The sequence below is a fragment of the Homo sapiens genome, chromosome 3, assembly GCF_000001405.40.
Source record: "Homo sapiens chromosome 3, GRCh38.p14 Primary Assembly".
NCBI classification, from domain to species: domain Eukaryota; kingdom Metazoa; phylum Chordata; class Mammalia; order Primates; family Hominidae; genus Homo; species Homo sapiens.
The window spans coordinates 134,295,227-134,782,931 of NC_000003.12; the positions used below are offsets into that span (position 1 = coordinate 134,295,227).

At 44.0% G+C, this 487,705-nt stretch overlaps 4 protein-coding genes, 2 long non-coding RNA genes, 2 other non-coding genes and 5 pseudogenes across 77 annotated transcripts, besides 34 other annotated features; 5 read left to right on the top strand and 8 right to left on the bottom strand.

The window, feature by feature from the left end:
* Positions 13,241–13,535: a silencer, noted in NCBI's record as "tiled region #8229; K562 Repressive DNase unmatched - State 12:CtcfO". NCBI's record gives its function as "represses a minimal TATA promoter and a strong SV40 promoter by Sharpr-MPRA in K562 cells {active_cell/tissue: K562}" and the evidence as "EXISTENCE:reporter gene assay evidence [ECO:0000049][PMID:27701403]".
* On the top strand, positions 18,350–25,945 carry LINC02004 (long intergenic non-protein coding RNA 2004). Its single transcript, NR_146711.1, has 2 exons — positions 18,350–18,391; positions 25,694–25,945. It is a non-coding gene; the product is annotated as a long intergenic non-protein coding RNA 2004 (long non-coding RNA).
* Positions 18,489–19,062: an enhancer, noted in NCBI's record as "H3K27ac-H3K4me1 hESC enhancer chr3:134032557-134033130 (GRCh37/hg19 assembly coordinates)". NCBI's record gives its function as "activates a minimal SCP1, AML or CMV promoter by ChIP-STARR-seq in primed H9 embryonic stem cells {active_cell/tissue: H9 hESC(primed)}" and the evidence as "EXISTENCE:reporter gene assay evidence [ECO:0000049][PMID:30033119]".
* A 3,849-nt stretch (positions 25,946–29,794) lies between the features above and the next one.
* Positions 29,795–33,468, bottom strand: LOC105374118 (uncharacterized). Its single transcript, XR_924518.4, has 2 exons — positions 31,988–33,468; positions 29,795–31,301 (listed from the first exon to the last, which is right to left on the bottom strand). It is a non-coding gene; the product is annotated as an uncharacterized LOC105374118 (long non-coding RNA).
* Positions 31,701–31,995: a silencer, noted in NCBI's record as "tiled region #684; K562 Repressive non-DNase unmatched - State 22:ReprW". NCBI's record gives its function as "represses a minimal TATA promoter and a strong SV40 promoter by Sharpr-MPRA in K562 cells {active_cell/tissue: K562}" and the evidence as "EXISTENCE:reporter gene assay evidence [ECO:0000049][PMID:27701403]".
* Positions 31,701–31,995: an enhancer, noted in NCBI's record as "tiled region #684; HepG2 Activating non-DNase unmatched - State 8:EnhW". NCBI's record gives its function as "activates a minimal TATA promoter and a strong SV40 promoter by Sharpr-MPRA in HepG2 cells {active_cell/tissue: HepG2}" and the evidence as "EXISTENCE:reporter gene assay evidence [ECO:0000049][PMID:27701403]".
* Positions 31,701–32,075: a biological region, named in NCBI's record as "Sharpr-MPRA regulatory regions 684 and 10996".
* Positions 31,781–32,075: an enhancer, noted in NCBI's record as "tiled region #10998; HepG2 Activating DNase matched - State 8:EnhW". NCBI's record gives its function as "activates a minimal TATA promoter and a strong SV40 promoter by Sharpr-MPRA in HepG2 cells {active_cell/tissue: HepG2}" and the evidence as "EXISTENCE:reporter gene assay evidence [ECO:0000049][PMID:27701403]".
* Positions 35,601–36,166: an enhancer, noted in NCBI's record as "H3K27ac-H3K4me1 hESC enhancer chr3:134049669-134050234 (GRCh37/hg19 assembly coordinates)". NCBI's record gives its function as "activates a minimal SCP1, AML or CMV promoter by ChIP-STARR-seq in primed H9 embryonic stem cells {active_cell/tissue: H9 hESC(primed)}" and the evidence as "EXISTENCE:reporter gene assay evidence [ECO:0000049][PMID:30033119]".
* Positions 38,246–39,098: an enhancer, noted in NCBI's record as "H3K27ac-H3K4me1 hESC enhancer chr3:134052314-134053166 (GRCh37/hg19 assembly coordinates)". NCBI's record gives its function as "activates a minimal SCP1, AML or CMV promoter by ChIP-STARR-seq in naive H9 embryonic stem cells {active_cell/tissue: H9 hESC(naive)}" and the evidence as "EXISTENCE:reporter gene assay evidence [ECO:0000049][PMID:30033119]".
* Positions 39,099–39,949: an enhancer, noted in NCBI's record as "H3K27ac-H3K4me1 hESC enhancer chr3:134053167-134054017 (GRCh37/hg19 assembly coordinates)". NCBI's record gives its function as "activates a minimal SCP1, AML or CMV promoter by ChIP-STARR-seq in naive H9 embryonic stem cells {active_cell/tissue: H9 hESC(naive)}" and the evidence as "EXISTENCE:reporter gene assay evidence [ECO:0000049][PMID:30033119]".
* Positions 45,478–46,677: an enhancer, noted in NCBI's record as "CDK7 strongly-dependent group 2 enhancer chr3:134059546-134060745 (GRCh37/hg19 assembly coordinates)". NCBI's record gives its function as "activates an origin of replication core promoter dependent on BRD2, BRD4, P300/CBP, MED14 and CDK7 cofactors, with strong dependence on CDK7, by STARR-seq in HCT116 cells {active_cell/tissue: HCT116}" and the evidence as "EXISTENCE:reporter gene assay evidence [ECO:0000049][PMID:35650434]".
* RPL39P5 (ribosomal protein L39 pseudogene 5) lies at positions 56,510–56,917 on the bottom strand (annotated as a pseudogene).
* Positions 60,119–80,191, bottom strand: AMOTL2 (angiomotin like 2). Of its 4 annotated transcripts, none has more exons than NM_001278683.1 (10): positions 79,962–80,191; positions 75,474–76,268; positions 72,271–72,577; positions 71,057–71,201; positions 70,591–70,683; positions 66,286–66,581; positions 64,880–65,187; positions 64,057–64,277; positions 63,314–63,490; positions 60,119–62,537 (listed from the first exon to the last, which is right to left on the bottom strand). In NM_001278683.1, the coding sequence occupies exons 1-10, from the start codon at positions 80,072–80,074 to the stop codon at positions 62,479–62,481; spliced, it is 2,514 nt and encodes an 837-aa protein (NP_001265612.1). In that variant the 5' UTR covers positions 80,075–80,191; the 3' UTR covers positions 60,119–62,478. The 4 variants fall into 4 exon arrangements, with proteins under 4 accessions (NP_001265612.1, NP_001350872.1, NP_001265614.1 ...); NM_001363943.2 differs by lacking the exon at positions 79,962–80,191 and adding an exon at positions 79,592–79,684 and having other exon boundaries at positions 60,121–62,537; NM_001278685.2 differs by lacking the exon at positions 79,962–80,191 and adding an exon at positions 79,116–79,221 and having other exon boundaries at positions 60,121–62,537; positions 64,880–65,181.
* Positions 64,264–64,824: an enhancer, noted in NCBI's record as "H3K4me1 hESC enhancer chr3:134078332-134078892 (GRCh37/hg19 assembly coordinates)". NCBI's record gives its function as "activates a minimal SCP1, AML or CMV promoter by ChIP-STARR-seq in naive H9 embryonic stem cells {active_cell/tissue: H9 hESC(naive)}" and the evidence as "EXISTENCE:reporter gene assay evidence [ECO:0000049][PMID:30033119]".
* Positions 66,121–66,415: a silencer, noted in NCBI's record as "tiled region #9661; HepG2 Repressive non-DNase unmatched - State 15:Elon, and K562 Repressive non-DNase unmatched - State 22:ReprW". NCBI's record gives its function as "represses a minimal TATA promoter and a strong SV40 promoter by Sharpr-MPRA in HepG2 and K562 cells {active_cell/tissue: HepG2 | K562}" and the evidence as "EXISTENCE:reporter gene assay evidence [ECO:0000049][PMID:27701403]".
* MIR6827 (microRNA 6827) lies at positions 72,578–72,636 on the bottom strand. The gene has a single exon (NR_106885.1). It is a non-coding gene; the product is annotated as a microRNA 6827 (primary transcript).
* Positions 78,481–79,280: an enhancer, noted in NCBI's record as "NANOG-H3K27ac-H3K4me1 hESC enhancer chr3:134092549-134093348 (GRCh37/hg19 assembly coordinates)". NCBI's record gives its function as "activates a minimal SCP1, AML or CMV promoter by ChIP-STARR-seq in naive and primed H9 embryonic stem cells {active_cell/tissue: H9 hESC(naive and primed)}" and the evidence as "EXISTENCE:reporter gene assay evidence [ECO:0000049][PMID:30033119]".
* Positions 79,281–80,080: an enhancer, noted in NCBI's record as "NANOG-H3K27ac-H3K4me1 hESC enhancer chr3:134093349-134094148 (GRCh37/hg19 assembly coordinates)". NCBI's record gives its function as "activates a minimal SCP1, AML or CMV promoter by ChIP-STARR-seq in naive H9 embryonic stem cells {active_cell/tissue: H9 hESC(naive)}" and the evidence as "EXISTENCE:reporter gene assay evidence [ECO:0000049][PMID:30033119]".
* Positions 80,081–80,878: an enhancer, noted in NCBI's record as "NANOG-H3K27ac hESC enhancer chr3:134094149-134094946 (GRCh37/hg19 assembly coordinates)". NCBI's record gives its function as "activates a minimal SCP1, AML or CMV promoter by ChIP-STARR-seq in primed H9 embryonic stem cells {active_cell/tissue: H9 hESC(primed)}" and the evidence as "EXISTENCE:reporter gene assay evidence [ECO:0000049][PMID:30033119]".
* Positions 86,851–87,350: an enhancer, noted in NCBI's record as "H3K4me1 hESC enhancer chr3:134100919-134101418 (GRCh37/hg19 assembly coordinates)". NCBI's record gives its function as "activates a minimal SCP1, AML or CMV promoter by ChIP-STARR-seq in primed H9 embryonic stem cells {active_cell/tissue: H9 hESC(primed)}" and the evidence as "EXISTENCE:reporter gene assay evidence [ECO:0000049][PMID:30033119]".
* HMGN1P9 (high mobility group nucleosome binding domain 1 pseudogene) lies at positions 89,971–90,268 on the top strand (annotated as a pseudogene).
* Positions 110,602–111,308: an enhancer, noted in NCBI's record as "NANOG-H3K27ac hESC enhancer chr3:134124670-134125376 (GRCh37/hg19 assembly coordinates)". NCBI's record gives its function as "activates a minimal SCP1, AML or CMV promoter by ChIP-STARR-seq in naive H9 embryonic stem cells {active_cell/tissue: H9 hESC(naive)}" and the evidence as "EXISTENCE:reporter gene assay evidence [ECO:0000049][PMID:30033119]".
* Positions 112,016–112,721: an enhancer, noted in NCBI's record as "NANOG-H3K27ac-H3K4me1 hESC enhancer chr3:134126084-134126789 (GRCh37/hg19 assembly coordinates)". NCBI's record gives its function as "activates a minimal SCP1, AML or CMV promoter by ChIP-STARR-seq in naive H9 embryonic stem cells {active_cell/tissue: H9 hESC(naive)}" and the evidence as "EXISTENCE:reporter gene assay evidence [ECO:0000049][PMID:30033119]".
* Positions 131,681–132,880: an enhancer, noted in NCBI's record as "BRD4-independent group 4 enhancer chr3:134145749-134146948 (GRCh37/hg19 assembly coordinates)". NCBI's record gives its function as "activates an origin of replication core promoter dependent on BRD2, P300/CBP, MED14 and CDK7 cofactors, and independent of BRD4, by STARR-seq in HCT116 cells {active_cell/tissue: HCT116}" and the evidence as "EXISTENCE:reporter gene assay evidence [ECO:0000049][PMID:35650434]".
* Positions 132,005–132,750: an enhancer, noted in NCBI's record as "H3K4me1 hESC enhancer chr3:134146073-134146818 (GRCh37/hg19 assembly coordinates)". NCBI's record gives its function as "activates a minimal SCP1, AML or CMV promoter by ChIP-STARR-seq in primed H9 embryonic stem cells {active_cell/tissue: H9 hESC(primed)}" and the evidence as "EXISTENCE:reporter gene assay evidence [ECO:0000049][PMID:30033119]".
* HMGB3P13 (high mobility group box 3 pseudogene 13) lies at positions 142,332–143,262 on the top strand (annotated as a pseudogene).
* On the top strand, positions 142,601–142,680 carry MIR4788 (microRNA 4788). The gene has a single exon (NR_039951.1). It is a non-coding gene; the product is annotated as a microRNA 4788 (primary transcript).
* Positions 167,340–168,066: an enhancer, noted in NCBI's record as "H3K27ac hESC enhancer chr3:134181408-134182134 (GRCh37/hg19 assembly coordinates)". NCBI's record gives its function as "activates a minimal SCP1, AML or CMV promoter by ChIP-STARR-seq in naive H9 embryonic stem cells {active_cell/tissue: H9 hESC(naive)}" and the evidence as "EXISTENCE:reporter gene assay evidence [ECO:0000049][PMID:30033119]".
* Positions 169,518–170,242: an enhancer, noted in NCBI's record as "H3K27ac-H3K4me1 hESC enhancer chr3:134183586-134184310 (GRCh37/hg19 assembly coordinates)". NCBI's record gives its function as "activates a minimal SCP1, AML or CMV promoter by ChIP-STARR-seq in naive H9 embryonic stem cells {active_cell/tissue: H9 hESC(naive)}" and the evidence as "EXISTENCE:reporter gene assay evidence [ECO:0000049][PMID:30033119]".
* ANAPC13 (anaphase promoting complex subunit 13) lies at positions 182,478–190,797 on the bottom strand. 3 transcript variants are annotated; one of them, NM_001242374.1, is made up of 3 exons: positions 190,094–190,797; positions 187,580–187,705; positions 182,478–183,489 (listed from the first exon to the last, which is right to left on the bottom strand). In NM_001242374.1, the coding sequence occupies exons 2-3, from the start codon at positions 187,676–187,678 to the stop codon at positions 183,364–183,366; spliced, it is 225 nt and encodes a 74-aa protein (NP_001229303.1). In that variant the 5' UTR covers positions 187,679–187,705; positions 190,094–190,797; the 3' UTR covers positions 182,478–183,363. The 3 variants fall into 3 exon arrangements, with proteins under 3 accessions (NP_001229303.1, NP_001229304.1, NP_056206.1); NM_001242375.1 differs by having other exon boundaries at positions 190,475–190,763; NM_015391.4 differs by having other exon boundaries at positions 182,480–183,489; positions 190,726–190,759.
* Positions 190,414–190,533: an enhancer, noted in NCBI's record as "active region_20562". NCBI's record gives its function as "activates an Ori minimal core promoter by ATAC-STARR-seq in GM12878 lymphoblastoid cells {active_cell/tissue: GM12878}" and the evidence as "EXISTENCE:reporter gene assay evidence [ECO:0000049][PMID:35858748]".
* Positions 190,498–487,333, top strand: CEP63 (centrosomal protein 63). 61 transcript variants are annotated; one of them, NM_025180.5, is made up of 16 exons: positions 190,831–191,330; positions 192,793–192,864; positions 200,070–200,138; positions 211,883–212,060; positions 236,619–236,714; positions 237,552–237,674; positions 241,929–242,042; positions 250,360–250,593; positions 250,923–251,062; positions 252,109–252,246; positions 253,836–253,950; positions 254,837–255,034; positions 256,700–256,786; positions 262,916–263,121; positions 263,924–264,203; positions 266,151–269,805. In NM_025180.5, exons 3-16 carry the CDS (start codon positions 200,095–200,097, stop codon positions 266,307–266,309), a joined length of 2,112 nt encoding a protein of 703 aa, NP_079456.2. In that variant the 5' UTR covers positions 190,831–191,330; positions 192,793–192,864; positions 200,070–200,094; the 3' UTR covers positions 266,310–269,805.
* Positions 190,564–190,663: an enhancer, noted in NCBI's record as "active region_20563". NCBI's record gives its function as "activates an Ori minimal core promoter by ATAC-STARR-seq in GM12878 lymphoblastoid cells {active_cell/tissue: GM12878}" and the evidence as "EXISTENCE:reporter gene assay evidence [ECO:0000049][PMID:35858748]".
* Positions 190,744–190,853: an enhancer, noted in NCBI's record as "active region_20564". NCBI's record gives its function as "activates an Ori minimal core promoter by ATAC-STARR-seq in GM12878 lymphoblastoid cells {active_cell/tissue: GM12878}" and the evidence as "EXISTENCE:reporter gene assay evidence [ECO:0000049][PMID:35858748]".
* Positions 190,945–191,763: an enhancer, noted in NCBI's record as "NANOG-H3K27ac-H3K4me1 hESC enhancer chr3:134205013-134205831 (GRCh37/hg19 assembly coordinates)". NCBI's record gives its function as "activates a minimal SCP1, AML or CMV promoter by ChIP-STARR-seq in primed H9 embryonic stem cells {active_cell/tissue: H9 hESC(primed)}" and the evidence as "EXISTENCE:reporter gene assay evidence [ECO:0000049][PMID:30033119]".
* Positions 215,103–216,198, bottom strand: DPPA4P2 (DPPA4 pseudogene 2; annotated as a pseudogene).
* Positions 216,412–216,471: an enhancer, noted in NCBI's record as "active region_20565". NCBI's record gives its function as "activates an Ori minimal core promoter by ATAC-STARR-seq in GM12878 lymphoblastoid cells {active_cell/tissue: GM12878}" and the evidence as "EXISTENCE:reporter gene assay evidence [ECO:0000049][PMID:35858748]".
* Positions 231,748–232,248: an enhancer, noted in NCBI's record as "H3K4me1 hESC enhancer chr3:134245816-134246316 (GRCh37/hg19 assembly coordinates)". NCBI's record gives its function as "activates a minimal SCP1, AML or CMV promoter by ChIP-STARR-seq in primed H9 embryonic stem cells {active_cell/tissue: H9 hESC(primed)}" and the evidence as "EXISTENCE:reporter gene assay evidence [ECO:0000049][PMID:30033119]".
* Positions 231,929–231,988: a silencer, noted in NCBI's record as "silent region_14753". NCBI's record gives its function as "represses an Ori minimal core promoter by ATAC-STARR-seq in GM12878 lymphoblastoid cells {active_cell/tissue: GM12878}" and the evidence as "EXISTENCE:reporter gene assay evidence [ECO:0000049][PMID:35858748]".
* Positions 304,697–355,796, bottom strand: KY (kyphoscoliosis peptidase). 5 transcript variants are annotated; one of them, NM_178554.6, is made up of 11 exons: positions 355,599–355,796; positions 352,209–352,271; positions 348,090–348,152; positions 334,395–334,469; positions 332,530–332,592; positions 329,827–329,909; positions 325,523–325,631; positions 323,922–324,039; positions 314,969–315,157; positions 313,423–313,613; positions 304,697–309,248 (listed from the first exon to the last, which is right to left on the bottom strand). In NM_178554.6, exons 1-11 carry the CDS (start codon positions 355,732–355,734, stop codon positions 308,353–308,355), a joined length of 1,986 nt encoding a protein of 661 aa, NP_848649.3. In that variant the 5' UTR covers positions 355,735–355,796; the 3' UTR covers positions 304,697–308,352. The 5 variants fall into 5 exon arrangements, with proteins under 5 accessions (NP_848649.3, NP_001337788.1, NP_001353205.1 ...); NM_001350859.2 differs by lacking the exon at positions 348,090–348,152 and having other exon boundaries at positions 334,380–334,469; NM_001366276.1 differs by lacking the exon at positions 348,090–348,152 and having other exon boundaries at positions 355,599–355,792.
* Positions 308,841–309,135: a silencer, noted in NCBI's record as "tiled region #9743; HepG2 Repressive non-DNase unmatched - State 21:Repr, and K562 Repressive non-DNase unmatched - State 22:ReprW". NCBI's record gives its function as "represses a minimal TATA promoter and a strong SV40 promoter by Sharpr-MPRA in HepG2 and K562 cells {active_cell/tissue: HepG2 | K562}" and the evidence as "EXISTENCE:reporter gene assay evidence [ECO:0000049][PMID:27701403]".
* Positions 324,185–324,685: an enhancer, noted in NCBI's record as "H3K4me1 hESC enhancer chr3:134338253-134338753 (GRCh37/hg19 assembly coordinates)". NCBI's record gives its function as "activates a minimal SCP1, AML or CMV promoter by ChIP-STARR-seq in primed H9 embryonic stem cells {active_cell/tissue: H9 hESC(primed)}" and the evidence as "EXISTENCE:reporter gene assay evidence [ECO:0000049][PMID:30033119]".
* Positions 347,804–348,645: an enhancer, noted in NCBI's record as "H3K4me1 hESC enhancer chr3:134361872-134362713 (GRCh37/hg19 assembly coordinates)". NCBI's record gives its function as "activates a minimal SCP1, AML or CMV promoter by ChIP-STARR-seq in primed H9 embryonic stem cells {active_cell/tissue: H9 hESC(primed)}" and the evidence as "EXISTENCE:reporter gene assay evidence [ECO:0000049][PMID:30033119]".
* Positions 348,903–349,567: an enhancer, noted in NCBI's record as "H3K4me1 hESC enhancer chr3:134362971-134363635 (GRCh37/hg19 assembly coordinates)". NCBI's record gives its function as "activates a minimal SCP1, AML or CMV promoter by ChIP-STARR-seq in primed H9 embryonic stem cells {active_cell/tissue: H9 hESC(primed)}" and the evidence as "EXISTENCE:reporter gene assay evidence [ECO:0000049][PMID:30033119]".
* Positions 398,412–399,090: an enhancer, noted in NCBI's record as "H3K4me1 hESC enhancer chr3:134412480-134413158 (GRCh37/hg19 assembly coordinates)". NCBI's record gives its function as "activates a minimal SCP1, AML or CMV promoter by ChIP-STARR-seq in primed H9 embryonic stem cells {active_cell/tissue: H9 hESC(primed)}" and the evidence as "EXISTENCE:reporter gene assay evidence [ECO:0000049][PMID:30033119]".
* RNU6-1174P (RNA, U6 small nuclear 1174, pseudogene) lies at positions 485,301–485,401 on the bottom strand (annotated as a pseudogene).

The following is a 487,705-nucleotide window of genomic DNA, read 5'->3' on the forward strand; positions in this document are numbered from 1 at the left end:
TTTAGCAAAAATGTATTGAGCACCTTTTATATAGCAGGTTCTAGACTAGGCCAAGGATACACTGGTGAGCAAAAGATGGACTGTAAAGTCGAGGTTGGAAGAAAGAGGTAACCAGGTTAAGGATGAGGGATAAGGAAGATGTTCCAGAAGGAAAGCTTGTGCAAATGTCCTGTGGCAGAAGGGAAGGTAGATGATACCAGGGGATGAACAGAGAACAGAAGGGAGACATGGAGATGCCAGAAAGCTATGCGAGAGTGTCTGGCAGGTCATATTAAGGATTTTAATTTTCATCCCAAGTGCAAGGGGATGTTGTGGAAATACTTTAAGTAAGACTATGACAGGACCAGATATACATTTTGAAAAGATAAAATCCAAATATCTTATATAGAAAACCCTAATGATTCCACCAAAAAAACTGTTAGAACTAATAACTAAATTCAGTAAAGTTGCAGGATATAAAAGCAACATATGAAAATCAGTATTATTTTAATACACCAACAATAAACTATCCAAAAAAAAAGAGATATCAAGAAAACAATCTCATTTACAATAGCTACAAAAAATATTTAGGAATCAATTTAATCAAGGAGATAAAACACTTGTACACCAAAAACTATAAAACAATGAAAGAAATTGAAGACACAAATAAATGTAAAGATATCTTGTGTTAATGGATTGGAAGAATTAATATTGTTAAAATGTCCAAAATGATCTATAGATTCAATGCAATCCCTACAAAAATTCCAATGACATTTTTCACAGAAATAGAAAAAAATTTCTAAAATTTGTGTAGAACCACAGAAGACTCCAAATAGCCAAAGTAATCTTGAGCTAAAAGAACAAGGCTGGAAGCATTACACTACCTGACTTCAAAATATACTACAAAGCTATAGTAATCAAAACAGCATGGTATTGGCATACACACAGACACATAGACCAATGGAACAGATTAGAGAGCCTGAAAACAAATCTACACATTTGTGATTAATTGATTTTTGACAAAGATCAAACAATGGGGAAAGGACAGTCTCTTTAGTAAATAGTGTTAGGGCAACTGCGTATCTACAAAGAGAAGAATCTCACACCATATGCAAAAATCAACTCAAAATGGATTAAAGACTTAAATATAAGACATGAAACAGCAAAACTACTGAAGAAAACATACAGGAGGAGCTTCATGACATTGGTCTGGGCAATGATTTTTTGGATATAACTCCAAAGCATAGGCAGCAACAGCAAGAATAGACACATGGGATTCTATCAAACTGAAAAGCTTCTGTACAGCCAAGGAAACAACCAGCAGAGTGAAGAAACAATCTACAGAATGGGAGACAATATTTGCAAACCATACATCTAATAAGAGGTTAATATCCAAAATATGTAAGAAACTCAAATAACTTAGTAAGAAAACAAAGAGCAAGGGATTTGAATAGACATTTCTCAAAAGAAGACATACAAATGACCAATATGTATATGAAAAAAATTCTCAACATCACTAATCATCAGAGAAATGTAAATTAAAACCACCACAATGAGATATCACTTCACACCAGTTAAACTGGCTATTATCAAAAGGACAAAAGATAACAAGGGTTGGGGAGGATGTGGGGTAAAGGGAACACTTGCTCACAGATGGTGGGAATGTAAATTAATGTGGCCATTATGGAAAACAGTATGGAGGTTCCTCAAAACTTAAAAATATAACTACTATCTGATCCAGCAATCCCACTACTGGGTATATATCCAAAGGAAATGAAATCAGTATGCTGGAGAGATATCTGGACTCCCATGTTTATTGCAGCACTATTCACAACAGGCAAAATTTGGAAGCAACCTAAGTGTCCATCAACAGATGAATGGATAAAGAAAAAGTGTTATATATATATATATATATATATATATATATATATATATATATCTCAAAAAAATCATAACCAAATGAAAATAGAAAAAATGACTTTGCTAATATGCAATTTTATTTTATCTTATTTATTTATTTTTTTGAGACAGAGTCTTGCTCGTCTTGCTCTGTAGCCTAGGCTGGAGTGCAGTGGCGTGATCTTTGCTCACTGCAGTCTCCGCCTCCTAGGTTCAAGCAATTCTCCTGTCTCAGCCTTCCGAGTACCTGGGATTACAGGCATGGGCCACCCCACCCGGCTAATTTTTTGTATTTGTAGTAAAGACGGCATTTCACCACACTGGTCTCAAACTTCTGACCTTGTGATCCGCCCGCCTCGGCCTCCCAAAGTGCTGGGATTACAGGCGCGAGCCACCGTGCCCGGCCCCTGCAATTTTAAAAAAATGAAAACAAAAACAGAAAGCCCAGGTGTCTATCACTAGAGGACTGGTTAGACCAATTAGATTATACACATATGGGGAATAGCAGGTATCTGTTCAAAAGAATGAATATAACCTAATAGCACGATCTCTAAGAAATATTGTTTTAAAAATATAAGGTACAGAACAGTGTGTACTGTATACTATCATTTGTGCAGGAAATGCGTGTATATAAATACTCAATTCTCATTATTTGCAGTAGTTATAGTCTAATACTGCTCAAAACACTGAATTAGTGAATACTGAAACATTTGCTCCTGAGAGAAATACAGGGTTAGGTTTCTACGACCCTGTGGTCACAACACTTTTGTAAACCCATCAATACATAACCATGTTCTATGCGTGTATTGTTTATCCAATACATTTAATACATAATATATTATTCATTTAATAAATATTAAAATATATTGTTGATTCATTGACAATATGTTTAAACTCATTGCCAACACTGAACTCATGGCCAGCAGCACCATAACTCATGCCTGAATGAAGCTCATCTAACACATACATTTTCTCCTAAGGCACATCACGGCCTTCTTCTGCTTAGGAATGCTAGACAACATTTCAGCACTATGCTTGGGGACCATTTTAAACAGCAAAATATCAACCAAAGGCACAAAAATGTGAAAAATTGGTGCTAAACAGACCATAGAAAGGATAGTTTTTTATAGTATGAGAGCCGAACCAAGAAGGCAGAGTATTTCCTGGTTAGACCTCAGTTGGTAACATGTACATTGGGTGACTCAAATTTTTTTTCCAGCTCTACACATGTTTGCAAATGGCTATGAGTACTGGTTTTGGGGTTACAAAAAAACTTTAGTGATTAGGCGAATTTGCAAATGCAGAATCTGTGAATAAAGAAGATTAACTTTTTTTTTTCCTGGAAGTAATATTAAACATGACTTGCAAAAATAAAAGTAGTACAAGAATACTTATCAACCCTTTGTCCATATTCACCTATTGTTAACATTTTGCCCCATTTGCTTTCTCTTTTGTGTCCTTCTTCCTCTTCCAGTGTACAAACACACAGACACACACACACACATTTTTTCTTGAACGACATGAGGGTAAGTTATATACATCAGGGCCCTTTACCTCTAAATAAGTCAGTATTTATTTTTAAAAAAGAAAGACACAAACAAACAAACAAAAAGGATAGCCCTTATATAACCATAGTAGACTTATCAATTTCGATAAATTTTTTTTATGTGTCCCCCGCTTCAACTTTGGTAAATTTAACATGGATGCAGTACTTTAATCTACCATTTCCCTTAATTTCAGAACACATCCACAGCCTTTCTTTGTCTTTTGTGATATTGATTACTGATGCTTTCAGATAATACCATTATTCCTCTAACGCATGCTTTAAAAAATAGAATATTTCTTATTTTGGGTTTTTCTGATACTTCCTCATGGTTAGATTCAGGTTATGCATTCTCCCCTGGAATACTACACAGATGATGATATAAAATGTATTTGCTTTAAAACATATGGAGTATCTATGAACAACAAAGAAACTCATAACAGGGATTATCTTTGGGGAAGACAGCTGGGAGCCTGGAGGAGAGAAGAGAGAAGGAGAGCTATTTTTCACTGTGTACCCTTATATACCCATAGAATTGTGGACTGTGTGTGTATAGTACTTACTCAAAAACAAAATTTAAAAAAATTTTGTAAGGTAGGTGAGTCTGGTATTATTGCCCCCATTTTCCACACGGCGCAACAGGCTCCAAGGATAAATGTGAAGCAGGAAGGCCTCCACTCCAGGCCTGTGGCTCCATGGCCAGTGCAAGCCCTGCTGTCACTCAAACTCCTCCTCTGAAATTGGGTGTGTGCAGGTTGCAGTGAGTACTCAGAGGAGGGAAAAGTGAAAGTGGGGGTGTCAGGGAAGGCTTCCTGGGAGAAGAGAGCCTGAACTAACTGTAGAAAGGCGAGAAGTTAGCCAGATGTCCAAGGGTTACAAGAGTAGGGGTGGAATGAGGGAAGCAGGAACAGGAAGAATGATATTTCAGACAGAAAGTGATTTGGATCTGAGGATAGCAGGTGTGCAAATGTGCATGCCCCATTCAGATCTGCCAGGAAGATTAGGATCTTCTTTACCAGCCCCACACTATTGTGTACTGGGGAAGCCAAGGTTTGCCTTGAACAATACACACGTCTTTTCTCCTTTCAGTCTCCTTTCAGACTGAATACTCAGACCTTTTGGAGTTGAACTCCCTCATGTGGCTGCTTTCCATAGACTCAGAAAATTCAGTGTCTCCAAGATCTGTCTTTCTGAGCTCTGTCTGATCTCCCTTCTTCTCCCCAAGATGCCTTCTGTGTATCTGGGTAAATGAGGGCCCTTACTGTATCCCTGAAGTTGGGTGGTGGGTGGGGGGGCCTTCATATACCTGGGTCCTCTGGCCCTTTGCTGTTCCCACTGAAGAGAGGGGCATCTGCTCCTGGCAGTGGACCTGAGAGGTATGACTGTTCCATGTGGCATCCTGCGATAATGTGCTGCCAAGTTGGCTACATCATTTGCAGGGCCCTATGCAAAATAAAAATGTAGAATCTCTCATTCAAAAGGCAGGAAAAAAGTACTACTAAAGAACCTAAAATATAAAACATTTTCCTTTCTTCTGGTTTTTCTCTCTTGATTTGTTGTGGTGTTTTCTTTTTTAGTTGTTGAGATGGAGTCTCGCTCTGTCACCTCCTGGAGGCTGGAGTGCAGTGGCATGATATTGGCTCACTACAACCTCCGCCTCCTGGGTTCAAGCGATTCTCCTGCCTCAGCCTCTCAAGTAGCTGGGATTACAGGTGCTCGCCACCACACCTGGCTAATTTTTGTATTTTTAGAAGAGAGGGGGTTTTATCATGTTGGCCACACTGGTCTCGAACTCCTGACCTCAAGTGATCCACCCACCTCAGCCTCCCAAAGTGCTGGGATTACAGGTGTGAGCCACCGTGCCCGGCCTTTTGTGGTGTTTTCTATTTGCTGTTTAATGTCATTCTAAGTAAAGAAAAAATACAATTTTATATCATTAGTAGGAATTTTACTTACTAAAACCAAGCATGGGCCCTTCTGAGCCTGAGGCCTATGCAGTTGCGCAGGTCCATGAAGCTGGCCCTGTGCACTGGCTCCTCTGCTGGAGCAGCCAAGTCCCTGCAAGTGGGCACTTCTGGCCATCCCTGGGACTCCGCCACTCCACAGGCCCTCTCAGCAACAGAGACAGTTGTCCTTCTGTATCTGTCCTTCCAATTAACACCCAATTTGTAGCTGAAGACTACATATCCCCACTTCTTTTCCAGCTGGGTATTGTCAGCTAAGTTTTAACCAATGGGATACAAGTAGATAAATGTGTACAGTTTCGGGGGGGCGGGGAGGGTCTTTTTTTTTTTTTTTTTTTTTTTGAGATGAAGCCTTGTTCTGTCGCCCAGGCTGGAGTGCGGTGGTGCTATCTCGGCTCACTGCAAGCTCCGCCTCCCGGGTTCACCCCATTCTCCTGCCTCAGCCTCCCCAGTAGCTGGGACTACAAGTGCCTGCCACCACGCCTGGCTAATTTTTTGTATTTTTAGTAGAGACGGTGTTTCACCGTGTTAGCCAGGATGGCCTCGATTCCCTAACCTCGTGATCCACCCTCCTCGGCCTCCCAAAGTGCTGGGATTACAGGTATGAGCCACCACGCCCCGCCGTAGGGTCTTTAATAAGAGGTGGAGAGGGGTGCCTTCCTCTGCTTACCTCTTCCTGGGGGCTGGATGTGGTGGACATGATGGCAGCACCCCAGCAGCCAGCTTGGACCATGTGGACGAAGGCCACACTTAGGAATGGCGGAGAGGAAAGCTCAGACACGCAAGGGTCTCTCACACTTTACCGGCACTGCATGGGCCACCTCCAGGATTTTACATGAGAAAATCCATCATGTGTACGTTCTAAGCCACCATTAAACTGGGTTTTTAGGCTACTATAAAGCCAAACCTAATCATATCTGATAAAGCACCTTTGTGTCCCCTTTGCATGGGACATAGGAAATTCTGGATCCCCCTCAAGCTACTTGGAGGCCATGGGGAGCCAGGAATGTGACCTCTGGCTCAAATATCCTGCTACGCAGCTGCCTCCAAGTGTGGCTGCAGAGCGGATTTCTGTGCCATATCTGAAGTGTCCTCCTGTGGAATTTGTCTTAGACCAGGAGTTGGCAAATTATGGGCTGGCTACCTGTGCTGTAGATAAAAGTGTTAATGGAACACAGCCACGCTCCTTCATTTAGTATTGTATACGGCTGCTTTTGAGCTGTAACAGCAGCATTGGGTAGTTGTGAGATACTTACTATTTGGCCCTTTAAGAAAAAGTTTGCTGGCCGGGCGGGGTGGCTCACACCTGTAATCCCAGCACTTTGCGAGGCCGAGGCGGGCAGATCACGAGGTCAGGAGATCGAGACCATCCTGGCTAACATGGTGAAACCCCATCTCTACTAAAAATACAAAAAATTAGCTGGGCGTGGTGGCGGGCGCCTGTAGTCCCAGCTACTGCGGAGGCTGAGGCAGGAGAATGGCGTGAACCCGGGAGGCGGAGCTTGTAGCGAGCCGAGATCGCGTCACTGCACTCCAGCCTGGGCAACAGACTCGGTCTCAAAAAAAAAAAAAGAAAAAGAAAAAGAAAAGAAAAAGTTTGCTGACTCCCGTCTTAGCAGATTTCCCCATCTAAGAATGCCACTAGCTTCCCCACAACCCATCTAGGCCTGAGGGTCTCATCACCAGCTTCCACCACCTTCATCTCCGCACAATTCTTCAATTCTTCAGGTCTGACTTTCCCAGGACCATGCTGGCAAGTATTGAACAACTGGCTCCTCTATGGGGGGAAAAACAAAAAGCCGTAATGTAAATATTGTGTAAATATTCCGAGTATGGTTAATTTCAAGCTAACAACATGATGTTAGCTTGAAACAACATCATGTTGTTAGCTTGAAATTAACCATAGTAAGAATGGTTGGGAAGCAATGAAGACACTCAGCTCTAAGGAGCAGTAAGACACAGCTCCCATACATCACTAGAGCCACTTACTTTGCATTAGGGCCTGGGTTCTTCTCAATTCTGCATTGAATGGAACCCTAAAATCTAATCAACCAGGCCTGGATTTTGATATGCGTATGTATAGTCTCCAACTTACAATTGTTCTAACTTAGAATTTTTCAACTTTATATGGTGTGAAAGTGACATGTAGGCAGTAGAAATCATACTTTGGATTTTGAATTTTGATATTTTCCAGGGTTAGCAATATGCTGTATGATACTCTCTTGCCATGCTGGGCAGCTGCCAGTCAGCCACATAATCAGCAGAGTAAACAACTGGTACTCTACAGTGTACTGTGTTGCCCAACTGCAGGCTAATGTAAGGGGTCTGAGCACATTTAAGGTAGGCTAGGCTGAGCTATGATGTTCAGCAGGTTCGGTGTATTCAATACTTTTTGACTTATAGTATTTTCAGCTTAGGATGGGTCTATCAGGATGTTAACCCCATCAAAAATTGAGAAGCATCTGTACTAATTGCAGCTAAATGCATTTACAGAATGTAACTCCCTGGCTGGCTGTCAGCACTATTTTTCCCTTTACTTCATCAATGTTTATAATATTTACATTCTGTTCTGTTCCTTTTGTTTTGTCTACAGATTGGGTCTAAGATATTAAACCCCATATAAATAACATTATTGTAACATGCAATTATGATTTTATATTGTATAATTATTTGCTGCAGGATCAAGTAGCATGGCTGCAGCTCTGAAGAAGAAAATGATCTTCAGTTATTAAGTATCTGCAGGCCAAAGGAGAATGTCCCACGTATCAAAATGTAAACTAGTAAACTAGCTCATTTTGTTCCATGTTTATATTTCTTCGCATGCTCAGATTCTATTTCTTAAAAATCTCACTTACTCTTTTTGGAATTACTTTGTTTTAGTGAGACATCTCCTTGAGTAATTTCTTCATATGCAGTGCATGAGTAGTAAATTTTCTGACTCCCTGAATTTCAGAAAATGTCTTTATTTTGTCTTTCCTTTGGGTGGTAATTCAGCTGACTATAGAATTCCAGATTCAAATTAATTTTCTTTCAAAACTTGGAAGATGCCGCTCTTTGTCTCATAGCATCTAATTGGTGTAAAAATCTGATGTCAGGCTGAAACTTATTTATTTATACGTACCTATGTTTTTCTTTCTGGAAGCTTATATGATTTTCTCTTTATTCTTGAAGTTCTGAAATTTTACCCAAGTGCATTTATTTATTTAGAGATGGAGTTTCCCTCTTGCTGCCCAGGCTGGAGTGCAATGGTGCGATCTCGGCTCACCGCAACTTCCATCTCCCGGGTTCAAGTGATTCTCCTGCCTCAGCCTCCTGAGTAGCTAGGATTACAGGCATGCTCCACCACGCCTGGCTAATTTTGTGTTTTTAGTAGAGACAGGGTTTCTCCATGTTGGTCAGGCTGGTCTCGAACTCCCGACCTCAGGTGATCTGCCCACCTTTGCCTCCCAAAATGCTGGGATTACAGGCGTGAGCCATCGCACCCAGCCACCCAAGTGCATTTAAATGTGATATTTCTTTACTCATCCTTATTGCCCTCAGTGGGTCCCTTAAAACAACTCAAACAAAACAAAATACTTATTTGGCTTAGTACCAAAAAATATTTCGAAGCAAACAAAGATGGCTCACAATACCACCAGCCAGATAACTCCAATTAACATTTTTAAAGCATAAAATAAGCCAGGTGTGGTGGCCCATGCCTGCAATCCCACCACTTTGGAAGTCTGAGGTGGAAGGATTGCTTAAGCCCAGGAGTTTGAGACCAGCCTGGGCAATTGAAGGATGAGAATGGGTGGAGAAGAACTTTATTGAACAACAGAACAGCTCTCAGCAGAGGGGGGATGCAGGGGGTAGTCCCCCACCCCCACAGTTAGGTGGTTTCTCTCCCTGTGTGGCTGGGTCCAGGGCTTTTCATGGACTCAGAATGGGGAACGTGTGCTGATTGGTTTGTGAGTATGCAAAAAAGGTTAAAGCAAGGATATCACTCAAGGGTGGGCACAACAGTGTAGAAAACCAATTAGGAAAGGGTAGGTATATGTCAAATAGGTGAAGGGAAGGGATCAATCAGGAAAGCATGTCAAACGGGATGACAGGTTCTCAATCTGGTCTGTGGATTTGACTTGTAGCTTGACTTTCAGGCTTTAAACAGTTGTTTTTGGCTTGGAGGTGGGGTTTTACTGGGGATCCATCCCTATCTGCCTAGGTTCTTGCCTGCCTCCTGCTGCTATCAATTATAGATATCTTGACATACTTTAATGAGTTTATGCAAGGGATGAATTCCTAATAATGACAGTGCTGGAATAAAGAGCAAGGGCATTTTAAATTCTGATTTTTTTTCTCACCAATTTGCCTTGCGCAAACTCAGCACCATTGCATTCTCAGTAACAGATTATCAAAGTGCTGATTCTCCATTTACTTATTAATATTGGGTAATTTCAAGGTTTCAAAGTTTTACCCATCTGGGTAGGTGAAAACATCGGTGTTTTAATATGCATTTTTTTTTTTAGCTGTGTGTGTGGCTTATATTATTCCCTGTGTTTATTGGTCATCAGTGTTGGTATTTGTTTGTTTTTCTTGATTTCCCTATTCATATTCTCACCTTCAATGGATCCTTTTCTCTGATCATCTGTGTCTTTCTTTGCCTTAGGAAAATGTCTTTTGGTTACTTCCTCAGTTGTTTCCTCCCCTCCTGGATCCAGACATCTGGGTCTAGATTTATTTTCATGTTATTTTATTTTATCCTATGTTTTCCATCTCTCAGTCTTTACACTCTGCCTTAAAGGAGATATTTTTCAACATTATCTCCCAGACATTCGGCTCTCTTTTCAAAAATTCTAGATTATTATTTTTGAAAATCAAAGTAGTACATGAGGATTGTTTTATGAGCAAAATATAGCTTATATAGTTTATAGTAAAAATCACACTGTCCCACAATTTCTTATTCCTGTTCCTCTCCCTAAACTTTTTTTTTTCTTTTTTTTTTTTTGAGTTGGAGTCTTGCTCTGTTGCCCAGGCCGGAAAGCAGTGGTGCTATCTTGGCTCACTACACCTCCGCCTCCTTAGTTCAAGCGATTCTCCTGCCTTAGCCTCCCAAGTAGCTGGGACCACATGCGTGTGCCACCACACCTGGCTAATTTTTGTATTTTTAGTAGAGACGGGGTTTTACCATGTTGGCCAGGCTAGTCTCAAACTCCTGACCCCAGGTGATCCACCTGTCTCAGTCTCCCAAAGTGCTGGGATTACAGGCGTGAGCCACTGTGCCCAGCCTCCCTAAACTTTTAAACTGTTATTTTCCTGGTACTTACTGCCGTACTTCTCAACTCTAGATGTTATCTTTTGATTTCCTATCATTGGAAGACAAAGATTCAGTGATAACACCACCACCATGTCCCTACTATCATTTTCTGCATCCTGCTATGATAGTTATGTCCCAACTTTTTGTTAAATTGTTACTATTTTTTGGATAAACATGTGAGCTCAATTCATGGTTGAGTCCAAAAGTCCATTATGATTATGTCTCCCTTTATTTTTTCCTGGAGTTAATAGTTGTTTGTTTATTTATTGATTTGTCGCTTAGTTTTTATGTACCTTCTAAACCCTCCTAATGGAAGTGAAAAACACTTTTGAATTTGGAAGAGCCCTTGTCCGTGAACTGGCTCCTTCCTTTGTTTCTCTCCTTCTTGAGGTACAAGGACAGAGCCAAGAAAGACTGATTAGAGTGTTAGGCAGACAAGAGAGTCAGGAAAAGGGTGGAATGTTTCCAGGTGCCTGACAAGGAAAAGGGAAAACAGATCCACAGGGATCTAGGGAGCTGGAGCTTTTGAAATCAGTTGTTTGACCTCAGAATGTCTCTACAGAAACAGCGTTTTCCATGGTGGGTGGTTCCCAGCTCGTCTCCTACTCCAACTCACTCCCAAGCTGAACAGCTGTACAGGACCTTTCCAGAAAAGTTGTAAGACTGGGCCGGGTGCGGAGGATCATGCCTGTAATCCCAGCACTTTGGGAAGCCAAGGCGGGCAGATTGCCTGAGATCAGGAGTTCGAGACCAGCCTGGCCAATGTGGTGAAACCCCATCTTTACTAAAAATACAAAAATTAACTGGGCGTAGTGGCATGCACCTGTAGTGCCAGCTACTCGGAAGGCTGAGGCAGGAGACTCTCTTGAACCCGGGAGGTGAATGTTGCAATGAGCGGAGATCACGCCACTGCACTCCAGCCTGGGTGACAGAATAAGACTCAAAAAAAGACTGTAGCAGTGTTGTTTTCCAAGTTTGCAAGAAAGTAGAAACATTGAAGCAGCAACAATTTTGCATTTACCTTGAATGGCAGTGCTGGAGGCAGAGGGAGTATTAATGTTTTGTGCTTGGTGGAGATAGCAGTGGGCCAAAGACAAGCCCTGCATCCCCCTAGAGGTGAATATGGGTGAGATGGACAGAAGAGAAAAAGAATCCAAGGGGGAAAGGAGATTATGAGAAAGGAGAAGCCTCAACTGGGCAGAAGCCCTTCCCTGACCTTAGTACCCAGCCTTCTCCACCCCTGATTTTGCTAACCCTGCCCAGCACATAGTAGGTGTTTAATAAGTAATATAAGTAATAGGCTCTGTGAGGTCAGGGCACTTCTCAAGGGTGTGAGGATGAATATCCACAAGTCAGAAGTCTGTAATTTAGGGGTGGTTGGGAAGCACAGCAACAAATGTTTCACGTATTTTGATCTTTCAATTCACCTGTGCAGATGCGTAAATTCTTCTGGATTGCGGAAGAACTGATTGTTCCCTAAGGGCCCTGTTTGGGGTTGGCAGATCTTGCGTACCTCTTCTGGGCCACCAGACCCTCTCTTTCTTCATCACCAAACCCAGGAAGGGCTCATATCCCGTTCTGCAGGTGTGGGTAGGAGAAAGCTGGGGGAACACCCAGGGGTTACTAGCTTTTAACAAAACCACATTTTAGTTGGCTGGAATCCTAGTCATGAGCAGGGATGATTACAGAGGGCTCACCTCACACCTTGTCCTGGCTTCAAATGGACTGAGTGGGCCCAAGCATGTTCCAGAGAGCTTAGTGGTGATGCAACTCCCGCAGGCCACCAGAGCACAGAAATCCTTACTCTGCCTGGGCCTGGCTTTGTGTGTTTTCAGTTGTTCTGTCCTGGTGGCTTTGGGGAATACAATTCTTAGTCCTCAGAACACCAGCCTACACTAACTCTGCTGTTTAACACTTGCCTCTGTTTGAATGTTTTGTGATAGTTGTTTGCTAAAGTTTGTTAACCTTGCCTTGCACATATTAGGTGATCAATAAGTAATTGTATGAATTAATAAACTCTGATCCTTTCTCAGGGTCTAGCTCTGCAATATGCCTGGAGAATAAGTGACACTGCTTCCCTGCTGTCACCACTCCTTCCCTCTGCGATGTATGCTGAGCACCTTCCAGAGCGCTCTGCATTTCCATGGGGAGGGTGCTTGTGCACACACACACAGGCTCGTACTCACTACACCTGTCCAGGACGTGTTCACTGCTCCTCCGTGTGTGTTAGCTCAGGAACAGGAGAGTTCCTGTCCACAACCTCTCACTATCTCTCCAGGTCTGTGTCTAGAAAGATGTTTCAGTTGCCTTTCAGTGTCTGCAGGCATCAACATCAAGCGTCATGACCAACATCATAGCAGAGGTCCTGCCTATGTGCTCGCCACTGTTTACTGCTTTTCATTTATCCTTTCATTTGCTTCTAGCAACAACCCTAAAAAGTAGGTCTGATTATCCGATTTTAATGCTGAAGATACTGCGACTCAGAGAAGCTAATTTGCCCAAGATCACACAGATGAGCCCAGATACCACCCCAGGTCTTTGCAACACATCGCTGTATAAATAATTACGCCATTATACTAGAGCATCAAAGCGAGTTCAGCAAATAGTAAAGGAAGGAGCCGGGGTTCTGAGGCACTACATGTTAGGGCCACCAGGGGACGCTGTTTCTCTATACTTGGACCAGGAACGCAGCCACTCCCCTGCAGACCTCAGGAATGCAGCCTGAGTGTGGCCTTGGGAACACAAGGGAGTCCCACAAATTCACACCCAGTAGGGCCCACCCCACCTTGCTTCAGCACAGTCTTCAGCCCACCCTCACCCCCACAACTTGGCAGGGGAGCATGGGGAGGCTGGCGGTTGCAGATACCAAAGTAGAAGTCTGAATTGGAACATGTGATTCTTCTGCTCTGTCAGAAATTCTTCCAGTTGTGGGGCCTGGCCGCCTGATTTTCAGGGAAATGGCTAACTGCTGGGGCGCTTCTGATAGCAGAAAGCTTTTCAGAGATGGGCTCCTGGGGTGAGAGGATCCTGGTTAGGTCAGTGGCCTCCAAATTGGGATATGTAAGATGATCTGTTGGGGGTGCAGGAAGAAAATAACAGAACCTTTATGTGAGTATTTATAATTTTAATCTAAAAATAAGAGCTGATGCGGTGGCATGGGTCTGTAGTCCCAGCTACTTGGGAAGCTGAGATGGGAGGATCGCTTGAGCCCAGGGGTTTGAGGCCAGCCTGGGCAACATAGCGACACCCTGTCTGTAAAATAAGTAAATAAATAAATGACAATGTGACTTCATTTTTTTTTTTTTTTTTTTGAGACAGTCTTACTCTGTCGCCCAGGCTGGAGTGCAGTGGTGCAATCTTGGCTCACTGCAGCCCCCACCTCCCTGGCTCAAGAGATCCTCCCACCTCAGCTTCCCAAGTAGTTGGGACTACAGGCGCCCGCCACCACGCCCAGCTAATTTTAATGTTTTATATTCAGATTGGTGCTGGCTCTGTCACTGGTTTGTATTTCAAATAGTACTGAGTCGGCAAAGTGTGTGTGGTGAACTGAGAGAAGAATGGGGGTGCCCTGACAGGAACAAGCCTCAGCACAGTTGGCTTGCTCCTGCTGGATAGGATTTCTGCTGGATATACCAAACCTAACTAGATAACACATAACTGAACCACAGTCATCCTCACGGAATTGACAAGTAACTTCTAAGGATTCCTATGAAGAGTCCAAGGTTTGATGGTAAAGCGATCAGTATCTGCATGTTCGAACCAGACGAAGATGCCTGAGCTGCCACTTCCACTTTTTGTGGGGACTCTTAGCTGCATTATGACATAAAAATGACATTCTAAACAGACCTTTTAGGGCACTCATCTCCCAAATTTAAACCTGTCAAAATTATTTGAAATTATATCTATTATCACTTACAATGAACCTTGCTGTAATAATAAAAAATCGCTGTGCCTTGATACAGTAATAGCCAGTGACAGCAGCACAGGTACATGGTATGTCAGGGGTGCAGGCCAAACCCTATTTGGGGGTGGAGGCACAGATCAAAAGACCACTGGAGTATGCCGCAGCCAACAGTTCAGCGTTCCTGTCTTTACCATTCTTAGTTTGTTTTGGGCCAAGGGCCTGAGCTGTTAGGTTTGTGAAGACTTGCTGACATTGCTTAAGGGCTAGGCATTGGAACTATGACCCTTGGGGACTTTGGTTTCAATTCCAGTTGAGGCATTTCAAGTCAGGTGGTTTTTGTTTGTTTTTGGTCTACTTTACAAGTGTCCAATTCCTGTAACAGAAAGGAGGGGAGGAAGAGAAAAGGGAGGAGGAAGGGGGTGGGAGCCTTCCACTGCGTGGTGCTCTGTGGCACTCCCTGGAGTGTCGACTTTGTGGGCATTTCCCCATCTTGCACAATGGAGGGGCCTCCCTCTAGATCCCGTTCCTTAAGTTCTTCCTTTCAGGGGCAGATTTAAAAATCTCGTGGGATTTGTCTGAATCTTGACAGAAAGATGGTTCTTATTTATTTTCTTATTCTGAGACAGGGTCTTACTCTGTGAGTGCAGTGGTACAATCACGGCTCATTGCAGCCTTGACCTCCCTGGCTCAGCGATCCACCTCAGCCTTCCAAGTAGCTGGGACCACAGGCATGTGTCACCACGCATGGCTAATTTTTTCTTTCTTTTGTAGAGATGGGGTCTCATTATGTTGCCAAGGCTGTTCTCAAACTCCTGGGCTAAAGCGATCTGCCTGCCTCAGCCTCCCAAAGTGCTGGGATTCCAGATTCGAGATAGTGAAATGAACTTTCTAAGAGGACTTCCTGAGAGCAAATGTAAGGTTGTCTGTATAAGTTCCTGTCAAAGCATCAGGATTCCTTAGGACGATTTTTTAAGCATGTAGAGTCCTGGGCCTCACTTATGGCCTCCCGGCTCAGACTATCAGCTGGCCCAGGAAAAAGAATTTTCACCAAACCCCTCTGCCCATGCCCCACAAACTAGGGATTTTGAGAAACGTTATTCTGTATAATGACATTTTTGAAAACTCTAGTCTTTCAAAGAGTTTATTATTTGAATTAATTTCTCTTAATATGGGATAGGGAAGGCCTGGGGGTCGTTTATTCATTTTAAGCACAAGGATGAAGTGAGACTCCGAAGAGGTCAGCCATTCACCTAAGTGTGCGGGAAAGGTCATGGGAGATGGGGGCTGGTCCTCCCTTGGGGCCAAGCCCTCCCTGCCCAGTTCTGCTGCACACACTGGACACACCTGAGTGTGGGGAGTGCTATGACACTTCACACATCAGTGAGGAGGGCCCTGACTTTAAGCAACTCCAAGAGAAGGGGCTGAATTTCTGAGGCCAATTCATCATCGAAACCAGACCCCTACCTGGGCCCAGTGGGAAATTATAATCCCACTCATCTTCAGAAAGGGACCTTGGAATGGAAGCCTTAAATGCTATTCAGTCCAACCACATGACTGGCAAAATCCGTGGAGGTTCTTTAGCAAAACATCAGCACAATGGCATGTTGGCTGCAGAATACTAAAAAGGACTCTAGGCTGGGCATAGTAGCTCATGCCTGTAGTCCCAGTTACTCAGAGGCTGAAGCAGGAGGATGGCTTGAGCCCGGTGTATGAGGCTGCAGTGAGCCAGGATAGCACCACTGTACTCTAGCTGGGTGATAGAGGAAGACTGTCACCAAAAAAAAAAAAAAAAAAAAAAGGACTCTAGAGGCCAGAAAGTTTCTTCTCCTGGCAGAGCCTCCTCCCTGCCCCTACTTCCCCTGGAGAGCAGCTCCTTCCAGAAGGCCCACCCAGAGGTGGGTTCAGTACCCCTCGTGGTCCTCAAATTGCACACTGGGGCTGCTTTTGCCTTGTCATTTATCACTCTGCACTGAAATGGCCAGGAGTCTGCTTCCCGCAGGGGACCGTGAGTCTCTTGGAGGTAGGGGCTGGGTTCAGTAAGTGTCTGTAAAATGAATAGGGTCCTCACTGGGGCTTCTCTTGTGTCTGACTTAGTCATCATCACCTCGAGCACCCTCACATTCCACTGAGGCAGAGCCTTGGCACTGCCATTTGATGAACTGCCAGGGTGGTGTAAAATGTCTAGAATGTCCATCTTCTGTGTCATGGGGAAGAGACAGACCTTGAGCGAGGGCTACAACCTCAAATCAGGGCTGCATGGCCACTTGCCACCTGGGCACTCTGGGCCTACCTCCAGATATTGCAGGCCACACCCCTGCCAGGTAGGAAAGGAGCCATTTTATTTTCCTGCTCTCAGAGGTTACGAAACCAACCAAGCAAGGCAAGTCGGCCATCAGGCTCAGCCTCCCATGAAGCGCTCCTGACTTCCCACCCTTCCTCCAGGCCAGGAGTCTGCCAATCACAATCTGGGTTCTGTTTTCCCGCCTTTCCTGGCAGCACAAACCACGGCTCCGGATGGTGAGCAATGCAAGTTCCAGGCATGCCTTGCTGCATTACTGGGTTCCCAGGTGTCACTTCATCCAGAGGGTGAGTCCTTCACAGGTCTGTGGGCTGATAAACATGCAAATTTCCCCACGCAAATGATGTTAGGCCGTGGCACCTTTCCCACTGAGAAAGCGCCCTGTCAACAAGCTGGGAAAATGGGTGAAAGCCCATGCTTTGCCCGCCCTGGGTAGCACACACTGGCCAAGAATCTGGGCAAGGCCCCCTGCAGGGGCAAGCGCACATCGCACACTCCCGCCTCGAGTCCCTGCGGGAAGGCAGGGACTTCCGCAGGCCTGTGGTCTGGCTTTAGGGAAAAGTCCATTTGCTCACTTGATTCCGTGGTGTTTCCACGTGAGCGCAGCTGTGTGTGTCAGCTGATGTGTGTGATCTGAGTGGTTTCTATACCGTCGTGGAAACCCCCAGCCCAGTGGTTATGGACTTTCTTGGGGCCTCAACTCTCCCCAAGAGCGTGATCCTCACTACGGGGGAGCGGCGCTTTATCCGGCGGGGCGGGTGGACACTCCTACAGACCCACTTTGACCCATTTTCTCACAGTTTCCAACCCAGAGCCGCAGGGACAGGGGCGGACTGCGTTTCCTTCCCTGAGCCCTCCGCAGAGCCTCTGGGCAAGGCGGGCAGGGCCCAGGCTGCAGCGGGGCCTCCGGCCCGAGGCGCCTGCGTGGGAGCCGACCCTAGGCGCCGGGAGCCCCGGCGGGAGCTCCAGGGGGTGCGGGCGTTAGAGAGGGCTAGGGCCGCGCCCAGGCGGGGTGCGGGGAACCCGGGAGATGAAGCCGCCCAGGGGCGGGGGTGTTTGTCACCAAGGTTCTGAGGGGCCGTGGAAGGTTTTTACCTGTTTTCATTGGGAGCAAATAACAAAACTAAAAGCGATGGAGGAGTGGGGCTGCAGAAATGGAAGCAGCAGTGTGGGGAAGCCGGACGCTTCCCGGGGAAGAGGGAGAGGGGACGCTCAGATCCAAAAGGCGGGCTGGGAGCGGAGTGGGGCAGCCGCCGGGGGGCGCCCGCAAGGGCTAGGGCTCGGGGCCGGGTTTGGGGGCGGGTAGGGGCGGGCAGGGGCGGGGCAGGAGCCGGGGCTGCGAGCTGGCCGCGGCGCAAGGAATGCGGCCTTTGGCTGGTCCCGGGCCGGCATTCCGGCCGGCGCAGGAATGTGAGCAGGGTGTTCACTGCGCGCTCTGAGCGCACAAGTTTGTTCTCCTCTCCTTGGAGAACGCCGGCCCGCTCTGTGCCACCCTCTCCCCAAGCCCCCGGTACGTCCGTCTGTCCGGGTGGAGGACAGGGCCCCGAGGGCCGCGACCAGGAGGGACTCGCAGGAGGCACCGGACAGGGGTGCGGCGAGACCAGTCGCGCTGGAGGAAAGGAGGGAAGCCCGCAGTGGTCCGCTGAGGCACTGAGAAAGCCAGGCCAGTAGCTCAAAGAGGAGATAGGACGTGCCCCTCTCCATCATCAGCCTCAAGGGGCACAGGGTTCAGATCCCAAAATGTGCCCATTTAGGGGGCACATTGTGAAGGGCAAGACCTGGGGAGAGAAGAGGGAAAGCGGACAATCTAGTTTAGGATTAGGTGCTTTCTGATCGGCCAGGGAGTGACTGAATACCTAACAGCATTTAACTCATTCAACAAATATTTGCTGAGCCTCTGCTCCGTGCCAGTTCCTGAGATTAATTCTGGGGGCACAGAGGTGAAGTCATCCTGTCCTTGAGGGGCTGACATTCTGATCCTCAAGACAGTCTCTGAAACACCGAGGGAGAGTTGGGGGAAGCCCAGGGTGTGGGGGAACACCGAGGAATAACACAGATTGGGGGTGGAGATCCAGGAGGGCTTCCTGGGAGAAGCTGCAGAGTGACACGGAAGATCAGTAGGAGTCAGCCCAAAAGATGGGAGAAGAGTATTTTAGACAGAGGGAACCTTATGTGCAGAGGAAGAGCCTGTGCTGCGATTGGCCCCCAAACAGAGCATAAGTCTGCTCCTGGCCTCTCCCCATGCCTGCCAAAGGCCCAGCTGAGTCACAGTAAGGGTCAGGGTGTCCATCTCAGTCCACTCATGATGTTGGTTGGTCTATGGAGCCCCTCTTCTGCGAGAGGCACAGCAGTGGCCCGTGAAGAGTGAGAAGAGAATCAGGACTCAGCACGCTGCTGTGGGAGTATTGTGGGGACTGATAGATAATGCCCATAAGCATCTGGTGTGGGGCCTAGCACCTAGTAGGCGCTCTGTGTACATTGGCTGGTCTCTCAGCACCTTGCCTGATTGACTGACTCCTCTTCCCCTTCGTAGTACTGATTTCTGGTTCCGAAAAGGCAGCTGTCCAGCTCTTCATCCCTGCGGAGGGGCCTTCCCAAGGGGAAGACCATGTGGGTCTGGTCATGGAACTTCCTGCTTTTTGTCCTTCCCTGATTTGGGGGTGGTAGCATGCAGGACATGAGACTGGCATGGAAGAGGGCATCATAAAGATCCTGGAATACATCCAGGGCACCCAATGCTGTGGGCAAGGAGGAATTGGAGCAGAGAAGGACCTTGCTTGCAGGTGCAGCATGGGAGATTGGCCCATGGGCTGAGAACAGGATGAATGAAGCAAGGAGGGTCAGGGCCAGGAAGGCTGAACTTGGGCAGTATCCAGAAAAGGACTAATGGGAGCTCGGAGGGCAGGGACAGAAAGCAGAGCTGGGAGGTTGTCACTGGGGTGGTAGAGGAGATCAGACCCTTCAGCTGATTAGCTGAAAGGTGGGGCCAGGACTGTAAATCTCCTACTAGATCCTCACTCGGCTTGGGTCAGTATGGATCTGAGCACATGAGGCCACACGGGATCTTAGTCTCTGTGTGTCACAAATGTCACTGAGTGATGGAACAGAAATGTTTATATCCAGAAGTTCTTTGTCCCATGAATGCACTGGGACCTAAATTCTTATGTGCAGAGGAAAAGTGCAGGCCTTGGAATGGCCTCTCCAGCATTGTTCCTTGGCAAACACAGGAAGATGGGTTTCCTTTAGCTTTGTGGTGCTGACATCTGAATCCGGACCCCTCCCCCAGCCTTTGGGGTCAGGGAGGGAGGCAGAGGACGAAGCAGTCGATGGAAAATAAACAGCCACCTCTGCTTTTTTGACTTATTTCATGTTCTTAGAATTTCCTCTCTTGGATTCTGGCTTTGTTATTTTAAAATTCCACACGTTGGTTAGGGTTGAGAAAACCCCCTGTTGCTATTGCTATGGAGAGGCAGCTCTACGCTGGGGGCACAGAGTCTCGGCACCCCTGGAGAAGTAAGCCGGCCAGCGGGCCTGCAGCCCAGTCTCCAAGTGAGTTTCTGAGTCAGCCTGTGCGAGGGAGGCTCTTGGGGCTGGGTGTGTGTGCCGCCTCTGTGTGAGCATGTGCTAGTCACACAGCTGGGATATGGCCGTGTTTTGGTTCCAGCTCTTTGGGCTAGAGCCACGCCGCAGTAGTGATAGCTCCATTTGGGGACTTCCAAAGGGGGTTCCAGGTGGGCTTGGATAGTGCATAAACTGAGAGGGCAACTCCAGCCCACTAGAGCCCTGCCTCACGCCCACACACACATGACTCAGACTGCTGCCTCCCCTGGACTGTGCTGTGGACACCTGGTCCTGTGCTGTCCTTCCATTAAGGCCTCTGCCTTTCCTCCTCCTCTCTTGACACCCATTCCCTTTTCCTTCAGGGGATGTGTACAAAAATTTAGGCACAAAAATAATCATTGCAGTGTTTCCTTCCTTCACCAATTCATTCATTCATTCATTCATCCGTCCATTCAGTCATACAACAAATATTTATTGAGTGCTTACCAGGCACCAGGCATTGTACTGGATTCTGGAAATACAGAGACAGAGAAACTGGAATACTGGAAACAACTCAAGGATCCCAACATTTAGTGGCATAAAGTATGGAGTATCTACATGACACAGGGCTGGAATGAGGGTGAAGCAACTGAAGTAGGGGGTACCCCAAAACCCCATAATCAAGACAAGTAATATTTTAATGCAACTTTTTAAAAATAAAGATTAATCCATGGTGAACCAAACATCAAAATTTTAAATAAAGTCAGGATCAGTAACAGTTCTGTGCTAGATCATATTTAGACCCCAGGGAAAGGAAAAATTAGTCATACAACACATTGACAGAATGTCATGCAAACATTAGAATATGTCGAGGAAGTTTGCTTATTGACGTAGAAAGAAACTCATGGCATATTGTTGAGTGAAAAAAAGGGAAATTACCAAGCCATATATAAAGTATAAGCCAATTAAAATATATATCTAGGTACTGGAAATGCTGAAAAAGCCTATGTCCAGATGTTAACAGCTCTTTCCTCTACAATTAACAGTTATGTTTTTGACTTCCTTTCGCCTATCTGTGTTTCCTGGATATTTTAATGACAAAGATGTAATATGTGTATAATTTTCTCAAATTTTTTTTTTGTTTGTTTTTGTTTTTTTTTCTGAGATGAAGTCTTGCTCTGTCGCCCAGGCTGGAGTGCAGTAGTACGATCTTGACTCACTGCAACCTCCACCTCCCGAGTTCAAGTTATTCTCCTGCCTCAGCCTCTTGAGTAACTGGGACTACAGGCGCATGCCACCACACCCAGCTAATTTTTGTATTTTTAGTGGAGACGGGTTTTCACCATGTTGACCAGGCTGGTCTCGAACTCCTGAGCTGGTGATCTGCCTGCCTCGGCCTCCCAAAGTGCTGAGATTACAGGTGTGAGCCACCGCGCCCGGCCTCAAAGATTTTTTTTTAATACAACAGGAGCATTGGAGCAGAGTATGCTGATCTGGAGAGACTCCCCACATCACCCCACTTCTCAATGTTGAGACTGGGGCAGGTCTGGGATTACCCTCTCACTTCCTCCATGAGAAAGCTGAGGCTCGGTGAGGCTGAGGCATGTGGTGGCGCCAGCCTCTGAAGGCAGGCGAGTCTTCAGGGTCCACATTGCCCCATAGGATGGCTGCGGCTCTTGTGTGCCAGCTTATGAACTTTTTCTGTCTTTCCCTTCATGGCCCAGCTGCTCTCCACTGGCCTACCTCTTCCACTGATGTTGTTTTTCAACTGAGAACAGAACTGCAGGAAGAAAGCCTGGATAGATGTGCCTAGCCCCATCTCTGGGTCCTCAATGAATGACAAGTGGGCTTGTGAGTGACTGAGTGAGGGAGTGAGTGATTCTGGTTAGAAAGTATTTCCAATGTTGTGTTGTTCTCTTTGGCACAGACATACCCTGCAGACTGGCATGAATCATAAGTAATTCCCTAAAGCCCCCATCTGCCTGGAAATGCCTAGTGGTATTTCCCATAGTTCAGAAGCCATCAGCCCTGCATGCCAGCAGGTTTAGCTATTCTCCACCCAGCCACAAACTCTTGCCCATCCCCTGGGGAGAACACTGGAGGGAGAGGAGCTTGAGGGAGAGGAGCTTGAGGTAGAGGTGACACCTCTGGAGACTGCAGTCATTCTGGGATTTTGCTCACAGAAGCCTCAGGGCTGCGATCCTCCCGGTAGGCTGTTTGTGACTTAGTAGGCCTTGTGTCTTAAGCATGATGCCTGAGGGCCAGAAGAGAAGCCCTTTCTCCCTCTCTTTTTTTAATTTATTATTATTATTTTTTAATTATACTTTAAGTTCTAGGGTAAGAGGTGGGTTCCCAGGCTTCAGCTCTCTCTCAGCAGCATGTGGTCTCAGCTTGTCTACTGAATGCTGAGAAGCAAGAGTGCTCTTGGTTCTAAGTGTGGGTATAGCAGGTTGTATTTCTCAAAGATGGTGGTGACAATATTGCAGCTAACTATGGCTACTATGTAGACATAACTAAGTTATGGCCAGTGACATGCAAGTGGAATTATTGTGTGTGAATATCTGCAAAGATGTCTTCAAAGGGAGGTGAAGTGCCTTTCTTGTTCCTTTCTCCATCCTGCCGCCTGTAATGCAGATGTGATGACTAGAGCTCTAGCAGCCTTCTTGGACAATGAAGACTTGGGGTGGGGGGACGCCTTAACAAATACCAGAAACCCAGAAGCTATGAAATAAAAGATAAACATATTTGGCTAGATTAGAATCTTAAATTTTTGTGGCAAAAGATAGCACAAAGAATAGATGAACAGATTTGGAAACCATACTTATAAATCAGAGGACAAAGGGCACAAAGAACATTTACAAATTGCCAAGAAAAAGATAAAAGATTCAATAGAAATGCAATTTATGGAATGGCAGTTTCAAAGAGCCAAAAACATATGAAAAATCACTAGCAGTTAGTGAAATGGTTAGGTCAGCTTGAAAAAAATAAAAAGACTGGGAATGCTGGTGGACCTGCAGAGAAAGGGGTATTCACGTACAGCGTTACTTGAAATGTGACTTTCTCTAGCCTTTAAAAAAGTCAATTATGTGGCCGGGTGCAGTGGGTCACGCTTGTCATCCTAGCACTTTGGGAGGCCAAGGTGGGTGGATCACCTAAGGTTAGGGGCTCCAGACCAGGCTGGCCAACATGGCGAAACCCCATCTCTACTGAAAATACAAAAAATTTGGCCAGGCACAGTGGCTCACACCTGTAATCCCAGCACTTTGGGAGGCTGAGGTTGGGGGATCATGAGGTCAGGAGATCGAGACCATCCTGGCTAACATGGTGAAACCCCGTCTGTACAAAAAATACAAAAAGTTAGCCGGGCGTCGTGGTGGGCGCCTGTAGTCCCAGCTACTCTGGAGGCTGAGGCAGGAGAATGGCGTGAACCTGGGAGGCAGAGCTTGCAGTGAGCTGAGATCGCGCCACTGCACTCCAGCCTGGGAGACAGAGCGAGACTCCGTCTCAAAAAAAAAAAAAAAAAAAAAATACAAAAAATTAGCCAGGTATGGTGGCAGGCACCTGTAATCCCAGCTACTCGGGAGGCTGAGGCAGGGCAATTGCTTGAACCTGGGGGGTGGAGGTTGCAGTGAGCTGAGATCACACCACTTTACTCCAGCCTGGGCAAAAGAGTGAAACTCCGTCTCAAAAAAAATTAATTATAATTATTACATAAAATTAATAATTTTATATATTATAACCTGTACAAATTATATATCTATAAGTATATTTGACCACCAGTTCAGTCCTTTTCATCTGTCCTCAAATATCTGTACAGGATAATGTGTATTACAGTATTGTTCATAGTGTCCAAAAATTGTAATTAAAGTGAATGCTGACCAGGTGCAGTGGCTCATGCCTGTAATCCCAACAGTTTGGGAGGCCAAGGTGGGCAGATCACTTGAGGTCAGGAGTTCAAGACCACCCTGGCCAACATGGTGAAACACCATCCCTACTAAAAGTACAAAATTAGCTGGGTGTGGTGGTGCACGCCTGTAATCCCAGCTACTTGGGAGGCTGAGGCAGGAGAATTGCTTGAACCCAGAAGGTGGAGGTTGCGGCTAGAGTGCCGAGATCACACCACTGCACTCTAGCCTGCATAACAAGAGCAAAACTCCATCTCAAAAAAATAAAAATAAGAAAATAAAAAATAAAGCGAAGCTGAATAAATTATGGGGCATTTATATTTAGGAATGTTACGCATCCATTAAAAAGAAAGAAGCAGAGATAAACCAGTGATTAATTTTTATTAGATATTTATGAAAAAGAAAAGCAAGATAAGGAGAAGTATATACATCATTTAGGTAAAACAATGATTTAAAACCTATGTGTGTATATGTATGTTTTGTTAGTCTGAGTTCTGCAAGGATCGGTGACTAAGATGGAATTCCACTTGCAAGAGATCTATTGGAAAAAGCTCCTGTGAGTGAACAATGGGAGGTACATTCTCAAAGCTGTAGCATATTCACACACATGGCTATGTGTGTGTATGTTTATGTATAGATATACATATCTGTATATCATATATGTGAATACGTATTATATATGTTTATGTACATATATGGATATATGTATGCACATATCATGTGTATACATATGGCTCTGTCTGTGTGTGTGTATATGTTCATATACATTTGTATATGTAGGCATAGAGAAAAGTATGAACGGATATACACTAGGTTATTATAATACATAGGTTATGGGGAAGGGGAGTCTTACAAAAAAAAAAGAAGGAAAAATTGCACTAAAACCCCTCACATTTCAGACTTCTATATTCAGTTGTCCATACCACATTTGAAAAGTTTTAATACTTTATAAACTGAATTCCTGAGTTTGCCTGCCTCCTCTAATCAAACCTGCAGCACCCCCACCCCCCAGTCTGATTCCTGTTTCGTTCTACATGACCTGTTTTCTTCCTGCTGGAAGACTTTGGAATCTTTCCTTTATGCCAGGTGCTCTGGAATCTCCCCACCACTTCTCCTGCTATGGGTCTTGCCCCATTTATTGTATTGGGTACTTGATAGGCACTTAAATCCTTAGGTTCTGGAATCTGACAGCCTCACTTTGGGGCTCTGTTAGGGAGATGTGGCCGAGGAGGAGCCCGAGGGGCAGCTCTTGCCCCTTCCTGGGGAAAGGTGCACAGAAGGCTGATGAGGAGACCTGTGGCTTTCTCACCAATTGGCCCATATGAGTTCTTGCCACTGAGTCACTCTCATTATCTCCACTTTTCTAGGGAGGAGGCCTCGCCACCATGCCCAGAGCAGCACAGTGAGTCAGAGATGAAGCTCTTGTCCCACCTGCCCCAACCCTCGAGCCCTGCTTCCCAGGTCCGCATTCCCAGGCAGCCTGCCACAGCCAGTGCCAGCGAGAGAGTGGATCAGGCTTCAGGATAGCCCAGCACTGAGGACATCTAAAACAGTCTTCATTTATTTATTTATTGTTCATAGTGTCCAAAAGTTGGAATTAAAGTGAATGGCTGAATCAATTATGGTGCATTCATATTTAGGGATGTTATGCATCTATTAAAAAGAATGAAATAGAGGTAAACCAGTGATTAATTTTAATTAGATATTTATGAATAATAAAAGCAAGATAAGGAAAAGTGTGTATATTATTTAGGTAAAACAGTGATTTAAAATCTATGTGTGTATATGTATGTTTTGTTAGTTTGAGTTCGCCAAAGATCAGTGAATCAGTGACCAAGATGAGGTTCCATTTGCAAGAGATTTATTGGAAAAGCTCCAGGAAAAATGTGTGTATATGGATATTTTATTTCATCTAAAGTATATAGAATAAAATACCTTTAGATGGAATAAAATATCCATATTACTTTAAAATGTTTGGATTGAAATACAGTGAAGTGAAAATTCCCCCTCCCAGTCTGGTTGCCCTTTTTTTTTTTTTTTTTTTTTTTTTTTGAGACAGAGTCTCACTCTGTCGCCCAGGCTGGAGTGCAGTGGCGCGATCTCGGCTCACTGCAAGCTCCGCCTCCCAGGTTCAAGCAATTCTCCTGCCTCAGCCTCCCGAGTAGCTGGGACTACAGGTGTGTGCCACCATGCCCAGCTAATTTTTGTATTTTTAGTAGAGACGGGGTTTCACCATGTTGGCCAAGATGGTCTCGATCTCTTGACCTCGTGATCAGCCCGCCTTGGCCTCCCAAAGTGCAGGCATTGCAGGCATGAGCCACTGCGCCTGGCCTTGGTTGCCCTTTTTTAGAGGCAACTGGTGCTAGTTTCTTGTGTATACTTCAAGAGATATTTTAATGCAAAAAAAAAAAAAAAGGTAGATAATCTTATGGTCCACAATCCCTTATCTGGAAGCTTGGGGGCAGTTGTATTTTGGAGTTGGGAATTCAAGGAGTGTAGAAAGGTAGTATGTATATTCTATCACACTCCCAGCAGAGCCTGTGATAAAATACACAAATATTTCTGCACCAAGTAAAATAAATAAAGCCATAATCTGCCTTAAGTCAGTTGAGTTCAGCCAGGTTTTGCTACCAAATGTGTTTGTGTTATTTATTTATTTTTTAATTGTGTTCTTTGGAGATTTTTGAATTTTATAATTGTGGATAAGGGAATGTGGACTTGTTTTTGTGCTACTCTCCTTATTTAAAAACTTATGGCGGCATTCTGCACCTACTGGATCAGACTAAAGAGCTCTTTCATTATTATTATTATTTTGTATCCCCATAGTATTGCATTATACACATGCACCATTGCCAGCTTAGCTTGTTCATGGACATTTGAATTGTTTCCAGTCTTCTCCTCAATGGCATCAGTGCTGCAATGAATAACATTGTGTACTCTTTAGCACATGTGCAAGCATATCTGTAGGATAAATTCCTGGTAGTGGAATTGCAAGGTCAATTAATAATAATGATGGTTAACATCTGCATGGGTATTTACTAAGAGCTGGGAACTGTTGTAAGTGCTTTACAATAATTAAGGTATTTTAATCCTTGCAACAATCTCCTGAGGGAGATACTATTATCATTCCATTTTGCAGATGAGAAAAACTGAGGTACAGAGAAGGTAAAGGACTTGTAGAGCTGGAATTCAAACCGAGGTGTTCTGACTCCAGTCTGTGCGCTTAACCATTACATTCAACTGCCTTTTGAAGGTCATGGGAATTTGTAACTTAGAGAGACACTGCCAAATTGTCCTCTGCATGGCTTTACCAATTCACGTTCCCACCAGTAGCCTGTGAGCCTGCTTGTTTCCCCGCCAACGCTGCGCTGAATCAAACTTTTTGATCTTTGCCAATCTGATAGCCGAAAACGGTGTCTTACTTGAATTAAATGGTGTTTAACTTGAATTTCTTTTACTATGAGTCAGGTTGAGTGTCTTTTCACCTAAGGGTCTTTTGGACTTCCTTTCCATAAACTGTCCATTCATATCGTTTGCTCCTTTTTTTCAGTTTAGTTATATCTGTGACTTGTATTGAGCTTTTTATGTCTTAGGAAGATTAGCCTTTAGTGGTTCAAAAGGTACAGATCTTTGCCTAGCTAGTCATTTATGTTTTGATTTTGCTGGTGATGGGTTTTGGACAGAGTGTTAGGAGGAGACAAACAAAAGAAGAGGACTTCAGTGTTAAGAATTGAAGGGAGGGAGAGGACAGAGTAGATCCCTGGAAAGAGGTGCCCTCTGCCTGCTGAGGCGGCAGGGAAAGAAGGTGATGGGGATAGTGAGGAGGGCTCCTTATGGGGACTGGCACAGAGGGTTCAAACATGCTATGTGTGGCCCACTGAGACTGGAGGCTGGGAGGAGGGAGGACTTCATGACAGACACGAGGATGCGTTGCTCAGCTGTGCTGCTCCAAGATGCGTCCAACAGAAGACACATTGCCCCAGTAAAAGACTGCCCAGCTGTGCCGGGTGCAGTGGCTCACGCCTGTAATCCCAGCACTTTGGGAGGCCGAGGCAGGCACATCACAAGGTCAGGAGATCGAGACCATCCTGGCTAACATGGTGAAACCCCATCTCTACTAAAAAATAAAAAAAAAAATCAGCAGGGTGTGGTGGCACGCGCCTGTAGTCCCAGCTACTTGGGAGGGCGAGACAGGAGAATCGCTTGAACCCAGGAGGCAGAGGTTGCGGTGAGCCGAGATCGTGCCACTGCACTCCAGCTTGGGAGACAGAGCGAGACTTGGTCTCAAACAAACAAACAAACAAAAAAAAACTGCCCTGCTTCAAGGCTGTGCTCAGCTGGCAGCCTACCACTGTTGGCTCCTACAGGGTCTACTCAGCTTTTGGACCAAGTTTATGATTTTCTTTGGGTGTCCCTGTCCAATGACTGAGCAAGATGGTGGTATGAGGGCCCAGCCATTCCATCGTTTCCACATTTCCAACACAGGAGTCCTCTAATGGGCTGTTTTTGTTTTAGTTCACTGGATGACTGGCAGAAAGTCAGGCCTGCAGGTCTGAGAACTCCACTCTTACTTTTGCCCCATTTCATTCCCAGGCGTTACCCTCACCCTCTTTAACCTTGCATTCCTAACCCTATCTCAACATCAGCTTCCTGGAAAACCCAAGCAGCCCAGACTCTGAAATTCTTTTGGTAAAAATTGGCATACATTTTTTTAAGTCGCTGATATATATTTCATATTGTCTGAGCCTAAAGATTTGCTTGTTTTCTATCTGGTGGTGACTATACATATCCTTTGGCTTGTACATAAGGTGAAAATGTTGGGCTGTGTGTGAAGGCAGCTGAGGTTGGCCCTCCCAGCAACTGGGGGGCTATCTGACCTCCGCTCAGAGCCTGGAGCAGTGGCATGGAGTGGCCAGTTAGCACTGGGTGGAAGCAAGTCTTGGGTAAGGTGTGTAGGAGCACCTTCAATGCCAGCCCCAGGCCTGAGAACACACCACACAGGGAACGGGGCATAGAAGCATCTTCTTCGGCAACCGCAGGTGGACCTGATAGTGGCTGGGCCACATCTCCCAGCCCTTTTCTGCCTGGCCCTTTCTCCCCACCGCTGCTCTAGTGGCCTGACGGTGTCCTGCCCTCTGCATGTTGCCAGAGTGATCTGATCACACCACTTGTTAGTTGTAGGCTTTGGATGGTAAAACCTGGAATCTACCCCCTTGGCTCATGACTCAAGCCCATTTGTATACTGGCTCCTTCTCAGTCTCTTTTAACCATTCCTCCCTACACTCCACACTCACAAGACCTCTTGCCATTCTGAGAACCGGGGAGGGCTTTGTGTCCCTCTGTCCCCATCACTGCTGGTCTCACTGGCTGGAATACATTTTTGTTTCTCCTCACCCCTCAAGGCTCCTCAGTAGATATAAATGCATGTGTTTGGTTTGCCACATTTAAGTTTCCTCAAGAGACTGTAGTAAATATTTGAAGTGCTTTTAATTAGAAAATACCTGTCATTGCCTACTGCCCTGTGGAACTACCACATCTTTGAAGATGTTCAGTGCAGGGACTGGACCACCTGAGGATTGGGCTATATGGGTTATACATACCATCTTGGGAGACAGCCTGAGAGGCATTTCTTGGCCATTCTTCCTATACCATTCCTATCATATACATCTCTATCACCACAATCACTGATCACCAACAAAACCACTAATTTGAATCAGACATTCTTTCAACTCTCTTACCAAGATTGCTTGAAATGTTGAAATGCACTAGGATGTAAGTCAGCCAGAAAACACTAATTGAGCATATAATGTGGGCAGTGAATTGTGGTAGGTGGTAGGTCAGCAGGTTGTGAGAAAGCATGATGGACAACATAGTACCTGCCCCCACAGGAATGGATTGCTCAAATGGACGGGCAAACACCTGTCAGCTGATGGCTATGTATGGCTATGCAGGTCCTCAGTGACAGGGGCCCTTGAAGAAAGGCACTCACTGCAGCTGGGGCAGCCATGGAGGGCTCCCATCAGGAGGTGGCAATGGAGATGGATGTGGAGGAATGGCAGGGATTTGGAGAGACTAGAGTAGTGAAGAGGGCCTCTAGAGAGAAGGTAGCTTGATGAATCACTCAGGAAGAGCCCTACTTGTTTTGTTTGATGAGCCTGGGATGCATCAGATATCTCTTTAAAGCACTGGTTCTCAAGCATGGCTGAATATTTTAATTACCTGGAAATTTTAAAAATCAGAGACGCCTGGGTCCTACCTCCAAAGAGTTTGATTGGATTGTTGTGGGGTGTGGCATGGGCACTGGGACTTTGACAGCTTTCCAGGATGGTCAGGTGGTGAGAGCACTCTCCTGCCAGGCCTCCAGCTCACGCCTGTCAGGCTCTGACACTTCCCAGGTGTGCCTCTCACGCCCTCCTCCTGGGCTGGGGCCACCCCGGAAGGGGCGCTGGCCTCTCTTAAATCCCACTCATACACCTGGCCTCAGGTTCCCAGGAGGATTTCTCTGCCTGCTTTACATTCAAGCAGTTGCAAGGTAGTCCCCTGAGCCACAGGCTGCTTAGCTTTCCCTCTGCCTCAGTGCCCCTCTTCTGGCGCTTTCCTGGAGCTCCAAAGAAGCAGTGGATGAGTTCCGTGTGGTCCAGCTGTGGCCACTTCCAGAGGGCCTTGGGCTGAGCTTCCTGAGGGCACGTCTACACACACCCGCTGAGCAGGGGACCTGTGTGCTGGCCACAGAGGTGGCACCGGAAGGGGATTTTCTCTCGCTGCATTTCCTGGCATTGAGCAGCGCCTTTTGAGGTAGTCTCTGCTGAGTGGTCTCAGGAATGCCATTCCTCATTCCAGGGAATTCTGTAGGTGGGGCTGCTGGTCACCAGCCAGTGTGTCTAATGGCGAACATGCACCAGTCACAGGTTTGAGCCCCCTCCCGGAGGCCACGACTCTGTTTCCTCTTCAGCAGTGCAGCAGGCATTCGATCGGCTGCAGGAAAGAGGACGAAGGGTTGACATGATTTTCTGGCAAGAAAGATTGCTCCACTCGGGGGTTTACTGTCAAGGCAGGAGATAAAATGCCCTGGCTCTTGAGGCCTTTTCATTTAGTTATTAATTCAAAAACACCTTTAGGGATTTTGCTTTTAAATGATACATATTCTTTATTTAAAAAATACAAACAGCAATGTACCCAGAAGAAATGGAAAACCACTGGCTAGAGAAAACTACTGTCATCAATGCTTTCTGGGCCTCTGAAGAAGCCCATTTCTGCTGGCACTGAGTGTGTGTTTCTCCGGGCAGGAGCTGGTATAACATGACCCTTGAAAGCACTCGCAGCCCTGGGCTTACATAAGTAATGTGATGACTCTCTCCACAGAGCCCCTCTAGAGATCCCACCACTCCGCCCTCTTGGAAAGAACATTCAGTGTCTCCCACACCAGAACCCATCCAAGGAGAGAGGATGCCGAGGTAGTGGCTCATCTTCCTTGGTCCCAGAGAGGCCTCGGAGCAGTCCTCTCTTGCTTCACAGCCCTCCAACTATGCTAAGAATGCGAACCATTTCCCATGGGACTGGCAAAGCCATGAAGCAATTCTGAGCCCAACCTCCCCAAATATCTGCTTTGCAAACAGATAAAACAGAGAAGTATCCTGAAAATGTGCTGTTGGGCCATTCACCTTAGGCGGTTGTGGTGTCTGCTTGCCTGCCAGGAGGGTTTCTGCTTCCACAGTCCAGCCTGGAGCTGCTGGGGAGCCAGTTTGGGATGTGGCCATGTTCCCTGAGGGGCAAAACACAGAAAACTCTCCGGAAGGGGCTTCTCAAGGAAATGGGGACCAAGCAAGGCTGTGGGCTCTTTTCAGGGATCCGGCTCCCATCCCAGTGCTGGACTCATTGCTGACCAGTCCTTGGGGTCACCTGGGTGCCCTTTGGCTCCTGAGATGTCTGGGCATGGGGCTGCCTTCACCAGCTGCAAGAGCCCAAACCCACCTCAACCAGCCTTTGGCATCTCCAGTCTGCACCAGCTGCAATTTTGTGGCCCGGGTGGGTGAAGGCAGTGGCAGGGGAGTCCATGCCAAGCCTGGCAGTGGGAAGGAAGAGGAAGAGGAAGAGGACTTAACTTTCTCAGCAGCTTCAGCCTTCTGAGAAACTCTAGAATGCCTTGCTGCACTATGGCAGGCATAACCAGGTCCCGGTGACCTACATAACCTTCCAGACATGGGGCAAGTGGGAGCCCTGATTCATGTCAGGGGAGCCTGACAGAGGAAGGGTGGGGGCAGGGAGGATTTACAATCCTGAGACGGTGAAACCACCTAAATATTTAGTGATGACTAAGTGAGTCACCGCATGTCCACAGGGTGGAATATTATGTAAAAGTGATTATTATAATAATAAAGACTATTTAGCAATATTGCAAGTGTTTATGATATAATATTAAGCGAACAAAAGGAAGATACATACCTTTACGGCACCTGAACAAGAGAAGATTGGAAGGGGATTTTAAAAAATAACAGTTGCTCTGCTACAGTGGTGTGATTAGGGACCTTATTCTTGGAAAAGAAAGCAGCAGCTTTACAGTCAGACAGATCTGGACTAGTAGCTTAGATCTATTTCTTACTTACTAGAAACGATCTTGACAGGTGGCTTAAATGCGATTGGTTTTCCATCTGTAAAATGGGTACAGTAATTCCTGCTTTACAAAATTCTTGTGAAGATGAATCTGATTGTGCATCTCCTCCCTTCTTGCCTTCCTTTCTTCCTCCTCTCTCTCTCTACATATTTTCACTAATACTGCACAATCCAGTTGCCCACAAAGGATCCCACAGCTGAGTCATCCTTGGGTCTGCTGAAATCTCTTTTGCTTTAGGGAAGGTGCCTTTGCCTGTTTCTGCCCTAAGCGGAGCTGTGGATGAGGAGGGGCGCTAATGATGAAACAGTCCGGGTGGGCTTGGCAGGGGGAGGCTGGGCTGGTCCTCACTCTCAGAGCAGCCACAGTGCTGTGCGTTGCCAGCCCAAGCAAAGTCACAAGAGCCTTGAAGGTAGAAGCAGGAGTAAGGGAGCCTGCCTGGCAGATACCACACTGAGCAGAGCCCGCTCCTGTCTCTGCTTCCATGGCCTGACTCAAGCTCTCTTTTAAAAAATTTTATTTTTGTATTGACAAATACAAATCGTATATATTTATGGTAAACAACATTGTGTTTGGAAATATGTATACATCGTGGAATGGCCAAGTAGAGCTAATGAACATATGCCTTACCTTATACTAATCATTGTGTTGTGGGGGAGGTGGCGGAGGGGAAACGTGTAAAATCTATTCTCAGCAATTTTCAAGTATACAAAACATTCTTATTGTAGTCACCATAGTGTACAATAGATCTCTTGAAGTTATTCCTCCTAACTGAATAACCAACATGTTATTTGTATAACATGTTGTATCTTTTGACCAACATGTTCCCAATCCCTCCCAAATCAGACCCTCTTATCACTAGCAAGATCCATGGTTCCCCAGGCCTGAGTCACATGCCACTGGTGGGCAAAGACGTGACCAATGGCAAATGGACATATTCTTTTCTTCCCTCCCTTCCCCTCCCCTTCCCTTCCCTCCCTTCCCCTCCCCTCCCTTTCCTCCCTTCCCCTCCCCTTCCCTTCCCCTCCCTTTTCCTCCCCTCCCCTCTCCTCTCCTCTCTTCTCTCTCTTTTTTTTTTTTGTGATGGAGTATCGCTCTGTCACCCAGGTTGGAGTACAACAGCACAATCTTGACTCACTGCAACCTCTGCTTCCCGGGTTCAAGCGATTCTCCCGCCTCAACCTTGCGAGTAGCTGGGACTACAGGAGTGCACCACCATGCCCAGCTAATTTTTGTATTTTTTAGTAGAGATGGGGTTTCACCATATTGGCCAGGCTAGTCTCGAACTCCTGACCTCATGATCTGCCCCCCACTTGGCCTCCCAAAGTGCTGGGATTACAGGCGTGAGCCACTGCACCTGGCCTAATTTTTGTATTTTTGTAGAGACCGGGTTTCACCATGTTCGCCAGGCTGGTCTCGAACTTCTGACCTCGGGTGATCGGCCTGCCTCATCCTCCTGAAGTGCTGGGATTACAGGCATGAGTCACTGTACCCAGCCTTCCCTTCTTTTCTTTTTGTGAGACAGTCTTGCTCTGTCCCCCAGGCTGGAGTGCAGTGGCACAATCTCCACTCACTGCAGTCTCAACCTTCTGGGCTCAAGCCATCCTCCTGCCTCTGCCTTCCCAGTAGCTGGGACTACAGGCCCATGCCACTACCCCGGCTAATTTTTTATTTTTTGTAGAGACGCTGTCTTGCCATGTTACCCAGGCTGATTTCGAACTCCTGAGCTCAAGCAATCTGCCTAGCTTAGTCTCCCAAAGTGATGGGATTACAGGCATGAGTCACTGCTGCCCACACTTTTCTTTTAAGAGTGTGGCATTTTTATGCATATATTAGGGAAAAAATGAAGTGGTGGCTATAATGGTACAATAGAAGCAACATAAAATGGTTTAAAAATGAACTAGCATAAAGAGAAATACTATGTAAGAAATGGTTCGGGTGGTCCCTGATAGATCAGGAAGGAGCAGGGGAATGACTGAAGGGTGGGGTGCCTGTCCTATCCCCTTACATCCATCTTCTAACTCTGACCCAGCCTCAGTCTCTTCCAGAGTGTGCTCCTGTCCTCTTCCCACTATGGCCAGAGAGGTCTGCCTAGCAGGAAACCCTGACAGTTGCATCCTTCACTACAGGGCAGTCACCTTACGGAAAAGTTTAGGTCTTTCCTTGGGGAGGCCTCAAAAGCCTTCCGGGATGGACTCTGCCCATCTTTCCAGCTTCCCATTACCCTTGTCTCTTCCCATTTTAGATACCTGAACCCTGGACTTCCAAACTGAGCTTGATGGCTGGGCCTCTGAGTCTTACAGTGTTCTATCTCCTCTAACTGTGATGTCCTTTCTCCCTTGTTTATCTGAAGGACTCCTATTCAACCTTGATAGCGTTTTTAGGGGTCCTTTCCTCTGCGAAACTGTCTTGATCTCTTTGTAAAGGGTTAATCCCACCTTCCTCTCTATCTTGAATCACACATTTAATTGAATCATGCATTTAATCATGCAACTCCCAAAGCCTCCTGTTTCCTTGTCTGTCTCCTTGCTGAGGTGGTCTCTGAGGGCCTGGCACATATCTAATTTAGTTCAGGATCCTGGATTCTTATACAGTAATTGGAATAGGACAAGTGCTCAGCACTAACGAAGATGCAATTGTTATAGCTATCGTTTATGAAGTGCTCTCTGTGCATTACCCATTCAATCCTTACATCCACTCTAAGAGGAAGAAACTGTTGACACACTTCTTTTAGGCATGAGAAAACTGAGGCTCGGAGAGGGGAACTCATTTGCCAACAGTAGATAAGTGGAGGAGCAGATTTGAACCCTAGCCTGACTTTTGTCCTAGGCCCTCACCTGCTCATTTCCCACTCTCCTGAGTACAAAGTTGATTCCTCAGCGGGGTGTACAGGTGACCCCTCAGTGGGGTGTACAAGTGGGCCCTGGCCTCACTGAGGTCAGGGGACTCCCGGGCACCAGGTGCAGCAGTACCCTCATGCCCAGCTACAGAGCACCCGATCCTGGGGCTGCCCTTTCAAGGTTATGGTGTTGGAGAGGGGGCTGGGAAACAAGAGAAAGGAGAAAATAGAGTTGAGTCAGATGCCCTGTGGAATTTCTGGCCTTTATTGAATTCTGGGAAGAGAAAAAAAAAATGGCTGTGCTTATTCCAAGTATGTCAAGATCATAAGGAGCTCTTTACTGTTTATATGCAAAACTTTCTGGCAGCCGGCACCTGCAAGCAAGAGGCCAGGAATCTGTGAGACCCAGGCACCCTAAGCTGGAGCCCCAGGCTCCACAGAGGGGCAGCTGGGCCAGGCAAAGTGAGAAGGGAAGGGGTGGACCAGACTGTCCTCAAAGCCCCTGCATGTCCTGCAGCAGAGTTCCATCCCTGATCCTGGAATGTGGGCGAGCCCTTCTTGCATGGAAAGGGAAGTGAACTGGCTGACTCCCTCTGTCCCTCTGGGCACCCCACTCCTTGGCTCTCCAGACTCATGAATACTTTTTTGGGGGAGGAGCACTGGGCTGTCTAGTAGTAGAGCCTCATTCCTCAGCAGCCCTCTCATCTGAGGAGAGGCCCTGCTGGCTCAGAGCTCTGCAGAAATACATTGAGTTGGTTTCAGAATCCCTGAATCCCCTATGCTACCCCTTGTTCAGGGCAGAAGTCAAAAAAGCAGAAGAGACCCAGATAATAGGTAATGGCATGTTTTGGGGGGATGGGGGTGGAAGGACAGTGATAACAACAGCTTCGGGCTTCAGGCTTCCCATTCCCATTCTCTCTGGAATGCTATTTATTTATGCAATCTCAGACGTCTGAGTTGAAAACTGAAAAAAGGCAGTCAATTAGCTCTGTCCGTCCATGAGTTTAAATGTCCATGAATTCAGTCAACAAACATTTGTTCATTCATTAAATGTGTACCCTGGGGCTGGATACGATGCCAGGTGTTGAGTATTTGGAAATAGCTGAGAATGTCGAGACTGATGTTTCTCACTAGGGAGGGGGCACACATGAGAATCACATACTCATGTGGGCCCCTCTCAGGACCCTCCTTCATCCAGCCTGATAATTAAGAGTTTTGGGAAGGGGCCTGGGTATGAGGATTTAGAAAACTCCCCAGCTGATAAGGATACGAAGCTCCGTTTCAGATACATGGACCAGATTGGAAGTCTATTCTTCCAAATGTACCTACAGTGCTATCTCTCTGGGGAGGTGTGGGCATAGTCTCCTGCTTGGATTCATTCATTCGTTCATTCATTCCAGTGGAATTTTTGAGTTCTTGCCAGGTGCCATGCCCTGTTCTAGGCATTGGGTTGCAGACCCTGCCCTCCCGGGGCTCTCGCAAGACACCATTCCCATTCCCTGCAGCACTCCCGTTTCATTCTCATAAAAGTCCAAGGCCTTACAGTGAGCCAGTGACCAGGCTGGTACCCGCCCGACCTCCTCTCCCCCTACTCCCTTCTGCCCTGCTCTCCCCCTACTCCCTTCTGCCCTGCTCTCCCCCTACTCCCTTCTGCCCTGCTCTCCCCCTACTCCCTTCTGCCCTGCTCCAGCTGCCTGGCTCCTGCCTGTTCCTCCCACAGGCCTCTGCTAGTTGCTCCTTCTGGAATGCTCCCCACAGAGGTTGCCCCTGCTCACTCAGTTGAGAGCTACAACCTCCCGACTCCCCAGCAATGCTTTACTTGTTCTTAGGCTTCTGTTTCTCTAGCACTTAACACATTATTATTATTATTATTATTATTATTATTATTATTATTTTTAGATGGAGTCTCACTCTGTTGCCCCAGGTTGGAATACAGTGGCGCAATCTCGGCTCACTGCAACCTCTGCCTCCCGGGTTCAAGCGATTCTTCTGTGTCAGACCCCCTGAGTAGCTGGAATTACAGGCACGCGGCACCATGCCTATTTTTTTTTTTTTTTGTATTTTTAGTAGAGACGGGGTTTCACCATGTTGGCCAGGCTGGTCTCGAACTCCTGATCTGATGATCCGCCCATCTCAGCCTCCCAAAGTGCTGAGATTATAGGTGTGAGCCACTGCGCCCGGCCACACTTATCCCCTTTTACATGCTCTGTCATTTTGAGATTTATGAGTCAATTGTTTGCTGTCCTCTACCTCCCCCACCAATCCTCTGGAATGGAAGCCCCTGGACGACAGGGTCTTTGCTTTGATAATGGATGTAGTGCAAGCATCTAGAATAGTGGGTGCTCAATAAATATTTGTTGAATGAATTAAACAAATAATAACACAGGTAAGTGTAAAATTACACCTGTGGGAAGTGCTGGCTACAGAGAATGAGTAAAATTAACTGAGCTCCTCCCAGCTCATCAACTCTATAATTTTTACTTTTGTTTTTCTTTGAAACATCATTCTGTGTTTACAATTATCCAGTGTGGCCAAGACCATTCCATTCTATTTTTGCGATCACTGTGCTTTTCCCACGGCCCTGGCCTCAGGAAAAGAGACTGTGTTGAAGTCGGAGGAGCAGGCTTTAGGGAGCCCGCAGCCCAGGGCTCTCTGGCATCCCCGAGTGAGGCCAGCAGGGGAGGATTGGTGGCCAGTCACGTATTCAGTCAGCACGAGACACTGAGCCTGTTCAGAAGGCTGAGATAATGGGATTTCAGAACAATTGTAAAAATACCTAACATGCCAGCAGGGAGTTAAACAGCAGATTCACAAGATTCTGAGGCTTTTGACCCTTCATGGAAGCCAAGGGAGACAGAATTCCAAGAGCATGTTACAGCATGTTAGGTATTTGGAGGGGGCAGTGCTTGTCATGGGCTGATCACAGCGACCCCATCCCCAGGATCCCAGCAGGGATAGGAAAAGTCACCACTCTGAGGCCAAGGACAACCATATCACAGAATTAGCCCATCAAAGAAAAGATGTGTCAGTAAGAGCCCTGAAGGAAGCCAGTCCTGTCCCAGCCCGGCCCAGAAGGCAGAGATAACAGCAGCCTTAGCCCAGCCATCTGGATCCCTCACAGTCCCAAGGATGGGGTAGGGGCGGCAGATTATTGTGGTCTAATGCTGACAGTCAGGCCCCTTTCTTCTGTCTCCACACTCTCCTCCAGGCAACTTTTGGCATCTGCCTATTGGGAGTGAAATGAGCATCCAGTATCCTGGTCTGGGTAACCCTGAGGGTTAGTCTCTGGTTTGGCTGAACGTGTCCCTTTCCCAAAAACCAGGGATGGGCTCCAGGAAAGCTGGGATGGAGAGCAGACTGCACTAAGGAAAGAGTGCCATCCTGTGTTCTCTGGAGTAGGGGGGCACCTGCCAGCATTTTCCTGATGCCCCAGCCACTGCTTTGTGCCCCAGAGGCACCACCCTTCTTTAAAGGCACTGGGGACAGTCCCTGGTGAGCAGAAAGGTGGTGGCCACAGATGGCTTAGCTGAGGAGCCTGCAGTGAGCACAGGAACAATGGAAAGAGCCTGGTGCAAGGTTCTCAGCGAGGACAATGTGAGGTTGTCCACAGGAGTTTGCAGGGAAGCAGAGATGACAGAGATGCCAGGCCAAGGAGGCTGCGGGAAGGGTGGCCAAGGCAGGAGGTGGCATGGGCTGTGTCAGAGCTGGCACATTGCAGCAGGAGTGAATTGAGCTCACAGGGAGGAAGAAATGCCTGGAATCCCTTCTGCTGGCAGTGAATCCAGGCTAGAATTGTTTGTGAATTTGATTTAGTCATCCCTGTCTCAAGTACCTTCTATGGTTCTGATAGCTCCAGATTCCAGTCCAAATCCCTCATTGCCTACAAGGCCTCTACCACCAGTACTGATTTCCTTTCTTGGCTTCTTCCAAGCCTCAGGCCCTATGATCCCTGCACTTCCTTTAACCGTGGCTCCTTCCTTTATGCCTTTGCTCTTGTCTTTTGTTCTTTTCCCACCTTTCCTTCACAGTAAAACACTACCACTTCCTGGAAGCCTTCCTGAAACATGCTGGCACCGTTGGTGACCCAGAGCAGCTCTTTCATCTGGGAGTGTCCCTTCTTGAGCCACAGACACATTAACATAGGTGATCCAAGGCCTTAGGTAATATGCATGGAATGAAGAAGTCTTTTGTGAAGGCTGGAGGACAGGGGAGCTTAGCTTCCCCATTCTCCTTCACCCATGCTCATGTAAACCTCCAATTAAAAGCCAATCTTCCCAAATGCAATCGGAAAATCAAAAAAGGACAGTGCTAAAGTCAACATACAAAGAGCATAGAGCAGGGAGGCCTCCAAAATCCTGTCTCTGACCCTACAGTTCAGACAGCAGGCCCCAGAATAGGCTCCTTGGAGACAGCAGATCCACTGGGGATGAAAGGAGTCCATTCGGGACAAAAGGAGAAAATGCGTCTCTCCATGTTATATAAGCCTTTCATCCACTGTTACATTAAAGATTCTGAAAAGTCCTGCAGAAAAGTGCCTGTTTGTGTAGCGTGTGACACCGATTAACGTTGCCCAAAGCTTTGGCATTGGACAGCCTTGAACCCCCTTCTCCGCTGGTGTGCCCCATGACTTCAGTCAAGTTCCTTGGCTGCTCTGAATCTCAGATGCCTATTTGCAAAATAAGTTATTATGTGGTCAGTGAAAGCAAAGCACTGGTTTGGCTGGGGTCCTGGGAGGACAGGATAGCTCACATAGGACACTCTTGTGGTTCTAACTATGTAGTATGGTCCAGGACTCACAGGACAGAAGCAGGAGTGAGCCACTTGGAGGGCATTATTCTGGGTTGTGTACCCAGGACGCTGGCAGGAGCCGCATCCCCCTATCCAGCCAATGGACATCTCACTAAAAAGCACCCTGACTGGCAGTAGGCATTTCCTGGAGCCCGTGCTATCCTGGCCACTCTCTCTCCGGGCTCATCTTGTACCACTTGACCCTCCACTCTCTAGCCATGTAGAATGTCTGCTGTCAGCCGGGTGTGGTGGCTCACGCCTGTAATCCCAGCACTTTGGGAGGCCGAGGCAGGCGGATCATGAGGTCAGGAGATCAAGACCATCCTGACCAACATGGTGAAACCCCGTCTCTACTAAAAATACAAAAATTAGCTGGGCATGTGGCGCATGCCTGTAATCCTAGCTACTTGGGAGGCTGAGACAGGAGAATTGTTTGAACCAGGGAGTCGGAGGTTGTGGTGAGCTGAGATCGTGCCACTGCAATCCAGCCTGGTGACAGAGCGAGACTTGTCTCAAAAAAAAAAAAAAAAAAGAATGTCTGCTGTCCTCCCTGTACCTTCCTGTCCCTCATGTCACCCTGGCTCATCCTCCTTCTAGCCTCACTCTCCTTCTTTAACTGGCCAACTCAACCTGTAGGCCTCAGCTGAGATGGTCTTCCTCTGAGATTTTTCTGGCTGCCCCTAGATCACAGGTCTCTGTTCCTGTGGAACCTCTGCTTCCTGCTTCATAAACACCTGCTCCATATATTATCAAATTCCTATCATCTACCTCCAGCCAGCTTGAGCTCCTCCAAGGCAGAGTTGCTGCACCATCTGTGCCCAGCACAGTATCAGAGGAGGGGCTAAAAACAATGCTTGGACATATGATTCTCGGTTCCCTCTTGCCCCCTGGACCTGCTCCTGGTGTCCCCCTCCCTCCCTTCTCCTATGGGGATCTGTAGATTGCATCACCCTTCTGCTGTTGAAAGTAATGAATCACCTCTCGCCAAGTCCCCACGTGGTAAAAAATCTCCCGGGATACAGGAGAAGTGCCATAGATTACGGCTTGGTGTGGTCATAGGGAGCAAGTGAGGGGTGGCAGGGTGCCTGTACAAGCGGGGAAGGGTTAGGGATCCCAGCCCTTATCCTGTGCACAGTTTTGGTTTCTGCCAGCTGGAGCTGTGCAAAGGATTGGCAGTGTGGCCCTCACCTGAGGCAGGGCCTGGGAACCTGAGCATCCCTGGAAGATGCTGAGCTGGGCCTTGGTGGGGATGGGGGAGGAGGGGGCTCAGAAGTACAGCCCAATCCAGGCTGTCTGACAAGCAATGGGGACGGGAGAGTCCCGGATAGCTGGTGAGGAGCCAGGGCTCAGGGTGGGCCCTCTCCTTAAGCCCGAGGTAGGAGGCTGGCAGCAGCACTGACGCAAGTACAGGTGAGGGCAGGGCCCAAAATGTGGCCCTGGGGCCTTCCAGCTTGGCCAGACCAGCCCAACGAGAAGCCAGGGCTGGGAGGGCCAGGCAGGTGGGGAAGGCTTGCAGGCCAGGCCCAATACCTTGAGAAGCCAATGGGCTCCTCAAGGGTACTTCATTCTGGGTGAGGCCCAAGACGTGGCGGCCACACTTCCTCCCATGCCCAGGGATTCTGAGTCTACGCAAGCCCAGGCCTGATCCCTGCCATGGTCACTGCCCAGCAGGGAATCTCCTGGAGTGAGGCCCCAGGGTGGAGCTGCCCATGGGCAACTTCCCTGCTCCCACCCCTGTCTGTCTCTCCCAGACCTCTTATAGGTCATTGTTGAGAGCTCAAGGTCATAGCTGCCAAAGAAATACCACAGGGCATGGCACTGTAGGCCTTGGAGTGGAGGATGGTGGGGAAGACAGGGTGAGTCTACAATTCTTCCAAAAATGCTAATCTCACTTTGCCACTCCTTGTTTGCAACCCTTCCCTGGCACCCTGCAGGCATTCAGGACAGCATTCAACTCTGACCTTGGCCTACACAGCCCTCCTGGATGGTCTCAATTCCCTCTCCAACCTCATCCTTCCCTCTTCTCCACCTGGTGGGTCACTTTCCATTTCTCTCTGTCCTGGGTGCCTGAGTGCTTGGACCTGGTACTCAAAGGCCACCCAGCACCCAGATAAGTCCTGCTTACCCTCCACTTGCTGTTCTAGCAACGAAGTGACTCTGACTCCCAACCAGAGTAGAAGTCACTCCCTGCCTGCAGCCCCACAGCTCCCACCTCTCCCCTGCCAACCCAGTGTACCACTGAGTGGGCCCAGATGCAACACTCCTGACAAGTCACTGAGGGTATCACAGTAACAGCCTCTGCCCAGCAATTTCCTTTTCAGCCTGCAGGGTCCTCACGCTCACCGGTCTGGTCACAGGGTTCACCCTGTTTTGCCAGCTGCCAGCTCATCCAGCCTTCCTAAGTGTGAGTCCTGGGGTTACACTGAGCCTACGTGTGAGGCCTTGGTCACTGTGGGCATTATGGCGATGTCCAGGCCAGTGCTGAGATCTTTCCTGTTGCTGAGATTATGAGGGACCCTGAGTCCTTATTCTCTGTCCTGAGTCCCCTCACCTGTGGGTTCTTCCCATCCCAGGTCCATCACCTCCCTGCATCCCTGTCCTCCCTGCTTTTGGCTTCCTCTGCTGGGACACTCCTGGTGAGGCCACCTGGCCCAGCTTGTTCCTCCCCTCTCCCTGAGCTTGTCTCAGATCAGGCTTTCTGGATCTGAGTTTACTGCTTGTCCTGTGGCCCTTTTCTGAGATCCTCTCTTCCAGTCTCTGGGGCTGTCCTCACCCCAACATGCACCTGCTGCCCCAGGGTGCTGGCGAAAGCTCCTCAAGTGGTCATTTATTCACTAAAAGCTCCTATTTGCAGCCTCTGCCCCACGCCAGGCCTAGGCTGGAGCTGGGGCTGCAGTGTGAACAAGCCAGGTCCTGTCTTCAGAGCCTCACAGCATGGTGGGCAAACAATTCACAGAATCATGTTGCCTGTCACTGCAGGAGACAGAGCAAGGTCCTGTGGAGGATGGCGGGTAAATGGGGTACTGTCTGGCAGAGCAACTGGGAATATGTATTTGAGCCTTTGCAAACTCTCCAGCTATTTGACCTCAGCTGCTTACCTGCTCACACCACCTCCTGATAGCCTCTGTGGTGCTCACTGATCTCTGACCACAGCTTTAGGTACAAGTGTCCAAGAAATTCCTTCACCTTGAGCTGACCACCTGCTCTTTTCTCCAGCTCATAGGCTCCACATGGGCTGACCTCTTGGCTGCCCCTGGATTGGGGGCCCTTCTGCTTGGTGTACCAAGCCCCCGAGAGGGTGCCTGTCACTCAAGGACTGCTGGAGGAAAGAAGGGCTCTCTGATCCCTAGAAGGAGGCCACCTCTGGTCCTGCGCAGCTGAGAGGGGCTCCACACAGATCCTCCTCCTCTAAATGTCTGTTTTCCTCCTGTGTGAACCAAAGGGCTCACTTGTTGTTTCTGCTGCTTTTAAAATTGTGAGTAGATATGTTTTTTGCCAGGGCAGCTTGCTCCAGGATCTCACAGGAACAGAGGGCATGGTGCCTACAGCAAAGCCAGTCTGCCGTGGGACTGCCGGCCTCTGCCTGCTGCTGAGTGGGGCAGGCAGGATGTGCAGAGGGGCTGGCCTGATCCCATGGTCCTGAAGACAGGACCAGCTTTGGGAGGAAGCTGAGTTTGTCTGCATGAAGGAGCTGCATTTGCACCTGCCGACCCCCTGCAGGTGAGTGTCCCAAGGTGCAGGGTGAAGGCTGTAGGTAGAAACTAGGTAACTGCCTTAGCATGCCGTAAGCAGCCCTCCCAGTGCCTGTATCTCGCCTGGTACACCTCTTCCTACAAGTACGACGACCCCGGTTGCACCCAGCTCCTCAGCAGCCGCCCACTACTGTCATGCTCTGAAGCCTGGTCCACAAGGCCCTTCTGATCTGACCCTGTCTCCTTCTCCACCTGAGTCCCAGCCCCCAGGAAATGCTCTGTTCCCCGACAGGGTTGTGTCAATCCATATCCTGTGCCTTTATACACACTGTTAGGGCTTCGTCTATCCCTCACATCCCAACAGTCTTCTGCAACTCCCCACAGCCCTGCACTTCCCCACCCACCCCCGCCTCACCACTAGGGAGTCTTACCTAAGGCTCTGGGTAGGCACCTCTTCCTCCTATGAGACGTCTGTGGACTCCCCTAAGCAAAGTGGAGCATGCCTGCTCTGCGCTACGACTGTGGCAGCCCCCATCACCTGCCTGTTGTCTTCTCTGCCACTATGACATTTCAGAGGAAAGGATCCATGTCTTCTCTGTTGTATCCCCAGGGATTGGCAGATGGAATTGCTCAATAAACATTCAACAAAGTATCTGTCTTAGTCAAGATTCCTTTGCTTACAAGTTTAAGCAAAAAGAAGTTTCTCTGGGAAAGTTCTCATAACTGCAGGAAGAGAAGGGTGTAGGTGGGCCTCAGAGACAGCTGGAACCAAGGACTGACACCGCACCAAAATTCACTTGCACCTTCTGCCCTCGCTCCAGTTCCTCCCCATGGTGAAAGACTTGACTATAAATGGCTCCAGCACTTTCTGGCTCCAAATCCACAGGGGAAATAAGCTACTTCTTTATATTCTCACACTGAAAAATTTCAGGGAAGAATGCTGACTGACCCAACTTGAGCCAATTACTCAACCTTGGACCAATCACTGTGAAGAGGGTATCCAGGAATATGGCATTTCCCATTCAAAGATCATGGTCAGAAAAGAGTGAGGAGTGGATCCTGGGAGATGGAGGATGCTGTTCTGGGCAGACAAAATGGAGTTAAACATTACAAGAAAGAATGATTAAGTAAATGAATGAGCCAAGAGCTACACATGTCCTTACAGATAATGGCACAATTTCCACAGTGTTTGCAAAGAATTCTCTCTGGTTCTTACTGTAGCCCTATGAATCCACATCTCACATATGAGGAAAGACGGTCAAAGTTACAAGTGAAAAAAATGCAGCCAGGATTCCACCCCCTGATGGCATATTAGATGTGTGTACTTGGAGTTTTTCCTCCCACAGAAGTGTGGGCAGCTAGACCTCTCCTGAGCAGTCACTGGAGAAGAGGGCAAGTGTTTATCTGTGAGGGAGGGAAAAGGGATTCTGTCAAGGGTTAGCTCTAAGCCCATTTCTGCACCAACTCTCATGTTGGGAAACCTTTTCTTGCCTCAGTCAGCATGAGAACATAACTGCTTCTTTGGGGATTTGAGACCATGCCATCTTTGCTTTAGTGTTAAACTGTGATTATTTTAGCTTGTATCTGGAGCCCTAAGGGCCCAGGACATGGAGGTCATTATCCAGAACCAGACACAGATGAGAGGCCCTTGACTTGGGACTTAGAGGGCAAATGGGCAGCTCAGTTTTCACTTCCTACTAGCTCTCTGACACACACACCAGGGAATTCACTGCTTTTTCCTGTGCCTTTATTCTAACACATGGCACTTGCTGCAGTGCCTCATAGTCAGGGGGCTAGACTTGCTTCTTAAGGTCAAGGCCTGAATCCGTTTATCTTATCCTCTCAGAACTTGAAGTCTATGGTAGATGGTTTGCAAAGATGGCTTCAATAACCCCTCCCATTCCTATGTGCATGCCCCTTTGCAACATAACTCTGCTACTTTTTCCTTGAAGAGGTCAAGTCTCTTTCCCTACCCCTTGAATTTGGGCTTGCCTGTGACTTGCTTTGACCACCAGAATGCAGCAGCCTAGTCCTCAAGAGGCGTTGCAGCTTTTGCTCTTGTCCTCTTAGCATCTGCCAATCTACATGTGAACATGCCTGGGCTAGCCTGATGGAGCATGACAAGCCACGTGGAGTAGACAAATACCATCCCAGTTGAGGCTCACCAGACCAACTCACTACAGCCAGCACCAAGTGTCAGACATGAATATGACCTTCTTGGACCTTCCCCCTCAGTCAAGCCACCAGAAGACTGCAGCCCCACTAATGAGCCCAGGGGAGACTAAGGAAAGAATCTCTCAGCTGAGCCTAGCCTTAATTGCTGACTTACAGAATTATGAGCAAATAAAATAGTTGTTTTCAGCAGCTAAGTTTTGAAGTGGTGTGTTACACAGTGATAGAAAATGGGTACAGGGTAGTTCTTAGTTGTAGTATGTTGAATTGCCTCTTCCCAAAAAATATGCTCAAGTCCTAACCCCTGATACCTGTGAATGTGACCTTATTTAGAAATAGGGTCTTTGCAGATGTAATCAAGTTAAGATGAGGTCATACAGGATGAGGGTGGGCCCTAAATCCAATGACTGATGTCTTTATAAGATTTGGATACAGAGACACAGAGGAGACACAGGGAAGAAGGCCATGTAATGACGAGGGTAGAGATTGAAGTGACTCAACGTATAAGCCAAGGAATACCAAGGACTGCCAGGAGCCATCAGAAGCCAGGAAGAATTCCCCCTTAGCATCTTCAGAGGGAGCATGGCCCTGTGAACACCTTGATTTCAGACTGCTAGCCTCCAGAACTGTGAGAGAATACATTCCTGCGTTAAGCCACCCAGTTTGTGACCATTTGTTATGGCAGCTCGAGAAAATTAATACACGAGTTCAGAATTTTGCTCAGAAAGTGCCAGCTGGCTGAATGGAGAAGCTGAGAAGTGGAGGATAATTAACTTGCCCTTTTGGCACCTCGCCCCTCCATTGACTTCAGTCACCATGCTGCTGGGTCACCACCTCCCAGGGCTCAGACACCTGCATCTTCTGCCCAGCCCTCGGGGGTCTGGCTCCAGGTCTGCACACACACACGAACCCGGGCACAGTGCTCAGGGCATTCTTTATGTATGCGTATATACACACTTTTTTTTCTGCACATAAAAATAGTTCGTGAAAATCTAAGTAAGCTTAGAAAATATAGCAAAGTAGGCCAGGCGTGGTGGCTCATGCCTGTAATCCCAGCACTTTGGGAGGCTGAGGTGGGTAGATTACTTGAGGCCAAGAGTTCAAGACCAGCCTGGCCAGCATGTCAAAACCCCATCTCTACTAAAAGTACAAAAATTAGCTGGGCATGGTGGCGGCCACCTGTAATCACAGCTACTTGGGAGACTGAGGCAAGAATCACTTGAACCTGGGAGGTGGGGGTTGCAGTGAGTCGAGATCATGCCACTGCACTCCAGCCTGGCGAGAGAGCGAGACTCTGTCTCAAGATATATACATTTATAGCAAAGTAAAAAGAAGAAAAAAAATACCCAAAACTTTATCGTCCAGTGATAACCACTGTCAACATTTCATTTTTTTTTTTTTTTTTTTTTTTTTTTTTTTGTGAGACGGAGATTTACTCTTGTTGTCCAGGCTGGAGTGCAATGGCGCGATCTCAGCTCACCGCATTCTCCGCCTCCCAGGTTCAAGCGATTCTCCTGCCTCAGCCTCCCGAGTCGCTGGGATTACAGGCATGTGTCACCACGCCCGGCTAATTTTGTATTTTTAGTAGAGACGGGGTTTCGCCGTGTTGCCCAGGCTGATCTCGAACTCCTGACCTCAGGTAATCCGCCCGCCTTGGCCTCCCAAAGTGCTGGGATTACATGCGTGAGCCACTGCACCTGGCAACATTTCATTTTTAAATTGTTATAGTCTTTTCATTTATACAAATATTGGTATATGATTTTTCAAAGCAAAAAATGGGATCATACTGTTGATCCCACTGTGCTGTTTTGTATCCTAGGTTTTTTACTTAATAATATGCAAAGGACATTTTTCTGTGTCAATAACTATGAATCTGTTTATTCAGCGCATATTAATTGAATACCCACTATGTGTAAAGCACTTTCCATAATACCAGGATTCAATCATGAATAAAGATAGTGCATTCACAGTCCCTGTCCACATCCTCATGAAGTTTATAGGCTCCCAGGAGGGGACACAGGCATCTAGCAAATAATTACACACATACCTTTTTGACTTTTTTCAATTTTGAGATGATTTCAGACTTACAGAAGAGTTGCAGAAATGATGCAGAGAGCTTCCACATACCCTTCACAAGGCTTCCCCGGAGATTAATATCTCACATAACTATACAGTATGACAATTATGAAAACTAAGAAATTAATATTGGCATAATGCCATTCAGCACAGACTTTCTTTTCTACTTTTTTTTTCCTGTTCTGGGATCTGATCCTGTGTCTCACTTTGAATTTGATTGTCGTGTTTCCTTAATCTCCTCCAATCTGTGACAGTTCCTCAGTCTTTCCTTGTCTTTCATGACCTTAAGGCTTTTCTGAGTACTGGGCAGTTGTTTTGTAGAATGCCCCTCAGTTTGGGTTTGTCTGATGTTTTCTCATGATTAGATTGAGGTTATGCCTTATTGGGATGGATACCACAGAAGTGACATGCCTTTCTCAGTGCATCCTATCAAGGGGTACAGGATGTCAACGCAACTTATTACTGGTGACGTTAACCTTGGTCACTTGGTTAAAGTGAAATCTGCTAGGTTTCTTCACTCTCAAGTTACTATTTTCCCCTTTGTAATTAATAAAAATTTGTTTTGGGGAAAATATTTTGAGACTATGTAAATATCATATTTCTTAAACTTTCACCCACTGAGTTTAATATCCATGGGTGGATCTTGCCTTCAGGGGCATCTGGTATTCTAATGGTGACTTTGTATTTCCTTCTGTATTCACTGAGTGGACTTCTTCTGTAACAGAGAGCTGTCACAGACACTTCTTTAGTGACAGTAGTGAAGAGTTTTACAAGGATGCAAGGAGAACCTGAAACAGGATGACCCAACTCACTATGTAGTAGTTGGGGAAATCTTCCCTGAAGAGGTGACATTAATGCTAATTTTTGAAAAATCAAAAGGACTCATCAGGGCACTGGGTTGGGGGTGAAGAGGAGAATGTTCCAGGCTCAGGGAAGAACATGCACAAGATCTCTACCCATAGCTGACAGATACTGACATGAAACTGCATGAGAGACAGGGTGGGTAGAAACCTTGGCCACCTGGAGGGACTTCCTCATCTGAAGGACGCAGCTGCTTCTTGCTCCAGCCAGAGTCATGTCAAGTGGAAATGAGGGTCTAGTGTTGCCAGAGTTTTTGATGTTCAAGAGAAGCTGGACATCTGGATTTTTTTCCCATAAAACTTCTCAATCTTCTTAATGTTCGCAAACAATCCCCTTCTCCTTCATAGCCAAACAAAACCTGTGAACTAATGTTTTTTTTACCTGTGCATGGCTGAACCACAATTTATTTATTTGTCTCCTGGGGCTGGACCTTGAAGTTATTTTCGATGGTTCCCTGTTATAAACAATTCTGAATGAACATCCTTGGACAGACAACCTGAACACCTTCTCTAGCTATGAAAATTTGCACCAGACAGCCACTTGTGGCCTCACAACTGCCAGACCCTGTGGCCTCTTCAGGCCCATCCTCTTTCCCTCTTCCTTCCCTACAGGTCTTCACATCCTGTTGGTGCCCCAGTTCTCCTTCTACTTTTCTAACTGTTCTTTTCAATTTCCTTCAATGTCTTAGTCAACTCCACCTATGGCTGCAATGGAATCCATATCACTTGTAAGGAGTCTATGAGGTGATCTGGGCTGTGGTCCCACAGAAGCTCACCTGGGCTGAGAGCACAGCTGGTTGGTCATGGGGGCATTTCAAGCCAAAGCCCTGGCCTGGCTGACTCTGCTGCTCTGTTTCCTGGAAGGGAAGGGCCTGAGGCTGGCTCAGCAAGCACACTGGTTGCTAAAAGACCAGCAAATACGTTCTTGCTGTATTCTGCCTTGCTCTGATAAGGCAGGTATGGAGGAGATGAAGAGCTAGAAGTCTGGTGCCAGAATCCAGAGAGGAGTTCCCACCACACAGGACAGAAGAACCAGGGATCCTCTTAGAGCTGGCAGGCAGGGCACCCAGCTCTCTGGCTGTGCCCAGCTTTCTTCCTATGGTGCCCTCTTGTGCCATGGCCTTTGTGTTGTGACTGGACTGTCCTTATTGTGGGCATAAACAGCCAGCCTGAAATGGGGTAGGGGGACAGAGGGTGAGAGGGAGGGCAACTTCCCTTGCCCCCAGGGCTTTTATTCAGGGAGAAAGAAAAGCTTTCTTTCCTGTTTGTCTTGAAGCACCCCTCATCTGTGTCCAGATAGCAGGTGAGGGTGGTGCCCAGCCAGCTGCTCCTGGGGAGCACCTTGTGCTCTTTGGGTCTTGGATTGACTCAAATGGTGCCTACTGGAAGAGACTGCCACATTTTTGAAGTTATGAATAAAAAGAAGCTATAACAGAGTCTGGCTGTCAGTGGACATCCTTCTAAAATAATTGTAAAAATAATAAAAGCATAAAACAATAATAAAAGTTAGCATAAAACAATAATGTCCCCATTTACTGAACACTTAGTCTATGCCAGGCATCATGCTAAGGGGTCGTCATTTATTATCTCATTTAATCCTCATGTCAGCCCCCAGAGTTTAGATTAATAACTGTGGTCTCAGGATGAGCTTAAGAAACCTGCTTAGAAGTTGCATTAAGATCATACCTGTCAACAAGGACAAGCTTGACTGCCACAGGGTCCACAGATCCCTACCCAGACCACAGCAGATAAGACCCTGCTTTCCACAAAATATCCACTCATCTGTCTTATGTTTGCTCATGGCAGTCCTAGATCATATGTCACCACCTGAGACCTTGGCATGTTTCCTTAGTCTGGGGGGACCTGTATGTGGAGAGAGGGCCCCACGTCCCCATAAGCTTCTGCCTCTTGGTCTGGAACCTAAAGTGAGACACCCTTGACTGTAGTGGAGCAAGCCACCCAATGCCCCCTCATTCAGCAAGGGCTTCATTCTAAGTTTGGGTTTTTTATAACCTCCCTTGACTCTCCAGTTTATGTGGATTATGCATACTTAGACATTTGTGATAATATGATGGTCACTATTCCTAGTGTGAACTCTTTGGAGGCCCATGAGATCCTGTGTTTTATAGATTGACTTTTTCATTCACTTGTTGAGGTTCACTGAGCACTCTCTGTGCCTGGCATTGCTAGAGGGAATGGGGACAATGTGGCGAGTGGGGCATATGCAGCCCTTCCTTCCTGGATCACATTCTTGTGGGAAAAATACTCAGTGAAATACTAGCAAAATGAAGTTAGTAACATATATGAAGGAGTATACTGTATGACTCAATGAGATTTATCCCAGGAATGCAAGGTTGGCTTAACATCTGGATATCAATGTTATCCAGAATTAATAGAATTAATGACTAAACCACATGATCATTTCAATAGATGCCAAAAAAGCATTTGAAAACATTTAATACTCTTTCAGGATGGAAACATTCAACAAACCAGGAATAGAAAGGAATTTCCTCAGTCTGATAAAGGGCAACTATTTTCTTTTTGTTTTGAAAACATCACAGCTTAACATTATATTTAATGGTGAAAAATTGAATGCTTTCCCCCTAAGATCAGGAACAAGGTAAGGATATTTGTTCCCACAAATTCTATTCAACATTGTACTGAAGCTTAGGCAAGAAAATGAAATAAAAGGCATCAAGATTGGAAAGAAAGAACTTAAACTATCTTTATTTGTAGATGCCATAATCTTGCAGTATATAGAAAATCCTAAGGAATCCACTAAAAAACTGTTAGGACTGATAAGCAAGCTCAGCAAGGTGACAAAACATAAGATCAATATACAAAAATGAATTTTATTTTCATGTACTAGAAATAAAATATCAGAAAATGAAATCAAGAAAGCAACTACATTTATAGTAGTATTACTAAGAATAAGATATCTAAGAATAAATTTAATAAAAGAAGTATAAGACTTATACATTGTTCCTACTACATTCTAGTGGCAACAGTTGAGAAAATGGAGGGACGTCAGCTTGGCCAGGCCACATTGTCAGGGAGGTACAGGCACACCCAGCAAGAATTCTCTGTCACAGCCTTGGGAATTCATGCCAGTTTGCAGCTGCTCTGCCCGACTTCAGCGCCCTTTTGCCCCATTTAGGAAGGTGGTGTTGGCTGTGATCACAGCCCTGCAATTAATGTCTCTATTTCAAGTTATGTAGGTGATGGGAACTCAGTGGTACAAAGTCCAGAATGGCCTCTTATTTTGAGAAACTTTCCAGGGGCCCTGGCCTCTTCAGGCCTTATACACAGGCTGCACCTTGGAATGTTGGTTATCTACTGCTTCCTGCTGCTGGCAAAAATGCAAAGTTTAAAAAATAAGTCTTTTATTTTAGGACAGTTTTAGATTTGAAGAATCATTAAGATAGTATAAATAGTTCCTGTATACCCTGCACCCAGTTTCCTCTATTATTAACACTTTTGCATTAGTAAAGTACATGTATCACAATTAAAATTGTCATTAACTAAAGTTCATGTTTATTTTCTGTCCCAGGATCCCATCCGGGATACCACAGTACCTTTAGTTGCCATGTCTCCTTAGATCCCTCTTGCTTTTGATAGTTTAAAATGCAAGTTTTAGCTTCAACATGAAGATGTTGAGAAAGTCTGAGATCTGGAGTCAGACAAGCCTTGACTCATATCTGAGCTCTGCCCCTATTAGCTGAAGACCTAGAGTAATTTATTTAAGCCCTCTGAGCCTCAGTCTCCTCATCTGTAAAATGGAGGCAATAAAATCTAACTTGCAGGGCTGTATCTTGCAAGATAATACATGAAAAACACCCAGCACAGTGCCTAACACACTGGTGTGCTAAAAAATAACACTATTCATAATGTGTCCCCTGCCTCACCCGTCCTTCCCAGCGCTACAGTCCCTGGTAAGCCACTGCCCTCTTCTTCTCCTAGTCTTTGCTGTGCTGAGCAGGAGCCCTTGCCGCTGACACACACTCCATAGCTCCGGTGCTGCATAGACCCAACCTAACTCACTGGTATGGGAAGGCAGCACCTACTAACACTGGCTGTCTCACAACAGCTGGATTTTCCCCAAGTCTTTTCCAGTCACCGTAGGTCCCAGCATGTGAGCCAGTGCTCCTTGTCATGGTGACCTACTTGTCAGGAATGCACAAGGCTGTCGGCCCCTGGCTTTGAGTCAGTACCCAGAAGCTCTGAGTGTTCTCCTGGCCAAACCTGATCCCCACCCTGGTCTTGCCCTTCTGAAGGCCTGCTGGTGAAGGGATAAGCCTGCTGCCTGCTCCTTCAGGGCTGTATTGGTAGGGCCACCAGGACACATGAGTGAATTTTGTCCCATTCATCTGTTTGCCATTGACTGCAGATGCTGGGTGTTTGCTCAGAATAGAAATTCTCCTGTAGGAAGACTGAGTCCATGTTTAGGGGACCCATGTGTGCCTGCCTGAGGGGGTGTGTGTTGGGCGTGGGTGTGCATTCAAGCCTCCAAAAATGTGTATGTGTGTGCAAGTGTGTGTATAAGTGCGCATGCCCATATTGTTTACCTGGAGGCTTATGATGGGTGTTTGTGGCAGGTGTGCATGTGGACAAGCCCATGAGTGTATTTCATGCCTGTGTGTTTGGTGTGAAAGTGTATGTATGCATGTGGTGTGCATGAGCAGGCGTGGAAGTGCATACAATGGAGGAAGGAATCTTCATCTTGCCACATGTCTCCTGTGCCATATAACCCGGGCTCAGATGCAGAAGCCAGTCAGATGGATAGAAACTTCCTCACAGTCATGGCCCTGTGCCTATAGATGCAGAAGCAGGGCTCAGACCACGTCCTGGGTTAAAGCACCTCTTGTGTTCAAAGCTGGAGGTAGATGCACTGAGCACAGAAAACAATGTCATTTTATTAAAAGAATGGCCTGTGTTGTGAGTGACCCTCATATCAGGTGTTGAGAGCTGGCTTGTAAAGAAAGAAGGTTCTGAAAGGAGAGGAGACCAGGTAGAATGTAACTGTGGCCCCACTCAGGATGCTGGTGGGCCTGGGATGATTTGGGGGGCCTTTCCTTCACAGGTGTCCCTCCTACAATGCTCCCTTGCTTCCTGCCCCTGCCCTTCGCCCCTCAGCGGGGCTTCAACCAGTTGAAGTCCAAGTTTATAAATTCTCTTTCCTTTTATTAAAGCTTCTATCTGGAATGCGCATTTCTCAGTTACACACATGGCTCACTCCCTTACCTCCTTCAAATCTTTGCTCAAATGTCACCTTCTTAATAACGCCTCTTTAAAACTGCAACTCTCCCGCAGCCCCACCACCTTGCTTCAAACTCCTCATCCCTCTTGTCCTTCCCTTTTTTCCCCCAAAGCTCTTGTCACCTTGGCACACAGTGTGGACCAGCACTGCAAGAGGACACACATACAGAAATTGAGGGGATGCATTTGGAAGCTTCTATGCTATAGCATCTCTAGCTATGGGATCTCTAAATTTGATATTGCTCAGAAATCCAAATGCAGATTGAAAAAAAACAACTGATTTTTCACCACAGAGAGTTTAAGAATTATTGTTCTCCCATACTCTATCAAGTTTAGTTTCCTGTTTGTCTTCCCCCACCCCACTCCTGCTAGAGTGAAGTTCCATGGGGCAGGGATTTTGTCTGCTTTATTCCCCATTGACTCCCCCCAGTATCTAGAATGGGTGTGGTACATGCTGGGTCCTTAATGGCTATTAGTTGAGTGCGTACATGTGCAAGGGGAGGTCTGAGAGGTGAATATCTTTCAATGGACAAGTGGTGGGATGGCTGCAAAAGTTCAACCACAGGCCCCTGAGCTGACCACACTGTTCCCAGGACCACGCCTTGACGGTCCAGCTTGGGGGCTGCAGGAAAGAGGCACAGGACTTGAGCACAGGCCTTTGAAAATGCTGCCCCAAGTAGAGGTACACTGACAGGTGTGAGGCCAGAGTCTTTCTTGTGGCACAGGACAGGTCCTCCTTTCCCATGAACTTGGGAACAGAAGGGGCAGGGACTGGGAGACAAATGCTGCCATTCCCCAGAAGGCATCACCAACCTCTCCCCCTCCCTTTATTGTGGTGCTCTGGCTTCCAGGGAGGAAGGGGTGGGAGGTTGGCACCTAGGGATGGCATGGAGGCTCTGGGGAAGCCTTTCCCTGGACCTTGCCTGGCTCAGATCTTTGTGGCCTTGATCAACAACCCCTGTGAGTTGTTCTTGGGACCCAAACACTACAAGGCATGGCTGGGAACTGCTGCCCTGATAACAAGTGTTTCACCCCACCCTTCCCTTGCTGCTGCCCCTGCCCCTATCCTCTCCCAGAGGGAGCCCAGGGCTGTCAGGGCCAGGCAGGAGAAGCTCCAGGCAGGTGCGGCTCTCCTAGGGGTGGAGAGAGTTCTGATTCCGCCTGCTGTTCCCATGGCTGGGGCTGGCTACTGCCCATGTGGCAGTCAGCGCCTGGGCCTGACTCAGGGACCAGCCATCTGGCAGGGCCAGTTCTGGGCTCACACACCTACCTCCACCTCCACCTGCTCATTCACTCTGCTCCCCAAGCCCTCGGGCTCAGCTTCTCCTTCTCTGACCTGAAGACTCCACCCACAGAGTCCCTTTTATCCTCTCCCACCTCTCCCACTTTCAGTGAATGGCAATGGGGGATGGGCACCTGGCCAAGGAGGAAGGGCTTGGGAACTTTGGTCAGAATATCCTACAGGGCTACTGATCAAGCAGGGCCACCTGTGACACCAGCGCAAGGACAAGAGTAAACACCTGTATAATTAAAAAGCTCGGTTACGTCTTTTTACCTGTGGCTCCTTCTGACCCAAGAAGAGCTACAGACTAATGTCTGCTAGCAAGAGTTCCTTCATTCTGCACATCCCAGCTGTCCTCCCCATCATGGTCCTGTGGGAGCAGAAAGGAAGCTGGAGAGGGGAGGCTGCCAGGAGGAAGCGATGTTCAAGCTGGAGGAGAAAAGAGATGAGAAAGGCATTGCGAGGAAAAGGATTGGGATGTGCAAAGGCCTGCAGTTCAAAGAGGCCACAGTGCACTTGGAGCCATCCCTGCGTGGTTTGTATGGCTGGGCATGCACAGAAGGCTGATGAAATCCGGAGCCCCTGGGAAGGAGGCCTATTTTTCTTTTTTTTGAAATGAAAGGTCTCATGTATTTATTACGGAACCCAGCCAACCAGAAAGTTCCTAACAGATTCAGAGAGAAAAAGTATATTCCCAAAAAAACATGTCCAACTGTCCAGATAGTGGTGACATTTTCAGCTTGATATGGTAACATGATTGTGACCTTTAGACAGCATAAATATGTGTGCCATCTCATGTTCAATTCCTTACAGACCTAGCTTGGTTCTTTTCCAATGTCTCCTCTTGGAGTTGTACCTGATTTTATTACCAGTTTTCATCCGAATCCACTGGGGAATGGGACGATTTTGCTTTTGTTTCTTGGCCAGGAATTGCTTAATCTTGAAAGTCTTGTGAGAAGACATGGAGAGAGGCGGAGCCAAACACACACTACAATGGTGGAGAAAGGAAGAGAGAGGGGCCTGTTTTTCTTTTTAAGTTAAAAAAGGTTATTGTGTTTTCAAGGCAAACCTAGCCGTGGTTTTTGTAGTCACTCTATGGTTGAGATTTTGGTATTTTTGCCATAATGCAATATGCTGTGAAGATTTCCATAGTACACTGTGTTGAGCAAGAAAGGCTTCAGAAGAGAGACTGGGCAGGGCTCTTTTCAAGGCTCCTGAAGCTTCAAAAGAAGGCCAACTTGATGCAAGAAGAGGCAAACCTGTGCAGGGAAATAACCAAATTATTGCCCAACACACCTGGAATGTGCCCCCAGGTAGGAGCCTTTGGACTTGCAAGAGGCATTTATCTCAGGACAGATCATGACACCAGGTTGGCTCAGAATCAAAAGCTGATGGGCCCACAGAGTAGAGTAGAATGTGTCCCTGTTGCAATCAAGTGCAAGTGGCATGGCTCTCCAGGGCACCGAGAGCCAACTGTCAGATGTGCCCCACTCCCACTCCTGCTGGGGGCTGGAGGTTTGGCTGGTGGGCGAGAGCAGGGTGCACATGAGAGTCATTTACAGTTTGGTCCTCAGCAAACTGGTCAGCCCTTTCATCCAGGCTCTGTGGTGATAACCCCATCCTGCGCCTAGACCGCAGGCTCCCTTTGTGGGTACCTCCACCCTACAGAGGGGGCTGTTTTTAGTGGATATCCAGTACCAGCCACTTCATCTGCAGAAGAAAAACTGCAACTTCATTGACTTCCAGATCCAAGCCTCACCTGGGAGAGACAAGGATGAACCCAAGTCCTGGGTACTTCCCAGGGCTCCATTCCCATCAGGGAAACACAATGCCCAATGCCCAGACAGACAGATTTACTGTGAAGCTAATGAATCTTGTACCTCGGGGTGCTCACTTGAAGAAGCCCCTTCCAAAACTCTAGATCTAATTTTGTATTCACCACTTTGCATTCTTTTTCTTCAAGAGGGTCCTCCAAATTATACAGGCTTCAGGCCTCACAAAATTGGACCGACCCCTGCCAATTCTCCTTGACTCTGGCAAACCTTAGCAAACATGGGTGCCTTGGGCTCAGGGCTCATGGGCCTCCTTTCCAAACCTCAGGACCTCCACCCTGGCAGCCTAGGGAATGAAATGTGGGAGATTCCAGCTCAGAGCAGATAGTGTCCTGGCTGCAGCCCAGCAGAGGTACTCTGGGGCTGCTGGGCCCAGGATGGGTGAAAGGGGACTCTCTGCAATAGAAAGTTCAAAGTGTCAGCCTAGGAAAGAGGAGCCGACAAGTGTGAAGGCAGCAGATCCAATAACACTTCTAATTGTGTCCACATGGCCCACTGGTGGGGCATTTGCTGATGACCCGTGGTTGACCGCTGGCTTAAAGTAGATGCTGTGATACAAAACACCACTGAATGGTGCACTTCAAAAGGGTGAATTTTATGGTATGTGAATTCTATCTTGTTTGGAAAAAAAAAAAAGATGCTTAGGGTTCAATTGCTGTGGCACTTCACCCATGTGTTAGATCCAGGCATGGCACGTCCAGGAATGCACTGCTGGTTGCGGGGGTTTCTGAACCACCTCCAGAGGGGTCGGTCGCTCCCAGCAAGGCCTGATCAGGGACAGCTTCATCCTGGCCAGCCCCTTACTTGTGCTAGTTGATGGCAGAGTGGTACTGCAAACAACTTTCCTGTCTAGCTGGAGTTCTTCGGGTGCAGTAAAGCGGCTTTGGCTATCTCTGGGTGACTGGGCCCCAATTTGCTGCCCTTGTCTTGGCATATTTTCACCAAGCTTGCTGAGCCTGGTGCATACTTATGCCAGGGGAAGAGTTAACAATTAACCAGGAGGTGAGAGGAGGGAGAGAGGCTGGGGCAGCCACTCATAAGCTGCCCTCCAGCCCTTGCAGCCATGGGCTGCCCCCTGAGCCACATCCCCAGCCCTGTTGGTGGGGACACTGGGTGGAGGCAGGGCAGGCAGGTTAGGGCTGCCCCCTCAAAGAGGAACTTGGCCTCCAAAGGGCCCCGCTGAGCCACCTGGGCTCTGGCCCAGGCTCCACCCCTTCACAGGTGTTAGACACAGAAGGCAAACACCTCCCTCCACAAGGCCTCACCATCCCTGCCACAGCCTGCAGCTCCACTAGTTCTGAAACTTCATTAGACTGCATTTCACAGGGCACCGAGCAGCTCACTCATCCCCTTTCCCGAGAGGAAATGTCACTCAGATGCACTGGTCACCATGTGGCAGGAGAGCACCCATGCCCTGCAGGGACACTAGCCAGAAGATATTGGTGCCCCTCACACCTTTCTCTGGGACACATGGTCAGGCACGCATGTACACATGTGCACACAAATGCACATGCACGTACATGTGCTGGGTACACTGGGACCGATTTCTTATTCCTCCTGGTCTGTGCCAAGGAAACATTAAAGTGACTTTCCACAGACTGGATCTCACAGAAGGTGCAGATGCTTTGGAAGCCCCTGGCCAAAGGTACTGGGGTGAGATGGCACTGTTGTCAGGGCTTATTGTTCACAGGTCTGAGTTGCCAAGCTGTCCTTTGGAACTCCCTGCCACAGGCACCGACATTTTGTTTTGGACAGCAAGTCAGCAAATGTAGCCATGGGCTGCTGTGGCCCAGGGAGGAGCAGCTGTGGGAGGGTGAGAAGGAGCCCTATTGTTCAGGCCGCCTCCATGCACTAGGCCTGCATGTCAGGTGAGTAACCTATTTGTGAAGCTGACTCTAGTTCAGGGCTCAATGGGAGAAAGGCTGGCATAGATAGTGCCCCAGTGGCAGGAGGCAGGCTGGAGGGTTGGGTGGAGGTGTGGCCATGGGGTGGGTTTGATGCCTCTGCATGGAGAGCTCCTCATCCAGTGGGACCCATCACCATCTGCAAAGTTGCTAGAAAAGTTTCTGGATGTTTCCAATTCTTCCACCTGCTTGTCTTCATACTTGTGGGCTGGTAGGCCAGCTCGGGAAGACACCTTCTCTAGGATCTCAACTTAGTTACTCATCAACATGGCTCCCGAGTTCCCACATTGGCCCCGAAGACACTTCACTCACGGCCATGGTGGGAAACTGTTCCTGTCACATGTCACGTAGGCTGTCTGGTAGCCTGCTGCTGCCTCATGGCCAGCTAACTGCTGGCCACATGCTGACTGGGAACCTCAGGGTCCTAACACACTTATAGAAGCACAAGACAGGTATTTTGTTTCTGATACAAGAACAAGCAAGACTGAGAATGGCTTTCTTTAATTTTGAATTGGAGCAATATGCTTTCCTGAGCATCAGGAAAGAGTGGTGATGTCACAGCAAAGGAGGGAGGCGGTGGCTAAGAACATGCACATTCTTGAATGTCCTCTGCATGGTGCCTGGCCTTCTGGATGGTTTCGGACAAAACTTTATGTGCTAGGTGGGAGTGGGAAAAGGAGTGGGGGAAGGATAAAGCCATCTTTGGACACCCACTCCCACTGTGGATAACCACAGCGTGTGGCCGAACAAAGCTGATTAGAACACAGCCCTACCTCGGGAGGCTGCCATCTGCCAGGCCCTCCTTCCCCTCCCAGCCTTCAAGAAATGTTATCTATGAAAGGGGAAAAATGCCAGCCACATCCTCATTCCAACTCTATCCTTAATGCAGCTTCACAAAATTCCTAAATTCTATCTTGGGTCCTTGAAGAGATTGGACTATGACTTGGGTGGCCCCCCAAAATCCTCACCCTTTCCCTTCCCTCAGTGCAAAGTCTCACCTGTGCAAAGACATCACTTTTAATTATTTTTTTTTAATTAAAATACTGTTATACCCAGTGGAATGCGGCAGCAATCCTGGTACAGGGTGGCATAACAAAACAGCCATGTTTACATTTTAAATATTTACGATAACTTAAACATACAGACACACATCATGGTCTTTGGCAGAAAATGTTCACAGCACAAAAAATACTTTAAAAGAAATACCAAATATTAATCCAAAATATATTAAGTTGTTTTTTTTCTTTCACAATATTTTTTGCCTTTTTTTCCTCTTTTTTCTTTTTGCTTTGTAAACAATGCACATGAACCAAATGTATTTTTCAGCTTTAAACAGGGGTAGGGGAATTTTTTAAAAAAAATTGCAATTGTCCAGCAAATGCAAATGTTTAAAAAGGAAACTTGAGGAACCATGGAAATAAAACAACACATACCAAACCTAAAAACGATAAAGGAAGAAAACAAAGAATCAAGGAGAACTAAAAACGGTAAAGACAAAACTGCTAAAACCCACCAATAGCTCCTGGGGCTGAAGTGAGGGACTCTTTAAGACCAGAAGTCAAAGTCACTGCTGCTAGCAGGCTGCCATGTGGGTGTTTCACCCCAATTCCAAAGCATCTGGTGCTGCTTTAGGGCGCTGGGCATGGGTAGCTTGAGGAGCCAGCCTCCTGGGCACTGTTTTGTGATGGGGGCTCCATTCAGAGGACTATTTGACTCTTGTAGCTCATTAACTAGTTTTCAACTGCTTTGCTCCTCTCCCAAACCCTCCAGGTGGGAATGAAGACACTTATGCTAACAAGACATCTCCAGTTTCTCAGAAAGAACTGGTACCGGGTAGGGCCACCGAAGCCCACCTGGGGGCATGGCAGATGTCTGTTCACGGTGGCTCATTTCATCTGGCTCAGGGTTTATGACCAAACTGACAGGATGTTCCAGGGACAGGAGCTGTGGAGCCACTTCAAGAGGCTGGTGGTGGGGGTCCCGTGGGCATTTATAGGGCTCAAGATAGAGGAAAAGGCAGCCGAGATCCTGGGAATCGAGCAGCTTTAACATCCACGGGCCAGGAACTTGAGGAGGAGGCATAACTGGGAGGCCAGTCAGAAGTTTCAGAAACTGACAGTAGGAAGAGGGGAGCACAGCCCATGGAGACACATCGGAACCTGCAGGCCTCAGTCTTCTGTTCCACAAGAAAGGGAATTATATACAAACTGCGCACTGTCTCCCAGTCCACTTAAATGGCCCCTCACCCACAGCAAGTGAGAAGGTGAGGCTGTGTCTTCTCCAAGACTAACACCCTTAATAGTCCCCAAAAAATTCAAGTCTTAGTATCCCAAGAAGGCAGTGAGGAACTGAAGAGCAGATGACGTTGGCTGGAACCAAACTTAGCCAGAGAACAATATGGCTGACTTGATTAGTGAACCAGTCCACCTGGTGTCCACGGGCAGCCGTCCGTGGAAATTAGTTCCCCAAACCAACACAGCCACTCCCTCCCTGCCTGACTGACAACTGGCAGGGCAGAGGGAGCTCAGCTCCTTTCTGAGCTGTCAGTTGCTACCCCAGTAGCAGGCCTTGGGCAAGAAGTCAAGGCTGAATCCTCATTCTCCATAAGGCCCGGAGGAATGTGGGCTAAGAAGCAGAGTCTTCTGGGGGTGCCGGTGCTCTCACAGCTCTCCTCTCCCCTGGGGTCCTCCTCCTGAGCTCCTGGGACCAGATGGTCAATGGGAATGAGTGTCTGGCTGGGGAAAGGGACGGAGCAGCGGTTGACGGGGCTGCTGAAATGGCTGAGAGTGGCACAGGGCAGAGGAGGGGAGAGAATGGCTCAGAGTCCTGAAGCACCACCTCCTTCAGATCAGTATCTCCACCATGTCTGACAAGTCCTGGACTCTGGATGTAGCTACAGAGTCTGGAGACAGACAAGAACACAGGCACATGCCAATGAGTGTTACTAGATTGCTTTTAAAATCCTGGCACATTTGAAAGACAAAGATCGTTCTTCACCAACTTTTCCCACCTCTGCTGCCCAGGTTCCCAGAACTCGGCCAACCAAGCACAATGCTCTGCCCCCTTTCAGTGCTCAGCCCAGCCCACCAACCTCCGATGTGTAGGATGCATTTGTTTCTAACTTTGAACTGGTTGGAGGGCTTAGAGAGAGCAATGGAGAGCCCTGAGGGAGGCAGGCTGCAGCATTCTTTTCATGCCTGTGGTTTTCTGAGATCATGAGGCACAGGCAAATATGCAAAGGCCAATGTGAAAGGGGAGTGGAAAAAGAAATGGCATCTTCTCAGATTTCTCCTTCCCGGACTCTTTAAACAGGCTTCCAGAGTGCCATCGGCATGACTTGCGAGCTCCATTCTCTTGGATAATCAAATTGGAAATTAACTATGTAGGGAAGACCATGAAAGAGGAGCTAAAGTGCCTCCCATCTGGTTGCTTTCTTTCTGAATTCTGGATCTGCCTCTAATCAGGGTTTCCAATTTCCCTATTCATGCAACCAGCCATCCCTCATGTTCACATTGAGGTGGGCCAGGCACCCTGCTCACCTCTGGCTATGCACGGCTCCCCATGGAGTGCGGGCAATGACCCGGAGGGGGTCTGGGAAGAAAAGGCCTTGTGTTCCAGTTCACACCCCAGTGCCCCCTCGGCCCTACCTAGCACAGAAGTGGGGTCAGGAGGACTTACCCAGAGAGGCTGCTCTCTGGCTACTGCTGCACCCCAGAAGGCTGTCAGGCTCCGGTGGCAGGCAGGTGGAGGTGCTGTCTGGGGGGCCCTCAGTCTGGGTGCTCCCATCTCTGCTCCCGTGTTTGGCATGGGCAGCAGGGGGAGCTGTGACCACTGGCTCCTCTGTGGGTGCTCTGTCTGCTGGAAAGGTAGGTGGATGGTTATTGCCATGCCTGTAAGATGTGGCCCTGGTGAAGGACACTCTAAGTTAACTGTCCCTGCTGGGGATTCAAGGTGGAGTGGGCTGCTCTTGATTTGCAAGAACTTTAAGACTAAAAATGCTCCTATTTTCAAATGGGAATAACTACCAGATTGGATTGGCTTCCAAATGTTTTGGGTGGTGGGACCCTTCCTTATAGATTAAATCTTCTAGAGTTTCTGTGGCATCTGCTTAGAAGGAAGAGTGGAGGGAGCTTGCATACAAGGTGTATCTGCACAGGAAGCTCTATTTTTCTTAGTTCAGTGGCTGGGGCTGAAGCATGATAGAATTTATGGTGATGGGGACTAAGTACCCCTCTTCACACTGGCAGGAGAGCCTTGCGCTGTAGAGTCACTAGAGGCAGAGAATAAGCCAGCTCCCCTGGAAGAGGGTCAGGAAGCCCTGGCTCCTATAGCCTCAGTTCTGGGAGGAAAGGTCTGGCAATCTGTGTTCAGGCCCAGGAGAAATTACCTCTCAATCTATCCCAGCAGTAGCCTCCTCTTACCTGTAGTCAGCCGAGCAGGGGCGTCTGCTGTTTGTCGCTCACTAGAAGAGAGCCCTTGCCAGCCCTGGGTTCCTGCTGCCGCAGCCGCGAAAACAGATGGCACCGACTTGGCAGGCCGCAGGGAGCCCTGGATGGCCTTGCCAGGGTCTCTCCTGGAGCGCTGCTGAAGGACCTTGATCACTGCATCCTTCTCCAGGATCTGGGCATGGAGCACCTTTAACCTGAGGGGTGAGAGGCCATGCCCACATTGTCAGACCCACAGATCCAACAGCCTCCACCCTTCCTGCCTCATAGGAGTTAGAGGAAAAGCCCCCCCCAACTCCCCCAACCCTGCCAGGCTGGATCCTTCTGTGCTTGTAGCAGGGACCCAGAGAGGGCTTAGAAATGGCACCACAGCTCTGGAATTTGATGCTCTTAGAGCCCAGGCTCTGAAAACCACCAGTGCATAAGGCCCTGGGCCCTTCTCACACCAGCAAAGGCAGGCCATTAAGGATGGGTTCCAGATTCATCAGATGATAGTGGCGGCACAGCCCTCATCCTGGAGGGCGGCACTCCGGAGAGGGGAGGCAGGGCCCAAGCACTGGATGGCACCCAACACCTCCACAGTAAGAGTCTCCTGGGCAGACCAAGGACTCGGTATTTCTGGGCAAATGCATGTTTACAGTGCCTGGTGTGCCAATCATGCAGGTTCAGCTCAGAAGCAGGAGGGACTGCTGAGCTCTATGGGGAAAGGGGCCTGTTTATCAGGGATCAAGGGCAGGGCAGTGACTGGACATTGCCACCCACCCCCCCAACCTCAGGTGCCTGGCCTGCAATGCCGAACCTGCTTTCCATCTCCTGATGCCTGTGGCCACCAGTGAGCAGACCCTCATTGAAGCTGCTGCTGGGTGAGGGCTGGGGGGAATGTCGGATGAGAGTGGTGTCACGCTGAGCAGCAGCCGTGGCAGCCGCATCCATGGCAAACTGCCTCATGGCACGTTCCTCCAAATACTTCTGCTCCCACTTGGTCATGTCGGCCTCCAGCGCCAGGATCTGCTCCTCCTTCTCTCGCAGTTGTTCTGACAGTCGCAGGGCGCTGAGCTCTGGAGACCCACCACTGCCACTGCTACCACCTGGGGCACCTGCCTGTCTCTGCAGAGCAAGGAGTAGAGACCGTGGTCAAGGGTGCAGGTTGGGGTGTGGCAGCCACTGGTCTTCGCCTCCACACGACTGTCACTTGTACATGTACGTGTTCAGCCATACACAGCATACATTTCCCCATCCTTCCTCTACCGAAATGGGGATACAGCACAGGTCCCCATACCCCTGCCCTGAATCCTAGGGCAAGGGCATAGAGACCAGACAGATAATCCTCCAAACTGGCAAAGGGGGTGCTATCAATAATTATACTGGGAAAACTGGTGTACATTAGAACAGAACTGGGCAAACCAGGGGGTTCAGTCACACTACCTCTGTGGCAAGGGTAGGTTTGGGAGTGGAGAAATAACTCTATTTGGTTTGTAAACACCAAGAGTTGTTTACACAGAAGTCCGAAGTGAGGCTAAGCACAGTGGATCTGGACAACCATCTTTCCTCCCAATCTTGGGGAGGCATATAAAAGCTGGCTGGTGGCCAGACGCAGTGGCTCATGCCTGTAATCCCAGCACTTTGGGAGGCCAAGGTCGGCGGACCACGTGAGGTCAGGGGTTCAAGACCAGCCTGGCCAATATGGTGAAACCTCATCTCTACTAAAAATACAAAAATTAGCTGGGCGTGGTGGCGCACGCCTGTAGTCTCAGCTACTCGGGAGGCTGAGGCAAGAGAATGGCTTGAACCTGGGAGGTGGAAGTTGCAGTGAGCGTTCGCGCCACTGCACTCCAGCCTGGGCGACAGAATGAGATTCCATCTCAAAAAAAAAAAAGCTCGCAGGCCTTCTATATCCAGGTTCCTGACTTACTTTCTCTAGAGGTCAAGGACAACTAGCCCTGCTGCTGCCGAGGACAGGAGTCCCCCGAGGCTGGACATGGGCCAGGTGGCAGGGCCTCTACTAAGACAACGAGTGGAAGGGAGCACGCAGCAAAGGTGGAGCAGAGAGCAATCATCCTCGCCGCCTTCCAACGGGCCTGCAGCCTAGATCTAAGCAGGGGCTCCCGGGGCCTCAGCCCTGGCCTCCAAACCTACAGTCCCCGAGGAGGAAGGGAAGCCAACATCCTCAGATGCTGCCCTAGCCTGGAGACTTTCTCAGCTCACCTGCTGTGCACGCAGGGCCTTGAGTTCCTGCTCCAGGCGAGTCCGCAGACGCAGCTCCAGCTGCTCCCGCTTCTCACAGGCTGCCTGCAGCTGCCCGAGCGCCTGCTGCAGCCGCTCCACTTTCTCCACATAGGCCTGCTTCTTGCGCAGCTCCTCTTCGGCTCGAGCTGCCCGGCCCTGCGCATTGCCCAGAGCCTGCTCCAGCAGCTCGGCACGCCGCCGCTGGTCCTCGATGGCGCCGCGCAGCAGTGCCATCTCTCGCTCCAGCTTCTCTTGCTCCTGCTGCTGTTCGTAGCCTGTAGGGAGAAAGAGGCTTGATCAGTGACAGTGACCACGTTGGCTGGCCCCATTGCCTCCTGGGCTCAGTGCTGACCACTGGATGAGCACAGTTGCTTCTCATTCTCTCAAAAATAACAGGAATAAGGTACCACTATTAACCCTGTTTCATGGAAGAAGAAACCAAGGCTCATGTTAAGTCAGGAGTAAATGACAGAGCCCAATTCCAGGACCCTTGCAGTAACAACTGGGCTACCCTGCCTTTCTACTGGGACATACTGCCATGGGACAGCCCCAAACACCATCCACTTGTGCCAGGGGCACCATGTCTAAAACACATCCACAATATCCCTTGAACCTTGTGACGGCTCGAGACTGTTGAGGTAGGAACTGTGATGCCCATGTACAGATGAGAAAATAGAGACTCAGGTAGGCTGTGACATGGTCCTCCTTCCAGTGGGAGAATGAAAGAAGGGGGAACAGAACCACCATCGGCTGTCGGCACACCAGGCCCTTACACATCTTATTCCACGAATCCTCCAGCCCCTCCAGGGAGGATTTGGGATCCCCAACTTATAGGGGAGAAACATAGGAGGTGAATGGTGCTGCCAAATGGAAACCCCAGTTGGCCACACTACAAAGGCCCAGGCTGCCTCTGGCTACATGGTGAGGCGTTTGTACTTATAGGCCACCCAGAGCTCTGGGGCTCCTTCTGCAGACCCAGGCCGAGAGGTCCGTTGAGGGCTACATTTCCTTCCATGGTCTGAAAAGAACACTGAGATGTAAGCAACCAGGCTCAGAAGGAAATGCAAAGTCTGCAGTACAGTGAAAATGACTATGGCCCAAAGATTAGTGTGTAAGGGTCAAGCTATCCTGACTTTTAAATCATTTTGTTAATTGCCCAAAGAAACTGCTCAGAGGCCCTCTCCATAGGGCCAGGAGAAGCCCAAGCCAGACCACAGAGCCCTCCATCTGATGTTCTAGCCTTAAATCCACCTCCCAGGCACCTGCCCCTTGAGAGTCCCAGGCTGCCCCCTGAGGAGCAGGTCAGCTGCCTACCTTGCTGGAGAGCAGGTGGGGGGCAGGGCTATGGGCTCCCGCTAATGAACCTAAAGGCACTGTCTCTAGAACAGCATTCTGATTCAGTGGAATTTTCTGCCAGAGTGGAATTGTTCTATACGGCACCCTCCAATGCAGTGGCTACTAGACACACGTGCCACTGAGGACTGGAAATGTGGCTAGTAAGATGGGAGAACTGAATTTTAAATTTAATTTATTTTCATTAATTTCAATCTTTGGGCCACATGCAGCTAAGTACCTATCATATAGGACAGTGCAAGTTCTGGAACAGAAGGGTGAAGGCTTGAGACCTTGGCATGTGGAAGGGAGGATTCATTTACTCAGGTCCCTGGGGCAGGGCAGGGAGGACACAGAGGCAACTCAGGTTAGCTCTTGATTCATTTTGGATGTTTGAAGGCTGAGCCCAGGATGGTATCATTCTGTGGCATGGAGGAAAATACGAGGAAGTCCAATAATATTGAAACGGATGTGTTCATACTTCGCTGGCTTAACATCCATTGAGTGGGGTGTTAACATCCATTGAGGAGGGGCAGCCAGGTTGGGACTCAGGCAGGGAGGACCCTCCCCTAGTCCACCTGTGCGTTCAGTTTGCCCAGGGCCTGCATCTCATTTCAGCCTTAGCATGACTCTGTGGGGAAGGACTCTGTCTCATCTTATAGCTGGAGAATCTGGGGCGCAGGGAGAGAAGAAATATTCCCAAGGGGGTGGAGCTAACAGGCCAGCCTCAGGCCTCAAGGCCAGATCCCCAGGGGGCACTGCTGGCCTAGAAGGGCCAGAAGGGCAGTGCTGGGGGGCTGCGTGGCTTGCCTAGGAGGAAAAGCAGATGGCATTGGTGATAATGGCCACACTTTCCTAGTGTTGACTGACCCCAGATAAAAGGGAGGTCAATCAGACACCTCCCTTTGCAATAGCTACTAGGGAGCAAGGAAGAGCTGCTTGGGTTTCCTCAGCCCTGGGGGAGGAAGGGGCCGGAGGACCCAGCCCTCTGCTTCCAGAAGCTTCCTGCAGCCTTGTCCAACCTCTAAGGCCCTGGTGGGGGCTGGGAGGCTTTGAGCTCTGGCCATCCCCTACCAACAGGACCCTGATAAAACCTTGGGCCTGCGGGATCTCGGGAAGGAGAGCTCCTTAGTAAGAAATAAGTGGTCTGGGTGCGGGTGGGAAGAGGACGCCCGAAGGCCAGCGGAGGAGGGCAGGAAGGCAGGCGAGGCGCCGACGGGACCCGGGATGCGCCTTGGGCAGCGAGCGAGCCCCCACCTCCACGTTCCAGGCTCCCTTTGTGCTCACCCTCCCTCCTCCCAAAGCCGGGCGAAGGGCGCCAGGCAGCGCGCACGGGAGGGAGCGGCGGGGGGCGGGCCGGGAGCGGAACAGCTCGCGGCTCTGGAATGCCAGGCATCCAGGTCACCCGCGGCTGCAAGATTAATGGCTCCAGCGAGGAGCCAAGAACAGCTCGGCGCTCACTCGCTCCCCGGGGAGCGGAAACGCCTCCCGGCCGGCCCCCCTCTTCTCACCCACTAGCAAGCTCCCAGAAACCCGCCCCATGGCTTCCTTTCTTTGGCAGAGTCAGGCTCCAGAAGTCCGCCTTCCTCCACAGGCACCCTAATCTGCCGTGCCCTTGCAGCTTCTCCTCCCCAGACTCCTCAGGGAAACCCCAGGGCTGCCCCCTCCCCTTTCTCCCTCCTTCCCTTTGACTCCTTCCCAGAGACCTTAAGCCGCTGCCATCTCACCCCACCCAGCCAGAAGAGACCAGCCTACCTCCTGCCCCACCCTGTCAATTCCTTCAGTGCTGTGTTCCCCCATTCCCTGCCCTAGTCTTTGAACCCTCTTTGAAGGAAGATAGGGGTGCTGCCAGCCAGAGCTAAGTCCTCAAGCTGCTCCTCCATTTCTGCACCCCACACTACCCTTTGTGCCATTCACAGTAGGGTTCCTGTGAAGACTCAAAGCCATGTTTACCCAGCTACCAACCACTCCCATTCCACTTCTCTGCAAACACCTTGAACAGCACTAAAGCTCCTAGTAGGAGCTCAATAAATAACTGTTCTTAGTCTCTTCTGATTGCTAGAGCCTCCTGCTGCTGAGCTCAGGGCTCCCTTTGCCACCCACCCCATGTACCTCTTGAACTGCCCAATAGCTCCTTCACCTCTGGCTGGCTCTCCACCCCTGCCATCCCCACAGAGCCCCTCTCTCAGGCCACCGGGGCTCCTAATCACCGGTTTCTAGGGCCACCCCCGTTGTTCTTTTGCATCTGTGGGAACCTGCTCCTTTCTTAAGCTCACCACTTCCTTCCTGACCTCCCTGCCATGGTACCTTCCTGGGCCTGCTCCCATTCTCTCTTGAACATCTGCCAGTTGCTTAAAACACATCTGCTAATGAATGAATAAATGGACTAGTCAATGAACTTGCCCATTCTTCAAGGATGCTTAGACCGCCCCGTTTAGAATGCATCTGTTGGTTAAGGTCTAGGATCCCATTTTTGGCTGCCTCAGATGCCTCCACTTGGCTTGCTATGGCTCAGCTCCACCATGCCCCCCTACCTCTCACATTCCCATTGCACACTCCCGACCTTTCTGTTGCCAGGAACTCCCTGGGAAGCTCTCAGACCTGTCCTTCTCCTTCACCTCATCTGTCTTCAGGGCTACCTTGCCTCCCGCACTGCCCAATGCACTGCACTGGTGGTCAGCACCGAAGCTCAGCAAATCACTGCTCCCTGGCTTTCCCTCTTGTGTCAGCTGATCTTCTTAAAAGATACAGAACTAGATCCTATTCTTCTTTGGAAGCCACTTATCCCCACTATCCCCAGATCCAGTCTAGTGTTGGGCATACAGTGGGCAGTAAACCTGCTCCCAAAGTACTACTTTGCAAGGGGGAAGGCCAATCTTCCTAGTCCAGAGGGTGTGCAGCAGTCCCATTGCCTGCACACAGGCCAGGCTTCTTAGTGGGGCCCCTACTCACTCTGAGCAAGCAGCTTGGCCACCATGTCCTGACTGCCGGCCTGGGCCTCCTGTGTCTTGCTTGCCAGGCGGCGATTTGCAGATTCCAATCTCTCTGTTTCAAGGGAAGGAAAGATGTTTTAGTGTCAGGTGAAGCTGCCAGCTTGGGATTTTTCCTGACGTCCTATCAGGATGGGGCTGTATCCTCCATATTGGGGATGGGTTCATAAGGAAACCCCAGCTCAGCTCAGGGCCCCATGGGTGGGAGCCTCCTCTGTCAAGAGCCATCATCCCTGAGGGGATCCTAGGCCCAGTACATAGAGACAAGCATCTCTCTATCAGGGCAGCTCCAAAGGGGTCTCAGCCTGGCTCTCTGAGTTCATCTGCACTTTTGACAGAGAATAGAGATTCCCAATTTTTCTCTAGAACAAAAGAAGTAAGTCCTCTGCAGAGGTTCTCCAACCTCCACCTGTGTGACTGGCTCTCACCTCTAAGATCCCGGTTGAAGTCTTGCAGCCTCCTCATTTCACTGTCCATCTTGTTCCGCATGGTCTTCTCCAGGGCCTCACGCTTGGAGGAGGCTCTGGTCAGGCTCTCATGGGCCTCAGAGAGCCGCTGGATTTCGCTTTCCAGCTGCAAGAGTCAGACAGCAGAGCTGAATGAAGGCGAGAGCTCCCAGGGAGTGATTCGAGGCTGACCCACTACTCTCCATCAGAAAAGGTGACAGATGAGAGGCCACCAAACAGGAGCAAAACCTCCAGGTGACTATGGTGGGATGGTCAGAAGCTTGTAGCCTCCGGAAGTAGAATAGACTGCTGGGACCAGCAAGCAACGGTCCCATCGGCTGCCCCAAGGACCAGATGCTGAGTGAACCCAGGGCCAGGTACTTTGGAAGTAGCTGCCTGCGGGGTGACTAAACACAGCTTCCCTGTGCCCAGTGTCCAGAAGGAAACATTCTACTCTTGGCTGGCTTCCACCAAGAAACTGAGTACAGTTGGCCAGAAGTGGGCACCGAAAGACTCCAGCCATGATGGGGTGGTTTGACCTAACTTGGACACCACAGGACAGTCAAGGGAGGCCTGAGGCCATCTGCTAAAACTGAGCCTCAGCGGAAAACTGGTAACCCTTCACTAAAGAAGCGGGCACCAGGCAGAGCTGCCTCTGCCTGGTGTCCCAGGCATCACCATCCACCCAGAGGGCCAGCTGGGCCCCGGCTGCTCCTCCCACTTGGCTGCTGGCAGGTTCCGCACGTGCTCTTAGCTGGCCTGTGATTCCAACAAGTCGCCCATTTTTTTTCCAAGAGGAGAAGTTTTCTTTTTGGCCAGGGCTGGCCTGGAACAGACTTGCTGTTGTGTGGGGGACACAAAGGGCTCTCTGTGGGAGGTGTCCATGGGAGGGGGTGTGTGCAGGGCAAGGGTGCGAGTGTGCAAGGAGCTGGTGAATGGGCTCTTTCTAATCACCACTGGCCAGCAACTGTTCATGCTCCAGGCCTGCTCTGCCGGCCTCTCGGCTGTTCCCCAGCTGTCTGGAGTCAGCTCAGGAGGGTGCATGAGGAGTGAGGGAGGTGGAAGACAGAGGGATAGGGAGAAATCCAGCCAAACAGTTTTCAGGCTCCTCTGCCTCTCCTTGGACTACCCACTCCCCAGGTAGCCCCTCGGGGTCTCTTTCTGGTCTGCCCTTCTGAAGCCCCAGCAGGGCCTACCTTCTCAATGCGGCCAGCCTTCTCCGCAGAGCTCTCCAGCTCCCTCTGCAGCCGCTCATTGTCTCTCTGCAGCCTGGCATTCTCCCTCAGCACGGCCTCCATCTGGGCCAGGTGGGCACTGCCCGAGGTGGCTGAGGAGGCCTGGGCACTCACTGGCCCCTCCACAGCAGGTGGACTGAGGGAGCTCAGGGGGCCATGGCCGAGAGCAGCTGGATGTGGGGGAGGGGGGTGCTCCTGAGATTGCTGCAGGTACTGGTACTGCTGCTGCTGTTGGAGGAACACAGGAGGCACCTGGGCCTGCAGGATCCTGGGGAACAGAAGAGACGGTGCTCAGAGACAGCACAGACCCTCATGGCTCCCACCAGAGCAGCCCGGGGTCACCCCACTCCTAGGCATACTGGGAAGATGGTTAATTATTATCAATAATTAATATATTATTAAAATTACTGCAGATAATTATTCAACCCTCTAGTGTTAGGCAGGGACCAGTAGGGAAGGCCTTTTCCAAATGTTTCTGCCTGAGGCTCTCAAGAGTCAGACAGCAGGGCTAGAGGGGATTAATGTCAGGATGCTTGTTTCATACCCGCCTCACAGTGGCTGGGGCCTTGGGGATCAGCCTGAGCAATCCTGGGCCTCCTAAGCAACTAATGCTTAAATACATCATCTTAAAAAATGCACCCTGACACTTCTAATCAATGGAAGGTTATTTTTGGGGCTGGAGGCCATGTCAATCATGACTGAGCATATAACCTTCCAGGCCCCAGGACAACTTTGGTGGCTGGGCCCCAGCAGCAACCTTGTGTCTATTACACGAGTCGCCAGTTTCAAGACTGCCAAAGCAGCACTCATTTTCTCCTTCCTATTTCAAGTCCTGCCACCCCCCACCCCCCACTCACCCAGAGTCATTTTTAGAAGACTCCAGTTAAGGTTAGAGCAATGAGACAAATGTCAGGGTAAGAGTCTGAGCTCTAGAGTCTGACAAATAGGGGTTCAAATCCCTGCTCCAGCTGTTTAACCTTGGGCGAGTGCCTCAGCCCCACAGACTGGGCATTGCTCTGTTGCATCATGAGGGTCTCCAGCCTCGCTGGGATTTGTTGAGGATGACGCTATGTAAGGCCTGGCAGAGTGCTGGGCCAGTGCTGGGCGGGTGGCAGGTGCTCCTATAATGGTGGCCCATCCTCCATCTCTTCTAGTAGGAGCCTCAGTTTACCCTCAGTTTAGAGAACAAATGTGGCCCAAACTCTTGGTTTCCTTGGGAGTAAGGGCTGCCTCTGGACTACTGTGGTCACTGAGTTCAGGGGACAATATTCTATTGGCCTCTGGCACTGGTGTAACATCACCCCCAGGGCTCCATGTTGAGGGAAGGAGCAAAGGGCAAGAGGCACGGGGAGTCCAAGGGCCTTCCTGGGACCTTGTGATTCCCAGTGTCACAACTGCCTCAGTTTCACAAAGAATCTTCCAAGTCCCAGAAGCCCCGCAAAAACCGAATTCCCCTTCTGGGTGCATCATCTCAGCACTAATGCACACCCAGCCTGCCCCTGACTCTTGCTGCCATGCAGCCTATGGCCCCCCTGCTCTTCTCAGGACCCTAGGCTAGGAGTCTAGCCCGTTTCCTAACAAATAATCTTCACTGGATCATCTGAAAGGAGATATTGGGCAGATGTATTTCTCCTACTACCTAAGGTGGGGCTTCCAGTAAGAGCTGGGAAGAGGGTCCCCACTGGAGTGCTCAAACTCTCCATTCCACTGCTAAAATGGCCATTCTCAAGGTTGCTTCAAGAACTTGCTCCCCCCTGCACTGGGCCAGGCAGACACAACTGGCATTCTTTGGGGATGACTTAGCTCTGAGAAAGAATAGCAACTCCTTTCCCTTCACACTTGCTTTCCTTTCTCCTCGTCCTCTCCCTCCCCTGCTTTTTGTTCTCCTGCAAACAGTCTACTTCCTTGCCGTGATTACTATCTTTTCCTGACAGGGTTCAATAAGGCTGGTCCAAAAGAAGAAACCACCACTCAGCTTCCGAAACTCTTCCTGACCGAGCCCTGAGAGGGGCGATAAAGTGCGAGTCTGGAGGGGTGGAGGCTGGAGAAAAACTATGAGGCTCCAACCTCTGGTTCCGCCATACCAACCCCATCATGTCACTCATTTCTCGAGAGCAAGGAAAGCCGGACGGTGGGAAAGTGGGTGTTTACTAAAGGAACACAGCAGGCATGAAGAGAACCAGACTTTGACCTTGGGCCACCAGAGGAAGAGTCTGAAATCCTTGGGGTCCCTTGGTGGGGTTTCTTGGACTCCCATAGGGGGAGATGCAGCAGTGATGGCTGTGTCTGCTTCTCTGGAAAAGATGCTGGGCAAGATGAGAAGCGTGAGGCAGGGCCTTGTTTCTAGGAACACTTATTTCTCCAAACTCTCTAGACTTCTTGCCTCCCCGGGTCTTCCTGCTTCCATTCTGGCCCCTTACAAACCATGCTCTGCATGTAGCCAGAGAGAGCATTTAGAAAAGGTAAACCAAATCACATCCCCTGAGGGCCTCCCAGCACACTCAGAATCAAACTCTAAGTCCCTACCATGGCCCAGCAGCCTCTCCTGAGCCTCACCAGAAAAGGGCCCACTTGGACCCAGAATCCTTTCCCACTGCAGGCTGCAGACGCAGGGAGCATATGGCAGGAAATGAAGAGGAGAGACAAGTAAGCTCCTGCCCTGGTGTAAGATGCTGAGAGGTCTCTAATCAGACCACTGGGCCTTTCCAGCCTCTAGTTAGGAATGCCTCCCAATAATCACAGAAAGCAAGCTGCTCATATTTTCTTAAAAAATCTCCAGAGAAGGAAGTCCCACCTTCTTCCTGCTTAACTTGGAAACAGTTTGGCAATCATTCCCAACCTTGCCTTTAGGAAGTTCTTTCTGAAATCTAACCTTTAACCCCCTGCTGCAATTTGTGTACTCTGGGGACTCTAGTTACTTGAATGCTACAGCTAAGCAGACAATGGTGCCTATCTCTGAATTAAGGCAAGGGACACCACTAACTTCTTAGGGGACCTCAGCTAAGTCCCTCTTCTCTGCCAGGCATTAGCTCTCCCTTCTCAGGTTGGAGGTGGGGTGGATCTTGCTAGCTCTGACACAAGCTGTGATCTTGAGGCTCTCCTCCCTGAGAGACCTGTGCTGGAAGAAAGCCAGGAGTTGGAAAGCCCAAGGTGGGGAGAGTTACCTGACTTCAGCATGCTGGAAGTGCGGGCTGCCGCGGGCACGGTACCGTGGGTCAGTGACAGCAGTGGTGGTCTCATGAGCTAGTACAACATGAGGGTACTGAGGTGGGGGTCCTCGGGACTCTGGGCCCTCAGCAGGGGGGCCCCTCAGTGGGGGGCCCTGCTGGTTGCGGGCCAGCTGTGGGAAGCTGTGGGAGGAGCTCATGTGGCTGGGGGCCCGGGCGCCGTTCCTCTCCAGGGACAACTGAAGGAGCCGTTCACTCAACGAGCGCACGTGCCCATGCCTCAGCTCCCGCAGGGCCTCGTCCTGCCTCCGACTGCCTCCCGGGGCCCCACGGGGATCTCGGTCCCCCGCATGTGGCCGGGTCCCTGCCTGCTGGGCCGCATAGTACTGCGAGTGGGCTTTGGCCTCCTCATAGGTGGGCAGCTCCTCTCCCTTGCTGGGCTGTGGGCATAGCCGGTAGAGGGTGTTCTCTGCCAGGTGGTTCTCACCGCCCTGGTGCTCCTGGCCCTGGGGCTCCTGCCTGGTGGCCTGCTGCAGCACCTGACTGTCCTCTGGGGCCAGGATCTCCAGGGAGGCCTGGGGGCTCCCTGTACCCCCAGTTCCAGCCCCACCCCTCAGGGCCTGCTGCTGGATGGCTAGCAGCGTGCGCGTCTCAGTCAGGTTGCCGTAGCGCAGCTGCTCCTGGATGAGGCGGTGCAGGACTGTCCCCGAGGAGTCTTCCAGTGTCCTCATGCTTCTTTGGCTTGCACACAGCTGCCTGGACAATGGCCGGTGGCACCTGGCCCCAGAGCACCTGGAGTGGGGTGGGGAGAGAGAGAGAGAAAAGCAATCAGTGGGAACCCATGGGAAAGGAGAAGGCTTTCCAGGATTTCCATTATTACTCTGGTGGAAAGCATAAAAGTGAAGAGCAGGGGTGGGGCGGTTCACACAAGCCTGGGTTCAAGTACCAGTGCTGCCATCTACTGATTAAGACAAGTTACCTAATCTCTGAGCCTCAGTTTCTCCACCAGAAAAATGCAAAGAATTCTGCTTGACTCATGGAGATGAGGAAAAAAAAAGAGGCAGTGGCCTGCGAGCTCCTGGCACAGTGAAAATCCTGGTAAACGATTACTAATGATAACATTCATGGAGACTTACTATTCCTGGAGAGAGACAACAGGAAACCAGAAGATAACCCACCAGGAACCACCACCCGTACAGCCAGCTACACATCAAACAGCCTGATGGGCAATTCTAAGGCAGGCCTAGTTCAGATCTAACCACTTAGCTATTCAGTCTAGGGGTGGATGGGGCCCCAATTTATTGGCAGGTGATAAAGAATGCATGCAGTCCAGTAGAAGCCCTAGGCGAAAGGCCTCTAGGACCCTCTAGACTGAGGCATGCCAGAGTCCAGCCTTGGTACAGTCAACCTACCACCCTCTAGACTGAGGCATCCCAGAGCCTTGGCACAGTCAACCTACCACCCTCTAGCCCGCTGAACCCCTGGCCACTTTTCCCACTCTCCCTGAACCAGAGAACTCCTGGAGGATGGGCTTGGGCTCTGCTTCATCAAGCGCTGCTGACAGAATGAATCTGGGGCTCCCTGTCATGGGATGACCTTGGCAGTCATTCTGCAAGGTGAACAGGAAGAAGGAGTAATTGCACCTGAATTGGTGAATAAAGGATGAATAAAAATGCTTCAAGAGGACAATGGTTTTGTAAGATGAGGCAAAAAGGTGCCACCCATTAAGGTTAGTGGGTCAGTCTTTTGTGCTGACAGTAACTGCAAGAGAGCTCCAGGAAAAAGGAAGGATGGCATGATGTCTTTGATTTTATGATTATCCTCCCCAACACACACACACACACACACACACACAAACACACACACACGCTACTTGGAAAAGCCCCCACTGGTCCTCTAGGCACATAAGGGATGGGCACTCAGCATCTTTCTTGACATCAGTGTCAAGGAAGCCCATCTTGACTTGGGCCAACTGGAGAAGTAAGGGGAGGCTGTTGGTTGAGAGACCTGGGGCAGGGGAGAGGGGACTGTGAGCCTAAAGTGCTGGGAGATTATATCGGAGAAAGGAGTTCCCTTCTAAGCCTGGGCTCCCAGTGGTTCATGGACTGGAAATCTGCCTGCCTCTCTCACCCAGCTTCCTTTCCACAGCCTCTTCCAACACAAATCTCCAAACTGGGATCCAGGGAAAACTAAACAGAATCCACACTGCCACAGGTCCTGTGTGTATGGGCAGGGGTTGGGGGGGTGGGTGGGAGGAATGTGGCCCCTCCTCTGCCACTAAACTAGCCCTAGTGTCCTGCTTCAGTTTGGGCTATGGCATGTTGGCAGAGCAGCCATTCCCGATCTTTTCCCTCTCCCCACCCCAGTACTCCAGCTGCCCAGAGCTGGGGAGTGGGGGATGAGTCTGGAGGGCACCTCTGTACCCATCCTTCCTGGCACCCAGTCATGCGCCCCCCACACACAACGAGGGGTAGATGTGCAAGACTCCAGAGCTACCCGAGGCAAAGCAAGCAAATGGGATTCAATTCGTATGGGATTCAGTTCGCCCTGGAGTTTTATCTGCGGGCATTTCCTATGATAATCACTCTCTGGGCCGACTCCCACAGAGAAGGCAGGGGAGCGGCAGGAAGGAATGCGGAGCCTTCCTGACAGATTCCAGGCGCTCCATAGTGTGCCCGGACTGGGAGCAAGGAACATCTCCAAGGCCTCTCATCGCGAATTTGTCCCGGCCAAGCCCCTCAGATTCACGTCCTTTCAGACATCAAACGCCTGGGCCTTTACAAAAACCTGCTTCCGCGCCCCCGGCCGCGAACCTCTGCTGCACTCGCCCGCTGCGCTCTCTGAAGGCCGCCTTTCTAAGCCAGCGCGCGTCTCCAGCCTTGGCCTGGGCTCCTGCTCGCCTAAGGAACCAAAGACAGTCTCCAAGCTAGGAGGTTCTGGCACCCCAGCCAGGGCTCCCGCCCCACCACGAGCCCGGGCGGACCTGGAGCACCGGTGGCCGCTGGTACGCCTGGGGCGAGCCGGTGAGGGTAGCCCGAGGCCCGGAGAGGTCTTTAAGCATCGCGGGTCCGCCTCCCTCCCTCTCGAGCCCTCTTTGTTTTCCAAATACTCTAACGCTGACGTCACCGGGCTGGACAGCAGGCTGCATTCTTTCTAAGTGAGGGCCAATTCGTGGCTCCAGAGAGGATTTTCCAAGGAAGACAAAGAGGAATTCTTGGACTAGTTGGGGGCAAAGGCACCTGTAACCCCCACCTAACCAAATCAGCCCGCAGGACCCTGCAACTTGAGCTCCAAGCGGCGCCTCCATCCCTGTCCCCCGCCACCCCCACCCCCGCCGACCTGCAACCCGAAACACTGTGGCTGTTGTCTCCGGAGTCGGCCCTCTCCCCTCTCCCCCAGCCCCAAGAGACCCGCGCGTTTCTAGAGCCCCGCAAAGCCCAGCGCGCTGCGCTCCCTGGGCAGAGCGGCCCTTGCCAGGCACTGCGGCTGCCTCGAAAGGGCGCACTGCGCCCCGAGGACGCTCGATCCTCGAGGCTCCGACTCCCGGAAAAGGCCGGGTTGCGCCGAGACTCCAGCTTTGGCTGGGGCACGTTTCTGTGGCCTCGCGCGCTCTCCCGAGCGCCGAGCGGCCTTCCTTACCGCTGCGGCCCGAGGGTGCCCAGCGCAGTCAGACACCACAACCTCCGGCTCGGCCCAGCTCAGCTCGGCGGCGAAGATGTGTTCTCGGCCGTGGCGCCGACGCTCTGGCTGTTCGCGCCCCAGCGCGCAGCCCCAGGGTCGGCCCGCGCCGGAGGCGGCTGCTATGCCAGGAATGTGAGAGTTTCAGGTTCCCCCTCGGGATCAAAGCGAACCACAAATAACCTCTCAGCGCACCGCCCTCCTCCGCCCTCCGCCTTCTCCCGCTCCCTCCTCCCGGCCCCCGCCTTCCTCCGGGGAGGCGGCGCTGCTGGCCGAGCGCCGGCCCGGCCCCCGAGCTCCGTTCCTCCGCGCCCAGCGCCCTCCAGGCCGCGGTGTGTCCGCCCCTGCCCCATGCTTTGCCTTCGGAGCTGCTGGAGACAATTTAATCCAACTCTGCCCATTATCGCCTCCACTCCCAGTCGCCGACCCGCTCTCACCCTTCATCCCTAAACCCATCGACGGGACGACAGCAAGGGCTGTACCACGCGTGTCCTGGGGTTGCTGCGGGAGGGGACTCCGGCTGTGTGTGTGTGTGTGTGTGTGTGTGCGTGTGTGTGTACCGGGGGAGGTGGGAAAGGGAGGAGGGACTGCAAAGACATCCATATCCTCTGGGCTGGGACAGTGCCCCGGGCTAAGTGAATGCTTCCAGCCACAGAGCCTCTTTCCCCTAACCCCCGCTGTTTTCACCCCCAGCGGCAACCTTTGAATGCACTTTTGTTTACAAACACCTTCGCCAGCTATTTTACGACCGTCTCGACAGGAAGTGTGAATCTGGGTTGGAAAATCCGGTCAATTTGACCCACCTACCCAACTGAATCACCCGCCGCCAGGCGCTCTGTCCAGTTCTTCCCCAAGGTGATAATAGGCGCCCCTTTACGCAGAGTGCAAGGTGTGCCACCGCTGGCTTTTCGCCCAGTCATCCGATTCAGCCCTGCCAAGCACCCTCCAACGGAGTTCTGTTATCATCCCTGTGTTGTAAATGAGGACACCAGGGCTCAGAGAGCTTAAGCAGCGTGCCCAGAGTCACACACAGTGAGAACCAGGTAATCAACCACTGGGCTGCTTGGTTTCTCATTCTCAAAACCCCTCCCTGGCTATCAGAATCCAGGCTCCCTAGATGGACAGGGCAGACACTGGGAGCCCTCCTCTCTCCACTTACCCTGTCCTTGCTTTAGTCTCTTCTTTACCTCCCCCTACACCCCTGCCAGCCAGGGGCTTTCCCCTGTACCCACTTCTGTGGCTCCTGCATGGAATCCTCTCCTCTGCCCCCAGGACACTTCCACTGCTAGATGGAAACCCCTTCTTCAGAAAGCTCGCTCTGACACATGCTGTCCCCGTTCCCCATCACACAAGCCCTCTCTACAAGTCAGTTGGGGTGAGGTGGGGGCAGTCAGGCCCCTGTCCACCCAGAGAGTCAGGGCTGATTTCTACCCCTGGCTGGGTCCTCCCATCAGCATGGAGTTTGCAAGTCCCAAATTCACTGGAGGGAAACAAGGACAAGGAAATTCTGCAAGCTTAATTGCCAGGGACATTGTTAATTTTTAATAAAACTCACAAAAAGTGTGTGTGTGTGTGCGCACGTGTGTGTTTTACTTGGAAGTCAAATACTGTGTTTCAAACAGTGATTGGATCTGAGATGATTGAGCAAATGGATCATTTGTGCCAAGCTACGGGATATTTGTCTTTCCAAGGATCCCCTTACGAAGAGAAGCTGTGATCAGTATACCACTGTAGGTAGGAATTTTAGAAGTGAAAGGAAAGAGGTCTCTGAGTGGCCTTACCTTATGGACAGCATAATTGGTGGAGGCAGGGGAGTGGTTGTGGACATGTGCACTCGGGTTGTAAAACCAGGGGAAAGACCACATGGTACAGTCCTGTCTTTCAGGCATTTGGGAGGATACCTGACAAAATGTTTGACAAATATTCTTGAGATGGTTGCAGAAAGGCGTCAGTTCAAGGCAGCTAGGGTGAAGGAGGTACATCTTGGAGTGGACAAGCCTGCTGCAGAGCCACACAGGCCCCCATGATTGCTAATTTCTGTCCCCAAAGGGACAGAAGCGGGAGAGGGATCCCAAAACCTAAATGAGAAATGTGCATGTACTTTTATTTTTCCTTTCCCTTTCTCTCTGCAGAAAGAACAGAAGGCAAGATCTGTCAGGCATGGCCTGCGGTGGAGCCTACCTAAGCTGGCGGCCACCCCAGCTCTGCAGGATAGTTGGTGGAGAAGGTGACCACTGTTCAGATGTGCCAGAGGCAGATGTGCACAGGGGACACTGGGCCGGCCAGCCTGCTTGCATATGAATCTTCACCTACAGCAGAGGGGAGAGAGGCTCTCTTAGTGAGCCAATGCTTTCTTCTTCCACCTTTGTCTCAATCTACTTTGTCCCATTCTCCTTTACCTCCTCTCTTCCTCCTACAGGTTATGATTCTTCCCAGATGACAATGTGGCTGGCTGGGTCAGGAATCCTATCCAGGAAAGATGCGGAGGTGACCTAATTCTCAGAGTAAGCCAGGCTGGAGGCCTTTGCTCTAGGAAGTGTAGCTCCTTGGGGTGTGGCTGCATCATAGGTGTGTACAGGGCTTAGCAAGGGATCCAGGCACCCACACCATCGCCTCTCCTTAGCCCCGGTCTGGGTCTGTGCCTGTTTTATGGCCTCAGTCTGGCCCTGCAGCTGCATCCCACTGCACCCAACCAGAACATGAAAGTGAGTTCTTGGTGGGACCCTAGCAGCCTCCTCCCATGGAGCCGGGAAGGAAATGTTCCCCTTACTTCCCAAATGGTTGCTTAGTGGAGGAGAGCTCCAGGGTGCAGGTGGCAAGATCAAAGGATGACTGTTAGTTGTGAAATTCACTTTTCCAGCTTCCCCTGAACACTCCCTCTGACAGGTTATGGAAACAGGAAACCTACCGGAATCTGGAGCATGAAGCAAATTCATAGGAAGAATCTGAACATTAGGATGGAAGTTCCAGTGCTCCAGTTCCAAGAACAGAAGAAGACCCAAGTGGGGGACTTTCTTCTCTTTGTCCTTCTGCAAACCCCTGTCCCCCCTTCACCCCTTTCTCCTCCCCTGCCTTCATCACTGCCTCTAGGTTTTCTCCCCCAAGTCTCCTCCTTCCACTGCTGCCCCCTCTCCCTTTCACTCTCATGCTTCAGGTCTGGAATCTCCGTTATGCACAAAGGGCCTCATGGGGTCTGTGTCTTTGGGGGTTAAATCCTCCAGAGTTGGAGATTTATGAAATTAGCCCCACAGTGGTTTAGGTAAGAGGATGTTGTCCTAAAAAAATGAAGAAGCAGCCAGGTGCGGTGGCTCACGCCTGTAATCCCAGCACTTTGGGAGGCCAAGGCAGGTGGTTCACCTGAAGTCAGGAGTTCGAGAGCAGACTGGCCGACATGGCAAAACCCTGTTTCTACTAAAAATACAAAAATTAGCCAGGCATGGTGGTGGACGCCTGCAATCCTAGCTCAGGAAGCTGAGGCAGGAGAATAGCTTGAATCCAGAAGGCAGAGGTTGCAGTGACTTCAGATAGCTCCATTGCACTCCAGCCTAGGTGACAGGTGAGACTCTGTTTAAAAAAAAAAAAAGAAGAAGAAGAAGCCCTGCCTCTCCAAACTGCACACATTCCTTGAGCCCCTGGCCTTCCTCTGTGGCCCTTTGCTTCTTTCTGGTGCCCCTGCCAGCCCAGGGCTAAGAGGATTCCTGTGAATGGTGAGGTTACACAATGGGCAGGGAGCTCTGAACAATGCTCCCACTTCCTCCCCTTTTTCTAGGGTGTGTAACTGCCCAGCGCCTTCACAATTTCCAGTCCTGCATGGAAGACGTGTCTGGATATTGGTGAATACATAGATGAACTACTGCAGGAGCGCACACTTGAGTATATTTTTGTGTGGGTAGCCATCAGACTGGGAAAGAATGGGGTGGGGATCTAAGAATGGGCACATTCTGGCCGGTGAATAAAGGAAGACCATTTTGAAATATCAATGTAACCCCAGACACCTGCCTTTTCTGCAAAGCTACCTTATACTGAGTGAATACTGATTTGGTGGATGTGCCATTGCTGCCTGGAAAGATCCTCTGCTCTTGGCAAGAGGCAGCAGGGAATGTGAAGAGGCCCCTGAGTTTGCAGGGAAGGGCCTAGGGCAGGGTTTGTGCCTGCTGGGGCAGGGCCAGTGTGATGGAAGAGTGCCCCCTAGTGAGTCACATCTCCAGTTGCTGGGGTCAGCTCAGCCCAGGGCTCCCCAGGTGGGTCTTGGGTCTGAGGTTGGGGGTGAGGGGAGGGGGAGGGGAAGAGATGTTTGGGACAGGATTTCATCCTGGGACAGGTGTCTCTCAGACCTCTCCAAGAATGGACTCATGGCTCCAGTTGTGTTTCTGCACTTTCCTCCCATTTCAGCCTCTGCTGGGCTTTCACGTGGTCTTTAAAGAGATACCATCTTTAACATAAACAGCCTTATATCATTGGCGTGGGAAAACACCTTGCATTCACTCACCCATTCACCCTTCCACATATCTATTCTGTCATGTATTTCATACCTTCAATCAACAAACATTCCCTGCGCACCTGCTCTGAGTCAGCCCCTATGAGTCAAAGGGGGCTTCCATTCTTGCAGGGCTCTCAGGCCACTTGGTGCAGGGGAAAAAGAAGCAAGTACACTACAAAGTGGAGAGTTACACCTTGAAGGAAGGGAGCATGGGCACAGGGAGGCAGTCATGACGGGCTTCCTGGAAGAGACATTTCTCAAGCTGAGTGCTGAAGGCCAAGTTGAACAGTGAGATGTCTTCCCCAGGCTGGCATCTGGAGAACCTGCACTAGAAGCACAGACCCCCTGGTTTACTAAAACAGTGGCAGGAACTGTTGAACCATTCTTGGGTGGCCATTGATCTGCAGCCATCCATATGTCCCTCCCTAGGAGTAATCCTGGAGGGAAGGAGGACTACAAAGGCACATGGAAACTTGAGTGGAGGGTGCTGGATATATTTACTCTCTTGACTGTGGTGTACTTATGATGAAACTTATCAAACTGTGCATTTTAAATAGGTGGGTTTACTATATATTAAGTATACCTCAAAAGAAAAAGGGGAAAAAAAGTCAAATAGTTCTACAATGTAAGAAAGCAGTCCCCTGTTTTACTCTTTCCCCCACCAAATTCCATTCCAAAGAGACAATCACTTTAAACATCTTTTAAATTTTATTTTTATTACTTTTTTTTTGAGATGGAGTCTTGCTCTGTCACCCAGGTTGGAGTGCAATGGCATGATCTCAGCTCACTGCAACCTCTGCCTCCCTGGTTCAAGCTATTATCCTGCCTCAGCCTCCCGAGTAGCTGGGATTACAGGTGCCTACCACCATGCCAGGCTAATTTTTGTATTTTTAGTAGAGGTGGGGTTTTGCCATGTTGGCCAGGCTGGTCTCGAACTCCTGACCTCAGGTGATCTGCCCACCTCGACCTACCAAAGAGCTGGGATTACAGGCGTGAGCCACTATGCCTGGCCTAAACTTTTAAATATGTTCCATGTTTACCCTTGAATTTCTATATAATATTCTTATTTTTCTTCTCTCATTATGCTTCTGCTTTAGGTGTTATCTACCTCATTCCTATTATGAAAGATTAGGATTGTACACCACACACACTTCTTTCCTTCATCCTCTTGACTTGGCTACATGGCATTTTTGGTTAAATTACTATCCAACGTTTATATTATTGTGACTATGTAAATATTGTTAAGAACAGAATCATATACTGTGCTGTGATCACATTTTCTTTCTTATACAACTTTTGTTTTGATTGAAGTTAAACTTTGCCTCATTTTGCATCTGCTTGGTGTTCTATATATTTAGCATTAAGTTGTGCCAAAATGGACACACATAACTCTAAGTTTCCCTAAATGACTGTAGACTCAGTTGTGTTGTATCAGGTCTATCTCTGGTCATCCCACCTGGAGAATTGGGATGATACACTCTTTGGTCCTACCAAACAGCTTTCATCTTGAGATCGTCCTCCATCTTCATTGTGGCCCTTCCTCTCAGTTCTCTTTTGTGTGGTCCCTCATTTCCTGGGTTCTTTTTCTTCCTCTTTCTGGGTTTACTTGTCTAGTCACTTTGTGAGAATGGATCTGCGAGAGGCAAATTTTTAAAAAACCACTCATACACTGTTGATAGTTGCCTGGGTATAAAACTCTGGGTGAGAAAGAATTCTCCCTCTGTATTTTGAAAGAGTTGCTTCATTGTCTTCTTGCTTTTGGTGTTGCTATTGAGAAAAATAACATACTTCTGACTGATGATCTCTGGATATAAATTGTTTTCTCTTTCTCTGGAAGCTTACAGGGTTTTCTCTGCATGCCTGGATGTTCTGAAGTTTCCCAGTAATGTGCCTTGATATGTTCTTGTCTTCTATTCTGAGTCTTTGGTGAGCCCTTCAATCTGGCATGTCATGTCCCTAAGCTCTGGGAAATTTTCTCAGATGATTTAGTTGTTAGTTTTCTCCAGTTTTTCTGTTCTCTCTTTTGGAACTTCAATTATTTGGATGTTAGAACTCCCCGAATGATTCTCCGACTTTTAATTTTTTTCCTATTATCTTTTCTTTTCTGGGAAATTTCTTCCCTTTTTAATTTTAACCCTTCTGTATTTTTGCTGTCATTTTTAATTTTCAAGAGCTGTTTCTTGTCCAGGATTCCTCTTTATAACATCATCTTCTTGTTTCATGAATTAATTATCTTCTCTTATCCCTTTAGGGGTAGTAATTATAATGAAAATTGTTTTCTTATTCTGATCTTCACATTTTCTCTGTTTCCTTAAGGTTCACTTTTTTCTGTTTGTTTTGGTTTCTGTTTTTCGTAGTTAAGGCTTCCCTCAAATGACTTTGATTCTTGGCTGTCTGATCCTATTTAAGAGTGAGGCAGTTAACAGCTAATGGAAGCCCTGTGTGGGAGCAGAGCTGGATTCTTGGAGGGTTTCACAGAAAAAGGGTGGGATAGGATTCTGGCCCTAATATTGGGGACCCCAAAGTAGCAGAATATGTAGGTCATTTCCCTTGGGCCAGCAAGATTTCCAGTGAAGGATCCTCTGAGTCTCCTGCCTGGAGGCTGGCAGCCAGCATTGGGAGAGCAGAATGAGGAGGGGGCGATGAAGGGGGTTGGGAGGAATAAGCATGACCAGGACCCCACCACTGCCATCCCTGCCTTTAGGCTCTCCAGATGATAACTCTACAATTTGGCAGTGAGGAGGGATACGGGGTAAGGGGGTTGATCTTCCCTTTATGAAGTGAGGGAGGGGATCTTGGAGAGTGCTCCCCTTCCCCTTCTTCAGGTTCTTACCCACAGTCCTGTTTTGGATCTCACCCTGGCCCACTTCATAGAGGTGTCTGGTGCCTCTTAAGCTTGTTGGAGATTCTTCCCCAAACGCTCAGCAGGGAGAAAGGAAAGAATCTCATTTTTCTGTTTTCCCCTTTCTAGAATTTTGTTGACATCCCTCTCCTGCTTCTCCTCTCCTGCCTTCTTTCGCTGAAGGGTTTGGCTTTTTCTTTCATCTCTTGCCATCCAGCAGGCAGGGTTTGGGGCGGAGCCAGGGTGAAGGTATTCACTCCTCCGTTTAGCTTCCTCTTCCTTTTTCCCACTGAGGTGGCTCATTCCAGGCCTTGTCAGGACTGGTATGGGCGCTTGCGCCAGGAAGCTGGCAGACTCAGGGTTGTTCATCTGGTTCTGCCACTTCAGGGCTTGCTTTCCATGCTGTGGGCTGGGCTCCCATACATCCGCCAAGGATAAACCCAGGGGTGGGGATGCTTCTGTGAAGGCAGTACTCTGGATGGTGTGAGGACTCTGTGCTCCAGCACTCCAGGGCCAAAGCCAAGACCTTCCAAAGAAAAACTTGAGGTCCTGGGTTGCAGAGGCCCAGGGCTAATCCTAGGACCCCAGGGGGATGCTTTTCCAGGAAAAGGCTGACCCAGAGCTGCCTTTGGGTCTAAACGGGTAACCTTTCCTCTTTGTATTCATAGGAGAAGGCGTTGGGAGGGAGCTCTGCCTCCTCCAGGCCCACCTTTTGCTGCCTTCTGAGGGCACAGCTGCCCTTCAGCCCCTTTGGGAAAGTTATGTTCTTTGACCTGGCAAGGTTGGGGCTGGAGTGTCTCTTGGGAGATATGATAATGTCTGCTTATTTTGTGCAGAAGCCCTCACGGTGTGTTGTGTGGGCACTGGTTTAAAATGCCAGGGAGATTCCATAATCAGTATTCTTTCTTAGAGATTCACAATGGCATCGATTTCTATGAAAAGCCTGAAAATTCCTGCAGGAAAGAAACCACATATTTTGTTTAAGGCACCCACATAAGTGAAGACAGGCTGAAAGAAATTAGACTGATCTTAAAGGATATCAGGCAAGGGACAAATTGGAGTATGGAGCCTAACATCCTAGTGGAGAATAAGATGGCTCCAGCATTGAAGACCATGAATAGTGCAGTCTTAGTTAAGATGGTCATTGGCTAAACTCTGTTGGGGGTCTGGTGTTTCCTGGTTCCCCAGCTTGCTTTCTCAGACCTTTGTGGCAGGACCCATCTTGCTCACCCCGGCACAAATCCAAAGTGACTGGGGCAGGAGGAGAAATGGAATCCAGCACTTGTACAAAGGGGTTGGCCTTGGAAAGGCTCAGAGAGTTTTTTCCTAGGAGTCAGAGGGAAGTACCAGAGAGACATAGGCTAGGCAGGGATGAGAGCACAGGAAGGTGGGAAAGGCAGGGACCATGGAGTCACAGCAATTATTAGTATTTTTTTTTCTTTTCAAGACAGAGTCTCGCTCTGTCGCCCAGGCTGGAGTGCAGTGGCGCGATCTCGGCTCACTGCAACCTTTGCCTCCTGGGTTCAAGCAATTCTCCTGCCTCAGCCTCCCAAGTACCTGGGACTACAGACACGTGCCACCCTGCCCAGCTAATTTTTGTATTTTTAGTACAGACGGGGTTTCACCGTGTTGGTCAGGCTGGTCTCAAACTCCTGACCTCGTGACCTACCGGCCTCGGCCTCCCAAAGTCCTGGGATTACAGGCGTGAGCCACCACACCCGGCCGCAATTATTAATATTTTTGGATGGTGGTGTACCTGCATTTTTAGTAAGATATAACAATATAAAAGGATATAATAAAATTCAACCATTTGGGTGTGTAGTTTGAGAAATTTGGGTAATTATATGCAATTGTATAACCACAACCATAATCAAGACTTAGATCATTTCCATGTATTTATTTTTATTTTTATTTTTATTTTTATTTTTTGAGACAGGGTCTCATTCTGTCACCCAGGCTGGAGTGCAGTGGCATGATCTCGGCTCACTGCAACAACCTCCATCTCCCGAGTTCAAGCAATTCTCTTGCCTCAGCCTCCCAAGTAGCTGGGATTACAGGTGCACACCACCATGCCCAGCTGATTTTTTTGTATTTTTAATAGAGATGGGGTTTCTCCATGTTGGCCAGGCTCGTCTTGAACTCCTGACCTCAAGTGATCCACCTGCCTCCACCTCCGAAGGTGCTGGGATTACAGGCGTGAGCCACCGTGCCCAGCTTCTCCATCTATTTAAAAGTTTCCTTGTTATGCTTGCAGGCAAGCTCCTCCCTCGACCTCCAGCCCCGCCTCCCAGGTTCAAGTGATTCTCCTGCCTCAGCCTCCCGAGTACCTGGGACTACAGGTGTGTGCCACCATGCCTAGCTAATTTTTGTATTTTTAGTAGAGACAGGGTTTCACCATGTTGGCCAGGCTGGTCTTGAACTCCTGACCTCAACTAATCCGCCCACCTCGGCCTTCCAAAGTGCTGGGATTACAGGCATGAGCTACCGCGCCTGGCCCAGACTATATTTTCATTTATTTTTGTGAATAGTTTGGAATAGAATTGCTGGGTATGCGGAAAGTGTATGCTTAGCTTTGTAAGATACCACACGGTTTTCCAAAGTGCTGTGTTGTTATACATTCCCATCAATAATGTGTGAGAGTTTCAGTTGCTCCCCATCTGTCAACACTTGGTATTGTCAGCCTTTTAAATTTTACCCATTCTAGTGGGTAAGTAATGGTGTTTCATTATGGTTTTAGTTTGCAACTGTCTGATAACTAGTGATACTGAACATCTTTTCATGTGGTTATTGGCCACTCACACATCTTCTTTTATAAAATACCTGTCCAGGCCGGGCACGGTGGCTCACACCTGTAATCCCAGCACTTTGGGAGACCAAGATGGACAGATCACTTGAGGTCAGGAGTTCAAGACTAGCCTGGCCAACATACTGAAACCCTGTCCCTACTAAAAAATATACAAAAATTTGCAGGGTGTGGTGCGGTGCGTCTGTAGTCTCAGGAGGCTGAGGCAGGAGAATCGCTTGAACCTGGGAGGTGAAGATTGCAGTGAGCCAAGATCATGCTACTGCACTCCAACCTAGAGGACAGAGTATGACTTTGTCTCAAAAGAACCCAAAAACCAAAAAAGTATCTGTCTAAATGTTTTACCCATTTTAAAAAAATTGAGTTGTTTGTTTTGTTTTTAGTGAATTGTGAGAGTTCTTTCTATATTCTGGTTGTAAGCTCTTTATCAGATGTATGTTTTGCAAGTACTTTCTCCCAGTCTGTGGCTTGCCTTTTCCTTTGGGTTGGAGATGGGCCACTTACTCTCTGGGCGACCTTGGACAAGTGACTGCGACTTAGCTTCTCTAAGCCTTGTTTTCCTCATGTGTAAAATAAGAATTTAAAATGTTGCTTAGGGGTCCCAGCAGCTCAGGCAGCCAGAGGAGCTGCAGCAGCCAGGCAGCACTGCTTCTCCAAGGCTCCCGGCACCGCTCGCTGCAGGCACCTGGCACGCACCCTCTCCGCCACCAAGACACCCAAAAGGAAGGTCAGCTCAGCTTAGCCAAAGGGTGGTGAAGGAAGAGCCCAAGAGAAGACCTGCAAGGTTGTCAGCTAACCCTAAAGTGGAAAGGAAGCCCACAAAGGCAGCAGGAAAGGATAAATCTTCAGACAAAAAAGAGCAGACAAAAGGGAAAACAGGATGAGGTGGCTAACCAGGAAGCCAAAGAAGCTTTACCTGCAGAAAATGAAGAACTAAAAAAATGAGGAGAGTCCAGGCTCTGATGAAGCCCAGAGAAGGAAGCTGACTCTGATTGATATTATCTTCCCTGTCCTAGCAGTGGTCTCTATCCCTCTTCTTGTACAATCCAGAGGAATATTTTTATCAACTATTGTTTACAAATGCAAGTTTTTTAGCAGCTCCAGAAACATTTTTAAGAAGGAGGGAATCCTTTCTCATTCAAATTCTAAGTGTAAATGCTTTTTTTTAAGGTAATTTGCTGATTGTTTATTTTTTGGTATGGCCAGATAATAGTGGCATATTGATTACAGAGGGCTTTGACTGTCTTGGTTGTCAGCTTAACATTCCATAGTTGGGGATGGGTCATTTATACCCTGTAATACAAAGCATCCAAAATGCAATTTGCAGAAACAGTCGTGCATTTAATACTTTTTAAACATTTTAAATTACTTCTATTCCCATGTTGTTTATAAGTAGAATTGTTAAAGAAAACCGCTCCTTGATGGTGGCGCTCCCTGTCAGAATAGTGTGCACTCGGTAACATCTTTGGTCATGGTAGTCCAGTTTTCCTGATAACTTTGGTAATGTGCTGTGAAAGGTTGACAATTTGAGTATGCGGTGTAATATTAAATTATAAATTGGCAGAAATTATGAGGTAACAGCTTATCAACATTTGAAAATATTGATAGTTGATATCCTCTTAAGGAATATTTGCCTCTAAATTGTAAGCTGGAAAGTCACTGGAATAACGAATAATTTTATTTCAGAAGTTTAAATCATTGCGAATGATATAATATTTAGTAAAATCATTTAAAAATAAGGCTGTTCAATTGCTCTTTTAAATGTATCATAGGGAATCTGAATATCATCCCAATTTAATACCCATCCATATGCTTTAGAAAAACAATACATGAAGGAGTTCTTATTAAATAAGAATCAGAAATTCTAGTTAGTTCTTTTTCTCCTTGAAGTTGTATTTCTATTCTCTTCCCCCACAACATTTTTTACTCTTTATATATATAAATATATATAATTTTTTACTCTTTATAATAAATGTATATAATTTTGTACTCTTTATATATAGTATTATGTATATAGAAATAAATGAAATATATATGTGTATGTATACATACATATAATTGCCAGCCTGCCCTACAGATTTCAGACCGGTCAATCCCGACGAGTACTTGAGCCAATTCCTTAAAATCTCTCTCTCTCCCCATTTTATTGGTTTTCTTTCTCCAGAGAGCCCTGATTAATACAGTAGCCAAGATTATATTAACTGTTTTTTCACATTACAGGCAACTCTCCCCTAGGATTTTGGTGAAAAAGGAATACATTTCTTGTCTTTAAGGCCCTGATATTTTGGGGTCTGTTTATTAGTGGTCTTACTACGTGCTAATACATATATTTACTCTGTGCTAGATATTGTCCTGGGCACTGGGGATGATAATGTTCACCTCCAAGTTTTGTTGTGAGAATTTAACAAAAACTTATATGTGAGAGCCCTTAGCTTAGAGCTGGCGCATAGTAGGCTCTGTGTGTTAATAAGCTAGTTTTAGAAGTGTCCTTATGTGTGTAAGCAGCCATAAGAAGCAGCCATATGGAGATGTGGCTGTGGGTGGAAAGAATGCGCCACTGGACTCATCAGGGACCACAGACAGAGCAGAGACCCCTGGGCATACAGCCTGTAAACGCGGTAAGGATACCCTTAGCAAATTGTTCTTGGTTTGGTTTCCTCTCTAACTTCTCTTCTATACTATCTCAACACTCACCTTCTTTCTATATTAGTTATCTACTGCTGTGTAACAAACTATCCCAAAACTTAGTGGCTAAAACAGCAATAAATAGTTATTATAGCTCACAGACTCTCTGGATCAGGAATTTGAGAGTGGCTTGGCTGGTGGGGGTTCTGACGTGGGGTCTTTCAGGGGGTTGCAGTTGAGGTGTGGGTTGGAGCTGCAGTTATCTGAAGTATTAACTGAGGTTAGAGGACCCTCTTCCTAGGTGGCTCACTCACATTGCCAGCAAGTTGGCGCTGCTGGCTGTTGACTTGAAGCCCCAGTCCTTTCTCCTCTTTGAACATGCATCTTTTGGGAATGCCCTGAGTCGCCCCTTTCTTTGCCTGGGAAGCTCAGTGTATCCTTAAAGTCTCAGCTTGGTGATCACTAAGAAGGAATTCTACTGAACTTTTGGAAAAGCCAGCTGCCTATTGGGAGTAATTCCATTTGCTGAGATCCTAAATAGCTTCAATGCCAGCTTTCAGGTTGACTTAGGAAATGTTGGAGCCCTTGGCACACACTAACTTTCATTCTGTAGGACCCCACTGGTCTCATGAGTACGATCCACCAGCATGGTCCTGAAGCTAGCCGCAAGAATGTCATCTGCATCTGCAGTAGTTGGAGGCTCAGAAGAGACTAAGCTCTCTCCACAATCTCCCTTCCCTCCTGAAATGGAGCTGATCCTTCCCGACTGGGTCCCCTGTGCCCTTGCAGACCTCTGTCTTCACACCCAGGACAGGACTTCAGTGATCTTGTTTCCCTGAACAACTTGTTACTAGATGCGTTGCAAAGACAGGGGATTGGGCCTTTCTCATCTCTTGGCACCCGGCACTTAGTAGCTGTCAGTAAATACTCATTTTTCTCCACCCCTACTGTCCCCACCCTGGTCCAAACTGCCACTTTCTCCCTCCTGGCCACTGCAATAGTGTCCTCACTCATTTCCCTGCTTCCACTATTGCCACTCTTCAGCCTGTTCTTTGCATTGTAGCTGGAGTGCTCTTTCAGAAACATGACTTAGATTATACTGCTCCTCTTCCTAAAAACTTCCCAGGGCTCTTGAAATCACATCCAGAATCCACCCTTTTCTGCACCTCTCCTACAGCTCTCTTGCCTGGTCACTGGGCTCCAGCCACACTGGCCTTTTAGACCCCAAACCTGCCAAGATCCTGCCCACTCCAGGGTTTTTGCACCTGCTGTTCCCACCCTTAGAACTCTGGCTCCACATCTTCTTGTGGCTGGTGCCTTCTTTTCCTTCATGTCTGATCTCACACATTGCCTCCTCAGAGAGGCCCCCATGACCACCCAGCTTAAAACACCCCCAGCCTCGGGCACTCTCTGGCATATCCTCTTCCTGTTCTCTGCATAGAAACAAGTCATTTCATCAGCAACTAATTATTTATGTGTGGGATTGTTTCTTTATGGTCAATCTACCCTCAACTGAATGTCAACTTGATCAGGAGGGATTTTGCTTTATTCCCTGTGCCAGGCACAGTGCCAGGCATGTAACATTGCCATAAATATTTATTGGATCAATGAATACAAAGAAGAAAGGGAGGCCAGAAGAGAAGAAAGGGAAGAAAGGAAGAAGATGGAGGGAAGAATAACAGATCAGGAAGGGGCAAATGGAGGGAGAGCCGAGAGAGAAAGACTCTGCCACAGTAGTTAAGAGCCAGGGTCATTGCCTCAGACAACCCTGGTGGTATGTCATCTCGAGCGTGTGATCACTCATTTCTCTGTGCCTCAGCCCCTCATTTATGAGATGGATTTTCCCTCACAGGGCTGTTATGAAAATGAAACAACATAACATATGTAAATACTATCCTGGTGCCAGGCACTAAAAAAGCACATGATTAATGGGGAAAGAGAAAGAGAGAGAGAACACAGTCTCTTCCCTGCACACTTACTGGGGAATTCGTTTGCTCTCCCTCCCTTCCCGCCATTCAGGGGATTGGAGCCCTGGGGAGCATCTGAAACCCAGGATCAGCCCTAGTCATATGTCTTCATGTCCTGACACGTGCTGGGGTCCAGTCTCCACCCCGTACTGGTGGCTGTCCTGTTTATAGCCAGCAGACTGGAGTGGCTGAGCAGTCAGACTCCAGCTGGAGTTCCCTGGGAGACCTAATGTCCCCAGCACATTCCAGACCTGCTCCCTTGGGAGGCGGTGCCAAGACAGCATCTTCCTTGCCGCCTGATTTCCATGAGGAACAATGGCTAAGGAAGGAAGGTCCTGGGATGGAGAGTGAGTTGGAGGGGTAGAATGGGATGCGGGAAGGGGAGAGAGCCCTTGGTGTCTGCAACTGCAAAGCCTTTAATGCTGGAGACTTGGCCGGCTCATTTTCCCCCACACTTGCAGCTGCCACCCACCCCTGGGCCCACACAGCCCCTCTCAATGGCATAGTCAGAAGAGGAGGAATGCTCAGCCCAGGGCTCCCAAGAGGAACCAACTCTTCTTAGGGTCCTTTCTTTTTACTTCTGAGCTGAAGGTACTCTCCTCTATTCCTACTATTGCCTGCGTGTTAGGCTGATAAGTGGTCACTTGGAGATGGTGGGATGGGGCTAGGGTGGGGGATTGCAAGGTGCTGAGAACAGCAACTCAGGAAAACTTCTCTCCTCTCTAACTGGTTTTGCCACCTAGAACAAAAAGATGAGCCTCACTCTCAGCTTGTGCAAAATAAGCATTGTAATAGAACTTAGCTCATAGATAAGGTTGTTGTATATCTAATGGTGTCCAGCACATGCTCAATAATTACCTTCTCATGGAGCAGTTCTTTAAATTCTCACCTCTCTCCACTGCAGTGGGACCTCCCATGTGCCAGGTTTCCCTCACTAAGACTCAAGGGCAGTTCTGAGCCAGCGGCACCCTCTGCCAAAGCTGTTCATGAGGATGAGTCATGTTATCTGGGATTCTCTCCTTTTGCTTTGGGGATGAGAAGATTGAAGCTTTCTGTCCCTGTCTTTGTCTATTATTCACTCCCTTGGGTCTTTTATCAACATCATCCTTTAGCACAACCTTCCCTGATCACCTTATTTAAATTATAACATACTCTAGTCCCTGTCCTTTTTTCCACATTTTTTTTTCCTCCACTGACTTACTTCCATTCTACATATTATTTATCTCACTTATTTATTGTTTTATTGTTTGTTTTCCCCACTGTAATGTAAACAGCACAAAGTCAGGTAGTTTTGCCTGTTTTGTTTGTGTCTGTGTCCTTGATGACTAGAACAATGTTTGACACATAGTAAGTGCTCTATAAAAATTTGCTGAAGGAGTGAAATTAACTCTTGGACGTTTTTGTCATGGGATGATCCATATAACTTTTTGATTTGTGGCTGCCTACAGGAAGCCACTTTTCCCCCCTAACTCATTTAAGGTGCTTATAAAGTACCCTAGCAATATCCCTCTGAGTCTGAGAAGTGGGCACTCACAGGATATGCGTGCGGCTGGTCCCAGTCTGCTAAACTCTTCTGTGTTCTGATTGGTCCAGTGGTCTCATCTCTTGCAGTGTGGTCACACTGTGATTACTATCAGTTGTAGGTGGAATGCAACCCAGTGGATTTAAATGGGGTAAAGTTAGTATCAAATAATCAGTGGGTTTTGCAGATGTAATGTCCTAAGCCTTGTATAGTAGGAATCATGTTTGGCCATGAGTATTGGATGCCACACTAAGAGTGGCTTAAACTTAAGTAAGGGATTCATTTTTCTTCCATAATGCATGAAGTCTGCAGGTGGGTACTGGGACTGGTGTGGCAGCTCCACGGCATCTTTAGTGTCCCAGCTCTTTTTGTCTTTCTGTTCCTCCTTTCTTTGCCCACCGCGTCTAGACTTAGCCTGATGGTTGTAAGATAACCACTGCACTTCCAGCTATCAAGTCAGCCTTCAAGCAGTAAGAGGGCTAAGGTTAAGTGGAGCAGACAAAAGGGTGTCCTGAGTTAGTTTCCTTTAAAAAGGATCCAGTCTGACAATCTTTGATTTTAATTGGGACATTTAGCCCATTTATATTTAGTGAATTATTAATATACTAGCGTTCAAATCCGCTATCTTACCGTTTGTCTTTTATTGATTTTACATATTTTGTTTTTCTTCTTTCTTGCTTTCTTGTGGATTAAGTATTTTTATTATTCCAACCCACTTAGATTATTAGTTATAGTTTTCCTATTTTTTTCCATGGTCACTCTAGAGATTACAACATGTAGCCTTGACTTATTAAAGTCTTAGCCTATAATCCCAGCACTTTGAGTGGCCACAGAGGGAGGATTGCTTGAGCCCAGGAGTTTGAGACCACCTTGGGCAATACAGGGAGACCTCGTCTCTACAAAAAATAAAAAAATGATCTGGGTGTGGTGGTGTATGCCTATAGTCCCAGTTACTCAGGAGGCTAATTGGGAGGATTGCCTGAGCTCTGGACGTGGAGGCTGCAGCGAGCCGTGATTGCACCACTTCACTCCAGCCAGGGCAACAGAGAGAGAGCCTGTCTCAACAACAACAAAAAGTCTAATGTAAATTAATACTTTTGGCAATTCCAGGGCAATGTAAAGACTTGAGAACACTGTAACTCACTCCCCTCCCATCTTTTCTGTTCTTGTCATGTATTTTAATTCCATATATATTTTATTTTATTTTATTTTGAGACTGAGTTTTGCTCTCTGTTACCCAGGCTGGAGTGCAGTGGTATGATCTTGGCTTACTGCAACCTCTGCCTCCCAGGTTCAAGTGATTCTTCTGCCTCAGCCTCCCAAGTAGCTGGGATTACAAGTGCGCCACCATGCCTGGCTAATTTTTGTATTTTTAGTGGAGATGCCGTTTCGCTATGTTGGCCAGGCTGGCCTTGAAATCCGGACCTCAAGTGATCTGCCAGCCTTGGCCTCCCAAAGTGCTGGGATAACAGGTGTGAGCCACAGCGCCCAGCCTAGTTCTATATATATTTTAAAGCTCACAAAATATTATTACTGTTTTTTACATATTGTAATGAGTAAATCATTTGGAATTTCTCATCTATTGACCCTTTTTATTGCTTTCTATTCCTTCCTACACCTCCGTGCTTCCATTTGGGGTCATTTTCCTTTTGCTCTGTGAGTGTTTCCTATATCTAGATGGTAACAAAAGCTTCCCATTTTTGTTGGCTGGGAAAGGTCTTTATTGCAAACTTCTCTGCTGTTTGCAAAGAGGCAGAGTACCCTGGGTTCCAAGGTAGGACACTGTGAAGAGCTGGAGGACTTGAGCTGGATGGAAAGTTCACATCCCTTTTTTCTTGGGTGTGAGAGGCATCAAGTCAAGCCAGTGTTTGGCAGAAGTCACAGGCAGCTATTTGATTCTGACTTAGGCCAAAGAGTCAAATCTGGCTCTGGTCCAATTTCTGAAGGGGAGCTGCTCTTGGCTGTTCCTCTCACAAATCAGATTTTCCCCTAGGCAGCTGTGGTGTCAGAATCTCAATGTCCAGCCTCACTCTGAGCACAGTGGTGTGGAGAAGGAGGATCAGTGGGCCAACCCAAACTCTCCCTTCTCACTTACACAATAGAATAACTTTCTTAGGTCTACGTTTTTCAAAGGGCAACTCATTTGGAAACTGCTCTCTCCTTGAATTCCTCAGATAAGCCTCAGGCCTGTGTGGATAGAAGTGAGTGGTCATCAGTGTCCCTGGCTCTGACCATCCCTGGGCAGCCAGAGTGGTCCTGGCTGGATTTCTTAGACCCCTGTTGGGGTCTGGCCCAATGTGAATGGGTGGACCCAAGGATCCCAGAGTGAGCTGGGCCATGCAAGTCTTCTCCAGCTGGTATTCCTGTAGCTTGTGGCCCCAGCTCCCCGATCCCTACATGCTCTACTCCAACTCAAGCAGGAAAACCGCACCAAGGTAAATGGTAGGACAAGAAGGCATTAGACTGCTTCTTTCACCACCTCAAAATCACAGAGGTCCCACCTGCCAAGGTGTGTAACTGCCTATATTGAGGATGTAGGAAAGAAAGAAAACGGAAACACAGCTTATCTCTGTCTGACTTCTGACTCTTTCTGTGGGCAGGAGGGAAGTTAAAATGCATTTTTGGTGAGCTGCTAGTGCTTAGTTATTTTTTTTCTACAGGCTAAACAGAGGAGCCAAGAGAGTTTCCTTCTCTGAATTTTGTTTTGCTAAGTAAAACAAAAACTCATTCTAGACTGTTTCTTCTGTCTGTAACATTCGTTCCCTAGATAGCTCATGGCTCACTCCTTCACTTGCAGGTCTCTGCTCAATGCTACCTTCTCAGAGAGGTCTTTCCTCTTCACCCTATTTAAAGCTACAACCACTATCACCCCCACCTCACCACTCACCCTTAAACCCTGGCAATTCCCCAATTCCCTTCACTGCTTTATTTTTCTCTGTCACTGTCTTACTCTATTTGTGCTGCTATGTCAGAATATCTTAGACTAGGTAATTTATAAAGAACAGAAATTTACTACTCACAGTTCTGGCGTCTGGGATGTCCAAGATCAAGGCTCTGGCTTCTGGTGTGGGCCTTCTTACTATGTCTTCATATGGTGGAAGGTAGAAGGGCAAGAGAGAGTGAATCCACATCTGCGAGCCTTTTTTTTTTTTTTTTTTTTTGAGACGAAGTCTCACTCTGTCACCCAGGCTGGAGTACAATGGCGTGATCTCGGCTCACTGCAACCTCCGCCTCCCAGGTTCAAGCAATTCTCCGGCCTCAGCCTCCCTAGTAGCTGGGACTACAGGCACGTGCCACCACGCCCAGCTAATTTTTTGTATTTTTAGTAGAGATGGGGTTTCACCATCTTAGCCAGGATGGTCTCTATCTCCTGACTTCGTGATCTGCCAGCCTCAGCCTCCCGAAGTGCTGGGATTACAGGCATGAGCCACTGCTCCCAGCCTACAAGCAATAATTCACTCATAGGGTGGAGCCCTCATGATCTACACACCTCCCATTAAACCCCACCTCCCTGTACTGTTGTATTGGAGACTAAGTTTCCAATACATGAATTCTGGGGGACACTAAAGTGGTCGACATGCTTTATTTATCATCTGCCTTCCCTCATTAGATGTCGGCTATGTCAGCACAAAGATGCTGTATGTTTTGTCCTCTGCTCTGTCCCCAGAGCCAAGAATAGTGCCTGGCACATAGTTGGCATATGAGTTATTTATTGCTTCATAACAAATTACCCCAAACCTTAGTGGCTTAAAACAACAAAGTTTACTAACTTACAGTTACCATGGATCTGAAATATGGATGCCACTTAGCTAGGTCCTGTGGCTCAGCATCTCTCACAAGTTACCAGCAAAGCACTGGCTGCAGCCACAGTCTCATCTGGAGACTCAAATGTGGGAGTATCTGCTTCCAAGCTCACATGGTTGTTGACAGGATTCAGTTTCTTGCAGGCTGTTGGACCGAGTGCCTCAGGACCTCACTGAATGGCCAGAAGCCACCCTCTGTTTCTTTTCTTCTTTTTTCTTTTTTCTTTTTTTTTTTTTTTTGAGATGGATTCTTGCTCTGTCACCCAGGCTGGAGTACAGTGTGATCTTGGCTCACTGCAACCTCCGTCTCCCAGGTTCAAGTGATTCTCGTGCCTCAGCCTCTCGAGTAGCTGGGATTACAGGCACTCACCACCATTCCCAGCTAATTTTTTTGTGTTTTTTTTGTTTGTCTTTTTTTGTTTTGTAGAGACAGGGTTTTATCATGTTGGCCAGGCTGGTTTTGGACTCCTGACCTCAAGTGATCAACCCACCACAGCCTCCCAAAGTGCTGGGATTATAGGTATGAGCCATCATGCCCAGCCCACCCTCAGTTTCTTGACACATGGGCTTCTCCACAGGGCAACTCACAACATGGCAGCTGCCTTCATCAGAAAGAAGAAACACTGGGATAGATGCAGAGGAAGAATAGAAACAGTCAGGGGTTACTGCTGTTGAGCAGTGGGTTCTTTTGTACACTGGAAAGCCAGGGGACTTGGGCATCAAAGAGCTTGCCTTTTCCACTTGTCACATGCTTCATTTTCAAGATTGGTTAACTTCCACTCTGACTCCATTCTCCTCTTTTGCCCACAAATGCATGCGTGCCCATGACATACAAATGGGAGGACAATTCATTCCTCAGAGAGGTGAAGAAACTGGCAAGCTTACATACTGGTCTCAGAGGTTTGTGAATTGCTTTCAGAGGAAAGGCTGGGGAAATTTTTTTAATTTTGGGAAAAGCACATTTTTTCCCACTTGCACAACTCAAATAAGGCTGAACACTCCCATGCTGGAATTTTCCAAACCTTTTTCATTTCTCAGATGGAGAGAAGAACATTTAGACAAAGCAAAGCCTTGTTTTTAAGGGAGAAATGAGCTATATCTGTGGTGTACCTTTTGTTTGCTCAGATGAACTTGCATTTCAGGGACACAGAAGAGATAAAAACACAGGAGGCACAACCAGGATGGCTGGAGGCACCAAATCAACAGTCAGGAGACCACTGCCTCAATCATGGGGCTCAGGTATACTGTGCTATCAGAGATCAGGAAGAGAGGTCCACAGGGCTGATGTGGGCAAGGAGGGATTCTGGAAATGGATGGGTTAGAGTTTCACCTTTGAGTGTGAAGTGTTTGAGTAGGAGGAGGGCATGATAGGTGAGGAACACAGGAGAAGAGGCAGGGCCATGGGAATTTTTGAAGCGTGATCATGTGTGGAGAAGCAGACCTGAATATACAGAAGGTAGAATAATGACAGACTTCTGGATAGGACCTTTCTAAGGTTAGGAGGTAGGATTAGCAGGACTGGCTTTTGGAAGGGAGGTGAGGAAAGTGCTCAGTTCGGGTGGTATTGGCTCATCTCTGGGCTCTTGGATACCGCAGGGGAGCAACAAAGTGCACCCTGATTCTTTGTTGTCGGCTACAAGATTAGGGGAAGACCATCATAGGAGACAAAAGAAGAGCAGGGTCACACTAGAACTTCTGTGCAACTTCCTTCCCAGTCCCTCCCAGCTCTGTCCGTACCCCTTCCTGTCTCTTTGTCTCCTGTCCCAACTCTATTTTTCTCCACCACACTTTACCGACACCTGAGACACTGTATGTTCACTTATTTGTCTTGCATATGGTCTGTTCTCCTCGCTGGAATGTTAGCTCCGGGGACCACGATTTCCAGACACTACAAGAGTGCTGGCACAATAAATATCCGTTGAATGGAAGAAGGAGTAGATAATATGGTCCAGGCCTGGTTACAAAGTGACAAGCTCTGCTGACAGAGTTTGAACTGGTTAGCAGAACCAGCAGTCAATTTGCTACCATGCCCACAGCCAGGGTAGCTGTGTGAGGTATGAGTGTGTCTTTACCTGCCAAGAATAGCTTGCTTTTGTGGGGAACACCCTCACCTCAGCTTGGGCACTAGGGAAAGCTGCAGGTGACACCGGCCTCCTTCAGGGGAACCTCTGTGCTCCTACTCTGACTCCGCCCAACAGCGTAACTTCCCACTCTCCGAGTTTGGGGCTTCTGCTGCCCCGCACCTCTGTGCAGCCTGAGTCTCACCTCCCTGGATGCCCATGGATGGCCCCTCTCCCCTGCTGCCCTCCTGCCAGCCTCAGTGGGCACCATGGACTGCTTCTGTGTGAGACCCTGGCTGGAAAGGGCAGGCAGAACTGGGGTTTGCTCTTCCCAACACCCACCCAGCCCCAACAAGCACCAAGAAGAAGGGCTGGCAGGGTTGTTTCCATGGTTCCGTGACCCCATAAAGTATCTTTCATTTTTCTCACAAAATGAGCCTCTTTTTCTCTCTTATATTTTCATATGGTACCCAGAAGCCCCTGGATTTCCTGGCATTTGTGTAAAGAATTCCAGCTATTCCATCCACAGTTTTCACACACAGCCCCTGCCAACAGACAGGCCATCTGAGAGGCAGCCCGCGACCGTGGCCAGAGCTTGTGCTCCTGAGCTCTGGAGATCTGGCAAGGACTCTGGCTTCCCCACTGACCCCTTGTGTGCTCTTGGGTATTTTTAAAATGCGGCCGGATCACGAGGTCAGGAGATCGAGACCATCCTGGCTAACACAGTGAAACCCCGTCTCTACTAAAAATACAAAAATCAGCTGGGCATGGTTGTGGGCGCCTGTAGTCCCAGCTACCCGGGAGGCTGAGGCAGGAGAATGGCGTGAACCCAGGAGGCGCAGCTTGCGGTGAGCCGAGATTGCGCCACTGCATTCCAGACTGGGCGACAGAGCGAGACTCCATCTCAAAACAAAACAAAACAAAACAAAACAAAACAGTCTTGGCCGGGCGTGGTGGCTCACGCCTGTAATCACAGCACTTTGGGAGGCCCAGGCGGGCAGATCACTTGAGGTCAGGAGTTTGAGATCAGCCTGGCCAACATGGCGAAACCCCGTCTGTAGAGATTAGCCGGGTGTGGTGCCACATGCCTGTAATCCCAGCTACTCGGGAGGCTGAGGCAGGAGAATCACTTGAACCCAGGAGGCGGAGGTTGCAGTGAGCTGAGATCATGCCATTGCACTCCAGCCTGGGCAACAAGAGTGAAACTCCGTCTCAAAACAAACAAACAAACAAACAACAACAACAAAAAAACCCAACAAGTCTTATTTACTGTTATGGACATATAATAAACTACATGTAACAATTTGTTAATTTCAGCATTTCAGTCCTTCCCTTCCACCCCTCTCCCCAACCCCATCTCCGGGAAATCGCTGATCTGCTTTCTGTTCTTATAGATTAGTTTACCTTGTTTAAACGTTTATATAAGTGGAATCATTCAGTAGGCTCTTTTTTGTTGTTTTTGTTTTTTTCCACTTAGCATGATTCCCTTGATGAGTCATCCATGTCGTGTGTATCAATAGTTCATCGCTTTCTATTGCTAGGTAGTACGGCATTGTATGGATGGAGCACAGTTTGTTTACTCATTTCTCTTTTGATGGACATTTGGCTTTTTTTCCAGAATCATTACTATTACGAATAAAGCTCCTAGGAACATTCAAGTTCAAATATTTGTATGGATATATAGTTCCTTTTTTCTTGAATAGTCACCCAGGAAAGAAATGGCTGGTTAATATGGTAAGCATATGTCAACGTTTAAAGAAACTGCCAAATGGCTTTCTGAACTCATTGTACTATTTTACATGGTCACCCACAACATATGAGAGTATCACTGCCTCTGCCTACTCACCAATGCGTGGTATAGTAAATCTTAATTTCAGCCATTCTAAATGATGTGTAGTAGTATTTCACTGTGGTTTTAATTTGAATTTCCCTAGTGGCTCATGCTGTTGGGCATCTTTTCATGTGCCTATTTGCCAACCTTACATCTTCTTGGCAAAGTATCTGTTCAAATATTTTGTCCCTGTCCCCCTTTAAAATTGGGTTCTTTATTTTCTTATTGTTGAGTTTAAGAATTCTTTCTGTATTCTGGACAGAAGTCCTTTATCAGACATATACTTTGCAAATGTATTCTTTCAGCTGTGGCTTGTCTTTTTTGTATTCTTAATAGTGTATTTTGAAGAGCAAAAGTTTTAAATTTTGATGAAGTCCAACCTATCCACTTATTCTTTTATGGACTATGCTTTTGGTGTTGTATCTAAGAAACCAATCACCGACACAAGGTTGTGAATATTTACTCCTATGTTTTCTTCTAAGAGTTGTATAGCTTTAGCTCTTACATTAATGTCTATGATCCATTTTGAGTTAATTTTTATTAATGGCAAAAAGAGTGACTCCAAGTCCTTCTTTCCTTCCTTTCTTTCCTTTCTCTTCTTTCTTTCTTTTCTTTCTTTCTTTTCTTCCCTCCTTCCTTCCTTTCTTTTTCTTTCTTTCTTTCTTTCTTTCTTTCTTTCTTTCTTTCTTTCTTTCTTTCTTTCTTTCTTTCTTTCCTTCTTTCCTTCTTTCTTTCCTTCTTTCTTCCTTCCTTTCTTTCTTTCTTTCTTTCTTTCTTTCTTTCTTTCTTTCTTTCTTTCTTTCTTTCTTTTTCTTTCCCTGTTTTTTTGACTGAATCTCACTCTGTCACCCAGGCTGGAGTGCAGTGCTGCTATCTTGGCTCACTGCAACCTTCACCTCCTGGGTTCAAGCGATTCTCCTGCCTCATTTTCTGGAGTAGCTGGGATTACAAGTGCCCGCCACCACACCATGCTAATTTTCGTATTTTTAGTAGAGATGGGGTTTCTCTGTGTTGGCCAGGCTGGTCTCAAACTCCAGACCTCAGGTGATCCGCCTACCTCGGCCTCCCAAAGTGCTGGGAGTACAGGTGTGAGCCACCGCACCCGGCCCAAGTTCTTTTTTCTTCCTCCTCCTGCTCCTCCTCTTCTTCTTTGTTGTAGTCTCTATTTTGCATATGCTTTTCCAATTATTCCAGCACTGTTTGTTGAAAAGGCTATTCTTTCTCTACGGCATTACTTTCGAGCCTTTGTCAAAAAAATCAGTTGTTCATGCCCGAACAATTAGGCAAGAGAAAGAAATAAAGGGCATCCAAATTGGAAAGGAAGAAGTCAAATTAGCCTTGTATGCAGACAACGTGATTTTATATATAAAAAAACACAGACTCCGCCAAAAAACTGATAAAAGAACTCAATACAATTGCATGATATAAAATCAGCATACAAAAATTAGTAGCATTTATATATGCTGACAATCTGAAAAAGAAATCAAGAAAGTAATCTTATTTACAATAGCTACAAAAAATAAAAAATACCTAGGAATCAACTTAACTGAAGATATGAAAGAACTAACTCTTTAGGGAAAACTATAAAACATTGATGAAAGAAATTAAAGAAGACATTAAAAAATGGAAAAATGGAAAAATATTCCATGCTTATGGATTGGAAGAACTAATATTGTTAAAATGACAATACTACACAAAGGGATTTGCAAATTCAATGCAATCCCTATCAAAATACCAACAACAATATTCACAAAAACAGAAATAACAACACTAAAATTTACATGGAACCACAAAAGACCTTGAATAGCCAAAGCAATCCCAAGCAAAAAGAACAAAGCTGAGAAATCAAACTACTTGACTTCAAAATATGCTATGAAGCTATAGCAGCTACATCAGTATGATACTGGAATAAAAGCAGACACATAGGTAAATGGAACAGAGTAGAGAACCCAGATATAAATCGATGCATTTACAGCCAACTCATTTTTCACAAAGGCACCAAGAACATAGAATGGAGAAAGGACAGTCTTTTCAAGAAACGGTGCTGGGTAAACTGGATAACTATATGCAGAAGAATGAAAGTAGACCCCTAACTCTCACCATATGCAAAAATCAAATCAAAATGGATTAAAGACTTAAATCTAAGACCTGAAAGTATGAAACTACTAGAAGAAAACGTTGGGGGAAAACCTCCATGATATTGGTCTGGGCAAACATTTTTTGTGCAAGACATCAAAAGCACAAGCAACAAAAGCAAAACTAGACAAATAATAGTACATCAAGCTAAAAAGCTTTTGCACAGCATGGGAAATAATTAATAAAGTGAAGAGATAACCCAAAGAATGGTAGAAGCTATTTGCAAACTATCCACCTGACAAGGGATTAATAACCAGAATATATAAGGAGCTCAAACATCCTAGTAAAAAACCACAAATAATCTGAATAAAAAATGGGTGATATCCAAATAGATATTTCCCAAAAGAAGACATACAAATGGCTAACAAGAATATTTAAAGATGCACAACATAACTAATTATCAGAGAAATGTAAATCAAAACCATAATAAGATACCATCTCACCCCATTTAGAATGGCTTTTATCAAAAAGACAAGGAATAAGAGATGCTGGCCAGGATGTAGAGAAAGGGGGAACCCTCATACACTATTGGTGGGAATGTAATACACTATTGGTGGGAATGTAAATTAGTATAGCCATTATGAAGAGCAGTAGGGAGGTTTCTAAAAAAACTGAAAATAGAGCTACCATGTGACCCAGCAATTCCACTATTGGGTATATATCCAAAAGAAAGAAAATCGCTATATATTGAATATATCTGTTCCACTGATTTATTTGTTTATCTTTGCACCAATGCCATGCTGTTTTGATTATGGTAGCCTTATAATAATTTTTGAAATCAGATGTTAGTCCTCTGACTTCTAACCTCTTCTTCAGGGTTGTTTTTGGGTATTCTAGGTCCTTCCTATTTCCATATGGATTTTAGGATCAACTTGTCAATTTATTTAAAAAAAAAATCCTGCTGGGCTTTTAGGTAGGATTGCTTTGATTCTGTAGCTCTTAGCTATTTTGCTTTACTGCTTTCCCAGGCCTCAGTTCACTCCTCTGCAAAGTGGAGATGTTAATTTCTGCATTGCAAGGCGATTGGGAAGTTCAAATGGGCTGATACGGTAAAAATTCTGACATAGTGCTTGAGCACAGTAAATGCTGAAAAATGTTGGTTCTTTTATACCTTGTCAGAATGCAAAACCCTGCATTTTAAACTGAACCTTTCCTATAGATTTCCCTCTGTCACTTTTGGAAATCCACCATAACATCCTGGTCAGCAGTGAATATGACCTTTATCCTCTTCTCTCTTTGAAGTAGTCTCAAAAGTAATGGCTTCAGCATCTGTCTTCAGTATCAATCACCATAACAAAATGTGGGCATAAATTCCAGTCATTATCCTGCTGGACTTCCACAAGTCACAATCTCCAGACAGAATTCTTCCTCTCTAGGTTTGATTCTTTCCAAAGTTATCTGAAACCCAATCTATTAGTTAGGAATGTTTTCATTGGCAAGTGACAGAAAATTTGGCTAATGGTAGCTTAGACAAATAGGGACTTATTTCATTCATGCAACAAAAAGATTGGAGGTGGTTTCTGGTGTTGGTTCAGCTGGTTAGCAATATGACCAGAATAAGAAAGAACTTCTCTTTTTCTGGTTTGCAATATTTAGTCTGATGACTTTCACCATGGAGCTTGTTTTCTCAAGGTTAGAAGATGGCTGCCAGGGCTCCAGACAACACAACACCTTAAGTTAGGAAGAAAGATGTGGGAGAAATGGAAGCTTTCTTAGAACACCTTGCCACTCAACAGACTCCACTTCTTTCACACTGTCCAGAATAGGCTCACATGGCCACTCCTAGCTGCAAGGGAGTCTGGGAATGCAGGGAACAGGATTATTGTAATCCATTACTCAGGGCTGGACACATTCTCACCCTACACAAAGCCAGGACTCTATTAACAAAGAAGATGTGAAGAATGGATAGGTAGTTAGTGGACAGTGTATTTTACATTTAGTTTTCATAGCTGAAAGTAGAGATAATAATGAGATTATTGTGGGGATTAAATGAGGTGATGTATAGAAGGTGCTTAGCACTATGCCTGGCCCATGTTAAGTACTGAATAAATGGAAAATATAATTTTTATTACAGATATCTTCCTTGAAAATACACAAGGAATTCCTTCACTGTCCAAAGAACCCATTTGATCCTCAGTGAAATTAGCTCCTCACTCTGTGCATGAAATCTTTCCAACACTCTCCTCCATCCCTGACCACAAGGTGTTGCTCCAGCAGATGTGGGAGATAATTCATTGTGTTCAAGGGGGTGGTGCTGTGGTAGAGAACAGGGCAGACAAGGCTCCTGCCCTTGTGGGCAACAGGTAATAAATACGCAAGCATGCAGATAAACAGGGGTGAATATAATTAGTGATGAGGCTATGCAGGAAATACACTGGGTGAGCAGCTGTAGCCACTGGAGGAAGACTCTGTGACCAGAAATCCTGGGAAGGCCTCTCTGAGGACACACTGATTGAACTGAATCTTGAGGGATAAGCGGGTGCCTCCAAGGGAAGCCAAGAAAACAGCAACAGCAAAGACCTAGAGCTGTTATGAGGGTGGGTGCTCATGAAGAGGCTAGAAGGGGGTCAGATGGCCAGGAGCCTAACAAGAGTGGAGGAAGAGGAGGTATGAAATGTTGCAGAAAAGGACTAAGAGATGCAGTTTTGGAGGCCATGTGATATGGTTTGGCTGTGTCCCCACCCAAATCTCATCTTGAATTGCAGCTCCCATAATTCCCACGTATTGTGGGAAGGACCCAGTGGGAGATAATTGAATCATGGGGGCGGGTCTTTCCTGTGCTATTGTCATGACAGTAAATAAACCTCATGAGATCTGATGGTTTTATAAAAGGGAGTTTCCCTGCACAAGCTCTCTTATCTTGTCTGCCACCATGTAAGATGTGTCTTTTACTTTCTGCCATGATTGTGAGGCCTCCTCAGCCACATGGAACTGTGAGTCCATTAAACCTTTTTCTTTTGTAAATTGCCCAGTCTTGGGTATGTCTTTATCAGCAGCATGAAAATGAACTAATACACCATGGTAAGGAGTTTAGATTGTGTTTCAAGTGCAACATGGAGCCATCAATTAATTTTTAGCATAGGACAGATACGAGCTGATTTAAATTTTCAGATGGTCATTTTTACTGCTAATTCATTCATTCAACCACTATTTAATGAGTGCCAGGCAAAGTGCTAAGCACCAGGAAGAGAAATAAGATAGTGAGCAAAACAGAAAAATCTCTGCCCTTGTGAGTGATCAACCATCCCAGTTTTCCAGGAATTTCCTGGGACATAGTAATTTCAGTGCTAAAATAGGGACAGCCGTGGGCAAACTAGGGTGGTCACCCAACATGGAGCGTACATTATCTCTACTAGACACAGAAAATAAGCAGAATAAACAAGTAAATTGTATCATACGTTTGACAGTGATAAGTATGGGGATCTGAAAGTTTGAGTCAGGGGTGATGTTTTAGATAAGGTGACTAGGGGAAGTTTTCCTCAGAAAGAGCACTAGCAGTACAAATATTTGGGGGAAGAGCACTTCTGGGAGAGGGAACAGTCAATGCAAAGTCTCTGGGGCCAGTGTGTGCCTGCTGATGTTTGCAGAGCCGTAAGGAGGGCAGTGTGGCTGGAGCAAACCATGTGGGGGCCAGAGTATTAGGGAGGAAGTCAGAGAGGTAGGGGACCAAAGACAGGTTATGTAGGGCCTTGCAGAGCACCATAAGGACTTCAAATTTTCTCCGAGATGGCAGCTGTCAGAGGTTTGGAGCAGAGAAGTGACATGGCTTGACCTTTCACTCACGAGTATTGCTCTGGCTGTGTTGAGAAAAGCATGAAGGAAGCAAGTGCAGAAGCAAAGGGAGCAGTCAAGAAACTACAGCAGCCACCTGTAGGTGGGAGAGGTGCTGGGGACTTGGCCAGGGAGAAGCACATTCTGAAGGCAACATCATCTGTGTGGGTTGAACGTGGTGTGGATGGTGAGGGAGACGGTGGGTGAAAGGGGATCCTTTGCCTCTGGTTTGAGCAAGTGGGTAGAAGGAAGGGCCACTGATGAGATCAGGCTTGGGTTAGGGGTAGGGAAACAAGACTTCTATTTGAAGAAGTGTGTGAGATGTGCAAGTGGAGATATTGGAGGAAGAGAGTGCTGTGGGAACTCGGGACTGCTTGGAACTTAAGGGACAGCTGTGGACTGGAATGTAAGTTAGGGAATCCTTAGCAAATGCATGGTATTTAAAGCCATGGGGATGGGGAATGTAGAGAAGACAGACTGAAATATTGCTCCCAATTCTTTGCTCCCTGATAATACATACCTTTGCCACTATTTCGTGATGGATGGAGTGAACATTACCCTCTTTGACTTTGGATTGGGCCAAGTGACTTATTCAGCCAATAGGATGTTAGCAGATGTGACACTTGTGTAGTTTGGCTTGGCAGTTCATGCCTCTGACAAATCTTTCCTTTTCTTATTCAAGGTCTTCAAATTCTGTCCTTCGGCCCTTGCTAGACAAGGCGAGGGGATGAGAATAGTGCTTTGTGTCAAATAGTGATAACAGGGGTGCACAGCATTTCAGCGGGCCTGGAACACTTTTCTCATTTAGTCCTAATGAGCTCATGCTGTAGGTAGTCTTACACTAGTTTTACTGAGAAGGCAACCAAGGTTCAAAGAGAAAAAGAGTCTTGCACCAGGTCCCACAGCTGGCAGGAGATGGAAACCTAGGCCTTCTTGGGGCCAAGCAGGAACAGAAAAGCAAACACTGCTATCTGGGAACAGGGTGGAAGGGAGACTTGTTTTTCACTGAATAGCCATTTGTTCCTTTTGAATTCTGTAACAGGTATATGTGTTACACACAAACACACACACACACACACACACACACACACAGAAAAAGAGGAGAGAGAGAGAGAGAAGGAATAATATGTGATATTTACAAATATAGAGAAAGAACCCATCTGCGAACTGAAGGGTATGGTGAAAGGGAAGCAGAGAAGCACATTTTCCCCCCGTTTTTCCAGTTCTGTCCAAGAGTGGAGATCTGAGGTACAATATACTACCCACTTTCCAGTTCTGATTTCCAGTTGTGATTTCATCCTCACCAGGCCTCCCTTTGGATAGAGAATTATGGGCTGGAAGCACCAAGAGTTCTAAGGAGGAGAGCCCCAGTCTGCACGGAACTCTGCCCAGCCTTGTTAGAGTGTGCTTCTTGGGATCTGGAGCCTCTGGGGTGCTGGCACTCCCGTTCTTGGCGGCAGGGTCAAGAAACTGAGCAGGAGTTGGGGCTACTGCCCCAGGTAACCCCACTGAGGTGTCCGTCTGGAGAAGCTTTACCTGAGATACCAGCCCCAAATCTCCCACGTTGAGCCCTGACAGTTCTCTTTGCATGGAAATGGCTGTTAGTAATAGCTCAAATTGAGTGTGGGTCTCTTTTGTTTTAAATCCACAGAGAGATAAAGTTCACAGCTGTCCATAGCTCCTCCCATCTTTTTGCCTTGGCTTTCCCATCTATAAAAAGATGTGATGTGCTTGTTGTTTGTGTGTATGGGCGGGGGGGTGGGGGGGCGGCGGGGAGGGGAGGGCACAGTGAGATGAAGGAAAGGTTCTCAAACAGGCTGGGGAGATAGATACCTAGGAAGGAGGGAGGATTCGAATCTGCGGATCAAGGTTGTAGTTTGAAAGGCAAGCTCCACAATGACCATAGCTTTGTTTTATTTTCTTTTCGGTCGGGATATATTAAAACATTTTTAACTTTCCACTGACATGAAAGGAGGGTGTGTGATATTCAACAAATATGGGTACAGACTTCTGGGGGCAGCAGGCTGGCTGGTAGGACTTGAAAGGGCTGCATTTGCCATTTCAGAAAAGAGAAACTCTTCTTTCAACCCAGCATCCCAAGAGGCCCGGACAATGGGTATAAATTCGGAGGATCAGACGTGCAGGCAGACAAAACCAACATCTGCATTTGAAACGGGCTCCCGGGGCTCTTCAAGGAGGCGAGCGGCCGCTGCAGGGCTCCTCTAGGCCAGATTACATCCCAGAACGCCCAGGCAGGACGCTCCGGCTCAGATTGTGAACCCTGGGACTCTGCGTCCAGGAGGGGCCCCTAAACCCTGCGCTAAAAGCCAGAGGTCCGGGGAGCAGGCGGATGCCCTCAGACTTGGCTATTTTGCTTAAGGTCACCTCCAAACGGGACTGGAATAAACCCTCCTTGTTTGCCTCTCGCCAGGCCTAAGCCCCGGGTCCCCTTGGGTGTCGTCCAGGACGCCAGGCGCGGCTGCTTACAATGGCTCTCAGACGACAGATGGCGGGCAGGAAGGGAGGGGGCGCCGGGCAGGTGCGCGGGGGAGACGCGCCGCGGCAGCGCCGGACGCCAGGCTGCAGGGTGAATAGATTTGCAGCCCGCCGGCTGCAGGCGGCGGCCGCCGAGCCCTGCAAACAATAAGTGAATTCTCCGAAGCGACTGAAACCCCCCGGGCTGGGCCACGCGCCAGCCGGGGAGGGCGGACCATTGTGCTGCGCAGGCTGAAGCTGGCCCATTCCGTTGCGCGCGGAGCCCCCAAGGGCCCTGGGCCCGTGTCGGGGGCCAAAACCGAGTGTGCGATCGGGTACACAGCAGACTTTAGAAAGAAGTGGCGTCTGGTGTTGACTGATGAGCTCAATATCATAAGCCACCCGGGTCTGGGAGACCCAAGCGGGGCAGGCACTTAGAGTCCTGAGTCGGAGTTGGGAGCGAGAGCTGCAGCCCTGCCCTGCCACTCGGCAGGAGGGGTGGGGTGGGGGGCAGTCGGTGGGCTCCCTGAGCTGCTATGGAGAGGGCTCACCTTCACCACGTCCCTCTGGTTGTCAGGCTTTTACAACTACTGTGATGGGCTGTATCCCCTCTTTGTGCTTGATGTTTTATTTTAAACGAAATGAGTCAGAACTGGTAAGGCCGGTGGCCTGAAAGCAAGCCCTTTCTGATCATCCCTCTGGCCTGAAGCTTTCCTGAGGCCAGGAAGGCATTCTTGGGAGTCCTCAGTTAAGTGTAGTGTTGGGCCCTTAGGGAAATCATCTGCATCTTCTGGAGACATTGAGCAACTGGGCGAGTCCACTGCAGATGGAGGCAAGACCTCCCGGCACAAAGTGCCAGACTGTGTGTTGCTGAAGAGCCAATGGCAGCCCGAGTGACCAGGGCTGTGAATGTTGAAGGTCTGTGTGTGTCTGTGGCTTTGAGAAGAATAGGTGTGCTAGATGGGCCTTTAAGAAGTGCCACAGTGACCTTCCTCCCCTCACCCACACATTGTTGTGTAAATACTACACAACAAAGGAAACAAACATGCGGGGCTCTTATTTGGGGAGTAATACCCTCTAGTAAAGGCAGATTGGGCTCCAGACCCTCGCTCACCCAGATGCCTTTATGGAGGGGTTGCCTCCTGCAAGGAATCCCTTATCGTGGCTGCAATTCCTGTCCTGCCTTTCTCTAATAGCCCCATGGCTTTGTGTCCTTGCAATTGCTCAGCCGGACTGTTTCTAAAACATTATATGGTAACTCCTGCCTCCTTGTTTTTTTTAAATTATCTGTCTCTCTTCTGAGGTCTCTCCATGCCTATGCTATACATATGATATAGAGGTATGGCTTGTATAACCATGAAGAAGTCATTAAAACCAGTCATTTAACTAGTTTAATCATGATTATCATTCCTCCTTTTTTTCTTTAAAGCGATGCGTCACACCCTGTTAGGAGAAGATTCTGGTAACTCTGCTGTGAAGAGTAATAGAACACCAGAGTTGGAAGGGAAATTTCACATTTTTCTGGTGCAGTGTTTTCAGACTTTGTCATTCAAACATCACCTTTGTGAGTTCTGTAACATCAGGTACCACCTGTAATATTATTAATACTTTTCCATAAATCCAATTTTATACGTAAATTTCATTTTTAAAAAGTCACTTTAGAGGTGATTCTGGGGACATGGTAACTGGAATATGGTTTCCTTTCTTTCCACTTCCAAATGAATTTCTGTTCCTCTCAAGATAAACGGTTGTCGGAAACAGTAGAAAGAACAGAACTGGTAGTTCTTCCCCATCAGATCTGCAAATACTGAGGAGTCTCAAAGTAAAGTCTGAGAAGTGAGTGCTGGAGAGAGCTTGGACCCCAGAGACCAATGGAAGGTTAACATTGCACTAGATGAAGATACCTGGTCCCCTGCGCCCCATCCCAGAACTAAGAAGTTGTTGAACCAGGGGGCTAAGTTCCCTAGTTCCTGAGGTTGGGAGACCCTACAGAGCCCAGGTCAGAGAAGCCTTTTCCAGGTGCCTGCACAGGAGATGGGCAGTATCCCCGCATCTCTACATAGGACGGAGCTTTTCCCCTCCTTTTCCTCAATAGAACATCTGTCCTTTAGGGTGTTCCCATCCTCAGACCTGAACCCAGTGAGCTGGCAAAGAGAGGGCAGTCAGAAGGGACAAGCAAAACACACACCCAGTGACACAGTGGCTGAAAGAGACAGATGACAACATGAATTTAAAAAACAATTTTAAAAAGCCCCTGTAGATATGTAAATAGAGAAAAAAAAAAGACTTTACGAAGCTGTAAAAAAAATGTGATTTCCCAACTAAACAACTCATCAGATGACTTGAAAGAGAAAACGGTCACTACAATTGAGAGAGATGATTGGGATGGGAAATCAAGGTCAGCACTCAAGGGCACCTTAAAGCACAGAACAAAGATACAGAGATGTAAATTAGGGAAAAGATCAGTCTAGCAGGGTAGATCTAATGACCCAACATGCATGAATGGTAAGACTTCCAAAGGAGAAAAAGGAAGACATGAAAGAAATAATAAGCATAACAATAATTTTTAAAACCACCATTGTCCTGAGGCAAAGAAAGATGTGAGACTAAAGATGGGAGATTGAAAGAACTTGTTGATTTTCAGGCTGAATGGATAAGAAATGACCTAGACCTATTTCTAAACTCTAAGGATAAAGAGAAAACTGTTACAACATCCAGATAATTACTTTAACTTACCTAAAAAGAGAAAAGAATCAGACTGGCGTTAGACTTCCCTTCCAGTACTAGAAACTAGAGACCAGTGAAATAGACTCTATAGGACCACACCTGATCAAGTGATTCACTTGTTACGGAAAAAGAAAAATATTGAGGCTAATGTTATTTCATGAAAATATTCAAGAAAAGGTGTTCCCCCAGAATAAATGAACCAACCGAGAATAAACTGGAAAAGTAGAATGGAATTTTCAAATTAACAAGGGGAAAAATAGAAGCCAGCAAAAATAAGAAAAAGCAAAAAGAGGGAAGAAAACAATTACTGCCCATCCTTATTATTCTAGGATTCTGCATTTGTGAATACACCTACTCACTAAATTTTATTTGTAACCCTAAAAATCAATACTTGGAGAGCACTCATGATCATTTGTGGACATACACAAGAGCAGCGAAAAATTTGAGTCACTCAACAGGCACTTTCCCAGCTGAGGTTGAACAAGGCAATGCTCCACCTTCTTGTTTCACTTCTCATGCTGTAAATGACAGTTCTTTTCTCAGACTGCTTAGTGTCATCTTTGTGTGTTTTTTGCTGGTGACTTCTGTGAAAATTGATTATATAAACTGAGTCACTCTTGTCATATGCAACTATTAGGTTGGTGCAAAAATAATTGCTGTTTTTGCCATCACTTTTAATGGCTAAAGCAGCAATTACTTTTGCACCAACTTAATACATCAGCGTTGAGGGGCTGGGGGGAAAAGCACTAATAATTGCACATAGCACCAGCTCTAATAGTTGAATTTGCTGCAAGTCCAGTTGCTGAAATAGCCTGTAGTAACTCTAAGACGAGTTTTACCTAGTAGCTGCTGAAACAACCTGTCTTGACTCAAAGATTTGTTTTATCTGCCTCCTTCACTCACCCATCAGAGCTTGCCAGTTCCCAAAAGCTTCTCTAGCAATGAGCTGTTTTCAAAACAGTAGGTATCATGGCTTTTTCTAGTAAGACCCCCAAACTTCCGTTTGTTTTTCAGACATACTGAAGGCCATCCCAGTCTGTGCGTATGCTCTGAATTGCAATTCTGTGCTTCCTAAATAAAACGCTGAATTTAAAGATTCATTGCTATGTTTTATTTTGACTTTCACATCTCCTTAAAAATGGCCCCCAAGTGTAGTGCTGAGGTGCTGTCTAGTGTTCCTGTGTGCAAGAGGCTGTGATGAGCCACGTGGAGAAAACACACATGTTAGACAAACTTTGTTCAGGCATATGTTGCAGTGCTGTTGGCTGTGAGTTCAATGTTAACAAGTCAATGATATATATTAAATAAGGTGTCTTTAAGCAGAAACACACCCACGACAAAGTTACGCATTAATTGGTTGATGAAATGTAACCCAGAGAGTCACAGAAACCTAACCCTCTATTTCTCCTAGGAGGAATGGTTCAACATTCACTATTTAGCATTTTCAGTGACTCTGTAAAACAAAACCGCTGTGAATAATGACAAGCGGCTGTCTTAATACACATAAAGTAGGATGGAAGGAAGATTATTCAGTAAATTAACTACGTCCTTAAATGTGGCTGAACTAAATACTTCAGTTTTTTTAAGGCCTTATAATGTTTACAAGAAATATCTAACACGATGTGATGATAAAATGGTTAAAAATAAGAGTGTCTATAAAGAGGTATCTTTTTGATAACTTTTTTTAGACAAAAGAATGTAATAGACAATTAATCGGCAATATTAATCAGACAAGTTGGAATTTAAGGCTAAAAGCATAAAAAGATTAAGGAGGGAAATTGTGACATGAATAGAGCATAATAAACATAAACTGGTGTGCAACAGACAGCATAGCAAGCAGCTAAATAGATAAAAAAAGATACGACTACTAAGTGTGATAAAAACACAGATATATAGAGAGAATTTTAATACAATTCTCATAACTAAAGGGATCAGATTGAAAAATTGATAAGGCATTGTCAAAAAATTATCCAAAACTTAAAAATAAGGCAGACATTTGGTTATCATGTCTTTCCAAAGTCATATGGGGCACTGAGCCATCCAAAGGATATTTAGTGATTTAGGGTGAATGTACTTTAGTCAACCCATTCCTTATTATTGATTAAAGATCTTACACATAGAATGGTTACATTTTAACCTGTATATTTTTGTCTAGTAAATATTCAAATAATTTCTGACTTGTAGAAAAGATAACCTTAAAGGTTAAGATTTATTGCCTTATAGAACATTAACCAGTTTTGTACCTAATCAGACAATCTTACTGCAACATTCCTTCATTAAATTTCCTTTAAATATCCAGTCCTCAAATTTCCTTTGAATCATCTTTCTTTCTTTCTTTTTTTTGGAGATCAAGTCTTGCTCTGTCACCCAGGCTGGAGTTCAGTGGTGCAATCACAGCTCACTGCAGCCTTGAATTCCTAGGCTTAAGTGATCCTCCTGCTTTGGCCTCCAAGTAGCTGGGACTATAGGTATGTGCCACTACACCTGGCTGTCATACTTTTAACTTTTTGAAAATTATACTTATTCATAAAGAGGAATCAACTAATATATTCAATTCCTCAATTCAATAGCCAAACAGAATCTTCATTTTTTTGAGTAAATTGTATATATTCATGGAACAATTGCAAAAACTTAGCTTGTACTTGATGAAAACTTTAACACATTTTATTAAGTACCTGTTTTATGAACTACATTCTCTGATCATAATTCAATAAAATCAGTCATAAGTAGTTAAGGGGTGACCAAAAAATCAAATCCATCAGAAAATTAGGAAACATGCTCTTTGAAAACGTTTGTATGTCATCAGGGAACTGCAAATTAAAACAGCTACAAGGTAACTGTTAGAAAGGCCAAAATCCAGAACACCGACAACACAAATACTGGTGAGGATGTGGACTAACAGGAACTCTCTTATTCATTGCTGGCAGGAATGGAAAATGGTACAGCTACTTTGGAAGAATTTGGCGGTTTCTCAAAAAACTAAACATACTCTTGCCATACAATTCAGTAACTTAGTATTTACCCAGATGAGTTAAAAACTTCTGTGCACTCAAGAACTGCCACATGGATGTTTATAGCAGCTTTATTCATGATTGATAAAATTCGAGAGCAAACAACTTGTCCTTCAGTAGGTGAATGCATAAATAAACTGTGATACATCCAGAAAGTGGAATACTATTCATGCTAAAAATAAATGACCCATTAAGCCAAGAAAACACATGAAAGAATCTTAAATGCATATTTCTAAGTGAAAGAAGGCCATCTGAAAAGACTAAGTACTGTATGATTCCAATTATTTGGCGTTCTAGAAAGGCAAAACTGGAGACAATGAAAAGACCAGTGGTTCCTAGGGGTTGAGGGGAGGGAGGGATGAATAGGCAGAGTACAGAGGATTTTTAGGGCAGTGAACTATTGTGTATGACACCATAATGGTGATGCATGTCATTACACATTTGTCCAAACTCATAGAATATACAACACCAAGAGTGAACCCTAATGTAAACTAGGGACTTTGGATGATAATGATGTGTCAATGTGGGTTCAGAGATTGTAACAAATGTAGCACTTTGGTGTGGGATGTTGACAGTGGTGGAGACAGCCTTGGCGGGGCAGGGATGGGATGGAGCAGAGGGTATATAGGGACTCTGTACTGTTCTCTCAATTTTTATCTGCAATTTATATATATATATATATATATATTTTTTTACCCAATATTTCCAATATTTGTTGTGTGTATATATATGTATGTATATATATATTATATATACCCAAAAAATGAAGACTCTATTTGGCTATTGAATTGAGGTAATTAAATATATTAGTTGATTCCTCTTCATGAATAAGTATAATTTTCAAAAAGTTAAAAGTATGACAACCAGGTGTAGTGGCTCATACCTACACACACACACACACACACACACACACACACACACACACAAATAATGGGTAAAAACAATTGAAAGTTATATTATAAACTATCTAGAGTGCAATGATCTATTTCAATCATACCAAAACCAGTAGAACACAATGAAAGCTTCACTTACAGGAAATTTTATAACTTAAAGTGCCTTCATTATTTAAGAAGAAAAATGAAAAATAAAGGAACTAAATATTAATGTTATTAATTAGAAAAGCAAAATAAACCAAGAGAAATAAAAAACTGGATCTTAGTTGTAAAGAGAAAAGAAACAAGAAAAAGGGAATTAAAAAAGATCAAAATTGAAATCAGTAAAGTAGAAACAAACAAAAAAATGATCAAAGGACAAAGAAACTTCAGAATGGGTTTTTTGAAAACGTGAATGAAATAAATCTTTTCACAAACTTGATCTTAATCCTTAGACCAAAGGAAGGAGAGTGCAAAACCATGACTAGAAAGGAGAAAGGAAACATAACTGCAGATGAGATTAAAATAATTATAAAGAATATTGGGGCTGGGCACTGTGGCTCACACCTGTAATCCCAGCACTTTGGGAGGCTGAGGTGGGCAGATCACCTGAGGTCGGGAGTTCGAGACCAGCCTGACCAACATGGTGAAACCCTGTCTCTGCTAAAAATACAAAAATTAGCCAGGCATGATGGTGCACACCTATAATCCCAGTACTCAGGAGGCTGAGGCAGAAGAATTGCTTGAACCTGAGAGGCAGAGGTTGGAGTGAGCCAACAGTATGCCACTTCACCCCAGCCTGGGCAATACAGTGAGACTCTATCTCAAAAAAAATTAAATAAAATAAAATAATTATAAAGAATATTACACATAAGTTTTCAATAACAAATTTAAAAACTTAGAGAAAATGGATAATTTTCTGGAAACAAATTTCCAAAATTGGTCCTAGAAAAAGTATAAAATTTGAAAAGACCAATTCCTACCAATTACCATGATAGGAAATGTGGTAAAATATCTACTACTGAAGAACATACTAGTATCAGATGGGTTAATGGCTGAGTTTTTGTGTTTTTCTTTTTGATCTTTAAAGAAAATCAGCCCATTGAAAAAGAGAGAATGTTTCCAATTCATTTAATAAAGCTGACTGTATTAGTGAGGTCCTGCTGCAAGAATGCTACATAACAATCTTAAACAAACAAACAAACATACAAAATCTCAGTGGCTTTTCACACAGGCTACGGGTCTGTCCATCATCCAAAGCTTGGCTGGGCTTGGTTAGACTTGGCTTCAGGCTACAGGTTGGGGTTACTTCTGGTCCACATGCTGTCTCCAGAGAAATGGTCTTCTCAAGGAGAAGGATAACACTGTAAGAAGTCAAGCCAAACCAAGGCTGAATGTGACATCTGTTGTGTTTGCTCACATTACACTGGCCAAAGCAACTCACAAACTATCAGTGGACTGGGGGTGTATACTCCATCCTTAATGAAGCCACAGCAAAGGTGGGAGTTGGAGGCCAGGGGAATGAAAGAACTGTAACTGTACAATAATCCTATTTAGTAGCCTGTCTAACCAGAAGACCAAACTTTACTTTTTAATGTAATTGCAAAAACTCTAAATAAATATGTTATCAAATAATAGAAATGTTCTCTATCTTGACCTGAGTAGTGGTTACATAATTGTTTCCTCACTTATGATTTGTGCTTTTTCTGTAAGTATGATATTCAACAAAAAGTCTAAAAAGTACACTAGAAAATTAAATCTAAGCCCAGACAACTGACAGGTGACCCACAGACCTGTGAGTAAGAACTAAATGGTTTGTTGTTGAAAGTCACTGAATTTTTTTAACAGCAGCTTGCTAAAAGGTAAGCTTCATGAGGTCAGAAATTTTATATTTTTTTCACTGTTGTGGATATAAACAATGCCTACAATATAGTAAGCAGTCCACAAATATTTGTCACTAGCAAAGAAAGTAACAAATAAATACCAGCAAAATATTTAAAAAAGTATTTTGACCAAACAGATTTTTTTCTAAGCAAAAATGTCAGGAACTCCATTCAACATAATTTATTACATTAGCAAGTTAAAGGCGAAAGATCATATGATCATATTAACGGATACTGCAAAGACTTGGTAAAATTCAATAGCCATCCTAAAAAAATCATACTAAAATAGAAGTAGAAAGAAAACTAAATATTTAAAAAGACTATTTGTCAAAATCCAATGGGAAATGTTATTAAATAGGGAAACACTGAAATAATTTCAATTAAAGTTAGGAACTTGACAGGGATGTCTGCTCTCACCACTACTGTCCAACATCAATTTGGAGGTTCTAACAGATGCAATAATAGGAAAATATTAAATGATTGTTATAAACAAAATTAAAACTATATATCTTTTTCTGGTTATGTTACAGTTCACGCGGAAAATCCAAAAGATTTTAAAGAAAAAAATCTGCTGGAATTAGTAAGATAATTTAGAAGATGGCTTGACAGATAATATATCTGTCAAAATCGTTTTCCCTTATTTCCACAAAAAGCATCTAGATATAGAAGCAGAAAATGTTTTTCATTACAAGGGTGGCAAATGTTACATGGTGCCTAGAATAAATTTAGCATAAAAAAAACCCAGTCGGCCAGGAGCAGTGGCTCACACCGGTAATCCCAGCACTTTGGGAGGCTGAGGCAGCCAGACCACCTGAGGTCGGGAGTTCGAGACCAGCCTGACCAACATAGAGAAACCCCATTTCTACTAAAAGTGCAAAATCAGCCGGGCATGGTGGCACATGCTTGTAATCCCAGCTACTTGGGAGGCTGAGGCAGGAGAATTGCTTGAACCTGGGAGGCGGAGGTTGCGGTGAGACGAGATCGCGCCATTGCACTCCAGCCTGGGCAACAAGAGCGAAACTCCATCTCAAAAAAAAAAAAAAAGCAAGCAAAAGAAAACAACACACACACAGTGTATTTGTAGAAAACTATAAAATCTTATTGAAAAATATAACATATTCTTGTTTGGGATGGCAATATCGTAAACTATTAATTCTCCATCATTAAAATATAAATTTAATGGTTAATTTTTCATAGGAATATTTGAATGGGATAAATGCTTTTAATGATTATAAAGATTAAACTGTATATAAATAGGTGAGGTATCTTTAGCAGGTAACAAAATGTAATACAAAGTCAGTGTAGTCAAATTACTATGGTATTGGCATAGGAATAGACACAGAAAAGTGGACCAGATTAGGCAGGCAGTCTATGAATAGATTCCAGATTATACGAGAATTTATTATGAATATATTTATTATTTATTCAGTGGGATATGAAATAGGTTATTGGCACTACAGGCTATCTATCTGGAAAAAATAAAAGTTGTACAGTACTTCTTCTATCGTATCAAAAAAATAAATTTAGATTGATCATACAAAGCAAAGAAATTCCTGCAAAAAAATCTAGATCACTCTTCATACAATTTAGGATAGTCCTTCTTAACCAGCACTAGCTAGAAAAGATAGACATATTTGACTGTACATAGAATGTAAAGCTTTTGCATGGCTAAAGTACTTCGAATAACAGATTATTCCAATATATTCTTAAAAAAATTTAACATAGCCAGGCACGGTGGCTCACACCTGTAATCCCAATAGTTTGGGAGGCTGAGGAAGGTGGATCACAAGGCCAGGAGTTCAAGACCAGCCTGGCCAACATGGTGAAACCCCGTCTCTAGTAAAATACAAAAATTAGCTGGGTGTGGTGGCAGGCACCTGTAATCCCAGCTACTCGGGAGGCTGAGGCAGAAGAATTGCTTGAACCTGGGAGGTGGAGGTTGCAGTGAGCCAAGATTGTGCCACTGCACTCCAGCCTGGGTGACAGAGTGAGACTCTGTCTCAAAAAAACAAAATAAAACAACAAAAATAAACGGCCAGGCGCGGTGGCTCATACCTGTAATCCCAACACTTTGGGAGGCCGAGGCAGGCGGATCACCTGAGGTCAGGAGTTTGAGAACAGCCTGACCAACATGGAGGAACCCCATCTCTACTAAAAATACAAAATTAGCTGGGTGTGGTGGTACATGCCTGTAGTCCCAGCTACTCGGGAGGCTGAGGCAGAATAGCTTGAACCCAGGAGGCAGAGGTTGTGGTGAGCCAAAATACAGTGCCATTGCACTCCAACCTGGGCAACAAGAGCTAAATTCCGTCTCAAAAAAAAAAAATTAATATAATTGCCAAAGAGTCATATCTACAATATACTAAGCGCTTTTACAAATTGATAAGTAAAAGATGACCCAAAAGAAAAAAAATGGGCAAAGGATATGAAGAGGAAGTTTAGAATGACCAAGAAACAAAAGAGAAAATGTTGAAAAACACCAACCATCAAGGTAACGCAAACTAAACTAAAAAATAAAATCTTACTTTTGCTCATTTGACGAGCAAAAATTAAGAAGGTATAGCATGGATTGCTGGAGGAGGTTGAGGAAAGAGGCACTATCCTACGGACCTGGTGGAAATGTGACTTGCTATAGGTTTTTGGGAATATAATCTATGAACATCTATTAAAATAAAAATACAGTTCCCCTTTGACCAGAAATCCCATTCCTGAGGATCTATCACTTAGAAATTGAACAATGAATGTGTCAAGGCATACATGTGAGAATGTTTCTAGCAGCATTGTTTATGAAGGGCAAGAATCAGAATCAGTGTGAATGCATGATACATAGGAAGGATGGTTGAAGTAATTGTGATACATCTACACCATAGTATATACACGGTACATATGGCTTCTAAAGATGAATAAGAGCCATAGCAGTGGACTTGGAAGATTTCTGAGAGTTTTTTTTGAATGAATAAAGCAAAATGCAGGATAGTGTGTACAACATGATTTCATTTTTTTGTGAGAGCAAAGAGTGCCGAAGTTTATATGTATAAATTTGTTTAAGCCAAAGAAAACCACCGTAATTTTTTATATAAAGAAAAGAAACCCCTCCAATTCTCTGCTAATAGTCAGAGGTGTTTATCTGTACTCAGTTTATTTCTGCTGTTTAAGTGAGAGTTCATTTGCAGAGCACATGCCCAATTTGATCACCTTTAATACAACATTTGCAGGTACCATATGTTTCTTTGGTTTGACTCTTCCAATATCTGGGAAGGTTAATCCAGAGATGTTTACTTAAAACACACTTTCCACCCCAATTTTTGCTCTTCTCTCCCAGTGAAAAAATGAACACACTTTTTAATGAAAAAATAAAAACTAAAAAGGAAACTATATTTTCACTGTAAGTAGAAAACCAGTAGTACCAAAAATAAATAAAAGGTAGAAGAAAAAAATTAAAATAATAAAATCAAAATGATGTTATTCAATCCCAACTCCTACTGCCAGCAGAGGCTAGGACCTAAGACCTGCTCTATCTGTCACAAAAGGAGATTAGAAAGCATTAGAAACATATGAGAGGCCCACCAGCACCAAATTGAGACTTTCTCCCCTATAGTATCAAAGGACGGAAAGAGAGTTGCAAAGGAAGTAATTCTTTCAGTGTCTACTTCACTGTCATTTGATGCCCTGCTCATATGCCACCTGAAATCCCTGGTGGCATAGCTTTAGCACCCAGGAAAATGCTGAGAAATCAAATGTTGATTTTGTCTAATTCTTATTTCTTCAATTAATAAACCAACCCCAGAAGGGTGTGGTTCTTCCTGCAAAGGCAAACATCTGGATGATGGTGTGTTCTTTCTGCCACATCAGGCTGGTTCTTCCTGAAAAGGCTGAATTCTTTGTAGACATTTTAAAGAAGAAGCAAAATCAGGAGATGACATAGATGAGAACAGAACATTTGGTTCTATTCTTGGCTGGTCATGAAAAATAACTCCTCATTCCTCTCCTTTCACTCACTTAGAAAAATACTCTTATTTATATGAAAGTTAAAATAGATGTTCAGGTGGTAGCATGGAATATATAAATGTCCTTCGAGGAGAAAAATGTCCATCAAGAAACCATTTAAAGTGCTTTGTCTTGTTTCTCAAGGCAGGGAAGGAATGTAAGAATAGAACTCACGGAAGCAAGTGTTCCAAATAGAAGAGTGATGGCAGGGTAATTATAATGGGGTGGGTAATTATGGTTTTCCAGGAAGTGCCAAAATTACAGGGCAAAGTGTCATTTTCATGTTAGATCCTCCTGAGAAAAATAATACAGGCATTTGTCATCTGGGCACACCTGGGTGCCTTGTCCAGGGTGAAGACAGATTTGTTTCAGGGTCTTGTGGCTGCCCTTCTCCCTCCTTCAGCACCCTGTCACCTGACCTAAGAAGTGGCCATCCATGACTTGCCCTGCCTCCCTGACTCTATAGTGAGGTGACACTATTCACCAGTCCCTTGTCTGCCTTCTCTCTGGCTCCAAGATGAAATGGTGGGAAAGTCAACACCGATGAGGTCATGGAGAGCAGGCAGCCTGAAAGAGCAGATTCTCCTTCCCCTCCCCTCTGCACAAAGGCAACCTTTCATTCCCTTGGAAAAACCCACCGTGGCCCTCTCGTGAAGAAACTGCCATCCCCAGGACTCCTGTTTACTTAGCTCTCACCTGGGAGGCCAGAGCTGGCTGACACAGATGCCACACTTTTAAAGCCATATTGACCTCAAGTTGGCAGAGTGGAAAAGTAAGAGTTTGTGTGAGGGGCCGCCACGGGGAAGGCCCATGGAATTTTCCTGCATCCATTTTGACTGCAACTGTAGCAGCTGCTTCACACGCAGTTGTTTTGATGTGAGGACCTTTCGACTCAGCCTAAAATCCAACCATTAAACTTTAGGCTTAAAAAAAAAGACCAAGTACGTAGACATTCTTTCCTGAGCCTCACCCCTAAGTAGGTTGAGAGTCAGGACTGGAGTAAAGGTTATGAGAGTCTGTTTTGTATGTTGACTGATTATTTTAAGAAACAGTGTTTTATGCTTTGACATAACCTGTCAAAATGTCAAGAAGGTAGCATCTGAGTGGGCACAGCCAAACATCCAGCTTCTCATCCAGCCTACACCTGCCCTCTCACACACCACCCCCTCTCTCATATTGCCTGCTGCATCGACACAGTGTAAACTCCTTAGAGGCATGCAATGCTTCCTCTGAATCTCCAGCAGGTATATAGCTGCTCAGTGAGTACTCATTTGACTGATAAAATAAAATATACTGATGTTGTTAGGACTTTCCCCATCTCTGAAAAGCAAAGCAAAGAAACAAAGAAAGATCCCTAGACCAGTGGTTTCTCCAAACTCTTTGACCACAACTTATAATTAAAAAAAACAAAACAACCATTTAATTTTGCAACCCAGGAAGTAGAGCCTCTCTCTCTCTCCCTCAATCTCTCTCTCTCTCTCTCTCTCAGACACACACACACACACACACACACACCATTGATATAAAAGTTTAATGGAGAACAAAGAGAAGGTATGGTTATCAGAACCTAGATGAAGCTGGTTCTAGGAATTTGTAAAGAAATTGGGGGCTGGAACCCAATGCTGCTGCACAGGGCAAGGCCCATTTCTAAGACAGAAAGCAAAAAGGAAGGAACAAGTTCTACCTTTATCTAGCACCTCCTGTTAGTGAAGCCCAACAGAGACCAAGTTAGCTAAAGGAAGATGCAGTGTGTGGAGTCCTACTCCCAGCATCAAAAAGAGCATAAGGAGATGAATGTGCAGCAGAGAGATAATGACATAATGACCAACAGAGTCTACCTCTTTAGCTACTGAACACCGATATACACACCCTTTTGTTAATACTTCAACTTCCATATAACAATTACAACTGTATGCTTCCATATAATAAGATCCAACTCTCTGTTCTTCATAAGAACAAAGATGCTCTCAACCTCTATCAAAATCAGGATACAAAACATCCCCCCGTTATTGTAACCATCTCTGGGTAGTAGTCATAGAACCTACCTCTGGGTGATGTTAATTATTTCTCTAATTCTGTCATAGTCCTACCCAATTACTTCATAACCTAAGACCAAATTTTACAGGTAACTACCAATGGCAATCCTCACATAAAATAAAAATGGGAGGAAGAATGGAGGAATACACACACGCACACACACACAAGCATAGCTGCTACAGTCTCAGATGGCTGGGGTTCTTGACCTGATGGGCTGACCCAAACCTTTGTGCCTAGGTGGTCTGAGTCCTCAGTGGCCCTGATGTGTTTTTGGTTGTTGAAATTTTTCATTAACTTTTACCGTCTTATGCTTCCATATAATAAGATGCAATTATCCTTCAGAAAAACAAAGATGCACTCAACCTCCATCAAAATCAGGATACAAAACATCCTACCTTTCTGGTATCCATCTCTGGGCAGTAGTCATAGGACATGGACATAGATATACCAAGAAGCACCCTAGGACATCCTCTGAGTTCCAGGCATAGTGCCCCTTACCATAGTGCTACCATGTGTAGCAATAACCCAGTTTCCCCTTGGTAATCAGGATCAGTCATCCTAGCCTGTAAAGTAACCCCTTTTTCTGCCTGCTGGCTCAGTAGCACAAGGATCCCCAAATGGCCACATGGCAGTCCCATCTTCCATTCTAATGGAATCAGTGTTTGTGTCTCCTGGTAGAGTGCCCTCCCTTTGGGGACTAAGACCTCCAAACCAGCAGGGCTCTAAGTTGGGATGGGAAGCAACATTGCTGATGGATTATTGGCTGTAATAGTGAGAGGAGTCACTCATACTTCTGCCCTTGATTCCCAGACTTCAGTATCTTGGCTATGGGGAAAGCAGCATCATATACTCGTTGTTGAGTCAAAGCCTATGCTGGGTGTTTTCTCCCAACTGGAGCTGTGACTGGGTTTTCAGCAGGCCCTTCCACTATCCTATCTGGCCTGCTGCTTCTGGGTGATGGGGCATGTGGTAAGACCAGTGAATCCCAAGGGCACAAAGCCTTTGCTATACTTCTTTTGTTGTCAAGTAAGTTCTTTCTATAGCTAGTGATACAGTTTGGATATTTGTCCCCACCAAATCTCATGTTGTAATGTAATACCCAGTGTTGGAGGAGGGACCTGGTGGGAGATGATTGGATCATGTGGGTGGATTTCTCATCAATGGGCTAGCACCATCCCCCTGGTGTTGTCCTCACAATAGAGAATGATTTCTAGCAAGATCAGGTTGTTTAAAAGTGTGTGGCACTCTCCCCCTCTCCTTCTCTTGCTCCTGCTCTCTCCATGTGAGACACCTGCTCCCCTTTCCCCTTCTGCCATTACTGGAAGCTTCCTGAGGTCCCCCTAGAAACTGAGCAGATGCCAGCACCATGCTTCCTGTAAAGCCTGCAGAACCATAGGCCAAGTAAACCTCTTTCTGTATAAATTACCTAGCCTGAGATGTTTATTTATAGCAACATAAGAATGGCCTAATACACCTGGGTTCTTAAGAAGATGAATAGAAAAGCTGGAGGGTGGGGTGGAAATCATGAGGTTGTGTCCCACTTCCTGCAAGAAAAAGCCTATGTCCCTTGATCCTACATTCAAGGCCCTTTCTCTCCCAGAAAAGCCATCCTTTCTAGCCCTGGCCACTTTCCCTGTACTAATTAATCTCACTTCTGCCTGTGGACACCTCTGCTCTCAGGACTACTGTCTCCTGGGCCTCACTGCCACTACCTCTGCCTCTGTGTGAAGCCCCTTCCCAGGTGTGTCTGGGCCCCTCTCCTCTCAGCCTGCACCCAGGAAGCTGTTTCCTCTCCCCAGACAGTGGACGTCTCCCTGGCAAGCCTCTGCAGCCCTGAACTGTCCTGACCTTCAGGGTCCAGTTCTTGGAAGGCTCAGGACTGCCATTTGAATTGGGATTATCCCTGGGAGCCCAAACATCTGGTCATCTCCAGAAGGCCACTCACTCTGGGGCAAGGATGGAGCTAGCAGTATGTCAACTGTGATGTGGGGTGTCACATCTGGCTCTGTCCCATCTGCCTGGCTGGGGTTTGCCCCTACGGAGGGTGTTTTGTGTTGCCTGATGGAAGAGGGATGTCCACCAACCAGGCTCAGAGCAGCATCAGGCCCCCCCTGATGTGGGTGTCAGATTACAGCCACAACAGATGGCATTGGCTCAGCTCCCAGGGATCCCCAGTCCACAATGCAAGTCACCTAATCCCTAGTCTGCCATGCAAAGCAAAGGTGGAGCAGAGGGCAAGGGTGGGCAGTGAAGGGCACTATTCAAGGGTGCACCCATCAGGTGTGGGCGAGAGGTGTGTTCCCCAAGGAAGCTGCCTCATGCTAAGCACTCTCATGGGGACAGCATCTTCACACTATGCAGGGAGCTGCTGACAGGGCCCTAGACACCAGAGACCCTGCTAAGGATACTGATCCAAGGGAAAAGGCGTCAGTCAGGTTCATTGGCAGAAACATAAGCCATATGGAAGAAAAATGGGCTTGAAAGAAAAATGTAGAGCCAGTTCACTTCTGAAATGGAGAGCAAGGACTATCCAGCATGGGGAAAAAAGCAAGGGAATACACTCAGTTCTGTCTTCTGTCCAGTGCAGTAGAGTGATAAAGAGAGAATGACAGGAAAGGGAAGAGGAGGCAAGAGCTACCTGCAGGGACATGGGGATGGCTTGAGGGAGGCCACCCAGAATGCTTCTGGCCTGGCCCCTGCTCCCCTCTCTGTTGCGTCTTCCTTCCCCATACAATCCCCCTTTGCCCTTGCCTCAATGTTCATCTTTGTCCCCACTGTGGTCAGGCCTCTCTGCCTCTGGTTTAGCCCACCCCAGTTCCACTATGCCCCTGTGTGACAAAGGTCCATATGAACTAGCTGGACTTTGGGCACTATATACAGACGTAGGGGAAAGATGGAATTCAGTGCACAAGTCCTCTGGCTCAGGTCCATGATCACAAAGAAGATCATGTTTTAGCATCTCAGAGTTGCAAGGGATTTCAGCCTTCATCTAGTTGAAGCCTTCATCTTACAGATGAGAAGGCTGGAGCTCAAGGGCTCAGGGACTGCCCCAGATCCTCAGGTCCTGCTGGCACACTCTTCCTCACCACTGCAGAGCATTGGGATCTGTCTAGGGGCAGCTGTAACAGTGGGTATCATCTGCCCTTGCTTCTCAGCATGTCCTTGAACTGCTCTCTCTCTTTGTGGGGAAAGATGGCAGAGAGTCCTGGGTTCAAATCTGATCTCTGACAGTTACTTGCTGAGTGACCTTGAGCAAGACACTTGCCCTCTCGGAGCCCAAACCTCCTCACTCTAAAAAAGAGAACTTACCTTTACAATAGTGTGGTAAAGACCAGATGAAATAATGTTCATGGATAAGGCAGATGACATGGAGGGAAGAAGTGGAAGAAGATCCCTCTCAAAAAAGTTATCATGATGATTTTATTTATCTATTCACTGAATGACTGTTGACTAAACTCTAAACTGCTATGTGCTAGGCTCAGCAGTACATTAGACCTACAGAAATATCATTGTGAATTTACATTCCATTGGAGCAGACAGTTAACAAGTAAATCAGTAGATGCATATATAATCTGACACTCAGAGGTGAAAAGCGTTATGGAAAATGGGACAGAGAGAGGGAGAGAGATTGTAGGAAAGTGCCTGGTAAATTACCGGGCCCCATGTAATTGATTCCTCTTGTTGTATGTTGCCTGGCACTTAGTAGGTGCTCAAAAAATGCTAATTTCTTTCTCTTCTTGCCTATATTTCTTATTTCCATCTTCCCTACGTAACTCAATGCCCATTGCTACTCCCAGGCTTCCCACATCCCCTCTGAGGGCCTCACGGTTCTACCCGGCAATCCACCCTTCTATGCTGCATGCCTTCTCACGCTGTCTCTTGAAGATCCTGGGCCTGGCACTGAGCACTCAGGGACAGTAGGCCCTCTGCCATAGTAAGAAGTGTAGTAATGGCAGGAGGGACGGCAAGGAAGCAAATGCACACCGGGCAGTGCTGAGACATTCCTTTCGGTGTGAGGGCAGGTGCTTCCTTCCTGGGGCCTTGCCCATTCCCTGCCCTCTGGGGAGAGACACAGCTTTCAGTTAAGAAAATGGAAAGATTTTCTGAAAACACCACACCAGCGATCAAGGATCAATCCTCTCTTCCAAAGTTATTTGCAATAATGAAATATAACATCATTAATTTGTTTTACCCACCAGAGAGTATAAAAAAATTTCCCAAATATAAAGAAACCTCTGTGTGTGTGTGTGTGTGTGTGTGTGTATTTTAAAGACAAGGAAAGAAAATTTAAGCTGTACATCATTATTTTTTTTTTTTGAGACAGAGTTTCACTCTTGTTGCCCAGTCTGGAGTGCAATGGTGCGATCTCGGCTCACTGCAACCTCCATCTCCCAGGTTCAAGAGATTCTCCTGCCTCAGCCTCCCGAGTAGCTGGGATTACAGGCGTACACCACCACACCCAGCTAATTTTTGTATTTTTAGTACAGACAGTGTTTCACCATATTGGTCAGGCTAGTCTCAAACTCCTGGCCTCAGGTGATCTGTCCACCTTGGCCTCCCAAAGTGCTGGGATTACAGACGTGAGCCGCCACGCCTGGCTCATCGTATTTGTATATATATGTGCTCTGTCCCATTTTACTCTCTTGCTTAAGTATGGATAGCTCTCGGTGTGAGTTGCTTGTCTAGTCTGTTAAGAGTTCAGGTTAAAGCCAGGTGCAGTGGCTCACACCTATAATCCCCGCACTTTGGGAGGACGAGGTGGAAGGATCTTTGAGCCCAGGAGTTTGAGACCAGCCTGGGCTACATAGTGAGGCCCCATCTCTACAAAAAATAATAAAAAATTTAGCCAGGCATGGTGGCACGTGCCTGTAGTCCCCGTTGCTCAGGAGGAGGTGGGAGGATCGTTTGAGCCTGGGAGGTCAAGGCTACAGTGAGCCATGATAGTGCCACTGCACTCCAGCCTGGGTGACAGAGTGAACCACTGTCCCAAAAACAAACAAACAATAGTTCAAGTTAAGGAATGTCCTTGATTAGCTCCTGCTTGGGGTTTCAGAGGAATAGCTTACTTTGTCTGAGAAGAGCCTAAAGCAGCCTTCCTTCTATGGCAAAGCCTCCCTTTTACCTTTTTCTTCTTTTGGGGGCCCCCTCTAAGCTCTCTCTGAGGCAGGCCCTTAAAACTCATCTCTCAGCAAGGCTGGGTGCTGGCACTGGAGACTACATAGAGGTGATAAGACAGAGACTCCTAACTCAGTAAGCTCACAGGGAGACCTCCCACCTTGGAAAGACAAGGCCTTCTTTCAGGTTCAGCTCACACTTTCACTGCCAGTGTGACCTAGGCCTCAGTTTACCCATTTGTTAAATGAGGAGGCTGGCCTACATTAGCCTTCCTCCGGGTGTCAGTCATGTACAGTAGTCCCATATGATGCTCCAGGGACCATACTTTGGCCAGTAGGTTCGCAAGTCACTGACGCCTGTGGGAGCATCCTGGGAAGCCCACAGGCTGCATTGCACCCAGGTCAAAGCTGGGGCTGCTCACTCTAGCTGGAACACAGAGCCCTTTACTGCTGAGTGCCTGCAGGCAGCCTTCTGGGAAAAGCCAGCTGTGGATTTCTAAAGGACTTTCCCAGGCAAAGATGCCTGGGATAAGAGAAAAACAGGATGGTGAAAGCACCATCCCAGGGATGTGAGGGATGGAGCAGCCTCTCTGACCCGAGACCTGTGGTTGCATCCCTGCCTACACTGAGCTGCTCCAGCTGCATCAGGCCTGACTTTGCAGGCTGGTGGTTAAGTGGGTAGACGGGTCTGGACGCACAGCCACTTCTGGTCATCCACAGCGATGAGCAAGCGGGAGTTTCACTGCGGCTGCCTCTGACACCGTGCTTCATCCCAACCTTTCTCACAGCCTCCCTCAGTGTTTCCAAGATTCCCTGGGGTGAGTGAGACTCATGGTGAAGCTCAGACTCTACCATGGAGGGCAGGCCTGCCTCACCTGGGGGCCTCCCTGAAGGGGTCACAAGGAGGTCTGAGGGCAAATACATCTCCTTGGCTGGCTCCTAGAAATGAAAGAGGGGCAGGATGATCAGAGGAGTAGAATTTGACTTCCTGGTCCCTCCCTGTCCTCCCTCAAGAAAGAGGTGACAAATGAAGCATTCTTGGGGAAGGAGAGAAAGTCCACAGTGACTGAGGTCTGAGGGCAGGGCTGAGACAGTGGTGGTGGAGATGGCGACCTCAGCCCTCCACACGTGCAGTGTCAGGGCCTCGGAGCCCAGCTGGCAGGCCACAGGAGACAGCGGGAGGTCTGGCTGGAGTGGAGACTGAGTCATCTGGGACTGCAGGGTCCAACGGAGTCACGCCTGTGAGTGATGAGCACCTTGACTGAGGCCAACGTCACAGACGTGTCTGGGAAGTGAGTCAGGGACCCGCAGAGTAGGAGTCTCAACATTCCTGGGAACAGCTTCCTCTGACTGTCCTGCCGTGATATGTTTTCTCCCCTAAGTGGCCTCAAAGGGTTGCTGGCTTTGCCATTGACATTTCTACAGCAAAATGAGCTAGTGAGCACTGGAGTTCAAAGGACATGGTGCAACTTTCAAACCAAATTCTCGTGGGATTTCAGAGGCTGATTACCCTCCCCTCCCTCCCTCCCTCCCTCCTTTCTAGCATGTCGATATTCATCTGTCAAATATTTATCGAGCAGCCACTCCGTGCCAGGTACTGTGGACTGGAGTCATGGTGATGGATAAGACACATGCCTGTGCCTTCCTTCCAGTCCCTGTCTTCACACACCCTGTAGTCTGGGGCAGGGGGACACTAAACAATCACACAAATAATTGCCTGCAATTTGCTGTGAATGATGAATGCATAGTTCAGGGGGCTCTGAATGTATCTAACGGGGGTCCTGGCAGGATCTGGAGGGCCAGGGAGGACTTCCCTGAGGAAAGTCCCCGTAAGAAGGGCTGGGCACAGTGGTTCACACCTGTAATCCCAGCACTTCGGGAGGCTGAGGTGGGTGGATCACCTGAGGTCAAGAGTTCAAGACCAGCCTGACTAACATGGTGAAATCCCATTTCTACTAAAAATACAAAAAATTAGCCAGGCATGGTGGTGCATGCCTGTAATCCCAGCTACTCAGCAGGCTGAGGCAGGAGAATCGCTTGAACCTGGGAAATGGAAGTTGCAGTGAGCCAAAATCGCAGCATTAGACTCCAGCCTGGGCAACAAGAGTGAAAATTCATCTCAAAATAAATAAATAAATAAAGTCCATGTAAGAGGAGATTGAGAGGGTAGAAAGTTCACCAGGGAGGAGTATTTCAAGTAGAAGAAACAGAAGAAGCTGAGAGCTTTGGGACATTGACAGACAGCGTGGTTGGTGTGGTCCAGGAGAGGTGAGTAAAGCAAGAGGCAGGATTCAGATCAGGCAGGGCCTGGGAAGCCACTGTGAGGATTCAGAGCTTTCCCCTGAGAACAATTCTTAGGAAAGGGAGGGTGGAGAACTGGGTCCCCCGAGCCCCAGCAGGGAAGTTATGAGTTTCTGCTTGTGGAGCATTTGGGCTCTGATCCCCCAACTATCAGCCACAGCCCACACGGTGAAAGCTGGTGAGGCAGGGGAGGCTCAGGACCAGGAAGTCCCACGGTGGACCTGGATGGGAAGACACCAGAAGCCAGCGGTGGTGACAGTGGGCAGGTGCTTCAGTTTCCCTTACTGTACAGTGGGTAGAATCAGCCTTGGATCAGTGTGTTGAGAGTTTGTGAGGATGGACAAAGTAGCAGCTGGAGGAAAGCCTTGTGCTCTTTTAATGGCTAGCATGGCTCAGAAGGAGACTGCTGACTGCCTCCCTCCAAGCCAGCAAACCCTGGGATTACAGAAACACAGCAGCCCCTCCAGCATGAGGTGGCAACTTACCGAAGGAAACAGAAATATCCCAAGGAATTCAGCAAATAGCCTGCAGATAATTTTATGCAGTAGAAGGAGCTTGGGCTTTGGAGCCAGAAAGACTTGAATTTGTTCCCTGGATCTGTCACTAGCTGTGTGACCTCGGAAAAATCACTCTCTGAGCCTCATTTCCTCATCAATAACAAGAGGACAATTGCAACAATCTGTGCTTATTCAGTTGTTTTAAGGGTTAGAGATGGCATTTGTAAAATGTTCAGCACAGCGTGAGGCAATAATAGCTCCTCAATATTTGGTAGAAGTAGGTAAACATTCAAACCATTAGAGAGGTGGGTTTTCACCTGTGCTCAGAACAAGGCGAAAGCTGTCTGCCACCATTGCCCTTTAATAGTCCTTTATCCATTAACCTTCACTGCTAGGAAGTCCTGCCTCATGTCTAATCTGCATGCGTCTCTTCACATGGCAGCTGGAACCTACCTGGTCTTGATCTGCCCTAACAAGTGGAGCCTGACAACACCTGTGCATCACCAAAGAAAGGTGCCAAGCCCTGGTCACCCAGAGGGCCTCTCCCACTAGGTTCTACAGAGAAGCTCACAGAAGACATGGGATGTTGGTCCTACTGAAAAAGCAGGCAAGCTGGGGGAATACAATCATGTCAGGAATGCAGGCACAGACATCATCTTCTCTCATCACTGTCCACGGTCCGCACACCAAGACCTATCACTTTAGACACAAACCTTCCCAGGACCAGGACAAGAGAGATGAACTCTAAGGTAAGCAAGGGTCCAGGATGAGACTATGGGGTTTCTGGGTCTGTGAACACGCACACATACATACACGAATGTGGACACACATAAGAGCACATAACTATGTAAAATACACAGAGAAAGATGTTTAAGGGGACCCCACACCCAGAGATCCCCAGTCACTTGAGGAGATGGTGAGGTTGTTTAACTTTTTTATACCTCAGGTCTCTTGTCTGTAAGACAGGAATGATAATAACACAGGAACGTCGTAACGATTACATGTTAGGTACTTGGACAGTACCTAGCCCAGTGTGGGCTCCCGTTTTTGCTACTATGATTATTATTACAGCTGGACACTCTCTCAGGACACAGAAATCTAGAGATACAGATGCAAACACAAATACACCCAGACCCAGCACAATCAAATTCACAGGCATACACATACCCTGAATCTGACCACAGATACAGGTGCTCATCAAAGAGAAGCTGCGTCCAGCACCCTGCTGGTGGACAGTGTGGCAGAGCTCACATAGTTTGGTCTTGGTCCAATTAGGCTTGGTTCATTTCAGCCAGACCGCAGCAAAGAAAGTGAAATTGCTCTGCAAATTCAAATGAGCAGATTTTTGAGATGCCACATGGAGAGATGCCACGGAGAGAGGTAGAGGACCGAACCTAAGTTCAAAGCCTGTTTTTTAAGGGGTCAGATAGTCACTTTTAGGCTGCTTAATGGCCGGACCTGCGATGTAGCCAGGCCCCACACCACCTAATACACCTTCAGTGAAAAGTGTACTGCCCTGAGTGCCTGCCATGCAAGAGTCTAGAGATGGTCAAAGAGAGGAGACTGTGTTCCACATATGAGCTAATGCACCATCAGTCATGCTCAGAGTCAAGAGGCAAGAGATGCAGAATTCAGTGGGATCAGGAAAGTGGAGCAAGCACCGGAAAGCAAAGGGCCTTGAAGTACTCCAGGATTGTCATGAGATGGGGATCAGAGCTATAAAAATGTCTGGAGGATGCAGAACTATCCTCTGACATCCAACTTTATAACCCAACTTCTGGGTTATAAAAAGAGCAGAAACACGAGCACATATGTTCAGCCCTCTCTAAAGCATTATACCCACTTGTTAAGGGAGGCTGGAGGGCGAGTCAAGGATGGTGTGGATTTGGCCAGAGAGGGCTTTGTGGAAAGTGGATGTGGGTTAGAAAAAAATGCAGTGTTTGCATCTGGTCAACCTGAAAGTGATGAGGGTTATACCTTGGGGGAGGCCCTCTAGGAGATTTCTCTGAAATTCATCAAGAGATTTTCTGTGATCCCACACCAATTCTATTTAAGAGGAGGCTGTGAGTGACACTCAGAGAATGAGTAGTTATCATCTTTCCTTCCAGGATGAAGCTGCCGCATAACTCTGTGATTAACACACACTGACTCTGGACGTCAGGGGAGATTAAAGGAGGGATCAGATGCTTTTGAAGAGAAGGTGGCCATCTGGAAGGTGCAGGTGCAAGGTGGTGGAGGCTGAAAGGTGGCAGATGGCTTGGTTCTGTGAAGGCAAATTAGGGAACACAGAAGACGACAGATGGGCAGGTGTTGGGTCATTGTGAAAGGGATTTGCCCAAGTGAAACAAAGATTTTTTTTTCTATTTAAATTTGGGTCAAGCACAAGGATTTCATCACTATTTATTAACTGGCTTTCAAACTTTGCCTACGAACAAAGTGGAAATCTCTTTATTGCAGATTAATTTGGGAAACAACTCAAGCAATAAAAAGGAGAGGAGAGGCAAGGTTGACCTACCATACCTTATTTGCAATTCTAAAAGGTAAAACAGTTCTGAAAATTAAATTAAAAAAAAACGGATTTGACAGCATAACCTGACTTCAACTGACCTCTTTGTCATCTTTATTCCATGTAGTGTGAACATTTGATGCAGAAATGTTGATGCGTTTGACTATTGAGTACTGCCCAGACCCCACTAGGGTTTTACGTAATATGGGTAATATGCTCTATATTATCTTTCTAAAGTCCAAAAAGTTCAAGATTTTGAAACACACCTGGTCCCCAGGGTTTGTTCACAGATCCCACTTACCTCCAAGACAAGTGAGAATGTATGCTCAGCAGGCTGCCCGGTGCTGGCCTCAGCATGGGATGCTCAGGTGTGAGCAAGTGGAAAGGGCTTTGAAGAAAGGATACAGCTCTTTGTATGGGTACATTTGCCAGGGAGGGGAGCAGTGTGTAAATGCTCCACTAGACTGGGGGATGTGAAATTGACAAAGAGGGAGAGAAGCCCTTAGGAAAGGCATCCTCCTGAGTGAAATGGTAATTCACTTTGAGATGGTGCTAATAATTAAAACATTTTTTATGGCATTTTAAGAAACATCTATTAGGCCCACATGTGAAGCTACTCACAACTCCTTGTAACATACATTTCAGAAATGTTGCTGTCCCTTGATCTGCCTTTCTTATCTTCATCAGGTGGGTCCCCCATCCCTAGCCCTGCTTATGGCCTCCTCAGGAGGGCCAGCGAGGACGATGGCTGAGGTGGGAGGGCAGGGAGCCAGGAGGATCACTATAAATAGAGTCCACCTTCTCCATTCTTCTCACTGAGCCACTTCTGAGCTTTCCAAAACAACTGCAGCAGCAGCAGCTGCCGCTTCAGCAGCCACAGAAGTGTTGGTGTCACCAGGACACAGCCTCAGGTAAGAGAAGGGGCATGGCTGCAGAGGGGCAAAGTCTGAGGGGCTGTGTTGGTGCTGAGCTTCAGGGCAGCCTTATGAGAAATACCTACAGAGGTCTCATAATAAAAGAGAAAATGTAACAATTTCTTGGAAATTTTTTTTTAAAAAACAGAGCTTCATTCTAAAAGGAAATGTCTCACATGGATCTTATGCAGAGAAGCCTGAGCGACTTGCACTTTCAACAATGGTTTTGTCATAGATGTAAAGGTAATTTTTTTGATGATTTTTTTGTTAATAGAAGAGCTTAATAGAAGACCTTAAATGAGGTTCTGGACCAGTGATGCTGAGAGGGCCACCATTTCTACACACTCTCTATGACAGAGGATGCAGGAGCAGAACATGCTAGGGTCTCCTCCTACACAGGGCTCATGGAGAGATGCTGATGAGGACAGACTTCTAGGTAGGAGAGGATAAGGTTCTGGGTGGGGAACCTGGAGCCCTCAGGGAACCGGGACAAATGGGAGGAGTCTCCATAGCCACCTTCTGTCTGATTGCATCAAAGGAAGACTGCTACCGAGTGATGGATGAGCTGGGGTAGGAAGTAGAGCTCTTCATCACTGGAGGTGTTTAAGCAGAGGCTGGTAACTCCTTGACAGATACACTGAAGAAAGGTTTCATGAATCAGCTGGGGGATTAAAATATTACATTGGTGCAAAGTTATTTTCATCAGGAAAGACAGGAGGGAGTGTTTCCAAATCTCAGGGTGGAGGTCGGCAACAAATTACTACTGTCTTTGCAGCCACTGATATGCCCCTCCCCAAATTTCAGACAGGAAGTCAGTGCAGCTGGTGGTCAAGCATCACATCCCTTAGGCTACTGGGAAGGAGGAGTTGAAGACCTCTGGGCTGATGCTCTCACCTGGGGTACTTGGAGCAACAAGTAATACTTGGATAACTGTAATGAACTAGAGAAATACTCATTGAGAGCTTCTTAAGAATATTTTAGCCCAGAAAGACAAGGTGAGCTCACGTTTGACAAAAGGCAAGCTTTCCAGGGGTTGGCTGTTTTTCCCCATGCAAGCAGGACCCCACACCCACTGCATCCCCCTTGCCTGGCTGCTTCTGGTTTGTAGGTAATGGAATGCAAAAGATGTGGTTTCAGCAAGTATTTCACACCAGGACAGATGTGGAACTACCTAGATAATGTATATCTCCCATTGCCTGCCTCCGTATCTCTGTCCAGTGGAATTTTCTGCCAAGAGATTGTTGTCCAGTTTCATCTCTGTCAGCCACATGTGGCTATTGGGCAATTGTAATGTAGCATGAACACATAAATACATTTTAAACTTAATTTAATTTTCATTTATTTAAATTTAAATAGCCACTTGTAGCTAATAGCTATTGTATTGGATAGCGCAGTGCTGGAACATTCATTCTTTGATAGCAGGAATTGCATTTTTAAAAAGTCTTTGTGTCTCTGGCTTCTTGTATAATGTCCATGAGTAAATATTTAATAAATAAACAATGAAAGAAGATGAGGATGTTCTAGGAGGCTTTTGGAGAGGGCATGGTTGAAATCTGAAGGCATAAGGGCTGTTTTTAGTAGATTAACGAAGACTTCAAATCACCAGAGTGTTGGCTGTTTTGTCTGCAGTTTTGTTCTCCTCAATAATCTAGGACTTTCTTGCCATTTTAACCATAGCTTTATGCATTTTGATAAATGTGCACAAATGTAGGTATAGAATATCACCATCAAGATATAGGACATTTTCATACCATGAAAAGTTCACTTGTGTCCACAGTTGGTTTCATGGGTATGCACAACCTGTGCAGTCACACAAGGACATGTGCTCAGAAAGGCCCCACGCTTGATTTACTGCTCTGCTGTTGCTGCCTTGAAATTCTTAATAATTTTTTTAATAAGGGGCCCTGCAAGTTCATTTTGCATTGTGCCCTGCAAATTCTGTGGCTGGTACTACCTGTATCCTTTTGCGGTCGATCCCCTCCCACCACCCCAGCCTCAGGCAAGAACTGATCTGCTTTTGTCACTATAGGTTAAATTTGTCTTTTTAAAATTTTAATTTATTTTTAAAGACAGGGTCTCGCTCTGTCATCCAGACTGGAGTGCAGTGGTGCAATCATGGCTCACTGCAGTCTTGAACTCGTGGGCTCACGTGATCCTCCTGCCTCAGCCTCTTGGGTAGCTGGGACTACAGCATGCGCCACCACGTCTGGCTAATTTAAGGGTTTTTTTTGGTTTTTTTGTTTTTGTAGAGATACGGTCTTGTTTTGTTGCTCAGGCTGGTCTTAAACTCCTTGTCTTGAACATTCCTCCTTCCTTGGCCTCCTGTTGCATTGGGATTATAGGTGTGAGCCACCACCGGCCCTTGTCTTTATCAGAGTTTCATGTAAATGGAGTCATAAAGTATGTAATTCTTTGTATCTGGTTTCTTTTACTCATAACATTGCTCTTGAGATTCGTCCTTTTTTGTGGTTAGCAATAGTTTGTTCCTTTTTTATTGTTGAATAGTATTCTATTAAGTGGATACACCATGATGAGTTTATTCATTCATTTGTGATGGACAGTTGGGTTGTTTACATTAGTTGTCTGTTATAAATTAAGCTGTTACAAGCTTTTGTTTATAAGTCTTTGTGTGGAAAATGTTTTCATTTCTCTTGGGCAAATACCTGGGGATGGAATTGCTGAGAGTAAGATAATATATTTTCAACTTTTCAGAAGCCGCCAAATTATTTTCCAAGGTTTTTGTACCACTTAATATTCCTATCAGCAATGTATGAGAGTTCTAGTTGCTTTACATTTTTGTCAGCACATTATATTGTCAGTCTTAAATTTTAGCCACGCTAGTGGCTAAGCTGTGTATTTTATTATGGTCTTACTTTGTGTTTTCCTGTGACTGAAGATTTTGAGCATCATTTTATGTATCTTCTTTTGTGAGGTCTGGCCTAATCTTTTGCCATTGTTTGTTTTCTTTTTATTGAGTTCTTTATATATTTTGGATACAAGTTCTCTGTTAGATTGTGTGTGTGTGTGTGTATGTGTGTGTATGTGTGTGTATTAATCTGATACATTTTCTTCCATTCTGTGGCTTGACTTGTCTTTATTTATTTATTTATTATTATTATTTTTTGAGACAGGGTCTCTCTCTGTCACCCAGCCTGGAGTGCAGTGGCACAATCACAGCTCACTGCAGCCTTGACCTCCTGATCTCAAGTGATCCTCCTGCCTTGGCCTCCCGAGTAGCTGGGACCACGGGTGTGTGCCACCACACCTGGCTAATTAATTCTTATTTTTTTGTAGAGATGGAGTGTCACTACGTTTCCCAGGCTGGTCTTGCACGCCTGGGCTTAAGTGTTCCCCTCTTCCCAGCCTGCTAACATGCTGGGATTGAATGCGTGAGTCACAGCTCCTGGTCAGTCCTGTCATTTTTTTAATAATATCTTTCAAAAATAGACGTATTTTTAACTTTTATGAAATTCAATTTAATGTTTTGTATTTTATGGTTTGTGCTTTTTGATGTCCTATCTAAGAAATTTTGCCTACCCTAAGGTCACAAAAATGTGCTCTTAAGTTTTTCTCTTAGAAGTTTTATAGTTTGTTTTTTATCTTTAGGTCTATGATCTATTTTTCATTAAAAAATAATTGATCACATATGTTTGGCTCCATTTCTGGACTCTGTTTCATTGATTTATATGTCTGTCTTTATGTTAATACCACCTTGTCTTAATAACTATAGAATTATAATAAGTCGTCCAGGCGCTGTGGCTCACGCCTGTAATCCCAGCACTTTGGGAGGCCGAGGCGGGTGGATCACGAGGTCAGGAGATCGAGACCACGGTGAAACCCCGTCTCTACTAAAAATACAAAAAAAATTAGCTGGGCGCGGTGGCGGGCGCCTGTAGTCCCAGCTACTCAGGAGGCTGAGGCAGGAGAATGGCGTGAACCCGGGAGGCGGAGCTTGGAGTGAGCCGAGATCGCGCCACTGCACTCCAGCCTGGGCGATAGAGCAAGACTCCGTCTCAAAAAAAAAAAAAAAAAAAAAAAAAAAGAATTATAGTAAGTCTTGAAATCAGACAGGGCAAGTATCCCAAAGTTGTTGTTTATAAAAATTGTTTTAACCATTCTAGGTGTTTTGCAGCTTTATATAAATTTTAGAATCAACTTGTCAAGATTGCATTACATCTACAGATCAATTTGGGGAGAACTGATTTTTGATAATATTGTCTTCCAATTCATGTCTATTTATTTAGATCTTTAATTTCTCTCAGCAATGTTTTGTAGTTTTCCGTGCACAAGTAGTATACCTTTTTGTTGTTAAGTTATCCCTAAATATAGAATTTTTTAATGGTATTGAGAATGGTATCATAAAATTTCTTTTCCATTGTTCTTGACATTATGTAGACATATATTTGATTTTTGTATGTTGAGCTAGTATTCTATGATCTAAAACTTCTTATTTCTAGTAGCATTTTTGTAGACTCAGGATTTTCTATGTACACAGTCATGTCACATGAGAATAAAGATAGTTTTACTTCTTATTTTCAAATCTACATGACACTTATTTCTTACTTTTCTCTTTCACTGGCTAGAATCTCCTGTATAATGTTGGTTAGAATTGGTAAGAACAGATATTATTGCTTTGTCCGTGATTTTAGATTAGAACTCATTCCATCTTTTACCATTGAGTATAAAGCTAGTTTAGGTTTGTCATAGATGCCATTCATCAGCTGAGAAAATTCTCTGCTCCTAGTTTGTTGAGAGTTTTTATGGTGAATAGATGTGGAATTTTGTCAAATGGTTTTGTTTGCATTTTTCATTTGTTTTTTATCTTGAGATGATCATGTAGTTGTTCCCTTTTATTCTGTTAACATGGTGAGTTGTGTTTATGAAGTTTTAAATGTTGAATAACCTTTGCATTCCTGGGATAAACTCTATTTGTTTACAACATGTTATTCCTTTTAAAAATCTTAAGGCATCTCTCGTGGAGGCAGCTAGCTTGAGGCTGGGGAGTGCTGAGCTGCGTGTCATGCCCTGTGCTTGCCCAGACTAGTGAACAATGCAGTCAGGATGGCTAAAGGTGACCCCAAGAAACCAAAGGGCAAGATGTCTGCTTATGCCTTCTTTGTGCAGATGTGCAGAGAAGAACATAAGAAGAAAACCCCAGAGGTCCCTGTCAATTTTGCAGAATTTTCCAGGAAGTGCCCTGAGAAGCGGAAGATAATGTCTGGGAAAGAGAAGTCTAAATTTGATGAAATGGCAAAGGTGGATAAAGTATGCTATGATTGGGAAATGAAGGATTACGGACCAGCTAAGGGAGGCATTAGGATCCTTATTCTTGCCTCCCTTAGTTGGTCCCTAATCCTTCGTTTGGATCCCACTGTCTGGATTCTTCCTGCTCTGTTCCAAATTCTGCCCTAATATCAAATCCACAAACCCTGGTATCTCTATTGGAAATGTCGCAAAAAGGCTGGGTGAGATGTAGATTAACATGTAACAGTGAAAAGCCACCTTACATCACCAAGGCGACAAAGCTGAAGAAGTATGAGAAAGATGTTGCTGACTAAAAGAAAGTTTGATGGTGCAAAGGGTCCTGCTAAGGTTGCCTGGAAAAAACGTGGAAGAGGAAGACAAAGATGACGAGTAGGAAAAAGAGGATGAGAAGGATGAATTTTAAAAACTGTTTATCTGTCTCCATGTGAATACGTTAGAGTAGGGGAGCACCTTAATTAACACATCAAGTGTCTGTTGCCCTCATTAGGTTTAATTACAAAATTTGATCACGATCAGATTGTAGTCTCTCAAAGTGCTCTAGAAATTGTCAGTGGTTTACATGAAATGGCCATCGGTGTCCAGAGCACCCTGAAGCTGTATCAAAATTGTATTTATTTCTAAACATTTTTAAAATGAAAAAATAATCTTGTGTTCTCCTCACTCTGCGCACTTTGCTGTTGGTGTGACAAGGCATTTAAAGATGTTTCTCCCCCGCCCCTTTTTTTTTTTAACTTGTAAAGTGGTGTTAACATATAGTTATTGGCTAGAAATCCTGAGTTATCACTGTATATATCTCTAGTTTGTAAAAAGAACAAAACAATTGAGACAAACTCTTGACACTCCTTGCTTGGCATTGAGGCTGCAGGGGAAGATGCCTTTTGGAGGGGTCGTAGCTCATGCACTGTGAGGTTGGACCTGGTGACTGCAGCAGGCATCCATTTAACTTCAGGTTGTCATGTTTTTGTATATAATGACGTAGCATTCTGCCTCCATTCTTAGCTATAGACAAAGGTGGGTCGGCTGGCATGAGAAGTGTTTTTTTGTTTGTTTGTTTTAGTTAAGTGTGATAGTTTTTAAACTGTTTCTTAAACAAACTGTAGAACTCTTCAGTGTCAGCAAAGGGAAGAGCCACTGCATCAATGAAAGTTCAAAAGCCTTCTGTACTTAAACACGCTTTGCAATGTTGTTTTTTTTTTTTGTATGTTTAGAATGCTGAAATGCTTTTGAAGTTAAATAAACAATATTACAATTTTAAAAATAAAAATAAAATTGGTAGACTCTGCTAATATTTTGTTAGAGATTTTTATGTTATGTTCATGAGGGACATTAGTCTTTAGTTTTCTTTTCTTACAATATCTTGGTCTGGTTTTGGTATCAGGATAATGTTATCTTCGCTAAACAAATTGGGAAATGTTACCTCCTCTATTTTATGAAAATATTTACCTGAAATTTGTATTATTTCTTTCTGAAATGTTGTAAGGAATTCATCAGTGATGCCATCTAGACCTGGAGTTTTCTTTGTAGGAAGGGATTTATTTACAAATTCAATTTCTTTAATAAGTGTATGGCACTCCAGATTTTTAACTTCTTTTCCAGTTTTGGCAAATCATATTTTTCAAATAATTTGTCTATTTTATCTAAGTTGTCAAATTTATTGGCATAAAGTTCTTCATAATATTCTGTCTTATTTATGCTGTCTTTCTTTCTTTTTTTTTTTTTTTTGAGACAGAGTCTCGCTCTGTCGCCCAGGCTGGAGTGTAGTGGCATGATCTCGGCTCACTGCAAGCTTTGCCCCCTGGGTTCACGCCATTTTCCTGCCTCAGCCTCCCGAGTAGCTGGGACTACAGGCACCCGCCACCTCGCCCGGCTAATTTTTTTTTGTATTTTTAGTAGAGACAGGGTTTCACCGTGTTAGCCAGGATGGTCTCGATCTCCTGAACTCGTGATCCACCCGCCTGGGCCTCCCAAAGTGCTGGGATTACAGGCGTGAGCCACCGCGCCCAGCCTGTCTTTCATTCTTGATATCAGTTATTTGTGTTTTCTCTCTTTTCTTCCTGATCGATCTAGCTAATGGTTTATCAATTTTATTATTATTTTTAAAAACCGTCGAATTAAAAAAATGGATATTCTTACTGTTTTTGTCCATTTTCACTGGTTTCCACTCTGATCTTTATTATTTCCTTCTTTCTATTTTGGACTTAATTTGATCTTTATTTTTTAGCTTCTTAAGTTGGAAGCTTAGATAATTGATTTTAGACATTTTTTCCTTTCTAATATAAGCATTTAAAGCTATTAATTTTTCCCTATGTACTGCTCTAGCTACCTTGCACAAATGGTATGTTGTGTGTTTATTTTCATCTACTTCAAAATATTTCCTTCATGATTTCTTCTTTGACCTGTATTGTACAGGGAAAAACTCTCTCTCCAACTGAGTTTCCCTCTGCTCTCACACCACACCACCACAACAATCAACACAGAGGAAGACTTCTTGACCAAATGTGTGGGGGAAAGCCCCACACACCAAGCCACAGACACCAGCTGGGTGTCCAATTCAGTTCCAACACAATCTACCTGGAGACAGTGTCAGAGCCCACAGGCTGGGGGCTCAGTTCCCAAGATTGCCCCCGACATCTCCCGTTGCAGTCACAAGTCTGGGCCTCCAGAACTTCTGACTGACTGGCTTCAAGTTGGGGTTCCCACTACCCCCTCTTTGGGTTTGATTCATTTCCTGGAGTGGCTCATAGAACTCAAGGAAACACATTTATTGGTTTATTTTAAAGAACATTACTAAGGATACAAACGAAAAGAAGTGTAGGGCAAGGTATGGGAGAAGGGGCGTGGAGCTTCCATGCCCTCCCTGGTCACACCACCCTCTAGCAACCTCCACATGATAAGCTATTTGGAACCTCTCTGAACCCTATCCTCTTGGGATTCTATGGAGGCTTTATTACATAGACATGATTGATTAAACCACTGGCCATTGGTAATCAGCTTGACCTGCAACTCCTTTCCCCTCCCTGTGGGTTGGGGGTGTGAGACTGAAAGTCCCAACTCTCTAATCCCGCCTTGGTCTTTCCAGTGACCAGCCCCACCGTTGAATCTATCAGACAAAACACATACACAAAAGACAGCACTTTGGAGATCCCAAGGATTTTAGGAGTCCTAAGCCAGGAATCAGGGACGAAAACCAAAACATATGTATGCCCTCCATGGAGCCTCCCTTTAATCAACTTGGCTTCCATTGCCACCACAGACCACCTGCTGGTTTTGACCACAGATCCCTTACATCAAAAGAATATACAGAATCATTAATAATTAGTCCAGTCCATCATATTGTACAAATGTCCTAGGGTGAGGCCACTCAGGTTTGCAGTCTTCCTTTCAATCTTTTCAGGTTCCCAAAACAGGAGTGGTCCCGACAAATATACAGCTCCACCCTTTCAGGCATACGGAATAATTGAGCTAAGAGACAGTATCATCTGTTGCTCTGAGACTTTTGAGTTGTTCATGTAATATTGAGCTTCCCTCAATTAATAACTCATTTATTTATTCATTTACACTCATCTACTATTTCTCCTGCTCTCCATTAATATCCAGATTTTTCACCTTTGGACAGGACATTAGAATTGCCACTGTGCTGGTCTAGATTGCAGGCAGCAGCACTAGTCTGGCAAGTGCCTCCCACTCAGCCTGTTCCCATTCACATAGGGTAGGGTTATATAGATTCCAAACTAGTGAGCCATTTTCACCACCAGGCATTATAACTGTATTTATCCTTGGTCCCAGTTTTGCCAGAGGGTGAACGCACAAGCCACCTGCATCAGGCCCTTAGGAATTCTGAGAGGAGAAAAAAAATTTTCTTGAGGTGATTTGGGGAAGAAAAAAAAATTATAGCCATTATACCAATATACTCCTCCCCTAGCAAGAGGTGCATACTCATATCAGTGTCCTCCCCACCTCCCCTTCCCCAGATCAACCAGAAAAACAGAGAAAAAAATCTAGTGGGGATACTATAGTCCCACTCATGTTGAGTGTGAGCACAAAATTGTGAAGGTGTGCAAGGCAGCCCTGCAAGCTTTTGTTTCTCCCTGCTTTAGGCAACCAATGTTTCAATTGCCTGTTCTCCTCTATCGAACTATTAGTTGAGGGAGGATATCTCTCTGCCCATTGTTGGACATTATGGGCTGTATGTGTTACTTGGTCTGAAGAAATGGCAGTCAGCCATCCAAATTTATGCAATATCTTCTGTTCTGTTCTGTTTTTTTTTTTTTTTTTAATTTTTATGGCACTCCGAGCATTTTCATTTCCCACCAGGCATGCAAAAGCCCAGTCCAGAGTCAGTGTCTATTCTTGTCAAGACCCATTTGCAGCCTCCAGGGCTCCCAGCACCAGCCTCCCTTGCCAGCTGTGTTCAGGGCCTTTTCACCAGGTTATCTGCCGCATAGCCATCAGCAGTCTCTGTCTCCTTTTATGACAAACAGAACAGTTCTTACTGGCATTATGTGCCTGAGAGGGTGCAAAAGAAACTATCTTGACTCAACCCATCTCTCCACTGCTGCAGTACCCACTATCCTATATCAATTAATTTCATGGACCCAGGTGGTCACCTCCAGGAAGGACACAGGGATATCTGCTTGGGCCCTGGCAATCGTACTTGTTTCCATTTAGCAGGTCCAAATAATATTGCTCGACGGACAGGTTTACGTGCTTTCTGTTTTACAGTATGAGGTAGAGGAAACCAGTGTGTGTGTGTGTGTGTGTGTGTGTGTGTGTGTGTGTGTGTCATAATGCCACACATGGGTTATTAAGAAAACTTTTAAAAATTTCCAAATATTTGGGGATTTTATTCCTAAATATCTTCTTGTTCTCGATTTCTAATGTAATTATGAGTGGGCAGAGAATATATAATTCAATCTTTATTTATTGAGACTTATTTTATGGCCCAGAATATGATCTAGCTTGGCAAATGTTTTATGTGCGCTTGAGAAAAATGTGTGTGCTGCTGTTTTGGGATGGGGTGTTCTATAAATGTCAGTGAGATCAAGTTGATTGATAATATTGTTCAAATCTTCTACGTACTAGCTGGTTTTCTCTCTACTCATTAATAAGAGAGAAATATTGAAATGTCTAAATACATAAATATTTAGATACATAAATTTATGTATCTAAATATGTATTTAGATAAAATTTAGATACATAAATATCTAAATACATATTTAGATAAAGTTTAGATACATAAATATCTAAATACATATTTAGATAAAATTTAGATACATAAATACATATTTAGATAAAAATTTAGATACATAAATATCTAAATTATAGATAAAGTATATTTCTCTTGTCAGTTATCTTTTGTTCAATGTATTTTGAAGTTTGTTTTTTAACCCTAGATGTTAAGCATCTAGGATTGTTATGTTCTCTTGGCATATTCACCCTTTTATTATTATGAAATGTTCCTTTATATCTTTGGTAATATTCTTTGATCTGAAGTCTACTTCATCTAATATTAATATAGCTATCTTAGCTTTCTTATAATTAGTGCTCGCATGGTATATCTTTTTTTTTTTTTTTTTTTTTGTGACAGAGTCTCGCTCTGTTGCCAGGCTGGAGTGCAGTGGCATGATCTCGGCTCACTGCAACCTGTGCCTCCTGGCTTCAAGCAATTCTCCTGCCTCAACCTCCCAAGTAGCTGGGACTACAGGCACGCCCCACCACCACGCCTTTTTGTAATTTTTTTTTTTTTTTTGCATTTTTAAGTAGAGACGGGGTTTCACCATGTTGGCCAGGGTGGTCTCGATCTCTTGACCTCGTGATCCACCCGCCTCGGCCTCCCAAAGTGCTGGGATTACAGGCATGAGCCACCGTGCCCGGCCATGGTATATCTTTTTCTATAAAATTTTTTTAACTTTAATTTTCCTGTGTCTACAATTAAAGTGGGGTTCCTGTAGACAGCATATGTTAATACTTCGGTCTTCTTTAAAATCTGGTTGACTTTTTTTTTTTTAGTGGTTACATAGGATTCACAATATATCTTTAACTTATCACACTCTACCCTTAAATAATATAATACCACTTCAGGATATAATACAGAAACTTACAACAATATTATTTAATTCTTCGATCTTTTGTACTGTTGTTATTATACATTTTATTTCTGTTATAAATCCCACAACATGTTATTATTTTTCTTTGAATAACCAGTTATGTTTTAAATAAATTTTAAAATAAAAACCTTTCATATTTGCCCACTTATTTATTATTTCTGGTGTTTTTCATTCCTTTGTATAGATCCAAGTTTCCATCAGTATGATTTTTCTTCCAGCTGAAAAACTTCTATTTATATTTATTAAAAATTTCTGTTTATAGTTAAAAAGTATAAATATAAAGTAAAAGCAATTCTTGTTGTAGAGCAGGTTTGTTGACAATGCATTCTCTCAGTTTGTGTTTGTCTGAAAAGATCTTTACTTCATCTTTGGTTTTGAAAGATATTTTTACTTCCTATTGATTTGTTTTCCTTTCAGAATTTTTTTTTTTCTCTTTTTGAGACAGAGTCTCACTCTGTCACCCAGGCTGGAATGCAGTGGCGTAATCTCGGCTTACTGCAACCTCCTCCTCCCGGGTTCAAGTGATTCTTCTGCCTCAGCCTCCTGAGTAGCTGGGACTACAGGCACGTGCCACCATGCCTGGCTAATTTTTGTATCTTTTAGTAGAGACGGGGTTTCACCATATTGACCAAGCTGGTCTCAAACTCCTGACCTCATTTCTTTCAGAATTTTTAAAGTGTCATTCCACTGTCTTCTGGCTTGCACTTTTTTCTAATGATAAATCATGGAAATTCTCATTTTGTTTTTTATGTGTTATTTGTCTTTTAAAAATCTGTCTGCTTTTACGATTTTCTCCTTATCCTTGGTTTTCAGCAATATGCTGTCATGTAGTTTTATTTGTGCATACCTTTCTTGGGATTAAGTGAGTTTACTAAATCTGTGGTTTTAGAAATGTTTTCAAATTTGGAAGAATTTCAGGTATTATTTCATCAAGTATTTTTCTGGCCTTTACTTCTTCACACATATGTTCAACTACTTGATATGTTTCCATAGTTAATAGGCTCTGTTAATTTATTTTAGTCTTTTTTTTCTTTTGCATGTATCATTTTGGAGGGTTTTTATTGTTATGTCTTCAAATTCACTTGCCTTTTCTTCTGCAGTGTTTAATTAGCTGGTAATTTCATCCAATAAAGTTTTAATTTAATACCTCTTTTTTTATCCGTATAGTTTTTATTTGTTCTTTTTTATAGCTCTCATTTCTTTTCGCATTATGTCTGTTTACATGAGCATATTTGTAATAGTTGTTTTAATATCCTTTTTTGTTAACTCCAAAGTCTCTGTCATTCTGGGTATGTTTTTATTGACTGATGTTTCCCCTAAGTATGGGTCACATTTTCCTGCATTTTTGTATGTCTAGTAATTTTTACTGGATGCTAGGCATTGTCACAGTTACCTTTTTGAGTGGATGACTTCTGTTTCTTGTAAAGAATATTAAATTTTTATTGTGGCATGCACTTAGGGAACTTAGAATCAGCTCATTTTTTTCAAAGTTTGTGTTAAATTTTTCTAAGGCAGGTCTAGAGTAGCCTTTATTTTAGGTCTCTTTTATTTAGTTTTACTACCAAGTTACAACTCTTCTAGGATCTGCACTGAGTTCACTGGGTGTTAAATGAGATCTCTTCCCTCTGGCTGGATCTCTACTATCTCATAGCCTGTGTAAGCTCTAGGAACTGTTCAGCATACAGATTCTCAGTACTTCTTTGCATAGCTTTGTGGAGTTTTAACCTAAGCATTCAGAGCTTAGTTTTCAGCAATAGATTCAAGGAGACCCCTATGCAGATTCTAGGCTCGTTCTCTGCATAGTTCTCTCTGTTCCAGTGCTCTGCCCCATAAATTCCAGCTGATTTAGCCTCCCTTAACCCTGATCTCTGCTTGCTTAACTTGGCAAGACTGCAGTGTTATGCTTGTGTTCCTTCCCCTGCACCACTGTCTGGAAAAGTGACTCTTGGCAGAAAGCCAGGGAAACTGTAGGGCTTGCTTGTTTGTTTCATGACTCTTGTTGATCATAGTTCTGCACTTCTTGTTGTCTAGGATTTGGAAATAGCTGTTTCATAAATTTGTCCAACTTTCTTATTGTTTTCAGTGGTAGGACAACTCTGGTAGCAGTTACTCTGTCATAACTATAAGATAGAGATGAGCTTTTAAAAAGACCACATTCACAGCAGTGGTGACTATAAGCTTTTTTTCATACAGCCTCACATGAAGGAGCTTTGGGAACTGAAAAGGACTATGGAGAATCAGAGATCTTGAGATTTGACAGTGGTAGCAGAAGTCCAAGATGCCAGGGAAGATAGCTTAGCAGAAAATCTGACAGCCAGGCTAGAACAATCAGGATTTCTGATGTGTAGGCTTGGAATAGAATAGATTTCAGTACTTTCTATCTAAAAATTATTTGCCTCTTATTGAAGCAGAGGACCCAATATGAGATAGACAAGGGACTCTTCTTCTGATAATTGGATTGCAACCTTGGCTACATACTTAAATCATTGAGGGAGCTTTTACAAATCCTGGTTCTTAAGTTGTACTGAAAAAAATAAATCAGTCTGTGGGATGAGTCTAGGCATGTGTATCTTTTAAAGCTCCTTGGGTAATTTCAGTGTGCTGCCAAAGCTGGGGACCACTGCTCTAAGGTGCTCCACTGCCAGCATGGAGGGTTAGGGTTAGAGTTAGTATTAGGGTTTCACTTTGGGGAGCTCTATTAGCTGTTCTGCATATCTTGTCTCTTTACTATCCCCTTCCTTTCCTTTCCTGAACACTTTCTCAGCTGCTCTTGTTCTACTCAGAGGAAGACCCAGGTGATGAGACAGTGGGGAAGGCCAGGCAGGAGGTGTTGCAGTTGGGAGGAGGGAAGGGTGGACCCAGAAGAGGGTACAGGAAAGAACCCAGGAAGGGACCCAGGAAGGAGGAGGCAGAGAGCAGATGCTGCAGAAGCCAGGGTGTGTGGGGGTCCCCATTTCCCCTTCCCTTCTTTCTGCTGTCACACTTCCTTCCCCTGCTCCAGGCCCAAACAAGTCTGGAGCTAGCCAGCTCAGTTGGTGACTGTCCAATATCTTCTGCCCACACTTCCTGACCACAATCCTCCTTCGGGGTGATGAAAAGGCCCTGGAAGTCCCTTGCCATTTACTGAGGAAGCGTGGGCTTGTCTCCTGGGAACAGAAGCCGTAGACTTTCTGTGATGGAAAGTGCCATGGGTCAGAGCTCATGCCCTGCCACTGACTTGCAGAATGACCCTGGATCAGTTGCTTCTCCTCTCTGCACCTCAGTTTCCCCACTTCTAAAGTTAGAAGATTCAACTGCATGGTTTCCTTGATCCTCCACCTCTGTTTGAATGTGTGCAGGCAGCCTGTATTCCTTTGGGAAGGCTCCAGAAGTTGACTTTAAGGACCCTTTTCTCCCCAGAGGTGTGTGAGGTATGGTGAGTGTTGGCTCTGGCCTCTGCTCCTGAAGTGTGCCCAACTCTGAGGGGCAGGCTGGAAATAAAGACGGTTTTAGTAGCTGAGAAGACAGCAGGTGGATTGTTGGATGTGTAATGGATCATTAAGTGAAACTGGACCTTAGCATGGCCTTTTCTTTTCCTTTAAAGCTGAGAAAAATGACATTTCAAAAGGGTCATGTTGGGGGCAGACAACATGTTTGTTTTGAAAGGGACCACTCAGCACTCCCACTGATGATGTGGGAAAGGAAATACCTGCTCTCTGGGCTGAGGGTGTGCCATGGAGATTCCTGGAGATTGGGTGGGGTGAGGGTAGACAGCCAGATGGAGGGTGTGGGGAGAGGGCCCTGTCCTTGGAGGATGTCTGGGAGCTGGGTGGAAGCCAGTGCAACAGGGACTCTCAAGACAAGGTTGGGCCTGGGGCTGTCTCAGGATGTGCTTGGAGCAGCAGTGTGGGAGGGATTTCTGAGCATGGAAGAAGGGCACAAAGCGGGAGCCAGGTCCCCAACCTAGGACATGCAGCAATGCTCTGGTGGGGCTCGGCCACAGCCGGCAGCAGAGATGCCCTCACAAGGACATTGGGCAGAAGGGGCAGCAGTGCTGGGGCCAGCGGTGAGCAGGGAGACTGGAAGCATGTCTGCGGCCTTGCTTCAGAGCCCATGTGGGATGGCACCTGGGAACCCCCAGAAACATCTGGAGAGCGGACCAACAGAGAGCCCAGAGTCTCTGCATTGGGAAGGCAGGGACTCACAGTGCTTGGCCCACAGCTCACTGAGGCACCACACAGAACAAGGCAAAGGCTGATTACGAGAGCAAAATATGTAGCACCCAGTGTCCACAGGTGTGTTTACAGAACTGCTGCTGTGATTATCGTCATTGTTAATGAGCTATCATAGGAATGTTTTCATGAACTGTGGCCCAATTTACGTCGAACTTTTTGTTGACTTCTGCTTGGTTACCAGAGTGCCACTGTCCAGGCCTTTCCCTAACATTTGTGGGGCCTACATCAAGAATGCAAATAGAGGCCCACATACTTTAACATCATAAATTCAGCCCACAACCAACTTCAGGAGCAATGCGAATTATTTAATTTGAAAATCTTCCTCACTCCATATACAACTATTATGAACACAGCACTATATAATGAAAGCCTCTGGAGGCACACACTGGAACATGAAGAGAAGTTAGGAAACGAGTGCTCAGCATGACTGGGAAAGTATATTCTGTTAATGTCATGCCAGGCCACCTATTGCATTCATGCTGACAGGAAGGACTGGGCAAGTTAATTTGTCTTTTCTTGATCTAAGCACTTCCAACTCCAACTACGCACGCTGTTCCTCTCCAATGTTACAACATCACAGCATTCAGACAGTTGGTTTTGTTTTGAGGACACAGAGCAAAAGCTCCAGAGATGAGTTTTCCTGGTCCGTAACTGGTGCTAATTGAGAAAATGAATGTAAGGTTTTGTGTTTATAATATGTGGAGTGCTTGAAAGCATGGGGCCCTTCTTGCTGGGTCAGCATTGTTTTATTTCATCTAATTTTAGCTTTGGACCTTAGAAATAGACATTTCAGTTGAGTGTACTCCTCAGTGCATGACACAATATAATCTTCGGTGTGTCCAAGGGCCTCTTAACATCAGACATAAACTTCAGGTTGAGTTTTTCAAGAGATGAAGGGAACTATCACGTTAAGCTAAATGAATTGCTAAGATGATGATTCTCCTCTATTTTGAGAAATACAACTTAAAATGAATTTAAGATAGTTCAGCTTAACTCTTGAATTTTCAATCAAAAACAATTTTGAGGTTTTTCCTCAATATCAGTTAATAACCTATCAAGGATCAGAAGGACCAACCCCATTGGACATCAATAAATATTTATAGAGGTGAGTGTTTGGATTTCATGGGAGGAGGATACAGGGAAGCAAAGAAGGGGTGCCAAGCTTGCAGGCTGGCTGCCTATATGTGAGAAACAGGGGGTACAGCTTGTCTTATGTCCCCATCACTGGCTTATCCACTGTGGCCTTCCCCAGCAGTCAGCCACTTCTCTTCCTCCTGGCCGGGATTCTCTGAGTTAGGCTTGCTGGCCTTCCAATCTCTGTGTTTCCTGCCCCCTGCTGTCCATTCAGCTGGCACTGCTGGAGCCTCAACAATGTTTCTGGTGTCTCTTCCAACCCCAGGGGCCTGCCTGTGCTCTGTTGTGCCTATGCCTTTATCTCACCCCTACTGTACCCCCTGGAGCCAAAGGCTGTGCTTATAGAGACACTCACCTTGGTTATCAATCATGGAATGGAACACTGGGAGTGAGCACACCCGCATAAGCCTGCCATGTTGGCAGCCAGTGGAAGGTGCCACTCAGTTCTCCCTCCGAGGGAACCTTGTGATGAGAGTGTAGTGAGCTGATGGCCACCAGCTGCGGCACCTTCAGGGTCTGTTGCTGTGTTTGAGCAGAGGCCACACTCTCCTGGGCAGCAATGGCCAATGACTGTGCACAGCAGAGGCACTAGGGCCTTGACAATTTCTGTGCAATGCAGGATTTCTCTAATGAGTGATCTTGGTTCTAGAGCTCCCTCTTGGGCTGGCTGAGATTTTCCGGGGGCTGTACTGCTCTGAGGCTCTCCGTACCCACACACACCTCCTTCCTTCCCCATCTCCTTTTGCAAGGATCAGGACTGCATTGCAGTTTGAAGGCTCTTTCTGCCTCCTCCTGCTCCTTCTTCCCTTTCAATCTTCACAGTCATTTCCCCTAATAAATCTCTTTGCATTTCTAACTCCATCCTGCCATCTGCTTCCCGGAGGACCTGAATTGACCCAACTTGTGAGGCAGTCTGTGTTAGAAGAGCCATGTGTGGCTTTTCAATTGCTGGCAGAGAGGGAAAGAGTGGTTTGAGGGTAGGGTGGATCAGCAGTGGCCCGTCCAGAGCCACTTCCCTGTAAGAGCACTGCTTGAGCAGGAAGTGAAATGGGGCAAAGTGTAATGGGGCCCCTTGCTTGCTATATTCCCCTAGGTCTGCCCCCTTTTCTGTAAAGAATATAGACAGCCTGGGATCAAGTCTGGTGCTCATCTGCTCCTTTGGCCGTTATTCACCCCCAAGCTCCACTGCTTTTACAGGATCTTGCAACAGGTGGAGTGCAACTGGGAAGACACTGGCAGTGAGGCCCTGTTTTCATTTGGCTGAATTTCCTACACTGAATTCATATCTGTTGCTACTTATTTGTGCAAATATCTTGTCAATGTCTATCTTCACCCTCAGAATATAAGCCCCATGATTAGGGGAACCCTGACTGTCCTATTCAGAGTTGATTCCCTAGAACCAAAATGTTGTCTAAAACATAACAGGTACTCAAAAATATTGCTTGATGAATAAATGAGTGGGTGAATGCAGGGTAGACCATATTCTTATTCTTCCAGCAGCTTTAAAAACAAACCAAGAATTATATTTTGGTTTGTTCCAACAGTTGGGATGCTGATTATCCCAACAGTTGAGTATTCTAGCCAAAAAATATATGTCCCACATATATTTTTGTAAATGTAATGGGCACATTCCCTGTGGTTCCTGTTTTAGAGCTGTCATCTTGTCTTCAAGATCATTTTCTTTTTTCCCCATGTGAAACCTGTTTCCACATCCCCTGCACCCAGACTTCCCCCAGGAGGCTAAAGCCAGCCCTATCTGTGTTGGGTAACTTATTTAGGGTGTCTGAGATTACTCCTAACTCCAGGAAAGCCTGTGAGATGACATTCCAAAGAGCACTCCCCCACTGTCTTCTTTCATATAAATAATTACAGGCTCTTCTTCCCAAGGTTCTGAAAAAACTTCCCCATGGGCCAGAGTCCCTTGGAAAGTGGTCCAAGCCCACTGTCAGCGAGGTACAGTCACACATAAAAACCGTCCTCTGTCACTTTTTACACGCATGGGGCAAGCCCACAAGTAACCATTTGTCAATACTGAGAAGAAAAACAATGGTCAAGCTCAAGAGTTAAGTCCATTCAAGACTTGCTGGGTGATATGGTTTAGGTTTATGTACCCACCCAAATCTCATGTTGAATTGTAATCCCCAGTGTTGGAGGAGGGACCTGGTAGGAGGTGTTTGGATCATGGGGCGGATTTCCCCCTTGCTGTTCTTATTACAGTGAGTGAGTTCTCACGAGATCTCATTGTTTGAAAGTGTGTAGCACTTCCCACTTCACTCTGTCTCTTTTGCCAGCCATGTGAAGATGTGCTGGCTTCCCTTTTGCCTTCGGCCATGATTGTAAGTTTCCTGAGGCCTCCCCAGAAGCAGAAGCCTGTACAGCCCACAGAACCTTAAGCCAATTAAACTTTTCTTTATAAATTACCTGGTCTCAGGTATGTCTTTATAGTAGTGCAAGAAGGCACCAACACACTGGGCTTTCACAGAGTGGGGGAGGGAGGACTTTTCTACTCTTATGTCTTCACCAAGGAACAAAACAGAAACTGTTTGCTGAAAAGGCAGTAAGCTGGGATGGTTATTGCTGAGCCATGGCTCCTTTGAAAAATAGGGTTAGTTGGCTCATGTGGAATGTATTATATGTGCTCACAGAGGGGGCTGGGCTCTGGATAAAGTCCTGTGTTTCCTTCCCACCTGGTTACCTCAGGACACTGAGACAACTAAAGGGCAAGTTACCAGACCAGGGATGAGTCCTTTCAGCAAAAGAGTCTCTCTATCTGAGTCTCACTCACTTGTGTACTCTGTCTGTCTTCCAGAAAACATTATATAGAAGGAAAGTTCTCCAAGATCAAGGCAGGAAATAGTATATTCATTCAACAAACACTCATGACATGTGTTCCATGTGCCAGGAATTGCTCTAAGAGCTGAGGATGCAGCAGTAAAAAAACACATGACCCCTGTTCTTGTAGAGCTTGTGCTTTAATGTAGAGGAAAGACAAGGAAATAAACTAGCAGCAAATAAAAGGAAAAAGCAATTTCTGATAGTAATGAGTTCCAGGAAGACAATAAGACAAGATAATGTGATGGAGAGGATGGGTTCTCTTTGACTTGAGACATGGGTTAGTGAGGGGTTTGCTAATTTGGATTGGTAGTCAGGAAGTAGTGCAAGAAGGCACTAACTTCTTGCACTTCTTCACCAAACAGGTGCCATTTGAGTTAATACCTGAACAACCCCAAAAAGCTAGCCACACAAAGACATAGGGGTAGCATTCTCCCTGCAGAAGGAAGAGCAAGAGCTGAGGTAGGAATGAGCTACACGTGTTTGAGGAATCAAAGGAAGGTCCAAGTGATTGAAGTACAATGGACTTGGGGAGAGGACAGGACAGAGAAGTAGAAGGGGCCAGATTACATGATGATAACCAAACTCATTAACTAATGAAAACATCATCAGTTCTATGCCTCTCTCAATCTCTAGGCACTTAACACCAGGGGCCTGTTTATGTAGAAATTGCTGATTGACTATAGGCTGTGGGATCTGAGACAGTGTTGGTCACTTCCACAATCACACATATATGCAGGTGTATCTAGAATTCTTCATTCCTGCCAAGCTTCTGGCTGGTCCCTTCCATAATATTTCATTATCATGGTGGCTGAGTGGTTTTGCACTCATCCAAACACCTCCCACCAGGTCTCTCCTCCAACACTGGTTTTGCACTTGGCATTCCACCACAGCTACAGAATCCCCATTTAAACAGTTCATGTTATATGAGAGAGAAGTGTTTAGGCCTTTTCTCTTCGCAGTGTTATCTCTGACTTCCACGTTAACTCTCTTGCTAAACAGCAGGGGGCTATAGATCAAGTCGGATTCAAAAAACTACACCAAAACTTCTCATTGGTTAAACCAGGGTTTTGCAGAGTTTTATAGCACCTCCACTTATTTTCCCTAGTGATGTTTTTCTTCTCTTACTTTTTGTTAACTGTTTGTGTCAAAAGAGTCATTTGAAATTCATGCTTCCCACCCAGTGAATGAATCTCAGTGCCAATGTCCTTGTCAGGTGGTTGTTCATCCTTGGCTGGGGAGTTCATCTCCTTCTGAAGAAGGCGGTTCCTTTGTTGAACAACTTTAGTTATTAGAAAACTCATCTACCTATTGAATTTATCTTCCAGTAACATTCATTAGCATGATATTTGAGGAGAGTTAGCTTGTAGTCTTAGAGTCTTCTCTTCCCCAGGATAACATCACCTCAGCTGTTCTCCCTGGTGAACTTTCCAGATCCTCAGAAGCCCTCAGATACACTTATATCCATTAGGATATTCTCATTAAGAAATGACTGAAAATCCAAATCAAATTGGTTTAAGTCAACAGGGGAACTTAAGGGCTCATCTAAATGAAAAGTCCATGCGCCAGGACAGTCAAAGTTCAGAGGCTGGTTCTCCCAGTCTTTGGCTCAGCCTTCCTTTGTGTTGGGTTCATTCTAGCCTCCCACTTGGTTGTCCCCAGAGCACGAGGCTCACATCAGAGTTTAAACGCGATGCTCTGATTGGCCAGTCCAGACTACATTCCCGTGGTAGAGCAGGGGGAAGGGAACAACTGCTTCAGGAACAGAGTGGTACTGAGCATGAAGGAGAGGGGGTCCTCTGGAGGAGAAATGGGGTATAGCTAGCTGGAGATAAAAGTGAATAGGGGATAAAACAACAGCACTTCAACTGAGCCACAGATTTAAAAGTAACCAATATTTCCCACTTCGGCAGCTTGGGTACAATTAAGATCATATTTCTTCATGCAGTATTCCAATGGAAGACTTCAAGTCTCCAATCCCAACTCATCTTTTCCTCCTTCCTGGGGTCTACCCTGCTGGGATAAACCAAGAAGTGTCCAGGCTGTTAACTTGTGTTTACTGTGTTTCATCTTTGGTAGAAACACTGCATGGTGTTTGGGGTGAAAGCAGAACTCAGACCTATTCCAGAAGCCAGAGATCAAGCATCACATCTGATGCTTCTGAGATGTATGAAGTTTCCATGCTGTTGCTGTTGCTGCTTCTGTTGCCACTCTCACCACAGAAGGGTGTCACACCACTGGTCACATTTAAAAACTTGACCAGCTGAGACTGAGCCTTCTGTTCAGGGGGCTGCCTATGGCAGCGGCAGGGGTTCCTCTGGTTAGGATGGAGGTGGATTTTCCACTCCTCTCCTTCCCCACGTCCTGGTGCAATTCAGCCAATGGTGTCCTTAACAAAGTACGGCCATATCTGGCTTCCAAGCATGTGCATAAACAAGTCTTTAATGTTTGAAGGCTTTTGAGGATGATGAAGAATTACTACTCTTGCACCCTGTTTAGTGATTCATTAATGTTCCAAATTTATCAAATAATTAGCATTCCATTAACTTTAAATATTTCTCAACATGTTCACACAATATTCACACAATTATAAATTGAAATGTCTTTATTTGATTAAAAGCTTCCAATTGATTGCAAATTATTAATCTTCTAGATATTTATCATATTCTAAAATCCATTATATCAGATTTTCTTAAAAGCTTCAAATACTTTTAAAAACAACCCAAATATCACAGTGATTATAACACTAATTATTAAACTTATGTTGAAACCATTTATTAAAGTGCTAGTACCTAGATTTATTTATTTTATCTGCTTGTATCTTTATTCTTTCTTTTATTCTAATTTCTCATTTAAGTTCTTTTCCTAGGATTTCCACCCCCAAAGGAAAAAAACAATCGCTCATTTAGAGTAGCCAAGATTGTGGGATGTGAGCTGTAAATTCTTGAGTAGGACCAGGAACTTGTACCTTAAATCCCAGTCTCCGGGGGTCAGGCTGAGGCTGAAGCCCTTTGATAATTTAGCTTAATTTTTAGTTCCCTGGAATTGGTGCAGATTTTAATTTTCGGAAGGGAGATGTCTTTCCAGAAATGATTGACCCCTAAGGTTTGCACACTGGCTTCCTGACCCTCTGCCCTGCCACTGTGGTTCTTGGGCTTGGTTAGGATCCCTGCAGGTGTAACTTTATGAGTAGCTTGAAGTCGAGTCGGGCCAGTCAGCATCATCTTCGGGACATTTGATTCCTTTGTTATCTTGGAACCCACACTTGACTTCTTTGTAACTGGCTACTGTGAGTGACCACCCTGGCTGGCCAATTTTGGGCCTCCTCCCACGAGGCTCTGTCTGTGGCCTCTGGTACCAGTCAGCGGGTCTTGTTCTTGGAACAGCAACTTACTTTTCTGGCTTTCCTTGGCTTAGTCACAATTTCTGTTTTTTTAAAAAATTTACACTTGAAGAACTTATTTTTACTTTATAAATATCTGTTTAACAGAAGAAATAAAATAACCCTATGTATGTGTACATAGGTGTGTGGATATGTGTATGTGTGTATATAGGTATGCACACAAAGTCTCTCTCTTTCATGTCTTCTAAAATTACTTTAAAAATAATCTATTGTATCATATTCATTGCATATTCATTGTTTTTTTTTTTATTTTAACCAGGTCATTTGTAGTCTCAATATTAACTTTTTCTTGAGTATTATTGTCCTCTGGCTTTTCATAAGCCCGAACTGTTTGAACCAGTTACATTTATGATTCCCCATTTGATGCTCAGTGTCCCAGCTCAGCCTGTGGGAGGCCCTACAAGCCAGCTCCTTGTTCTATCAGCACTGCCTCAAATATCCCAGAAAACATCCTTACCTTCTGGCAACAACTAGAGGATGTTCCAAACCCTCCCCGATTTTTCCTTATTTTTAGGGACCAAAACATAGGCACTCTGAATGCACAGGGGAGTCGGGGGAGAACAAAATCATGTCTGTTGTTTCATTTTTGGAAAAAGAAATTAATTTTTTTTTTAAGGAATGTGTTTGTCCTGGCTTTCTCAGTGTAACATGTCACGGTACCTGCTTTTCATGGTTGGTGTTCTCTTTCATAGTCTGGTCTCAGGAGCCACTCCAGCTTTTCCTACCTTCACAAGATATAGCTCCTTCGATTCACTCTGCCAGCCTCTCCACCACCTAGAAAGGCTGGGCCAGGACGTGCTCCAGCACCTCTTATACCATAAACCTCTAACCCTTTTCCTCTTTGGTCATTTAACTCAGCACAGCATCCCTGCCAGAGGTCCCATCCCTACCTACCTACACTTGTGGCAGTTTTGTTTTGGGAAGTTCACTATATCTCTCAGTTCTGCTTCATTAGAAACCCGCCTCATAGAAATATCATCCTTTATTTATTGTTAGAAAAACAATGTATTTATTGAAGGTAGTTTAGGAAAGTCATTAAGTTACAGTGAAAAAAATAAGAATTAGGCTGGGTGTGGTGGCTCACGTATGTAATCCTAACACTTTGGGAGGCTGAGGCAGGCAAATTGCTTTGGGCTCACAAGTTCGAGACCAGCATGGGCAACATGGCAAAACCCCATCTCTTCTAAAAATACAAAAAAATTAGCCAGCTGTGGTGGCGCACCCCGTGAGGTGGGAGGATGGTTTGAGCTTGGGAGGTGGAGGTGGCAGTGAGCCATGATCGCGACACTGCACTCTAGCCTAGGTGATGGAGCCAGACCCTGTCTCAAAAAAAAAAAAAAAAAAAATACTACTACTACTACTAAGAAGAATTAACTACGTCTCTAGCTTCTCTTTGCAGACTGCCTGAAACAAAGGAGGTTTTTAGGAAATTCAGCTTCATACCTGGTGAGATGTTATTTATTTCACAGTGTTAACAGAGGTTACAACTGGGGAATGGCCATGGAAGTGAGAGGAGAAACTTTAATTTTTACTTTTTATACTCATGCATGATTGGAATTTCTAATCCAACACTTACTGCCTTTGTAATCATACATACAATTTGAAGTGCTTCAAATAATAAAAAATAAGTCACCCATGGCTAACATTGCTAATACTTTTTGCACCTCCTTCTAGTCTTTTTCTCTCTCAGGCATATATTTTTATTAGCAACCTTTGAACCGTAATCCATATTTAATTTTCCCCCCTACTTTTTATTTTAATTTAACATGATGTAGCAAGCACTTTCTCAGGTTATCAATTATTCTTGGGAAACATAGGACTTACAATAGTTGCCTGATATTCTATCATGAGGATTTATTAGGTTATCCTCCTACTGTTGGCAAACAATTGTTTTTAATTTGGGAAGTACATGAAAAATCACCCATTTAAGATTCTCACTTTCCAGATGAGAAAACTGCAGTCCAGTGAAGCTAGTCATTTGTCCAAGCATGGCCAGTCGATCCGAGACTTGCTGGGATGGGATCTGGCACTCCTGAAGCCTTGGCCTCAGCCTCCTGAGCCTCCGCAGGGCGCTTCTGGAACCTAACTGTAGGGCACTGCCTACATTCTTTCTAAATTACATTTTGCAATTTGGGACACATTATTCCTGCCTGTCAAGATCATTTTTTATCTTCTGTCATAGAACCATTAGCTAATGAGGGACAGTATAGCCAACATCAGAAATTACAGCTTTTTTCTCTATCAAGATGTGCTTCCTAAATCATCTCTATGCCAAGGAAGGGGAAATACTGTCATAGCTCTGATCAGATAATTCCAATAGTCACCAGCAATTACAGGGAAGGGTGCTAATTAGCAGATCTCAGGCTGTGTTTCTCAGGGATCCCCTGGGTTCTGACATTCTGTAATCAGCATTCCGGCAGGATGCCTGGGCTCTGCCCGAGGGGCTAGTGCTCACAGGATGGAAGAGGAATAATAATTGGGTGGGGAAAAGAAGGAGAGGAGGGAACTAACATCTGAGGCTGACACGGTGCGCAGCACAGGGTGGCCTGGCAAAGATGACAGAAGCATTACGGGGAGGGGATCCTGCAGGATAGGACTGGTATGGTTTTGGGGAAAGCAAGTAGATCAGAAGAATCTCCCATTTCCTCAAATTAAGGAATACTGTCCCACCCCAAAGCTGTATTATTAAACTCTAATCAGACATGAAGGAATTAATGGTGATAGAGAAGATTATTCTTAGAGACCTGAGGCTTATTCTGATTTTTTTCCTTCAAATTTTATGAAACACATTCTATCCAAACTTTACAAATGAGTCTTTGACATCAGTGTCTGTCATTACTAGAACCATTTCTTGAGTCATCTAGCATAGTTTTTTCCAGACTCTAATGTTTGCTCCCACCTAAGTTATTTGACTTACAACCGCTTCAAAATCTCTGTTTAAAAATATTGTGGCTTGAGTTTATTCTGCACGGACATTTTTCATGTATTGCTTTTCAGAAAATGCTTAATTCATATGAAGCAGGGACCAGGGAATGTGATGGCTTCTATTTATGGTTAATGTTAATCCGTTGACCATATGGTAGTGTAAATTTCTTGCGCAAATTCCTTTTACGTGATGTTAAAGCACATTCCCGAACTGCTATAATTATGTAATTTATCAATGTGAAAAGTGGACTTTGAGATGTAGTAGTCCAGAGCTAATATGGTGAGCAGTAAGGGAATGCAGTGTGTTTAGCGAGGAGCTATTTCCGTGGGAAATAAATCTTTTGAGAAAGACTCGTGGATCCCTGGGCTTCACTGTGAGCTGTGCATCCAGGTGATAAGAACTGGATCCCAAGTTCAGCTCTGACATGAAACACTAGGTGCAACAGACAAGTCCCTTAACCTCTTTGAGACTTAGCATTCTTATCTGTGAATTGAAGTCAGACTAGTTGCATGGTTACCGGACTTTGGAGTATCAGTGACCAGTAAGATATTTAAAATTTTGGAATAATTTTAGGTTCACAGGAAAGTTACAAAGATAGATAACTTCCCCTAATGTTATCCTTCACCCAGATTTCCTCACTGTTAACATCTTAAGTGACAATAGTGCATTTGCTAAAAAAAAAAAAAAAAAAAAAAAAAAAAAACTAAAAAATTAACACAGGTGCAGTACTATTAACTAAATTACAGACTTTATTTGGATTTTCCAAGTTTTTTCATTGAAATCCTTTCTCTGTTTCAGGATCCAATCCAGGATTGCATTTAGTTATCATGGCTTCTGGGTCTCCTTCATTTTGTGGCCATTTCTCAGTCTTTCTTTAGTATGACCTCAATAGTTTTAAAGAGTACTGGTCAGATATATTACAGGATGTCCCAGACAGTAATTTTTAAAAAGAAAAAAAAAACATTGGAATCTAGGGTTGGCAATTTTTAATTTTGACATGTAAGGTGTATGAATAAATTCTCAGAGTTGCAAGTAACAGAAAGTCTGTTCAAAGAGAGAATTTCTTGGCCCATGTAACTAAAAAGTCCAGGGGCATATGTGGGTTCAATAGGACATTCATACCCAGTTCCATCTTGTTCCTTGGTTTGGTTCTTCTCTCCTTTGAACGGCTGGGTCATTCTCAAGTATGCACTTACCACATAGTTCCAAGATGGCTGCTGGCAGCCTTCATGGCTATATCCATCCAGGGGTGTGTGTGTGTGTGTGTGTGTTGTGCAAGGGAGCATGTGTGTGCATGTGGTGGGGGTGGGATGCTTGCCTCTGTTTCACTTTCCCCACTAAGCTATCTTTGGCTCGGATTTGGCTATCTGCTTATCCCTGAGCCAGAGGGAAAAGATAATCCCATTTCTGCTCTGATATGAGGATATATTGCCCAAAGATGTGGTCACCATCTCGTAATCATGAGGGGAGCAAGCTGAGAGCTGCGGAATACACAACAATCTTAAACAGGGACAAGAACCTGAGTTCTGGGTGATGTCGTTTAGCTGCTGAATTAACCAACCCTACAGCTGGGTTGCTCATATGAAATAAGAAACATCCCTATTGTTTGAGCTTCTTTTAGTTGGGTTTCAGATTACTTGCAACCAAAAGCATCTTAATGATACAATGATATTATATCATACCTATTTCCTTGATACAGGTTTCTTTATTGGGCATCTGTAGTTGATTGCACAATAAAAAGTGGAGCTTGATATATTCTGGTTCACAGTATTCATCAGAATTATTGTTGAAAACTCCAGCTGCACACAGGCATTTTGGCAAAACAGAAGTGATACTTTTTTTTTTTTTTTTTATTGAGACCGAGTGTTGCTCTGTCGCCCAGGCTGGAGTGCAATGGCGCAATCTCAGCTCACTGCAACCTCCGCCTCCCAGGTTCAAGTGATTCTCCTGCCTCAGCCTCTTGAGTAGCTGGGACTACAGACGCCCACCACCATGCCTGGCTAATTTTTGTGTTTTTAGTAGAGACGGGGTTTCGCCATGTTGGCCAGACTGGTCTTGAACCAGTCTGGTGATCCACCCAACTCGGCCTCCCAAAGTGCTAGGATTACAGGCGTGAGCCACCACGCCTGCCCAGAAGTGATACTCTTTAATTTCACACAAAATTGAACGTTAGAGCAATAGCTCCGATGTTTCTTCTCATGAAAGCCAGAAGAAAACCATGGGGCAGGCCGGTGAGGGGACAGGAGAGGTCTGCAGGGTGCTCCTCACCCAGAACACGTCTGGACTCAGGCTTCTGCTCATCCAATGGGTATGATCTGGAATTGGTCAGAAAGAAACACTTCTGCCTGGAGGACACTTCTCATGACAAACCTCTGGGCACCCTGGATTGAGATGCTCTCTTCCAAGGCCCTTTTCAACTCAGGCTGGTATTGCTGGATGTACAGGTGTGGAGAACAACAGCAATGGGGACCTTTCTCTCAGTATAATGATCAGCCCATGGCTTCTCCTGAAGGAGCAACTTTTCGAGGATTAAAGGGGTTATGATTTGGAAATGTATTGCTTCCTTTCCTCTTTCTGCCCTATAAACTCACTCCTTTAGTGATGTCTATGAATACTTTTCTATTTGCCCCTCTGGCTTTTTTAAATGAAAACAGTTTCTACTCCTTCCTTCCCTCCCACACACACTTTCTCACGAGCAGATACATACTTACATGAAACTCTCTGACCTCTTGTGGATCCACATATTTTGGGCATGTACATGAAGCCATTTATAGGGGTTAATCCATGAATCATAGACAGAAGATTCTCATTAGGAATGGGCAGTGGCCTCTTTAGGCTTGCATAGTGCTTAACAGTATTAGAAGGTAGAAAACTCAACATTTCATGGGAGGCTTATAGGGTCACAGCAGACGTTGCATTTTAAAATTAAAAACTCAGATATTGTATTAAGCCCAAGGGGCAATAATCAGAAATGATGGCAGCACTTTGTTCAGGGCCTGGCATCTAGTAAGTTGTCAAAAACATTTACTGAGAAAGTGAATTACACTCTCCTCCTTCCCTTACCCCTTAGGTTTTCAAGATAAAAAGTTACAAAACAGAGCTTTAGGGAAAATCAATTTTATTTCAGGATAAATAGCAAGTATTTCTGGAATGCTAAAAGGTGAAACAAATTTTATTTTTATTTCTCTTTTTAAAAAGTCAATTTTTGGCCAGGTGCAATGGCCCACGCCTATAATCCCAGCACTTTGGGAGGCCGAAGCGGGTGGATCACAAGGTCAAGAGTTTGAAACCAGCCTGGTCAACATGGTGAAACCCCATCTCTACTAAAAATACAAAAATTAGCCAGGCATAGTGGTGCGTAACTGTAATCCCAGCTATTCGGGAGGCTGAGGCAGGAGAATCGCTTGAACCCAGGAGGTGGAGCTTGCAGTGAGCCAAGATCACGCCACTGCACTCCAGCCTGGTGACAGAGCGAGACTCCGTCTCAAAAACAAACAAACAAATAAAAAGTCCATTTTTATTTCAGATTTGGGAGGTGCATGTGCAGGTTTGTTACAAGGGCATATTGCATGATGCTGAGGTTTCAGCTTCTGTTGATCCCATCACACCAGACAGTGAACATGGTACCCAATAGGAAGTTTTTCAGCCCTTGCCCCCATCTCTCCCTCCCTCCTTTTACAGTCCCTGGTGTCTTGTTCTCATCTTTATGTTCATGTGTACCCAATATTTAGCTTCTGCTTATAAGTGAGCACATGTGATATTTGGTTTTCTGTGAAACAATTTTTAAATTTCTCTGCAGTTAAACTCCAATAGGGCTATGGAAAATTTCATGCAGATTTGCTGTGTTTCAGTGAATGAAGTTTTGTCTTTGGTGTAAAATCGGCTCCCTTGATTGAGCCCGTGTTAGGGGGCTGCTGTTTGTTTTCAGCAGCACACACAAAGCCCTCAGGGCCTGGGCACTCACTTCATTGCTGAGAGTCTTAGACTTTCCCTCTTGGTCTCAAATTAGTTTTACTGAAACCCTATCTTTATGTGGGTCAGGGCTTCCGTCTTCCTTAAAAACTTTTTTTTTCCTTTAAAAACAAAAACACACCCTCCCATTTCCAGAAATTCCTGCACTTCTTATTTCCTGTTGGCTTATTTAGGGGCATTTTTTGCTAATGAAGTTTCGAGAGGATTTCTTGAAACAAAGTTATGTAACTTTGCTGATTTCAAACTGTCTTTTTTGCTAAATTCTTAACTGTTGAGTCTCTCTGTTTAGAACAGAGGCTTCTTCTTAACTACCGATGGTCATAACAGTGAAACTAGATCTCAGTTTTGAAGAATGTCAGTGCATTATGCATTTTTTTTCCTTGTCTGATCCCAGACAAAACGATCCTCTTCTTTAAAATGGCTGTTTCAGCCTCCTATTTTAACCCTGCCAATCAGACTCCAAGACATAGACCCATGGGCTTGTTTCTGGGCTCCCTCCTGGGATATCCTGTTAAGAAAAGTACCTCGTGCCTCTAGCCAGGACTGCAGGTTCCGGTCCCAAGATTTTTTCTTTTTTCTTTTCTTTCTTTCTTTCTTTTTTTCTTTTTGAGACAAGTTTGTTCTCTGTCACCCGGGCTGGAGTGCAGTGGCATGAACCTCGAACTCCTGGGCTCAAACAATCATTTTCCCTCAGCTTCTGGGTAGCTGGGACTACAGGCACACGCCACCACACCCTACTAATTTATTTTATTTTCTTCTTCTTTTTTTAAAGTAGAGGCAGGGTCTTGCTGTGTTGCTCAGGCTGGTCCCGAACCCTTGGCCTCAAGCAATCACCCTACCTTGGCCTCCCAAAGTGCTGGGATTGCAGGCGTGAGCCACTGTGCCCAGCCTCCAGTCCCAATTCTGTCTTGGTTTCCCCATCTGCAAAGGAAGGATTCTGTAGTGGATGTTTTTATGCTTCTTTCAATCTCAGGCTCTGATTTGTTCTGGCATCTAAATGGATGCCAGCTATTCCACTTTCAAAAACCTCAGAGAAGAAAATTCTAGAGTCCATGGTTTCTTTTCTTTAATTTTTATGCCTAATAACTCTGTAAAAATTTCTTTCTCCCATCGCATAAATCCTTTCCCATTCAATCAAATGTCCTTGAAGCAGAAACACATGCCTACTTCTGCAGCCACACAGATAGTTGGCCTTTGCACACTGGTTGATGTAGGGTTTTGCACCTCTTCTTCATAAATGTTGGCTACCATAATTATTCAAATGTTCCCAGAATAAAGATTATAGGTATAATGGCATGGTGCAAGGAGGCTGGGCTTCAGCTGGGGCAGCCGGCCCCTCACTTTCAGGGTGATCTTGGCTCTCTGAGTTTCCTTTTCCCCAGAGGTAAGGTTGGGGGGACCTGCCCTCCTGGGCCGCAGGGCTGTCGTGAGGATGAACTGAGATGCACCAGAAGAGTGGCTGTCTTTACAATATGTGATTATGTTGCATCCTGTCACCTGCTGGCCCAAGGACAGGGATTTAATTGTGTACTGAGACCCTTTGGGAAGTGCTTTTAGATCCCTATGGAATCCTTGGTGGAATGCGATGGGCTATAAATACAAGAAGAAAATAGGTAGAGTGAAAATAGAGACTTCTGGAGAATCTGGCTTCCTGTGACTCCACTGGGGTGCTGGGCGGGAGCGCTTTTTCAGAGCATGGAGACTTTCCTTGTACCTCCCCTCATTCCCTCATTCCCCTATTCCCCAGGGTTTAAAAAAAAAAAAAAAAAAAAAGAACTTTCCCCGAACTTTCCCATTCCTCTGCCCTGGCTGCTAATGCTGAAATTCCATCTTGTGTTTGTTGTCACCCGCAGGTCTGTTTCCATGGTTACCCAAATTCCAGGCACTGGCCCCAGGCCCACCACAACGCATCCCTCAAAGTCTCTTTGGCAGAGGAAAAGCATTTCTCCTTGCTGCGGCAAGTCAGAGCCAGAATCTCGGGTTCTCCTGCTCCAAAGCCCCCACTACACCCTCATTCGCGTGTGATTCATGCGTTTAGGTGGTTCTGCTCAGCGTCGTTTTTTGAGTTGGGGAGCGGTGAGTAAGCACAATATAAGTTTCCTTCATTTCTCTTCTCCTTGTTTGAGCTAAGGAATTACTTTCTTGTACCAAACATTACACCCTTGGAAAACACTCCAGATGGTTCTCATTAAAATTCCAATTCCTTTTTTTGCAATTCATTTTTCCCCATTCTCCTCAAACTACTATCTCAAAAATAAACACCAGGCTGAGGAGCAAGTGAGGGGTCTGTGAATAGCAGCTCCAGTGAATGGAATCTTTCAGAGACCCCTGGTGTGGCCCTGAAGGCGCCTGCAGCTTCTCTTCTTGCCAAGGGTCACCTGGCCCTTCATAGGGAGGCCAGGGGTAGCAGCCCTGTGGCATCCTCACCAGGGAGAGTCCAAACACACATGGGGGGCATGTGCATAGGGATGCACATGAACACATAGGGATGCCGAGTGCAGCAGCCCCATGCACTGTCACCAGGGAGCGTCCAAACACACGTGGGGGGCATGTTCGATGGCAAAGGTGCCCTAAGGGGGCCATGGGCTCTGCTGCCTCTGCAGGAAGAGGGGCAGAAGGCCAGCTAGGCCTCTGTTCCCCAACAGGCTGGGCCCAGACCATGCTTTGCAGAGGGGCTGTCCACCTTCTTTAGTATACAGCGAGGCCTCTGCAGATTTCTAAAGACACTGGCCACAGGAGCGAGGTGATGCTTACTCTAAGAAGCGGACAAGGAGAGACTGCCAATGCCTTTTGGCCATAATTGCAGCTGAGCAAGTCACAGGCTTTGCTCCCACATCTGGAAAAATCTGCATGCACAGGAAAAGTATGTGTGTGTCCAGTGATGTGTATTTGATATGTTTTTATTTTCAACTTTATGTTATGAAAAAATTTAAAAATACAGAAAAGTTGTAAGAATGGTACAATGAACAGCCATATCACTCCACCTAGATCCAACGAATGTTACATTTTGTCATATTTCCTTTCCCTCTCTCTCTTTCCAGATACACAGAGAGATAAATACATATCCTTTGCTTAGACATTTGAAAGTTAGGATCTTGTCCCTATAGCATTTTATAACCTAGTAATCTATGCATTAATGCAATCATATACTGCAGTCATGCACTGCATGACAATGTTTTGGTAAATGATAGACTGCATATACAATGGTGATCCCATAAGATTATAATACCAGGCCAGGTGTGGTGGCTCAAGCCTGTAATCCCAGCACTTTGGGAGGCCAAGGTGGGCTGATCACCTGAGGTCAGGAGTTTGAGACCAGCCTGGCCAACATGGTGAAACGCTGTGTCAACTAAAAAAAAATACAAAAATCTATTTTGCGCCTGTAATCCCAGCTGGTTGGGAGGTCGAGGCACAAGAATCGCTTGAACCCGGGAGGTGGAGATTGTAATGAGCTGAGATAGCACTGAGCTGAGATTGTACCACTGCACTCCAGCCTGGGTGACAGAGTGAGACTAAGTCTCCAAAAAAAAAAAATTATAATACCATATTTTTACTGTACCTTTTTATGTTTAGATATATTTAGGTACACAAGTAATTACCATTGTGCTACAATTGCCTACAGTATTCAGTACAGTAACATGCCATGCAGGTTTGTAGCCTGGGAGTAAGAGGCTATCCCATAGAGCCTAGGTGTGTAGTAGGCTCTAGCACCTGGGTTTATATAACTGTGCTGTGTGATGTTTGCACAACAACAAAATCACCTAATAATGCAAATACATTTCTCAGAGCATATCCCTGTGATTAAGTGACACATGACTGTATATGAATATATTCTTATTGTAAAATATTCAAACATCCGAATAGTACAGACACATAGAGTATAAGCAAAACCCAGGCATGAGCCCCTCCTCATCTCACCTTCCCCACTCCCCAGGGTTGCTTGGCTTGTGTCTCTCCTGAACTGTGAGTTTATTTAGACATACATGTGTTTACACAGAAATATATATTTTTGTGACATGTGTTTTTAAACATAAATGATATAATACTATGCGTGCTGTTTTGCAGCTTATTTTTCACTTGGAAATGTGTCTGGGATCTTTCCATATTAGTATTTGGAGCTCTGCCTCATTCTTTGACTACTGCAGAACATGCCAAAGCATGGTTGTATAATAATTTCTTAAATATTCCCTCTTGATGGGCATTTCAGCTACTTAGTATTATTTTTCCATTACTCACAATGATGCATTTAACATCCTTGAGAAATGTTGCCTTAAGGACATGTACCAATATGTCTCTTTGACAGATACCTAGAGGTGGGATTGCTGGGTTGGATGAGATGCACATTTTATACTTGGATAGATACTGCCAAATTGCCTTCAAAATGGTTCTCCAGGCTGAGCACGGTGGCTCATGCCTGTAATCCCAGCACTTTGGGAGATCGAGGCAGGTGGGTCACTTGAGCCCAGGAGTTTGAGACCAGCCTGGGCAACATAGGGAAACTCTTCCTTTACTAAAAATACAAAAAAAGGTTAGTCCGGCTTGGTGGCTTTTGCCTGTAGTCCCAGCTACTTGGAAGGCTGAGGTGGGAGGATCGCTTGAACCCGGGTAGTCAAGGGTGCAGTGAGCTGTGATTGCACCACTGCACTCCAGCCTGGGTGACAGAGCAAGACCCTGTCTCAAAAAAAAAAAAAAAAAAAAGGCTTTCTGAGACAGCCCATTTCCCATTTCCCCACATCCTCACCAATGTTGAATTTTGTCAGTCTTTTTAAGTGTTGACTTTGTAATGAATGAGAAATAATATAGCATTGCTGGTTTAGTTTGAATTTCTTTGATTATTAGTGAGGTGTCAGAGTTCAGCTAGAAATGACAGAAGCCACTCCCTTAGTTTATGTAGAAAGTGATTTAATATAGGGAATTGAGTGTTTAACATTTTGTCAGATAAGGTAGAATAGCAAGTTCAGGATGAGCTTCGAGGACTGATTCCCAGAACTCCAGCTCAGAACGGACCCACCAAGGGAGCTTTCCCTTCCCTCATGACCTGGAAGCTGGGGATTTGGGAAGCTGGGCCCCCAACTGCTGGCTCGGCAATCAGAAACCAGGAAGCCTCAGCCATATCTGGTCTCCAGAACCATACTGCCTCAGCTGTGTGGTAGATGCTCTACGTCCTGGCCACAACGCCCACGAAGCTGGAGACTGGATCTAGACACTGAGGTCTTTGCTGTTGTTAATGCAGGGAAGAAACCAAAAACAAACAAAAAAAAAACCAAAATAACCCCAATCAAAACACAAAAAACAAGGACCTTCTCAACTCTGTCTGCCAGTGGAGTTAGTAGGTCTCTTGAGGGTACAACCAATCAAGAGAAACCAGGTCACAGAGAAACCAGCTCAGCTCTTAGGGAGCCAGGAAGCTGCAGGCTGTGGCTTTCCAGGCTCCAGCATGCAGTGAGGCAAGCTGCAAGGCGGCAGCATGGGAAGTAGGGAAAGTCAGTCTGAAATATCCGCCATCATCATGTTTTCAGGTCTTCCATCTTTTTTCTATGACTCGCCTGATGGTACTCACTGCCTATTTTTCTATTGGGGTTATATTTTCTTACTAATTTATAGAAGTTTTATGGGTTATCTGGAACCTTTTTTTTGTCTTTTATACGTTTTATGAATACCTTCTATTCTTTTAAATTTATATTTTTTGTCATGTAGAAATTTTGTTAATCTATTTTTGTACTTTCTGCTTCCTGGCTTTTGTAAATTACTTAAGAAGGCTTTTCCTACATCAAATATCCTAAAGTATTCAACTACATTTCCTTCTAACACCTTTAACAATTTTTTCATGTTTAATTCTTGAAACCCTAACATGGGTTGTTGTTTTTTCCTAAATGGAAAACCATTGTCTCAGCATAATTTGTTGAATAATTTGTCTTTCAAATTATTAAATATTTTATAAATTAAATTTAAAAAATTTAAAGGAGAATTTTAAAAAATATAGAATGAACTCTTTCTGCTTTCTGAAGCAAAGCCAGGATGAAGCTCTAAAAAATAAACTTGTTATCACTTCATATTTTGGCTTCATAACAGGCTCAAAAATTAGAGGTTTAATATTCCCTAAAGTATAGATATGACAAGATTATTCCCCTAATTACAAGCCTTGATTGGGCCCCCTTTTCCTGAAGACCAAAGTTCAATCTCCGTAGACTAGTCCTCTGTCTGCTCAGCACTGCTCCCCGCCCCATCATGGGCCTTTGCAATCTTACTTCCCTGCTCCTTTGCCTAGAAGGGAGATCACATCAACTGAACCGGCCGACAAAGCAGAAAACTTGTAAAGATATCTATGTCAGCAATTTTTTAAAATGACATTGTAATAATCTATTTATGATGCTTCTCTCACTTACTGGTATTTCTCAATGTGGTCACTATCAGAGTTTTGGATAGAACAATTCTTCTTTGCAGTATATTTACTAACCCCAACATCTCACTAAATGTAGCAGTATTCTCTGGTACCTCCCCCACCATCCCAGACATTGTGACAACCAAAAAAAAAAAAAAAAAGTTCCCATATGTTTCCAAACACACCAGCCCTACCCTTAGTTGAAAAGAAGAGAGAGAGGGAGAAAGAAAGTCAGAAATGACAGAATGTCATCACCATAAGGTGCTGTCCTAATTCATCTTCTAATCTCCAGATGTTCAAATCTGGCCTTTGTTTCAAAAGGCTACCTTCTCCACAAAGCTTTCCTAAATTCCCTCAACTGCAGGAGATCTATTTCTTCTCTGACTCCCCTCTTCCATGGTACTACCACCATCCATTCATCCATCCATTAATTCATCCATCTCTTTGCCTACTTGCACCACTGCACTATCTATCTAGTAAGTATTTCTTTAGCATTTATTGTGTACTAGGCACACTGACCACTTTCTTCTTATATTTTGGCTTTTTATATGATAAGTGTCTTATCTGGTCTAACACAGTGTAACCTCAGGCACAATTCACGTCTGACTTACGTATGCTTCTCTCAGGGTGCCTTGCACAGAGCTGATGCTCACTGCTGAGTATTAGAGGAATGAAAAGTTATTGATTGCAGACATAAGTTTTAACATACATTTCAAATATTTATTCAAAGGCAGTGAGAGTAGTTTTATTTATTTTTATTTTTATTTATTTATTTTTTTAAATAATGCTTTTCTGGCTGGGCGTGGTGGCTCACTCCCATAATCTCAGCACTTTGGGAGGCCAAGGCAGGCAGATCACCTGAGGTCAGCAGTTTGAGACCAGCCTGGCCAACATGGCAAAACCCCGTCTCTACTAAAAATACAAAAATTATCCGTGAGTGGTGGCATGTGCCTGTAATCCTAGCTACTCGGGAGGCTGAGACAGGAGAATTGCTTGAACCTGGGAGTCGGAGGTTGCAGTAAGCTGAGATCATGCCACTGCACCAGCCTGGGTGACAGAGCAAGACTCTGTCTCAAAAAAAAAAAAAATGCTTTTCTGACTCAAAATATCAGCATTATTACTTGAAAAAATTATCCACAATCTCATTGCCTTTTCAGGAGGATATAAAGTAAGGTGGGACAATTTCCTTCCTCACCAGTTTAATCTTGTCCCTAGAAGTAACGACTGCCAATGGTTTCTTTTCTTCCAGACTTTATAAAATATGTTTATGCATATTCACATACAGATATGCCCATATGTACATTTATTAGGTTTAAATTAGCACATATATTAAAGCGCTACATGAAACATGAATTTAAGAATGAAATTACACAATTATGAAGTAAACAAATCATGTTTAACTTAAATGTGTATAGTTCTTTATAACTGCAAAACAGTTTTAAGTATGTTTTGACTCTCCAGCCCTAGGAAGTAGGCTCAGTGAAGTTAACAATCAGGCTCCTGGTCACAGAGTCAGCAACTGTGGAGCCAGAACCTGAACCCGGGTCTTCTGTCTCCTAATTCATGGCTGTTTCCACTGTGTAAAATGATCCCTAAGAATTATCTGCAAGTTATTATTTATATAATAAAATTATTCTTTGCTTGACTTCAGAGTAGCAATGTAAACTTTTTTGAAATACTTATTGTATTACATTGAAAACAATGGCTAATATTTACCAAGTGCTACCATGTGCCAGAAACTTTTCTAAGCACTTTACTTGCATTGTCTCATTTACTCCTTCAAGAAGCCTTTCATGTAAGCAGTATTATCAACCGCATTTTCAATGAGGAAACTGGGGTTCAGAAAGGCAGATAACCTGCTTGGAGATGGACTGGTGTGTTGCTTGGCTGGGTTTTGAACCTAGGTCTTTCTTGCCTCAAAGGTGTGTCCTCTTAGCCATTGTACTTTGAGGCAGCCTACATACATTTTACTCACATATAATTTTAAGTAAATAACTATTATGTAAAACAGAATGAGATATGAATTTGATGTAAGTTCTACTTTAGAGATAATTGCAATTTGAATGACATAAGAAAACAAGTCCAATGTATAGACTAGGATGTTTAGATAAATGCTTGAATAAGAGCAAGGGAGAGGGCCGGGTGCAGTGGCTCATGCCTGTAATCCCAGCAGTTTGGGAGGCCGAGGCGGGCGGATCATGAGGTCAGGAGACCATCATGGCTAACACAGTGAAACCCCATCTCTACTAAAAACAGAAAAAAAAAAAATTAGCCAGGCATGGTGGCGAGCGCCTGTAGTCCCAGCTACTCCGGAGGCTGAGGCAGGAGAATGGCATGAACTTGGGAGGTGGAGCTTGCAGTGAGCTGAGATTGTGCCACTGCACACTCCAGCCTGGGGACAGAGCGAGACTCCATCTCAAAAAAAATAAAATAAAATAAATAAATAAATAAATAAAAGAGCAAGGGAGAAAACACAGTAAGCAAGAGAGAAATAGGAACAAACATGGAGATTGATTGATTGAAAGAGAGAGCCTGGATGAAAGAGGCAGGCAGCAGAGTCAATGCAAGGGAGAGGGACTAGAGCTCCAGCCCTCTCCACTTCTGCCTCCAGCCCTCTCCACTTCTGCCTCGAGTCCATCTGAGACTCTACAAGCCAGCCTGGGACTCATTTTTCTTACACTCCTGGAGCCCTTGCTGTATGATGCGTGTATGTCTGGACTAAGATCTCAGACTGAAAAATAGGCACCTAATCTCCAGGCCCAGAGGGGAGCAGTAGGGTAAGTGGGGAGAATATCCTTAACATCTGCCCATCCCTGAGAGTAGGGGCTGGGAGGCGAGAGTGGTGACAATGAGGCCAGGAAGAAGAGCCTCATCAGGCAGACCCATGCCTCCTGTCTGTCTGGGCTGAGTAAAGGGAGGCTGCATCAGGTCTTAGTCATTGACAGGTGTCAGGCATCCTCACTGGCCAAGAGGCAGGGATGCATCCACCTCACTCTCACCAGAAGCCCTGCGCCATTAGACTGTGTGCCACTTCAAGTGAGTACCACTCTGTGGGCATGGTGGAGGGGAAGAGGGGAACTGCTGGAGACTAAGATGACAGGTGGGGAGGAAGCACGGGCAGAGATGCCAAGAAGGTAGAAGAGATCATGCATGGGCAGAGGAAAACCCCTTTTGCCTTTGGGTGGTGGCAGCACGATAAAGGGGATCTGAGTCACAGGGAAGGCGTGGAATAACTGGGATGGGTCTGTACGTCAACCTCTCCCCTACTTCCTTTGGAGTCATTTGGTTGTTTTCAAATTCTCCACCCTTTGCCTGTTCCCCCCACCCACCCCCATCAAATCCGGTTTGTGTGTGGTGTGCGTGTGTTTGTATACACACACAGTTGGCTCTTGGTAAGAATAATATTAGCTGAAAACAGGAAATTGCAATTATCTGACTATTTTTGATGTATAAAAACAGCTTTTTCATATGGTTCAACCCAGTTGGTAAACTAAAATAAAAATCTAGGTGGAAATCCTTATAGTAATGAGCAGAACTAATGAAGGAATGGGGTAACCACTGGTCCCAGCTCTGTAGTTGTGTTTCTCACACCTGCAGCACTCAAGAGGCTCGATTCTGCAACAGCTGCATTGCTGTGACCAGGGTGACAGAGTGCAAGTTCATATAGTAGTTGGCTAAGAGCCAGATGAAATTTAGGCAGGGACATGCCCTGAGATTGGGTGATAACCTCACCTCAAGTTCTGTACCTCTCCTTCCTCCCATGGTCAGTGAGGCTAGTTTTCAGGAGGCAAAAAAGACAGAGGGTTCAGTTGAGCTGAGGAACCGATTTCAGCAACTGCCTAGGAGATCATTCGAGGACCTGAACCCCTGTCAGGACTCTGGCAAGCCCGGGGGTCTGACCCAGCATTCTCCCTGTCGCTCCTCCTGGCCCTGGTTGCTTTTCTGTCACCCCAAAGGCCAACACCCACAGTCCCTTGAATTCTCACTTCTAAGGTGAGGGCATTTGCTGGGTTTAGTCACTGTCCAGCATGGAACCCTGATGGATACCATAGATTCAAGGATCAGCTACCCAATTTATGGGGCCAAGTACCAAATGAAAATGTGGGTTCCTTGTTAAAAAATTATTAACACTTTCAAGACAGCAAAAGCGGAGCATTATACCAAATGCAGGCCCTTTTGAGTGCAGGCCCAGGGCAACTGCCTTGCTTGCACGCCTGAGCAGCTAGCTGGTCCAGGCTGGTTCCGGTGCAGAGGCCAGCACCATCCATCATCTGGGCCAGGAAGGCCACAAGGTATGAAGTCCCTTTAGGAGACCACCCAGCTGCCTTTTCAGGCCTGCCACTACCCAGTCTTTCCTCGAGAGCTCACTGATGGCGTATGGCACAGTGAGAGTGAGAAACTGGTGAACAAATATAACTGTGGGTAAAGCGGGGCCAAATCAAGAAAGGAAGCTTTGAAAAACAGTCTTTTCATGGAATTAACCTAAATGCCCACCAATGGCAGACTGAATAAAGAAAATGTGGTACATATACACCATGGAATGCTATGTAGCCATTAAAAAGGAGATCAGGTCCTTTGCAGGAATGTGGATGGAGCTGAAGGCCATTATCCTTAGCAAACTAACGAAGAAACAGAAAGCCAACACTGCATGTTTTCATAAGTGGGGGCTAAATAATGAGAACCAATAGGCACAAACTGGGGAAAAGCAGACACTGCGGCCTACTTGAGGGAGGAGGGTGAAGGAGGGAGGGGATCAGGAGAAATAACTACTGGGTACTAGGCTTAGTACCTGAGTGATGAAATGATCTGTATACCAAACTCCTGTGACAACAGTGTCCCTGTATTAACAAATCTGTACATGAATAAGAGTTTTTGTTTTGTTTTTTTTTTTTTTAAAAAGAAAAACAGTCTTTCTAGAGCCTAATGGATTATTCCTGGATGATGCCTAAATTATCCAAACGATTTCATGCAAAGATCTGGGAAACAGCTTAATGAAAGAGCCCCAGGCCTGACTATAAGTTGGGGACACAGGTGGGCAAAATTCCTGGTTCCAGACCTCTTTTTCTTTAACCAAAAGTTCTGAACTGCCCTCAACTTTTGGGTGCCCTCACTTTGCCCCCGACAAAGCATGAGTGGGGAGCCCACTAGGTGAGCTGCTCAGTCCAAGCCTGGCTGGCCAGAATCCCAGGAAGGCTGTGCTTTCCTCACATAACCGCTAGCTAGCACTTTGGGCAGCCCAGGTATGCAGAATCACTTTCAAGCGAAAGATCACACGTATTGAGAATCTTCAGCGTTCAGAGCTAACAATCAGCCAGTGATTCAAACTTTCTAAAAGGAATTGAGCGCCCCCTGCTGGGTATTGTAGCATTGACATTAAACTATCCTCTCAAATGCATCAAAATCTGAAACTACAGAGATTTAATCTCGTATAAAATCCAGTGACAACAGGACTCATGGTGACAACATTATATATGAGTTTGATAAAAGGTTGAATCTTTAAATGTTTCATGACTCCCATGCTCCTATTAAAAATGCTTCTAGTTCTTTATCTCAATTTTAGAAACAAGGTACACACTTTAAAGTTCTAAGTATTCTGGTAGGATTTTCTTCCCATGTCACAGAAAGTTTTACAGGAAAGGTAACATGGTCCTGGGAGAGGACATGGGTTTTGGGATCAGACAACCTAGGCTGGAATCCATTTACTATTTGAATGACTTGGAATAAGTCTTTTTTTTTTTTTTTTGACGGAGTCTCACTCTGTCGTCCAGGCTGGAGTGCAGTGGCACCGTGTCAGCTCACTACAACCTCTGTTTCCTGGGTTCACATAATTCTCCTGCCTCAGCCTCCCAAATAGCTGGGATTACAGGCGCCCACCACCATGCCCGGCTAGTTTTTTGTTTGTTTGTTTTTGTTTTTAATATATTCTTAGTAGAGACGGGGTTTCATCATGTTGGCAAGGCTGGTCTCAAACTCCTGACCTCAGGTGATCTGCCCGCCTCAGCCGCCCAAAATGCTGGGATTACAGGCGTGAGCCACCGTGTCCAGCCTGGAATAAGTCTTTCAATGTTAACTTGGAACAAATCATTTAAGTCACCATCTCCTGATCAATAAGGACAATGCTATCCACCTAAAAGGTGAATGTCAGGGCTGGAACTCATGTGTTTAAAGTGCATAGAAGTGCTTGATTAACCATCGTGTCATCGTTACGATACTATTACGATGTGAGTCTAAGTTGGGTTTCAAAGGATGAGCAGCCCCTGGACTCAGACCTTGTTTCCAGAGACTAGGGGCTGTAACTTTAGTCCTGTGTCTAGCTCAGAGATCTAACCCCTGGGTCATGAGGGCAGTGCTCACACTGGGCAAGTCTGGACAATTCCACCTCGAACAAATATTTCAAGTCCTTCTACTTTTACCTCTATCTTGCCAATCCAAACTACCATCATTTCTCACTTGAGCCAAAGCAAAGCTCTTCTAATTTTTCTTTCCACTTCTATTCTTATCTCCAAAGTGATATATACATATATATATATATTTAAATCCAATCTGATCAGGCCACTCTCTCTAGTTAGAACCTTTCAATGACTTAGAAAAACTTTTTTTAGCCAGACACCTGCCTACCCACCTTGCTTATAATGCCAGTCCTACCTCCTGGCTTTATGCAGTTAGCTCTCTCTGTAAGCAATCCTCATCTCCCAATTCTTTCCCTTATTACTACTACTCATCCTTTGGGTGTTGGGTCACAAGCTCAAGGAGGGTACAAGAGATAGCACATTTCTTTTTTTCAAAGCAAATTAAGTCCATTTGGCCTCACTCTGCTGCACTGCAAGCAGAAATTAATTCTGTGGTCCCTGGGGTGTCCTTTCCCCTTCTTAGGGTCTTGCAAGCATTTAGGACACTCATGAATGACCTGGAAAAATGGGTAAAGACCTCTACTCTTCAGTCTATCTGGGTCGTTGCTATTATCTTCACTGCCAAGTCTGAGGGGGCCCTTGTAGGAGGGGGTTCCAAGCTTGGAGGTCTTTGCCTTTTCTGGAAGACTCAGTGTTGAGGTGCAGGTTTCCTCTGGAGCACCCAACAAACCATGAAACTCTGAAGTTCACCATCTCACTGTGGTACTGAGTGGAACACAGCTTTCCACTACTCCTAAGAGGTTCCTGTCTGCAGACCCTCTTCTCTCCCACCCTCCCCTGCTTCCCAAACAAGGACTAGGGTTATTATTAAGCATGTCCGCTTCCTGATGTGCACGGGAAGCACACAGGACCTGGTTACTTCCTTGGAGATTGGAAAAAAATTCAGAGAAAAAATTAGTATTTCAAATTATGTGCTATAAAAGCTGCTAATCACAAGGTCTCCCTTGGATTATTCAATATAAATCAGATCCCCTCCAGTCACATTCTCCTATACTGCAGCAGTACTGTTGGTACCCATTCCCCCAGCTACTGTGTATTGGCTGTCAAAGGCTCACAGCTGTGAGAAGAGATTTTAGTTATTCAGTGTTTCCAGAGTTTCAACAAGGGATACGGACACAAGCAGCCGAGGCTGCTTCTTACAGAGTGTCCTCTGGAGAGGCGTGTCACCTGGCAATGCCTGGGAGGTTATGCTGTCACTGGGGGATTGTGGGAGGGGCCAAGCCAATGACTGACCAATTCATACTCAGTACAAAGGCCTAACCCCTTGCCTCAAGGTGAGAAAACTCTTGGCATCGTCATGGGCCAGAAATCCCACTGGATCAGACTGAAGCTAGACTTCAGCTCAAACCACATCTTGGCTCAGCTTCTTTCCCTGCCCTATCCTGTTTACCTTACAGGACTCTTCTGAAAGCACCTCAATAAATCACTTGCACAAGAAATCTCTGCCTCAGGCTTGGCTTCTGGGAACCCAACCTAAGTCACATCTTTTATTTTTCCTTCCTAGCATACGCCCCAAATTGAAATCATGTATTTGTATGGCTAATGGTTTAATGCCTGTCTCCCCAACTAAAGGCTCCATGAAGGGAGAGGCCACACTTACTTTGTTCATTGCTATACTCCCAGTGCCAGGCATGGTGCCTCCCACAGAGAAAAGCAATATGCAGGCTCTAAACTGGAAAGCTGTCAGGAACCAATAGGCCACATAGCCTCTTGGCCTCCCTCTCCAGATACTTTCCTTTTTGGGTGTTTTGGTACAGACAATTGAAGAAAGCTACCCTGTAACAGCAACTTAGCATTTCTTGTGCCCATCATCCTCAAGCCAGTCCTAGACGGAGATTTCGAAGCCCTGGTTGACAAAATCTGACTAGCCCAAATTAGGTCACCTAATTCCTGATACAATGAGCTACAGTTCTGGCACCATAACACAAGTTACGAACTTGCCCAGAGGCTATTCCTGGGGGTGGCGGCAGTTCTCGGATGAGTGTCATAGACACAAACCAACAGCTGTCTTACAGATATCATATTCTGGTTCAGCAGAAATCAAGAATAGCTTTCATATTTTACTGGTCTACTAATATTCCAGGGAAAGGCTAGGCAGGATTCACATGAACATTTGTCAAGTTCTTAGATGTTAGTGTCTCAGAGATTACATACCACAAGTAAGCTGTAAAATCCTCATTTAACAAGAATGTGAAAGAACTGTGGCGTTCTAGGTATTTTAATTTTTTGAAAAGCTTTTTCTCTTGTATAAGTTTTTTTAATATTGTAAGTCTCTTTTCTATTAGGTTGTCTTTCTTTGCTTACTGAAGGGACTGGTGCCTTGGGGTCTTTATTCTGAAGATAAAAGATTTCTAGGCAGAACTACTGATGCAAAGAGAAGAAATCAGCCTGGATGTATCTGGATTATAGGATAGCTGCTAAAATCATGTTTGTGATTGAAAACCTAAAATAAGCTAATTTGTTTTTTCATGTACCTCTTCCTCCTAAAAGCTAAGTAAACAAAAAGACCCAGCATAAAAAGGATGAGAAGAGATTTTAGTTATTCAGTGTTTTCAGAGTTTCAACAAGGGATACAGATACAAGCAGCTTCTTACAGAGTTTACAATCTGGGGAGAGAACATGAAAGACACTGTTTAACAGGCAAATAATTCCAGGAATAAATATACATGAATGTGTTTTTCAAAATACAGGTTCTTATACAAATGTATAACTAAATACTGATTCCATAGTGGGGTGGTTGTAACTGAAAGGGCTTTGAGAAAAGGCTTTGAATAAAACTAGTCATCCACCTAGCCAAAGATCCTTTCCAGCAGCACAAAAGGAATTTGTAAGGAGAACAGAGATTAACTGTCAGATATCTTTCTAATCTGTAAATTTATCCAAAGTTTGAAAATACCATGAAGAATCTTAGGAATGCCAGTAACCAGGGAATGGGATATTTGCATATCACAACATCTACAGGCTAAATACACTCCGAATGCTTCTCAATGTGGGGAAGTATGAGAAGTTAATAATTCTCCTAGTGTCTGGCTTCCTTTTTCTTTGCCTTTCCCTCTCATACGTTCAATCACCTGTGTTACAGGACACACATAAGTAGTTGGAAGGTGTTAAACTTTGACAGCAAAGCAAAATCAGAGGTAGAGGCAAATGTTTAACCAATCATGTTCAAATATAAGCTACTCAATGAAGAGTTTTAGGTTTAAAGAGCGAAATATTCACCATTACTGAGAAATCTCAGTTTCTCATTCAATTTCGCATTGCACTTTGCTACCACAAACTAAATGGGTGTACATTTTTGAGTGCTGATTTATTACTCAAAGGTTTGAATTTGGAGACTGAAACAAACCATGCTTTATCTGTGTACTTTGAGAAAATCCATCCACAAGAAAGGAGCCAAGCGTCAGTTTCCAATGGGGGGAACATTCTCATGGAGGTACTGTAAGGCTAAGTCTGTCCACTTCATTTCTTGTTCTTTGACAGATTCTGTGGTGCCACCATTGTCTTGTTCAGGTTCAGGAAGCTCATTCTGAAAAGGTACAATAGAAATTCAGAACAGTAATATATTCTGCATCTTCTTGGAACTCAAGAACACTTAGAATTAAAGCTTGTGAGTTCCTAGGAACAGGCAACATAATTGATATGTGTATTCTAAAAAAGCTAAAATCATACACGTGAGGAAACTATCAGAAGTATCATTCAAACATGGCCCGGGCCTTCTTCAGTAGGGAATGATGGGCATTTTGACTCTGACATTTGTGAAGGAGGCACTGTGGCAGAAAGGTTAAGGGCAGAGGCTTTTGGAAGCCAACTAGGATCCAAGACCACAACTCTCCCATTTGCTGGGTTACTTGGGCAAGGTATGCAAACCCTTGGGGCCTTTGTTTCTTCCTTGGCAAATGGGAGAACAAAAGAGCCATCACCTCACAGGACTACTGTAAGGATTAGGTGAGGTAATTCAGATCAAGTGCTGAGCACTCTGTGGGGTATCCAGTGCTCAAGGAATATTTGCTATTATTATTAGCGGCTAGGAACACTGAGATGAGTGAATCCTAAATCTTCTTTAGCGGGAGCGTGCTTTAAAAGAATACTAGTTTGCTGGCATATTCCTTAGACACAAGAAATGTATCCAAAAAATTATCTTGGACCCAACATGTCTTTTTTTTTTGAGATGGAGTTTTGCTTTTGTTGCCCAGGTTAGAGAGCAATGGCGTGATCTCGGCTCACCACAACCTCTGCCTCCCGGGTTCAAGCGATTCTCCCGCCTCAGCCTCCCGAGTAGCTGGGATTACAGGCATGCACCACCATGCCCGGCTAATTTTGTATTTTTTTATTTTTTTTTAGTAGAGATGGGGTTTCTCTATGTTGGTCAGGCTGGTCTCGAACTCCCAACCTCAGGTGATCCACCCGCCTCAGCCTCCCAAAGTGCTGGGATTACAGGCGCGAGCCACCGCGCCTGGCCCAACATGTCTATATTATAATAAAAATGGAGGTAGGGCAGGAAACACTGAAAATGTAATTAATAGATAAGACCTCCCTCTAGTGGTGGAGCAGAGCAACAAAAAACACAACAAATGACCAATTCACACCCTACCAGCAATTTTCTTAAAATGGTAAGTCATGGGCCACACTTACTGTAGGATCTGGGATCATTTACTTGTATTTTAAGTTTAAATGTATTACTACTGAAACTCTGCTTTGTACCAGAGTTCACAGATACCAATATATTTCTTTTCAATTATCTGTGTTTTGTTTTATGGTTAGCAAACTGTTATGCGATATCCAGACTTAAAATTTTCCACTGGATTCTAATTTGTAGTATGTGAATATGTTTTCCCCTCTAAAATTATGCTCAATATATATTAAATGATATTTACTTATCTATATTTGAATCACATACATCTTGTTCTACAAGACAGATTCAAACATACTTGAACAGATTGAGAAGAGCTATCATTTATTGTAACGCAATAATATATTATCTTAAACTTAAAAAGAAAGTTCAGTCCTAATAATTACTTATAGATGACAAAGAATAAATAGGTCCTTGGTTAATGAATTCTTTAATTCAGAAGCAGACAACGTTGCTTAATTTCATCCTATCTGTGGTATGCTTTCTAAAATAATGTGTCTTTCATTTGGTATCTACTGTCCCTTGCAATACATGCCAACACATAAAATGGCATATATGCCTGGAAAACAAAAACAAAAGTATCATAAACCCAGCCACCCATTATGGTGTACTGTAAAATGCCCTTAGTTCTTTGCAGCTACTCTTATCAAAAGGTGAAACTGATTTCCCCAATCTTGGATTTGGACTGGCCCTGTGAGTTGTTTTGGCCAACAGAATGAAGCTGTCATGCCAGTGGGCCAGTTCTTGGCCTAAGCTCCAAGAAGCTCTGCCGTTTCCTCTCAGGTTGCTCTTGGAACCCTGAGATTGAGAAGTCTGGGCTAGCCTGCTGGATACCAGAGACCATGGCATAGTCACCCCATCACCCAGCAGACAGCTTGTTAACTGCCAGACATGTGAGACAGTCCTAGATTACCCAGCCTCCAGAGTCTGTTGGCTGACTGCACAACACAGGCAAGCCTGGCAGGGATCAGCTGAGCTGGTGCAGACTAGAAGTCCCTCCCAGCTGAGCTACAAAATCATGAAATAAACAGTTGCTCTTTTAAGTCACTAAGCTTTGGGGTGACTTGTTATGCAGCAAAACCTAACTGGCATACACATTGCCTTAGAATCGCAAGACAAGCGAAAGGTGTGGATTAGCAGCAGGGCCAAGCCAACTTCGCCTGGAAGTCAGCAGGGAAACCTCCTTCCACCCCTGCCACCCAAATGTTCTCCAATCTGAGCCATAAACTTCTCCAGAAATGGACGTCTCCTTTATTTTCTTGACTTTGTTTAGGCCCTCCTCCCTTGCCTAGACCACAACAGCTTGCCAATTGGTCTCACTTGCCCCTATCTCCATGTCACACCATCTCTAACAATGCTGGCTAAACTGATTTTCCAAAAGCCAAATCTGAGCATAGCAGTCTTGCTTTTAAGACCATTCATTCCTGGATCTCCTGAGGATGAGGTCTAAGTGTGATATCAAATACCACTCTCAATCTGATCCAAGCCCAACTTTTCAGCCTACTTATGTGACAAATGTATTCTTCATCCACAGTGAATGACTCACCATGTCCCAAAGCCTTTCAAAACTCTGGGCCTTTACACATCTGTCCCCTCTGCTGCAATACCCTTGTCTACCTCCACTAAACTTCTGGTCCTTCCTTATGACCCAGCTTAAACATGACATTCTCTCAGAAGCCTTTCTGATGCCCACCAGGCAATCAGCCACTTCGTATATGATGTGGCTGTTTATGCCCCCACCTAGAATATTTATTATCACAATTACTTATCTATAAGTGTTGCCTTTCTAGACCCCTCAGGAGGAGGAACTGTATCTTATGTTCACATAGTCTTATGGCACACAGTAGGCTTCAAAAAATGCTTGTCAAATGAATGAATGAACAGAAGTTCACAAGACAGGATTTGGAACTTCACAGACCTAGGTATATGTTATATGAAGCCCTACTTACCTGCTACCAGACTTTGGGCAAGTTGCCCTTTCTGATCCTATTCTTTTCCTATAAAATGGGAATAACAGCACCTCCCTCACAGGGTTGTTTAAGAATTAGAGATAATGTATATTTCCAACCTCAGTCCATGGCATAAAACTGGTATTCAATAAATGACATCTATAATTCTTATTATGCTCTCTCTTTTGACTATTTTCCTAAGCTTGAACTAAGCTATGACTTATTTGATATGTATATTATTCATTGAACATATTACTATCTCTTATTCGTAAATGAAAATACAGATGAACTATTTTATTTCTTTGCAAACAGCAACAGCAGATATTCTAACTATAAATTATATTTTATTCAATACTAACTACTCTTCTCAGGGCAGCTGGCATGCTTTAAAGAAAAACAGTCCTGTTTTCCCTTTTTTAGGCCTCTATGACATAAATAGGATTTTAAACAAACATTTATATAAGCAAAACTTTTGGATCACTTATTACATGAGGTTTAACAAACTCCCTGCAGCAGAGTTTTCCAAAGATGGGGAAGAAAAGAGTATTCCAGAAGGCCACTGGCCTAAACGCAAAAGAATACCCAGGTATCTTCTGAATATTTTCCAGGGAACCTAAGATAGGTGTATGCTCCAAGAATGTAAGTTTCTAAAAATGCTGAAAGACTGATGAGCCACAGGCAGGGAAGTAAGAAACAGAGCTCATATGCTGCTGCTTCTTGTTCTTCCCCATCTTGCGCATTAAACTCTCATTATTTGGTTTCTCTGGTTTTCGTGTGGTGGACAGAACATGGCTCAGAAAATCGGGGCTCTAGTCCTGGCATGACTCCTAACTGACCTGGCCATGTTAGCTCCCTGAACCACATTTTTCTTCAAATAAAACATACAACTGGATGCTCTCCAGAAGCTTCTAGAGTTAGAGAATTCCACAGCTTTGATTTCTTTGCCACACTAGTTTATCTTCCATTGATATCCCTCCTCCACTAGTTACTGCCAGATCAATACCTTTAACCCATCCTCAGCTCAAATCATAACCTACCAGTGGTATTGCGACATCCTCATAAGGCAGCTTGTCTTCTCGCCAAGCATCATCAATCAAATCCAAGATCCTTCCATCTCTCTGAACCTCACTGTCCATTTTCCTGCAGCTTTGATCTTGTCAAATCTGTAAGCCAAAGAGGTTATTTCTTAAACACGAAGACTGAAGAGATGGTATAATCCACTATTAGGATTCTCCAGGCTTTTTAGTCTGGGGCCACCTTTTGGGAAAAGGTTCATTTTCTCATATGGGCCGGGTGACTACTTTGATCACAGTTCCTCTCTCCAACCCCAACTGATACATATTTTATAGTGTATACTGGACAGGCATAGCCCAGCTGACAGACCAGTGTCATAGAGTGTGACAGGAGAGCAACACGTTAAACGAGGCCCTCAAATATTAATATGTTGCATCTCAATGTAGCTCTTCTCTTCTAACTTGAACATTCACCTTTTCCTGTTTGTGATGCCTTTGATGAGTCCCTGATTCATAATGGCCAGCTAAGTTTCCTTTCTAGCCCCTGGCTCAAACCTCAGCATTCTTAGGCACAGGAGTCACACGAACATACTGTAAAGGAAACGGCTTCCTTCCCTAAAATAGTACCCAGGCTGAGATCTGAATAAAGCACTTCTAGGTGAACACCAGTGGTAGAACCTCATACTGCTAAAGTTTCTCCAGTTTCTGCTTCCCTTTGGGGTAGCTCCTTCCTCGGAGGTTCCTTCCTCTAATTCTTAACGCTACACTCCCTTCAATTTCTGGCCCAAATGGTCACGATGCTTATTTAGCTCCTTGACCATGGCTGATTCCCCATTTTTCTCTGAAACTGCTATAATCTAATCCAAAAGGCTGGCTAGCTTGTAGGATACTTCTGGATTTCCCTGTTTCCAAGGTTGGGCCCTGACTCATCATAGGCATCATCCTATGGGTGCTCCCTGCTACCAAGTGACAATCCAAAAAGCCCGGAAGCCACTGGCATCAAAGGTACTCTCAGTTTCTGAGACTATGGAGACTCACACAATAAGCAATTTTGGGGTGGTGGAGCGGGGTGGAACCCACCATCTGGAGGTGCTTTTTTCAGAGCTCAGCCTGGGTGATATTTTAAGGAAGGAAGCCATTTCCTTTACAAGCTCAACTTCAGACATCGTCTTGCCTTGAGGATTTGTGTCAGGTCTGTAGTTGGTCCCTTCGCATAGTCCAGTTTAGTGTTATCTCAGTATGTTCATGAGCTCCTGTGCCTAAGAACGCTGAGGTTTGGGCCAAGGCAGGTGGAAGTTTTTGTAAAAATGGCTCACAGGGCCGGGCGCGGTGGCTCGCGCCTGTAATCCAGCACTTTGGGAGACCGAGGTGGGCGGATCACGAGGTCAGGAGATCAACACCATCCTGGCTAACAGGGTGAAACCTCGTCTCTACTAAAAATACAAAAAATTAGCCGAGCATGGTGGCAGGCGCCTGTAGTCCCAGCTACTCGGGAGGCTGAGGCAGGAGAATGGCGTGAACCTGGGAGGCGGAGCTTGCAGTGAGCCGAGATAGCGCCACGCGCCACTGCACTCCAGCCTGGGCGACAGAGCAAGATTCCGTCTCGGAAAAAAAAAAACAAAAAAAACCAAAAAGGCTCACAGCTGTCCCCCATAGGATAACTGCAAGATATCCCTAACACCTTGGCAAAAATTATACACAGATTGGTGTGGGAAAGGGTTTACACCCCCATGACAAGGATCTCGGCAAAAGTTAAGCAAAATGCGCCCTGCTACTTCTGTCACCGGTGAGCCAGGTGAGGGCTTAATTAATCCAGTACTCAATAATTAACCGAGTACTACCCAGTGGATAACTCAAAGCAAGACGAAGTTTTGGTTATACTTTTGAAGTCCCTGTCTTACAAGTGCTCCCCACTTTCCTGCTGCTACTCCTTTGTCCTTGCTGCTCTGTCTCCTGGGATACCCTTCTCACTTTCCTCAGCTGATCCAAACCTGACTTTCGGAGGCCCACGTAGATTTTCCACCTTTGTAAAGTTTTCTCAAATCACTCGAGCTTCAGTAGGCCTTCTATCCTTGAACTCTTGCTTCTTGTCCTAACTTAATCTACTAAACAAGCTAGGTCAGCTTTGTGGTCAATTGCTCAGGTATTATTGCCTCCAACTGTTACGTGTACATTTTGTACCCATGATTCCTTAGTAGATCTTTCCACATTTGGTCTCAATCTTTTTCACCTGTCCCTTCTCCAAACACCTCCAACCCTGTCACATTTTCCAGCCTTGACAGTTAAAACCCCCTTTTCCACATCACTAATGCCACTCTTCCTTTCAAGATAAACGCAGGCGTCAGCTCTTGAAGGTCAACATCCCATTTCCGGGATTAGGCGCGAAGGTGCCTTCCCTCATAAGGGGCTGGAAGGATGGGAAGCATCAAGATAATCAATGCCCAGGGCACACTGATTATCTTGTGTATTAAAGCCACCGTCCCAAGTACTCGTCACCCAGTACGACCACTGTTTCCTGAACAAACTTTTCTTACTCACGTGACAGTCCCGATGCCTGCAATGCTCTTTGTTTCTTCCTTTTTATTCCAGTGAACCCACAGTCAGTCTAAAAATCTTAGGTCCCAGGTCGCTTCCTATAGGAGGCCGCCTCCAAACCCCAGGCTGAGTGCGGTCCCGGTACCCACCCCTCCAGGGGTCTCACAGTTCCCTAAGCACAGAGCATGGCACCAACTGGGGAGTCTGTCAAACAGCCCAGATGAATGTCTTTCCAAACACGCGGTGCCTGCGTTTCCAGGGACAGGGACACGTCTTATCAATTTCTATATATTACAGCTTTGTAAACATAATATTTATAAAATCAAAGCGGGAAAGCCTTGTTCCTTGCTAGAAATGAGCCTCGCAGGCCACCACCATCCGCACCGTACGACAGGCCGTCCCTCAGCTGCGGCTTCCTGCCTCAGGCAGGATGTACCAAACGTGGAAGCGGAGACGGGGAGGTCTGGGGGTGCCACGCAAGTCCCTTTCCTCCCGACACGAGTGCAGTAAAGAAAAACGGTTATGAGCGTAAAGTGACAGCCTCGGCCGATGGGAATAGGGGGAAGTCCGACACTGAGCAACGAACGCATTCCCGCGCCTCCAAAACCTAGGCCGGGGGCGCTGGAAACCCTTACCGGCACCCGGCCACCGCGGCAGACGCTTGCTCCTGCCACGCCCCCCCCCCCTCCCCCGCATCACGTGTCTGCACTCGCTTTCCTCGGATTCCCGGATGTGGGTGAGTTCATTTGCTCGCGTGCAGGGGAAGTCTGGAGAAGGCATTGTTTCAATTATTAAAAGTGTGGGGGCAGTGGGCGGAACAAACGCGCCGACTACAGAGGCTGGACGTAAGCTTAGCGGTGGCGCGCGTGCGCAGCGCCGGCCCGAGGTAACGGCGGGAAGGCTCAGGGGCGTGCTTGCGGCAACCCTGTAACCGCCGGTGCGCAAGTTGGAGGGGCAAGGGGCTGCCGTGTCCTGGTCTGGAGGCGGCCCAGGCTGCCTTGGTGATTCTGGCTTCGCGGCCTCATGGCTTGCGGCCGGTTTGCGCAACGGCCTGCGAACCACCAGGCGCGTCCCCGCCGGCTTGGGTCCGCCCCGAAGCCCAGTCCCTCGGCCTGGCCCGCTATGCCCTGCACACTGGCGGAGTCTGGCGTGGCGCAGCCCGGCGTGGGGTTCGGCCCCGCCAGGTGGTCAGCCCTTCCTCGGAGTCCAGGTGGCTGGGGGCGCTTCGGAGAGTGGCCAGGTGGGCGAGCGAGCTGCGCCCAGTACTCACCTTCCCCGGCGGACCCACCTTCCTTTTCAGCGGAGAGACCCCAGTGCGGCCTCCCTGCCAGGGCTGCTGTCTAGCTAGCGCTGTTGGGACTACTTCATTCACGGCACAAGGGGACCCGCTCATTTAGTGTGGCATGTTAAGGTTGGCAGCTTTTAAAATAGTGAGTTGGTTTAAACGGTTATGTTAGTACAAGAGGTACGGAAATGTGGCATAAATCGTGGACTGAAATTGGAGAACCCTGAACTAACGGCTCCATGCACACAAATGAGGGATAGAAAGAAATAAGGACGGTTTCTTAGGAACACTTTAATCATGGAGATACTTGAAGACAGTACATTTAGGCTTATAATGTGGTTTTTCTTACGTCCCTTACGACATCAGGAGAGTAAAGATGAGTATGATGTCAGAGACAGGTCGTCTTTTACAGTTTCAGCACCGTACGCTGATATGCACAGAGTAGTTTTCCCTGAGCCTTATGTCTGGTTAAACTTATTAAAAGAATTTATTATTTTAATAAAGCAGTATTGTAGGGTAGATGCCCTGTATTTATACAGTTCCTCAAGTGCTTGCATTTATTTTTTAGATACGAGGAAATCATAAGGATCGTTGATTAGATTTCTGTTAGCTGTAGCTTAATGATAAAGTGTATATATTTTCTTATTTGGCATGCAGTACCATTTTTAGATTGATTTTTATTTTGAGTTTGCTTTTTGACTGTGGCATTATCAGTGATCAGGGTAGTAAAAAGCTCTGAAACTAAATTAGAGTAGAGATTTATAAACAGGCACACTGCCTTTTAAAATGTATGTAGATGCAAATCTAAAAGTTGTTTGTAAAAATTGTGTATGTTGATTGTACTGATGCCATTTCCTCTCGTTAAAATGGTGGAAGACCTTTGCTTAGTCCTTTCTGTTCTAATTTATGTTGTGCTGGCAGATGGTGACAGCATCAGTAGTCCACTCTGTCATTGCTTCCTGCTTTCAAAAAATGTCAACTTGACTTGAAATTCAGCTAAAGCCAACATTGACAGAAGGTTTCAGGAACTGAATCTCCGATCTTTATGTTATTTTAGTCCGCCTCCCCGCCCCCATCAGGAGCTAGGTTTTTCAGTTTTACAGAGCCACAGTACTGTCATTACACATACACAAATTAATAAAAATTCTCTAATGTCAATATCCAGTCAGATAACGATTTCTTCAACTGTCTCTTAAATGTCTTTTTACAATTAGCTTGTTTGAACCAAAATCCCACAGGGATCTGCCTATTGTGTTTGGGTGATGCACATTTGACATCTTTTAATCTATATTTGTTCCCTCATAGTTATAGCTATGGGATTAGCCCCTATTTTTCCTTACAGTTCTAAATTTAGCAGATTGCATCGCACAGTATCCTTTAACATGTATCTCTGTTGCCTTTGTGTCCTCTAAACCAGGGGCCCCCAAACCCGGGGCCGCAGAGCAGTACCAGTCCGTGGCCTGTTAGGAACCAGGCTACAGAGCAGGAGGTGAGTGACAGGCTAGTGAGCATTACCTACCACCTGAGCTCTGCCTCCTGTCAGATCAGCCGTGAGGTTAGATTCTCCTAGGGGCACGAACCCTATTGTAAACTGCGCATGCAAGGAATCTAGGTTGCACACTTATAAGAATCTGACTAATGCCTGATGATCTGAGGTGGAATAGTTTCATCCTGAAACCATGCCCCTAACCCTGTCCATGTGTATTATTCATATTACTGAAGAAGTGGTTGGCCGGGCGCGGTGACTCACGCCTGTAATCCCAGCACTTTGGGAGGCCGAGGTGGGCATGAGGTCAGGAGTTTGAGACCAGTGTGGCCAACATAGTGAAACCCCGTCTCTACTGAAAATGCAATAAAATTAGCCGAGTGTGGTGGTGTGCGCCTGTAATCCCAGCTACTCGGGAGGCTGAGGCAGGAGAATCACGTGAATCCGGGAGGCGGAGGTTGCAGTGAGCCGAGATCACACCATTGCTCTCCAGACCAGGCAAGAGTGCAAGACTCGGTCTCAAAAAACAAAAAAAAGTGGTTTGGCCATTCCTCCCCCAAAACATTTCATATGAATTTTAACAAAAAGATATTTACAAAATGTGTTATTTCCGCCCTGTCGGTGTTGAGAAATTGTCTTCCATGAAACAGGTCCCTGGTGCCAAAAAGGTTGGGGACCACTGCTCTAAACCAGTAGTTAGATGTAGAATTGCACTGTCCGGTATTGTAGCCACCAGCCAGCAGTGGCTAGTTAATTAAAGTGAAATAAAATTAAAAATTCAGTTCCTAGGCTGGGCGCGGTGGCTCACGCCTGTAATCCCAGCACTTTGGGAGGCTGAGGTGGGTGGATCACGAGGTCAGGAGTTCGAGACCAGCCTGACCAACATGGTGAAACCCCGTCTCTACTAAAAATGAAAAATTAGCCGGGCGTGGTGGCATGCGCCTGTAATCTCAGCTACTAAGGAAGCTGAGGCAGGAGAAGGAGAATCGCTTGAACCCGGGAGGTGGAGGTTGCAGTGAGCCGAGATCACGCCACTGCACTCCAGCCTGGGTGACGGAGCGAGACTGTCTCAAAAAAAAAAAAAAAAAAAAAATTCAGTTCCTAACTTGCATTAGCCACATTTCAAGTGCTCGGTAGCTACAGATTGCCTGGTGGCTGCTTTTTGAACAGTGCAGTTATAAAATATTTTCATAATTGCAGAAAGTTGTATTGAACAGCACTGCTCTAGAAGCCTGATGAGATTTCACCCTTATATTTGTTTTTGTTTTGTTTTTTGGTGGGATAGTTGGGGGGGTTGGACAGATAATTTCATAGGTAATGCAGTATACTTCCTATTTCATTAATTATCAGGGAAGCAGTGTCTGAGTTGTTTTCTTTTTTTATGATGTTAACATTAAACATTATATTGGGTTTAGGTGTAGTTAGCTCCATCCACCCATAGTGAAATTCCCCAAGACTCTTTCACTTAGTGGTGAAGTCCTTTTGTGGGGTTATATTGCCTGTATCCGTTATTGCATTAGAGGTTGCAACGTGGTGATTATCTAATTCTATTATTTCTTCAATATTTATCAACTGAGAGTCTTTTATGAAGAACTTTCCCTTTCCAGCTGTTTGACTACCCTGAAATACAATTTGTACAGGAAAGGCAAGAAAAATGCTTAATTCTTTGCCTCTATTTTCAGACCACAGTAATGAGTTGGTGGCCTAGCAGCCTCCAAAGGTAACCATGAGGGTTTTTGCCTTTTTGTAAACCTATAATCATGAACTTATAGACTTTATATTTAAACTGTTTCAACATATGGCAGTTGTGTTTTTAATACTCAAATTGTTTCATCTTTGGCCAGTGGGAGCTCCTTAAAGTTGGCTCCTATTCCATTTGATATGACCAATAGCTTTGGTAATTTCCTTGCTTTCTGGTAAATAATTTTCCTGGCTCATTTATAGATTTCTGGTCTTCAAGGAGCCGTGGTTCTTTTGAGTCTGAGATAGTATTTGGAGACCACAGTCTTACCTAGGTGGGAGAGGTGTTCTTGCTACTAGGTTAGTCGTTAGTTCTAGGATTTATGGTGGCCAGAGTTAGGAAATATTATATATTAAAAAAAACACAAATATGCAAAATTCGCATTGTTTCCAACATTTAACATTTAAATTTCCAAAATTTAAACTTAATTTTACAGTTTTTTCACACGTTGGATTTATGTTTGTATCTTTTTTGCTGAGTCTTGGTGCCTAGTGCCATTAATAGAATTAGTTTTTTTTCCTCATCCTATGTTATATATAATGGTTTCAAGTTAACAGGCTATTTTATTATCAATATGATTCCTGAATAGTGCTTAGGATTTCTTTGCAACTGTCTTTTATCCTTATTTTATATGTCTCTAGGAAAGTGTATAGTAAAATTATTGTATTTAAAGGCATATGAAGTAATTTATTGTATAGTTAGCCTATCAAGTTGATATCTAGTTGGTAGTTGATTTATTTTATTTTGTTTCCAATTTTTCAGTACTGCTTTTTTCCCCATTTTGATTTGTTTTATTATATGCAAAACCTTAGCATAATTCCCATAAAACAAGTACCCATAAAACAATTTAGCTTTCATCTCTGTTTCTTCCACTCTGCTTATTTTCCTTCCTTACTGATACTGTTTTTACTAGTTTTGAGTCTATCCTTCCATTAAAAAAACACATACCTAAAAGCAAATCTACATGGACAAACATACCTTTCTTTCTTAGGTAAAATGTGCTATTATGTATACTGTTTTCCATCTTGGGTTTTTCACCTAGTGATATATGTCCTGTAGATCCCCTCCTTAGGAGTATGTAGAGATTGTTATTCCTTTTTACAGTTTCGTAGTACTCCATTGGTGGATGAATATTTAATTCGTCCCCTCTTGATAGACACTTGTGTTATTTTCTGCTATTACAAATAGTCATGCAGTGAATATCCCTGTGGATATGTTGTTTTGCATTTTTGCCAATGAGCCTGTGGGATAGATTCTTAAAAGTAGCGTTGTTGGATAAAAGGGTAAATGCATATATCAGTTGTTAGGTATTACCAAAGTCTCCTCTATAGCAGTTGTGTTCATTTTGCATTCCTACCTATTATGTATATGAGTGCCTGTTGTCCCACAGCCTTGTCATCAGAGTGTATTATCAAACATTTAATTTTTGGTTAATCTGGTACAGAAGAAAGGGTAACTTACTGTAGTTTTAATTTGTATTTCTCTTATGAGCAAGGTTGAACATCTTTTCATATTTTTACTGTCATTTGTATTTTTCTGTGCATTGCTTGTTTATACCTCTCGCCCATGTTTCTATAGATTTTTTGCCTAATCTTTTATAAGCTCCTTATATATTTGGGTAATTAACCGTTTGTGGTAAAACTTTCAGGTACTGTTGTCATTTGTCAGTTAACTTTGCTTATGGCACTTTTTCATATAAAAGTTTGTTTTTATGTACTCCTATTTCTCAGACTTTCTCATTGTTCTTCCTGGATTTTGAACTATAGTTTGGACAATTTTTTAAAAACTTTAATATTTTGAAAAGTTTCTCTAATACCTTATTTACTGGTATCAGTTTAATTAGGAGCCTTTCTGGAAAATGCTTAGTAATACTGATTGTTCATCGGAACAGCCATAGTTTACTGGCCATGGTATATCTGACACAATCATAGAGCTTTGTAATGAAAACGACACCAAGGCAGGTACAGGGACAGAGAGCATTGTTATCCTCCTTTAGACTTGAAGGTTAGGCATATCCCTTCTCTTAGTATGTACACATTTATTCATAATTCTGTCTGGAGTTTTTATTTTCTTCCTGTGTCCCATTTTGTGAATAATTTGGTCTTGGGCATATACTATGATATTTTTCCTGATCTGTAAAATGATAAAGTTAAATTAGAGGCCTGAAGTGCTTTCTAGCTCATAAAGTCTATGTTAATGAATTTCAAAGATTTGCCTATTATAAGACATTCTATTTGTATTCTTTTTTTTTTTTTTTTTTTTTGAGACGGAGTTTTGCTCTGTCGCCCAGGCTGGAGTGCAGTGGCGCGATCTTGACTCACTGCAAGCTCCGCCTCCCGGGTTCACGCCATTCTCCTGCCTCAGCCTCCCGTGTAGCTGGGACTACAGGCGCGCGCCACCATGCCCGGCTAATTTTTGTATTTTTAGTAGAGACGGGGTTTCACCGTGTTAGCCAGGATGGTCTAATTTTATGTAATTATATGGCACATGCAAAGAAGAAATCAAAGTGACATAGTGCATAGAGTTGAATGATGGTCAGGTTGGTTAGGAAAAGAATCAGTGATATAACTATGAGCAACTCAGATGACAAACATCCACAGAAAATCAGCCCTTACTATTTGCCTGATCCTGAGAATTGATGGTGTTTGGCACCAGGCAGATGGTGAAGGTATTACAGAAACACTTTGCACATTAGTAAGTTTACTTTATTTCTCACATAGGATATTACTGGTCCACTTCCCTCCTTTTTTTTTTTTTTTTTAAACAGGAATCTCTATCTTAGACCATTTTGATTTCTAAAATAGCAATATTTCTTATGTGACTATTTCATTATTGTGCTGCTGCCACCTGGTGGCCACAGTAGTGATGTCATACTTCAGTTTAATTTCTTTTTTTATTGCAAAGACACTATTAAGCCAAAAGATAGGCTGATATATTTTAAGATATAGAATACTGTAAAATATATAAAGGTTGCACATCGATTGTGACTCAATTGATTGCCACAATGTCTAGGTTGAATCCAGGACTATAATTTTTAGTTTATCATAGTCAAGTTATTTAACTCTCTAAGCCTGTTTTCTCAAAGTAATAGTATCTGTCTTTTATGAGTATAGTGAAGATTGATTTAGACAATGTGTACAAGGCAGCTGTTGAACATTCAGTAACTTAACTTCTAAGTATATTATTAAATAGTCATAGAAAATATATTAATGTATATTACTAAATATATTAATGTTTAAGAATAACATGACCTAAATAAGTATAATTTTACTAATGATAATTTTGAATAACTGTGATAGCACTGTCAATAAGAATAGCACTTTCCTACATGTTAGTTAAGTATCCGTGTATGGTTGTCAGGAGCATGCTACTTACAGTGGACATTTAATTGGCTGTTAGAACCCATGAAAAAGCTGGAAGAAACCTTAGAGAATATTGTTCATGCCCCTCATTTTGCAGATGTTAAAACAAGTCCGAGAATATAAAGCTAGTTAGTTGCAGAGTAGGACTGTATCCTGGGTCTCCATCTAGTGTGGTGTGGACCGTGTACTGCCTCCCAGTTCTCCTAGAGTGGACCAAAACATGGAATCTTGGTTGCATTGTAGTTGGACTGTATTGTGATTTGAAAGTGGAGTAAAACATGGGAACCTTTTTCTTTAGGTTTTTATTTTTGCAATTTTGGTGTAATATGTAGGATAAACCAACTAGAAAAAAAATCCTCCCTGTCACGTTTGTGCACAAATAATTTAATACTCAGTTTGTTAGTATCTTTAAAAATAGATGCAAATAAGGTGCAGTGGTTCTATTTTCCAGTCTTCTCATTCTCCTCTGTGTCTCTGGAACACCCTGGGCATGTCTCTCACTATATTTATCACACTGGGAAAGCCTTTTTGGCTCATTTTTTTCTGTCCCATACTAGACTATTAATACCTTGAAAGGGGCCATATCTTTCATCACTATATATCTAGTTGTTAGTACAACATTGAATTACGTGTTGAGTAAAATAATCTACTTCTTACAGCAGTATAATTTTTAGATGAGGATTAGCCCAGGGGCAGAACCTCTACACCACAGTCTGGTTATTGTCTTAAGGGTTTAAGGAAAAAGCATTTTGGAATGAAAAGTGGTTTGACATTGAACATTTTGAAGATTTATTATAAAAGGCGAGAAGCATACACATATTAATCAACACTACTGAGTTTAAGGGTCCTCTTTCCTTTCTCACTGTCACCTTTCTTCATGGTGTATCTTACCCTTTATTTTATATTTATTTATTTATTTATTTATTTATTTATTTATTTATTTGAGATGGAATCTCTGTCTGCCACCCAGGCTGTAGTGCAATGGTGTGATCTCGGATCACTGCAACCTCCGCCTCCCGACTTCAAGCGATTTTCCTACCTCAGCCTCCCCATGGCTGGAACTACAGGTGCATGCCACCATGCCCAGCTAATTTTTTTTTTTTTTGGTAGAGGCGGAGTTTTACCATGTTGGCCAGGCTGGTCTCAAACTCCTGACCTCAGGTGATCCGCCTCCCTCGGCCTCCCAAGTTCTAGGATTACAGGCGTGAGCCACCGCACCCAACTGTATCTTGCTGTTTATATGGCAGTCTTCTATCTCCCGTTCCCTCTTTCTCTGCTAGACCCTTCATGTAGTTCCCCAGCTGTGACCAGTTTGCATGGGGGAGAGGGTAGGTAAAAGAGGGAGGGGAGTTAAGTTCAGCCAAAATAATCTGCCACGTGCCATGTTGAAATGCTGCGTTGAGCTCTGCAGCTGCAGAGATGAATAAAATTGGGTTTCTGCCCTGGAGGGATGAATAGTCTAGTAAGGAAAAATAGTATGTAAAAAACTCACTTCCAGTGTGGTGCAACTCCTATGAAAGAACGTATTAAGCACTGGGAGCAAATGAAGTGCAGAGGTGGGAGGGCCCTGTGGCTGCCTTTCGGTGGAGAGAGGATGTTGCATGCAGGAAGCTCTATGAGCCTGTCTTCAGGAGTGAGTAGGCTTTCCCATGATAGACCAAAGAGTTTAATCTCAGTACACTTCGCATTTTTTATACTATCTCTTTAATTTTTAAAAAGCTATACTTTCCCTCTGACATGTGTGAACCCATTTCTTTCTCATTTTGTTAAGGGAGTTTGTGTATCCGTCTGCTAGAGAGATCCCACCTCCACCCCTGCTCACCCGACATTAGGAATTAGGCAAAGAACAATGAGATATTTGATATTTACACGGAGAGAGTGTCAACCGCAATTCAGATATTTTTAAGTTATTCTGTTTTAGTCCGAAATAGTTTGTTCCTAGTATTCCTGAAGTGATGTTCTTTGACTGCTTCTACAGTCATCTTAAGAAGTGCTGCATTTTTTCATTATTATGTATGCTTTCATTCACATTCTTAAGTTGTAAGTTAGAATGTTAGAACTGAAGAAATGAATTGTCTCATGACTGATATTTTTTTCTTTGTCAGTTGCCAAAACAAAGGGGATTTGGTGATGGAGGCTTTGTTAGAAGGAATACAAAATCGAGGGCATGGTGGGTAAGTTTGCTTTTTTTAAAATTAATTTTTTTGGTTAATACATGATTACATATTTATAGGGTTCACATGATACTTTGATACATACATATAATGTGTAATGATCAAATAAGGGTATTTAGTATACCTATCAGCTCAAGCATTTATCATTTTTTGTGTTGGGAACATTTCAATTCTTCTAGCTACTTTGAAATATATAGTAAATTTTTAAAGTTTAAGGAACCTTACTGTGCTAGTCACCCGACTGTGCTAATTACTTAACTAGTTACATACTAGTTACTTAGTAGTCACCTTACTGTGCTATTTAACACTAGAGCTTACTCTTCTACCTAACTGTATGGTTTGTACCCATTAACCAAACATTCTTCACCCCCAACCCCTTCCCAGCCTCTGGTAACCATCGTTCTACTCTCTACCTCCATGAGGTGAACTTTTTTAGACCCCACATATGAATGAGAACATGAGATATTTGTCTTTCTGTGCCTATTATTTCACTTAACGACCACCAGTTTTATCCATGTTGCTGCAAATAACAGGGCTTCATTCTTTTTTATGGCTGAATAGTATTCCATGATGGATATATTTCTGACATTTTCTTTATCCATTAATCTGCTGTTGGACACTCAAGTCAATTCCATATCTTGGTTATTGTGAATAATGCTGCAATAAACATGGGGGTACAAGTATCCCTTTCACATACTGATTTCCTTTCCTTTGGATAGATTACCCAATAGTGTGCTTTCTGAATCATATGTGTTGTGAGTGGTGCAAAGTCAGACATAACCAGGTCCATACATGTTTGTGTCTTTTCTACAAGAGCAAACTTTTATTGATGCTATTTCAGTCATAAAAGCCACAAGCTACATGGAGTTCCCAAGGAGGCATTTCCCCCTAGTACTACCAGTTCACTCAATAGTCAGAGCCATGGGCATACAGGCTCAAGCCTCTCCACAAGTCAGTCAGTATTGCAAACCATACATAATAGTGTATTAATATATGTAAATGTTGCAGTGTAAACATTCCACATCAAACAAAGTAACATTTAACAGGAGAAAAGGATAGAAAAAAAAGGGGGGGGGGGCTAAAGAACTAGTCCAAAGAGAACAACTGGACAAAGAGAATATTCTGGCCTGATCTGGACGGTTGTCAACATTCTTGCAAGGAGGAGCCTTTGGTGACAGATGCCAGGTGCTGATCACAAGTGACAGCCAGACAGGCTGTTATCAAGACAGCTGTTTTGAGCTGGTAAAGTCTTGCTCTTTTTGTGGCCACAGAATCTTCTGGTGATAACTGATAGTGAAATATTGTGCCTGTTTATGTCATTATCTGATTGAGTGCAGTCTTTATTGATAAGGTGAACATCGGGTCCCTGTGGGCATGATGTCTTTTGAAATGTGAGATGCAATCTCTTTCTAAAATGGAGTTACTTATGTTAAGGGTGCTATATACAATATGGTAGTTCTATTTTTAGTTTTTTAGAAAACTCCATTTAGTTTTCCATAATGGCTGTACTAATTTTACATTCTCACCAACAGCATATGAGAGTTCCCTTTTGTCCACATCCCCCCCAGCATTTGTTATATTTTGTCTTTTTGATAATCATTCTAACTGGGGTGAGATGAATCATTGTGGTTTTCACTTGCATTTTCCTGGTGATTTAGTGGTGTCGACCATTTTTTCATACACCTTTTGGCCATTTGTATGTCTTCTTTAGAGAAATGTCTATTCAAATCCTTTGCCCACATTTTAATAGGGTTTTTTGTTTTTTTGCTGTTGAGTTGTTTTTCTTGTATATTCTGGATGTTTAGTCCCTTGTTGAATGAATAGTTTGCAAATATTTTCTCCCATTCTACAAGTTGTCTTTGACTCTATTGTTTCCTTTGCCGTGCAAAAACTTTTTAGTTTAACTAGGTCCCAATTGTCGGTTTTTGTTTTGGTTGCCTGTGCTTTTGAAGTCTTAACCATAAAATCTTTGCCTTGACCAGTGTACTGAAGCATTTCCTCTATATTTTCTTTTTGTTTTTTTAGAGACGGGTGTCTCATTCTGTTGTGCAGGCTGGAGTACAGCAGCACAGTCGTAGCTCACTGTAGCCTCAAACTCCTGGGTTCAAGTGATCCGCCTGCTTCAGTGTCCCAAGTATCTGGGACCATAGGCATGTCATCTGGCTAATTTAAGAAGGTTTTTTTTTTAAGAGATGAGATCTCATTGTGTTGCTCAAGCAGTTCTTGAACTCCTGGCCTCAAGTGATCCTCCTGCCTCAGCCTCCTGAGTAGTTGGGATCACAGGCATCAGCCACTGTACCCAATCCCTATGTTTTCTTCTAGTAGTTTTATAGTTTTGGGTCTTACATTTAAGTCTTTAGTCCATTTTGAGTTGATTTTTTTTTTAATATGGTGAGAGATAGGGGTCTAGTTTCATTTTTCTGCATGTGAATATCAATTTTTTCCAGCACCATTTATTGAATAGGGCGTCCTTTTCCCATTGTATGTTATTGGCACCTTTGTTGAAAATCAGTGGGCTGTAAATACAATTTCTGGGTTGTCTATTCTGTTCCGTTGGTGTATGTTTCTGCTTTTATACTAATACCATGCTATTTTGGTTATTATAGCTTGGTAGTATATTTTGAAGTCAGGTAGTGTGATACCTCCAGTTTTGTTCCTTTTGATCAAGATTCCTTTGGCTATTCAGGGCCTTTTATGGTTCGGTGTGAATTTTAGTATTATTTTTTCTATTTCTGTGAAGCATGTCATAGGTATTTTGATAGAGATTGCATTGAATCTGTGGATAGATTTGGATATAATCATTTGAATATATTAATTCTTCTGACCCATGGGCATGAATGTCTTTTCATTTGTATCTTCAATTTCCTTCATTAGTGTTTCATAGTTTTCTTTGTAGAGGTCTTTTATGTCCTTGGTTAAATTTAATCCTAGGTATTTTTTTTTTCTGGTAGCTATTGTAAATGGGATTGCTTTTTTGATTTCTCTTTCAGCTAGTTCATTATTGGTGTATAGAAACATTACTGATTTTTGTATGTTGATTTTGTATTCTGCAACTTTACTGAATTTCTTTATCAGTTCTAAGACTTTTTTGGTGGAGTCTTTAGGTTTTTCTGTATGTCAGATTATGTTGTACACAAAGAGCAACAATTTGACTTCCTCCTTTCCAATTTGGATGCCTCTATTTCTTTTTCTTGCCTGATTGCTCTGACTAGGACTTTCAGTTATGTGTTGAATGGGAGTGGTGGAAGTGGGCATCCTTGTTGTGTTCAGGTTCTTAGAGGAAGGGCTTTCAGCTTTTCCCCATCCAGTATAATGATACCTGGGGAGCTGTCTTATATGGCCTTTATTATGTTGAGGTATGTTCCTTCTATGCTTGAGAGTTTTTATCATGGAGAGATGTTGAATTTTATCAAGTGCTTTTTCTGTATCTGTTGAGATGATCATATGGTTTTTGTCTTTCATTCTGTTGATGTGATGTATCACTTTTATTGATTTGTATATGTTGCATACCTGGGATAAATCCCACTTGATCATGCTGTATTATCTTTCTGTTCTGTTGTTGGATTTGGTTGGCTAGTATTTTGTTGAAGATTTTTGCATCTGTGTTCATCAGGGATATTGGCATGTAGTTGTCTTCTTTTGTTGTGTCCTTGTCTGCTTTTGTCATCAGAGTAAAGGTGGCCTTGTAGAATGAGTTAGGAAAATTTTTCTCGCCTTCAATTTTTTTGGAATACTTTGAGAAGAATTGATGTTCTTCTTTATGAAGTTGGTAGAATTCAGCAGTAATGCCATCAGGTCCTGGGCTTTTCTCTCTTGGGAGACTTTTTATTCCTGGTTCAGTCATGTTACTCATTATTGGTCTTTTCAGGTTTTCTAATTCTTCCGAGTTCAATCTTGGTAGGAATTTATTTCCTCTAGGTGTTCCTATTTGTTAGCATATAGTTGTTTGTAATAATCTCTAATGACCCTTTGTATTTCTGTGGTTATCAGTTGTAATATTGCCTTTTCTGTTTCTGATTTTATTTATTTGGGTCTTCTCTTTTTTCTTGGTTAGTCTAGCTAATGGTTTATCGATTTTGTCTTTTTAAAAAACCAACTTTTTGTTTCATTGATTCTTTGTATTGTTTTTTAGTCTCTATTTTGTTTATTTCTGATCTGATCTTTGTTATTTTTTTCCTTCTGCTAATTGGGTTTTGTTTGTTCTTGCTTTGCTACTCGAAGTGCATCGTTAGGTTGTTTATTTGAAGTCTTTGTACTGTTTTTATTTTTTAGATTCAGGGGTACATGTGCTGGTTTGTTAAATGGGTGTATTGTGTGATGCTGAAGCTTGGGCTTGTATGTATCCTATCATCCAAAGAATGAACATAGTACACAATAGATAGTTTTTCAGCCTTTGCCCACCCTCTGCCCTTGCCTTCTTTTGGAGTCTCCAGTGTCTGTTGTTCCCATCTTCATCTTTTTTTTTTTTTTTTTTTTTGAGATGGAGTCTCGCTCTGTTGCCCAGGCTGGAGTGCAGTAGCATGATCTTGGCTCACTGCAACCTCTGTCTTCTGGGTTCAAGTGAGTCTCCTGTCTCAGCCTTGCAAGTAGCTGGGATTACAGGCACACACCACCATGCCCAGCTAATTTTTTTGTATTTTTGGTAGAGATGGGATTTCGCCATGTTGGCCAGGCTGGTCTCGAACTCCTGATCTCAAGTGATCCCCCCGCCTCAGCCTCCCAAAGTGCTGGGATTACAGGTGTGAGCCACCATGCCTGGCTTATTATTCCCATCTTGATGTCTGTGTGTACTCAATGTTTAGCTTCCACTTGCAAATGAAAACATGCAGTATTTGGTTCTCTGCTTCTGTGTTAATTTGCTTAGGATAATAGCCTGCAGCTGCATCCACATTGCTGCAAAGAACATTTTGTTTTTCTTTTATGGCTGTGTAGTATTCCATGGTGTATATGTACTACATTTTCTTTATCCAGTCCACCATCAATGGGTACATAGGTTGGTTTCATGTCTGCTATTGTGATTGGTGTTGCGATGAACATGTGAGCGCATGTGTCTTTTTGGTAGAATTATTTATTTTCCTTCGAGTATATACCTGGTAATGGAATTGCTGAATCGATTGGTAGTCTCATTCTATTTTTAGTTATTTGAGAAATCTCCAAACTGCTTTCCACAGGGGTTGAACTAATTTACATTCCCACCAACGGTGTTGCCTTTTCTCCACCGCCTCACCAACATCTGTTATTTTTTGACTTTTTAATAATAGCCATTCTGACTGGTATGAGGTGGTATCTCATTTTGGTTTTGATTTGCATTTCTCTGATGATTAGTGATGTTGAACATTTTTCAAGTTCCTTGTAGTTTATGGATATTAGCCCTTTGTTGGATGCATGGTTTGCAAATACGTTCTCTCATTCTGTAAGTTGTCAGTTCGCTCTGTCGGTAGTTTTTTTTTCTGTGCAGAAGCTCTTTAGTTAGGTCCCAATTGTCAATTTTTGTTTTTATTGCATTTGCTTTTGAGGACATATCTTTTTGAGTCATAAATTCTCTGCCTAGGCCAGTGTCCAGAAGAGTATTTCCTAGATTTTTCTCCTAGGATTCTTATAGTTTGAGATCTTACATTTAAATCTAATCCATCTTGAATTAATTTTTGCATATGGTGAGGAAGTGTAGGGGTTGAGTTTCATTCTTCATACAAGTAGCCAGTTTTCCCAGCACCATTTATTGAACAGAGTATCCTTTCTCCATTGTTTGTTTTTGTCAGCTTTGTTGAAGATCAGTTCATTGTAAGCGTGTAGCTTTATTTCTGGTTCTCTGTTTTGTTCCATTGGTCTATGTGTCCATTTTTGTACCAGTATCATGCTGTTTTGGTTACTATAGCATTGTAGTGTAAAGCAAGGCAATATGATGCCTCTAGCTTTGTTCTTCTTGCATAGGGTTGCTTTGGCTATTTGGGCTCTTTTTTGGTTCCATATGAATTTTAAAATAGTTTTTTTCTAATTCTGTGAAGAATGACAGTAATTTGATAGGAATTGTATTGAATCTATAGGTTGCTTTGGGCAGGACGGCCGTTTTAACTGTATAAATTCTTCTAATCCATGAGCATGGAATGTTTTTCTATTTGTTTATGTCATCTGTGATTTCTTTCAGCAGTGTTTTGTAATTCTTTTTGTAGAGGTTTTTCACCTCTGTAGTTAGATGTATTCTTAGATTTTTTTTTATGTGTGGCTATTGTAAATGGGATTGTGTTCTTGATTCAGTACTCAGCTTGGACGTTATTGCTGTATAGAAATGCTGCTGATTTTTGTACATTGATTTTGTATTCTGAAACTTTACTGAAGCTTGTTTATCAGGTCTAGGAACATTTTGGTAAATCTTTAGGGTTTTCTAGGTAAAGAATCATATCATCAGCAAAGATAGATAATTTGACTTTTTCTTTTCCTATTTGAATACCTTTTATTTCTTTCTCTTGCCTGGTTGCTCTGGCTAGGACATCAAGTACTAGGTTGAGTAGGAGTGGCAAGAGAGGACATCCTTGTCATGTCCCAGGTGTCAAGGGGAATGCTTTTAACTTTTGCCTATTCAGTATGATATTGGCTGTGGGTTTGTCATAGATGGCTCTTACTATTTTGAGGTCGGTTCCTTCGATGCCTAGTTTGTTGAGGGCTTTTAACGTGAAGGGATATTAAGTTTTATTGAATGCTTTTTCTGCGTCTATTGAGGTGATCATATGGTTTTTGTTTTTAATTCTGTTTATGTGATGAATCACATTTATTGATTTTTGCCTATGTTGAACCATCCTTGCATCCCAGGAATAAAGCCCACTTGATTGTGATGGATTATCTTTTTGATGTGCTGCTGGATTCAGTTTGTATTTTGTTGAGGATTTTTGCATCTATGTTCATTAGGGATATTGGTCTGTAGTTTTTTTTTGTTTCATCTTTGCCAGATTTTGGTATCAGGGTGATGTTGGTTTCATAGAATGAGTTAGAGATGGATCCCTGCTCCTCAATGTTTTGGAATAGTTTCAGTAGTGGTACTACCTCTTATTTATATGTCTGGTAGAATTTGGCTGTGAATCCATCTGGTCTGGGGCTTCTTTAGTTGGTAGGCTTTTTATTACTGATTTAATTTTATAACTCGTTATTAATCTATCGAGGATTTCTCTTTCTCCCTGTTTCAATTCTGGGAGGTTGTGTGTTTCCAGGAATTTTTCCATTTCCTCTAGATTTTCTAGCCTGTGTGCATACAGATGTTCATAGTAGTCTGTGAGGATCTTTTGTACTTCTATGGGATTGGTTGTAATGTCACCTTTGTCATTTCTGATTGTACTTATTTGGATCTTCCTTTTTTTTGGTGATTTAGCTAGCAGTCTATCAATCTTGTTATCAACTGTTTATTTCATTTGTTTTGGTCTCAATTTTGTTTATTTCTGCTCTGATTTTAGTTACTTCTTTTTTTCTGCTGGCTTTGGGTTTAGTTCTTATTTTTCTAGTTCCTTTAGGTGTGACATTACATTGTTTTAGGTTGTTAACTTGAGATCTTAATGTAGGTGTTTAGAGCTGTAAACTTTCCTCTTAACATGGCAAAGAATTTTTTCATATCTGCCTTTGTTTACCCAAAAGCCATTCAAGAGCAAGTTGTTTAGTTTCCATGTATTTTTGTGGTTTTGAGAATTCCTCCTGGTATTCTTATTTTTATTGCACTGTGGTCTGAGAAGATACTTGGTGTGATTTCAATCTTTTTTTTTTTTTTTTTTTTGTCTTTGTGCTGTTTTGATGTAGGCATCTATTGCTATAAACACTCCTCTTAGCACTGCCTTTGCTGTATCCCATAGGTTTTGGTATGTTGTATTTTCATTTTCATTTGTTTCAAGACATTTTTGCATTTCTTTTTTAATTTCTTCACTGACCCAGTGGTCATTCAGGAGCATGCTGCTTAATTTCCATGTATTTGTGCAGTTTCCAAAGTTTCTCTTAATCTTGATTTTTAGCTTTTGTCCATTGTGGTCTAAGATACTTGATATGATTTTGATTTTAAAAAATTTGTTGAAACTTGTTTTGTGGCCTAACATATGGTCTATCCTGGAGAATGTTCTGTGTGCTAAAGAATGTGTATTCTGCAGCTGTTACATGAAATGTTCTATAAATGTCTTTAGGTCTCTTTGGTCTGTAGTGTAGAACAAACTGGATGTTTCTTTGTTGATTTTCTGTCTAAATCACTTGTCCAGTGCTCAAAGTGGGGTACCGAAGTCCCCAATTATTATTGTATTGGAGTCTGTCTCTCTTTAGCTCTAATAATATTTGCTTCATATGTCTGTGTGCTCTGGTGTTGGATGTATGTATATTTACAGCTGTAATATCTTGTTGCTGAATTGATCCCTTTTCATTATATAATGACCTTCTTTGTCAGTTTTTATGTTTATATGACTTAAAGTCTATTTTGTGTGATATAGGAATAACTACTCCTGCATGTTTTTGGTTTCCCATCTCTTCATTTTCAGTTTATGCGTGTCTTTACAGATGAAGTGAGCTTCTTTTAGGTAGCACATAGTTAGGTCTTGCTTTTTATAGAGATATTCAGCCATTCTATATCTTTTAATTGGGGAATTTAAACCATTTACATTCAGGGTTGTTATAGATAGGTGAGGACTTAACTCTTGTCGTTTTGTTAATTGCTTTCTGGTGGTCTTGTATATCCTTTGTTCCTTTCTTCTTCCTTTATTGTTTACCTGTGTAATTTGGTCTCTCTCTCTTTTTTTTTTTTAGTGATAATGTTTGATGCCTTTCTCTTTCTCATTTGTGTTTCTCCTCCACGAGTGAGTCTTATACTTTTTGTGTGTTTTCACGATAGTAGATATCATCCTTTTGCCTCATGATGTAGGAATCCCATATGCATTTTTTGTAGGGCTGGTCTAGTGATGATGAATTATCTCAGTTTTTGCTTGTCTGGGAAAAACTTTATTTCTCCTTCATTTTTGAAGGATGGCTCTGTTGGGTATAGTATTCTTAGACACCAGTTTTATTTGTTTTCTTTTAACACTTTGAATATATCGCCCCATTCTCTCCTGGTCTGTAAGGTTTCTGCTGAGAAATCTGCTGTTAGTCTGATGGCAATATCCTTATATGTGAGGAACTCACAGAACATCTGACATTTTTCTCTTGCTGTTTCAGAGTTCTTTGTCTTTGACTTTTGACAGTTTGACTATAATGTGCCTTAGAGAAGACCTTTTTAGGTTGAATCTATTTGGGGATATTTGAGCTTCCTTTATTTGGATATCTATATCTTTTGCAAGAATTGGGAAGTTTTCAGCTATTATTTTGTTAAATTGGTTTTCTGTACCTATGCCATCTTTTCTCTTGCTGGAATAGCAAGAATTTGGATATTTGATCACTTTATGGTCTCCCATATGCCATGTAGGCTTTCTTTTTTCTTTTTTATTCTTTATTCTTTTGTTGTTTTTGTTGTTGTCTCATGGGGTTATTTCAAAAGGTCCATCTTCAAGTTCAGAAATTCTCGTACTTGTTTTTACTCTGTTGTTGAAACTCAATTGCATTTTTAAATTTCATTTATTGAATTCTTCAGTTTCAGGATTTCTGTTTGGCTCTTTTTAATGATATCCATCTCTGTTGAATTTCTCTTTCAGAACATAAATTGTTTTCCCGATTTATTTTTATTATCTGTGTTTTCTTCTATCTCACTGAGTTTATTTAATAACATTATTTTGAATTCTTTTATAGGCATTTCATACATTTCCTTTTCTTTGGGATCTGTTACCAGAGAATTATTGTGTTCCTTTGAGGTGTCCTTTTTCTTTCCTTTTTCATTTTTCTTGTGTCCTTGTGTTGATTTCTGTGTATCTGGTATAATAGTCACTTCTTCCAATTATATGGATTGGCTTTCATAGGGAAAATTTTTTTCATATAGGTGTATCTATAGTGTTGGTTGGGTAGGGTGCTTTTGATTTGATTCTCAGTGGGTGCAAGAGTGTAGTTTCTATGATTTTTCCAGCCATAATCAGTATCAGTGGTTTCTGTGAGTTTTTCAGTGACTTGGACTGTGATTGTCAGTGGAGGCTATAGCAAGGCTCTGCTGGGGTAGGGACACCAGGCAGACTGGTCATCACGTACCAGACAGTGATGCCAGTGGCAGGCAGGATGGGCTTGTCCTCAGGCTCCCAGATGGCATGCACAGGCACTGATAGTAGCAGGCAGGGCAGATCAATCCCCAGGCCCGTGGGTGACATGCACAGGCACCAGTGGTGGCAGTAGTGGGTGAGGCAGGCCTCTCCAAGGTCCCTGGATGATGTCCATAGGTGCTGGCAGTGATCACGGTAGGTTGATTCTAAGTCACCTAGTGGTGGCAGGAGGGGCTAGGCTGATCACCAGTGCCTCAGACAATGTGCCTGGTAGTAGTGATGGGCACAGCAGGCCTGTCCTCAGGTCCCTAAGTGGTGTGTGTGGACTCCCAGTGGTAAGTTTTCTTTTAACCTTAAGCTTCTCACTGCAGTTTAAAAAACTTATCTGAGTTGTGCCTCTGACCATATTGTGCTTTGGGTACAGAAGCAAAAGTGTTGAGCAAAAGCTAAGTTGATCCATGTCATGGTCACAGCATTTTGGGGGGACTTTTTTTGGGTTGTTTGCCTCATCACAGCAGTGTGAAGCTAGTTGTTTGCCTACATCCTATCTTGAGTTTTCTACTCTTAAGAAGCAAAAGTACAAAGGTTCTGTCACACTAAGAACAGGTGCTTTTTGAAAGTATTTAAGCCTTACTGAGAGCTGTCTTGTGGCCATTTCTGGAAACCTCTTTGAATCTAATATATCTGTGTCCACTTCTGTTTCTCAGCAATATCTGGCATCTCCTGAAATGCCAGGACATCAGTAGGTTTACAATAGTAAGGTAGACTACAGTAAGTTTCTGACAGAAAGGTGGGCAGAAATAGTTGAAATAAATCTGGCTGAAGGATGAATTTCTTGAAGCAGCTCTTACAATTGTATTATCACTTTCCTGCATGATAGTCTGCTTTCTTCCAAGGCTTTTTCCTTTAGCTAGATGAAAATGTGATGTATAGGCTTGTCTGGATCCTTCCTGAAAGCTTCCTTAATATGTTACAGAGGCGCTTGTTGGCTGTAGCAGCCTGGCTCCACAAACCAGACTTAAAACATCAATCTTGTGCTTAACCAAACAACTTGGGCTTTAGGTTGGCTATGAGAGGAAGATAAGATATTCTGTGGAATAAGTAATCATCTTAATATGAGCATTAAAAGTAAAAGCTCAGGCCGGGCACGGTGGCTCACACCTGTAATCCCAGCACTTTGGGAGGCTGAGGCTGGCCAGATCACCTGAGGTCAGGAGTTCAAAACCAGCCTGGCCTACATGGCAAAACCCCATCTCTACTAAAAATAAAAATTAGCCGGGCATGGTGGCGCATGCCTGTAATCCCAGCTACTCGGGAGGCTGAGGCAGGAGAATTGCTTGAACCCGAGACGTGGAGGTTGCAGTGAGCCATGATCATGCCACTGCACTCCAGCCTGGGCAACAAGAATGAAACTCCATCTCAAAAAAAAAAAAAAAAAAAAAAAAAGCTCAGCAATCCTATTCTTTGCTTCTGGTAATTTATTAATTTACATTAATGTCATTTAATTATTTACTTCAGGTAGATTTACATCTGCTATATTTTTACATGAAAAAGATGAAAAGCCACTTGAACATATCTTCTGTTTTTTTAATGATCTGTTCTTCTTTATAGGGGATTTTTGACATCTTGTGAAGCAGAACTACAGGAGCTCATGAAACAGATTGACATAATGGTGGCTCATAAAAAATCTGAATGGGAAGGACGTACACATGCTCTAGAAACTTGCTTGAAAATCCGTGAACAGGAACTTAAGAGTCTTAGGAGTCAGTTGGATGTGACACATAAGGAGGTAAAGCAATTTATTTGTTCTTCTTTTTGACATTTTTATCTTGTCTTTTATATTAAATGTGTTTCTTAAGTATTTGTTGAAGAAAGAATTTGTATACCAAGTTAGTTTATTGTTTTTTATTATAATTCTGCTGTTTTATTTTAGAAGAAAAATTCATTGTGAAAATGTATAAGAATGTTATCATTTATTTCAAGGATCATTTTACCTTGGTTACATATAATATATACATAACTTCTTTAAGAAAATGTAAAAGGGTACCACACATTGTTTGTTTAACCTTCATCATATTACATGTTTATATTAACATTCACTGAGTTTCATGGAAATTGCTTTTGGCTTCACTGTATGGCTGGTATTACAAAAGAAGTTCCAGATTAAAGAATTTGCCTCTTTTGGTTAGATTTAAAACAAAGTTAAGAGAATCTTTAAAAAAAAACAAAACAAAACACGTTTACCATGTTGAAAATTAGAGGAGAAGAAAGAAAAGAAGAAAATAAAAATTACTTGCAGTCCCACCACTCATTGATATTGGTAATTTGGGGGAAAAGTTTAATAATATTTGCTGGTTGCCTTCTCATAAATTTAGCTGGTAAATTAGGAGGAAGTACACAGAATATTGGAAGGGAAGTAGAAAGCATTTATGTGTGAGAGTTGCCTGTTAATTTTTGGTATGGATGTCAATCTCAGAAGGATTGGAAGAGTTAGAGTTATAGGGGAGCACTGGTCCCATTTCTCACTCTGAAGACCTTTTCTACCAGTAGGGTCACCATTCATTAAGGCTGTCATCAGCTTATTCAGGTACACTTCTGTGAGTGGTACACACTGAGATTGTGATTTTGTTGAGAAAACTTATTAAGAATAGTTTAGAAATGTTTCTCGTAACAAAGAGTTTGACTTGTTAAAAATGTTATTATGCTTACCCAGAAAATTTCTCCTTGGTTGGCCATTTGCAACTTGGGTCAAAGTAGTGCGTGGCAACACTGGCTGTATCAAAGTTTTCTGCTAATGCTGTTTGCTAAATTGCAATTAATTTAAAATTTGACTAAAACTTTGAGAATATATTTTAAAATTACACACCATGCGAAAATACAGAAGGTGATGCAAAAGTACAGTGAATGGTGATCTTGTTTGATTTTTTAAAAATCATAATTTAGGCAGGGTCAATGTTCCTTTTATGGTAGGCTACTTAGCTAGCACTTTGTTTCTCCTAGGGCAAAACAAAATTCTGTTTAGCAAGTTGAAATGAAAGTGGTTTTCTGGTTGATAAATAGATTGTTTATTTTGTTAGAAACTCATTAAAGAATTATGTGTGATTATGATAATATTTAGTCACTGTAATGCTAAATTTGAACTTATTCCTGTGGCTTAGTTTTGACGCCACGGGCATTGTTGCCGTTACTTAATGCCCTTGACATCAAAATTTCTCTCAAAGAGAAATTAAGAGAGATTTAAGGGATTAAATGGATAGATTCCATGGTAAGGATATGAAGATGTTAAGTTTGGCCTGGGGACATACAAGAAATTTAGAATTGCAGCTCTCTGGTTAATTTGCTACTTCATTGATTGGGCTGCTGAAAGTTGATTAAGTTTCTAGAAGTAGGTTTCTGAAGATAATCTAGTAATGGGAATCTATTCCATAGAATTTGTGTGTGAGATTGTGTTGTATTACAACACTTCTTTCTTGCTTTTTTTTTTTTTAAGGAACAAATGTGTTTATTATTGTGCTGAAAAATTATGACCACCAACAACCAATGAAGGGCAGGAAGGAACAACACTATGAGATCATGAAAATATTTTGCTTCTTGTATTAGTCTGTTCTCACATTGTGATAAAGAAATCTGAGGCTGGGTAATTTATAAAGGAAAGAGGTTTAATTGGCTCACAGTTCTGTAGAAACATAGTTGCTTCTGGGGAGGCCCCAGGAAACTTTCAGTTATGGCGGAAGGCAAAGGGAAAGCAGGCCTATCTTCACGTGGTGGAGCAGGAGAGAGAGAGTGAAGTGGGAGGTGCTACACACTTCTAAACAACCAGATCTCAGGAAAACTCACTACAACGAGAACAGCACCAGTGGGGACATCTGCCCCCATGATCCAGTCACTTCCCACTAGGCCCCACTTCTAACATTGGGGATTATAGTTCCACATGAGATTTGAGCAGGGACACAGACCCAAACCATATCACTTGTCAACAAACTTTCTTCTCTTGCTTTAACATTTTTGACGATTCTTTCCCAAACCTATTAAGTAATGATGATGGTTACAAATTTTCCAGTTCTACCACTCTTTCCAGTGCATTATTTTTTATATCTTCATTAAAGGAGCAAAGCAAATCCCCTACTTGTAATAATAAGACAATATTGGAGACTGCCATTAAAACACAGGAGAAGTAAAAAAACAGATCTGTTCCAAGACACACAGGACTATAAATTTAGGAAATACACAGAAAATTAAAAGTTAAACTCAATTGGATACATTAAATATGTGCAGCTTTTTGTATGTCAATCATACCTAAATAATGTCATTTTGAAAACAAATGGTCCAACCTGTACCACCAACAGGTTTTGAGTATATATAAATCTAATATGTATTTATGAGTAGGGAGCAACCTTAAACATTTTAAACAGCAGAAATACACAAAGCAATTATAGGTGGAAGTAATACAAAGTGCCTTGTGTTTCTATCCTAGAATCAAACTATAGAAGTCTCAGGTTATTAAGAAAACAAATATTGTTTTGAATATTAAAAATCATGTGTTTTGGAGAGGGAGAGAATTAACAGCCTTTCTCTGCCTTAGAATACTTTACATTTTGTGAAATTTACAATCAGAATGGAGCATCTCCTAAAGTTGTCAGTATGCTAGGGAGGGAAATTGAGCACAGGAGCAAACCACTGTTTTCTTAGTGCTCAGCTGAAGAAATTTTCACTTAAAAGAGCTGTAGCTGTTGAAGTCATTTCCATTTTAGAAGCGTACTATAAATGACTTTTTCTATGTATTAACTAGAATTAATGGTAATTTGTGAAATGTTTTATCATTTTTAAAATTAGAGTCTATATCTCAGCCAGTGAAGCAGCAGGCACTGCTGCATGTCATAGTCTAACACCTGCAATCCACCAGTCTGCATGGACTGTAAGCAGGTATGGAGAGAACCGGAGTTCACCTATCAGCAACACCACCATGGAATCGACTGTTGAGCCTTTCTACTATTAATTACCATATATGTGCCTTTTTTCTGGTATTTTATTCCCACTGGATGCTTTTTATTAAGACCTTGTACCTGTGAACACATTTGGGGCACAACTTACTGTCTTCAAGGTGCAGGGGTGGGAAATTGGGAGGCGGGAAGCAAGAAGAGTGCACTCACTCTCCCTTCTTGCATTTCTGGAGCCCAGGCTTGTCTAGCATGAAACTGGAGGTGAACCCAACCATCTGTATCTGCAGGGAGACTTCTCCCATGGTCTTCTCTTGTGGAGATTCCTCTGCCTCTGGTGTCCCACCCTGGCTGCAGTTCTGGCCCTGGAGGCCAGCAAAGCACCTGGGGTAGAAGTTTTCTTACAGCTGTATTAACTCCTTCAAGGAGAGCAGCAGACTCTTCCAAGGCAGGCAGCACCCCCCCAAGAGGGAAGAGCCATCTCAGGAGGATGTCTCCTCAGAACTTTTCAGGGACGTTTACCCCTTGTCCACCTTTGATTTTTTTTTTTTGTAATGATTTCTGAATTCTGGCCTCTTTTGCTGTGCTACGAATGTCCTTTTATTTTGGGTAGGTGAAGGCACACGGGTGCTTATGTGCATCTAATTTCTGGCCTTTGGTGCTCAGCTTTAATTGTTGGCACCAGGCACACAGAATGTCCTGGCGAATCAGGTTAATGGGTAGCAGTTTAGAGGGTAATGGAGGGATTGATATCTTCTTCTGAGGTTTTAGGTTGTTGTCACTGAACTCTGCCTTCCTCTTTGGGCAGAGCACTTTGTCACCTTTTCATTTGGTCCCCTTTGCTGATGTTCCTGGCAAAGCAATTGTGCTTGGTTAATTAGAAGTTTACTAATCCTCTTCCCTTGACTTCTCTGTGGATTTCCACTCTTTGCCTTTTTGACTTCTCCATACTCGGAAAAGAAGTGGAGGTTGACGAAATTTTTCCAGAATCAAAATACTTCTTTCAAGTATGTGTTATAACACATTCATAATCCAATTTGAGCAGTATATGAAATAAGAACTAGAAAATAGGGCTTTATGTTTTTGTCATTGTATTAGTTCATTCTCTCATTGCAATAAGGAACTACCTGAGACAGGGTAAGCTATGCAGAAAAGAGGTTTAATTGACTCACAGTTCCACAGGCTGTACAGGAAGCATGGCTGGTGAGGCCTCAGGAAACTTAATCATGGCAGAAAGTGAAGAGGAAGCAGGCACATTTTCACATGGCGGAGGAGGAGACGGAGCAAAGGGGGAAGTGCTACATACCTTTAAAGAACCAGATCTCATGAGAATTCACTATCACAAGAACAGCAAGGGGGAAGTCTGCCCCCATGAGCCAGTCACCTCCCACCAGGCCCCTTCTCCAACATTGAAGACTACAGTTCAACATGAGATTTGGGTAGGGACACAGCCAAACCACATCAGTCATTCTTACTTGTTTGAAAGGTACAGACCTAGAAGCACTTAGTCCTAGGGTGTAAACCACTGCTAATCAAATGACAGGTCCATGATGAGATTAAAAGCTTGCACCAGAATGTAAATCATTGTAGAGAGCAAAACCCCTCATCTTTCATAGTACCAAGTCATTAAACAGCTAAAACTGTTAACAGCTAAAATCAGTGTATATCCATCTTTTGCTGAGAAAATTTTGGTTGTAAGAATGTCTGTTACACTGAACGGTGTGTTTCAAGACATACTTGATTTACACTCTGCCTCAGGCTTCTTGTGCTGGATTGCTGTCTGTGAATAACTTCAGCCCACCTGCAAATCATACTTGGTGGATCACTAATATAAGCAACTTGTTTTGTAAGTTAAGGCTTTATGTGTTTCTGGTTACAGTGTTGGCACTGGGTTGGTTTTAATGGACATTCCTGCTGTTACTATCTTCTAGCTCCCTACAGGGCACGTTGACTTTGTGAAATGAGTAAGAAATTTAGAGTCCTGGCCCTGCCTCTTTTCAGCTGAATGGCCTTGGACAAGTAACTTCCATCATTATTAGCATTTAATGTTCCTAAACTTTTCTTCACCTTTATATTTATACTTGTCACAGTAAATAAAAAGAAAAATGATTCTACAAGGCTCATAAGAAAAAATAGTAATCTTCCCCACCCCTCTGAACCTAGGATTCTTACTTCTGTGAGGAGTAATTTCAAGCCTTTAACTCTTTCTTTTGGCATTTTCCCTATGTTTCCAAGGAAGCTTTTTTACTGCTGTATTTTCATTTATAGTTTTAGCTGTTTAATGACTTGGTACTATGAAAGATGTGGGGTTTTGCTCTCTTACATACAATTATCATCCCCTCATCCTTCCAGGAGTGTATATCTTAATTTTTTGTTAGATTAATATTCAGTATTTACATCATTAAATGGTAAATATTATTCACAGTTGAGTCAGGTAGTGTAATTATAAGCAGACTTGTTTTTTGTACTGCTTTTTTGTTTTCCTGGAAATTACTAATTGTCTCACTTTCATTTGGTTTTTTAAACATACCTACCATTGATTCTTTCTGAAATCTCTGACACAGGTGTAAATCTTCTGCCATTGTGTTTAAACAAGGCAATTAATCTGTCCATTTTCTTTTCTTTCATTTCTTTTCCCTGTGAAGACATCTCTCCTGGAGCTTGCCATTCTCCACCGTGGATAGGTTGCTTTCAAGGATAGGTGTATAGCTGTCATCATGAGAACTCCCTTCATCATTATTCTGGAGGTTTTCTGTGCTCCTCTATTTGTGCTTCTTTGCATTCTCTGTCACCATATTTATATGTTTACATTTCTATTTTGATAGAGCATAGTTTTGAGATCTTGTATATCTGAAAATAATCTTTATTCTATTTTCAGGCCTGATTGAAAGTTTGACTGGCTGTAGAAATCAGCTTTAGAAGTAAATTTCCCTCAGGACGTTTACAGTTAAATATGAATTATTTCAGACTTTAATATTTGATAATGGCAGATTAGGTAATTTGGGCCAGTCCACTCACCGAGGACAAATAGGTAAGTTAGATTTAAAAAAAATTTTGCTTGAAGTAAAATGCTATCAGGATGGTGAACAATTACCAGGCTGGGATCTGGGCTGGGCAAGCGGTTCAGGGAGGTGTGTCCAGGGTTTGGGGCCATTATTAACTGAAAATAAAGAAGGCAGCCGAGAGGATAAAAGGTTGAGTGGTGTTTTTGATAACTTTAAGGGGCTAGGGGTCCATGATGGCTCTGAACGCCTCCTCAGTTTGGCTAAAGACCCTGAAAGGCTGCACCCTAGGAGTAAGGATGGACCAGAACAGGCCCTCTTGAAAAAACCACTCAGCTTCAAACATCTAAATCCCTGAAATCAGTTTTAAGTTAAACTTAAGAGTGCTACTGTCCCCAGGCATCTCCAAAGTGCTAGGGCTTCCAGGAACCTGGAAGTAGCAAATATAAATTTTCTTCAAAGGAAAAATTACCATTCTGGGTTTCAGATTATTCAAATAATTTTGCAAATAATGCTTGGTACTTGCTCAGAAAATAACCTGAGACAACAAAGACCAGGAGACAAGACAACACAAAGGAAAAATAGTAGAAGCAGCAGAAGATAGAAATAGACCCATGATAAATCTAGATATTTGTCATTATCATGCACACAGTTTACAATAACAATGTTTATTGCATTCAAGGCACTAAAAGATAAGATTGAGCATTTCGAAAAAGAATTAAAAACTGTAAAAAAAATGAGTGGAAATTTTAGAATTGAAAAATAGAATGACTGAAATTAAGGTCTTAAAGATTAAGGGATAATTAGTGAACTAGATGATGTGACAGAATAAAATGTCTAGAATAAAGCACAGGCAAAGTGATAGAAAATATAGATGAAAGGATATGAGAAAGAGAAGACAACAAGAAAGTCTAATATAAGTGTTTTTGGAATCCCTGAAGGAGAAAAAAAATGAGAATGGGCACAAAAGATATTTGGAGAGATACTGGCTGAGATTTTGCCAAAAGTGAGGAAGGTCAAGTATTTAAGAAGTCCAAGAATCTCAAGCAAGATAAGTAAAAAGAAACAGTTGCCATGGTTGAAAACTAAAGACAAAGGGAGGAATCTGAAAAGCAATCAAAGAAAAAAAAGATTATCTACAAATAGCTCTTAACAGTTGACTTGTCAGCCAAAAAAGTGAAAGCCAGAAAACAATAAAATGTCTACAAAGAAAGAACATGACTTTTTCCTCTACCAAACGAGAATTCTGTATCCAGAATAAAGGTAAAATAAAGACATTTTCAGATGAACAAAAATTGAGAGAACTGGTTACAAGCAGACCTGCACTAAGGAAATATTAAAAAATGTTCTTTAGGTAGAAAGACAGTGATCCCAGATTGACCCTCAGAGCTGCAGGAAGAAATGAAAAGCAGTAGTAAATGTATGGGTAAATCTAAATGAATATTGATTGTATAAAACAACAATAATAGATGGAGTTTTGCTATGTTGCCCAGGCTGGACTCGAACTCCTGGGCTTAAGCAATCCTACCTCAGCCTCCCAAGTACCTGGGACTACAGGTGCATGTCACTGTGCCCAGCTAACGGTAATTGCCTTTTGAGTTTAACGTATATGTAAAATTATGGTGGCAATGGTGTTATATTTAAGTCAGGTTGGGATAAATGGAATTGAAGTATTTATAGCTAACATTAGACCTTGTTAAGTCACAAATCCATGTTTTTATCTTGAGGGAACCATTAAAAGTATATATTAGTAGAGAATATCTTCCATGCTAATAGAGAAAAATGGAATGATAAAAAAAGTAATCAGTCCCAAAGAAGGCAAAAAAGAAGAGAAAAAGGAACAGAGCTTATTAAGTACAAATATTATGTAACAAGATGAAAGCTTTAAATCAAAATAGGTTTGTTAAATGTAAATGCAGTAACTGGCTTAATTAAAAGAAAAACTGTCCAACTGGATCAGATAAACAAATGCAATTATTATTTAATGTTTATAGAAATATAAAAACATTGAAATTAAAAGGTAAAATATATAACATGCAAACAGTTTGACTAGAAAGATGGTATAACTATATTCTTACCAGAAAAAGTATGATTGGAGCAGAAGCCGAAAGCATTACTCAAGGTGAAGAAAAACACTTCATAATGAGAAAATGTGAAATTTCAGGATATGTAACTTTAGTAGACATTCTTTGTGCCCTGTAGTATGTCCTCTTTGCCTCCTGATTTCCTTTTAGCTATTAAATATAGGTCCTTATGCGCTGCCAACATCTACTATAACAGGAGTTTCCAATCTTTTGGCTTCCCTGGGCCAGATTGGAAGAAGAATTGTTTTGGGCCACACATAAAATACACTAACACTAATGCTGGCTGATAAGCTTAAAAAAAAAATCTTGTAATGTTTTAAGGAAGTTCACACATTTGTGTAGGGCTACCTTCAAAGCTGTATTGGGCCACATATGGCCTGTGGCTTACAGGTTGGACAAGCTTGTAGTATACTTTGTTTGAAGGGGTGGGTTGCCCCTCCACACCTGTGGGTGTTTCTCGTTAGGTGGAATGAGAGACTTGGAAAAGAAAGAGACACAAAGTGTAGAGAAAGAAAAAAGGGGGCCCAGGGGACCGGCGTTCAGCATATGGAGGATCCCGCTGGCCTCTGAGTTCCCTTAGTATTTATTGATCATTCTTGGGTGTTTCTCGGAGAGGGGGATGTGGCAGGGTCATAGGATAATAGTGGAGAGAAGGTCAGCAGACAAACATGTGAACAAAGGTCTCTGCATCATGAACAAGGTAAATAATTAAGTGCTGTGCTTTAGATATGCATACACATAAACATCTCAGTGCCTTAAAGAGCAGTGTTGCTGCCTGCATGTCCCACCTCCAGCCCTGAGGTGGTTTTCCCCTATCTCAGTTGATGGAACATACAATCGGGTTTTATACCGAGACATTCCATTGTCCAGGGATGGGCAGGAGACAGATGCCTTCCTCTTGTCTCAACTGCAAAGAGGTGTTCCTTCCTCTTTTACTAATCCTCCTCAGCACAGACCCTTTACGGGTGTCGGGCTGGGGGACGGTCAGGTCTTACCCTTCCCATGAGGCCGAATTTCAGACTATCACATGGGGAGAAACCTTGGACAATACCTGGCTTTCCTAGGCAGAGGTCCCTGCGGCATTTGTGTCCCTGGGTACTTGAGATTAGGGAGTGGTGATGACTCTTAAGGAGCATGCTACCTTCAAGCATTTGTTTAACAAAACACATCTTGCACAGCCCTTAATCCATTTAACCCTGAGTTGACACAGCACATGTTTCAGGGAGCACAGGGTTGGGGGTAAGGTTACAGATTAACAGCATCTCAAGGCAGAAGAATTTTTCTTAGTACAGAACAAAATGGAGTCTCTTATTTCTACTTCTTTCTGCACAGACACAGTAACAATCTGATCTCTCTTTCCTTTCCCCATACTTTGTTTCTCTCTCTGGGGCCTTGGAAAGCTGCTTAGATGAAATCTGGAAGTGTTGAGGAGTTAATACTCTTAGATCTTAGGTCAAGGTTCAAGTAGTGGAGGGACTAGGTGAATTCTCCAACTTCCCATTCCTCAGAGAGACGATTCTGAAAGATTCCATCTGGTTCCTTAGTGGATTCCCAGTGGAATTCATCACCAGCTGCTTACTTCAGTAATATGCTTAATATGCTCAATAGCACGTCCTTTATTAGCTTTCCTTCCTTCTCTGCCTTGCTCTCTGTGTCCTCACTGTGCTTTCTGGGGTCACCTCCAGTTGCCCTGAAGTCCATGTCTCAGCCCACACTTTGCTGGGGGACTCAAACCAAGATGAAAATGTCTGCGTATCTAATGTGTCTAGTTAAATAGTTTTAAAAGAAAATCCTCTTTCTGTCTTATCTGTATGTGAAAAGTGACAGAACTAGGAAAAAACAGATGAAGCCACAATCATAGGGGAGAATTTTAACACATTTTTCTTAGTAACTGATGGAATAAGAGACAAACATAAGAATATAGATTTTAACAGCATGATCAGCGAACTTGACTTAATTTTTATATATAGAATATTATACAACAGAATTTCAGAGTACACATTCTTATTAGCACAAAAAATACCCTTACCAAAATTGACCATATGCTGGGCCATAAAGTAAATCTTGATACAGTTCAAAAGCTTGACGTCACAGGTGTGGTCTCTGAACATAGTGGAAATAAGTTAGAAAAAGATAACTTGAAAATCTGCATACATTTGGAAATTAGGACATGAAGTTCTGAATAATTCATGGATCAGTGAGGAAATCACAATGGAAATTAGAAAATACTTTGAATTCAAAATGAAAATACAACATCAGACATACAGAATGCAGATAAAATATCTCAGAGGGACATTTATAGCCATAAGAGCATATATTAGAAAAGAGGAAGGGCTGAAAATCATTGAGGTATTGATTCATCTCAAGAGGTTGGGAAAAGAACTTGCTAAATTTGAAGAATGTAAAAAGAAGGACATTTTTTAAAAATGAAAGTAAAAGCCTGGAAGTGATATGACATGAGAAAACTTCCAAAAGAAAACTGATGTAACTGTATTGGCATGAGACAAAGTAAACATCAAAGCCAGAAGCAATACTAAAGATCTAGGGACACTTAAAAATTATGAATGGGTCAGTTAACCAGGTTGCTTTAATAATTCAATTCTATAAATACTTAATAATGTAGCCTTAAAATATACAAAGAAAAATGGGCAGAATCAAGGGAAAAATTAAGTACATGGTAATCATGGAAGACTTAACAAGTAGCTCTCAATTAATACAACAAGCAGAGAAAACCTCAGTTCAGGTGAAGATTTGATCAAGATTAACAAACTTAACCTAGTTAATAAACTTGACCTAATTAATCTAAATAGAACATTGTACCTAGTAACTGCTGAATACACATCCAAGTGAATATGGACCATTTACCACTACTGCCGTAAAGCATGTCTCAACATATTTCAGAGGATTAGAATCATGTTTTTTGACCAAGGTGGATTTAATCTAGAACTCAGAACAATGAAAGACATCCAGAAAAAATCCTCAAAAGCTTGGAAATTAAGCAATACACTTCTAAATAACCCATGAATCAAAAGAAATCAAAATGAAAATTAGAAAATATTTTGGACTGAATAATAATGAATATGGTACGTATCAAAACTTGTGGAATGCAGCTAATGTGGTGCCTAGAATGTTAGCTATGTGTGTATACATATAGCTACATTTTATATACAGCTAAAATTATATATATTAGAAAGGCTGAAAGTGATCTAAGTAGCCATTTCAAGAAAAACAAAAAAACCCCAGCAAATTAAAACCAAAGAAATGAGAAAGAAAAGATGTAATAAAGATAAGAACAGAAACTAATAAAATAGGAAACAAATGTATAAGAGGATGAACAAAGCTATTCTCTTCGAAAAAAATTAATTAAATTGATAACCTTGGCAAGACTAATTAAGAAAAAAGGGGGGAAAATAACTAATGTTAGCAATTAAAAAGAGAAACCATAATAGAGCCTCTGAATAGTAAAGGGGTTATAAAAAGATACTATGAATGACCATGTACCCACCCCCCCACCACAGTAAAACATTTAGATATAATAAAAAATCCCTAGGAAAGCACAGCATACAAGAAAGGTTGAGACATGTGAATAGTATCCTATTAAATTGATTTTTTTTTTGTTTTGAGATGGAGTCTCACTCTGTCGCCCAGGCAGGAGTGCAGTTGCGTGATCTCAGCTCACTGCAACCTCTGCCTCCTGGGTTCAAGCGATTCTCCTGCCTCAGCCTCTCGAGTAGCTGGGTCTGCAGGTGCGCACCACCATGCCCGGCTAATTTTTGCTTTTTTTTTTTTCTTAAGTAGAAATGGGGTTTCACCATGTTGGTCAGGCTGGTCTCAAACTTCTGACCTCAGGTGATCTGCCCGCCTCAGCCACCCAAAGTGCTGGGATTACAGGCGTGAGCCACCACGCCCGGCTGAATTGAATTTGTTATTGAAAAACCTGCTCATAGATAAATCTCTTGGGCCCAGTAGACTTCATTGGTGAATTCTACCAGACATTTTAAGAAATAAGTAACATGAATTTTATATAAAATATTCCAGAGAACAGAAGAAAAGATAAGATTTTCCTAACTCCTTTTATGAAGCATCATAATCTTTATTTCAAAACTTAACAAGGATGTAGCAGTTAAGGAAAATTACAGGCCAGTCTTATGTGAATGTTAATATAAAACTGTTAGTCAAAATATTAACAAACTAAATCCAGCAATATTTAGAAATTACATACTAACTTAGGTTTATTCTAGTCATTCTGGGTTGTTTCAACATTCATAAATCAACATAATTCATCATATTATCAGAGGAAAAAACACCATAGTTATCTCAATCCAGGAAAAGAATTTAATGAAATTCAGTTATCCATTTGTGATAAAAATATTAAAATCCCTTAGAAAATTAGAAATGTTAAGGGAATTTCCTTAATCTAGTAAAATGGTATATAAGAAACATAGCAAGTAGCAATTAATGTAACCCATTGTTAGAAGCTTTCCTTCAGAGATTGTGAATGAGACAAGGATGCCCAGTATCACCACTTTTTTTGTTGTTGTTATTGTAGTGGAGGTGTAGCTAGTGCAATAAAGCAAGAAAAATAAATAAAAGACATAAGGATTAGAGAGGAAGAAATACCACTGCAGTAATTAGCACATGCTTTGTTGGTGTACACAGAAAACCCAAAAAATCTATGTAGACAGAATTAACAAATGAAATAGTAGATTTGCTGAGTTAAAGGTTAATTTACAAAAATTTATTGATTCTTTGTACCAGCAAAAAGCAATTAAAAATGAAGTTAAAAAAGATACCCTTGACAAGAGTATCAAAAAAGCACCAAATAGAGTAAATCCAATGAAAGAGGTATAAGACCTCTGCACAGAAAGCTCTAAATTATGGAGAGAAATTAAAACTGATATAAATGGAAGAATAGATGTTCATGGATAGAAAGACTCAATATTTTAAAGGTATTGGTTTCTCCAATTTTGATCTATTCAGTATTATTCTAATTAAAACTCCAGTATATTTTAAAGTGAAAATCAACAAGGTTGATTCTCAAATTTATATGGCAGTAGCCAAAACAATCTTGATGAAGAGAAATTAAGGTGGAGCACTTAGGGTACTAGAAAACAAGATTTATTAAAAACTATATTAAGACAGTGTGGTATTGCAAGGATAGAAAAACAGACCAATGGAACAGAATAAAGAGTCCCGTAACAGAGATCCCACATATGTGAACATTTGATTCATGACAAGATGACACTGCAAGATGGTGGGGAGTCTTTTCAATACATGTCACTGGATCAACTGAGTAACAATATGGGGGAAAAAGAAAGATTTTGACTTCTAGTTTTATACCATATACCAAATTCAATTCTAGATGGATTACGAATTTAAATGTGAAATGCTGAAGATTTTCTAGAAGATGACATAAGAGAAAATCTTAGTGCCTTGGAGTAGGGAAAGATTTCTTAAAAAATAGTGATAAAAGGTTACTAATTTAGACTATATTAAAATAATGAACATTTCATATATTTACAACATACAACCAACAAAAGATAAAGAACATCTATAAATTAATAAGTTAACTGAGTAGAAAAATGGGCAAAAGACAAATAGTCATTTCACAAAGGAAGATATCAAAATGACCAGCGAGCATGTGAAAAGGTGCTTGGTTTCACAGGTTACTAGGAAAATGCAAATTACAATCACAAGATAACCCTAAACATACACCAGAAAGGCTAAAAGTTAAAAGACTAATAATACTAAGTTACTATAGGGGTATGAAACAGCTCAGTATTTTATCAAAAAGAGTGCTGTACTTTTCTGTGCAAATATTTACTTTCAATTTAATTTTGTTTTAAAAAGCAACAGTCAATTCCCATTTTCAGTAGTAGAAGATACACATTTTGTGTATTTTTTCCCATGGGTATTCTGGATTGTTCCCCCGTTGGGCCTGGAAGTTTGGAAATGGTTGAACATGACTTAGCATGTTTGCTTTCTGCTTTAAACACTAAAAGTCCTTGTCTTTTCACATTTTACATTTATGCAAAGTACATTTGTATTTTTCTCCTTGCTTATTTCTTTTATATTAATATATTCTGTTTACATGCATAATTTTTCCCACTTTGTTTTATTCTAGAACTCTTGTAGTAGGAAGTACTAGAAGATCTGTGAATATCTTAGTCTTGTTACCTTCATTAACAGCTAATATTCTCACTTCTGTTTAATGATCAGTGACTTAGTATTGCATAAGAATCAATAGTCCAATTAACTAAATTGAAGCGCTAATTTCTCCCTTTCAGTGTTACTGAAGTTTTATTTTCTGGGAGGGGGATGTTGAATTCCACATTATTGTTTTTAGTGTTTTTTCAGAATCATTTTTCCAGAATACTTTTTACCTTTTTGAGGATGGACTTTTTGCAGTGCACTTTAACTGTATAGAGTGTGCAAATGACATTTCAGCTGGACTTGGGGGAGCTGTTCTGGCATTTTGGTTTGCAAATCAAACATGCACTCTCTTTTAGTCTCTTTTCTTTGTATTTCTTCTCATTGTTTCTTTTGGATCTGGTACTGTCATCTGCATTTCTTCATTAATTAACAAATTTGCCTGGAGATAATTTTTACTGCTCCTTGTCTTAAAAACATTTTACTTCCTACCTTTCTCCTTGTCAATAAACAGGATATATGTAATTTGGGATTTATCTAATCTGTTAGTGATGGATGAAAAGACTCAAAGTGCCAAGAGATCAGGAAAATTCAGATCAATCCAGGCAGGAGGAATCATTAGGTGTGACTCTCAGAAGGACAGGGATCTTCAAGTGGGTCACAGGGTCAGACTGGCAAAGCGTTTTCTTCTGGATGTGGGTTCACAAGGGATATAGGTGATTCTAGTGAAAGAAGAGAGCCAAATGAGAGTGATTGTGAAGCGTTGTAGTCAGAAATGTGATTGTTTTTCTTTTTTTAAAATTTAAATTTTATTTTAAATTCAGGGGTACATGTGTAGGTTTGTTATATAGGTAAACTTGTGTCGTGGGGGTTTATTGTACAGATTATTTCATCACCCAGGTATTAAGCCTAGTACCCCTTAGTTATTTCTTTCCTGATTCTCTCCCTTTACCCTCCAGTAAGCCTCAGTATGTTGTTCCCCTCTATGTGTCCCATGCGTTCTCATCACTTAGCTCCCATTTATAAGTGAGAATATGCGGTATTTGGTTTTCTGTTCCTGCAAAAGACGTGATCTCATTCTTTTTTATGGCTGCATAGTATTCCAATGTACCTCATTTTCTTTAGTCTACCATTGATGGACATTTAGGTTGATACTGTGTTTTTGCTCTTGTGAATAGTGCTGCGGTGAACTTACGTGTGTATGTGTCTTTCTGATGGAACGATTTACATTTTTTTGGGTATATACCTAGTAATGGGATTGCTGGGTTGAATGATATTTCTGTTTTTATATCTTTAAGGGATCACCATCATCTTCCATAGTGGTTAAACTAATTTACACTTCCACCAACAGTGTATAAGCGTTCTCTTTTCTCTGCAACCTTGCCAGCATCTGTTATATTTTGACTTTTAAATAATAGCCATTCTGACCAATGTGAGATGGTATTTCATTGTGGTTTTGATTTGTGTTTCTCTTAAGATCAATGATGTTGAGCATTTTTTTATATGATTGTTGGCTGCCTGTATGCCTTCTTTTGAAATGTGTCTGTTCATATCTTTTGCCCAGTTTTTAGTGGGGTGGTTTGTTTTTTTCTTGTAACTTTTAAGTTCTTTATAGATGCTGGATACTAGTCTTTTGTCAGATGCATAGTTTGCAAAAGTTTTCTTCCATTCTATATGTTGTTCACTCTGTTGATAGTTTCATTTGCTGTAAAGAAACTCTTTAATTAGATCCCATTTGTTGACTTGCTTTTGTTGCAGTTGCTTTTGGTGTCTTTGTCGTGAAATCTTTGTCTGTTTCCATGTCCAGAATGGCATTGCTGGGGTTGTCTTCCAGAGTTTTTTATAGTTTTGGGCTTTACACTTAAGTCTTTAATCCATCTTGAGTTAATTCTGTATATAATACAAGGAAGGGGTCCAGTTGCAATCTTCTGCATGTGGCTAGCCAGTTATCCCAGCACCGTTTATTGAATAGGGAGTCCTTTCCTTATTGCTTGTTTTTGTCAGTTTTGTTGAAGATCAGATAGTTACAGGTGTGCAGCCTTATTTCTGGGTTCTCTATTCTCTTCCATTGGTCTATGTATCTGTTTTTGTACCAGTGCCATACTGTTTTGGTTACTGTAGCCCTGTAGTATAGTTTGAAGTTGGGTAGTGTGATGCTTCTAGGTGTGTTCTTTTTCCTTGGGATTGCCTTAGCTATTCAGGCTCTTTTTTGGTTCCATATGAATTTTAAAATAGTTTTTCCTAGTTCTGTGAAGAATGTCATTTGGTAGTTTAATAGGAATAGTGTTGAATCTATAAATTGCTTTGGGCAGTATAGCCATTTTAATGATACTGATTCTTCCTTCCATGAGCATGGAATGTTTTTCCATTTGTTTGTGTCATCTCTAATTTCTTTGAGCAGTGTTGTATATTTTTTCTATAGATTTTTCACCTCCCTGGTTAGCTATATTCCTGGGTATTTTATTCTTTTTGTGACATTTGTGAATGGGATTGCATTCCTGATTTGGCTCTCAGCTTGACTGTTCATGGTGTATAGCAGTGCTGTGACTTTTGTACATTGATTTTATATCCTGAGACTTTGCTGAAGTTGTTTATCAGCTTAAGGAGCTTTTGGGCTGAAACTATGGGGTTTTCTAGATAGAGGATCATGTCGTCTACAAACAGGAATAGTTTGACTTCCTCTCTTCCTATTTGGATGCCCTTTATTTCTTTATTTTGCCTGATTGCTCTGGCCAGGACTTCTAAAACTATGTTGAATAGGAGTGGTGAGAGAGGGCATCCTTCTCTTCTGCTGGTTTTCAAGGGTTTCCAGCTTTTGCCCATTCAGTATGATATTGGCTTTGGGTTTGTCATAGATGGCTCTTACTATTTTGAGGTGCGTTTCTTCAGTACCTAGTTTATTGAGAGTTTTTAACATGGAAGGGTGTTGAATTTTATCAAAAGCCTTTTCTGCATCTATTGAGATAATCATGTGGTTTTTGGCTTTAGTTCTGTTTATGTGATGAATCACATTTATTGATTTGTGTCTGTCGAGCCAACCTTGCATCCTAGGGATGAAGCCTACTTGACTGTGGTGGATAAGCTTTTTGATGTGCTGCTGGATTTGATTTGCCATTATTTTGTTGAGGATTTCTGCATCAATGTTCATCAATGATATTGGCCTGAAGTTCTCTTTTTTTGTTGTGTCTCTGCCAGGTTTTGGTATCAGGTTGATGCACAACCCATAGAATGGGTTAGAGAGGAGTCCCTCTTCCTCAATTTTTTGGAATAGTTTTAGCAGGAATGGTACCAGCTCTTCTTTCTACATCTGGTAGAATTCAGCTGTGAATCCATCTGACCCTGGGCTTTTTTTGGTTGGTAAGCTATTTATTACTGATTCAATTTCAGAACTTGTTATTGGTCTGTTCAGGGGTTCAGTTTCTTCCTGGTTCAGTCTTCGGATGGTGTATGTGTCCACGAATTTATCCATTTCTTCTAGATTTTCTAGTTTATGTACATAGAGGTGTTTATAGTATTCTCTGACGTTTGTTTGTATTTCTGTGGGGTTAGGGGTGATATCTTCCTTATCATTTCTGATTGTGTCTATTTGAGTCTCCTCTCTTCTTTATTAGTCTAGCTGGTGGTCTGTTTTAATTTTTTCAAGAAATCAGCTTCTAGATTTGTTGATCTTTTTAATGTTTTTTCATGTCTCAGTCTCCTTCAACTTAGCTCTGATTTTGGTTATTTCTCATCTTCTGCTATGTATGTCACTGCATGTGAGATGGGTCTCTTGAAGACAGCATACCAATGGGTCTTGATTCTTTATCCAGCTTGCCATTCTGTGCCTTTTAATTGGGGCATTTAGCTCATTTGCATTCAAGGTTAGTATTGATATGTATGGATTTGATTCTCTCATGATGATGTTAGCTGGTTATTTTGCAGTTTTTTGTGTGGTTGCTTTATAGTATCACTGGTCTGTGTACTTTAGTCTGTTTTTGTAGTGGCTGTTAATGCTCTTTGCTTTCCATATGTGGTGCTTCCTTCAGAGCTTAGTTTGGCCAGATAATGAAATTCTGGGTTGAAATTTCTTTTCTTTAAGAATGTTGAATATGCCTTCAATCTGTTCTGGCTTGTAGGGTTTCTGCCAAGAGGTCTACCATTAGTCTGATATTCCCTTTATAGGTGACCTGATCTTTCTCTCTGGCTGCCGTTAACATTTTTTTCCTTAGTTTCAACCTTGGAGAATTTGATGATTATGTGTCCTGGGAATGATCTTGTGAAGTATCTTACTGGGGTTCTCTGCATTTCCTGAATTTGAATTTTGGCCTCTCTAGCTAGGTTGGGAAAGTTCTTATGGATGATATCCTGAAATATGTTTTCCAGATTGGTTCCATTCTCCCCATCTCTTTCAGGGACACCAATGAGTTGTAGATGTGGCATCTTTACATAATCCCATATATCTTGGGGGTTTTATTCATTCCTTTTCATTCTTTTTTTCTCTATTCTTGCCTGTCTTATTTCAGAGAGCCAGTCTTCAAGCTCTGAGATTCTTTCCTCTGCTTGGTCTATTTTGCTATTAATACTTGTGATTGCATTATAAAATTCTTGTGGCATGTTTTTCAGCTCTATCAGGTTGGTCATATTCCTTTCTATACTGTCTATTTTGTCTGTCAGTGACTGTCTTATTTCAGAAAGCCAGTCTTCAGGCTCTGAGATTTCTTTCCCCTGCTTGGTCTGTTTTGCTATTATTACTTGTGATTTCATTATGAAATTCTTGTAGTGTGCTTTTCAGCTCTATCAGGTTGCTTACATTCTTCTCTATACTGCCGATTTTGTCTGTCAGTTCCTGCATTGTTTTATCATGATTCTTAGCTTCCTTGGACTGGGTTTCAGTATACTCCTGTAGCTCAGTGTTCTTTGTTCCTATCCATGCTCTGAATTATATTTCTGTCATTTCAGCCATCTTAGCCCAGTTCTGAACCCTTACTGGAGAAGTGATATGGTTGTTTGGAGGAAGGAAGATACTCTGGCTTTTTGAGTTCTTGGAGTTCTTGCACTATTTCTTTCTCATCTTTGTGGGCTTACATTCCTTCAATCTTTGAAGTTGCTGACCCTTGGATGAGGTTTTTTTTTTTCCTTTTACCATATTTGATGACCTTGAGAGTTTTATTGTAGTATAAGGTGGATTCAGCCAACTGGCTTTGTTTCTGGAAGATTTTCGGTGGCCATTGCTCAGCCCCCAACTCCTAGACTGTGTGCTCTAACTCTGGGGGGGCTCGTATTGGGCCCCAACTTTTTTCTCTGGCTCCTTGAAGTTAGGAATCCACTGCATTGGGGGGTCAGAGTGCTCCCAGACCACTAGTCACTACACCACAATGGGTGGTGGCAGCCAAAGCATTTCATAGTGTGGTGACAGTGGGATTCATCCTTGTTTACATGTGCCAGCAGCAGTGGTAGCAGCAGTGCAGTGGGGGACACACTTGTCAGCTATGCCAGGGTGCTGGTGGGTGCCAGGGTGCCTGCCTCCCTGAGAGCATTCACCACAGTGGAGGAGGCAACACAGCTGGGAGGTGAGCGGGGACCCCTGCTGGCGACTGTGCACAGTGGCACTGGTGGTGGTGTTGGCTTGGGGGCAGGGCGCTGGCAGTTGCAGGTCTGTGTGCCTTCTCTGTGTACTGCAAACAGGAGTGGTTGCTCCATGCAGGGGAGGATCTGTTATTCTCTGTGCCTAGTTTCACTCCTGCGGCAGTGTTGGTGCAAGGAAGGGGCACTGGTGGAGGCAGGGCTGGCTGGTTTGGTGCCCACCAAGGTTCTGTCTGCAGTGGTGGTCAGTGGGGACATGGGAAATGAACTGCACTCCCGCCACAGCAGTGTCAAGGTGGATACATGTACACTTGCCTGCTGGTGGGGCAAGAAAAGCAAAACCTGCCGGCATAGGCACATGCCAGCAAAGCCATGTGGGGAGTTGCTATGGGCCTAGGGAAGCTGCAGTATGGGGACTGAATGTACAGGCTGGTGCATAGCCATGGGGGCCACTCTGCTGGAGCTCTCTGCTGGTCAGGCATAGTCTGCCAGCACAGAAGCTATGATGCAGTCCCCCAGGCCACCCAAGGCTGCCCTGTAAGCATGTGTGGCCAGGCTGGGGCCCTGGGAGAGGCCAGCAGGCCAAGGGGTGGTCAGATGAGACCGGCCCCATATGATGGACAAGACTACCCTGCAGAGTTCGGGTCCAACAGTTGCCTTAGAGCTAAAGTCTCCTATGGGTGCCAGTTAAGCCTAAGGGGATGGCTATCCCTGGCCATGCCCCACCACAGATTCTCTCACACCAAACCCTCTGGGCTCCATATCAGCTGGCTTGCTGCCCCTATCACTTCTCTAAGTGGCTCACCCTGTCAACTTGAGTGTTCATGGTGGGCGAGAGGTTCCAGAGGCCCGTGGCAAGAGTGGGTTGCTCCTTGCTAGTTCAGCTCACTTGTTTTTCCAGAGCTGTTTGGGCCAGGAATGAGTCCAGGTGCGTAGTCGCCTCATGTATGGTTCCCAGCTTCCTCCCCCTTCAGCCCAGCTTCTGTGTCTTCCCTCCATCCACTCTTCAGTGACCCCCTCTGAAGATCTGTTAGGAGCACACCAGTTGTCTCAGTCCCTCATTGGCAGCTTTTCCTCCTGGCTGTGTCTAGTCAGCCATCTTGCCCTCCCCCTGGTTTTTTTCTCCCCCGTTCTTTGTCTTCAATTTTTAAAAACCTTGGTCAAAGAACTCTTTAGGCTAAGTTTGAGAACTCCGTAGTCAGCTTCCATGCTGTTAGCAGATCTTATGAAATCATTTAAAGTTTTTATAATTCTGCAGGTGGGTCTTGTCTAACATGTGATAGAGGGCCAAAAGGCCACACTACTGAAAGCTTAAGGAGGGGTGTGTGTGTGTGTGCGTGTGTGTGTGTGTGTGTGTGTGTGGTGTTTTGAGGGTTGCCTTTTCTCTTGGTTGTGGTATGTTAGGAGTAATGGCTGTTACATACTGATGTGCTTGATGTGCTTTGTCTTTACGGGTTATAGCAGTGTAGACATGAGTCTCCTTTTGGGATAATCTGTTTCCCTTTTTTCTTCTGTCTTTGCTAAAAGCTATTGCTCATTTCTGCTGAGCATTGCAGTTACCCCTTCTACCTACCATACTTTCTAATTTTGGATCTTCTGGTGGATTGTGGGCTAGGAAATACGAATAGTTAAGACTCTTCAACTTGTTTTAATCAAACAGATGAGTCCTCATGATCTTTATCAAAGCAAAGTAGGTGGGCTTAGGGTCAGCCTCTTTTCTTTTCTTTTTTAAAATGTTCTTTTCTTGCTAATAAAAGCAGTAGCCATTGGAGAAAATTTAGAAAAGACCAACTATGAAGCAAAACATAATCATAATACCTTGAATCAGAGTTAATCTGTATTAACATTTGGTGTATTTCCTTTAAGCTATGTAAGTAGACTTCAGTAAAAATCCTTCACAAAATTGGGATTTTAGTATAGTATACTTTTTATATCGATATGTCTTTTAAATGGTAAGCATTTTTCATGTTAACTATTTTAATACAGCTTAATGTTTGCATATTTTATTATGTACATTCATTCATTATATTCATTCACAGTTTATTTATAAACATACAGATTTTTTCCAATTTGTCCAGTTTTTATAAAAGAACAAATCCCCATTGACTTTTTTTTTTTTTTTTTTTGAGACTGAGTCTCACTCTGTTGCCCAGGCTGGAGTGCAGTGGTGCCATCTCAGCTCAGTGCAACCTCCACCTCCTGGGTTCAAGCGATTCTTGTGCCACAGCCTCCTGAGTGGCTGGGATTACAGGCACCTGCCACCAGGTCTAACTAATTTTTGTATTTTTGGTAGAGATGAGGTTTTGTCGTGTTGGCCAGGCTGGTCTCAAACTCCTGAACTCAAGTGATCCGCCTGCCTTGGCCTCCCAAAGTGCTGTGACTACAGGTGTGAGCCACCGCACCCGGCCCCAACAAATTCTTAACATCTACATTTATTTTCTTCTTTTCCTTTTTTGTAGAGAAAGGGTCTCACCATGTTGCCCAGGCTGGTCTTAAACTCCTGGGCTCAAGCCATCCTCCTGCCTCTGCCTCCTAAAGTGCTGAGATTACAGGTGTGAGCCACTCTACCTGGCTCTACATTTATTTTTTTTACATGGATTTCTAAAAGTAGTGTTTACCAAGTCAAGGTTAAGAAATTTTTTTTTTTTTTTTTTTTTTTTAGACGGGGTCTTGCTCTGTCGCCCAGGCTGGAGTGCAGTGGCACGATCTGGGCTCACTGCAAGCTCCGTCCTCTGGGTTCACACCATTCTCCTGCCTTGGCCTCCCGAGTAGCTGGGACTACAGGCACCCGCCACCACACCTGGCTAATTTTTTGTATTTTTAGTAGAGATGGGGTTTCACCGTGTGAGCCAGGATGGTCTTGAGCTCCTGACCTCGTGATCCGCCTGCCTCAGCCTCCCAAAGTGCTGGGATTACAGGCATGAGCCACCGCGCCCAACAAGGTTAAGAATATTTATAAGTGTTTTAATATCGACTCCCACATTGCTTTCTGGAAAAGTCATGTGCTTTGTATTTCAGCACTTTATGGGTCTTTGATTCCAGATAACTTACCCGCACAAGTTTCGTTTTATAAGATCTTTGCTAATTTGATAGATATAAAATGCCATTGGATGTTTTCCTCTGATTGCTAGTGAAATTAAGCCTTTTTTCATGTTTATTGGACATTTATATTTTTGTGGGAATCATTCTTGTCCTTGAGTTATTTTTCTGTTGAGAGCTTAATACTTTTTACAAATTTGTAAGTCTTTTGTGTACTAAAAGTTAAAAGCCCTTTGATTTTTTTGTAAATATTTTTCTCAATTTATTTACCTTTTAATTTTGTTAATTGGATTTTTTAAAAATAGAAGTTTTACATGGTTAAATTTATCATTTTAAAATTACTTTTTCATTAGTTTTAAGCTCAGAAAATTTCCTTTCATCCAGAAATTCAGTTACATCATTCACTTACATCTTTTTTTAAAACTAGACTTTTCCATTTTATTGGCTGTATTTACCCATTCTTCCAGTTTGAACTTTAGAATGACTTTTTCAAGTTTCTTACAAAAATAAATTCCACTATAATTTTTTATTGGAATTGCATTTAGTCCTCATTCTTATAAGTAGCTTATTTCTAGTACTTTAAAAAAATTTACTGTTGTAGATTGTGATTGTTTACTCCCTTGTGTTCCCTGTTTTCCCTCTCCCTCCCTACTTACCAGTAGATGAAATTCTAGCTGGTTATTAAAAGAAATACTGCTGGATACTTGTGGAGGTGAAGGCTTGGCAGAAAATAGGTGTCACTGGTATCAAATCATTGAAAAGTGGGTTAGGATAACTTCCTTACCATGGTTGGTGGAACTCGTTTCTCTGGAGTTGGGTGAATGGTAAAGCAGGCACAAACCTCCTTTTGTTTTCCTGTCTGACGTTACTATTCTGTACTTTATTGTAGAGAAATTATTCCTAAGGTCTTCTAGATTTTTTATGAAGTATTGTTGGTTTCCAGGACTCTCAACACTTTATATTTCTTATTTTCATGAGTTTTTTTGATGAAAAGGGTTGAGTAGGATAATCAGACAGAGAGACACAGTTTCGGCCGGGCGCGATGGCTCACGCCTGTAATCCCAGCACCTTGGGAGGCTGAGACAGGTGGATCACGAGGTCAGGAGTTCAAGACCAGCCTGGCCAAGATGGGGAAACCCTGTCTCTACTAAAAATATAAAAATTCGCCAGGTGTGGTGGCATGCGCCTGTAATCCCAGCTACTTGGGAGACCGAGGCAGACAATTGTTTAAACTTGGGAGGCAGAGGTTGCAGTGAGCCAAGATTGCACCACTGCACTCCAGCCTGGGCGAGAGTGAGACTCCCATCTCAAAAAGAAAAAAAGAAAAAGAGAGAGAGTCTTCATCTAAACCTAGAAATTCTAAAAACTAGCTGTTTGTTCACTATTTTTTGGCAGTGTAAAGAATTCTTAAATAACTAGGTATTTGACTTCCTAAGAAGTGGGGTATCACCATATATATGCATTTGAGAACTTGAATTTACAAATAAATACAGAGATTATTTTCTATTTTTATATCTCAGGGATGTTATTTCAATGCTAATAGTGAAAAATACTACCACCTTTCTGCTTTTAGGTTGGAATGTTGCATCAGCAGGTAGAAGAACATGAAAAAATCAAGCAAGAGATGACCATGGAATATAAGCAGGAGTTGAAGAAACTACATGAAGAAGTGAGATTTTAGTTTTGTTAAATGTTGTGTGTGTAGTTCTCTCTCTTTCACCCTTGAGAACTTTGTTAATGAAAGCCAGTTTCTACTTTGTAAAGTGGGAAATACATACTCCATCAAAGATACAGGAGTGGGAATCCATTTCTCTGTTCTTTAATCCAGGTAAAGAGGTTTGCCTAACTGTAGGTTTGATACTACCTAGAAGAGATGCTAAAATATGTTTCTTGGTTGAGTACCTGAAAGAAATAGAGCTGTTTTTATGTAATACTGTGAAATACTTGATACCAAAAATTACATTTAATATTTTAATTTTTATCAGTTACTAGATTATAAATAATGGAGGATCCAAAGATTTAAGAAACATTTTGGGATAAATAAGACAAGTAAGAAAATTCTGTCCATTAACTCAATTTTATTCTTCAGATTTGGAAAAAACTGCTTTTATTCTGATTTAATTGCAAAGTACTCTTCTCCTGCATCCTGAATATCAGTGCCCTGCAAGAGCATGGCTTGAGAATCACAGACCTAGAGGAAAGAAAAAGAGTTTTTATTTGCTGCTTTATTGTGGGGCTGGGTGGTAGGGTCTTTAAGTGCAGGGCTATTGTAATACAAAACTTTTGTTTAAAATTTTTTTTAAAATTTTTTCTTTGAATATATTTCTTTAGTAGTGTTTGTTTTACATATTTAATTTTTAGTTTCCTTTTGTGTTTTAGTTTGGAAATCTAACATGTTCTCAGTAGTACTGGTTAGCACTGCTCTTGTTTTCATAATACCAATTTGTCTCACCACTACTTCTTACAAATTCTTAAACTTTAAATATAGAAATAACTGTTTCTACAGTTATGCATACTGAAGAGAAGCTATGAAAAGCTTCAGAAAAAGCAAATGAGGGAATTCAGAGGAAATACCAAAAATCACAGGGAAGATCGGTCTGAAATTGAGAGGTTAACTGCAAAAATAGAGGTATGTTCATAGTAATAATTTGTTCATAGTGATTGTCAGCCTTCACGTAGGAAAATGCGGTTTCTAATGGCACTATTTTCTGGAACCAATTTTCTACTATCTTAAGGACTGCCACTAAGCTATTTCAGAGGTGAGAGGGTGATCCACCATACATCCTATCATCATCTAGTTCCCTGGGTTAACGGGGTTACTGGCCATCAGTAATTCTCAACAGGGCAGTACCACCCTTAGGGAGCATTTGCAAATGTACGGAGACATATTTTTTTGGTTGTCAAAATGACTGAGCTTAATAAAACTGGCATTTAGGGGACAGGGACCAGGGATACTAAACATGCCTAAGAGTGTTCCACACAGGAAGGATTATTGTACCTCAAATGCCAGTAACTCTCCAATTGGGAAACATGACCACTAGTTATAGGCAGTCCTCTATGGACATTGTTCTTGTCTTATATATCATTGTATCTCAAGCACCTAATAAAGTGGGGGCTTAGTAAATGTGGAAAGTACATGGCACTTTTCGTACAAAGTAATCTCTGTATCAGATTATTCTCAATTCCCATTTAGATGTAGTAAGGCATTCACTTCCTTCTCTGCTGACTTTGTTTTTATTAAGACTGAATAACTCCATGATTATTGTATATATTGAGAACTTAAGGGGAGCTGGTGAGCTAATAGTACCAAGAGTAGATGAAGGAAGAGCACAAGGCTGTCATTCTCTTCGTCTGTCCTTGCCATTAGTTCTTCACTGGACATAAGAATTCCCAGGGTGCTTTTAGGCTCTCAGAAATGCTGATCCAGCAGTATGGCATAGGACCTAGGGATCTGCATTGTATCCAGCTCCCCTAGCTTATTCTGATTTGAGAAACATTGTTCAACATCTTTGTGTGATCACTTACAAGTTTGTACTCTGGGTGACCTGTCACCCACAAATGCCAGTATATTATTATTACTTAAAATTATAATTTCTGTGTTTAATATTCCTTTATATCTCAATATTTTTTTACATTTGAAGAGCTTAGAATCAGAAGACTGCAGCTACTGCTTCCCTTCCACCCTTTTCGGCAATACCTTTTCCCCCCAAACCCTATATCCTTCTTGCTTCTCATTGCCACTTCCTGACTATTCTCTTTTCTTTCTACCTCAAAAACCCCATCTTTGATTTTCATGTTACCAGCCTATACTGCCAGCCAATGAACATAACAACCAAAATAGTCATCGTCTGACCTCTGGGTTATTTCCTTGGCTCATTGATTTCAGCACCCAGCTCACTGTCAATTCTCTCTGACATTACTCTTATCATAACTTTGAGGATCTTAGGATCTGGAGAGATGATGCTTATAATACTCTGACCTTACAGTTTCTTGGCTTTCTTTCCTCCATAGATAGTTTGATTATCTTTGTGTCTCATCTACTTATTCCCACTGCCATTCCTTAGCTCTTGTCATTACCAATATATGCCACCCCTCTAGAATCTCATTTTCAAGCATTCAATTATCAGACTACCAATCCCTATCTTTTCAGCTAACTCTCTCTAGTCCTTTGACTCTCAGTAATCATTAACCATCCCTTAAAATGATTAAATTCTGCCACCTTTTTACTGCTCCATTATCTACTTGGTGTTCTCACTTATCGGTCCTTAGCCAGCTTTTAAATTCTGTCATTACATTTTTTACTTTCCCCTTCATCTCCTGTGCTCCTCTCTTGCTTCCTCATATTTGCTTGGCAGAATCACAGTTCTGCTTAAGTCCACCTTTCTGCCCACTCTCTACCTGTCATGTATCGCTGAACGTGGCTAGAGAAAAACCTAATCATACTGTCTGTTCTCACTTTAAATTCATGGTCACTAACCTCAAATGGGTCCTAATGCTACCTGGAATCATACTGTATTTCCTCTCATCTCCTACTTTCCACAATGAGTATTTCAGACTTCTGCTTTTCTCCTCAAACTCTCAACACCTTTCCCCACATCCTCACCTTTGGGTTATATCTTCCTTTCTGTTTATAGACTTCCAACTCTTGTGTCCACCCACCTATCTGCATCTGTGCCCATGTACCCTGCCTTCCTTCCTGGAGGAACTACGCATGCCCTCCCCCTTTTCTACCCAAGGCATTACCTTAGCAGTTCACCTTCTCTTTTCTGCACCCTTAATTTTTTTTCTCTACTGGATATTTTTTACCAGCATCCAAATTTCCCTCCTCTTAAATATCCTCTCTTGACCCGTCTCTTCCTCCTCTGCCCCATTTTATTTCTTCCATTTTATAACTAAAAAATTACTTCAGTCATCTATACTTGTCTCCAGTTCCTCTTGTCTCATTGTTCTTGTACCCACTCAATAAGGCTTTTGTCCCCTCACACTGCAGAAGCTGTTCACATAGAGGTCACCAGTGACTTCCACATTCCCAAAGCCTGTGGGCTGGTCCTTATCTTCCTCATCCTACCTACAGCTTTGTAGGAGAGCTGGTCTCTCCCAACTCCTTAACCACTTTCTTGACTTGGCTTGAGAAAAACCACATTTCTCTCATTTTTTCCTTGTTCATCACTCCTCAGTCTCCATTATTCCTTAACCACCTAGGGTCATGTCATTGGACCTTTCCTTTCCTTTTTTTTTTTCCTATCTACGCTCACTCCCCTATTGATCCCATTGAATTTCATAGCTTTAACACTGTGTATATGCTGACAATTCCTAAATTTATATATCTAGCCAAGACCTCGCCTCTTCATGACAGAATAACTTTCAACTGCCTGTTTCCTATCTCCACTATGATGTCTAAAATGTGTCAAACTTAACATGTCCAAGCTAAAGGTCCTGTCTTTCTCTTCCTCATCTCCCCAACACTGATTCATGTTTTAGTTGATAACAACTCAATTTGCTCAACCTAAAACCTCGGAGTCATCCTAGACTTCTCTTTTCTCAGCATGATAGCCAGAATGATTCTGCTGTAATGTAAGTCAAATTATATCACTTCCTATACAAAAACCTTCCAGCAGCTTCTCTTAAAAATCTGTTATCCTAATGGCCTACGTGGTCTCATTCCCAGTTATCTCTCTTACCTTGTCTTCTCCTACTTTCCCTTTCATTCACTTTATTCCAGCCACACCAATTTCCTTTCTCACCCTTAAACACACCAGGATGCTCTTATTTCAAGGCTATTCTTTCCACCCAGAATATTGTAACTTCACCCTCATCTCCCTAGGTGTTTACTTAAATGTTTTTCACTCAGTCTGGCCATCCCTTTTAAAAATTACAACCCCAACTGTGAAGACTTCATGCTCTGTTTTCTCCAAAACGTGTATTACCATCTGCTATACCATACAAGAAATGTGTCATCTGTTGCCCCCAGTTGAGTAGGACTAGGGTTTTTGTTTGTTTTGTTAAGTATTGTATCCCTGACTCCTAAAGCAGTACCTGGCATATATAGTAGAATGATTGAATGAATGAATGAATATCAGAAATTTGGTTAACAACACTTATCTTAAGGAGCCTGAGACTTCTGGAGTTGAGGGTCCTGGAAGACAGTGATAGAAAGATTGAGTTTCCTTTCCCTTTGATTTGCCCCATTTTCATAAATATTGAAATCACTTTCTTGATCATGCAATTTGATGTTACTATTGATCCATCATTAATTTTGAACTGTTTGGCTTTGGGTTACAAATATTTGTTAAAATTTGGTACAGATTTTCTTTGTTATTCAAACTTTTGCAGTTCCTCTGTTGAGATAATACAAATTTGGATATCAAAGGATATTGTGTTATCTGAATCTACTTGGTTCCTTAGTTTTAGATACTGGGAAGTAAGATTTGGGTTACCAAGGGACTTATCTGAAAATTTAATCTGTTCAATTCCTGGGTCTGGATATCAAGAATTTGGATAGCGAGGGATATCTGTAATCATACTTTAAAATTTTAGTTATCTTAGCATCAGTTTTCTGAAAATTCACTAGAAAATTATAACAACCCTTAGGTGGCAGCAAATCAGTGAAAAACATCTGAATCCAGTGCTTAACATCTGCGTGTCATACTCCTCACCATCAGGGTGTTAAATTTAGAAAGACAGATATCCAGAGGCACAGTATGTGAGGAAGTTAGTATTACTCTCCAGCTCTGTTAGCTGAGTGAGTAATGGGGCTCCCGCTGTGGAGAAAGGTGCAAGCGTACCCAGGGACATGGGGAGAAATTAAAGTTAAAGGGAGTCTGGGAAGTAGTGACAGTGAGGAGAAGCACTCAGAAATTAAGTACTCTAATTGCCTCCTCAGGAATTCCGTCAGAAATCGCTGGACTGGGAGAAGCAACGCTTGATTTATCAGCAACAGGTATCTTCACTGGAGGCACAAAGGAAGGCTCTGGCTGAACAATCAGAGATAATTCAGGTAGGCCTAAGACTTTTTAAAATAATGAGAAGCAGATAGGTTTTGATCAAGTTTGAACTACCTTAATGCAGTGTCCTAGTACCATTTAGCCTCTTTCAGCTTCTCTCCACGAACCCTGCTCTCTTGTTTAGGAAGCCTCTCCTCAGCATCTAGACTCAGCTCCTTCTTCCCGCCTGCCCTCACACATGCGTGCATTCACTCTCCTGTCCAGGCTCATGTCCTTGTGCCCGCTTGCTGCTTTGCCTCCTTGCTTGTTTCTGACTTGCTCACCCACTCTCTGTCATTGTCTTGCTTACTCAGGCTCACTCTATGCTTGCATCCATGTTCACTCTCCTCATCTTGGTCCCTAGCTTTGTCGCCCTCTCTTCCTCCCCTCTCTTTCTTCCCTACCACAGTCCCATTCCTCCCTCTGTCTCCTTTTCCATGTCTTTCTGTCTCTTGTTGGGTCTCTCAGCTCTACTATAGTCTGTGCCTTGCTCCATCCCTATGGTCACTGGGGTATCTTGGCCGAAGTGTCTCAGCTAGGGAGCTTCAGTTAGTCTGCCTATGCGGACAGATACGGAGAGAGTCACATGGCAATGGTGTGCACACCAACTAAAAGTGGTGTCTTTGTGGTAACAAAAACACTTATTTTAGAACATTGATAGAAACTTTTCTTGTAATGGCTTAAGCAAAACCAAAAAACAGACACCTACTTTAGGAATATGTCTTGTAAGAACATATTCAGCTCATTCCTTTTTCAGTTAGAATCAAGAACATAAAGGAAACTAAAAAAATTTGTGATCATCTGTTATGTGCTAGACATTGACCCAGTGCTTCTTGTATGTGTTCTCTGTTTAATATTATGATAATCTGTCAAGGTTGGTAGTTATCTTAGTTTTATAGAATGAGGGAACAGCCTGGGTAAGTTGAAATAGCTAGAAGGGAGGGTTTTTTTTTTTTTTTTTTTTGGCTTTTTGGGTTTTTAAAAATAATCTGCATTTATTTGCTATTTTAAGTCTCAATAATGCATTAACTTTTTGTTCGTCTCCCTGAAATATCAGCAGTCTGATAAACTACCGACAGTGGCTGTGGCTCTGCTGTGAGTGACTTCATTCAAAATGGTAGGAAAAGTCCACAACAATTGCAAGGAAGAAATTTATTTTCTAGGCCACAGCAAGCTGTGCAGCCAGACAGACCAGTGAAATCCTGAGATGTCTGGACCAGTTTTTTTGACTTGAATGCCAAAGCACCATAGAGACCTAATAAGAAATTGTGTGTGTGTGTATATATATATATATATATATGTATATATATATTTTTTTAACAACAAAAAATTTTTTTTGGTTTTCTTGAGATGAGGTCTTGCTGCATTGCTCAGGCTGATCTTGAATTCCTGGGCTCCAGCAATCCTTCCACCTTGGCCTCCTAAAGTGCTGGGATTACAGGTGTGAGCCACCACACTTGACCAAGATATTGTTATATTCTAGTTGTAGCCTTCAGATTGACAAAAAAGCAAATTGAGTCTTAATTTTTACAGTTCTCAATTATTTATCCATGGAGTATTATTGATTATAGATTCTCTCTTCAAATTACTGTTATCCTATTTCATATTACTGTTGTGATTATTGACTCTATGTAATTAAAACTTCATTATTAGTAAAAATGGGATTTTTACTTACTGTAATTCAGCTAGGGCTAGGGTAAGAAGCCTTTCAACAGCCAACATTTGTTTTTCCTACTAAGGGTGTTTGAATTAATTCTTCTGATAGTTTTGTTTAACCTAAAACTGTCTGATTGTTTAATAAAAATGTTACATATAAATGTATTTATCCTTCTCCCTTAGCAAACTAAATAAAATTAAATCTTTCAGTGATTCAGTATATACCAGTGCTGTATGATCATCATTTTTTTAAACATCTAAATAAACTTATCTATATCCATTAAGTAGCATTAATAGTTGTCATCATCTTGTCAATCTTTATTTTAATTATGGTAAAATACACATAAAATGTTCCACCTTAACCATTTTTAAATGTATAGTATAGTAATGTTAACTATATGTACACTGTTGTGCAACAGATCTCTAGAACTTTTTTATCTTGTCAAACTGAAACTCTATACCATTCCCTACTTCTTATTTTTGGGTGGAATATTACAGAGCAAATCATAGATATCATCTTATTTCCCAACAGGTAAGGACTTAAAAAATAACAATATATCAGTATCACATTAATAGAATAATAACTTCTTAATATAATTTAATATCCAGTCTGTTCACATTTCTCCAGTTGTCCAGAAAACTATCTTTTTACAATTGAATGTTTGAGTCAGAATCCAGTCAAGGTTGATGTATTGCATTTGGTTGAAAGGTGGGTCACCATTGAACAATGACAGTAGAAAACCTGGGAGGCTGAGTAAGTGGATATTAACCTACCCTCCATTAAAAAAAAATCTCTGTATAATTTTTTTCTTATATGTTTTTAACATCTAAAAGTATAATTCGGAAACAACTTCTCCTTCTTTGACATATGTTTGCTTGAATTCATTTCTTTTAATCAGCTATTAAAATTACATAATACATGCTTATTTTAGAAAAATGAGAAAATGCGGATAAAATGAGAAATAAATAAATCACCCATAATTCTACCGTTAAGAGATTTACGATGAATAAAATTTTGGTGTAAATTTCTTCTGACTTTGTGTATGCTTACATACAGTGTGCAGTACATTCATGTACTTTTGATAGGAAAAACCTATATGCACTGTGAATGGGAAAGGAGGGGTAGTTGCAAACTTTAAAAAGTCCTGAGAGTAGCAAAGTGTTGATAATTTTTGAAGCTGTGTGATAGGGGTTCATCATCTTACTCTCTCTATATTTGTGTATGCTTGAAATTTTCCATGAAACAATAACTTTAAAATATATAGAATGCTTACTAAGTGACAGGTACTATGCTAAGCACGTCACAGCTTTAAAATTTTTCCTTTTTAAATATGACATGTCAACAGATTTGTAGTCATAATGATTGTGTAGAATTCCCCCCTATCGTTAAATGTATAATGACATTTGTAACCAGTCCCTTATTGTAGAACATTTAGTTTTTTACTTTTCACTTTTGTAAATAGTGCTTAGATTAACATCCTTATATAAACATTTAGGAGTATTTATTTTCTTAGGAAATGGCCCTAGAATTGGATTTACTGTATCAGAGTACCTTCAAATATTTTAATATATATTGCCAAAGTTTTCTCCAATGATGGATTGATAGACTTTCTCTAGCAGTATGTGAGAATATCCATTTCCTCATACTTTCCCCACATTGAGCGCTATTATTTCTTTTGACTTTCCCCACTTTTAGGCTTGTCTTTGCCAATCTTATAGGTGAAAAAAAATGATACCATTGTTTTAATATACATTGTTTTAATATGAGTGAGGTTGAGGACTTTTTTCATCTGTTTATGGCCATCTTCATTTTTCATAAATTATTTGTGTCCTTTATTCACCTTTGTTTTAGGATTTTTTTTTTTTTTTTTTAAATCTTAATTTATTTTCTTTTTTGAGATGGAGCCTCGGTTGCCCAGCCTGGAGTACAGTGGCCTGATCTCGGCTGACTGCAACCTCTGCCTCCCTTCAAGCAGTTCTCCTGCCTCAGCCTCCTGAGTAGCTGGGATTACAGGTGCTCACCACCACGCTCAGCTAATTTTTGTATTTTCAGTAGAGACAGGGTTTCACCATGTTGGCCATGTTGGTCTTGAACTCCAGACCTCAAGTGATCTGCCCACCTTGGCCTCCCAAAGTGCTAGGATTACAGGCGTGAACCATCGCACCTGGCCGGATGTTTATATTTTACTATTCTGAAAGAGCTTTCCATACACTTAAGTATGAAATATAAGCCCTTTGCTATTATGTTACAGTTGCGTATGTGTACTCAATTTACCTTAATTTTTGCCCAGTATTTTTTATGGAAGTACAATTGTTTTATAAACAGTTAATTAGAATTGCTTAATTCTATCAATTTTTTGTTCAGCGTTTCTATCTTTGATATCATACTATAAAGTCTTACCTAAGTCAAATTTCTTCTAATGCTTTATCATTTCTTTTTAATACATTTTATCTAAAAATTACTTTAGTGTAAGGTATTTGATAGGAATCTAAATTTGTTTTTTAAATGGTTATATAATTTACTGACTATTACATTTTCAGGATTGGACAAAATGACTCTAAAATTCATATGGAATGATAAATGAACGATACTAGCCAACTTTTTTTTTTTTTTTTTTTTTTGAGACGGATTTTCGCTCTTGTTGCCCAGGCTGGAGTGCAGTGGCACAATCTCGGCTCGCTGCAACCTCCGCCTCCCAGATCAAACGATCCTCCTCCTCAGCATCCCAAGTAGCTAGGATTACAGGCGTGCACCACCATGCCCAACTGATTTTGTGTTTTTAGTAGAGATGGGGTTTTACTATCCTGGTCAGGCTTTTCTCGAACTCCTGACCTCAAGTGATCCACCCGCCTCAGCCTCCCAGAGTGCTGGGATTACAGGTGTGAGCCACTGCGCCTGGCCACCAGCATTTTTTAAAAAGGAGTAATGGGGGGATGTTTGTTCTATCAAATATTAAAATGTATTTTATTAAAAAGTACAGTTGTTAAACTGTAATGCTAGATGTAACAAAAGAGTCGTGGTTATATAGTATAGGAAAAGGATCAGTACAGTCTAAAACTAAGGTCATTTCTGTTTAGAAGGCTACTTTTTCTGTTGCCTACATAATGCAAAGGAAATGTTCAAGGAAATCTTAGAGAACAGTAAGAACATTTGAAAAAAATTAAAATATTAAGCCAACATAAAATGTAAAATATTTAACTGATAAACAGTATGTGAAAAAAGTAGAGGTTGCTCTATGTTTTCCTTTTGAAATACTTAGATGAGCTGTAAAATATTCTTCAAGTTAATTTTAAATCCACTGTTAATTATATGTATATAAATATATTTATACGTATATATGTTGTATTTTTAAAAGCATCCTTTTCCTGTCACAACTTTTGAAGAAAAAAATGACCCTAACTCAAATGTTGATCTGTTGTCTTGGTAGAATTATCAGAGTTAATTGAATTGGCTTAGACCTACTGTTTAAAAGTTCGTAGTAGCATAGACACAACAGTGATAAGAGAATCTTACTAGGAGCTGTGTTGTTAATAGGCTCTTTAGGCTGCTCTCTAGTGGAAATGCTGTGAGGCTGTGGCCTGCACTGGCGCATTTGGAGTTGACAGTGATGGGGAGCTTGGTAAGGGATTGATGCTTACAATGGCCGTACCTTCATACTGGGATTCTTTGGAAAATAAAAAGCCTTGTTGCTTCATATCACATTGTTCATAGTAATCTCACTCTCTGGGAGAGTCATTTTCTTGAAGCACCAGGAAGTAGCTATCACAAATCCAGAAGAGGATTTGAATTCAACCCCCACTCCCCAATTTCTTCTCCACTCTCTTTCACACTTTAGCTGGCCACACTGGCCTTTTGTTTCAGTTTCAGTCTCCCTGATGTAAACTGCCTTCTTGATTGCTTCTTTACTTTTAACCACCTCTGCTGTGATTTGTATTGTTGAAATAACTTCTACCCACTCCAATAGAATGCTAAATGTTAGATTAATAAGAGGAATGCCTGTTTCTGGCTCAAAGAATTAGTGGTTAGTGCAAAAAAAAAAAAAGTTTAAAAATATGCCAGCCTTAAAATACCTCTAAAGCCAGATAATTATCAGAAATAATCATTATTTTAGAAGTTTTTAAATAATTATTTCTGACTTTCTTAGTATTGATGAAGTGTTCTTGAGATTAGTGTAGTGCTAATAGATATTGGTGAGTCACATGTAATTTAAAATTTTCTACTAGTCACATTAAAAAGTAAAAAGGTGAAATTAATTTTAATAATATATTCAACTCAATATGTCAGAAATATTACAACATTTACTTTACATTTTTTTAATGAGTCTTTGAAATCTTCAACTGAATTTGTATTTTACGGTTAAGAGCACATCTCAATTCAGATTAGCCACAGTTCAGTTGTGCAATATCCGCGTGTGGGTGACTGCAATGGTATTGCAGCCCTAGTGCATTCTAGGCAATGAAAATTTAGAATTTGTACTTGAGTTGATTAATGTACTTTTCACTATGCTTAAAAAACACTGTATTTTTGTGTGACCAAAATAGTAAATCAGTGAAAGAAGGTTATGTTCTCCATTCTTCAAAACTGAGAAGTTTATTAGTATTTAGCAAATCTAGACTCACTGGTTAAAGTATGCCTTGGTTTAACTATTAGTTTATTATATCAATACTGAGTTTAAGATCACAGATTTGAGTTGATAGTGTTAGGTAGCTATTACAGTATTAAAAAGATAGTGTTTTGCAATTATGTATTATCTGAGTGCCCATTTTGGCAGTGGGTTTCTAGTTGTGTTTTGCTGAGACCCAGGGCTGCTGTACAGATTAAGGGTAGGACTAAGGGACATTTCAGCAAGCTGGGCTCTAACCCTTTTCTCCTTCTCACCCTCACCCAATATCTGCATTTATTTATTCTGCACAGGAAACCTTTCCTCTTTGAAAGAAAAGTTTATATTATATTTAAAAGTTTGGAGACAGTTCCATGCTTAGCAGTTGTTCTAGTGAATCTAAACCTAAATGTTGATGTTCTTCCTTTATACCATTGTAGGGATCTGGTTAAAAAAAAAAAAAGGCTCTTTGCACTGAAATCTTGATCGGTAATTTATACAAACAGTATTTGTCTATCTCTTCACCTCTCTCCTACCCTCTCTCTGGCTTATGGGAAGTTTTTAGCATCTACTTTATTTGACTACAGTATATAGTACAGGATTTGGACCTGTACTGTAAATAATAAAATCTTTAAATCTGCAATAGATAGATTTCCCAGAGATATTTCTACTTGTATTTCTAAAGTAAAATTGTGTGATTTTACCTTTAGAAATATTTCGAGTAAGGGAAGTTTACCTCTACAGATTATTTATATTCATCTTCAATGTGTAGATGAAGTACCAGCCAGGATGCTGGATTAAAACTTGTAAAAACTAAAAAGTTTGGAGCTAAAACCCAATACTGCTGGGATGCATAGCCTAAAACATAGTAGTCAGTAAACGTATCATTCAGAGAAACCAGTTTGAGATGCATTATATTTGTTTACCTCTTTTAACTCAGGAAGTGTCCAAAAACTGATGACAGAACCAATCTCTCCTCCCTTATAAGCACCTTTTCCTCCAATAAACAAAAGACCACAATTTCCCCATTTCTCTGAATTTAAAGAGCATTTTATGGTCACGATGACTAATCTAAATATGAATGTTTATAATGTTAAAACAGAATAATTACAACATGCTCTAGGTGGGGGGGGGAATTTAAACTACAAATTTAGTGATTTTGAAATTCTAATTTCTAAACTTCCATCAGAAATATAATAATGCATTATAGTTCCTATTTCCTATGTTTTAAATAGGAAATAATTCCAGCCAGGTTGCGGTTGAATTTCTGTGTGAGTAGGTAGAATACTGTAGCATCTCTTCTCCTGAGGAATCCCTTTACTTTATCCATTCTTTTCTATTTATTTATTTATTTGAGACAGGTTCTTACTTTGTCACGCAGGCCGGAGTGCAGTGGTGCGATCTTGGCTCACTGCAACTTCCGCTTCCTGGGTTCATGTGATCCTCCCATGCCACTGTGCTCGGGTAATTTTTGTATTTTATTTGTTTGTTTGTTTGTTTTGAGACAGAGTCTCATTCTGTCACTAGGCTGCAGTGCAGTGGCGCAATCTCGGCTCACTGCAACCTCCAACTCCCTGGTTCAAGTGATTCTCCTGCCTCAGCCTCCCGATCCCGAGTAGCTGGGATTACAGGCACGCGCCACCACGCCCAGCTAATTTTTGTATTTTTAGTAGAGACGGGTTTCACCATGTTGGCAAGGATGGTCTCAATCTCCTGACCTCATGATCCGCCCACCTCAGCCTCTCAAAGTGCGGGATTACAGGCGTGATCCACTGCACCCGGCCAATTTTTGTATTTTTTATAAAGACAGGGTTTCGCCATGTTTCCAGGCTGATCTCGAACTCCTGAGCTCAAGCGATCTGCCTGCCTCAGCCTCCCATAGTGTTAGGATTACAGGCGTGAGCCACCACTCCCAGCCTCTCAATTCTTTCTTACCCCTTCGCAATATATATATATATATTTTAGTGAGCCAATGCTTTATGTTTTTATGGAAATAATAGTTTCATTTTAGTCTTATTCATTGATTATTTTATCATTTCCCTTTTACCTATTGATTGATAGTCTGTGTTTCTAGGCTCAGCTTGTCAATCGGAAACAGAAATTAGAGTCTGTGGAACTTTCTAGCCAATCAGAAATTCAACACTTAAGCAGTAAACTGGAGCGGGCTAATGACACTATCTGTGCCAATGAGTTGGAAATAGAGCGCCTCACCATGAGGGTCAATGACTTGGTTGGAACCAGTATGACTGTCCTACAGGAGCAGCAGCAAAAAGAAGAAAAATTGAGGGAATCTGAAAAACTATTAGAGGTATGTTTTAAAATCACTATAATTGGGGGAAGTGTGTGTATGAGTATTTTAAGAGAGTGTTATTAAGCTAGAACTAGGTTCTACAATCCATACTTTCTTCCCTACTTTATAAATGATGGATCAGATATTGATAGTTTTACTAATATTGTGACTTTATTACAATATTTACAATATTGTAATATTGTTACGTAACTTATAGTCTGACTTCCTGGCTTCTCGTGAAATAGAAAAATTGTAATAATAGCTGGCTTAGAAATTTCTGAGTATTTTGCAGGTTCTGCAGGAATTAAAAAGAAGGAAAATTATAATCATATTTGACTTTTTTGCAGGCTCTGCAGGAAGAAAAGAGAGAATTGAAGGCAGCTCTTCAGTCTCAAGAAAATCTCATACATGAGGCCAGAATACAAAAGGAGAAGTTACAAGAAAAAGTAAAGGCAACTAACACTCAACATGCTGTAGAAGCTATAAGGTAAATTTAATCTTAAATATTATTCATCTTAGCCACTTAATGACTAGGTATTAAGCACTAGGCTTATTTTTATTTTTATTTTTATTTTATTTTCAGATAGTCTCCTGTTGCCCAGACTGGAGTGCAGTGGTGCAATCTCAGCTCACTGCAACCTCAACCTCCGAGGTTCAAGCCATTCTCCAGGCTCAGCCTCCCAAGTAGCTGGGACTACAGGTGCATGCTACCACACCTGGCTAGTTTTTTGTATTTTTAGAGACGGGCATTCATCATGTTGGCTAGGCCGGTCTTAAATTCCTAACCTCAGGTGATCTGCCCACCTCAGCCTCCCAAAGTGCTGGGATTACAGGTGTGAGCTGCCACGCCCATCCAAGCACTAGTTTTCATATTGCATATTCATAATTTTATGTTTGATCATATTGTGGATTTTCTTAATTGGCTTTAACTTCTGAGTTAGGTTTTTAAAGTGTTATAAAATTTTGTGTGGTTAATTTTCTTCTGCCACCAGTTAGGGTCCCTAACAGAGACTCTCATGTTTAGAAAGTTAGAAACCAAGGTCAGTTTGCATGCTTGGTGAAAATCCAAATGTGCAGGGAATTGTCATCCATGTCTCCTGGAGGCCTCACTTTGTTGGTGGAATAAGTTGTGATTAGTAGCTGCTTATCATTAATAGCAGCCAGCCATTGGGCTAGCCCTCTTGCTTGATTTAAGTCTGATGCACACTTTTATTTTTGCCAGAATTCTCCTGTAACTTTTCAGTTTTTTTGGTACAGGGTTTCAAGTGTCACTGAAGTGATTTTGCCATTTTGTCTTTTTCCCTTGAAAAAAGGCCAAATCCCAGTTAAGAAGGGAGTAAATTGCTACTTTTTGAAGTATCAGCATCTCTTGACTCTTTCTTTCCTCTCCCAATATTCTTTTTATAAAGCAGGAGACAAACTTGAAGAGTTCCAAAGAGGTTACCAAAAATGATGGGGAAACACAGACTAGATGAGCATTATTTTTGTTTGCAGAGATAAAGGCGTTAACAATCATCCTATGTCTTTCCATAGGCCACGGGAAGAATCTCTGGCAGAAAAGAAGTACACCTCTCAAGGGCAGGGGGACTTAGACAGTGTGCTCTCCCAGTTGAATTTTACCCATACTAGTGAGGACCTTCTGCAGGCAGAGGTGACTTGTCTTGAAGGCAGGTACATAATTATACACACATTTCAAAAATTTCAAGTTGTTAAAATGAATTTTTGATCATCATATTGTAAATGAATGTAATAGTCATAGTAAAAAAAATAAGATTTTTTTCTAGTATCCACAAATGGCCTAAGTTCTTATTTCTTTTTTTTTTTTTTTGAGACGGAGTCCGCTCTGTCACCCAGACTGGAGTGCAATGGCACAATCTCAGCTCACTGCAACCTCCGCCTCCCGGTTCAATTGATTCTTCTGCCCCAGCCTCCTGAGTAGCTGAGATTACAGGCGTGCACCACCATGCCTGGCTAATTTTTATATTTTTGTAGAGACGGTGTTTCACCATGTTGGCCAGGCTGGTCTTGAACTCCTGACCTCAGGTGATCCACCTGCCTTGGCCTCCCAAAGTGCTGGGATTACAGGCATGAGTCACCGCACCCTGCCCTAAGTTCTTATTTCATTGAGAAGACAGAAGCAATTAAAGGAGAACCTCTTAATCTTTCTGTCATCAAATCTACCAGTCTGCCCATACCTGTGCCTTTCTGCACTTCTAAGACCAACCACTCCACTTGTGTCCTTTTTCTGTAGTTATATCCTTTCTCTTCTGCATCATCAAGTTCTTTCTGTCTGCTGAATCTATCCACTGGTATAAAATACGCTGTAACATCACCCATCTGGGGGAAAAACCATCCCTTAATCCTATGTCTCCGTCAAGTTATTTCCACATTTCTGTACTTCTCTTTAAGACCAAATTCTTCAAAAGAGTTGTCTATACTGACTCTACTTCTTTACCTTTCACCTGTTTAGCAGCCCTTCACTTAGGTTTTCCTCCTTGCCACCTCAGAAGCAGGGTAGGAAGGGGTAACAGTTGACACATGGTGATCCTTTTTGTTCTGCTGTGGTGTTGTTACTTCCTTGGGTGTTAATTGAATCCTGACTAATGCTATACCATACCCACCTAAACACTTGTCATTGTCGTACTTATAGAATTTTTTTTGGTTTTTCATAACCTCTCAACTTTTTGATTGGGAAGAGTGTGATATCTTGTTTTAAACACATGAATCATGATCATTTGTACACTGACATTTTCTGTATGTAAAAGATAAAATTGCTTTTAACATGAACTGTTAACCTTTAGGCAAACAACAAGAGAAATATCATTTTACACTTTTTAGGTTATCTTTAAGTAATACATTTTTTGTTTTTACATTTATTTCTGGTTTTGGAAACCAGTAAGTATTTTCTTACTTTTATCTACATGTTAAATACACAAACATGCATACACACACATATTTTCTGCTTTATTCCTTTTGGAATACTTGGAGTACTTGAGATAGTCTTTGTTATTATTGAAGTATATGTGTACTCTTCCGTTTGACTAAAATTAAGTTTATTATTTTTGACGTTGGGACAACAGTTTACATTTTTATCACAGTTTTTTTATTGATTGGCTTTTTAGTAATATTTTAAATGACTGAGGTGATGTTTAAGATATTGGCTGGATATTTTTTGGATATCAAGAATGTAAATTAGATAGTCCAATTTATAGGTTTCAGGATTTTGGTTTTAAGTATGGGATCTTATTTTTGTCATACAGTTTGGAATCTGTGAGTGCAACGTGTAAACAGCTGAGCCAAGAACTAATGGAAAAATATGAAGAACTGAAGAGGATGGAAGCACATAACAATGAATACAAAGCAGAGATTAAGAAGGTAAAAATCTGCATACCTAGGATTGCAAAATTGTATGTGTTTATGGACAAAGCTGTGGATTGGGAGATTATAGGGGTTATTTTTAATGAGAAAAAAATGTAGTTCAAGGGACCACTTGATATTTAGGAGTGGAAGAGTTTGTGGAATGTGCATAGGGAAAGTGCCTTCTTTCTTTGGCATCGCCCCTGATGCCCAATAAATATTTTTAAGATAATTGAAGGCTGTCCCCTTTGAACTCAAAAACTTTATTTTAAACATGTTTTGATGAAAAGTTTTCTAAAAGACATACACTCTGTTGCTTGCAAAAAAATATGAACTGTCACTTAATATTTTCTTATTGCCTAAAGATAGTATTTATGTATTGTCTCCTGTGCTATGATGTAGTTAGTATCCTTGTCAGCTATTGAGGTATGCAGAGCTGTTTGTGTCTATATGAATGGGCCCTAACTGTCCTATTTGTTTGATTTGTATTTTTTGTTACTTCTTTAAGATTACTTCTAGTTCCTTACTTCCTCTTGTTCTATTTGTTATCCTGTGGACTAAGATACCATATGAGCAAAACTTTTAGATTCACAACTAAAAAAAAGAATGAAGGTCACAAGTACTCTCCTCTAAATTGTGTGCATGGACCTTGATTCTGGTCCTCAGCACTTGAATAACCCATCTCTCCCTGTTTTGAGGTATAATAAATGATTGTAGGTATAACCACCTGACCTTCAGTACAGATATGCAACTTGGTAAATTGCTAATTTTTCTGCAGATTTAATTTAAGAGAAATTTAATGTCTTGAGATAAGGTGAACTTTTATTTTATTAGCTAGTAACATATTATTCTATCTAAATGCTTTCTCTTAACTTTTGGTGCTTTCTTTTCTGCTTCTTTATAGTTGAAAGAACAGATTTTACAGGGTGAACAAAGTTACAGTTCTGCACTAGAAGGAATGAAGATGGAAATCTCCCATCTAACTCAGGAGTTACATCAGCGAGATATCACTATTGCTTCCACCAAAGGTTCTTCCTCAGACATGGAAAAGCGACTCAGAGCAGAGATGCAAAAGGCAGAAGACAAAGCAGTAGAGCATAAGGTGAAGCCTGAACAAAACCTTTTTTAAATTTGAAATTTGTTTTAAAGATGGAGTTGATTAAAGACATAATTTTCATAATATTTAATTCAGTGAATTTTTATTAGATACCTGCTTTGAGCTGAGAGTATGCTGGCTAGCAAAGAGTTTAGTGAGCATGGTGGGGAGGTGAGAGTAGACACAGACAAGTAAAGTGACTGTATCAGTGGTGTATGGTGAGAGTCACTAGAGATCACAAGCAGCCTGAATCTAGACCACTCGCTGCAAAGGCCTTCCAGAAGGTGTGATAGCAAAGCTAAGTTAGGAGCAAGCTGGGTGATGGGGAGGAAAAGTGTTTCAGGCACAGGAAAATACAGAGGTCTCTAAGAGAGAGTAGAAACACGCTTGCTGTGGTTGAAACTAGAGTACAAGTGGGATGAGTGGAAGGTATGAGACTGGAAAGCAGGGACTGGCTGCTGAAGGGCTACGTTAGCCACGTAAAGGAGTTATACTGTGACCTTGAGGTCAGTAGGGAATGGCTGCAAGCAGGAGTAAAATTCAGTGGTCCTTAAATGGAGAATAAGCAGGGAGACAGAGCACCCAGATGCTGTTACAGTGGTAAGATGGTGGCCTGAGCAGTGGGCAAGGGAGGCAGAGGGAAATGGATGAATTCTGGAGATACTGGGCTGGTAAAAATGACTGGGCATTGTATTTGATTGGCAGGGAAGGTGAGGTAGGCAGAGTTAAGGAATGGTGCTCCACAGGATTTAAACTTAGGCAACTGATGGAAAGTGATGCTTTTTAATGAAATAGAGAAAAGACAGGGAGCAAGTTTGGTGAAGGATGATGAATTTGTGTGAAAAGTACACAGACTGGGGAAACTGGTGGAGAGGACATTGGTTTGACACATTTGTTTGGAATAAAGGCTGGAATTTTGTATGGGTAATAGTCAATTCCACAGAAGGCCTGGAGTTGAAGATTAAAATCAGGATTAGGCATTTAGCTGTGGCTGTCCTTTCTTCATGGTGACATTTGAAACCCCCTGAGAGACTTAATGATTATAGTGAGAAAGCATAGCGTAAGAAGAGAAGTGACTCAAACCAAACTTAGGATACTTCTCATTTAGTGTAAAAAAGATGTTGGAATGAAGCTTAAAAAAAGGAGCAGTGAGGAGGGAAATCAGATAGTTTTTGCCAAGCCAAGGAAAGAAGGAATATTTTCAAATGGGAATGGTCAAGCACAAAAGCTGAGGGGAATGAGAACTGAATATAAGTTGTTATTTTGTGAATAAAGTACAATTCCATGTGACGTTGCAGGTAGAAGCCAAATTGGAGGAGGCCAGCACAGGAGAATGGGTAGGGATTTAAGGGGTTCAGTGGATTGAAACTTTGCTGCTTTGTCACCTGATTTATCCTATTAGAATGATATCTTCATCCCATTCATGTTCATTCACCTTAATAACATCTTAAAAATCTTTTTAGAAAGTCCATATATATATATATATATATATATATATATACACACACACACGTACATATATATATGTATATATATATATAAATATGTATATGTATATATATATAAATGAAGAATATGACTTAGCCTAATGAAAATTCCATGTGGAAAAATTTTGTAAGATGCATGTGATTTACATGTTATATTTATTTTTTTCTGTTTTCCCCTTTTCAGGAGATTTTGGATCAGCTGGAGTCACTCAAATTAGAAAATCGTCATCTTTCTGAAATGGTGATGAAATTGGAATTGGGTTTACATGAGGTACATAAATAGAAACTTAAGTTTTTCTACTATCCAAGCCTTCAAAAAAATTACTTTGTAAATATTTACATTATAAAGAGAGAATTAAGATCAACTTAGATCCTTTTGCAGAAATTTTCTCAAAGAAAATGAAGGTAAAACAATACTGGAAGTGAGCAAAATATGACTCTCCACTCCAGCAGCAGGAAGGGTTTTTGTTTGTTTTTTTGAGACGGGGTTTCACTCTTGTTACCCAGGCTGGAGTGCAATGGCGTGATCTTGGCTCACCGCAGCCTCCACCTCCCGGGTTCAAATGATGCTCCTGCCTCAGCCTCCTGAGTAACTGGGATCACAGGCATGCGCCACCACACCTGGCTGATGTTGTATTTTCAGTAGAGGCAGGGTTTCTCCATGTTGGTCAGGCTGGTCTCGAACTCCCAATCTCAGGTGATCTGCCCGCCTCAGCCTCCCAAAGTGCTGGGATTACAGGCATGAGCCACCGTGCTCGGCCAGGAAGGTATTTTTTTATATTATGTATGTGATAAAATTTACCTACAGTCTGTGTTCTTAGTTGGAAGAATGTATATGAAGGACTTAGCATATAGTACATAGTACCTGACACTTAGTAAGTATGCAATACATCCTAGATGGTGGTATTATTATTATTATTATTATTGTTAATGATTATTATGTTTGTTATCTTTTTAGAAAGTATATTGTCTTTAAAATAATTTAATTTTAATTTTATTTCTACAAGATATTCACATAATAAAATATTTTAGAATCTTTTATATCCAAGGACTTTTAGTAGGTGCTATAATGAACACAGGCTGAATAAGATAGCATTCTTGCCTTTAAGAGAGATTTTGGATCAGCTGCAATTACTCAAATTACTCTAGCCTTTAAGAGACTAGAGTAATCTAGTAGCAAGGATAAGAAATGCATACAAGCTTCTGTGAAACCAGAGAGAACATGATTAGCCAACAGTGAATTACAGTATAGATGCTCTTTTAACTGTTTTGTTACAAAATTCCTATAATTTGCAAAATGACTCATCTATTCTGACCCATCTTTTCTTGGTGTAGGTCAGATGTCTGAAAATTGTATAAATGCTTTTTTCCTGCATTTCCAGAGAGTATTCCTCCAAAAAGATATATGGTTCCAACATGCTCCCTGTTTGCTCTGAAAAATTCTAATTTCACAATCCAGGATTGTGGATACTGGGGTGGAAGAACATGCAAAAGACTATTATAGAGTACCTTATTTCAACTGGAAAAATGGGGGACTATTTTTGTAATCTTTCAGAAGGGTAAGATTCTCCAAACATCATGACGCCATAGAGGATTTTACAACATAAAAATGTGAAGTTTCTGGATGGTAAAAGGCCCTATTAAAAAAGACTAATAGGGAGAAAACAGTTTATAATCAGACAAAAGGTTAATGTAAATTATTAATATATAAAAATTCCCTACAAAGATAATAAGGAAAAGATAATCTAGTAGAAAAATAGGCAAAGAATGTAGATAGATACCTCACAGAATTAATATAAATATCTAGTAAACAAAGAAAACTGTTCAACCTCTCTAATAAAGCAAAATAGACATTCTTTTACTAATTGGTTTGATAATAACCTTTAAAAACTAATATATAGCCAGTGTTAGAAAGATGTAAGGAAACAGACTTATTGCACTGTCAATGAGAAAGTGAATTGATACGGCCTTTCTAGAGGACAGCTTAGCAATATCCATCAAATGCGTAAATACGTATAGCCTCTAAATTCCTGGGTCATGTGTGTTTCTGATTTTGATAGTCCTTGCTGAATTGTTTTCAGAATGGTCTTATCTTTTTACATTCCCATGGAAACCATTCTCTAGGAGCAAGTGTGCATAAAATGGTCATTGAAGTATTGTTCGCAATATCCAAAATTTTGAAATAAACTATATTTATTTCAATGGTTAATTTTTGATTTTATGAATATTACACTGTCATTGAAGGTGGCAGATGAAAACACTCATCTGATCTTGCTCTATCCTCAAATCCCTCTAAAACTGTCATGAAAGGATTTATTTTTGTTCTATTTTATTTTTATTTTTTTCCTTTTATTATTATACTTTAAGTTTTAGGGTACATGTGCACATTGTGCAGGTTAGTTACCTATGTATACATGTGCCATGCTGGTGCACTGCACCCACTAACTCGTTATCTAGCATTAGGTATATCTCCCAATGCTATCCCTCCCCCCTTCCCCCACCCCACAACAGTCCCCAGAGTGTGATGTTCCCCTTCCTGTGTCCATGTGATCTCATTGTTCAATTCCCACCTATGAGTGAGAATATGCAGTGTTTGGTTTTTTGTTCTTGTGATAGTTTACTGAGAATGATGATTTCCAATTTCATCCATGTCCCTACAAAGGACATGAACTCATCATTTTTTATGGCTGCATAGTATTCCATGGTGTATATGTGCCACATTTTCTTAACCCAGTCTATCATTGTTGGACATTTGGGTTGCTTCCAAGTCTTTGCTATTGTGAATAGTGCCGCAATAAACATACGTGTGCATGTGTCTTTATAGCAGCATGATTTATAGTCCTTTGGGTATATACCCAGTAATGGGATGGCTGGGTCAAATGGTATTTCTAGTTCTAGATCCCTGAGGAATCGCCACACTGACTTCCACAATGGTTGAACTACTTTATAGTCCCACCAACAGTGTAAAAGTGTTCCTATTTCTCCACATCCTCTCCAGCACCTGTTGTTTCCTGACTTTTTAATGACTGCCATTCTAACTGGTGTGAGATGGTATCTCATTGTGGTTTTGATTTGCACTTCTCTGATGGCCAGTGATGATGAGCATTTTTTCATGTGTTTTTTGGCTGCATAAATGTCTTCTTTTGAGAAGTGTCTGTTCATGTCCTTTGCCCACTTTTTGATGGGGTTGTTTGTTTTTTTCTTGTAAATTTGTTTGAGTTCATTGTAGATTCTGGATATTAGCCCTTTGTCAGATGAGTAGGTTGCCAAAGACAAAAACCACATGATTATCTCAATAGATGCAGAAAAGGCCTTTGACAAAATTCAACAACCCTTCATGCTAAAAACTCTCAATAAATTAGGTATTGATGGGACGTATTTCAAAATAATAAGAGCTATCTATGACAAACCCACAGCCAATATCATACTGAATGGGCAAAAACTGGAAGCATTCCCTTTGAAAACTGGCACAAGACAGGGATGCCCTCTCTCATCACTCCTATTCAACATACTGTTGGAAGTTCTGGCCAGGGCAATTAGGCAGGAGAAGGAAATAAAGGGTATTCAGTTAGGAAAAGAGGAAGTCAAATTGTTCCTCTTTGCAGACGACATGATTGTATATCTAGAAAACCCCATTGTCTCAGCCCAAAATCTCCTTAAGCTGATAAGCAACTTCAGCAAAGTCTCAGGATACAAAATCAATGTACAAAAATCACAAGCATTCTTATACACCAGCAACAGACAAACAGAGAGCCAAATCATGAGTGAACTCCCATTCACAATTGCTTCAAAGAGAATAAAATACCTAGGAATCCAACTTACAAGGGATGTGAAGGACCTCTTCAAGGAGAACTACAAACCACTGCTCAAGGAAATAAAACAGGATACAAACAAATGGAAGAACATCCCATGCTCATGGGTAGGAAGAATCAATATCGTGAAAATGGCTATACTGCCCAAGGTAATTTACAGATTCAATGCCATCCCCATCAAGCTACCAATGCCTTTCTTCACAGAATTGGAAAAAACTACTTTAAAGTTCATATGGAACCAAAAAAGAGCCCGCATCGCCAAGTCAATCCTAAGCAAAAAGAACAAAGCTGGAGGCATCACCCTACTTGACTTCAAACTATACTACAAGGCTACAGTAACCAAAACAGCATGGTACTGGTACCAAAAAAGAGATATAGATCAATGGAACAGAACAGAGCCCTCAGAAATAATGCCGCATATCTACAACTATCTGATCTTTGACAAACCTGAGAAAAACAAGCAATGGGGAAAGGATTCCCTATTTAATAAATGGTGCTGGGAAAACTGGCTAGCCATATGTAGAAAGCTGAAACTGGATCCCTTCCTTACACCTTATACAAAAATCAATTCAAGATGGATTAAAGACTTAAACGTTAGACCTAAAACCATAAAAACCCTAGAAGAAAACCTAGGCAATACCATTCAGGACATAGGCATGGGCAAGGACTTCATGTCTAAAACACCAAAAGCAATGGCAACAAAAGCCAAAATTGACAAATGGGATCTCATTAAACTAAAGAGCTTCTGTACAGCAAAAGAAACTACCATCAGAGTGAACAGGCAACCTACAAAATGGGAGAAAATTTTCGAAAGGATTTATTTTTAAAGCGCAAACCCACGAGGTTGGGAATAATAGGAGAGGAGACAATAGCTAAACATTTTGTAAGGGGGAAAGTGGGAAGGAGGGAAGGAAGGAAGGAAGGGAGGGAGGGAACTTGATATCCCCTAATAAAGTCAATACTAAGCTAGTAGTGGAGAACTCTAAGAACTAAACTGATTTACACCACAGAATTCTGTAAAGGCTTAGGATTCAGCAGTACTTGGTTGAGAGACTCTTATCTTATGCAGTGATTATCTGTTCATATTTAAGAATTGAGAACTCTCAGGGGAACTTAAGCCAGACCATGACCAGAGATGCTGTTCAGCTTAATTTCTCCTGAAACTTCCAGCTATCAATAATAGTGGTAATACTGTTCTTTCTTTAGACAGCTAGATGTGTGCTCGCTACTCAGTTTTCATATTACCTTTCATATTCATTTATCTGTAGTAATTGTTTATAAAATAATAACTTAGAGAAATTTTTAAAACATACCTGAATGAAGGTAAGCATTATCATTTTTTAATAAGTATGTTTAATGACATCAGACATCAAACTGGTGAAAACCTTGTCAGCAGTTTAAGCTTTCTCTAGTTTTGAAATTACATACAGTGTGAATATGTTGTACATATTATGAAGAATAATTATTAGAAAATGCCCTTTTGTATTTTACCATGTAGGAAGCTGAAGTTACTTGTACAAATGAATGTTTGGGTTAAATGTCTATTTTAATAAATTACCTAATTATCTTAATAATGAAAGCAACAGCTCTGATAAATTACTGACCATGTTTTAAAAACCGATAATAGTTTCATTTTAACTCGTATGTCCTGCAGATGTTCTTCTCTGATATTTTATCTGGCATTGACAACTTGTTGAAAGATTTTGTAGCTCATAGTCACTACTTGTACACAGATAGTTCACAGGTATATTTTAAAGTTTATGTTTTTGTTAGGAAAATTATGTTTGTCAGACCACTCTTGACCAGCTTACTTTCATAATTTGTTTTTTTTTTTTTTTTTTTTTTTTTTTTACAGAAAAGACCAAGCTAACCATGGTATTAAACTCCAAAGATTACCATAACTTTGCATAATACTAATTAAAATATTTTGTCATTAGAAAAAAAATCACCCAGACTACCATTTTTTCAAGTAGTGTCTTACCAGGAAACACCTAGAATTGAAGAGCAATAAAATTTATGATACCAGATCAGAATAGTAATTCCCACTATATACTTGAATCCTGCTTTATCATGTCCAAATTTATATATGAGTAGATACCAAAGTTGTAGAAAAGTGTTTAAGATTAGAGATTATTTATTTAAAAGTTGTCCCTGCCAGCCAGAAGATTTTTCTCACAACTTTTTGTTCAAATTTCTTTCCTTGAACTAGGTCTCCGTTTTCTTTCATTAGTATTCTGGGGCTATTCAACCTTCACCTTCTTGCAGAAGAAACATGGCTGCTATTTTCCTTCTTCTTCCCTGTTTCTGATTCCCTCTTACAGCTTTCCTCCATCCTGATTCCATCCTTCCTCCACCTTCTTGGAATTCCTTGCCACACAAGGAAGCCCGTTGTGCTTCTAGTGTTCCACTACCATTTACTTGAAGAATTCTTTATCTCTGTTAGTCTTAGGAGGCCTAAAAACAAAGCTTCATTAAAGCCATAGATTAACTACTTACAACTAAAAAACACTGAATTTTCCAACCAGCAGTATCACAGATCACAGGTATTCTTGTACAGATTAAGTGACTCTAGTATTCTTTTTTATTAGGCAAAAGAGATTTCACTAGCAGACCTCCAGGAGAATTATATTGAGGCATTAAATAAATTAGTGTCTGAAAATCAACAACTACAGAAAGATTTGATGAATACCAAATCTCAGCTGGAGATTTCTACTCAGATGTGCAAAAAACAAAATGACAGGATCTTTAAACCAACACACAGCAGAACAACTGAGTTCAAGAATACAGAGTTCAAGTAAAATTTTTTAAAAGTTTATTTAAAATGTGTATTGGTACAATATAATTCTCATTTCTTTGAGAATAATTTTTGACTTACAGAAATTAAATCTTCATCAAAGGACTCTATGTTTAATTCTGAAGTATAGTGTGCACAAGTAAAGCTATGATCATGTTAAAAAATGGCTGGGGGAGGTGTATAGCATTTTCATTAAAGCTTTAGTTTTGTACACTCTGGATATCAGTGTAAACAAGATGTGTATTACCTGAGGCTTTTCATGCTGCCTTCCACCTCTTCAACCCCATTTGCCCATAAGAAGTAGAATTTGGCTTTTTATAAACAGCTTCCTTTGTCTTTTTAGTCAATTTGTTATAGGCTGTTACCGTAAGAAATAAGCATTCGGTGAAAAGCCACTTGGCTTCAGCTCATACTATATGGCTTACATGTTTTCCTACCCAAAGCCTTTGCTGACACCCTCACCTCCACTCCTACACCCACCCAATCCCCTAGTTAGGTTAGGTGCCTTCTTATGTGCACAGCACTTCTCCTGTCCCAGCACTAACCACACTAGATTACTCTGGCAGCTTGTTTGTCTTTCTTGCTATACCATAAGTGTGTGAGGGCAGGGACTTGGTAGTTGGAATTGGATATTTGGGGCCTGAATGAATGAAAGAAATCTCTTTCTGATCTGAGTAGGTTGCTCATTTTGTAAATTGTAGCCTTATTAGTTAGGCTATTAAGCAAATTTCCTACATTTCTGTTGGAAAGAGAAAAGTTGCTACAATTTTTTATTTGTTTTGTTTTCTAATCTACCATCCAGGCCAACCCATGGCCAGCACAGACATGATGGAATAAAGACTGAGCACTACAAAACAGATCTTCATTCTCCAAGAGGACAAGCGTCGGATAGTATAAACCCCATGTCTAGGGTGCTAAGCCCCCTGAGTCCTCAAATCAGCCCTTGCAGCTCCACCAGGTCTTTGACTTCCTACTCTCTATGTAAAACTCATTCTTTGCCTTCAGCGCTAGATACAAATGAAGCCAATTTTTCTGACACTATGTCTGAGAGTATGAATGACCAAGAAGAGTTTATATCTTCGGTATGGAAACTTTCTGATCTTAGTAATTTGTTAGTTTTTTAAGTTTGCTTTGATTTTTTATTTTAAGGGTGAAGAAGGTGATTTTTTTTTCCTTACTGATTCTTTTATCATAAGTACTCTTCATTATTCTTAGGTATCCCTGTCATACAGTTTTTGCTTGTGAAGACACTTTCGGCCAAGACTACTTTTCAAAATGTTCTGAAATATGTTATACGTATTCATTTGTCTTTAACCCTTATTGGAAATTCCCTTCTTGCCCTTTTCAGTGATGCTCAATTTTCTTCTGGAATGGTTAGTTCAAGAACTGTCTCTGGATGCCAAGATAGTCCTGAGGCACAGGCAGTGAAGGAGGAAAAGAGGAACTGCTGGAAAGGAGAAAGGGAGTGTGGAGGGGGAGGAAGGCTGTGCCTCTGATGTGTGCAGAGCATGGCTTGGGGGTCACAGATGGTGGCCCTCAGGGCAGAATGTGCCTTGGACACCATGCCGGTCCCTTGCTCCTTCCATTGCTGGGCAGGCTGCACCATCTTTTTGCCTTCTGCACCAAAGCACTTGCCATGGGCCCTTCATTTCCTGTCACCAGCTGTGGCCATATAGATGTGAAAGTGCAGTATTTCTGACTTATTAATGTGCTACCAAGTCCATGGAAAGGTTTTCTTTTATTTTTCAAAATAAGTCCTCACTTCACTTTCTTCCTAAGTTTAGCAGCAAAATTTTTTTGGCACCAGAACTTTCCCTGGCCTGAACTGATGTGTTAGTATGTATAGACTTTCTCTATTCCACTTAGTGTGAGTATCCATGTGTTTTGCTTCAGAAATATCAGTGTGTTTGGTGATGGGATGTTCCCTCAGACTCCACTGGGGTAATACAGTTGATCCTCATTATTCACAGATTTTGTATTTGTGAATTTGTCTACTCCCTAAACTTTATCTGTAACTCCCAAATCAGTATGCGCAGCACTTCCACAGTAATTCGTGGACATATGCAGAGTGACAAAAAATTTGAGTGACCGACTTGCACAATCCCAGCCAAGGTCGAAGTAGGCAGCACTCTGCCTTGTTGCCCCTGCTTATGCGGAGGTGACCATAGGGTGGAGATGGACGGGACAGCGCAGTGTAGGGAAAGAAGCTCAGCTCCATGCCAGCTGGATAGAGTCTGAATCCCAGCTTCAGCACCAGTTAGTGGGGCAGCCTCAGGAGAGTTACCACTTCTGAACCTCATGTCTCTCATGTGAAATAAAAAATACAGAATCTACCAGAATGATTTGTTCTAGGATTTAGGATTATGCTCTCTGTGTGGGGTATGTGTGTATGTGTGTGTGTGTGTATTTGTTGTATGTGTGTATTTTCCCTGGGCCAAAAATTCTGTGTTTGCTAATTCAGTGTTTTGGGTGACTTTATAGAACACAACTACTGCTATTGTGAATGAGTATTGACTGCATATGGCATATGTTCTATGTTACCTTTCTAAAATCAGAATTCTGAAATATCACTAGCCTCAAGGGTTTCAGATAAGGGACTGTGGACTGAAAATTTGGAGGAGAAAAAATAATTGATTTTAGCTGGCATCTAATTTATTTTTGTTAAATTTTTGTGCTTTAAAATAAAAGTGACATACTTAGGTTTTTAAAGTGAGTTTGAAATAATAGGCATTAACTATGGAAGCATATATAAGTCTAAATTGAAACATTCTTCAGACCAATAACTAATATATGATACTTTACATTGTTACAATTTGGGTCAGAAACGGAGAGATCTGTGTTAATTTTTGCAGAACTTACTGATTTTTGTTCTTTTATTGCTCTTGTCATTAGGATGAAAACCAAAAAAGTATCTTCAGAGGAAAAAAATCACCTTTTAATATTGCTAGTTAGAAAATGTCATGAACAGTGTATCTTAGAAATATAATATTCTACTTATTTACACATGTCAAAATTTGTGTCTCTTCCAGTGTTCCTTGCCTGTATCTCCCCTTGGTTCAATAGCTACCAGATTTTTGGAAGAGGAGGAACTGAGGTCTCATCACATTCTAGAGCGCTTGGATGCCCATATTGAAGAACTAAAAAGAGAGAGTGAAAAGACAGTGAGACAATTCACAGCCTTAAAGTAGCCTCTTAAAAAAATCACTATCTTGGAAATAAAAATAAACACCAAAGAGTTACTGTCATCTGAAGTAGCAGCTCTTTAAAAACATGAAGAGATAAAATTATAAAAATGATACATCTAAAGCAGTGGTGAAGAAAGCTGAAAAACTGATACTTTTGATAGGCATTTTCTCTGCACTGGTTTGTTTAAAGGACTTCTTCCAGCAATAAGTTGAAAGAATAAACCACTTTGCTAGACTTTTTTCTCATACGAATATTTATTATCATAAAGTGATACTTACCTTGCTGACTTAAATGTGAATAGCTATGTACTAATTGAAATAAGGATTTTATGATACATGTTGAAAATAAAGTAACTGCAGGAACTTTCTTTAGGGGAAATGTGTAGAAGCATGGATTTAGGGGTCAAACATACCTGGATCGATAGACTGGTTTTGCCACTTACCAGCCAACGGGGCTTGTTATTTACTGGGCTGGTAGCCCCTCCTAGCCAAGGGGCTGGTAGTGTGTAAAGTCAGGCTGGTAGTGAATAAGGGGGGGGTGTGCTAAAGAACCTTATCAAGCAGTCCTCTCTTGCTCAACACTCATGCAGAGGAGAGAGGCAGGGAGGGCAAGGGACTGGCTGTCATGCACGGTGCCCATGGAATATCCATTGGAAATAAATGTTCATCGTCTGCACTGCTGAGGACAAGTTTAGATGGGAGACAAAGATCTGGATGTTGATGTGCCGCAGGCATTTGAAACGATGGGAGTTGATAAGATCCACCAGGGAGGCTGTGGAGAGAGAGAGGAGCAGGAGGCTGGGTTTGGGGCCCTGAAAGATGCCAGCATCTGAGGATCACAGGAAATAGATCTAGCAAAGGAACTAGAATGTGCAGTTACAGATGAGAAAGGTCAGTGTAGTGTACTTGCCAGCTCAAGGGTGTGGCCTCTGTGAACCCTCTTTCTGTAGTGGATCTTTCCCATCAGCGTAAAACATCCTGTTATTTCCCCTTTTTAAATAAAACCTCAGTTTTTTTTAATGCCTCTCTTTTACTGCTCTGTATGTTTGCTTCCCTTCACCCAAACACTTCTGGAAAGAGTTGTCTGCAGTGACTCTTTCCAGTTCCTCACCCCGCCCCACCGTAGTTCTCTTCCTAACCCTCTCCAACACCACTTCCATCCCCAGACTGCTTTCTTGCTCTTGAGTTCACCAGTGACCTAATCAGTGTCTGAGCATCATTCAGCACAGTTGGACTCTCTCTTGGCTTCTGTGACCTGGAACTTCTGGTTTCCTCTCTACCTCATCCTCCACTCCATCTCATGGCTTTTCCTCTTCTAACCTCTAAGTCAGAGGGCCCCCTAGAGCTCTGTCATGGGTTTTCTCCCTCAGCATTCTCTTCCCTAGAAGTTTCCATTCCATTCTCAAGCTCTTAATACCACCTATAGGCCAGTGACCCTTACATTTATTACTAATCTTGACCTCTCCCCAGAGCTGCTGTCTTAGATACCTAGCTGCTTATGCGATGTCTTCACTTGGATATCTGACAAACATCTTGTTTCCAAGAGAGAACTCTTTATTCTCCCTCTTGCTAAGATTCCATATCAGGACATAGCATTATGTTTGCCAGTTCCTAGGAGTTACTTATAATTCCTTCCTTACCCACATCCGCATATCCAGTCATTTGGGAGGTCCTGTCATTTCTTCCCCCAGAATCTTATCTCAGACCCAACCGTTTCCCTCCTGCACTTCTACCACCTGATCCAGACTACTTCTCTCTCACCCTGATTCTGGCAGTAGCCTCCTAACTGATAGTACTCACACCAGTAATTCAGGGAGCTTCTGGAGTTATCCTTTAGAAATGTAAATGAAACAGTGTCACCACTGCTTCCCTTCAGACTCTTCCAAGGCTTCTCTTTTTTTTTTTATTGAGACAGAGTCTCACTCTGTCGCCCAAGCTGCAGTACAGTGGCAGGATCTCGGCTCTCTGCAACCTCCACCTCCCGGGCTCAAGTGATTCTCCTGCCTTAGCTTCCCGAGTAGCTGGGATTACAGGCGCATGCCACCAGGCCCAGCTAATTTTTGTATTTTTAGTAGGAACAGGGTTTCACCATGTTGGTCAGGCTGATCTCGAACTCCTGACCTCAAGTGATCCACCCGCCTGAGCTTCCCAAAGTGCTGGGTTATAAGCGTGAGCCACTGCACCCAGCCCCAAGGCTTCTTACTGCACTCAGAATAAAATCCAAATGAATTAGTATAGCCTACAGAGTGTCAATAATCTGGGCCTAATCACCCATTGCATCATCCTTTACTGTGCTCCACCCATGCTGGCGTCCTTTCTGTTTATTGAGTGCAGCAAGCTTTAACCTGTTCGGGTCTTTCATTTGCAGTTTACCCTGAATATTCCCTTTCTCTTACCTCACCTTTGATTGGCGTTTTCCCCCTTGCAGACCTGCACTCTGGCATCCTCTCCTGAGCAAGCCTTCTTTGATTGCTGCCTCCCAAACCTGTTTCTCCCCATTTCTCTAGCTCATTGGCCTGTGTTACTTGCTTCATAGTGCTCACTACTATCTGAAATCATTTCATTACTTGATTTATGTTTGTACTGTCTATTTCTGTCTTTAGAATTAAAACTCCTTGAGGGCAAGGACTTTGCTTCTCTGGTTCATGGTGGGATCCTCATCACCCAGCACAAGCCCAACACTTAGGAGAGGCTCAGCTAGTTTGAACCAATGGAAAATGCCATTCCTGAGGTGCACCACATCGTTTCTTTTGTGTTGGTGTGCATGCTGTCCTTCAGTTTGTCTCCTCTTCCCACACCCTGTCATGTGCTCCTAAAACTCCCCCTTTACTTGGCTACTTTATCTGGCTTGGCAAAGCTTTCCCATATCCCCTGACCCATGTCAGGGAACGTTTCTCCTCATTGCTGTCATGGCACCCTGTGTGTGGCTCTGACCAGACTTTGCTATCCGCTTTGATTTCTGTCTTTCAGGGGCTAAGTCCTGCCTACATCCTCAGTCAGCATGCTGCCTAACACATAACAGATCCTAAGCAAATATTGGGTGGATGAAAATCACTACCATTCAAGGCTTCATTGTATTTATCAGTAAAACTGAAATAATATCTAATGGGGTCGAGAAGATTTACTGAAAATATATATTTGAAAGGGCTTTGCAGTTTTAAGTACTGTACCTATGTGCATTGCTGTTACATTCAGGAGATTTCTGAGTTTTAGACAGTCCCAAGCTTCAGCTTAAAATCTGTAGACTGCAGCCCGTTTCTGAAACGTTTGTACTACGTGTTGACTAGGAGGAACAATGACAGACTCTGTAGTCACCGGAAATACTTAAGGAATCATGAGGTACTATGTATTTCCTTAAATTATACTGTTTTTTAAAGCTGAAGTATCTAATAGTTAATGGGTTGTCCAAATTTGTCAGAACATTTGACTGTAATTTAATGTCTCACCATTTTTCAAAAAGATATATTAATACCAAATATTAAAATGTGTCAAGACTAAATCTGAGTTAGTGTCTTAACACACATTTTCCAAAATCTGTCCGTGATCAGGGTACCCAAATGAGATGAAAAGATTAGGGATTTGTAGTCTACATCTGGTGTTTACAGATAATGTTTTATTGGGCAAGTCATCTCATTCTTCTTGTCCTGGATTCCCATGAATTTTCATCTGGATTCCTACGCAGATTTTAGCTGAAGAGGGCAAAGTTGACTTCCCACTGTGGGCTGGACATTACCTTCCCTTGCAGACTCATTTGATCTCAACAAGTGTAGAAAAAATACTACAACACTCTGTTTCTGTGACATCTGCTTAAACCCAAACAATTCTTACCTTCTCTCTCTTACATACACATAACACCTGGTAAACTGTGGGTGATGATTTTCTGTTTGCAAAACACTCGAGTCCAGTACCTAAAAGTTGCAGATAAGAAAGATAATTATAAAATAAGCTCTATGGCATGAGAACATACGTTAAGCAAACAGTTGTCATGAACAGCACTGAAATGTAGAAAAAGTTAGAAATGTGTCAGCTTGTCCCAAAACAGTTTGAAATAGTATAAATGCATCAAAAAGTAACAAACAGAATCGGGGCAGAGGGAAAATGAGGGCTGTAAACATTGATTCACTAATGAATCTAGTTGTCCAGTCCAGTTGCTAGAGGAAGGCAGCCAAGTTACCTCTGAGCTTCAGAGGGGGAAAAGCAGAGGAGAAAACATTTACCTAAAAGTTTTATGGTGCCCATAAGATAAAAAAAAAAAAAAATCATAGACTTAAGAAAAGCACAGATTTTTTTTGTGTGTTTGAATAAGCGTTTTGTAAAGTATGTGAGTATCCAGAAGAGAAGTCCAACATTTTCATAACTGGTAATAATAATCTGCACAGCTCCCCCCACAGTATGCTTCACTGTGGGTTGATGGCATAAGGCTGACATCCAAATTCAGAGGAAACTGTTCTGAGAGGGCCACAAACATGATTGCGTAAAGCTCTCATGGCCTGAAAAGGGAAAATTTAGAGGGATGATAGACTGCTTTAAACCAATCTTTTGTAAAAGCTATTTCTCCGCAGTGCAATTTTGATAATTCAGACATACAATTCACATCTTTTTTTTTTTCCCTCTCTGTGAGGAACTAGAATTTGGGAATTTTATGTTGCCCATTAAGACCAGGTTCAATTATTTGACAATCATCCAGTCAGAAGAACTTTTGCACTCCTCTTACAAAAAGAACGTAAGGCAGTAGTTGATAGGGGAAGGTCTAAAACTCCTTGATATTAAATGCAAAACATTTATTAATGTTAATAATAGTAATATAATAATATTAAATGCAAAAAATGTGCATTGTGCATTTTTCTGGGGAGAAGGTTCATAATTTTCATTAGAATCTTGAAGGTGTCTGTGAATCAAAAAGAGATTAAAAACCATAGCTTTAGGGACTAGAGTTGTCCCAGAATGGTATCCCATTTCCTGGGGAGAGACATAAAATTGGAGGAGTCCAACCTCTCCCTTCTGGGGCTGAATTTTAAAGTGCAGTTGAATAGTCATTCAAAATTTAAGCTTTTCAATAATAAAAAGACAATTCAGTTCAAAAATGGACAAAAGATTGGAATAGACATTTCTCCAAAGATGTACAGATGGCTATTAAGCAAATGAAAAGATGTTCAACATCATTAGTCATCAGAGAAATGCAAATCAAAATCAAAATAAGATACCATTACACATCCACTATAATAAAAAAAAAATGGACAATCACAAGTGTTGAAGATGATGTGGAGAAATTGGAACACTCATATGTTGCTGATGGGAATGTAAAATAGTGCAGTCACTCTGGAAGACAGTTTGGCAGTTCCTCAAAAAGAGTTACCATATTACCCAGCAATACCAATCCTAAATATATGCTCAAGAAAAATGAAAATATATCCACACAAAAATTTGTACACAAATGATCTTAGCAACATTATTCACAATAACACCAAAGTGGAAGCAACCTAAATATCCATCATTGATGAATGAATAAACAAAATGTATATCCATGTAATGGAATGTTATTTGGGAGCAAAAAGATTTGAATGAAGTATTATACTACTGATGCCACAGCATGGATGAACCTTGAAAACAGGAAGAAAGCAAAAAAAAAAAAAATCACATATTGTATGACTCCATTTACATGAATTGCCCAGAATTGACAAATCTGTAGAGATAGAAAATAGATTGGTAGTTGCTAGGGATTGGCGGCGGAAGGTTGGGGTGGGAAATGGGGTGGGGATAGGAGGATTGGGAGGTGAAGACTAAAGGGTATGGGGTTTCTTTTTGAGATGAAAATGTTCTAAAATTGATTGTGATGGTTGCACAACTCTGAATATAACAACTAAAAACAACTGAATTGTGTACTTTAAATGGGTGAATTATATAGTATGTAAATTATATCTTAATCACTGTTACCAAAAAAAAAAAAAAAAGCCTCTGATGCATGGCAGCTCCTTAAAAATATCAAGTTTATATTAAGGGAATACCACAACACATATAGCACAAGCTATTCTAAAGTTTTCTATTTTCAACTCTCAGTTCACAGGAGTAACGGTACCTTTCTTGGAGAGAGTGGATGTTCAAGCTCTGTTAATCATTGCTTGTGGTGTGGGGTGGCTCTGCACTGTGCAATATTGTGGGGCAGAGGGCCAGGGGCCTGCACACCGCAGGGGTTCCTGCTCTTCCGGGTGGGAGTTCAGTCTTGGTGCTGCTTCCTGTTAGGCGAGGTTGCAGGCAGCAAAGGCCACTCATCAGCCAGGCAGTGTCTTGGCTAAGTGTATTCTAAGGAGAAGCTGCAGGAATGCTTGGCGCTAACCTCAGTGCTTAGAGGAGGACTGTTTACAAACACTTTAGAGGGTTACAGACCACTGATGTGGAATATGAGCATATTGAAGTTCTGCCCTAAGACTGCTTAGCAAGTCCCTCAGTATCTCTACAAGCATGACTGGGCAAAGTAAAGAAAGAAAAGCCAAGTACATTACCTAAACCTGCTTTATTTCTTTGGCTATGAGAAACAGATGAGCTAAGATACTCTTTGAAACTAGTCTTCCTAGTCCTTTTCTGGAGTGGCTATCCCTTTGACAGGCATCCACTGTGGATGGGCTAATCATCAGTTCCCAGAGCTGTCCTGATTTCTGTGGCACCAGCTTTGGGAGGTAATGGGGGCCTCTCAGTGGGCCAGCTCTTGGATTTGTCTTGCCATTGATGTATAGCATAAACCCAAACAGCCCACCAGTCCCTGACTTTTCTGCGACCTAGGACATGTGTTTCAGATCCCCAACTTAAATAAAATACAACAAACAAGACCGGAAGTGTTATCTCCCAGTTAGTTTCTTCAGCCACAGGCAAGCATAGCCCTTGGTCCCAACAGGAGCATGCACTGCAACCCTGCAGGTTCCTGTGTAACCCAACAGGGCAGTGGCTGGGGCAGGAGCTCAGTGCTTCCCCAAGGATCCCCTTTTCTGGAAGACAGGCCCCTCAGCCCAGCATGGAACCCCAGCAGTAGCCTGTTCATATTAATAAATTCTGGACCATGGGCAAAGGACAGGAAAGGTTCCAGATTGGTGATATGTTCAACCTGCTACCTCCTGCATGAGCTATGGCTTGTAGACTAAGAAGGCATCACCTGATCTGTTTATTTTGCTCCAAAAAGGTTTAACATTAACCCATTGTTTAACAACACCAAGCAATTCCAGACGCTTCCCCAGGCAAAGTCATTCCTTAAATCCACATTTCTCAAGCTGTTTTCCAGAGATCCAAAATATTTGAAGTATTAAGTGTTTTATTAGTCCATTTTCATGCTGCTGATAAAGACATACCTGAGACTGGGTGATTTACAAGAGAAAGAGGTGTAATAGACTTACAGTTCCACGTGGCTGAAACCTCACAATCATGGCGGAAGGCAAGGAGGAGCAAGTCACATCTTACATGGAGGGCAGCAGGCATAAAGAGATCCTGTGCAGAGAAACTCCCCTTTTTAAACCATCAGATCTTGCGAGACTTATTCACCATCACGAGAACAGCGTGAGAAAGACCTGCCCCCATGATTCAACCACCTTCCACCAGATTCCTCCCACAACACGTGGGAATTCAGGTGAAATTTGGGTGGGGCCCCAGCCAAACCACATCATTCCACCCCTGGACTCTCACATATCTTGTGTCCTCACATTTCAAAACCAATCATGCCTTCCCAACAATCTCCAAAAGTCTTAACTTATTTCAGCATTAACTCAAAAGTCCATAGTCCAAAGTCTCATCTGAGACAAGGCAAATCTGAGCCGATGAGCCTGTAAAATCGAAAGTGAGTTAATTACTTCTCAGATACAATAGGGATACAGGCGTTGGGTAAATATACCCATTCCAAATGGGAGAAATTGGCCAAAACAAGGGGGCTGCAGGCCCCATGCAAGTCCGAAATCCAGCGGGGCAGTCAAATCTTAAAGCTCCAAAATGATCTCTTTTGACCCCATGTCTCACATCCAGGTCACGCTGATGCAAAAGGTGGCTTCCCATGGTCTTGCACAGCTCCACTCCTGTGGCTTTGCATGGTACAGCCTCTCTCCCAGCTGCTTTCATGGGCTGGCATTGAGAGACTGTGGCTTTTCCAGGTGCACGGTGCAAGCTGTCGGTGGATCTACCGTTCTGGGGTCTGGAGGACAATGGCCCTCTTCTCACAGTTCCACCAGGCACTACCCTAGTGGGGACTCTGTGTGGGGGCTCTGACCCCACATTTCCCTTTCGCACTGCCCTAGCAGAGGTTCTGCATGAAGACCCAACCTCTGCAGCAAACTTCTGCCTGGATATGCAAGCGTTTCTATACACCCTCTGAAATCTAGGTGGAGGTTCCCAAACCTCAATTCTTGTCTTCTACACACTTGCAGGACTAACACCACATGGAATCTGCTAAGGTTTGGGACTTGCACCCTCTGAAGCTATGGCCTGAGCTCTACGTTGGCCACTTTCAGCCACAGCTGGAGTGGCTGGGACACAGGGCACCAAGTTCCTAGGCTGCACACAGCATGGGGACCCTGGGCCTGGCCCATGAAACCATTTTTTCTTCCTAGGCCTCCAGGCCTGTGATGGGAGAGGCTGCTGTGAAGACCTCTGAAATGCCCTGGAGATATTTTCCCCATTGTCTTGGGGATTAACATTCGGCTCCTCATTACTTATGCAAATTTCTGCAGCTGGCTTGAATTTCTCCTCAGAAAGTGGGATTTGCTGTTCTATTGCATTGTCAGGCTGCAGATTTTCCAAACTTTTATGCTCTGTTTCTCATTTAAAACAATGCTTTTAACAGCACCCAAGTCACCTGTTGAATGCTTTGCTGCTTAGAAATTTCTTCTGCCAGATACCCTAAATCATCTCCCTCAAGTTCAAAATTCCACAAATCTCTGGAGTAGGGGCAAAATGCCACCAGTCTCTGCTAAAACATAGCAAGAGCCACCTTTGCTCCAGTTCCCAACAAGTTCCTCATCTCCATCTGAAACCAGATCAGCCTGGATTTCATTGTCCATATAGTTATCAGCATTTTGGTCAAAGCCATTCAACAAGTCTCTAGGAAGTTCCAAACTTTCCCACATTTTCCTGTCTTCTTCTGAGCCCTCCAAGCTGTTCCAACCTCTGCCTGCTACCCAGTTCCAAAGTCGCTTCCACATTTTCAGGTATCTTTTCAGCAACACCCCACTCTACTGGTACCAATTTACTGTATTAGTCTGTTTTCATGCTGCTGATAAAGACATGCCTGAGACTGGGCGATTTACAGAAGAGGTGTAATGGACTTACAGTTCCACTTGGCTGGGAAAGCCTCACAATCATGGCAGAAGGCAAGAAGGAGCAAGTCACATCTTACATGGAGGGCAGCAGGCAAAAAGAGAGCCTGTGCAGAGAAACTCCCCTTGTTAAAAACATCAGATCTCATGAGACTTATTCATCACAGACTTATTCTGTGCTGTCATGAGAACAGCACAAGAAAGACCTGCCCCCATGATTCAACCACCTCCCACTGGGTCCCTCCCACAACGTGGGAATTTAAGATGAGATTTGGGCAGAGACACAACCAAATCACATCAAGTGTTTTTTAAGAATATGCCAAAACAGAATGGAAAACACAGCAAGTCAAATTCCCCAGAGCCAGGTCAGCCTCTGAATGGGATTAGGAGTGCCCTCTCTCCCTCCCACTGGCAAGCATCTTGCCTCAGCCTCCTCTGTTGCTTCCCAAATGGAATGGGAGCTGGTGGCTTAGGTACTTAGAGGTTCTTTACCTTCTGTGTGTCAGGGATGCCTCTGGCAGAGTTGAGGAGCCTATGGACCCCTCAGAATAATGACTAAGTGCATAAAGTAAGATACAAAGGCCGGGTGTGGTGGCTCACGCCTGTAATCCCAGCGCTTTGGGAGACCGAGGCAGGTGGATCATGAGGTCAGGAGATCGAGACCATCCTGACTAACATGGTGAAACCCCGTCTTTACTAAAAATACAAAAAATTAGCTGGGCATGGTGGCGGGCACCTGTAGTCCCAGCTACTTGGGAGGCTGAGGCAGGAGAATGGCGTGGACCCAGGAGGCGGAGCTTGCAGTGAGCTGAGATCGTGCCACTGCACTCCAGCCTGGGCAACAGAGCGAGACTCTGTCTCAACAACAACAACAACAACAGCAACAACAACAAAAGATACAAAGCATTAAATGGAAAATAAAATATCATCATTCAGTTATGAAAACCTAAGAAAAAACAAATTTGTGATGTAGTATTATATGCACTTCTTTGTTAACTCATTAAATAACAAGACTGAGTGGCAGGTCTATCACCTACCATGCTTTTGAAGTGGGGACATATGAAAGTAATGTTTTAATATGTCCATCACAATTGTAATGAGCTATGAAAATATCTGTGATTTCTATTGGAATAAAGCTAAAGGTACTGCTAGCACTGTGGCCTATACTCATAATGGAAGAAAAGTACATTTCAGTCAGAGGTTATTGAAAATAAGGATGTCAGTTTTTCCCACCCAAGTTCATGGAACCCTAAATTGTATCCTTGGATCCTTGGGAAGTGTCTGTGGACTCCAGGTTAAGAATTTAGAGGCCTACTTATGTTTTATCTCATGCCTGGTCATGTTGGTTCCCTGCGAACATTCACTTGTTTACAGGAGGCAGTATTTGTGCTTAATGTCAGTCTTGACTCTAAGAACTTAGTCTTTTTTTAAAAAATAATTTCAACTTTTATTTTAAATTCAGGGGGTGCACGTGCAGGTTTGTTACATGGGTGTACTGCATGATGCTGAGGTTTGGGATATGAATGATCCCAATACCCAGGTAGTGAGCATAGTATCCAATAGACAGTTTTTCAACCCTTGCTCCCCTCCCTTCTTCCTCTTTCTATCCCCAGTGTCTATTGTTGCCATCTTTATGTCCGTTACTACCCAATGTCTAGCTCTCACTTGTAAGAGAGAACATACAGTATTTGGTTTTCTGTTCCTGCCTTATCTTGCTTAGGATAATGGCCTCTGGCTGCATCCATGTTGCTGCAAAGGACATGATTTCATTCTTTTCTATGGCTATGTAGTATTCCATGGTGTATATGTACCACATTTTCTTTATCTAATCCGCTATTGATGGGCACCTGGGTTGATTCTATGTCTTTGTTATTGTGAATGGTGTAATGCTGAACGTATGAGTTTATGTGTCTTTTTGGTGGAATGATTTATTTTCTTTTATATATATACCTAGTAATGGAATTGCTGGGTCAAATGGTAGTTCTGTTTTAAGTTCATTGAGAAATCTCCAAACTGTTTTCCACAGTGGCTGTACTAATTTATATTCTCACCAACAGTGTATAAAGCATTCCCTTTTCTCTGCGACCACACCAGCATCTGTTGTTTTTTTGACTTTTTGATAATAGCCATTCTGACTGATAGGAGATGGTTATCTCAGTATGGTTTTCTTTTGCATTTCTCTGATAATTAGTGATGTTGAGCATTTTTTCATATATTTGTTGACTGCTTGTATGTCTTCTTTTGAGAAGTGTCTGTTCATCTCTTTTGCTCACTGTTTAATGGGGTTGTTTGCTTTTTGCTTGTTGAGTTGTTTAAGTTCCTTATAGATTCTGGATATTAAATCTTTGTCAGATTGTTTAGTTTGAGGATATGTTCTCCCATTTTGTTTACTCTGTAGAAAGTTTCTTTTGCTGTGCAGAAGTTCTTTAGTTTAATTAGGTCCCACTTGTCAATTTTTGTTTTTGTTGCCGTTGCTTTTGGGGACTTAGTCATAAATTTTTTGCCTAGGCTGATGTCCAGAATGGTGTTTCCTAGGCTTTCTTCTAGGTTTCTTATAATCTGAAATTTTACATTTAACTCTTTACTCCATCTTGAGTTAATTTTTGTATACAATGAAAGGTAAGGGTCCAGTTTCAATCTTCTGCATATGGTTAGCCAGCTATCCCAGCACCGTTTGTTGAATAGGAAGTCCTTTCCCCATGGTTTATTTTTGTTGACTTTGTTGAAGATCAGATGGCTGTAGGCATGTGGCTTTATTTCTGAGTTTTCTATTCTATTCCATTGGTCTATGTGTCTGTTTTTGCACCTGTACCATGCTGTTTTGGTTACTGTAGCCTTGTAGTATAGTTTGAAGTTGGATAGTGTGATGCCTCTGGCTTTGTTCTTTTTGCTTAGGGTTGCTTTGGGTATTCTGGCTAAGTAAGAGCTTAGCCTTTAAATGGGCTGAGATAATAAATCAACTTACCCAAGCAAGGTAATATTAATTTTTTTTATTCATGACATACTTTTTGGAATTTTGGAGAACTATTGTTCTGCATCTGACAGATCAGAGCATTCTGCCTGTGTTAGAGTTAGGCCCTGAGGTTTTGGAAGCCCTCAGCATTTAGGACAGCATTTAGGGCAAGCCTGGGATGGTGAGTGCTCTTCTCCTGGGTCTTCTTGGAAGAAGACCAGGTTTGAACAAGCACACTACAGTCTCTGTAGGTCACAATCCCAATGCTTGACATGCAGCCTCGTGGGCTGGCTGCATATGATCAGGGAGAAGCTGGACCACTCAGCCATTTCCTCTGCAGAGTTGCAGGGTATGCTACTGTCCTCTGTGGACAAGGGGCCTATAGCACTATTGGAGGAGCTGGTGCTCTGTGTGCTCCAAGATAATTGCTCACTGCCGAAGTGCAGCTCCTTAGGACTGGGGTGAGAAGAGAGATGGAGGAGCGGCTTCTGCAGGGAGACCAGACAGAGCTCAGGTGGGCACAGCTCTAGACAGCAGTCCCAAATCTGTTTTTACAAAGCAATCCAACAGTTTCTGAGTCTTTCTGAAATCTCAAGATGCATTTTGGATCCTTGACCTAAACTTAAACACTACAAACAAGGCCAAAACTATTATCTAGTGATGTGTCAGACAATTATGTCTGTCTGCTGCTGGCATGCTCTGCTGCCTCTCATGCCAAGCTACAGGGTGCCTGCTCCAACAAGAAATATAATTCTTCAAATTAGCATTTCTCATTATTTTTTAACACTGGATCTAAAAATATTTGATTAGATTCAAAATTTATCCATAATATTGCTAAGATTTTGTTTTTTTGGTTATAGAGTCCCACTCTGTCACCCAGGCTGGAGTTCAGTGGTGCAGTCACGGCTTACTGCAACCTCCACCTCCTGGGCTCAACTGATCCACCTCAGCCTCCTGAGTAGCTGGGACTTCAGGCACGTGCCACCACACCTGGCTAATTTTTTATATTTTTTTTTGTAGAGATGGGGTTTTACCATGTTGTCCAGTCTGGTTTTGAACTTCGGGATTCAAGCAATCCGCCAGCCTCAGCGTCCCAAAGTGCTGGAATTACAAGTGTGAGCTACCACCACTGGCAGTTAAGAATTTTAACAATTTGTCAATGAAACAAGAATCTCAATTAGAGTCTTTATATACAATCTGTACTGTTGGAATTTTCAAATAAATATTGTAAAGAAAATTAACACTATTTTGCCAAAGCTTCTCATCAATACGGACTATGAAGAATTTAAAGACTGTCACTAAAAACATCAGGAATTTTCATGCTAGAAAGCTTAAGATAACTCCTTCCTTCCTTCCTTCCTTCATCCCTCCGTCCCTCCCTCCGTCCCCCTTCCCCTCCCTCCCTGTCTCTCTCTCTCTTCCCTCTTTCCCTCCCTCCCTCCCTCCCTCCCTCCCTCCCTCCCTTCCTTCCTTCCTTCCTTCCTTCCTTGCTTCCCTCTTTCCCCCTCCCTCCCTTCCTCCCTTTCTTCCTTTCTTTCCTTTTTTCTTTCTTTCTTTGGAGACAGGGTCTCACTCTATGGCCCTCTTTCTCCCTCCCTCCCTCCCTCCCTCCCTCCCTTTTTTCCTTTCTTTCCTTTCTTCCTTTCTTTCCTTTTTTCTTTCTTCCTTTGGAGACATGGGCTCACTCTGTGGCCCTCTTTCTCCCTCCCTCCCTCCCTCCCTTTCTTCCTTTCTTTCCTTTCTTCCTTTCTTTCCTTTTTTCTTTCTTTCTTTGGAGACAGGGTCTCACTCTGTGGCCCTCTTCCTCCCTCCCTCCCTCCCTTTCTTCCTTTCTTTCCTTTTCTCTTTCTTTCTTTGGAGACAGGGTCTCACTCTGTGGCCCAGGTTGGAGTGCATTGGCATAATCACGGCTCACTGCAGCTTAGGCATCCTGGCCTCAGGTGATCCTCCCACCTTAGCCTGCTGAGTAGCTGTGATTACAGGTGTCTGCCACCACATCTGGCTAATTTTTTAAATTTTTTGTAGAGATGGGGTTTCCCTATGTTGCCCAGGCTGGTCTCGAACTCCTGGGCCCAAGCAATCCACCCTAGGCCTCCCAAAGTGCTAGGATTACAGGCTTGAGCCACTGTGCTGGGCCATAGGATTTTGATCAAATATTTTTGCAAAGATTGTATTAGAAGTTTCATATAAATGCAATATTTCTTAATACTTGCATTTTATTTTCATCATCATAATTACATATTGCAGAGAAATGCAATGACTTTTACATGTAAGCCCCCTTAAATTCTCTCCAGTTTACCCCACAGGTGTAAATATAATTGTTTATGCTTTTCACGGGAAGTCTTCTCTTGAATGTTGGGCCTTTGGATGAAAGAGCCTTGGTGGTGAAGCCCTGGTATGGTTTCTGGGACATTGCAAGCCAGCCCTTTCTCCTCTTCTTTTATGCTTCCACTAAAATATTTCTGCAGTTAAAATTTATTTTGATTAATGCTTAAACATACATGGGCTACTCAGAATGACAGTTTATCCATTTATTAATTCATTCATCATACATTAATCAAGCAAACCCCTCATCTTAGAAGACTGAGTTCCTGCTATTCCCTGAAGATGCCAGCACAGAAGACACAGATGCCAGCTCCCTTCCTGCTCCAAGAACCTCTGACAAGTGCGCATGGCAGTACTAGTAACACACCTGTGCCCTTAGCAATTTGTATCACCAATGCTTGAAACCCCAGTGCCCAGGGCAGTGAGGCCCAGTGAAATGAGACTGAGAGCGGAGAGGTAGGGCCTCAAAGCCAGCTTGCCACTTAGCAGCTGTATGCCCTTGGGCAGTTTCTTCATATGCAGAATGTGGACTATGATCCTAATTCATCAAGGCTGTCACAAGGCCAGGTGAGATGCTGAAAAGGGAAGACAATAAAAATGCTGTAGATGGAACTCCGTATGTAACTTCAGCCACCCAAGAGGGCAGCTGTAGGAAGGCATCAGGGCAGGAAGTTGACCCTGGCCTCGGGGTCTGGGAGACAATAGAGGGGCACGCGTGGGGTGACTTGGAGAGCCAGCCCATCCAAAGGGAGGAACTAAAACTTGGCTCCCTGTGTTCACGGGCTTCTCAGGAAAAGCTGGCTGCTCAATTTTTTAATGCCATTTTCCTGGTTTTCAAATGTTAGCACCAATTAACTTAAAACAAACAAAAAACAACACTGCGCAGGCCAAACAGTAAAGTTTGTAACCTCTGCTCACACTAGTGTTGGCGTAGTAAAGATGTCCTGGGACCATGATGCATTACTGCAGTTAAGATTCCCAGGAAAGGGAGTGGGGGCCCAGCAGGAGGAGAGCCATCTCCCCTTGTCTGCAGGGCTCCAAACAAGACTGGAGCCACAGAAACTGGCCACCCATCATATGTCCCTTCAACCAGAATGGGGCTGTTTTTGCAATAGAGTGCCATCTATAAAGAACCAAAGCCAAAAAACTTCTAGGAAAAAAAAAATAGGAGAAAATTGTGACCCTGGGTTAGGCAAAGCTTCTTTTTAAAAAATAGTAGCATGGATGATTTTTTCTCTTGGATTTAACAAATGTCAACATTTCATCATATATGCTTCACACTTGTATGGAAAAAAAGCTTACCAAAAACTTTTTTGTGGCCTTTTCTAATCCACTTTTTTTTTTTTTTTTTTTTTTTGAGATGGAGTCTGGCTGTGTCACCCAGGCTGGTGCAATCTTGGCTCACTGCAAGCTCTACCTCCCGAGTTCAAGCAATTCTCATGCCTCAGCCTCCCCAAGTAGTTGGGACTACAAGTGTGCGCCACCATGCCTGGCTAATTTTTTATTTTTAACTTTTTTTTTCTTACTTTGAGTTCTGGAATACATGTGCAGAATGTGCAGGTTTGTTACACAGGTATACATGTGCCATGGTGGTTTGCCGCACCTGTCAACCCATCATCTAGGTTTTAAGCCCCAAATGCATTAGCTGTTTGTCCTAATGCTCTCCCTCATCTTTCCGTCCACCCCCGCGACAGGCCTCAGTGTGTGTTGTTCCCCTCCCTGTGTCCCTGTGTTCTCATTGTTCAACTCCCACATATGAGTGAGAACATGCAGTGTTTGGTTTTCTGTTCCTGTGTTAGTTTGCTGAGGATGATGGCTTCTGGCTTCATCTGTGTCCCTGCAAAGGACGTGATCTCATTCCTTTTCATGGCTGCATAGTATTCCATGGTGTATATGTGCCACATTTTCTTTATCCAGTCTATCATTGATGGGCATTTGGGTTGGTTCCATGTCTTTGCTATTGTAAACAGTGCTGCAATAAACGTGTGTGCATGTGTCTTTATAGTAGAATGATTTAAATTCCTTTGAGCGTATACCTAGTAATGGGATTGCTAGGTCAAATGGTATTTCTGGTTCTAGATCCTTGAGGAATCACCATGCTATCTTCCACAATGGTTGAACTAATTTACATTACCACCAACAGTGTAAAAGCGTTCCTATTTCTCCACAGCCTCGCTAGCATCTATTGTTTCTTGACTTTTTAATAATCGTCATTCTGACTTGTGTTTTTTTTTTTTTTTTTTTTTTTTTGAGATGGAGTCTTGCTCTGGTCACCCAGGCTGGAGTGCAGTGGTGCGATCTCACCTCACTGCAACCTCTGCCTCCTGGGTTCAGATGATTCTCCTGCCTCAGCCTCTTGAGTAGCTGGACCTACAGGCATGCACCACCATGCCTGGCTAATTTTTGTATTTTTGTAGAGATGGAGTTTCACCATGTTGACCAGGTTGGTCTTGAATTCCTGATCTCAAGTGATCTGCCCACCTTGGCCTCCCAAAGTACTGGGGTTACAGGCGTGAGCCACCATGCCCAGCCCTCACTGTGATTGATTTGCATTTCTTTAATGATCAGTGATGCTGAGCTTTTTTTCATGTTTGCTGGCTGCATAAATGTCTTCTTTTGAGAAGTGTCTGTTCATATTCTTTCCCCACTTTTTGATGGGGTTGTTTTTTTCTTGTAAATTTGTTTAAGTTCCTTGTAGATTCTGGATATTAGATCTTTGTTAGATGGGTAGATTGCAAAAATTTTCTCACATTCTGCAGGTTGCCTGTTCACTCTGATGACAGTTTCTTTTGCTGTGGAGAAGCCCTTTAGTTTAACACTTGGCTAATTTTTGTATTTTTAGTAGAGACATGGTTTCACCATGTTGGCTAGGCTGGTCTCGAACTTCTGACCTCAAGTGATCCACCTGCCTTGGCCTCCCAAAGTGCTGGATTACAGGCGTGAGCCACTGCACCTGGCCCCCACACCATTTCTTTAGCAGAAACAACTGCTATCCTGGTGATGGTGTTAACACTTGACAACCGTATTTTTGTATGTATACATATTCACAAACAACACATAGTGTGATTTCATGTATTATAAGAAGTATATAAGGCAACACCATACATGAAATTTGCAACCAGTAAATGAGAACCTTACCAGGTAACTTATATGTTGTCCTTGGGGTAGGTTTGGTTTATGCAGAGCTGGTTTTTGCACTTTACCGGGAATAATGTGCTTTCCCAGGAATTGCTGGGTTTATGTTTAACTTTTAAAAATACCAAGCTGTTTTCCAAAGTGGCTAAGCTATTTTATATTCTCATCAGCAACATTTGAGGGTTTCAATTTAACCACATCCTCACCAATGCTTGATAGCTGTTAGTCTTTTAGATTATAACCATTCTAGTGGGTGTGTACTGATAACGCATTGTGGTATTAACTTGCATTTCCATAATGACTAAAGTGAGCACCTTTTCATGTGCTTATTAGCTATTCATATGTTTTCTTTGGTGAAATGTACATTCAAACCTTCTGCGCAGTTTTTAATTGGGTTGTTTATTTTCATATTATGAAAGGGTAAGAGTTCTTTATATATTCAACACAGTAATTCTACTGCTAGGTACCTAGAAGTAAGAATATATATCCACATTTGTATGTTGATATAAAGACATCATTCGAATGTCTATAGTGGCATTACTCATAATAGCCAAAATGTAAATGTTTATCAACTGGTAAATGAATAAAAAATAGTATATCCATGCAAATAATACTATATAGCAATACAAAGGAATGAAGTACTCATACATGCTACAACATGGATGAAACACTAAAACACACTAAGGGCTGGGCGTGGTGGCTCATTCCTGTAATCCCAGCACTTTGGGAGGCCAAGGTGGATCACCTGAGGTCAGGAGTTTGAGACTAGCCTGGTTAACATGGTGAAATCCCATCTCTACAAAAATACAAAAATTAGCTGGGCATGATGGTGGGTGCCTGTAATCCCAGCTACTGGGGAGGCTGAGGCGGGAGAATCGCTTTAACCTGAGAGGCAGAGGTTGCAGTGAGCTGAGATTGCGCCATTGCACTCCAGCCTGGGCGACAGAGTGAGACTCCACCTCAAAAAAAAAAAAAAAACACTAAGTAAAAGAAGCCAAAAGATTATATATTGTATGAATCCATTTATATAAAGTCAGGAAGGCAAATCTATAAAGTAGTGGTTGCCTGGGGCTGTGGGTGGGTATGTGGAAGCTTTCTGGGGTAACTGAAATGTTCTAAAACTGGATTGTGGTGATGGCTGTACAACTCTAAGAATTTACAAAAATTATTAAAATGTGCACTTATACAGAGTGAATTTTATGATCTAAAATTTACATCCCAATAAAGCTGTTTAAAAACAAACACACAGACAAACAGAAATAATACCAACCATAACTAAATTCATGTAGAAAGTAGAAGAGAATTCTTTTCAACTTTTTCTTTTAGGCTGGCAAAACCGTGATACCAAAAGCTGACAAAGACATTATTAAAAAAGAAATTTATGGACAAATATTCCTCATGAACACAAATGCAAAAGTCATTAACAAAATATTAGCAAATTAAGTCTATTAATAAAGAACAAGCTTAATACATCATGACAATATGGGGTTTATCTCATATGAATTCAAGGTTGATATAACATTTGAGAAAAAATAGAGTTCACCACATGTGAACGACAGCCCTCCAAAAATATCTATGCCCTAATAATCCCTGCAACCTGTAATTATCTTGCATGTCAAAGGGAAATTAAGGTGCCAAAGGGAAATTGAGGTAGCCAATGTAATTAATCAGCTAACCTTAAAATATGCAGATTATCATGAATTACCTAGTTGGGTCTCATGTAATCACAGGGACCCAAGTGTGGAAGAGGGAGGCAGAAGAGTATCAGAGTGATGTGGTATGAGAAGGACTCCACTGGCCATTGGTGGTTATGAAGATGGATGGGGGCCATGAGCCAAGGAATGCAGGCAGCCTCTAGAAGTTGTAAAAAATACAAAAACTAATTCTCCCATAGACCTTCCAGGAAAGAACACAGCCCTGTTAACACCCTGAGTATAGCCCAGAGAACCTCATTTTGTACTTTTGAATATACAGTAAATTTGTGTTAAGTCACTAGCTCTGTCGTAGTTTGTTACAGCAGCAATAAGAAATCAATATACCACATTAACGAAATAAAAAATTATATGGGCCAGACGCGGTGGCTCACACCTGTAATCCAAGCACTTTGGGAGGCCAAGGCGGTGGATCACCTGAGGTAAGGAGTTTGGGACCAGTCTGGCCAACATGGTGAAACCCTGTCTCTACTAAAAAATACAAAAATTAGCCGGGCATGGTGGTGGGCACTGTAGTCCCAGCTACTCAGGAGGCTGAGGCAGGAGAATTGCTTAAACCCAGGAGGCGGAGGTTGCCAGTGAGCCGAGATGGCGCCATTGCACTCCAGCCTGGGCAACAAGAGCAAAACTCTGTCTCAAAAAGCAAACAAACAAACAAGCAAACAAAAATTATATAATCACTTTAATGCAGAAAAAGCATTTGACAGAACTCAATACACATTCATGATGAAAACATTTTTTTTTTTTTTGAGACGGAGTCTCGCTCTGTTGCCCAGGCTGGAGTGCAGTGGCGCGATCTCGGCTCACTGCAAGCTCCGCCTCCCGGGTTCACGCCATTCTCCTGCCTCAGCCTCCCGAGTAGCTGGGACTACAGGCGCCCGCTACCACGCCCGGCTAATTTGTTGTATTTTTAGTAGAGACGGGGTTTCACCGTGTTAGCCAGGATGGTCTCGATCTCCTGACCTCGTGATCCGCCCGCCTCGGCCTCCCAAAGTGCTGGGATTACAGGCGTGAGCCACCGCGCCCGGCCGAAAACATTTTTTTAAACCAGAAATAGAAATAGCAGACTTTAAGATAAAAAGCATGATCAAATAAAAAAGGAGAGATTTAATGATGATAAAGTGTCCATCTGTCAGAAGATATAAAATTCTAAATTATATGCCACTAATAATATAGCCTCAGGGAAAAAAACTGGCAGAAATAGAAGGAAAAGGAAATTATAACTACAGTGGATGGGTTTTTTAAAAAATTATACTTTAAGTTCTAGGGTAGATGTGCACAACGTGCAGATCTGCCACATAGGTATACATGTGCCATGTTGGTTTGCTGCACCCATCAACTCATCATTTACATTAGGTATTTCTCCTAATGCTATCCCTCCCCCAGTCCCCCATTCCCCTACAGGCCCCAGTGTGTGATGTTCCCCAGCCTGTGTCCAAGTGTTCCCTCTGTTCAACTCCCACCCAAGAGTGAGAACATGTAATGTTTGGTTCTCTGTCCTTGTGATAGTTTGCTGAGAATGATGGTTTCCAGCTTCATCCATGTCCCTGCAAAGGACATGAACACATCCTTTTTTATGGCTGCATAGTATTCCATGGTGTACATGTCCCACATTTTCTTAATCCAGTCTATCATTGATGGACATTGGGTTGGTTCCAAGTCTTTGTTATTGTGAATAGTGCCACAATAAACATATGTGTGCATGAGTCTTTATAGTAGCATGATTTATAATCCTTTGGGTATATACCCAATAATGGGATTGCTGGGTCAAATGGTATTTCTAGTTCTAGACCCTTGAGGAATCACCACACTGTCTTCCACAATGTTTGAACTAATTTACACTCCCACCAACAATGTAAAGGCACTTCTATTTCTCCACATCCTCTCCAGCATCTGTTGTTTCCTGACTTTTTAATGATTGCCATTCTAACTGGTGTGAGATGGTATCTCATTGTGGTTTTGATTTGCATTTCTCTGATGACCAGTGATGATGAGCATTTATTCATGTGTCTTTTGGCTGCATAAATGTCTTCTTTTGAGAAGTGTCTGTTCATATCCTTTGCCCACTTTTTGATGGGGTTGTTTGTTTTTTTCTTGTAAATTTGTGTAAGTTCTTTGTAGATTCTGGATATTAGCCCTTTGTCAGATGAGTAGGTTGCAAAATTTTTCTCCCATTCTATAGGTTGCCTGTTGACTCTGATGGTAGTTTCTTTTGCTGTGCAGAAGCTCTTTAGTTTAATTAGATCCCATTTTTCTATTTTGGCTTTTGTTGCCATTGTTTTTGGTGTTTTAGACATGAGGCCTTTGCCCATGCCTATGTCCTGAATGGTATTGCCTAAGTTTTCTTCTAGGGTTTTTATGGTTTTAGGTCTAACATTTAAGTCTTTAATCCATCTTGAATTAATTTTTGTCTAAGGTGTAAGGAAGGGATCCAGTTTCAGCTTTCTACATATGGCTAGCCAGTTTTCCCAGCACCATTTATTAAATAGGGAATCCTTTCCCCATTTCTTGTTTTTTTCAGGTTTGTCAAAGATCAGATAGTTGTAGATGTGTGGTATTATTTCTGAGGGCTCTGTTCTGTTCCATTGGTCTATATATCTGTTTTGGTACCAGTACCATGCTGTTTTGGTTACTGTAGCCTTGTAGTATAGTTTGAAGTCAGGTAGAGTGATACCTCCAGCTTTGTTCTTTTTGCTTAGGATTGTCTTGGCTATGAGGGCTCTTTTTTGGTTCCATATGAACTTTAGAGTATTTTTTTCCAATTCTGTGAAGAAAGTCATTGGTAGCTTGATGGGGATGGCATTGAATCTATAAATTACCTTGGGCAGTATGGTCATTTTCACAATATTGATTCCTCCTATCCATGAGTATGGAATGTTCTTCCATTTGTTTGTGTCCTCTTTTATTTCGTTGAGCAGAGGTTTGTAGTTCTCCTTGAAGAGGTCCTTCACATCCCTTGTAAGTTGGATTCCTAGGTATCTTATTCTCTTTGTAGCAATTGTGAATGGGAGTTCACTCATGATTTGGCTCTCTGTCTGTTGTTGGTGTATAGGAATGCTTGTGATTTTTGCACATTGATTTTGTATCCTGAGACTTTGTTGAAGTTGCTTATCAGCTTAAGGAGTTTTTGGGTTGAGATGATGGGGTTTTCTAAATATGCAATCATGTCATCTGCAAACAGGGACAATTTGACTTCCTCTTTTCCTAATTGAATACCCTTTATTTCTTTCTCTTGCCTGATTGCCCTGGCCAGAACTTCCAACACCATATTGAATAGGAGTGGTGAGAGAGGGCATCCTTGTCTTGTGCCAGTTTGCAAAGGGAATGCCTCCAATTTTTGCCCATTCAGTATGGTATCGGCTGTGGGTTTCTCATAAATAGCTCTTACTATTTTGAGATATGTTCCATCAATACCTAATTTATTGAGAGTTTTTAGCATGAACTGGTGTTGAAATTTGTCCAAGGCCTTTTCTGCATCTATTGAGATAATCATGTGGTTTTTGTCGTTGGTTCTGTTTATGTGATGGATTACATTTGTTGATTTGCATATGTTGAACCAGTCTTGAATCCCAGGGATGAAGCCAACTTGATCATGGCACATAAGCTTTTTGATGTGCTGCTAGATTCGGTTTGCCAGTATTTTATTGAGGATTTTTGCACCAGTGTTTATCAGGGATATTGGTTTAAAATTCCCTCTTTCTTATTATGTCTCTGCCAGGCTTTGGTATCAGGATGATGCTGGCCTCATAAAATGAGTTAGGGAGGATCCCCTCTTTTTCTATTGATTGGAATAGTTTCAGAAGAAATGGTACCAGCTCCTCTTTGTACCTCTGGTTGAATTCGGCTGTGAATCCATCTGGTCCTGGACTTTTTTTGGTTGGTAGGCTATTAATTTTTGCCTCAGTTCCAGAGCCTGTTATTGGTCTATTCAGAGATTCAACTTCTTCCTGGTTTAGTCTTGGGAGGGTGTATGTGTCCAGGAATTTATCCATTTCTTCTAGATTTTCTAGGGTTTTTTTTTTTTTTTTTTGCATGGAGGTGTTTATAGTATTCTCTCACGGTAGTTTGTATTTCTGTGGGATTGGTGGTGATATCCCCTTTATCATTTTTAATTGCGTCTATTTGATTCCTCTCTTCTTCTTTATTAGTCTTGCTAGTGGTCTATCAATTTTGTTGACCTTTTCAAAAAACCAGCTCCTGGATTCATTGATTTTTTGAAGGGATTTTTGTGTCCCTATCTCCTTCAGTTTTGCTCTGATCTTAGTTATTTCTTGCCTTCTGCTAGCTTTTGAATGTGTTTGCTCTTGCTTCTCTAGTTCTTTTAATTGTGATGTTAGGGTGTCAATTTTAGATCTTTCCTGCCTTCTCTTGTGGGCATTTAGTGCTATAAATTTCCCTCTACACACTGCTTTGAATGTGTCCCAGAGATTCTGGTATGTTGTGTCTTTGTTCTCATTGGTTTCAAAGAACATCTTTATTTCTGCCTTCATTTTGTCATTTACCCACTAGTCATTCAGGAGCAAGTTGTTCAGTTTCCATGTAGTTGTTTCCATGTAGTTGAGTGAGTTCCTTAATCCTGAGTTCTAATTTGATTGCATTGTAGTCTGAGAGATAGTTTGTTGTGATTTCTGTTCTCTTACATTTGCTGAGGAGTGCTTTACTTCCAATTATGTGGTCAATTTTAGAATAAGTGCGATGTGGTGCTGAGAAGAATGTATATTCTGTTGATTTGGGGTGGAGAGTTCTGTAGATGTCTATTAGGTCTGCTTGGTGCAGAGCTGAGTTCAAGTCCTGGATATCCTTGTTAACCTTCTATCTCGTTGATCTGTCCAATATTGACAGAAGGTTGTTAAAGTCTCCCATTATTATTGTGTGGGAGTCTAAGTCTCTTTGTAGGTCTCTAAGGACTTGCTTTATGAATCTGGGTGCTCCTGTATTGGGTGCATATATATTTAGGATAGTTAATTAGCTCTTCTTGTTGAATTGATCCCTTTACCATTATGTAATGGCCTTCTTTGTCTCTTTAGATCTTTGTTGCCTTAAAGTCTGTCTTATCAGAGACTAGGATTGCAACTCCTGCTTTTTTTTGCTTTCTATTTGCTTAGTAGATCTTCCTCCATCCCTTTATTTTGAGCCTATGTGTGTCTCTGCATGTGAGATGGATCTCCTGAATACAGCACACTGATGGGTCTTGACTATCTAATTTTCCAGTCTGTGACTTTTAATTGGGGCATTTAGCCCATTTACACTTAAGGTTAATATTGTTATGTGTGAATTTGATCTTGTCATTATAATGTTAGCTGGTAATTTTGCCCGTTAATTGATGCAGTTTCTTTATAGCATCGATGGTCTTTACAATTTGGCATGTTTTTGCAGTGGCTGGTACCAGTTGTTCCTTTCCATGTTTAGTGCTTCCTTCAGGAGCTCTTGTAAGGCAGGCCTGGTGGTGACAAAATCTCTCAGCATTTGCTTGTCTGTAAAGGATTTTATTTCTCCTTCACTTATGAAGCTTAGTTTGGCTGGAAATGAAATTCTGGGTTGGAAATTGTTTTCTTTAAGAATGTTGAATATTGGCCCCACTCTCTTCTGGCTTGTAGGGTTTTTGCTGAGAGATCTGCTGTTAGTCTGATGGGCTTCCCTTTGTGGTAACCCAACTTTTCTCTCTGGCTGCCTTTAACATTTTTTCCTTCATTTCAACCTTGATGAATCTGACAATTATTGGTCTTGGGGTTGCTCTTCTCGAGGAGTATCTCTGTGGTGTTCTCTGTATTTCCTGAATTTGAATGTTGGCCTGCCTTGCTAGGTTGGGGAAGTTCTCCTGTATAATATCCTGAAGAGTGTTTTCGAACTTGGTTCCATTCTCCTCGTCACTTTCAGGTACACCAATCAAACATAGATTTGGTCTTTTCACATAGTCCCATATTTCTTGTAGGCTTTGTTTGTTTCTTTTTACTCTTTTTTCTCTAATCTTATCTTCTTGCTTTATTTCATTAATTTGATCTTCAATCACTGATATCCTTTCTTCCACTTGATCGAATTGGCTATTGAAGGTTGTGCATGCATCACGAAGTTCTCGTGCCATGGTTTTCAGCTCCATCAGGTCATTTAATGTCTTCTCTATGCTGTTTATTCTAGTTAGCCATTCGTCTAACCTTTTTTCAAGGTTTTTAGCTTCCTTGCGATGGGTTAGAACATGCTTCGTTCGCTCAGAGAAGTCTGTTATGACTGACCTTCTGAAGCCTACTTCTGTCAACTCGTCAAAGTCATTCTCTGTCCAGTTTTTTTCCGTTGCTGGCGAGGAGCTCTGATCCTTTGGAGGAGAAGAGGTGCTCTAGTTTTTAGAATTTTCAGCTTTTCTGCTCTGGTTTCTCCCCATCTTTGTGGTTTTATCTACCTTTGGTCTTTGATGTTGGTGACCTACATATGGGGTTTTGGTGTGGATGTCCTTTTTGTTGATGTTGATGTTATTCCTTCCTGTTTATTAGTTTTCCTTCTAACAGTCAGGTCTCTCAGCTGCAGGTCTGTTGGAGTTTGCTGGAGGTCCACTCCAGACGCTGTTTGCCTGGGTATCACCAGCGGAGGCTGCAGAACAGCAAATATTGCTGCCTGATCCTTCCCCCGGAAGCTTCATCCCAGAGGGGCACCTGCCTGTATGAGGTGTCTGTCGGCCCCTACTGGGAGGTGTCTCTCTGTTAGGCTACACAGGGGTCAGGAACCCACTTGAGGAGGCAGTCTGTCTGTTCTCAGAGCTCAAACACCATGCTGGGAGAACCACTGCTCTCTTTGGAGCTCACCTGGAAATGCAGAAATCACCTGTCTTCTCCATCGATCACGCTGGGAGCTACAGACTGGAGCTGTTCCTATTTGGCCATCTTGGAATGGACCCCCCTATAAAAAAAAAAAAAAGGAAATGGATGTTTTTAATACATCTCTCTCAGTAAACCTAAGTAAAGATGTAAGAGATTTGAGAAACAAGACTAACAAACTTGAATTAATGGACATATGAAGAAGATTCCACCCCAAAATGTCAGAATATGTCCCTCTTCAAATACAAGTAAAACTAATATTGGCTGAGCATGGTGATGACGTCTGTAATTCCAGCACTTTGGGAGGCCAATGTGGGCGATCATTTGAGGCCAGGAGTTCGAGACCAGCCTGACCAACATGGCAAAACCCCGTCTCTACTAAAAATACAGAAATCAGCTGGGTGTGGTGGCACGTACCTGTAATCTCAGCTACTCAGGAGGCTGAGGCAGGAGAATCACTTGAGGGGGATAGAGGTTGCAGTGAGCTGAGACAGTGCGGCTGCACTCCAGGCTGGGTGACAGAACAAGACTCTATCTCAAAAATAAATAAATAAATAAATGAAAATAAAACTAATATTAAACATATGTTGAGACACAAATGCTCAACAAATTCAAATGAATAAAATAATATAATCCTTGACTGAGTAGAATTAAACTAGAAATACATTTTAGATGGTATTTAAAAAAAATATCTAAGTGTTCGGAAATTAGGCAATACACTTGTAAATACACTTGGGTGAAAGAAATAAATCACAATTGAAAGTAGAGAATATTTTGAACTGAATGATCATGAAATGACTACACTCTTGGTGTGCAATTGAAGTTGTGCTCGCTGGGAAACTGGTAGCTTTAAATTTATATTTTAAAAAAGAAAAGCATTGAGAAAGTAAATGATCTAAATACTTATTTTAAAAAGGTAAGAAAGAGCAAACTAAACGTCAAGAAAATGGAAGGAAGACATAAGGAGTAGCAATTAATGAATTAGAAAATGAATGTTCAATAGAGAAAACAACAAAATCAAAAGTTAGTTCTTTAAAAAGGCTAATAAGATTGATTGAACCTCTGACTAGACTTATCAAGAAAAAAATGTAAAGATACAAATTACAAATATCAGGAATAAAAATAATAAAAAGCAAACAAGTGCAGATCTTACAGACAGTAACAAAAAGGCATCAATAACTCCTTGCCAACAGCTGTAAACATTTAAACACAATGGATACATTCTTTTAAAAACTCATCATACAAAATGGACACAAGAAGAATTAGAAAATCTGAAGAGTCATAAATAATTTTAAAACTGATCCTTAATTGAAAAACTTCCTACAACAAAAGTATCAGGCTCAGATGGCTTCATCAGTGAATGTTTCCAAATATTTAAGGAAGAAGTAAGCCTATACAACAAACTCTTTCAGAGAATGACAAAAGGGGAAATAATTCTCTTCTCATTTTATAAGACCAGCATAACCTTGAAACCAAATCTGACAAGGACATTTCAAAAAAAGACAAGTACAGACTCTCTTATGAATATAGATGTTAAAGCCCTAAACAAATTATGACCATATCAAATGATATATAAGAAGTGATATATAAAAAGAATAATCTATTATGACCAAGCTGAGTTTATTCCAAGCATGCAAGTTTTGTTTAACATCATCTGGAATAGTGAAATATTGAGCACTTTCTCCCTGAGATTGGGAACAAGAAAATAATACCTACTACCATCATAACTTCTACCCAGCACAATCAGATCAGGAAAAGAAATAAAAGGTAGAATGACAGAGAAGAAAAATTACTTATTCATCACTTCATACCAGTCAGAATGGCTATTATTAAAATGTCAAAAAAAAAACATATTGGCAAGGGTGTGGAGGAAAGGGAATGCTTATACACTGCTGGTGGGAATATAAATTATTTCAGCCATTATGGAAAGCAATTTGGTGATTTCTCAAAGAACTTAAAACAGAAATACCATTCGACCCAGCAATCTCATTGTTGGGTATATCCCCAAAGGGATATTAACTTTTCTACCATAAAGACACATGCATGCGTATGTTCATTATAGCACTATTCACAATAGCAAAGGCATGGAATCAACCTAAATACTCATCAATGGTAGACTGAATAAAGAAAATGTGGTACATATACACCATGGAATACTATGAAGCCATAAAAAAGCATCAAATCATGTCTTTTCAGAAACATGGATGGAGCTGGAGGCTATTATCCTAAGTGAACTAACATAGGAACAGAAAACCAAATATCACATGTTATCACTTATATGTGGGAGCTAAAGATTGAGCACAAAGAAGGGAACAACAGACACTGGGGCCTACTTGAGGATGGAGGGTGGGAGGAGGGTGAGGATCGAAACACCTATTGGGTACTATGCTTATCACCTGGGCGACAAAATAATCTGTACATTGCCAAACCACCATGACACTCAATTTACCTACATAAAAAACCTGTACATATACCCCTTAACCTAAAACAGAAGTTGAAAAAAATAATTATTCACAGGCAACATGATTGTGTGTGTAGAAAATCCAAAAGGACCTCCCTATAAATGATTAGAATTAATTAGTAAATTTAGTAAGATAATTGGATACTAGGTCAATGCATGACAATAGTTCTATTTCTACTCATTAGAAATAAGCAATTAGAAAATTAAATTAAAAATTTATATCATTTACCACATTATCAAAAATATACCTGCAAATACCCAGAAACATATCTAATAAAAGATGTTCAAGACTCCACAAAAATCTACCAAGCATTACTAAGAGAAAGCGGGAATTTGCTCACTCTAGAGTGGAAGATGGGAAAGGAAGAATGGGGCTGGAATAGCTCTCAGACGTCCAAACACAGTGCCTAACAACACATCAATACTTGGCATTTACATTATTATGGCCATGTAAATGTCAACATACAGTACACTACAATTACATTTACTTTCTTTGTACAACTTTTCCTCATGGAGCTAGCATTTGCTTAGTTTTTTGCATACCTTTCACCAGATGGTCCTCCAAAGTCCTTAATGGCACTATACAATTCCCTCAATAAAGTCAGCTACATCAGGTAACCACTTTATCAGTCTCATTTTATTTTTTCCTATGACATACCTCCTGGACAGGTCTGCCCTGCTCCTGTCTGGACTGTGTTCATCCTGCTCACTGCACAGCTGTTCTCCAGACACATCCCATTACTATCCTCTTAGGAATTCCCTTTGTCTCTTCTTTGTGAAGGAGCTTCCTGGTTCCAAGCAGACCTCTTTCTTGGTCTCTGTCCCTCACTGGGTGGAGCACTCCACCAGAGAGATGGCTCATGAGAGGCAGATTTTCTCTGAGACCTTGAATGTTTCTAAATGTTCTTATTCTACTCTCACCCTTGATTGAGATTTTAACTGAGGATAAAACTGTAGGTAGGAAATTATTCTGCAGAATGTTGAAGGTATGTCACCACTGTTTCCTCACTTCCAGCATTGCTAGTGTGAAGTCATTCTGATTCCTCATCTGTTGCAAGTGACTTGCTTTATTTCTTCTCTGGAAGACCTGTTTGTCTCTAGTGATCTGAAATTCATAATCACAAGCCTTAGAGTGGGTCTGTTTTCATTCACTGCTCTGTGAGTGTCCCACAATCCTGGGAAATTCATTGAATTATGTCTTTAATAATTTAATCCTCAGCAGATTCTGGCGCAAGCTAGGCATGGTGACAGTGTTTGCTGTTGTTATGATTCTCTTTGTGGAGCTCCTGTAGGTCAGACATTTTCCTCAGGTCTGGGGATCTTTGGAAGTCTTCTCAAAGTCCTTTTTAATATTGAGATACAGGACAGGCACAATGGCTCATGCCTGTAATCCCAGCACTTTGGGAGGCCGAGGTGGGTGGAGTGCTTGAGCTCAGGAGTTCAAGACCAGCCTGGGCAACAAAGTGAGACACCATCTCTACAAAACAAACAAACAAAAACAACAAAAAAAACAAAAAAAATTGGTCGGGTGTGGTGGTACATGCCTGTAGTTCCAGCTACTTGGGAGGCTGAGGTGGGAAGGTGGCTTAAGCCTGGGAGGCAGAGGTTGCAGTGAGCTGAGATCATGCCACTACACTTTAGCTTGGGCAACAGAGCCAGAGCCAGACCCTGTCCCCCCAAAAAATAAAATAAAATAAAACCAGACTGAGATACTAAAATGCTCTATTAGCTATCTACGGCTGTGTAACAAATTACCCCCAGATTTAGCAGCTTCAAATAATAAGTTTTCTGTGACCTTACAATTTTTCAGGGTCAGGAATTTAGGAATGGCTAAAGTGGGTGGTTTTGGCTCTGGGTCTTTCATGAGGTTCCAGTCAAGAAGCTCACCAGGGCTGCAAAATCCTCACAGGAGCTGCTTCCAAGATAGCTCACTCACATGGCTGTTGGCAGGAGGACTCACTCAGTTCCTCAAAATGTGGGCCTCTCCAGAGGCTGCTCGAGCATCTTTACAACTAGCAGCTGGCTTTGCTGAGAGCAAGTGATCTGGAGAGAATAAGGAGGAGGCTATAATGCCTTTTATATCCTAGTTTTGAGTGTCACACACCATCATTTCTGCGACATTCTATTTGTCAGAAGAGAGTCACTAAGTATGGCCTGCACATAAAAGGATGGGAATTAGGCTCTTCCTTTTGAATGTAGGAGCACCAAAGAATTCATGGACATTTTTTCAAACAACCACAAATGCCATCTGCAAACTGGTGTGTGTGTGTGTGTGTGTGTGTGTGTGTGTGTGTGTGTGTGTGTATGGAGGAACTGACTGACTGGCTTCCCAAAGATGGGCAAATGGGGTGCTGGTCTTTTCACTGGGGTGGTGGTTACAGATGGTACCTGTAGGCCTTTTTTCTTAGGTTGATCTGTTTTCTCAGTGATACCCTCCAGTTTTTGCTTTGAGGACAAAAGTCAGCCAGCCAGGTTTGGGGAGTTAAATAACATCAGGGTTTGAGGTGGTCTCACCATTCAGTATGCAGATTGTATTTTTGAAAACAATTCATTAATTTTTTTAACTATTAATTTTCTTCATGTGGTTTCGTATGTTGATTTACAGCTCTCTCGAGTGGAAGGTTTTCTTTTTCTTTTCATCTGCTCTTTTGGCTCCCTTCCGTGTCTGAGTATATTGCAGTTGCTCCTACCTAGTCCCCGGAACCCTCAGACTAGAGCCAGGCTTTGTACTGGTGATTCCGGGCTCCCACTACATGGTTGTCCCATCATATAATAGACAACTCACTGAGCCCAGTGGGTGGATTGGCTCAGCTGCCCTAATTTAAGGCAGTTTTGTATAGGTAAGGCCTTAACATAGGTGTCCAGTAATGGACAGCTGCCTCATGGAGTGGAGAGCTCCTGGTCCCTGGAAGGATTCTAGGAAAGACTGGGTGATTGCGTCTTGGATATGGGATTTCTGCATTGAAATCAGTGATTGCCACAATTTTATGAGGGGCTTGAGACTTTTGGATTCCTTAGGGAACAATACATCAGTGTCATCCTCATTATGCTGATGATGACTGATGCATCGTGATGGTAGCCAATAATTACTGAGTACTTACTATGTGCCCGGGACTTTTCTAGTCATTGTACCATATGTTAGCTCATTTAATCCCCATAAGAAGTGTACACAGTAGGTGCTATGAGTATCCCTGTTTTACTGATGAGGAAACAAAAACAGGGAGGTTCAGTAACTTGCACAAATCAGCTGGGAGCTGGCAGAACTGGGGTTAGGAATCAGGCGGTCAGCTCCAGGTGTGTGCTCTTAGCTGGCACACTCTCCTACCTGCTGTCAAACAGGGGCTGAGCCACAGGCTTCCCCAGGCTCATGACTGCCAACGCTGAGGAGGAGGAGGGGTCCACAGGGCTTCTCCAAGTGAAATCAATGTGTATAGAGGAAAACTCGAGGCTTCAATCACACATTAATGGCTCCTGACCACACAAGACAGATTTCAGTCTAACAGGGGACCAGTGGCTAAGAGGCCATCTTTCCAGAGGAAGCCCATTCACTTCTTTTAAAGATAGACTTTAACACTCTTGTTGAGCTTTAAAAATGTCAAGTGAAGCTTTCACTGCCAGAGTGGATGCCCTCCCACAATCAGGTTAACGTGTTCTCTCCACTGTGTTGCTCCTGGGAGATGGAGAAGGGGATCTGATACTCATGAAATGAATGCCAAAAGGTTCATGGTACCCACACTTGCCCAGTCCCTAGGGTGGGGCTATCCCAAAGGGCATAGGAGGAGGGGACAGCCTTCAAGTGCTGCCAGTATCTTGGCTTCATTTAACTTTTTAAATAGAATAAAATGGTGGATGTTAATTTCCAGATCTCCTTGGTGTTCACATACATTCAAATACAAATATAAATATGAGCAAAGTGTTCACTAGGAAATCTGTAATCCCACCGTCATTTTGTTCTAAATAAACGCTTCCTCATTTTTCCTCACCACCATCCTTTACCCAGATGGGAGCTGCCAGGGGCTCCCCACTCCTAATATCTGCACTTCGTCAGTCATTCAGCCCAGCTGTTCTTGTGTACTCACAGTTGTGGCTGCCCCTCTGCCCTCATGCCACCAGCCTCTCCATAGCTGCCCCTGCCACCATAAAGGGGGACGTCACTGCCTTGGTCCCTGCACAGCCAGGGCGAAATGATGGCTGATTCGTTGTGTCACAGAGGCAGTCAGCCATTCCCCCTGATAGAAACAAAGCAATCTCGGCACATGCTCAGGGCGGGCGGATTCCCCCGAGAAGAACGGCACTCCTCCCATTGATTGGTTGCCCATGCACTGATTGTTTCCCAGAGGCAAACACCATGAGCACTCCCAGCCAGGTGGCAATTTTTCTCCTCTTGTAAATATACATTTCCCACAGGGGCAAAGGAGTACACTGCTGTGCATATGCTTTCCTAGTTGAGCAAAAGAAGGAAATGACTATTTAGGATGTTGTAACTCAACAGCTGTTTTGGTCAACAGCCATGTAAACAACCCAGAGATCTATCATTTTGTTTTTGAAATGACAAGGCAATGTTCACTTCAAAAATTTACTGATCACTTATTCTAAATGCAAGGCACTGTTTAATCATGGAGATAAAAGAGCAAACACACTCAGCCTAGGCTCCTTCTCCCTAGAGTTGATATGCCTGTGTGCATTTGTGTCCTCTGAGCTGGGTGGCATGCATGTTGCGTGGAATCCTCCTGGAGCTCAGGTGAGGTCAGGAGGCCCCCAGCACATCCTGGGACCTTTGGTTTGAAAGCTGACTGGTTGTCAGTCCATGGGCTAGCTTAATGGGAAGCCAGTGCTCCCCACTGGTCTGAATAGCCTCTGATATGGTTTGGCTGTGTCCCCAACCAAATGTCATCTTGAATTGTAGTTTCCATAATCTCCACGTGTCATGGGAGGGACCAAGTGGGAGGTAATTTAATCATGGGGGTGGTTACTCTCATGCTGTTCTCGTGATAGTGAGTGAGTTCTCACAAGATCTGATGATTTTATAAGGGGTGTTTCCCCCTTTTGCTCAGCACTTTTCCTTGCTGCCGCCATGAGAAGAAGTATGTGTTTTCTTCCCCTTCTGACATGATTGTTAAGTTTCCTGAGGCCTCCCCAGCCATGCTGAACTGTGAGTCAATTAAATCTTTTTCCTTTATAAATTACCCAGTCTCGGGTATGTCTTTATTAGCAGTGTGAGAACGGACTAAACAGTCTCCTTCATTATTTTGGTCTGAGCCCTGATTTAGCTACCTTTAAGCTGGGATTGGCAAATACATGGCACACCTCACCCTTCAATCCATTGTCTATGGATCACTAGCTAGTCATGACACTCTTTCCTAGTGAACCCAGTTGTGGCCTCAGAATCTGTCTAAACCCAGTACCCCTGGCAATGATGACTAAACATCTAGAGTGCTGGTTTAATTGGAGAGAGGGAATCTCTTGGTGGGCCCTGTCTAGGTGGCCTTCTCATTCTCAATCCTTCATGGCTTGGCTTTGCCACTGGATACACTGGATACCACTGGATACCACTTCGTGGTGCTTTGTCTTTTTTACACTTCATCCTGCAGGGGCTCCTCTTCAGAGGATCAGCCTTGAGGACAACTGTGCTCAAAGAAACCATGAGTTTGAGTGTTCCCTGGAGCATTACTTTCCAATATATCAACGGTCTTCAAGACAGCCCCACATACTCAGGCTTTGCTGTAGAAGATGTTAATGCCTTTAGATCCTAAATAGCTATATTTGCCATTTTGCAGCTCTTTCCCGAGAAAACAGGTTCTTCTGGGGCTTTAGAAGCTTTCCCGTGGAAAGGTTTGTTTGTTGGTCTCTGGGTGGGTGGGTGGGAATGGGATCAGCAGGTGCCCTCAGCTAAATTTTTATGTCACTCTGGGTTAAATAGAAGCATCAAGCTTAGGTTATATAATCTTCAAACAGGGCCATGGGGAAAATTTGGAGCGGGAACAAATCTAGATAAAGGAAAGAAAATTCCATTAAAACTGTTCACAGCCAAAGAATGCCTGACAACCCTCTGCTACCCACCTTTACAGGCAGGGTGGCCATCCTTCTCTAGTCAAGACCAAGTCCTACTTTCAGGACTTGTTCTATCTTCCAAGTAGTCAGTATGTGTCCTCTTTTAGATGCTGGACTTGGTAAAGGGCCTCTTCCTTTGAAGACCACTGTTAGCTGCATCCTCAGCCTCCTCCAGGGTGGTTACTTCACCCCACATTCCCAGCCCTCCCCAGGATGTGGCCCTCCTCTGAGAGAATCTTGGGTTCCCCTCCTCAATGTCCAGTATGTGGCATACAGAGTTGGGCAAAAACACAAGGGCTAGACCTGGTGAAATGGGAACATGCTTTGACAAATGCTCAGTGGATGGTTATGGACTGCTAGGCAGTAGTACTTTCCTGGCCCTGTCTTCCTAGTCTGTCTTAGTTTTCCCAGTGAAACACTTGCCAAGCGTTTACCAAACACCTACTGTGTGCCGAGGAGCAGAACCAAAGCATATATATTCAAGGAATTCACATCCTAGGGGCAGAACCTCCAAGTACTTCCTGAATCCCAGAATCTTGTAGAAGGTTCTGGGTTAACAGATGAGCAACAAAGTGTGACATGAACATGGAAGATAGGCAGATAATTCCCCATGGCTTGGGCAGTGGGAGGACTAGGAAGGTCTGACAGAGTGGTGGGCTGGCCTGATCCACAAAGGCCAGGCAGGGCTTCCTCAGGCAGGAAAAGACGTCCTGGCTAGAAAGGACAGCATGTATAAAGCACGCTGGTGGGAGGTACATGGACTGCCTGGTGTCACATGGTTGATGATTCTAAGGGGCTCTCAGGGAGAGTGATGGGAGACAAAGTGGAGAAAGCAGTGTGAGGCCAGAGTGGGGGTCTAGTCTCATCCCTGAGCAATGGGGAACCATTGGTCGGTTTTAAGTAAGAGTGCAGCATGGAGCGATCCTCTTGGCTGTTGTGTTGAGGCTTCCCTGGATGGCAGGGGCAAGAGGGAGAGAAGGAGAAATAAGAAAGAAGCTGCCTTTCATCAAATTAGTCCACAACACCTTGAAAGTGGGCCCTTGGAGTACATATTTCTCCTATGTAGAGGCCGCTGTCCCTTCCACAAACCATCTTGTGAAGACTTTTCAGTGATTGCTGGATCCCAGATGGCTTTGGGTATGCTGACTGCACACACAGAACCCTCACCCAGTCTTTCCTGAACCCTCCATAGCATAGGCAAGTTAACTTGTGTGTGCTGCACAGGTCTCCCTTCTGGAAGAAGTTGCTGATTCTCTGCAAGGAGTGCAGGTCGCGGAGAGACTCCAGGTGTTAGCACCTTCAAGGTCTGCCTGAGCTTTTGAACTGAGGCCAAGCTCTTGCCAGGCAGCCCCAGCAAGTGGCTGAGCATGATGGTTTCTCTAGGGCCTGGCCATTTCTGTACAGCTCCAGACTCTTCTAATACAAATCTTTGTTTTGGAACTTCCTGTTGGGTTGGCTGGGACTTGGTCAGACTTGCACCATTGTCTGAGCTTCTCTCTGACTCATCCTGCTTCCCCCCTCCCTTTTAACTTCCACAGGTATTGCCTCCAGCACACTGTTTACATTCCTACTGTGTCTCAGCATCTGTTCTCCTGGGAATAGAACTGGTCCACCTGAACATATGATCTGTGCTGCTGTTGGTGCAGGAGGACAGGAGGGAAATAAGCTGGAAGCCATGGATGTGGAGAGTCTGGCTTCAAGATGGAGCTTGTTTACCTGCAGGTAGGGCTCCACCTCTGCACCCCATTGAGTCCCCCGCCTGGCTGTGGTACGAAGAGCCACCCTGCATACCCTCACCCAGTAGTGAAGTAGGCCGAGGCAGCCAGTGTGGGGTCCAGCGAGTGACATGCATCATCGAAGGTGCTTATTATTTTGATGAAACACAATACATTTCTTTCAGCCCGTAAAATCAAAGGTGTGCAAAAAGGCTGTTTTCAGGGTGTAAAACACCCCTCGTTTCCCTGTGGTGGTGCATAACTATTATGCCTCTGGGGCCTTTGTGCATTTTTCGGGCATGAGTGACACGAGGCTGACTGGGTGGCCTTGGCACCTTGTCTCTTTAGAGAAAAAGGAGACAGTGCTTCTTTCCGATTCCCTATAAAAACCAGTTTTTTGTTGAAGACCTGCCTTTCCCGCTAGTGCCTAATACCAATTATGTCTTTCCAGAGATGGTGAGATTGTTCTGAAAGGATTTCTTGGAAACCTTGTCTTAACAACCCTATCGTCCTAGTGTGATAAGAATATATGAATGGGAGGCCATTGTGGACAGTAATAGGGCCGGGAGGCTTCATCTCCCCATGGAAAGTATAAGACACAAACAGTATAGCTGAGATCATGAGGACCTGGTTTGTAGCAGGTCGTGGGAAAGGAGAGAAGGTGGAGTTGGGAGAGCAGGTGGGAGGTGAGACACATCCAGAAGGGACTGGGTTTCATCACCAGTGACTGCCATGAGTCTAACTTAGTTATCTGGTTGGATAGGGATGCATTTACTGAACTGGGGACCCAGGAGGAGTTGGGAGTAATTTGAGGGAGAGAAGTAACTCCAGTTTAGCATCTTTTGACTCGGAGATGCCTGTGGGACACCCCAAAGAGGACATCCCCGTTAACTTTCAGTTTCCTTTAGTTCTGCTTGCAAAATCAGACAGAACCAGCATCCTGTCAGAGGCTGTTCTTCCCCTTTGGTCCCTCTGCTGGGCTTTCTCCAGCCCCTTGCCCTCAGGCAAGAGAGGAGCCAGCAGTGCAGTCTGCCAGGGGCTCCAGGGGCAGGCTCTTAACACAGCAGGGCCCTTCAGATGTTCCACAGCAGGGCCCTTCAGATGTTCTGTAACTGACAACCCCAGGCCCACTGCCTGCCAGCATCTGTTCACAGAGACACGGCATCACAAACTCTCCGGACTGGAAGGGACATTGGAGGTCATCCACTCCAGCTTTGGGGATGGCATTTTCAGACTGTTCTAATAACTCAAGAGCTACTCCTTCTTTTGTGTGGAAGACTGTTTCTTCTGACTTCCTCTTAATATGCTGCCGGGTCTCCTTCCTAAGGAGAAGCATGCTGGGCCTCGTTTTTGTGGATCTAGCAGCGAGAGACATGACGAAGCCAGATTTGGGAACACAAGTTCTTTTTGTCCTTCACACTACAGCTACGAGAATGGTCTCCATGGTTACAGCAGCTTCTCAGAAATGTCTGGATTTTTCATTTTCTGTATTTCTCTAAATGTCTAGTTTATGAATAATCTGCTTAGGTGACCGGCTGGAAAGTTTCTGCATGTATATGAATATCAAGAAGTACATATTTATATACATTCAAAAGAAAAGTAGGCTGATAGGCATTTTTGGTAATTTTTTTTCTCCCACTGTAAAAATAAATTAGGATTGACTTTAAAATTTTCAAGTTAAACAAGATTCAATGAAAGAAACAGTGCCTTCGTGTTCTTCAAAGGCATGTGAACCATAGAGTGGCTGGAGCTAACCTGATTATGTTTTCTTTAATGTGAAATAGCTATTTGCCTGACATTCCATTCGCATCTCACCGTCGCATTCAACTGGCTGGGACATTGATTTTTTTCTAGGGCTTCCTTTGAACATGAAAGCATTTTTCCTGTTTCTCTCCATTTCCCACCTTGTGAGATACATGATAAGAATGAATCGATAATTACATTGTTGGATAAAAATGAATATAAATTTTATTGAAAAACAACACCAGCAACAACATGGAGAAAGCATACTCAACAGCCACCGGCCCACACAACTCAATGCACACATTATGAGAAGTAATCACCTCTTTCAATTGCCGACTACTTACTCCAAATGAAAAGAAATTATAGACCTAAGATAAACTGAGGCGGGCAATAGAGGCACACCATCTTCGAAAATTTTGCCAATAGCAAATGATGTAGTGATGCTGTTAACCCTCTGTTTGCTGCAGGCAGACCAGGATATCTCAGGAATTAATTGGTTTGGAGAGGAGAAAACCCACTCCTTCTAGTGAACATGGCATCTAAAACCTCAGACCACTGGGAAAACTTTTCTCCTTTTCAAGTCCTTTGAGAAGAGGATTTCACAAACTTTCTTGGCAACTTGTCCCTCCTGCTTAACAACAGGAAATAGTTCTTTATGTCTAGCCGAAATCCTTCATGCTTCAGTTAGTCTATTTATTTACTTTTAATCTTAGCAGGCAGTGAGGAGGCTGTCCTGGTAGGACAATGTAACATATGGGGAACTCACAATGATCATAATCAGATTGAAAATGGAGTCCAGCTGAGCTATGGCACTTCTGAAACAAGCTGGAAAGAAGTGTACTGAAGTTGTGGTTGTAGTGCCTCTGCCCACCACTCCTCCACCCTCGGTTCCCTTCTGCCCTGTGGCCTGGGGGCTGCCATCCTGAGAATTGCAAGCAGATACTTTCTGAGTTTGATCGGTTCCAATCCTTCAATGGTATAGTAATGAGTGTAGTCACAGCTGTTCCATCCAGTCCTATGTCAAGTGCTTCTGTTTCAAGAAGTTATTTCCAGGCAAAACAGTCCCATCACATCCCTTGTCTTTTCAACACACCAGGTTGTCCCCCAGGATGCCCTCACAGCTTGTGCGTGACAAAGATGTCCTCCGTGTACACATAAGGTAGCGCTGAGAAGCCACGAGAAAGCACCTAGTGATTTTAACATAAACATTTCCACAGCATTTTCAAGTTCTGCGAAAAAGCCCGGTGATAGATCAGCCTCGCGGTGTGCAGCGCCGGCAGCTCCGCACTTCGGACACCTGGGGGCGCCCGTGCCATTCCGCCGGCGACTGGGACTCGTCGCCCGGGAAACAAAGATGGGGATTTAAAGAAAAGCCTTCAAAATGCAACTCCGAATGTCTACCCTGAGCAGCATGCGTGTAAAAATTCATGAAGATTAGATTTCATTTCATGTATTTTTACTTCAGTGGAAAGAAATGCAGGTGATTTTCTGACTGCGCCTACAGCTGTCTTTACAAAGGGGGTGCCTAGTTAAACGAGAGGGAGGGGCTTGCTGATGCCCTGCGGTGCTTTGAGGGGCGGGGCCTCCCTCTCTGGTGCTGGGGACAGCTCCTATTTTGCTGGGTGGCATTCTCTGCAATGCTCCAGGATGTATTGATTAATTATATTGCATATCGAAAAGGTATGGGGGTCTCCAGCAGGACTAAGCGAGGCAGCCAGCGCGGGGTCCAGTGAGTGACATGCGTCATCGAAGGCACTTATTGTTTTGATGAAACAAACACATTTCTTTAAGCCCATAAAATCAGAAGTGTGCAAGACGGCTGTTTTCAGGGTGTAAAACTCCCTTTGTTTCCCTGTGGTGGTGCATAGCTGTTATGCCTCCGGGGCCTTTGTGCATTTTTCAGGTGTGAGTGACACGAGGCTGGCTGGGTGGCCTCGGTGGCAGAGACTGCGGAGGGCGCAGGACCTGCCCAGGACAGTTCAGCCCCCCAGGGGAGACACCCCTTTTGCTCGAGGCCGCCGGCCTGTTGGATGATGGGCACCCTTGTGAGCTGGTTCTGGGCTAGGCCACCGTGCTGGGTGGCAGTGGGGACTTTTAGGGGAGGGATCCCGGGGGATAATGAACAGAAGTGTCTGGAGCCTGGATCTTCAGTCAGGCCTGGGCAGGGAAGGCTGCTGCTGCCTGGCAGTTTCCTCACCCTGTACTCTGGATGGCAGGGGCCGGGCCCCCTTGGTTCACCTCTGTAGCCCAAGCATCTGGTACTTCTGTGAGCATTTGTTGGATACAGGGATGTGAGGGTGAGTGCCACGGAGGAAGCTATGAGGGTCCCAGCTGGCCCTGGCTGTGGTTGAGCCTGGAGGCCTGTGGAGGGGCTGTGGGGAGAGGTGCCAGGCAGTGCTGGCTCTCAGGGGTTGGGGGGCACTGAGACAGCCAGGGGCCACGGAGCTGGAGAAGCCGGGAGTTCAGCAGGGAGCATGTCTGTGTGCCAGGATGGTTCTGCAGTGGCCATGTGGGGCCTCTCTCGCCTTTCCCTCTTATCTGCCCTCGCTGAAGTCAGCCTTTCCTCCGTTGCCATGGCAACGGCAGCCTGAGGCGCTGCTGAGGGCCAGCTGGGCAGCTGAGGCCTCTCAGTCTGTGCCTGAGCAAGCAAGGAGCCCTGAGCTGTCCCCATGCAAGGTGAGACTGGAGGGGGCTGTCTTCTCAGAGAAGGGAGGAAAGGAGACGGGATAGGATGTTTTCTCCGAGACAGGCACAAAAGCTGCTCTCGTGCAGCTGGAATTCTTCCCAGCCCTGGCTTTGCTGGTAGAGACACTGGGGGCAGGCAGAGCCCTGTTAAAGTGTGAGTCTCCTCGGCATTGCCGCACTGCACTACTCACCTGATCTGCGCCCAGGTCCTTATTCAGGGCTATCCACAAGACTCCCCAAGGGCCTGGCCAGCCTCTGGAGGCTCTCTGTGGAGGTGGGGCAGGGGCCTGAGGCCCAGGCTCTGTGAGGGCCTGGAGGGCACTCCAGGCCTTAGACTGAACTACCTGCCCTGTGTACTCCTCTCAGAGCAGAGCTGGAGGTCTTACACCCTCAGACCAAGGCTGCAGCTCTGCCGACAGTGTCCCTCCCACCTGCACAGCCACAGCGGGCATGGGCTGCTCTTTGCTTTGCAGTCTCCTCACAACTTTCTGGTTGTCACATTCCTGACTATACTTAGGGATGTTGGAGACGATCAGCTTCCAGCCAGTTGTGGGTCAGCTGGCTTCCTCACCACACCCTTTTTCTTGGGCTCTTGAAGAACAAGAAGTAGCTAATGAAGAGGCAGCAGGATGCAGAAGATGATCAGGTCTGGGAGGAGAAGATAGTCCAAGATTCCCTGGGGGCTCGGAGCTGTCGAGAGGCACGGTGATATTGCTTGAAAGGGGCTCTGTGATTCAAGGACAACCCAGCCTTGCAAATCATGTCCCCTTGGGCATGGAAGAGAATTCTCTAAGCATCATGTGAAAAGCTGTCAACCTGGGCAATATCCCTGCTTTCCCTCATCAACCCTACAGCAACAACAACAGCAGCAGCACTAATACGAGAAGGGGCATCTGGATGCAGGTGTACAGTTTACAATACCTTAGATTTACATAGCACCTTTTCCTTCTAAAGAGCCACTGCCTCTGCCCCCTCAGTCACAGCCACACCTGAGTGAAGCCTTCAGAACACAAAGATCACAGCTCCTGTGGCAGAGGTGGGACACTGAGGCAGAGGCCTAGAAGGGATTTCATGCAGACTCAGTGGTGTCCAGGGCTCCCTGCACTTCCTTCGAGCCCTCCCTGGGGAGGTCTGGCCTTGGCCCTTTGGGAGGGTAAGACCGGGGCACAGCCCTCACTGGGCATTCACTTTGTATTTCAGGATGTAGGAGTAGAAATTGTGGTTGGCATTCTCCAGCACCATGACATAGACTTCCTGGCAGCCAGCTGTGCTGCAGCTTCCCTCCCAGTAGCCCTCGTGGTTCAGGGTCAGGGGCCATGTGTCCTGCCCCTTCACCAGGACTTTGGCAATACCATGCAGCTTCAATTTGAATGGGACATTCCGGTTGGCAGGAAGCACACCTGACAGAGGTTCCAGCAGCTCATTGTCCTGTCCCCAGTTGCCAAAGCTCTCAGGGAACATGGGCCAGTTCACCTTGGTGTTGGCACAGCATACAAGGTAATTAAAGACGAAGATGTAGTTTCCTGGTTCCTGCCTCTTCTTGACAAAGATCTTGAGGGCAAACTTGCCTGCATGGGGCAGCTGGACTTTCAGCTCGGTCTGCTTCTCCCGGTGCAGCTGGAAGATGTAGCGCCGCTGTGTCTCCTCAGTGATGGGGCCATCATCCCCGTGGAGGGAAGCCAGGACATTAATGCCCTCCTCCACGCTGAAGCTGATGGAGCAGCGCCCGTCGCTGGTGTGGATGATAGGGTCAGGGTGGGAGGGCTTCATGATGCCCATCTGCTCCGAGAACCAGCTGGGGCCCACGGGCTGGTGAAGCTCAGCAGGCAGCTGGACACCCATGTCCACATAATTGCACTTGAGCGTGTACTCCAGCACTGAGCTGTAGATGTCGGAGTTGCCCTTGGCAAAGATCTGCAGCTTGTGAGTGCCCATGGTTGGAGGGTACACCTCCAACTTCATCCCATTCTTCCTTAGGCTCAGCAGCCCATGCTCTTGCTTGCCATTGAGCATGAACATGAACAGCGTCGGGGCGCAGCTCTCAATGGTGACCGTGGCCTTCCCATTCACTGAGGAGAGAAAGTCAGGGTCAGCAGAGATGGGTCCAGCACGTGCTGATGTGCTGGTAAATGTTTAACAACTGTCTCCCTGGGAGAAAAACGTCCTGACTTATAGAGCTTGTCTATTTCCACGGTGTTAATACTTTCACCACAGTCCATTTCAAGCAACCAATATGACTTCACTGAGCATGGCATCAGCCAGCGGCAGCACACCGCTGGAAGGGTTCCCTGCTCCCTTCAGGTGGTTTTCTTTGAGAGAAATGAAAGCTAAGGGGCCTCTAGAAAAATTTATCCCAAGCTGTATGTGTGCATCCTGCCCAATTGATTCACATTAGATGAAGGTTGCCTGTGTCCAGAGAGGGTCATGGGTCAGGAGGGGCACCATCTCCCCCAAGTCTCAGGTCTAGCTTGCACCTTGCTCCCTGTAGCATCTGTCTAAGTGTCAATGCTGTCATGTCAACGCATTGTCCTTAAAACTAGTGAGAATGGCTTCACTCCCTGAGACTGTGCATAGGAGGTTGGGGTGGGGCAGTTCCCTGATCCCCACCTCCCCCACCCCATGCTTCTCACATAGGTGTATCTTAGCCATGTTTCAGGAATGGGTCCTGAAGAGTCAGTGTGTGCACAGGAGGGTCTTTTGCAACCCCCACACTGCCACCCCCCATCTCTCCCCTTGCTCTGAAGTTTCATCTTCGTCTGTCCTGGTCATTGATTTTGAGGGACAGGTGGTCAGTTCTCCAGTCTTTGTAGCCCATGAGGACCCACCTGCCTGGTCCCTCCTGGCTTCCAGGGCCACAGGGAGGGACCGTGGCTTCTCTTAGAGCCTGGTCTTAATTCTCTCAGAAGCTGGTCATCTGCTCCCAGCCCCAGCAACCTCCCCAGCCCCGTTCACAGTTGAGTGCAAAGGAAGGAGAGAGGCTGTCTGATCCATGTCCCTAGGAACTTTCCCCTAGCTTGGACTCTTGGTAGGGGAGGCAGAACACTGTGCCTGGGCTCTAGGACAAAGGCCTTAATAGACTTCTCATTGAATCTGCATTCCATGCCAACTCCCACCTCAGGAATGGGAGAAGACCACATGGGCCAGCATGATGGGGAGGCTGCTTAGACAGCCCCTCTACCTTCTTCGTGGCTGTCCCAGCTCAAAAGCTGTCCCAACCCTGTCACATACTGCCCACTCCGCACCTGCCCTACACTCCCACACATCCCCCCACTGCCTCCATTTCCCCTCTGCCGGTCAGCTCTCTGGCACTGCAGTGACTTCCCTCTGCCCCCACCCTCCAGTGACTTCCTAATAACGAGGCCTCTCAGACCTTGGAGGACCTAGGCTGCTGGCCTCCACGCCTTCCTCTGAGTACTCTCCCCTCTTTGCGACCCCCACTCTTTGAGGACTGGCCCTCATCCCACTCTCTGAGCACTGCTTAACTCCAATGCCATTGCTTCCCCTTCTGTTACACTGAAATTGTGTGACTCTTGGTGCTTTCATGCTATTTTATTTGTCTACATGCTTTCTCTACTGCCTTCAGCCACTGCATGCCACATCTGTCCCATGGTAACCTCCAAAGGAAAGTGACCAAGATCAATAGAGTTGCTATCCCCTCTTGGTGAAAACCCTCCTCTCCCCTCACTTCTGAACCAGCTCAGTGGGCAGAAGCTACCTCAGCTCCTCACTGCTCACGGCCCCTGGTCCTGTTCCATCTCACAACTGGCTGTGAGTCTTTTCTGCACAGTGAAGCCCAGATCCCCCTGAGATTCACCTTTGATTGTGGAGCACCACCCAGCACCCCACACAGCAGCCCCAGGGCTCCTTTGAAAACGTCCACCTGGCTACTCCTGGGCTCACGGCAGAGCCCTCAAGCTGGAGACCCGTGGAGAAGCCTGTCTCTTCCTGCCTCGCCAGTATCAAGCACTCTCTCAGATCCTCCAAGGCCACAACCCTTCATGCCTCAGGTTCCTCCTACCCTCTCCTCCCTCCCCACCACTTCCCCCAAACCTGGATAAGGCTTCATGGTAATGTCCCCGTGGCAAAGCAGCCCACCCGGACCCCTCAGCTGAGGCTGAGTTCCCTGGCAGCTTCTCTCCTAGCCCTGGCTGTCCTTCAGGGAACGTTCCACTGCTGTAATTCATCATGTGATCATTTTTGTGTAGTGTCCGAACTCCTTGCTGGCCTGTGGGCTCTGTGGTGAAGGGGCTAGCCTGTTTCATTTCCTGCCACGTCTTAGTGCCTGGTTGTGGTGCCTCACCCAGAGGGTTCTTGCCAAAGGTGTGTTGAATGACTGGGAAGACTTGAAATAAAGGACTAGCCACCCCTGCAGACCTCTATGGGAGTCCACGGCTCTTCCAGTCCCCTCTTCCTCCTCCTCCTCCCCTCTCCCCTCCACGGCACTCTCCTAGAGCCTGGCAGCTTTCCAGCCCCTTATCTAGGTGCCCTCTTCCTTCCCTTCCTTTCTGCTCATCTCAGTTTCCCTATTTTGTTTCCTTCCCCTCCCCTCTCTTAACAGAACTAGCTACCACAAAGAAATACTCTGTACATAAGTATCAGATATATGGAATCATATTTAGGTTTAGATTTCTATAAATTAAGGAATCTGGTGTTTATATTTTTATGTCTCTTAAAAAGGCAAACTCCACTCAATGACATCAGTTTGGTGTTGCTTTGACCTGGTCAGTTCTTTCCGATATTTCCACGGCCTATGATACATTGAACAAGCCCTGCATCTGTTGTAAGCACAGGAAATGGATTCTCAAATTGAGCAACTTCACGCTGTTATTTTAGCTGCAGGAGCTGCCAGGTATTTGGAGTTGGAAGAGTTTGCAAGAGCTCAGCAACTTGGCAAAGGAAGTCATTGTGTGGTGGAAGGGACAAGTCAGTTGGAACTAACTTGGGGACACCTGTGCTCCCCGCTGCCCCATTGCCCTGCAATGTGGGTTGGAGCTCCCCAGGGGCTCTGGGCCCACCCACAGGCACCCTGTGCTAATAGTCAGTGTGAGCTCAGACCTCCTGTCCTGGGCGGATGGAGGCCCCAGTGGCAGAGACGGTGCCACCAGGCAGTCCTTTGCTGAGGTGTGGGAGGCTGGACTGACCCGACTTACAGGGCTGTGCAGCGTGCCCAGGCTGTGTGCCCAGCACTGGATCAGGTGCCAAGGCCTTGGAGAGGCATAAGAGACAATCTTCCAGAGAAGGCCCTGCTTTTTTGTGACCAGTTCTGGCCCTCCAGGGCAGCCCCCGTATGCCTCAGAGTGTGCAAACATACTCAGCTGCCATGGCTCCGTGGTGAAGGTTGGGAGAGCACATGTCAGCCCAGGCCAGCCATGGGAGATGGCTAAGCTGGGTATCCTATACTGCCCCAGGGGAGTGGGCTGGAAACGGCTGGGTCCCGCCTCCAGAAGGGAGGGGTACTGAGCCAGCCAGGCAGAGGTGCTGGAGCTTGGCCCTCATCCAGGGGTGCCTGAGTTTGGAGGCTGGGGGCTTACTGTGTCCCCGCCTCTCCTCTGCTGCCTAGAACATGTCCATCTCTGTCTAGCTACTAGGCCTGTTCTCCTCTCCCAAGACCCAGCTCAGTGGCCACCTCCCTAAGGAAGTCTGCCCCAACTCTCTGTCTTGGGTGGGACTGCCCCCACCTGTCCTGGGAGACCCATGTTGCTCCCCATCCTTGCTGGTTGGACCACCAACACCCAGATTCCAGCTCTGCTGAGGCCATGTATTCTCTCCAGCAGGAGTTGGGGAAGAGAACACAGCAGGCCAGTAGCTTCTGTTGGGGACCTGAGCCCAGAGGCTATGTGTAGCCAGGGTGACGTAGTCCTTTTCCCTGCTATGTGAACTGAGAGAGACTCACCCAGCTAGGAAGTGCCCAGCCCTGGCTTCTGTGACATGCCAGGCTGTGTGTTCAGCCTTCAAGTTCTAGGAAACCTGCAGCCTTCAGACACATCCCTTTCTGGGTTTATGCTAGTGTGAGTGAGCTTTTGTCCCTGCTGATGTGGCCTATGGCCCTTCCCTGCCCTGATGGCCTGGGCTGCCTCAGCAGCCTCCACTCATCCACATGCACACACAAGCTTTGTGCTAAGCTCACAAGCCATGCGTCTGGAAGGGCATGCCTTGAAAGCGCAGTCTCAGGCGGGCTCCTGGAGGACAGTGCGAAATGCTCCATTCCTGCTGCTAGCACACTGGCACCTGCTCCGGGCTCACCTGTTCTGATCATGGAAGTCTCTGGGTGGGCACTCAGCATCCCTTTGTTGTAGAATTCACTCTTGTGATACATGTTGTTCTCAAACTGCCTCAGAGATTGAGGAGGTTTTAGCAGCTGCCAGTTCTTGTTGTCTGGGAAGTGGTCCTCGATGAACAGTGCAGGGTGGGTGAGGAAGTAGAACTCATTGTAGCTGGAGCAGAGACAAGCTGGTTAGCAGCCAGCTCCATGCAGGGGAGGCAGGGGCCCAATACACCCACCGGAGTGGTCCTATGGACACCCTGGATGGGAAGAGGCACCATCTCCGACCCTAACATGGGCACTGGAGACTCCTCCTCAGTGGATGCTTCCAGAAATTGTAGTCAAGGCAGGGTCTGAGGTCCCTTCTAAGGGAAGGCCACAGCCTGCAACTGTGGTCTGCACTCAGTGCCCTAGGCTGTCGAGGGGAAAACTGACTGCCTCATGCTCAAAGACAATCAGAAGTTCAAAGGGGGGAAAGGCATAGCCTGTGGACCACGCAGTGGGGTCGTGGGAAGGCAGGGAGACAGAGTGCTTGAATTCACTGCCTCCATCTACCCCAACCTGTTTCTGTGCTGTGCAGCTGTGCTGGCGGGGACCTTTTGTGGCTCTCCAGGGCCGACTGGAGTGCTGCCTCTCTGGATGTCAGTAATGGGGATCAAGAGAAGAACAGAGAGGCCCTTCCTGAGATGGGGGTGGCTTTGCTCTGCCTAAGAGGAGCAGTGTTGAGAATAACAGAGGTAAAGAGGGTATCTGTGAGTACGCGAGCCCTGCGTGTAGGATGTGTGTGCACATGGCTTGTATTTGTCCCATGTGTGGGAGTGTCAAGATTTAAGGTGCAAAAATCGAGAGAGCACACTCATGTTTCTGAATAAAAAGGAATCTGAGCTGCTGATAACATCATGATCCATGAAGAATATTGTATGTAGCCTCAGGTTAAGGCCAGGATTGGCCAGAGCCCCAGAGGACAGAAATGCTCCAGTCCTCTGCACCCCGGCTGCCCTGCCCCACTGTGCCTCACAGTGACCCTGCACCGCCAATAGCACCCCTTCCCCAAAAACCACAGCCCTTTCCTCAGAAATGTGATACGGTCTCACTCAGACCTGAGAGGAGAAGGAGCCTGGTGTCTGGGCAAAGCAGTAAGAGATCATTCTGGCATTTGTGCCTGGTAATGTGGTCAATGGCCAAAGTCTGGAAGGGAACCTGCCAACAACTAAAGAAGGCTATTAGCCCACCTTTCCTCATGTGTGGTCTGGGGGCAAATGCTGCAGGCTTTCAGTGCTTTGGTGGAGGGAGTTATAGGGAGTCAGAGTGGGGAGTTTGTCAGTGGAGGGTGAGGTGACAAAAGGGTCTGGGCCCTCACAATTGGCCTGGAGCCAGCCCACTTCAGAGCCGAGGAGGAGTGGGCATGGGGCCTCCTGGCTCTCCTTCCCCTCCCGCTTGGTCTTCTCCACCTGCTGCTTCATGCTGCCTGGCACATCCTCCACTTCCACCTGCCAGACGCCCAGCAGAACTGAGACAAGTACTTACAGGAAGGTGAATTTGGAGGTGATGGTGTCCACCAGGCCGCTGCCCCAGGTGCTGTCCACCAGGTGCCATCTTCCCTCCAGGTACACAGCATTCCAGGCATGGTCAAACTCCCCCGAGAAGCTCTGCCCTGTCTGGTAGCCGAAACCCTTGGAGTAGCCAGGCACGGTCATACACTGCACTCCGGCGAGCCTGGGGGCAGGACAGGGGGTCTGAGAGGGGGATCCCGCTGTGGCTTGCCTCCAAGTCTGTCCATGGTCTCAGGTTTCAGGCATGTTTGCTGCCCATCAGTCCTCCCTGTCTATCCTTTTCCTTGCTTCTTGTACTCACATATAAACAGCCTTGATGGCTTTTATCTCGGGGCACTGGGGACAGGGAGATACAGTGCTGGCTGGTCCTGTTGGTACAGACTGGCTGCAGTCTCCGCTGTCTGCTCCTCCCCTGAGACCAACACCATTCAGATCACTTCTGAAATGTTCATCCCTAGAGCCTGCTTGACACGCTCCTCAAGCAGCTCTTCAGGAGGAAAAAATGGGGGCAAGCGTGAGGCTGGCTTCAAGAAAATAGGAGCAGGGGAAATGACAATGTTCCTGCAACAAAACCTACATGTAAGGGGCGAGCACAGCTGCTGGGAGAACCAGGGCGCTTCTGGACATGCGACTGAAGAGATGGGTCTCGTGACATGGGTGAGGTGTTGTGGGGTTGCTGGTTGTGAGGGTACAGAAGCCAAGCCCTACCCCCCTGCTATTCCTCCCAAGGATGCCTGCAGGGGAACCCCGGGGCAGGCGGTGGATGTCTCCAGCCCTGGCCCAGGGAGGACTGGCCAGCTGCCAGTTTGCTCAGGTCTGACTGGTGGGTCTGTCCTTTGTGAACATGGTGCAAGAGCCATCATGGTGCATTAAGGTCATTTGCTGACTGCCTGCCCTGGCCACAATTCTGGAGTCTCCTGTGGCTGTCCTGAGGGGAATGGAAATGCCGACCAGTCAACCTGAGCTTTGGGGTCCTTTTGACATTGTGCTCCTTCACTGCTCATAGTAGAGCTGGCACTGCTTTCTGGGAACCTGGATGGGAAGATGGGCATGGGTCACCTCTGGGGAAGATATAAAATGAGACATTTGGAGCTAAAACCCTGAGGCCCAGGCCTGGGCTGTGGGCACCAGTCCAAGGCCAAAGCAAGACCCCTGGGTGTCCTTTCATGGCCAGCTGGTCTTGCTCCTCAGCAGCCCTGCTCCCCTGAGGACAGCCAAGGGGATGGACTGTGCAGACAATTTCACTGCTAGTCTGACCTAGGGACATCCCATGCTAGCCCTCCTAGGGCCTTTGTGTAAATTAGAAAAGGTTCCCCTTCCTCAAGACATTTTCCTTGCACTCATGGAAAATTGGTGTAATAGATACACAACCTGTGAAACCGAGGATGTGCTTGATGCCCCTTTGATGGGGCTCCTTTGAGTACCACACAAGCTGCTCAGTCCCCAACTCAGTGGTGACCCTGTGCTGTACTCAGCTGAGCTGAGTCTGCAGTCCAGGGTGTTGGTGGGGTCTGTTTCAGTGAGATGGGCCCATGGGGCTGGGCCCTTCCACAGACCAGGGCTGCAGCCTCAGTTGCTCTAAACAAGAGGGCCACGGAGCCTCCCAGGGGAATGGGGTGAAATGGCCATGCATCTACTATAGGAATTGGGGGAATCTTCCTTGTAAAAATGAACATGTAATTTAAAATTAGCAAAATATTGGATTAAATATTACTAATACATATCACTTGCTGAGAGAGTCATTGGGATCAAATGTGATGTCCTGAGGGTTAACAGATTCTACTTTCCCAGCCATCAGTGTTTCTTCACATGCATGCAATGATGAGGTGTTACCATGTCTGCCTTAACCTCTGCTCACCTGTGGAAAGTCCGGGCCACTAGTGCTGAGGTTCCTTAGGGGCTTGGAAGTTTTCTAGCCCCCGCCCTTTTGCCTGTTGCTTCACAAAAGGAGGTTCAGGCCTCCTAAGCCCTCTAAGGAATCCCATAAGAACATACCAGCTTGGCTCTGTGGGATGGCTTCTGGGAGCACTTGAGGGCATGGGGACAGACTGCAAGAGAAACTAGATCCCAGTGTTGTGATTTTCTGCTGGCAAAGGCCATAAGCCACTCCAGGGCAGAAGGAGGCAGTAGCTGAGGAGACCGTGGAAGGAAGGGGAGAAGGGGCAGCCTGCATACCTGGAGTGCTCTCTCCTCATTTCTCTGCAGTGCAGAGAGCAGAAGGTGGTGGGGAGTGCTGAGGGGATGCAAGGCTGAGGGGGTTGTTCTCAGGATGAGGAAGTCTGGATGTGTTTATAGTCTGAGAGGAAACAGCTAGCAGAGAAGGACCAGAGGAAAGCAAGGCCAGAGGAGTGGGTAGAGGTGTAGGGGTGGGATAGACATTCTATAGGAGGTGGGGCCCCATCTACTCAGAGACTGGGTGAGGAGAAGAAATGTTGTGAAAAATATTTAGTGAGCTAAGCAGTGCCCCTGACACGATGTGAACTGACAACAGCATGTCAATCTCTCCAGTCAGCACAATGTCACGCCGATGCTGTGTGTGTGTGTGTGTGTGTGTGTGTGTGTGTGTGTGTGTGTGTTGCCTGCATGCACAGAGAAGGAGGGGCAGGGAGTGAGAGGGGGAGAGATGGCACAAAAGGCACCTGATCTTTTGGCAATGGGATTATAGGTGATTTTAATGTTTTTCTTGAAACTTCTCTGTATTTTCTAAATTTTTAATAATGATTATGTGTTACTTTGAGAATTGGAAAAAAAGCCATAAATACTACTTAAAATTATATTCTTCAGGAAATTACTTTCCATTGCTGCCTAGAATGTCTGTGCATATCACTTTCTAGGATGATGTGGAGGGATAAGGGGAGTCCTGGGAACAATGGGGCTTGGAGAATGGCTCGTTTTGCATTAAGGTGAACTGATTTAGCGGCGCTGTGGACCTCTGGACATGCTGCCCACTGATGCTTGTCCTCTGCTCAGAGCCACCTGGAGTCAAGGAAGGAAGGAGAGGAATTTAGCATTTGTGCAGCCTCCAGGCGGTGGGGTAAATCAGAATGGGTATGGAATGTCCTCCTGGGAGAAGCCATGTCCTAGGCCGTGTGCCCAGGGGGACATCCTGCCCTCAAGGGAGTGAAGTGGAGGCAAGATTGGAAAAACCAAGTCAGGGAGCAGCAGCGAGAGCCTGCCCCAGCCCTGGAAAGGAGAGCAGGAGGAAGAAGCAAGGGGCAGGGATGTCCACCTGTACTGCTCTGAGTGGGGGTGATGGCCCCTGAGCCAGGAAATAAGGTCACCTCCCAGGTCTGGTGGTCACCTCTAGAGTGACCTTGCCAGGCTTATCATGGGCAGAGAGAAATGTTGGCATTAAATGATCTCCAGGGGTTGATTCTTCTCTGACAGGCTGAGGAGAAGCTGGGAAGGCTGTGGGGAATGCCTGGGGCAGAAAAAAGATGAAAATATAAACTCAGTTATAAGCTTATGCCATGCTTGACTCTGATATGAGGATATTTTATTACCTGGCAGCAATGTGCCAGATGAATTGGACAAAGAAGGTCATAATGTAAAGCATTATTGTTAATATGCCATAATTCTCATGCAAAATCCTCTGTATGTATAAGACGATGATTGTGGAACCCACAGGAGTTTTGTCTCCAGCCACTCTTGCTAGCCAGGATGAACCACAACTCTTTCATGTCATCAAAAGATCACTGGCCGCACACACTGTGTATAAAGCACTGTAGCAGGGAATGCTATAACATGACATGGCACCATACAACGCAACACAATGTAACAACATAAAAAAATATCATATCCCCAAAATAAGGCTCAGTGGCTGCCCTAGATGTGCTGATAGTTGGAAGGAGGGTGGATATGGGAACTGTCACTGGAACTGTCTCCAGAACTTTGCTTATAAAATCCCAGTCTATAAGCAAAGACCTGGAGAGCCCAAAGGTGGAGGAATTAACTTTGCAGGCAGGAGCTGAGAGAGCACGGAAGGAGGGGCCGAGGACTAGAAACATTTCCACCTCCTGAAGAGCTCCGACCAGCCATCCCAGAGCCTAAAATATCACCCAAGGAGATTTATTTAATGACCTCAGACTGCAGAATCTTCGCTTCTACTTTACAGAATTGACAACCTCAATTTTGCCTCCATAGCTCATGGCTGATATATATCCCAAGCCACAATGAAAACATGGATGTAAGATGCCCTGAACAAGCTGCCAAGGAGCACCCTGGAGGATTTGGAGAAAGCTGCAGCCCCCACTCTCCAGCAATATCAGGGCTCAGGGACCCAATCAGAGAAGCCCCAAGGGCTGCAAAGGACCACATGGCCACCAAATGTGGCCTGATGGGAAGAGACTGAACAGAGGGGCAGCCAAGCAGAAGGCAATGTCATTACCTGGGTTACCCTTGATGAACCCTGAAGCTGCTGAGTCTTCTATGAATGCATTATCCTTATTATTTAAAAAGATCTGTGTGTTCCAGTTTGGTGCACTGTATCCTAGTGTATTAATTTGGTATTATTTTATACTGAGATGGTCCAGGCCCTGCCATAGGAACTGTATGATGCTCCTACAGTCAGTACCAAGGCCAGGCCCCAACAGCTGTGTGGCTGAAATATCTGGGTGGACAGGTGCACCCTACACCAATGGGCTCTGACCGCAGTAGACTTTCCCAAATCTGATCACCTCTCCTAGGATGTGTGAGCCAAGTGAGGGAAAAAGGGAGGGAGTGTGCCTGTAGGAGAGACTATGAAGTATGCTTTTCTTTTGGTATTTTGTTGAAAATACTGTGGTTTCTATACTGCAGCAGGACAAACAAACCATGACTTATCTTTCACAATTTATGTACTTGATTTCTTATAATCTGACAGTGTGTTTATATTTCTCCCATGTGCTCTCTTTTCCCTTTTCTTACACACTACCCTTACAGCTACGTCAATAACTAGTAATCTTGATAATAATTCTCTCTCCAGGGCCCCATGCAGAACCTCATGAGACGTGACTTCAGAGGCCTCCTCTCTGAAGGTGAGGGAGGCGTCAGCTGTTCAGAGAGAGAGGCTGCCTTGCCTGGGGACACACAGCTAGCCAGTGGCCGGAGCAGCAGTGGATGCAGTTGTCCTGATGCATAGTTCAAGAAGCTTTTTTTTTTTTTTTTTTTTTCACGTGTGAAAACATCTATTGGGAAAATGGAAAAATCATTTGACCTCATATTCCTCATAGCTGACATGGTAAGTTAATTTTTTTTCTTTTTTCTTTTTATTTTATTTTATTTTTGTTATTATTATACTTTAAGTTTTAGGATACATGTGCACAATGTTGCACCAGCTCTTTTGTAAATCAAGATTTTGTTTTGATCTATACACTTGTAGGTGGTATAGAGAGTGAAATGGAAAGGTGGTTTGCACCAGTGACATAACTCATCTTTGTGAGTGCCATCCTTTGGTGTAGCTATAAGGGTGGGGGAGCTAAGATGTCCCTTTCAGAGGCCTTATACACCAGCATCAGATTTGGTGATAATTTAAGGTTATCCAATGAATCTGCATCTCCCAGAAGGCTTAGATGGCCACTGCCTATCTTTTGGGGCCTTTGGAACCAAGTGATGTTTTAGGATTATAGGGGACATACTGCTAACCAGAAGCAGCCATCTGACTGCACACACTCCTGCCCCTGCTCTCAGTGACAGCTGGAGGATGAGTGGAAAGCCAGCTGACATCTGATTGGTGACAACCAACTCCCTCAGTGTCAGGGCTCAAACTCGTAATAAGTGCCTGGCTTTATCCAACGTCTCTGAAACCTGCTAGCTGGTGATGCTAAAGCCATGCTAACGGGAAGAGAATTTACTGGAGGCCGACTCAAGAGCAGCAGTCTGGGGAATTAAGCTTGGCTCCTGCGAGGAAATTAGGCAGAATCAACTAAGGATGCAGGCAACTGAGGCAAAAAGAGAGACATTAATGTTGGATGATAGAAAGTCAGAAGGAAACTGGACCAGCAGTTACAAGCTATAGCATTAACCAAAAAACCCCACATCAGTGACTTGGGACAGACAGAAGGAACTGAATGATGTTGTGAAAATATCTGAATTCCTCCCCAAATTACTTTATTAAATCAGTCTTTAATGAGACAATTTCAGGGAGGTGGAATGGACTGGCAAAAAGTAATGATGTCCACCCTGACAACCAAGAAGGGATAAATCAGCAAGTGCGGATTATATGTCCTCAGTTATTAAGGAATTAGCTAATTAATTTACCAAACTTTTGGCAGTTATTTTAAAGGTAAAGAGAGTTAGTAGAGGGATGCATAGATAGGTTACTGATCTTTAAAGAAACAGTTAAAGGAATTCAGGGGACCGTGAGCTATTGCTACACATCTCAGGCAGTGTGAGGAATTTTGCACATGGTAATCACCATGTTGGAACTAATTTTAAATGATGCAAAATGTTAGGGAGAGTTTTAATGATAAGCTGCAGGCCAGAATAGGGCCATTGTTAAGTATCTGGACCAGGGCAAAAAGCTGACAGTTTCACTCAAGGCAAGTGTCAATTTTCTGAATCTATGTAGGCTGGCAGAGTCTGTAGGAAAACTCCACAGAGCAAAAGGACTCCAATCAATACTCAAGAAAGACAAGATAGGTCAAAAAACACCCACCCCAAAATCGGGTTGGTAACCCCCAAACTGCAGTCTCATTGAGTCCTATAGCCCTGCCAGGTAGGCAATCTAGTCTCCAATATATAGATGAGAGCACTGAGGCTGCAAGAGGTTAAGGGCCTTACCACAAAGAACAAAACTAATAGGTGGTAAATTAAAAACTGGGAGCCAGGTCTTTCTGGCTTTAACTTTGGCACTCCTTCTAAAGGATGCTAGGATGCTTATACTGGATCAAGGAGGCGATACCACTCTAAGTGGTAGACCCAGGTCTTTCTAGCTTCAAATCTGGCATTCCTTCTACAGTATGCTAGAAAGCTTATACTGGATAAAGAGGAATATATCCTGGAACTTGGAAAAAATGCTAAGCATTTTTCAAATTTGTAAAATCAGAGGAAAATAATCATGTTCTGAAAGATGCTAGGCACAAATGGAGCTAAGAGACTTGTGGCTATTTCATCAGTTAAAAGAGAATTCCACATTCCATTCCACATAAGTCTGCTAGGAATATCCTGTCATTTCTATATATGTCTATTGAGGGCCTACTGGGTGTAGGATTCTGAGATGGGTATTCGCAGGGGAGGTAGAAGGAGAGAGGAGATAAAGGCAAATATAGACGTATACAATCGATAGGATGTATGACAACAACCGAGCACAGGTAATTCCTGTATGCACAGAACACAGTCTGGAAAGTAATATGACCAAATGTTACCAGTGTTAGCTGTAAGTGGTGAGATTCAGAGTAATAATTTCTTTTTTGCTTTAGTGCATTTTATAAACCATCTACAATGAATGGTATTTTTTAAATTTAAAAATGTTATTAATTGAAAGCATAAGGCAACACATGAGTTTGGTGTGCAACTGGGCTGGGGGTACAAAGGAAGGGGAAGGTTGTGGGCTGTCCTGGAGCGGGGCCTGGAAGGAGCTCTGGGGAGAGGGAGCAGGTGTGCATGCAGAGGTGGTCAGGAAGGTGGTGTCACACAGTGCAGGGCTGGAAACTTGGCTGAGGTCAGATTTTGGAGGACTTTGCTAGATAGTGTGATCCTTTAGTGATGTTAGGAACCCAGGACCAGGGAAGCCTGGACAGAGAGGCCAGTGAGGATCCAGGTTCCTGGAGAGGCCTGCAGGCAGCAGGAGGTATGCTTGGGTCTGGGGTAGGGGGTGGGAAGCAGCCTGGGTGGCATATTCTGTACCCTGACCCACCGTGGCTGCGTCTGGGGCTGTGGTCTCAGGGATTGGCCTTGAAAGTGAGAAAAGGGAAGTACAGGAAGCAGAGCAGGAGGCTTAGAGTAACTCAGCAGCCGGGTAGGTGCCTGTGCTTGGCAGTGGTGATGGGGGCAGGAGGCAGCACAACAGGGGGTTTGGGCCAGGAATAGGTTGCATGCACCCAGTGCTCGGCAGCTGCCGCCTCTGCAACACTGAGGCCATCACAACTGCCTGCCTGTGGACTAAGTGTTACACTTGGTTTGATGAATTGCCACCTGCAGTTCTGGTGGGCTGACATCTGGGTGCCTAAGAAGACTCACTCCCAGAAGCCTAGAAAGACAGTGGGCCGCTGTTCATCCACCCCCTGGGGAGGGGTTCTTTGATGGCCCCAGGGCTAGCTGACTGTTTTCTGGAGGAACCCAGCAGACCTCAGAGGGTAGGCTCAGGAAGCTGTGGGGGTCAGTGGCCATCCCCTCCCCCCACCCCACATCTTGAGCCTGTTTTGAGTCACTGGGAACTGGCAATGGCCTGTTCTCCTGCTCAGGCCAGAGCTGTCACCCACCCCAGCAACCTGGCCATATGCCCACTCCCAGAGTGCTGAAAATGGAGCCCAGCGACTCCAAGAGTAGCCGCTTCGTAGTGATTCAGCTGTCCAACTGACAAATCTTTTCAGGTGGGAGATCTTTTGTTTCCCCCAAAAGAGGCTCCCTGTGTCAGCCCTGAGGACAGCCTTTCACAGTCCCCTTGGCATCTGCAGTCACTGTCCTCCCGCTCCCAGGCCTGCCATTCTTTTAACCTTCAGCTGCATAGAGATGGGAGAAGGCGGAAAAAGGGCTTTTTATAACCAAATTATCTCTGTGCATTCATCTACCATTATGTTAATGCATCGCGAAGCCCGGCAGATGGTACAAAGTCAATTATGCTGGTGTTAAAAAGGGAGAAATTGACCTTTTCAGGACTCACTTGGGTTCCAGAGCAGAGTTTGTAAACTCAGGTTTCAGGCCTGGCATGTGGGCAAAGGCACATGGCACTGTGGAAGAGGGAGAGGGATGGGTCCGGTGGTCAGCATGGGGACTCCTGTCTCTCGTACCTGCACATTCTCTCGAAGAGGCCAGCATAGCCATCACAGTTGGTCTTCTGGGTCCGCAGGATGTCAGTGGGTTTGAAGGCTTGGCGGTCCTTCTCCTGAGCAGCTGCAATGTCATACTCTATAGGGCAGGTGAGGGGATCATGAAGAGCTTGAGCCTGGGAGGCGAGAAGACTCCACCCCAACCCCCAGCTGTGCTCTGGCCATCACCAGCCCCAGGAAACTACAGTGGGCTGAATGGAACTACAGCCCCAGCACAAATGGGATCTGGGAACTATCACCTCTTTGTGCAAGTGGTGAGAGGAAGAGCAGGCCTTGGCAGAGGGGGCCACCTGGCTCCCCAAGCCTCTGAGGAGGGGCTAGGAGGAGAAGGGACCAGGACAGTGCAGAGGCATGGGGCTCTCTCTGCTAATCCCCACCACACAGCTCTGCACACATTTCCAGTGAAATCACTCATCCCGTTTTCCTGCAGCCCGAAGGCCTCATGCTGACCCATGGGGCACACAGAGCTCGTCTCCAAGTGGAGAAGGCTGCTCTCCCACAGCCTGTCACTTCACTAAGGAGGGGATGAAGACATTGCAAAGAAGCCTGAGGCCTGTGGTGAGGCCCTAAGGCAGAAGTCTCTGTAGCTATTGAGGACCCATTGAGACTGTGTATGTGTGTGTTGGCATGGGGATAGAGCAGTAACGAAGTCCTATAAATGTCCCATTTCTGACCCTGCCCCTTTAAGGCACAGGCACAGCTGGTGGAGTTGGGATGGGAGCTGAGCTGGGGGTCTCTCAAGTCCTCAGTTTGGACCTCCTACCTGTGCCAGGCGAGCTCATTCTCTAAGCTGCATTCCAAACTGTTGTTCCAGAAGAATAAAAGAAAAGCCCAGTGGCAGCAGGTCGAGAAAGACCCGGCTGGTCTTTATGTCAAAGGACTAGGAGTCCACCTCGTGATCTGGCCCTGCCCACTCTCATTTGTGTTTGCAAGGCGGCAAGGGGCAGCATCCCTTAGCCACCACCTCTGCAGCTCTGCTTGACCCGGGAGCTTCCCAAGGCCATCCTGTGGAGAGCTGTGGGCAGCTGCATAGGCCCAGGTCCCTCAGGTGGCTCCAAGAACCTTGGAGACTGCGCTGGGACCAGTGGCCAATGTTGCTAGTGTGGGAGCAGGAAGTGGAGAACCCGCTTTTCCTGGCCCTGGTATTTAATGAACCCTCTGGTATTGCAATCACTTTTCAAACAGCTGCAACTTCTCCCCACCAATGGTAATCCTTCTTGGAGATGACCTGTTGCTCTGGGCTCTCATCTCTGTGGAGATAAGACAGAGGGAAGGCTGGGACAGAGGGAAGGCTGCTGCTGGATGAAGTTTCCAGCTCTGGGCACTGGTTATGGGCAGAAGGCTGCAAGGGATTCTCCTCCAACTAACTTTCATGGAGACTCATAGCACATGGTGAATTTTATCCTCCTTGGTTACTCTCTGGTTCATCAGTCCAGTCTTCTGGGTCCCTGTCCCCCACCTTTCATGTCACTCTGCACACGTGAATAAGCTGATAGGAGCAGAGGCCTGCAGGGAATGGAAGCAAGGGATTCTAGAGCCAGAAATTCCACAGGGGGGCCTACCTATGTGATGGCAGATCCAGATCCAGATGGCGCGGACCCTTTCCAGGTCAGTGTGGGCCTCCTGGAGCAGGTCACTCACCAGTTCGTCTAGGCCACTCTTGGCTGTCACCTGGGGAGCAGGAAGGGTGTGCTGTATTAGGGCCTCGAGGAGGGGCTGTTGGGGGCCCAGCATCTTGCACCTACAGCCAGTGCTGCTCTTCCTCCAGGCAGAGAAGCTGGAGGAGAGGTCCTGAGGGGCAAAGGCTGGCTGAGGACAAATTGGGAGGAGGTGGGGGAAGTTGGACAGGGCAGGTGGTGCTGACCAGCTCAATCACAGGCCCTAGAGCCACCACAGCTTTTCTCTGCAGATCTGGGGGCTAGCCAGGCAGGCATCTGGACAGCTGTAGCAGCCCCTGGTCGTGGTCAATACTAAGGATTTAACATAATCCTTATCAAAATTCCAATAGCTTTTTGTGCTGAAATGGAAAAGTCAGTTCTCAAATTCCTATAAATTCCAAGGGGCTCCAAGCAGCCAAAACAATTTTGAAAAAAGAACACATTTGAAGGACACAAGTTCCCCATTTTCAAAACTTACTGTAGAACTACAGTAATCAAAACAGTTTGATACTGCCATGAAGATTATATAGACAAATGGAATACAACTGAGAGTCCAGAAATGGACCCACATATCTACGGTTAGTGGATCTTTGACAAGGGTGTCAAGTCCATTCAGTGGGGAAAGAATAGTCTCTTTTACAAATGGTGCTGGGACAATTGAGTTTCCACATGCAAAAGAATAAACTTGGATCTCTACCTCATGCCATATACAAAAACAACTCAAAATGGATCAGTGACTCAAATATAAGAGCTTAAACCATAAAACTCTCAGAAGAAAACACTGGGGTTAATCTTCATGACCTTGGATTTGGCAATGAATTCTTAGATATGGCACCAAAAGCACAAGCAACAAAGGAAAAAACAGATAAAAGGGCATTCGTGAAAATAAAAAATTTCTGTGCATTAAAGGATATCATTTAGAAGGCAGAAAGAAAACTTACAAAATGAGAGAAAACATTGCAAATCATATATCCAATAAGGGTTAAATATCCAGAATATAAAAAGAACTCCTACAACTCCACAAAAACAAAACCAACCCAATTCAAAAAGGGGCAAAGGACTTGAACAGATATTTCTCTAAAGAAGATATACAAATGGCCAATAAGCACATAAAAAAAAGCTCAACATCCTTAGTCATGAGAGAAATGTAAATCAAAACCACAATGAGATAGCACTTCAGACTACTAAAATGGCTATTGAAAAATGAAACCAGAAAATAATGTGTTGGCAAGAATATGGAGGAATTGGAACTCTTGTACGATGCTAGTGGGAATGTAAAATTGTGCAGCTGCTGTAGACAAATTTTGACAGTTTCTCAGAAAGTTAAATGTAGAATTATCATATGATCTAGCAATTTCAGTCCAAGGTACGCAACCAAAAAAACCGAAGGCAGAGACTCAAACAGACATTTGTTTCCCCAATGTTCATTGCAGCACTATCCACAATAGCCAAAAGGTTAAAAAACATCCATCCATGAATGAAAGGATAAATAAAATAGAGTATATACCATATATACATGGGAATATTATTCAACTACAAAAAGAAGGAATTAAGTTCTGTATATGCTACGACATGGATGAACCTTGAAAACATGATGCTAAGTGACATAAGCCAGACACAAAAGGACAAATACTGTATGATTCCACTTATATGAAATATCTAGAATAGGAAAGTTCATAGACAGTAAGTAGAGATTACCAGGGGCTGGGGGAGGAGAAATGGGAATTTCATTGCTTAATGGGTAGAGTTTCTGTTTTGGGTGATGAGAATACAACATTGTGAATATAATTAATGCTAGTGAATTGTACACTTAAAAATTATTAAAATGGCAAATTTTATGTTATTTTATGATAAAAAAAGAACAAATTAGCTTTCTTCGTAGGGGCCCTCAGGGAAACAGGGCTGAGGTTGCTGGAAAGATGGCTCTGACCATGTTTAATCTCTGTAGAGAAGCTGGGCCACTAGGTCCTGCAATGGTGCCCACATTCCCCTCAGCTCCCAGCTTGAGGGTACTCCAGGACCTTGTTTTTAGCTGGAAACATCTCACTGCTCACAAGAGATTCCAGGACTCACCTGCTGACCACTGGCCCAGCACACTGGCACTCTGACCTCTGGAGACCTCTGGACCCCTGTTCTACTCTCTCAGCTGCTTTCTGTTTCATTTTCTTCTACGTCCAGCTCCAACACCGCAGACTTTGTCCTTGTCCCTCTCCCAGGGCCCCGAATGGTACTCAGCATTGCAGGCCTGCACTGCAGCCTGGAGTCCTGACTTAGCCTTCTACTTCAGTGCCATGGCTTCTGGTCCTTTGGTCCCCACCTCCTGGCCCCACCTGGGCCTGGCTTGCTCTGGCCACTCCCTGCTCTGTGGCTGGGTCTCTGGCCTCCGCTGGCTTCCTGGCACTGTTCTCTGAGTATGGCCAGCAGCCTGACCCATCCCTTCCGATGGCCATTACAAAAATCTGGGCCCTTTGCAGACTCCAGACCCCACCCACTTTCCTCATTCACAGGTAATGGCCTGGCCTCCACTTCACGGCAGGCCAGGTGGGACTTCCTCACTAAGAGTCTCATCCTCCCCTCCTGCTTCAGCCTTCTCTATGTCTCAGGTCTTCTGCCTTTACAGGGACTTCCCTTCTTCAATCAATGGCCTCCTTCTCGTATGTCCTCACCTCCTCCCTTCCTTTCCTGGCTGCTCCATGCCCCCTTGTTCCCCCACCTTAGGATGCCCCCCTACTCTCCTCAGTTCTGCTCATGTCTAGCCTCCCCGTCTCTGCAGGCTCCTGTGGGATCTTCTCCTCACTCCCCACTACTCACCTCCTGCTTGCTCTTCCACCCACCTGAGGACTGAGGCCTCCAGCCCCTGTGCACTGCCCCTCTGGAGGTAAGGTGCACTTTGATGCTGCAGTAGCCGACATGGCGTCTGTCCTGATCTCACTTGAGCAGATAGCACAGCTCACGCTGTTGACCACGTCTGCCCCAGGGAGCCCCTCCCTGGACCTTCCAGAACTCTGACCCTTCCTGGCCTTGCCCCAGCCCCTTTGATGGCTCCAGGCCCTATGGGCTTCCTCCACCCCTGCAATATGATGCCCGTCCTATGGCTTCAGCTCTTAACGAAATCTGATGACTACCAATCAGTGTCTCCAGCCCAGACCTTTCCAAGCTTGTATATTTGGCTGCCCAGGGGGCATTTCCCCTGGATGTGCCACAGACACTAGAGCCCCTCATATCCCAAACACACTCATCCCCTAAAACTTGCTCCTTCTCCCTTGCTCCTCGTGAGGAGGTACTGATGCACCCTCCAGGAGTCAATCCAGCTATCTGGGAGCCCCTCTCCCCCACCTCCCACCCACTCCACACCCACTGGTGTTAGAGTTCTTCCCCTCTGCCCCTAGCTCAGGATTGGCCTTTCCACTCCTCTGTTTCCTCAATGTCTCCACTTAATCCAGGTCATGTCTTCTGCCAGGACAGAAGGATGTCCTCAACTTATGTCTTTGCTTCTCATCTGGCTTTCTTGATCCATGCACTCACCATCCACTCATTATTTCAACAAACAAGGTTCCTGAGTACCTATAAGGTGGCCTTTTTAAGACCACTTAATGTCCTGACTTCACAAAAGTGTTCAACACCTTGTTCCTCCTATCAGACTCTCTGTGCTGAAGCTCCTGCCTGGCTCCAATGACTTCCATATGTCCCTAGTGTTTCAGCTCTTCATCTGCTCCTCCCACCTGCACCTGAGACATGCTCAGGGCCAGAGGCATGAGAGCATGGCAGCTCATGCACTTCAGAGGTGAGCACAGCTGTGATTATAATGGTCCTGGCCATCTGCATCCACGGTCCTCCCATCCTCTCCTCCCTTCTTCCATGGACTGGAGGCAGGCATAGCTTAGGAGCAGAAATGCCAAAAGGGGCATGGAGAAGGCAGGTCAGGGCTGGCCAGAGGGGCTTGCCAATGAAGAGCTCCAGGGTGTGTTGTATGGGGTGGGAGCAACAGGATCGTGGGTGGGCTGGGGGATGGAATGGCCTCTGGCTCTGGGCAGGGGCTGCTGCCTAGTGCCTTCTGTCCCCACCCATATGCTATGAAAAGGCATTCCAGGGCCATCCAACCAAGCCACTCAGGATATGTTCAGGAGGTGTCTGGGGAGAGGTTTTGCTGCCCTAGAACTCTAAGCCACCTTGAAGGGGCCCATGGTCAGAGCGGCCAGCTGTCCTACCTGTGAGGCGTAGATATCCAATTTCTCAAACTGCTGCAGGTCCAGGGACATGGATTTCAGGCTAGATCGATCCCAGGGGTAGGCTGGAAACACAGGGCACCTTGGTCAGCAGCTGAGACCCACTGAAGAGGGCTGCCTGGCCTAGGCCTTGCTGTCTCTTTGAGGAGCTGTGACTGTCCAACCTTTAACACAATTCTCAAAGCCTGAAACATTGAGCCTAAGAGCTATATGGGAACTTTCCTAGAAGGGTCCCCTGATCAAGTTAGTTTGGGAACCATGGCAACTCCCATAGTCCTCTTAGAGGCCTACAGGGAACATACGCCTATTGTAGACTCTGAGAAGTCAGAAGTAGGAAACGGGCTTAACCTTAGTTAACCCAGTAGTTCCCAGACATATTGATGATGGAATCTTCTTTTTCCCACCATTTGGTTTTCCGTGGATTCCCTGTTATTTTTCCCAGGAATGAATGCTCTTTGGGGAGTGTCCAGGCAGTGCTGCTCGTGCTCACAAGCTCAAGGAGGGAGGTCTGTGCCACAGCCACGGCCCTGGGGTGGAGGTGCCAAAGGACACCTCAGTGGAGGAGGAGGGCATGGAAAGGCCGGGCCATCTGGGTCCTGCAGGGCGAGGTGCGTTTGGCACCCAGACAGGCTTCCTCCTTTGCCCTTGGTCAACTGGAGACCTGAGCATCTCAACCATGTGTGATGGCGTTCTGGTAACAGGGCCCTGAGAAAGGCTGGGCCTCCAAATCACTCATCTATGCTTAGCCTTACTCACAGGGAGCCTGCTGACCAGAGACCAAACCACGAGTCAGGTCTCTGAGACAGAGATACAGGAAGGAGAGAAAACTAGAGACCAGTGCTGATGCAGGGCCAGCAATCATGCAAGCTTCCCACTGGACATAGGAGAGCCATAATCAGCTATTGCTGGGAGGCTGCTGCAAGGCTGCCTGGCCAATGGTTAGACCAACAGGTGCATGGACAGCAGACCCCTGTCCCGGCCCAGAAGAGAGCCTTGGCTCTGGCAGAGCCTTTCTTAACCAAGGGTCCCTGAGTCAGGCAGATCAAAATCAGGAAAGCTGGGTGGGAAGACAGGATGGGGGTGGGAAGAAGTTGGGACCAAAGAGGAACTGAGCCCCTGATCCAGGTGGACCCACCCACCTTCAGCCTCCATGTCGGGAGCCTCTGGGTGCTGGGCAAGTGAGGTGTGCTGGAGAGACCCCAGGGTATGGTAGGGAAGTCTGGGAAGAGTAGGGCTATGTGAGAAAGCACCTGATGGACCTGCACTTCTACCTTGGTTCCAGTCTGGTTCTGACTTCCACCTTGCTGGGAGGGACTGGACCCAGCCCTCTGGCCTCAGGCACACATCTGTGGGATTCCTGGGAGCATATCATGTTGTGATGTTAGCGTCACACTGCTCTCTGGGAGGGTGCAGGCTGTGGGGCTCCTCTGCAGGTACATGCAGGGAGGGACATGTGGCCTCCCTGCCTGGTGGGGGACACTGCAGGTGCATTTGCCCACACGTCGTCAGGGCTGCCACTGTCAGTGAGAGTCCCTTAATCTGGTGCTATTAGACCTGAGAGATGTGGGGAGAAGGTGGGGAGGGGTGTGTGTCACCTCTAGACCTGGCTCCAGCCCCTTCATGACCCTCTTCTGGGCCAGCATGGTTTGAGAGGCAATGCCCACTTATTGGGGAGCTGACCAATATTTGGGCCCAGGGGTTTCTTGCCTGGCCACCATGACTTATGTCATCAACCGCTGTGCTGTGTGGTCCAAATGCAACCAGAGAAGACTGGGGATACTCAGGCAGGCCCCTGCTGAGCCTTGCCTCTTTTCAGTGCCCTCTTGCTCTGCAGAATCTGTTCCTATCATTCTCTCACAAGAGCCATCAGGGCGATCTAAGTGCATTCAAAGTGGACTCACACATCGAACAGATTTCCACTCAGTATAGCTCTGCAAATGAGGTCTCCCTGCACTCCTATTTAGAATAAAGGTGGCATTTCTGAAATGGTATTGAAAATCCTATTACTAGTTTTCCCCTTTCTTGGTTCCATTTTCCAACATCTGAACATTAAAAATGCCCATGATTTATGCCTCATTAAATCTACCTGTGAGGAGATTATATAAGATCTAAGTATGATTCTACATAAATACATTTAAAACATCAGTATCATTAACTAAATTATTCTGATTTTAAAGCAAAACAATAGGAAGAAGTATGGAGCTGCACCCCGCCTTAGATGACATCTGGTCTACTGAGGGGGAAACTGAGGCACAGGGAAGGCAAATGAAGGGCAAAAGCAGGATTCCAACCCAGGCTGTCTATCATCCCTCTCAGTGTTTCTTCCTCTGCTTCACTCTGCTTATTCACATGCCTCCTACCTTACAGACATTTGGCATTCCATTTAAAGTTAACATAATCCTGAATTACGATTTTAATATGTTTCCTATAATGGTCTGCCTTGTTATTGGTGGGGTTTATACTTTAGCTTTAGGATGACATCTGGTGCATGAGCTTTTTCCTTCTCCACCTGTGTCCATGGCAGACATTGCTAATCAATCATGACACTCTTCCCCTCCTGAACCCAAAGGTGGCCCCAGCCTCTCAGCATAGTGGCCCAGGAAGCAACTGTCAATTGGAGATTAGTCTATGAGGCTAAACCCATGTGCTCTCTTGAGAATTGTCCTGGAAGACTCTGGAACTTACCATGGGCATCTTTCCCTCCAGGTTGCCGGGGTCTTGTGTTTCCATTTTTATCACCTTGTAAACCTACAATATTCCAAAGATCAGAAGTATAGATACTTCAGAAGAAACAGAAATGCAAGCACTGATGACTCACCTTCTGGTGGTCCTTGCTTTTGACCCCTCCTCTTTACTCTCCTTTTCACAGTCTCCTTGTTCCCACCCCACTGACCACTGAATTGCTGCTTGAATTGCCAGGAACTTCCTGGTGTGGCAGAAGGAAGACTAAGAACCAGGAAGTGGCTGACAAGAAAGGGAGCTGCATTCTGCAACTGGAGTTAGTATTTGCTCTGACCTAACACTTTGGGTGATTCATTGGGTCCTCCTGGAACCTGGTGTTCCTGCCCTCTTTTGGAGTTTCCTGCTTTCTTGAATCCACTGCCAGATAATGCCGGGATAAGAACTGACCATGGATGGAAACAAAGATGCAGGAAGGGGAAAGCAGTTCGTGTGAAGGTCAAAACCTAGAAAGGTCAGGTCATAATTAAATTATTCCTTGGGAGGATTAAAGGCCAACTGAATCCCATAAATCTAAGACCGTAAAGGCAGAATTGTAGCCAATAGTTATTAGACTCCCTGGGCAAAAGGAAAGGAACTTTCCCTGCCGATCTGGAACCAGGTCAGGAAGATTTGGGTCCCTGATGGGATCAGGGGAGTTGAAGGTGGGGATGCCAAGGCAGGTAGTTTTATGCCCCTGAAGGCCACTTTAGGCTATAAATATAACAAAGAAGATTGCAACCACACATGGGTTATTCTGAGAAACAGTGCTCCATTTATTTCTCACACCTGCATTTTGTATTTCACACCTACATTTTTTTCCCACCTACCTTTTTGATAGAATGATAAAGGTTCGAAATGATAGCTAGCATTTGTTACACACTTACTATGCCTGGCTTGGGCTTTATATTTACTCTCTCATTTAATCTCATAATAATCTTATGAGGCAGATTCGCTTATTTTCCTTCTTTTATAGTTGACAAAACTGAGTTCAAAAGAGGGGTTAGGCCACTTGCCCAAGGTCACACAGCTGAAACATGAACCCAGTCAGTCGACCCTAGAGCCTGCCCTCTTTACAGTAGACTACTTTCTTGAGATCCTGACTGCTGATGACTACAGGACCAGACAGTTTTGGAGGACTTTGGCTCACTGCATGGACCTAAAGAGGACTTGAGCCTCAGTTGTTCTGCAGCCTCTGTTACTTAACCTGCATTCTTCCTGAGGTCCCTGTTTAACCATAAGGTGCACAGATGCAGGGAGAGGACCGAGAAGGGAGTTGGGGAGACATCATCGTCCTGGGCCTGGGCCTATGTGCACTGCACTGAGGGCAGCAAAGTATGGTGGTTAAGACCACAGGCTTCAGAGTCATACCTGGGTTCTGACCCACTTCTTAGCTGGGTGACTTGGGTAGTTACTTCACCTCTCTAAGCCTCACTTTGCTGATCTAAAAAGTGGGGATGATATTAGTATACATCAAAAGGTTAAAAAGTTAATAAATGTTAAAGTACTTAGCATTTTGCATGCCACTTTTCTGGCAGTAAACAAATGGTATCTAAAAGCAACAGCAACAACACTCTTGTGATGCAATGTGTCTTCAGCTAAATGTCTGTGTTACCTATGACTAGTTCCAGAGATGCAAAATCAGCGGTAGCTGGGTGTAGAGAAAAGAGTCTCCCAGGATAAAGCTGTCATGCTTCTGCCTTTTCCCAGTTTGCAGGCCCATGTCACTCTTCTCCTTCCCTCAGAAGATGCTTGGGCTGGGATCTGGCCCAACCAGCTGCCTTCAATCCTCTCTGCCAGCCCTCCACCATGAGTACCTGTGTCATACATACGTTTAGCCAAGGAGAACTTCTTGAGCAGCTGGGGCATGGCATCTCGAGGGTGGACTTCCACAGTCAGTTGTGTCCCTACAAAGGAAAAGGAGATGACATTCTCAACCAGATGCTGCCAGGAAAGGGTGAATGCCTCATGACTGATGATTGAATAAAAAAACAATTAGTTTTAGAACTTTCTTTTGTGTGTACAAATCATCCTTGTTTTTTTCTTTAAATCAAAACAACAACAAACCAAGCAGATAGTTTCCAGATTCAGGCAAGATGGAGTAAAGCACACTCAGCCCTGTCTCTCCCACTGAATGCAATTATAAACAATGTACTGAATGTAAGGGGCAACTACTAGAGGATTCTGCAAAGTAAATAATAGAATAACTGGGGAAGAGTGGGAAGAATTTTTAAAGCATTAGCAAATTGGCAGTGAATTTACCATTCTTCTTTCCCCTCTGGTATCATCTAGACTGGACTTAAAGGCATTCCCAAACCCAGAAGGGTACAGTGGATGCAGAAAAAGAGCACACAAGAGAAATCCTCTCTTTCTGGCTTGCAGAGTGAGAAAGGGAACCCCTAAGAGTCAGAGAGAGTGAAAGAAATCTTTTGTTGTTGTTTTTCCCCCACTTTATTCTGTTATTTCTCAACTCAGCCCCCAGGCAATTCTCTTGGTAGCAATGGCAGCAGTGATGTTGGTGGCCATGCAGCCACCTACAACTCTGGAGCAAGCATAACTATTTTCTTCTACCAGAGAAGTTATAATCCCAAGAATATGAGGGCAAATATTTACTGTTTTTTCTCTCTGTTTTCTGCTGATTTGCCCCAGAGGCAGACACAGTTGTGGGGCCTATATGGCAGAGTGAGGAAACTGAAGCTCCAGCTTTTTGGGTAGAGGAATGAGAAATGGGTCATGAAGAGGAGGGAGCTCAAGAAGGCAATTCCATAAAGTTGTAGATGGACTCCTGTGGTCACCTCTGAACTGTGCATGCATAGATCTCATCCTAAACATCATACCACAGTCTTCAGGAAGTAAACTGTGGGGTAGATTAAGGCCCAGGTTCCAGACTGGCCACTGGGTGGTGCACATGCAGGGCAGATCTGTATAGCATTGCAAAGGCTACAGTTCAAAATTACTCAGCTAGGAAGACTCAGGAAAGTCTTAATTTGAAAAGGAAAAGATAACCAACAGATGCCAACTCCACACACAAAAAACCAGCCACAATAACATGCCCTAACAAGTAATAGCAAACAGTTTTGAGATAAATGGAAAGATATAAAGTATCAGCGATAAAAAAGAAGATATAAAGGAGAAGTAAGTGAAGATTTTAGACTGAAAAATATAGTTAAAAATTCTCTGGATATACTCAATAGCAGAATGAAAATGACAGAGAACACAGTCAGAGAACTTGAAGATAGATCAACAGATATCGTCCAGTTTGAACAATAGAAAATGTAAGTAGTGCGTCAGAGATCTGTAGGTCAATACCCAAAAGTCTAACAGTCACATCATTGAAGTCTCAGAAGGCAAAGAGAAATAATATGATGCAGAAAAAATATTTGAGAAAATAATGAAAACTTCTGAAATCTGGCAAAAGACATAAAACCTTACTGATTCAAGAAACTCAGTGAATTCTAAACAGGATAAATGTAAGAAAATCCAAGTCCAGACACATAACCAAACTATTAAAGAAAAAAATATGGAAAGTAGCCAGTGAAAAGCGATGTAAAGCCAAGAGAATTTGGTACCAACAGACTTGCTCCAAAAGAAATGCTAACGGAAGTTCTTCAGACGGAAGAGAAATTATACCAGAGGAAAACTTGGAAGAGGGAGAGAAATGGTAAATATCTAGATAAATATATTAGTCTGCCCTCCTCTCAAGTTCTTGATAATATGAATAATAATTGAAAGAAATAATTATAACATCTGATAGGTTTTTGATATATTAGATGTAAAATATATGACAACTACAACATAGAGTAGGAGAGTGAATCTACCTATATGGAGGTAAGACTTCCTCATTCTACTTGAAATGTTAATATTCATTGTAATAGATTATGAAAAGTTAAGTACATATAATACATACAAAAATAGCTATTATGGAGATATAGTAAAAAAATAGGCAAATTTAAATGTAATTCTGAAAGGCAAGGAAAGCAGGAAAGGGGAAACAGAGGCACAAACAGAAAACAAATAATAAAGTAGAAAACCTAAATACAAATGTATCAGTAATTACATTAAGTGTAAATGGTCTAAACACACTAATTGAAAAATAGAGATTTTCAGAAAGGGTGAATACATAAGATTAAACTATATTCACTTTCCAAGGATCCAACTTTAACTACTATGATATAGGTTGGTTAAGTGAAAAGATAACAGAAAGCTGGAGTTGCTATGTTAATATCAGATCAGAGAAAGGAAAATATCAGGGATAGAGGAATATTAGCAAGAAGACATAACAACCTTCAATAGGCATACGTCAAACAACAAAGTTTTAAAATACATGAAACAAGAACTGATAGGACTAAAAGGAGGAATAGACAAATCTACAATTATAGTTCGAGATTTTAACACTAATCTTTCAGTCATTGAGAGAATTAATTGAAAGAAAATCAGCAAATATATAGAAGAAATGAACTACACAATGAATAAAATTTATTTGATGTTTATAAAAGATTCCATCTAATAACAGCACAACGCACATTCATGTCAAATGCCCATTGAATAATCACCAAGATGGACTATATCCTTGGTCACAAAACAAACCTAAAAAGTTGAAGAGAACTGAAATCATACAAAACTCCTCTTTGACCAAAATGAACTAAACTAGAAGTAAAAAACAGAAAGCAACTGGAAAATGTCCAAGTATTAAAAATTAACATACTTTCAAATCACACATAGATCAAAGAAGAAGTCTCAAGGAAAATTAGAAAATATTTTGAACTCATTGAAAATGAAAATAAAACATATCAAAATGTGTGAGATGAAGCCAAAGCAGTGCTTCAAGGGGAAATTTGTAGCATTAAATTCTTATTACAGAAAAAAGAAAGGTTTCAAATCAACAATCTAAGCTTCCATTTTAAGAAAGTAGAGAAATGAAGACTAAATCCAAGGCAAGCAGAAGGAAGAAAATCATAAAAATAAGAGAATAAATCACTGAAGTTAAAAACAGCAACAGAGAATAATCAATGAAACTAAATGCTGGTTCTTTTTAAAGATCAGTAAAATTGATGAACTTCTAGCTAGAATGACCAAGAAAAAAAAGAGGCAAGACACAAATCAGGGGTAAATACACCAATATCAGGAATGAAATGAGGGCTATCGCTACAGACCCTCATATGTATTAAAATAATAATAAAGGAATGCTACAAAACTTCTGTGCACATAAATTCTACAACTTAGATGAAATGGGCCAATTCCTTAAAAGTCACTAACTACCACAAAACTCATATAGGAAGCAGATAACCTAAGTATTCCCAATACCTATTTGTTAAATTAAACTTGTAGTTTAAAATCTTCCCCCCAAAAGCCAGGCCCAGATAGCTTCAGTGGTAAATTCTAACAAACATTTAAAGTAAATAACATCAATTCTTCATAGGATCTTTCGTAAAACAGAAGAGAAGTGAATGCTTCATAACTCATTTTATGAGGCTAGCATTAATCTGATATCAACACAAAGACAGCAAAAGAAAAGAACACTACAGACCAATACCCCTTATAAATGTAAACACAAAAATCTTCCACAAAATATTACAACATTAAATCCAACAATATAGTAAAAGAAAAATATACTACAACCATGGGTGGTTTATTTTGGGAATGCAAAGCTGGTTAAATATTTGGAAATCAATGAATGTAATTCACCATATTAACAGGCTAAAGAAGACAAACTACTAGGATCACACCTATTGGTGTAGAAAAATGCATTTGACAAAATTTAACATCCGTTCATGATAAAACCTCTCAACAAACTAGGAATAAAAGGGAACTTTCTTAATCTGAAAAAGGAAACCTACAAAAAGCATACAGCTAACAGCATATTTAATGGTGAAACATGGTTATGCTTTCTTCCTAATATTGGGAACAAGTCATAGATATCCACTCTCACTGATCCTAATAATATTGTACTGGAAGTCCCACCCTGTGTAATAAGACAAGAAAGAGAAATAAAAGGCATACAGATTGGCAAGGAAGAAATAAAACTGTCTTTATTCACAGTTGATATGTCTGTCTACATAGGAAATCCCAAGTAATCTACAAGAAAAAGCTCCTAGAACTAATAAGTTAGTTTAGCATGGTCACGGTATACAAGGTTAACATACAAACATCGATTGTATTTCTGTATATTGGCCATAAGCAATTGGAGATGGCATTTAAAAATAACCATTTCCCATAGTTCCAAAATTAAAATGTTAGTTATAAATCTAAAACAAACAAAAATCCCAAACATGTGCAATAATCGCATACTGAAAACTCCAAAATATGATTACACACATTAAAGATGACTTAAATAGATGGGGAGACATACCATGTTTATGGATTGGAAGACTTAAAATTGTCAAGTGGGCAATTCTCTCAAAATTGATCTACAGATTTAATGCAAGTTCAACCAAACATTTTGGGGGAATTGTGCAAATATATAATTATAAAATATAGACATCAAGGCACAGGAACTGGAATAACTAAACTAATTTTGAAAAAAAAAGATGGGAGGACTCCCACTCTTTGATTTTAAGATGCATTAATGAAAAGCTGTAATCACAACAATGTGATGTTGGTAAGAGGATAGATAAACAGATCAATAAACAGAATAATAAAAAATAGACTCACACAAACATAGCAAAATAAATTTTTACAAAAGTGCAAAGACAATTCAGTTGGAAAAAGGGCAAAAGAATAGATATTTTACTATAAAAGAGATTTTGGATGGAAAATAAGCACATGAAAAGATGTTCAGCATCATCAGCCATTAGGAAAAGGCAAGTTAAAACCAAAATGAGACATCACATCTATTAGAAGAGCAACAATATGCAACTGGCCCTTGAACAACATGGGTTTGAACTGCACGAGTCCACTCATATGGTCCTTTTTTTCTACCAAATGCAGATGGAGAGTACTGTTCATGGAATGCAAAACTCGCATAGAGAGGGCCAACTTTTCCTACATGGGGTTTCTGCAGGGACGACTGTGGGACTTGAGTATGCCCACATTTGGTTATATGTGGGTGGTCCTGGAACCAATCCCCCATGTATACTGAGGGGTGACTGTAATTTAAAAATAGTGATAATATCATATGCTGACAAGGATGCAGAGAAATTGGATCTCATATATTGCTAGTGGGATTGTAAAATAGAACAGTCACTCTGGAAAATAGTTTGGCAGTTTCTTATAAAACAAAACATGTACTTACCATACAACCTAAAAATTGCCCTGTTGGGCATTTATCCCAGAGAAATGAAAACTTATGTTCACACAAAAACCTGTACACAAATGTTTGTATAGCAGCTCTATTCATAATCACCCTGAACTGGAAACAACTTAAACGTCCTTCAATGAGTGAATGGATAAACAACCTGTGGTACATCCATATCAAGAAATAGTTCTCAGCTGGGCATGATGGCTCATGCCTGTAATCCCAGCACTTTGGGAGGCCGAGGTGGGTGGATCACTTGAGGTCAGGAGTTTGAGACAAGCCTGGCCAATATGGTGAAACCCCATCTCTACTAAAAATACAAAGATTAGCTGGGCATGGTGGCAGGCACCTGTAACCCCAGCTACTCGGGAGGCTGAGGCAGGAGAATCGCTTGGACCTGGGAGGCGGAGGTTGCAGTGAGCCGAGATCGTGCCACTGCAGTCCAGCCTGGACAACAGAGCGAGACTCTGTAAAAAAAAAAAAAAAAAAAAAGTACTTCTCAACAATACAAAGGAACTCTTAAGAGTGATGGGAGGATTAGAGTCCACACAAGATAATTTTAAAGAGGGAAATAGAACTGCTGTATATTCCGATGGTGGTGTATTCTGGATATTCTGATGATGGTAACCACCATAGTGGTGGTTTCACAAATCTATGCATGTGTTAGCAATCAGAACTACACACTACAAACATTCGATTTTACTGTATGTTAATTTAAAATAAAAATAAAAGCAAAAATACCAACCACACACAAAAAAACCCAAGCAGAATTAAAACAAAAACTTGGATGATACAGAACGATATAAAGCAGAAAGTGAAACTCCTTTAAGACTTCATTTCCACATTTAAAAATCCAAAGCCGATTATAGTAAACATATTTTTCATAACCTGCTTTCTTCATTTAAATCTTTACATGTCAGTGAGCATAGCCATATGTTATCATTTCAAATGGCTACATAGTATTCTATTTTGTAGATGGTTTATAATCCATATAAGCAATCCCTTTTTGTTGAATATTTAGCTTTTTACAGTTTTGCTATTAGAAATGATGTGATGAACACTCAGATACATACATCTTTGTATGTATGTAAAGTGATTTGCACACTTTGCAAATCAGTTCCTTTGAATAAATTCTGAAGTATGAATCAAATAATATGGATATTTTAAAGGCTTTTGTTAGATATTGGCAAAATTTTCTTATGAATGATTTTATCAATCTATGATCTTATCAGTAGTGCAAGAGAATGCCCATTGTGCACATTCTTGCTGTGCTTGATTGCAAAACTGGTCACAAAGTGCAATTCCTCCCAATGAGAGGTCTTTTGTTCCACCCCTTGAATTTGGGCTGGGCTTTTGACTTGGTTTGGCCAATTAGCACATGCCAGAAGTGATGTTGCACAAATTCTGAGCCTAGGCTTCTAGAAACTTTGAGGCTTCCATTCTCATTCTTGGGATCCCAGCCATAACAGCCATGTGAATGAGCCAGGTTGTAGATGAGAGCCCACATGGAGCACAGCATAGCCTCTCAGGTGAGGCTATCCCAGACCAGCTGGTCTCCAGCCAACCCACCAGCTGACAACAAGCACATGAGCAAGCCCACCCAAGACCCAAGATCAGCTGGGTGTGGCTCCAATGAGAATTTCTAGCTAACCTGCAGATTGGTGAGCTCGTAAATGCTTATTGTCTAAAGCTGCTAAGTTGTGTGGTGGTTTGTAATGCAAAAATAGATCACATATTCACTCACTGATGTTTGGTTTTATCAACCCTTTAAATTTTTATCAGTGAATAATAATACCTGGTTGTGTTGTATATTTCTTTAGTTTTATTGTAGTAGTCTTTGCCTATACTTAGTTACCATTTTAAATTCTTATTTTGTGAATTGGCTATTTTCCTATTGAAGTATTATTTTTTCCTCATTGATTTTGTAAAACCTCCTTTTACTAACCCTTTGCCTGCTAAATGCATTGCAATTATTTTTCATAGAATAACAATACTGTCTTTTTTGTGTAGCTCATAAACTTGTTCTGCATGCCAAAGAGGGTCATTCTCAAACAATTTGAAAAGATACAATGTGGCCTCTGCAAAGCATAGCTTTGAAGGGGTTAACATTCATTTTGAAGTGTAGTTTCCAGCATATTCAATGTTGAGAGAAAATCAGCCTTGTGAGTTTGTAATTAAAACATTAAGCATTTCAGAGTTCAAGGCATAATTCAGTTCTGGTCGTAGGACTGGGTGCTATCGCCATCAGCAGCAAATACTTTCTGTGTGTCTTCCCATCATCAGTGAGGCATGGGCCTGTTCTTTTCCTTTTCACTTTCTCCACCTCAAACCCTCTGAGGTGTCTTTTAAAGTGAGTGCTAAGTGGTACTTGACTTCAAGATGCCTTGTGAAAAATGAATTGAGAAACATGTTCACTCTCTCCCCTCTCATAGGTCACAATACACAATGATCTGAGTAGTCCTGTAGTAAAGAACTCTATTTGACCCAGTACTATTTTGTCAAACACCATTTGGAAAATGCTGGACTGGAACAATCTCCATAAGCTTAGAGAAACTGCAAAAGTGAACAACTTATTGGCATAGGGTTCAACAACAAATCTCTTCCCCAAACTTCTCATAATGCCCAGGTACTTTCACACGCACATCTGACAGTCTTTGTTAATTTATCGCTTCAGGCAGCCACTTCCAATAAGTCACAGTTAATGAAAAACATGAAACTTGTTTGCCATCCTGCGTTACATGCCCTGAGCCATGTCTCTATGGGTATTAGCCATGTCCTACTTCAGCCATGTCTCTTTGTGAAAGAGTGATCAAGGTGAAAAACAAACTGCTGTTAAAGCCCCTCCAGGGCAGGGTGTTGAGGTGGGCTCATGTTCGGAGCACGGCCCTGGCCCAGATGCTCCAGCCATCACTATTCCTAATCCCTTCTCTCCTTTCTGTGATTCCTCTTCCCTCTTGGACAGGGGTCAATGTCCAATATTTTCCTGAATCCCACTTCCCGGTTCTCCCCCAAAGCTGTGCTGCTGCTTAGCATTCCCTCAAGGAAAACAGCCACTTTCTCGTCCTCCCTGATCTGCATGGGAGTGTGATTCCTGCTCTCACTTACTGTTGTGTGAGGGCACCACTGGGAGGCTTTGCTGGCTCCAGGAACTGGGCCTGGGCTGGACACGCTGTTTCAAGGGGAAAAGCATTCACAATATAGCTTTATGCTTCCTTAAGGCATGGAGTGGAGAGAGTTTGCTGGCTATGACGCTACTGGATCAAATAAAACTCTTAATTTAAGAAAAAATATTAGTGTGGCCAATCTCTAACAGAGAGTAGATCATTTGGAGTAAAATTCGCAGTCAGATCTAAACCCTAAGTACAGCCTAAGTACAGTACATTATTCCAATCTTGACTATTAACCACCACAACCAAACCTACAGGAGGCCTTTCCTGGGATTCCAGGCTGCCTGGCTGGCCTCTCTCATGCATCCCTCCCCAGCTCCACCAGTTGTCAACAAAATCACATTTCTGAAGCTGCAGCTTTGACCGTCTTAGTTAAGAGCATGTTAGAGATTATTTTCTGCTAATCTTGAGAACGGGCTCCCTGGCCCCTTTCCTAGACCCCGCCAGCTCTCCTTGCTTTTCCCTGCCTTCTCAGAAACAGAGCATACAGGCAAGCACAAGAATGTCCACATGCTTACTGCCCTGCCTTTCACCCAGTCAGGTTTCTTCCACCTGACAGCTGCTCTCCAGATCTCTTCAGGTTTCAATCAGGATTTATCTAAAGGCCTAATTGGCTCAGAACACCTAACGCAGTATGGCAAACAGGTTTCATGTTTTTCATTAACTCTGACTGATTGGAAGTGGCTGCCTGAAGGGATCAATTAACGAAGACTGTCAGGTGTGTGTGTGTGTGCATGTGCACATGCACACGGGTGTATATGTGTGTGGAGGGGTCATGGGATTCATGTGAAATACTTGCCATCATTGGTTTAAGGTGTTTGTTAACTTTTTCTATAACAGGTTGGCACATTTACAGCCTTTTTTTTTTTTCTACTTTGGAGTTTTTTTTTTTTTTTCCTGCAGTAGCTTAGAGTCAGGAAAACAGCTAAAGCATTGGTAGTTTAAAAAAAAATACCCTTAAAGAGTCCCTGGTTAGATATTCAACAGAGACATGCTGTGATTCCACCCAGGATGCAGTAGTCAGGAAGTGGAAAGCAGTGACATCCCAGGAATGAGCCTGCTAGATGGTGACAGGGACTGTCTAGCTCTGTAGAACATGATGGAACACCACCCTTAGGGGGTACTGCCAAACACAGCATGAAAACCCCACTCAGCAGCTCTCATTATGAGATGACAACCTAGTGTTCCAGAGCTCAGGGCTGTGACTGGGCATCTGCTGGTGTGCATGATGAAGGGCATCACTGGCAGCCCTGCCCATGGCTTCCATTAGGAACGGAAAACAAAGGACCATTCATGATTCCTTCTATGGGTTGGAGCTCCACAGGGAGGTCTGAGGTCTGGAAACATGGCAGTTTGACCCTAGTGCACACATCAAAGAAGACTACTCTACAAAGTGTTTGCATGGGGATAAGGGCTGATGACCTTGAGGACAGAAGCCTCAACAGAAAACTGACTCCTCAAGAATGTCCTTTGGGGTCAGGCATGGTGGCTTATGCCTGTAATCCCAGCACTTTGGGAAACTGAGACAGGGGGATTGCTTGAGCCCAGGGGTTTGAGACCATTCTGAGCAACATAGTGAGACCCCATCTCTACAAAAAACGAAAAAAAAAAAACCAGCCATGTGGTGGCACTCACCTGTGGTCCCAGCTACTCGGGAGGCTGAGGAAGGAGGATTGCTTGAGCCCAGGAGTTTGAGGCTGGAGTGAGCTATGATCGCACCTCTGCACTCCAACCTGGGCCACAGAGTGACACCCTGTCTCAAAAAAAAAAAAAAAAAAAAAAAAAAAAAGAAAGAATGTTCTTTGCAGGGGCTCCTTGTGATTACTCTCCTTACAAATTCATTCAACCCACACACCCACTACAGATCCATCTCCAAAGCCCCTTCCCATGACCCAAGATTCCAATGTTCCTTTGCCACCTGTTGCATAAAGTCTACCATTGAAAGAGAGGCTGAGGAGGAGAGAAAATGTTGAACCATTCCGAGCAATGAGTTCAGACTGAAATCTCAGACTGCACATTGAGGGTGGGGGTTGGGTGGGGGGTACTGCACCCAAATCAACACCACCAGATTGGTCCCTGTCCTGTATGGAAGAGACAGTATGGGGGAGTAGTTAAGCCCACCGCTTTCGAGAGCCCACAGACATGGGTTCAACTTCTGGGTCTGGTATGCGACTTCAGGCAAGTTATTTAAATATCTTTGAGCTTCCCTATCTGTAAAATGAGGATGATAACCTTCCACAAAAGGTGGTTGTGGAGATTAAATGAGGTGAGCCGTGAGAGGGGCTTAGCTTAATATCTGGCACACACCAAGTGTCCCACCTCTGGTCAACGCTATTACTGTGATAGAGCTTCCAAGAAGGCTTCTCTGGGGGCCGGTGTGGTTCGCAGAACAGAGCCCAAAGGTTGTCAAGGCTCATGAGATGAATAAGAAAGTGGCACATGGAGTAACGATTCCCTGGCCACAGCTTTCCAAAATGGCAGGTGCTGGCACCAACCTCAACAAAGCCAAATTTGAATTCATGTTTCTTTCCCAACCTGCTCTTCCTGCATCTCCCTCATCTTCATCCTCCCCATTGCTCAGGTCCCAAGCCTTGACTCCTCTCTTGTATACCCCAAATCCACACCATGGGGGAACCTCTCTTGCTGGATTATCACAATGCCTCTTAAGGGTTGTCTTGCTTCCAACCTTGCCCCCTCTGTTTATTCTCTACGCATTGGATGTCTACAACCATCTAATGGTTTCCAATCACACTCAGATTAGAAGCCTCCCAGGCCCTGCCAACTCTGCCCTGTGTCCTCTCTGGCTCTTCTGCTACCCCCACCTTGCCCATGCCCCTCTCTTCCTCTCCACAGCACAATTTCCTGCTCCTTGAACATGCAGACACGCTCCTGCCTGGGGGCCTTCACGCTCACTGCTCCCTCTGCTGGAAGCTCTTCCCCAGATACCCACATCATTTGCTCTTACCTCTTTCCTTGCTTAGATGTCACTTTCTCAGTGAGGCCTTTCTCACCTACTCCACTTTAAATTGTCCCCTGGGATAGGCTGAAGAATGGCCTTTAGAGATATCCATGCCAGAATCCCTGGAACCTGTGAATGTTACCTAATATGGTAAAGAGGACTATGTGGATGTGATTAAATTAAGGATCTCAAGATAGGGAGACCATCCTGATTATCTGGCTGGGCTCTGAATGCGACCACACATATCCTTAAACAAGGGAGCACAGGGAGAGTCAGCTATTTATAAGCAGAGAAGGCAATGTGACAATGGAAGCAGAGTTTGGAGTGAGGCAGCCACAAGCCATGGTGGGCCTGCAGCCTCTAGCAGCAGGAAGAGGCAAGGAATGAATGCACCCCTAGAGCCTCTAAAAAACGCTGGCCCGGCTGACACTTTGACTTTAGCCCGGTGAAACAGATTTTGGACTTCTGGGCTCCAGAAGTGTAAGAGAATAAATCTGCAGTATTTTAAGCCACCTCATTTGTGGAAATTTCCTGTAGCTGCTATAGGAAATGAATATACAACCCCGCACAGCCCCAGACCCCATACCCGCACACACCCCTTATCATCCTTCCTGCTTTACTTCCCCCTTATACCTTATCTGGCTCAGGGTGTTTGACTTGTCAGGATTGTCTGTGTCTCCTCACTAGGATGTCAGCTCCACAAGGACAGGGGCCTTTGTCTGTCTTCTTCACTAAGTGAGGTAAGTGGTGCTAATCCACTCTCATTATAGCCAGATATCTCTGAGTCCTTTTTTTTGTGTTGAGCCATGTGCAGTTGAGTTCATTTTAGAGAAGCAACAGGACAGAGCATGGGCTTGTCCTTGTAGTTCTCAGGGCTGGTGGCAGGTCCTGCTGGGCCCACAGAGGTCTCTAAGGCTGTCATAGAGCTGCATTCTCAGGAATTCTGGCTTAAAGGGACACTGGCCTGTACTGTGAGGAGAGCCAGCTCCCCCATGCTGGTAATCCCAGTTGGCTGGCCTTTCATCACTACCTGCCAGCGCCTTTCTATAGAGAAGCTTGTCCACCTGTATTTCAGAGAGCAATTCCCTGAGAGGCTCCAATCCTCCGGGGCCTCCAGAGTCCTCCTGTTTCATATGGGGCATGGGGGAAATCACTGCCTCTGAATTTGATCAGATAATTTCCTTATAGGTTAGGACATCAACTCTCAGAGCAAGCGTGATGAACTCTTATGGCTGAGCCTGTGAGAATACTCAGACACCAGGGCCCAGTATTTAATGCACAGCAGTTAACCAAGGTGGGCGTGAGAGTCTCTAACCTGGCCTCCTGTCACCATTGCTGTGGGGCCCTCCTGTCTCTATCTTGTCGTGTGCTCAGATCCAGTCAACTGTAGTCAGTGATGCCCTTGCCTGCCTTCCCCGAGTCCCCAGAGCCTGTCCCCAAAAAGTGAGGACTCCCAATGAAGGTGCCTCTCACTCTGCCTTGCTGTGGCAAACTCACTGGGTGGGATGCCCTGGGAAGGCTCAGTCTCAGCAGGAGAGGCCGAAGAACTGCTATTGGTCAGGACAAGGGAGGGCTTGGATGCCATGAGCCAGAGGGAGGGAGGCTGGTTTCCAGGGGAGATGAGGAAGCAGAGATGTGTGAAGGTTAACAGCTGAGGCCTTGCTGGGGCTCAGACTGCCCAGCTCTGACTCTTGCTGGCCATGTGATCTTGAACACATGACAGCCTTTCCAAGCCTCAGTTTACTCATCTGTAATTTGAGGATGGTAAAGAGGAGTACCTGTCAAACAGGGTTGCTGTGAAGCTTAATTTACATGAGAATAAGTGCATAAGTGGCTTGGCAGGGTGTCTGGCACATAGTTAGCATTCAACAAATGTTGAATGTTGAATAGTGATGACAGTAATAGTGATGATGATGACAGCAGCGTGCTCTGAGGCCCATGGGCTTTATTTCTTGATCTCATGGTGAGGGGAAGACTGAGACTGTGCAGCCTCTTGCTGCTTCCCATGAGACGCAGGGAGAGGAAAAGGGTTTTCCAACACCCATGGGAGCAGAGAGGACCCTGCTCCCCATAGTCTGAGCTCCACATCCTGGGCTGTCGCTGGCCAGAGCATCAGGTCTGGGCACACCTCTGCAGGGGAGGTCACGGCTAGCGGCGAATCACTTACCTTGGCTGTTGTAGGAAGTGATGACCTGGGGCTGCTGAGGGTGCTGCTTCTCCACCAAGTTTTCTATTTAAGGAAGACAGAGAGGCCTGCAGTGACCACTGGGGAATTTTCCCCAGGCAGAGCAAAGAGCTGTATGTGTTTGCGGGAAAGGTGGGCTGGCGGGGGCCAAGCACATCCCCAGGCCTAAATGTGTGCACACCCTCACAGTGTGCACATGTGCAAACCAGCACGACACTGTGCATGGAGACAAATGCCTGGAAGCCCCTGTGCACACACCCCTTGTGCCTCTTAGCAGGTGCCAGCACAGGCTGGGTTTCTTCTGGAACAGGCTACCAGTCTTCCATGGTCTTTGTAGCCATAACTCCCAACTTTGGTGTCACCAGGCACAGTTTCAAAAGCACTGCATACACAGATGCCTCATTGATCTTCACACATTTCTGTGGAGCAGGCTGGGAGGTTCTGACCTGGGACTTGAACCTCAGGTCTTCTGACTCCCAGTTGAGTCTCCTGCTTCTTTTTTTTTTTTTTTGAGACGGAGTCTCGCTCTGTCACCCAGGGTGAAGTGCAGTGGCGCGATCTCTGCTCACTGCAAGCTCCGCCTCCTGGGTTCGTGCCATTCTCCTGCCTCCACCTCCGGAGCAGCTGGGACTACAGGTGCCCGCCACCACACTGGCTAATTTTTTGTATTTTTAGTAGAGACGGGGTTTCACCATGTTAGCCAGGATGGTCTCGATCTCCTGACCTTGTGATTCACCCGCCTCAGCCTCCCAAAGTGCTGGGATTATAGGCGTGAGCCACCGCGCCCGGCCGAGCCTCCTGCTTCTTAATGAGAAGAACAGGGGGCCAGCCTGCCTCCTACCCCAGCCTAGGAGACGGGATGATGTGTAGTTTGGTTCTGTTTCACAAACATTTGCAGGGCATGCACGCTACACACGTTCTCTCCACATGCAGGGATATTTCTGTCCCTGGGACACAGAGTTGTCCTCAGAGCCTAGTGGGGTCAGGCTGCCATGGAGTGATGCCTAGTTCCTGCCATAGGCCAAGAAGCGGGAGCTCACAGGCTTACTTGCCCTCCCAGGGGAAGCATGACCTTTCCTCCCTTCTTTACAGCTGCTGCTGTGGCCTGCTGTTACTGAAGCTGCCCTTGAACCTCTGCTTCAGAGGGGTGGGGGGAAGGCTGGGCAAGGGGAGGATGGTGGCAGCTGGAGGTTCCCCCACCACTACCACTCTGGCCTGCCATCTTCTCTCTATAGCTTCCTGCTGGCTTGCAGTGGGCTTGTCACTGGAAGTGACCAATGGGACCAGTGCCTTAGTCTGGAAACAAGTATGCCTCTGGGGCATTGGCCTGAACAGGTGCATTTAGATGATTCTTCTTGTGCAGATCAGCCGCTCAGTGGTTCCCGTGCCTGGGCCCATGCAGAAGCCAATCAAGGTGGGGGGTGAGGTACTGAGCCAGGCTGGATTTGTGATCCACCTGACAGAGTCCTGCCCTGGAAAGCCTGCCTCCTCCAGCCTTCTCCTATGAACAGGCCCAGCTAGGTCCCTGAGCCCCACACTAGTCAGCCAAGGGCTAGGTCCACTGTGTATTCCAATACAGGGTGATGTGGCATGCGGGGCTGGAGCCCCAGATCAGGCGAGGAAAGGGAGGCCAGGACCGCCTTCTGCAGGCACAGCTGGCAGTGCCTCGGCTGGCTGAGGGAGGAAACAAGATCCGGGAAGGGAATCCTCAAGGAGGGTGATTGGCTGGCATAGCTGCTGTGGGGTATTTATAGTCAAGGCTGCACAATTGGTTTCCCTTTAGCTGTGGGGCGTCTGTCCCTGTGCTACTAGGCAGACTTTGTCCAGGACCAAGGAAAGTAGCCAATCACAGCAGGGGAAGCCCGTTGCTGGGCAAGCTATTGGGGTGGGGTAGGAGGGTGAGGAGGCGGCTGGGCCCAAACACCTGCTGCTTCGAAAAGTTTGGAGCTCTCTAGTCTCAACACCCTGCCAGTGTTCCAGCCCAAGCAGTGCACGGGGTAGCAAGAGGGGGAAAATGTGCCCTTCTGGATCCACCCCATGCTCAGCAGCATCTGTGTGCACTCCACCAGCACATGCCATCAGCCACTTCCTTCTAAGATGGAAGCCATCCAGTTACCAGGGCTGGGCGGCCTGCTGGTTACCAGGGCTGGGTGCCTTGGGCACCAGTAAGGCAGGTATGAGAAAAGGTCAGCTTCAATACCTGCACTCAGAATCTCGACATCAGAAAACACAGAAAGAAACTAATTTTAATTTCTGCATGCATGCAAACGTACCATTTGAAAAATAAATGAAATTTCGCTTTACACATGTTGATGGAGTGGTAGAAGCGTCATTTTTTCTGGGCTCAGGGCCTCTGTGGAGCCTCTGTCCAGCCCTGCATTTACCTGAAACTTCCAGTTCTCATGGTGGTTTTGCAAGAACTATTTTAGTCATCTTCTATCAGCTGACACATAGTGCTAAGACCCACTTCATGTCTTTTACAAGAGTCTTATAATGGTCTTGTAATAGTCAATGTGTCACTTTGTGTTTTGTGATATTTTTCCACTAAACTTCTCCCAAATCAGAAACCCGGAAGATGGTAAAAATAGAATGAATTCAGTGTATTTCAATCCTCTCCTGATGTAATAACATGCCTGAGAAGCCCTAAGATGAGTGTCAGACAACTCAGGCAAGGTATGAGACAGCTGCAACCAACAAGGATGCTGTGCTTCTTTGTTTCCACCTGTGGCTTGCTTGCCCACTCACCAGCTCACACATGGGCTTAGCATGCATACCTTCCATGCCCTGCATGGCCATTTCTGTGGCTAACAGGTCTCTGGGGGTCTGATTCTTATTAAAATTCTCAATAACCCATAGCAGAGTTTTGTTAGCTTTGGCGTCTACTTCAGTAGAGCTAAAGCTGGCATGTCTACCAGCTGATGGCCCCTGTAGCAAGATTACAGGGAAGCCATTGCACCCATGCATGCCTGTCAGGGTGGCTCCCTGGCAGTGGTGGGGTGGGGATGGGGAGTGTGTCTTGAGGACTCTTACCAAAGGCAGGGGACACAGGAAGACTCTTCAACTCCAGGGTGTTGAGACTCCCCTGCAGTGCATTATAATTCCAATCATTTTAATGTAGCTCCCCTGAGGGCAGTGTTCTTGGCTGTCTTTTTCCCTGTTTCATTTCCAATATTTAGAATCATGCCTGGCACAAAGTAAGCACTATAGGCATTTGTGAACAGAATGAGTGAATGAATTCACTTTTAGAACTTCATCTTTCCCTTTCATTATTGTCAGAAGGATGGTAGAACATAGCAGTTTAGTCCTATTCATCTGCAATCCTATTTCCCCATTTGTGTCATGGAGGGTGGTTCCTTTACACTGGCATTTGATAAGCCAGTCATCTGATCCTAGGGCTCACATAGCTGCGGGCTGATGGAGTTCTCTACTGGGGCTCTGGGAGTAGAGGTTTGGTCTCTATTAGAACCTTCACGTGCCCACTGTGCAGTGTCCCTGATGTTTGTCCCTGGAGGCTGGGCTAATGAACCCTAAAGGGAATAGAATAAAGCCCATTATACTTGGCCCCTTAGTGTTACCACAGAGATCCTGGGCCTGGGGTGGCAGATGCCTGGCACTGGAAAAAAGAGGCTTTGGAAGCTGACTTCTTATTGTATTTTGGGTCCCAGGCCAGCAGGGAGCTATAGAACCCTTGAGTGGCATCTTCTCAGGCTTCAAGTCATACTGTCCCAAGGCAGACGACTATCCTCTCTGTTGGGAAACATTTTCAAAAGATAGATGGCTGCCTCTCATAGGAGCACACTCAAACCTCACCATCCCAAGGGATGTTAAGTCCTCCCCTACGGCTCAGCCAGCAAACAAATGGGTGCTCAAGTTCCTGGCACTGCTCTTCAGCCACAGCCTCCAGGAGAGCAGGGGACCTGACTCCAGGGAACACTTCCCACAGTCACAGTGGCCCTTAGAGGCCTGGCTGGGTCAGGAGCAGCCACTTTCCGTTCAGTGGTTAGATGTCTAGGGCTAGTCTTCAAATGAGTGAAACCCAATTCTTCCAGTTATTATTCAATGTATTAAATCCTATAGGTTGAAAGGAAAAAGAGAATTTACCGTGAAAGTCATTTCCTTCTAATTTCTGCCATCTTCGGACTCCATTTCCAACACCTTGGAATCCTGCAAAATAACAAGCTTCTCTGAGGTGGGAGACTCAGGGCAAAAGAGTGATGTACCAGTTGCAGACTTATCTAGGTTATGGTAGAGCAGGTGGATCTTGGCTCTCTTGGAATCTGAGAGAGGCTACCCATGAATAAGATGCCCTTGAGGGAATGAATGCAACTCTCAAAATTCAAAACATTTAAAAACTGTTAAAACAGTTTTCAAGGGCAGCAGGGTTGGTTATCAGGGTCATTTAGGGAGAATTTTTGTAGTACAGATGCCCATTTTCCACTTCCACCTCTCCACTGCATACATATGAAAGCATTATTTTAGAAGTCATTTGCTATCCACATTGCCTGCCTATTTCTGTATGTGGTGAATCACCCACTTTTAGAGTCTTGATATAGAGTGGGGGGAGTGGGCTAAGACCGTCAATCCCAATGGGAATGGAAAATGACAGTTGCCAGTTCTCTTGGCCTCCCTTGCAGCTAGAGGGTAAACACGTATGGCCTAGCCATGGCCAATCTGATGTACCTGTGTTTCACTCTGCCTTGGGACCTGGTGATGCAACAGGGAAGGGAAGGAAAGCTCTCGCTCTGGCTGCGGCTGCAAGTGGTAGCCGCAAGGTCGAGTTCCTGGCACAGCATGGGGATACGTTCTGGCAGCGGGAGCTGCTGCAATAAAATTGAGATCCTGGCGCGGAAGGAGTATTCAGTGCTCCTTGGTGGCCGAGGAGGTTTCCTCACTAGACCAGCTCGTTGGTGCTGCTTACGGTACTGTTCCTGGAAGCTCAGCCTTGAGTCTTATTCTCCAGCCCTCTCAACCACTCAGGGGCCGCCACTCTCTTCTTAACACCCTTCTTTTCTGCAGAGCCCCCCATAGCCAGTGCCAGTGACTTACCACTTGGAACCCTCATGACACACCTATGGAGTAGAATACACAAACCACATAGACTTTTGGGATAAGACCTAAGACTTCAAAGCTCATTGGGTCTTGCCCCAGGCAGCTATAGGCTATATCCTCTACTGCTGCAGGAGTATATGCACTCTACTTTCTGATAGGAGTTGAGGGCTTTCAGGCACGTTTTGGAGAAGCACTGTTCTAGGGAAATGACTGGGAGGCTGCTAGGGCCTTACAGAAATGGGAGAGAACATCTGCTGGCTCTGCAGCCCAAATTCCTAGTGACCTAGCCTGTCCACACTCTCCTTGCCTTCTTGTCCCCCTGACTCTTTTCTTCCAGCAGAAGGGCCACTTCCAGCAGAAGGCCCTTCCAGCAGAAGGGCCACTCGTTACGGATTACTCCATCCTCTGCATTGCAACAATAATTGAGCTTTGATCTTTTCTGACATGGAGCCTAGGCCCTCTTTTATATAACCAAGGAAGATCCACTCTCCAGTGGAGGATCTGGAGTGTGGAGGAGAAAGGAGGAGATACCTGGAAGTGAGCAAGAGTTTGTTTTATATCTTGCACCCATGGGAGGCTTTGGAACAAGCTGGTCTTATTGGGCATTTTCCTCCCTTAGGCTGTTTTTCGAGGAAAGGGTCTGCAGGCTGGCTTTGCCTGGGGTCTCCTGAATATCATCTCTGCCCACCAGGCATCAAAAGCCATGCACTTTTCCTCTTCTCTGCTCTGGTTGTGAATAAGTGACACAGATCTCTACACTGTCATTCATAGCATCGGTGAGAAACGGCCATCAGAAAAATATTTGGAGAAAAAGTTCAGCAGAAAGGGCCCAGCCATTAGGGGTCTTTTTTTCTCTGTCATAGTCACTAGTGTGCATACATGAGTCTGGAGCCATGGCGAGTTTGTGCTAGGTGTTGGGCACCTCTCAGGGCAGTCCTGATGCCTGGTGTTTCCTGGGCTTCTCTGCATTCTTTGCCCTTTCTAGTGTCAGAGCCTTTAGAAGTGATGTGATCAGAGAGGATTGGGAGTAGGGGACTCGTGGGCTGACCTGGAACTAGGCCTCGCCACACACTGGAGAAGGCATTCTGGACTGTGGTACATGTATTCAGAGCAGTCTCATTTCTATCAAGAAGTTGATGCCCTCTGTTGACTTTCTAACTACAAATACCCTGGGCAGGCCATTTCCCCTTCTCCCAAGAGTAGGTCTGATAACTAAAGAGCCAACGAATCCAAACAACTCCTGCTTCAGTCAGGAATCAGCCCTGAGACTAGAGCGCCTGTCAACATACTCAGCCCTCTAGATTCTGTTTCTTTCCCCTGCCTGCCTTCCCAAGAGGTTCCCAGGGCTCTGGAGGCAGCTCCAGCCTATGTGGCTGGTAGTGGCAAGGCCATCCACAGCAGCATTACTTAAGCAAGGCAGGTGGAAGGTGGATGTTCAATGAGCACAGAGGCTCTGGGGACAGAAGAACCAAGGGCAGAGCAGCAGCAGGAATTCCAAGGAGCTCCAGAGCTGGAGGGGAGGAGAGAGGCAGAAGTCATTCTCCTGCATGGGCTGTCAGGCCTAACTCCTAAAGAACTGGCCCGCAGTCCGCCTAGTGCATCCTCACACCAGCCTCGGAGACAGCTTGCCATCCAGGACCCTGAGGTTCTCTGGCTTTTCAGGGGCTTATTTAACCTCCATTATCATCCCTCTGTACTCCATTCACATTGTGTTCTGTCGTCTGGAGAACAGAGAGGCCCGGATCCTGCTTTCCACAATCACTCTATAAACAGTCACTTTATTTTACCAATCTACAACTTACAAATTTACCCAGAAAGTGTGTAGGACAAGTAAAATTGATGGATAAGTTCAAGTGGAGACAGCAGGTTTCAAATCTTACCCTATCCAAACCTGCGTTCCTTTTACGCCTTTCATGCCTTCCATCTATAGGAGGCTGGGAGAAAGTCTCAAGAAAGGAGAAACTGAGGCTGTAAATTGTGCAAGGCCACACAGGGAGCTCCCCATCTAAAAGTCTGACTCAGCCCAAAGGTTTCCCAGCGTCCCCTGTGCCCTGCAGTGTGCTGTGGGGGGGAGCAGGCCTCTGCTACCCATGAGTCAGCCCTGAGGCTCTGGCCGCCTTCCTCCAGGGTATCTTCCAATCTTGCTCTACACCCGTTAGGGAGTGGCTGGGAGGAAAAAGACTCCCAGGGGTGACGGAAGCACCCACAGGCCTGCACAGGGAGTGAAACTGGGGCAATCACGGGGCTGCGCGTTGCCACGGGACTGCGCGTTGCCACGGGACGCCGGTGCCACTGCGGGGAAGCGACGGCAGCCATGGGGGAGAGGGTCGGGTTCGCTGACCTCGTTCGGGGGAGCAATGGGCGCCCCCCGGCGGGCAGGCCCTTGTGGCAAGGAGGCCAAGGTGCCGGGGGACCCGGGGACCCGGGTCGGGCGCGCGTTACCTCCTCCGCGCTGCAGCAGCGAGCTCGGGTTCGCCTGCTGGTCTGAGAGCGTACCCTGTGCGGCGCGCCGCTTCTCCGAGTGCACGATCAGCAGCATGTCGATAGATACAGCGTTGATGTCCTTCTTCAGCTCCATGATGCCGCCTCCTTTCCGACCTGGGCGCCGCGGCCGCACGCTAGGCTGCTTGCGCTGCAAATGGCCCCGTGCGCGCAGCTGCCCCACACGGGAGAGGGCGAGGGCGCGGAAGAGGGCGCTCCCCCGCCGCTGGAGCCGCAGGGCGCTGCTTTTCGCTGACTCTGCCAAACACGCCATTAGGGCCCGCCTGGGAGGGCGCTACCCTAATGAAGCGGCTCTAAGTCACCTTTGAAAGGAAATCCCCGGGCCCAAGCCTTGACCTGCACCGGGGCCATAGTCAGCAGGGGCGGCCGGTCCAGAGCCTCCCTCCCTGCGCCCCTGCCTCCCGCCCGGTGCACTTGAAGCGCTGGTCCTGGGCTCCAGGGCTTCTCTGGCTGAGCGCTGCCTCATCCCCACGGTCTCCGGAGGGTTCTCGAGAGGGCTGGAGCCGACCTCCCACGAGAAGCCCCTGGCAAATACAGAAATCGCACAGTGCTGTCAACATTGAGAGTAGATTCAGGAAAAGGAAAGACAGCAAAGGGGCTCCAGATTGAATTGCAAGATGTGCAGAGATTGTCCAAGTTTTGGCCTCGACCTCACTCCTTCCCTGGGTTGGTTTTGGAGGTTGACAGCTCTCTCTCCCTAGGAGGGAGTTGGGTGGGGTGTTGGAGTCAGGAGCTCCCCCCAGTTACGGCCCCTGTAGAACTTGGAACATGCCCATTGAGTATCAAGCTAACGATCCTCTTTGATCTGAAACGAAAGTCTTAAAGTCTCGGTTCGTTCTAGAAGCCTGGCTCCTGCCCTGTGGGGAAGGAGGGAGGGGGAGAGGAGGAGGCTGGGGCACAGGGAGCTGGACCTGAGAAGCCTTCTATTTTTAGCCCGGCCTGGCCTGCCCAGCCAACAGCAGCAGGGGTTTGGCTGTAGGTCTCAGGAGTGTTTACATAGGCTTCTGCCTGGTACCCCTGGGCACTACGGGCCCACCCTGCTGGGGGCGTTCCCCTAATTCGAGTTTCTACTGTTAATAAATGCACCCCCACATGGAGGCCTTTGCTCTGGGAGCCCTCCCCGCATTGGAGTGTATGGACCCCACCTTGTAGCATGGTCCTGAGAGTTCCCAGATCCTCCTTGGAGCAGCCTGTGTCACACAGACTGCATTCCAGTACCAGCTCCATCACTTCCTGGCTGTGTGACCTTGGACCAGCCATTTTCCCTCCACCTTCTCACCCTTATCACTGGGTTGATAAAAATTTCTCACATGGCTGTTGTGAGAATGGCATGAATGTAAGGCGCCTGGTGTATAGAAAGTGGTCTTCATATGGTAGCTGTCATTCTTACTTCATTTTAAGGGTGAGGAAAGGGAAAGATGGAGTGACAAGTGACTGATGGAGCAGAGAAGCAGGAGAGATGTCACAGCCACACTCTGAGATTCTGAAGGTCTTCCTCCAATAACAGTGGCTCAGAGTTTGGTTCCGTGTAAAGGCTGTTGTCTTATTGCATTACCAGCGCCCCCCCCCACCACCCCACCCCCTGACTCACCCACTGGGCATCTGATGGAAGGAGAGGTTGTTGGCTTCCAGTAATGTTGAACTGGAGTCCCTAGAGAGCTGAGGCCATAGACAGGCAAGTGGAGATGGCTGACTTCCAAGGCAGGTTTCCTTCTGCTAAAGTGAGTCTTGTCCTGTCTGTATGTGTGCAGGTACACACACACACACACACACGCGCGCGCGCACACCTGGGAGGCTGGCTAACACTTACTCTCTATGTGGCTGGGGAAGTAAGAACTATGCATTATGCAAAGCTCTTGGGGTGTTGGAGATTGCTGAGGCAGATCTCAGGTCCCAGAGTCCCCCCAACTACCCTGGGCCAGTCAGTGTTGTCTAACTCCTTCAAGTGTCAGGTTGTCTGAAGTGCTGAAATCAACTAGAAGCCTGTGTACAGCACCCTTGGTTGCCGGATGGGTCTGAGTGTTGGTGATGGTGGGGGGAGCTGAAGTCCCCTTTCCTTACACTTGCATTCCCATCTCCCAACCCTTGCTCTCCTGCTGGAAAGTGTCATTGCTAGGAACTCGCAAACTCTGGTGCCCCCTCCCAGAACTGCCTCTGGAGAAGGATATTCTGACCTGGGAATGTGCTGCCAGGGGTCTGGGGAAATGGTGTGGAGGCCTCCTGTCTCTCTGCTATGTCTGAAGACAGCTTCGGAGCAGGGCCTCTCATCCTTGGCGCTATTGACATTTTGAGCCAGATAATTCTCTTTGGTGGGGCTTTCCTGTACACTGTGGGATGTCTAGCAGCATCCCTGGCCTCTACGCATTAGATGCCAATCACATTCACTTCCCTATTGTGAGAACTTAGAATGTCTCCAGACATTGACCAATGTTTCCTTTGGAAAGAATTGCAGTGTGAACACCGCTTTGGAGCAAACTCCTGAAATTGGAGTCACCTCGACTGCTCTGGGAGATGCTGCTGCCCCTGGATCCTGATGGTGCCTGACACCTAGACCCTCTTCTCAGAGGTTTACCCATGGCCATCAGTCCAACAGCCTAGCTTCTGGGGCCTGCCAGGAGCATAGATGAGATGCTCTTCTTAATGCCAACTCTATTCCCATCCTTGGCCTGGGTTGACTTAGCTGCTTCCCCTCTTCCCCACTATCCATTCTTGGGCTGAGAGGGAGACACCATGGGGAAGGTGATGTGGCTGAAGGCATTTGGATGTATCAGGAAAGGGGAAGGAGAGACAAGAGAACACTGAGGTGGCTGGGATATCATTCAAGTAGAGGCTGTATCCCTTCTGCTCAAATCCTCCCTCCAGCTGCTCACACAATCAACGGGACAAATAACAGAACGCTCAGCCTGCAAATCTCCAGACCCATCTCTTCCTTTTTCCCTACCAAACCCACACATGCTTCAACAGAAACCATGTCCTCTACACCCCAAACACACCATACTAGCCCCTCCATCCTGCTACCATCTTGAATAAAAAAGATGCAAGGCTCTCTGTATTCCGACCTAAATAATTAATCTGCATCCTTGTCTTAGTAGCTGACAAACCAGGGGCTTTCTCCATTCTTGAGCAAAACTTTATTTTAATCAAAATGAGTGGGAATTCCAGGATACAGAAAGACAAAGGACAGTCAAAATAGTTGTATTGTCACCTTTGTCAAATTCAACACTTAGACACATCCAGCTGTCAGCAGCCCTGCATCCGATACTCCTCTGCTAGAAGGTGAGATTTGTCAGTTGTCTGAATGGTTCTGGGCCCTGAGTTGGTTCTGCTGTCTTGGAGATAAGGAGGGTTCACCAGGGGCAGGGCTTGCTCCTGGCAGTTGAAGCTGTCACCAGAGAGGAGTGTGTTTTGACCCCCACTGTTTTCCCTCAGAAATGGTAGTTTTGCTGGGACCATCAGTCATAGCTGTTTTTACCACTCTTGGGATTCCAAGAGGCAAGTTTCTCTCTTCTCTATAGAGATAGAGTAAGTAAGCCAATGCAATAAAGGCTTTTGGCAGGGAATTTTCTCCATTGATGACGTGGGGAAGAGGCACACAGAGAGTTCTGTGAGTTGGTGAAGAGTAACAGACCAAGTTCCAGTCTCCTAACTCCCTCAGCCTACCCTGAGATGAGTGAATCCTTACATGGGATACTGGATACCTTTCCCAGAAACCTTTCCTCAGCCAGTGTAGGCTTCCCATGGCCTCTTGACTGGCCTGGCTTAGCTTGATTCTGCTTCTGAGCCTTTGCTATTGCTATGATTTCTGCCTGGAAAACCCCTTTGGACTTCCCTGGCAAGTACAGTTTAAGCATCCTTCAAGACCCTGTGGGGAGGGTCTCATGAATGTGGTTTCACAGTTGGAGGGCGGGTATAGAAGGAACTGGAGCCATTCCCTCCCCTCTACTTTGAAGCCTTCCTGGGTACCCCAGTCCTTGGAGCTTCTGGGGAATGCCAGTTCTCTGTGGTGCCTCTTTTTACAATCCCAATAGTTAATTTGGAAGCTCACCCCTGCTCTTGTCCCACACCCACCAAATTTGGAAATCATATCAATCCCCTCTGGAGCAGTTATGCCAGGCAAACCTGTTTCCAGACACTGTCTCCCAGTAGGGTGATAGTGAACAATGTACTTAACCTCTCCGAGCCTCAGTTTTCCTCATCTGTCAAGTGGGTGAGGGTGTTGCTGGGATTAAATGAGATAAAGTACTTAGCTATGGGTAGTTATAGCTATGGCAACTTCCTGTATTCCAGCCAGACCCCCTGCTGGGTCCTGCTCTGGGGAAGGTCTCATGGATGTGGTTTCACAGTTGGAGATGGAGTATAGAAGGAACCAGAGCCATCTCTGACCTCCGTGTTGCCTTCCTTCTCATATCACTGCTCTGTGGCCACTGTTCTCAAACACAGAAAACCTCAGTGAGCCACAGAATCCATTCCTTGAAGAACTGATGTCAGATCTGTGCGGCTGCAGCCTGTTTGGCAGGAGTTACGGCACAGCACAGTTCTGCTTCCTTCCCACCCTGATGGCACTTGTGAACTCTCTGTGTGCATTCAGTAGGATAAACCTTTGCATTATCTCCATTTTATAGATGAGAAAACAGAGGTTTAGAAACCTAATGTGACCTACCCAAGGTCTCACATGTGTCTTACAGGTAGCAGGGGACACCCAACCCTTGACACCCCACCCAACTCTGTATGCTCCAAAGCTCATGTGCTGAACAACACCTGCCCCCCTACCCTATATGGCCATAACATGCCCATGAGCTGAGGCTGCATAGTGCCCGAGCCAAGGAAAAGATCAGCTGTCAGCCTATGGGGAAGATGGTCTTAACAATCACGATGAACACACCTTGACTCGGGGTTTCAAGACCTCTGTTGAGGTTCTTGGAAAAATTCTTTGAGCTCAAGCCCTGAGCTGGGCCTTTGGGGACAGATTTTACAGGCTCTGTGGCATCAGTTGTTTTGGGTGGAGAGAGAACTGGTGGCAGTGGCAGTAGTAAAAAGTTGGTGGCTGGGAGCATTCAGCAGTCTTCAGGAGCAGTAGCCCTGCCAGGGATGGAGAGGAAGTGTGTTGTGATAGTTCCATACCATTCTGGGGTGAGGATGGTTACACTGTAAAGAGAGCTTTCCACCTCTGCTAGGTTTGCCATGAAGACGTTTCCCAGCACAGATGACGGCTTGTTCTTGAGACCTCACTATGTGCAATGCCATAGGATGAAATGAAAGAGTAAGGACAGGGGAGAGGCATCTGTCCTCCCAGAGAGGAGGGGCCAGGAAGGCTACATCCCCAAACAGTGTCCTCAGGGATGAATGAGTAGGAGAGAGGGACAGGCTTTCCAGGCAAGAAGGAGCCTGAGCAGGAAATAGGAGGAGCTGGAAGGAGTGATGGAGGTGAAAGAGAAAAACGCGTGTCTCAGGAAGTGAAAGCAGGCCAGTCTGGTTGGTGCTATGGTGCAGGGGAAGAGCACTGAGAGGAGCAGAAGAGCAGCCAAAGCCAGTCTGCTGTGGGTGAAGCTTCAGCTGCCCATCTGAGTGGCGATGCTGATCCTGGTCAGCAGGGATGGAAGAGCAGGGACTGTTCACAAGTGTGAGGGTGCAGGTCCCACGGTTGCCTTAGACATGATCAAAACCACTGTCACCCGAAACTGGCCTTCTGGAGAAGATGCTAGGCAAGGGTGGTGATGATAGGAAGAGACAGTCAAGCACCACATACAGATGCTGTGTAAGAAAAGGAGGATATTTTGGGGTAGTGTGGGGCAGAGTGCCTGGGTGAAGTGGGGAACTGGGCTCAGATGGAGAGGACAGGCAGGGGAGACACAGAGCCTCCACCTAAGCTGAAGGGCCACGCCCCAGCTCAGTTGTCAGACTCAGGCGACCCATCTGGGTGAGCTGGGTCATAAAGTCCCATCAGGAGACAAGATGCTCTGTCAAATTCAGGCTCATTACTAACAATTTAGAAAGTGCAAGAACTATATAAAGAAGAAAATAAAGCCACCTAAATCCCGTCATCCCACCATCTAGAGATAATCACTTCTAAACATTTTGTTATTTAGTATTTCCTTTCATTATGACTACAACATAGAGTATAATAAGTGAACATTTATTATATATAGGTGTGTTAGTCTGTTTTTATGCTGCTGACAAAGACATACCTGAAACTGGGAAGAAAAAGAGGTTTAATTGGACTTACAGTTCTATGTAGTTGGGGAGCCCTCAGAATCATGATGGGAGGCAAAAGACTCTTACATGGCGGCAGCGAAAGGCAATGAGGAAGAAGCAAAAGCGGAAACCCCTGATAAACTCATCAGATCTTGTGAGACTTATTCACTATCAGGAGAACAGTATGGGAAAGACTGGCCCCCATGATTCAATTGCCTTCCTCTGGGTCCCTCCCACAACACACAGGAATTCTGGGAGATACAATTCAACTTGAGATTTTGGCGGAGACACAGCCAAACCATATCAATAGGTGTGAAATAAAAATGAATATTTTTATTTAAAAAGTATAATTGGTATTGCACCATATATAGTTTGGTATCATGATTTTTTTTCACTCAACCTGTAATGAATAGTTTACTAAAAACTCTTCAAAAGCTAATTTAAAAGATTGCTTAGTCACTTTTTATACTGACGTGCCACAATCCATTTTTCTATTTTCTCATTGTTGGACTTTTAGTTTGTTTTGCATTGTCTACTTTTATAAATAATGTGATAATAAATATCTTTGACTACATTTCTGGTTATTTCCTTAGAATAGATTCTTGGAAGTGGAATTACTGAGTCAAAGACTATGACTATTTTAAACATTGAGATATATATATATGAAATGTCAAATTGCCTTCCAGAAAGACTGTGCCTATTTACACTCATTAGCTGTGTATGTCAACCTCTCCATACACTATCACAAGCATTGAAAACTATTGGTACATCAACCTTTGCCATTATGATAATTGATATATGGTAACCTTTTCTTTTTATTTTATTTATTTATTTTTTTGAGATGAAGTCTCGTTCTGTCACCCAGGCTGGAGTGCAGTGGCGCGATCTTGGCTCACTGCAACCTCTGCCTCCCAGGTTCAAGCGATTTTCCTGACTCAGCCTCCGGAGTAGCTGGGGCTACAGGTGTGTGCCACCACGCCCGGCTAATTTTTTGTATTTTTAGTAGAGACGGGGTTTCACTGTGTTAGCCAGGATAGTCTCGATCTCCTGACCTTGTGATCTGCCCGCCTCAGCCTCCCAAAGTGCTGGGATTACAGGCATGAGCCACTGCGCCCGGCTGATACATGGTAACCCTTTCTAATTTTCATTTTTATTACCATGGAGATTGAACAATTTTTAAGCATAAATTTACCTTGTGTGTGTGTATTGTGTGTGCATGTGTGTGTTTAAAAAATTCATATCCTTAGTTCCTTTTTCCTAGTTTAGTGGCACAAATATTTAAATATTGGTTGGAAAAAAAATACTCTTCCAACCTACCTCAGATCTGTTGTATTTCGTAGCAAAGTCTGTGGCAGAGTCATGGTCATAGCTTTGATTACTTGAAGCTCTTTGAGGGCCAGGGGGCCAGGTCATGGTCTTACTCATTCCTGAATCCCCCAACACTTTGTGCCTATGTTTGTTGAACACAGAAAGTGCTCAACAAATGTTTGAATCAAATTGGACAGAATTAATGCTGCCAGCAAGCTGAGACTTCTTCCTTTAGCCTGGAGGTAGAACTGAGCTTTCCAGAGATGTGTAGCATTTGCTCTTCTGTGTCTGTCTCACAGACCTACAGGGAACGAAGAAGAAGGTTAAACGAGGACAAGAAGCTCTGAAGGCACCATCCTCCACATTGACAGAACCATCTGGAGCATGAATTTGGGGAGAGCTTGGTTCTGAGACAGCGCTGCTCAGTCCCATGCAGACACCAGCCCTGCTCCCTGCTCCGATCAGAGTCATAAGCCACGATTCATGCTGTTAAGAGCAATTTTCATTCTTAACCTTTCTGGTATGTCTCTTCCTGATCAGTTTGTCAGCCACTCCCTTTCTCAAAGTATTTCTGTTCATGACACCTTAATTGATTTTCCATATTTTTCTGTCCAGAGCTCATTAAAATCTCATCTTCTTGCATATAATAATGTGCAAGTGTGGGAAGCACTGCTTTCCAAATTTCGGGTACTTTGAATTTTGGAGTCTTTACACTCCATGGCATTCTTGGCCCTTTGCTGGGGAGGGAGATGATGAAGATCAATCTGTCTTTCACCACCACTTCCAAAATATCCTGGGCAATGCCAAGAGAGGTATCCAGTGGCACATGAGAGCGCATGGAGAGATTACCTCTTTAACCTAGCCAAGTGTTGATTACCCAGCTATTGAAATGCCCCTTGCATATTCCTCGATCCGCCCCTCTCTCTGACGTAAACAAGGTGTCCTCTGCAGGTGAGGCTTCAGTGTCTGCTCCATACCAGTCACCTCCTTCTGTGCAGAATTCTGCATTTCCATTTCCATGAACTCACATAGTCTTCACAATAGCCCAAAGGTGGGCTGATGCCTTTAAACCCATTTTACTGACAGAGAAAGAAAGGATTGAGAAATCGGTGCACACAGTTCCCCAGTAGCTTCTGGATGGGCCCAGTCCTCCCCTCAAGCCTAATGTGCTTGCCATTCTGCACGTTTCAGTGAAAAGGCATTTTTCCAGGAGCAGGCTGAAATGTGGGCCAGCCACTCGCAGGGCTTAGGCAGTGAGTGCTCCTAGTGGTGGGAGCCCCGAGAGAGGACCTCTCCTGGTGGTTCAAGATTGTCTGATCAGGTGGTGAGGAGGAACACAGAAAAGGGCTTTGGAGGATCTGAACAAAACCACGAATGAGCTAAGAGCAGCCTTTTGATTATTACTGTCGACCCCCAGGGGCCTGGCGGGAGGATGTTGGTGTTCATCGTCCCAAGCAGGAGTTGCCCAGTGGCCTGGATCCCAGGGGGCATGCGGGAGATTTTTCAGTGTCAGTGCAGACTCCAGCCTTGCCTGTCCCCGGGGCAGAGCTTCTAATAGGAGCCACGGGTATTTTTAGTCTCACGTGTGCAGGCACAGGACAAGGCGAGCTGGACAGGAACAGCTAATAAGCCGCGGTCCTTATTAAGTTGGAAAGGATGAAATGAGGGGATGAGGGGGAGCCTGGTGGAACTTTTCACACGTCTCATTTTCAGAGAACTCTCTTTCCATAATTCACAGAGAAATATTGAGGTCAGGGTGATTATGCACAGGCCCAGTGGCAGAAGCCTGAAAGTGGGGCATGTTCAATTCCTGTGGCCTGCCGGTCCCCTCCCCACAGGGCTCTGCTCTGCCCTCCGGGCAAGGAGGTTGCGATGGAGGGATGAGCGGCTTTGGGGCTTGGCTGTCAAGGCTCCTGGGGTGGTGTGGGGGCTTTGAAAAGGACTAAATTAGAAACTGGTTCCTAATATGATATGCAAAGCCACAGGGGATAGTTGAGTGGTATCAACTATTATCCTGAGTTCATAGATGAGGAAATAGAGGCTCAGGGAGGTGTGGGACTTGGTAAGGTCACGTAGTTCAGAAGTGGCAGAGCTAGGATTCACACTCAGTGTCCTAGACCAAGGTCTATCATTATTTGCCCCCAAGGATAGGCAGTTGTGTGTAAGACCCATTGTTCATTTTACTTAACTCACAAACATCTTTTTTTTCTATGCCAACTCTGTATCAGGAACTTTATCACTGGAATGGGGCAGTGAGGATGATACAATTCCTGCTCTCAAGGAGCTCTCGATTTAGTGAGGGCAACATAGCATCAACTCCCAGCTGGACTTTGGTGCAGTGAGTGTGCAAGCTTGTCCTGTGGGCAAAGCAGACTGGGAAGTGAAATTGGCAGATTTCCAATCTTTGGTGTTGAGTGTGAGGACAGTCAGGTCTCCACTAGTACAGTCCATTTTCCTTCTGTATGGCCTCTTCTGAGGTTGAGACTGGAGAGTGGGCTAGGAAGGGGCAAGTAAGTCCTCAGCCCCTTTCTGGGCCCTGCGGCTCTAAGCATTGTGATGCTTGGAGTCTGTGGCAGGAGTCCCTTAGTGAGGATATGGGCAAGGCTGGAATGCAGGTAGCACACGGGACTGGCTGTTGTCAGCTACCCACTTCCTCACCACCCCCATCTTTATGGTTTGAGAGCAATGGGAGAGAGAATGAAAATTGTGATTTGGGAGTGAAAACATTTTAGTGAGTTTCTTGCAGCCTTCCTGCCCAGCCCAAAGCCAGCCATGGCATATGTGCTTCTGTCCATCTATTTATCCCTCCACTCCACCGCATACTTGAGCACCATGCTCTTTCATATCCATCCATCCACTCCATCTATCCGATCCATCCCACTTAGCTATTCCTTCCATTGAAACCTAGACACCACTGTGCAAACCATCAGCCAACCCCACCTTTCTGTTCCTTCCGCCTAATATGCTTTGTCCATTCACCCATTCTTTATTCATTCAGTTACCCCCCTCCCCCATTCCCATCCAATTACGATTCCTTCATTCCATCTGTAATCAACACTATGTTCTAGGACTGTGTCTGATGTTGTGGGGACACACAGATGAACGAATCTCTCTCATGTAGTTGACCTAGAAGATAGTGTGTAGATCCACTTATGAAGATAACAATGGAATTGAAGAGGGTCCCAAGAGAAGAAACACAAAGAATCTGGATGAAGGGGAAGAGACAGAGCTGAATGACGAGCAATTGAAATGCTTGGCACTCTCCTTTCTGGGAAGATATTATGAAAAGAGAGAGAAAGAGGATAAAGGGGAAAAAGGGAAGGAAGACAGGAAGGCTGGAAGGCTGGAAGGCAGGAGGCAGGAAGGAAGAGGGGAAGGAAGGAAGGAGTAGGGAAAGAAGGTGCTATGGGATGAATATTTGTGCCCCCCCCCTCAAATTCATATGTTGAGATCCTAACTTCTAAGGTGATAATATCAAGAGGTGGAGGCTTTGGGAAGTGATTAAGTCATAAGGCTGGATCCCTCACAGATAGAATTAGTGCCCTTGTAAAAGCAGTTCGAAAAACCTTCTTTGATCCTTCCGCCATGTGAGAACATAGCAAGAAGGTGCCGGCTGGGCATGGTGGCTCATGCCTGTAATCCCAGCACTGCGGAGGCCGAGGTGGGTAGATCACCTGAGGTCAGGAGTTCGAGACCAGCTGGGCCAACAGGGTGAAACCCTGTCTCTACTACAAATACAAAAATTAGCTGGGTGTGGTGATGCATGCTGGTAATCCCAGCTACCCAGGAGGCTGAGGTAGGAGAATTGCTTGAACTCAGGAGGCAGAGCTTGCAGTGAGCCAAGATCACGCCATTGCTCTCTAGCCTGGGAGACAGAGTGAGACTTCATCTCAAAAAAGAAAAAAAAAAAAAGAAGGTGCTGTCTTTGAACCAGGAAGTGTGCTCTCAACAAACACAGAATTTGCTGCCACCTTCATCTTGGATTTCCCATTGTCTAGAGCTGTAAGAAATAAATTTCTGTTGTCTATAAGCCACCCAGTTAATGGTATTTTGTAATAGCAGCCCAAATGAACTAAGACAGTGGTAAAGAAGGAAGAAAAAATATGTATTGGATGCCCACTCTATGCTGGGCCCTATGCTAGATGCCTTCACAATCTTAATCATCCCAACAACCTTTTGAGGTGGTTAGTTGCCTGCATTTTAGAGATGAGGAACTGGGCTCCGAGAAGGCAGCTATTCAGCATGAATAAAACACAAAGAACAGGGCTAGTTCAAATATGTTTGCTAATACAGAGCATCAGAGTGGAGTTTGAAGCAAACATGTCTAGGACAATTGAAAAGCATGCCACTTGACAGATAGCGTCTGGGCTGTGCTGCCTGAAGGTGTACGTGGATAGCAACCACAAAGTCTATCACTCAGTGAGAAGGAGGTGGTGGGCATGCACAGCTATTGGAGTCTGATGCCAGGTTGTGCCTGTTTGACAGGGAACTAAACCATCCCTTGGCAGCTGTATCAGATCCAGGGTCCTACTGGAGGATTCCTGACCCTGGGCTCTCTGGCCAGAATTTGCCAGGTACCCTCAGTCCAGATCTGTGGGCATTCACACAGCCAGTTTAATGTCCAGCTTCGCTTTTCTGATCCAGGATCTCCTCTTGGGGATGGGGATGGAGGTAGAGCAGAACCCCAGAGAGGAGAGGTCAGCTTTGCCTCTCACTGCTAATGCTTCAGCCAGGGCTCCATGTGCCCCAGATACAGGCCCCTCTGGCACCCAGGATGTGCACAGTTTTCTGCGGGTACATCATTCCTGGCACTTTCTAGGTCCACCCCGTGCTCATTGCTTGGTACCACCAAACTGTCCCCTGACTGTTCTGATGAGTCTCTGAGGACTATTGATTGACAGTCGCTGTCCCATGGCTGAAGTATTCACAAATGTTTAGGTAGGTGGCTCAAGTAACCAAGAGCTCTAGTAACATCCCAGGGTGAAGGGCTTGGTTGGGGTGAGGCAGATCAGCAGATCACTAGACAGATGCCTTCTCACTGCTGCAGAGCCTGTGGAGTAAGGATAAGGCAGAGGCTGGGGGAGAGTGTCAGTGTTAATTAGATATTCTAGAATCATAGAGCTCTCATTCACGTGAGCCCTGCTGCTGCCCACAAACCCCGGGGGCCTTCTATTCTCTGAAGTCAGTCTGTCCGTCTGCTCAGAAACCTACTTGGCTTTGTCTTTGCCAATTCCAGAGAGCAGCATTTGGGGGAAAGGGAGTGCAGGTTCTCAAGTCCTGGTGCTGGGTCCAGTGGATCATTCCCTGGCATGCGGGGCCCCAGAGGGGCCAGGAAGGAGGGATATGGGGATGGGGAGAGTGGCTGCACCAGGCCTGAGTTACCTCAGCTGTCCTTCCTCTCCAGCTTTCCTCTTGGCATGGCGGGGCTGCCCACTGGCCAGCTCAGCTGTCCTCCTTGCTCACCATGTAATCCCTGCCAGGAAGAGAGGAGGGAAATCTGAGCCAGGCCTTCTCCCACTGCATCCTGCCATCCTGTCCTCCCTACAGCCAGAAGGGAGGGTAGGATGGGGTGGGGACAGGGAAGAGCAGGGCTTGGGGAGAGCTTCTAGGCCTAGCTGCTGCTGGGCTGCTGCAGGGGTGGGCGGACTGTGGGGTGTGTGGGAACCACAAGACTCGGGCCTTCCCTCTGGAGCCTGCACCTAGGGGCTGCTCTGGCCTCCTCCGGCATCTGGACACCTGTTAGGCTGATTCAATTTACCGCCTGCTCTTTGCTTCCCTGTGTCTTGGAGAGCCCCTACTGGGTATTTTTATTTTCATCCTAAAAAGGCCGTCTAGGAACCAGGGAGTTGAAGTCCCAGCATTCCCAAGTGAGTCACAGCTTCAGCCTCCTTATCTGTAACCCAGCAGCAATCACACCCTCTGTCCAAGGTGGAAGGCAAAATGAGGCAATGCAGAGTGTGCCCTCAGCACACAGCCAGGCACACAGTAGTGACTGCTCACAAGCAGCACCAGCCCAAACCTGAACCTAGGACACAAGCGCAGACATGCAGCCCTGTGGCTGACCTCACACTCGGGGCTTCTCTGGCATTTGGGATGGGAAGAGCAAGGACAGAGACAGCCCTCTGTGCATGTACCTCACTCTGGGATCTCAGATACATCAGGGTGGTGATGTGCGCACAGGTGTTTGTGTGGGGTGGCTCTCTATGGCAAGGATGGGGCCATTTGTTTGCGTTTTCCTAGAACAGCCTACCTCCTGGCACATGACAGGTGTTTCTTTAAGCAGTTTTGTGTGTGTGTGTGTGTGTGTTTGTGTGTGTAAACAAGCCATTCGAACTTTAGCTACCCTACTAGTACCATGGAATGTTGGAAGAGTCTTTTCATTTTTTTGGGCCCTGGTTTTCTCATCTGAGTAATGGGTATATTGATTCCTGCCTGAAGCTGCTGCTCTGAATTCAGCACTGGCTTGCTGCATGGCCTGCAGTAAATAAAGGGTTCCTTGACATCTGTTTCCCCTATCCCCCAGTGAAGATATTTTTCTCAGGTTGCTTTGGAGTCTGACCCAGGAAGAAGAGAAGGAAATGGTGGGAGCAACAGGGGCAGGGGAGGGAGCTCTGGCTTCTCAGCAGACACTCGCATGCTCTGTAGACTGAGGTGGGCAGAGCCACCCTCAGGTCAGGTGCACAAGGCCACTTCTGGTCCCACCCTGTAGGTCTGGGAGAAGTCCGGCAGGGGCTTCAGGGCACTCCAGACTGGCTTCTTCTCCCCATCTCCTGATATGAAGGGGATTGGGCTGGGGGAATGGGTCCAGGGCATCTACACTGCTGTGACCACTTCCTCTCAGTGAGAAAGGTCAGGGCTGGCCTGGTGTCCATGGGGGACTCCTACCTCCTGGTGCTGCCCCTGGATCTGGGGAAAGGCTACTGCATGCAAGGCTCCTCCCACCCCATCCAGTTCCCTGAGGCCAGGCTTCTGGCCCCTGGAGTGGCTGTTGCACAAGCAAGGTGGGAGCCTGGCCTGTTTCAAGGTTACCCAAGGCAGGCGGGCCCAGGGCTGGGCTTGGACCTGGATCACAGTGGTGACAGCAACCTGTTTGTGACAGTACAGTTTGCACTCCCCAGGTGGTCGCTGAAAAGCCACCACTGAGGGAGGGGCCTCCGTGATGAAAAGGGGCCTCTGGCCAAGGCCTGACAGCCATCTGTTCCCGGCCGCCAGCCCGGAGTCCTCCAGGAAGGGTGAAGACAGGGGAAGAGAGAGAGGGGAAACAGAGGACACACACACACACACACACACACACACACACACACACACACACACACACAGAGAGAGAGAGAGAGAGAGAGACAGGGACAGAGCGAGACAGACAGAGACATTGAGAGACAGACAAACAGACACAGAGACATAGGGACAGACAGAGGAAGAAAGAACAGCAGAAAGGCAGAGAGACAAATATGGAGGAAAGATAGCCAGAGGAAGGGAACAAAGACACTAAGAATGAGGATGAGAGAAGTCGAGGGGCAGAAAGAGACAGAGACCGAGACATAGGGAAAGAAACAGAAGGACAGGAAAGTCAGAGAGAGACAAAGAAAGACAGAGAGAACAACAGAAACAGAATGAAGGGAACCAAAGGGATCAAGAGACAGAGAGAGTGAGACAGGGAGAGATGAGAGAGAGACAGAGAGACAAGGAAATTCCCTGAGACAGATTGAGAGGGTGCTTGTGCGCTGGCTGGCATCAAAGTGAGGGTAGAGAGACAAAGTCCTGGGCAAGCTCTCTGATGGAAGGAGGACCCTCATGAGCCAAATCCCTTCCAGCCTCAGCACGTTCAGAAGGAAGAAGCCACACGGGATCACAGCCTCTGGGCCCAGGGTCCTGACAGTGGTTTTCAGACCTTAGTAGTCAGCAGACTCACCTGCGGGGCATGTGCAAATGCAGGTGCCTGGGACCAACCCAGAGTCTGATTCACAGGTCGGGGAGACGAGAAATCTGTATTTCTAACCTGTTCCCAAAAAAGTCTTTCGTAGGGATTGTACCAATCACAATGAGAAATGCTGCACCAGGATATGCCAAGCATTGGTCCCCCATCTCCCTCTCATCTCTCCCCAGACTGTGGAGCCCCTGAGTGGGCAGGGGGCAGGCAGGAGCCAGGGCACGAGGTGCTCTGAGGGTACTTTCTCCACAGTTGCTGGAGGCTTCCTATACCTTTTGCTTCACCAGCTAACAATCCCCCAGGAAGGGGTGGAGGCCCTTCATCAACCCCTGGAAGGGCAGCCTGGGAGGCACCTCGGAGGTCATGACTCAGTCCCAGCCACTCTGCACTGTTGGAGGAGTCTCTGTGGCCGGGCCAAGGCAAAAAAGACACATGACTCATTCATTTATCCAGCTCTGCTACGTGCCAGGCTCTGTCCTATCAGTTCATTTCATTCTCTTAAATAGATGAGGGATCCTCATTGATGCCACCTTAGGGATGAAGAAATGAGGTCTAGCGATGGCAAGTAACACACCCAAGGTCACAAAGCGAGTCAGTGGCACAGCCTGCACTAGAATCTGGGTCTGTTTTACCGGAAAGCCCATGCTCACTCCCAACATCCCCTGTCCCCTGTGTCTTTTAATGACTCTATTGCCTCTCAGGCTGAGATCCCAAACTCAGCTCTGGGCTCCTCCCCCGCGTCCTCCCCATCCAATCGGTGTCCGAGGCTACCAGTGCCAGATCCACAACAGCTCTCATTCATCACCATCTTTTTCCATGGTATGCCTCTTCCCAGATTCAACCTTCATACCGCTGGCCCAGACCTCGGCAGTCATCTTCCAGCTCACTTCCCCCCGACTAATGTTGTTACATAAAGCACTGGAAGTGAGTGAGATGATTTTAAGTGGCTATCTTTCCAGGTACTCTAACAAAACAGAGCCTAAGGTAAATTTCCATGCTAACATTTTACAGGAGAGGAAGGGTGGGGGTGAAATTTCAGGGCAGCAAGCTTGAGGGGAATGCTGTGAGGTGGTGGCGGGAGAGGCAAATTCAGGGGGTGCATTACTGAGTTGGTCACAGTCTTCAGAACAAAGCTTCTTTCTTTGGGCACCTGGGTTGTTTCCAGAAAAAGAATCATGAAAACAGTATGTGTGCATGGGTGAAAGGACAAGGAATTTATCCCCTCCTTCTCATCTCTTAACTGGCACTGGTGAAAGTTCACCCGGGGGAAGACATTAATTTCCCTGCACTTCTAGGTTGTTGCTTGGGCAGCCATGAGACACACTGACTGGGTGTTCAGCTGTGGCCGCTCCCACAGTGGTGGGCATGATGGTGGCTGTGCCATGCCCAGCCCTCACCCCTTGAGAAGGCAGAGATGGCTGGTCTGTTGGGAGTTAAAGTGAGGAAGCCAGTGGCCAGGTTCTCTTCTGGGTAGGTGACCAAGACCCCGGGGCAAAGAGAGCCAAGCAGCTCTGCTGGGGATCATCAACTGGGTATGATACAGGAGGGCATCTTTTATTGGTGAGTAAGATGATACAGAGCAAAGTAGGCAACAAATATAAATCAGTTTGGTCAAGTTCAAATTGTATTAAAAGATATATAGACTTGATAACAGGGAAACAACAGGGTCAATGGAACACTCACAGGTCTGCCTCCAGATGTATCTGCCCTGGTGACACGTCCTGGGAGGGGACTCCTTGGCTCCAGGTGTGGTGGCCAGCATGCCTCATGCTCCGACCAGCATTGGGGTTCTGACTGAGGACAGACTTGCAGGAACCGCCTCACATCAGACCTCAGGTCTCTGCTAAAATCCTACTGATGGAAATACTTGGAACTGGAAGTGTGGACCAGTCTGGGTTGGTCTGGGGGCTACACTGTGATGCTGCCCTGGAAGGAGGAGTTGGCTGCCTGTAGAACTGTGTAAACCCAAGTCTGCACTTGGAGAACTCTTGAGTCTCTCTGACCTACTGTTTCTTGTGCAACCCTGGCCAGGTCAGGGAGGGAGGAAGCCATGAAGCCTATGGTCATGAGAACTTCTTATCTGCCAAGCTGTCTACCTCGGCCTGAAGAGGAAGCTGAGGATAGAGAAAGGCTGTCCAGGTGTGAGCTGCTCAGGAGGGGAGCTTGCCAGCAGCCCTTAGCCCCCAGGAATTGAGCCCACCTAGAGTGGAGAGCAGAACTAGGAGGTGGCATTATAAAGTAATCACTTCCTTGACCATCAAGACAAGCCAAGAACATATCATGGAGCTGCTTTTAGCAAAGCAGATTTTCAGTATCTTCTAAGTCACTTTCTGTCTGAGTGGTGTCCAGTTCACCCTCATGATAAAATCACTTATATTTTTTCTTTTAACTGAACTCTATGGTTCTTCAGGTTGACTACCACTCACATCTTGTAGATTTCCACATTTCCATTTTTCACTTTCCATTTTTCCCTTGGATTGGTTTCTTAATAAAGCATATCTTATTGTCACATTTCCATCAAAGACCACCATGTCCATCTCTGCCACCTCCACTACCTCCACCACCTTCACTCCCAACCCCAACCCTCAAAGAACTCGTCTTATATTTCAGAGACCCTCAATTTTCAAATTAGCAAGCAATGAAAGGGAAGCTGACTGGTGCGGTCTAAGGAGCACAGACCATGTATTTAGGGCAGTATGCTTCCTTCTTCTTCCTTTTTTTTTTGAGACAGGGTCTTACTCTGTTACCTGAGCCTGGCTGGAATTCAGTGGCATGGTGGTCACTGCTCACGGCAGCCTTGACCTCCTGGGCTCAAACAATCATCTCACCTCAGCCTCTCGAGTAGCTGGGACTGCAGGCATGTGCCCCTACACGCGGCTTAATTTTTTAAATGTTTTTTGTAGAGAGAGGGTTTTGCCATGTTGCTGGCTGATTTTAAACTCCTAGGCTCAAGTGATCTGCCCACCTCGGCCTCCAAAGGTGCTGAGATTACAGGCGTGAGCCACCACACCTGGCCCTACTCTTTGTGAGCCTGTTCTTGGGGTTCTGGTCAGATACTGTGTTGGGGTGATGTCCTGCCTTCATCCTCTACCCACTCCCTCCGCCCTGATACTTGTGGCCCACGTAATCCAGAAGTCTGGCAGTGCAGTAATGAGGAGGGGGGTCTTGGGCCCAAGTTGCTTTTCAGCTGGTTGGCATAGTATGGCTGCCCCAGGCTGCCCCAGGTACTATCAATTCTGATTGATCAGCTTCCGCATGGTGTGGATCATTAAATATTTTGCACAACACCAGTGCTACCCCATGAGAACTGTGACTCAGTTTATTTTACTTATTGAGGAGGCTAATGGTGATTTCAGTGATGACAAAGCTCTTTAGCTCCATGGTTTCTGTAGGACTAAAGTGTCTGGTTAATTGAATCAAGATTTTAAATAAAAATAGAGCCAGTACATGTTAAAAAGATGGAATCTGGGGTATGGCAAATAATTTCTGTGCACAAGAAAAGGTTTTAATGGTTACCAACTAGATTATTGCTATAGACTGAATGTTTATATCCCCTCAAAATTCATATGTTGAAACCTAATCCCCAATGTGATGATATTTGGAGATGGAGCCTTTGGGAAGTGATTGGGTCATAAGGACAGAGCCCTTCTGAATGGGATTAGTGCCCTTTTAAAAGAGACCCTGAGAGCTCCCTTGCCCTTTCTGCAATGAGAGGTTATGGTGAAAAGTCTACAGCAACCTGGAAGAGGGCCCTCATCAGAACCCCACCATGCTGGGACCCTGATCTCAGACTTTCAGCCTCTAGAACTATGAGAAATAAATTTCTGTTGTTTATATGCCGATCAATAATAATTTACTATAGCAGCCTAAATTAAGATAATAATCCAAATCAAATATGATTTTTGAGGCTCTCTGAGCTATTTTCACAGAAAGTTTTACAAGCTATTTGCCTCCAATATGAACACACTCTTCCCCAAACCACACACAGTCCCTTTGCATATAAAATTTAAATTTTGTTAAAAAAAGAGTTGCTAGCTATGGGGGTCCCTGATTTGATGAAAACACTTGAGGAAATGCTCTGGGGGAATCTTAGATGGTCATAGTCAGAGCCTCCAGTGTGAAGAGAACAGAGTGGGGATCAATGGAGAAAATAAGGCAGTGTCCCATCATTGCAAGGAAGTTCCTTATGGAGTCAGCCAGCCATGGAACAAGAGATGATGCTGTTGAGAATAAATGGTAAATTCCTAACTCTCACATTAGCAGGACAGTGAAGTCTGATGACACCATGGCTGGCTGTGGATGAATGGACTACTTAGAAACTGAATATAAACTGTTACCGTAATTTTGGAGAGCTATTTGGCAACATCTGATAAAACTGAAAAGTGTATACCTCATGAACCAGGTCAGATCATGTACATGGTTGCTTATCACAGCAGAGTTCATAAAGCTTAAAAATGGGGAAATGTCTATGGCAGGAGGTATTGTATAAATCATGGAGTCCTCCCATACTGTATACTGTAGAGCAGTTACAATGCACTAGATCTACATGGAAACGTGTGGATGAACATCTACAACACAAAACTGAATGAATTAACTACAGTTAGAAGGATATTATAGTATGACATCATTTAGCTATAGTTTTAAAACATGCAAAACAATATATATTGTCTACAGATACATACATTTGTGGTAAAAGTCTAAAAAATGAATAGAATGCACCACAACTTCAGAATAGTGTTTCCTCTGGGGCGGAAGGGAGAAGAAGGCATTGGAGAGGGATTCATAGAGATCATCAATACATGTGTCATATTTACTTTTTAAAAAAGATCTGACTACACAGCCATAAAAAAGAATGAAATCATGTCCTTTGCAGCAACATGGATGCAGCTGGAGTCCATTATCCTACGCGATCTAACTCAGAAACAGAAAAGCAAATACTGCATATTCTCACTTATAAGTGGGAGCTAAACAATGGCACACATGGACATAAAGAGGGGAACAATAGACACTGGGGCCTCCAAAAGAGGGCAGGGTGGAAGCGGGCTGAGGGTTGAATGATCACCTATTGGGTACGATGTTCATTATTTGGGTAATGGGTGCATTAGAAGTTCAATCCCCACCAGTACTGCAATATACCCATGTAACAAATGTGCACATGTATGCCTTATCTAAAATGAAATAAAATTAAAAGAAAATCTGAAGCAAACATAGAAGAAAAATGTTGACCTTTGTTCACTTCCAGTGGCGAGCATGTGGGTATTTGTGATATTACCAACTGTACTTTTCTGTATGCTTGAAACATTTCATAAGGAAAATAATAAATGTGCAAAGACATAGGAAAATCCAGAGTCCTGCTTTTAAGGAAGTGTTTAAACAAAAAGCTGCAGGAGTGTCTGCTGCTGGGTACAGTGAACAAATGCTTTCTACACAGGGGTGGCAGAGTGGTGGGGGTGGCCTGAATGAATGAAAAATCAGAAAAAGGGTTTGAGCCCTTGCCCTGACTCTCATGGCTTTTGGGACATTTTAGTTGGTGGCGATGTCCACCAACTGAGCTGTTTTCTCATCTGTGAAATGGGTTGCTGTGAGCCAAGGGAGGCAATGTGTGTGGATGTAGGTGGGGAGCAGTGAGTCACACACAGTGAGGGTGAGGACCTGGGCTGGCCAGAGCTGTCCTCCAGAAACCTGCAGTGATAGATGGTTGTCAAGTAATACCTCAACAAGTGTGTAGGGTGGAGTGTTGAAACCAATTTCAAAAATGACTCTCCTACCTCTCCAAGGACCGCCAAACCCCATCTGTAAAAAATGGGGTACACTGATTATATCATTGGCCACCAGAGTCAGATTGAATTCATACTATCACCCAGTCACTGCCATGTGTTCATGTGTCACCTCTCTGAGTTTTTTCTTGCAGCTAAAAATGAGTAATAATAGTAGCATCTGCCTCGTTAGGTTATTCTGAGGAATAAATGAGATTTCACATATAAAGTGCTTAGCACAGACCTCAGCACTTAGTAAGCTGTCAGAAAATGTTAACTGGTTATTGTGACCATTGTTACTTCTGGGTCTGAGCCTAAAAACAACTACCAAGAAACATTTTGCTAGCTTAGATTCAGTGATATTTATGACTTGAAAATAAGGCCAAGGAGAATATGGTTGCTAAATTCAAAATTGTCATGATTCTGGTTTATTTTCTTCCTAATTAGATATTCTGTAGCTTTTATAATTATGCCTCTGAAAAAGGGGGAAAGGCAAATAATCAGAAATCTGGCAAAAGGCAGCTGATTTTGCACCTCTTTCTTGAACACTCTCATTCCGGGGGCTCCCAGTTTCGTCATAAATGGCTTCTCTTCCCAATCTCTCCCTTGCCTTCTCTCCATGCTGGCTCTTGTCTTCCTCTTACTGTTGGTCCCTTCTGTCCTGGCTCTCTACGTACTCATTCTGTCTTCTGGCTTCAGCTCCAATTATGTGTTGGATACCTGGCCCCTTGCCCCAGCCCAAGCCTCCATCAACCATTGCCTGGACCATGTGGTAGCTCCCTCCCCATCTCGCTCCACAGCACAGCAGAGTGAGTGTTTAGCAATGCAGCTCTAATCATGTCATGTCCTGGCTTACGTTGTTTCAATAGTTTCCCTTTACTTATAGGATGAAGCTCCAATCCTTGGTAGGACCTGTAAGGCCCTGCATGGGTGGTCTTAGCATCAAGCCTGAGCTCTCCCACCCTTCATAGTACTTCCACCCCTCCGTGAAAACTCCAGGATTCAACTGCCCTGAATGAGGTGGATCACATTCTCTTTTACTCTTCATCAGGTCTTCAGGAGTAAATTTTGTGCCTTTGTTCATACCTAAAGACTGTAATCATTAAGGAGATACCACCATCCATCAAGAACCTCGTCCCAGAACCCCTGACCTCTGTTAACTCCAGTGCTTTTCACTCATCCTGTCCTAGAACTACCTCCTCTCTGAGATCTTCTCCAACCACAACCTGACGTCCCCCCTCCAACTGTCTCATGGCCTCATATAGAAGCCATTGGACTTCCTGGAGACCTCCAGTCCTGAAGTCCCACCCTCCTCCCTGGCCATCAGCTCCTTTTGGCCTCTCTTCCTTCCCTGCAATGCGTGGTGCCTTCAGTGGTCCATCAAAATGGCTCTCTCACTACCTCCCAGGATTCTCTCATATCCCTCCTTCTGCCACACACGCCTGACAAAACATCAACCCTGGCTCAGTGTGGCAGCCAGCCTGGAGAACAGAACATGGCCCGCCCTGAGGGTCAGGACCTCCAGTAGCAGCTGGGCCCTTGGTGCTGCCCTTTGTCCTTTTGTGTACCCTGGATTGTCTCATCTCCATTCTTCTCTGGAACACCTGAAACCTTCATCCCTTTCCTTCTGAGTCCTCAATTTAATCCCTTCCCCATCCCCTCCACCAGCAGATGACCTCATCTCCTACTACTCCTGCAGACCACCTACAGACTTATGCACAGGCACACCATTCTCTCCCTTCTGCAGGACAACCCCAAATCTGGGCTCATTGGCCACATTCTGTGGTGAGCACCCGTATTTTTGCTACCTGTGGTCTATCAATCACTCTTCCGGTAAAACAGAGCCCCAAGGTTTATTTGGGGGCCCACCATCTCTTACTCTGATCCCAGGTTTTCCTGAGGTTAATCCTATGTCCAGGTCCATGTCTAAACTAATCAGCAAAATTCATTCCATTGGACACAGTGATTAGCTTGTGGTTGTGCACATGAACCAATTTGGATCAATGAGAACCTGACCCTGACTTTTAGTGTACTGTTGGGGTGAGGTGTACTGTCTTTCCTACAGAACACAAACTTCCAGCTGTAGAAAGTCATCTCATAGTGTCAAGAAGTGAGTCTGTCATCAACAAAATATAGGCAAACCAAATCTGGGAACATATAAAAAGATAATACATCATGAAGAAGTGGGATTTATTCTAGGAATGCAAGGTTGGCTCAACATAAGAAAAGCAACAACTGAAATATACCATATTAATAGAATAAGGACAAAAACCACATGATCATCTTAACTGTTAGGAAAAAGCATTTGACAAAATCTAACATTATTTCATATTAAAAACACTCGACAAACTAGGAATATAAGGGAACTTTTTTAATTTGATGAAAAAAATCCATGAATATCACACAGCCAACATAAACTTAATGGTAAAAGACTGAAAGCCTTCCCCCTAACATTTGGAACAGGACATGCATATCTGCTCTTACCATTGCTACTTTAAGAAGGTTCTTTTCAGGGAAATTAAACAAGAAAAAGAAACAAAAGGCATCCAAATTGGAAAGCAAGAAGCAGAACTAATTGAAGATGATATGATCTTATATAATAAAAATCCCAAGGAATCCATGAAAAATCATTAAATCTAATGAGTTTAATAAGGTAGCAGGAAACAAGATCAATATATAAAAATTAATCATTTTTCTTTACCTTAGCAGTGAACATTCCAAGAATGAAATCAAGAAAGTAGTTCCATTCACAATGGCATCAAAATGAATAAAATACTTAAGAATATATTCAACAGAAGAAGTACAAGGCTTGATACTTCAAAAGATCTTCAAAAGAAAAGGCCTTTAAAAATGAAAAACATTCTATATTCATGGATTGAAAGATTTCATATTAAGATCCCCAAACTGATCTACAGATTCAACACAATCCCAATCAAAACCAGCTGCCTTTTATTGTAGAAACTGGAAAATGCTGAGCATAAAATTCATATGGAAATGTAAGGGACCCAGAACAGCCAAAACAATGAAAAACAACACAATTGGAGAACTCATACTTTACAGTTCAAAACTTACCACAAAACTTCAGTAACCAATACTGTGTAGTCTGGCATATGAATAGACAGATAGATAAATGGAATAGAATCAAGAGTCCAGAAATAAACCCATACATCTATGGTCAATTGATTTTAAACAAGGGTGTCAAGACAAACAGGGAAAGAGTAATATTTTCAACAGACGATTCTGAGACAACTGGATATCCACATGGAAAAAAAATGAAGTTGAACAACTGTCTCATACCATAACAAACATTAACTGAAAATGTATGATAGACTTAAATGTAAAAGTTAAAACTATAAAACTCTTAGAAGAAAACATAGGTGTAAATCTTCATGATCTTGGATAAACAACCATTTCCCAGATATAACACAAAAAAGCATGAGCAATCAAATAAAAAATAAATGAATTGGACTTTCTAAAAACAAAATGTGTTTGTGCTGCAAAGGACACTATCAAGAAAGTGAAAAGTTCACTCACAGAATGGAAGAAAATATTTTAAAGTCATATGCCTCATCAATGACTCATATCTACACTATATAAACAACTAATACAACTCAATACTAAAAGACAATCTGATTAAATAATGGCCAAAGGCTTTGAATATACATTTCTCCAAAGATGGTATACTAATGACCGGTAAGCACATGAAAAGATTCTCAGCATCATTAGTCATTAGGAAAATGCAAATTAAAATCACAATGAGGTATCACTTCATGACCACTGAAAAGGTATACGTAATAAAAAAGATAGATGATAACAAGTGTTGGCAAAGATGCAGAGAAATTTGATCCCTCAAACATTGCTGGTGGGAATGTAAAATGATACAGCCACATTGGAGTGCTTCTGGCTGTTCCTCAAAAATTGTAACACAGTTACCATATGTACTACTCAGCAATTCCACTCCTAGGTATACACCCAAGAGAAGTGAAAATGTATTACTCAGCAATTCTGCTCCTAGGTATATACCCAAGAGAATTGAAAATGTAAGTTCACCCTAAAATGTATACGTAAATAGCAGCATTATTCTTAACAGCTTTAAAGTGGAAACAACCTAGATGCCCATCAACTGATGAATGAATAAACAAGCTATGGTATACCCATACAATGGAATATATTTAGGCATGGAGAAGAATGGAGCAGTGATACATGCCACAACATGGATGAACCTTGAAAAAAATCATGCTGTGTGAAAAGAACCAATCACAAAAGATGACATATCATATGACTCCATTTGTATGAAATGTACAGAATGGGCAAGTTCAAAGAGATAAAAAGTAGATTCTGGTTGCCAGGGGTTTGGGGTAGGGAAAAATGGCGGAGTGACTGTCAATGTGTGCAGGTTTTCTGGGAGGTGACAAAAATGTTCTGAAGTTAGACAGTGGTGATAGTTACACAAACTTGTTAATATAACAAATAGTGATTGTAAAGAAAAACAAATTGTAAGGGTGAATTTTATGGTATGTGAACCGCATCTCAATTTTTAAAAAGAGAATATTAAAAGTGAGTCTGTCTGAGAACGGGGTCAACAGTGAGGAATTGAGGACAGGAGATGGAGAAGGAGAAACAGGATCCCATGATATCACTTGAGCCCCTATAATCAGTTGTGCCAGAAGTCAGACTACCTTGGAATGTGTCAGTTATGTGAGCCAACACATTCCCTGCTTCCTAGGTTGGGGTGGGTCGGATTTTCTATCGCTTACCCCCAGAGGAACCTAGCCTGGCAGACATGTCCTGTGCCTTCCTCTGGGCAACGCTGTTTCCTTCTGCATTTCCATCTCCACGTATTGGCTCCTCGCTCATGCTTCTTCCACTAGAAAAATAGTTCTCCCGGCCAGGTGCAGTGGTTCACGCCTGTAATCCCAGCACTTTGGGAGGCCGAGGCAGGTGGTTCACGAAGTCAGGAGTTTGAGACCAGCCTGACCAACATGGTGAAACCCCGTCTCTATTAAAAATACCAAAAAAATTAGCTGGGCGTGGTGGTGCGTGCCTGTAATCCCAGCTACTGAGGAAGCTGAGGCAGGAGAATTGCTTGAACCCGGCAGGAGAATTGCTTGAACCCGGCAGGCGGAGGTTGCAGTGAGCGCAGATGGCGCCATTGCACTCCAGCCTGGGCAACAGAGAGAGACTCCATCTCAAAAAAAAGTTCTCCCTTGACTTTACTTCGCACCCTTTTCTCTTCCTCATTTCACTCAAATCTCCCAAAGAGTGGTCATCCACACTTGCTGTTTCCGTTTCCATGTGTTTACCTCTGAACCCTCTTCTTCTGGGTCCTGCCCCACACTGCGCGGGCACTCTACTGCTCCCCTGTGGCCACATGCAGCAGGTGCACCTTCATGGTCCTCTTGTGCTTGTCCCACAGGGTTGGTGCCCACCTACCTCCATCTGGGGGAGCTCTGAGTTCTCTGGGCTTCCCTTTGACCTTGCTCCTCAGCTTCCTCGATGGCCCCTGATTTCTCTGCTCATTCCTGGACATTTGTGCCTCACTGACTCTGGCTAGGGCTAGGGTTAGGGTGAGGGTTAACCCTAACTGCTCTCATCTTCTCCTCCTTCTCCCTGGGCTGCTGCCTCCATGCTCAGGACTTTGAGCTCCATTCCTCATGACTGAATCCCTTGCCTGAGATTCAGATTAGCCCTCCCCTGTTCCCCACTTGTTTGGAAGCACCCCCATGGACGCAGTCACTCATGCTGGCAACATTCCTCCTCCCTCTCCTTCCCTTCACATAGTCATGCAGTCACCAAGTCACGCCGTGTCCCAAGTATTCCTGGCATGCTTTCTCTCTCCACGTCCCTATCACTACCACCCTCTGTGCCAGTCTGCTTGCTGGTCTCTTTGTCTCCAGTCTTCTCCCCTCCAGTTCCCCTTCTTGCACTTGATTTTAAAACACAAATCTCAGTATGCCACTCCCTGCTCAAACCCACAGGGGTTCAAGTGCAAGCCTTTGGCAGGGCACCTGGGCCACCTGGTGCTGGGCTCCCACCTGCTTCTCAGATGCCCTCCCGCTGCCTCTGCTCATGCTGTGCTCCTCCAGCCCAGAGCTGCTTGTTGGTAGCCACAGGGAACATGCTGCCCTGTTTCTCTCTGTGATGTGTTGCTCTCCTGCCCTCCGCTCCTTCCTGACACATTCCTATTTCCCTTAAGACTGGGCCAGGTGACAACTTCTTGGAAATACTTTTCTGGACACCCCACTCCAAGTCCATCCTCTCTGTACCCCCACCCAGGCCAGGTCATGTGCTCTTCCTCTGGTTTCCACAACCCTCTGGACTTGTCTCTATGAGTCTATTACATTGTTTAAATAGGCTTCACATCTATGCTGTGTGCTTCTGGAAGGAAAGGCTGTGCATGTTCCTGGTGCCTAGTGTAATGCCCAGCCCTCACCAGCTGCTCAATGAGTGTTTAATGAATGCTGGAGTGAACCATAACAGCTAACACTCTCCAGCCACTCACTGTGTTTCAGGTACTGCTCCAAAACCTCTTTATATATTAACTCATTTAAATCCCTCAACACTTATGAAGTGGGTTCTATAAGTGTCCTCATTTTACAGATGAGGATACCAAGGCACAAGGAGGCTAAGCAACTTACCCAAGGTAGTGCAGCTAGATTCAAGCCTAGCTCTAGGGACTTGACCCATACCCACCTCACTGTGCTGCTGCTACAGCTCTGCCTGCATCCCATGCTGACTTCTGCTCATGCACCCCCTCCACTTGGAATGTTAGTGGCTGATCACCTTCTCCACCTGGTTCAAGACCCAGCTGAGGCCCTGAGCTTGCTGGCACAGTGCAAATGGGCCCCTAACATATGACATTCATTGTAACAAAGAATAGTTCCCCCAGAGCTCATTCAGGTCTCAGTACAAATTGTCTTGTAGCCTGACAAAGAAAGCTGGTGATGTATAGACCCATTGTATACTGGGTGTTAAGAGATATCACCATTGACATCCATGCTTTTGGAAATGTCATCTTTTTTGTTGGAGGATGGTAGTTTACTCAAAAGGAAAAAGAAACATATATTTTAATATTTTTCATTTATTTGATATAATTATAGTTTATATAATGCTGCCATTTATTTGCTTTATCTTATTTAATCTTCTATATTTTCCTGTGCAGTGCTCAAGACAGGTTAAACCCATTTTATTGAAGAGAAAACTGAATATTAATGACACTAAGTAACTTGCTCAAGGCCCCACGGCTCATTTGGACCCAGGTTCGTCCACTTCTAATACTTGTGCATATTCCTTGCTTGATGTAAGCATCTGAACAATATCTGGCCACAGAGCAGAGCTGCAGTGGAGCATCATGCAGGCAGTGGGTGGCAGAAGCAGTCCTTAGGAGTCTCGGGAGCAGTCCAGCAGCACATCTCACTGCAGAACAGCATGGAGGGCTTCTTACCACACTCTTACTTCACCAAGTTAATTAGGTTTTTCTCTTTAAGAACATATAAACTATTATGGACTGGCTTGTATCTCCCTGCAATTTCATATGTTGTAGTCTTAACCTCCAGTACCTCAGACTTGACTGTATTTGGAGATATGGTCTTTAAAGATCTAATTAAGTTAAAATGAAGTCATCAGGGTGGGCTCTAATCCAACATGACTGGCAATTTTGTTTGTTTGTTTTTGAGACAGAGTCTGGCTCTGTTACCCAGGCTGGAGTGCAGTGGTGCAACCTCGGCTCACTGCAACCTCTGCCTCCCAGGCTCAAGCTATCCTCCCACCTCAGCCTCCAGAGTAGCTGGGACTACAGGAGTGCGCCACCACATCCAGCTAATTTTTGTATTTTTTGTAGACACGAGGTGTTGCCATGTTGCCCAGGCTGGTCTTGGAACTCCTGGGCTCATGCCAGCCACCTGCCTTGGCCTCTCAAAGTGCTGGGGATTACAAGTGTGAGCCACCATACCTGGCCAACTGGTGTTCTTATAATAAAAGGAGATTAAGACACAGACACACACACACACAGAAGGAAGATCATGTGAAGACACAGGGAGAAGACAGCCATGTGCAAGCCAAGGCGAGAGGCTTCTGGAGAAACCCACCCCACCAACGTCTTGATCTTGGACTTTTAGCCTCCAGAGCTATGAGAAAACAAATTTCTGTTCTTGAAGCCACTCAGCCTGTGATACTGGCAGCCCTAGCAAACTCATACACACATACATTTTAAACTCGGTTTAATCCTGTGACCATTCACTTATGTTCAGTTTTTAAATAGTCCTAGTCTTATGACCACTGTTAAGTTCACCAAAACAAAGGCCATTGGGGAAAGGGGCCTGTAACTCTTGATTGAAACAGCCATTGAGGAGACTGTGCGCTGTGAAGCACATTGATGAGGCAAGAATTCTGTACAACCATGTGCACATCCAGCTGGGCCCATCACTCCCCGAGGGGTCTGGGGCAATAAGTAGACTTTACTGAGCCTCAGTTTCCTCAACTTCAAGTCAAGACATATGACTTTAAGATCTCTTCCAACCATTCTCTGATGGAAGAGGGTGTAAAATATCTGGCTTAGTGATGCTTGAAGCATACAGGTTTTAGTTTGGGGAAGTCTAAAGCCCCCACCAACCTCTTCCTATTGAAAAACTTAAATACAAAAGGCTCTTTGTTTCCTTTGCAAGATAGTTCCTTATCGAGCTAGTGGCTCGAAAAGAAGAGAGCTCAAAGAGATCTGAAAGAGCCTGGAACTGCCAGCTGATGGAGCGGGTAGCAGTTTTACAAGGACTTCAACGAGGGCCTTTGAAACTTTCTGCTATTCAAGTCTGTTTAGAACTTGCTTCTGAAGCCTGATATCTTTCAACTGTGGTGTCTTAATTCTTGCCTCCTGCCCTGGCAGCTGAGCCCAGAGGAGCTTTGCAGGACAGTGGCACTTGTTAGTGAAGCCACAAGACAGGTGGCACTCGGGACAGGAGCCTCTGAACACCCCAGGCAGGCCTCGGAGCAGGACAAGGTTCAAGGGCTGGGGAGAGCCAAGGGGGAGGGGCAGACCCCTCACAGGGCCCTGTTCCTATAAGGGGTCCTCTGATTTTGAGGAGAGAGCCAGGAAAGCAGACACCATGAAAAGAGAGCTGGGGGTCGGGGGGTGGTGGAATTAGCCTTCTGTGGCTATTCAGGTGGGAACATGTCACTTTACTCGGTGGCATATTGTAAACTGTGAAGTGAGGGACGGTTGCCTGGCACCTTCAGAGACGATCTGTGAACACGTGGCCCACAGGAGCCTGGCCCAAGCACAGACAGGAAGGACAAGAGCTGCTGAAGGTCAATTAAGGCAGAGAATCATAATCTCAGGGTACATGGTGCTCCAGGAGGCCCATAAGGAGGCATCGTGCAGTCTATGAGGCCCTGAACCCACATGCAATGTGTGGTCATGTTGACCTAGCATGTTAAGAAGCTGTGATTGGTAGTAAAATACAGTGAAGGTTAAACCAGAGCCTGCTCGACTGTTTGTTAGTGGAAGGACTACTGTGAAGCTATGGCAGGAGATGGAGGAGCCTGGCAAAAGGGGTTTAGTATGAAAACTGTTTGGAGTTTATCCATTCCTGCGGAGGCATGGGGGCGGGAAAGAGCGAGTAGATCCAGGGGCTGGTGCCAGCTCCTAACACAGAAACACTTCCAAGAGGAGGAAAGAAGTTCAAAACAAAACAGATGTTGCCATTTGTTGTTGTGGCAGGCATTTCACGTGGATGATCTCATGCGGTCCTCACAACCACTCTATGATGTGAGTATCACTGCCCCATCTTATAATATTTGAAGAAACTGAGGCTCAGAGAAGTTAAAAATGTGCCCAAAGTCAACCAGCTAACAAACAAATCTTGCTGGAGCAGCAACCCAGCCCCGCTGGCCCCCTTGGCTGCTCTAGTTACACTCTGCAAGCCATCTGAAGAGTTTGTGCCTCTGGATCACCCAGCTCCCCTTATTCTAGTTCTGCAGGCAGAGAGCAACCATTTGAGAGCTCAGAGGGTGAGTTTTCTGAGTGGCTAAGCCTCTGGGAGGGAGTTCTTTGAGCAATGCCATGAACTGGGGCTCTGGTCTAATGTATCTCCCATTACACCTGATAAATGGTCTTTCTGAGCCATCAATTGGTTTCATTTAGGAGCGGGTCAGGAGAATTAGTTCCTAAAGCCTGTTACTTCTGAGTGCCCTGGAGGATTGACTTCTGGGGTTATCCAGTCACTCTGGGTACCTTTTTAGCTAAAACAAATATAATTGAGAAATGAGTCTGCAATCGTACTGAGAGATGTTCACATCGGTTACCAAGAAGAGCAAATTACTAAGAGTTGCAAATCATTAACTAGACATCCTAGTTCCTAGGGCCCTGTAAGCCAATAGCAAAAGCTCTAAAAGAAGGAATTTGTTGGGGACTAGGGAATGGGCAGGAATGCAGGAGGGGGAGCCCGCTGTGTGATTTGTTCTTTCTGAATCGCTACTTCTGTATCTCTGGAACACTATTATTAATAAGTATAACCTGTGGGATATGAAATATTTTTGAATACTTTCTGCTTTAATCCATTTGTTCATCCACCCACACAAGCAACCATTCAGCCTGCATTGAGGAGTCTATTAGGAATGTTACTGATGAAGATGAGAGCTGGCATTCGTCCCATGCTTACTCCATGCTCGGCACTATTTTGAGTGCTTTACTCATTCAGTGCTCACACCACTACTCAGAGGAAGGTACTATTATCCTCATTTTACTGCTAAAGAAACTGAGGCACAAATAAATTAAGTGATGCACCTATCATGCTCAAGGCAGCAGGAATGGGAGAATGGATGGGAACTTGTGGGCAAGCATCAGACTTGGAGTCTTGAGTGACAGAGTGTCATTAAAGGGCGTTTAGTAGGGACCCTAGATTCTATGAACAAAGCAACCACAGTTCTGCTTTTAAACTTTTTCTGAAGATTATTGAACTGTTATGCCTCCCCTACCTCTGAAAGAGTTTGTGGAAATGATGAGATAGACTAGCTGCAGCTACCACTGGGCTTTACCCATTGGAAGTGGGAATGGAAGTTTTTAGGCACCAGAAGAAATTAGCAAATGACATATCTGCACCATGAATGCCATTATATGCTTTGCTAAAGCAAAGAGGCCTTGCATGGTTTTCATCATCTGACACATGATTAAACTTTGTAAAGTTATATTTTAATGTTTTGAATCCATGATCTTGAAGAAAATAGTTTTGTATCTAATTCTGTGAGTGTGAAGGTTGCTAAGAGACTATTCATAGAAGTATACAACTTCAGAGCTGGAAGGGACCTAGGAGATTGGGTCCAACATCCTCATTTTACTGAAAAGGACCTGGATGTGACTTGTTCAAGGTCAAACAGCATGATTTGGTGTACATTAGGAATGATTTAAGTATTTTATAAAGGGCCAAGAACTAAGTAATAAGGGACATCATTCTTCTCTAAGGTTGAGATTTGTTATCAACATAAACTCCATCAGTTACTAGTGATAGAAAAACCATCTACAGTGGTTAAGTCAAAAATCAAGACTATATTCCTCATTCATGTAAATGAAAACTCCAGGACACTTGTTTCAGACATGGGGTTTGAATGATGTAATCAGGACTCAGTCTGCCTCTCATTCTGCTTGCTTCTTTCCATGTTTGCTTCCTTTTCCAGCAAGTTCTTCTCACAAGCCACCAAAATGGCCCTAGCTGCTCTGAGATGGTTCCCATCTTTATAGGTTTAGCAGACAAAAGATCCTCCCCCTTCCCACCTCTACCAGTTCCATTTCATTAGCTTCCATTGACTGGGTTGGGGTCACCTGCCCACTCTTGAAGTAAGCACTGTTAGTGGTGAGATGTGGTATTCTCATGGGTTAGACCCCAGCCACATGCTCACCTGTGGATCTGGGTGGGGTCAGGCCCACTGTAAATCATAGACCCCAGGGAAAAATGGGGTGCATAGTAACAATCCCAGGAGAAGTGGATGCCTGGGAGGTAAAACCACAGATGTGTACTACAAGGTTTCATGAGAGCAAATGGTCCTAAGACTTTTTTGTTCTTCTTTGGCTTTTGCAATGGAAAGAGATGTAGTGTTGACTGAGGCTGTGAGGAAGAGTTGAGAACATCTTTTGGGTTGAGGATAAAGAACTTTTCCCTGACTAAGGAGGGGACTAAGCTGTTCTGGGCTGAGTGTATGGTTCCAACTGCAGGGAACTATCTCTCTATTTCAACGTTCCTTCTTTTCCGCTGAGATCATGCCGCCCAGATAAAGTCTTCCTTTCCATCTTTTCTATGGTTCTCTGGTCAAATAATTCCACATGGGGACATGTATTTCTTGCTTAAGCACAGGCTCCTTCCTTAATCTTTTGTCTTCTTCCACTGTCTCTTTTGACTTTCGCCTAGCTATCTCAAGAGAACCTTTCTCATTCAATTCATCTATGGACATACTTCCTGCCATCGCAAGGACGCTTTCCTGCTACAAATAATAGAAAACTCCCTCTAATTCAACAAAGGAATTCACCATCCTGCAAAGCAGGAAGTGCAAAGGTAGGGCCGACTGGGCCGGGCACATTGAAGTCAGGCTTGGTTTCCCCATGGTCTTCCTGGTTTGTGCCCATCTGTTGCAACTTTGTCCCCAGGCAGACCTCAGCTGTGCTTGCAAGGTGGTCTTCTGCAGCAACAGGGACAATATACCTTTGGGTTTGTATTTGGCAACACAGCAAGGAAACTTCACTTTCACTCCCAGTTCACTTTCAGTCCAACTGGACCAATTTAGGCCTCATATCCCTCTCTGGACCCTGACAGTTGTCAGAAGGATCCCTGAACCCAGCATTGGCATGAGATATGCTTATTGTGATGGCTTCCCTAATCTGGATCCTCGCTGGGGCTAGGGAGAATCCAGGGTCCCTAGGGTCACATGGCCTGATTGGAGGAAGGAAGAAGGATTACATGGATGCTGGGTAGACATTATAGTGTGTTTAGTTAGGCTGCACGTGTTTCATATGTTCTAACATAAATATTTTTTTCATTAAAAGACAGTATTTCTGAATTTATGGTTTAAACAGAGCTTTATGGATTAAACTTATAACCTAAACATCATGTATAAAATTGTTTGTGTGGAGAAAATGCATATCTTCATGCCAAACATCTTATTCATAAGTGTATTTATACCAATTTAAACTACGTTGAGATGAAGCAATGATGAAAATAATTAAGACTTTGGGGGAACTCTGACCACCTAGACCCCTTGCAGAGCTTTGGGCAGCACTCTGTTGACCCGTAGCATCCAGGTAAGTGCAACGTGAACACAAACATACTGAAGCCTTCTCTCTGGGGATGCCCATCTCACCCCTTGTATGGGATTCTTATGTGTTTTTATCCTTTGCCTTTTGTTCTAGAGTCTGGGCATAAACATGTGGCTGGTAGCTCTGTGTGTATGGGTTATAGTCAGTGGTTGGAACAAAACAACTTGCGGTTTCATCTCTGTGTGCCCATCTTTATCCCTTTCTGAAGAATGTCCTGGTTTGGGGACAGAAGAGCTTGGGCAATAAGAAGCCACAGATGATGCCACCCTTTTCTTAGCTGGTGCTTTTCACCTTCTTCTGGCTGGTGATTTATGTGATTCTCTGGAAAATGTATGGAGAAACTCTAACTTTAACTACTGAACCCAGGAATTCCCCTCTGTCTAGTCTCTCCATCAGAACAGTTACCAGGGCTGGGAACACAACCCAAGGTGATGTCGTGTACACAAAGGATGAGAACAGGAGCTCGTCAGATCCACTTTTGGGTCTGGCCAAATGGGCTTCAGTGCCCTCCTGTATAAAGTGGGGGCACCTCTCCCAGAATTTGTCTGCCACGTGTTTAGGGCCTACTCCATGCCAGGCTCTGGGCTACCAATGTTACCTACATTTCCTCTTCTAATTCTCAAACACTGACTTGCTCCAAGTCAATCAGCCTGTGGCAGGGCTGGGGTCCAAGCCCTGGTCTGTCTGACTCCGATGTCTGTGCTGTAAGCAACTCCTCTCCTCACAGGGCTGCACAAGGGAAGAAGTGGGAAAGAGCATGGAAAGAACCTGGCACAGTACCTGGCACTGGGTGATCAACAAATGGTGGTGGCGGCTGCTGCTGCTGCTATGAAAAGCAAAAGTCCTAGATAATCCCCCAAACTGACAGCCGGCCCTGCACAACCTACAGCTGGCCATGGTCTCCCTGAAGACTTGTTTATTGGCCTTGTGGTTGTCCAGAGAAAGAGTTATCTGTCCTCTCTCAATTTCCCAGGCCTTCAGAAGGTAGGCTCAAGTTACTGAGCATGCACACCTGTTTTTCTGGGCCGGGAGGGGCTGGAGAGCTCAGGTGACCAAGCACACTTCTGACCTGGGCTAGGGTCAGCAGGCTGAGGTACTGGCCAAGAGTCTTCTAGCCAGGGGCAGTAGCCAGGATCCCACAGTCAGAAGCCTTGCAGGGGAAGTGGGTGTTGCTCTGGGCCTTGAAGCTTTGCTTATTTTATCCTGATCCTCCACTGTCCACAGCGGACATAAGCTTGACTCATCCCCAAGTCAGCTCCACATCAGCAGTGGTAAGAAGGGCTGCTCCCAACTCAGGGAAAGGTCACAAAGACGCAAGTAACTGCAACTACAAACACAGTGAATGCTAATGGGTGCTTCTTGAGTACCAGCAACGGTGCTTAGTGCTTTGTTTGTAGTCTCATGTGAGCCTCACAAACACTCTATGGAGTAAAGCAATATCATTGACACCATTTTAGGGACGGAGAAACTGAGGCCCAAAGAGATGGGATAACTTGCCTGACTGCACACAGCATGTACAATATGACTTGCACTAAATACATCTAGCATGGAAGTTTGTTTTCTGCACCATGATGCAGAAAACTCCCTCCTCCATGCAGAGTCTGAAGGGCCTTCCCCCAGAGCAAAATACTGGGAGAGTACTATTTTATTTCATTTTCTTTCAGTAAACTTTAGCACAATGACAATGCTGGGAAAGGTAGTCAACCATGCTGGTGCTCACTTCATCTACAAGACCCACAATGGTCCTACAAGCTATAGCTCAGAGAGGTCAAGCAGCTCACTCCAGATCACACAGCTCTCTGTGCTTTCATTGTACCAACTTTGGTCACCAGGAAAAATGCATCATGGAGAAATTCTCAATACACATTAGAACACACATTTTCTGATACTCAGCAAGTGTGCCTTTATCTTCATCAAATTTCTCAAAGGTTACTACTACCCCCTCTCACAACTTTATGTGATTCTCTGGAAAACATATGGAGAAACTCTAACTTTAACTTGACTCAGACTGCAGCAAACACAGAGCGGTGAGCTTCAGCCTGGATGAACGTGCAGCTTATTGCCTAGGTGCCTGAAGAGCTGGGAGATAGCACCATTCTTATTGCTGTGGGGTTTTCTCCAGTGGTTATCTCTGTTAAGAACAAATCCTCACCCCCAGGGTGCCTGCTGGTGCATCCCTGGTAGGCAATGCTCAGATGAGACCTTGGATGTGTTAGCTCCAGCAGAGATCAGGATGGAGGGCTGTGGGAAGTGTGTTACTCAAATGCAAGTGGCTGTGACAGAACCCCACTCTGCTTAACTTAAATTTTTAGAAAATGGTTTTACTGGCAGGATGTAGGGTAATCTACAGACTCCACAGAGAGTAGAATAATCAGGCCTCAAAAAAGTTAGGAATCCAGGTGGCCCCACACCTGTGGCAGGATGGAGGCAGCCTCCTCAGGGCACTGCCCCCAGGATGGGTCAGCCACAGCTGTGGACTGTCCTTGTGTTGCTTGGCTCAGGATTCAAATTCACAACCCACAAATAGCTCAAATGAAACAGGAAGACAATATCAAGTGTTGAAAAGGCTGTGGAGCAAATGGATTCCTCACGCATCACTGACGGGGAAGTAAAATAGTACAGCTATTTTGGAAAAACATTTTGTAGTTTCTGAAAAATTAAACATTAATTTACCATATGATATAGAAATCCCACTTCTGTGTATCTATCCAAGAGAAATGAAAACCTAAACTTACATAAAATCTTGTATGAGAATGTTCATAGCAGTATTATTCATGATCGCCACAAGGTGAAAGCAATCCAAATGCCCGTCACCTGGTGAATGTAGAAACAAAATGTGGTATATCCATACAATAGATTACTATTTTGCAACAAAGAGGAATGAAGTATGGATCAACATACTATAATATGGATGGAATTTTAAGACATTATGTATATTGTACGATTCCATCTACATGAAATGCCCAGAAAAGACAAATCTGTAGAGACAGAAAGTAGATTAGTGGTTGCCTTGAGCATAGGCAGTACCTGCAAATGGACACAAAGCTACTTTTTGGGGTGAGAGAAATATTCTAAGATTAGATTGTGGTGACGGTTGTACAGTGCCATAAATTTACTAAAAATCATTGAATTGCCTGTTTAAAACAAGTGAACTTTATGGTACATAAACTGTAGCTCAATGAAGCTATTTTTTAAAAGCTTTGAATTTGCAGTGGCGAGTCAGAGTAGACTCGTGTGTTGTCCCTGCTGTGGTGCCTTATTTGACAGGTGCACCAAGTTGATCACAGGGAACTGAGATAATCTGGGTGCTGTTCCATCAGGAGCAAAAGTGGGAAGAAGGGTTTCTGCACAAGACAGGAACCTCAGAGACTCCTCCACCCACTTCCCCACCAAGCACCAGGATGGCAAGGCAAATGGCTGAGACCATCATTTTGGCTTCCACAAATGTCAGGGTCCCTGGCCACTGGATGCTCTCCTCTGCAGCTGAAGTCTCAGCCTTCATGGAAACCTCCCCAGCATCTGGATCCTCATGACAAAGGTCTTCTTCCACCAAGGGTTAGCTCCTGGGGCTGGGGTTAGCTTCTGGCTTGGAGACCCTGGTGATCTCTTCTAATGATGAGCATTGAGCCATTGATTTCATATAGGTGTGGTTTTGTTCACCAAAACAATAAAAGGTGTTTAGTGATGGTTGGGCACAACACAGTTATCTCCAGCTTGTGTATGAAATGATTCCTCTGTAGTCCCCAGCTCTTGAATCTCCTGTTGGCCTCATTTTCTCTCTCTCTCCCTCTCTCTCTCTCATTTTCATAAAGCATCTAACACAGTGCTTTCTCTTCGGCTTATGATGACTTCTTGTGGCCTCTTTTCTGTGCCATAGCCAAAATGATGAGGAAGCCTAAACTAGGAGAAAAGAAAAAAAAACTATGAGACAGAAAAAAATGTACGTAGCTGAATACAGATGTCAGCAGGTAGCAAGATGAGAATTGAAGGACTTCCAGAAGGCAATTGAGTCACATCAATGGTGGAGTCCAAAAACAGAGCTTCACAAACTATGGTTTGTAAATAATGTAAAGGACCTTATTTATTATTATTATTATTATTATTATTTGAGACAGGGTCTTGTTCTGTCACCCAGGCTGGAGTACAGTGGCATGAGCTCGGCTCACTGCAACCTCTGCCTCCTGAGTTCAAGCAATTCTCTCACCTCAGCCTCCCAAATAGCTGGGACTACAGGAGCCTGCCACCACGCTCAAGTAATTTTTGTCATTTTTTGGTAGAGACAGGGTTTTGCAATGTTGGTTAGGCTGGTCTTGAACTCCTGACATCAAGTGATCCACCCACCTCAGCCTCCCAAAGTGCTAGGATTACAAGCATGAGCCACTGTGCCAAGCCCCATATTATTTTTTAATGAACCTGTACTAATGATTTTATTTAATGCATTAATGGAGAAACCAGTAAGATGTTACAACTAAGTCAATGGAGAATCCAAAATCATGTGTAATTATAGATCAGGAACACTGAAAGAGTGGGCAAGTGGGGGCAAAGCTGGCCCCTTCCATAGCGAGGAAGGGAAGTCAATTGCCTGACAGAATTTTTGCATATCTACAGGCAGAAATTATTTTTCATTGCTATTAGTTATTTACAATTTATAAACTGCAGAATAGCTCAATAAAAGGTTAGAATCAGGTAATAAGGAAAGATGTACTCTAGACAATGCATAGTTTTCTCGTGAAGCACAAATCTTTCTATGTAATACTTTGTTCCCCCCTTTGCTTGGATAATTAGTATTTATCCTTTATATTAATCTTAAACTTGAAAAGGCCATATTTAAAAAATTTATAATGCACCATGGAATACTTTTATAAAACATAGTAAAAATAAATTGCTGGGAAGATAAAATGATAGAAGATATACAAAATACAAGCCTAACTTTTCTTATTATTAGTTTCAACAGACATAAAGTTACTCTGTCAAGTTGTTATGGAAGTTTCTAAAAGCTTCCTGTATTTCCGTACTTCCTTCAACAGTAACTTGTGGTGAAGAGTTTGCAGCCTGGTCCTGGTCCACAAACCACTTTCTAAGCTGCACTGCAATAGAGTGTTTATTCACACACATTGTTGCTGAGGCTCATAGGATGCTGCCTCTGATGCCAGTTTCCACAAGGTCCAGCCTTCCTCTTGTTTCCATTCTTTAACTGACTGGAGATTTATCTTGTAACTCTCCACTCTATATCCTTCCAAGTTTAGTCTGGGACAATAGATCTCAAACTCTTTGGTCTCAGCATCCCTTTAAACTCTTAAAAATTAGTGAGAATGCCAAAGAACTTTTTAAAAATGTAGGTTACAGCTATCAACTTAATCATATTAGAAAGGAAGACCAAGATTTTTTTTTTTTTTTTTTTTTTTGAGATAGAGTCTCGCTCTGTCACCCAGGCTGGAGTGCAACAGTGCAATCTTGGCTCACTGCAACCTCCACCTCCTGGGTTCAAGCGATTCTCCTGCCTCAGCCTCCCAAGTAGCTGGGATTACAGGCTCCCGCCACCATGCCCAGCTAATTTTTGTATTTTTGGTAGAGACGGGGTTTTGCCATGTTGGTCAGGCTGGTCTCAAACTCCTGACCTCAGGTAATCTGCCCGCCTTGGCCTCCCAAAGTGCTGGAATTACAGATGTGAGCCACCGTGCCTGGCCAAGATATTTTTTAAATTATTTCTTGGCTAAGCATGGTGACTCATGCCTGTAATTCCAGCACTTTGGGAAGCTGAGGTGGGCAGATGGCTTGAGCCTAGGCGTTTGAGACCAGCCTGGGTAACACGACAAAACCCTGTCTCTACAAAAAATACCAAAAATTTTAGCTGGGTGTCGTGCTGTATGCCTGTAGTCCCAGCTACTCAGGAGGCTGAGCTGGGAGGATCTTTTGAACCCAAGAGGCAGAGGTTGCAGTGAGCTGAGATCGTGCCATTGCACTCTAGCCTGGGTGACAGAGAGAGATCCTGTCTGTAATCCCAGCACTTTAGGAAGCTGAGGTGGGCAGGTAGCTTGAGCCTAGGAGTTCGAGACCAGCCTGGGTAACATGACAAGACCCTGTCTCTACAAAAATAGCAAAAAAATTTAGCTGGGTGTGGTGGTGTGTGCCTGTAGTCACAGCTGCTCAGGAGACTGAGCTGGGAGGATCTTTTGAACCCAGGAGGCAGAGGTTGCAGTGAGCTGAGATCACACCACTGCTCTTCAGCCTGGGTGACAGAGAGAGATCTTGTCTCAAAAAAAAAATATTTCTCAGTTCATTAAAAACAGGCATAACAAATCATTACATGCTAATATATTTCATGAAAACAAATCTATTTTCCCAAACAAAAGTAAATAGTAAAGAGAATGGCATTCTTTTTTTATTTTTCTCTGTTGCCCAGGCTGTAGTGCAGTGGTATGATCTCGGCTCACTGCAACCTCTGCCTCCCGGGTTCAAGCGATTCTCCTGCCTCAGCCTCCTGAGTACCTGGAATTACAGTCATGTGCCACCACATCCAGCTAATTTTTAGTAGAGATGAGGTTTCACCATGTTGGTCATGCTGCTCTTAAACTCCTGACCTTGTGATCTGCTCGTCTTGATCTCCCAAAGTGCTGGGATTACAGGCGTGAGCCACCATGCCCAGCCGGCATTCTTTTACATGTACTGAATATCCCTTTGGTGTTTGGTGCCTTGATTTCCTTTTTCTAACAGAATAGAAGGCAGCTAGATTTTTTTTTTAATTAATTAATTAATTTTTTATTATACTTAAAGTTCTAGGGTACATGTGCACAACGTGCAGGTTTGTTACATATGTATACATGTGCCATGTTGGTGTACTGCACCCATTAACTCGTCATTTACATTAGGTATATCTCCTAATGCTATCCCTTCCCCCTCCCCCAACCCCATGACAGGCCCTGGTGTGTGATGTTCCCCTTCCTGTGTCGAAGTGTTCTCATTGTTCAATTCCCACCTATGAGTGGGAACATGCGGTGTTTGTTTTTTTTTTGTCCTTGCAATAGTTTGCTAAGAATGATGGTTTCCAGCTTCATTCATGTCCCTACAAAGGATATGAACTCATCCTTTTTTATGGCTGCATAGTATTCCATGGTGTATAGGGAAGGCAGCTAGATTCTTATATCTGCTTTTGTATCCAATCTTTGCAATATCATGCCATATAACTTCTGCAAAACTCCTTTGTTTACTCACGAGAGAAAAGAGAGTAAAATAGGCAAATAATACCTTAGTTTATTAGAAAAGTAGTCTAACATCACAGGTCCCCTGAAAGTCTCTTGTCCAGGGGTCCTTGAACAACAACTTGAGAAGCACCAGTTCAAGATATCTAGTCTCAAAAGACCCCCTTCACACAGACGTGTGCACATTCAGGGTGGCCAGCTGTCCCTGTTTGCCTGGGACTGCCCTGGTTCCAACACTGACAGTCCTATGTCCTTAGCACACTATGGCTGTTGGTCACCGTTGGTCACCCTAACACTCTTCTGGGTACATACTTTATTTGGGTTAGCCTGGCATTCCCGCTCTGCTTCTTTCCCTTCTCTTCCACCTCTTTCTTCCTTCTCTTTCTCGCTTGAATCCATTTTCCATACCCTTCAATAACTGGTTGAAGCCAGAGCTGTTATACAGGTGCCTGGTGGAGACTTCCAGTTGCCCACCCCATATCTTTTCTCCCCCTTTTCTTAATTAACAGAGACCCTATTCTGTTGGGACAGTGTTCAGGAAAAGAAAGGTGTTTCCAAGCGTCCCTTGTAGATGGGATGGTCATATAACACAGTTCTGGACAATAAGATATTCAAGAAAGCTGTTGGGTGGGGCTCCTAGGGAAGCTCATTTAGAATAGAATGCATTCATAGCACACACAGTTTGCCCTTTTCGCTTTTACACTGTCCTGCCTAGAACTCACCTATGATGGATGGAGTTCCAGAGTCATCTTGCAGACATGAGGACAAGAGCCATACCTGGAGATAGGACAGCAAAGCTGAGGGCCAGAAACTGACTGGTTCCCTAATGGTTTTGTGGAGCTGCCAAAAAAGTTTTGGGTTATTTCCAGATTTCTTCTGTAAGCAAAAAAAAGAAAAGTAAAAAAGCCCATTGTGTTTAAGTCACTGCCTTTCAGATTTCTGTTGCCAAACACAATTCGTAATCAATGCAAGACGTTTTTTGTTTTCTTCATTGGATAGAAAGATTCTTTATATAAAATGGAGGGAAACAGAAAAATATGCGCTCATTTATGGCAGATGTTTAGCTGCAATTGAGGCTCAGATGTTCCCAGAAGACGGGATCCTCTGTAGAGAAACTTCTTGTTTGGGCTGGCTTCGGAGGCTACTGATTTCAGCCCATGGTCACCAAACTCTTGGAAGCCTCATGGCTAAAGAACGTAGAGAACCTGAGTGCAAGGGCTTGCAGGGGCAGGGCTGTCCTTTGGCTGCTCTCCACAGGAGTTTTTTGCCTCACGTGCATGGACCGATTACCGGGGGCCTGGTATTGAGTTCAGGGTCCATGTCTTCCTGGCGGTGCGTGAGAAGCAGCCCCTATGTGTTACCACTCACTCTTCACGTTCTGGGCTCAGGGATCTGAGTGGAAGGCAATGGCATCCTGCAGGAATGTTGGCAGCCATCCCACGGGCATGTGGGCAATGCTCCTGGCCAAGGCCCTGATGCTAACCTTCTCCACCAGTTCACTGTCCTCTGGCCCCATTTCAGAAAGGAAAGCCTCCAGCCTCCAGGCCCCTGAGCATAGCTGTCATTCAATGTGAAGGGCAGGGGGCTCTCAATGGCCCCTTGAGGTTACTGGAGGTAAGGTGGACTCCATGCTAATGACAACCCTGCAGACAGGCAGGTGTAGGCACCCCCATGCTCAATGCTGCAGCTGCACGCCTGCTCTCCTGGTCCAGAATAGGCCTGTGAGCACTGTGGAGCCAGGCACCCTCCCTCCTAGCCCTCTGTCCAGGCTCCTCATCTGGCTGCAGAAGATGCCTAATTTCAGTTGACATCCTGCTCAGCAAAGTCACTGTTGTTCCCCAAACCCTTCCCCAAGTTAAGTAAAAGAGCAGCCTGGAGTCCCTGAGCGGAGCTGATCTACCCTGCTCATCTTCACTCTTCTTCATTCCAGCATCAACAAGGATGTTTGTCTGTGCCTGTTTGTCTGGAATGTTTGTCTGTGCCTGGGCCTGTGCTGGGTGTGAGGGACATAACAAGTGTGTCACTGTCCTCCAGGGCTCCAGCCTAGGACAAGGAACAGGCTCACAAGCCAGATGCCAGGGGCTGCTGCTTCACTGCATTCTTTCTCACAGAGCCCTTTTCAAGGATTCAGTATTGAGTGTGGTCTCATTTTGCTCTTCTTTTCAGCATTCAGCTCCCCCTTCATTTCTTTCACTGAGGCTCCACAGGGTTCTGACACCCTGCAACCTAGACAATAAACAAGTTTTTCTTTCTCAGCATGTCAGGCAAATTAGCACTTCACAAGGTTTGGTTGCCACAGATAGAGAACCAAGCGTTTGCTGTGTGGGTGTGTGCACATGTGTGGGCACGTGTGTTTGTATTTGTGTGTGTGCATGTAAGGGTTTCCAGCACATTGTGGTGTGGAAGATGGCTGGACAAGACCAGGGTCTTGAGGGAAAGTGATGTAAATAGCAATTGTGAAGCAGGTTCTTGCAAAGATGAGTTAGTCAAGCTCCTGACCAGATAGCACAGGGATCTGAAATACCAAAAAGTTCCAGGTCAGCCGGCCGGGACCTGCCTGAGCTGTGCGGGGTAGGAGGTGGGAGGGACTGGGCTCTCTGTGCTGCGGGTGTCATTGCAAAGTCAAGAGCCACTAATGGAAATAACCACTGGGGCATGATTTTTCATGTCCTGATTCCAATCACAGACCTGTCATCCAAGAAGAATATTGAAGGGGAAATCCCATTTCCTTTGAAACCAAATGTTCCCCACAGAAGCCAAAGGCTTGTAGAAACAACTCTGATTGGAAAGACTTGAGCATACATTGCCTGGCTTCTCGAGTAAGAGGTGGCAACACTCATCATTTATTGAGAGATGAGTTTACAGAGAGATGGGGCCTGCCCATACATGGTGATGACCTTTCTTGCTTCCTTGCATCAGAGACCCGACTCACAGGAGGACACTGTGGCCCATCTGGTCTCTGTGAGCAGACGGAGATGGATCCTGGCAGGTGACGGCTATGCCACATGTGCTGGCTGTGGTGGTGAAGCTGGGCAGAGGCACAGCAGTAAGGTCTTATAGACTCCCGGAAGGAAAGAAGGGGCTCTGGACCGTACCCAGAGAAAGGCGTAATGGCTGGTGCACATGCCTCTCTACTTCTGTAACTCACCTGCGCCTAGGAAACTGATTAGAGGGCAGTGGGCATGATGGCCCGAGCACTGGAGGTAGGGCCAAGCAACCGAGGTCTCCTTCCTGGTCTGCCTGTGTGGCTTGTGAACACAGATGGCTGATAGCTATGGTTCAAAGTGCTTATGTGTACTAACTCAGTGAATCCTCACTACAATCTGGGGACATAGTCCCAGTGGTATCTCCATTTTACACTGGTGAAAACTGAGGCTCAGACAGGTTAAGTAGAACAACTTGCCTAAGGACACATAGCTAGTGAGTGCCCCCGGGCTTTTCACCACCCTGGTGTACTTCTCCCTTGCCCATCAGACATTGCTTTCCACCTTGTCTGCCTAATAAGACAAACACCTGGTTAGGCTCTTTTAGAGACACAGAGGAGCGTGTCATGTGGCTGAAGTTAGTCTACCTTGCCACCCTTAATATATGAAAATGGCCTGGCAATGTCTGGTTCCAAGGGGAATATGTGAAAGGCAGACATGTCGCTGTGGGCAGTGTTTTACTCACTCTCTAAGCGTGACTTGCCCTTGAATTGCCGCCTTCATCTTCTTTTGCTTGTGCATTCTCTGCCTGGGACAAGCTCTGTACTATGGCAAAAATCATCACTCACATGGTGTCACCAGCAGGGAGTGCTGGGTTAAGGGCAGCTCCTGCAAAATGTCTCAGGGCTGTTGGTTGACAGTGAGTGTAACAGGAGCCAACAGTGCCTGTTGTACTTCTGGACAAGACCAAGCCTTGTGCTGCTCAGACTACATGCGGCATCCTGAGTCTGATTCTGGGTATCATGTTTTTAAACAATAACTTTTCTTTGTGTGAATTAGAAGTAGTATATGATCACTGTGGAATATTGAAGAAATGCAGACAAAATGAGAAAGAATGATTGCCCATAGTACCATCAACTAAGCATTGGTGGTATTATGGTGGGAACTGTTCACCTTTAAGGGTGTTTCCATGCCCACGTGTGTGTGTGTATATGTGTAAGTGTGTGCAAGAGGGTATGCGTGTGTATAATATTGAGTATTCAAACATGTATATTGCTTTTTTCCTTACTTGTCAAAAAGATAGTGTTTTATGATTATACAATATTCCATCATGATATGGATGTGACATACTTTATGTGTCCACTTTCCCATTATTGCATAATAAATGCTAATAATTCAGGAGGGAATTGTAAGAGCAAAACTTGGCTCTTCCAGATATTTATGTGATCATTTCCTTAGGATACATTTCAGGAAGTCAGATCATGGAAGTAAAACTATGAACGTTGTTAAGTTACTTGACATACATTGCTAAAGCACCAGCCCTTCTTCAAGGAGCTTTGACACAATAGAACCTGTCCAGGGGTGAGTGATTGGTCTGGTCAAGATACCAACTCCCTTGAGGAATTATTGAGAGTGGGAAAAGGGAGGTGGTGTGAACACAGCAGCTATCTTCAAATGTTTGAAGGGCTCTCCTGTGAGACAGGGAATGGATTTCTTAAGAATGCCACATACAGTAAAACTAGCATCAAGGACAGATGTGTAGAGGGAGTAGCATCTCAGCCTAACATAAAGAAGAACTTTTTTTTTGAAGAGATAAGCTTAGTGTTGGGTGGAGGCTTTGTCATAACACTGTGGGATAAAACTTGACAGGGTGTTTTCGATGGCAAGACATACACACACTGCCCTCTCAAGCAGGGGCAGACCCTCTGGCATTTAGTTTTGGGCACGTGGCTTTCTGAAAACATGCATGTAGATGGGCTGTGTACAGGTCCTACAACAGAATCCCACTTTAGAAAGAGGTATGGGGAGATGGAAGTGTTTGGAGGACTACACCTTCCATGGCATTCCTATGAGACACAGTCTTCAAAGGTGCTGGAGTGTTCCCAGCACTCATGCTCTTTGCTCGGCCCTCTTCCCTCATGATTGTACCCACACCTGCACACACACTGCTCACAGGCCTAAGCTAATGGGCCTCAGCTTATGGGCGGCAGATTTGCTTCTTTCAGTAATGCCTGCTGATTCCCACGTTCGTGTCAACTGTGTTGAGCTTTTGAGGCCTGTTCTTATCATTAGCACTTAGCTTTTTCTTCTCATTTCCCAGTCATTTTTGTAAAATGACAAGAGTAACCGACAGTAAACTATTCAACCACTTGGGAAAATCAAGGAGTATGAAACTGATGGGCTGGGAGTGGAGCTCCAGCTGGCTGGCAGGCGGGGCCTGGAGCAGAATGTGGGTTGTCCTCTGATGCACACATGTCCCTCCGTTAGGACACGAGTGTCAGATGCACAGCATGAACATACAGGTTGTCCAGACATGGAAGACTGCGTGCACAGTCTTGCCATTCTGCTCAGGGTGTCTGATGGGATGGTGGAGACATGGGCAGATACCCCGCCAACCTGACACCCCACGGCACAGCATGGATGGCACACTTTCCAACTGCTTCACCTTCAGCAGCTCTTATCAGTATTTGTTTTCAAACCAGCAAGTTGTGTATCCGTGCAGAGATTCCCAAAGCAGCTAGGCTGCAGTGGAGATCAGCTCTAGGGCTTGGTAGGATAGCCAAATATAGGTACCTGGACAGCTGACTCTGGAAAGTTCTACAGAGCTGGCAAAGGGGCATGCCAAGCAGCACTTCAGTAGAGCCAGAGACCAATAAATGGGATCTTTCATCAGATAGGCTAGATTCTCTGGCTTCTGAGTGAAGGGGGGCGGGATGTGAGCAAAAGCAAAGGCTGCCAGTGAGGGCATGGAGGGGCTGCCGTCTCCATCCTCCACCTCCAGGGCCAATTTCCATAGAGATGGGATTGGGAGGCCAGGAATGACCTGCCAAGAATGCAGTCTCTTGCTGGAAGTTTGCAGCTGCTGCCTGTCAGGCAGAGATTATTGAGAGGTGGCTCCAAACTGCTGCTAAAGCCTCACGCTCTGGAGAATAGGGTGCTGAGCTAACTCCAGGGTGGAGTGGGGAGCAGGTACATGACCTCAGGCTGCCCTCGCCCACACCTTGTCTCCAGGTAGTCTGATACTGCTCTCTCCTTTCTCAGGCTACCTCCATCAATGTCTCCCATGAAAAGACTTTCTATGTCTTTGTATTTTAACACAGGGTGAGCACTTCATTCATCCATCGTTTCACACACCACTGGGATGTATACAGTATTCCAGGCACTGTATGAGGTTCTGAGCTGGATGGGCACATCACCAGCTAGCTCTTCTTCAGCACGTCCTGAATAGATCTTTTTCCAAAGTGGATGGTTCTTTGCTCCAATGAGGCTGTACTTCATTGGAGAGGAAATACTGAGGCCTCTCACTACTTGGAGAGGGCTGAGTGGGCTTGCTTGGGGCTCTAGCCAGTGGGCTGGGGCCAAATTCAGACTCAGGTAGATGAGGTATTTTATCTGAAGGGGGCCCAGAGCAGGAAATGTCTCAGGAGAGTGTGGACTGCCCTGGATAAACATATCTGTCCTAATCACCTCTGTATCCCCTGTGCCTAGCACCATTTTAACACATTATGTGCTTAAACAGTTGTTAAATGAATGACTAAAGTCCAGTCCTTAGAAAGCAGCAGGGTCAAACCCGGAGTCACCAAGCTGGATGGATCGGTCCTGGGATGAGAGGAGCTGCAAACTGTAGGGCACGCTGTGGCCTGGAAGTTGGGAGGGGACAGGATTGACAGAAAGGTGCCACCATAGGTGGAAAAGAGAGTGCGCTATCCAAGCCCCAGGTGAACACACAAGCGGCTAGCCTTGGGCAAGACAGAAGCAGGAAGCATTTTGCTCCTCCTCACAGTACAATTTCTGTCAGGAGAGGCAGGGCTGAAGCATACAGGACAGACTGTCTCTTGGCAAACACTTTGTTCTTGGCTTCTGAAACACCAGCTTTTCCTGGCCTCCCTACACTCTGATGGCTGCTCCTTGTCTGTCTGCCTTGTCGTCCTCACGGTTCTATGTGGGAATGTCTCTGACCTGGTCCCTCCTGTACACATCACAATCACTCTCTCGGCTATCCAATCTCAGCTCATAATTTCAAGCTTTCAAGGATGGATTTCTATCTCCAACCTTGACTGTCATCCTGGGCTGCAGACTTGTCATGCTTGACAACTTCATGTGGATCATTAACAGATGTCTTAATCATGACTTGTCCAGAAGAACACTTTTTCCTTCTTTGTCCTCCCTGGTGAACCCCATGCTTTGCCACTAATTGTTCCCAGCCCTGATGCTCAGTAAATAGCTCCAGAACTGACTGAGTCAAGGCTGGGCTCGTGGTGAGGCCATGAGATGCCAAGGGCACATGTCAAGAGGCTCTCACTTTCAGGGGTCCGCTCTGAACTTGCATGATGCCAAGAGTGAGCGCCTCCTTACATGTTGTGCCCTTGGTGGCTGGCTTGTGCCACCCTAGTGCTCACTCTGCCTGTACTGAGTTCCTCCAACCCAATGCCTAGAAACTATATTTTGATTCTTCTGATTTTTTTCACTGCCAATATTCAGTCCTTCAGGAAGTTCTGCTGACTCTGTCTTCCAAACATTGCGAACATATCCTGTCCTCTCCACTTCCATTCCTGCCGCGCTGGCCCTGGCGCTCAACAGCTCTCCCCTGAACCACTTAATGGGTTCCCAGTGCTACCCATGTCCTCCTCCAATCTATTCTTCACACAGCAGCCAGAAATTCAATTTTTATTTTTATAAAAGTAATACATGGGCATAGTTTAAAAAGACAAATAGTCCTATAAGGCTTATAATGAAAAACAGCAGGTTCCTATCCCACCCCTCCTCAGTCACAATTCACACTTCCCAGAGGTGAACGCTTTCAATAATTTTGGCAGTTTCTACCACCCTTATACTGTTAGCATTTGATTTTTAGGTTTTTAGTTATTTTTTTTTTACTGAATTCCAACCACGGAATAAGAAGATTTATCTTCCTTATCATCCTCCTCCATCACACAGACATTTCCCAGTAACATCTTTCCAATACAGTCATATCACAGATTAGATCAAACCCCTAGTCCAGGTGCAGTTGCTTGTTTGTGTGGGATGGGGAGGGAGATGAAGGTCTCACTGTCTCTTAGGTTGATCTTCACCCCACTCCCCTGTTTTCAGCCCCACTTGCCCCCTGCCTTCAGAGCCTTCCATTCTTACAGTTACAGGTTTGCAGCAGAAACCAGCTCCTTCTTGGCTCCCCTCCCATCAGAGGTGTGTTGCTCTCCCTTGGCTGGTCTGCCAGTTTGCTTGTCCTTGTCTGCCTGCTTTCCATAGTACATTTCGCTCATGCATCTTGTTTGCTGTCATCTTCCTCCATTGTTTTTCTCCCTATGAGTTAGTTCTGCTTTTATATGTTTTTTTGTGTGTGTCATTTTGTTGGGGTTTGAAGAGGACACATGTGTTCAATCCACCATGAGCAACTGGAAGCCCAGGTAGAGCATTTGTGCTTGGCATACAGTGCCCCAACATATACATACATACATTATATACATACATACATACATTATATATATATACACACACATATATACGTATATATGTGTGTATATATACGTATATATACACACATATATACATATACACATATATACATATACACACATATATACGTATATATGTGTATATATACGTATATATGTGTATATATACATATACACACACATATACGTATATATGTGTATATATACATATACACACACATATATACGTATATATGTGTATATATACATATACACACATATATATACGTATATATGTGTATATATACATATATATGTGTATATATACATACACACACACACATATATATATACATACACATTATATATATTTAAAAAACTTCTTTCTTTCTTGAATGATTGAGTAAAATACTATGGACATCAAGGGTATTCAAGAGTGACAAGAATAATAAGAGCCATATATAACAAACCCATGGCCAGTATCATACTGAATGGGCAAAAGCTGGAAGCATTCCCCTTGAAAAATGGCACAAGACAAGGATGCCCTTTCTCACCACTCCTATTCAACATAGTATTGGAAGTCCTGGCCAGGGCAATCAGGCAAGAGAAAGAAATAAGGGGTGTTCAAATAGCAAGAGAGGAAATCAAACTATCTTTGTTTGCAGATGACATAATCCTATATCTAGAAAACCCCATCATCTCAGCCCAAAAGCTTCTTAAGCTGATAAGCAACTTCATTCAGCAAAGTTTCAGGATAAGAGACAGTGAGACCCTACATCCCTCCCCATCCCACAAAAACAAGCTACTGAATCTGGGCTAGGGCTTTGATCTAATCTTTGATATGACTGTATTGGAAAGATGTTATTGGGAAATGTCTCTGTGATGGAGGGACAAATCAATGTGCAAAAATTGCTAGCATTCCTAGACACCAACAACAGGCAAGCCAAAAGCCAAATCACGAATGAACTTCCATTCACAATTGCCACAAAAAGAAAAAAATGCTTAGGAACACAGTTAACAGGGGAAGTGAAGGACCTCTTCTGGGAGAACTACAAACCACTGCTCAAAAAAATCAGAGATGACACAAAAAAATGGAAAAACATTCCATGCTCATTGATGGGAAGAATCAATATCAGGAAAATAGCCATACTGCTCAAAGCAAGGTATAGATTAAATGCTATACCCATTAAACTACCACTAACATTCTTCACAGAATTATAAGAAAAACTATTTTGAAATTTATGTGGAACCAAAAAAAAAAAAACAGCCCGAATAGCCAAGGTAATCCTAAGCAAAAAGAACAAAGCTGGAGGCATCACGCTACCTGACTTCAAACTATACTACAGGGCTACAGTAATCAAAACAACATGGTACTGGTACAAGAGCAGACACATAGACTAATGGAACAGATTAGAGAACCCAGAAATCAGACCACACACCTACAACCATCTGACCTACAACCATCTTGTAAATTTGTTTAAGAAAAAAATTTACAAGAAAAAAACATTAAAAAGTGGGCAAAGGACATGAACAGACACTTCTCAAAGGAAGACATACATGCAGCCAACAAACATTAAATAAAGCTCAACATCACTGCTCATTAGAGAAATGCAAGTCAAAACCACAAAAAGACACCGTCTCACACCAGTCAGAATGGCCATTATCAAAAAGTCAAAAAACAATAGATGAAGGCGAGGTTGTGGGGAAAAAGGAATGCTTTTACACTGTTGGTGAGAGTGTAAATTAGTTCAACCATTGTGGACAACAGTGTGGCAATTCCTCAAAGACCTAGAGGCAGAAATATCATTTGACCCAGCAATCTCATTAATGGGTATATACCCAAAGGAATATAAAACAGTCTATTAAAAAGATACATGTGGCCGAGTGCGGTCACTCATGCCTGTAATCCCAGCACTTTGGGAGGCTGAGATGGGTGGATCATGAGGTCAGGAGATCGAGATCATCCTGGCTAACACAGTGAAACCCCATCTCTACTAAAAATACAAAAAAATTAGCCAGGCGTGGTGGTGGGTGCCTGTAGTCCCAGCTACTTGGGAGGCTGAGGCAGGAGAATGGCATGAACCTGGAAGGCGAAGCTTGCACTGAGCCGAGATAGCGCCACTGCACTCCAGCCTGGGTGACAGAGTGAGACTCCGTCTCAAAAAAAAAAAAAAAAAAAAAGATACATACATGTGTTTATTGCAGCACTATTCACAATAGCAAAGACATGGAATCAACCTAAGTGCCCATCAATGATAGACTGGATAAGGGAAATGTGGTACATGTACACCATGGGATATCACACAGCTGCAAAAAGGAATGAGATCATGTCCTTTGCAGGAACATGGATGGAGCTGGAGGCCATTATCCTTAGTAAACTAATGCAGGAATAGAAAACCAAATACCGTATGTTCTCACTTATAAGTGGGAGCTGAGTGATGAGATGCATGGACACATGGCCGGGGGGAACAGTACACACGGGGGCCTGTTAAAAGATCAGGGGTGGGAGGAGGGAGAAGATCAAGAAGAATAGCTAATGGATGCTGGGCTTAATGCCTAGGTGATGGGATGATCTGTGCAGGAAACCACCATGGCACATGTTTACCTATGCAACAAATCCACACATCCTGCACATGAACCCCTGAACTTAAAAGTTGGAAAAAAGTTTAAAAATAGAAAAATATATATATTTTAAATGCATCCGTTTACTTCTACATGTTGTGGCAGAAGTATTTGCCTGCCAAAGGCTTCTAAATCCTACTTGAATGCTGAAGTCTCTCTTAGATAAAGCTGGTTAGGCTGCTCTCCTGCTCAAATTATACTTTCCCATTGGCTTCTGGATTAATCTTACCTTAGCACTCATGGCTCTTTGTGATCTCTATTTACCTGTTCAGCTTAACCCCATGCTTTTATCCTGTAACTGACTCTGGCAATACCATGTTTCCCATACTTTCCCAACCGCTGCATATTCTCCCAGGCCAGGAAGATTTTGTCTTCTAGAGTGTTTTAGTCTGAAATGCCTTTCCCTGGTTTCACACCTTACAAACATCTATTAATCCTTCAAATTCCAACTCAAATGTTACGTTCTTTGAAGCAGGCTTGGGTATCCCATTTCTTGTGCTTCCCCACTGCCATGTACTTCTGTATATGCAAATTTATGACTTCTCTTTCCAGTCTGTGAGCTCCCTGAGGAAGAATTGGGCCTCATTCATGTCTGCATCATCAGCACCCAGGGCCACACCTAACATCCAGTAGACATTTAGTAGGGGAGGGAAAGAGGGAGAGAGAGAGAGAACGAAAGCAGGAAGAGAGAAGGAAGAAGAGAAGGCAGACAGAGTCAGATAAAGAAGGAAAAACAGAAAAAGAGAGAGAGAGAAAATGATGGAAGCCATTCTTAGAAGTTTGTTCCACTTAAATCCAGAGGTCATTATGATTAGGAATGGTTCCAGCCCCAGCCCTGTCCATGGGGAGACATTTCCAGCAGTCTTTCTCCTCTGGAGCCAGGGCTTGCCCATGCCTGCTATTTGCAGAGGGAGTCTGCTCCCAGACACTGGGCAGTGCACCTCTCTTGTGAGCCTGTGAGCCAATCTGCCATCATGGTCCCTATGTGCTTTATTTGGACTAGCTGGACAAGCTGGGACTTGCTCTTGGGCTGGGAACTTCTGCAAATAGTGTGTGAATCCCAGAATGGAAGAGCTATGGCTTGTTGAAGAGGTGGGGCGTGGCAGGGGTTTCTGAGCTCTCCTTGAAGAGAGAAACTAGACCTACAGAAGCAGAGCAGAATCAGCTTGATTCTCTTCTAACAGCTTAGGTCTTATAACCAGTTTCCAAGAACCATAGGTCCCAAATAGCATCCCCAGAGTCTACCTTCCTTTTTATATAGAATGCTTTAGGAGGAATATCTGCAGTCCTAGAAAAGCAAACAAAATTAAACAAAAATAACCTGCAAGAGGCTAAGGGTCCCCAACCCTTTTGGATTCTGTCTTAGTTCATTTTGAGTTGTTATAACAAAATACAAAAGGCTGTGTAATTTATAAGGAAAAGAGGTTTCTTAGCTCACAGTTCTGTGGGCTGGGAATTTCAAGGGGCATGGCACTGGCATCTGCTCAGCTTCTAGGGAGGGTTTTTGTGCTGTGTCATAACATGGTGGAGAAAGTCAAAGGGGATGCAGACACATGAGAAGGAGCAAAACCTGAGTGGGGGGTCTTACGGGAGACTCCTGTAGGAACTCATCCATTCCCTGAGAACTAATCCAGTCTCACCAGAGCAAGAACTCACTACTGCCAGAATGGCACCATGCCATTCATAAAGGACCTGCCCCCATGACCCAAACATCTCCCATCAGGCCTCACCTCCCAATATGTTTCCATTGAGAATCAAATTTCAATATGAGTTTTGGTGGGGATGAACCTTCTCCAAACCATAGTAGATCCACTGTGAGATCTAAATGTGCAGGGTCTCAATACAGCCAGGGTTTATGTTTGAGGATGATTCTCTTTCTTGTCACCTTGGTGAGTACCTGACCAGACTCCAACCCTTCTTATGGGGAGCTGAGTCCTCAGAGCTGTTGGTGGCTGCTCACCTGTACTTGGGCCTGAATGCCAGTGGGGAGCTCACACTTACCACATTTGGTTCGCTCTCATTGTCCTGGAGGCTGTTGGTGGGACAAGCTCAGGATATAGATGGGAAGAGGTATGAATTTCTTCTTTTCTTCAATTATGATTTTGATTGTGTTGAAGTCTTCTGATTCAGGACCTTACATAACTTTCTGTGTGTTAAGTGACTTTTTCAGTGACAAATTCATAGAATTGATTATAAACCAGGAATATTTGAACTGGAAAAACCAGAGGCCACCAGCACTAACCCATCATTTTACAGAAACTCAGAGAGGTTTGGTGGTGGTGGAGGGGGGCACTAACTCAAAGTCACAAGGTAAGTGGAAGTAGGGCTTAGTGGGTAGAGGGGAGAGGACAGAACTAAGTGGTAGAAATTTTAACATGTTGATTAGAAGTCCCTTAACTTTCCTAACCCATTTCTTTCCACCCTGTCACGAAAAATTTGGTGTGGTAGTGGGAGGCCTTAGGCAAGCTATTGACTGTTTTCTCAGGAATTGAGGGTGTGGGAGTTTTGATCTTTAGGGTTCTTGGTCGATCTGTAGGCTTAAAATCAGCTTGTAGTCTCAGATCTTCTATTAACTGGTTTCATTACTTAGGGCAAGTCATTTTACTTATACAGGTCTCAGTTTCCTCTCCTACAAAATGGGTATGTTTGGACTTGAAGGCTCTCCAGCTATGAGATGCTAAGATGAGAAAGAACATCTTGGCAGGGGACTGTTAACTCTAGGACTGAGACTAGGAGGAGGTACCTGTAAGACCCTGAGAATGACTGTCTCCTTAAAGGTTGCTCCTAGGGACCTATCCTGCCTCACCCTATTCCAGTCTCATCAACTCTCCCCTTGATGGTTGACATTCTCAAGGTTCACCTCTAAGTCTCTCTATGAGTTTCCTAGGGCCGCCTTAACAAATTATGCAAACATGGTGGCTTAAAACAAGAGAAATTAATTTTCTCACAGTTCTGTAGGTTAGAAGTCTGAAATCAAGATATTGGCAGGGTTGGTTCCTGCTGGATGCTCTGAAGGAGAATCTGTTCCAAGCCTCCTTCCCAGCTTCTGGTGGCTCCAGCAATCCATGGTGTTTTTTGGCTCGTAGATGCATCCTGCATTCTCTACCTGTCTCTTCACATTGCTTTCCCTTCTGTGTATCTCTGCATGTCAAATCTCTCTCTACTTTCTCTTATAAAGACACCAATCTTTGGATTTAAGTCCCACTCTAAATCTAAGATGATCTCATCCTAAGATCTTTAACTTAGTTTTATCTGCAAAAACCCTATTTCCAAAAAAGTCACAATAACAGGTACTGGGGGTTAGGACTTGAACATATCTTTTTAGGGGACACTATTCAACCACTACGGTCTCAAATTCCACCATTCATTCAACAAAACTTATTGAATGCTCACAGCATACCAGGATCTGCACTAGGTTCTGTCCTAGAGTGGTAAGTCCTACTCAGTCTCTTTCCTATAGAGGATAAAAGGAGACACATACATATGCAACTACAGAACTGCATGTTAAGTGCAATGGTTGAGAGATACAGAGATTTTTTTTCAGGAGCTCAGAGGCAAGACAACCAGCCCAGTGCAGATAAATAAGGAAGGCCTGATACATAGCTGAGTAAGATTTAGGCTACCAGGAGTACAAGGTACAGGGGCCAGAGGGCTACACAATCCTAACTGAATGGATAGCACAAGCAATTGGATGATCAAAAGCAAGAGGAGATAAGGGATCTCTGTGTCTTTCCCCTTGGCTTCAGATGTCTTCCTGTTCCTTGATATTTCATTGGAATCAGCTCTACTCCTAGTTCCACTACTACTGTCTCCTCTTGCTCTTCCCCCTGCTGTGAGAGAGTAGAGTTTGCAACAGCTGTTAGGCACAGACTTGACTTTCAGGTTGTACAACGGTGATGTTGAACAGTGCAGGCTTCTCCTCAGTAGCAGGATAAATGCACCCCTGGTAAAGAAGATGTATTTGTGCACTTTGATTCTTTTCTTTTTTTTTTTTTTTTTGGAGAACACAATTAATGATGCTCATTGAGGTGAACTGGAATTGATGGATGATCAGTCCTCCTCTCACTCTGGGTTGAAGCCCTATTGAAGGCCCCAGAGACACTGCTGGTGAGCTCAAGTCTTCCCAATGCATGGAAAGGGCTGTCCCCAAAAGAGCTGGGAGGGTTCATCTGGCCACACATATCCTCAAGGGCTCACGGTCTTTCACTGATTGGGGTAAGACCTCTTTCCTCCAAGGACCATGCCAAAATGCACATGTGTATGCAAGGGAGGGACAGGATAACCTAGGGCAGTCACTAATCCTAGGATGGCAAACAAGCAGCACTTATAATGCCATTGTCCCTGGAGGGCTCAGGGCAGACATTGTGAATCAATCCTTGCACCCTTGCTTGCTGAGCTAAGCTCTGGCCACAGTCCTTCTCAAATGAGCATTCTAAGAACCCCCTGCCAATCAATCACAGTTGGCAGCAGAAATGAAATCCATTTGCCATCTTTGCATTAATCTTTTATCAGAGATTAATTTGTTCAATTAGTCATAGATTTTCAACAACAATAATGCTTTGCCTGGCAGAGACCAGGGTCCCAGGGGAATGGGTTGCAGAGGGGAATTTTTCATTATCTTGATGTGTCATTGAGGAAATGAGCAAGAAGTCTGGAAATTTATAAGCTGTGTGTGATAGAATTGGTCATGAAGGGCCCTGTCAGGCCTCTCCAGGCTTGGAGTGGCCCTCATATTTCCCCTGTTCTGCAGTTCTGTCTAGCTGTTGAAAAGTTTATATACTTTTTATTCCATCACAGCACAAACACAGTTCTGGCATTTTTCTCCATATTGTACTTCGTGTTCCCAGACTACGGTGTTTTATGTTCTGTTGCCATCAATTATTAAATACTCGTATCCTTTGAAATTTCAGGGCTTTCTCTGAGATGTAACAAGAGAGGATATGGGGAGAAGCACATGCCTTCCTGCCCCCTTTTGCCCCCAAATGATAAAGTTTAAGAGTGCTGGACCTTGATCATGGAGGGATGACCAAGCAAGATGATTCAGGATGCGGTGGCGACCACCTTGTGAATGTGTCTGTGTGTGTTGTGGGGGCAGCCAATCACAGTCACTCAGCCCTGTGAGTGTGTGTCTGGAAGGCTAGTGGGGGTGGGGGAAGATTATTTTTATGAGAGATTAAGGAGTTTCCTGGGAAGAGGGAGTCAGACAGGACTTAGGCTCAGGAAAAAAACCACTGTCTTCATAGGGGTTGTCACTTGGACTTGCCCACAGCTCAGTGTCCTGTGGACACATATAAGACCCAGGGTACAGATGAAAGGTACAGATGAAAGGATATTTTTTAATGAAGACCTTGATAGACCTTTGGCGTAGGAGCCACCTCATTTTGGCACCAGATGATAGAGCTTCCCATGAGAGAGGAGGCCGAGGAAGAGGAACATTTCCTCCCTCTAGGCACAGAATGCAGTGTGGCTTCAGTTCTCATAGGCTCCAGATGCTCTAGTCCCAGTTTGGCAACTTCAGGATTCCAGAGTATTGGACATTGCTGTGGGGGTGGAGGTAGGAAATGATGAGGGTGATTGCACCTGGATGCCACTGTGCTTGGAGATAGCCAAGTTGATAGTCCTAGAAAATAAAGAATAGCAGAGGAGGGGAATGACTGCTGCTATATGATCAGTCATAGGACATGTTCACAAACACATGTGAGACACATCTGAGGACTCCCAGAAATAACTGGGGGGTGGGGGTGGGGGTTGGTCAGAGACAGTTATCAGGGAGCGACATCTATTTATTCTGATGTCTTCTTCCCACACTGGACTTGCCCTCTTTGAGGACATAAACTTCACCTACCATAGGTTTTGCATAAACAATTCTTACATGAATAAATGGACACTTGTGCAGTGCAGCACTTGCTCATAAATATTCTCCCAGTGCAACTTTGCATCCCTTCTGGGAATCAGATATGTCCCTCTCCATTTATAGAGACAGTCTGGAATGGTGGAAAGAATCCAGACTTGGGGCCAACAGAGCTGAGTTAGCAGTTATTATGAGTCACTTGACATCTTGATTAAGAAAGGTAAGATATTTAGAGTGCACCCGGCATTAATAGAATAGGATGGTGATCCGTTAATGGCAGAAAAATGAACAATCTGTGATTATTCATCTAGTTAGATTGGGCACAGATTTGAACAGAGTCTTTTCACTCTAAATTCAGTTTTGTCTTCTCCCCACTCCTCCCACCCTTCACTGCATTGGCAAGAAGCAGTGGCAATGTGGAAACTGTTGTGGCCATTGGGTGTTCAGAGGTCTGGGGCCAGATGGAGGGGTGGGGACCCACGCTTCAGTTCCCAGCTGGCCTGGGACCTCAGCCACAGGCAAGTATCTTTCAAGAGAGTCTGAAGGTCTAAGGCTGCCTCTAAATCCTGGGGCTGGACTCACCAGCTCTTAGACCCAGCACAACGGGTCGGCTGCTGGAGGTGTCAGAGACCAGGGAAGGTCAAGCTGGAAGTTTGAGGCCAACCAGGAAAAAGGCTGGCTGGCCTCTCCCTGGGGTTTTCAAAAGCTCCAGTAGTGTCATTTGTTAGAATGAAGAGTTCTGCAGCAAGTGAAGGGAGGCTGTGTGCTGTTTGCAATGAGAACACGTCCACCCTGACCCAGCACTCCACAGGCTCACTGCAAGAAGCCCAGGTTCCGGTGGAATCTCTTGGAACAAGCGAAAATCATTTTTACAATTTTCAAAAACATGTTTTTACAGAAATAACACGAGCATAGTTGAACAATTCAAACAGTGTGGCCTGGCTTTGGCTTATGATGAACAACAGCCATCCCCTCCTTCCCACCCCAGGCACCACGCCCTAAAGAGCTGCCACTGCTTTTTCAGTTCATCTTTGTATTTCTAAATTACACAATCGTACTTTGGTTTCTTTGTCTTCCAGTTTTAGATTTATCCATTCCTTTTTTTTTCTTTTTCTTTCTTTTTTTTTTTTTTGAGATGAAGTCTTGCTCTGTTGCCAGGCTGGAGTGCAGTGGCATGATCTCAGCTCACTGCAACCTCAGTCTCCTGGGTTCAGGTGATTGCCCTGCCTCAGCCTCCCAAGTAGCTAGCAGTACAGGCGCGCACCACCATGCCAGGCTAATTTTTTGTATTTTAGTAGAGACGGGGTTTCACCATGTTGGCCAGGATAGTCTCGATCTCCTGATCTTGTGATCTGCCCGCCTCAGCCTCTCAAAGTGCTGGGATTACAGGCTTGAGCCACTGTGCCCGGCCTATCCATTGACTTTTATTTCAAGATTAGGATTTAGCCCAAAATTTTATGTACACACATGACCCTCCACTCTTCTCTTCCCCCAGTCTTTTTATTTCACCAAATTTGATTAAATAAATATTCAGTATTTACGTTAGTATGACTATAAATATAATTGACAACTAAACAGATTACTGTTCTACAGTTACATTTCTTTTCTCCAAAACTTATTGCTTATTCTTTTCCAGGAGAGTTGGGAAGTGGGGATTATTGTCTCATTTTTAATTTGCTTTATCTTCATGTCTTTATCACTAAATTTACCAAGTCTCCTTCCTAATGTGGCAGGCAATCTATCAGTTTCACAGCTTCCTTGGGGACATCCACCCTGGATTCCTCTATGTTTCCTGGTTTCCCTTCAGGCCTTCTGCATACTTGTGACTGTCATCCTGTGACCTCTCTTCACTGTGGTTACAAGAGGTCCCTGTGCCCTCTATTTGATTTATTCCACTTTCTTAGGTTATTCCCTTGTTTGATGACTCATGACCTCCTGTGGCTTCCTGAGAAAGGGTGCACCACTTTGAGACTCTGAATGTTTGAAAATGTCTTTATTGGTAACTGATAATTAATATTTTGACTATGGAGTGCCCATTTAAATATCGTATTTCCTTCTTATTTTGAAGGCTTTGCACCATTGTCTTCTAACTAGCTGTTAGAAGCTTCTGTTTAGAGAGGTCTGATGCCACTCACTATTATTTTTTTCTTTTCTTTTCTTTTTTTTTTTTTTGAGACAGAGTCTTACTCTGTTGCCCAGGCTGGAGTGCAGTGGTGCAATCTTGGCTCACTGTAACCTCTGCCCCCTGGGTTCAAGTGATTCTCCTGCTTCAGGCTCCTGGGTAGCTAGGATTACAAGCATGTGCCACCATGCCCGGCTAATTTTTATATTTTTAGTAGAGATGGGGTTTCTCCATGTTGGTCTCAAACTCCTGACCTCAGGTGGTCCACCCTCCTCGGCCTCCCAAAGTGCTGGGATTACAGGCGTGAGCCACCAAGCCCAGCCTGATGTCACTCATTCTTGATCATTACGTGTGACTTTTGTTTGTTTCTCTCTGGAAAATTTTGCCCCATATTCTAAAACTTCATGATCATGTGCTTTGGTGAGAGCAGGTTTTTGTTGTCTTTGTTTGTTTTTTTAAATCCATCCATTGTGTTGGGCAGTGGATAAGCCCTTTTAATCTGGAAACTCTGATTCTCACTCCTGGGAAATATCCTTGTATTTTTTATTTGGTAATTTTTCCCCCTCTTTCCTCTGTGCTATCTTTTTGGAACTCCCGTTGTCAGATTTTAGAACTCCTGAATTAATAATTTTATTTCTTAGGGGACCCCCTTAGTTTCTGTCTTTTAAAACAATTCTACCTCTTGGGAATATTTCTCAATTTTATCTTCTATTCTTTTTATTACATTTTAAAATTTCAATTATTTTAACAAATTTCATAAAACTCCTTTTCTCTCTTCTTTTTTCAAAAATAACATCATATTCTTATTTGCATATGAAACATTTTCTCTCCTTTAAGTATTTATTCAAAAAAGTTTTTTCTCTCCCTGGATTCTCTGTTTCCTCCAAGTTCTTTTTCTTTTTTCTTTTAGTTTGTTTGTGGTTATTTGATCTGGTCTTGGCTTTTGCCACTCCGGAGATCCTTGGCTGGCATTTCTCACTGGCTGCGTGTGGCTTGGTGACTAGAAGACTTTGCTGCAGGGACGTCAGGCAGGTATTTGATGTTTTCTGGGGGGAACTCAAATTATAGAGTGTTTTCTCTTGGGGCAGTTTTCCAGAGAATACTTTTGCAGTTTCTTGCCTGAATATAAATCTGGCTGCCTGGGAACCAAGGGAGGCAAGGAGAGAGCTGGGACTTTCAGTGAGGCCTCACCCTCACTCACTGGTTCCCTTGGACTGTTCCAGGCCAGAGCATGTCTGATTCCATTTCTCTGGAGTAAAATGCTCCAGTTTTCTGTCTATGCAACATGAGAGCAGGGATTCCATGTTGGTATCACTCAGGACAGGCATCTGTAACAAATAATACTGAACTCTCAAAAACTTAACAAACGTTTGTTTTTCCCTCTTTTGGGCAGCATACTAGGACAGTTTTCTCCTACCCCAAGGTCCTGGCATGGGCTCCAGGGACAGGACTTGGAGCAGCCATTCTCCCTCTTTCTTTTTGGCTGAGTCCCAATTTTATTTGTGTCTACACCTCCACTATGGAACCCAGGGGGACATCCTGACTCTGCTAAGCCAGTCAAGTCAGTCTCATTTCCCCTTGCTAGCAATTGGTGTAGAGATGGGCATGTCACCCAGTTCCAGCCAATGACACATGGGGGAGGTCTGCTCAGACAGGATTCCTTGCTCTTAAATAGAAGAAATAACCTCCCTTCTTACTACCTGGACATGATGCCAGGAATGTTGGCTGACGCCTTGTGACCCCGAGGGGAGCTGGTCTCTGAGGCAGAAAGGTCTAAGCTGAGAATAGGTGAAAGGAAAGAAGGAAGGAGCTTGGATCCTACATGGCATCATGGAACTTCTTATGAACCCATTGCACAGCCACTCTACCTGGGGGATCCCTTCTTAGGTACCTGAGCCCAGAGGTCCAAGCTGGGTGCAGGCTTGGTCTGGGGTATGAGATTGGTCTTGGGCCACACAGTCAGAGCCAGACAAGGGGCAAAAATGTAAGGTGGTGGTGCCTGCTGTTTAGGAATGCTCTGGAATCCTGGCTTCACCACTTACTCAGTAGGTGAACTTGGTGAGCTACTTAATGCATCTAAACCTCACTTGTAATAACTTCCTCATTTGTAAAATGAAAGTAATCATGGTAACTTCCTTCTAAGTTCTTGAGATTATCAAATGAGATAACACCTGTCCAGAGCTCAGAACTGTGCCTGGTGCATAACAAGTGCTCAGACTGTCCGAGGCTGGATCCGCTGTGTGCTGAGCCACAGCAGCCTCAAGCTGTCTGTGAAAGGGATGGTGAGTCCCAGAGTGGGCTGGGGCCAAGTGGACACCAGCACCCTCTATGGCAGCGGGGAGAGGGCTTTCAACAATTTGAAATAGCACCAAGCTGTGGAAGTCACGATACTGCAAGTTATGGAGAAAATACATTAGACCAGTGGTTCTCAAACTTGTGCATGGAAATTGGCATTTCTAATGAGTTGTCAGGTAATATCAATACTGCTGGTCTGGGGATCACTTTGTTAGACGAGGTCAAAGAAAACAAGACTCTGAGGGAAAATCATTTGAGGTTGGTGTCTTTTTTAAATATAAAATTTATTTTATTAAAAATTGTTACTATGGAAGATGCAAGAGGACATAAAAGTAGAGAGGAATATACTGAGCCCTCATGCACCCATCACTCAGCTTCAACATGTGCTAATTCATGTCCCATCTTGTGTCCACTGGTGCTTTTTGAATGTGCTCCCTCTCTCTCCCCACAACCAACAGCACAGGCCCCGGCCCCACCTCAGGCCTGCTCCCAGGGCTCAGAAAGAGGCACATTGCTGGGGTCCAGCTGCATGGAGAAATGGCTGAGTCAGGCTGATTCTGAAGAAAGTCAAGGCTGGGCATTTCTTGATACTCATCTGTCACACAAACATTATCCACTCCATCATGTGCTGGTAGCAGATGTAGCATCTAGCTATCCCTGGCCAGCAGCTCAGCTGGATGTCTAAGACTGTATACAGGTGGTTGTAACCACCACAGTCTTGGGCTCTGAAGATTTGCTCTCCTCCAAATGAGCCAGTCTCCTGGCCAGCCATTCATTCAATCAGCCACAGTACATTGTCCACTTCTGTGTTGAGTGCCAGGGAGACTAAGATGAATATGATCCACCCCAATGGAGAAGACAGGTAGGTAAATGGTGACCATAAGACAACGGGCTAAATGCCCAGGTAAAGCCCATGCATAAAGTGTCATGGGACCACAGAGGAGGGTGTCCCAAACCCAGCTAGGGAGGCAGGCCATCCAGGGAAGGCATCCTGACTTGATGCTGGAGCATAGCTTCTAGGCTGCTGAGGAGAAGCCCTCCACATCTTTGTTGCTGGGCTTCCTTGTCTCTTGCTCTTTGTCCCAACTCTTTTGAGCTCATGGTTCCTGTAATTTGCATGCATTCTTCTTGTCCAATTATCAGGATACTACTGTCCATCTCTCCTCCATACAGAGCCCGAATCCAGCTGTGGCCTTCTGTTTTATGAGCCCATGTGGAGTAGGGGTGATTGGATAACATCATTTGGGGTCAGCCAGAGGTTGAAGGTCAGCTACTCCAGGATGAAGCATCACAGCTCTCTATCCTGAATTTCCTCACTTATTACTCTAAGTCACCTAGCGATGAATTGCACAACTTCTACTGGTTCCTGTATAGAAGCTGGGTGATTCTGGGGTAGCCTGCATTATGCATGATAGACATGGGGTAATGCCTGCGCACTTGCACATGCAGGGATGGTGTTGATGCCAGAAGGGTTGTGCAGCCAGGAAAGGTTTTTTTTTTTTGTTTTTTTTTGTTTTTTCCTCTCTCTAGACTGGGTTGGGAGGCAGATAGGCCCGGGGTCTCACAGTGCATTGCACATTGTGATATCAGTGCAATCTCCTAAGATTCTCAGAGCAATGCGGGGCTAGGTCTTCCTTTAAAGAGGGCTTTGGCCCCAAAGGGGTCCTGGTACTGGTATGTTATAGGAGCCTCATGGGGAAGGGTAGAAGGAAGCTCACAATTGATGCACTTCAAATTTCCCCTTTACAAAAATTTCTGTTTACTAGCCCACTGATCACACCAGAACCCTTTGTTCAAGATCTCTCTTTCCATGACTAGATACAACCCCACAAATTTATCATCATCTTTATATTTAATTAAATTGTTGTCTCCTATTTAATATTTTCAATTAAGCTCCTAAAACCAGATCTTACTTATAGATCTAAGTTTTCCCTTGTAGGTTCTTTCAAAGACTTTTTTTTTTATCACTATTAATCCCCTATAATAAATAACATCAACTCCAATAATGCTACACCAGATACTTTCCCCGACTCCTGTCTCCCTGCACATTTATTATTGACTCAATTTATGTTCCTTTAAATCAGTTTCAGTCTGGGTGGCAATACTCTCATTTACTGACTGATCAATTTGAATTTGTTTTATAAGATTCCATTAATTACTCTGTCCGATTCTCTTGCAGTGCCTGGAAACAGTGCATCTCTTAGAATTCCCTGTAGGCCCTGTGGCTGTATATTTTCATGGAAATGGTCTTTAGGTTAGGGCTAGTGAGTCCTCAGATGCTCATATTGTCAAGTGTTTTCAGTCTTATTCTCAGCAAGGAACAGAGGGCTGAATTGCTCTGTGGTCTGGCTCTTTCTGACATCATAGTCCTGTAGGTATGACCCCTTCCCCAGTGAATCCCCTGGAAGTTTTGCAGGGAAGAGGAAGTAAAGTTTGAGAGGGGGTGGTCAATCTGTATATGGTGGATATTTGGCGGCTCATGTGCCCTTCCTGTCATGCATAGTTTGGGTTGTCTAGGGTCTGTCTAGTCTGCCATACATCCAAGCCCCTCCTTGGGTAGAGCATGAATATGTAGACCTGAACCTCCCCTTCTTATTAGCCAGAGGTACAGAGGACACCTGTGCTTTGATACAAAGCCACCAAATCCTTTTTCACAATCCAAACTCCTCTGTTGGTACTGTCTTCGGAGTCATGCACAACAGCCACCCCCCCAATCCAGCCTCCTCTGCTTCTGTCATTTGAAAAGACAATAATTTTGTTTTTCTCTGATGGTCAATTACTTTACACCCTTTCAGTTGGTTAGTTACTTACAGGGAGAATGCTAGGCAGGACGCTCAAATCTTCGCTGCAACACTCAAGTACAAAAGGACGGATGCACATGACAAACTCAGGCTGCTGGTTAGGTGAGCACCACCTTCCAAAGGTGCTGAGCATAAACTTACTGAAGGGCAACCTGGCTGCCAAATCTGTGCCAGGTGTCATGCCTCCCCTTTTGACCATGGATATTTGGAAAAAAGGCAGAGGCTTAGACTAGGTCTGGCCTATTGTCTGGAGCAACACAGGAGCTGGTCCAATGAGATGCTTCTTTCAGGACATGGGAATGGTACAGTGAAAGGCAGGTCAGTTGATACTGAGTGTGGAGATTCGAACACGTGAACAATGGCTGAGGCAGGTGAATAATGGCAGAGCACTGGATGAGGCTGTTTAAACTCCTATTGCTAAAGTTCCATGGCCATCCTGACTGTGGAAACTCAGTTAGTTTTCAGTTTCTTTGAGGTTGGCAGTGATTTCTGCATCAAACTCCTCAAACACTGCATAACTGGGTAGTGTTACCCTGCTCCACCCATCCACACGTGTGCATGTGTACACTCACACTCACACACACACACCACTTTCTTAAGTTAGCTTGGGTGATCTTATCTTTTTGCAAAACGAAACACCTTGTCTCAAATAAGTGGTAATTTACTAGAGTAGTGTAGAAGAGTTGATAATGCTGTGTTGGAGCCTCATTCTAATGTCTCCCAGGAGAGTGTGTCTTTAACGAGGGCAAAGACATAGAGGCCAGTAACATAGTGTGTGTACATTTAGGCCACAAGGCTGATTCAAGAGGGAAAAACAAAATAAAATATGTCTGTTTCCACTTAGGGCCTGAAAAATTCTATGCAATATGAATTAGGAGGTTTCTTTATGACAAAAGGCATTTTTGAGGCAGAAGAAATTGCCTGAGAGCAAGAATGAAGACCATAGAGACAATAGAGAATCACTGTCCTTAGAAGCAAGATGATCTAAGATTTGACTCTCTTTCACCGCACCTTGCTGGGCAGAACTGATGGTGGTCATTCAGCCTCTGCTTGGATGTCTTTGGTGATGGGAGCCCACTCTTCCTTCCCTCCTAAAGGAACCTCTTTAATTTACAGACTGTGTAAATCTGTTGGCTTTACTGACAAGTTTCTATTCTGGAATGAGCACCCAGGTTACTTTTTCTTTGGAGAATCACCCCTCCTCCAGTCTCAGTCTTTGTGGTTTGGGCAGGGCTGATCCCACCTCCCAGCCTTAGTGGAGGGTCTGTTAAATCCAAGTCTGGTAAATCATCATGTTTCACACCATGTTTGTATGATTGGTTCTAGAATGGGCATGTAACCCAAGCTGTCCAATGAAAATCAGTTTTGGGAGTTTTGATGGCACCCTTGGGAAGGAGACACATTCATTCTCCTGGTTATTAAAGTAGGTAGAATCTAAGCCTGGTGCTGCCAGTGGCCCTCTTGCCACCACTGAAGAAGAAAATGCCTAATAATGAAGCCAACATAGAGAAAAACAGTATAGAAAGATGAAGTGCTTAAAATCTTTCTCTGGACTTTCATGTTAAGTGAGCAAATAAACTTTCCATCTGGCTTAAATCTATTTGTGTTTGATTTCTGAGTCCTGAATTATCAGGAAGCTTTAAATTATTATAATTTTATTGCTTTTTTATTTATTGGAGTGACTTCTCTACAACCTAACCCGTTCAATTTTTGTTCTGCCCTGTGGGTTAGACAGAAAACATCCACATTCTCTTTTAAAGGAAGTCTTTGTTTAAAGACATTCTTGCTTGCCTGAATTTTCACTTCTTCATTTTAAACTCACCAATCATTAGATTTTGATCTATTTACCTTATGATAAGATTTCCAGTCTCCTCACCATGCAGGTTACCTTCTTCTAGACAAACCATGGCTTCTCCTTCCAATTCCCCTCTTAATTGTGGCTCCCACATCTGAGCCTTGGATTCCAAAGCGGATTTGATCAGACTGGAGTGCACAAGGCTACACTTTCCTCGCTGGGATGGACACTCTAGTAATTCAGTTTAAGATTCCAAGATTCCATTCATAGTTTCAGCGGCTGTGGTGAACTTTTGATATATTGAGGTTATGGTTATATAAAACCTCTGTTTTTCGTAACAGTTGTAGAGAAGCCAGGGCTACTCTGTCCTTCACTTAACCACTAGGTATGAATTCTGTGGCCACATGAATTTGAATCCAGGCTTTCTTCATTCACTAACTGTGCAACCCTGAGAAAGCTGCTAAACTACCATAGGGCCTTGCTCTTCAAGGTGTGGTACAAGGACTTGTTTTCATCAAGCAGCTTGTTAGAAATGCAGCATCTTTTTTTTTTTCTTTTTAAAATAGAGACAGGGTCTCTCTATGTTGCCCAGGCTGGTCTTGAACTCCTGGGCTCAAGGGATCCTTCTGCCTTGGCCTCCCAAAGTGCTAGGATTACAGGTGTGAGCCACCATACCCAGCCCAGAAATGCAGAATCTTAAGCTCCATCTTAAACCTATGAATTAGAATCTGCATTTTAACACAATCCCCAGGTGATCTGTGTGGACATTAAACTATAAGAAGCACTTTCCTAGGATATAGATTATTTTCTCACCCATGTAGAAAGTTTATTTTTTAAAGAGTTTTATTGAGGTATGTCTTGTGGCACATAATTCACCCATCTAAGTATACAACTTAATGTTTTTTAGTATGTGCACATGGTTGTGACATCATCACCACAATCTAATTTTAGGTATTTTTTCTCCTCCTTAATAAAAATTCTGTACCTAGTAGCAGTCAATTTGCATTTCTCTCCTAACCCTATCCCAGCCTTAAACAATCATTAATCTACCTTCTGTCTCTATGTATATATCTGTCTGGACATTTCATAGAAATGGAATCATAAGGTATGTGATCTTTTATGCCTGACTTATTTAGTATAATGCTTTCAAGATTCATCATGTTGTAGTATGTGTCAATACTTCATTTCCTTCTTACTGGCAAATAATATTTCATTGCATAGATGTATCACATTTTGTCTATCAACTCATCAACGAATGAACATTTGGGTTGTTCCTACTTTTCACTTATTATAAATAATGCTCTATGAACATGTATGCATAAGAGTTTTTAAGGATATATGTTTTCATTTGTCTTGGGTATATACCTAGGAGTAGAATAGATGGGTTGTATGGTAACCCTACATTTATCGTTTTGAGGAACAAACAGTTTTCCAAAGTGGCTGCACCATTTTACATTCCAACCAGCAATGTATGAGGGTTCCAATTTCTTCAATTCTTTACAAACACAATTGTCTGTCTTTTAATTATATCTTCTTAGTGGGCATAAAGTGGTATCTCATTGTGGTTTTGATTTGCATTTCTCTAATAACCAATGATGTTGAGCATCTTTTCACATTCCTGTTGGTCATTATACATACTATTTGGAGAAATGTCTATTCGAACTTTTTTCCCATTAAAAAATAGGTTACTTTTCTTTTTAATATTGAGTTATAAGAATGTATTATTTATTGTAGATACAAGTTCTATTTAAAATATCTGATTTGCAAATATTTTCTCCTATTATTTGGTTTGTCTTTTCACTTTCTTAATGATGTCCTTTGAAGCACAAAAGGTTTTAATTTTGACAAAGTCTAATTTATCTGTTTTTTCCTTTGCTGCTTGTGCTTTTGGTGTCATACATAAACAATTCAGGGCAAGCCTTAGATAATAAAGATTCACCACTGTGTTTTCCTCTGAGAGTTTTATGGTTTAAGTGCTTTTATGATTTAAGTGATCCATTTGATCCATTGATCCATTTTGAGTTAATTTTTGTATGTGGTGTGAGGTAGGGTCCAACTTCACTCTTTTGCATATGGAAATCCAGTTTTCCCAGCACCATTTGTAAAAGAGGTTATTCTTTCCCCATTGATGGTCTTGGCACTCTTGTCAAAAATTGATTGACCATAAATATAAGAGTTTATTTCTGGACTCTCAATTTTATTTCATTGATCAATCTGTTTGTCCTTATGCCAGTACCACACAGTATCGATTACTGTACATCGTAGTAACTACTGAAATCAGGAAGTGTGAGTCTTCCAACTTTGTTTTCCTTTTTCAAGATTGTTTTGGCTATTTTGCGTCTCTAAAATTTCCACATGAATTTAGCTCTCATTTATGCAAAAAAGGGAAGTTGGGATTTTGATAGGTATTGCATTGAATCTGTAGGTTAATTTGGGGAGTATTGCCATCTGAATAATATTAAGTCTTCCAAACTATTAGCATGGTATGTCTTTCCACTTATTTAGCTCTTCCTTAATTTTTTCACCAATACTTTGTAGTTGTCAGCATACAAATCATAAAAGTCTTGCATTTCTTTTGTTAAATGTATACCTAAGTATTTATTCTTTTTGGTGCTATTGTAAACAGCTTTTTTAAAAAAAATTCTGATTTTGGAGTGTTTATTACTGGTATAAAATACAGTTGATTGTAATATATTGACCTTGTATTCTGCCACATTGCTGAACTCGTTTATTAGTTCCAGTTGTGTTTTAGTAGATTTCTTAGGATTCCTGTGTACAGGATGATGTAATCTACCAGCAGATTTTACTTCCTCCTTTCTAATCTTGATGCCTTTTTTTCTTTCTCTTACCTAGTGGCCCTTACTGGAGCCTCCAGTACATGTTAAATAGAAGTGATGAGAACAGACATCCTTAACTTGTTCCTGATCTTTGAGGGAATGTTTTCAGGCTTTCACCATGTGGTATGATGCTAGCTGTGGATTTAAAAAGAAATAAATTTCCTTAATCGGATTGAGGAAATTCCCTTATGTTTCTAGTTTGTTGAGTGCTTTCATTATGAAATAATATTGATTTTTGTCAAATGCCTTTTATGCATTTATTGAAATAATCTGATGCTTTCTGTCCTTTATTTTATTAATGTGATGTCATATATTAGTTGATTTTTGTATGTTAAACTAATCTCCATTTGCAGGACAAATCCCACTTGTGCATAGTATATCATTCTTTTAAAATATTGCTGGATTTAGTTTGTTAGTATTTTGTTGAGGGTTTTGCATCTATATTTATAAGAGATCTTGTTCTACAAGTTTCTCTTTTCCTTGTGATATCTTTGTCTGGTTTTGGCATTAAGGTAACATTGGCTTCATAGAATGAGTTGGAAAGTGTTTCCGTCTCTTCTAAGTTTTAAGAGTTTGTAAAGAATTTTGTATTAATTCCTTTTGGAATATTTAATAGAATTCACCAGTGAATCCCTCTGGGCTTGGGCTGTTCTTTTTGGGAAGTGTTAATATTACATATTTGATGTCTTTACTTGTTATAGGTCTATTCAGATTTTCTATATCTTCCCAAGTCAGTCTTGGAGATGTGCATCTTTCTAGAAATTTGTTCATTTCATCCAAGTTATCTAATTTGTTGGCATACAGTATTCTCCTATACTGTATATATACAGTACAGTATTCTCCTATACTGTATATATACAGTACAGTATTCTCCTATACTGTATATATACAGTATAGTATTCTCCTATAATCCCTTTTACTTCTGTAAGTTGGTAGTGATGTCTTCTCTTTCATTCCCGATTTAATAACTTGAATCTTCTCCCTTTTTTTCTTGATCAGTCTTACTAAAGGTTTGTCAATTTGGTTGATCTTATTAAAGAGCCAGCTTTGGTTTTGTTGATTTTCATATTGTTTTTCTATCCTTTCTTTCATTCATTTCCATTCTAATTTTTATTTGCTTTATTCTGCTTGATTAGGATGTAGTTTGTTATTCTTTTTCTAGGATGTCATTTTTATGTAATCTGAGAAAAGAGAACAATAACATCTGCTTCAAAGTGTTCTAGTGATTTAAAAAAATGTGTGCCTGGTAGGTAGCAGGTATTCAATAAATGTTAGCTCCTTTCTTTATTTATTCACTCTGGTGGTTTTAGGCCCATATATTCAGCCTGTTGATACCAATTTGAATTTTGATATTGTTATCAGGGCACTAGTCATGCTGCTCAGCTGTGTATCTCTGCAAATTCAATAAAAGATGATTCCAATGCCTACATCCAAGATGTGGATAAAAACAGTGGAGCAGAGCAAAAGCTGATAGCATGCCACTGCAAGCCTTTTCCAGATGGACAACTATCTATTAGTCAATGTTCTTTGGGCACAGCAGTTTAGCAATAAGTCCACTCGGCTGTCCACATTTGCCCTTGCCAAATGCCCTGCTAAAGCTGTGTTGTCTGTGGCACTTCCAGTTACCTCATCCTTATGGCTGCTGGCTTCACTCATCTGTCATCTGTTCTTCTTCAGAGGTATGGTAGAATGAATTATTGGCCCTAATTTTTCACCCCTCCCTGTGTCCACACCCTTGGCATAGTCTCCTTATGAGTGGAGTGTATGTTTCACCCTTGACTTTGAAATTGGCCATATGATTTGCTTTGACTAGTGGCATGTGGATGACAGCCATAGCGTGCTAGTTCCAAGCCCTAAGCCTTAAGAGATTTCACCTGTTTCTGTTTACTGTCTTGTACCCCTGCCATCACCCTGAGAAGAACATACTTCTAGTCCTCTGGTACAAAGAAGGATAAGAAATACGTGTAACCAAACTAGGTCCACGATTCTGCAGCACAATACTAGCCTATGTAGTTCACCCATGGATCCCTGAAAGTAAATTGTAATTGTTTCAAGCCAAAGAGCTTTGGACTAATGGGTTACACAACTTTATTAGAGCAATAGCTGACCAATATACTAGGAAAGACCCATTTGAAAGCTGTGCATGTGGGATTTCAGTGGGTATGAGAAGGAGCGATGGAACCACCTTAAAGGTGAGACTCTGCTCTGAACTAGTGGGAAGAGCTTTGGGGTAAGGATGGCTTAGGAGGTGTCTAATCCTGGCCCAGCAATCTTGGAGCAGCTCTCACCTCTCTCTATCTGTAATATAAAGGCCTCCCACCAGCACAGTGGTCCTCTGCCATTTTTCTGGGTGTGGGGCATATCTGGTGGACAATGACAGTATATAAGATGCATTTCCTCCACAAGACGCAGATTTTAACAAAACTCTAGAAGAGTATTTTGGAGAATGAAGTCACTACAATAATTGACAACCACCACCACAACTGCAGCAGAGTGCTCACACAGGGCTACGGCTTAGATCCTAAGTGCTGTGGGTGACATGAAAATCCAGTATCTCTACAGGTTTTTCCAACTCTTTATTTTCCATTCAAGAAGGGAGTGGGGTGAGATTGCTATTATCCACCAGCAGAGGCTGATTCCCTGGGATGCGAGTGAAACTTCAAATTCACGCCCCTCACTCACAGGCCACTGTCAAGACCATGGGAGGGACCTTAGATGTGCCTATGTGATTCTACATTTCTTACTGAATTTGTAAAGGTAAGAAGTTTTAAATACAACTGGAAGACCCCAGTGTCACTGTCCGTTCTCTCTTCTGCTCTGTCAAACTTCTCTTTCTGTCAGGTGGCATTAGAATGGCCAAAGGCTTTTCTGGTATCTGCTAAGGGGGTTTGAGTTGGGATGTATTTAGTTTAGGTTTAGTGGGATATATTTCTGTGGTTTGCATCACTCTCAAGGATAAGTCATTGCTGGCCATGTTGGTATAGAAATGGCTTCCAAAAATATTCTCACTGCCCACTCTGCAAACTCTCTCAGCATCGTGACATGAATGTGCCCATTGGCACCCAGCTCCAGAAGTAGGTGGGTAATGCAGTAAAAACAAGCCTTGAAATGTACAGAACCTGCAGCGTTCTGTGGGATTATCTTCTGGCTATTAGGCATATAAAATCGTAAGTGATAGCTTCAGCTCCCATGAATGCCTAGTCAAAACAGAAGTTCATTTATAGAGGAACATATTAAATAAGGCAGAACATAAAATCATATTTGTACTATAAGTCCTTTTTTCATTTTTGAAGGGAATAATGTAAAATAGAATTGAGTAGGATGCTATGCAGTTTCCAAAGGCCTATTGCAGTTTCCAAAGCACAAATACAACTGCAATAGCTCATATATGAAAAAACTTGATAAAAGTTCTCCTAAATTTGACAACAATCCCTAAATGCACATGATGTTACCAATAATGAGAGGCAAGGTTTTAAAAAAAGCTTTTCTAAACTCTCAATAATTGAAAATAAGGCAACCAGCTGACCTGGAGGAAATAATTAATTTCTATCTACTCTCTAAATAATATCTAAAATACTACCAAATCATTTTCATATGGAAACATTAATCAAAGAGTATGCAACCAAAACCTGTAAGAAAAAAAGCATTATAGAGGCATGTCAGGCAATGAAATTTTTTTAAAATATATAATTTTTCTGAATTTTGCAACCTATACGAATTTGTCATCATTCTGTGATTTATAATTGTCATTGATATTTGTCATCAAATTTGTAATCGTCTATAATTTCTTTTGTCATTCTAAATAAATATTCATTTTGCACCTAATTTGGGATACAATTTTGTATTTTTTTTTAAATGTGCTCCCCAAATTGTATAGGTTTCAGAGCCCAGGAAATTTTCTTCTGCCCCTGCCTGACAGAAGTTACACCCCAAATACATATGAGTGCTGTGGCCACTCAGGAACTCACGTGTCTCTTGAAAAGCCCTGCTCCCCACCGAAGGGGCAGGGCCACCCAACCCCCAACAAGAGCTGATATGTGGGAGCACCAGTCCTAAGTTGCCAGGTTTTTACTTTTCCAAAACAAGCTAACAATATGGATTTTTATGTGCATTCTCCTGAGTTTGAAAAGTTATTACATACATATTGTGTGGGCTGCCATTGTGCACCCTCTCTTCAGATTACTCTGCTCTAAGTTACTTGGTGAAAATTAACTGACTTGTAAGCACCAGAACTTTATTGCTTACAGTAAGAAAGTTCTGCAGCAGAGACAGGCCTCAGAGTTGTTAGGGTCTTGTTGGTTTGGTGCTCCAGTGTCTCCTTCCAGCAGGCTTTCTGCTACCTGGCGTTAGTGCAGACAAGGAAAGACCCTGAACAGTGGTGGCCAAGATGTGCTCACAGGCCCTGGCAGGTCAGGGGGCTCAGAGGAGCGAGGGCAGCAGAGGCCACAGCCACTAGAGCCAGGATGGTGTCCTCTGTGGCCCTGAAGGACGGGAGTCTGTGGAAGGACATGGGGGTTGCAAGAGTTAATGTGATAATGTTTGTTGATTATTTTAAGCTACATGGAGGAAAAATATATTATAAATAGCAAGGGCCATAACAGATTCAAAGGGTAAGTGTATTGATAGCCTTTTTCCTCTTCCTAAGATTTCTGATGTTTCAAAACAAGATTATTTCGGGAGTGCATCTATTTTAATTCAAAAGATTCTTCTTTAAACACGTTCCATGGCGAGAGAATCTGTCTCCTTCTTGTTCTCCCCTGGCTTTTTCCACGGAAAGGCAGAGCTCTGGTTTCACACACCTCGTGCCGGCCTCAGGCCTTTCAAAACCTTTCTGGGCGCCACCAGGCCACTGTGCACATTAGTAAAGGCCCGGCTTTGGGTCGGGCTTGACATTTTAATCCCCCAGAATCCTCCTTGTTTACCACTTGACAGTAGGCTTTACTTTGAATGAGGTGCTCTGTAACTTCCAGCTCCTGAAGCTGGACACAGGCACACAGACAGACACACACACACACACACACACACACACACACACACACACACACACAGAGCAAGAATGTACCCAGATATAGGAAGGCTGGGCTACCTTCCTCCTTCTCTCTCTCCCTCCTTGCAGCATAACACATCAGCCCAGGAGATGCTAGGGGCTAGTGCAGAGCAGAAGCTTGATCTGAATGCAAGTACTGGTCAATAAAGGGCATTTAGGCTTTTCTGAAGAAGTCTTGGGATCCCGGCCATGGCTGGTCCTGGGCTTTGACAAGCAGGTATTTCTTCACCCACACGACATAATTTCCCCTGATCCACAGCCCCAGCCTTCAGAGCCAGATGCTGAAGTCAGGCAGGCAGCTCAGATTCCTGCGGCTCCTGTTGCTCTCACTGGGATTAGCACAGGGAACTGCCGGCCGGAGCACGGGGCTAGCATGGCCTTCTCCTGTTCCAGCCTGGCTGCAGTTATGTCTTTGCAAGCACTTATTTTTTAAAAGCTACTTTTAAAAAATATCTTGCAGACATGTCTTCCTCATGATCTCTCTCTCCCTCCCTGTCCCCTGTCCCATTTCTCCTCTTTCTTCATGCTGCCCTCCCATAGTCTTCACATTTGAGGCAGCCTGCTTAGATTCTGATTGCCACTGAGATTTGAAATTGTGTAAATGGTTCCAATAGAGGAAATAAAAATATTGCCACCATCTTGGAGTTCTGCTTAGAACACCAAGCCCAGTCTGCAAAGGGGAGGGCAACAAGTTTCACTGCTCCCAGGATGGCAAAGAAGTCCCCATTTAATAGGGAGAGGAGGAGAATTTTTCTCTCTCAATGTGAACTGTTATTTAATGAAGATGAATTAAGATTTAATAGTGTTAGTGCAATTGAATTATAAGTTTGATTAAAGTGGGTGATCAGTTAGCAAAAACACCAGCCTGGGAGACTAGTTGTTTATGTGCTTGGCAAACACAGATTGATGATTCCCTTTTCATCCAGATCTGGGTGACTTTGACAAGGCCTTGGTTATTCATTTGTCCTGACAGCATGGCTGTGAAATTTTACCAATAACCACGGAGTACGTGCAAGTGGGCTGAAGAAGGATAAAGGCCACATTTTGTATGAAAAAAGAATCAATTAAATGTGGAGGCATGACAGAGGGCAGGATTCTCAAATGTTATAAATAAACTCCTTGTTGTGAAGTCAATCTATAGACTTCTTAAATAGAAATATTCATACGGTAGCTTAAAAATTCCTTGGATATTTATGGGTAAAATGCTATGATGTCTAGGATTTGCCTAAAATACTCTGGGTGAAACAGAAAATGTCTATATGCATGTGTTAGGGAAGAAACAGATAAACAGATTAAACAAGATTGCCAAAGTGTTTAGAATTATTGAAGTTGGGTGATGGGAATATGGGGGTTTGTTGTACTATTTTTTCTACTTTGGGGTCTGTTGGAAATTTTCTATGCTGTAAATCTTCCCTACAGATCTAAAAAATCCCCTGGAGACAATTAGGTAACTTATATAAAGTGAAAGAAAAACAGAGAGATTCAAAATTTAAAACTATAAGGTATAGAAGAAAACATGAAGGCCCTAGTAGATAGATGGACAAAGTATAGGAGCAAACAACTAGCAAAAAAGAAAAAAACTGTGTCTAATAAAATTTGAAAACATGTTTAACCTCACTAAAAAATTAAATTTAAATGATGGCAGTTGGATGCACTTTCCTTTCCCATGTGATGAGCAAAAGTTAAAGTAGTAAGAGTTCTTAATTTCAGTGAGCGTCAGTGCCCAGCCTGCCCTAATCAGCTGCTGAGAGTGCATACTGGGACAACTTTTTGGAAGGCAAATTGGAAATGTGATTTCAACAACTTTAGATTTTTTTCCTAACCATCGAGCCAGTAATTTCACTTCTAGAAATTTCACCTATGGAAACAAGTAAAGATATGCTTAGTAATTTGTGATTTACGTATAGGAATGACTGTGCTAGCATTATTTAGAGGACTAAAAGCAATAGGATATCACCCAAATGCTCAACAATCAGAAGCTACTTAGATAATTTTCAGATAATTAATTTGTGCATTTATTAAACAGTCACTGATCAAGATCTCTTTACATACCAGATACAGGGGACACAAAGATGAATAAGACATAGCCCCTATCCTCAAGGAGCTGGCAGGGCAGTGGACAGGTGACAAAGGTCATTTATACGATGGAGTATACTGCAGGTGTTAAAAACAGAAGTTGCAAAGGATGCTTTTGCTTTAAGGTAAACACGGGATAAAAAATTTTATATGATGCCTTATGTAAACATTATTACATAAAATATAAAGATTGATAAGCAATATACAAAATATTAACAGATTTATCTTGGAGTGCTGAAATAATAGGTTATTCTTTTTTCCTGAAACTTTCCTTTAACTTGCAGAATTTTCTCTCGTCAAAAGATTTAATTTTATAGCTAGAAAAAAGACTATATAAAAGAGAAGAATGCTACATTTAATGAATGCTTATTATATTCCATGTACATTTCTGGGTACTACACACAGACACACAAACACACAGGCACACACACATGCACACATATAATAAAAACACGCTACACACAGTCTCATTTATCTTACAACATTTTGTGGTAGGGTTTATTTTTAATTTTTAAAAATGTTCAACTTTTAATTTTTATAATTAATGACTTTTATATTCACATGGTTCTAAAATCAAAACGATACAAAATGGTATATAGTGAAAAATCTAATTTCCAGACCTGCCCTAAACCACTACATTTTGCTAGCAACAACTCCCATCCTCACACCAGGGGTAATCCCTTTTATTAAGTTCTTGTGTATTGTTTATGTAAAATAAGCAATTAAAAATACTTTTATATTCTCCCTTTCTTATACAAAAGGTAGCATGTTATACATACTGTTTCCCATCTTTCTTTTCTCACTAAAATAAAGTCTAGCTCTTATAATCACGAGGATTAAGAAACATGCTCATTTTTAATGCCTGCATAGCATTCCACTGCATGCGAGTGTTGTAATCTGGCTTATTAGTCCCTAGTTCTGCTGCAAAAGAAGTTTGTAGCTTGAGCAGACACAGTTTTTGTCCTTTAATCTTTATGGCTCTAAAAGGGTAAGATCTGGTTCAAATATGAAGTTTGCATTTTTCCCCCCATTAGTTTGAATGGTTTCTTATAGAATAAGGTCTGGTTCAAAGGAATTACTTTTAATAGTCCCATTTTATAAATGAGGCATAGAAGTTTCAGAGAAACTCAGTGAATTGGTTAATGTTACACAGCAGGTAAATGATAGTTCTAGACCTCAACGCCAAAAGCCAGTTAGGGTCAGAGCCCATGCTTTTCCCAGTCAGAGCTGTACTGAAGGGGCAGGGCGGGTTGTGTGACAATGTTGGCAAGGGACCAGGTGGGAGTTCTAGGATGTCAGCTCTATTAGTTTGAAAACCACATGGCAACAGTGCCCTCATTCCCTAGATTAAATGCTGAAAGAGGCCCTGAGAAAGTGCTTGCAAAAAAGGAATGATGAGCTGGGTGTCTAAAAGGAGAGCACGCATTTCTAACCCTTCTCAGGCACATTCAGCAAGAGAGGTCAGGGACTTGCAAGGAAGAGCCACCTTGCTTCCTGGCACTCTCCAGTGAAATGAATGGGGTCTTACCCATAGGGTAGGGTCAAATAAAATGCAGTACACCCAGTTATATTTAACTATATATAACTTGGATAAACAATGCAAAATTTTTAAGTATATCCCATATGATAATTTTATTTGCTAAATCTGGCAACCCTACCATAGAGGCTCAGCTCAGACAGTCTTGCCAGCATCCATTCTTGCTTGGCAGCTATTTGCTCATCATAGGTAAAAATATTTAGGCGAGGCAGGTTGGGGATATTCTGCCATGCCTTCAGACCACTTCCACTGTATGGCTGTTGGTAAGTCCACCTGGTTGTAACAATAACATAATTTCCATGTAAGTATTATTTATTTGTTCATCTATATATTAAACTATCTCCAAACAATTTTTAGAATACAGAAGTAAAATATGTTCATTGTAAGAAAAAAAGATATAAATAGTGTGGATACATATATGTACACACAAGTATTTATCAAAACATTTAATGTTATTTGGATCTGATAGAAGAAAATACTAAAGTGCAATTGATAGAAAAACAACTCTAGATAAATGTTTTTTCATAACAAATCAGTTTCTTTAAAAAAACTATAAACTTAAAAAAATGAAAATAGTAAAAGCAAGGTAACTATAAAGCACATGGTAAATGTGCTTTATAATATAAATATCACTGGAGAAATTATTCTATGTAAATATCTACAATCACAACATAAAATTACCAAGTTCTAGTTACAAGATAGAATTATCACATTAAATTTTAAAACTCATTATACCTCAATTAAACAAGGAAAAATCAATACATATTCTGCCTGCAAGAGCTACATTGAAGTCAAAGGACATGAAAAGGTAAAAAATAAAAGAATGGAAAAAGATATTTGCCAGGTAAAATAACCATAACCAAGCTGGTATAGCTACATTAATATTTATGTTTTTTAAAGATGAAAATAATCAAGATATAATGGTAAAATCTTCAATTTACTAGAAAGAGATAATCATTATAAACATTAATATACCTAATAATATAGTCTCAAAATATATAAAGTGAAATTTGACAGACCAACAAGGATAAATTGACAAAGACACAACACACTGGGAAATTTTTGACATCCCTCTCTCAGTAGTTAGTAGCTCAAGTCAACACATGTTTTTAACCATATTTGAATAGTATGATAAACTTGATTCAGTGAACATATACATGAGACTCCTATAGCAAGAAATTGGGGCATATACATTCTTCTCAAGCACACAAGAATCAAGTATAAAAACTAACCAAAAAATAGTTCATTAATTAGGTCTCCATACATTTCAAAGAATCAATGATATAGAGACCACATATTTGATCCCAATGCAATAAAATGAGAAATAAACAAACAAAATAATTATAAAACTCCATACATTTTGAAATTTAAAAACACACTTCTAAATAACTCATGGGTCAAAAAAGAATTCAAAGTGGACTTTTAAAATACTTAGAGTAAGGGAGTACTTCCAGGTCTGAAAAATAATGGCAGCTGCCTGAACCTGTTTAGTTTTATATCTCATCTCCAAAATCAGTGATTTGAGAAGGCAAGCAAGTAAAGCCACCCATGATCCACTCCTTCACATTACCAGGAGACAGAGACTACCGAAAACTTTAAGTTAAAAAACAAGCACCACGTTCCAACAGAGCTCTTGCTGCTGCTGAACATCTGTAGGGTAAAGTGTAAAGAAGAGAAGACAAGAGAATCTATGAAAAGGGAAAAAGGGAGAAGAGGGCATAGACAAAACGCTACAAAACCACTGCCAGAAAAAAGTTTGACAATAAGTGCAAAATACTGAACACAGATCTGGAACATAGTAGTTCATAGCATCAGCCAAGGGAAAGGGGCTTAAAAATGATCAGGACTGGAATTGGCAGCTTCAGAGAAGCTGAGCTTGTAAAAGTTAATTAGATAATCAGATAAATAGAGATTAATAATGTCTTCTGTAGTTGTGACAATGAGGGAAAAGCTTAAGTTAGAGAAGAAAAATACTGATCCTGCAGAGATAAAAAATGAACAAGATATACCAAGATATTCGATTCCTCTCATCATCTGTAAAGAAACTGAACTTCACTAAACTGACAGAAGAAGGTACACTTAAATTTTGCACCTGTATACATAATACTTCAGGAAAAATAAAAATGGAAAATAAATCAAACCAATGCTGTTCAAGACTACTAGCAAATAAAAATTCTCCTCCTAACAAAACCCACTAAGTAGAAGAAGCTAATAACAAAATGTTTCCTTCTGAATTAAATACACTTTAAAAGCCATCTGAAGATTCCAAAATGCTGTAATCAGAAATTCAAAAACTAAAAACAGAAAATGATAAAATGTGAGAAGAAAATGTAATAAGAGTTGATTAAACTCAGGAAAGAAATGGAAGAAAAAGGCAATAGAATTTTATAAATCAAGAATAATTACTAGGTGTGCAAGAAGAAATACATTTGAATGAAATTTTTTTTAAAAACTGAAGGGCAGAAAAAGACCCAAAATAATAAAAATGAAATAATGAAATAAGTAAAATAGTTTTGAAAAAAAGTGATCAAAATGGAAGATGGTCAAAGAAAGTTCAGTCTGCATGTAATTGGAGTCCCTGGAAAAACAAAAACAAAGCATAGGAGCAAAGCAAAAACTTAAAACTGTTTCCAAGAAAATTGTCCTGACATAAAAGAAAATTAAATAATTGAAAGGGCCCATCATATTGTTGAGAACTGTGAAGGGCCTTATATTTTATTCTACTTATAAACTTACAAATTAGCTTGTCACGGTTGTATGGATATCAGCAGAAAAGGAGAGACTCCTAAGTCAGAGAGAAAATAAAATATATTACTCACAACAATAGAAGTAAACAAGTATTGTCATTTCTACACTTCTTTCCCCAAGTCCCAGTGTTCACAGAGCAATGTAAAGAGGGCCAGAGGACATTAGCACAATGTTATAGGAGAGAATCCTACACTTAGGGAACCCAATCTTTTAAAATGGGTAGGAAGCATTTCTTCCCTTTGCTCCATTATATTACACAGTAAGCTTGTCTTCCCTTGGTTTTGGACAAGACACCATCTCTATATTCTGAGGCTGTTTGCTATACAAACTCCCTTGAAAAGACAGACTGAATAATAATAAGTGCCTCACTCACAATCTGATGGAACCATGAACAATCCATGCAGAATTGTCTGCCAGCACACATACTTGGAAACTTACTCCAGAATGATAAAATCTCAAACCTGAGACATGTATTAGTAAAACTACTAGACTTTAAAGACAAAAAAAAAAAAATCCTCATGGCTTCCAAGCAAAACTATCAAATTATTCAAATACATGCAAAAAATTTAAGCTTCATGTATCCCTAAGAACAACATACAAAGGAAGGCAGCAACAGAATGACATTATTTGGAAAGAAGATTAATGCAGATATAATCAATTAAGATGAGGTTATACTGGGGTAGGGTGGGCCCTTAACCCAATATGACAGGTGTCATTATAGAAAAAGGAGAGGCACAGAGACACAGACACAGGGAGTGGGGGAGAACGCCATGTGCCAGTGGAGGCAGAGACTGAAGGGTGCAGCTTCAAACCAAGGAACATCAAGGATTGCCAGCAAAGCACCAGAAGCTAGAAGGAGGTAAGGAAGGATTCACTCCTACAGATTTCAGAGGGATCCTGGCCTTGCCAAGACCTTGATCTCAGGCTTCTAGCCTGCAGAACAAATTCTGTTGCTTGAGGCCACCCAGATTGTGGTACTTTACAAAGCTCTAGGAAACGCATGTAGATGGATACTTCCCTAACATAATAAACCATATAAAGCTCAAATCCAAAAGCCAGAATCTTATTCAATGGGGAAAAACTAGAGGCATTCCCGCTAAAGCAAAGATGCCCACTAACTTCAATATGATTTAACATTGTCCTTGAGGTATTAGCCAATGTGATTAGATATGAGTAATATTTAAAGGCATAAGAATTAGAAAATAAGTAAAACTATGTTTATACATACTCACTCTAAGGCTCAGCAATCACACTCCAGGAAATTTATTACAGAAAAATAAAAACGTGTTTACATGAAAACCTACACATGTCATGCATTGCAGCTTTGTTTATAATAGCTGAAACCTGGAAACAGCCGAAATGTTCTTTAGCAGGTGAATGGTTAAACATACTGTGGTACATTTGTACCTCTTTATACTACTCAGCAAGAAAAACAAGCAGACCACTGATACACTCAACAACTTAGATGAGACTCCAGGGCATTATGTTATGTGAAAATACCAATCTTAAAAGGTTGTATGATTGGTTCTTCTTATATAGTATTCTTGAAATGACAAAATTAAACGTTGTTCTTTGGAAAGACTACCAAAATAGATAACATTTAGGCAAGCATGATCAAGAAAAAAGCAAGAGGCACAAGTAAACAATATTATTAATTAAAAAGAGAACAATTACAGACTCTGCAGATATTTAAAAAATAAGCATATACTATGAGCAACTTTATTCTTATTGATTTGAAAATTTAGACAAAACTGTCAATTTATTGGAAAATGGCACTCACCAATACTGACACAAGAAGAAACAGAAAATCAAAATTGTCTGATAATCATTGAAGTTCAGCTAATTTTAGTTGTCATGGTATTTATGTTCTATAAAGTTGCCGTAAACACTGAAATAGTGAATACTGAACAGAGAAGACAGAGGGTTAGGTTCTTGTGAGCCTTTGGTCACAACATTCTTGTCAACTAAAACTCCATTTGTAGTATATACATTCATTCGTCATTGTCCTTTTTAAACAAGCTGGTCTCATCAACATTGAAAACCTGCTCTGCCAGATAATCATTTTCCCGTATAACACTTAGCAGGTGTTTTCAAACTTCTTCTATAGGCTCTTGCTTGGCAGAACCTACCTTATCTGCAACTTTAACATTTTTTACACTGTGTTGTCTTTTGAAATGTATAATCCAATGGCAAGGGTTTAACATTTTCTTGACATAGGTGACATGACTATATTTTCTTTTCGTTTCAGCCTCACAACAATGCTGTAACTAAGCTTTTTAAAAAAATCCATTGTCGTCACATGAATCCACAAATTTAGCTGCTTTCCATCTTTTCTATAACTTCATCAAGCATTATAGATGTTACTTTAGCACTTTCTGGAGCAGCCTCACACACAGATCAATGAATTTGTTCTCCCTTTTTTTTGGATGTACTATATTGTTGATTTATTAACATTGAACTCACAGCCAACAACCTACAACTCATGCCTGAATGAAACTTATCTAACACATGTATTTTCTCTGTAAGGCACATAACAGCTTTCTTGCACTTAGGAACACTAGACAGCAGTTTAACACCATGCTTAGTGGCCATTTTAAACAGCAAAATCAGCAATAAAAAGCCCCGAAATGTGAAAAATGTGGTACTAAATTGATTACAGAAAAGGTATTTGTTTATAGTATGACGGTTGAGACAAGAAGGTAGAGCATCACCTTGTTCAACTTCAGCTGGGAGTGTGTGTGTTGGGTAACTCAAATTTTTCACCACTTTGAACATGTTTACAAATTACCACAAAAGCACCACAAATATTGATTTGGGGATTACAAATGCATTTTAGCAAGTAGTCAAATTGGCAAATACAGAATTTGCAAATAATGACAATTGACTGTAATTGAATCATAACTTAAAATCTATCAACTAAGAAAATCTAAAAACAAAAAGCAAAACTAAGCTCAGGTGATTTTATAGCAAGTCTGTCAAGCTTTTCTGTAACATCAACTGTTCCAGAGAAAAGGGTGGGGAAAAGGGACTAATCCCCCAACTCATTTAATGAGACTGGTATCACCTCGATACTAAACAAGATAAGGACTGTAAAAGAAAGAAAAATCACAAGCCAGTAGCACTTAAGAAAATAGGTTGAAAATTTAAACAAAATACTAGAAATCTGAACCCAAAGGCGAGTAGGAAAAAATACAATATGATCAAGTTAGTTTTATCCCAGGGATGCATGACTGGCAATGTTCTAAAATTATTTATGAAATTCACTACACTCACAGGTTAAAGGGGTGAAAACATATAATCATCATGCGTATATTAAAAAATCCTACAAAAATCATACGGAATATGTATGTATGTATGTTCAAAACACCTGTTGGAAGCATCATGAAATTTGGTGAAACATTAGAAGCAATACATTTAAAATTAGGAATGGAAAAGAATGCCCCATTCACCACTTTTATTTAACATTTTACAAGAGGCTGTGGCTCACACAGGAAGACCAGCAAAAGAAAAGGTAATTGTAAAGGAAGAAAAGAAAATTACCATTTGAGAGTTATATAATTATCTACATAAAAACATTATAATTAATATGATGGATGGTTGTTAGACACAAATGTACAAAAATTAGATGCACTCCTATTTACCAGCAATGAATAGTCAGAAAATGCAATTTAAAAAATACAAATTTCAGTGGGAACAACAACAAAAATGTAAGGTATAAAAGAATAAATCTAAGAACAAGTGTTTGTGACCTTTCTGAAGAAATCATTAAACTTTATTCAAAAACATTGAAAGGTTCCTGAATAAATGGAATGATACATCACATTCATGGATAGGAAAACTCAATATCATAAATATAAATTATCCTCAAAGGATTCTATAAATCAGAATCTTTATGGGGTTAACTTTGGAATTTGCCAGTTTGATTGTAGAATTTACATGGAAGAACATTCATCCCAGATAATGGGATAAGAATGGGCCAAGAATAGTCAAGCTGATTTTGAGGAAGAATAAGGGGTGGCAACTAATCCTAGCACATAACAATAATTTTTAAAAAGTTACAGTAACAGAGACAATTTGTTCTTGGTGTGGGGCAGAGCAAATAGACTGATGGAGCAAACAGCTCAGAAAGAGTCAGACATATATGGGAAAGTTGCTTTGTGGTAGAGGTGACATTTTTGATCAATGGAAAAAGGAAAGGCTATTCAATTAATAATATGAAGTCAATTGTTATTTATAGGGATATAAAGTGAAATTGAATTCCTGCTTGACAATATAACCAAAAACTATTCTAGGTCAATTTAAAACAAAAATTAAAAAACACATTCAATATTTTAGAAGGAGATATAGAGAAATTTTTCATGGCTTTAGGGTTGGGAAGGATTCCTGATGCAAAACACAATAAGCACAAAATCTAATAAGAAAGATTGGTGATTTCAATTCTATTACAATTAAAAACTTGTGATTGTCAAAAGATCCTACAAAGGTGAATTGATAAGCCAGAGAAGATACTTGTAATATACCCAACTAATAAAGGATTCAAATCCAGATTATATAAATAACCTCTACAAACCGAAAAGCAAAACATAATCCAAGAAAAAAAAGACAAAAGATATAAATAAGTAATTTACAAAAGAGCAAAGCAAGTGGTCAATGCATGTACAAAAAGATGCTCCACCATACCAGTGGTCAAATCATTCAATTATCACTTGTTCCCTAGTGGCTTAAAGAAACCACTATTTTACTCTTTTTCACTATTCTGTGGGTTAGAAATTTGGAAAGGGCTTAGTTGGGACAGCTTATCTCTGCTCTACATAATGTCTTCTGAATCTGCAGGGGCAATGTGGCTTCTTCTCATGTCTGGCACCTTAGATTGGATGGCTAGCAGCAGGGAGCCAGCTGGAATGGCTCAATGTAGGTTATTTGACCGGGGCTGCTGTTAGAGGTTTGGGCTATGTTCCTCAGTTCTCCATGTTGTCTCAGGGCCTCTCCTTCCCCATGTAACCTCTCCAAGTGGCCTCTCACTATGGTTTTCCCATGCGGTCTCTCAAGGCTTAGGCCCAGCTCCTGCCCTGTGTCATTTCTGCCATACTGTACTGGTTAAGGCAGATCACAGAGATCACCTAGGTTCAAGGAGAGGGGTTTAAATGAGAGCAAGAATGCTGGGAAGTGTGATTGCCTGGAGGCCACCAAAGTGACAGTCTACCAAAAATGCAAAATAAAATTGTGATTAGATAAAATTTCACACCATCAGGATGGCAAAAATTAAAAAGAATATCAAGAATTACTGAGTTACTTCACTTAGAATAATAGTCTCCAATCTTGTCCAGGTCACTGGAAATGCTGTTAATTCATTCCTTTTTATGGCTGCGTAGTATTCCATCATACACACACACACACACACACACACACACACACACACACACCACAATATCTTTATCCATTTGTCGATTGATGGGCATTTGGGTTGGTTCCATGATTTTGCAATCGTGAATTGTGCTGGTATAAACCTGCGTGTGCAAGTATCTTTTTTGAATAATGACTTCTTACCCAGTAGTGGGATTGCTGGATCAAATGGTAGTCCTACTTTTAGTTCTTTAAGGAATCTCCACACTGTTTTCCATAGTGACTGTTCTAGTTTATATTCCTCAGGAATGGAAAACAAAATATCATATGTTGTCACTGATATGTGGGAGTTAAGCTATGAGGACACAAATGTGTAAGAATAATACAACAGACTTTGGGGACTTGGGGGGACAAATGGGAGGGGGCAAGGGATAAAAGACTACAAATACAGTGCAGTGTACACTGCTCAGGTGATGGGTGCACAAAAATCTCACAAATTACCACTAAAGAACTTACTCATGTAACCAAACACCACCTGTACCCCAATAACTAATGGAAAAAAAGAATAATGAACCCATACAACTTAGAAGACATATAACCTAATTTAAAATGGGCAAAATATCTTAATAGCGTTTCTCTAAAGAATATATGCAAGTGGCCAAAAAGCACATGAAAAGATGCTCAACATCATTAGTCACTAGGGAAATTAAAATGAAAACCATGTGAACCATTTTATACCCTCTTGGATGGCTATAATAAAAAAAAAAAAAACCCAGATAACAAGTGCCGATGAGGCCAGGGAGAGTTTGGAACCCTCATACACTGTTGGTGGGAATGTAAATGGTACAGCCACTTTGGAAAACAGTATGGGACTTTCTCAATAGGTTAAATATAATGTTACCATGTGGGCCGGAGATTCTTCTCCTAGGTATATACCCTAAATAATTTAAAACAGGTGTTCACACAAAATGTATACAAGGATGTTCATAGCAGTATTATTGATAGTGGCCTAAAGTGGAAACAACCCAAAGTCCATCAATTGATCAATGTATAAATAAATGTGATATCTATAGAAAAAAGAATTATTGAGGATGTGGAGTCATTGGAACACTTATGCATCATTGCTGTAGGTATAAATTAGTTCAGTCACTTTGACAAGTTATTTTAAATTGAAGATATATGTACCCTATGACCCATCAAATTCTTCCTCCAGCAATCAAGAAACTCTTATATATATACCGGGAGATTAGAAATGTTCGCAGTAGCATACTTATAATAGCAAACACCTGGAAACAATCTGTGTGTCCATCAACAGAAAAATTGATAATGCACTATACATACTATAAAATGATAAAAGTTAATGAACTAGTTACACACATCAACAGGGATGACTCTCGTAAACATAATGTTGCGCAAAGACAGCAATCTATAGGATATTTATGTACAATATGATACCATGTACACGAACTTTAAAAACATGCAAATCAATGCTTGTTTTTTTTTTTTGCTAAGGGACACATGCATAGCAAAATTGATTCATGAGAATGGTATACACAAAATCCAGGTTGTGGTTATAGGGGTGGAAGCAGACACTCAGGAAGTCATACAAAAATTGTACAAAAAGTACCCTAAGTAATTCAGTAGCTGGGTTGTGAAGTGTTTTTCAACAACGTGTTTCAAGTGTTAGACAATGCCCATCACCTCCTGCTATGACAGATGAGGACACCGGTGTACTTGTTCTTCCTCTCCTTCCCTTTCCTTCCAGAATGAAAAATTAGAGGCACCTCCCAGCTGTCTCATGGATACTCCATCCACCGTCCTCCACTAGCCTGCAGATTGCTGTCTCCTGGGCTAGGCAATGGAAGTAGAACACGGAGTATCTGAGGCTCAGATCGCCAAGTTACTCCCTGGGGGTCTTTAACATTCCTGCCTTCCAGGTGCTCAGGGTACACAGTCCAGTGACCCCTTGCAGGGACTGATATTTATCTTGCTCTTCTCGCTCCTCTTCAGTCATTGCATTTTGGGAAGTGGGGTGGTAGGAGCACTTATTCTTTTCTTTTATTTATTTATTTATTTATTTATTTATTTATTTATTTATTTATTTTTGAGATGGAGTCTGGCTCTGTTGCCCAGGCTGGAGTGCAGTGGTGCAATCTCAGCTCACTGCAAGCTCCGCTTCCCGGGTTCACACTATTCTCCTGCCTCAGCCTCCCGAGTAGCAGGGACTACAGGCACCCATTACTATGCCCGGCTAATTTTTTGTAATTTTAGTAGAGATGGGGGTTCACCGTGTTAGCCAGGATGGTCTCGATCTCCTGACCTCGTGATCCGCCCGCCTTGGCCTCCCAAAGTGCTGGGATTACAGGCGTGAGCCACCGTGCCCCGCCTCTTTCTCTTCTTTCCTGTCCTACATCCGACCTTGGATTCTTACCTCTCCGTGTGGTCAGCCTGCTAGCAGCCTGAACATTCCCTGGGAGCTCTTGATCCCCAAGCTGTTCCTTAGCACATTAAAGTTGAGAAACACTATTCAGAACTCAAAGCCAAGATTTTGTCTTCTTTGCTCTCTGGTCCCTCCAAGCTGACTCTCCTAAAGCAACGAGGGCCGACCCCAGGGAAGAGGTTCAAATGAGTACACCTCAGAGGAGAGGAAGTTCAGCAATGGAGGTGTGTACACGTAATTTAATATTTGACAACATCTTCCATCACATTTTGCTCCTTTCATCTTGTTTCTTGGTGCACTTTTGCCAAGGTCCTGTGCTGGTCCCTGTTTGGATGTTACTCATCAACCCTCTCTGTTATTTAAGGAAGAATGGTGGTGGGAGGGGTGGGGGAGTGTAAGCTGAGGGCAGCTGCAAATTTCAATTTATATATTGTAACATTCAAAACGCTCTCAACAGATGGGTGGTGGCTGTGTGCTCCTATGTCCCCACTCAGTTTTCAGAGGACTATTTCTGCCCTTCTCTGCCCATCTTCATCCCTTCTGCCCCACAGGGCCAAGACAACCAAGGCCCATAGTCCAGCCTGAGAACTTGGTTTCTTCGGTCTGCACCTTGTTTTATCTCCTGTGAAAAATATAAGCCAGGAGGTTTTACACTCAGTTCTTGAGCATCTGAAGATCTGACAGCTGATCTGAAGAGCCGAGGCCCCCTCATTCCCTCCTAGCTTCAGTCACAGTTGTTAGGGGTAGAGAGTGAGGTAGCATCTCCTTTACTTGGTCGTGTCCTCCCCCGGTCAGTCTCCCTCACACACCTGTGCACAGCTCCCTGCTCCTGCTTCCCCCTATGCCTGGCCAGCCCCTGTGGATGCTTGAGTCCTCGCTCTGATCCAATTAATCAGTGCCATGTCCTTTCAAGGAAATGTCTATCAGGTGTGTGTGGCTCTCAACATTCATACTTGCTCCAGCCTTTTTCATTTTTAACATAGATTTAAACAATCGTGTCCTTTGAGGTTTATGCCTTTGCTGCATGCTTAGAAAGGCTTAACCAACAAGTGATTTTAAAAAAGATATATTTACTTCTTTTTTCCAGTCATGGTTTTGCATTTCCATTAAACACATCTAAATCCTTATGGATGTTTGTGTCTGTTTCTGGGATTGTTTGCTCCCTTCTGCAGTGTACTCCTTAGACTCTCAGGGGTTCAGCCTCAGCCCAGCTCCTCTGAGGGGATCTGTGTTTCTTCCCAAGGAAGCTCACACTTGGCTGGAGGAAGACTAGCCAGAAACTCCAAAGGGGAGTGGGAAACAGTGAGCAAGTGGCCTGTGGAGAGATCTGAGAGACCAGTGTGTGTGTGTGTGTGTGTGTGTGTGCACTCTCGTTCCAAAGGGGTACAACCATTGCAATGCAGTTTTAACTTGATTCCATTTATTCCTTAATTGAGACAATAGGAGGCCTAGGGCATGATGTCCTTCAACTTTCATCCTCTCATTTCTCATTCATAAAGATTCTGCTCATGGGAAGAGGTGGCCCTCTCTCTCTGATCAGCTACTACTCCTCTCTCTTCTACTCCCTCTCATCAGCTCTCATACTCCTGGGTCTTCTTCCATCTGCAAGTTTTCCTCTCTCCTGTTTCTCCACCTTCTGTTTCCTTCCCACTAAAGCACAGAGGATGAGGATGAGAGAGTCTAGTGTGTCTGGTGGATGGCAACAAGTCCAGAGTGGGAGGAACATGGGTGTGGGTGGGTGGTGAACACCAGGAGAGGAAAGTAAGAGGTGGGTGGGGCCGGGATTGTGTGTCTCCTTTGCTGGATAGCAGGAAACCAAAAGGGTTATCAAGCAGAAAATACTGCAGGCCAGTTTTCTGAGTGGTCTCAGATCAACCCAGTTCTCCCTTCTTTCTCATTTGTAGTTCTCATGAGTAACTGTAGACTGTGCTGGGAATGCAACATTCCTGAATGCTATGGTTTAGTACTTGTCCCCTCCAAAACTCACATTAACATTTAATTGTCAATGTAACAGTGTTGGAAGGTGGGGCCTTAACATAGATTTAAGAAGTGACTAGGATATGAAGGTTTCACCCTCATGGGTGGGTTTAACTTCTTAATGAAAGGGCTTTTGGGAGTGGGTTCTCTCCCTTGCCCATCCACTATCTACCATGGGATGACAGAGCAAAAAGATCCTCACAAGATGCTGGCCCCTTGATTGTGGACTTCCAGCCTCCAGAACTGTGAACCAATAAATTTACGTTCATTATAAATTACCCAGTCTGTGGTATTCTGTTATAGCAGCACAAAGTGGACTAAGACACTGAGCTAAGGAGGAATCAGCTGGAACAGCCCAGGCTCTGTCTCTGTCCCTCCTAGAACAAGATGTTCTAGAATACTTTAGCCTAGAAAATCATACCTCCAGGGCATAACACCCAGGGCAGCTGCCTTGTGGGGGTCCCTCAGCTGTTGTGCCATATGGGGCATGCATGGATAAGATTTCATCCACCCTGGGCAGCATTCCTGAGCCTTGAGGGACCAGCTTGCCATGAATCCTAGGCTTCTACTGTCTCTCCCTGCTTATGTGTGAGTAATAAAGTTGCTTTGCTCAACTTGTTGGGTGAGTATTCTGTCTCACTGGACTCATGCAAGTAGTAGAAATTGCAGCCCAAGATGCAGTGGCCTGAGGTGATAACCAGTGCACAGGGAACCTCCTTCAAAAATACATGGTCATAATTATTCTAGAAAATTCTCGCTGGTAGAGTAGAAAAGGCAGGCTGGGAGGGCTCCTGACAGGAGACAGAAACCTTTCTATTTAAATCTAGGTCAGAGGTAGAGATTCAGGCTGGGCCGTGAGAACAGAACTGAGGCGATGTTAGGGCTCATGGAACTATTTGACTGAGGATTCACTCCATGTATGAGTTCAGGGCTCTATTGGGCCTACTTCACTGGACCAAGGGGGTGAACCTGAGCCTTGACTAGGGGTTCACATCCCATCTGGGTATCATAGGATGCAGCAGTTTGCAGCAGGATTCCAGCTATAACATCAGACCAGTCATCTTCACCTACCCATTCGTGACACTCAGCTTGAAAGCTAAGCATATCTGCTTCAATAGGGACCTAGCTATGTCTTCTTCCCCATTGGAACAATGTCCTCCCAAAAAACTCTTCCTTCCTCCTGACACTCTTCCATTAAAGTTCCAACCCTAGTACAGAAAGTTCTCCCTTTCTGGTGTCCAAATCTTTCTAAGATAAGTCCCTGCAATTTACAACGTTGCCTCTCATAGCACCTCTCCTCAAAAGAAAAGTATTAAGGTAGAAGGCAGAGCACAGAAGTCATGGTCTTCTTTGCAGAGTTCTGTTGGACCATGCTGAACTACTAATCTGCACCTCTAGGTCTCTGTGGAGTGTGATATTCACCCCACCCCCAGCCATCCAGCTACATGCACTTTTATTGGGTTCAGAATCCCAATGGGAAATAACTAGAGCCCTATCCATAATTGAGATTTGGTTTTATGTAGCCTGGTTGTAGATAGCCGGGAGGAGGTGTATTGTCCAGACTGATGTCAAATGGTTATCAAAAAGGATATTAGGGCCCCTAGGTAAAAGAAAAATCACATTAATACAGAAGAGGTCCCACACAGTGGCCAGATATAGCCTTTGGGTTTTGAAGAGAAGGGATCATTAGGCTATACCTGAACACAGCCCAATATAGCCCCCTGGAGACACCTTTAGATTCTCAGAAGGATGTGGTTTTAAGATCCAACTGAAAGAATTGTGTCTATAAGAACTTAAGCTATTCTGCTAGGGAAACGGGTGGCAATTTGGGAAGAAGCATTCCACTGGGGGCCCAAGCAACTCTGTAGGCTCCACTACTTCTCTCTCTTCAAAGCATAGCATTGGGAAGGAAAGGAAAGGAATGAATTATCAGGCTGGAGTGCAGTGGCATGATCACAGCTCACTGCATCCTTGAACTCCTGGACTCATGTAATCCCCCTGCCTCAGTCTCCTGAGTAGCTGGTACTACAGGCATGTGCCACCATGCCTGGCTAATTTTTTAAATTATTTTTGTAGAGATGGGGTCTCAACTTCTTGCCCAGGCTGGTCTTGAACTCCTGGGCTCAAGCAATCCTCCCTCCTCTTCCTTCCAAAGTGCTAGGATTAGTGGTGTGAGCCACCTTGCCTGGCCTACTTATATACTCTTTAACAAGTTCTGTGTGTATTTGTCTAATGCACACTATCTTCTATTACCTGGGCAGAAATATCAACACCCTCATCTTTTCTAAAAAACCAGCCTTATTGAGGTATGAGCACATACAATAAAATGCATACTTTTAAGCATATAATTTGATGTTTTGACATATGTATACACTCATGGAATCATCTCCACAATCAAGGTAGTGAACATACCTATCACCCCAAAGAATTTCCTCCTGTCCCTTTGTAATTCTTCCCTTCCCTGTTTCTCTGCTTTTTCTCCTCTCACCATCTAGCACTTCCCACTGTTGCCTGGAAACTTTCTCCGACCATTAAACTTGGATGATCATAGGGCTGGCCAAAGCTGTTTTCTGCCTCTCAGGGATAACAATTCTTTGTTACCCAGTGCTCAATGTCCCAAGTACTATTGTTTTGTGTATGTTGTCTGGACTTTTAGTTGTTTCAGTTCATAGAGCAAACCTGGTTTATGTTATTCCACCCTGAATGGAAAAGGAATTCCAACCTGTTCATCTTGTATGATTATCTGAAATTTCATTAGTAAATGATGCATTCTCTCCTTCAATTCATAAAGTCTGAACAATGTTGTGGTTGATCATCCTGAGTATCCATTATGGGAAAGATACTTTTACTCATCCAGTCATCCAACAAACATCTTTGAGAATGTCTGTGTTGCAGAGTTTTCTTTTTTAAAATTATTATTATTATACTTTAAGTTCTAGGGTACATGTGCGCAACGTGCAGATTTGTTACATAGATATACATGTGCTGTGTTGGTTTGCTGCACCCATTAACTCGTCATTTACATTAGGTATTTCTCTTAATGCTATCTTTCCCTCAGCCCCCCACCCCATGACAGGCCCCAGTGTGTTATGTTCCCCGCCCTGTATCCAAGTGTTCTCATTGTTCAATTCCCACCTATGAGTGAGAACATGCTGTGTTTAGTTTTCTGTCCTTGTGAGTTTGCTCAGAATGATCGTTTCCAGCGTCACCCATGTCCCTGAAAAGGACATGAACTCATCCTTTTTTATGGCTGCATAGTATTCCATGGTGTATATGTGCCACATTTTCTTTTCTTTTTTTTTTATTATACTTTAAGTTCTAGGGTACATGTGCACAACATGCAGTTTTGTTACATATGTATACATGTGCCATGTTGGTTTTTGCACCCATTAACTCATCATTTACATTAGGTATTTCTCCTAATGCTATCCCTCCTCCACCACCCCCCCCACCCCATGACAGGCCCTGGTGTGTGATGTTCCCCACCCTGTGTCCAAGTGTTCTCATTGTTCAACTCCTACCTATGAGTGAGAACATGTGGTGTTTGGTTTTCTGTCCTTGTGATAGTTTGCTGAGAATGATGGTTTCCAGCTTTATCCATGTCCCTACAAAGGACATGAACTCATCCTTTTTTTTATGGCTGCATAGTATTCCATGGTGTATATGTGCCACATTTTCTTAATCCAGTCTATCATTGATGGACATTTGGGTTGGTTCCAAGTCTTTGCTATTGTGAATAGTGCTGCAATAAACATAAGTGTGCATGTGTCTTTATAGTAGCATGATTTATAATCCTTTGGGTATATGCTCAGTAATGGGACCACTGGGTCAAATGGCATTTCTAGTTCTAGATCCTTGAGGAATCGCCACACTGTATTCCACAATGATTGAACTAATTTACACTCCCATCAACAGTGTAAAAGCATTTCCATTTCTCCACATCCTCTCTAGCATCTGTTGTTTCCTGACTTTTTAATGATTGCTATTCTAACTGGTGTGAGATGGTAGGTATCTCATTGTGGTTTTGATTTGCATTTCTCCGATGAACAGTGATGATGAGCATTTTTTCATGTGTCTGTTGGCTGCATAAATGTCTTCTTTTGAGAAGTATCTGTTCATATCCTTTACCCACTTTTTGATGGGATTGTTTGCTTTTTTCTTGTAAATTTGTTTAAGTTCTGTGTAGATTCTGGATATTAGACCTTTGTCAGATGGGTAGATTGCAAAAATTTTCTCCCATTCTGTAGGTTGCCTGTTCACTCTGATGGCAGTTTCTTTTGCTGTGCAGAAGCTCTTTAGTTTAATTAGATCCCATTTGTCTATTTTGGCTTTTGTTGTCATTGCTTTTTTTTAGTCATGAAGTCCTTGCCTATGCCTGTGTCCTGAATGGTATTGCCTAGGTTTTCTTCTAGGGTTTTTATGGTTTTAGGTCTAACATTTAAGTCTTTAATCCATCTTGAATTAATTTTTGTATAAGGTATAAGGAAGAGATCCAGTTTCAGCTTTCTACATATGACTAGCCAGTTTTCCCAGCACCAGTTATTAAATATAGACTCCTTTCCCCATTTCTTGTTTTTGTCAGGTTTGTCAAAGATCAGATGGTTGTAGATGTGTGGTGTTATTACTGAGGCCTCTGTTCTGTTCCTTTGCTTGATATCTCTGTTTTGGTACCAGTACCATGCTGTTTTGGTTACTGTAGCCTTGTTGGTATTGGCAATATAGTGATGAGCAAGACAGACATTGTCCCTGCCATCAGGGAAACCACTGCCAAGTGGCAGGCACTGATCACTAAACAGACAATCTCAATTCAGAAAAGCACATTAGAGGCCATAGCAATGTTCTATGGGAGTGTATGTTCACAGATTTGGCAGGTGTGTTTAGGGCCCCACTTCACACCCCTTGCCCACCTGATTTTGGTTGCAGCTGTGGTGAAAAGTTCCACGTGAGCTCAGGCTCAAGCTGACAGTCCCACCTTTAGTGCACCTTGTCCTTTTCTGCTTCTCTGCTTCAGGCCTTCCCTGAAGCTTCAGAAACCCACACACCTGCAAACAAGAGCAACTCTGAAGTGTAGTCTGGAAGAAAGGGGGGGAGAGTTAATGGCCATATCAGCCCTTAATCTATGGGAAGTGGGAACTGTAACTGTGATAAATGACCCCACTTTCTTTCTTTCTTTTTTTGAGACGGAGTCTCACTCTGTTTCCCAGGCTGGAGTGCAGTGGCATGATCTCGGCTCACTGCTACCTCTGCCTCTCGGGTTGAAGCGATTCTCCTGCCTCAGTCTCCTGAGTAGCTGGGACCACAGGTGCCCGCCACCATGCCCGGCTAATTTTTGTATTTTTAGTAGAGACAGGGTTTCACCATATTGGCCAGGCTGGTCTCGAAATCCTGACCTTGTGATCCTCCCACCTCGGCCTTCCAAAGTGCTGGGATTACAGGCATGAGCCACCACGCCCAGCCCCCACTTTCTATCTTTTGGATGATAGTTCAGTGGGGGTAGGGTGGGAGTTAGGGGGCATTTTGTGTGCTTCTCAGAGGTTCCTGCAAGACGGAGTCCCATTCCTTACAGCAATAGTTATACTGGTGTTTCCTTTTTTCTGTCTTGCCTTCACCAAATCGTCCCTCTCCTACTCCCTGGGATCACTTCCTAAATAAATTTCCTGTACCCAAATCCTTGTCTCAGGCTCTGCTTTCAGGAAGGCTCAAACTAATATGTGTATTTATCTAAATTAGTACAACAATTCCTGGGAGATTTTCTTAAGAACTCATTCTACACATGATAAAACTGTATCTTGGAGTTTTGTTTTTTTTTTTAAGATCAAAGGGCTAGAAAGTAGTAGAACTAGAATTCAACACAGGTCATCAGACTCCAACTTTACTGTTCTTTCTACATATACTGAATGCCGCCCAGAAGACATGCCATCATGAGCATGGGTCCAGGTGAGCTCAGTGAGCTTGCTATGAGACCTCCAGGGGCCCAGTCATTCCACTGCAGTAACAGTAAACCCAACAGTAAAAAGAAGCCCCCATGCCTGTATGCTGGTGTGTGTCCAGGGATCTTGTGATGACTGATGGGCAGTGCTGAAGTCCTGGCTTTGAATCAGTTGCCACATATATGCAGGGTGCTAGGGTTCTGAAGTGCAAACATGTGACCCTGTCCTCAAGGAGCTTGAAGTCTAGGGACAGAGAGCAATAGGCTGAGAGCTAAGTAGGACACGGATGCAGGCTAGTCAGGGAGGGAGGGGCACCCAGAAAGGGAGTGGCCAGTGGGTTCTGTGGGCAGATGGCAAGGGCATCTGGGCATGAGGGAAATGGCACAGGGTCTTAAACCAGCCCCTGTTCAGGGAACCACTTGCAGGTGGGAATAGTTTAAGCAAGGTGTGCTGGGAAGGGGCTGGTGGAAAGGGCAGGGAGGAGGACTCAGGACTCAGAGGACAGGCAGGGAGTAGGTCCCAGAGGTCCTGCAGGTTGAGCTAAGGAATCTGGGCCTGGCAGTGGGACTCGCTGAAGACTTTTCACTAGGTCAGTGTCTTTCAACTTTAGCAGGTAACAGAACCAGTTGGAGAACTTATGGAAACCCAAATTGTTGGGCCTTCCCCAAAGTTCCTGAATCCATAGGTCTGAGATGTGTCTGGAGAATTTGCACTTCTAACCAGTTCACTGGGGATGCTTATGCTGGTGGTCCAGGAGCCACACTCTGAGTATCACCAGATCAGGCAAGGGAACTGCTCGGATTTTGGCTGGGGTGGACTGGGGAGGGACCAGCTGCAACAGGGAGGTAGGTTAGAAGGCTGTTGCTTGCTGCAATGATTCAGCGGAGAGCCAAAAGAGCCTGAACCAGGTATATGGGGTGGGGAGGAGAATGGAAGGAAAAATGTCTAAGAGGAGAATCAATAAAACTTCAATGGTTTGGGAAAAGGTAATATAAAAATCCAAGTGGATCTTATCACTATCCCAGAGTCTCAAGATGAAGGGTCTGTGTGTGCAACCGGGAGAGCTGTACAGAGAGACTCATAGACCCTCCCCACCGCTTTGCAACTTTCCTTTCCTGTCCATAGTCAGAATAACAACAGGGGTTGTTCAAAAAAAAAAAAAAAAAAAAAAAAAAAAAGGAAAATGATGCAAGGAAGGTAAAGTGGGATGATAAAATGAAATGAGAGACCAGCAGAGAATTGATCATCATCTAGAGCCCAGAGGCTAGGAGAGTTGAGCAGACAGGAATGGAGCAAGCAGGACAGACAGACCAGAGCTTCCAGCCCTGGGCCACACTGGTAGAGCAGGTGCCTGAGTCGCTAATGGGTGTGAGCGCCCAGGGTTGAGTCCAGTCTTCTGAAAGTTAATTAATCCCTTGCTACAAGCCCCTGCAGTATGTGAGCTTGGCATTGGAAGCAAGGGGCGCTAGTAAGCAAAGGCTCCCCTGAGCTGAATAACACCTCATTTCACCTGCCTTTCCTGGGCTGCTTTCCCTGGATTCTGCAACCTGCAGTGCTTTGGGGACTGAATCACCATTAATATCCCCTGACCAACCTTCCCAATGTGAGCTCTTCGGGGTTCCTTCAGGCAGGGCATTTTTATCTGCAATCAGGCCAGGTGTTGAGCAAGGCTGTCTGGTGTGCTGGGAAGGGCCCCTGGCTGCAGTCTCTGGCCTGCTGCTTTGGCCAGAGCCCCTCCGTCCCTGCTAGTATATGACCCAGCCCCTGTAGGCACATTCTAAAGGAGTGGCCCCATAGAACCCATTCTTCTGCTCCTAAGCCTAGGGCTGCTTCTGGAACTCTGAGTGGAAGCAACTGAGCCCAGGGCAGCAGGATTCCTCCATCTCTCTCAGCAGCTCATAGGATAGGATGGAGTTGCCTCCTGCTTTGAGGATCAGATAGTGGCAGCGCTGCTCTGAGCCCCTGTGTTGCTGGGGTCAGGACTCAGTGCTAGCGTTTGTACACATGCAGGGCCTTTTTCCTTGGTACCCAACCTGACACTAGCAGAACTGCAGCCTCCCCTTGGAGACAGGTGGGGGAAGCCAGCTCATCTGTGCATGGGTCTGGGGAACAAAGGGGCTTCCTACAAGCCATGTATTGATCCTCTGGCCTTATCTTTCCCACTTAGCCTCCATACCATGAGTCTTTCTTGCCTAGAAGTGCTGGGCATTTCTGGGCTGGCAGAAGAAAGGGGTTTATGTCCAAAACCAACAGAGTCTCCAGAGAAAGCTTTGTTTGCTTTTTAAAAAAATTGAGATGAAATTTCTACAACATAACACTGTTTAAAAGTGAGCAATTCAGTGGCATTTATGGATTCACAATGGATTTCCTATGGATTCACAATGGAATTCCTATGGATTCACAATATTGTGCAACCACCACCTCTGTCTAGTTCCACAACATTCCTGTTACTCCAAAGGAAACCGTTTCACCCATTAACTGTCTGAATAGATTTGCCTATTTCATATAACTGGAATCACACAATATGTGACATTTCATGTAACTAGAATCATACAATATGGACATTTCATATAACTAGAATCACACAATGTGTGACCTTTTTGATCTAGTTTCTTTCACTTAGTATAATTATTTAAAAGTCCATCCATGTTGTAGAATGTACTTCATTCCTTTTTATGGCTGAATAATATTCCATTGTAAGTACATACCACTTTTCATTTATCCACTCATCCACTGGCTGACCTTTTGGTTATCGTGAATAGTGCTGCTATGTGTTTCTGTACAAAGATTTGAGTACCTATTTTCAATTATTTTGAGTAAATATCTATGAGTATATGCCTATAGGCTAATTTGATGCTTAACTTTTTGATGAACCTACATGCTTTTAGTTCAGGGGTTTTCATACCTCAGCCCGACCCCACTAGACTTCCCAGGGCACTATGACTGCTTAGGTGGGGGTGAGAGATGGCTCCGAGGTTCTAGCTCAGGCAACTGGAGCCATGGGTGAATGGCTGTGCTGTCACTGTTGGGAGCACTCATAGATGGTGGGAGATGAGTTCCACTGGGACCTGTAGGATTTGAGGTGCCAGCTGGATGCCCACATGGATGTGGCTGGGGGAAGGGGTAGGTATGTTTATCTGCAACCACAGGGAAAGGTCTGGGCTAGAGACCGAAGTGGCTCAGGATATTATATTTATGCGTCTTACTTTACTGAGCCCTTAACATTTTCCCAGGCACTGTTCTAAGCACTTTCCATTATTCAATAATCCCAACAACTCTATAAGACTCCATGAAAATCCTCATTTTCCAGAAAGGGAAAAAAAAGTCTGGGCTCCCTCAGCACTTCTTATAGTCCACAAAGACAGAGCTCATTGGTTTTATTGGAGTTGTGTTTCTGGCTGCGTTCCTAGAAGATGGAGCTCCTTGTGGGCAGGGACGGGGCTTTCCTCACTACTCCCCTGGGCCTGACTCAAGCCAGCAGGCTTGCCCAGCATGTGTTGAGGGTGGATGGACTTCCTGAACTAGTGCTTTACAGTGAGCAGAGAAGAGGGCCAAGAGGGACATCTTGAGAACCCCAGCACTTAAAGGGCAAGAAGTAAAAAGCATAATCAATAAAAGAGACCAAGAAAGACTACTTGAAGGGGCAAGAGGGAACCAGAGAGAACCCAAGAGTAGATGTTTTTGGGTGAGTTAACCCATCTCCAGAACACTCTGCATATGGACATTTGGGAGGACTTCCCAGGATGACAGAGGCCTTACCAGGTGTGGCCATTACCACAACCAGCCCTGTGCCTGAGGAAAGTGTCCAACACATATGAGCTGCGTGCATGATACATGACTGACCTCCCTGTCAAGGAGAGGGAAGCCCGAGGAGGATTGGCTGGGCTGGGCATGTTCCAGCCTCATTTCTCCTGCTTTGCCCTCTCTCTCTTGCACCCTCATTTCGCAGCGGTGGACAGCAGCCAACTCCTCCTGCAGGAAATTACCAATGGGATGTCAGATGATTACATACATAGACAGCACACTCATTTATCCCCCTTGCAAATAATTAATTACAATAATAAAAAGAAGACAGAAAAGATGTCAGCTGTGCTCCCCTTCCCTGACACCGAGTGGGCAAAGCCAGGACAAGGGAGAGGTACAGGTGCACGGGACCAGCAATTGTAGAAGAAAAGCACCTTATCCGGGGAGAAAATTACATGAGGTCTCATTAATACCATTAAAATTCAGGGCTGACAAGTGAGGGCTCCTTGGTAATTGCCTATGGCCACACTGGACCCTGAACTGTTTGAAGCCACTGTGTCTCCTCCTCCCCCTGCTTCAGCTTGCTGGTGACCTGCTCTGCCCCACTCTCTGCCTACCGCTTCCAGGCTCTACCACTGCCCGGGCATGATATGGGTCTGGTGGCCAGGAGCCTGGCAGAAACACAGCTGCTGAGAAGAAAGGGCCTCTGGGGAGTTCAGGCACGAAGTGGGCACGAAGGTCATAGGCAGATGGGGATCTGTGTTTTCATCTTTTTTTTTCTCTGTCCTCAAGTGTGGGTGTCTGTGCATGAGCAATTACTCGAGCCCATGATCCTGGAGAATGGTCTTTCTCACTATGTTTCTGCCTGTCTATCAGTGGGTGTCTGGCTGTCTGCCTCTGTATGGTCTTTCTAAGCTGAGCTCTATATACAGACCGTGTCTACTCGTTCTCTTTGCATCTGTCACCACTCTATTTAGAGTTTCTCCTCTATATTTATCCTAGCTCTCTTTCCCTCTTATTGTCTCCCTGCGGTCAGTGCCTGCCTCCATGGGGATTTGTCATTGACTCCTGGGCCTTCCCAGCAAGCACTATATGGGCCGAAAGTGCACAAATGCCATCCCTCTGATGGCCCACATGCTGCAGGTCTTGTGACACATAGTGAGCTAAGGACCCTTGGTCTCCATAGACCTCTGGAGCTGGAAAACTGGCATAAAGACAGCAACAGCCACCAGGGCCAGGGCCCATCACCTAGAGCATAAGACAAGCAAGCACCTCATGATTTCCAGAGTCTTTGCTCCCCTGACTTAGCCTATCATGGTAGGAAAACATACACAGTCACATTCCAATGGTCAGGCACTAATCTCAGGCTGGGAGTTTGCAGGTAAGTTTTCCAGCCCATCCTCATAATGCGCCTTGGAGGTAGATAATTCTGACGCATGCACTTTTTCAAATGAGGAAAGAAAAGTTCAGAGAGGTGGGGTAACTTACCTGAGGACACAGAGCTAGACAGAACAGAGTTCTCTAGGCTCAGCATCCACACTCCTGACCGTTTTGCAATACTGCCTCAGTGCATAGAAGTGTGGGACACAAACGTGTAAGCCACACACTAGTGTGTGCATCTTGTGAGTATCTGTGAGGTTTGTGCTTGCACGTGGGGGTTCTATGCATGTGTGTTGCTCTTGTGTTTTAAGATCTGGCTCCTCTTTTCAGGAAGTTCCTGTGGACAATGTACAATGTCCCTTTATACATTGTTCAGTCTTTGCCAAAAATATGATGAAATGGCATCCCTGAGCCCAAAGGACCTTCCTGGTGAATGGCCCCTGCTGGGGTGGAGCACATTCCCTCCTGCCTTGGCTTGGCTGCATCACACACACGGTGATGGGGCTACACACACCACCAGCAGGCGAAGTGGTGCCATAGCCTCAGGGACTCTCTTCCTTGTCCTCCAATGCCCTGAGGCTGTCTGGCTAGGCCAAGCAACCATGAGAGCAGTGGGGCTAATGCTCAGAGACCCTGGGCTGCCCATATTCGCCCGCCAGGAATCTACTCAGAAGGCCAGCATTTTCTTCTGGGGTTTTGGTAGATGATGCAGCTCATCTTGTCAACACAATGGCTGCCCAGTGTGAGGAGGGTCTCCTCTTGCTTCACAACTCCCTTCCTTTATCAGACAGGAACACATGCATTGAGGGGATGCTGTCTGGGCTTATGGTGATGCTCAAGGCCTCAGGATGCCTTGCCTGATGATTTTCAAGCTGTACTTGAGACTCTCGGCTTCTCCAAGAGGTGCCTCAGTGGCTGCTCAAAACTGGGGTCAGGAGGGTGGGTGTCCGAGGGACACTCAGAAGTTGGGAGTGTGTCTACCCTCCTCTAACTAGGGCAGCTCTGATTTTCTGTGTTCTACAAAGTGAGATTTCTTTTAAGAGTTCAGTTAGTCCAGCACCCAAATGTATGCCATACTTTTGTCTTCTTAAAAAGGGCTCCAGACGCCACGCCCCCATCTGCTCCACTCCTAACCATGACTCCTAGATAGAGACAGGCAAGCATTTAGCTCCTTCCCCCTAGCCCAATGAGTAAATGGGAAACAGACCTCCAGAGGGCTAGGAGGGACATTTGGGGGTCTCATGGACAAGTCTAACAGGACTTTCCCTATCTCAGCTGCACCCTGGGCTCCCTCTTCACTGCAGGTATCTTGGCCAAGACATGTGGGTCCCTGGGCAGCTGGGCTTCATGTCTTGGGGGTCCTTACTAAAGGTAGCAGTGCTAAAGCCACAGGAGTCATTAGGTCATTCTGACTTCAGAGGAAGGGTGCTGGGCCATGTTGTCTCTGAGAGCTGATTTATGGAGGATACAGCAGGTACAAAGAAGGGAGATGGGAGCACTTCAACATTCACCTATCTGGTAGCTCCTTCCAGAGGCCAGAGCCCTGAACCCTGAGCCCTGAGCCCTGAGCCCTGAGCCCTGAGCCCCTGGAGGCCCTGGAGCTCCCAGCCAGGAGAAGGGGCAGAGCCCTGTGTTCACCCAGAGCTGACCTCTAGTGGAGAGTCTGTGAATGGCGCCACAGCTCTCAGGTGATCAGCATCTCCGATCCCAGAGAGCATCTCCAGGGGGCTCAGCTGGAGATAAGGGGTGAGTCTACCACATTATATGCACAGGGCACTTTGGCTCTAGGGTGACTGCAAGGCTCCTCCTTGGCTGATTTGGCCTCTGAGCAGGAGAAATCACCCTACTTTGTTTGTTCATTGTGCCAGCTGCTTGAGGCTGGGGCATCTCCACACCAGAGGGCTTTCTCCAGCCTTGCTCAAGGTGCCTCTTCTGGACTGGGGCTCAGTCTCAGCTTCTTTCCCCATCCCTCTTTCAGCCTGGCTCCTTTCTGTGGAGAAGATCCTGAGAGGAACCACAACTTGGTAAGTCCCCTGCGTAGCCTGGATACCTGTTGCTAAGCAATTATAAGTTAAATACTCACCTGGTCCTCTTGAGTGTTTGATGGCAGAAAGAGCTGTGAGAACTGACTGGTGCTTTGAGTTTTCCAAAAGCAATGCTTAGGTAACCAGTGACTGATGAAACAACACAAAATAATACTCATACTTTGCCCCTGAGGGATGGTGTCAGAGGGGTTTCCACCTGGTTTGAAGAAAGGCTCACACGGGTCCACAGCATGACCTGAGCCCCATCCAGGGGACAAGGGAAGCTTTATTTAGTCCCTGCCAGGAAGCTGGAGCCAGAGGGGCTGGAGGCAGGTTGTATAGAGGAGCTTCTGGCAGTAATTGAGCCCTTTGTGCTGGGAACTTGCCCAGCCCGAGCAGGGCACTCTCCATGTGGCACCCCAGGAACACTTCAGTATTTTGGGTCTAAATGGCATCTTATAACAGAACTTCTGGACTTCTATGTTGTAGCCTTCCTGAGTTCAGGTTAAGATTGGAGACAATTCCCTATGGCCTTTGTGTAGAGATCATTCCCGAAGGGACTCCCCATAGAGAGCTGGGAAACTTTCATCTTAGCACTGTACTTTTGGCAAGGTGTTGGGGAGGCCCCTAAATAGTTATGAAGGGTATCCTTTTTTTGAGACAGGGTCTCACTCTGTTGCCCAGGCAGGAATGCAGTGATATGATTACAGTTCAATGAAACCTCGACCTCCTGGGCTTAAGCGATTCTCCCACTTCAGCCTCCCAAGTAGCTGGGGGTAGCTAAGACTGCAGGTGTGTGCCACCACACCTGGATAGTTTTTGTATTTTTTTTAGACATGGGGTTTTGACATGTTGCCCAGGCTGGTCTCAAACTCCTGGGCTCAAGTGATCTGCCCACCTTGGCCTCCCAAAGTGCTAGGATTACAGGCGTGAGCCACTGCTCCCAGCCCCAAAGTATCCTTATTGACAGCCTCGTGAGGGGAGTCTAGTCCTAGGTGTGCAGGGATGGAGGGCTGCTATCTAATACATTTGAGAAACCAGTACAGTGTGGGGTCTGGAAACCAGTCCTGCCCTGACAGGCTGAAGGTCCAGCTGAACCTGAAGAAGAGGAGACTCCAGGGATGGGGGCACCTGTCACATCTGAAGGGCTGTCACACATCTTGTTTTTCCAGCTCCAAAAGGGAGACCAGGGCTAGTAGGAGAAACTGCTATATGGGCCCAGAATGTGTTCAACGGCAGAGAATCTTGTAGCAATCATAGACCCTGCACATGTCTGGGTCTCTGAGCCAGATGGAAATAGGGACCCAGTGGACTCCAATGTCTGTCCTGCTCTCAGGTTCTGAGCCTCTAAAGCACAGACCACCATGTTCCCATGGAGATATCAAGCAAGCAGATGCTTTCCTTTTTCATCTTTTGCATGAAGGACCAGCTGCTTACCCACAGCCACTGATGATTCTGTGACCAGGAGGACACACAGGATGCAGCAAATGCCATCCTTAGGGCAAAACTGGATGCTAGGGAGCACCAGGGTTTGTGGCTGAGCATATCACTTCCCAGGAAAGAATCAGGGTTTTGTTAAGGAGTAAAAGGAGAATGGATAGTGGGTAGGCAACCAGCAATATTTGCCAGAGTCCTTAAAGCTTATCTTGCTCAAACTCCCATTTCACAGACAAGCAAAATGAGTTACATAAATAATTTCATGGTCAAACAGTTAGACTCTGGGCTAAAACTCAGAACTCTGGACTCTCAGGACAAGGTTGTTTTATCAATACTGCAATTCAGTAATACTTATTAAATATGGACAGGATTTGATGATTGGCAGAATATTGGAGGTAGGAGTAGAAAAAGAGGAATCAAGAATTACTCCAAAATTTTCCATCCTAAAGACAGAAAAAATGTACAAAGTTAGGAAAGAGATGAGAAGTAACTGAGTTTAAGTCAGATGTGCACATGCATGTATAGGAGATTGTGGGGAGACACACTGGGAGTGAGGGGCTAGGGGCCCTTGGGGGGTGGTGCATGGTGCAGAATTGTAACTGACGAGTCTGGTTGGAAGGCAAACCTTGGGGGTCCCCACCAAAGGTAGTGGTGCTAAAGCCATAGGAGTCATTAGGTCTGCAGGAGACAGTGTTAGGGAGGAGCAAAGTTCTGAGCACTTCCATGTGCCCCTCCGTGGAGGGGAATTTGGGGGGAATGGAAAGCAGAGAAGGTGCAGCCAGGTGGAAGGAGGGGCATCAGGATGGCAGAGATGATCTAGTGGGGAATACAGTGAAAGGTTTGGAAACCACAAAGTGTTTATCAGAATCTACTTGTTACCTCTCCTGAAAATCATCACGATGATGTATCTAAGGTGCCCACCCTGCTTCTGATAGAACTGATAATTATTATGCCTGTTACACGCTTCTATCACATATAACCATGTATTTGAAGCCTGGCTTGTAAACGGCACAATTGCAAACTCCAAGTGTAAACTCCAGGACTGTAACAACTCTGATTGTAAGTGCCATGAGGTTAGGAACTGGGTCTCTTTTTCTCGGCTCATACAGTACATATGCAGTAAATATTCATTGAATAAATGAATGATTCATCTTGCAATTACTTTTAGCCTCTGGACTTCTCAATGGCAGGGGCCCATGTCTTGATTTGTCAGTAGCCAACATAATGCCTGGCACAAAGACAGCCCTTAGGGTGTTGTAGTCGTTTACTGTGGCTGTTGTAACAAAAGCCCGAAAACTGGATGGCTTTACAGCAACATTTGCTCTCTCACTGTTCTGCAGACTAGATGGTCTCAGCCGCCCAGAAGGTATGCGGGGTGGGTGTTCTTCGGTTCACACATGAGAAACCTAAGTAAGGCCTAAGGAGTGAAGCCAAGGCCACTTAGCCATTTAACATTTTGCAGGTATTTATTGATTATCTCCTGATCTAGGGCTGCTGAATCTTTGTTCAGGGACACTTAAACTCCCCTCAGATTGGCCCTGATCTAAGATAGTCACTTCAAGTTCACACCTCAGGACCTTCCTGAGGGTTCACTTCCTATGAGAACTGCCCTTAGCAACTTGAGTTGAGATCTGTGGGTGTCCAGAATTCATTTCTGTGGTACGCTAAATAATGGCCTCGCCAAAGATGTCCATATCCTAATCCCTGGAACCTGTGCATGTGTTACCTCCCATGGTAAAAGGGACTCTGCAGATGTGATTCAGTTAATTATTGTGAGATGGTGAGATTACTCTGAATTACCTAGGTGGTCTGATGTAATCACGAGGGTCCTTATAAAAGGGAGGCAGGAAGGTCAGACAGAAAAGATGCTAACTTGCTGGCTTTGAAAGCAGAAGAAGGGACCAAAAGCCAGGAATGCAGGTGGCCTGTAGTCGCTGGAGAGGGCAAGGAAACAGATTCTCCCCTAGAGCCTTCAGAAGGAATGCAGCTCTGCTTACGCCTTGGTTTTAGACTTCTGACTCTAGAACTGTTCAGTAACAAATCCGTGTTGTTTTAAGCCACTAAGCGTGTGGTAATTTGTTCCTGTGGCAACAGGAGACTAATACAGTCTCTGACCCTATGCCTTATTATAAGATTAGACCTTTGAGGCTAGACCTGTGACTTTTTAGGAATCAGGGCCTTCATTTGCTAGCTCATTGGCATTTCTGCATAAACTGGTCCTGTCTTACCTTTGTCTCTGGCGTCATCACCCATTGGATTTTCCTGGCAACAGAAACCGTGCTCTTGTCTTTGGCCACCTACAGAAGACTAATCTAGCATCCCAATAATGGGTAATTCATCCAAGTGAGCAGGAAACAGGCAGGCCCTGACTTTGACCTGTAGCACCTGGATTTTGAAACTCAAAACCAGCAAAGCCTGGCTTGTAGAGCTATGGTGTGGAAAGAACCTGGCTAAAGTGGTGGCTGCTATTGGAGAAAGGAAAAACCAAGTTTTTCTGCTAAGGGGCAGGGGTCTCTGGCAGTGATGTGTAAGCATGAAAGACTTCTGGGACTAGCAACCCTTAAAGAGGAAATATGACCACAATTGCTGCATGTACTGGTATTGATAGCAATGATGACAATAACTGTAATCTTAAAAGAAGAAGAAGAGTAACAAATATTTTTTATTGTGTTTGCAAGGTGCCTGGAACTCTTTTCAGCATTTTGCACATACTTTTAAGTCTTCACAATAGCCTATAAGATGTTTGCTCTTCTTATCCCTGTTTTGCAGATGAAAAACCAGAGCACAGAGAGGTTAAGTAATTGCCTAAAAAACAGAATTAGAACCCGTGTTTAGATTAGTCTGATTCTAAGGAGTGTGCTCTTGAATCAAATGTGGAAATATTCGTCTGTGTCATCACAGATACCAGAGCACTTTCTTTTTTTTTTTTTTTTTTGAGACGGAGTCTCGCTCTGTCGCCCAGGCTGGAGTGCAGTGGCGCGATCTCGGCTCACTGCAAGCTCCGCCTCCCGGGTTCACGCCATTCTCCTGCCTCAGCCTCCCGCGTAGCTGGGACTACAGGCGCCCGCCACCACGCCCGGCTAATTTTTTGTATTTTTTAGTAGAGACGGGGTTTCACTGTGTTAGCCAGGATGGTCTCGATCTCCTGACCTCGTGATCCGCCCGCCTCGGCCTCCCAAAGTGCTGGGATTACAGGCCTGAGCCACCGCGCCCGGCCAGCACTTTCTTTTATGTGGTTTCATTTTGCTACACAGTGCAGCAGGAAGGGACCTTTATCTCCATTCTTCAGATAAAGAAGATGAGGTCAAGTGATGAGGTCCAGGGAAAAGTCAGCACTATCATCCCTGTTAAATGTCTGTGTGGTGTATCCACAGACAGCATGGTCCCAAGCTAGTGTTATGGGGAAGTAAATGTGGTAGAAGAAAGGGTTACCATTTATTGAGCAATTCCTATGTGTCCCCCAGTGATGGTGTTAATGCACTATCCCTTGCGTACTCAGTCCTCATGACAATGACATGATGCTGGGACCAGAGAGGTTAAGAAACTTGGTTCAGGTTACATAGCTATAATAGTTGGTGGCCACACCAAAGCTACAAACATTCACGTGCTCTTGGCTGGAGAGAAGCTTCATTATAGCACAATGCAAATAGCTTTCTCACCACTACTTGCAGATCTTAGGGAGACTGCTGTCCTGGGGCACCTCCGGACTTGGAGGGCACCTCTGCAGGTCCTAAGGGCTCAGGCTTGCTTAGTACCTCAGTGCCCACAGAGCACTTCCCCTGACCTCCCCACTCAGTTGTCACACCAGGACTCTTTCAGGTATTCAGGTTTAATCCTCTGGTATGACTAAAACATGTTGCTCAAAAGACATTTGTTAAAAAAAAAAAAAAGAAAGGCTGAGGAATCTTTTTTGCTGTTAGATGATATATTCTAGGACAAAACCACTTCAGCTTTGTATCTGAGGAAGAACCTGGAAGCAATTTCCATTGTCACTGGGGTGATTCCTCTGCACATCCACTGTTCTATTTCATTTAAATGCTCAGATGCCCCTACTCCCTGAGCCTGCAAGCTTCCCTTGGCCAGCTACAAAGCTCTGCCCATTTGTTCTCCCAACATGGTCCCCTAATTAAATCTTCAGGGTTTTTAATTTTCATGCACATGAATATGTAAAATGAAGGCGCCTGAGAGAGAACCTGGTGTGGAACAAGGCCTGCTGCAGCTCAGAGGGCAAGGTCAGGACTTGGACTCCCTCCAGGAGAAAGGCATGCGTGGAGCCCCGGACACCGCCTTGGCATTGTGCAGCCCTCGGTCTGAGCATTCAGGGAGGATGCCTGTGAGCAGGTGTCCCCTGGCATCACCTGAAAGCCGAGGAAAGAAAAACTCATTTTATCCAGGAGAGTAAGGAGGAAAATTATTGTTTTTGCTGACACGGCCAACAGCAAAGGCACTGCCTCCACTCGCCACCCTGGGCAATGAGGAGTGAGAGTGCACTGGGATGGCTCTATGACAGCTTTTTCAGCACTCTGTCCACCTAGCCCTGGTACAGTACTTCAGATTTGTCTAGGAAATTCACAACAAAATTTGTAAATCAATCTCTCTCTCTCTCTCTCCCCCCTGAATGTCAATCTCAAGAGAGGAGAGCCCTTCACTTCTTCTCCTCCTCTGTCTCCCAAGTGGATAGGCTGCTGGGGAGGTTTGTCTGAAGCCTCCAGCCACTAAACCTGAAAGCAAACAGAACCTTAAGGATTTTCTTTCCACCTTTTACCCACAACACTGGACTTCATTTACTCTAGCTGCTCCTTCTTCTTCCTGCAGGAGCAAAAACTTTCAGCCGTTCTTATCCTGAGATTTAACAGAGTCACCACATTTTGTAGCTTGTTGGGCAGAATGAGAGGTAAGAAACCTTGACATCAATCCCTCAGCTATATATAGTGTCTGATGTGTGAGACCAGCAGACACATCAATGCCAGCACAGTGAAGGTCTTTGCCTACATGATGATTAATATGGCCATGAAGATAGGCCTAGACTATAGGTTCAGACTCTAAAATATCAGTCAGCCGAAAGGTAGTCAGCCTGAGAGAGGAAAAGTGCGTGTCTTCCTAGTGGGCCACCCTGGAATGGGCTTCGCTGAGGGTGAATATTGTATGAAGTGTGAGAATTTCTCCCCTTCACTGTGGAGATGTACCACTTTCTGGGGCGGTGTATCAGGTAACATTGCACTTTCATCCCCCAGATGCCAAAAGTGCATGTGAGTGGGGCTGGGGGACATTATGGGTTGAATTGTACCCTCTAAAATTCGTATGTTGAAGTCCTAACATCTGGTACTTCAGAACATGACCGTATTTCAGGATAGGTCTTTACAAAGGTATTCAAGTTAAAATGAGTTCACTAGTAAGAGTCCTACTCCAGTATGACTGCTGTCCTCATAAGAAGGGGAAATTTGGACACACAGATCTACACAGAGGGAAGACTACACAAGGGCATAGGGAGAAGACAGCCATTTGCAAGTCAAGGAGAGAGGCCTGAAACAGATCCTTTCCTCACAGGAGAAACCAGCCCCACTAACACCTCGATTTCAGATGTCTAGCCTCCAGAACTGCCAGACAAATTTCTGTTGGTTAAGCCACCCACTTTGTGGCACTTCGTTACAGCAGTTCTGGCAAATGAATACCAGGGACTCCTTTAGCCAAAAGCCCCCACAGAAACAAAAAACAACAAAACAAACGAACGAACAACCAAACACACCTCTAGCTAAAATTTCATGACTTGATGAATAAGTAGAGATGAAAAGTTTCTTCCAGGGGACCCAGAAAGCTCATCATTCAACTTCTAGGGCCTGCGATGGTAACACTTCGAACTGTGAATAAGAAGGCAGAGACAGTTTGCCAAAGCAAATCAGAGGGCAGGAGTAGTGGCATCATATTTTTTTTTCTCTCTCTCTTTTTTTTAAATTATACTTTAAGTTTTAGGGTACATATACATAACGTGCAGGTTAGTTACATATGTATACATGTGCTCTGTTGGTGTGCTGCACCCAGTAACTCGTCATTTAACATTAGGTATATCTCCAAATGCTATCCCTCCCCGCTCCCTCCACCCCACAACAGGCCCCAGTGTGTGATGTTCCCCTTCCTGTGTCCATGTATTCTCATTGTTCAATTCCCACCTATGAAGGAATTGAACATTATTTTTTAAAAGTAATCAGCAAAGCTCATTAAAAATCGTGGCTTGTCTGTGGTTCAGGGCTATGTTACGGAATGTCGAATCTGCTTTTCTCTTATGAAATAGGATTCAGGACACGCCAGCACTATATAATCTAAGAGGCAGGAGAAGATCAGTACATCTCACATTTATTAGGTGCCTATAGGGATAAATACTTTCTTATCTTGTTTAATTCCCCAGGCAACCCTGCCCAGTACATGTTTTCATCCTTGATTTAAGATATCATGGAGAATCAGAGGGCTTGAGTAACTCATCCAAGTTTACCCAGTTCGCTGTGTTTTGGAGGAATATTCCTCCAATGCACGTATTCTTTCCAGGACCATAAATTTCCTCCAGATCAAGGGTCTTCATTAGATATCTGAGATGTTGACCTTGGTGTCCCCCACTCTGACCTTTGGCCTGATTTAGGATAAGCACTTATTTTAAATAACACTTAGTTCTTAGTGATTCAGTGAATGCTCTTCAGGCTCCATGTGGCAATTCTGCCAGAATTGAGAGTGAGTAGCCTCTCCACTACTCACTGCTCATTTCCCAGCATACCACCTCAAAGGGCAGAAGGAGGAGCAGCAAGTACTCTGGATTGATGCCTCCCCTTTATACTCCCTGGGTCATAAGGATAGTCCAAGGCTAGCTTTGTTTACTGGGTAGAATATATTCTGTTGGCATGAAGAATTTCTAAGAGCAAACTGTACAAGACATGGGCAATTTAGAAGCATATGGTAGAACTATAGGCTGTAGCTTGTCATGGTTTAGCAAACAAGTTTAGTTTCATATTTCCAGTTTGCCTCAATGCCAAGTAGCTACATGAGTCCTCACATTCCTAGTCTTTAAAGAAAATGAGTACTTTCTGGTGGGATTTTGGGGACCAGCTCCCAAGTTCAGGTTGGGTTTGCCCTTTCCAAAGCCTTCCGAGGCATTCTTGTTCTGCTCCCACTGGACTTCAGCCCCAGGGTCCTTTTATCCTGGCTTTATAGAGAATATGTGACAATAGACAGTTCTTTGCCTCACAGTGTAGCACTAACTTGTGTTTTTCTCCCAGGTTTAATTTTTTTAAAAATAATTCTGACCCTTGTTGTGGGTTCCCATCCTGTCGTAGCCCCTCCCCTGAAGACCTGAGACACCTGTATCCACTCGGTCATCAGTTCTGCTGCATTTGCCTCTCACACCCAGATGATGTTTCATTGATCACAATGGGGCAGTACATAGACTTTGGAAAGAGCTTGCTCACTGGACCCTGCCGGTGAATTGACACCTTCCCCATCGCAATGCTTCTTATGCTAGTCACCAAATTAACTTTCGGCTCATCTGGTTTTCCCTATTTTCACTTTTCAATTTTGTCTTCAAATTATTCACCTGACAGAGTAATTGTCTCTCCTCCAAACTCTCATCTGCAGTGACATCTTCATCCTTGGAGCTCTGTTTTATAAATATCCATTTGGAGAATAAACTGAGCTTGACTACTTTGAGGTTACAGCCCCCAGGAGAGTAAACCATCCCCAAGACCTCTGTTAGCATACTTCTAGCAGTTTTCACGTATCATTGACTTCACCAATACCAGAGAGTCCTATTACTTTCAGAATCCTTTAACGTTTTCACTCCTTTGAGGTCTCATTATATGACAGTACAGTGGTTCTCAAACTTGGAGGAGCATCAGAACCACCTGGAGGGTTTATTAAAACCTGATAGCTAGGCCCCACCCCCAAAGTTTCTGATACTGCAGGTCAGGGTAGGGCCTGATAATTTGCATTCCTAAGAGGTTCTCAGATGATGTCGATGTTGCTGGTTCAAGAATCATACTTTGGGAATGACCATGATAGTGTATGTATAAGGTATTCATATTCTGCTTAATTAGAATATAGGCTAATGTCCCAATAAGACAAATGATCAAATTCATGTTGTTCATTCATTCATTTGGTAAATACTTACTCATCACCTGTTGAGCACTGACCAGGCCTTGGGGATGAGGTGGTAAACAGATGGACTTGATTGCTGTCCTTACACAGGAGAAGACAGAGCAGCTATGAGGATACAACAGACCAAGAGGCACCCCAGGGGAAGCACAGGCTGCTCCTGAAGCCCAGGGCAGGGGCCCCAACACATCTGTGAGTGAGTGAATAAGGGGGAAGGGAGGAGGCATGTAGGGTCTCCTGGAGGAAGTGCCTCTATGCTAGATATTGAGACAGAGTAGGAGAGAACCAGAGGAAGTGAGGGAGAAGTGTATTCCAGGTGAAGGGGAGAGCATGTGTACAGATCTGGCAGGACTTTGTCATGGTGTCATATGGAAACTGGAAGGAGTTCAGTACTTAGTGGGGAGAGAGTCTGTGTGAGAGAGGAGTAGGGGGCGTAAGGAGAGACTGGAGGCTGGGGTTGGCCATGGTAGCTGGTGAGGCTAGGCAGTGGTTCTCCAAGTTGTCCTTTGGCCAGCAGCATCAGCATCACCTGAGAATGAGTTGGAAATGTAACTCTGGGGGTGAGGCCCAATCCGTGTTTTAAGAAGCCCTCTAGGTAGGGCCAGAAAAGACATACTGGGGCATCTGGATTTGATCCTACAGTGCCTGCAGCACAGAATCAGTTTCCAGTAAACACAGGGAGCGTTGTTTCTTCATTGAAGACATTGTATTTATAGGGGTCAGAGATGAAGGCATTAGCTGAGCCTGACTCCTCATGATTTCCAAATATATTTATCAACACAACAGAATAAACTCAATCAACTTGTGTGGGAAGAAGGAGGGTGCTCTGGTAGTGAAAAGTTCTGGACAGCTGAGGTGGAGCTTGAACATGCTCATACTGTGAATGTATTTGGGTGCAGGGCCTTGCCATTTACTTTAATGTTAGGATCTACCTCTCCCCGCAGCTTTCATCTTCTGATAGCTCTGATGGTAGAGGGTCAACGCTGCAGATGTGTATAGCCCTCCAGGATTCAGCAGTCTCTGTGGCTGTGAGTCAAGTATTGCTCTGCCTTTTTCTGTGCCCAGTTCTGGTGCCTGCTTTCTGATTTGGGAACCTTCCTCAGATTCTTAGGAACCTGCTTTACCCCTGGCAGTACTTCCCTGCCTCCTCCAACATGAGCCCTTGCCCAGTGCCTGGGACAGCAGCTCATGGCCAGACCTTTCTGGTGCTGCCTGCCTGTCAACCTGGATCTTTGGTCAGGGCTACCTTGTAGGGACTTGTACTATTCTTGTACTAGGAATGTTCCTATCCACCTGCCTGCCCACTTTCTCCTAGTGGAGGGCTGACAGAAAGAATTGGGCTATGAACATAGGAACTGGAGAAGCACAGCCATGGTGTAAGGAGAGTGAGGCCGGAACAGTCACAAGGTTTGTGCAGTCCACAACAAGGGCAGACAAATCACATGTAAGCGGAGGGTGCTGGTCAGAGGAGAGGGGAGGGCAGATGGAGCAGGCTCCAAGGAAAAGAGGAGCAATGAAGGAGAAACCTGTACTCATTGTTTCTTTGCTCCTGGTAGCCTTTAAGTTTCAGTTTGCCCATGACCTGGCACCCACATTTCACTCCAAGAGCTCTGAACCCCCCTGACCAACCCTGTTTTTAACAACTGGCTTGAGAGGTTCCTGTAGCTCCTCAGTGGGACTCTCTCTGTCACTGGTTGTGTGCTTGGGATTGATTAAATTTGTACAGAGGCTACATAGCCACTTGGATACTCACCCCACCCACACAGACCAGGCTTTGCTCTGAAGGGGGATCTGGTCTGCACTCCAGCCCTCCTACTTGGCTTCATCTTGCTACCTGGTACCCTCTGGGCTGAGCTGTGAAGAGACGCTGGCTGTTGGCCTGTGCACATTGGAGTGATTTGGCCTTTCAAACCAATGCATTAAGAAATGGGCCACTAGGTGCCCAGGTCCAAGGCTGTTGACATAGACAAGCTTTGTGCAATGTGGCTAGCATTTTAATGCAGGTGGTTACCTTCCTCTTTTCCAAAGAAAGAGGCCTCAAATGGAGGCTGAATTACCTTCCCCCTTCAACTAAAAGACTGTTTCAATTGGTTAATATTATAGACATTTACAATCAGGCTGGAGGGTTTTGGGGAAATGGAAAGTAAGTGTTCTGGCCTTCCACGCTCCACACTTTAGCCCAAATCAAGATTCCAGACTAGCAGGTCTCATTTTATGGGCATGTGACCTGGAAAGTCTCATAGAGCTCTGCACTCACAAACATCCTATGCTCTGCCATTTTAAAATTCTGAATAGCTGTTTCGCAAGGAGCCCTGCATTTTCATTTTGCAATGGGCCTTGTAGGTGAAGTAGCAAGTCCTGCAGATGGGGTCCTAGTCTGGCCTTTTCCCGACTCCCACACTGATTATTCCAAGGTAACTTCAGATGCACAAATCTGGGTCTGGTTACTCTGGGTTCTTGCCGAGGGCTTTGTTTTTTGAAAGCAAACATTTTTGAGTATCTGTGCTGTGCCAGGTGCCATGCTCTGTTCAGGGAACTCTTCCTTTAATGGAGGAGATAGGTGCAGAACTGGATTGTCAAAATTCAGGGGCAGCTATTCTAACCTAGCTACAGAGAGAGAAGAGCCTTCCTGAAGAAGAAGACACTGAGTTGAGTGATGGATGATTATTGATCAGTCAAATAAAACTAGGGGAAAGTATTCTAGGCAGAGAGACAGCTAGAGCAAAAAGCTGAGGACGTAGAGTGTCAGAGTGTGCTCTGGGAGCTTCACACACATGAGGAGGACACAGCGTGAGGCCAGGAGTGACCGGAGATGAGGCTAGAGGGACAAATGGGGTCCAGATCACAGGGCTTTTATACACTCAAGGAAAGTGGAATCGGAAGCATCAAATGGGGAGCCACAAAAGGCTCAGAAATAGGCAGGGACATGATCAGATTTGCATATTGGACAGATTCCTCGAGTGGCTGTGTATGGGAATGGACTAAAGGCAGTGAGCCTGGAGGGTATCTGTAACATGTGACTCCATTATTGGGATTATCTTTAGCCAGCCAGCCCCGAATTTTTCAGGAACAAGGACCTCATTTGTCCTGCTGCAGACTTTGCCTACAGATTTGAATTTCCCAATCTCTGTTTTAAAGTTACTGGAGCTCTAATTAAGGCCATGAAAGGCTTTAACTGTGACCAGAGGCATTTTTCCTTCTCTTCCTCTTATGATGCCAGAAGCACTGAGAACCCTTCTACCTTCTCAGTCAGCATTGGCATACCTTCTCAAGTCTGGGCTGGTCCAGGCATGGGAAACACTGGGATTTCAGATGTCCAAGTACCAACTACTTGTATGGCTGACTCTAAAAAGGAGTGTCTTCTCCAAGTGCCTGCTCACTGGAAAGCACTACTAAATAAGCAGGCTGGTGTGGTAGGCAGAAGTCTAAAAATGTCTTTTAACATTCTATCCCCTGGTTATCCAATGAAACACTAATCTAGACACTGCTGTCGAGGGCCTTTGAAGATGCAATTAAGATTGCTAATCATTGGGCTGTAAGATAGGGAGACTATCCAGACTTGGCCGGGTGGGCCCAGTGTAATCACATGAGCTCCTCCATAGCAGAAGAGGGGTCAAAAGAGCTTCAAGCATGAGAAGGCTTTGATATGCTGTTGCTGGTTCTCTCTGGGATCAGAGAGAAGTTTCTAGGAGCTAACAGGAACACTCCAGCTGACATCTAGCAAGGAAACAGGGAACTCAGCCCTATAACCTGAAGGAACCGGTCAGGCCAGGGAGCTTGGACTTAGAGACTCACAAAGTAGAAGCGCTTTGGGTGGCTCTGTGGTGAAAGAAGTGTGATTTTTTTTGTGAGCTCCAAATAGGCAAGAGAACACATTCTTAATTGATTGTATGTCTCAAGAGATGCAGGTACTGAGCCATTCGGTGATTCTGAATATGGTCGGGGACCATCAGGATCAGCATTACCTGGGAATCTGTAAAACAGCAAATTCTTGGGCCCCACCTCAGACCTACTGAATCAGAATGTGTGGTGGAGGCAGAATTGTGTTTAAACAAGGCCCCCCAACCCCAGGTAACTCTGGTGATCATTCCTGTTTGAGGGCCACTGGTGTAATTCTAGCACAGTGAGTCTCAACCTTGGCCACACATTCAGGTCACCTGGGAAGTTCTCATAATAACAGCTGCCTAAGACTGCATGTGAAACCAATTTACTTAAAATTTCTGGGGCGAGGCTTGGATATTTGTAATTTTTAAACAGTTCCACAGGGACTCCAATATCCACTGAAAATTACTGGCCAGGTGCCTTGTACATAATTGAAGTTGATAAATATTTCCTGTCTGGATGGATGGTTAATAATTACTCTGAAAACTCCTTGATGTTAGTGATTGTTCTCTCATTGGAGTAACCCCAAGGCCTAACCCTAAGAGGCCCCAGGAAGCTGTATGCACTGCAGGAGAGACCAGCCTTTTGGAAGATTATAACCTTAGTCCTGGTTGTCATCTTACCTCTAAGCCCTATTCTGATATCTAATCTGGCCTACTTATGCTTACCTCGAAAGGGCAGAAATGACATACAGGTGTATATCAAGGGCCTATGGCTATTTATCGTCCCTCTCATATCATGTGCTAGGCCTAAGGGCAAGGAAGGTAAATAGGCTAATTTCTGAGACTGGGAGATCTCTATCAGGCCAGCTCCTGTATCATGCCCAGAGCTTTCTCCCTGTCATTGCATTGGTGTGCAGCACTGGCACATCACGTCTACTTTTCTTCTCTTGGGATGCTTCCTCCATTAAGCTAAGCTGCCAGCAAGGGCGTGGTGGTCTTTGTCTTTGTGGTCCAAATGGCCAGGCTTCTCCAGAGGGTGGAAAACAGAGGCCCAGATTATGGTTCTGAGATCTGGCTGCCCACTGAAATCTCTTGGGAAGAGGGTAACAATTCCTACTACTGTTTCCCATCCAGACTCTAATTCAGGACATTCAATAGCAGAACTCTCAAATCTATGTTTTTAATAGAACCCCCAGGTGATTCTGAGGTAGCCAGTCCATGAGAGTCTGTGGATCACTGAATCCTAGCATACTTTTTCTAGTTATGCTTTTTCTAGGAAAAGAAGTCTTGAGGTTGTTAAGCTATCATTAGCATAAGGATTGCACAAATAATTTAGAGTAAAAATTAAAGAAATGTAAACACTTTGGAACAGTTACAATTCTATTTCTGTTTTTTTCCCCACTCACTTGATTCTATTCTCAGGATTTGGTGGTGTTTCTTATATGAATCTCTGATTTCACAATTTAACTTGTTTCTCCTTGTGATTTTGAAACATTAAGCTAGTTTAAGCTAGTTTGTTGTCAAATACCATTCAAAATGCTTTTACTTTTTTTTATTCCCTAGCCACAATCATCGCTTACCTGTGTTGTAGTTGATGAGGGGTGAGATAACTTGATCTCCCTACTCACAGTATCTTTGCATTCCCCCTCTGAGATTCCACCTTCTTCTTGTCAAGTGGCAAAGGAAAAATATAAATGGATAAGTAATAGTATCATCAGGCCCACTCCTGAGTTCTCCTCTTGCGTCTGTTTTGCCTTAATCACTAGTGCATATGCTGACTAGCTTCAAAGTCTTTCAAAGTTACAGCTTGTGTTGATGCTAATTTGGAAAACAATGATAAGATTTATACAACAAATACTTTTCTCCTGATTCCCTTAGCAACCGTCTCCAAATTTGACAGGAAATTTCAATCCATGTTGTCAGGAAGGTAACCTTAAGAATACATTTGAACGAAGTCAAGGAGGGTAATTGACATCCTTACTTCCATTCTGGGGTGCTGAGATCTTCCCTCACTGGAATAAGGTTCTCAGTGCAGGGCAACTCAGACTCCTGCTTTCTCTCCATCCACTTTGCTGGCTTCCTGAATACAGTGAAGAGAGTCTTTTCTGTCCTTTCTCTAGGCTGAGTGGGGGTAGAAGGACTGAAAGGACTAGCAAAAACCATGGAATACTATGCAGCCATAAAAAAGGATGAGTTCATATTCTTTGCAGGGACATGGATGAAGCTAGAAACCATCATTCTCAGCAAACTAACACAAGAACAGAAAACCAAAGACTACATGTTCTCACTCATAAGTGGCAGTTGAACAATGAGAACACATGGACACTTGGAGGAGCATCAGAACCACCTGGAGGATTTATTAAAACCTGATAGCTAGGCCCCACCCCCAAAGTTTCTGATACAGCAGGTCAGGGTGGGGCCTGATAATTTGCATTCCTAAGAGGTTCCCAGATGATGTCGATGTTGCTGTTTCAAGAATCATACTTTGAGAATGACCAGGATAGTGTATGTATAAGGTATTCATACACTGGGTCCTGTCAGTGGGTGGTGGGATAGGGGAGGGATAGCATTAGGAGAAATTCCTAATATAGATGGGTTGATGGGTGCAGCAAACCACCACGGCACGTGTATACCTATGTAACAAACCCACACCTGCACGTTGTGCATGTGTATCTCAGAACTTAAAGTATATTTTTTTTAAAAAAGGAAAAAGCACCCACACAATAAAACAAAATGTAAAATAAAAAAAAGAAGTCCATGCCCATCTTCATTCTCAGAAGGTACTAACTAGATCATAATTTTCTAACTGCTGTCCACTGACCCTTGAGAAATAACCAGATTATTCTTAAGAGATATTCTTAAAGCCATATATGTATTCTGTATCCCCGGCTTGGGGTAAAAATTGCCATGGATGAGGGGTTAGTTACAAACAAGCAGGTAAGATCAAGTTGCACACATCTTCATGCTGGAAACTAGATCCTGCTGCCCAGAGTGGGTGGGATTAAAGCAGACACAGGCAGGCTGAGCAGCAGCAACCCAGCCAGGCCTGTCTGAAATGTCAGTCTTGGCTGCCCCATTGCCCTCTCCCTTGGAGGCACCATGGGCATTATCTTCTTTTCATGCCAGGAGAGGAGGTGGATGGGAGAAACCTGACCCTTTAATGCCAGACACCCCGTGCAGCTGTGCAGGGCTGGATTCTCTTGCTAGACTTGGCTGGCCTCCCTCTCTGTTCAAGGCAGCATTAAGAAGATTGATTTCTGTTAGCCGGCCATAATGGGAGACTATAATGGCTGCGAGGGAGACACTTGGCTTGTGGACACCTTGTACAGGTGCCAGTCACTTTGGGGGTGAGCCAGGCAAGGCTTCTTGCTTTTTGGTTTGATCTTCTCACCTCCCCTCCCCTCTTCCCCTCCCCTCTTCTCCTCCATTTTCTCTTCCCTTTCTCCTCTTCATTATCTCCCTCTTGGTCTAGAAATGCTCCATGTATCTAGGACTCAGACCCCTGTGGCTTTGGATCCAGTGTGCTCTCTCATTAGATATTCCCATTTGTCTCTGCCAACTGCACATGTGGGAGGAGCCTCTGCCACACCCCAGAGTAGGGGCCTCCCCACACATTCCCAGTGACATTCCAAGATGGCCTTCAGGCTTGCAGGACAAGCCTGCAAGCTTTTCCTTATGGAGTTTGACTGCTCCCAAGAGGAAGCAGAGAGCTTGGCTGCCACAGGAGCTGAAGGCGGGTTCCCAGGAGCTCAACTTGACTGTGATTCAGTTTATGCCACTTGCAGACCTTTGGGGCAAGGAGAAGGGAATTTGGCTTCTGGTAGGTTGGGAGAGCTATTTGGGCTGGTGTTACCAAGGCACTGTGGTCAGTTAACCCTTCCTGGGAGGGGTTCTACAAATTCCGAAGCATGGGAACCCATGACTTCTTCTGTCACAGGCCCCCTGATCTGCCAAGGGTGCCTGCAGCATTATTTGCTAGTCCCAGCCTCCCATCAGCTGCCCTGTGCTTGTAGAGGCAGCAGGGCAGAGATCACAGGCTGGCCAGGTGGAGAATAATGGCATCTCCTTCCTGGTTCTCCTCCCCCATCCAAGGCTGCAAGATCCTGCTTCTATTTGCTGCCACCAGCACTCATGGGTGAGACCAAGGCCTCAAAAAGATGGGAGGCTTACCCTCAGTTATGGGTGGGCACTATCTTGGACTTCCTTCTTGGAGGAGCCAGAGCCAGACTCTTTAGGAGCAGGCAGAGCCGTCTATTATAGCATGGCTGAGAAGGACCTTTGGAGGCCACTCAAGCTATCCACTTAGCACAGGCAAAATGGCACGCATAGAAATGAAGTCTATTTTGAGCATTAAGTTCCAGACACAGCTATTCCTAGAGGGAAGGAGTGAGGAAAAATTCAAGTGCACCCTGCTATGTTACCTCTGACCCAGCTTATCTCTCACAGCAAACCATTTCCATGAACATCATTCTTAAATCACAACTCAGAATAAAGAGGACACAGAAATGACCACTGCCATTTCTCCAACCTCATGTCTTACATTTTCAGCAATTTGCTCTTCTAGTAAGCTAGACTTCAGCCCCACAGCCCACCCCCCCACCTTCTCTGACATTTCTGTTTACATCCCCTGATTAAATGTTGCCTCCTCAGTGATGCCATCCCAAATGGCTCTGGATGAAGGTGCATCCCTCATTCCTCCAACAGTCATCCTTCCTGTCACCAGGTGTTTTTGTTTCTTCTACATAGCCTTACTGGAATCATCTGAAATGATCTTACTCATTGTATTTCTGTGCTTGTTTTTATGGGGAGGGTCTGTCTCTCTCAGTAGAGTTTAACATTCCTGAGAACAGGGACCTTGGCTGTCTTGCATGTCACCATTTTCCCAGTGTCCAGCAGGCAACAGGGACTCAGTAGATATATGCTGAATACAATTGAGTAACAGCAATAACAGCTTTGCCTTACTGATGCAGAGGCTTTCCTGGGGGTGGAAAGCACATCCCTCTGGGGCCAGAGAGAAGGAAAGGGGGTCCCATTGACATGCTCTGGGGCATTATTTCTTAACTGACTCTTTGTCCCCTATGTGGCTGATGTGGCTCCCCTCCTCACCTTCTTCTTATTTCCTCCCACAGGGTCTCTCTGGGTGATGCTGATATCTGCATTCATGCTCCTCTACTATGCTCAGTCACACAGCCAAGAAACAATACAATAAACACTTTACTCTCCAACTTAGCACACAAACTTAATTCTTAACTCAAGGCAATACAATGGCATACCATGATACTAATGTAACAAAGAGTAAAATTGCCTTATTGATCCACAAGTACCTTCTAAGGAGAATCCTGTAAAATGAAAGACCCTTTTGTTCCACTGAATGCCTTGATGGACTCTTGTCCACATGGGAAGCCTGGAGATGAGGCAGCCAGACAGGGTTCCCCAGGTGGGACAGCTGAAAGACTTTTAGGAATAGAAACGTGCAATGTTATCTTTGAAGATATATGTATCTCAGCAAAGTAAATATCTCAATCACCTGAGCCCTAGGTGAAGCCAACTTATATATAAATGCTGTGTGAGAGAGTGTGTGTGTGAACAGAGCGGGGTTCAAGCCCATTTGGGTCAGTATGGCATCGAATAGAGATGTTTTAGAGGTCCATGCATTGAACTCATTAAACAGACAGAAATTTGGGGCTAGAATTGAGAATTCATATACCCTGCCCATATTACCTCCCCTCTTCAGTCTCAGTTATCTGACTTCCAACTGCCAGCTTTGGAGCCCAAGGGCTTTCTCTGAAACCTAGGAGGGCTTCCCTGTCCACCTTGGGCAGGCTGGAGTGCTGCGGGGTTGATGTAGTCTGGCAGCTTTTGACCAATGTCTGGTGAGAACTGGTGTATAAATACCCCAGCCCATTGGATGGGATAATTCAGAGGTCTGTGTTCTACATCGGCCTCCAGTTTTGCCACAGGATTAATTTCCAGTCACCTCCGGTGGTGACTGTCTTAATAACATACCTTTATTGTCTTCTTCCTTATCTCACTTCCCCACTCACCTACCTATGTTTCCCTCACCTCCTGTCACAGCGAGGTCCCTATAAGCAGAGCCTGAGACAAGGGTCTCGTTCACGTGATTTAGTGGAATAGTGTCCTCAGGGAAGAGGAGACAGGGCTGTAAGATGGGGCAGGGAAAGGAGCTGAACAAGGATGCAGTCCTGGCTGGAGCCTCGCTTCAGCCCAATCCCCTGAGGGAACTTCCAGAGCACAGATTGTAACAAAGAGTTAGTGTCCCCTTCAGGTAAGGGGGCCAGCCTTTGGAATCCCTACTTCAGTTAGACATTTTCTGAGGCTTTCCCTGAAGTGGTATGGTAGCATATAATCTCCAAGCTGAGGCAGTGCCCATTTGGCCAAAGGCAATTCTCCAGAACAGAGGTCAACTGTGAAGTGTTGGCGGCCAATACTCACAGCTGGAGGATGGATATACCTTCCAGTATAGGGGATCCCAGGGAGCCCCAGAGAGTCCAATACGCCCCCTACTAAACTTGCACCCTAATCTCTGTCTCAGGGTCTGATTCTGGGGTAGAGAATGGGAGACATGTTTATCCAGATATTCAGGAGAAGGGAAACCTCAGATTTCTTGACATTATATTCAAGTTCCTATTTGTCCATCCGATTGCAGGGGTTATTTTGGACCATTAGGGGAGTTATCTAGACAGTGACGCTTCTCTCTCCATCATTCATTTGATGTGGAATGGTGCCTCTTCTTTTCAGCCGTCTCATTCTCACTGTCAATCAGCTGTGGATGTGGGGCTTCCCGCTTTCTTTCTGCAGGCACCCCTCCCGGTCTCTGCATCAGGTCTACACACTGAACACTAAAAGCTGAAATGACAAAAATTGCCAGGTATTACCAATATAGCCAGTTGCTTTCTCAGAAAGCCACCTCCCCACCCGGTAGTCTGTGGGAAGAAATATCTGTGGTGTTGTAGGACTGTGTCTCTGACTTACATTTTCTTCCTGTAGCCTAGGCCCTCTGGGATACCATGCACCGCAACCCATCTCTATGGGGCCTTGACATCCACCTAATTTTTGCCAGTCCCTGGCCCCAGAGAGCCAAATTCTGTGTCCAGCAGTTCCAGTCAGCAGCTGGTTCTGGGGAAGTTCTGCTCAATAGAAATATAATGCAAGCCACATATTTTCTAGTAACCACATTAAAAAGGTAAGACAAACAAGTGAAATTCATTTTAATATTATTTAACTCAATGTATTAAAAATCACCATTTCAACATGTCAATATGAAAATTATCAACAAGATACTTAATTTTTTTTTCATATTAAGTCCTTGGGATCTGGTGTATATTACACTGATAGTACATTTCAATTTGGACCCGCTACATATCAAGTGCCTAATAGGCACATGGGGCTAATGGCTGCTGCATTGTGTGTGTGAACAGAGAGGGGTTCTAGTCTCTGGTAGTAATTTTGCTTTGTTGACATGGCCTACCCACAGGGTCTAGGCTGGACTAGAAATCATGTGAAGCCAGGAGTACACGCTCTTCTTGGTTTGGGGCAGCTGGCTGAGCCTGAAGTCATGATGAGGCTGAGGTGTAGTGATGGGTAGGGGTGCTGGAGGCCTGGAGGTCCTGTCCAATGGGTATTCTCCAGAGTTGGAGGTCATGGGAGCCAGGCAGTTTCTGATGCTGGTGGCAGTCAAGAGGTGGTGAAGATATGACACTTACTTGAGGTGCTAGAGGAACTTTCAGACCAGTGTTTTTAACACTTTTGAAACCATCCCAAGATACTAGCAGGGGTTGGGAGAGATGGACAAACTGTTAGGCTGAGGCTGGTGCTTTTTGGGGATCCAGGACTGCCTCATTCATGTGAGGCCAGATTAAAGCAAATATTGCTGTTCTGTGGCTTGTCTATTAAACATTAGGAAAGCCAACCATTCTTAATTCTAATTTTTTAAAAGGAAGATTTCAAAAGGAAAGAAGTGACAAACACACATTTAACCAGCATGCTTTCTATTGCATTATTGAGTCCTCAGTGAAGGTGTTAAAAAAGGCACATGTTTTGTATTGACCTCTTTGAAAAGCACTTCTGGATTTTACCATTAATAAAGGCCCCTTTGGTTCTCACTCTCCAATTAGTTGTGTGATCACCTAACAGTGTTTTGATCTGGACTATATTTCTTGTTTTAATAATTAGTATTTCATACTTTAGACTCTTTGTGAAAAGCAGGATAAATTGGCCTTATTTCTTCTCCTTGATCAGCCACACATAGTGCTCCATAAAGAAAATGATCTTTTTTTTCACTCTCAAATGCCTATTACCTGACTTTTGAGCAAAATATATACTCACCTCATTTTTCAGAGGGGTCTTCATCAATTACTGGACTTGTCTAATTAACTCACTTAAAATAATTTAAAACTCGAGAATTTGCTCAATAACAATACATGGAAATGGTGAGTATTGTGGTTTCTAACTTTCACTTTCGGTAGACTTCAACCTTTGAAAGAATAGAATTTTTTTTTTTTTTTTTTTTTTTTTTTTTAGATGGAGTTTTGCTCTGTTGCTCAGGCTGGAGTGCAGTGGTCTTGGCTCGCTGCAACCTCCGCCTCTCAGGTTCAAGCAATTCTCCTGCCTCAGCCTCTCGAGTAGCTGGGATTACAGGTACACGCCACTATGCCGGGCTATTTTTTGAATTTTTTTAGTAGAGATGGGGGTTTCACCATGCTGGCCAGGCTGGTCTCGAACTCTTGACCTTGTGATCTGCCCACCTCGGTCTCCCAAAGTGCTGGGATTACAGATGTGAGCCACCGCGCCCGGCTTTAGGCTTTTAAAAACAACAAATTATTTTTCTGGAGGAAATTCAGAATAAATAACACACACACACACACCAACCACTATAGGAACTATTACACAGTCTTCTCTCATTTGTTCTGCAAGTTGCCTTTTCACAGAATGCTGTATTGAAGATCCACTTATGTTAAGCACAAATAGTTCCACGTCACTTTTTTTTTTTTTTTTTGAGACGGAGTTTCCCTCTTGTCATCCAGGCTGGAGTGCAGTGATGTGATCTCAGCTCACTGCAACCTCTGTCTCCTGGGTTCAAGCAATTCCCCTGCCTCAGCTTCCCAAGTAGCTAGGATTACAGACGTGCACCACCACACCCCACTATTTTTGTATTTTTAGTAGAGACGGGGTTTCACCATGTTGGCCAGGCTGGTCTCCAACTCCTGACCTCAGGTGATCTGCCCACCTCGCCCTCCCAAAGTGCTTGAATTATAGGCATCAGCCACCACACCTGGCCCACATCACTCTTTTTGACTGTTTCATGATATTTGATAGTATGGCTGAATCATAGTTTAGTCATTGCCTTAATGACAATGACTAAAGTTTAGTTAGTCAATGGCTTAAGTAGCATCTAGGTTATTCTCAATGTTTTTGCTGTTTTGTTTGTTTGTTTGTTTGTTTTCTGTTTTGTTTTTTTGAGACAGAGTCTCGCTCTGTCACCCAGGCTGGAGTGCAGTGGCGCAATCTCTGCTCACTGCAAGCTCTGCCTCCCGGGTTCACGCCATTCTCCTGCCTCAGCCTCCCAAGTAGCTGGGCCTACAGGTGCCCACCACCATGCCCGGCTAATTTTTTTGTATTTTTTAGTAGAGACAGGGTTTCACCATGTTAGCCAGGATGGTCTTGATCTCCTAACCTCGTGATTCGCCTGCCTTGGCCTCCCAAAGTGCTGGGATTACAGGCGTGAGCCACCGCGCGGCCATTTTTGCTGTTTTAAGATTTGCTAGACTGAACACCTTTGCACACTGTCTTCTTATGTGGCTCCATGGTTGTTACTCTAAGTTGGTGCTGAGCAGCGAAATTGTAATTTATAGAAGTGCCCAGTTTAAGCTTTTGAAGATAACTTCCAAAATGCCCTATACAGTAAAAATTTATTCTACTACAATTCATACTTTTGCTATCCATATCTTTGTCTACATTTAATATTAGTGAACATTTGCTTTTACCAGCCTGTTGTGTGAAAAATTTTATCTATTTTATGCTGGTAATGTAATTTTTCTATGGTAAATATATGCAAAATAATAAATATAGTGTACATATATATGAATACACAATTCAAATATTAATAATAAAACAGGCACCCAAGTCCCTACTGCTCAGCTGAATATTGTCTTAGAAGTATCTCATGTGATACTTTCCAATTGTGCAGCAATAATTCACTCATTTTTGCTCCTGTATAAGAATACACCATGATTTATTTTTCTATTTTACAATGATGGGCATTTGGTTTATTTCCTGTTTTTTCCTATTATGGATTGTGAGCCTATAAGCTTTCTTATGTCTGTCTCCTGGCATACATGTGCAAGGGCATTGCTAAGGTATTCCCAGCCGTGAAATTGCTGAGTTCTAGGTATAGTGGAGAGTGACAAAATGAATTTTATCCACCCAAAATCATTTTCCCCATCTTACACATGGATGTTCATCTAGACTGCATTTCCCAGCCTCCCTTTTAGTTGGATATGGCTATGTGACTAAGTCCTCACTAGTGGAATTTAAGCAGCTTTCTATTCTGCTATGTCAGGATCAGAGCCTTAAGGTGGTGGGTGTACCTCCTCCATGTGTTCTTCTCTTTTCCCACCAGACAAAACCAAAATGTGGTGGTGAGCCAACTTCAATTTTGCAGAAACTGACTTGGAAAGAACTGATTACCTGAAGGACCGTGAGGATCAAAGTTGTCCCACTGACCAGGCTGTAAACTTTGGAACTGATAAGTGAGAGAGATAAGGTAAACTTCTTTACCTTTAAGCCATTTATTGTTAGTATCTTTATTATGTCAGCCTGTACTTACTCTAATTAATACATAAAGAAGCACATGTTAAACTTCACTGAGTGATGCCATACTCCTATCCAAAACCTTTGAAGCAATTTACACTCCTACCGGCATTTTATGACAGCTCTTGTTGCTCTGTATTCTACGAACCCTAGCTATTGTCTGACTTTATTATGTTTACCTATCAGTGGGTGAGAAGCATTATCTCAGTATTGTTTTCATTATCAAATGAGGTTGTACATTTTTTCAGATATTGTTAGCTTATTCATAGTTACTTGTATCTGAAATGTCTGTTTGAATCTTTTGCCCCCTTTTTAACACTGGATGCTTTTTTGTAGTCGAAATATATAATATAAAATTTTCATTTCAGCCATTTTAACTGTATAATTCACAATGCTATGCAATCATCACCAGTATTTATTTCCAAAGCCCTTTTATCATTCCAAACAGAAACTCTGTACTCATTAAGCAATAACTCCCGATTCCTCTTCCCCCATCCCCTGGTAACCACTAATCTATTTGCTATCTCTGTGCATTCACCTACTCTAGATATTTCATGTAAGTGGAGACATACAGCCTTTGTCCTTTTGTATGTGGTATAAAAATATGGAGTGCTTCACAAATTTGCATGTTACCTTTGCAGAGGAGCCGTGCTAATCTGTATCATTCCAATTTTAGTAATGTGCTATCAACGCGAGCACTTGGGTGCTTTTGACACATTTATTTCATATTGATTTATAGAAATTCTTTATATATTCTAGATACTAATACTTTTTAAATTAAGTTGCAGATAGTTTCTCTCAGTGTATGGCTTAACTATGTTTATGGTGTCTTTTTACATCAAAGTTTTCATTTTATTAATCAAGTGTATCTGTATTTTCCTTTGTAGTTTGTGCTTTTTGTGTCCTGTTTATGACATTCTCCTCCTTACAGCCCACTGCATTTAGCTATTCTCCTATGTTATATTTAAAAATATTATGAAGTCTTCCTTTTAATATTGGTTTTCAGTCCACCTGGAATTGATATTTGTGTGAGAAAGGAATCAAATTTTATTTTTCAGATTGTCTTGGCAACGCTTATTGAATAGTTTATTCTTTCTCACCATTTTGTAATACTTCCCTTGACATGGAGTTTTCATATATACATTGATCCTAAATCTCTATATCAATTCCATATTGTTTTAATTATGGTAGCTTTATAATAAGTTTTGATAGCTGATAAGGCAAAGCCTTCCATTCTGTTTGTCTTCAAAATTGTCTTCGTTATTCTTGCCTCTGCTTTTGAACTTCAGGGTCAAATTGTCAAATTCTTCAAAAAAATTATAGATTTTTTTTGTATTTGTATTGCATCTATAGGAAAAATTGGGGATAATAGCCATGAGATTTCTCACCCATAAACACAGTATATCTCTCCAGTTATTTAAATGTTGTTTAATAAATTTTTATTTTTTCATAAGGCCTTTACAAACTTTCTTAAGATTTGTTCCAAGATATATTAGAGTTTTTATTGCCATTAAAATGCTGTATTATTCATGTGGACACAAAGGTGGGAACAACAGACACTGGGGACGGCTTCAGTGAGGAAGGCGGGAGAGGGTGGTGGGCTGCAAGCCTACCCATCAGGGTACTACGCTCACTACCTGGGTGATGGATCATTTGTACACCAAGCCTCATTTACCCACGTAACAAACCTGTACATGTACTCCTGGAACCTAAAGTAAAAGTAGTAGGAGAAAAAATGCTGCATTGTTAAAAAATTACTTATTCTTATTTGTTGCTGATGTTTAAGAAAGCAACAGATTTTTATATATTGACTTTGTAACTAGCAAACTTGCTCATGATTTTTGTTTGGTCTAATGATTTCCCTGTACAGTCTCTTGGGTTTTCTACAAAATCTTGCTGTCTGTGGCCTAATGTAGCTTTCTTTCTTTCTGTCCTCTCCTTATATTTTTCATCTCTCTTTTATGTCTTACAGCGCTAGCTCAAACCAGCAGTGAAATGCTGACTGGAAACAAGGAGAGTAGGCATCCTTTCTTCTTCCCCACTTTAAAGAGAATGCGTCCGATGTTTTGCCATGAAATGTAATGTTTTCTCTGGGGTTTGGATAGAAACCATGTCTCAAGTCCCTTTCTATTATTTTATTAAATATTTTTAAGTTGTGAAAATGTTCTGAGTTTTAATCAAATATTCTGTCTGTGCCTATTGAGATGATCATATATATGTTTTGTCCTTTAATCAGTAAATGGGACAATAGATTTCTCTAAAATTAGACAACTTTTTCAATCCTGGGACAAGGATTATGTCAGCTTCCTAACATCATTCAGGAAATACATCCTTGAGTGTTTGGATTAGAACCCACTAACAAAACCGTTTAGACTTAATGTTGTTTCTTTTTTTGGTGGGTAGATTTTTAATTACTGATTCAAATTCTTTTGTGAAAATCAGTCTACTCAAATATTCTATTTTTTATTGTGAATCAGGTTTGATATATTGTATTTTGTTCTCAAGAAAAATTGCTATTTCATTCAAATGGTTCACAGTATTTTCTACTGTTTTAAAGTTTTACTCTATCCGTATGCCCTCTTTTCCATCCATAACATTATTTAATTTTGTTTTGTCCCATTATACACTCCACCCCACCTCTTGCAAACTAGCACAGTCTTGGCAGAAGTTTTTTTGTATTTTATTAGTTTATTTTTTTCAGTGAGTAAGCTTTGAGATGTGGGAGCCTTGTTGATAATTTCTTTATTTTTCATTTCTGTGTTTACATATTTATCTTATCAATTTTCTTCTATTCTAATATTCTTTCTAATGTTCCAAGGTAAGGTATAAATTTCCTGTAGATACCACTTTAGCTGCATGCCAAGGTTTTGAATGGTAGTGTTATAATTATCATTAAATTTTAAATATTTTTCAGTACCCCTTATGAGTCCTTATTTAAAGTTTATTTAAATGCGTTTTTCAAAGTTTCTTTGGTTATTGATTTCTGATTAAATTGTGTTGAGG

Bases quoted from the DNA above. Each gene is read 5' to 3' on its own strand.
- AMOTL2 (NM_001278683.1), bottom strand. From the start codon at position 80,074: ATGACTGGGCGAAAAGCCAGCGGTGGCACACCTTGCACTCTGCGTAAA. The intron at 76,269-79,961 runs GTAGGTGGGTCA...ACCCCACTCCAG, and splicing joins GCGGCGGGTGATTCAGTTGG to GTGCTCTGGGGCCAGGTGCC. The intron at 64,278-64,879 runs GTTCGGCATTGC...CTCACCCCTCAG, and splicing joins CATCAGGAGATGGAAAGCAG to GTTAAAGGTGCTCCATGCCC.
- KY (NM_178554.6), bottom strand. From the start codon at position 355,734: ATGGAGCTGAAGAAGGACATCAACGCTGTATCTATCGACATGCTGCTG. The intron at 313,614-314,968 runs GTAAGTACTTGT...TCTCTGCTCCAG, and splicing joins ACCTCCAAATTCACCTTCCT to CTACAATGAGTTCTACTTCC. The intron at 309,249-313,422 runs GTGAGCCCGGAG...TTCTCTCCTCAG, and splicing joins GACTTCCATGATCAGAACAG to TGAATGGGAAGGCCACGGTC.
- ANAPC13 (NM_001242374.1), bottom strand. From the start codon at position 187,678: ATGGACAGTGAGGTTCAGAGAGATGGAAGGATCTTGGATTTGATTGAT. The intron at 183,490-187,579 runs GTAGGTTATGAT...GTACCTTTTCAG, and splicing joins AGGATGTCGCAATACCACTG to AATGAGCTTCCTGAACCTGA.
- CEP63 (XM_024453768.2), top strand. The intron at 253,951-254,836 runs GTAAAAATCTGC...GCTTCTTTATAG, and splicing joins ACAAAGCAGAGATTAAGAAG to TTGAAAGAACAGATTTTACA. The intron at 256,787-262,915 runs GTACATAAATAG...CTTTTTTATTAG, and splicing joins TGGAATTGGGTTTACATGAG to GCAAAAGAGATTTCACTAGC.